Raw genomic sequence first — 415,623 nt, 5'->3', positions numbered from 1 at the left:
TTTGACACTCGCCGAGACTTCGTTTTCCCGACATGTGCTAGGCGGCTGAAAAAAGTCCGAACGACGGAGGCTATTCGCCAAAGCGTCGTCGTCGTCGCGTGACGCGAATTCTCCCGAGGATTCCGACGCGAGAGTTTTCCCGCGGCAATTATTTCTCGTTTAGCGCGCGGCGGCCGTTCATCAGATCGACTCTCCCGCCACGGTCGGGGCGAGTCACGTATCGCGCTTGGCAATATCCAGCCGGGATCCTTATTCTTTCTTATTACTTAATATCCTCGATAACGAGAACAAATGCGGTGCCCCGTCGCCTCGTTCTCGTACGCTCGGCTAATTGGCCCCGGTACATTCCATCCATGTTTCTTCTTCCCCTCATCGTCGTCAATCTGTATCCTGTCGGCCTGGCGCCGCAGGACGAATGTGCTCGATCGAGGAGTCGAAGGCGAACGCCGTTTCCTTCGCTTTCCTCTCTTCCTTCCTGTGAATTCGGATACGGAGAATGAAATATGGCAGAGAATCGTTCGTTGTTGTACGCCAATCGAGAACTGGTTGGATCGTCGAACAATCTAATGGAGAATTAAAGTCACTGTATGTTAAATGGATAAAGGATATAAATAATGGAGACATATATATTTTTTTATGTTATTTGAAATAAAATTAATCTAAATAATAATTTCTCTATGTGGGGAGAGCAAGTTGATTAGGTATAATTTGTATAAAAATTTTCATTTTTATCAAAAAACTTAGAGAATAAACTTTTAATAGAGTTTTAATAAATAAAAATTATGTTAAATAAAGGGGTTATCTATTTTCTCGTGCAGCCAAGCAGTTTATTACGTTTTTTCCGTCGGAACTTGTGTATTTTGGCGGTTCAGTTCCTGACAAGTGAGAGAGAAAGAGACATCGAAATCTTGCGACAGAATTGAACTTTATTAGCCGTGTCGATCGCAACGCGGCACGCGTGTTATGTGTGCGTTGAACGAATTAAAATGTAATTCCGTGTCGCTGCGGGGTGCTAATAGCTACAGTACGCGTATCGTGTCAAACATCCGGCGAAATCAATTCGACGGTTTACGATCTAATTTATATCCAGCGAAACGAAATTTGCGACGCAACGCTATCGAATCAAGGACTGGCAAAATCAATGATTCGACTGAAAGGCATTGTTGAAATGCAATAAAGCGACGAAGATATCGTAACAAACGCATCGGATCAAAAAACGCACAGAAAAACGTTGCTTTTAAAAAATTGTCATACTTTTATTGAGAATCTTTAAGATCAAAAAGTATCTCGCAAATTTTTATTATGTTTTTTTTTTTTCACGCGAAATAATAGGATTCGGCGTGTTATACACGAATGTCGCTTATATCGATCGTTTTGGATCTTTGCATCTGGAGCGACTCGCGAAGAGAAAATCTTGATTAAGATTTAGGAATTTTTAATGTAATTAGAGCGAGCGCAATTCTGATCCTCGGCAAGGTGAAGATTTTCTCGCTGCCAGTCGGATTGCTTTGGAAACGAAACGAATGGCTTAATTCCGTCGTCACGCGAGGAGCGAGTAGAAGAGAGAGCAAGTGGAACAGGTTCGTAGAGGCAGACGGTAAGGAGAGAAAGACGCGGTAGGTGCAGACGGACGCCGCGAACCGAGATAAATTCGCAAGATTTTGCAAAATGATTCTAGATATTAGATATTTCTAGATATAATTAGATATTTCTAGATGCTAAGGTATTGAGGTATTCATGGAAAAAATTAGATCATAGAAACAACGATAATATTTTCTTGTATCATTTTTCCATTTATATTTAATGATGAAATATCTCGAAGCATATCTACTTATTACTGTCAGGTGAAATAATCAATTGTATTTTACAGAAATTCAAAGGCAATCTTATTAAGTTAAAGTACAAGCAATGAGTAAGAAAGATATAAATTATAACTCCAAATAGGACAATAATCTTTTTAATACTCTTTTTTTAGTTACATGCTCATATACTAATTAGACACAGTTGCAATCAATGAGTAAATATGTATAAACACATTCGATAGCATTAAAAAATATTATTAATGATAACGAATATTTTTTTTTTTTAATTTATAAAAAACTTTCTTGATATACTTGAATTAAAATCTACTATAATGTTTCCTTTAAAACACTTTATATAACGTATTGTATGTCATATTTATATTGTTTTCAATATTATATTGATATTTTTAACGAGGCAAAATAATATGAAGAAAGAAATGTCTTTTTCTATAATTTTTAACAGATTCGTCAAATGCTATTTCAATCCGCATTGTAGCATGTGCAAAACCCGCTGGGAATAAGTGGAGCGTTTGGGATTCTTCGAAAATTGAATCATAAATTGACGCACATTTGTTTCGCCGACGGAAACTAGCGCGTCGCTGCATCGGTAATGCCAGGGGGAAGAAAAGAATAATAAAGAGTTGCGAATTGGATTTTTTTTCATTGAAAATTAAATTGAATTTTATCGGTTCTTAGCGGCGCTATTCGATTTCGCCGACGACTCCGTCTTACAGAATAACGTAATTACAATTATTTTCTCGCGTCAATTTAATATTTTAGAGCCACGCTATTTTATTGGCAAACTTATATGTATGTGTAAATGTTTGGTCGATATAACTTTATCTAACGATAAGTATCAGTTATTCATAAATCAATATTCTGTTCATTACAAACATAATTTTTCGCAGATATGGCAAAGTATCGAAAAAATATGTAAAACATGTTTTGTTAAATTCTCATATAATATAATCTAGAAAATTTCTAAAGCACTTTTTATCATTTTAATATTTTTAACAGCAGGCGGTCTGCCAATTAGAGCGTTAATTAATACCCTTCATCTCTCGCGCTAAATCTGCTCGTCGCCCGTCGAATATCAAGCACCGATAAGCGACGGGATTTTATCACGTGGTATTTATTGATATTTAGCATATTTTGCGAAAATGAGGTTGAGCGAAAGACAGGCAGAGCTATAGATAAATGGATCGACAACATGTGAACTGACTAGAAACGCTAGAAGAATTCTCTCTTCAATACTCGTGTTGTAGAATGCTTTTGCCAATGACGTTGTATCGAGTGCATCGTACACGAATTATTAATTAACGCTTTCTAATAGTCGCAAGATAAATTTACGTTATTCTGAGTAAAATTGTCAGCTGTTCAAGAACCTTCAGATTAAGATTCGAAGTTGACGTTTGTATAAACGATATGATATAGTATCATTATATTTGGTATCTCGCTAAATTATATGAATAAAGAAGGAAAGAGAGTCGCATTTAAAAACTCGGATCACGAATACATATTCATCTAATCACGTCGTTTCGACTCGTATACTCTTGTCGATACGTGATACCATCGATACCGTCTAATTTCGATGGTTCACATTTTTTATTTAATACAAACGTCTGGTGCGAAATAGACGATCACGTTCAGCGGTAAATATGTAATGAGAATTGCAGCGGGACTACGCTTTTCGTGAGAAATAGAGTCTTCGATTTCCTATGGAATATAGCTGTTCTCCAATAGCTATCTGACAGCGAGTGAAGCTATCCTCGATAATTGGCTGATTCTAAAGTTGATACACTTGTCAAGAAACTTGAATTTTGTTGAAAATAATAAAGATCTTGCGAAAACGATACTCTTTTTTCCGAAAAGTTTTGTCTTATAATACGCGAGTTCTCTAAAATACCGCGTTATTCACGAAAGTACATGAGCTGCGTAGCGTAATAACCTGTTGTTTTCCTCTTCAATTGTTGATCCCTCTCGGTTGCCTAGAACCACGTTCCGTATCGTGCTATATCGGCGCAGTAAAACGTACACAAAATTTTACGATCGCAGACGCATGGCATAAGAATTTATTGTGCGCAAACTGAAAAAAGGGAGAAGAAGGTAACAATTGTGTGCGTTTATCTGTACAAAAGATCTTTACTGCATATCTATGCATTGCTGCAAGACAAAATAATCAACGTGTTAACCGAATTTAGATAATAAAACAAGAAATAAATACATAATAAAATATAAAATATAAAGACATAAATAAAAAAGAGGGATTTAATTAGATTTTTCAATAAAGCGTTTAATAAATTTTTCAATATATTGTTTTGCACTATGATTTATTATAATGCATTCACGATATTTTGCGAGAAGGTACAAAGGAGGGGCTATCATTGCTTTTGCTTAACATCTCGCAGACCGCGATTTTTGCGCTTATTATTCGTCATTGTCATGTCTGAGAAACTTCTGGTGTAGAAGAACTTATCGTCCCATTTGTCGGAGCACGCAGTGAGGAAATCTTTGTAAAACGCGCGCAGAGGAAAATTTTGTGCTCCGTGCGCGCGTTTGACGTACGTCGTATAAATCAAAAAAGCGTTTCCACCGAACGATAAATACATTTGGGTTTTTTTTTTTCCCCACACTATAACACGATTTTACGATAACGTATCGTCCGGTTACTTGTTGCGCTTATCTGTTCACTCTTCGCATATGCGTATTTCGATTCTATTTACACAGACAGAAAAAATGCAATTTTTATTAGATGGAAATGATTTGTTCTTCATAAAATTATTGAATACTTTGACTAATAATTTAATTTTTAATTTATTTCAGGAAAAATTTTTTTTGAAAATTGCTAGAAAATGTGTCAAGCCAAATTTTAATAGACAAAGAACTATCCTTATTTTCGACGAGGGAAATATTTTCTTTTTTTGCGAAATACAATCGTATACGCAATATGAATTCACTGTTCGCGAGGGAAAATTTGCGGGACTCTGTCGATATCGCAATTACGGGGATTAGAGGTGTGACACAGATGTTCGTGAGAATTTTAGCGAGAGACGCGCATTATCTATCTCTCCCTCCCTTTTCGCGAAACGAGATCGTTTTTAAACCAGGCACGTACCATCTGTTTATTCAAATTTTCAACACGCATACAAAACTTTTCTCCCTCCTTCTCCTGCTTCCCACTTTTCGACCACCCGTTCTTTCTCTTTGCCAGCTTTGCGGAACCCACCGGCGAAGTTCACCGACCAATATTTCACGATGCGAGTGTGAGGGGAAAGGGTGGTCGGGTGGATGCAGTATCCCCGAATTGCAAGGAGATTGTGTGCCAAGTCGACGTACAACCGCACGTGTTCGCGGAGCAAACGTGCCGTTTAAAATCCACGTTACGTCGCGTTAAAACGCCTCGGCTTTACGTCTTACGGCGCGGCCGTAATAAAATAATCCGGAGTAGTCGCGGCTATAATTCATCACCCGATACCATCCAAACTTTGCGGGGAATGGACGCGCCGTACGTGGGGATTATCGTCGGGGCGATGTTACCGATTTGCGCGTCCCGCATCGGAATGAAGACAGTGTATTCGCGATGATTATCATTTGCGAGCGAGAGAATAGATGAGAATTTAAAAATCTCGTCGAAGAGATATCGCAGCTCCCAATTGTTTATTTAGAGTTTGATTATTTTTTACCACCTTACAGGCTACCCACTGCTATTTTATTTCTCTGGTTGAATGTAGAATATTAGAAATATTAAATTAAATATGCGTATAATAATGGGATATATTTCGTTGCACAGAAAAATGTAGAAAAATAGAATAGTTCCTTTGACGAAAAGTTTTTGTTTTAATTGATGAAGTAATTTACAAAATCGTCCTATTTCAATCGCTCTGAAATAAATCAGAAACCTCATACATTCTTCAACATAGAAACAAGATCAATTATTCCATAATTCTAACATTCTCTGCAGACATTTTAAAATATCTTTATCTCGCAATTATGTGAAATTCTTGCATCGTGTTCTATCGGTAGTATTCACAAAAAAAAAAAACCCTGTCTAATCCCATACTTTATGATTTCCCGAGCATCGAGGCTGACGTCAGAGACGAAAAGGCGATTCGCGTCGAAAGTGCCGAGAGGAAACGCGACGAGTCGCGTGCCGTCCACGTCTCCATGGATGGAACGCCAGGCTCGCCGAAAATATTCTCTCTTAGAAAAACCAATCGTCCGGAAACGAGCCGATAGCTCGAAGGTCGAAGGGCAAATGGTCGGAATGGTCGGCGGGCGGAAAAAAGACGGCGATGAAAGGGCTCGTGGAATGTGGCGGACGACGAACAGAGGGAGACCGCCGCCGAGAAATCTAATTGATATGAGCAGATAAGAGTCGCGTCGGATAAGGACGAGACGTGAATACGGTGAGCGTCTCGCAAAATTCCTATGCGATTCCACTCGTCGGCGAAGCCTTTCAACTCTGCCAGACTATTTTTCCCAGTGCGTCATTCAGCGTCATCGAGAGTATCGTAGAATTCAATTAGGTGGACTCGAGAGTTTTGTTAATCGATGACGTCATGCAGGAATATCTATGAAATTTTTGTTGAATTATATTTGCAATTAAAATATAATATCTAAATAATAATTATAAGAGTTTCAGCTAAGGCATGTTTTTCTCACCTGAAAAAATTACTATTGTGATTTGTTTCCAATATTTATATTAAAATTTTAATAGATGTTATATATACGATTTAATATTTTTGATTAAAAAACATATATTAAATATGTGTGATAAAAGAAGGATCAGAGAATTTATAAAGTGTAATATCCTTATGGAGTTTAAAAAACAGGCCAGATAAAGGATTAAATGCTGAATGCCCTAGGTGCACCCTCATTTATTTACGCCACTGTGTTTACCGTTTTAAGCGAAAGCGTGCAGAAGATAAGGTACCAGGACCATAAATTGCGTGCGTTCAATCCAGAGAGAAGGTAGGAGAATAAACGCTCACGAGAAGCGAAGGAATAAAGGGGATGAAAAAAGAGAAGAGCGAGAGAAAGGATCGGCACTTCGCGGCGAATTTCTTCGCGGATTAATATTTGCGGCGGCGGCGGCTGCGGGCGATGGCTTCGTGCGAGGCGAAAAGGAAGCTCCCTCCGCCAAGGAGATAGAACAAATAACGAACGCGACATCGAGGACAAATGGGGAGGATCCGTCGTCCTCGGACTAACTACGGCAACACGATCCACCTCGTGGAGAAACCGTTGATGTGTTCTTAAGAAAAAAAAGCTATTCCTTCAAAAGAAAGCTCACGATTTCATCCGTAAATTGAACAGGAGCTTTGCCGCAAATAAGATTTCGAGATAAAGATCGAAAATAATGCGCGAAACAATTATTGATAAAAATGACTTTTCGTGAAGATATAGAATCTACTTGCCTCGGCGAGTCTTTCTCCGCTAAATTGCATCGGCAGAAATCTTTATTGCGAAGGAGAATGATACGAAAAAAGTTATCGTAAACGTTCGCTGTGCAAAGCCAATGATGACATATCGGTCGGATATGTCGATCGTTTCACTTGCCAAGGATATCTTTTAATAAATCGCGATATCCGAACTCTTTCCACTATTTCCACTATACCTGTCACCCCCGTACGTCAAGTACGTTTCATTAAAAGTGGCGGATTTAGGTGGATCGAGTCTTTGGGCTTGGCAATATTTAACCGCTACATCACAATGTCACGATATTGATAATATATTTTGAAAGAGATAGCTTGTGTGAGAGATGAATCAGCGATGAATTTTCAAAACACTTGTAACATCAAAATTAATAATTAAAATCCCAAGAAAGTGCATTTTTTCTTTTGTCCTAAAATAATCTGATTATTTTTTCCTTATCTTCTAATAAATATTCTTATTGTTATTTGATTACTATTTACAGTGAAAAAGCGGACATTTGATTTTTAAATTATTTTACACTTTCCTTGCGAAAAGAAGCACGATAATCATAAACTTGAAAAAACGAATAGAGAGAATTATAAATTTGTCGAACGATTTGCGTATTTTTCAACGATCGGGATTCTAAAGGATCATCCTCTCTAAAACTGTCCCTAGCGAGCGTCCGTCAGTATGGAAGGTCAAACTTTACGAATGTCCGCGGGATACATAACTAGAATCGGGCGGGAAATGAAAGCAGGAAGGAGACAGCAAATTGGCCGACCCTTTTCCGCTTGCTCCTTTTGTTTTGTCTTTGACATACGCTCTCCGCTGGTGTCCGATTCCTCTTTTCCGGGGTAGGGAAGTCGAATCCATTCGAGCGTGAGGGATGCGACTGACAGCTGGAATTGTTATATCTCTCGGTGGACCCCGAACGGACGCGACCGCTCGTAGTTCATCGATCTTCGATCGGTTCCGACACCGTCGCCGTCGGCGCGCGATGGATCGGTTCCTACCTTCGTTAAAATTAATCGAGCAAAGCGTCGCGTCACCGCGATTGCCCTTGCCTATCGCTCGTAACAGTTCGCGGTATGTATTACTCGGATATGCACGCGCGCATCGTCGAATATAAAGATATCCTCTGACAGAAATCTCTATTTAGACCGATAGAATCTCAATAAGAAGAAAAAAAAAAAATAGTAAAATTGTAAGTTTTTTCCTTTTGTTATAGTAAGATTATAAAATTTTATTATATTAATTAAATTAAATAATTGATTGTATCAAAAATTTTGATAGAGTGAAAATGTGAAAGGATGTATTGCTCTAGTAAAATTGATATTCGTGTTAATATGTTTCTTACATACATATGTAAGAGCACTCTACAGATTAACAAAATTAATTACGTATATATAATTATAGATAGACAATTGATACAAGCGTGGAAGAGAAGAATGTTTATGAATATATGTATTATGATGTAAGTCCTAATTTGAAAATCCTTCGTTAAATTTTGCATGCTTGTCGATATCAGAACAATGAAGCTTATTATGATCACGTCAAAGGGAACTTTGCTTGCAGGGTAAATTTTAGAACTGAACGGAAGCTGGATTGTGTAGCCTATTCTGTTTTCTTTCATTTTCTCATTACATGTTTAATATTACATTTTCTTATATCTTACACGTCATACTCGATTCCATTATTCCGCACAAATTTTAAATTCAGGTAAATTAGACAAAGAAGTGTACGCAAGTATATGTAAATATATAAAACATACAAGTACGAATTTTCTGTGATATTCAGTGATGCCTTTTTTAAAGAGATTTCTCAATTTTGGATATTCAATCTTTAACAAAAATGATCACATCTTCTAGGAAGTTGTCGTCAACGTTTTTGATATACGCACAATCAAGCGTACAGTGAGTGATTTGCCGTAGGGCTCGCTCCCTTTAATCTTGAACTTCGATCGGGTTCTCGGCCGTGCAACAACTCTCGGTTCTCATCTCAGATTCTCTAATAAATGAGTTTTTTATCGAATTTTCGCTCGACCGAACCGAGCACACCCACGCGTTCTTGTGTATATCAGAAACTTATATACAAGCTGCGCGCCATGTAGGAAGACTCATCCAAAGTCTTGTGCCATACCATCCGTCTCTCCGAAAACCGGAGACAGGAAGAACACATATACGAAATCTCGATCTTGGCGATGGATTTAGACTTCACAAGTTTGCCCTCCGATCTTGCTTCTATTTTAATTAAAGTGTCACGCCGACATTCACCCTGTCGCCAGATAAGACCCTCACCAAAAACAGGGTACTAATTAGACTTGATAAGGGCGACAGGACTATTGAGAGAGAATTTAATATCTCATTGACAATTTAGTTGTCTCCGAATATAATTATGGGTATATATCTTTAAGGTATAAAACAATATGATATATATATTGAGAAATAATTTCTTTATTCTTCTTTTTAATTTAAAAATATACATTTTATATACATATATTAAAGTAAAAATATTCCTTGAAACCCACGTATTAGTGAAATAAAAAAGATGTTTATTATTATATTATCAACGTATATGTATAATATAATAAACAATATCTTTTATATGCATACGCCGCGTAATTTAAAAAAATACATAGAATACGCTGGTGTACATCTTACGTTTAATTACATTCTTTTACAGCCGTCAACTATACATAATCTTTATTTACATTAAGAATCTATATGTTTTAGCATACCGTCGAGTTCTCGTAGAAGCTCTGTCATATGTTTTATGAAAGTAAATCCAGACATCGTATCTGGTCGCAATGTTCGTATATAACATTGTTTGTATAGATTTCCAAGTGTCTCGTGTCTGAAATTTAATCCAAAAAAGATGTTAAAATATATGCTTTAATATATAATATATCGAAACTTAATAATCTTTATTTAATTTTTGAGAAATATGATGAATTAAATATGTATGATGAATTTAAGAATAGCGTACTCTTTTTTATTATGTACGGGACTTTTACTGAGAAATAGCTTGGTTAATGATCGTAGGAGGAATTGTAATCTCTGTTCTAGTAGAACAACGAGATTCTCTTCTACTTGATTCTCGTCCAATGGATTTTCATTCACTGACTTTTGTTCTTGGGTTACTTCCCGGCGTTCGGCGCTATTATCCTCTACTTTATTATCGATCGTTTCCTTCATCTTTTGTCTTGCCGCGTTACTTCGTTCGTATAATAATTCCATGATAGGTATACATTGTAGAATTAAAGCCAAGCCGTTTTGGTATGCTTTTAGCTTGCTATTGAAAGTTGTGCTGTCTGGAACAATCAAACCTGTTGTAAAATCCTTTTGTGTCAAAAATTAAATGACGGGAAAAATAATAACTTTCAGAGAAGAGAACATACTACGTGCTTGATGTTCCGCCAGAGCGACTCTTTCCATTTGTACTGTCAAATATTCCGTACTTTGTTCCAATGAAAGTAATAATTTGGCCGCTTTATCGTAATATAATTTAGATAACTGTAAGCTAGTTCTTTTCTTTGTACTATCCACGTCCGATTCGAATTCTCTATACACATGATGATAAAACGAAGCTAATCGATGTTGAATGGTTGCAGCGCGAAATTGATAAACTGGTTGTCGCGGTCCGGGAGTATCCACATCACAATGTTTGAGCGCCTTCTGAAGGGTATCGACCACTTCCCTCTCCAATTCCTCATTCTGCAACAGGAATAATTTATTAATTCATCTATCTATTAACTCATTATTTAGTTTTTCCGACGGAAAATAATGTTACTGCACTTTATATCCGGCTGTAGGATAATCTTGCAATAGCGAGGCCATCGTAAACAACGTTGTCGATAAATCCCACATTACATTATCCCATATTGTCGAATTCGTTTTCCTATTGCCCAAAACTTGCAGGGCCTTCTGATAACTCGCGAGTGCTTTGTTATAAAAATGTCGCTCTTGCGAATTCTGTTTGCCGCATAGGGTCGCGCAAAGTCGCATGAGTCGTCCCGTGTTTGAATGCAAAAGTGCCAGATTCGCTTCGTCATGGACATCGTGAAAGGCTGCAATGCCGGATTCTAAATGCGTTAATGAACGCGTTAAAAGCTCGGTTACATCCACATTCGATGACTCGTCCATTTGAGTTTCTTGCTGGTATCGAGCTATAAAGAATTTATATATTTTCAATTAATGAACATGTATTTGTTATTTTTTATTCAAATTATAAGCAAAAATTATACTCACATCCTGCCTGATTCATATAAAAAACACCTAACTCATTATGAATATTTCCTAATCGTCTCAACAAATTTTTTCTGTCCATATCCAACAGTTCTAATGACAGCGCTTTATCATAACATTTATACGAAGAAAGTAAAATAGATTCTAAATTTTCAAGTTTCTTAGGCAGTAATTCAGCACCATCTGTAATAAAATATGTTTAATAACAATAATTCATATTGGTTTCATTATAATTATTCATAATACTGTCGTTTATTGATATTTACTCATATCTAGATCTTCCATACTATATACTTCTTCGACTATTTTCTCTTCCATTTCATTTTTCGTATCATAATCTTTCCTATGCTTTTCCACATTACCCCAATCTTGCACTATCATGAAGCAACAGTCTCCCGCCCGACCTAATAAATAACTAATTGATTTGTCATTTCTTACGCCACAGAAGATTTCCAATATTTTCTGGCAATACAATACTTCCAACATGTATCTCAGAGAGGCGCCGTAATTTTTATTTACATATTCTTTTTCAGCGAGTACTGCAAATATCAATGATGCTTTCTCATATAACAGAGTTTTCAAATGAGCGCTCCAGCAAATATTATCGCTCTTCTTCGGCGCTTGCCATGTGGGCAATGTTTCTGCTTTAGGTTTACATAATAAAGCATTTTCACTCGCTATCTCTTTCGTAACATTTTTTTCATTTTTCTTCTTCTTTTGCTTATTTTTCTTTTTATGCGTGGGACTATAATTTTCCAAATTTTTTTCCGACGTGACATTCGTATCTTGTTTATTTAATGGAGCGTAAGGCATAGGAATCGCTTGAAAAGGTTTCGCTACATTCGGATGCATCTCTTCATATTTCCGTTTTTCCTTCTCGTGTTCTTCCGCTTTCCTTTGTTCTTCGTCAGCGTTGTCCTCGATCGGAAAATATCGGAGACACTCGAGTCCATGAGTTACGTGTTCTAATCCGAATAAACATCTTTCTTCAATCATACCCGAAATCGGTGGTGCTTTGTACTTTGGTTGTTCGCGTTCTGTTTGTTCCTTCACTGCAAAAACAATCTATTGTAATTTATACAAACATTTTAAGAGAATAAAATACCTAGAGCAAAGATTTACTTACTATTGGCTAGAGTTAAAGACTTGATTGCCGCGCAAATTTTTTCTTCTTCTACTTTCTCTTTTTCGTAATTCATGCTACATTCACTTTGAGCGTCTTCCTCGTCGCTTTGATCTGACAGACCTGGACTGGCTGGATCTGTGTCCGATGGTATATACAAATCCGAAAGCATAAAATGGGCGGATGTGACGATCTGCGGATATTTCTCCTTGGCTAATAATTGAATACAATTTTTCAACAGCATTCTAATTGTCCCTTGATGGCGATGGTAATCTGAGGAGTACTTCATGTTGCGAGCTACTCTGTATAACAACATTGCGACGGGTACGGTAAAAGGATTTTGTCCTTTCTCTTCTGAAACGTCACTGCACAATGATGTCAAATCATATAGCTTCACAACATCGTCGTCCTCACCTAATGAAAAATTATTATATGTGAATAGAAGATTTAAAAGTCAATGTAAAAATTATAAATTTATACATTAAGCTTAATATTTACCCTTAAATAACCAGTAAGTATGACCAGCCTTTGTTGCATTATTTTTTAGGAAACTGAGAATGTTTTGAGCAACATCTCTAATTAGTTTAGCACTAAATTTGGAATCATCCAAATTTGGAAGATCCTCTGTCTTTATCAATTCATATTTCTGTACAATACCATCTAAATGATAACACATTACTACTTCTGGAACATTGCACATTAAATTATCTAACCAGTAGTCTATTCCTGTTAAAACATTGATTGGTTTCGACATATCTCTTAATCGTAGACTTATACATGGATGCGTCTGACCGCCGAATATCGGCATGTCTGTTCCAATAAGCATCTGTATGTTCTCGAACGTCCACACAACATTTCTTGCGAAATTATGATTATAATTTGGATCAGGTACTTTTTCCTCTTGCGTTGGTTCAGGCAAAAACGGTTCTAACGTTTCCACAGGTAATTGAGGTTTCTCATTCTGTTTGTTACTATCCGCAAATACTATAGAATGATAGAGAAATTTAGATACCAAATTCCTCTGCTGTAAACTATTTCTGCTATATGCCTTTTGGAAAAAACGTTTTTCCTTATCGCCAAGATTTTGAAAAATATGTTCATAGAAGAATTTCTTCAACCATTCCCAGTCATTTTCAGCTTGTCTCAGCAAGTACTTGTGTATATCAAAGTCATCCAATAACAATGTGTTTTCAATACGATGTACCATCATTGAAATCATACCACGATTATAAGGAAGTTTAAGTAATTTCTTTATATTTTCTGCATCCGATACTACATCCACTTCACCAACACAATCAGGAAACATGTGTGCCATGCGGAAACTGGAAAATCCTGTACTCTGAGACCAAACATTCTGTAGACCATAACTCTCTGCTGAACTGCTAAGCCAGTTGCTGGGTGGAAGATTCAGATCCGTATTACATTGTAATTGTGCATATGTCGCTGGTGTTTGAACTGCAGAATATTTTACCACTGCGGTGGACTTTACAGGTTTTTTTGGAGAATCTGGGGGTGGAGCAGCTAAGACTATCGATGTCATCTGCAATGTATAAAATAAATAATTTCTGCTATTTATGGTCCTTTTATTTAATCTATTTATTAAATTTTTTTAAAAGAAAGCATTTTATCATTGAAGTATTATAAATCATATTCATAGATATGTGTCAATTAAAATAATGGGAATAATAAATTTACTATACAAAAGATATTTATCAAGAATCAAACAATATTTCGCATATGTCGAATAGTTGATAACAAACTTACCGTCTCATCATTAATATCTGAATTTTTTGACATTTTCGTGCACTGTTTTTCGTATATGTTTTTGCAAAATATTCACTGTACCCGAAAATTTCTAGAAGAATTGAGAACAATTTGTATGTGCGCATACAGTTTCGGCAATACAATTACAAATCATATGTTATGAAACCGTATCGCTAAAATCATACGTTAAATTATCGAGCACTGAATTATCAGTTTTCTCTATTATCAAACTGAGATAACGTAGATTTCAAGAGTTTACTATTTTTATTTCTATATATCTTACTTCTATCTTACTTCTATTTTACTTCTATATATATGTATGTATATACGTATATTTTTCGATCGAATATAAATTAATATAAATAAGATTTATACTTTTTTTAATCAATTAATTTTTGACAATATTTTTTGATCTGATTTCATTTTGTGAATAGCTTTTGCTCTGATTTTTCTATAAATATTTTTTACATTATTTTCTTAATTTAGATATTTTTAATATTTTATTCTGCATGTACATTTATTTTTTTACGTATAATTTTATAAATAATATTTTTTATTTTTTAATTAAATAAGAAAACGCTATTTTGCAAGCAAAGAATGCAATTCTTAAATAAAGTTTTGATAACTATATGTTTTGAAGAATGCTTTCTTAAAAGAAATTATTAACATCAAAATGAAGTTCAAGAAGCTAGAAAATCAACCGAATAAATCGAAAGCACAAGCTACGCTTATAAAATATATTATATAAAGATGACATACAACACATATTCTAATAAGACCAGTCTGTTCTCTCGCAACGCAATAATATTCAAAATTAAATTATTCGTGAGAAAAAATAGTGAATGATGTACATTCGCGTCATAAATAATCCACACCACGTGAGTATCTTAAAAACGCAGAAAGTTCACATAAAGGCGACCTAAACGCTTCATCCGCGTCACTAAACGTCTTAGGAAACCTTAGAAGTCGATCACGTGTCATCGTAACCACCCGGTATATAAGTCCTCGATTTAAGGCTCGACGATCCAGACGGTGTGAACAAGATAAAGAAAAAAAAAAGTATTTTTCAACCATGGTAGCAAATTTCAAGGTCTACAAAAAATGTTCGCCCAACGGCAAGCTCACTGTCTATCTGGGCAAACGCGATTTTATCGATTATCTGTCAGACATCGAGCCGATCGACGGGGTAGTCTTGGTCGATCAGGATTACGTAGACAGCGGTAGAAAGGTGTGGTGTCAGCTGGTATGCAGCTTCCGGTACGGTCGCGAGGAGGACGAGGTGATGGGCCTCAACTTTCAGAAGACTCTTTATCTGACGTCGGAGCAAATCTTCCCGCAAGTTAAAAAGTCCGAGTGCAATCTTACCAAGTTACAAGACAGGTCAAGATTTTATTCTTATTCTGAGACTAGAATATAAGTTAAACTTTGATGAATCTTGTTACACAATCAATTGCATATGTTAAAAATCAAAATTCATCAACATTTAATAATATCTAAAAAATTATTCTTTGAGATGATTATTAAAATTCACAATCAGCCTATTGTATGTTCTTTTTGCAAAGTAAAATCTCTATGAAGTAAACTGACGAATTATAAAAAATTGAAATATATCTCGGGAATATACAGGTTGCTGAAGAAACTGGGCCCGAACGCGATACCGTTCAACTTCAAGTTTCCGAAATCTGCACCGTCCAGCGTGACTCTTCAGCCTGGACCCGACGAAGCCGGTGAGCCTTGCGGCGTCAGTTACTATGTGAAGGTGTATTGCGGCGAAACGGAGACCGACCTGACCCATAAGCGCAGCACCGTCATGATGGGCATCCGCAAGATCCAGTACACGCCGACGAAGGAAGGTCGTCAACCCTGCACCGTGGTGCGCAAGGACTTTATGATGAGTCCGGGCGAACTGGAACTCGAAGTTACCCTGGACAAGCAGCTGTACCATCACGGCGAGCCGATCACCATCAGCATATGCGTGCGCAACAATAGTAATAAGGTGGTGAAGAAGATTAAGACGTTGGTGCAGCAAGGCATCGACGTGGTCATCTTTCAGAACGGTCAGTTCAGGGCGGTGATAGACTCGGTGGAGACGCAGGATGGCTGCCCGATCAATCCCGGCTCGACCCTACAAAAGGTATTCTACCTGAAGCCCGATCTGGGAAACAACAAGGACCGTCGCGGTATCGCCCTGGACGGCGTGATAAAACGGGAGGAGGCCGAACTCGCGTCCAGCACCCTGCTCACTTCGCCGGACGTACGCGATACTTTCGGCATCATCGTGTCCTACGCCGTCAAGGTCAAGCTATACTTGGGTGCTCTGGGTGGCGAGTTGACGGCCGAGCTGCCGTTCATCCTGATGAGATCCAAACCGTCCGATCGGGTTAAACTGGTCCAGACAGATAGTGTGATGATCGAAGACATGCCGCAAGAGAAGATCGACGAGAAAATCAGTTCCTAGATTAAACCATTTTGATCTCTCCAGTTTTTTACTTTGATTTCGCTTTCGATTTAGGTGAAATAGATTCAATCTACGTGATAAAAATGGTCTCTCGGATAGCGTAACATTCAAAAAAGTCTAACAATAAGATAGGCGTCTTAATGTCATACGTTTTGTAGATATCCCTTAGAAATTGTCTGGGCAGTTATTTTGGGAGTCTCGATATTTTTTATTATGAATATAAATACATTACATAATAGAAGAAAAATAATGCAAAAAATATGAATTAATTTCTTTACAATAGATTATATGAAAATATTAATCGCGTGAAAAAGTTGAATTAATTAATTTTGCTGATATTTTTAAAGAGTGCACATAGCGTTAATATTTCTTTATATAATTTAGAAAATAATTTATATCGTGTATTAATTGTGTGTTTTGATATGGACATGAAACTGTAATGAACTTTATCCAGGATTACGTGTAATTAAATCCACTAATCCCCCCACATAATCCGCTATTAAATGTTTATTTCAAAATCTTCAAAGTGCGCAAATCTAACTACATTCGCCCTTGCTTTATTCAATTAAATATTTCATGCGCGGCATGAGATTGCATATACTTAAAAACAAAATCAATACAAGAGCGTTATGAAACGTTTGCGACGCGATACAATTTCGGCACAATTTTCCTCTGACGTCATTGGGGCCCCGAGAAAACATACAATCTTTCGTTAGTCTCTGAATATAAATTCCCCGCTCTCGTTCTGATACGTTAATTCAGTAAACTTCGTATCAATCGTTTCAAAGTCGCATTATCAGCATCATTCATACACGACGAATAGAATGCGCGCTGATACACGCAGCCTCTCAGCTAGAATAATTCGTGGGGCCCCATGAGAAACCGCAATGGTCTCGCGTGCGCACCGCCACATACGGGGTGTCGATCTAATTCCCGACTTCCTGCCGAGAAACGTCCGAGGCGAAAGAAAACCACCCGAGATGTGCGATGGACATCGGTGGAACGGAGAAAAGAAGAGAAGAGAGAGAGAGAGAGAGAGAGAGAGACGGATAACGTCGCCGAGATCGCCCCATAATAGAAAGAAAGATAGCAGCGGTAAGACAAGGAAAGAAAAAGGGAGAGGAAGAAAGAGAGAGAGGGAGCGAAGGGGTCGGTCGAGCGGCTGCCCGATCCGGAGCCGATTGTCAGTCAGGCTCGAGACACCCGCGCGAACGGAGCAAGAAAGAGAGAGAAGAGAGAGAGAGAGAGAGAGAGAGAGAGAGAGAGAGAGAGAGAGAGAGAGAGAGAGACGGTGGTTTGGCTGCTTCCCCTTTTTCGGTACGTTCTCCCGATGCGCCCCCTCTTCCAGCGGCCTCTACCTCTACCCACTCAGGCGAAGTAGTAATCTACCCGTTTGTCTCGGCGTAGTGTCGCGCGGAGTGTCGTACGGGATACGTGCAGGAGAGAGAGAGAGCGGCTCGCTGGTGTTGTCATCCGGCGTAATCACAACACCTCGCACACTGCTCCTCCTCCTTCTTTTGTGCTTCACCTCTCATCATCGTCTAATCTTGTGTATCCCCTCATCAATCTCGGTGTCGATACGCGAGGAGGGCGACAACCGCGAGAGTGAGCCGGGCAAGGTTTGGCAAGGTTGACGATAACGAGGACGACGACGAAGAAGCGGCTATAGGCTACTCCGAACAACAGAGAGTGAGTACACCTGTTTCACCTGTACGAATTTATCTTCCGTCTTTTCGCTTTGAAAAAAACGCGCGACATGCACACGTTGCCGCGATACTTCCGCGAGGGAGGTTCGCAAGAGCGTGGCCTCCTGTGTCGTCGTGGCCCCAGACGTCGGCATCGATCTCCTCCTCGTACCACGCCATCGCCGCCGCCGCCGACAACGAGCCCTCCGCCCTTCCAGCGACCGCTCGCGCCGGCTTTCCCTCTCTCTCTCTCTCTCTCTCTTTCTTCCTTTCTCTCCTCACGATTTTGCGTCGCCGCGAATTCGCGAGAGATTCTCTCCTTCGAGTCTCCTTGCGGATGTCACTCGTCGAGGACGAGACGGATACTATCGACCGACGAACGATATGATGATGACGAGGGACCGGAGGACCGGCGCGTGTGGGTGCCGGCTTTTCGGAACAGCTCGCGCGAAAGGGCGTGAGATTCGCGTTGGATATAGGCCTCGAAAGGGAACTCGTCACGCCCTATGTATTCGGTGACCTCCATTTGCCCGGTCTGACACTTGCGACTTCGAGTTTGAAATTTGTGCAAAAATTTTATATTACAATCTTTTTTTAATGCCGACTGTTTTGAACGCAGACTTTTCTAAATGCGTAAAACGAGATTGTATCATTTAATTAAAACAATCGGATAAACATATATTGATAACATATTTTGAGTACGCAATTGCTGGGCGTATATATGCATCGATAGCAATCGAAGGATCAAATAATCGTTCGAGAAAATCGCTCGAATATGATGAATAGAAGAATGTACTCCGTAATCTTGAATGGAGCATTTTGACAATAAGGAGCAGGATTTTTAGTAATTTTAATTTTTATTGGATTATACGACAATAATATATCGCTATATGTGACGTTGTGACATTGCTTACCCTTTAAAACATCTATACGGTGTACATTATTCTTTGATATATGATTCTCTTATATATAATTACTCTGTAAAATAGAAATATAACAAATATGAAATGGAAAAGTATAGGGGATTCAAAATTAATACTTTAAATCTGAATTATAAGCTTTACTTTATTAAAATAATACGTTATCTGTACAAAGCAGGGAATATACATAATATTAATGATACCTGTTTATTCTCGATAATCTCAACATTAATGAAAAATCAGTTACAATATTAGTGAAAAATAACAATAATTAAAATTTGTCAAATTTCTATCGCGGAAAGAGAAGAGAGCGAAATCTCGCTAATCGCTATACGGTAGGATTTCTGAGAGATTCACCTACGGAACAAAATGTAGATCCGTATATACACACAATGTCGAAGCGGATTTCGTGTCAGGTGATTAATATGGCACTGTTTGTAAATATAGTGGTGCGAATGAAAAACTAGCCACGGCGTAGTGCGTGAGATACTATACGACAAGTAGAAACTCTTAGTATAAGAAGCGCTCCTTCTCTCCTTCGGTGTCGGCACAGAGTTGTTTATGACGCTATAACAGTGTTGAGAGTACTTGTACACGAAAACACATTTCGAAGGGAATTTTATTAGACGTTTCTATTTGAATTAAACGGCCGAAGGATGAATCTCTCTTTCTCATGTACGTTTCTTGTATACATAGTAATAATATCTAATAAATAATATTAATTTTCCTTTTTTTTTTGTATATAGAGAAATTATAAAGATATAATGATCAATCGTGAATTTTTTTTGATTGAAAAAGAATCGACTCGAAACTAAACACGAAAAAAGGTATTCTTTAAAGTAAATTTTAAAACATCATGCTTAAGAATATTTTGACAAAAGACGTGTTTATAAAATCTCAGCATAAAAAATATATATAAATATATATACACAATTATCTTGATTTTTAATTATTTCTTTCTCTCTTTCTCTAATATCTATTTAGTATTATATAAAAAGAAAATATTAAAGATATATCCTACATGTGCACTGGGAAATAAAATTAACGATAGGCTTGAAATAACGGGTGTAAAGTAATTGCGATTGAGCTCGGAATGATTGAATGCCATGCTCACGCAAAATACGCAATGAATCGATTTCCGTAACAAATGGCTCGATGCGATAGTTAATTTTTTCTCGTTATCGGAAGAACGCTTATAAGCATTTTGTTCCATATCATTTTCTACGCCTTGGATACCATACCCAAGCATTACTTCGTGTTCAACCAGTCGAGCTACATAACATCGTTCGTCCTTCCAGTCCCTCAGATCCGTTAATTAACTCGTCTCGTTGAATAAAATATGTCTTCCCCGGTTTCTTTCTCTCTCTTTCTCAATCATTCAGCGTAAAACTTGTCTGAGAAATTAAATGTCTCTTGCTAACACTTGCTCACGAATCTTCGAATCGTTTAAATCCCGGAATTCGTTCTGACGGAACGTAGATTATTAGATCGTTGTGTGCGTGAAATATGGATGCTTTAGAGCATATTTTTCTTAATTCGAAATTAGTTTATATATATATATATATATATATATATATCATATGTCAACTAAATCTATTTTCAAATAAAAACATTTTGCATGTATCGACAAATCTGGATTGCATGTAAAAGTGCATGTTTCTTCCAAGAGCGAAGGATGATCTCAATGTCGAAGAAATTCGACCTGAATTAGCGTCCGATTCACCACCTCTTGACATCGATTGGGGATCTCTTACAGTCGCGACCTCGTCGAAAGCGAGTCACCTTTACCGAATCGTCCCAGTTACTTTCGTACGGCTTCTCTCGTCGACAGTTCACGATGCGATCGCAGAACGCCGCGGAATCTCTCCTGTCCGATGGACGTGATTTACATGCGGTCGTCCGGCAACCGCAAATAACGACCTGCCCTGTCGTCTCGCACCCGCATTGTCATTGGGATTCGACGCGAATAAAGTCCGGTTCCTCGTTCAATCTTTCGATCGTCCCGATCTTCTCGCGGACTCCGAGAAAATAGTCGGTGCGCGAGAGATTTTTGGATGGAAAATTAATTTTTATTTCATTATTTCTTGTACACTTAATGAATCTATTTATATCTAAAAGTGCAATAATTTTTTTGCTCTTTGAATAAGGAGGCACTTGAAAAAAATGCCACAGTTTCCTTTTAATAATTTTTATATAGATAGACATATATATCTTTTTTCTATATTCTTACACATTCTTTTTTATCTCTCTCATTTCTAACATTGTATGTCGACCTTGCCGGCGACCCTTTACCTCGCGGTGAAATTCGCTTACGGTTACTGCGCGTGCTGAAAACGTGCGCTTCTCGTCTGGCCGGCTACCTTGCGACTGTGTCCGATGCCCATGCCATCGTATATATGCACGCGCAGGTTCGCTCGTGTGCTTTTCTCTTTTGCGAGTCCGTCCGGAGAAGCATCTACCTACCTACCTACCTACCTACCTACCTCCGAGGATCCGCGCTAAGAGCGGCTCCATCGCCCGAACGTGACCGGTCGGAGAGAAACGTTGCGGTTCGCGTTCGGAATCTTTAACGCGCCGCGTCGCTATTTCTAAAGCCAACCAGCTGGAATCCCGCGCGCTACATTCCGCTACGAGAGCCGGCTCTCTTTCTGAATCCGGTTAACCCTTTCCGCTTGATTTTATATCGCGTCGCGTCGTTGAGGAAAAAGGTTTATCTTTACTTTGTTTCGAACGTCAGAATATGCGGGATAAATTTAAATATATTCGCTCCCTTTGAGCTTACTCTCTCCCTGTTTGAGTTTAGAAATTTATTTCTTCATCATCTTCTTGCATATTTCAATGTTCACCGATTTTTTTAACAGATTCATCTCAGTCAGTTCTCTTTTCTTTCTTGCACTGTATAGAGATAAATTTTACTTTATCCAAGAAAGTAGATGGTTGATGATTCCCACGAACAACACAGGCGAATAACACACAGCTGTTTACAAACAGTCACGTGAGAAGACTAGCAGACAACTCTTGTTGACTTTCAATCATATTCGAGGACAAAAGTCGCGTCGAGATTAACGAGTGTTGCGCTTGGAGACAAATTGGAAGATCCCTCCTTCCCTCCGTTAATTAGCAAGAGACAAATTTTTATTCGCAGCTCGCTTTAGAGATTCGCCGGGGGCATTCATGCGCGGATGCACTTTCATTTTCTACGGCGAGAGTTTTTCCGAGGAAAGACCCGTCAGAGAAACGTCAAGGAACTCGGGACATCGGCGTTCGACGTGATGCGGAGAGAGAGAGAGAGAGAGAGAGAGAGAGAGAGAGAGAGAGAGAATGTGAGTAAAGCGGGAAGGAAAAGGGGAGGGAGGGCAAGAATTCCCGAACACAGAGCTCCTTTTGTCCCAAAGATCTGACGCGAGAGAAGGCCGTCGACCCAAAAAGGTCCGTCGAATTTCTAGCAACCATACTGAGATGCAAGATGCGCTCGGCGCATCCTCGCCGCGTAAACGCCCGCATTAATTTCACGCGCGCGACAATTATAGATGCACTAGCGCGCATCGCGGAACCGAGCGAGGGGCCCTCGCGCATCCGTTCCCACAATCGGCGACCGAAATAATGCGACTCGTAAGGGCCTGTAATCGTATACTGGGTGTCCCGCATATTCCCCTTAACTGCAGGCCTCTTGACCGATTTTTTTTCCTAAATGATAAAGTCGAGATGCTTTGATGACTTTGAAATATCCTGTATAATAATGAGAGTAATATGAATATATATTTCTGAAAGAAATAACAGAATAACAAACAGAAATAGTATTGATGCACACATCGACATAGATATATATTTAAATTCCGCGGAAATTATGTGAAAAATACATTTGAATTAAACCGTAACTTGAATAAAACCTTTTATTTTTGTATGTAGAAATACTTAATTTTTTATTTTTTGTATTTATTTTCTTAATTTTTTAAATAATTGTTTTTATAAATGTTTAATCGCTTTCTATTCGTGCTAAAAACGTTGTCTCATTGTAGAGAATACCCATTGCATACAATGGATGAACGTGCGAGAGACATGAGAGATATTGCACCGTAATGCTAATTGTCGTGTACGCTGTTGCTTAGAATTATTCGTTGATGATGCGCAAGCGAAATAATCAATTTATATCCGAGAGATTTGATAAAGATTAATGATGCGTAATTGCGAATGAAATTACAAAAGTATCATTCCAAATTTGAAATTATTTAATTTTGCTCGACTTATACAAATAGTGAGATATAAATATCAATTATAAATACGAGTTTAATTTTTCAATGACATATGATACGAATCTATCGGAGTTTCGACATTATAAAAAAAAAATTGATTCCAAAAAGAAGAGGAAAGTTGATGGCGATTCTTTGTGTTTCGTCCCGCTGGACTGATACGCCCCTGATCCGGCATGAATCGATTCATTTGAGTGCGCGAGATGCAAGGCCTGTCGACTCGCGATGTCTCGCTGCATAATAAAAAACGCGACATTTCGCGTGTAACGAACTCCGGCGTGAGTCATCGGCGCGAAAATAAAGACTCGGTCGGCCGGTAAAAAGATTCGACGCCATCTCACATGATCGACGAAAAGATTCGCGAATGGAATTTCTCTTTCGGGACACGTGCTAGGCAGTCGCGACAGGTGCGATGTAACTTCTGGATTCTTCTTACCATCGAATCTTTAACTCGGAAGGAAAACCAGGACGTTTTACGAGCGAAATCGACGAGCTCGCGGTTTTTCTCGAGAGGTTTGCGGCACATTTCCGTCACACTAGTGACATATATCTCTGACGCGGATATTGCAATATCTCACCGCAGGATTATCTTTCCGTGTGCGAAAAGTTTGCGGCTTATTTCACCGGACAATCAACATCCCGTCACATCTCGCAAAATGTTGCTAGTGCGTCTGATTTAAAGAAAAATTAAATAAATCATAAGGAGAGAGAAATATAATTTTTATAATAATAATTATATAATAATAATATTTATAATTTTTATATAAAAGCGTTTATATATATATATATATATATATATATATATATATATATAATATTTATATATATTAACGTATTTTATTTGCAGAAATAATTAGCTGTTAGTATATTTAATAATTTTCTAATATTACGATTTTCAAAATTGTTGCCAAACGAAAATTTTCACTTTGCAATAAACGATTTCAATAAACAAAATAAACGAAATAAATTCTTATTTTTATTGAAAATAGCGCAGATTTCGTCAATCGCTTTTGCCGCAGGAAAGTAGGGCACGCGTTAGCCTGACAATTATTTCTTGTGCAATATCTCATAGCAAGTAAAAACGTAGGAAGTGGCGCGATAGCAGCCGCGAGCACAATAACAGTTATGTGCGATCAATCTGGGGATGCACTAGCTTTTGTACTTGATAAGCTAACAATAAGCGATACATCTTATCGAATGCTGTCGAAGTAAATGTAGTATTTTATAATAAAAAAGAGGGAGAGAGAATAGAGATTTGATATTTCGATATTCTTCGTAAATCTAACGGTAAACACAACAATATTTATTTCTCTGTACTTGAACCGATATTTTCTCATATCTTTGAAACATTTTGTCCTAATAAAAGGAAAGGCTCGTTTGCGAAACCGAGTAATACGGAAAGGTCGACGGCAATTTTGCAAACGAGATTCGATGAATTATGCCGGTCATTGCATCGTTATTACACCAATTACAAACAAACTTCTTTCTGTCTTCCTTCCTTTGGCCTTTTTTTTTCCATGCAATTTGCCGCGGCAACATTAATTCACCGCCTTCTACGGGGCCCTGTTTAGAGTGCGTCTGGCGAAATGACTTTAAGTACAGCGCAACTCATCAGTAATTACCGGTCAAGCACATCTGCCGAGAGTTTCCAGCGGTTAAATCGGCCAAACGAGCCGCGCGAAAGTCAGTTTATTTTCCCGCGATAGAGGAAGCGCTTCGCGTCATTTAAGGATAAAATGATTAAAGCGCGACTTTACGATATCGCATTACTCTTGAACGCGTTGCCGGGAGCAATCTTTCTAAAACCGTCGTCGAAGCACGTGTATCTCTCTCGAACGTAGCGAAAAATAGAGACGATTTGCCCGCTGGATTTCTATTTTCGTCTCGACAACGCAGTAAAGAGGACGTAGTTAGAGAGATAATAAACGTCTCGCTACTCACACTCTTCGCTAACAAATACTATCGTGCACTAATAAATTCTGCTAAAATGAGCGAGATAAAAATATTTGCTCCGCTATTTAAGATGTCAGAGCCGCGTTCCGCGGCCAAATTCTATCTTTGCAAAATTGATATCGCGCGAGGAACAACAATGGCCTCTCGACTCGGCAAGTGGGAAATGCGGCATATGCACAAATAGATATGCCGAAGGCAGAGAAAGTGAGTGGGTGACACACTGTGTCCCCTGCTGCGACTTTGCTGCTCTCGTGATCTCGTGATCTATTGTGGGCGCAAGGAAGAATACAGAGAAGTTATAAGGAATAATATAATAATGAATTTTATTGTTGGTCAAAAGAAAATCGCATTTAATAATTTAAAATATTATAAATAACTTATGTTCTTTATAGAGAAAGAGAGAGAGAAAGTTCCCTAAAATGTATTGTGTATATATAAAAAACCATTAGTCATGTATTATAAAAATTTTAAAATGCTATATTATTCGTCTCTTTTCTATTAAACAAAATTTGTTGAAAAAATTTTCTAAATATTTTATTTTATAATTTATTAGAGAGAGAGAGAGAGAGAGAGAGAAGCAAAGTTACTTTAAAGCAATAATTAGAAAAGAGCGATTTTGTGCTAAAGCAAATATGATATCGAGTTAATATTTATCAAGAGTGAATCGAGCGCAGGCTACTCCCCAGGCTACCGTAAACATACTTTTCCAAATAAATTTTTCAAGAGATTTTGCGAAGAAGCACGACACGTTCGTTCTACGTGACTTAAAGACGACACGTGCGACAAAACAAACGTGAGTATGAATAACTTGTCAGGCGTTTTCGATCATGGATATAGAAGAGGGACATAGAATATTTTCGAGATTTATCTCTCTTTGATTGTCATATTTTCAATATCTGATACAATGTGAATGCATCAATAAATAAACACTAACAAAATTATGATAAATATATCAAGAAAAAGTAATGAATCTCTCGAGAACATGTATAGTTATTTAATTGAGATTTAAAATTTGGGAAATTATTCCGTGCGCTTTATTGCACCTTGACATATCTCAGGGAAGATTCAAGAGTAGTTTTCCTTCTCCCTCATCTCGCACCCATTAATTGGCGTTTCTACACGATAGTCTTATAAACCGTTCGCGGAAGTACTGGGGCTAAGGAAATATGGTCTTCTGCCGGTCAGAACCGAAATTAGCCGGTACTTTACGACGCGGAACGATTCTCTCGTCTGTGTGCTATGAGCGAATCATTATCTTTCTCTGAATACATGCTTTTTTAGATATTTTTTTGTCTGTGCTACCGTTCCATCATTTTTATATCTCATTTTACACTTGCGTAATCTGTTTTTAATTTGATCGCTTTAATTTATTTATTAATTTATTTTAATTTATTTATTTATTTGTACTCTCTTAAGTGGAATCAATGTATTATTATTAAAAAGCAATGAATAGTCTTTGACGATCTCAGTTATAAATATAATGTATTATAAATCAGTGAAATCTCATTTAAAATATTAGTAATAATGACTGTTTCAATCAGTAATATCTTAAAATGCGTTTTTAATTTAAGAGAGTGCTACTATTTCTAAAAAATTCAAGAAGTAGTATATATTTTCTTTGTTTCATAATTGTATCGTGAATCACAACATTTCAATTTTTAAATTTATATTAAATTGATAAATGAAGAATGTGTAATAAATCAAAAGAATGATACACTGAAAGTGGAAAAGCTTTAGTAATAAACTTTCACCAATTAAACTCTCTTTGCGTAGACGGAAATTCGTCATCGAAATAATTTCTAACTTAGCTTCTGAGTTCTATATCTAACTTGTGACTCACATATGGGCGATTGTGCTGTTATTAGAACGGACATGTGCAGTTATCATTTGCGTCATGCGCAACGTTTAAATATTATAGAGAATTAAAGAAAACATGAATCTTACACAACACAAATGTCTCGCAACAATGAAAAGTCTATGATGTATCAATGAACGTATAATTTTTAATGAGAAATCGTGATAATAAGGTAAACGTGAAGAGGGCGATAAAACTCTTGGAAATTTTTGCGTGCTTGTGTCGAGTTGGAAACAGTGTGATCTTTTTATAAAAGACCATCGGAACACATGTTGGTGCCATAAGCCAGCCAGCCACGTGGTCTATATCCTTTCGCAATGCAAGTCATAATAATACGAGAGATAAATCGGAATTTGTATTGCTTTATTTTTTCTTTTTTCTTTTTTAAATAACAGAAGCAAAGAAATTTTAGAATTTAATTATTTAGAAAAAGAATTTCTGGTGATTTTTAATTATTGTCTCAACTTATTTATCGCATTTGTTTCTATTCATAGATATAAATTTTTTTAATATTTTAGTTATTTATATATAATTATATTTAGGAAAAATGTGTTATATATTATAAGAGAGAAATATATTCTCTCAAGAATTTTTTTTAAACCTTAATTATATAAATTATATATTTATATAATAGCTTCAATCTTTAAATAAAAGAAAATATACATTATTTATTTCATGAATTTTTTTAATCTTGCGCATATCACGATGATAAAACTATGTTCCAAATTCTCTATTCCAAAATTAATATTATTTTTCTTGTATTATAGCAAAAGTATCTTGTATGAAGCATAAAGTGTGCAAGTAATATTGAGAATCCATTTAATAGATCGGTAAAAGGTAAACATACAATTTTTACCGGTAAAAGAAAAACACCGCTTAACGATAGTTATCGATGATTTATCTTATCCGAGCAACATCATACAAATCGCATGTTGTCATTGCCAAGCGCGATATATTTGCAGCTTGTTTATTACAACGCATTGCGATTTCTCTGCAATTGAAATATTTATACATATCTGTATGTGTGATAAAACAAAAGTTAAACATACATTGCATTTACGCGTGAAATACTTACATTTTACTTTTGCTTGTGTGCACTCATTGCTATGAATCTATGTCATTAGATCAGATATCGACATACTGATATACGACGGAGCTGTTAATGTCATTAGAGTTTTTCTATGGTGTCCGAATCGTCTAAAAGATGCATTCCTTACGTATTACCTTGCACGATTTGAAAATATGCTTCTTCGAAATATTATTTTAAAAACTCCACGGCCGAAAACTCAAATATTGATAAAGAAATACTTCCTTTGAACTATTCCGATTCTTCCATTTCTACTTTAGTACAATGAAATTTCTGTTTGTTGTGTTTTAATATTTGATATTGTCGATCGACACTTTCGATTTTACGCGAAATTGTTCTTTCCAACTATTGTTTAACGAAGCAGCCGCGCGATTTTGCACGTAAGGATTTTTGATAATTATCATGCACACCCGGTATATTTTTGTTAACTGTAGACCGCGGAGAGGGTATCTGCGTGGAAAGCACATAGGGTGAATCAGCGCGTATGCATTTCGACCGACGGAATGGTTCTCGTCAAACGGAAATGTTTCGCATTGACTCAACCATGAAAGCCACGGTAGTGTGACCGTCTAGTGTGCTTCACATGATTTTAATTCTGTCAGAACAGGTGCACGTAGAAAACAGCTGTACTTGAAAACAGTACTGGTATGGTGTAAAGATTTTCAATCCTTCTTCTTTTTTTCATATAGTAGCAAAAAATTTTTGTTGAAATTTATGCGAAACTTGGGAGTTGAAGAGAGATTTGTGAGGCCAGGAATATCGTTCGGTCATATTGTTTTGCATTTAATGAGTCATATCAATGTCACTATAAAGCCGCGACAGCTTTTGATGATAGTCCACGCGCAAACGCGAGTGTTTTTCTTTGCAATTCCATCGCGCAATCAGCAGTCGGATTTCTACAGACTAGACGTACTATTTCCGGCATCGAGCGTTCCAAAACAGGGACAGGTCCAATTTCTGTCATCGTTTGACATGCACATGTTAAGATGTGGACGCAAATCTATGTTTATCTTTTATATATGTATTAACGTCCGAATAATAGGTATTTTTAAATTTTTATTTTTAAAAATAAACGATTATTAAAAATCCATAAATTTTTATTGTCCCAAACAAAAATAACGTAAAATTATGTAGACTCATTATTATGTTACATCTATTTTAATAAACATTTTATTTCAATATTTATTAGATATAAAAACTGAAATTCTATATAAATCCGATTAAATATTTAAACTATTTCTGAATATTATCGGTCAATTTAAACATAACTCGATAAGGATTATTGAGAAATTTATCTGATTTCCTTCGTTCACAATTAGTCTTAATTTAAAATTACATTAATTTAATTACTGCTATGCAAAGACGGATTTCCTCGGAAAATATCATTTTTCTAATCGCATACAAATCTTTGAAGCATCGCAAATATTTTTTTCTCGATCCACTCTCCGTAGCTAACAGTTATTTTTAATCATTTTGCCGCGAGCGATCGCTCAACAAATTCGAGTTTGAAAAAAAACAGCTGGCCGCTTTGCACGCCCGCGTCAGATCGAAAGCAACTGTTCGCGCGGAAAGATTCACCGTTCAGATTAAATCATAGGAAGATACAGTTCCTCGTCACGACGCCCGCTCGAATGGAAAGGCGCCTTGTACGCCGGAGATTAACTATTAGTTGCAAAGGATTCTGGACCGTCAATGCATAATGCATGAGATGAGGTGGAGAGACAGAGAGAAGTTTTCTGATGTCATTTTGTGTAACGGCAAAGGGAGAGACGAGACGAACGTCAACAGCAAAGCGGGGCTGGTGCTCGTTGCAATTCAAACGCGACGCGAAATCGGCGATGGAAGGGTTCATCTCCAATAATCTATCTTGAAGATTTTATCAGCATTTCATATGGAAAGTATACGCGAGCGATCGATACAATAGTACTCTGGAGAGGTCATCACCTTTGAGAAATTTGAAAAGCTTAATCTGTCAACGTCACAAAAGAGATTTAAATCACGGTAATGTATCTTAATTGTAATGATAAATCTACACAGATAATTTTTTTATCACTGTTTTAGATACGTCGATTTGATTCACGTGTGAGTTACACGATGAATGTAGGAAATGTAGAAAAAAGAAATAAGCTTATATCGCCTGGCTGTATGACGTATAAATTCCCTCGGGATACTCTTTATACGACACCCTATACTATAAAGTCGGATAAATCTGACTGCCAGAAACTTAATCGGCATGACTCACCGCAGCCGTCGTACTTTCGGTAGAATCTGGCGAATTAACCAGATGGCAAGGTACCGCTGCACGAAGCACCAACAAATGACAAAAGGAGAAGCCCGCGCGACGTTTATGGAAATGCGTCAGTTTCTCTGCAATTAGATTTCTATATACATTAGCGAGAAAGCGCGAGAATTCTCGATTTGAAAAGAATTTCAGTCTGTGGGCGACTCGCGATGGTTTGGACTCCAGCTGTTTCGTGCCTCGCAGGGCTCGTTCTTTCGATTGAAGAAGACTCGCCACGCTTGAAACCGGTAATAATGACTAATCGGCGAGAGTCGGGAGACAGTGATGCATCTGCTCTGATTCATTCGCAAGCGACGCGACGTTCGGAATGAATTAGCGTGAAATCGGCACACCCGGCTTGCAAAGCAACAACGACGACGACGACGTTTTTAACTGTCCTGTCAACGACCATTAATCCGGAGAGATCGGAATTGGTTCGAGGAACGTGTCGCATATATGAATAAAAATAAGATATAGTATATAAAAATATAATGTAAATTCTATATAGAGTCGAGGTATGATAATTATTTTATCGAGCTAAAAAATTTCTAAAAAATTACATCCGAAAATAAATTGGATAATGAAATCTACGCACAAGTCGCGTCAAGAATCATTATAATTTTTGGAAAATTTGCACGAATATTATCCAACATTTTAACAAAATCACTGCAAGCTCTCCCTGGCTCTCGTTCAAGTTACTACGTAAGTGGCCGCGCTTGTTCCCGGATATACACATACATGCAGAGAATCCCGTAAAAGTACGTGCGGAACGTACGCTTTGGCTCGCGTAAATTTAGGCACGGAATCATAAATCTAGCACCATCCTCCCATACGCAACACGTCACTCCTGCTGGCTTTATGCAAACACGCGAATGACGCATCTTGATTTGGAAAAAAAAAGCTATGAATTAATTCAAGACTGTTAAAAAATTGTAATTATAATTTATATTTTTATGTAAATTTTATATATGATATATACATATATAAATTTATCTAATATCTAAAATTCTTTCCATACATTATTCAAATTATTCCAAGATTGATCTATCATTTAACATTGAGGATTAGCATTTTGGAATATCCTGTGCAAATTCTGAGAACCTATAAATAATGCAAAAAAATGATAATAACATTTACGCGCCAATTCGTTCGTAAAGGAATGAATGTTCATAGACTGCAAAAGAAGAAGTGTATATATTTTTACGTGTCTTATTGGGATCACACATTAAACGTGCACAGATATCTCGTTTTGTTTTGTATCATATGATCGTCTTACGATCCTCTCGGTTGACGAATCGAAATACAGAAGCTCGTTAAAGTGCCAATATAATGACCTATCGATTAAAGAAGATTGCGTCACGGGCGGCAATTAAAAGTGATGTGGGGAGAAGATGCCTCTCTCTCTCTCTCTATCTCTTTCTCTCTCCCTCCAATATCTGCGAATGCGAATCGCCGCATTCGTTGCGACCGACGACTCGTAACTAATTCATTAAATTCCGCTCCATGTTTTTTCTCAATCTTGATGTTACTTCTTCGAATTAATCGCATCGTATCGTATATGCGACTTTGGTTAATGACTCCCTTTTAGATCGTATAGTTTTAATGCAGATAAATTGCATTAGAGAGGGGAAGGAGTTAACAGCAATGAATCGAGTCTCGAGCAAGCCGCAAGATTAATTTTTATTCCTGGGGAAACTGGCCCTGCATTATTTTTTCACATTCAATAAAGTTTTCGTTTATATTATCAGTAATAAAGTAGCCGTGAATCATTCAGATGCCGATAATGTTTAGTTATCTGACGATCCGGCATGAGCGTTGCTGGGCCGTGAAACATTCTCGAGGTCAGTCTCGGGATCTAATCGATCATTTTAAGGAGTGTCTGCGCTAACCATAAACTGAACGATCACGACATTGTAGACTTACGTAAGCATATCGAATGCAATTGTAATATTTATTATATATATTTATTATATATATATAAATTAATTAAATAAAAAAATAATATTAATAATTAAATACAATAATAATAATAAATACAAAAAATAATATAATTATATATTTATATATTTTACATATATCTTTTTACATTTTTATTTTTATTATCTTCTCTCACAAGAATCTGTAGTCTAGAAGAGTTTATATCGCGGAAGCATGCGATAAAGAGAAATTTTTAAGTGCTGCTCGAGCGCGAGCACATTGTTTTCGGAGCATCTGTCGCAGTTGCGTCTTTTTCTATTGTGGCCGCGTTTGGATTACAGATGACTGATGACCGGCGCAAGCCCACTGGTAATAGACGCTCATTAGCAGTTAGGCTATCGTGCATAGCTATCGAAATGTTGCAACGTGACATTATTCGAAAACACGACAGTGAAAACTCTAGTTGGTGAGATAACGCACGTTGATGATAATTTCTATTCAAGCTACGGTCTTATGAGAAAGAAAAAGACAAGGTAAGATAGCGATCCGATATGGTTCAGCGATTCATAGGATCAAGAATTCTTTTACCTCTTGTCTGGATATTGCATTTCCAAACAAATCGGACTCCTCGCTTTAAAAATCTTACTAAAGGTCGCTCGTTTCTTTTGATCCTGTGCCGACGATCTTTGCGAATGATGTTTCTCGTTATCGCTCGCACCGTGACTTGATTGCCATTTATTTCACGATGATAATGATCACCGATCTCTATTCGGCGAGCGTTGTTTTTCCTTAAGCTATGGACAGCCATGCTAGGCGGCTTGGTTTTGATTTTTTTTTTTTTTTCTTTTTCCTGGAAACCGCGTCCGTTAACTTTGCAGTCGTTCTCTGCCGCGATTATTAATGTTTTAATGGGTTTTATGGAATTGAATAGGGGAAACAGGGTGCATCGCGATTAAGAATCGCATCTCCCTCTCGTTCCCTCGTTTATCGTGAATTATAAACGGACGAAATGGATTTATTCAGCCAATGCTTTTCGCCGCCGCGCCGTCACGTTCGTGGGAATTATCGGATGAAACGGAAAGGCGCATGATATTTTCTTCGCCTATTTTAACGCTGTTAATCGAGTGCCGACATTAAGCGCTCTACATCACTGTAAAATGTTGCCGATGCGTTCCCGCAATATCCACTCAAGTACGGAGCTATTAATGTATCTGGTGCAGCAGTTATTTCGATACTTTTCTCGCATGTTACTTTCCTTTTTCGCATACCTCTACTCCGTTGCATGTAAGTTATGAGAATATTTACATTTTTGCAGATTATTACTATTCACATTACTACATGGCAAAGCAGAGAGAGAGAGAGAGAGAGAGAGAGAGAGATAGAGATAGGGGAAATAGTCTTGTAACGATGAATAAGGATTGTAAAATGTTACGTGATACTTAAAGTCGTTGAATTTTCTTTATTTTTTTCAACGCTAAATTAATAATTCTTAATTATAGTCGATAATCATTTTTCATGATGCTAATAATTATTACTTTTATTATTTAAATAAATATTAATTTATTTTACTTATTTGTATTTTATTATTTTTATTTATTTAGCAGTAATTAATATTTAAATAAATATTGATTAATATTCAGGTGATGACAAATGGTTGTTTTACATATATTCAGACTTTCTTTTTCTTTCTTTTTCCCTGTTGCAAAAAGTTACATGTGCTGATGCAATTTAATCCTCTTTCTCGCGGTAATCGTGTTTTACGACACTATCGATTCCATCGTCATCGGAGGATGCGCAGAGAGCCAGATATTCTTGAACGTCTCCTCCGATCTCGGACGATCGCGGTCGTGAATTTTGCGCAGAACGGGAAGGGAAAACCTGATATTGTCGTCGTTGTCGTTTGTCGATAAAAGACGACGACGCGAATATTATCGAACGTGGGTCAGCGCGCGTTTTATATCGGCATGGAACCGATAACCCTTGAAACGTACGCTCCATTTCCTAAGCGTTTTTTTTTTCTGCCTATGAAATAAGCGCGTGCTCGTGGAGGCACGCACGCGTGTAAAATCTCCCAGCTAGCCACTGGTCCCTATTGCTCGCCTTTGTGCCTACAATGACGCATTCCATAGAGATTCCTCGATAATCTCGCGCCTAGAGGTCTGCGCTTGTCGACGCAATATATGCCGCAGTATGCATAATCGTGTGCACAATCTTAATATTGATACATTGCAGAGATATACATACATGCATCGAATATACAGCATTAGTAAAAAATTGAAAAGATCATCTATTTTTTGATTATTATACATTGGTAATATTATTAATTATTAATAATTAATTTATTTATTATCATTGCACTATTGCATTATTATTCTTTCTTAATTTATATATTATTAAAAGTTAGAAGAGTTAAAAGAGATGACGTATAAGAATGATTCGCGTTGAGCAGAATCGTGTGTTTGCGGTAAATGGGACAACAGGGTGTAATAATAAACGTAAAATACAGAGACTAAGCTTCGTGACAGCACTGAAGCAACAGCGGCAACATCAGCAGTAGTCGTGTCTTTTTTTTTATTACAACTGTAATAATTGTTTTAAGGAGGGCCGCGCGTTTTCATCTCGCCGCGTTAATACGAGGGTCCGCCAAGCGTAATCGACGTATCAATTGCCGTTGATTTACGAAGATATGCGTGCGCACGAATCGTCAGTCATTTAATTGCACCCTACTTTTTAACTTTAATACGCCTTTGTATGTACACGCGGTCGAGAGAAAGAGAGAGAGAGAGAGAGAGAGAGAGAGAGAGACTCGTCGGCTCTTTTCTCGCGTCAGCGCACACACTATCGTTGATTGACTCGCATCGGGTAATTAACCGCACTCAGGGCCACTGTATATATACAATTTATATATAAATGCACCGGTAGAAAGAAATAGCGCTCGTTAGGAGTTAGAGAGAGAGAGAGAGAGAGAGAGGCCGCGTTCGACATTTCGCGATTGTGCAATTGGCGGGTCTTTAATTAAAACTATATATAGGCGCCGTCGTACCAACGATCGTGCGACTAATTTTAAAAGCTGCTTGCCCCGTGCCAGCGACCGCATTTAGAAGAAGAGATTGACTTGGAAATACAACGATAGGAACTATTTCTTTTTCACGAGCCAAAATAATCAATGCCCGATTAAAAGATAGTGCATCAAAACGACAAATTGACGATGATAATAATAATAATAGAAAACAATATAATAATAATAATAATAAAATAAAAATGTATGAATAAAAATTTCAAATTAATGTATGAGGCTCGCGTATCATTTCGTGTAAACTCATATACAATAAAGGATTCTAATTTTTTTTTTTTCCAATTTTTTATTAATTCTTTATTTTTATTATTTTTAAAATTCTTGATAGTTTAAACGAATAATTATGGCCAGTAAACCAAAGAAAATTTTTCAAGAAAAAATGAAATGCCAAATTTACGCAGCAGGAAGATTTTCTTGATTTGAAATTATTTTATACTAAATCACATATTATATACATACATACAGATATATTAATATGTAATATATGATGAATTTATTTCTCGTATTCTTACAAGAGTTTTAATTGAAAACTCGACCGTGCGTGTCGGAGAATCCCTGGTCACAATTAAAATCCTGAGTTTTTTTTTTTTTGTTACTCAATTTATTAATTAAACCGCGTATCAAGCGCAATCTCTCTGTGCGCGAGAAATTTAAAGATATCATCTCTGGCGCGCATCTGGTATGCGCGTTATGTCAAGAGAGAGTGGTCGCATTGTTTCAATCGCTATTACGTGAATGCGGATCTATAAGGCGTGAAATAACGTCTGTTAGAACCTGTTACGCGAATAGTGTTGCGCACAATAATCCTGGAGAAAACGTGAGCTCTCGTCCGGAAATCTGCCGCGACTCGACATCTCGAAGCGAAATCTCGCCGATGATAATGCGCGATTCATCGCACACCTGCCTCTCAATATCGGACGAGTTCTTCTTTTTTCTCTAACAATTCAGAGACAATCAGAGACATCGGTCTTATTCAGAGACATCGGAAGCAATACTAGTCCAAAGATTGAAATCGGTGCGATTTCGGCGACCCAAAATTTCTATATTAAAAATCGTGAAAAGGAAAGTTTTGCAACATTTTTTTGAAACGTAACATCGTGATTGAATTTCAAATTCCTGACTATTGTTCAGTTTACGGAAGATAATATCCGTTAAATAGCTTATTTTTTCCTTCGATTAATATGTAAAAATATAATGTTATGAAGAAGATAAAAAACTGTCAGAAAATCTGTAAATGGAAGACATAACGACAAAATTCTGAGACATTACGTCAAATAATGTTATACAAAGAAATGGACTTCCGGACATCCATATATAAATTAGCATAAAAAAAAACACGTGATTATTTCTTTTTTAAATATATAGTTTGCAATGTGTACATTTTTATAAGAATAATTATATATATTTTTTTTTTATATCAATTTATTCAATTCTGCACACAAAAGTACAGAGATTAAGAGAATCGAAAAATAAATATCTTGTAAATTTTTTAATTTTTATTTTTATCCCACTCTTATAACTTAAAAAAAAATGCAGTTGCATTTTTCGGGTGCACTCAAGAAAAAGGATCGTAGAAAAACAGTTGTAATGTTATGCAACATTCAACTTTTTTCCATTCTTTTATTATTATGAACTATATAAGAGATAAGCGAGAATTGCGTAACTCATTCTCCGTAGCGATTATCGAATTTCATCTTTAAAAAAAAAAAAAAAAATGGCAAACTGCATAGTACCAACGATGTTAAAAGTGCTGCTGCAGTCTGTTGTAGTTGCAGTTTAATCGCCCTCTTAGGGATTAAATCTGCCACGGCATGACTTTAACTTCCAGCAGTTCTACAAGTGCATCGAGCACTTTTCACGTATCGCGAGATACAGCGCGATAAAAGCGCGCGATAATGTTTGCGTATACGAACGACTATAGATTGTCGTAGCATAAGAACCGGAATTTACGGCTGACGATTGTTCCTCGTAATCAATTTCCGTTTGCCTTAGGTTCGTTCTATTTGAAGATTATATCAATATTATATTCATCGAGACTAATATAAATGCGATAAATGAGTTTGTGTTGCGAGGCCGGGATGTATCTGGAGGGGGAAAAAAGATTCAGGTGAACGTAAGATATTTGTTAAGTGTGCAGAGGGTATAATTTAAAGCAGCGATTGCGTTTAGAGGCGTATCGAAATAATTCGTGCGAGATTCTAGGAAGCGAGAATCCATTCTCAGATCGGATCTTGCTGTGTGGTCTCTTTCTTCGTACCATTGCTATTTACGTAAGTTATTGATTAGCTTGAAAAAGTTAGGCATTCAATTAAGATCAATTTAAGAATTATATCTCCGATCATTAATCATTAGATTTTTATAACAAGTTTGATACGAGAAATCATTAAGAGGGTTAATTTAATATTACTTCGAGTCAGCTCCAGTGTTATCAAAAGAGAAAGAGAAAAATGACACGAATTTAAATTATCTTATCATAGTTGTTGACTAATCAAAGTTTTTATTATCTTGTCTTTTTTTACAATTTAATTATTGTAATTGTTAAAAAGAGCGATATGAGGGAATGTCAGGAATGTCAACGAGCTCACGCGAGTTGAATCATCAATTAAAGTGTCGAAAGTGCGATTGCTGAGACAAAATGCGGGTAACAAAGTGAGCATTATATTGAAAACGTACTCTCGAGATGCCATGTCAATCGATATCCGTCCGATATCGAGCGTTCCTACTGACAAACCAATTTCATTTGACATGCCTCGGGCTGCCTGGATGATTGTGAATGCGACTTTTTCATGCCGTTAAAGCTCCGTCAATACTGAATCGAAGTGCTATGTTAACCATCTGGTAGGTATTAAGTATCTCGGCATCCGGCTCATTTGCTCATCGAGAAATCGAGGACAAGCGTCTATTTATACGGGCTGCTATTTGGCCCGAACGCTTAAATCTACTCCGGTCCTTAAGTTCGGTTGACTCGCGATGGGCCACTTGAAAATTTCTTCTCGTTTTCTGTGTACGTGTCGCGCTTTAAAAGCTCTCCTTATTTTCTATCCTCATATTTAATTTTCCTCGCCTTTCCTTTAATGTTACATAATTAAAGCACGTTTTAGGATTTTTTTTTAATTACCATTATTTAATTATTTTATTTAATTACCATATTATTATAATACATTACGTTAAAACTTATTAATAAATTTAAAATTGTTATTTTCTGCGTTCTTCAACTTTCGAAATTTCCCTGTAACTTTAATTCTTTTACACAAGACATCGAAATAGACAATTCACTTTCGAGCTTCATTTTCTCCGCTGATATTCATCTCGGTAATATACAAACGGCCCGAAGATGTCTACATTGCGGAGAGAGTTCGCGCTTCGTAGATTTTACTGAGTTTTAAGATCACTGCGTATAATTCTGTTCTATCATGCTACGCATCGTCAGCCTACGCGCCGACCACGCGCAGACGCATTTTTGGCATTTAAGATGTAAATCCTTCCGACACACACAACGAGTTGCCTCTCTCTCTCTCTCTCTTTCACGCGTTTCATTGTTTTTTTTTTTTCTTTATCAATGCAACGATTGACCGCGATTGAGGAAAAGTAGCGGATGTTTGAAACACTCGCTCCCAAGGGAGCAGCGGTAAATGGCACCGAGAGCACTCCTATGATGCTATAGAGGAAAAGAATAAAATCCGATTATACCGCCGGCTGCGAGAAATCAAACGTCAGCTTTCTCTCCCGAGCATGCACGCTTCATTAATTCGCTCGTGGCATCACGATCCCGCGTCGCGCGTCACTGGGCATGGAGTCTTCAATCTGTTTTGCAACCTGCAACACCACCCGCATTCTTCCGCGTGTCGCCTTCCAGGATATGTCCGGATTAATTTTGTGTTAAGTGTTCTTCGTCGCATACGAATATACTTTTCTTCGCTCAATAAAATTACTGGATCGCGAATAAAATTGGATTAATAGAGGCGAGTTTCTTATATTTATTAAATAGATATGTAATCAGATGCGGGATTTTGATACGATTTTTAATTCCTTTTCTGCATCTATTTTCTTTAATACAAAATTGATTTTTTGAAAATTGTTTTTTAAAAACATCTCCTCTCTCTCTCTCTCTCTCTCTCTTTTCTTCTTTTCTGTTTTGTAAGTGTTTTTAACATTTAACATTTTATTTTAGATAAATACTTAATTCAAAGTCAAATTTCTTTTATTAAAGCTGATTTAAATGAATAATTAAAGAAAAAGAAAAGTTTATGGAAAAAGGTAATTCAAGCAGACATTTCAGCAAATAGGAGATACCCTAATGAGGTTTAATTGAATCTCTCTTACGGAAGATGTTACGCTCGTGTCAATGACGTTGCTGTTTTGAAATTTTGCAACATGCTATGCACTTCTTGAAGCGAAGATGCACATTACAAGCGTGCGGTGTAACGCATGCTTGCACGTCAGCTATGTGAAATGCAACTGTAATGTATAACATGTAACTCCATATACAAGCCTCTCATTCTGACGGAAACAAATATTTTTCCAAGTCATCTCGAGTTGATCTTCAATTCCTTGTTGATTCTCGAATTCATTGAGTCTTCTTCAACTATTTGAACATGACAGAATGATTTTAAAGAGATAACTTTCTTTTTAATATATGAATGTAAATAATAAAAATTTATATAATTTGAAACTTTATTTAAAAAATTTTTAATTTTTTTATTAAAATAAATTTTTATTAAAATCTTTGACTACTGTATCCACGAGATAATACATAGACAAGACATCGATGAAAAACGTTTGCTTGGCTTAGCGTTTCAAGTGGAATGTGATTCTCACAAGGAATTTTCCCAGGAATACCATGGTTAATTAATGCATGGTTAGTTAGGCGAGATTTCGAATGTACGTAGAAACGCAAACGATGCACGCATCTTGCTTCTCGCATTTTTTCCCGTTTACGGTATATTGTTTGCACCACTTGGCGAATATCCGGCCGAGAGAACTGCGCGCTCGACCGCTTCCGGTGACCTTGAGACGGCAAGATATTCTGCTCTACTCAATCGTCACTTGAGAAAGCGAAGAGAGCGAGACTCTCATTCATTGTCCGCGATACGCGATCGGTGGTAATTGACGTAGCGAGAGCGCGGCTCTCGCTCGGTCATCTTCATTCGTTCCGCGGAATGCCGCGAATACCGATTCTCGAGCGGTCGTTGAACCCGGTCGGACTCCGGGACTCGGCCTCATCGGCCGCCTCGGGATCGCGGAAAAGACGCTCGCGCCGGCGCGACGCATCTTTCCGAAAAATATATTCGTCGCGTGTATATTCAGAAAAGCATCCGGAGTGTCCGATTACCGTCCGAAATTATCCCGAGAAACGTATCCGCACGTATGTGTATAGTGTATGTATGTAAATACAAAATTGTGGAATTATATGTATATATAGTCTTAATAATCTTAGTAATTTTAATTTGAATTTAATTTTTATTAATTAAAAATAATTATTTTAGGGGGGAATTTTTTTAGAGAAAAATTTTTTGATCGCCATCTTAAAGTATTCTCTGAACTATTAATTTTATTAAAAATGAAATTTATATATAATAAAGGAACGCGCGACACAAACAGATTTGTTATTGGCATTATTGGTAATACAAGAGTGATTGCTTACCCATCGCATCGTTATATTGCTTCGTCGATATAAATTGTTCGAAGTCTAATTTGCAAGTTAATTCCGCGAAAGCGAGATTCAATCAAATGCAGATGTGGCAATATTCCATTGTCCGTGGAATATACATATATATTATATGTTCGAGCAAACGATAAAAACTTATGGAAGTACAGATAGTTTACTATCTGCCACTGTTTCAATTCACATTTTTACCAGCTTCTTATCGAAAAGATAAATCATGGAAAAGAGATATATTCAAATAGAAAAACATGGACATAGTTGAAGACATAAAATTTAATTTGTTCATGCAATATAATTAAGTTATATTTATGCAGTCAAAAAATTATATTAATAACAATACTTTTAAATTCACTTTTATATGCGTCATAAAAATATAATTTATTTAATTTATATAACATTTGCTGTTGTACTTTTTGTCATTTTAATTTACTTTAGTTTATTCTACACTTTCTTCTTAAATCAAACGATCGATTTGTAAAGTTTCAATCAAGCGAAACCTCGCGGTTTTCGCGTAATTTCGCGGTCGGAAAGCCGCGAGTCTGACCGTCAATTTCGCGGCTATTTTCGAAACAAAGCGCTCAGCAATCGACAGCTGCACGGAGGCCCGCGATCCATGCGTTGGTTCATTCGCAAAGGATCGCGTCGCGCCGCCTGCATTCTCATTACGCGCGCCGCGTGCGTAATGCGTGCGATGGGCGGGAAGTGGGTAAGTGCCATGCACCGACATGCGTAACGCATACTCGGCTCGGTGTCTGGCAAGCCAATTGTCGAACAATGCTCATGTGCGTCAAAAAGCGCGTTCTTCCTGGTAGTAAACGCGACGATTTGCTTATTGAAAATCGCGCATGATGTTTAATTGCGTTAACGAAATGCGGTAGAATCCGCGATCGAACTTTATTTAACGCTTCGTCGAAATGTCGTAATGTCGGAATATATTTGTTTCTTGAATTTAGATTTAGAGGAAGCGAACGATTTTAGCAGCAGCTACGAAGCGTGATATCTAATTAATACGATTGCATTCCTAGAGTGCATAGAAAATTATAGCAAAATTGCATCGCGAATTGTAAAAGATATCATGAAATTGTTACAAAATTAAAATTGGAAAATTTAACGATATTATCCGTAATTATAATGTCGAACGAACGATTTATTAATGGAAAAGTGCCTCACAGCTACTACATTTTTTCGCTTAGTAATAATAATCTTTCTTCCAGCATTTATTAATATTAATTTTTCCACAGGAATTTGATGAAAAAAGAGTTTTATGACATACAGATAATTCAACAAAAATAACCAGCCTTTGAACTTGATTCAACAGTCTATTTGTAAAAAAATATATTTGCCGTCAAAAATTTTCTGTTCCAAAATGTGAGTTCAAAAATGCTTTGTTACATCATCAAATTGTTAATCTCACTTTATCACGGGAGACATTCCGGATTTGCACCTGTGAACAATAAAGACTCACGCATGGGTTCGCGCATCATTTACACTTGCCAGCTAGAAATCCCGCCGTTATTTAGAGCCGTATATCAGCGTCGTTGTCCGACAACACGTCGAAAGAGGCTGCATCCCATTTTTACATTCTTACTCCATTCGCATCGCTACATCTCGTGAGGCGTTCTACCTAAATATTTGTACGCTCCGAAAATACTTGTCGTATCACCGAGACTATTTAGGAAGTCTTCGCCGCGATTTTTCTCCAAAATTGCCATCGATTTTTCCGGGGGAAATAATTGTCGACAATAGTAATGATTTCTGAATAAGAATCTGATTGATTGAATGTTTTTAATCTATAAATCGCAAATTTAAGCAAATTCCTTTTTTACACGATATGATTTGATTAATGAAAATAATATTTTTATGAGTAATATATAAAAAAATAGAGACCGAAATACTTTGTGACTTTGTAGTAAATTGTGTGCTGCATGCGCATATGCGCTCGCATCGATCGAAATAGAAATTGCGGAAGGCGACGAGATGGCGGAGCTTAATCATCACAAAGCCGGAAGCTGCGCGCGATCGTGTGTCGTCGCTCGAACTGGACCGTCGCGTCGTCTCCGTTTCTCATCCGCGATCGAATGAGCGCGGGCAAATTGATCGGATTTCAGTCCTTGACATAGAACTTTATCCCGTTAATCCGCGTTTCTCGTGTAAACGCGCAGGTAGAGATCTCGCGTTACAAACAAGTCTCCCTCTGTGTTGCGCGAAAATAAAAGTTGGACTCGCGCCAACTTCTTCTCTGCACGCAAAAATATTATTCGGCGAAGAAATCGCGCGAAATCTCTCCGTATAACGAAAAAGAGAATACACGTTTTACATATTTTTGGGATGAAAAAAAAAGAAAAAGAGAGAAAAATGCGAGACTCTTCACCGCGGGCGCCGATTTTGATGACGCACCGCTCGTTTGCGTGCCCGAAATTACCGCGCGTTTCCAAAGAGAGGGATAAGAGGGGAAAGAAATCGAAAAAGTACGCCGGCCGTTTAATTTCGGCTTTCCTCGCGCCGAAAATATTCGCGCTCACCACACTTTACGCCGCGGCATAGCTTAACATAGGTTAACAGGGATTCCTACGACGGCAGCCTGCCGGTGTCAGTTACCTAATTATAGTTGCACATAGAAATCTGTAAGGGGACACCGCGCGTGCATCCAAAAGAGAGAGAGAAAAGAGGGAGAGACGAGACCAAGCCTTATGTATTTGGCTTGTGCAATGAAAACGCACACCGTGCGTGAAACACGCGGAAGACCGCGCTCGTGCGTGCGCCACGTTTCCACGGATTTATTTTTCAGAGATGATTTAAGACCATATCACATACACCACTCACACGGACCAGGAGGGAAAGAAGAAGGCGTGGGAGGTTCTTAAATAAAGATTCGAGTTATCACACAATAATCTAAATCATATTAAAGATTTGTCGATTTCTTAAATTATTTATCAGATTATTGATTGTTTAAAAGTTTATTTTTATGATAATTATTTAATTTTATTTCAATGATGGATTTAATGAGCAATTTAAATTATCGAAAGATTTATATATTTGTTTTACAATATTGCAATTAAAATATATTTAAACTACATTCCGTCGCGTAAAAGGTAGATTAATAATACTTGTATTTTTCTTAAAATTAATTATAAATATATACATTACAATTGCGTTATCGTGAGCGTCATCGAAATATTCCACTAATTAATATGTGAAACGTACATCTTAATGTGTTTGAAGAAACTGAAAGTAATTGTACAAAGGAATGTGTGCGTAGATTATTGAGTTATTTGGCAATCCTTACAAATTCTAATTTGACACGGATATGTAAAGTAAGTACAGCGTTTTGTCAAATGAAATCACCGACGCGACATTATTCCGGTAAAACGCTATTGAGATGAAGACCTATCACGATTAATCCGCACAGCAAAGTGTCTGCATTATTCAAGAGTCCCGAACAGAAGTAAAATTTACATTATTGATCACAGCCCGAAAGTCGTTACATCTTCATAAGATACAGGCAAATGGCGACGACACCATTTGACGTTTAATCATTTGCGTCAAGAGGTCGGCGGATTTTAAAGAGAATTGCGTTAGTGCAAAATATATATCGAACGCGACTGCAATTTTGTGGAAAGTTATATAATTGAGCAAGTGTATTAATAATAACGAGACGCTATTTTTAATATATTTTTAATTATATTGCAATTATAATTATTATTAAAATAAAATAATTATTTTTCTTAATCCGAAATATCTCAAGATCGGGGCGCTTAAAATATTTTCAACTCGCCGTTCGTGTATGTGATTACGTAGAAATTTAATATTAAATTATTTTCAACATTGTGGTTCGATCGAATGTAATTGCACGCAGAGTCGCTTGTTAACTCATTCAGACCGCGCTCATAGTCGCTCTACGCAGCGAGCTCGGTACCGTTCGTGGCTTTAATTCCAGAGTAGAAAACTGCGAGGATCGCGGATACGCACGATGGTGGGTACTCTTACGTATGTGCAGGCCTTGCTTCGTTTCCAACGACTCTGCCGCACACACGTGGAATTGGTGTATTCTTGGGGTATACTTAACGAAGGCATTACTATATAACGCGATTGCAACATTTTCGAGCACGAAAAGAGACAACGGCATGTGCAACACCCGAAGGTGCTCGCATTCTCGAGCGCGAGGCCGATACGATTCTTCTGTTATTTAGATCCACGATCTGATCGCCGAAGCATTTTCTTTTTAATGGCTCATAATTAAAGCGTAAGCGGATTCTATTTATTATCGTAATTCGCGTATGTTGCGCGTATCTACCGTCTTGATCTCAGCGTGAAATGAGCGTTGAGTCTTCAAATTTTTAAGGAGAAACGCCCGGCAAACTCCGATTGCGTGATCAATTATTTTTTATTACTTCTTGAAATTACAATGCTCTTACAATCCTTTTGTCAGAAAACGATGCATATCAAAGTTACAATAATTGTTATGATGACTATAAATTCTCGAGCAAACAAGCGTCTTGAATATCTTTGATGAAAAATTTATTGAATATCTTTGGTGAGATTGTACGATGTTTAACGTTCGACGAGTTTCTTCGAAATAATTTATTAATAAACTACTTTAACCCGGATTTTAAGTGATATCGAACTCGTGAGATTCGCTCTTACAATACAATAAACACGCTCAGGCAATCTCGCGAGTTTTACTTTCCTGCAAGCTTGTCATGTGGCAAGGGTTACGACTCGATCTTATACGCACGGCAGAAATATCTATATCACGTGCATCTGTCGCGCGACCCGAAAGAGAGAAAAATTTTCCTTTCCCCTGGAATCGCCTTCATAACGCTCGCTCTCGTTCGCTCACCACATTTGGGCAGAACATTTTCCGAGGACTCTCTCTATACGATGCGTCTTTGAATCGCGGTAGTGTGTCATTCTAAAAATAGAGAGAAGTTGAAACGAGAGGGAAGCCAAAGACGAGAGAGAAGGAGAAGTGGCTGGATGAATAGAGAGGCGAGGGGGTAGGAGAGTGGAGGCAGAAGAAGAGAGTGAGATTAAGAGAAGGAGGGAAAGAGTGCCTCGGTCGTGAACCCGAGGAACGACCTCGGTGAAACATCGTGTAAGGAGGAACGAGCAAGAGAAAAAGAGAGAAAGGAGGGAGGAGGAAAAAAAAAGAAACGGGTTAAACGAGCAGGGAGCGTTGAGAGAAGGAGAAAAGATGGAAACCGCGGAGAGTGATGCTGACAGAGAGAGAGAGAGAGAGAGAGAGAGAGAGAGAGAGAGGGTGATTAAATTCAAAGCTGTGAAAGACTCAAAAAGGTGGCGCGACAAAGAAAATTAAAATTTTTGAGCGCGATATCGCGCTTTACGGACAAAGGAAAGAAGCCGATACGCGCGTATAAGAAATCGCTCGCCCCACGCGATTATCTTCTAATTTTGAACTCGCCGCATTGCGTCGGTTTACATGTCGGCGGGATCAAACCGACTACTGCCCCTCTGTTTATAAACTGTTACGGTTGGGGATGTACATATATACATCCCCCGGCGCTGGAATTCGTCAAATTACGGAGCGGATTACAAACGGGGGACAAATCGTTACATTCCAAGCAGTCGAAAAAGAAGATGAACGGAGACTATGCTCTCTTTCGATAAAACGTTGAGAATTGGAATACCGAGTTAAATTTCCTGAAATTATTCTCTATTTTTAATTCATTAAATTAATTCTCAATCTGAATTACAATATTATATCATAGATAGTTTTTGTTTTAATTTTTAGAAAAGAAGGAAATTTAAAATTGACAGTGACACACATTGCCTTTAATTCCACGGCTTTAATAGAATACTATTGATTATAAAAGAGAAATTATAAATAACAACTTTCGCAAAATTTTATCTCGAAATATTCTTTATGAGTTTTGAATATCATATTTTGAAAGTGCATTCCGTCGCAGAAGTATAAATGCGCGACGTGCGGAATGGCTAATAATAGGAGGTTGGCTTGCCGGCCAACAACGCCGGTTCGCAGTCGCGACTGGGTTCTATAAAGGCGTAACTTCCGTTAATATCGTGGCGGACTTGGTGCTCTTGGTGCATCTCCGTGCTCGCACATCCGCGTATGAGAATATCATCATCACGCATTCCGTTGCGACGATTTCATAAGCGGGGTCAGAAATTTTCGAGTGCGCACGAAATACATACCAGATGCGATGATATAATTTCAATGCTCCAGAATACGACGATATTATTATAATTTGACGTACGCGAGAAATTATTGTTGCGCGCCTGACACTTAACGATGTATTTTACGCATCATTTTTTCATACAGCAAACTTATTAAATTTAATGTTCGTTAAATTTAATTATGTAATATAATCCTGTCATAATATAATATTTGTGCAAATTAATTAGTATATATAGGATTATTTAATTTTTTATTTAATAGGATAAAATTGATAAAAAATGCAATGCGGTAAATAAATTGAAGCAAGCGTTATTTAAGCGAGCGGCAGGAGTTGCCTAACAAGCTATATATCCTCTCGACCCTGATCTTGCACGACCACTTGTGCGGACTATATTTTGCATAACCATAAACCGACGCTACTTCATCGAGTGGCAGATGGTTCACCATGCGCGTCCCTGAAGAGCTTTCTTTGCACACCGATACGGAGAAAGTCAAGTGCGTGGATCGAAGAGATCAGATTCACACACACACACACACACACACACACACACATACGCTTATTATATGCCGCATAGAATGGACTATGATAAATATAGCTGAATAAATTATTATTTTTGATATGTGTTATTATGATTGATTAAGAAATTACAAATATATAAAAGGATTTATTATGAAAAAATTTATTCAAATTTTTGGAGAAAATTTCGAAATATTTGAACATAAATATTTTTACAATATTTTTAGACATTTATAGTGTGTTTCTTATAATTTTTAATCTTCACAGTAATGTATATATAATCTAATTTTGGCGAGTATTTTTCCTCGATATATAAATAATTAAGCGTTATCGAAATAAATGCACTTTTATTATTCGAAATCGTTAGTTTAACGCGTAGCGTCTTACATTTTCTCGCTCCGTGGAATTTTTATTCTATCTCGCACTTTCTAGCTCGAAATTACACTACGGAAACCGGTTGCTTGTGAATGTTACTTATTGGTTCTACATTTCGCGTTCCCGTTGCCCAGTTTCAACTTTGTATTAATTTGAATCTCCGTATTAAACGTCTATAAATTCGTTCTTTTTGTTCGCGCTAAAAAAAGAGAAGCCTATTATTTCAACATATTATACTTTTTTTACGAAGCGTCGAAATATAAAGAAGTTGATAGGATTCTTCAAATCGGACGAGTCTGATCACCATCTTAATGTTGCATTATCAAAATGCTCTTATTTATGATTTATGATTTATTTATGATTTAAATTCTGATCGTCTCCTTCCAGGTGCGTCCACGGTGTGACCGCACGAGGAATCACGATGGCGGAGGTGGCGACGAAGAAATCGATCAATGTAGTAAGTAATAAGAAGAGCGAGGTGTGCGGTGTTCAGTCTAACAACGGTTTGATTGATTTGGATGATTTAACCGCGAGTAACAACCAACTAATCTCCTTGTGCGACGACGACGACGACGACGATCTCGTACTCACGAACAATACGCGTAACGAGCTCGATAACGAGGACAAGAGCCTGCAAGAGTTGATAGAGAGCGAACTGGCGCTAAGGATTTGTTCGAGCAAGAGCGACGACGATGTCGCCGAAGATCTCGAAGAACAATCAGTCGTCACTCAACCGGAGACGATCAAGAGGATCGTCCTGGACCGGCGACAGGATCCAGTCGACATTAACGCGGAGTTTATAGCCGCCGAGAGCGAGCATTATTCACTGATTGAGGAACCCCATCAAAATGGTCACGTGTCCCCGAATGTCAATGTGGACGTCGTGAAACCGGAACCGGTGTATTTGCACGAAGAGGAGGACGAACATGTATTTGTCGAGCAACCGGAAGTCAACAACGCCGCGCCAACAGTCGTTCAGAAAACGTGTGACGACGATTGGCCGACAAGTGGAGACGAACCCCTTGACGGTATTGACAGCGAAAAGCATCAGGCAATCATCAAGGATCACGCCCTATCTGCCGTGGATGTCCCGGACTCTAGTAACGTCATGAGCGATCTCATTGACACGTCGATCTCCCAACCTTTGGAATTTATGGAACCTTGTTCCATAAATGAGGAGGAGGAACTTGTGCAAAAGATGCCGGACGAGACGAATCTTTGCACCGATGTCAATCAAGAAAATGAGATGAATGCAGACGTCGTTCAGGACACGTGCACTGAACAAGCGTTACTTTCGAGCAGTCAACAGTCCTCCGACAACATCAACGAAACGCTCTACCAACAAAATCAAGATTCAAGTAAGCAAAAGTTTCCTTGCACGAACGAAGAATCTTCTACGAATGAATATATCGAGAAGATTGTGGACTCCTCTGATTATGTCGAGGAAAGGATTTCGACGTCGCCGATTTCTCAGGGCAAACAGTCGCCTTCCGAAATCATCGAAGAGGCAGACTCAAAGCTAAGCGAGAAGCACGAGGAGGAACCTCACATCCGGAAGCAATTTGAAAATTTCGACGATGGTATTTCTAGCCAGTCTGAGATGTTTACGGAGACGATTAGCACACAGGAGTTTCTCGCTATGGAGCGCCGTGTGCTGAACGAAGAAGTCAATGAAAAAACGGCTCATCAGATCGTGGCATCGCCAGAGATCACCAGTTCACCAGCAATGTCGGGATCGATCTTCGAGAACGAATCCATCCCGGAGTGTCTGAAGGCCATTGCGGAGGACGCGCAGAACCCAGTGGACGAGTCCTCGAGCGAGTTGTCGGCGTCAGATTTGACATTCATCGAAAAAACCGAAGTCGTCGTGTCGGACACGAGCGTGACCATCTTCTCGGAAACGAAGCGAATCGTCGACGAGAATTTGGACTCGTGGACCACGGTCGAGGAGGCCACGAAATCAGCTGGCGTCGAGGAGAAACGCGAGACGGAGCGCAGCGGTGACGTTAACGAGGCGACGAGAGACGATAACGAGGGGAAAGCGGACGATTCGCTCGCGCCCCCCGTGTCCCCCCGCGCGCCCCTGGCCACACCGGACGAGACGGAGACGAGCGATGTTTCTAACGCCTGCGATGTAAGTGTGCTTTTTTCGTGAATTAACTCGATGCCCACGCACAACGAAACGGCTCGAAGGAAAGAGAGACTCGAACAGCCGACAAGATCTGTTTATATATGTTGGATAAATCGAATTTTTGCACTCGCAACTATTTTCAGTGTTTAGGAATTAAAATTAACGATATGTCACTATCATAAATTTTATGACAATGACATATTGATTTAACGTGAGTGCAAAGCGTTGAGAAAATTCACCGTTTTGAGTCACGACACTTTCTTTCGAGCCAATCATTCCTACAGGTAAGAGTGAAATAATTTTATTAATAATTTATGTACCTGATTGCCGATACCTTGCCCCTGATATTTTATTAATGTCGAGCAATATCACTGTTATCACCGTTTTAAAAATTAATTGCTTTTTCTATGACATTACTTATCATTAAAATAGTGCCCGATCAACTCGAAGAATAATTCCACGTTTCATTAACGTCTGACTATAGTTCACAAATATACAGATTGTGTAATTTATGTATCTTAAAATTGATAGGGTTGTTTTCTGCTTTTGCCGGTAAAGAGCTGCATAGAACGCGCCATAACTTAAGCAAGCGCGTTCGGATTTGCTTGGTGGTGCTGGATAATTCTTGCGAGTGCATTGTGAATCCACTCCTCCTAGCAATCTCCGCAAGACTAATTGCGCCATCGCTCTATGTAACTCCTACGCATGTTTTTACACGTTGGAACGATTAATCTCGTTTATTCTTTTTTTTTTTTCGTCGGCGTTTGCCTTCAGGTAAGCGATTCTCGGAATGACCACATGGAATCCACATATAACGTGATGATATTCTCATCGACGTGCGTTGAGTTTTTAGTCAATTGATGTTCCTGTTATACAAATTATACGGCGTTTGCTGAAACGTGTTACTATTAATCCGTTTAATTAACTTTCCAATTTTTGACGTGCTTGAAAAAAATAATCGAGAACAAGTACAAATAATAATTAATAGCAGATAATCTCCTTTCCTGCTCCTTCCTTTATTCATCTCCCTTATTCATTTCAACATTCCTGCACAATTGCAGCTTGTGACTCGCAACGTATCTTTCGCTACAACTCATTATTCGCAAAATACGAACCAGTATTATCTGTCTTCATCTTTTCGATACCCTCGAAGGTACACCCTCCCACGATCAGCGGCGCGTGACGATCGCTCACGCCACAAATCTCATGCAAATGCGAGACGTGAAACGGCAACGGAAGCCGGGTTATCATCACGAATTTTCGTATCAACCCGTGAAACGTCGCTTATCATGCGGTGGTACGATGACATTCGGCTCCAAATTCACTTTCGAGACATACTTAATTCTCGAAAAAGATATATTTAATTTTTAATTATTCTATTTTTCAACTTGTGCGTTCTGTATTTTGTATATTCTGTTAAGCTTAATAATTATATACTCAAGTTTTATTTATTCTTCTTGTAATCTTCTTGATTTTATTATCTGTATGCGCGAGTGTATGCAGATTTTTCAAAAAAGATAATTTTTTATGGTTAATTTTACTGCTTATAATATATATATATATATATATATATATATATATATATACACATAATTTTTTTTCATTAATAATACATTATTTCATTTTTCTAACGTAGTCTCTGTCTACGCGGTATATTTGGATAGAAAGCAAAATTTCGCAAGTACTAAATTTGTATCGCTAAATTATTTTTTACCTTTATTTTATTTTATTTAAATTTCATCTTTCATGAGACGCAATATCATCACTTAAGGGCCGCCCAAGATCGAGGTCAAAGTCGATCGTACGTTGCGTATACTGTGCTCGTAAGAACGGCTTTTGCCGGCCGCTTGCTCCTCGGGATCGTTCCACCTCGGTTCGGTTCTGCTGGCTTGAGCAGCGGTAATCCAAAGAGCTCTCACTTGACCAATCGGTTCCACGTGCCTGGTGGAAACGGCCAATCGGGAAGCGCGTGCCACGCTTTAGAGAGCATCGAGTTTCCTGAACCCGTTACGAGACGCTCTCCTCGGGAGACGTTCCTTTGATTCCTCAGACATATCTGAGGCACCTCGTGCGTCTTTTCATATCGCCTCTAGCGTTCCGAGGATGATCATCGATCAGGTACGACCTAGACGACGATCGATCTGATCTATGAGCGCTGGTGCAGGTCACTGATGGATTCAACCGCGAGCGAGAGAGACGATACGGTTGTTGAGCAAGAACATTCGCCTTTTTTTCTCTCCGGTCCCTCTTACAGTCCTCTCCTTCTTTCTCTCTTTCTCTTTTCTTCTCTCTCTTTCACTCTACATCACTCCCACTATTGCTTCGGTCGCCGGCCGTCTTGCTCGCACTTGAAATCCGGCTCCAGTGACTCCTTCTTTCTTTCTCTGTCCTTCGTCGACCTCGTTACTAAGGTGGACGCGCGTTCGTCATTGTGAGTGCGTGGCCAGTGCTAGAGACTGTTAGGATAAGTTTGCGAACATCGTTCGGCTATACTGTTTTGTATTTTGTGAACCAGTGATGATGTGATCGGCGCGATTGCCTTTCTATGGGAAAGTTCTCGGTGGAAAAAAAATCAGAAGCGGTTATCTTCCGGTTTTCTCGGGATGAGAGTGAATAATTAACACAGCGCAAAGTTCTCTTCCGTATTTTTCCGTATTAAAAAGCGCGTAAGCATGGGAAGCAGACAGACTGTGAAATATAATAAACATAGCAAAAAGATTTGCTATGAGCTCTAATGGAAGATTTTTGAAAAAAAAAAAATTGACAAAGTGCGTCAAAATTATTATCAAGATTCATTAAATAAACGAGCGTTTGAACAGCCTCTCTGTTTTTTTTTTAATCGCATTGTCAGAATACATTCGATCGGTGTTTCAAACGAAAGTGAATATAAACGACGACGGAAATCGGATGTCGCGCCGCGCTAGTTTTTGACTCTTGAGATAATTAATAGTCAAACATCGTCACACGTCGTCTTGATTATCGGCGGTGCGCATTATGTCACGGTTTTGCGTTACGCTCGCGTAGCTCATGCGTTCCGGAATATTGCTTTTCATGCGCGAGACTCTTATCGGAAGTCTTCCTTGTCGGGCAGTCATACTTGTCGAGCAATTAAGCCGCTGCGCATAAATCGTCGGGGCTCTATGAACACTCAGGCATTCTTATCACGCAGTCGCCTCTACGATACATCGAAGTTGTATATACCAGTTTCGTTGCATTACGAACGAATCAAAGTCCGTTCATCGTTCCGGTTTGAGGAAGAGAACGAGAGCGCTTCTCATTTCATTTAATTTGTAATTCGAAAATCAACATCTCTTTTCCTAATTTCAATTTATGATCTTGATCTCTTTTTCTTTTTTTTTTTATTCCTGAAACCCGTGAGCGCGCTTAAACTCTTTCCTCTGATAATTATTCCGTTACCTCAGCGTGTTATCGTAAGCGCGCGCGATTCGGGTTATTACGAGTCGAACAATTACAAGTTGGGCCGAGAATCACGTAGGCGGGTGACGCTTTAATTGCAGCGTGCGATATCGGAACAGTTCCGCCCGCGCCGGAGAAACCATATGATTAAACAAATATTCCGTCGCAAATCTTGCCTTTCTAACGTACAGATGATCGCGTTATGCACGCTCACGTATATACATCGCGAATGAAATGTGCTGAGAATATGCGGCCGATCATCATCCCAAAGAGTGGCTTGCAATTTGGATAAGCATCGTGTCGGAGCAATAATTCTGGTTTGCTCGTAAAGAGAATTTTCAGTCGAAGATGTGATTTTTTAGATATTATATAAAATATTTATATAAAATTTATATAAAATATATAAAATTTATTAGATAATTCATATTTTATATAAGATTTATATAAAATATGGACAATAAATAATTAAATTAAATAATTGATTATGATAGAGAAAGATTCGTGATATTGTGGTAATTTTTCTATAAAGATAGAATAAAAAAGTACCTTAAACGCTTTCTTTAAAGAAGAAGCGCGACTGTTTTATTGATAAAAACTGTGCGATTTAATTTATTATTTCTTTAACACATTTTCTAACTTATATTTTTCACACATTTAGTACGTAATTATTTAGTAATCGTTTTATATATTTAGTAAATCTTATTAATAAATAAAATTTTTAATGTATAGGACGGAGTTAGACGCTTTACGAGAGCATTAAGTGAGGGAAATTTTTTTTTCAGTATTAAATTGCGTTAAACAAAGATAACATAAATGCGTTAATGTTATTATTTTTTTTTTTTGGTTTATACACGTTTGACGGAAAGCTTGCGTTACAATACCATGAAATCGATATTATTGCTCGCAAATCGCGCTCGTTGGGCGAACGTGAACTTTCATGCTCCACCGCAAAGTCCGCATTTCACTTACCTCGACGTGCGCAATAAAGCCCATTGAATCCCAGAACGGCACAATAGCTGAATCTAGTTTCCGCGATCTTGTATTCCTTTCCGGGAGATCCGCGTGTGCCACATGCGATATATGTAGTTACGAAAGAAATATATTCGGTATATCTGCAACGGAAGGAATTACTATTAACATTTTTATTTCGATTGTTCGAGACGCGCGAAGAATCCCAGGGCGAGAATGCCATAAGAGAGATTCAGGTGTTCTAGATTTGATATATTTACTCATTTGTTACCTTTTTCTTTTTTTTTTTCATTGCAGAGTGAGAGCCGCGAGGAAACGGTGACCGCCAGTTCCACCGTGGTGACCCCCTCGAAGGTTGGAACGAAAACGAAGAAGAAGAAGATCGAGGGCGTCGCAGGTAACGATGCCACCTCGCCGAACCTTACGCCGCGTACAAAGAAAACCAAGAAGAGCAAGAAGAGCGATCTCGAGAAGGAGAACATCTCCGTGGTAAGTGATAAATCGTTTTGATAGATGCGCACGTGCGTGTGAGTGTGTATGTGTGTATGTGCGGGATGTCCCGCAGCTATCCGTTCACTTCTACGGATTCTCTAATAGCCGACTGGAAAGAAAATCTGATAGGACGTCGAAAATCGAAGCTCCGTCGAATTAAATTTCACATGAAGTTCTTTCGAGCTTTGAATTCTCGTTGAAGAATCGTGTTATCATCGATAATTTTTTTCTTTTTTTTTTGTTAGAGAAACAATTGGATCGGTGAAAGAAGGAAATCGGTGATTATTCCGGGACACCCTGTGTTTACGTTTTGCAATGTAATAAGCTGTCGCTATTTTCGCTAGTTTATTTTGTTCTGTCGCATCGATTATCGACACGGCGTATATATGTCACCGCGATTTCTTATCTAATAAGCGCCGATTATTCGTGATTATCGCCGCTTACTCTAGAAACGTAAGCGAGGGCGTCCTCCAACATGCAAAATGCGCGGGTATAAAATAACCGTGTACAGGAACCGTTATCACGTTAATTATCGCTTTGCTCGGTAATTCTTCGCCGGTGCATCGGTGAAAGCCGGAAGCTTGTATTTTTCGTCGCTCATCTTCATACGCCGGCTTTTCCAGATTTCATCGACACAGATATAGAAGCGAGTTTTCTATCTAGCTGCTCTTGAAATCCGAAGAGATCCGATACGCTGATTAAGTGGAGCGGCGAACGATATCGATCGAGATTACGACGTTTCCCTTCGTGAGCGTGAGCTTTTACTTCCGTTCCGTGTATCATTCTTTACGACACCGATTAGAAAAAAAAAAAAAGATTAGTATTGATATTATACAAAAATTGATTGACTCAGCGAGATTTGAATACATCACGAGTGAACGGCTAAGCGATTTGTCATCAATTGCAGAGGAAAGATTTTATTATTGTTTTGTTATTACTGTTACTATTTATGCCTTGACTCATAAGGTAAACTTACAACTACTCGAACAGAAACAACTTTAATAATGATTTTAAATCAATACTCATAACAATCGTGTTATACAAATCTTATTCCTTAATTATGCCAATTAACGGTATCGTGGGATGTGTCTTGTTTATCGCGTGAGTATAATATACATATATGTGAGTATATGTACATGTTTAGAATGTGCCGAGTTTTTTTTTTTTATTTTGCGTCGCCAACCTAATTGTGCATATAAATTTTCTTTCATTTGCACGTTAGCTCTATCTAGCATAATATCGGTTCGATTACGCATATCTGTGCTGATAAAATTCTGTAAATTATTTGTGTTTATAAACAACAAGATGCGATAAATTTATTATCGTAAGTGCATTGCTTCTTGTTTTAGTTGCTCGCGAAATTTTTTTATTGAAAAAGAATGGATTTTTTCTTAATAACCAAAAAAAAAAATCGTAAACGAAATTCAGCGCAATCGTGAAATTAAGTGTCATCTCGCTTACATTAAGGAAAATTGAATTCTGAAAAATATATAAATGAAATTAATGCAACATACAATAATTATTCTTGCCGTTTGATATCTCATACGCGACTAATGGCTCGATGCGAATTAGCGTAGACGCAGCTTATTAATCTCTCACTGTTGCATGCTCAGTGTGTTTGTGTTTTCTTTTTTTTTTCATCAGAACTGTAGCTTACGAGACGCAAGCATGCATACGGGTACTCGGCGGTCGCATTCAGAGATGATCGATTTCTCCGACGAGGACGATTTATCGAACGTCAATGTTAAGTCACTGGTAAGTTTGCGCTATAAAGCGTATTGCCCGAAAACTAATCGCAAATTAATAATTATAATCGAATGTCATTTAATTTTTACGAATCTTAATTTAATTTTGTTATTAACATTATATAATCATATAAATTTTTTGTTATAGAAAATTAATTTTCAATATTAAATAATTTATATGATTATATACAGGATGTTTGAAAATTATCGGATGTCCTTTCATCACATACAAATTTTCGCAAACAGAGCAAGTCAATTCTTAGAATTTGTCAGCATAAAATATATCTTCGACATATTTAACGTAAATCTTAATTAAACACTCGCTACTTCTCTTTCTATTCGTTTTCTTCGCTCTCTCTCTATACAGCTCTTTTCTAGTGATGTATTTCACGTGTTTATGCATTTGCGAGAGATATTATTTTCTAGCTTGAATTTTTTGCAAATGAATAAACGCATGCACGAGACTTATCTGAGCCCTCATCACGCGAGCTACTACTAGACACGATCGCGGAAATAACGGCTGGCGCGCAGCTCTAAGTAATTAGCGTGCAATCACGCTAAGCAACTAAGAGAATTACTTTTTGCGCGATGTCTGATTAAAGGCGTCAATGAGATTACACATTTATACATTTTGTCACTTTCGGGAATTGCGTGCCTAACTCTGCTCTTTTACGCGAGTAATAAGTAATGAGAATAAGTAATGAAGCAACACACGATCGAGCACGTTTTATATAAAGTCACTTTTTGTGCAAAAGAAAGTTATAATTTCCTTTTATGTCGGCAAATCGGAGCGAGTCGTTCAAAGAAGCGACGATTAATATTAACATATAATTAAAGTAAAATGCACATTTCGTGCGAAAATATCGCGTGTAATCGTGATTTACAGCGCGAGAAACGCGCAATAAACGCAACTTGAGCGGGCTTAATATTCGTTGTTTGCATGCCTACTCACCGATCCGCGCCTGCATTTTGTTCTTCTTCTTTTTGCGCATGCAGACACAGAATTATGTCTCGGAGACGAGCCGTAGCGATCAGGAGAAGTTGTCCAGAGAACGAATCGCGACCGGCGTGTCCATCAAGCAATTAGTAAGTAACATGTGGACGATTATATATATGTTTATATTTACAGCGAAATATGTGGAGATTGATACAGAAGAGATAAGCTCGTTTTATCGAGCATTTCTTTTTTTTTCTTTTATAAGATAGAAAGTATATTTTTTTTTCTATCGATAAGAATAAGATGATTATTTTGTACGCTTTTGCCGCAAATTTGCTTCGTTAATAGCAGTTAATACATTTGTCAGATGTATTTTGTCACTAACAGTGTCGCAGCTTTGGCGACATCTCGAACATGAGTGACGGCGATCAGGCGGCTTTTGGGAAAACGAGCCACACGGTGGAGATCGAAGAGGTTTGTATGCATAATCTATTATATCTATAATTCATTGAAACATGCATCGAATGTTACGTAGACGTAATGTGTTCGTTTTGTCTTGCTCATTGTAGTCGAAAACGATGTTATAAGAATTTAACTGCATTTAAATACATAATGCACATTTTTTTATTCAATCTAGAAAATTGAAGAGAAAGCTTTTTTATACAAAATAGGATAAAATAGAATCTTGAATTTTTTTTTTTTTTTTTTTTATTAATAATTGATTTTAAAGATAAAATTATTTTAAAAGCTTTTATGACAATCTTCTTGAGTAATAGTCTTTATAAATTTTTCTTTTTTTGCATAATCAATATTTTTTTATATCTATAAAGTAAACTCTACTCTCGCAATTTCTTTTTTAATGACAAAATAAGAAGAGATTGCGTCGCATAAAATTTGTGCAAGCATGCGAATGTTTATTAACGATGTCGCAAATTAGTTTTCGGCATAATATGTACGACAGGAATGAGGAATGCATTATCTAACTTTTGTTACTGCATGAGCCACTTACAATATTTGCTTCATAACGTGGCGATTATCCAAATTCTAAGCAAATAATATAAACATTTTAATAATATACTAATCACACATTTAGAGCGCGAGTTCTGTGACGTAAAATGCTAATTTAATTGCATAACATTTTTATTTTAATAATTTTTAATTTAAAAAATTTTTTTTTATATAATACAACAGAATTTTTGCAACTAAACATAGCCTTGTAAATGTTGATTAATATTATGCAAATAATATTTTATCACATTTGCATAATTAAGGATATAGATAACAAAGTAATATAAGATTTCAATAATTATATATGCAGCATGAAATATCTTTATCCCACTTGGAATAGAAAAAACTTTTTGACGTGTCTTTGATGACACGATTCATTATCGCTTACGATCGATATTTCACAGAACTCGCGTCTCTCTCGAAACGACTCACCGCTAATTTGTATTCTCGTTGACGCTCTCTCGCTCGATCGTAGAAAGCGAGGTCGATGGGTGACCTGAGAGTGTGCGAGCAGGGTTACTCGAAATTCACCAAAGACGCGCCCGTCTTCGCCGGGGTGTCGGTCAAGGCCCTCGTAAGTACCTTTTGTACGTGACACGGACAACATTGTGGAGTCGGCCGAACGACAATGGAGCGATGGATCGCGAACTCGATCTAACGAAACTGTATCTTTTATCGTGGCTTGCAATCGGCAATTTCTATTCGAGAGTAACGATCTATAGAGCGGTGGGCGTGTAATTGTTTTATCCTATCCGGTACTTGATCGATTATTTGCCGCGTTCCCATTAATCGCGAATAATTAAACGAAACAAAAAAAATAGCAACGTTGTGTTTTATAAGAGCCGATTATAGCGTACGCGATTATTTCCGTGGAAGTGGAAAGCGATTAATTTTTATTAGACTCAAAGCGTGAGTTTTAGTGTTTGAATAATTTAACAGCTCTCACGCAAAAAGTAATATAAATCTGATCGATAATTGACGGTGAACAGAAATGATCTTCTTGCTGACATAAATCTCTATCTTATCTCTTCTAACGCCTTTCATTAATCAATTGAATTTATTCTGTGGAAACATGGCATTATTCGAACTTGATAAGTTAAGACAACATAAATCAGAAGATTTAACTTTTATTTAATCTCATAATTTCTTAATGAATACGAAAATCTCATTGAAAGGAATTTTCGTAATATTCTATAATATTATTTTCGGTAATATGGGTCCTCTTCTTGAATGACCACTCGGTCAAGTACAGTGCGCTCCGAGAACTCACATTCACGTCGGAGTAGTTTCATTCCATCGCGCCGCGAATGCCGTCTCTCCATTTATGGAAGGGCCGACTTGATAATAATCCACTACTCATTTGCCCTACTTCAGCCGATTGCGTGGAAACGCGAACTCCGGATGGCGATTACGAGTCTTTCTTTTTTTTTTCCCACCCACCCATTATCGGTTATCCGGTTATCGGGTTTTCGGTGCACGACTTTGCCCCCGGCAATGTCGACGGGGGGGGGCACGTCTTCCCCCTTCGAAATTTCACGTACCCGCCTGCGTTTTCCGCCGTTTTACATCCGAATATGGAAAAGGAAAGCGGGAAAAGCGGGTCAAACGTCTTCGCGAGAATTAACGCTTCGAGGCTACAATGTTGCTAAATACGTCGCAATGTTGTGAGAATCTTTATTTTAATTGCAAAATATTGAGACAAGCTAGAGTGACTGTCAAATAAAAAAGAAAAGTAGAGCCATGGATAATGAATAATAAATGTATGTGTAAAGGAGAAATATATCCAGGAATTAAAATTTAAAATTTTTTAGATAAATTAGTAATATTAAAATTTAATATTAAATATTAAAATATATTCTTTTTTTATTCACAAACATTAACTTTCACTATAATGTGATCTAAGGAGTCTTGCTTTGATCTTATCTGAAAATTGTGTTACCGATGAAAGACGTTTGATTAAAATCCTTTTTATTCCAATTAAAGGAAGAAAGACGCAATTCGATATAATTTGATTCTACGATTCTATGCGCCGCACAGAGATATATCCTGTATAACGATAATGCCAACCCATTAAATGTTCGTGATCGTATCGCTTTGTTGAAGAAAGCTTACTGATGCGACTGATAAGGACGTGACGGTGCCGAAAGCAAAGCTGATTCGAGATGAAGCGTGTGAGCTCGTGAGCGCAAAATGATCGGCTGACGCGAATAAATTCCGTGCTACTTCCAATGTTGTCCTTTGTCGTTCGTTTTGTTCGTTCCCTTTTCCCTTTGTCATCCGATGCAGCAGTTGGCAAAGTTTCGATCGAGGAGATTAAAAAGCCTCGCACGCAGGCGAGGGAGAAGCCGCGTCTATTCCCCATAGATATTAGAATTGAAATTAAAAAAAAGTTCTTTCTTCACATAATAATAAATAATTAAAGGCGTAAAACACAGACCGCGAAAAAAATATTGAGAAAGACTGCTTAACAATGTGTGATGTCATTCGTAAAGCAAATATCTTTGCTTTACCAGTAGTTCTTCTCCCTTGCTCGCTTCAAGGACATTTTATATTGAGTGTACGGCATACAGAATGTACGTATTAGAAAAAAAATTAATGTTCTTGGACGTAAATATTAGCGAAGACTCTCAAGCACCGTCTCCGCCTTCTGACGATGATAATATTGTCTCGTATATATACTTGTCCTTGGCCGCGTGAGGGATGTCTATCTGCAAATTATAATTTTAAAATTTCCGGCGCTGGCGACGCCATAATGATGTGGATAATGAGTATCGCTAACTGCTGCATCCCATAATAAATATTCAAGTACCGTATTCCGCCTGTTGTTCGTTTTTTTACGCCACCGTTTTACTAACTCGCGGCTACCGTCTCTGTTCTTCTCGACGTCTACCTCTTCCCGGCATGAAACCCTAAATTGACAATCACTGAAATCGACCCCGGGGGACAGAGGGCTTCCTACTGTAGTTTGGCAAGCTTAACGAGCGAGGGTAAGGACAAGGATCATGCATGCGAGAAGCCGAAATTCGAGGTAAGACAAATATTGACAAGAGAGAGAGAGAGAGAGAGAGAGGGAGAGATGAAGCGCGATAAGATCGATTCGTACAGAGGTTTGACTTGACTTGACCCAGAGTTTTTGACTGCTTTTGCCATCTTTTTCCCAAGGGAGAAGGAGAAATATATGCTTCGCTTGTTTAGCTTGATTTTTTTCTGCCTTCCTCAGACCTTTGTACGAACTTTTCGGAGAATTAATGTTATTCTTTCGTGAAGACTGGAAATTACGATAAAGATGCAATTTATGATGTTTATGAAAATAATTATTGTAATAATTGTGTATAATTAACATTAGCTCTCTCTCTGGTACAAATTATTCTCGTACAATAGAATATATAAATTTTATATCAAGGTCCAAATAAATTTTTTAATAATTTAATGATGTTGCACGTGTATTTCCATTTCCGATGACAACTTTTGGAATTTGCTTTTTTTTTTTCATCTACAATCATTTCTCTTTGCTTCGTTGTTATTTAAATAGTAAAGGATTGTGGAAGATAAAATTTTCCTTCTCCACAATAACGCTAAGAGAAATGTTTGTTTGCGAACTTTTTCTTTTCTTTTTACCTATTTTCTTTTAGCTTTCAGATTTGTAGTATTTATTTTCTGACAAGATTATTATTTATATTTACAGAAATCAAGCTTTAACAAATTCGACGCTCTCACCAAGAAGACAGTTCTCCACGTACGTTCGGTCGATGCAGGCAAAGTGCAACAGCAACTAAATGCCGTAAGTATCGTTTTTACACAAAATATTTTTAAATTATAATTAAGAAAAAAAAAAAGGAAACACGATTCATTTATAATTAGAAATCTATGAATTTATTTAACACAAAAATTCAAAGTTATTTGTATTTGACACATTAAAATCTTTTTTTTTTTTTTTTAATAATTTTCTGGATGCAATCTGTTAAACTCTCATTCTCATACTTAAGTACACATTTAACCGAGAACGACACGGTGCTGGAGAAAATCACCTGCTCGCCTCTCGTAAAGAGGCGGCGTAGAGAGTGAAAGCCGCGAAAGGCGCTAATGAATTTGACGCTTTGACAGGTGGGTCAGAGCAGCGATGCGAATACGAATTGTCGCAGCTGCGGCAAGGTCGTGTTTCAAATGGAGCAGACAAAGGCCGAGGGTCTGGTCTGGCACAAGAATTGCTTCCGGTGCGTGCAGTGCGGCAAGCAGCTCAACGTGGACAATTACGAGAGCCACGAGAGCACGCTGTACTGTAAGCCGCACTTCAAGGAGCTCTTCCAACCGAAACCGGTCGAGGAGTCCGAACAACCCGGTAAGATGATTACTGTGTCCCGCGCGAGCGCATACGCTTTTCACAAGCCGCGACTCCGCGTTAATCCGCTTAAACGGATCGCTCTCTCGCGAATATTACACGTTAAATCTTAACGCGGATACTTAACGATCGATGTCGATCTCGTCGACTAGCCGCTAATCTCTCGGCGAGGAGGACTTTGCGTGGATAAAAAACAGACCGGAATGTATACACATGGAACGTAAACACATGAGATGCATTTCGACGGGAAAATTGGAAGAGATAAAGTTCTTGCGATGCTTGTAAATTTCTTTCGCTCTAATGATTAGTCGGGGCACTCGATTAATCTCAGTCGTTCGTCCCAGATTTTTGTATTTTTCTTTCCCGGTAACAAGATATACGTCCGAAGATGAGTATGTAGAACAATTGAAAGCAAAATTGCATTCTTCATGTAGAGATAACGGAGAGGAAGTTGAGGTACGATGTCAGACAAAGACAGAGAAGTGCATAAGGGGATCTAGATGTAGTATAATGCTGTGTTAATTGCTGGTATAACTTGGAAAAGGAAGAGAGGAACACCGAGTATATCGTCGTCGCGGATTCACTTTGTTATAAGTTCTTAGAACATGGACGTTAAAATTACAGTATCCCCTTCTCTCTCTCTCTCTCTCTCTCTCTCTCTTTTCCTATAATTACATGCGTGCAAGAGAATGAGTGGTATCGTTAATACGAAAAAGAGTTTGTCTTGTGAACTCCGCAGTGCGACCTCGAAAGCCGGAGCTGATCATACGGGAGAACGAGCCGAAAGAGTTGCCACCCGATGTGGTCAGAGGTAACGATATTCGACATGCGTGTGCGTGTGTATATACGTGTGTGGAACGCGATCTGGAGATTACTCCTAACATTGCGTGTCAATTTTGGCGAGTGGCTTCTTTAACCATTGATTGGCTCTATCGAATCGAAAAATTATATGTGCATCCAATCATGTTGGACTCAGCATCAACGTTTTTGATTAATAAAATACCCACATAGGGGATGTGAAATCGTTTTAGCGTATCGAAACGAGGGGTGATATTTGCTGATATATTTTATAAAATTTTGAAACAATTAATTCTATCTTCAACAGTAATAAATATTAATCTTTTTTTTTTGCATGAAAAATTGCAGTGATCAATATTATTTGGTTAGCAAAAACACTATTAACGCTTGTAAAATTATCTTTAATTTTTTAACGTATTGTATCTATTAATTTTATCTTATTTTACATTTGTTAACAAGATTTTTTGAAAGATTTATTATTAAATATGTAATAGGGAAACTGAAATGAAGAAACAGATATGATGATAACTTTTTTATTTGCGAGGATAAAAGAACGTCAAAATCGTATATTATTTTATATGACATTACTAATAGCGAGAAACAAGCAGTATCTGATAGACTTCATCATAGGTACAATAACAGCTACAAAAAAACAAAAAATTTGTATGTAGTCATAATATGATGACATAACGTGATTATCACATCGAGGCGATCGCCTCTTTTTCTTTTTAACACTAGCTCTTTTAACAAGATCCTTTTTCATTTTCGACGCTTTTTAGAATTTTGTATCGTGTGTGTAACTTTGTCTTTTCCGCGAATCAGCGTGTTTTCGTGTGGCGACTTAACAAATCTAGAGAGTGTCTAAATATTTGAACAGAAGAGGAAGAATTGCGGGGAGTGGAGTAAAAGAAATCTCTTCTCTGAATTTTTCAGCTTCCGACAAACCCGACCTAGGACTCGAGGAGCTCTCAAGCTTAAATGTCAAATCGCGCTTCCAAGTCTTCGAGAAAGCTAGCACAGAGAACGTCAATGAAATCGAGAGATCGCCGTCACAGATCGCCGTCAAGAGATCGCCCAGCATCCTCAGTAAACTGGCCAAGTGAGCAATCAATGACAGATTTCTTATTTCGAGGTGCAAAAACGCTGACTAAAAATCTATCCGATTGTAATATATTCGCAGAGTAGAATTTCACGTTATGTCTACGTATGTGCTGTTTCAAGTCACGTCTCACTCCTCCATCATATACGGCTCTCTCTTTGTTAATCTTAAACCGCGATATCTTACGTGACACAGATTTGCTTCCGTAGGATGCATAATGATGAGTCTGTAATTTCGTAGGACTGACGAGCTAGTAATATTCTCTATCTTATTTATTTTTTATGTAAAGAATTAAAATAATAATATTCGAGAGCGTTGCTAAAGAATTGATAAAAGTTTTGATATAAAAAACAAATAATAAAAATATTATAATTAAATACTTCTAAACGTAATAATCGCAAAAAGAGTTGTCGCAGAGAGAATTGAAAATCTTTTATAAGCAATACTTATTGAAGTAGAAACGCATCAAGAGAAATTTCAAGATTTTAGTTATGATAATTATGTAAGATGTCGAGTATAAATCTCACCGTTGATAATCTTGTTAATCTACTTCGCGTGCGACAAAACCGGTACGAGCGACATTTTCGCGGTATTCAACAGTCAGCAGTTTTCTTTTCATAACTTGAAACTCGAGGAAACACACGAGCAACAGAACATGTTACAAGCGTAATCGGAATATCTGTATCCGCCTTGCGTGTCTTCTCATGCAGATTCCAGGCGAAGGGCATGGATATTGGCGTGGCGGACGAATCTCTCAATGGTATACCCTACGAAGAATCGAGCGAAAGTGAAGACGACGTGGAAACGGAGGAGGCCGAAGGTAAGGAATAAATGAGAAGATATTGCAATCAAAAAAAGTCACGCCATTAAAATTTTACACAAATTTATCACAAATTTATTAGATTTAACACAAATGTTTTTCTCTTAACTTAAAACTAAATTTAAAACTTTTCTCGTTATTAAACATGTTTTTCGTATATATTTTCTTTCTTGTATTAATATCTTTTTTGTAATATTTTTCAGAGGTGGAAACCGAGATCGTGAAGGCAAAACGCACCACGCGCGAACGACCGATCAGTTTCTCAAAGATGGGTGATATCAAGAATCGTTGGGAATCTACGAGTCAGCAGGGAAGGCGTGAAATTCAGCGCGAGGCTAGGAAGGAAGAAATCGCAGGAATCCGTTCGCGATTGTTCATGGTAATTTACCTTTGTAAAAAGAAATAAATGAAAAAATAAAATATAATTATACCAAAATAAAAAAAAAAAACTTTCTTTGAAAAAGATAATTTTAATACTAATTATTTATTATTATCCTTTTAATATACGTCACAATACGCTCTTCTATTATAATTTTTCTCTCTCCCCTTTTCTTTGCAGGGTAAACAGGGTAAGATGAAGGAAATGTATCAGCAGGCAGTAGCCGGAAGCGACCGCGTCACGAAGATAAATGCGGCGGAGGAGATCCAGAACTCGACTGCCCACGCTCGTTCCATCAAAGAGAGATTTGAACGGGGAGAGCCAATCGCGGCTTCGGACGACGAAATCGACAGTAAACCGAAACCGGAGAAAGCCGACGAGGAGGTGATCGCAGCAGGTACAATATGATATTTTCACTAATTAAATGACTTGCGAATTGAGAGCTATTGATACAAAAAGAGACATAATTATATTGCCAAAGAGATTGAAGAAATATTTAATCAAAAATACTGCGTTACAATTATATGAATGTAAACGCGGAAAGAAATTGTGTGATAATTGGAAATACGTATAATAAAAGATCTATTTGTAGTGAAAATTATAAGAAGAAAAGAATATTATTGCTATTTGTATCGTTTTACATTTTGAAGTCAACTGTCAGTAATTATGAAAGTAATAAATGAGGCGATATTTTAATAAAAAATTAATATTTTTTAATGAGATTTATTTTTGATACATTTGTATTACTGTCAGAAATTAAGAGAAAAGCTTGAAAGAAAGCAACTAATATTGCTTATAATACACGAGAGATTTAATGCAAAAACTCTTTACAGAATAGAAGACTGTGTTAAGAGGTCATATTAATATTCAATGGTTTTTGTGAAATTTATTTTTTGTTCCGGATAGAGACAGACTATTATAAGTTTCGAATGATGCAGAGGGAAAGTATTGGCGATGCTAATTAACAATTTATAATCAAGTTTGATTTATGATAATTTATATTGGTCATTGTATACAGGTATCAGCAGGAAGTCACGATCGCTCTTTTTGGAATTGGATGCTTCTGCAGCGAAAACAGGACGTCCAGTAACGCCAGTACTTCCGAAGACGCCAACCGAGAATCCACGACGTGCACGGGATGTAAGTTCAATTTTTTTTATTTATCATTCGATTAAGTCGCTTTTAGAGTTCGTCTTTGAAGTTTTTAGATATTGATTTGTCTCATAAGTTTGTAACAAGTTTTACATATTTTAATAATATAATTTATATAATTTATTTATAATTTCAAAAATATTAATTTTTTAGTCATTGACACTTATCTTAAATATATATATTTGTAAAAAATTATATTTTTTAACCACGCAATTTAATTTAATTTCTTAAAGTAAGAGATTCTTTGGAAATTCTCTTTATTATTAACTATTATCATATATTATTTATTCATACAATCCGATGTCGCTCAAAGTTGCATCAAGGAAAAAAACTGTATTGAGACAAACGTATCCGCTTTTGGACAAGAGATATCAAACGTAAGATTTGTTGATCATTTGACGCGATATAGAAATGTCATCGCGTCTATAGTGACGATAATTTTCGAAATTTCTGCGAAAAAGGCGTTCATGGGTCGTCAAGTCTCAGACGATGTGGTACGCAGCTCAGATGCGACTGAGGAAGTTCACGTAGAAACGTCGGAAATTTCGAACAAGTTCAAATTCTTCGAGTCTTACAAGGAACCGGAGAAACAGCGAAAGCAGTTTCGCATCACGCCTCCACGCGACGGTCAAGTCAAGGTTCGATCCTTCGACTTTGTTGTCGTTGATTGATTCACGCTTCTCTCTGTGTAATCTCATCTAACAAATGCGTGTGCGTGTTAACTAATTAAGTAATAACACAATGTATCGCATTACATACTCGATGGAACACGACTTTCGCTAAAAAAAAATATTTACTTTCTATGGAGGTAGAAAAAAATAGAATAGAACTCGCTTGATCAAATAACTGAAACGTGTACTAAAATTATTATGTTACTAAAGATAATGCTTTCAACGACTATATTTATTTTTTGATAGCACTTTCTTTCGCAAAGCTTATTTTTATCGTATTTCAAATGCAGCTTATAATTACTCACGCAATGACGTTATTATTCGCTGATAAAGAGACTTTTTGATTATCGATAAAGCGACGATATATGTCAGATATCTTAAAACATTGTTACGTCGATATTAACGATACGCTAAAATGCGCGCACATAAAATATAAATTTTCGAAGAAACATCGTGATCTCATTTCCAATTAAGACCGTAGAAATCTTTGCAGTCAAGCGTGTTTGTCTGTTTTATATTGCATCATCACTACTTTAACCATCATTTGCAGTTTTATGTTTTACTACTTTATTTTTAATTTAATATTAACCGGTTTTCTTACTTTCCCCGATTAAATAGTGCCCCTTGCGTTAAATAACGTGTTACTTAACAAAATGGCTCAAAACTCTCTCGTAATGAGACAATGATTACAAAATTATTAAAGATCATTATTAGACTCAAGCTCAAAAATAGTCTATTATAATCGTTTTTCTAAAAATTGAAAAACAGTTTAAATCAAACAATATGAAACAACAACTTTAACTATCTCCTTCTAAAATATAATTTATCTATATTTTAATACACTATACACAACTATAATGCGTTTCAAGAAAGATAAGTCTTCTAAAAAGATATTATATTGCAATAAAATTTTTTGAATCATGTTTTTTTTTATAAATAACTCAATATCTTAAAAAAAAGAAAAATATTATGCTTTTGGAAAATATTCTAAAGTAATTTTAATTTCAAATACACAAAAATATTTAAAATGAAACACTTTTATTTAGATAAAATATTTATTACTCGCAAAAGTCGTTTATCTCTCATCCGAAAAACAAAAACCCCCTCATTTCTTTTTTTATGCATCTCTCGATGCATCTCTGTGGAATGCGCGACTATCGATAATTATCGGAACGCGATAACGAAAATCTCGGCGTCGCTCGCGGACGCAGCTTATAATAAAAGGCCCCCTTGTATGAAGGGTCCGACGATGCGTCGCGCACACAAGAGCGAGTCGACGTTCCAACAAACCGGGCTGTCCTTGAACCCCCCCCGAAGTGGTCAGCGCAGCAGCAGCAGCAACAGCAACCATACTTTTACCGTTAGTATTCCTGCGTCCTTCCATTCGTGAAGAAGCAAACGGGCAACGAGCAGACCGGGAACTCGGCGGGCCCCGGGGACCCAACCAAAGGAGGGCGCGAGCGGGCGCGCGCGCGCGCGCGCGAGAGAGACGAGGCCCCCCTCATCGTTGGTAACTCACACACCCGTAGGGGAGGAGTACATATTCGTCGTATCCTCCTCGTGTGAACGGCATAGCAACCGGCGACCGGCTGTCGCGACGAACTTCTCACGAACCGGAGAAAGAGAGTCTCCCTCGAGAGCGCGCGTCGAAGGTGGCAGACCGTTTGAGCGACCACGCTCAGTCTTCATCCGCTCGCCGAAGGAAGCGTTATTAAATATTGCGGAAAGGTAATTATCGCGGTTAAATCGCATTCCGTAATTACGATCGTCGAAAGTACTGACGTACTCTTGCGGTACATGTAGCCTCTCTTAAGATTCCTCTCGATTGAGGATCGCTAGATGTTTCACCGCCATTCAAAAAAGCAACGCGATTCAAGTTTCTAGTTGACAGTTTCTAGTTTTAGTTTGACAGATAATCGACGCCCCGGTTAGTAGAATTTCTTTTCAATCGCGATCGATTCGCGATTATATTCTTCGGCGGGATACTGTGATCGTGATTACATATTCGAGATTTTAATTGACGATTATCTGGTGTCTGTGCGACGCGTTTACTGAGAATTATGTAGATTCTCTGCCAATTAACGGAAACGTAATTAATGACTTGATGAACGCATCGGTTAATAATGTCCTGCAATTGCGATCAGATTTTTTCGGAATTCCGTTTTTCTTAAATAAAAATTGCTCGATGTTTGAATAACGGATTCTTATCCGTTGAAATTATCGGCGAAAATTATTTAGACTGAAGATAATTAACCATCTGTTTAATTAATTGCACTGTGTATTCGCGCTCGATATCTCGACAAAATACTTGGATTCTTGCGAATATTGTGCTTAGTATAGCGATACATAATACATCCAGATCTTCTCAACAGCAAATTATTCTATATCGAGCAAAACATCTTATATTCCGCTCGTAAAACAAGTGTAAATTGCACGAGAAGCTCTGATATTCAATTATCATATTTAGAGAGAGAATTATTAATACGCGTGTTATCGCGCAATGTGTTCCCATCGAATTGTTGATTGTTTTAATTGCTTTTCAACGTACACATGTGTACGTACAATCGAGATCTTTCCTTTCTGGCTTCGCGTTGCGTTTCCGTTGATGTTAATCTGTGAAGAAAACGGACGTCGCTCGCGGGGCGCAATCACATCGTCGCGGCTTGATTTGCCGCTTGACGTGCCGGCAGAAGGATACCGTGTGATCAAATATCCTTTCTGGACTGATGATTTTATGGAATTCCGCTGGAAGTACGCTCTCATAGCTCCTCTCTCGTCACTCTGTATTATTCCGACTTAATATGAAATCCTACCGTAGGAATCGTTGTGTCAAAACGTTGCTGCGCGTTGCCCTCACCACATTTTTTATTAAAAATCATAGCCTCCGTGTTAATTAGCCAAATTAAATTCTTTAAAAGCCGGAAATGGATAAATCTTTTTTTGAGAATATATCTACTTTTTATTTCCGATTCTTCATTATTTACATTATATTTTTGCTTAATTATATTATCTTTTTATATTTATTGATAATTATTTTATAATATTCATATATCAACATTTATAATTTTGAATTAACACATGATTAATAAAATGATTTGCTCATATATATAGCTTTATGTGATGAAAATTTCCTCAATTTCAGACTAAATACCGGGTCTCTCGCGTAATTCAATAGAAACGCGCGGCCATTATTGATTTTCCATTTCCTGTCATTTTCGACTAAAAGTCCTCTGTTGAGTTAATTCGGATTTAATATGACCGTTGATAAGATAATTTAGCGGTGCCTTCCGCAGTTGTATTTTTTCGCAAAAATTAAGATTGATTAATTTTGTTAATACAACTATAATAAACGAAGCATGTAATATATTTTCTTTTCTTTTTACCGTAATCATATAGAATTATGTGAGCTATCTACTTCAACTCTAATTACTTTAATTATTTCCTTTCATCTGTAATATATTTATTTTAACAAGTTCTTGAAGACTTCGTTCCTCTTTCGGCGCTCTCTCAAGAGAAACGGCACTCACGCGCTTCAATATTTTTTACTGAAGAACAATTCGTCGACATAAACGAAAGCGAGGAAAGAGAATTAGTCGGATTGTCGCAAGCGACATGACAATTGACCGCTCCACACGGAGTGCGTGTACTAACTCTTGAACCTGTCAATTTGTCATCATCAACTTTGAAGCGGCCCGCAACCCTTTTGCTTGATTAAGCCGATAATTCCGGTCGAAAATAATCCCGGTCTCCTCGTTCCGATTAGACCTAAACTAAAGCAAGGGTGGTCCTTTTAAAATGTCGCAACCTTCGATCGCTCCACGTGATGTATAATCGAGGTCTCAGCTTTTACCTGATTTTCGGTCCAAGTACAAATGTGTAGAGATCTATCGAAGAAGCCAAATTTTTATAAAAAAAGATATTTTGTTATAAAGAAACTTTTATTGATATTTTGATTGATATTGCAGTACTTTGATTGTGAAATTTTGAAGTATGTGAATATTTAGTTGTTTATGTACTTCGTATGATTTTTATTTTTTATAAAATCATATTTTTTTTAGAGACACATTAACTTTTCTTAAAACTTTTGTTTCTGCGCGATTGAATTCATGTATAATATACATATATACATATATATATATATATATATATATATATATATATATATATTAATTATATATACATACACATAAACTTTGCTATTTTTTTTCGAAGACATTATTTAAGCAACTATATAATTTATCTTTTTGATGTTATTTTTCTAACTTTGTTATATAGTATATGCAATTATATATTATTTTATATTTATCTGTTTTTTATATATTTTCTTTTACATAAAATAATATCATCAAAAAAGATCTGTAATATTTTCTACACGAGATTTATAATCGTACCACCCACGCTTAGAACCTCTAAAGCTGACTCACGCCGACTGAAAAAGAACATTTTGGTCATCGATCTCCGGCCTGAAATCCTTCCTTCAACGTGTATGCGTGTATGTGTGTATGTGTCTGCATCACGGTTTAAATATTCGATTTAAAATTATCGCACGATAAACGACTCACGAAATATGTTTCTCGCAATCATCATCTGTCCTTGTCATCTTATCGTATAATTTTTCTCAATTTTGGAGCAACAATCACGTAGCTAAATAAATATGTTTAATCTACAATAATCTTAATAATAACTATTTAATAATTTTCCAAAAAAATGAAATTAATTTGCGTGAAAATAAACGATATATAATTAAAATGCAAAAATCGCATGCATAAATGATTAATAATTAGCAAGATTAATGCATTAGATCATATAAATATATATTTTTAAATAAATATTAAATAAATAAATATCAGATATTTTTTCTCCAAATAAAAAGATTATATTTATGATATAGTTATTATTACTTCTTTTTCTTATTTTAGATAAATATAAATATTCAAGTTTGTTGTTTTTATGTTAAAAATGCACTCTGCTTAGAATTTATAAAATTGTAATAATATTATTTCTTATATATATATTTATCTTTTGCAAACGTCAAGAGGAAATATTTTCTTTTATAAAAAGATGTTGCAAAATTTTGTCGAGGAATTTGCCAATTAAAAAAACATGCTTTTATCAAGAAATAAACACATCTGCAAAAATGGAAGACTTTATCTGAAACATAATGAAACATTTGTCTCTGTCGCCTTATATAGAAATAATAGCATGGTCATATATTTATAAGTCCAAAAACTCTTCTTTTTTGAGTTTTAAATATTTTTTTATATACAAAAGATTTTACAAAAGAATCGAAAAGAATCTTGTTATTTTTAACAATTTTAATTATTATGTATCCCATCTTGTTTAGATGTTTTTATAACATTTATAACGCTTGATTGATGTGTTAATATTTGCTGAACAATTTATAATAAAAGCATTAAACATAAAGTGAGCAATAACAATTGAGAAACATCGAATCACATAATTTGGTCTTTAAAAACTTGAAAAAAAGAAAACAATTAATAAAAATTATTCTATAAGTCTTGCAAGATCTTATGAATCAAGTTCTTCAAGACAAAGGAAGATAGAAATTATCTCCGATAACAAAATTGGATGATCAAGTAATGTGGTTCGAGCTATTCGATTATCATCATATTATAACATTATCTGAATTGCTCAAATAGATGGATTCACCGGATCGCGAGATATACCGCGATCCCGATGTCGTCAGAGCCGACGATAGGGTGGACGAGGTAGTCCATACGGACACGGCGAGAAAGATGCTGTCTATCTTCCGGCAAATGGAGGAAAACGCGTGCAAGGAGGAATTGCCGGAAGGTCCAAAACCCTTGAAGCGCTTCACACCGCCTCCCGAGGACAAATTTGCTAAAGCGACAGCCTCGGACTCGGAGGAGGACGAGGATGAAGAAAACGAAGAGTCCGATGGTGATGAGAGCAATGAGGAGAAAGATCCCAATTACGTCCGTGCTTCTGACAAAGTATGCGATATTTGTATTGGGTTTTATATGAAGTTTGTTTAATCGGGGCAAATGAAAGACAAAGAAAATGATATAAATGTAGAATTTCTAATAATGTCGGATTATATAATAATTTTATAAGGAGAGAAACCCTTTTTTAATTTTCTGATTCTGTAACTATTATATATATTATTTTGTAATTATTAAGACAATTTATATAATAGAGTTTTTTTATTTAATATATAGATTTTTGTTAGCTTTTTTGTTATGCTATATACTCTAAGAATTTTTTTAAAATCTCAAATTCTCTTTACAATTCCCTTTACATACTTTTTGACGGTTTAATTTTACTATCAATAAATATAATAATAAATAATTTTACTATAATTTAATTTTGAAAATGGAAAGAACTGGATTGTGTCATTCAGTTTTAAGAAATTAGCGCGAATTTTTGGAGCAGTCTATATTTTAGGCTTAATTGTTTCGGGAAAGTTATCTTTTACTCCTGATTGTGCGTTATCCTTATAATCTACGAAATTCTCTCGTCTGTTATTCTCGTTTAGGTGGAGGACGAGTTCTTGAAACAAGCACAGAATGCGGCGCGCGCCAAGACCCTCCGTGCTAAGTTCGAGCATTGGGAGGAGACCGACGGCAAGGTCAGCAGTCACCATATCGCCGAAATCGAAATGGCCCAGGGCACGGGCGACCAGTCCAGCATAGAATCTGCGAGTAGTCTGAGGGCTCGTTTCGAGTCCCTCGGCTCACAGAACAACGAGTCTCCGCGCGCATCGAAGGTCAAAGTTAATCGATTTGTGGTAAGTACTTGTGGAAGCACTCCGTCGAATATATAATTGCACATGTTTCATCTTTCTCCCTTCGACAAATATCATACTCGATACAATATTCATGATTCGTCGTTCATAGTCATCGCCATCTGTCCAGCATCCATCACTTTACTACGTCCATCCATCGTCATTTATGTCTTGATTTTCTACTATTGATTAAATTTAGAAATCATACTTTTTTTAGCCTTTCTTTTTTTTTTTTTTTAACGCAACAAGATATTTCTCTGACTGACTTATATGCATTTAATTATGTTTGTGTGTTAGTCAAACACTTAAAAGACCAAGTTTCTCTCCCAGTGAAAATTCCTCTGTTATTTTTGAACGAAACTCGGCATCATGAAGTATGAGCATGGTGTGATTTTGAATTGTCGTCATTCTGCCTGCTTATATGTTGAAATTATAAATGTATTTTTAAATTTATATTGGGAGCAGTGTTTATATTGCGTCGAAATTTCAGAATAAATAAAGATACATAATTGATATGCGTTTTTAGCGCATTTTATTTGAGTTAACAAATCAACAGCGTTTCGCACGCGATAAGAGCACTGCTCGAAAGCACGACTGATTTATATTTTATTTTATTTATATATCTCGTTTATACATACAGCGTTTTTTTTTTGCACTCCTTATTTTGACGATGTATACGTATATTTTATGATAAAGACTAATTGTTGCTTATGATTATTTAATCCGCTATTTACCCGTTTCGTACAATGTCGAATCAATGGATTTTACAAATGTAAATACGTCCATACACTCTTTCTATTATCAGAAATATTTTTAAGAAAGGTAACTTAATTTTTTTATTGCATGAGAAATCAATTTTTTTATTTTTTTCTACGATATAATATTGCAATTAAAATTAAGATATATAAATTGTAATATTGGCGAATGTTTAAATATTAGCTAAAACACTTTCAAGCTATTTATTTGCTTATAATTTCAAACATTTGTAACAAAAACAGATTAAACAGATAACTACGAATAGTTTCTTAATAGAAAGAAATATAAAAATATGTGTTATTATATTTTAGAAGAATAACAGCACTTTAATTGACGATAAATTTTAAAATGTATTTTTTTAGCGAGGAATATATGTTATCCGTGCGCTTGTGTTTTTAAAATTTTAAAACCATTTTTTTTTTATCGGAATATATTCAGAATATATTTATATATAGCTGAAATATCGATGTACCGTGACGAGTAAATTGTGCATTCGAAATCATACGATATAATGTAAAATTATTATTTGCTTGAAGTAAATGCACATGGCGATAGAATTGCAATTCAGCGATTATAAAAGACGAAAAATAGCTAAATCAATAAAAATATGATGTTTACGCAATCGAGCGAAATTTTGTACACGTGTTTTAAAATTCCAAACACAAATACATCGATAGTTCAACTACCTTTACTTCTTTGCTGAGATTATTATCGAGCATGATCGGTGTGATTATTTTTTTGATTTGTCGTTATCGTTCTTACATTCTTTTCTTTTTTTTTTAATCTGCCTATGCGATATTTTGGCCGAAGTTCTTTGCCCGCTTGTGTCGTATGTGATATTGTAGTGAGAAAATAATTGCAAACAATATCAAGTGATCTTCTTTTTGTGACGCGGAGCAGTAAAAGGGGAAAAGAGAGACGGACGAAAAATACGCCTGGATTAAATCGAATGCGAAGAAAGAAAGAGAGAAGGAGGAGAAGAATCGATGGAGGAAGGAGAGTGCGTCGTTGGAACAACCGTGATGGAAAAGCAGTTTTTTTATTTCTTTAATCTCGCGCAACGGCAATAATGTTCGGTTATCGTCACCTTACTGTAACTGATCTTTTCGTTTTCTTAGGGATGGTTTTAACAGATACATTTCGTATAGTGAATCTTTCTAGCCCATAGACTGTACCATATGTTGCGTGTTAATATATACATATATATATATATATATATATATATATATATATATATATATATATATTATTGTAGTATGAAAGTCCGCACGACTGTTGGATCTGTCGAGTGTTTCGTCCAATCAGAGATGGAAAATTACGCCAACAGAGAGAAGAAAAAAAAAACAGCAGATGGTTGTAAAGCATTCGGGACGATAATGTGCTGAGTCACATAAGAAATATAAAGACCGTGTGAGAAATTTAATATATATATATATATATATTGATTTGTACACAGATTATAGAGTTCCACAAAACATCTCGTTAATCAATACAATGACCATCATCATTGTTCTTTTTTTTTTATAAAGGTCTATGATTTCTTTATCAAGAAACAGAGGAAATTTGACAGTCAAAATTAAATTATATAAATTTTATAATTATTTTATTTTATCACAAAAAGCGAATGTTTCTTATGCAGAGATGCTCGACTTATCCTAATATATATATATATATATATATATATATATATATATATATATATATATAACAGAAAAAGAGAAAGAAAATCTTATTGTCTACTAATTTACATCATATAAAAAAGATAGGCGAGAGAGAGAGGGAAAGAGAGAGAGAGAAAGCGTCCATCTGTGTCGCATGTAGCAACGCGACTTTTATCGTTTTTGCAAAGATTCTTTCTTTAGTGCCTACATATGTGCGACGATGCCAAGATTTCTGTAAAATGCATGATGGATTTGCTCCTCAACAGTGAAATTCGTAACGATGCGCCCTTTAACTTTCCGTATCTTATATGATAACAAATTTTTGAATATAATTAAATATTGAATATAATTAAACATATGCGATTAATAATTTCTATATTACAATTCTTAATTAGGACAGAGGTCATTGAACGATTTGATGACTTTATAGAGTGCCAAATTTTATCGAATATACTTGAACGATTTTTCAAGCCACAATTTTTATTGGAATGAATTTTTTGAAATCTTCATGATTTATATGATTATTACATATCTACAACGTATCTTTAATTTTTATATAAATATTTCAGTTATAAAAATTCAGTTATAAAAATTCAGTTTTTAGAGCAGTAAATGAATCGATTAATCAAAATAGCTCATTGATAAAATGTATACTGTGGGTATAGATAAAAAATTAATGAAATAGCATTTTGCCTTTTTTATCTCACATTGACAATTATTATTATTATTTTAGTATGTCTTGAATGTTAAATGCGCGGATAATATAGCAGATTTAGAATTTTCTTCTTGCATCGTTACGGTCTTCACACAACTATCGCTTTAGATTTCTGATTTTCATAAGTGCCAAGTTATTCATCGACAAATGAACGAAAAGAGAGACGAGTGAGCGAGAATAAAAAAGCGCGCAAGAGAAAGGAAGTGCGTGAGACTGACGAACGAAAAGAATGAGAGGTGATGGCTTTTCCAAATTGCGAGATGAGGGCCTGAACGAGGAATTATCATTTACATACAGAGGAAGTATATATATATATATATATATATATATATATATATATATATATTCGAGGCGATATTTAGGTGCTCCAGGAGCTGATTAGCTGATTAGAGAAACGTAGCTATTTCGAGATCGCTTTTACAAATTTCTAATCTTTTTACAGCTTAGCGCGGTAGTAAGTAGATTTTTTATACCCGTCTATCCGTCAACGATCTCACTTCGGGGACTGACAAACGGAAACGAAAATATCTTTCTCGCGTTTGATATAACGATTGGAATGTTCGCGAAATACACGTTGCGCATTTGCATCTTACACTTGTGCAATATAAGAAATTGTGATTACGTATTTATTGTCTTGCAAAACGCGAATATCAATCTTTTTCTTTTAGTTGTATTATATCTAGATACATTGTATTATATATATTTTTCAAGAGTGAAATGCATTTTTATCGATGGAATTTAATCACCTTTGTTTTCTATCGTGTATCTGTCAAGTTATTCCTTTCTGTGTTGCTTTTGATACTACCGTAAAATTATGCAAAAAGGCAGTAAGTTTGCTGTAAATTCGACATATTTTTTGCACTAATTTAGGTACGAAAATGTCATCGATATAGAAACATGATATATATATCTGTGTATGAATACATTTTATATTTACGGGAAAGAGAAAGCAGGATTGACTTCGATCGTAAAATATCAAGGTACAACGCGATCGTTTTTCGAGAATTCGAATCGAGTATAAAAAGAATTCTTTCTGAAAGCACTGTACGAGTTTTTCTAGACATGTAATCTAACAATAAGTATTATAGAAAGAGGAGGGAAAATTTGAAGATGTATATTCTCGACAGCGTACATTTCTCGTCTTCCTTTTTTCGTTTGTGCAATAATAACTTTCGAGATATGCGAGTCACGAATGCGGTGGACAAGCGATTCGACAAGATTTATAGCGGGATGCGCTAAGCTGGGTTTTCATTTGCGTAAGAGTCGCTCCATTAATCGAGCTATCAAATAGAGACAATCTCGCGTGACGATTCTAGCAAGTTAATTCTCGTTAATGGCCTTTTAATTTGTAGCATAACTAGCGATAATACTAAGTTAATACGACTTTATTGCGTCTGTTAACGTATCATTTCTATCGATGTATAACGATCCTTGTTCTGTTCACGTGTAACATTTATTACGATAATACATAAGTGGTAAATAAAGAAGATGCTAAATCTCTTTCGTAGGAGTGGGAGGAGGAGAAAAGGAGCAGGGAGAGATTTCTCAAATCGAAAAACGACGCGGCTTTTTCTCTTCTTCTTCTTCTTCTTTTTCACGTAGCGTCCACATATCCCTCTTGAAACACCTCTTCACATTTCATCATGCATTCAACAAATAACGTTTCCCGTTATCCAACTGTCACGGAGTATTTATAGGGATAAGTTTAATTATACCGTCCACTTTTGACGTGACAATCGTGTAGGAGATCCAGACGAGCTGCACGGACGTGTGCGAGAGCTGCCAGAAGAAGGTCTACCCCTTGGAGAAGGTCGAGACAAATAACAAAATCTTCCATAAGCAATGTTTCCGGTGTCTCCAGTGCAATTGCATTTTAAGGTAACACGAAAAAAAACTCTCGTTCGTATTATATTTATTAGCCACACTGGAATATTTTATACTCAAATACATCATGTTTGTTACGAAGGTACATTAATGTCATTAATCAGAAAAATATTAATTTTAAATATTTTTTTTTTTTGTAAAATAATATAACGTAAAGATGTTTGATACCAAGAGTGTAAGTTTTTTTTTCCTTTTCGCATATAATTTTTAATAGACTATTTTACTAGACTTTGCTCACGAAAATGTTGAACATGTGAAATTATCGTTATGCGAAATCATCGTCACGGCGTGGTATGTTCGAACAGGATGGACTCTTTCACGTTGAACAACGGCAAGCTGTACTGCATCCCGCACTTCAAGCAGCTCTTCATCACACGGGGAAACTATGATGAGGGTTTCGGCGTCGATCCACACAAGAACAAATGGGCGACGACGAATTCCAATAGTTCCACGAGCCCATCGCCAATCGCGGTCTCAAACGGCGATCTTTGATTTTCCAAGCCTCCCGTTTCACTCTTCCCCTCTTCATCTTGTACATCGCTATTGAATTTTAGTCGGATTCACAAGTGGATCTAGGCGGAGATTTAAGAAGAATTTACCCCTCTCTCTCTCTTCTTCTCTCTCGAAGATACCCAGGATGGATAATTAATCGAATAGAAAAAAAATTTATGTATTTTTATCACTTTGACGTTTTTTTTTTGTTTTTTTTTTGAAAACGATAAGCTAGATCCGCTTGTGGTTGGAAAATAATGCGATGATAATTATAATAAATTGTACATTTTTTGTATTACGTTAGGCCCGTGTGCGAATACGCGTTATTTGTATATTTAACAGTAATCAGAATCAAATGGGATATATAAGAGAGACGACCCCGTGCGCGAATCCTCGTCTTCGAGGATCGTAATCTTGCCGAAAAATGCGTTAAATGAATGAATCGAGGAGATATAAACAATGGCGATTTAGTCGCAATGTCTATCTACTCGTAAATGGAGAACGCGAATTTACGATTTAAATTATAAAAATTAACAAAAATACGCGCTTTGTATTTCGTCAACTTAATTACATGCATAATTTCCGAAGTTTAGTCTAGAGTTCATCGAACGTGTGCTATATGTATGTTCGTCAATTGCCAATGGAAAAGCGATCCTCGATCGAATTGATTTCTTGGTATAAAATTATAATGCGCTAATAAAAGTGTCTTATTCTCTCAATTCTAAAAATCTTATTGTCATCGCTCATAAAGTTTGCTTGATATATTTGTCACTATTATTATTTTATTGATTTTATTATTATTATTATTATTATATTATTATTATTTACATATGCGCCGTACTTGGTATTATTTTATTATATATATATATATATATATATATATATATATATATATATATATATATGTTGTGTGTATAATACAATATTACATTACGCTTCATAGACCATGTATCAAAAAACCTGTCCCTTAATAAATAAGAATTTTATATATTTCTCTGTGAATTTATAGATACTAGCTGTTCTTAAAAATATATGTTAATTAGCGATAATTAAAGAAAAATATTTTTTTTTATCTATGATGGCAAAATAAATATGTATATATAATATATAACGATAATAATGACACTTATTAACATAGAATAATAATGGAATTTTTATTAGCTCATTTAATTCTCAAATAGAATAATTGCAGGAGAATAATTGAAAGAGAAGAAGTTTATCAAGCTTAGATTATTCAATAAATTTTTAACTGTTACTACAGTGAATATTGGAAGTCATCTTTGCATTCTATTATTATCATATATTTATATTATTGAACTACCAAGTGAGTTGATGCCGTTATCAGACTGTTCGACGTACAGGCATTCGTCAACGAAAGATAGCGTTATCATTACAATATACACGGCATTCCTCTTGACAAAATACAGATGGCGAGACTCGCGTACGCAACTTGGATTTACAGAGAATATCGACAGCATTCTGGCAACCATATTTATAAGCATCGTAGCCATGCGTTGAGATGCAGTGGACTTGATATGAGTCGGGAAAAAAATTTGGTTCTCGTGGCACGTTTCGAGATATTTGACGATGTTTGATAAAATATACACATATAATTCTTATCAGTAACGTGCAAGCAGATCTACGTAACAGAACCAGAGATAATCAATCTCGAATAAAAATAGTTTAATATTCCAAATATAACGACACACACTACATTGTTCTCAACTTATTTGAAGTTATATTATCAACCATATTGCAGCAGCTGATTGAGTAAGTAATTAATAATTTAATTCAATTTAATAGAACATTTGTGTCGATAAATTTTTTCCAGTATAAAAGAGACAAAAGTATTGTTCTATAAAGATTGTTCTTGTTTCCTTCAATCGATAATTTCATCGTGTATTGGTCTGTCAGTGTATGATACAATTTTTTACCGCGTAAACTGACTCTTTATCAAAGAGAATATACAATATAAAATATTATGTGAAAAATATGAAATATATTTACCAAACTTTTATACCAGACTTTTATACCAAGAAATAACGGGATGTAAGAAAATACATAATTGTATTTAAAAGAAAATTAATTAATCAGTATATGTACACTTATAAAAAAAATTATTATTCTTTTTTTATTAATTAATTATTCTTATCATTAATTAGCCATATCATTTTGTAGATGGAGATCTGTGTCGATTCCTTGGAATCTGCGAGAAACGCAGTTGACGGTGGTGCCAGCAGACTGGAAATTTGCTCGGCTCTTTCGGAAGGTGGTCTAACTCCGAGCCCAGGCCTACTTAAGCAAATAAGAAGCTTCGCCACGATCCCGCTCTACGTCATGATCCGCATTCGCGGTGGCGATTTCGTCTACACCACCGAAGAAATCGACGCTATGCTTCACGATCTGATGATCCTTAAGGATCATCACGCGAACGGATTTGTCTTTGGCGCGTTGACTCCCGATTGCAAAATCGACACTGTCGCATGTAAGAAAATCATTTCCGCCGCTCGTCCTTTGCCGGTGACGTTTAGCCGTGCCTTCGATCTTACGATCGATCCTGTCAAATCGTTGCAAGTCCTCGCCGATCTCGGTTTTCAGAGGATTCTGACATCGGGACAGAGGAATAGCGCTCTGGAAGGATTAGAATTGATAAAAATCTTAGTACAAAAGACGCAGGAATTAATAATTATGCCTGGAGCTGGCATCACGAAGGATAACATTCGCAAAATCATGGAATCTGGTGCCAAGGAGTTTCACGCATCGGCTAAAAAACAGAAAATGGTGATTTATGGTGGGAATAGAGTGAGATTGGGTCCTAATGAGAATGATTTTATTAATGTGACCGACAAAGAGCTAGTAAAGGAACTGGTCGATATCGTCGGGAATATTAAAGTGAATGAATCGTCTTGTAAAAAATAGCTTTAAGAAAAATAATCTAATCTCATTTATTTTTATATAACATTTTATTTTATTTAAAAACAGTAAAAAAATAGGAAAATGCAGTTGAAAATAAAAAACATTATCTTATATTAAAAATTATTTAATTATCATTTTTTGATATGAAATTTGTGATCTAGAAAAAAACAAATATATCATTATAATCCGGCCGTAATTATATCTTACGTTTATTTATAATAATGACGTTATAGCGTGAATATCAACAGTGTATATGTTACTAAACGTTTAAAATTTTAGTTGATTTGAAACATTGATTGAAAGCGATTGCAAAAACAGATAAGAGCAAATATGTATATTCAAATGAAAAAATTATCTAATAAGAATTGTTACCTTTGAATAATATTCTTAAACTAATTTTGAATATTTTATGTTATAACAATTTTTTTTATTTATACATATTTTATAATTATTGTCAAAATAAAATCAATAATGCATAACAAAAGATTAAAAAAAAATTGTAATATTTTATTAATTTTTCAATTTTTTAATAGTTAATTTTCTCAGAAACAAAAGCTCCTGAGAAAATTTTATTTAATTCTTTTAACTTACTTTTTTTATATAGAATCATTACTTTGCTGATTGTACCATTAGATAATGGGACATTTTATATGTAAGGCATTTAAACCTGAATTGTACAATTATATAAATGATAACGATTATATCACATCTAATCCAAGTGATTTTATAATCATTTAAATTTTATAACTTTTAATCAATTTTTTATAAACAATATCTTAATATTTTGTACTTATTTAGATGTAAATTTATCATATCATTAATTTAAATTATATTTTAGTTGATCAAGTATTTATATGCAAAATAGAGTCTATAATACTTAAAAATAAATTTTTATATTTGTTACTTCATTATGATTCCAATTGCTCTATATGTATCACACAATTTATTTTATAAATCTAAGATGCATGTTTATTGTGGCCGACGAGCAATTTCTTGAAATGAAAAATAATACATTTAGTAAGAAAAATAATAAACCGCTGATAAATATATTAAAAGCGCACGACATATTTTCGCCATTCTCTCTTTAAATTAATTCAACTACGTGCTAAAAATTAAGTGCTCGTAAATTAGTAACTCTTTTAAATATGGAAAAATGTGTTGCATCTTTAGCAAAATAAAATTCTTATTTAAATAAATTCTTATCACGCAAATTTATGTTTTTATATTCAAAAACCCGGTCAACGTGATTTCAAAACATCTAAATGATTCCAATATAAAATAATAATGAAGTTGACGCATATCAAAAATCATTAATTCAAAAAAATCAAAAAACATTATTCATTGAATAATGTCTAGTCACACAAATTAATGAATCGTGAGCAACTTGAATTAAATCTTCCAAGATTTTTTATTAAAAAAAAGGGGGTGGGGGTTAAACGGGCATTATTGTTTATTTTTCTTTCTTTCAGATGCAGAAGATAAATAGAAGATTAATCACATGTAATTGAACAGCAAAAAAATGTATTGATTTGACGCAGCGTGTTTAACTAGATGGTAATAAAGCAATATTCACTTAGGTACGTTAAGAGATCTATCTCAACGTCATCGTATACGTCATACATATACATGTATATTATTATCTATAGGTATTGTTTAATCAATGCGCAACAAATGAACACAACATTCATGCATCTTTTGTCGCTCGTGTACAGCTGCTTGGCCTAAAGTGTAAAACGGCCGTACAAACACGCGGAAGATCACGGGGCCGTAGACGGGTACACTTTCGTTTGTGGCATATATGCTCGTGATTAAACATGTGTATGGGCCTGTACGTACGTATGTGTGTGTGCGTGCCCGAGCGCGTATCTATATGGATATTGTTGATTCGAAACGAAAGCGGCTAATGTGACAGTGCGCATTCATATGCATCTATACCTGCATACGATCGAGAAGCAGGTTTCACACATGCTCGCGCGTATAAAACGTCCAAAACTTTAGCCGGTACATATATATATATGAATAATCAGCTTTTATATATATATATATATATATATATATATATATATATATATATACGAGTGTCCGATAATTCGCGGACTTCCTTTTAAGGAAGGTAGAGGTGTTATTCTGAATAGAAAGTCCTGTACCATTTTGTGATTTTCTCAATATTTAAGAAAATATTAATTTTAAAGATCAGCCAACGAAGTGCCGCGAAAGCTCGTGGCGCGAAATGCCTCCACTGTCAATTGATACTCGGTCGCGGCGAAGCAATGGGAGGAGCAGTTTGCGAGCATGCTTCGCTATGGCAACCAAAAGAAATACACACATAACGCGCGCTCCGTTTTATGTATGTGATCTTTTCATTATGTGTGTATTTTTTTCAGTTGCCATAGCGAAGCATGCTCGCAAACTGCTCCTCCCATTGCTTCGCCGCGGACCGAGTATCAATTGACAGTGGGAGGCATTTTCGCGCCACGAGCTTTTCGCGGCACTTCGTTGGCTGATCTTTTAAAATTAATATTTTTTTAAATATTGAGAAAATCACAAAATGGTACAGGACTTTTCTATTCAGAATAACACCCTCTACCTTCCCTTAAAAGGAAGTCCGCGAATTATCGGACACCCTGTATATAAAAGCTGGTTATTCATATATGTATGCTTATGTCGCTTTGAGCGGCGAGTTTTTGTAGCGATTCGACCGGATTACTTAGATCGAAACATACAATTCCACTTATAAGCATATATAAAATTTTATTCTATATTTTTCTTTTAAATTTATTTTTTTTTCCTGTCGCGTTAATATCACGTTAACTTTCTCGCATTGCGTTATTATTTTTGACTTGCATTTTCTAACAGATCTCATGCTCTAGAATCGTGAATCTTGATACACTCTACGGTGATCTAAGAGTAATTTCTAAATCTTTTGTCCGAGTAAATATTCTTATCATTTTAAATATACACAATTTAGATCTATTTAAATTTACAGTCAATTTTAATCAATTTTTACAAAAAAAAAAAAAGAACATGGGGCTCTCTGTATTCACTCAAAATACGTAAAAGAATAAATTTAACAATTTTTATACTAAATAATCATATAGATAAAAAATAAACTGTGATTTTATTTAGCATATAAAACGTAGAGCGTACATAATTATAAAAATACTTTTGCGACGAATAAAAAATGTGCAATTCTATGATAGGTTGACGTGATCAAAGATCGTCGCCTACAGCTATTGCGCATATCATATTAGCAGAATAAAAATATGTACAATTATGCGTTTAATTTACCTAGAAATCATGAATAAGTCATAAATAAATGAAATCCGTGCAGCGCATAAGGAGTAATCGCTTGATCGAGAGGTGAACAAGAAAATACTTATATAATCATTAATTACAGATCAAGATGCATTTATCTGGGTTAGCAAGCATCCTTGACGACGTAGATGAGGTGTAATAAAGTCGTAGTCGCTTTGACCAAAGATTGTTTATACAAACGCGACGTATGTGTGTATGTGTGAGTGTGTAATACTTAATGAGTTAATATATAAATTAATTAAAGACTCATTTACAAAATAGCGCATAACTTTCCACAACGTCTAGCCGATGATTGTTACAAACAAACATGTATTTTCAATAGGTTTATTAATTCTGCATAAAATTCCTCTACTGATTTAAAATTCTACAACCGGCAGAGAGAATCTCCTCCCATTTAACACGAAAGAGAAAGTATACATGCGTGAGGTAAGATGAAAACTTGAAGAATTCGAATTTGAATCTAACGAACGTATATATGTCTATTGTATAATATAATCAATTTCATCTCGCAAAAGTATCATGAAATCGAAAACGAATACCAAGATAGACGCTTAGGAATTTTCCTCATTCTCTCTCGATCTCTTGATTCTTCTTCGACAAGGCCACTTGTCCCTCCGGTAATTTCCCTCTGTCATTGTCCTCCATCGACAGAATCCAAACACACATTCCTCTCCATAATCTTTTATGCATGTATGTGTATATATATATATGTGTGTGTGTGTGTTTACATATGTGCGCGAACTAGCCGAGAGCCGGTTCTGTTTATACTACGTTAGATGAATGCAGTGGCAAAGACGAGGTTGGACTGTCGGATACACCTTTCTCGCGTGCGTGCGTACACGCGTGTATGCGTGCCTCTTGAGTAGTACGATACTATAGAGTGTACACGTACATGTATGGCGCTCGACCGGACTTCGTCCGCTCAGTGCGAGAAACACGTTCAGACGGATCGGACGGTATACGTGTATTCGTCGCGATCGCGCGGAGGCTCCAGATCGTTCCTCTTCATCGTGGTGCACGTGCGAAGACGCCGAAGAGATCCCGCGCGCGGACTGTCAGAACGAGAGGAAGCATCGAACTCGCGGAGTAAACTCGACAATTTCTCTCCCGCGATACTCCGAGAAAAGGTGCGAAAATAGTGATAAGAGAGGTCATGTGAATTTCTTGATGTGATAAAATCGCTGTCCAGCAAACTGATCGCCAATCTTTTTTCTCCCGATGTGAGTAGACAGATTCAGCGTCGCGTGAAAAATCGCGCCTCTCGACGTGAAAACCGGTTCTCCGTTTTTCTTAAATTTATCATGGGATTTAATTGCCAAGATATTTTATTTTTTTGATTCAACTAAATGGTGAAAGATAAGAAAATAATTAATAAAACGCATTCGAGTAACGAAACAGGATGCAACTGAAGAATGCAGTTAAAGTGGGATAGAATATTTAATGTTGAAAACTGAGAATTACGCGAGGAATAAGAATAAATGTGAAACGATAGTCGAGAGAAAGTATGCGATAATGTGTCTAACGATCGTATACATATTCGATATAATAAATTCATAAATTTTGTTAATATTAATCGAAATTAATTAAAAAATTAAAAAAAAAAAATCTTAATATATCTCAGTATATATTGTAAAGTAAAAAACACAAAAATGCAAATTTTTCGGACGCGATTTTTCAAGCTCGAAACATAATATCCTTAAACCAAACCTTACTGGATACAGGAAGTCACGATCGTGTGATACACGTATAAAATAAATATTTTCTCGCGTATCGTACATTCAAGACGTTTTCTGAAGGAGAACATATGTTGGAAATTATTCTCTTGAAATCTCTATGAACACTGTCTTCAGTAAGAGAGTTCTGATCCCAATTCGAAGGCATTACGCCGCACTTTCCTACTTTCATCGCTAACTGGAAGATATTAATCGCGGGAAGATGTCTTGAAGAGAGTGAAAAGGATAACTGATCTCATGAAAAGAATTGTACGGATCAACGGGTTAAACGATTTTAATCAGCACAAGTAGATGAATTTAGACGAATGACTTTACTAATATATTTGATAAAAATGACAAACAAATTTAGATTATTAGAAAAATTCAATATCCTGACATGGACAGGCGACTTCCGAAATTATTTTCAAAATCCGCATATAAAAAAAATATAAAAAGAAAAAAATAACAATTTATTATTTATTGTTAAAACTTGTTCAAAGAATTAAGTTAGTTAATATAATTAAACAAATTTAATTTATAATGATTAAATAATATGTATATATATTGCGTTAAAAGTAATAATATGCTGTAATAGTATATATCTAATTATTGAGTAAGCAAAGTAAAGCTGAATATATCTTGCTCTAATGAGTGGAAGACGTACTCTATATTTTTAATCATCTACAATGAATAATTAAGTTACACTATCTAATATACAGCGTTAATGTAACGTTTAAAAATTATATATAAGATCAAATTATTACGGCGATTATTGATATTTTTTAAATTATGCAGAATTTGTTTTTATTTTTTTTTTTTTTTTTACATATTGTCTGTATACACGTTAATTATCTAGCAATGCAGAACAGATCTACTTTAATACGCTTATTTTTTTAGCGCCTCTTGTTCAACATCATTATAATTTATATACGCAACTATGTAAACATTAACAAATTTCATAACAAATTGCGTAACAAATTAATTGCCACGAAGAACAGATCCTTTATATAATGTTAGATAATAGACATTAGAAAACAGATTTTTATTACATATAATAAGATACATGGGAGAATTTTCTGTGATAATAATTTATCATCATCACGTGATCAATTCTGTAATGATTCACTAAGATATTGCGTTATGAAATATTTCGTTATATACCTATGTTATATGATGATTTTCACGTGATTTGTTTATTAATTGCGAGTTAACAGATCATAGTCTAATTATTCACGACAACGCATCGCGCCTCGTGTGTCTCATGACACGAATAATTCATTCATTCTAGCAGCACGTGCGATCATTCTTCTATTGCACACGCTGCACTTCCCACTTGCACAATGCGCGAAACCGAGTGGCCGCAGCTTGCGGTCCATTTCATACATATAAGTATCATCGTGTGCAATGAGAAAAAAGTCTGAAAAATTAACATTTTTAAATCGAGCGTCCTCAAGAAAAAGAAGAACTTTAAATTAAGTTGTCAGAGTAAAACACCGTCGTTCAGACGCGTTTAATGCCATAATAATAAGAATTATTTATGCGATTTGAAAATGTATGCCACTGTAGCAAGGAGCTTCAAAGAAATCATTATAATTTACAGAAAAATATTTAAAAAAAAAAAAGGAAAAATTATGCGAGCGAGCACGCAAATAGTGGTTGTCAGGTTTTCGTGCGATTCGAGCTTCCATTCGCTAGAAATATCCATTGTGTCGTGCGGTTTTGTGGTAATGGGATTTCATTTTCCGAGATCGCGTTTCTTAACCACACGCGGACATTTAGCGCATCTCCGAGCATATATTGTATATTAATTACAATCACAGAGAGACGCGTGATATTTTTATATCAGAGGCGATCGATTCTTCCAAAACATTTTGTAGCAACGAAAAAAATATATTCTATCCCGTTATAACATAAATAAATATAGACATAGTATAAATTGACGAAATATTCTCTATGTTTTATAATAAAGACTAAATGAAAAAAGAGAGAAAAAAAATATCTACATCTAATAACTTTCCTTCTCTCTCTCTCTCTCCGTTTTGCTCTCTCTCTCTCTCTCTCTCTCTCTCTCTCTCTCTCTCTTTGCACTTGTATTTATGTATATGCATTTTGTGTATACTAGTATTCAACAGTCTAAATGTCTATCTTTCTTTAATTAAAGAGAGATAGAATCAATTAGTTATGTTTTTTTTCTGAATTTTTATTATTTGAACTGTGATAAATACTTGGTTTACACACATACATATTATTTTTATAAAATAAATTACTGCATATCATTTTGTACACTAATTAATATGTGAAAAGATTTCTTCATTTTTTATTTATGGTATGCAAATTGTCGAACTCAAAATAAACGAACAATTTCTCACTGTAAAGTAAAATTATTGCTTTGCATAAAATTTGTAGAATGATTTATTAACTAAGATTAGAGATCACACAACGAAAGCAAAGAAGTGCGCATATAATATGAAAGTACAAATCAAAACTCGAGACTATCTTCTTGACGGATATTCTCGATAAACGTATTTCGAGAAAGTCTCGAAGAAAGTCTTTGGATCAAGGTTCAGTTAAAGATGATAATCCTACTCCCATTGTTTGTCAACAATTCTTACATTCTATAATGGCGATTTAACGACTTGTGACTTCGCTTCTCGAAGGAAGATCGACCGAGATCACACATCGCTCGCGCATTTTTAGCTCCTTATTTTCGCACGCGACAGATCTTTCTTTCCGGCACTTTCACAAAGTGCATACGGGAAATTTTTTCCAGGTAGAAGCAAGGCTTTGTCCGCAATATCTGTCGTCGCGAACGCACGATTCCGCTGTTTTTGGAAGAGAAAAGAGAGAGAGAGAGAGAGAGAGAGAGAGGAAAAACCGGGATTCGTCAAGGTAAACGGGGCGCAAAGTCCTACAAAAAATTCTTACGACATTGCAAATCCGGTTCCGCTGCGGCGGAATATCACCAGAACGTGGATATTTCTTCTTTTCTGCGATAAACATACGAGACAAAAGAACTCAATCATGGACCGAGATTGTCGACAAAATTCATTTCATTTTACTTCTCCTCGAAATATTGCGATTAATCTTTTCTTCGTCTCATCTCGCTCGAACTAATCATGCAGTAACACGTAAAGGTAATTGAATACCGAAGCTATTCTGCAATTAATGAGATACATGAGGTAATGAATGAATCACATATACAAAGGTATGTGTTATACGCGTGTCGACGTGTGGGATAACGTTATAGTTGCGCGTCATTCATGCCATAAGAATTATTGTGATACGTCATACAATGTGATACCACATGAAGATATTTCTTCACAATGAAACCGCTAATAAATCTTCTTACTGTTCAATCATATTCTCGATTACGGCGCTAAACGTAAAGATAAACGTTATAACGACAAGACTGATTCAAGATTCGTCACTTGATTATTTTGATTACTCGAAATAAACAAAAGCCTTTGATCATTTTAATGCAACTATATAATTTTCTATGATTGTAAAACTGTGTCTTTTCTTATTTAGAGATGTTTATTTTTATTTTTAAGCAAAATACCAAGACGAAGAATTACCAAATAATTCAGTAATTCTTCCACTTGATATTTTGCTTAAAAATAAATAAATAAATATATATATATATATATATATTTATTTAAATATATATATATATATATATATATATATATATATATATAATATATATAATATATATTATATATAAATATATTGTATATATAAATATATATATATTTTTTATTTTTATTTTTTATATTTATATTTCTTTTTTCATTTTTATAACACGATAAAGTGTTGTAATGCTAGTGTTATTTTATATCGGCGATCTCAAAATGTTCTCTCTTGGTAACAGTGCGCGATTAAGTAACATCCATAAACAAACTGGATCACGCGTTCGCGATCTCTTACTTTCGATTGCCGAGCGCTCAGTCGTATACTCTCACTACTGCATCGTATATTTGCTCCTCCCCGTAACGGCCGAGATATATCTTAACGAATCAAGTAAAATGATCGTTATTCCTAGTAAAACGGCACGGCCGCATTTTCTATTCCACTGGCCGACAGATCGTTATATACTACGCTTTCTTCCTATAATGACCTCGAGCGTGCACGAATTTGCGCGACCGCGTTAAAGTCGCGTTTATAAGTTAAGTTTCACTTTCCGCTATTGTTATGAATGAGTGTCTACTCGTTGAAGAGTAATTTTGTGATATTTTCCCGCGATGGAGGAAAATCAACACACAGTAGCCATCATTTATTTGCAAGAATATTTAAAGTCAAACGTGAAAAAAGAATACCATTTGCACAAAATTGTCACTGGCGACAAGAAAAAATTCATTTCTATTAGAAGTATCATATTCCGAATGAGCGGGACGAAAGCAAAATTTCACTTGATTATTCAGTTGTTATCGCATTATCGCGCTTACAACAGGAAGCCTCCAATAATCTGTTTAACTTTCAGCGCATCGGGTGACGTGTTTTTAAGTGGAAACAAAAGATGCACCGTCGTTGTTGAATCAGCAATCGCACTCTTTCGTGCGTGAGTACTCGCGAGGAATCTCAAGCCCGCTTCAAGGTCCCGCGAAGTGCAGCACAGAAATTTGCACGAGATGGAATCGTTCGCGATGGACAACAAGGGGTACCATGAGGAGGAGTGGGAGCGACGAGCGAAGATAAAGAGAATGTTCAGCTGGAGCGACGGACTTCCCGGGTGAGTCTCTGATTATTCATGTAAATTGGAAGGAATCCCCCAGACTCCACTTATATATCGCGATTATTTTACTTTTTAAAACTGTAGAAAGTTTTAAATAAATATGTGCATATATATATAAAAATCAAAAGTATTTCGATATTTTTAGAAGCGAATTCTCTCGCTGGCTGTCTCTGGCAGATTTCTTCTCACACACGCGTAGAGATTATGCTTGGGAGAAACTTACAAATTTACTCATACGCAACGTACACACATACACACACATGAATATCGACATTATGGACTTTTGCTTCTCGAAAGCGGCTAATTATACGTCGAAATTGATGTATATATCTACGCCGGGGTGAACACGGTATCTTACGGTCCAGTGGAACTTTCCTCGCCATTTCTACGAGAGCTAGCGTCTGCTTACGCATACATAATTGCAAGGAATTTTCGATTGCGTGATATTTCTATGAATTATATATATGCGCATTTTACAAACGCACTCAGCATCGCGCAAGGTAAAGAGCAAAGTAAGCAGCAGCAAAGTCTGTTTCTCTCCAACGCGCGGCGCATAAGGCTTTTGTAATACATCGTGAGAACGTTGGACTTGCAAAGAATTCGCGAATTCTTCTTGACTATTAATGATCGTTTTATGATAAGTAGCTATGGAAGGCAGACAAATTCTTAGACGAACATCGAGCTATAAGTGTTTGTTGTCGCTGAATCGCCATACAATCATCGCGCTTGTCTATGACAAATGTAAATTTTAATTCCGTAATCTTAATTTAGAAGAAATTCTCAGCTTTTGAGCGCCTGTAATTTGTAATATTCTTGAAATATTTTTTAAGAAAAAAATACTATGGATTTAGTGAATTATTTGAAGCGTAGACGTGAGTTTCAGGTCAATCCGCGTAAAAATAATGCGCTCTCCAAGCAATTTTAGAGGGGAAATTTACGCACAGCACGTTAATCGGCAGGCTTATTTCGACGGAGCTGAGTTCGCAATCGTGCGTGAAAGTGGCCGGCAATGACCAGCAAGAGACCAGAGTATGCGTTTTGTCTGACTGCAGCATTATACAGTGAAAGGACAAACGCAAGCGAATGCACGCACGATCGTACGTAACGCATCCTCGTCGTTAGAACGTTTTTGGGTCGCGATTTGGCAAAAGCCATTTTTTTTTTCTCTAAAAATCTACTCTTAAATAAAAACAAAAATATGAAAAATTTTATGAGATAAAATAGTATAAATAAAATTACGAAAAGAACTAAATTTTTAAAGAGAATAATAAATAAATCGATAGTGAGAAATAAATATATACATATACATAAAAAAAAATATCAGAAAATAAATATGTGTGTGAATAAATTTTTAAGTACAATAGGAAAAAAATACAAAGCGATTAATTTCGACTGTTTCTAAAAAATGAGATTCGAAATTGTTTTATTAATTTATAATGGCCTATTTCTTTTAAACGCTTGTAATAATATTATTTATAAAAATTATATATAATAATTTATAAATGAAATCTCTACTCTCTCAATTATCAATAGTCGCATGGAAATCCGAAAAGATTTTTAAAGGTAACACGTAAACAATATTTTTATGTCTCGTAACATGTTTTCATCATTCCATAATTTTACAATATACATATATCATTATGCAATTAAAAAGTACGACATTAAACTCGACACACATGACTCAATATCTGACAACTCGATATAAACAACAGATCTTAAATGTTTAGCTGTCTTAAATATCTAGCTATCTTAAATGTCATCTGAAGCACGATATCACAATAAATCTTTGCTTAAATTGGAATTTTCAAACACCAGTTGTTTTCGCCTGACAAAAATTTGGAATCATTTATTTTATACAAAAAAAAAAGAAAAAGATTTAAGAAAATATTTTAAATTAAAATTTCTATTTAAAAAAAAAATAGTCTTTTTAAATGCTTCTTCTAACTCTTGTTGAACTTCGGCTAAATTAATATAAACTTTTTCTTTTTTAGAAAACGCAAATCTATTTTAATCTCCGTAATAAAAATAAGAAGTTATACAAAAATGAAAGTAGGTTGTCGAGTTTGAAAGGCACATGCTTGGATACTAGAGTAACTAGCGCATGATAATCGTCCTCAGCGATTGATATCAAGATTACTTATCTGCACAGATGTAGTTTACCTTTTAAGTTAAGGTGTTTCTGTTAAGTATTTCTTCCAAGAGATGGCACTACAACTTCTATTTCTCGACCACGAAGGTTTAAATTAGCATACATATTTTTCTTATTTCGCAAATGCCTCATGTTAAAAAACGATTAACTCGACCTATTTGCGGATGTTGCAAAAATGCAAATGTCACATCAATGATACCATTTAACCGCATTTTTTTTTTCCTATTAATACTTTCAACGATTGTGTCAATATATATTTGTAGATTCTTGAATAAATTTAAATTCTAGAAGAAGAAATTGTGGCGATTATTAATAATGTATTGCAATAAATTTTTAATTCTCAAGTTTCTCGGTCAAATTTCGAATAATATCTTCGTAAATTAAAATCGATTTAAAATGTTGGAATAAGAGTTTTGTTATTTGTCATCATGTTAAAAATTTATTCATAAAAACCTTTTTCAAAAATCTAATCTTTTCGAAAATATCTAAGAGTAGCAGCATTATAGATGTCAAAAAGAAACTATTCTCAAAATGTTTCACAAATACATACATGAACATGTTTATTTATTATTATTTTTTTTTTTTTGCTTTCTTAATTGTCATTCAAAGTGTCACTCAAAGTAAGCATTTTAATCGCATAAACATGTTCTTGTAAGTTTCCATTGACAATAAGGTAATTGATTCTAATTATTGGACGAAGGATATGATCTTTTCGCTTAATATTCATAAATGTTTTATTTTTTCTCAATAGAAAAAATGTTGCAAAATCATCATATAAGAACAAAGAGTTCAAAATTATGTCATCAAGACATCTGTTCAACGTAATCGAATGACGTTATTGCAGTCGGTGACGATTGTAAACCCTTTTTTTAATTACGTCTCGATGAGAGATCAAATCTTTATCAAATATAGACATATAAACAATTAATTATATGCGATAATATTGTATTAATATGTACAAAAAATATGCAATAAAAATATATGCATAAACATAGAAGATTGATTCGATCAGAATGTGATCCTGCGTAAAGTGCAGAGACATTCCAGTAAAGAATTAATAAATACCTTTGTTAGAGTTACCTTTGTTAGTTTTTTATCAAACTTTTTTTTAATTATACAACACAAAAACAATATTGAAGAACGTATATTTCCTCGAACAAATATATTTCTAATTTTTTTTTTTTTTTTTTTGATAAAATAATTTTAAAATTTAGGTAAGTAATTATTCTTTAATTAAAAGTTAATTGAAATTTAACAATGTTTGTTTCAAAATTTTTATCAACATTTGATGATAATTTTTTAATTCTTTGTTTCTTTTCACTTATTTTCTTTGATATTCGTATGGTTTAAAATCACATCAAATTTTTTTTATTTAAATTTTTTTTTTCTTTATAATTAATATTCAATTAATATTTAAGAGGCTAAATATACTATACATATGTATATTATATCTTTCGTCATATCTATGCACATTTTGTCAAATTAATTCCGAATTATACGAAAGAAACAAGATATCATGCACAAACTCAAGTGAAAAAAATTCAAGTATGCTCGTCTTTCCACTCTTTGTGCTGCTCGTATCTGATATTAAGCATGACATGGTGTATCACAAATGAGCACGTGCAAACAGCGTTAAAGATCATTAAAGACTGCCTTCTGCATTCTCCGGATATCATACCGATGACTTTAATAATGTATATATCTCAATACGTGCAAATAATTTTTATATTGTGTATTATAAGGATAAACAGGTAGAATATTTTATTTAAAAATTAATTTTATGTAAAAATGTTAGTGTCTTCAGAATGTGATGGATAACAATATTTTATATAAATTACGATTCGTTTTCATTTTATTAATTATCTAAAGATGGCACATAATTATAGCACATAATTATAGCAATGCAGATATTTTATAAACTCTGTAAGTTTAAAATTAACATACGTTCTAATAAAGTTTAATATTTAAAACAGTTATAAATAGAATACAATACAATTTTATTTCGCATCACGTACAGCACGTTATAATTGCAGCTGCATTATGCAGAATGTAATTTATCGGCACTTCCTTCATTTATTATATTTTTAGACTCTTTAACCAATCAAGACTCTATTTGGTCAACAATGATATTGCGCAGCTAAAAAATGTCTCAATAATTTAATTTAGTTTAAAAATCTGCAAGTCCATATAAATTAGTTTGATATCGCTTGATCGTCTGATGATTCAACTCTCGTTCTTGGCTATTTTTTTCTTTTTTTTTTTACAAAATTTATTTTGCATAAACGCTTAATTTCCGGATGCAATTATAACAAAACCTGACTCGGACTTAACTCATTACACTCGGTGAATACAAACGACGTTGTACTCAGTTAAGGGATGCGAGATGTATTGCCAAATAAATATTTATCTGCAATTAAAGGGTCGAGTTTTGGTGACGCGCAGATAGAAAAAAGAAAATGTGTGTTTTCTTCAGTAAGCTGAGGCTAATGCATTATTATCTTCAAAAGACGGGCGTTTATTTATTCAGCTAATTACCGGTCAGCAGTAATGTCTGATCTGACGACATGGCCGTGATGACGTGGCACGAGGTATGCCGGTTCGAAGATTACGCACGCATATGAATCCGATGATGCAGATATTCATCTTTCACGTCTTTCTTTAACGAGCATCGGCACATACCTTCGCCGCGAAGAACATTTTCGCTGGAACAGTTTGAAATGTTTGCGACCTTATCGCGAGTTTCTCGTCCCGTCACGTTCTTCGAACATCATTAAAAAAATTGCCGATGGTTATAAATCGATAACGGAATGTATATGTTCTTCCCGCGAGTTTTGCGTCTATCGAGTTAAAGAATTTCTCCGCATTCTTAGTCGTACAAAAATACAAATATTAACAAATCTTCACACACGCGTCCATGATAATTGCAGTCTAAACATTTGGCATTTTTGCACATTCTTAAAAGCAACATAGATACTCTAGAGTATATTTCATCAAGTTTCTACAAAACGCAATAATGTCGAAAAAAAAAAAAACAAGATTTACACGTGGTTTGGAAAAAAGAAATTTTAAACTCGAGTTTTTTCATTCGAAAAACTCGTCGCCTTATAAAATATCGTCGATCTTATTTAATTACGAACGCGCGTATATTAAGCGCATTATTACGTGAGTGTTCACGGAGAAGTTTCTCTTGATCCGTTATGTCATTAATGCTGCGTCATTGAAACACGAAAAATCTTGCAGTTGGACTGTACACCGTGGACACGGGAGATTTCAGCTTCAGACTCGCCAGATACGCGGGGGAGTGGGAGGGTGGGGAGGGGGGAAAACGGAATTCCTGTATATCCGAATATTGATACGGCGTTACTCTCGTCTGACGTTTGATCACTCTTCCTGGGATTTACGTAATACAGCGGCAGCTGGACTGACCGCTTTCACGTCCACGCCGATGTCTTCGGCCGCGTTTAGCGATCTGGTTAGTCGATAATCTTCATGATATTCTCTTACTTATTGGACACCCGATTATTATAATACCCAAGTCGCGCTCGTGTAAAACGTGACAAAAAATTTATCAATCCATTTCAATTGAAGCACTTTAGAATCATGAGTTGTGCAAATAAATGATAAATATGCGAGTGATGCTTAATAAAAAATTGATAAAATATTTATACTGAAAAAAAAAAATTAATTAATAAAATTATTATTATGCATGTAAAAGTGAAATAAAAAGAGATCGATTATTTAAAGAGTTCGAAACATATGAGCACGTGTCAAGGCTGCTCGATGTCGCATTGACGGATGTAACACGTGTTCTTCGAATTAGTCCCGGGAAGATCATTCTCAATCTTCATCGATGATCGTAATGAGAATCGCGCGCTGTCGCTTGACCCGATAGTCATCGAGTGCATGCGCGCCGAAGCGAAGACTTTCGCTTTTGCGCGAATGGATTTACGATGGTATAGAGATGCCTGAAGACTCTCGGACCTTGATGACACGGATTCAGATAAATATTTAGCAAACTTTTTTCTGTTTTAAATATTTAAATGTTTAAATATATATAATCAATTGCAGCGTTTCGCCATTTAATTATTTGAAGATGTTATATGTCCAAATAAGCATCAGAAAATACAGATTATTACATAAATTATTGCATATTTTTACATATTCGCAAAATTAATGATATTATTAATTGTTTATTATATAATACGTTAATTGAGAGAAAGAGAGATACTTGCGTCGGTGACGTGCAAAAACATTCGCTTTCGGAATGTCTCACGAACGTTCATAAATTTCCACTGAGAAACAGAAAATGTATGTACGTTCAACACATGGAATGTTTTCAAGTCTCAATCACATTTATGGCAATGAACTACATTACGCCATCGAGTGACTTTTATATCGCAAATGGAACCTTTGTATTAACGCTGTCCAACGTTGTCCTCTGTGCAAGAAACGTATAAAAAACATATGCATTTACATATGTTTTCCTTCTTATTGACAGACGAATAAAGTGAATGAAGAGTGCAAAATAAAGAAGAATTTCTGACCTTCGTGAAGAATTCACACATTTTGCGTAACTTTTCAGTGAAATGCTATATATATATATAAATAGATTCCTCGATTCCCAGCATTCTGTTTTCACTGAAACCTTCTCCTCCTAAAATAAAATTCTCATATCTTTTTTTTAAAAAAGACGACGAGTCTTTCGATTCTTTCGGCGATCAAAAATAATCGATTATTATACAACGGCGATTATACGAGATTGCTGCAATAAGAGGAGTGAAAATCTTATCATGAATGGATGCCATCGAGGGACTGCGGACAATGTAGAAATCAATGGTATCGTTTATTGCCTCAGGGTCGAAAATATCGAAACAGCGTACATATTTACGGGAGAATATTGCCGCACGAAACGCTTTCACTATTCGGCTTGGCTCGGCTTTGACGTTTAAACGAAAATTCCGTCGCTGTCAAACGAGACATCTCGGATTCTCGTTCCAATCCACTTTTGGTTTCATGCAAAACGTAACTAGCATCTGTATATAATTCGTTTTCTTATTTTTTTAAATAATTATTAATTATCAATTAATTATTAATTATTAATTATTAATTATTAGGTAATAATTATATTTTTTTTGAATTCTGGGTCCTCTTACTTAGTACATCAAAAGAGAACAAATTTTCATAGCCTTTTGGAAAAGCAAACATTTTTTTATTCTATAAAAAAACGAATAGAAATTCTGTAGGATATATTTTACTTTATGCAGATAATAGTTAAAATCAATTAAAAAATATCGCGTCGTATTTGATAGGAAAACATTTGATATTTAATAACAATGTTGACAACAATTTCCTTAGAGACTCATCCGAGATGAGGATTAGCAATTTAACACGAACATATAAGTGGTCGCTCTATTTAGAAAAGAGAAAATTCGAACGAAGTGTGAATTTTACGAAGCCGCACCTACCCTAACGAGACGCTGTTGCGAATTCGCGATTACCAACTATGGTCCAGCACGTACATATTTCAATGTGTGCTGCGCAACCGGAAATCGCGGCTTTACAAATTTCTCTGAAATATTGCCAGAGATGGGGACAATCATGCGACTTCCTTCATTGCAGAGTCTGCGAAATACGTGTTATTTTGTATGCACAGCTGTCCGTTTGGAAATCTGCGCCATAGCCGGCAATCGATACGTCCTTGTCTACATATATAATTATTAATCCATCTATAAAAAAAAAAAAGAATGACAGGCAAACGTTCCTCAACGGCCGCAATTTTCTCGCTTACGCCAGCGGGATCTCTTAAGATACAAATTTACAATAACATACTTGTTCTCTTACACAAAAGGAGAGATATAAAATTAAAAATTAATTTGTTTTGCACTCTCGTACAAGTTACACAAAATTTAAATGTAAAATTTATGTGTGAATTATTTTATGAAAACTGAATAATGTTTGGAGAAAAATCTAGAGAAAAAGGATTTATTAAAAATAGCTGTAAAATGTTTTATATCTTTTACAGCTATTTTTTACAATCCACGAGGTTTTTAATCATAAACTCAAATTTACACGATGAGATAAAATTGCGATATTTGTAACGACACACAGTATAATGACAATGACGTGTTCAAAAGCGAAATACTAATGCTAATCGTGTAAATTTCGTATATGGGTCACGACGCGCGCAATCCAATTTTCAACAACATGAAAGATAAAAAGAAAGATTCATAACACCTTGTTATTTAATCAGGTTCATATTACGTCAAGTGCTGTAGTCACGTTGCGCAATGCTGGGGAAAGTGCAGACCGTCTTGACCACCACTATCGTGTAGTGTAGTCGCTACTTCATGACCTGAAATAAAATTGTCGATGCGAGAACAATCGCGTTTGGATGACTCGGATGAATGATTTTTCTAGCGGATAAAAAAATCAACGCATGAGGAAATATATTATTCTTTCCGTCCATTTAATTAACATATATTTGCGTGTACAAAAAATTAGTTGACGTAAGTGAATAATGTAAAATTATGCGTAAAATTATGCGTAAAATTATTGCATAGCAATTTGTTTAAAGAATTTTTTAAAGAAAGAAAAAAAGAGAGAAAAAAGAAGATCGCAAAAAAATTTGTAACGCATAATTGATATGTCATTGAATATCAAATATAATAAACTAATTTGATGAATGCATATAGTAATGCTTATAAATTAGTTTTTATTTTATATTGTTTTTTTTTTTTTACTTTTGGTATAAATAGGATAATTTATTATTACATTAAATATAATAATTTAATCGCGGTAAATTAATTTATTTTAGCAAGCTAATCAAAGTAAAAAAAGTAATTAAAATAACTTGGTATATGAGATGACAAATGATTTTTATAAGATTCTATTTCTGTGTATTAGTTTTTTTATAATTCGCCGTATTGTTATGTATCTTTGACTTCAGCTTCCAGGTACACACGAAGATATATATTTGCGTACATTAAGTACACATAGAAAGTCATGCTAATCCCCGTCCGAAATACAATCACTGAAACCGTACAAAGAGAAAGAATTATTTAAAAAGACGAAAAAGTGTCATGAATGATGATACAGCTATTTCAAACGATCAAGATTCCGCCAAAAGATTCCTGTAGCAACGTTCCGATATTCGTATCGAATCACAGAGACAGGATTTTGTAACCATATGACGTGCGATGTTTCCTTCACCTTAAGAACCCGACTGCTTAACAAAAAATTGTTAAATACTTATAGACAGAGATGACTCATTTCACGAATCTCATTGACGGTAAATTATTTCCATTATGACAGTAAAATACGACCACGTGATACAGATTGAAAGCAGAAAAATTTTGATGATAAAATTTCTTAAATAAATTTATAAATTTACAGAGAAAGAGAAGAATACCGAGCACGGCTTACATGAGAAGGTCAAGCTCAAGAAAAGAAATATCTCGGCATAATTAATTATTTTGCGTTATTAATTATTAATGTAAGATAAATGATGGAAATTTACCGGAAATTTATGCTGCGATGAATAAGACGCTGGCGCGCGCAAATAATTCTTCTTCTTCACTTATTCATGACGTTTCAACGGCCCATAGATTTTGCGATGCAATTTCGTTGCCGCGTCGCTTTGTTATCCAGGTTTTATTAAGGGGAGGTATATAACCAAGTTGTATTAACGAGCTTAGCGGATATGAATCGCAGAGTACACAACCGCAAGATTTAAGTGATTTCCATGGTCGTTAACCTTCTATCGTGTTTCCTTATTTCGCCCGTTAAATGAATGAGTAGAGAGTATTTTTCACGCCAACAGGAAGAAATTAGACTCTCCGTCTATTTATCAATTCTATCTCGTTTAGATTACATTAGCTTTTGTTATCTAATCAAACATAATCCATCTTATACAAGAGCAAGCTTGCATCAAATACTTTCTACAATATTTTATATTGTAGCAGCATATATGAATTGTTATAAAAGAATTTTCTCATATGGAAATTAAGACAAATTCTTTTATTAATTTTTAAGAATTTCTAAACATTTTTATAATCGGGAAAGAATTAAATTATATTTATACCAACACATATGTGTTCACATATTTGTTATACGTATTCCTCGGTAAGCTCAAACGTCAAGCGACATCGGGAGAATTTCCAGTGTCTTATTATCGACGATAACAATGGCATAGCAAGGTGTTTTGTCAAATTAATTACCGGAAGCGATCAAACTATACGCGAATGAGCTCAGGAAGTCGGTGACTTGTGCCCTTGTCATTTGCAATTGGCTCACTAATGTCGCGCACTAAACGTCGTGATCACGTGTCGTTGAATTACTCGGCGAAGAGACGTCAAAATCAAGAATGGTAGGATTGTAGGGTAATAAGGAATTTCTGATTGCGAAAATAAGAACAAACGAGCGCATTTGTTTACGCTAACCAATTTACGATCATTGTTAGAAGACCGCTAATCGGCGATTAAATGAAGAATTGCAGGATGTATACGTACTAAAGATTGAAAACGGAAATTGAGCAATCGGATAAAAAAATTGCGCAAATTATACGCAATTTGTAAAAAAATAATTTTACTTTTAAAAGATAAATAGAGAGGGAAAGAGGAGAGGGGAGATGTCAGACAGTGTAATAAATAAGAAAAGAAAAAAAGAAGTAAAGAAAAATGTAGACATGATACTACAAAGCAGTTCCGCTGATAAAAATCAGAAACGCAAAATTACGTCAGACATTACGAACAGAAGCTGATAGAATCCCGAAAAGAGGAAGTCAACGATAGTTGACGGGATTGACGGTACAAGCGCGGACGAAGCGGAGAAAGCGATCTCCAAAACGGATCTCCGGATCGACGTGCGCCGAGGAACTGCCTTTCGCGAGGTAATGGGAAGAGGTAACTACAGCTGAGATGAGCGAAAGTGTCGTCTGCACAGTGTGATCAAGTCGACTTCTTGTAAGATAGAATCAGTTCCATCACACTATACGCGAATAAAACTGATGTCGCTGCAGCGATATAAAATAATCAGATATTTTCCACCATCTTATTTTTATCTAGATGTATTTTTTTGTGAGATATTTGTATTTCTATAAATTCAGTAAAGCAACCTGATAAAAATGAAAGATCCTTTATGATATAATTAATATACTGAGTCTTTGATTTAATTTCTAAATTCAATAGAAATAAGATTTTTTTTTACAAAAATATATAGCTTAATACTTAATTTCGAGAAAATTACAAAAGTTCTTTTAATGTCAATCAATATTTGCTTAGATATAATTATTTTAATTAAAATAATTTTGCTGAACTCAAAAGAAGCGCGCCGCGATTGACAAGACAAGGGCGATCAGCTGGTAATCAGCTGGAAATTCCCGTGTCAGAAAGCCAGGGGAGAAAACCGGCGCGGAAAGCGCGACGGTCGAGGGATCGATCGAAGGACGAAGAACGTGCGGCGGCGTGACAGAACGCAACAGGTGGAGGAAGACGAGGCGGAGGGAAAGCGTTCTCGCCGAAAAGAGAACGCCGGGGAGTTCTATCCAGAGAAGAGGAGAGAGAAGTGCGAACGGGCGACGACGCTACCGACCGCACGAGTCCACTCGATGTCGGTCCTCAGTCTCGCGACAGGACTCGAAAGTCGCGGTGAAGACGATCGAGTATCGATCGGGACCGATTACGCGTCTCTCTCTCTCTTGTCAACCCTCTTTTACGAGGAGGGCAGCCCCGGAAATCGGTGGTTCCACCGATGTGCTTGGTGTTGAATCCGGGTCAGTGTGCGAAATATTGTTTATCAACCCCCTCGGTGAACGGTTACCCCGATGCTGCCGGTCGTCGCATCTAGTCACCCACGTTCCTCAACTACACTGTGGTCCGATCGGAATTACACGTAAAGAGTTCTCGAAGGTGCTCAACGAGGAATTTTTTAAGCAGGCTATCGGTGGATCATCGCGGAGCTGCAACAGGTATTGCTTCTGTGATGCAGGGAACTGATAAAATGTGTGTGTGATATATATGTGTGCGTGCGTGTGTATATATATATATATATATATATATATATATATATATATATATATATTACATATAATAGTTAAATATAATTATATCCGATTGAAATATGTCACTCAGTTTGACAAGATTGACACACGTTTTAAAATTGAAATATTGAAACTTTTAATTATTACTCATCGTTAGTAATTGATTATTACTATTTCATAAATCTTATAGGCTAGCGTAATTAATGAAAATAAATAGTAACATTTGTTATTTATGAATTAATAATTCAAAATGAAATGCTAATGGAAATTAGAATTCTATCTCGCTTGTGTCGAGATATAAAATATAATATAAAAAATATACGAGATGTAAAATATAATATAAAAAAGTTGTGACACATACAATTGCGTGCGTCAAGATGTAGAATATAATATAAAAAAGTTACAAGATGTAAAATATAATAAAAAAACTTTGCGAGATAAAAAATAGAATACAAAAAAGTTACGGACGATCGTAACTCAGAAGTGCGTCAAAGAAATGGCAGCTAAATTCTTGCATGACAAAAAAGTTAAAAATTAATTTATTTATTATTACTAAATAAAAAATATTTTCGAATGGCGTCATTTCAGCTTTGACATGTCCATTAATCACGCAATAACTAACAGATTTTTTGACTGTGTGTGAAGAAAGAAAGAGATTCCTAATTGGATTAATCGGCGTTAAAACGTGTTGTAAAAAGTAAAGTTTAGTTGAACGAGCAATGCACGTAGGTGCGAAGGAACATTTACGAAGAGTCAATACACCTCTCTTTACTTCCAAAAGACTCGCGGTATCTAGAATATCTCTTCGCAAACAATCCATTACGTCTTCTCACACGCGCGTCACGTCATCCTATATTCGCATCAGTCCCAAAATAAGAGAATTGAAGAATTTCACGAAGAAATATCAGCAGAAAGTTGCTAAAAATTCACGATATTTGATTTAAAGAAACCACTATTAATGGACAATTATACGCTCGACTGATACTTCCGTTGATTTTTGTCCTCACACAAAAGTCAAGACAGAACTGACGAAATTTCTTCACGACACACATTCTTCGTTAAAATCGCTCTAAGTGAAATTCTTTCTGAAATTAGCTAAATTTGTCTTCACGCGACGCGAGAAAGTAGTCTAAATTGTGGTCTTGAAGAATCGTTTTCTAATCCAGCAGTGATCGAGTTTGATCGATCTGACTTTGATTTCCCTACCACAGCAATCACATAATAAAATTATAATAAAATGTCATAATAATAATGAATCATAATAAAATTCGAAATGAAAAGAGAGAGCATATTAATGATATGCAATTATGTTGGAAATTAAAAAATTTGCGAAAGAATAAAATATTGATTTTCATTCCTTAAATACATTTGATATTCAAATTGTCTCAATCTATCATTCTCTCCTCTAAAGATTTTATGCGTCAACAAATATCATGCGTTACAAAAAATTGTAAAAAAATATACATTGTATTGTATTTATTGACACACACACATTCATATTTCTGTAGGAATTGACGTCAGTTCGCTGGTGTCGACTAAAATTCAATTTTGAAAAATTTAAATCCGAAAGGAATATGCTACGGCGCCACTGTCTTATTAAACATATTATACGAGAAACGTATGTTTCGTAGAGACTCGCAGAATTGTCGGTCTCACGTAATAAAAGAAACGGAGTCGTGTTCTGATGATACCGGAACACACGCTGCAGTGAAATCGAACGTCACGAGACGGACGACTATCTTCGAGCACATCTTCACACGTGCATTAACATTTCTCATCTTTCCTTTTTAAGAAACATCAACTTCCAACTGATCTTTACATCAAGCTCTATTGTAACGAGATAGTAACATTGATAATGACATTTTGTTTTAATTATTGTTTTTATAAAAAGTGATGCGTTCATAAATCTAAGAAAAATCACTTCGTGCAAGAATTAACTGTTTAAATTTTAACTTAAATATAAAATGTTTTAATCTTTTAACAATATGACATATTTTTTATTATTAATCTTTGACCTTTTAAGATTGTAAATTTTAAGGAAAAATAATAAAAAATAATTTTAAGAAGTCAAAAAAATTGAAATAAGAAAAAATCTAGAATCTTCCAAAATTTAGAAATACATATTTTTAATAACACACAACCCAAGCTATTTGTTTGATTTTTAATGATTAGTGACATTTAATGTTCTGAGAATTGTTGAATGTTTTATATTAAAAGACCAAAATTACGGTAGAAAATATCTTTAGGCGAGATATATTCCAGTGCATTGACTTGCATTGTAATGATCGTAGAATTTCTGATAGATTAATTAATCATTCCCGAAGATAAATGATAATATGTATCTGGTAGCATAACAAGAAGAAAATCCCACGACGATATCGAGGTACGATGTGAAAGACCGAGAGAAATATACTTTCTAGACGGCATTAGAAGGAAAATGTATCCGCAGCTTAAAACGTACCCGCGGCAAAAGTATTGTTTCGTCTTTCGCGATGCACACATAAGGTCAGAGGTAGCAGTTGCTGTTATAACTTTCATCTATGGAGAATTATACTATGGGGATTATACTATGGGGGAATCCTATCATGAGACAAAGTCTAATCGCTCCTTTATTTCATAAAAAAGAAAAAAAAAAATGGAACATATTAACATGCGTATAAAAAGTAATACGAGAATAAAATTAAATTCCATTAGGTTTATGTAATTTAATACATACACGCGTTACAAAAGGATTATTTATAAATTTTATTAAATAAATTGTAATTACGTCGGCAGAAGCAAATGACGAAAATATAATATGCCACAAGTTTGGATATCTCACGATAAATCTATGCAATGATATTAATTGCAACATGTCGGTTACACAATAACGAGAGGTGGGCGCTTGGAAAAGGAAGACAAAAATATTGTTCTAATTTGCCGCACGCTCGCGCCTTGCAGAAGCGCGAGTTGCAAAATGGAAGAGAGATTAACTCGCGAGCGTTAATTCGCTCCGGATGAGCGCGCGATGGCGCGTTGTCTGAAAAAATAGCGACGAATAGAGCTGGCTCGCGTTATTCGCACGCTTTCTCGCAAAAACCCCGGAGGTTGCCCAAACCTTGCTTCCCCTTTTCGCTTCCTCGTCGCGCACGACAGCGATTTTCTGCGCGTTTTCTATGCATATCCTCCTCGCGTACGTTTATTCTGAGAACCTCGATCGCGAATTCGCATGCGAACGAAACACCGAGGCGTAGTATTTGTGGACGAAGCGTACCTTGAATTATTTTGTTTTCGAACTGCTTGCTTACTGTGTCAATTTTCTTTTGTACGTATAATTGTTAAACACGGAATAAGAATTAAAAATGAAAATGAAAAGAAATCCTACAATCAAGCACAAAGAATAAACATTAAGAACAAAAAGAGAAGGTATATGAATAAAAGACTTCATCGGCAACTCTTGGCAAATCCCTCATTTGTTACTATATTATAATGATATTTTTTAAAATCCTCTCATGCAAATGAATTGTCTTTGTTGATAAGATATGCAGATTGATAATGAGACATATAAAATGCAAGAATAATGTATTCATCTTTTATAAGAACGCATAATAATATTATTTATTTGTTATTAATTTTATATTATGATCAAATATATTTTTTTCATTGAAAACACCGAAATTATTTTAAAAGGGAAATAATCATGTTATCATAAAAATATACTTGCTACACTTTGCTCTCCCTTTCTCTCTCTCTTTCACCGCCTTCTTTCATAATAATTCAAATACTTTACATAAGTTTCTGTTTTTTATATGGATAAGACATCAAGACATATTCATCACTGAAGATCAGAAATTACACAATCTCAATAATTGATGATCTTTCTCGTTGCTACTCAATTAATATATATAATTTTTCTTTATCTCTATTATTGTTTGTTCTAAAATTTTTTTACAGTTGATAAAATTATTATTTCTTCATACATAATAAAATTTATTTTTCTTTCTTAAATAATTTAAGATATAATTACAATATATAATGACATCATTAATGATTTAATATGTTTGTTATTCTCTCTAAATTGATTGCTTTACATTTATTAATCTACTATGTTTATTGCATAAATATAAATATAAAAACTATAATATAAAATGTATAAATATAAAAACTAATAAAAAAGATAAGCCTGTTATTTATGATCTGTTATCGTGTAATTTCTGTAAATCTTCGGAAAAGGAAACTGGATGATTGCATTATCGTGGAGATTATATGTAGATATTGATTATGTATATACATTCCGAGAAATCATGCATATATCTCTTGAAAAGGGTCATGTTAATTGCACAATCTCGTCTGACGCAATTGCACTAAAAAAATTGCTTGCTCAGTTTGCTGTGTTTATAACATCTAGGCTATTTTATCTCTCGTATACATATCTACGAATTTTCAGATGCATCTTCATTTTACGAGCGATGTTTTGGGATTGTCTCCCTTATCATGTTCGAATAAAATAGAAAAGATGATTTTACGAAATTTTATGAATTGTTACCAGACTTTATTCTACGTTTGTCATGAATCTGCAAAGCAATCAGCTGACGTTCGAATGTGATCGACCAATCGAGAATAACAAGCTTTAGATTCTAATGAGAATCGCGTGGAATTGCTTCAAGGAAACACCAACAGTTCAAAGTACAAGCTCGAAGTATTTATGTATCGTTAGTTGTCATAGAAGCTTGTAGATTCACGCTACGTATCACCCGAAGAGATTACGGAACAGCGCGATTAAAACTGCCAATGGATGAAAAAGTAAAGCAAAAAAAAACGCGTGCGAATAAATATCATGTCACTAAGCGAATTATGAATATACACGCGTTATGCAATTGAAATTGATTTGATTGTCTTAGAAACCAACTTGAACTGAATGAAGGATATCAATGCTTTCATTTATTCGATAAGAATAAAGAATTCTATATTTTATCCGTTTATTTCGCGCCAAATATTGAAAGTAATATTATTAATAAATCTTCTTGTATATATAAATGCTATCTATCAGATATTTAAAACATGAAAACATTATTAAAGGTCTGCTAAGAATAGAGAACTTAACCCAAAGTATAGAAAACTCTCAATTTTACATATTCATGTCAATTATCAAAAATTTTCTTTAAAAAAGTATCTCTCAATAATATAATTCAATAAATCAGAAAGAATTATAAATTTCAAAAAATATTGATATCTTTCATGCATATATTCGAGCACAATTGAAACTTCTATTGGAAAGAGCATTTACAGCTTTACACGATAAATCAATAAACAATAAAAGAACGAATAATATGATATTTTATTAACCTGTCATCGAAGCTATAAACATTCGCCAACCGATCGCGAAAGATAAATCGCTAACGTGACCGGCGTCTGTCTTTATTTCAATTCGCGTTATGCAAGGGAGTCGTTATCGTCATCGTCATCATCGTCACGACCCCGGGAAAGATGACAACAGAATCCCGGTTGAAGACGCGACGAAACGCAGAAAGAAACGTCAAGACGAAGAAGTCCACCCGTCGAAGGCCGGAGGCATCGCGCGACGCTTGGTCATTTGAGTCACGCTCGAAAATCGCGCGGCCAGCGTGCGACATCGCGAGCGGAATCCGTGACGCTGGGCTGGAAATGTGCCAAGGTCAATCGGCGGGTGCGGATATTAAGGCGAAAGTGGTGTAATGCGACTTGGACATCGACTTGGAAGAGTCGAAATGAGCGAAGTGGAACAGAGCGAAGCGGGGGTTCGGGATTTCTGCAAACCCCCGGAGTCCGGCGAGACGTAAATGACAGCATATATGACGTAAGACGTGCATGCGGAGATAGCATGTAATGTAAACATACCGTGTAACAAGAGAGAATGTCATTTCGAAATAATCATTTTGGACGAAACTTTATGGAAAGCTTGCAGGGCGCTTAAGATATAATAATAAATCGAAATAATTTGTAAAAAATTGAAGTATTTTGTGAATTTTTAATAATTTTGATACGCAAATATCGTGTATTTATTTAATTTATATATTTTGTTTCTCTCTCTCTTTTTTTACAAGATATGTAAAATTTTGTTTTAATAAAAATTGTTTTAATAAAAATTGCTTTAACGTGGCGGAACGATTTTACTGTTGCCTTCATAGTCGGAAGTTGCAAAAATTATTTTACACATATACGATTTGGCAATTAATTTGCCCGCCTCTGATGTCACAACTCTAGATAATAGATCTACAATGGATTATACGTACTTAAGCCATTTCGTGTAAGCCACAAAGTTTCACTCGAATTTAATTTAGATCGACGGTTTTTTTTCTTCGTGAAAAAGTGCACTTATACACGTAGGCAATTATATAGTCGTCGCGAATGAGTGACTCTTTCCTAAGAAAATTGAGGCATCGTTACGTTATAATTACATAAGAATGCATACGTGCTTACACGCATCAGATTATAAAATCCGTAATGAAAGCATAATCCGTTATCAAACACATATTCGTAAATGTTCCGAAGATAATTAACATAACTGCGCATGGAAAAAGAAACATTGTAAGCCTTTTGGATAATCCTATTCACATAAGTCTGAGCAATTAATTTCAAATAGCTGCCGAAATTTAAGAAGAACCGTTATTTGCGTATTATCTGTCAATCAATTGTCACTTGAATATGTATGAACGAGTATATTTTAAATTTAATTATTAAATTGCAATAACGGAAAGAATAATTCTGTCTTTCTACATTTACCATTTTCAAATTTATATGTGTGTTTTTGTATATAATTTAGACTAATTGTAAGAAACGAATATCGTATTAACAGATTAGACTTTTTACTAATGATATATCTATCCAATTTATATGCCATTAGAGATTTTATTGATTGCTTAACGAGCACCAACTGTAAGTATTCGCAAAGTTGTCCGATTCGATTCAGGTTAAATATCCACCAAAAATTTTCAAAGTCATCTCTTATATGGAGTCGACATATAATTAAAAAATCATTGCACGTTAACCATTGGACGGACTATTGGACAACGAAACTGCTGACGTATCAGCTGACATTTGAACGATAAAAAATGCGTTATAATGTTTAATTAAAATTTCTATAGCTTATATTAATAAATTTAAATAAATTGACGAAATCATTGGACACATAAAATCATTGGACACTAAGCAGGATGATAATTAAACAGAGTAATTGAATAGAATAATTTTGTGTCTTTTGTTTATAAAGAATATAAAATCTAAAAAATAAATATTGAAAAAAGAAATGGCTACCCGAAAACCTTGAACGAGGAAGGTTCTATCTGAATTAAATGTGTGTTAAGTAAGAAAGGAAAGAGAGAAGGTAGAGCTAGATTAATTAAATTAGCAAGATTGGTCGAGTGGAATTAATTAAATTAGCCCTTCATCCACGTAATGCACATCGAGTTTGAAAATAGCAAGTTACAACACACGACAAACAGATGCGCCTGGTAAAGAAGCATCACATATTACATTGTTCGATGCAATCTCACTATAATTGAAAGTAATTCTCACACAGACCATACTTTAATCGTGTTTTTCTACGCTGAATAACATTCCGAGAATTAAACCACGCGTCGCTTGATCAATTCCTCGATTGCACTCGAGCACTCTCATTATGAGAGATTTTGAAGATAGAGAAGAAAGAAAAAAGAAAAAGAGAGATCGGTACAAAAACTTTTTTTTTTTAAAAAAAAGTTAATTTAATATTTGAGTTTATATTTTTTATATATGAACATAAAAAAAATATCCTCGCGTGCTCTTTTGAAAAAAAGAATTTTGAAACACATTAAAGGGGACAAGCAAAGAAAAAACGCGACATCCGCTAAAACTTCTTGGAGAAATGGAACGAAGTATATTGCGGGGATAATTTTTGCATTGATTTTCGACGTTGAATTTGACCATGGCCCAGAAAACAAAGAATCTTTCCACACGCGTCCTTGCTCCATGTTTTCAATCGGAATATCGTATTGTGTAACAATTCTGCACTTCGATTTTCGAATACTAAACGACGTGGGTATAGTGATCTCATTGACATTAGTAAATTGGGTGGTAGTAAACGATTAAGTCGACAGGATAGATTTGCGGCAACTTAATAGCAAACTTGTCTTAATTGCGGAACTTAACTTAATATAATTTTCTAAAAAAAAAAAGGGCAAAAACAAGACGAGTACATAGTACAGTGTAAAAATATATTTAAATTTGTATGCAATAAATAGAAATTTAAAAAAAAATGGAGAACATATTTATATATACACTTGGCGTTTTTTCTGTGTATTTATTTTATTAAATATTTTAATATCTTTCAAAGAGACAAGAAGTAACCACGTGTTTCTTCTGCAAAAATCCTGAGAAGCTATATACATACCGACTACAATATATTCTTATCGGCAAAAATAAGCATACACACACACACACACACACACACACATATTTCGTGCTTGTGAAAGAACAAACGTTAATGTTCAAATATATTTTTAAATTTTTTTTTCATACATGCATTTATTTTATTTAATATATTTTAATGTATTTAAAAAAGATAAAAATAACGTGTTTTATGACATAAAAAAATCCAGCTAAGATACTCGGTAGCGCCTTGATAGCGACAATATGTCACGAGTATAATCGCATGGCCAGTTACTTTTTATATTATACTTGACATTGCGATATTATTGTATCACTTGTTCATAATGCGGATATTTTTTAAGTCAACAAAATTGTTTTTAATTTAACATACATTTAATTTTAACGTATTCTCTATAAAATTATTCGTTTGTAGACATTTTTTTTATATTTAGATAAATAATTACAGAAGTATTAGAGTGTATATAAGCTCTCGTCGCTATTATTACATATAATTTGTTAAGCATCTTTAATTAGCATTCTCTATTGTGTATATGGTGGAACAAAAAAAAGTATATTTTATATCAAAAATCCGAAAAAAAATTTATAATTTACGGCGGATGAAATGTACGACAAGTGACATGACCTTTAGAGGGATATATATCCCTGATAAACGAGGGTTTATAAACTTATGTTTCTAATGCTACATTTACGCAATCGATATCTAAGCATGTGGTACATATAATAGACAGATATTCGCACAGTGTCATTTTGCAAACGGAAGATCGCGCATCTGTTCGCATCTTCGCCGTTTATGTCGGCGAACGCGCTTATATGCGGCCAGACTTAACGAACGATCGGTAATTACGACTTATCGCGAACTCACAGCTATAAATCATAATGATAATGATACGTATCATGCTGGAATCAATCGCGCTGCCGATGGGAGGAACACCACAGCTGATCTGCAATTGTTAAGCAGTTCGCACTGTCAGCTGATATCGCGGTTTTACAGAGCTTTACTGAAGCCGTTTTGTAATAAATCGGAGATCTTTGCCTTGTGACGAACGAACAAATTATGTGTACCGTATTGCGGCCAATACGCACGGAATGAGGTGCGTCCCTGCACGAGATTGAAATGTGTGTTTTACTTGAAGCAATAACATATGTCAAGACTAAAATTATAAATGCGGAAATATTACAAGTAATTGAGTGATCAGAGCAACTTTTTGCGCTTGTCTATTCTGCGAAATGTGCAACAAATTGGATATTTCTGATATAATTCTTGGTAATGTAAAAAATTAAATTTATCTGTATAATTACATTTGCGAATTCTGGAGCCACGATTTATTATATAAAAATATTGTATATATATAAAAAGTTTGTAAAAAAAATCAAGAAGATTGATTAACTATCTCATTAATAATGTCTGTGCATATTTCAATATTTCGTATGTTCGGAAATATCGAAAATTAATTTAAAGTTTTGGAGCAAATTAATCCATTGGCGAAGAAGTGAAAGAACAAAAATTAAGGGATAACGCAATTTGATTGTAATTGTCCAAAAGTATTGCCTCAGCTTGAAGCGACGCTTTAAGAAATAAATCGACACGTTTCACAGATGATCACTCGAGCTATAAAAAGCAAAGTATAATCAATTCAAAGTTTATAAAAAAGATTCTAAATTCATTGCTTAACATTCTTTATGAGCATAATAAAACGGACTTCAAGCTACAAGAAAAAATCATGGTATCCTGTCTATGATCGTACGACGTCGATAGACTGTGTAAAACGGTTTATGCGCGGCCGTGACCACATCGTCTTAGGCTTATGCAGTATTAAAATAACACCGGCAGCAACGATGAACTCCGACATCGGTGCGGCAGCGCTAGCTACGCAAGAATACGCAATATCAAGTGACAACTTTCGCTGTCATATCGGCATGACGGTTCGCACGGATAGTCGAGTTTAGTCAAGGAATCACACCGCACCGAGTTCGATTCCAGTTATTATTATAATAATATAATATAAAACGAAAACAACACAAATGTTAATTTTCTTCTTTTTAAACGCACTTTTTTCACGCGTTTATTACACACGTGGAAGAATTCGCTTTTTTCCACATACCATAATAGCCTCTCAATAAAATTCCAATCAATTTTCGCCATTCTACTTTTTATATTCAAGGTATAAAAAATAGATAATTCTGGATAAGAATAATTCTTCAACTGGAGCATAAATGTATCTGTCAATTATTTGCTAGATTGATCTCGATAATGTTTTAATAAGCACCAATGTATAAATCGATAGACTTGAGGTCTAAAAAAAAATTAATGCAACCTTGGTGAATCGAGTAATCGATTTACCAAGCATAGAAGTTTATTTTATTTCGAAACACAGTGGCATATTTTACGAATAATCAAATTTATTTATAAATCTACTTATTTACAATTCTCTCTCTTTCTCTCTATCTCTATCTCTAGCTCTTCCTCTAATAAAAATTAAAACAATAGATTATAAATAAAATTTTTGATATTATAATAAAGAGATGTAAGAGAATGTCTATCGAGAATATCTATCTCTCATAAAACGAACATAAATAAACTAAGTAACCGTAAATCACAGGAGGAGTATTTTCGATTCCTCGCATGTATTCTTACGACAGTAAAAGTGAAGCTAAAAGAGAGGTCGACGTGCACATATGCGTCACGAATAAAGCTAATTCAAACGCTTGATTGCTTCAAGATGCTATCACTATTTTCGTATCTACAGGGATCAATACGATTTTCCTCTCACAAGCCAAACACAATCATGGGACGCAAACGGGACATCAAATCGTGCCCGCCTACGACCAAAGCCAGATCTAAATTTGTATCACGGTAATGATGACTTCGCCGATATTTTAACCTTCGTATTCTTTGTTACAAATTTATTATAAAATTTTTTTATAATTTATTATAAAATTATATGAAATCAAAACTATTTTTGACTGCGTATATTTCGTGCAGAATTAAGTTGTTATTCTCATGTATATATTTTCTAAATTAATTATCAAAAATTATTTAAATATACAAAAAATTATTATATATATATAATTATTAAATTATTTTATTCAAAATTTAAAATAGTTACAAATAGACTATTTATATTAGTAAATTTTATGTTTTCCGTCACACATCTTAATAAAACGTTACAATTAGATACTGAATTGAACAAAAATTGTTGAAAAAAATTAAGCTATTTGCCAAGTCTATTATAAAATTAAGAGAATACGAAGGTTAATCGGATTGAGATGACTGTTTGCAACAGCGTGGAATGCCTTTCTTTCTTAGACGCGAGACGATTCCGCGACGCAAACGGCGCGACAAGTTATCCACACCATTTGAATTGCCTGCCATCGAATTTAAGCAGCGAGTGAAAACTAGTCGGTAAAGGATACTTCACGATTTTATAGCGATGGGTTTCATGAGAATTTTCTCATTCGTTTCTGTCTGCAAAAAGTATTCGCTACCATCCCTGAGATATATACAAATCATGAGATCTTAGAAATCATCTCGGAAATTTAATTATGACATTCTGATTGAAAGAAAATTGAAAACTTTCGGAGAATGGATTGAACCCATCGCTGATGAATGTAACACAGTGTAGTACCTTTCTATCTCTCTGACAGGCATACCAATGTGTTAAACCATTTTACGTTTAGATTAACGAAAGTTCGACAACATGCGGCTCGAGTCGGCGATATGCCATCTAACTCAGTGTTGGTCACCGAATTTGCATCGCAGGAACAGCCTGATCAACAAAGGTGTTTTTATACACAATCTTGAATATTATTGTTGTACACAGATACATTAAATGTTACAACACTCCATCGCTCAATTAATATAATTGTCGTGCAATCAAATTTTTACGAACGCACTAGTGATTATTATAACATCATTTCCGTAATATCTCGATGTCGTATATGTACATTTTTTTTTTTTTTTTGTAGAGATGTCTATTTTATATTATTTCTCTCTCTCTCTCTTCCTTTAATTTATTTACAGCGTGCTCCAGATGCAGGAATTAAAAAGTGTATCAGCACATTTTTTTTTTTTTTTAAGTGCATCGCTCTGATGCAACAAAACATTTTACTGCTGCACTTTTTGCCAACGCATCTATATACGCAATTTGATGCGATTGCAGGTCGCGAAACAAAATATATTTTATAGTATTCTGTCCTAATTAACTTTTATATATTTCATTAAAATTTCTTCAATTATTCTTAACGGGAAATACTTGTGAATTAATATTAAAAATAACAGTATTTTCTTATAATCTTGCTATTTATAGTGCAAACCATTTGCAAAACAATTGCAAAACAATTGTCCTTTGCAGCGGGACGATAAATTAATTATTATTACAAATCAACATTGATATGATGTTATTTTGAACGTAGAGCCAGAGGTAAAAAATCAATTAACCTGATATAAAAAGAGTAATTATAATGCCTGATAAAAAAAAGAGTAAATATAAATATTATATAAAAGCAGTCAATATTTAATTTTTTAATTTTTTTGTGTACAACAAGAGCCAATTTGAATCTATTGTAACTGCACGCAAAAATGATTCGTAAGATGCATCCGTAATATGTATTTTTGGCATTTAAAAAGTAGATACTATCTTTTATTATCTATTTAAAATTTAAATTTAAATTTAAAATATTTAAAAACAATTTAAAAACAATTGTATTTTATTCTAATTATGATTCATGATCTTCACGTGTAACACCGCCAAGTTTTTTACGCGCGATTGCAACATAAATATATAATTAAAATTCATCTTAATATATAAGATTCACGCGATATACTTTTTATATATTTTGAAGTAGTATACATCAACGGCTATAATTCATAATAATTATGTACGATGAAGAATAAAATCATTTTCCTTCACGCATATAACGCTTAATAATCCAATAAATTAATATTCGCGCGCTAAAGCTTCTCGGAAAAACGCACTGTTTGCAAAGATCATTATAAATGCGTTCGCATATCCAGCTAGATATAGCATATTTAAAAAAAAAATAATAATCTGTCTAAATTATCAACAATCAAATGTTTGAATTAATTAATTAATGATTTAAGTTGTATAAATTCTGTGGTAACATTAACTTCTAATTATCGTCATATGAATAAAATGCAAACACACGCTTTTTTGAATAAGAATAATTTAAAAAAAAAATCTGTGTTTTATCGTGGGAATAATAAATTTATATTTATATTTAAATTAAGAGATAGCATTTTACTGCAACAAGCGTAATACTCGTATTCTTTTGCGGATTAGTAGTTACAAAACACGCAGAATAGGATATTCGCGTGCTCGCTCTGAAGGAAGAAAAATCGCGAAATAAGATCGGCGAAGTAACGCGAGTGAAACAGAAACCGCGAGAATTCGCGCTCGTTGACCGCGTCAATACGTTTGCGTTATGAATTTCGCATCCGAACGTATATGCGTATACATGTACACCTGTGTGTTATATCCATAGAGGATACACATGAGCGCGCGTCCACATTGCCCAATGAATTGCCACGCGCGTCAGCGAAAAGAAAGCCGCGTACCTATTGCGTAATAACTCGCGTCGCTCTTTCTATATGCCGTGCAATTCGCACTGAGATTTGCAGAATCGTTTCCCGCCATGCGTGTAATATGCAATGATTTTACGAAGTGGACTTTCGGGTTTTTTTGAAGTTCGTTGAATATGCTGTGGCGACGTGTAGATACAGCATTGGAAATTATAAATATTTAGAAAAAAACACTTTTCTCTATCTTTAACAAAATTCAGAAATCTAATTTTTAAGATAAAAAAATTGAACACGATAATTTTGACTTGCAAAATTATTACATTAATCTTCTTGTCATCAAAAAGAAGCATGATTAATTTTTAGAATCGCACTTTTAGCCTCACCTCGAAAACATTTTTTGCATCACGATTGTACGCGACGCATCACAAGCACCTTGCGAGCGATCGCGCAAAGAAATCTTCGCCGACCGCCATCGGCATCGTATACAAGATTGCACAAGACGTCGCATGCGATTTGTGACATCCTTCTGCATCGGTAATCGCGCGTGCGATTTCTGACTGCGCGACTCCTCTCGTTAACGTCATGCTCGTGTTCGTGTTACAGCGACGGTGGTGCGGGTACCGCGGATCTCACAAACGCGACGACGACGATGCAGAACAACACGGATGCCACCGTGGACCTGACGACGGTGACGTCGAGCACCGTCCACCTGGCGACGCCGGGCCTGAACAACCCCACGTGGAATCGTCAACAGGCCGTTAGCGTTAGGCATGCCTTCAAGACTTATGGCAGCGCTAAGAATCCAAATCATATCTTACAGAATCTCAACATGACCGTAGCCAAAGGCTCCATGTAAGTATATTAATTATCTCATCAATTAGACGGAACATAAAATTTCTGCAACAAAATATATATGTGTTCTTTTCATTTATAATTAATAATAATTAAATATTACTATCGTTTTCATTGTTTAACTTGCATTAAATGTATGCAATTGATTAAAAAATTTGTTAATCTTTAAAAATTAAAAAATTTGTTAATTTTCTTTATATGTATATCAAGTATTATACATATATCAAACTATATATATATATATATAAAGCAAATAAGTATTTAATGCATTTAATGCAAGCTATAAATAAAATAAATAAAATAAAAACTATTAATATTATATAAATGTTTAGAAAAAATAATATAATTTAATTAATATAATATAATATAAATTATTATTAAAAATAAATTAACTTATTTATTACTATTAATTATATAAACCAAATGATAATAATAACAAACATTTTTTTATATTCCCATATCATGTCATGGTGTTCATTACACATTGCACATTATAAATTCACATATTTTGCCGCCGAGATTGCAAAATTGAGTGTTGAGATTTTATGTTTTTCTGCTGAATACATTATCCATATGACTAAATACACTACATTGAGAAAGTCATATAAGAAACTCGTTTTCTATCTAAACGACCTATCATTTATTAAAACTACAATTAATCCGTGCAATGTTACGCGCATTAATTAACGCGCGTTTTCGTTCACAACCAACTGTGCCTCAAATCGCTAGATCACCATTATAATAAGAGATTATTCGCAATAGTTATTCCGTAACATATGAAACAACAATGTAATCTATAGTTACCAGGAAATTGACACGTTTATAAAAAAAAATCACATTATAATCATTATGGAAATCGTTTCGTAATTGCCAGGCGATCGAAATACGCGATTATATCATGTCTTTCGCGTGTGTTACAAGCCGCAAAGAGATAATAATTTAGCGTGCGGATTACTCTCGAGAGAAATGTATGTGAGGAGCCAACATTTGTACAATATAATTAATGCGTATTGAACTGAGAATAATAATGTTTAGAGCACATCTGTCTGGAATTTTTAGTAAAGTATTTATCGAACAATGATAACAATTCGAAATATTTAGGAAATTCTTTTCGAAATGAAGCAGGCTTATTCTAAATATTCTCATGGATTTCCATATCTGGAAATTCTTATTCCCCTTTCCCCCCGTTCTCTTCTGTCAGAAATTTTTCTCTTCAATAATTTCGCTAAATTGATTTCGGCTCTGACAATATCCGATGAGGTAATGTGTGATTGTATCGATATTAGTTTCGTAAAGAACTTGTTTCTATTTTTGTTAAGTTGGCATTTTAATTGTGTTTTTTTTTTTTAAATAGTGTCCATTCCTTTAAAAGATATACGGATATTGATCGAGTATGTCTCGCGTTTCTGATCCTTCTCTCACATTTCAGACCATAATTAATACTTCAGTCTGAATGTTTATCGCTTACAAGCAAATGTCCTCCGATGAAAAAAACGAGTTTTGTAAGAAACATCGCTAAAAACACTTCCTTTTTATTATATTATTTTGTATACGGTGTATTTTGTGTTTAATTATAGTTATTTTTCTTCTTTTTCAGCTCTCTAATTTTCAAATAAAAAATGGAAATTATTACTTGAATATAATGAGCGTTTATATAAGATTTTAATTGGAACTATTTATGTCCAATTTTATTAATTGTTGCTCTTTATAAGCTATTTATTGCATGTTCGTGGATTTAACGTTGAATTAATTATTGTTTTGACTGAGTTCGAAGCACATGTCGATCTTTCTTATAATAAATTGATCTCTCTCGTGTTGTGATTAACTATTACATAATACAATCCTAATAATCTTACGGAATTTTTATCCATTTAATAATAATGATAAAGAGAATATATTACAATTCTTTATCGTCGATATTCTAATTAGTAATTATTTCGAATTATTTAATTATAAAATTTTTTTTATTTGTTTCATTAATTATATTAATAACAGATAGAAATGTCTGTCCACTTCCTTGATTAAATAATCATAGCCTTTATCAAATTTTTATCGAGATAAATCCATACCATTTGAAAAAGAGTTTTGTCGAAAGTGAAAGAAAGGATGATGGGACGTAGAAATATCTTATATATGAGAAGATATAATGCGCATAAGAGAGTTGATGAGACAATTTCTCGTGATTCACTTCGACATGAAGGCAACGTCCCAGGCCATGTTCTCAATTTCCATTTACCTCGTCGCGAGTTACGTCACGTACGCTTTGCGTTCAGCCTTCAGCTGACCCGCCGTTGCAATTTAAATTTGATTATTCGTTTATTGTGCTTGCTTCAACGAATTCTTGACGAGCCACGTGTCTGTGTGCCTCACGACACGATGCCGAGGCTCGTTTCGCGTTTCGTTTGACGAGATGAGACTCCTGCGAGCGCTTATCAGTCATGCAAACATTTCTATCATTCGATTTCCGGCGACGAGTCTCTCCAGAATCATAGTTATAAATAAATCCTCGACAGATATTTACATTTTACTTGTACTTCAAGGATCCTGAATCTTTCAAGTGCGCTAACAATAATAAGTACGCTTTAGTTAGCATATCGATGAAAATTGCAAATGCAAACGATGCTCGTCGCGAGCGGCCGATCCGTCTATTCACATTCAAAACTATAATTCCGAAGGCTGAGATACCTTTAATAGAATACGCACAAAGATATTTATCATCCATGTCAAGCTATTCTCCCGTCGCTGTAAATCATTGAAATCTTCAATACAGAGAATAAGAATCTAAAAGTTCCTAGTCAACATGATATTTTTGAGTCAAATTTAAATATCTTTTTTTTTTTTTTGGACAAATCTTTCATCTGCTCACCGTAATTGAAACGAATGTATCGATAAAATAAATTATTTATATTAGATACGGGCTGCTGGGCGCCAGCGGATGCGGCAAAACCACTTTATTGTCCTGCATCGTCGGCCGACGAAGATTGAATTCTGGCGAGATCTGGGTGCTGGGCGGTAAACCCGGAACGAAGGGCTCCGGCGTGCCCGGCAAGAGGGTCGGTTACATGCCCCAGGAAATTGCCCTCTACGGCGAGTTCACCATTCGCGAGACCATGATGTACTTCGGCTGGATATTCGGAATGTGCACGGCCGAAATTGTTGAGAGGCTGCGCTTCTTGCTACAATTTCTCGATCTGCCGTCGCAAAATCGTCTGGTGAAGAATCTCAGGTACATGCGCACTCGCTTGCAAAGAGCATCTCTCGATCTTAGTCTGGGCTCATGAGAACGGTGGATTTTTCAGAATGTTATAACTTGGCGAGTTACACGTCTCTTACGAGGCAAGAACTGAATATTTATTTCGCGATTAGTCATTCGCATTTCAACATGGAATTTTAATCGTCTGTTCTCGAAATATCACGTTTTGCGAGTCTACTGCTTGAGAACTTTACGAATTGCGCCAAAAATATAAATGTTCCGCTTACAATAAATTCATTGTGAAAGTATTTTTGCATAAATATAACATATTAATATTAATATATCACCTCTTTGTGTTGGCAGTGGCGGTCAACAGAGGCGAGTGTCTTTTGCAGTGGCACTTATGCACGATCCGGAATTGCTGATTTTGGATGAACCGACCGTGGGTGTAGATCCTCTATTAAGACAAAGGTAGCTTTCTTTTTTCTTGTATATGTTAATATAAATTTTGTTAAAAAACATTGTTATTTTATAGTTCAATATACAAATGCAGTAATTGAGAGAAACAGCTGATTCTTGTGCGTACGATAATGTCACAATTAACCTCGTGTTTCCCCTTACAATTAAGTGCAATTAAATAATGTGACAAATCATAATCTATTTTCTGGATGACAACTTTCCGTATAATTTTTCAATCATTAGAGAAAGTATATACATGCGCTAATGAATAATTAATTTACTTATTTAAAAACTACTACAAATTATATATCTTTCAACAAAAATTTAAAACAATCTGTCAAAACGCTTTAATCCCATTTTCTAGTCAGTATTTTTCTATATTTATCTAATATTAAATTAGAGAACTTTGAGAAACTCTATTACTTATTACTTTCTAATGTTTGTTTGCAAGAAATGTCGCGTTTAAATTTCCGTTTTCGTATATGAACTTTGAGTTCTGAAATATTAATCGATCAGCCGAATTCGTTTTTAATAATCGTGACGTCTAACAACGATTATGATTCACTTCCGTGATGTAAAGTCCGGCTCTTGACATAAAAGCACGAAATATATTTCATTGAAACGTTTTTAAATACACGTTTATTCATGTGAAGATGAAAGATTTCGAACAATAGTGTTAAGTCGCGACTATACAAAGTTTTTCACTTAAAAAAAAAATATTCAAAACACGTCGTGAATAATAATAGATTCAAAGAACAAATTCTAAAGAACAGGAAAAAAAAGCTTTAGAAAATTATTTTCTAGAAACCATCACAAACGCCGTTAAAATAACAGATAAAATCATTCTGCAAATGAATCTGCAAATACTGTAAATTGTTGATAGTACAATAGTTGCAGAATTTTTGCAGAACGTTTTCGATTTTATGGAAAAGCAGAGTTTGCTTTCCCGTTTAAAGAAAAATTATCGCTTTACTTCGGAAATAAATGCAGCGGATAGTTATTCAAAATATTTTCCACAAAAATATTTTGGTTTTATAAAAAGAAATCAATTATTGTAATTATCACGTTGTTGTTCCATCTTTCATTCATTCCTTTCGCGCTAATGCAATATCCCTCCGGTAAAGAAATTTTCCGGGTGGAGTCGATCGTGTTTATACGTGACGTAAATGGAACAGAAATAAAATTCGTGTAAACTTTTAAAAGTAGAACTGCTGCATTGGTCGGATATTTGTAAATACCATCACCCTTGCAATGATACGAATCATTTCCGTAGATTTCATCGATAAGATAAATAAATTTCACCAAAAAAAAAGTAAATAAAAAATAGTATTATATATTGCCGACTTGCACAACGTTGGAGCAAAGTTTTAAATGTATTACTTTATTACTTGAAAAAGTTTATAGTTTTGTTACAACCGTCTATACAATATATATACATTTCAATTAACTTTTTGCATTTATCATATACGATTGTCTTTTGAAATATTTGTGAATCTCAATCACTTTTCGCTTGAATATCGCTAAAAAAAGCCTTGATTTAATTTTATTTTACTATATTTTATATTTTGCTACATATTTGCAATTTGCATCCACCAATTGTCTCGCTTTGTTTGTCGCTATCGGTTGGCGGTCTTTCTAAATTTCGCATTATATGCGTGACCGTTTGCAAGAGATCATCCGAAGACGAGACGGGAATACACAGTTTTAAATGCAAACATTCTCATACCCCTCACCCCCAACAGTACAAACACACACACACACATACACGATCTGCCAAAACCGGTTAATGCTAATACTAGCGGTAACTGAACAAAAATGTACTTTGTATACGGATAACTTTGATACGTCGTAACAAAAAAAAAAATCATACAATCATTTTTTTTAATTTGCAAAGAAAATCCATATTTTATGATGATTATTATGAAATGTGAGAAAAAAATTCATTTTACTCCGTGAAGTGCATCAAATTATACAATTTCTTGGAGACATAACACGTTCTTATTTTTTTTTTTTTGAGAACGAAAAAAGAATTTTTTCAGATACGACAATTTTTGATGGAGTTATGCTTATTTGAAGTTATGCTAAATTTTGATATGAAATTATCTATAATTTTGTTGACGAGTGTATTTGTGTTTTCTCTCTCCTTATTGTTCTTTTTCCCTTTCCTTATATATTTTTTAATATAAATGTTGTCCAAATCATAGAAATATATAAAAATATCAAAAATATATTGAACATTGAAAAATGTATTTCATTTTTTATTTTTTATAGCATATGGAACCATCTAGTTCAAATTACCAAAGATGGTAACAAGACGGTCATCATAACGACGCATTACATCGAAGAGGCCCGACAAGCGCACACGGTAATCGCATAATTAGACATTATAATCGATCGATCAATTAAATATCATGATTTTATCAACATCATTTAATTTTAATTTTAATATAATCAGCTCCATTTTTGTGAAAAAATTGAAAATAAAAACAACAATTTTCAATAATTTTATGTTAATTTATGATAAAAATAACTCAACACGTTTATAAAATCTAAGCGTTTATATATATATAAAGCTGGAATATTTGAAAAAACGCAATCAGTAAATAAATCGACATAGAAGTTCTCACGATATACTAATAACGAATCTTATTAATGATTGACATTTTGCTGACCGATCGCACATCATTATCATACCATTAGCTAGCTAGTCTACCTGCATATTACGCCAGACACAAATTACAATGCAACCGCTTCAGAGATCAATCTCGATTTTTTACCAAGCTGAATAGAGGAAAATTTATCCAGCATTTTTCTCTCGCCAATAGAGATTCACAATTTAAATCAGAGATTTATAAACCGAAATAAGTTGCAGTATTAAAATGATTCATATAAACTATATATATATATATATATATATATATATAATGTATACATAAATAATATATGTATATAAAAACTGAAACAATACTTAAACATCTCTCTTTTATGTAAACTTTTATTATTTTTATAGTAAATATTTTATTAGTAAACTATAAAGTTATCTTCAGAACGACTATCTTTTTGCACGATTTCAGAAATAATAGGAAAAAAAAATGGTTTCGTTAACAGATCGGCTTGATGAGGAGCGGCCGTTTGTTGGCCGAGGAGGCGCCCAATACACTCTTGCAAATATATAACTGCGCCACTCTTGAAGAGGTCTTCCTGAAACTGTCTAGACAGCAAGGCCAAAGCGCGGCTCCAATGCAATTGAACATTTCGAACAATATCAATTTGGTGAGCAAAAAAAATCATTTTAAATATTTTTTTTACTTATTCGTGCGTTATCTCGTACACATTTTGTCCCGAACAACTTTTGCGTAAGTTTAAGATCGACAAACTTATAGCACAGTGTGAAAAACAATCAATATGAATATGTAAGTATTTCGATTGTCATATCTCTGTCAGTTGTATATATAAATGCCGCTTTTGCTACTATCTAAATATTTTTTTAATGTAACCATCAATTTTTTATTTACAAACTTAATGATATTTCTTTATTCATATTTTTCAAATTTCTTTTTTTTTAAATTTCTTATTGCATTTGTTAATTGCATTCGTTAATTTCTAATTTCTAAATTTTTATTATTATGTTATTACATTATATGTCAAAAAGATAATGTCAATATTATATTACTTTATTAAATATATCTTCGCTTCTTCTTTAGTTTTTGCGCACAATCGATATCACGTATATTCACAAGAAACTTGTTGTCAGAATCCTCGTCTGTGCCTCGTAGCTAATTTTATCGTTTGATTTGCATCAATCACACCAAATCAGTCATCACATCGTTTTATTGCTATTTGCCACGCCTTTTTTTTCTCCTTGCACACAGGCTCCTCTAAACTGGGGTAAGAAAGACGAGCCAGTATACGTGACGGAAGAATCCGGAGTCGTCGGTCTCAACTTCCATCAAAGCAAAGAAGCCCTAATTTATGACTCTACCAATGGAATAGCGAATCATTATGATGTAAGAGGTTCATTCACTTGCACTTTATGTGGATTACACTCACTCAATGTCCACTCAATACGCGCGCTTCTTCTTTCGTCTTTTTCTTAGTCCACGTCTTATATCTTTCTTGTCAAGGCCTTTCGAGATAGCTTTATATAATACTTTAATTATTATAATTTATAGCTATTATATTAATTTTTAACAAGAATACATGTTATCATAATTTGAATATTTTTTAATTAGAAAATTAAAGATAGAAAGAATTATGTAATAAAGAATTATATAGATGAAATAAGAAAGAGTTATAAAATATTATAATTGTAAAATAAATTTTAAATTATATTATAAAGTCTCAATTATATATACTAAGGCAGGCAATTTAATATAAATCAGTTTTTTTAAAGCAGATAAATGGTAGGCCATTGCCAAAAGTAAAAGGCGGATCTGTTCTGGAGTGTGACGATTGCGGCAACTTTGCAAATTGCTATAACATCACCAGTTCGGGCAAAATCAAAGCGCTTTTGCAGAAAAACTTCTTGCGCATGTGGAGAAATGTCGGGTAGGTTTTTAGCCGCGAGACTGTTTACAAAATAATCAAGTTTTTTAATTTAATTTCAGTTTTATCGTTCCTGAGATTTTCTGTTGTAACATTTTTATTAAAAAAATAGAATGCACATATGTGTGTTGTATATTATTCATAGACATTGATATATAAATAAATTAACAAGATTTCACACAAGTGTTAAACAAACAACAATTACCTGAATGTGTATAATGGCATGTTAATATCGCGACGCAATAAAATATTTTTCCGCAGCGTGATGCTGTTCATCTTCGCTCTGCCGGTGATGCAAGTGATTCTCTTCTGCTTGGCAATCGGGAGAGATCCCGAGGATCTGAAACTGGCTATAGTGAATAAGGAAATGTTTTTTGATAACCTGACATGCCCTCTCACGACGGATTGCAGCTTCACGTATCTCAGTTGCCGATATCTCAATTTTCTCGATAAGGATACGATTACCAAGGTGAGTATCTCAACATATACATAAACATATAATATATCCTATTACATGTAACGCAATGTCATAATAAATGAAATATTTTAAAATACAGTTTTCTGAAAATAGCTAAATTAAAAATAAAAACTGATTTGTAACGCAAGTATATAATAGATATAGGTAACTCTCTTCATTTTATATTTCATATTTTATATTATAGGAATATTATGAGAATCTGGACACGGCGATGGACGCCGTGCGAAATGGACACGTTTGGGGCACTTTGTACTTTACAGAAAACTTTACGGACGCTCTCGTGGCGAGAATGGCTTTAGGAAAAGATTCCGATGATGAAACTCTCGATCAAAGCGAGATCAGAGTTTGGCTGGACATGTCCAGTAAGTATCCTAATTTAAAGGTCAAAACATTAATAAAATCCTATGAATAATTGAAGTTAAATGTATTTTAATTACAGTTTTTTTCACTTTGGATATTTTGTTGATATTTCCAAGCTTCCTCGTTTAATTGCGAAATATTATTTGTCATACATATTTGCATACTAATATATTTTTGTCATATTTAACAGTCGTGTTATTTATAATAGATATCACGTGTATTTTATTCATTTATGCAACAATTAAATACGGTGAATTTTATTTGATTTCTTTTCCGCACGTGTAGCTCCTATATATTTGCTCAAGTATCAGCTATTTACATAATCTTTCTATATCATGTATGCTAATGGCTATACTTTCAATGCCGTTTATAATGAATCGATGCTGTTATTGTAGATCAACAAATAGGTTTGATGCTAGCGAGAGATCTTCAATACTCGTATAGAGATTTTGCCAAGGATCTTCTCTCTTCCTGTAAGCAGAATGCAAAATTGGCTGATATACCAATTCAATTCAAAGATCCCATTTATGGTTCTAATGATCCTAGCTTTACGGACTTTGTAGCACCAGGTGTAATATTGACGTAAGCTCATTATTACAGTATTAATTTTAAATAAATAAATTAATTTTATTTCTTTATTTCTTTTTTTTTTTCTAGAATATAATTAATTAAAATAGCTATTTAATTCGTCTTTTTTTTCTTTCTTCTTTTCTTTCTTTTTAAAATGTGATTAAAATTTTAATGTGACCAAATCTTTCCTCGCGTGTAAAATATTTCACAATGATATTCTCCACAAGAACGCAGTTTAAATATTTTGATTTTTATTCGTTCACAGCATTGTTTTCTTCTTGGCGGTCGCGTTGACGTCATCGGCACTGATCGTCGAAAGAATGGAGGGCCTTCTGGATCGAAGCTGGGTGGCCGGCGTATCGCCTAGCGAAATTCTGTTCTCTCACGTGGTCACGCAATTTGTAGTGATGTGTGGGCAGACAGCTTTAGTATTGATCTTCATGATTCTGGTATTCAACGTCGAATGTGCAGGTCCTATCGGCTGGGTCATCATATTGACTATACTTCAAGGACTTTGCGGCATGTGCTTTGGTGAGACGATTCTACAAGGTTTTTCACGAAGAGTGTATTCATTAAAATGATAGCAAGTAGACGATGATTAGTTTTTTGGCTCTTTGTTTATTTTTATTTATGTTTTTTTTAAACAAATAGAAATAAGTAGGACGGAGGTATTTTTTAAAAAACGCGGATTTTGATTCTGAAAAACCGTCAAAGAATATTCATCAGTTATCTGTTTATGATATTAAAAAAACTTGCCCGTTTTTTTTTTGCAAAACATTGCGCTTTGCGAGAAAAATGTGATTTTATCCAAAAAATCGGAATTTAATAAAAACGATACAAGTGTATATGTAAAAATCAAAAGTGCATACAAAACAAGCACAAAAATAGCGCATATAAATGATCGCATAAAAGATACACGATCACGTTTTTAAGAACGACCAAGGACCAAAAACAAAAAGACAAATGATCATCCGGATTTTTTTCCTTTTTTGCAGGGTTCCTAATTTCGGCGATTTGCGAACTCGAAAGGAATGCCATCCAACTAGCTCTCGGCAGTTTCTATCCTACGCTTCTTCTCAGCGGTACGTATAAAATCGAAATGTATATTTAAAATATAATCGCATACATTCGGGTTTATACTCTTTTTCCTTTCTTTATTTACAGCGCAATATTTGAATCGCAATTGTTTAAAAAATTTTATTAAAAAATAAAACAACGCGATTATATCTCACTCCAATATATTATCATATATTATTTTTGTCGCTAACTTATCAAATGGCTCTTTTACTCTTCTTACATAAAGTAAACTTAATATTTTGAATATCTTAAGCATTCATGGAAAGCTCGAAAAATTCTTTCAAGATAAAAGAATAGAAATATAAAAATTATTATTGAAAATAAAAATGATATTAAAATCAAAAAATTATATTAAACTAAATTAAGAAAAATTAAATTTAAAAAAGTGAAAATAGTAATATATATTTATAAATATTTAAATCGGCACTTTGAAAAGCGTAAATTTAACTTCCTTACAAAGCTTGGAAGATCCTTTTTCAAAAATGAAAGAAGAAAGAAAAGAAAGTAGAAAGGAAACAGAATTTATTCAATTATGAAAAATAAATAAAAATGCTTATTTATATAGCATTTAATCGACGAGGATAATAAATGATGACAACCATTCTTGGTTATTCTAGGTGTAATATGGCCAGTGGAAGGCATGCCGACGTTCCTGCGATATGTATCGCAAGGTCTGCCGCTGACAATGGCAACGACAGCTCTACGCTCGATGCTAACTCGTGGCTGGGGCATCAAAGAACCAAACGTCCACAACGGTTTCTTCTCCACTATCATCTGGATCGTCGTGTTCCTCTCAATAAGTCTCATCGTGCTGAGGATCAAGCGTGGATAATCTGAATAACTCGTGTCCTCGCGTTCAGATTGTATTCGGTGTATGATGCTTCGCGAACAATTTCTTTTCGCGAAGACAAGACGCAAGAGTGCTGAATCAGGGAGAAAGTGTTCGGAAGTTGAACGAATTGAAATGGCAAAATAAACGAATGTGTGAATGACGGCTGTCGCGAAGAATTGATCAAGATTTTGAATCGAGAAGTTCGTGTTTTCACCTGGCACCGAAGCGATCCTTAAAACACAGACTTCTTCGCGCGTTTATCCGTATTATAATTAGTTAAAATTAAGATAATGTAGTTAGAAGTTATGTAGAATTGAAGCAAAGATTATAACATGATAAACAATGATTGCGAATGAATATTGCTGACCAAGGAATTTCTTTCTTCCAGCGCATCAAGAAGTTCTATTATCCAAAAAGAATATCTTTCTAAAAGATAGTCAGTTAGCATTCAAAAAAAAAACCTTTGTTGAACTACCTTTATTATTTAGATCAACATTGGTTTAATTTATACCTGTATCTTCGATCAGCTTCGATTCCAGGTGTCGACGCGTCGCCGATACGATCTCGCAGCATTCTCCATGAATGAACCTTTGATCCATGTGATTGATCCTGTGTATACTTGATGATTGTAAAGTACGCGTATATATGCCTATGTTGTGTGTATGATGGAATAATAAATAAAAATAGTGTGCGCGAGACTGCCGCGTTTGCCTTGCAAAAGCGCGTTTGTTTACTTTTAGAAAATCTGTCTCTATATTTTTAATTAGCACCTATGTAAAAAATAACGCAGACTTCCACGGAATTCTCTCCGTGAATTCTCTGTGAATTATCTCTATCAAATCTTCTCGATGATCGCGATCAATGGGAATAGAATAAAAAAAAGATTTTTTTTTCCATAAAACTAAATTTCAGCTAAAAGCGAACGCGGAAAATTTTAACTACAAAATCATTTGCTATAGAGAAGCAAACTGATAAAATAAAATACTTTAATTATGCAATGTCTTAAAGCGTTTCGACGTGAGTTTATAATAAATCGATAATATAATTTAATAAAGAATACGTACTCTGCGTATTATACTAGATAATATATAATATTTTATTCCCTTTTGTCGAGTAATTTATTCGCGTCCGAGATATCGCAAATAGGGCGGTTTACATTGCATCGCGGACGATAGAAAGCGATGCTGTTGTTGCTGGACCGCGTGCAATCCTCTCACTCATCCGGTATAACACCTCTACGAAGCCATACGAGAATTTGGCATGGTGGAAGGAAACTGGTAAAATCGGTCCCGAATTAAACGGAACCGTGTGTAGTTAATGCTAATAAGAGTTTATAAGTTATAATGTAGATAATAATATGTAGCTGGTTATCGTAGCGCAATTTTACTTGCCCATGACTTAAATACATATGTTTTATTTAACTTTCATAAAGAGATGGCGGAAGCAGGAGGAATGAAAGGGGAGAGTGATAGTGTCGCGTGGCTAGAGAATATTTACTGTACGTTTACGTTTTATTTACCGTATTATTTTATACCGCATATTCCTGATATATAACAAAACTTGTTACAAATAAAATGTAACGTCATATCAGATCTTTATCTCTGACCAATGAATTTACGATGTGTCTGCGCGTGAATATAAGGACAGCGTAAAAATTGAATTATGCAGCAAATCGCAAATTACACGATAATATATATATAATTCGTGTGATTGCAGATAGAAACAGCTATGGCTGATTTATGTCTATATAAAATTTTAATATCGGATACATTTCATATAAAGATAAATAGTCCCTGTTTCTTTTGCGTGTAAAAGTACAATTTTTTTTATGCATAGATCTTTGTTCATTTGTTGTCAAAGAAAAATTGCATGTTCGTCAACGACAAAGAAAAAAAAAAAAATTATCTGATAATCAACGAAAATATGCGATGCAAAGGAAAAGCTTGTAAAAATATGTGTATAAAAATGTGTATATTTTATTTTACTTATATAAACAAAATTGTGTGAGAAAGTTTCAATCACATTTTACTCGTTGCTTTGTAATAACAATGACATTCCTTCTCTGTACCGTTTCGTCGCCACTTAATCGATGTATTTTGATTTTTCGCAATTTCCATTCTATTTTTATTCTATACGTAGAATTATAATTTAGTCGTGACTTATCTCCAATTACTGCTTAGAAATGATCTTGTACTTCTCATCATTGATAAACCAATCGTGATACTTCTCGACCAGTTTTTTTGTATATTCTGTAAACATGTAAAGATTGACCTAAATTATATTTTACCTAAATTGTACAAATATATTCAATGATTAAATTGTCATCTCAATCGCAAACATTGCGCATGAGATTTTATTTTAATTACATATTCCAAATGCAAAAAGTTGAGCAATCTTTTATTGCTTAATAAAAATATTCTTCACCAACATAGTGTACTGCAATCGTCTATCGTTTTGCTTATAATTATCATAATTACCTACTATTTCTTGGACTGTATCAATGCCGCCATACTCGAGCGGTCGGATATCAACCGGGATATCTTCGAAGCATTTAAGCATCTTAGTATCATTGCGTGAATAGACATGCAATCTTCGCTTCAGCTTCTCATTCATAAAACGCTTGAAAATCGCTATACCTAGGTCAACGTATGTTGGTGCGTTGATGAAATTAATCGATTGGAGTCTTATAGGATAACTATCCTGCCATGTGTGAACTATATTCATCACGACATGGGGCTGCAATTGCCTCAAGTGATGCACAGTCACGCTATCCAAATCTATGAACAATATTAAACCATACAAGGATGGTGAAACGTAATCCTTCATTATCACATCCAAAATCATTATACCTATCTGTGAAAAAATGTTTTCTGTTAATTTGAGAAACACACAGACGCGAAACAAAAATATGACTTCGATTTATTATGATTTACAGCCGTAAATTGGTTCAGATGTCATGATAATACCTTGATTAAGTCCGATAATTTTTGCACATTTGGATTTTGCTGTTTTTGGCGTACAATAAGCACCAGCCTTCTTTGATTATCTAACTTTCGTAAGAATAAAAATATCCTAAAAGACAAAATATTTCAAAATCCTTAGGACAAGATAGAGCGTCTTTTAATCTTGCGCAAAAGAATGTTTTTCCTTGAAAAATAAACTTGGGCAGAACAAAAATGTTATTAATTGCTAAAAAGAAAAATTAAAAACTCTTGTGTCTTTTAATAAAAGTTTATATTAAATATGTGTTTTTTGAATAATTATTAAAATAATAAAAATATAATAGGAATATATAAAAAATAAATTTAAGTGAAATTGATATTAAATTTATTAGAAAACTTCCATTAAATGTATTTATTAATCTCTGAAAACCGATATGACTATTTAGCAATTACGAGTAATTGAAACAAAATTATTAACAGAAACTGATGACGCGACTTACACGACGCGATATAAATTAATATAATTAAATCTGATGAGTAGAAATTGAGTAGAATAATAAATATATATTATAATATGATTTGCAACTGCATTGTCACCAGAGAAATTAGCGATAATATTTATTGAGGATGCTGAACGTTTGCGATTTATAATGAGAATCATCTTACTCGAGTGCTCCTAAGACATGTTTCTTTGATAACAATAATAAAGCAGGAAAGAGATCTGATTAAAAAAATGCAAGCTTAAAATTATAGATTGCCTCGATGCATCTCAGCATCTCATATCCTGAGATTTTCCCGCAAATTTCCGCACTCTAATAATTATATTTTGAAATAATTGTAGTGTTACCCTAGATTAAGTAGCTCTTGCATTTCCGGCAGGAACGGATTTCTATTCGTGAACCATTCTGATAGATCGTGCCGCTGCTTATAATAGTTTCGCATTCTGGTCTTAGTTTTCTCAATGTTAAATTTGCAGGTTCTCAAAAATTGCAGAATGAAAAAGTCATCTAGAAATCAGAAGTCATCGGAGAAATTAAGAATTTTCTTCGAGTAAAAAGCTGTAATCAAAGCAGCGCAAGATTTTAACAGCAAATTTTATTTCTTTAAAAAAAAAGAAATAAATATATTTTATATGTTAAATATTATATTTGGATAATATGTGGTTTTACTCTTTCTTTCTCATAACAAATTACAATTTATTATTTAATCATTTTATGACTTCCACTTTTTTAAGTAAAAGAAGATATTTTTTGTGTAATATAAAATAATGTCGTCTGTAATGTTGTCTTAATTATAATTGCTAATTATAATTGCTAATTTCATATTTATAAATGTATCAGAAGACCTGTAACGACTTGTTTTCATTACATAAATTATAATGAAAAAAAGTTGTTAAAGAAACATTTATTTCGAAACAAAATAAAATTATATGCTCATAATATGATTCATATTGCATTTTATGACAAATTTAAGAATTATTTGTCCTGCGTTGAGTATTGGTTGTTAATATTTTATAATTTTAAGATTTTGCTTAGTAAATTATATGTATATAAATTTCCTTTAAAATACTATCTCTCATATTATGAAAAATGAAAATAATGCTTTAGAATCTTGCATATAAAAATATATTTGTTCTTTAATACACCTAATTATTTCTCAGATTATAAATATTAAAAAATTTATGATAAAAAAATGAAAAATGACAGAATGTAAAATACAAATTTCTCGTAATAATGAATTATATTACTTGTTAAAATTTTCTAAATATTTATTTGTTTTTAAGATATTAAATACCGCTTACATTTCTTTATTGTGTAGTTAAAAATGAATACAATGAATTAGATATTCGACTTGCAAATTAAATTTCGCCATTTTTACCTGTTCGTGCGTATAAATCATCGCTCTCCTCGATCCAGCCCTTAATCTCCGCGATGGCTTTCTCTCTATTGTTGTCGGTCTCGTTCAAATGCATTGCCGCGTATTCTTTATCCTTATTAGTCAGCTCGTACTGCCATTGCATGTCACTGTTATCGCCGTGCCAGTTGTGTAAATGCGTCATTGCAATAATAGCAAGCGGAGAAATCTATTTATCAAAGAAACACTCGCGTCTATTATTGTAACTTTCTGTGGACTTGCGGAAAAGGGACTACCACGTACCACGCGTACACAATAATCAAATCTCTGCATGTTCTTTGAAGTCACTATCATTTTTGTAATACAGGTTTTTATAATGAAGCTTTTTTTTCAGCCAGCTTGCGCCATCTGGAATAACAACTTTGATTATATAAACATTTAATAAAAAAATGATATGCTGTTGAACATAACAGAAGACTTTTGTCGTTTATTTCTGAAGAATTTGCAGCGGAAAAATTACACTTGATCGCTGCACATAATGTGTAAGAAAATAGTTGACTTATCTTACCAAGATTATCGTAAAAAAAAAAAAAATATTTATGTTATCGCCACTTATCCGCATTAGCCAGCGTAAAAACTGATCTCCTTGATTATAATCAAGTAAAATAATCAATAATCGAGTAAAATAAGCGATTACATATTATCAGTGTGTGCTTGCTTGCCTTAAATATTATTTCAAGATTAAGATAATGTTATTGATAATATTATTTCAAGTTTTAAAGATTATTTCAAAAAAAAAATTGAAGAAAAAGAAAAAGAGAGAGGAAAAGATATTTAAAAGATTTTAAACATATTATAATAAAGGATATTTGTGTTACATTTTTATTACAAATACATATATTTATCATATATTCTAATATAAATACAAATGTCGTATAAATTTTTTCAATAAGTTACAATAATTATTCACTAACAGAAAGTTAGTTAAGTTTATATATTTTCTTCCATTTTTTACAAAATATCGTACAAATTGTCATGTAAGAAATACGCCATCATCAGTTGTTCAACTATTTCTCTGATATAAGTTGTAAGTACTATTGTATTTTGCGATGTATTTTTCTTGCTAGATAAAATCAAATATACGTATATTAAGATAAAAATACATACAAAGAATAATATTTTAGATTTACTCTCAAGATATTTTATTTAGGTATTTCCGCGTTGATCGTGTCAAGAAAAAAATATTAAAAATATTGTAAAAAAGAAATGAAAAAATATTTTTTAAAAATATATTATTTTTGAGAGTTTCTTAAGAATGAATTAAACAAAAGTACGTACCTCGCTAATTAACTCTAGCAATCGCTTTAAGAAATGATATTTGCAACACATATAGCGATACCTATACTGTATTGAATGTTTTTCTGAATAAAATTTGCTCGATTTCAGTTTGTCCTTGTTGTTATATAGATATTGTCTTAACTTCTTGCAATATTCGTTTAACGCTTGACACAGTGAAGAACATATTTCGAAGAATGCATCTTGAATTAGGTTAAACATACGTTCCATTCCTATCATCAAACCTATGCGATCGGGTATCTTATTAACCCAAGTATAAAAGTCAATTAACTCATCATCTTCAAACTCCAATATGTCATTTAAGTTTATATCTAATTGGCCGTTTTCAAAAATTATATCGTCCGTGGCAATTATGATAAAATTGCTATCATAAATACTTTGCCTCCTTAAAAGTCGGTTTTTATTATACTGTATTTCGGATAACTTGTTTTTCAGCTGTATATAAGAAATAAGATGTCGGTATTCCATTATTATTTTTGCAAACAAATTTGAAAAACAAAATCAAAATTTTCATAGCATCAAAAGTATTGTAATCGAGAAACTGTAACTTTTCAAGAGAATTGTATAACAACTATGTATTAATATCATTATTAGTATATAAAACATTATTATAAATAAATTGATACATATTTGTATAATTATATAATTTTTTTCAAAGTTTAACAAATTAAAATTACAATACTTATCTAGCTTTTACTACATGATTGATTATTAATATAAAATAGCATTGGAAAATTATTGAAAGAAATGCACAGAAATAAAATTGCAATTGTTTATTCAACGGTTTTATAAATGTATAATGCAAAAATTCCACGGAATTTCCTATATTTTTAAAAAAATAAAAAATAGGAAATATTTCATTTTTTGCAAAGATTCTAGAAAAACTTTCAATTACTCACTCTAGTAAAAATGTCTATATTCCGTATTAGCAACCCAAATAACGCACGGCTACTCCGGTTCCATTTGTAAAATCTCTTTGCCGCGCCCAGGCATATTAAGCCGTCGCTTAAAAAATATTCAAAGCTATTCAACGGCTTGTTGCGTATCTAATTGACAAGAAGCAGTTATGCAAATATTCACAATATTAATTATTTATGACGCTATAATTTGCTAGTTATTTACAAATCTCAATACTTACGCGTTGTTTTCTCTTCCTTACAGCTTTGTCGCACCGAGCCTGTTCCGCGTATAAATGTAATAACATGCTTGAATAAAACAATGATTAATAATGCATATTGCAATAAAACATTCAACAAGTTTTAATTTGCACAGTAATATACCAACGCACGCATCACAGATTCTTTAATAAAATTTGAATAAATTTAAAAAATTTAACAAATCAACATATTTGTCACATATTTTTTTTTTTTGCTTTAATACAAAAAGAAAATAATGTTAATAAAATATATTCTATAAATATGAATATTTATTCATGTCCTAGATGTTCTTATTCTTTTTACCTTTGATTCAGAAAAGAGAAGGTTATATTTTATTTACGCTTTATTTGATTATACCAATCCGTCTAAATAGACGTTTTAGAGTTTTAAAATTTGAATTATATAATTATTAGAATAATTTTTTCTAAACTTATTTTACTAATTAAAACTACACATTTTTAAAGTTAAAATTATATTGTTCTATAGAAAATGTGCATTAGATAACCTGACAGATTTAATTTATCATTGTTATACATATATATTGCATAATACACACATATATTAATTTATTTATAAAATGTAAATGTAAATTATAATTTGTTTAAGATGGATTTGAGTGAGATTTATTCGAAACTAAACAATTATATTCTTTCGAACAACATGAATATTAAATGATAACACAAACCAGTGCAGATTAGCTGAGACTTCTATCGATTGTTGAATCGCTCTGTCTGTAATTTCTCTTTTGCAAAAAACATAAACCATAATCGCTCGTTTGTTGGAAAGCTGAAGAAATGCAAAGTGATGACCAACGAAACGCGACACAAGAAGGAAACACGAGAACACAAATCAGGGATGAAATGATGAGAGCGATCAAAATAACGATAAAATAATCTTTTGTAAGAATCATTTGAACTGACCCAAAATGTTTATATTTAATTATATTTAAGTATTTATTTACCCAAAACAAAACAAAATACCCAGTTTGTTTTTCAACACCGCTCGGTAGACGTAGTTCGATGACAGAATTCATATTGGGAATAAAATTAATATGAGATACAAATAACATGAAAATATTTATATTGGAAATAAAGAATTAATGTGTATATTATCATACTTATATAAAATTTAAAAAAATTACGTGTATTACAAAAAAATGTTTATATTACATATATATTATTTAAAACATTTTTACATTCTAAAAAACATTATCTATCTAACAAATATGTTATATATATATATATTACTCTCTAACTTACAACAGTTATATATACTAATTAAACATCTTTTCTATTTTTTTTTCTTGTATAAAAATTGTATTAAAAAAAATTTATTGTATGAAGAAAATATCACTGTTAAATTTCCTTTTCTTATTTTATTTCTTGCATTTTGCATCCGTGTTTTTGGCGATGTATTTCTATTATTAATATTAAGATACTAAAAACATGAAAATCAAATACGCACATATTACAACTGCGAATAATGAAATAATTATATTACCTATCTCATATGTATTCAATATATTATTTAGAGAATGATTTTTATATTAGTATTTCTTTTAGAAGAATATTAAGACTTAAATACTTTCTAAGAAAATAAATTAAACGAGACAGACACTTAATTAAAAAACGTTAATAACAAAATTTAAAATTATTGCAAACAAGTAATTAAAAATTTCTAAAGAAATTAAGTTGCAATTTCATTTAATTTACATAACTTGTAACAATAAGAAAATAAAATAAAGGACGTACCTCGTCAAAGTGTACCAACAATCGTTTTAATTTAATATACTTATGAATATTTAGTGGATACACCATGACAGAGATACTTGACAAATATTGCACGACTTCAAATCTTCTTGATGCTATGGAGAAACCGATTTGTTTTCTCGCGATAATCTTTAAAAGTGCGAAACAATAAGAAATGTGATAGCAAATTGTTGTTATTAAACGCGACAAATTGTTCCTGGATCAACGCAATTAGTAATTCGAGTTGTTCGCTATTGATTTCCAATTGAAACAGCTCATCTTTACAATGAAAATAGTAATCGCGCACCGTAAAAATATTGGCCTCGTAATGATCAAATCTGAATTCTAAATCGGAATCATCCTCATCATTTTCGCTGCTTATAATCTCCTCATCATCGTATATATCATTTTTCTCTATAAAGCTCCAGTATTTCTCCCAATCAAATTTCGTATCTCGAAGCACCATCTTTAACTGCGTGTAACATAAAACGTTGTCATTATGATATAGTTATTAACCGAGAAACTTGGATAAAATAAAATTCGCGTTGGCATTGATATAAAATAGTTGCAAAATTTATTAGCTTTTCAAAAGATTTTTTTACAATAAGTTTATTTCTCTTTATAAAAAAAACTCCCAATAAATTATAATATTTTCCTCAGAAAGATATATTATTTGTATAAAATAGCATTAAAATATTATATTATATAATTATAACTGTAAATGTAACTAAGAACAAATAGTTATAATATTTTCATTGATACCATTGAATTATCTTACCTCGGAATAAATATCCATGGTTCTTATCATAATATTAAACATGGTAAAGCAGTTTCTATTAAGATCATATAAACTGTTTGTTAAGTCTAAATACATCTTGCTTTTGCTTAACAAATCTTTGTTAGTCATATCTGACTCTGATAACTAATGTAAATTCAAAAGAAATTGTTACAAATATCTTTGCAGGTGTTCTCAAGATTTGCAACGCTACTGTACTTATCATATCCTTATTTATAACACGATACTCACATAAAGCTTTATACATTCTGCAACTTCATCGCTTCGAAACTGTTCCATTTTTAACATTTTCAATATACTTGAATAAAAAGAATAACACATATATTATCGTAAGAGAGTTATCCAATATATAGTCTTTTATTTATTCAAAGTTTGTCAAAAATTATGCGTATCGTTTTCAAAAATTCTTTAGTCTCTAATAAAAATGTTTTTTATTTTAAAAAAATTTTATGTTATTAAAAAAATGTATTTTAATAAAGAAAAGAAATACAGTATTCTATCCACAATTAAAATAAGAAATCATTCTCCTATGCAAATATGGTTGGATAAACTTTTAAAATTCTAACAATCGTAAAATATAATTATTTTTAAATACATGCATATTGCATATAATTGCTTGTTTGTAAAAAAAGATGTATTCTAGATTGTGACAATTTATAATTTTTTTATATTACACAAACAATAGCAATCCAAAGCATACATACAAAGTAATAGCAACGTATTTGTTATATTTGTTATATATTATTATATAAAAATTCTGTAGCAAATTATATAAATTATCTATGAAATGGATTTAAACAAAATATATTTAATCCAGACAATAGACATAATTTCCATAATATCAAGCAATAGCGAACCTTTGTAAATAGAAATAAACTTTGCGCGATCGATTAATCAAATCCTCCGCAACAGACCCATCGCATGAAATGCACACTCCATTCATCGTGAACATTTTATAATCTAAAGAGAACTTCTAGAAGAAAATTGTTGATAAAACACAATATCTGTGAATATACACTTATTGTAAGCAAGAATCAGGACAAGAGAATCGAACAAGCGGCAAAATATGCTCCGAAAATCTGACACGATTGTTGACCTGTATTTAAACTGTGTTTACCTACTCGAAAGTCGTAATAAAAAGCTACTAGAGAAAACAGATTTCTCTAGTAGCTCTTTCTTTTCTTCAAATCTCGTATATAAAAAATGCGAATTTTAACTGCCGATCTTTATTTTCCGAAGCCTGCCTTTAGGATTATTGATTATTGAACATTGTAATCAAATAATTATGACATTAGAATCATTCGCATCTGTCTTGTTGATTGATACCAATGTAACGTTAAAATTCCAAGTTATTTTTGCTGATATTATTTGACATTTAACAGCTTTCTTCAATAACTCGAATCGGATTTGAATCGCTGTAATTTTCTATTATAATTCGATACATAATAATTCAGATGTGCAATATAAAATCGTTAAACAAATAATTTACTTTATTTGACCTATGATCTTGTTTGCGTCAGCACACATGAGAAACGAGATAAAAAGAATTAATATGAAGTATAAATATAAACATCGTAAGTTGCACGCGCAAAATCGATACACACACACACACACACACACACACACACACATATATATATATATATATATATATATATATGGATATATTGTGACAGAGATAAAATATTAGTAAAACAATTATTTGGGTAAAGAATCGTTTACTTGCGTCAATACATTCACCATATTTTCATACGCTTCCTTTAATTGCTTCGTTTCAACCTCTTTTTCCATTAATCTGGAATGTTTAAAAAACAATTAAAACTTTTATCATTCACAATCATTATATTGATCTCTTCTTACACTGTCGATATTAATTACGAGAAGTACAATAATAAAAATCATATTAAAAACAAAACAAAGACAAAACAGAATAATAACGAGAAATTTGCAGCTTTTTAATTATCAAGTAATAATTCATCATTGTCAAATAATTAAGATATATAAGTTTGAATTTAAAAAATAATTTATCAAATATTAAAAAAAAAACGAACTTGTCGTATAATTCTTTAGCGACCTTCACCAACAGTCGTGCCTGAGTGACATTAAAGAGAGTTAACTCTGAAATGGAACCCTTCAAAAAATTCATAATATCTCGATTGATCTGTTCGGCCCTCAGTTTTGAGATGTTCATAAATGATTCCTGATGTAAAAACATATCGTTCAACTCCAGTTCTTTCTTCAATGCTTTCACTTCTTTTCGCAACTGTTGCACGATCAGCTCTGTCTGCGGTTGAATGTGCCGTACCGATTTTATCGGCTTCAATTTGGCAATTTCAGCGCTTAATCGCATGGTCGACAAAGTAACATTGAGATCTTCTCTCGTGATGCGGATGTGAAACACGAAGCTGACGAATAAAATGCCTAATTTTTTATTTAATCAATATGTCGTATGTTAATCAATATCACGTTAAATTCTGGAGGCCAAATTACAGATTTGATCGAAGAAAAATGTTGAATTTAATATTTTAAATTAATCATTAAGATAATTAAATTCTGTCTAGTCTTTAATTTGGGCTATTTTAAATGTATGTTCTTTATGGTTACCGAATGATGGATGTGATGCTGAATGCGTCTCTCAGCAATTTCAGCAAATTATTCGAACGAATTATAGTGTACATGCACGCACTTTGTCTTCTGAGATATACAAAGTATTGTTCCAGCTGCGTTCTCATTAAATTCGCCATACCCAAGTCGGTCGCTGTTTTCCAACAACTCGATGGACTTCCTGCCGTACCACTTCCAGCCATTTCTACTATGTGTATCTGATATTGAGTCATAAAAATAAATTTTTCTTTTCAAGATAATAAAATCTCCGCGATTCCTTTGAAAATTTGATCACGTTATTGAATTTATTTAAAATAGTAATACGTGTTATATATTTGAATTTTTTGAATTTTAATTATATTTATACAAATGTGAATTTATTTCACAAATTCTTGAAAATTATTATTTTTTCATGTTTTATTATTTCCATAAAATTTTTCCTATGTTTTAATATTTCCAGAAGATTTTTTCTCTTTCTCTCTATATAAATTTAAATATTATCTTTTAAGGACACTAAAATAGATATGAGAATTTTTAACATTTCATCTTTCAAGAATAAAAAATTTGAAACTGAAGTTACTTTGGCTGTTGCTACGATGGCTTGCGATTTTATCAGACTTGTGTTTGAAACGTGAAAAGTAATTATAGCTGCACCCAAATGTGATATTGGATACATCGTGTCCTTCACAACTGATCTTCTAGCTTCTCCTTCGAGCACCTTTTCCAGAGTTTCATCTTCATTCTCTACATTCATTATAGTTAAATTCTGAAATTATAATTGTACCGATTTTTATTGTGCCTGTATCATCACTTGAAAGTCTTGTTGTACTATTTCTCAAGTCCATTATGTTTTTACATAATTATATATTTTGACAATATGTTATATTGTCAAAATTAGACACATGTCCAATAATGTCTGATAAATATAATAATTCCAGAAAATTAGAAAATTATAAAAGTACGTTCGAATAATTATCTTAACGTTACTTTTTTCGAAAAACACAGAAATTCAAAAATTTTGGTAATCGATGATACCTTGAAGGCATTGTACTCGTTAACATTGAAAATTTTGCGTTTTCGCGTTGTGAGGAGATCGATTACGTATTTACCCTTCAATTCGACAAAACTTAAACCATAACGTATGTCGCTAATCCTTCTTCGATTCGTCTTCTCCGCAAAAATATCAGACAAGAATCGCGGGATTATTCCTTTATGCTAAAAACGAAATGATTAAATCATCAATTTCAGAAGCTTAAATAATAAGTGACTTTTCAGAAACGTACTTCCCAGGTATTTTTAAAACCACCAACCGTGAAACTCTTTCCAGATCCGGTTTGCCCATAGCTGATCAGTGCGCAATTTATGCCGTCTAAAACTCTTAAAATATTTCCAAATTGTATATATTATGTAAATTTTTTTGTATAGATATTACATGGTATTTTTTCCGTAATTTATCACTGATCAAAAATTTATATAGCTATTATTTCATCAAATAAAATTATACTATATATATTTCATTTATATATATATATATATATATATATATATATATATATATAATAAAAGTTTATTAAACTTGAGATATCAATAAAAATGATAAATAAATCTTTCAACAAAGATATTAGAAATTTTTTGCACGCATGCGACTGTAACTAATTCAAAAATTTAAATTAATTATTTTTGAATTTAATACATGTCAAATTTAATGTTTGAATTGAACTTTTTATTGATATATTGAACAATATTAATTATATCACCGATGCAATACAAAATATCTCAATTATCAATTGATACTTTGCTACGAGATCTTTCGTGGTAGCGCGATACACTTTATCTTGAGACGTCTCGTAAAATATTCCGTCAGTACGAAAAGTCCAATAAACTGGATGTGGGCCCATCGACAATCGGTTTCGTCGAGTTCTCATATCTTGTAAACATCTCACGTATATTGTCTAAATGACGATGTTATAGCAGATTAATTAAGAGAACGTATCGATATGTTAAGTTTTTAAGATATTTTTATAAATAGTAATAAAATATATGTGACAATAAATGTGTATGAACCTCGAAAAATATATAGTGGTACACATAAATTTTTATAATGCTAGTGGAATTTCTTCCTTTTTTCAATTAAAAACAAATATCCAAAAAAGCTCCTAATATCGATTTAATAATAAAAAGATTTATATATCAATCTCACCTTATTATCCGAACTGATCTTTGCGCAAGAATCGCATGGTTTCTCAAGCGGTAGAATTCGTACAAAAACTTTTATATTTCTCTCGTCGTTTTCATCAATTGATTCGTCATCCAACATAAAAAAGTTTGTTTGATACATTTTTCATACACACATGATACATTTGCAATATTATTTCAATATGTTGCCCATTTGTGAAAGAAAAAGGTTAATCCTATTTTTAGTTTGTGTACTATTTATAGCGCTGAAATTGTCTAGAGTTTAATTTCTGTCATTTCAAATTCGTTTTTTAACAGTCAAACGAGCTGTTACATACAAATAAAGCAGAAATTAGGATAATTTAAAAATTGTTAAAATTATCTACATGCAAATAATGTACATGTAAATAATCTATGAAAATTGAATACTTCATCATAAGTATGAATTTACAAAATCCTTTATTCTTTGTAGCGCTCTTATGTATAAATTATCCATAAAATTAAAACTTTAATTTTAACAAAGAGAAACAGCTTCGAAAAAATATCGATGGAAAGAGAATCAAATATCCGACACAACGCTAAAAAGTCACCAACTACATACGAAATATGATTATTATTATGCGTATGACATAACATACATACAATATTACAAAATAATTGCTTATAAAAAGTACGTTGAATATCATTATTGTAAATTAAATAACGCGCAACTTACCTAAGAATATAAAAAAAACCTGTCGATTCATATAGAAATCGCTGATTTTGCAAATAAAAAATTTATGCACAATTTCTAACATATATTTAGTTTTGTCTAAATATTCAAATGTAACTTATCTTTCTCTCTTTTTCTCCTTTTCTCTCTCTCTCTGTCTTTCCCTCTCTTTCTCTCTACTTCCCTCTCTCTCTCTCTCTCTCTCTTTCTCTCTCTTCCTCTCCTTGAATTACTAATACAAGTATTATACTTTTTTCAATCTCTCACATTCAATCAATACTCATTTCTAATTGAAACTCAAAAAAGTTATTTCGCGAAATTTGTGCATATTTTCGACAAATTAATGATTACTGTTTCGTTCTGTCCTTTTCCTTGTTTAAACTACAAAATCGTAATCTCGAAAGCATTATATCATCGCAAATTTCTTCTACTAAAAAACGTATCATATACATATCACACATTCGCAAAACGTTTCCATATAAATTCTAACTTTTTCAAAACACATTGAAAAATTATTCCTTTAACTTCTTTTGTAAGACTATTTAAATAATAAGCAAAAATTATATATTTCCATGACAAAATTCCTCACTTCCAAATCAAAGAAGTCAATGCATTATAGTAATCTTATCTATTTCTTAAAAACACAAAGATAAACCTAAACTTATTTTCACAATTGTTAGAATCGATTCTTACAAATTCTGCAAAGTATTCCATATTCTTATAAACGCCATTCATCTTTCTAATGTCTCACCAAAACCATTTGAAACACATTTGATTGTCACATCATGGCGGGCCGATCGTATTAGATGACGAAATATATTTTGTATATATATGTGAATTTTTGTGTGAATTTATTATAAGAAAATTACAAAATTGCAGATTAAAATGTACAAAAAGCCACTCTAAAACTCTTGTTCAATCGAAGCTTGTGCTCTCTCTTATGGTCCCTCCTTCCGGCTATCTGTGATCGGCATCGAATCGGTATAAACGTCAGCATCGATATTTCTTCTTTGTAGGAACTACTGATATTAAAGCGTGATAATCGAAAAAAGGAATAACTGATCGATATATGTATGTATGTATCGCTTATTATATTATCGATCATGTTCAAAAATTTATTTAGACATATAATGTATGTTCCTTTTTATTTCCTTAACTCAACATCCCAAAATTGGCTCGTTCGCAATCTAACAAGAGTTCCGTAACTTACATAAATTAGTCGAATCGTCCAGCGTTCTCTCATCGATATATCTTGATTCTTTCCGCACTGTAAGTCGTGATCTTCCCTCGACGCATTTCCTTCGTGCATAAACACACGCACGCCCGCCTGCGCGTGCACACACATACTCGTACATTCTCTCTTTCGTTCCCTCTTTTACTCTTTCTTTCCGTTCTAACAATATATATAATTAGTTTCAGATAAATACTATTCAAGCTATGCCTACAAACTATCGCGGATAGAAACGCATTAGAAACAGTATAAAATGGACATTCGTTTCATTCATTTTCCTGTTTTTTGCAACAACTCTCTGCAACTATATATGATAGTTTCTTTTCTCCAGCCTTTTTTTTTTTGCTTATTTTTCTTAGCCTTTCCTTTTTATAAGCATATAATGCGCATTATTTATATTTGATATACGCAATTTTTTAGAAGTACACGGTACAGTTAAAAGGAATTGGGGAAGTAAAAGTGCTAATATATAATACAAAGTTCTAATATTATAAATCGGGACAATCGAATTATGTGCTGCGTGTAACTGTTTTTAGGCTCGATCGCCCACCGGCTTGTTCAGTCTTTCTTGCATCTCTAGCCTTCCCCTTCTCGCCAGATTCAACCGTGACCAAATTCTGATGCTGACACACCCCGGAATCATGTTCTTCACTCAATAGCGACGCGGGACATCATCAAGCCCCGCCTAGTGAGCAAAACGCTACAACAAAAATGAGCCTTATTAACGTTAGACAGACAATAAGAGCATGATAATTAACATTACGTTTCAAGCATGTTACAAAGAACTTTACCCTAGACCGGTCCCAATGAGCAAAGACAAAAGATTCGTAAAGAACAGAGTGTAAATGACCTCCTTGGAAAACAATCCGTTCTTGCCAACCTTTGCCGTGCGGATGCTGTATGTTTTTCTCTTACTGCCCAGGGGATGTTTGAATTTCCAGTCTCTGTAAAAGTAATTTTAATCGTAGTAATAATTAATAATAATTAATAAAAAGCTTAAAATAGTATATCTATTTTCACATTAAAATTTCTAAATTAACTGCCAAATATCGTACTTTGGAGGCGCCTGGTCCGGTCGAGAGCTCCACTCGTAGATCCAATCCGTGTTCTTTTCTAGAAGTTCGCCTTCCTGCAAAGCAAATGCAAATACGTTATCGTTAATCTTCATATCGATAGATAGAGAATATTTCGTTATTATCATCTCGCGCAGAAAAAAAACAAGATAAATTACAGATTAATCAGAATATCGGAGACAAGAAAAGCGACGAAAGGCATCGATCGTGCGAGACATAACTCTATGAATGGCGTCGCGTCGCGTGGATGGAAAAGTGAATGTTCAAGGATGACCTTTGGCGCTCCGCCAACCGTGTACACCGAGAATGTGTGTGTGTGTGTACGTGTGTACATACCCGATCCGATATGTGCGCAGATATTTCACGAGTACAGTAAACAACAATGTTTGCGACGACGATCGTTCTGGAAAGTGTAAGTTGATGCAGTAAAGAGAAGCAAAGAACTCTTTGTCACGCAATGAGAATAACATTTGAAAATTTTTTTTTTAATTTTTCAAAGAAATTAAAATTTCTCCAGTGGATTTTCTCTCCCAGGAATAGAATAGAATGAATTTTCAGTCGCTCCTCTTTTCAACCGGATCATCGATTTAATGCGCAATATGAGATGCAAGAATGTGAACACGCGTACATAGTTTAAATAAATCACGATTCGTAGACATATGTAGGATGCGTTAAAAATAGTATCTATGCTTGGATGTGTGTGGCATATATACAAACATTGATTAAAGGCAAAATTAATACTTTGCTTATGTTCATTTTATGATATCGGCCAATTACATTCATTCTTTTCTTAAGAAAACATTAAGAAAATGCCGGGCGTGTTTCCATAACGAGAATTAAATATCGAGAAATAAAAGTATGATACTGATATTTTCTCGAATTAAATCGGCATTCGGCGCGTACAAAGTTGAACTTTGTGCTGCTATCATCTTATTTCTGTCGGGGTTGAACGACGAATGATCGTAGAAACTATTAGTCGTGATATTATACAGAAGACAATGTCCCGGTCATTGTCAAACAGATAAGCCCAATCTTCTTAACAACGGCAACTGCAGTTTCTATATTTAGATAATAGCAATATGTATTATTTACTTGTGTGTGTAACGAAATTATGATTCATACTTAAGAAAGCTCTCCCAATCATCATCAATAAAAATTTATATCAATTACCCCATAATATCCATTAAAAAAAATATTAATTTAAATATTAATCCAATATTAAATTAATAGACATTAATTTAAATTAATTAGAAAAAGTTGTTTAAATATTTGTTCCTGCATTTTATTAAAAAATGTAAAAAATAAAAATGTAGAAAATATAAGACAGAATATTATATTTTGCATATATATATTCCAAGTATTGTATCGTTTGAAAATATTTTTGATGAGCTAATAACTTTTTGCTGTTTAAATATTTTTAAATATTTTTTCCACTGCAATATCTAAATGACAATATTTACTGTTGTAGGAAACACTCTGACATTTTTAAGATAAAATTTATGTTAATCTCTCCAAATGATTCACAGAGCTATCAATCAGCGCAAAGATTGCGCGGGTAAGTGCGTGTTATCACGGCTTTATGCTTCGTAACTTTGCAAAAATCATTATACCTATTCATCGGATTATCAGCAGGGACTATCGATGATAAGCGAGCAGGAGGATGATGAAAGGACAGATTGCGCGCACGAATTCCTTGCGTTCACCGTATCATTTGCATTCCAATCGGGAATGCTTGGACAGAAATATCGAGGGAACATTGTCGCTATAATGCGAGGTGCGTTTTATCAGGTAATCGATAAACTCGCGGAGATATCTCAATAATCATTGTCGTATGTATCGAAGGACGATATTTATTTCAAACGCACATTTACATACCATTTAATTAGCAATGCTAATCTAACTCCATTGTCTCCCTGAGGAGAATTATATTATACCAATATATAAAATAAATGAATTATTATAGAATAATGATAAAAGATAATTAAAACTACATATAGCAAGATCATTATTTTTAAAAAATTATCAAAGTGATAAAAAATAATTAAACTATAATTAAAGTGACTAATAACTATAGTTTGCTCTGTGCACTTAGTTCAAAGCTTTATCGCGACTTTTAATTAGCGCGTAAAAAGGCGGCGGCAGATGCTTTTCGTGCGACAATACAATAGTCGAGTAACCGCACACGCAACTGTACAATCAATATGCATATTCACGTGTATAATTTTTTTTTTACACACTTCTTTGGTTTTTTTAATCCATGCGCTATTATGTATTTCTCGAGTATTCGCGTCTCGCTGCCATTCGTGAAAAGCCACACGTTCCTTGCCGTTATAAATAACTTTTACAACTGCGTTTTCCTTTTCATCACCTTCCTTGGATCTTTCAGATCGTACGTGTCATTAAGCTGACGATAAAAAACATCAAAGTGCGATGTGATATAAGATTTAAACACATCTTTTTCTATTTTTTATTTATAAATCTTAATGTCTTTTAATATTTACAGATATTATGTAACAGTACATTGTATATAATTATTCTTTTAATTTTCTAAAGAATACAAGTAGAAATTAATTTTTCAACCAGGTAGCAAGAAGAGGAAGAAACGCAGCTGCGAAAAAGATGTGTTGGATTAGACTACGTAAGAAGGCTAATCCTGGATTTTAATTCTTCTGTTCATTCTCATCCTAATCTCTCTACTTATTCGCCTGCTGCTTAATCCAATAATACTGTTCTAAATAATCGTCCAGACTTATCAAAGATGTAAATTTTTCAAAAATGGAGAGAATTATAAAAATATTTTATTCTGTTTGTGATTGCATTCGAAGGCTGGAAACAAATTGTGTGCCGAATTTACACCCCGTAGATGTTTCTTTTTATCCGCACAAGAATATATCGAGGGAAGTTTAATTTTAAACGCTCGAACGATCCGATTCGAGCATTTTCTATCCCCCAAAAAATTTTAAAAATTAAAAAAAAAAAAATTTTAAAACGTGCCTCTCACATTTATTGCGCTGTCAGATTTTTACAGACGCGTCAAGAAAACTCAATTCCGTCATCGCATCAATGGAATCGAATATGTTGGCTCAGCGTCCGAAAGGAGAATGGATTCGCACACGACGGCGCCGACGTCGTGCATGGCGTGAGCACGACACGACCGGCGATTGGCCAGTCGATACTACGACGTTCTCGAGAAATGTGTCTCCTCTCGCGTTCTCTCGGTCTCATTTTTTTTTTTTTTTTCTCTCGACGGCAACTTGGAAGGGCGCAATAGCCGTGAAACGTTCGCGATGCGACGGCTCATTAACAATACATATACTATATACCGAGTTGCCCCCGCGATCGAAGCTCTACTCGACGTGACTTTCCCTCGATTATGGATTTTTCCCCGACGCGAATCGAAAATTATCGTTCGGCGAAAAGTGCTTGTTTACCGAGTCATTTTTTCCAGAATTAATTATATTCGTTTTTATATATAATATATATATTATTTATTAGGAATTTTCAACGGGAAATAGATACGATTTTTTCTAAACTTAATATCCAGAAAGAGAAAGAGAGTATTAAGAACAGTTGCAGCTGAGTGCAATAACCGCGGAATCGCGTTACTTCACGATAGCGATTTATAGATGAAACCGTACATTCCTACAGTACATTCCTATAAGCCAATCACACTTTTCTCGGTTGAATTAAATATTCTCTTCTATCCATAGTAATTCATAATTATATTAATTCTCGCTATAACAATTAAATAATTTTAATCATTTCCAATTTTTTGAAAAATATTCCCACGTTCAATTAATTATTAACGCAGCTAAATTTGACGGCTAACAATAAATTGTGTTTAATACGCGTTATTGCAATCAATACGTGTCACAGATTATTTTTTTAATTTTAATCAAGAATACATGAATGTACATTATACATTCAAAATACAAAACGGTACAAAATACAAAATACATAAGAAATAATTGTTGCAAAAAAAAAAAAACGATATTTTCTTTTCGAAGTTTTGATTTAATCGTGCTGTAATGAAAAGAAGATCGCGATATTTCCCGTCTAATTACCATCGCATTAAAACGCGCAATAGTATGTTTTATTCTTCTACCGTGATCCTTTCATGCGTTCACTCGCAACAGCTGCGTCGAATGGGAACGCGTTTCGCGATGCTGTTCCAAATGTAGCACGTTAATCACCAGATGCACCATGCGCGCTCACATACCCACACCCACACACACACACACACACACACACAGTCGCAATGAAAAATATAAATAAACTAGGTATACTTGCACCTAACCGAGAAAACACGGCGTCTCGAAAGTGACATCTGATACATTATATAGTTGAAAAGGATACGTATCGCGTTTCTCTGACTCAAAATACCACACGCAATGCGTGCCCAACAGCCCAACAATGACGCTCTAAAACTGACGTGAACCGTCGCAACGGCGACGACACGATTAAGTCAATCTTCAATGCCACATCAATTTCAATGACACACGTCGCGACATCGTATCTCGATTAAACGCCCCTCTGTTCACGAGCGGCTACATTGCTGACGTTCGTCAATAAAGTTTGTTACATCATAGCGACATAATGCGACGAGAAGACATTACCGATTAAATAATTGGATAGTTACTTTCTCTCAATTTGTAAGGACGGTGTTTTTTAAAGAACGACTAATATCTTTCACCCACAAGTATCATTTTATGTCACAAAAAAGTCGTACGTGTCAAAATAGTTAAAATTAAATAAATAAAATAGCAAATTATATGTATTATAATTATAATATATATATATATATATATATATATATATATATATATATAATTTCACGATTGTATTGTGCAAAAAGAAATTATGAAGAATAGATTTAGATGTAGGAATCCGATCACTTGTTTACTTTGTATGTCTGAAAATAATCTCGATAATAAGATTCAAATTATAAATTGCAATTCATGTGAATTATTTATCTCTTTTTTTATCTTTTCAGTTACGTATAATTTCGCATAATTCGAGTAATCGGGAAAATGTAATCTCGCATAAAATGTTGCTATTACGTAGTTTGATAATTGAAATATAAAATGTATAAGAGAGAGAGAGAGAGAGAGAGAGAGAGAGAGAGAGAGAGAGCTGATTCAATACGCAGAGGATTCCTCAACCGGTTCGCCACGCATTAGCACGATCGCACGGATGCATTTCCTCCGAATGGAACAACCGGTTTGCGAGCGATACCAGAAGAGCAAAAACGAGATTATGCGTCGATTGGCTCAAGAGACTGTATGATCATCATTGTATGTGTATCGTTGATATTTTCACAAGATCGCGAAGGAAAGGAATGTCGCGATTTTCGATGATTTCGGTATGATCTTTTAAATTGTTATAATAATAAATTTTGAATTTTCTCTTCTATATATAATTTTCGTAATATAATTATATTTTTCCCGATTTATCTTTATTACTCATTTAATTAGAATTTTTTTATATTTTCTTTTTAACCAAAAGAAAGTAAATTACAAGTCACCGACATAATGAAAGTTCGAAAACGATGAGGCAGTAAAAGTGCAGTGTTTCCCTAACGATTTTTCATGCTATTGTGAAGTAATTAATGTGAAAGGAGAAAGAAAGTGGGAAGCGATATTCATTAAAAAGTATTCCACGTTACACAATTTAAAGCGAGAGAGTGCAGATCTTATAAGATAAAAAAGACATGTAAACGTTTGTTTTCTAGATATAGACTCTTGTTTGTAAACTTGTTTATAGATCAGTTATAGATATTCTTAGATGATTCCCGCTCATATAAATACACACATACATACATCGTTTCTAAAATTGTTCCTAAATACGCCATTCTTCTACCAACTATTATTATTAGTAAACATATGATACACATATATCTCTACAGCTTCTTTTTTGGAAACAAAAATGTAAATATCAAAAATTTTTGTAATTCACAAAATATTTACTAAAACATTCTATTTAATATAAATATTCAACAACAATAACTATATTAAATATAATTATTTAATAAATATTCTTATGCAGATAATTTTCTTATGGAAAAATAAATTTAAGAAAAGACATTATTAATTACGCAGAAGATTGATGAATGATATGACGTATGAATGAATAAATATTGTAATAAAAATGTTAAACGCGGATTATTGCTCGAAAACTCATATTTTATGCGCGAACGTTCTTTTGTATCTATATACAAAGCGACACGCGCTAAAGAATAGGAGTGACTCATGAAAAAATCTTATACGACGTTCGTCTTCCACTTATTATCATCGTTTGCTCATACAGTCAGTCTTTGTCTAGCGACAAAGATGCTCTATTTTTATCCATTCCGGAAAGCATATAATAAAGCGCGTTCACGCTCATTCAGCTTTATCGACAACATCTCGAATTCGTATATAATTTTGTGCGAATCACTTGCAAAATATGTTACGTATTGTTTTATGAAACTGCTAATTTCGATTGCGCGATAATGACGTCTATTTATTTCTCGCGTAGCGATAAAACATGCGAACAAAAGGCTTTTTGCGCTCATTATCGATCATACTTCTAACAAAAAGACGATTCGAAGACGTATTTCTATTGCAAAAGCTATCGATATCTTTTATGTTTCAAAATAAAATATTTTGCGTTTTGTCCTTTAAAAAGGCTTTCCACTTATATAGATTGATAAAAAATAAAATGTGAAACAAATAAAAAAATGGGAAAGATCCTTTTATACAACGAGCAATAGCGATTTTAACACAATCATTTAAAAACATAAAAACATTTACATTCGAAAGAAATTCAATTAAAACAATCAGATTTACATATATATGAAAACACGGAAAAAATATATTTACAAGAGCAACAAAGCGAGTAAAGTGTAATTAAAAAAATTAATATTTACGTATGAAGAACGTTTCTCTTTACAAATTTCAAAATAAGCGTTATGTTGATTTTACACAAAGTCATCAATATTATCAGACATATTTTTCAATTAGTCTGATAAAATTATCGTTATTTTTGCGAGGATTGCAACATTAATATTCTGGAAATTTCCGCTGAAAAAAAAAAAAAAATTTTCTCTGTTTCAATTTCGTCTAGAAATTGGAGAACTCGTCGCTCTAATTTGCCTTTTAATAAATGTGCAAAAATTAATCTAAATTTTATCGTCTCGACTTGAGATTAAATCCCCCAATTTGTTGAAAAATAGATTAAACAATCACCGGATCGAGAAAATTGATATCTGATTTATTTATCTACACATGCTGTGCGAAAGATGTCGCAATCACGAGGAAACAATGTCGCAGTTGTATCGTACTTTCCGATATCTTTCTCGAGAATGTGTTCGTGAGAGAGAGAGAGAGAGAGATTTCGACAATTATATATCATGGCGAACATGTGTGAATACGCAGCAAAATTACTGCGTCGTCGAAATTCTCATCAACTTGCCGTATATGATTAGTTATGGGATAACATCGCATTAGCATGCAAATTGTTTCAACTCGCGGTTCTCACAGGTGCGATTCCACGGCTGTACACATAAATGCAAAGATACCGCATTTGTTCGATATGCAACGTTCTTTCTATTTGCATTCACGCGAACACGTTTGTGCTTCTTACTTTATGATTTAAAAATCGATAAAACATCGTCGTTATCATGTAAATCTAAATAAATTTTTTATTTTATCTCGCTAGAAAAATATATATATATATATATTATAATTCATATAGAGAATTCTATAAAAAGAAATTTAAAATAAAATTTAAATATAAACATTAGATTAAAGAAAAAAAATAATTCAAAATAAAATGAAAAAAGATTTTAAAAGATGTATATTATATTAGAAAATACTTTAAAAATATATCATGCAAAAAAAGTATATAAATATAAAATTCTGTAAATTCTTATTTGATTATCCGTGTTTTATAAGCAGACAATATAATTCTTCCTAACTTATTGTGAGAGCCACATTGCGTAATATCGAAAGTCAACCAAATAAAAGCCGTCGAAAGTATATGTACTATAACGGATTTTGTTCATTCTTGCGTAATTGGGACACGGCAAAAGAGGAAAGAAAGAGACAAAGAAATTCTAGCAACGCATGCTATTTGGCATACAAAGTAATTCGCGAATGCTAAAAAGGGCATGGCGCTAATGGAGTCAATGATCCGAAGACCTTGTACAGGAGAATACGGACTATTCGATGCGAAACCAGTTGCGCATCGCTGCTATAGTCGAATATACTAAGTATATATACTATGCAAATCGGAGGGATTAAGTCAATCGATATTATTCTCGCTTCGTCTTCTTTACTCTCGAGCTATCTAATAGTAAAAGTTCGAGATAATAAGGGAAATTTTATTGTTAGAAAATGAGATTTCAAATTTTATTTCTCTCTACAATGCTTCTACAAAATTGTAACTCAGTTTATCACTTTCGAAAATAATATAAAAAATAATTTAAAAGTAATTAGTAACTTAAACATATGAGAAATAAATAGTCATTATATTATTCGTGAACATCCGTTGCAGGAGGAAACGTTGTACAGATTAGATATTTAAATGACACTCATCCTGTGAAGAAAACTTCATGGGAAATGTGTGACAAGTGGCGCAAAGCTATTGCTTCGAGACTGTAATCTTCAAGTTAAACATCTCTTTGTTAACTTTACAATAGCTGAAACTTTGCCCTTGTTTTACGAGAACATGGTTGCATTTAATGGAATATTCGAACTCGTTAAAAGAAAAAAAAAATAATATAAAAGTAAAACCGATAGCACAAGCTTATTGATAAAAAGTTTTATCACGATCTCGATATACTCCTAGGATGCTTACAATAGTTACGATCATAATGCACGATCATAATGAGGATGTATATACGTAGTTATGCACACACGTGAATAAATGCGCACATATTTTTCTATAGCCACGTCGAGTTAGAGCATAGAGCACGCAGTAAAGAATCGATTACTAAACTGACCTTGTTGAAGTTATAATTTATGTACACGCCTTTGAGGTCATCTTCGGTCGAGAGTTCCGTGTTTGGGCTGTTTGGCGGGCTCTTCGGGCTATAAATGCAAAGAAAAAAACAGTATATTATAATTTAAACAACGGGCATAGATCGTGTAAACGATCATTTTCTTTCTCGAGATCCTTTCGATTGCAAAATCATTATTAATTATGCTTATTTATTTAACCAATATTTCTTATTTCGACTTATTAAAGTTTATTCGATCTATTTAGTAAAAAGTATTTCACAAGTATTGAAACATTTAACTCTCCCTCCCAATTTTTAAAGATTTACGTAACCTGAGTATATTTTATTATTTCACTCTATTATACATATATCTTTTAAACTTGCTTTGATGTTAGTTTAGAGCGCAAAATATATTCATTTTTTTCCGTCCGATTTCTATCATTGATAAACTTGCATTAGATTTGCTAAAGTGACGACGTTGCTTATCGTGCGCGCTTATGTGTAGGTATAGTGTCGACAGCGATAAGATGCATAAAAAAATCACTATGATAAATGTCGCCTTGGAAGTTCGCGAGTCCCCCCACCCATGCATGATCATCGGTGCGCGAAATCGATCGTGCCCACGATACTTGCGGTTGTCCGCGATTATCCTTGACGCTTGTCACTGATATCGCGACCAAGGAAAACTTGACATGATCGGATCCGTTATCGCCGAGATACATGAGGCAAAAGCCTCATCGATACGAGCTCGACAAATTGATAGTGTACTTATGTCAAATGCGTCGTACAACGTGTATTACGCGCGTATCCGACTCTTTTCCATTATATTTTTTTTTTTCGATAAAACAAATATTTAAATATCTCGCTATCAATCAAATTTAATGACAATTAATATTTGTTTGATTTCGATGAGATGTCTTATATAATCTAATGTATGGATTGTGCGTAATATGTACTTAATAATTGATTAAATTATTATATACTAACGACAATGTCCCTGGCAACTTAGTTTTTAAGAAATACACGTGCTAAATAATATTTTAAAGAAAAATCGTATTTTGATAAGTTTAAAAAAATAGAGTACGTAAAAAATATTTATCTATAATTTAAAAACTCATTTTTTTCTGCCTTCATTTGAAGATAATAAGCTTAAAAAAACTTTTCGAGAGGAAGATACCTCTTTTTTTTTATTTTTCTAAAATTAAAACATATCAATCGATTTTATATGACTAGAAATAATTGCTAAAAAGCAGACAGATTTTATCTGTGAGAAATTCTCTTCAATAATGAATACTAAAATTTGTTTCTTTGTGCCTTGAATATTTAATATTTGTGCGAAAGCATTTGTTAAATCGATGTTAACCAGCTCGCTAATTTCTTCCGCAAAAATCTCTCGTCGCTCGTAAAGGAGCCGATAGCGGCTGATAAAATACGGAGTACACGCGAATAAAGCAGTAAAGTGGATTAAATGCATAACTATGCGACATATATATCGTACGTCGTCGTTTCGAGATTGAAGCAGATATTCACTAAACTGCGCAGATATCGTCAATAACAGGATCGCGGCGATTTTAACGCTCGAGATAACGTTACTGCTATATAGATGCAAATCGATGTGTCGCTTTATTGCAACGCGCACTTGGACACCGCGTATATTTTTGCGATTTAACGTTCCTCGTGAATTTTCTCCTTTTTTTCTCCGCGCGTCAGAAAATATGTGACTAAACTATTTTCGGTAGGTCAGAGACTCTGTATGTGTATAAGACATATTGGGAATGTACTTTGTCTCGTCGCGAATCGCACAAAGGCGCATCCCTCTTGTTCTTTTGCCAAGATACTTGTACGAGTATGTCAATGACGCTGCTCTAAAGCAGTGTTAAGAGGCACGTGTTAATGCAGTTCTGCGTCTAAATCTATATCGAGATGCAACAAAAGTAAAAATATAAATATATTTGTAACTATAAGTCCTCGCTCTTTACGAGCGAGAAGATGCCTACTACACGATGCCTTTATCTTTATTTGCGTTCTGCAATGCGATTGTAGACGAGAATCGAATTGATGCCAATTTCGAAAGTACACAAGTAGTTTAAAAAGATAAAATCAACAACTATGTTTATTTAAATTTTAATGTATTTGAACTGAGAAATTTATTTCAAAAGAAAGATACGAGTGAGATGATTTTGTGGCAGAAAATAAAAAGATTACAAATTTCTTCAGATTTCTTATACTTATAATAAAAGGAAAAAAAAAGATAAAACGTATATAGAGAATTATAATTTGCAAAATAATTTTTTCTAAATAAATTTAAGAGATTTGTGAGTAACAGAAGTATTATAATTAATATACATGCATAATGTTATTAATGAGATATTTATAATAATATTATTAATTCATATGTTTATAATAATTTTATTAATTTATATTTATATTTCATATATTTCATGTCTGTTATCTATGCAGTAGTTATCGCAACTGTATAATTATCTCCAATCGAACACACATTCATCTGTATCATCAACGATAAAGTTTAAAAAAGAATTTCCGCTTTAAAGCCAATTAAAAATAATTCGCGATTCGTCAAAACACAATCGCGGTCGCGATATAACCAGTGAGTTATCTGTCTTTTTCCGCTCTTATCTATTCGACTTTGAGAAGTTTCAATGTAGCATGAATTGCCTCGACTCTGACTTATACGCGACAACGCTTCTTACTTTGTTCCTAGGTAACCCTTTCCAAAGGATAAAAAAGAAATATAACAAACTTTTTCTCTTGTATCCGCGAATAGGATGAGTCAGAGACGAATGAATGAGGGGAGACGAGTAGATATAAGTATCTGGGCGAACGGCCGGCTTTGTTAGCCAAGTCTTCGAGCAACTCCGAATATAAGAATCCACTACATGTTGTAAAGAACTTGGGTCTTAAGCTCTTCAAGACTCTTATGTGTAGCTTCGATAAAATATCTAAAATATCGCCTACGTTTATTATCGCTATTTTCAAAAGTTTTAATACATTTTTACAAACTGTAACGTGTCTCTAAAGTGGTACTTTACTTCGTAATCGGAATAACACTCGAAACAAAATTTTTAGAATTTTGTGGAATACATCTGATCCAGTTAAATTCGAGTTTATTTCCTACCTGTCCCTTGGAGTGTCCCGGCGTGAGGACGCCAAAGAATGCTTTGCGGATGAATGTGTGGAATCTCTCTGTGCTTCTCGGAGAAGTCGCAGATATTCACGTTCGCCAGTGATACTAAAAGGTGTCGGCGTTATCCGGGCAGCTAGCGACGGATCCGGCACCAGCTCCACCCATGATTCTGCGCAGTTAAAAAGAAAATCTGTTATTTTGTGTTTTATGCTCAATTGTCTGTCTGTGTTCTTGCAGATTCCCCGATAATTCCGGGGGGATAACTCGGGAATTCCGATAGCTTTTCACGTTGCAGCGATTTCTTGACAGAGTATATGACTCGATAGTAATAATTTATTATTTACGTATTTCTTTTCGTTTCTAATACTATAATAATTCTTTATGATATTGCAATTTTTTATATTCTTAATAAAATGATGCGCCATAGCTTATTGCAATTTTTTCATTTCGATTAAATTTTAATACTAAGATATTTAATCTTTATTGAAATTTATTTCTAATATGTTTAAAATCCTTTTCTAAAAAGTTTTTAATATGATGATGAAAAATATTCAATGTATAGAGAATAAGTCGTTGAACGGTATACGTGATGACACATTGTAACATTTTTAAAAATAGCACCACCGTATCGATTAGAATAACCCTACCAGGTCAAGTTGAAGGAAAATTTCATAAATAATATAGCGACTCTATATTGATTCATCATATGTAATCAATTTTGATTTTTATTATGATTTATTATATGATTTTTATTATTTATTATAACATCGATTTCGCACAAATTGTCAGAGAAATGCAAAAATAAATGTAATATTTCAACGTTTAATGTTCAACGTAGAGATATTGAAATATTACTTGAGATATTGAAATATTATTTGAGATTTAAAAAAAAAATAATCTAAAAAATTGTTATGCATTTAGAATAAAAAGCATTGTTCTGAAATGTACATTAATATCATATCTTTTAATAATCATTATTTTTATATTTTTTCAATATTTCTTTATATAAGATAATATCACAATGCGTGATTCACGATAGTTAGAAGGTTAACAAATAAAAACGTGATTAAATACGACTTCATCAATGTCATTGCACACACAAGTTTTTCAGCGTCTTTTCTTCTATATAAACAGCATAATATCAAAATTAAATTCAGACACGTTGATAAATAATTGTCATACCGAATTATCGTTCTACTAGAATAATTTCATTTTTTATATGTTCCAAAAAATGCTCAGAGCGTGCATAATAAATGGCAGTGAATCACGCGCGATGACAATTCTGATATCTTAGCATTAAATAAAGTACAGAAAGAGATCGAGTCAAAAAAATCGAGGTCAATTATTTATTAGTAATGTACTGTGTGTTTATTAATTAGTAACGTACTTTATTGGATATATTATTAATTATTATATTATTATATATTATTAATAAAATCGGAGATTTACGTACATCATAAGATAATAATATCGCCACTTCAATAATAATGATATTTTGATCGGTAATTACAAAAATTAGACATTTTTATATGTAAATTTTTCGTAGAGAGAATAACACAAAGATCATAACCTGTTATTTATAAATTGACTATTATTTTTAATAAATTCATGGCCGTTAACTCTGACGTATAAATCAAGGTAATCATTGATACACTAACAAGTATGAATAATTGATCGCTGCAACTATATACATATATAGAGCACGATAATAATTGCACTGCTGATTACTTAATGATAAAATTAAGCAAAATAGAGATGTTCACAATGAGAAACTTTTTGCGAACTACGTCAATATTCCGTTTTAATTGTGAGCTAAATAAGAAAAAATCCAATTGTCTCTTTTTGTACGATAGAAATTATAAGGCGCATCTGCATTTCCAGTAGTTTTTTTTCCCTCTTTCAAACTACAAAACAACTACTTCAGTTTTAAATAAGTTTTACTTCGCAATTCATAAGAGATTACACATTGAAATTACAATTTCAAATAGAAATGAAAAAAATATATATTTACTTTTCAATTAGAAAATAAAAATTTTAAATATTCATCAGAATATCAAAATAATATTTTATATTTATTTACTTACGTTTCTAAAATTAAATAATGAATAAATAAGATCAAAATATATAAAATCAAATTTCTCTCCCAAATAACAATTTTGGAAAATTTCATTTACAAACATAAATAAGTATCCTTTTGAATATATTAATTTTATAAAATTATTTTTATGCCAATAAATTTTTTTACATTATTAATAATGGATATTTTGTTAAAATTTCCATGTATTAAGTAATGTGATAAAAAACATTTGTAATTGTGAGCTCCGGTAATATAATCATGCAAGGATGAACTCATCGTTGATGAAATCTCAGGTTCATTTACCGTCGCCGTCACTGCGATAATTTGTTAACTGCATAACAGATATAAATTTATATTCCACGCTTCAATGCACTTTGATTTCCATAATTATGGAACTATTGCGCTAACAATGTACAAAAATTAGTACAAGCTATTATTTCATCTTACTTTTAACAAGTTAGCAAGTTTTTTCATAGAAATAATGATTAATCAACTAGATTTTTAAGCTAGTCCCAGTTTTATTAATCGTGATTCATTTATTATCGTTATTGGAGATATATATTATACTTATCACCAGATCAGAGTTCGTGTTCCGGAATTTCATACTTGTTGTATTTTATTGAAGATACAATGAGTTCCACTTTAAGACGCGGCTCGGACTTTGATATATTTATGTTAATCGCTAATTATATGCCATGAACAATATATACGCCTTGCAATTACTATGAATTACAAAATTACATATCAATGCATTCAAGCATAATTATGCATCATTTGAGAATTAATAATACGAATGGGAAGAGAAAACAGGAATGTCGATTAAAAGCGATTTATCAATCGCGACGTTCCATCGTCGTGTTTATACGTACACCATTACGCATCACACGTAATGCACGTGACGATTATGACGTGTTGGTGTTAAGCGATTATTGCCACCGCCGTCTCTCTTCTAACCGCAAACCATCCGGGCGGTTAGAAGTTTTATTTCGAGTTCGTTCACCTATTCATAAATCGAAGCACATTCGCGCTTTCGCCCGCTCTGACGCATCGATATCACGGAAAACAAATAGCTAAAATCATTTTAATAATACATCTTGGAGACTGATATGACGTCCGCAAGGCGGAGAGGCAGGGAGGGGCACGTGCCCCCTCCCCTCAAAAATAAAAAAAAATTCATAATCATTCTATTATATATTAATACTAAGAGATGTATAAATATCAAAGCATATATTTCAATTAATCTGAGTGACATTTTATGTCATGTCCTCTTTGAAAAAAATTCTGCAAACGACCTTGGAGACTGCACGCGTTCTTCGGAGAAATTTCATTGCTTTCCCGAATAATAATTTCCTAAATAAATAATATTGTTTACATGAGATAAATACAATCTATTTTCTATATACGCAAAATATTATAATAACACTTTTCCTCAGTGGCGAAATAATCGTGGGCGTGAAAAGCTGAACAATAAATTTATCACGCACGAGCTTCTCGAAATTCGCGATTACACAATAAATCCCGTCACGCGATTCTTATTTCCGACCGAGCGATCGATTATCCAAGCACGTACGCGATTAACGTTCTTGCAAGGATGTACGAATTGTAAAAATTAATAGTTACGACGCGACTATAAATATAAGAGCCGCTCTATTATTTAATCTACGTCAACATATATTAACGTAAATTTTTCCGTAAAGACCATAAATTAAGTTTCCCAAGTTAAGTACGCAAACAACAGGACATCTTCTGTTTGTAGAGAATAATAACGCATTATTTTTTAATTATGTCGATTGCCATATATCTTCAATATTTTTAGAGAGCAAAAAAAAAAAACAAATTTATTTTTCCGACAAGGAATTCCGCCGCTTGAATACGCAAGAGCTCGTGAACAATAGCAATTGATGGCAGGTAGAAGCGGCTGCTTTCACAAATATTAGATGCGTTACGTCGATTCGCATTGTCGCTCGACGAAGATGCGCGCGATAAGACCGTAAATGTGATGTCGAGCGAGGTCATCGGGAAATGGGAAAGAAATTTATTCGATAAACTTGTAGTGCCGCGCGTGCAACGAGCTTGACGTAAATTTTTTATTAACCAAGCTCTTTCTCACTTATTGAACAAAAGTTATCACATGCTTCAAAAAATACGACACAAATTCCAACCTAAGTCTGCAGCATGTATAATTCTTTGAAATTTTTTTTTTTTACTAATTGTTTCTAAATACAAAGAAGTAAAATAATAATCTACATAAATTTAGAACATTTTATTTTATTAAAAGTAGAATGTTAAATTTACGTAGATTATTAACTTACTTTTTTGTATTTAGATATTATTATTTAGAAAAAAATTAAAAAGAATCATTACATTTTTTAAGTTTTTATATAAAAAATAATAATATTTGTTTATAACTGCTTGTAGTAATAATAATTTCGTTCGTCATAAAAAATACAGTATTTAAAAAAAATGGAATAAAAGCAGTAAAATAATAAACAGCAAAATAATTTTTTTATGTTACAAAGTTTTATAATCATTTCCTATTAAAAAGAAAAGCTAGTATAATTACTACTAATGTCTTTACATACAACTTAATTTAATCTTATTGATATTATTATCGATATCAAAGGTCTATTTATCGAGACACATTATATAACGCATTATGTACACGGAAAACAATCGATATACGCGAGCAAGAATATCTTGTTTCTCACAATCTAATTTGTCATCATCGGCCCTTCGCGCTTCGTGCAAAATTACAGTCTATAAAAATTGCGTCGTTTATAATTCCGCGATTCGGAAGCATCCTCTATCTATCGCTTTACCGTTCAAGTTGATCCGCGTCGTTATGCCTAAATCCATCGGATTCACGAGTCGTGTTGACGCGCAGCGCGTGACAGAATAATGTTTGCACGTGCCTGATGTAGATGCACGTATGTCGCGTCGTTTGTCGTAAAACTGCACTTGCGTAACTCGTCGCTCGCAAACGCTTGTAAATTGCAAACATATTCACGGCCGCGCACAATATCCTGTATCCTGTTTACGGATGCGTACCGCGCGCCATATCGGTCTCTTTTGTGCGTCAAATTGTAAACATCGATGGACAGCGTTGGATATCAAAGGCCCGGAGAACCTATTCGGAGATACGGAGATTGCTATTACTTGATCAGGGGCAATCTCGTCCGAATCAACATGAACAAATTACATCGTTTAATCGCGATAACAAATTGGAACTTCTATCGCGATAAACCGCTACGTTATTCGAGGATTAAGTGCAAATGTAATGCGAAAATTAAGAGGACAGTGAAAAAACGTAATAGAAAATAAAAAATTTTTGCCACTTCGTTACTTCTTACACGTAGAATATCACGTATCTCTTTCTTGCACATAGAATACTTAAATTATGATTATACTTAATTATTGATATATGTTAATAACTTGTTATTTCTGATTCAGCATACATTTGCATTTACAGGCAACGTCGTATATGCAAACTTGCATGACTTTATACATCATAAGATATGACTTCGCTTATATTGAAAATATTGATTTATCTCTAAAGATCTGTTACCTCAAGTAAAACATGCTCTATCTCTAATCCCGCACTATAAATTGATAACTATAGATTGACTGTTAAACCTTAATTAATCCAACCTTGTACTACTAATATCAAACTTATTTTTAACAATTTTATTTGAAATCACAAATCATTTTGTATATATTTTAGCAAATAACGCATTTATTATCAAATAATCATCGAGAATAGATTGATAAAATTGAAAAAATGAATGTATCTGAAAAAATGAATATATAAAAAGAACGATTTGTAAGAGAAAGAACTCTCTCTCTCTCTCTCTTCGCATCTAGAAAATTACACTTACTCTAATTTGTTAAGTATGTAGATATTAAGATAGCTTTATTAACCTGATAAAAAAAATACTTTTATATTCTCGATGAATCATCAATAAATATTAAATGAGCACGTATCTGTCAAAGTGCACGTGTCGACAATGTACGAGTGTGATGACGACGACAGGATGTGCAAAATGATCCTCAAAGAAGCTTTATTGCTTCTCAAATAAGCGTATTTCGCAAACAATTTCTGTTACAACAAACCACAAGTGGAAATATTGTATTTCGTTAAAGGTAACGATGCGGTTATGATTCAAATGTTCATGATACTTTGAATATTAAAAATGTCATAAAATTTTTTTTGTTATGCGAGATAAAATTTAAGGAAAAAAAACTATTTTAAATATTATAATTCATCATTTATACGTATATTATTATAAAAATAGTCTTAAGATTTTGCGAAAAAAAAATTTTATACAGAATATCGATGTTTTAAACTCTGAAATCATTTTTATACGCTCGATATGTATTGACGAAACAAATTATTATATACAAATTCACTGATTTTTTGTTTTTCACGCGTCACACTTATCGCGTTAAAAAATTCCCATAAGATTACATTCGAAGCATGAAATTATCACATGTCACAGAATCACCATCAGGTAGCCTTAATCAATCGGATTAAGGACCGACAACGAACCTTACCGACTAAAAATAGATGCGGGACTTCTCTCTCTTTCGACCGTCTGCCATTTCGATTAATATACCGTGCTCGAGGGCGTGCACACAACCGATAATCGCGCACATACGCTTATCTGTGGTTTAAATTAAACATCCTTCCGTTGACAGCCCGATGAAGATGTAAATGAGCGAACACGTGCCAAAGTCTCGTATTTATAAAATGCAATATGTTGTACGAAATACATGTTAATATTTATATATTAATTTACATATTATTACGAGACCAGTGTATCAATAGAATTTAAATACTTTCATCACTTTTAAAATGAATATATCAATCTTTTTATATCAATTCTATCAGAATATGAAATGTATTGATTTACTGATACGATGTTATGATTTAAATGTGCACGTCAGAAATATGAGATCGTCCGAGAGGATATAACAGAGAGGGAGAGAGAAATAAACTGTCTACGTGCACCGAGTCACGTAGACTCCTGTATTACAGTCTCTGACAGATTTCGGGTCAACGACGCATTGATGAGTGAAGTTCCTGAGGAGGATCACGTAGATCCGCTGAAATTATGAGATCGCGTGTTCGCGGAACGGGTTCGTGGAAATAACTCATGCTCTTTGGAAACGATTTCCAGCTACAGTTATTTTCAACCGTGTCGTATGTATCCGTCGTGTGTTTACTTCTTGCGTAGTGTCAATTTCTCGATAATATTTGTACGCGCATTTTTTCGTTTATCAGAACGATGCGTCTCGATTCACACTAAAACAAAGTCGAGAATAACATCCGGGAATGTCTGCATTTCTCCGCATTAGAAATTAGATATTACCAATCTATTTCCTTTATTATACATATATCGATATCATGCTATCAATTCAAACAGAGAAGATAATAGATATCAACATTACTATTTTATCAAGAATGAGATTATGAGTGATTCTAGATCTAGATTATCGATTTTATTCTTAACAATAGAATTCCATTGACCGTAATGTTAAAATATCATTTGATTGTGTTTTTATAAAAAAATAAAAAGATATAACAATGACGTCAATAGATACAATCCTGATCTTGATCGAGTGTTATAGTCTCATTAAAGTTCATCCAATTTAAATAGAACACTCGGAGTATAAGCTTGCAGGATACTGACTCAGTTCTATTCGCGTAGATGATGTAACAGTCAAATAAATCAAAGGAAAGGAAATGAACTCGTTAAACAATTTTAAGATTTGGAACACTTTACTAATAAAGTTCTGGAAAAAAGAATTGCATAACTAATTAATTTTTCATAACATATTTTAAATACTGATAACATCTTTATTTCTTCCCTTTTCCTTTTTGCTCTCAAAAAAAAATTGAAGAAGATTCTTTTTCTTAATAAATCTCTAACTAACTATCTATTCCCATGCGAAATCTACTCGGTTACTTTTGGAATTAAGTCTTGTCATGCTGAGTCGTCGTACAATCATGAATGATTTATGACTGGTTTCCTGTTAATATACGCGAATAAATCACGCGTTGATTATATCTGCGTGAATACATCGGGGAATTATATATACATAAAAAAATAAAATTATAATTATATTTATAATGTTTATTATAATTAATATTTATAATATTTATTATAATTAAAATTATAATTATATATATATACGTAGAAAAAAATAAATGATAATAAAACAAAATAGTTTAATATTATTCTAAACTCTGGTAAAAATTACGAGTAGCAAAATTTTTATCTTTTAGAAGATTATAATAAGTATGTATATAATACGTAAGAAAAATCTAGATATCTTTTAATTCGCGAAAACTGCGGATAAATTTAACGTCGAGTGAATTGAATTACTCTCGCCGGATTTTATTAGTTTTACTAGTTTATTATCATAATAGGGGCAAGGCGCAGCTTAGCATTAACGTCTTTGAAAGATACTTTGTAAGTAATATGTAACGCGCGAGAGAAGAGAAAAGAGAGATACAGCAGGAGAAAGAAAACAGATAACAAAACGGTGGCGCGACCGAGATGAAAACGTCAAGCAGGTGTTTATTTTTTTCAGTCTATCGACCAGACGATACTTCGTAAAATAAACAGAGATAATAGAAATCATATCTGTGCTTAATTTAAGCGGCCTTCACATGAGATTCGCACGTGGCAAGGCAAATAATTTCCTCTGTTAGATTTGAAAGAAAATTATAAATATTCTAAAATACATAGCATCTTCTCTAGGACTATGACATATTAAAGAAAATGAAAAAGCTCATGTAAAGTTTAAAGAAACATTTCGTCAAATTATCTTAATATAATAATTTTATTCCAATGTGAAATTTTTTGTTCACGAGAAAAATAAAATGATATGAAGAGGAAGCATCGTATGAAGCATACAAAATTATTGTTGTGGAAAAGATGAGATTGTTTTTGAAGTTTTGCATATTTTTATGAACGACTGGCGCGCATGTTGATTATAAATTATTAATAAAACGTCTGACATTTTCCATCATAAGAGGTTAAAACTTATCAAGAAAATTATACATTAAGATTGTGCTCTGGAAAAATTGATAAGAAATGGATTGTATAAGTATTCTAAAAAGTTATTTATATAAATCTGAAAAGCGTACAAATTTTATCACAAATTTATGGAATCAAATTCACGTAATCTTATAGAATTTTTTTTAATTATTGATAATTAAAGATTCCCTTTTATTTCAACATTTGTAATTTACGATTCAGCTTGTAATTGCCAATGTGTCTATGATATTATACACATAGGTAGCAGGCTTATCTTATTATTATACCGTGTGACATCCAGGAAGCGCATAGTCAGATACACAATAAAATATTTACATAGAATATAAATAAATTCTATGACTTTAATCTGAATATTTTCCAGGTTGTTTTCGAATAAAAAGATAGCACAGATAATTGCGCTGCTGACCACAAAAGCCCATGAATATTCCTTAATCTTATCTGTCTTATTTATCGAAGGAAGTGGTTTTTAAAAAAATAATATGTATTTGTTTACATATGAGTTTAGACATTTGCTGCTAGAATATTATAAGCGCAAAAATTCTACAAAAATAATGAATTTTTTAAAAATACTTTTTATTTAATATTTTGACGTATTTCGTAATAAAAAAAAATATAATTGAAAAAAAGAAAGGAAGATAAGAGGAAAAAGTGTAGTGCTGCGTTTAAAAAAAAGGGATCATATAAAATTATATTTTAATGAAGAAAAAAAGTAATATACATATATTTCGATAGATAATGGGCATGAAATTCGCTCTGCGTACTTCGCGAAGTTGATTTCGTCTCGCTGATAGCTTCGCTGGTGAAGGTCAATATCCGAAGGGAGAATATATCGATTCACGCGCGCAATATCAAAAATTGAATGTTCTGGCAGATATTACGTACGCGTCAGATTGAAAAATCGAAATGGCGCCAAAACTGATGCGACGCGACGACGCTACGTACGTCGCGCGCCGCGACTTGCTCCGAAAATTGAACTGCGCCAATTTTCAGAGACACGTTACCTGATTGTCAGACGGGCTAACGTAGACTGGTCATTCTGTCACAATATCAAACTCATCGATGTCGTACACTAATGTCATCCAAATTTTATTCATCGATCCGGTTCTTTCTCTCGGTTTTCACGCCGATTACAAAGAAGAAGATTAAAAACAATGATGCGTCATTGCGAAATGCTGCAATCGCAAATAGTAAAGTGTATTTGTTTACGCTCGCGTCATCTGCGATGGAGAAGGAGGGAGCGATGGGGAAAGAAGAGAAGACCGAGGGGGAGGAGGCTGGCAGGGATACTGCGCGAAATGGCCGCGTCGTCGCGTCTGACAATCGGCGCACCGAGCGTTTGTTTTGTCGCTTATGGACTATCTTTACTCACCGCTCAGCTGCTCATCCGACGTATACTTGACCGTCGACGACATCGTCCCGTCGTACGCGGAGCACTCGCGTAACTTCGAGAGACTCTCGCTCGCGGCGAGAGAAAAGGGAACGTCGGAACGAGGAGACTGGCGAAAACAGGCGAGAGACGAGATAAGACGAAAAAGACGCCACGAGCGCGATAACACAACGACGACACGACAAGCACTTGCCGCCACGAGCAATCGCGAGAAAATGCTGCTGCGCAGCTAGCGCTACCGTGCTTTGTTTTGACGCACGTCGGCGCGCGCATGTCAACTGCGATCCGTCTCGGCCAATCGCGTCCCGCCGCGGTGTAAATGCATCATCGCACGAGTCGACACTATGTACGTCAATTTCGCGATGCGTCTCGTAATACTCGGAAACACGAAAGTTGCTCACAGTTGCTCAATATTACCACATAAGCGTGCGCGCACACGACCATGTCCTTCCACCATTGGATTTTTTTTTTTAGCTATAACAATGTCGCTCTCCCTTTGCATATAAAATATGAGAAGTGCGAAACAAACTAAGCTTTTTTTTTAATTGTCAAAGTAGTCGCGTCACTCTTTCGCAAAAATTATTACTATAGGGACATCTACTGAGGAATGATTTAACTATTTTTAGTGGAGTATAAATATGACAGATGTCACAATAATCTTTATTTATTTATTTTATTGTTGTAATTATAGCATACAAAGAAAATAAAATCGTTATGTGTTTCTAGGTAATAATTATATTTCTAGATATATTTGTTTTATTATTAATTGTAAAAAAAAAAGAATTTTATATATATATCCTTCTTTTACAAAGTTTCTTTTATTGAAAAATAATTTCTGCAATTTTTCGATGTGTGTAAAAAATCCGCGTTTTCATCCGTGTTTTATCATCTATCTCTCGTCTATTTTGCCATAGAGATAGCGGAGTTTTGACAGTCCATTCGCGAATTTCGAGGTATTACCAGCGCTGCTCCCGTGCACGACTTTAAATAAAACGACACCGGTGGCAGCACTGTTCGCGATCGCTAATTTGCGTTGAACGACACGTATTTCGGTTTTCGGTACGTGCCCGTGAACTGATCCGTACATACATACGACGATAGGTATTTCATACGACGACGACAACGAGTCTGGGAGCCGTTTTTCTCACAGAAAAGGTACGTTCAGCGTGCGCGTCCACGAGAAGCGCGACATTATCCGTTTTCCGTTCCGTTCAGGGAATAGTCCGAAGGGCCAGCCCTCGATTGTTCGACGTTTGACGGCCGATAAACAATAGGGGGACGCGTCCCGTGCGAGCGGCGAGTAAAATTTCGCGGCCGATACGATACGAGTACAATACGCGAGTCGCAAAGATGGTCGCCCTCATTTGTCAAGCAACGATGACGACGATGATCTCGTATTCGCCGTGTCCTCTACCCGCTATGCGCCCCCGTTAGCGTGTGAGAAACCGGAGTCGCCAAATTCCAAGTAAATAGCCCGGGATTTGTTCTCGCGAGTCGCGAGGAACGGTCGATTCGAGAGAGAGAGAGAGAGAGAGAGAGAAAGAGAGAAAGAGATCGTATTCCCATATGCGCGGATTCGTGTCACTCTCCGACGCGAATGTTCCGTTTGTTAACTCTTTCTCGTTTACGCGAGACTTGGTTCCAAGGTTGCGCGTTTCGTTTCGGACACCACCTCGAAAAAAGTAGACTCTCTTTCTCTCTCTCTCTCTCTCTCTCTCTCTCTCTCTCTCTCTCTTTCTCTCTCTCTCTCTCTCTCTCTCTCTTTGTCTCGCCCAAACGGTACGTGCAAAATCAGCAGATATATTATATACCGGAGAGGTGTCATGTTTACAAGCGGTGTCGATTCAGTCGAGTTCCGTGGTTCGTGGAAGATAATGATATGGAGCTCTGTATTTATCTGTGTTTATCTGGTTTGTTTGTTGTTTATTTGTTGAATTGTATCTTCTTTTCCCTTACTCCCTCCCCCTTCCCCACTTCAAGCGATATCTCTTCGTGATGTATATGTAACATCTGCCGAAAGAATATGTAATCCCCCTCTACAAAGAATCGATTGTATATATACATTATATCGTGCGTGTGTTGTCGGGATCAACATTAAATTATACTTTAATGTTAATTGTTCTTTCTTTTGATAAACAATCATACCTATAACAAATGCCGGATATTGATAAAGAAAATTTACAGGTGATTGTTCAGTACATCGCTCAACATACTGGCTATGAAAATGAAGATTCCGAACGGTGGATCAGGAAGCGGTTATTACGGACATGAAACAGGTATTACTTCCTACATGGATAACAACAGCGATACAGAACCTGAGGTGCAAGGAATAGGCGATGGTGATTTCTCGGAGTATCTGTGGATGGAGAATGAGGAGGAATTTGACAAACAGGTACTATCTTTTTTCTTTCCTTAAATATAAAATTTTTCAAAATTTAAGTTGGAAACTTATGTGTGAGAATTTTTCTTTTAATATATATATATATATATATATATATATATATATATTTAATTTAATATATTAATTCTATGGAATTCTTTTTTGTGTATAGGTACTCCAACAATTGGAAGAGGAAGAATTGATGGAGGAATGTCTAGAAGCAATGTTAGAAGAAGAGAGGCAACATCAGAGGAATATGAATTCCACAGCTTGGTCCACAGCCACCGGTACTTCTGATAATAATGCTGCTGAGCTTTGTCAACAACTTAGCAATCTGAGAATGCCCGACGATCTTGCTAAACAGGTAACATGATATTTCTTTTCTTTAATGTCTTTTGTTATGAAAAAAAAAGGTAAAAATCTCTATAATATGCTATTATTAATATCAACGTGCTACTGTAATGGAATTTCTAGAGCACGCTAAATCCAGATGCAGCTGAATTTATTCCGGCACGCAAATCAACTGTGGTATCTGTAAGTACATCGTCAGAAACCACAGTCACCACTGAACCATCGTAGAAATCTTTTGTATCTTTCTTCTTGTCCCTCCCTGTTTAAGTCACGTAAAATCGGGCTACATGTAATGTTTAGAGTTTACTATTTCTAATCTGAGACAGTGGTATTATAAGTGGATCGTATTAGAGGTTCAATGACTGTGACTGTACGTACAAAGATAAAGAGAGATAAAGAGCGCGAACAGTGCGTAATGTGCGTCATCCAAACGTAATGCCAGTTACGTAACCTTCGCGTGAAATACTTAAATGTAATACCGAAATTTTTATAGACGAAAAATATCGAACGTGATATTGCGTGGGATAATTATGTATGTTTTTTGTCGAAAAATATTAACGAACGATCGTATATGAAAATCACTTGTTAAAAAAAATTTGCAATTTATATCTCTTGTTCAATCCCGTTTACACCAAGAATAGGTTTTCGCGCAGGCAGATATTTTTAGCATTTTTAATTTATATAAATTACAATCATTGCACGGGAATAATTTGTATGGGTATAACTTATTGCTTACAAATTGAAAGAATAGAAGGAATAGAACGCATGGACCGTTTAGACAGAAGAAAGTCTCATAAGTTTCTAAAGTAATGTATATACACACACAAGCAAGAACATACACACATACTGTTTTGTAAATTATGTTCATATCTTATGTATATGTATGTCTCAATCAGATCCCATCATCCTGAATTGTAAACCTTTTTATCTTTTTCATCAAGCCGTAAAACACAGTTGTAAAATTTTTTACATCCTGAAAAAGTGTTTTATAGTTTGGTGTCCATCTGCCCAATGAAAACTTTCCTTAAGAGTTCCTTTTGCAATAATCCTTATAGCAAAGAGAATGAAATATTTACAGAATCATTAGCAGGACATATATCATGATCATGAAGATATCACGTTACCTTATAACAAATATTTCGCTTCCGATAGATGAATCAACACAATTGCAACCTATAAATGCGAAAAATCAGGATTATAATTTGTACAAATGTATTGTTTCGCTTAGAAATTTGCATAAGAAAGATATATTCGAGTACTATCACATTGAGTCCTGCTTCAGCATTCATTCAACAAACTTAAAGATCTCAAGTGAAAGTCTTACTTAGGCTGTGAGGGACTCTTTTTATGACTCTTTTAGTGACACTGAGAATCAGGATACTATTTACTTATTTTTTAAATCAATTTCCATGAGATACTTTGAAATTTTAGGAGATTATAGATTGTAGTCTTGAAGAAATATGAGAATAGAATAAATGGTGAATGTACTTCAAATCCGCTTGAATAGCAAGAAGATTGATTTGACTTTTGCATAATATTTACATATATACTCATTATTTACAAAAGAGAGAGAGAGAGAGTGGATATCACATCACATCACATATTTATACAATATTTGATACTTCCTCTCTATCTCTTGTGATTTCTCTTATGAATCATTTGTTTTATTTGAAATAACTTCTAAATCATATTATCTCGTAATGTTCCTTTAAAATTTGAGAAAATATTGAATTATATCCTCTGTAAATTTAAAATCAAACTTTTTGCAATCCAAGATTATAATAACAATTAAAACGCATTCGTGCTTACTTACTTGGTGATATCTGCCATTCTTTTTAATGATTATGAATAAGTGTATGAATTTTAATAAGATCTATATATTGAGATATCTATATATTGTTTCGTGTTTGCGTTCTATATACTTTATATGAAGTAAATATATGCACATTGTTTTAGTTACAACCTGGTTTAGTATGAACATAGAAACTGTGATTATCAAAAAAACAGCGCGTTACTAAGTTTACCGAATGTTATTCACATATATGAGACACATTATATTAGTTTTTTACAATCCACTTTGGAATCCCTTTTCCTGTCATTTATTTTACACAAAAAATACGATATTATTAAGCTTATAATATACACGCTCAGTTACAGACTTAATCATCAAAAGAATAAAAATTATAAAGAAAGGCAATGCGCGAGACTCTGGGAATAGTCTGTTATTTTATGATGTATTACATTTAACAAATTGAAGGTAACACAAGGAGATTACGAATTTTGTGATGCTTTCAAGAAAAAAAAAGAATCAATCAACGCGAGTCTAAACTAAAGCAGAGACTGATTTCACGTCCATTTTTACGTCAGCTTTAATACCTGAAGTAGGTCGTATATAATCATCTTTTAATTATTATTTTACAACCGCTAATCTCGCTAGGCTCTGTGTAATATAGAAAATTATTTGCAATATTATACTATGCTGCATAATACTGAGATACTCGTTGATACTGATATTGGAAATATGCCGGCTATTGTTCTACATTTAAAGATTTATTGATTAAAAAAGAAATCTAGTTTCTGCTATACGTCTATCTTAAAACTTTGTTTCTTAAAATTTTCACAAAAATTGATCTTATCTATGAAAAAAAAGTATGCGAATAAAGATGCGATTTATTTGTAGATTGTATAAATAAGTCGTTATATGTGAAAAATATATGTTATAAATGTACCCATATATATCTCTCATCATTGTTCAAATTGTACAAATTAATTTTGCCTTATTTTCAAATAATGCAAGTCACATAATATGTTAATATGATATTGTATCAATAGATTTCTGAATTGAGATTTATAAATGCTACATGATTTATTCGCATAAATTCTTAGATTTCTTATAATTTTTAAATTCTCTTGTCTCGAATCTTTTATAATTATTCGCATTGATAATTATTCGCGCATCACTTTCTTTTCAATTCACTTGCATATATTGATATCTCTAATCAGCATGTAATGTTAAGAATATTAGGTTATTCTAGATTTAAGAAAAATGTGCAGCTGTAATCTTCTCGTACAGTACGAAGCAGTACTATAATAAACAATAGTCATACATCATCGTATAATAATTGATTATATATATCTATAGTAACCAATGCGAACATATTATATCTCGAATGTACTGTGAGAAAGTTTGATCATTTGTGTGTTTACGAGAATAACTGTATTTCTTTTTAGCATTATGTTAATCAAAAGAAAAAAAAAGTACAAAAGCAAAATGACATATAAAAATATAATTTTCACGTTAGGTCATGGAAGAATGACAAATGTATCATTCTCCGCGTTATTATACATTCACCATATTATGTACACTCTGTGCAATGCAACACATATTGGATTGTAAAATAGCTAGTATATATTAATTCAAGATATAGATGATATATTACTTTTATATATATATACATATATATATATATATATTATTTTAACTTATAATGTATTTTTGTCACTTCTAGCAATTTTTTGCATTTGTGGTTTTTCTCGTGCCTACTCCTTATTTTTTTCTTGTAGCATTTAATGTATAGTATAAAGCAAAATATAGATACATGTATTAAAATGTACATTTTATTTCCATTCTTTTCTATCCCACATATTAAGAGACTATCACTTGAATATATATGGATAATTTTTGTATGAAAATAAATCACATGTATGTTAAATAATAAATAGGTCATTATTATGAGAAAAGCATCACCTTATATTTGGCAGCATATTGATTACAATATTTCAATCTTAAAAGTAATTATCTTATCATTAATATTTATCTCGATAATAAAAATGATACAATGCCACTTTATTACATAGCATATTGGCATCTATTTCGTGTCATATAATCGATAGTTCGATTCTATATAGCTACAAAGAATCTGCAATATATTATAATATAACAATATATATATGTAATCAAAGTACTGAATTATAGTATGCTCCCTAAGATGAATCGGAAATAATAGGATTGCTGTACTTAAGTAGACAGACAATAAAAGTCACTTTGATAGTAAAATGAATACTAATTTGATACAAAATGAATATATAAATCTCATACCACACATTTCTTCGCAAATATGAGGATTAAATTACAAAATCCATAAAATGATATTAGAGAACAATATGACAATGTTTCACCTTACCCTATTATAGTTAATGAAATAAAATATTAATTTTTACGCATAAAGAAAATATATAATTGTATGAAAAAATAAATAATTCATAAATTGCGTAGAATTCTTATATTTACGTTTTATCCTTCCATTATTTCTATTTATAGACTGTACGGGAAACCACTCGCGAACATGCGCGAATCATAATACTTGATATATCTTATTTTTGAGAGAACTTTATATATTACAAAATACGAAAAACATTTCGTGTATAATTATAAATAGAAATATATATATATATATATATATATATATATATATATATATATATATATAAAGAATTATTCAATATATATAGAGCTGAATATATTGCTCTCTGGTTTTCTTCTTTTGGCCTTTCACAGTAATTAAAATCTTACTTGTATTGCAAATGTTACATTGTATATATGGAGTACAATATAATTAATATATAACACACATCAATTCTGATATATGTTTAATTATCAAAATAAAATTAATAATAAAAAGATTATTATCATTAGGATATGGACTAAATGGGAATTGGAATTTTTTTTTCACATTCACATATTCCTACTCATTTAGTTGTTTGTAATATAAAAATTAAAAATGATATTCGCCCATAACTGTAATATATTTACTTATATACAAGTTAATATAGTAAATACTATATAATCTGCAGTCTCTTTATTTCGATACAATACTGTGTCAATCCATGATCAGTTTTATTGACCTCATATAAACTCAATTCTTCACAAAAAAAATAAGAATAATAGAATTTACTATAAGAAGAAAAAATTTACATAAAGATATATTTCTAATCTAAACGTTATTACATCCAAGTAGATACTAATATTAAAAAATTTTCATAATAAATATACATAGAATAAAAATCACCAATATAAAGTTATATAAAATAATATGAACCAATAAAAAATATATTGTATTATCGAAAAATAAATTAGTATGTAGGAAATAATAGGATTCTTGTAATTTGTTGCATGAGTGAAATGTGTATATGTCATTCTTACAGTTAAAAAAATTTAATAGATAATATAAAGATTTTTCATTATGCGAGTAAAAACTCTCAAATACAATCATACTATATGGACTTACAAATAAATATGATTTGTAACACAAAATCCTTATTATACTTAATTGTGCCCCTGTAAGATTAAATATGATGATTGTGTGTATGTCTCTCAGCCTTTCTTAATTTCTAATTTTCTTCGATCGTTAAAACGGCTCCTCACAATTGCATTGGTTATTTTTTTAGGATTATGTATTATTCGTTTTTATTACTGTGATTATTGTTCTCGATTAAAAACTAATAGTTAACATATTTAAATTGTATATTCATGTGTAGTATACCGTGGAATGATCGAAACATTCTATATCGTTCACATTTTAAACTTCATCGAAAATAAAATATTTTGACCTTACATAACTCTTGAAAGGTGATGCTGTATGTATATATATATATATATATATATATATATATATATATATATATATATATATATTTAATACATTACGTTCTGTTTTTTGTTTACTTACATCGGCAGAGCTTATACGCTCTCGGTAGGGCTTTGAAATTCCGAAAGTGCATGTATAGGATTCTGCACCTTCTTTTGCGAACCTTTACGCACTTTCGCTCTCACCTCTTCAGGTCTCTCGGGACGTACTAACGGTTTCTTCTCCGGAGCCTTCATCTTCCATATGACGATAGGAGACTAATTGAAACACAAATAACAAATATGTATTATTATATATTAAATATTAATCTATATATTTTTTTATTAAATGTGCTTCGAGATTAATATTAATTGCATTGATTAAATGTCAACATGTTGTATTTTAACATATTTATATAATTATATATGATATAGCATATTTAATAAACTTTTAAGTCTCTAATATTTAATAGAAGAAAGTACAAAGCAAAATGACATATCATTGGCAAAAATACTCTATAATATTTGTGCATGAATGATTTATTAAGGTAGCATATATAGCATATAAGATAGCATATACTTACATACTGAAAGTCCACAAGGTTAGGGTACAGAAATAAAAACACATAAAATAATATAATGAGAGTATAACTATAGTAATCTTAAAATTTTATAATAGCAAAACAGATATTATTTAATTTTTTACTATTGTGTAATACTCTAATGTACATATCTTTCAACTGACTTTAGCATCTAATTAATATCTCTATAATTGGACAAGCTAATGGAGATGAAGGGAGATATAATGATAAATTCTATAATTTCGAATATGATAGATTATTGACTTAATAATTAACAGCAATAACTGTCAATTCATAATATAATTAATTGTTAATATACACTGAGATTTAGTTATTACTATAATCAAAAGTAATAAATGCGGATGAACTTACCGTTACCGTAGATTGTCGTGGATACTTTGTCGATGCGACGTAAGAAGCCTTCACTGTAAGCACAACGGCATTCATCAAATTTTTGGCAGCCTGTATGAGAGAAGTCGCGCTATCTAGACCGGAGACGATCAGTTCGCCACTAATATTTTGCACATCTGCCTTCACTTTACTCGTAATATTCATCTGGTGACAATAGAGCGCTATACGTTGCAGGTACGCCAAGAGATCCTTTTTTGTGGAACTTTCCGGACACTGATCGGCAATCTGTCTAGTCAGCTTGTCCAGCTTTGTGCCAGCTTCAGAGATCTTCTTTGCCGCATTTATGACATCCATAGTCGTTTTCAAGGGACCTCGACCGCGAGTAAAGTCTGTCATCTCCATCATAATCATGCACATGTGTTTAGCGAGAACGATAATGTCATTGCCGGCATCGTCCCACTTCGCCACCTCTTTATCGAATTTGAGTTTCTCGCTCTTGAAATATTCGACCTGCTGCAAGATCTTCTGCTTATCTTCCTCCGGCATCTTTCTCATTGCTTCACGGGCAGTCGTGATACCACTGATCTCCGGGTACTCATCCACACCATGTTCCCCGGTCTGAGCGCTAGACTTGCTACGCGTTTCTAACGTGTAATGCTCATCCAGTTCCACATCTTCAGGATCCAGGTCTTCATCCGCCTGAAAAATTACAAGAAATTAAGAATAACGGAAAAAAAAGCCTTCAAAACAAAATTTTCACGGTTCTCTTTACCCTGTTCATGAGCACGGCTCGCCTAATTTCGCGAACTCCGTCGTACACCAGTCTAGACGCGTCGATGAAATCGTTCTCGTCCACTTCTTGCGCCGGATTGTTACGCAGAGCATTTACAGCCTCTTCCACTCGTTGCTCAAAGTTGGGCATCACTTGTTCTCTGAGAACCTTCACTGCTTCAAGAACTCGCTTAGTGTAAATGCACGGTTCATAATTGTCCATTTCGGCTTGCACGACGTTGCACACTCTGGCGGAACGGCCGAGTATTGCACCCGCATGTCTGTCTAGAGTATCAGCGTCACCGGGACGTACTTGTAACGCCAAGACACATTTGTTGACATCATCCAGGATATGATTCTCGGAGACTGCCAGGAAATCGTCGATCGTGGTAATATCATCCACAGCTTCTGTCAATACGCGCATCTGATTTTCCCACGCCTGGCGGAATACCTTCATATTGTCCTTCGCGACATTCGTGTTTCGCGCAGCCCACACGCGCGCAGCGTTGATCACCTGTGGACATAGATTTTCTATTTGCGCTGCGGCGTAACGTACCATTTTTACGCCATCTTCGTTATTGGACATACTGCACACCAGATTCGCAACCTGTTCAAAGGAAATAAATAATTTTAATCTTATATTTAAGATATTTCAAAAAAGAGTGTTCATAGAGGAAATTCTTTTTCTTCCATTTATTATAATATTTATATAAGAATTATTTACCTCTACAAGTTTATTTGCATGTTCCGTGAAAATAAGCGCATACTCTTCCACTTCCTTGATCCAACCCTTCTCCGCTGCTTCGTACAGAGCTTGTAACGGCGCGCTCGTTTCCAAGAAGCTATCCGACACGTGATCAACTACAGCTTTGCGTAATTGTCGGCGAAGATCACGGGTCTTTCTGCACATGTGATCTATCGCTCTCTCTAAGCCTTCAGATTGTTCCTTGACACCCATCTGTCAATATATATTTATCGATTTTGAATAAACTTAATAAAATATTTTTGTACACAGCTATAAATGATTGCTTAATATTCAACATTATTATTGTTAATTTAAATCCGATCCGTATTATAGAAAAAAATAAATTATTGTAAAATTGTATTATTGTATTATTGTAGAAAAAATAGGATTATTAAAGTATTCTAAAATATTAAATAATAATTATGATTTTTAGCAGCATATTTGCAGCACAAGCGTTAAAATTATTTACAAGTTAAATACAAAATATCTTGGAAATATATGTCGAAATATATCAAGCCACTTTTCACTTATGCATTCTTTGATAAACTCAAAATCAATTTTTAATAAAAAATTTTTAATGAAAAAATTGATATTTTTCAAATTACAAGCGATTATAAAATTGTTACTCTTTTTAGACTAAAATTTTATTCTATTTAATTTCAAGATATTCAATATTAAAAATTTTAAAATAATAAATAAGTTTCTTCAATTTTCATTAAGAAAAGATCGAAAATTAGTTCAAGTTTCTACATGCGAAAAATGGCCTGTTAAATTTAAACGTGATGTATATATCTATATATATCTACTATAAATTATGTGTATAATTATGTACAGCACATTCTATTTTTCTACAGTTATGCTAATCTATCATTTTGCTCATTGCATTTTATTTTGTATTTAGATTTTTCATTTTATATAACTGCCAAGTAATATACATTAGTCACTAATACTTGTATAAGTGGTATACATTAGTCACTAATTATTATATATAAAAATATATATAAAAAGAACTTATTATTAAAATAGATAGTGGGCACACAGCTAATAACCTAATGATTAGTGCTGGTTACTGTGAATAAAAGGTATACATTGGTAGTGTGTAAGAAATCTAAGATAATGTGTATATGCGTATTAAAAAACCCATAGAAAAAGTATTTAATTATTTAATAAATATGCAACAAAAATACAAAGAAAATGTAAGATTATTTCTCGCATATTTACCCGTTTCCCACCCCGAGCGCGCTGTAACTGGCCATCACCAACAAAAACAAATCAATAGAAATATTGTTTAAATAACTATAAAGAATAAATTGCATATTTTATGCATAATTGATTGTATCTTATAAAATTTTATAAAAAATAACAAATAAAATTCTTAAATTAAAAATCCTAGAATAAACAAAATAGTCATATATTTATAAATATATTTATAAATATCATATATTTATAATATTGGAGGTTGTAAAGTTCTAAACTATTGAATAAGCGCTTAATGAGATAACAATAGTAAATTGTTGTTTACATAGTGTAGTTATATTTATTTTGTATACTCGAAAAAATGAGAAATCAATGCATCTCTTATTTGAATTATCATTATTCAGTGAAAACTGATTATCGCGATCAATGCATTAATCTAATGCTTTATTATTCAAGAAAATTCAAGAAAAAATAAATTTTAAAAAATCCACACATGTCTAATTATACTTAGTATCAAATTACACTCTTATACTGATTATGATGTTACAGTTGATACATTCATATCTACTCGTATTTACTTAATCAAAAATATCTCTATGCTCCTTTCATCCCTTTGATGTCAATGCATACTACATATTATTCGCACTTTTTTTTTTCTTTTTATATAATCATAATCATCTCTACTTACGTTATTCATATATTCACTCAGAAGATCCTGAAGCGCCTGTCTGACCGCGTTACATTCAGCGACGATGCGCTCTCTACGTTCGTCTCTGGTGCACGATGAATCCGCCATCAATGCCGCCCCGCTGATAATACTTTCCAATCTCTCCTCGAGACTCGGCCGTGTACGAACCTCGTTGTATGCGAGCGGAGACATCACCATTCTCTCGTCGAAGTCATCCAATGCAGCGGCCAACTCGCCCGGACCTTCATAAGGATGCTGACTGTCAGGCGGAGTTTTCCCTTGAGCAACATCATTTATCGTGTTCACGGCTTCGCACACCTGCTTCAGTACGTAATCGCGATTCGCCTTGGCTGCCGCCAGATCGGGGTGCTGCACATATACTTTCGACGCGGTAAGCAACATGGTGGAATGTTTCTTCAGGACAGCCCGAGCAGCTGCCAAATCATCTCTGAGCTGTGGATCCTTCAGCTCGTGTTGACGCTTGGCCGCCTGATGAATCAATTCGGCGGCGTTTCTGCCAAATTCCTTGATATTCTGAATTAATTCGCCCTGTGAGGAAGCGTTCTTCAACTTTTTCAGATCATCCTCCACTACGTACAATGATTTCAAAAGCAAGTGAACATCAACCATGTCTGCTAAAATAAGCAAACGCGTCACCGCTGACAATAAGTTTCTTGCAGCGCGTACCATATTGCCGCGTTTCAGCGACGAGCATGGATCCTCGGAAAATTCTCTGTATAAATGATTTACGCACATAAATAAGCTCATAATATAGCGATATAAATATTCACATTTATAAATATAAATAAGTAAATTATTATACCTTGCAGCAATGCTCATTGCTGCACCTGTTTTTCTCACTTCTTCAACTGCGCTTAACATTTCTGCTGTAATGTCTGGATTTTCATAGGCGATTTTTTCACCTTTTTCGATAAAATTAGTAGTCGCCTTTTCTACAGTTCCAACAAGCGCACTGGCTCTCTTTGATTTTCCTTTCTTTTTCTTGCTGGGACCTTTTGTGTTCACTAATGTGGTAACTTGAAGCACTAGCGGCTCTAATGTTTTCTCTACGGACATAGTCCGTATCTCCAAGTTTTTGGGATCCCATTTCAAAGTAATTGGTCCAAAGTGATCAGACATGTTTATGATATCAATATTTATCCTATAATTATATAAAATTTTGTATCATTATTTCAATTTTGTTATTTTTGTATATATCGGGAAACACTTTAGTGTTTGCAAAAATTTCCAATGTGTTAAATCATACATGAGATGCTTATAGATATATAATATTTTTAAAATTAATCTTTAGCACATAAAACTTTCTAAAATTTATTTCTATTAACTATCAATATAATAATAGTCATATATAATAAACAAAATGGATAATACTCTATTCTCTTTTTACACAAAAAAATTAAATGACTTGCTCATGCATTTTTATAAGTCGTTTTCCTTTTATTTTGTCCATAAATTTTGTAATTTAAAGATATAATTATTTTCATTTAATTATGTTTTATAAACAAATATACATATAGAATGAGACTAATATGTATTCATATCAATTGATAGATGCTTTAAATACTAGTCTTTATTTTTTACACACAGCATCCATATTACTTTTTTGCTTCCCCACTTTTTGGAAATATCCGACAGTGTATCAAATTAGAAAAAGCCAGAATCTATCAATTCTACGGATAAGTGAATTGAAGATTCAAAATTACCCAATTGGAATATTTATGCCACTCGTCTAGTGTGTCAAATGTAAATATCGTCTTTTCTGAATTTCTCAGTCAGAAGGTGCGACGAGAAGCTGAATCACCGTGATTGATAACGCTATTATTTTCGTCGTTCTACACCCGTTTATACGACCTGTGAATCCCGCAATTTCCAATAGCAACTACATTTGATTCCGAAGGAAGATGTAGTCCTTTGCACTCGCGCTAGTATATGGGCGACGAAGGTAAAGCATAAGGACGAGGGAAGGGGGAATTTGGGAGAGAACGAACCCGGCCTACCTGCATCAAAGTGGAAAAAACTTTCGGTTGGCGCGATCTTTTCCCGCCGTTAACAGCAACAGGCTCGCGCGAAATCTCGTCACGATATCTCGTGTAAAATTGGCAGCATTAAAACGTGAAGGAAATCCAACTTCCAACTACGGAGACAGAGTCCAGGTTTCTGACGATGTATCACCCCATTGGCATCTCGCTTACGCCTCGAGTTTCTGACGTCATTATTTCCGCTAGGCTCGAAGGATCGGCGCGCCTGCTCACTCGGTACTCGGTTATCATTAGGCGAGGCCGATTCTTTGCGCGTGCGCATCCGAGAAAGAGAAAGAATCTGACAGCATCTTCGAATGAACGGATTAATCCAAGCCGGATCAATAAATAATTATGTTTTACTATGAATTAAAATCTTTTAGTGATAGAGACAATGTAATGACATTATTAATCGCTCTCAAAGCAATTAAACAGATTGCATTCGAAAACGCTATGAGAGAAAGAGGGAGATAGAAAATGCCAGCGAAACGAACAGACCTCTCTATTGACTTTGGGAAATTTCAGAACATATCTATGGAATGTGCACGAATCTGCGATTCGGTGCAAGTGCAAGGTGACCCAAAATCCAAGTAGCTCGAGGAGGATTCGAGGATGTCGAATGTCGAGCATTCGCGAACTGTCAAATTATAGTCAGATATAGACAGATCTCTCCGCGAGATGACATAAATCGTTCGCTTCAGCGAGCGTTGATAAGACACGATAATGCACAGGAGTTTCACGTACAAGGCAAACATAATGCTCGCAAGTTTATGGGAAACGTGTACATTTTACATGAATCTCTTCTGCTTTCTCCAATGAAGGAGCTCTGTTGAATAATTCGTCGTGTGCACATGTAAACTTTAAGACGCGGAGGAGAAAAAAATGATGCGAAAGCGATTACCAGAAAACTTTAAGCGATTCTCGCACAAAATGCTCCTCGTATCTTGCAATAATTGCATGTTGGAATATTCAGTCACAAATTTGTGTTACTAATCAACAATTGCAAAGATATAATTTAAGGATTGGACTGTGGATCCTACGTTGCTTCCACTGTTCTTAGTGTGACTAAACATATAATTCTCTAATAATAAAAAATAAACATAAAGAAGTCATTTTTTGAAGTATGAAGAAATAACTCCAAAGAAAATGATGCCATAAAAAATATTAAAATAGAACAAAACACTTTTCTCTGCTAATGTTTATATATTCCATATTTTATGAGATTTTCTTTCCATAAAGATTATTCAGCATGGATAATATTTGGAAAAGTGTAAGGTTTAAATATATCTTTGCTTGCATCTTGATCACTTTTGTCACATCATGTATAATCAGCATATCTCCCATCAGCATTGGTAAGTCATTAATATATGAAATCATATAATTCAAAAGTAGTCCATGTTTTTTCAAATATCAAAAATTAATACAAGATTTCATTATTCCAGATGAATGCAAATGTGACACAAATGCACAAGCAGATCAACATCTCAAACAATTAACAGATGAGATTAATGGACATAAGAAAAAATCTGAGCATCAATTAGCTATACTAGTGCCATTTAGAGATCGTTTTGAAGAATTGCTAATGTTTGTACCACATATGCAGAAATTTTTGGACAAGCAAAATATAGATTATCATATATTTGTATTAAATCAGGTATTATAATATAGAGAAATATCCAAACAAATAATAGAAGCATTCTTTTTAAGTTATCTTCATATTTTTGTACTTTCCAGATGGATAGATATAGATTCAATCGAGCATCTCTTATAAATGTAGGCTTTTTCGAAACAGAGAAAGCATTTGATTACATTGCAATGCACGATGTAGATCTATTGCCTATGAATGATCAGTTATCATATGCATATCCAAGTGCACAGCCACATCACATATCATCACCAGACTTACATCCCCGATATCATTATAATGCTTTTATTGGTGGTATACTGCTCATTAAAAGGTATCCTTTAAATTCTGATAAAAGAGATGTTCATAAGAATAATATATAGTGACTGATTTACTAAATGTATAAAACATATGTTCTTTTGCAGGGAGCATTTCATACAAGTAAATGGTATGTCCAATAAATATTGGGGATGGGGGCTGGAAGATGATGAATTTTATCTTAGATTGAAAGAAGCTGGCCTAAGTCCCAGTCGTCCACAAAATATATCAACAGGAGTGCATGATACATTTAAGTAAATGTTGTTATCATTATCAAATAAAAGTCATACAAATACAAATATGTAATATAAATTATATGGAACATATATTACAGGCATATACATGACAGAAATCATAGAAAGAGAGATACAACAAAATGTTACAATCAGCGGGAAGTAACTAGAAAACGAGACCGACAGACTGGCTTGAACAATGTCTCGTATAAAATATTGGATACAATTAAGATGACTATATCAGATATTCCTTTAACAGTTATCAATATCTCTCTACTATGTGATAAATCAAGCACACCTTGGTGCGAATGTGAAAAACTAGTCGGATCAAAGGATCAAGGCAGATCAAGAGAGAAAAAGAAGACCATTATTAATAAACTAGCCAGTCGAACATAATTATAATACTAGTTATTTAATTATAATTAAAATATTATAAATGTATCCAAGCAACGCATTCACAATTCTTCCATTTGTTATGTATTTGACTTGAGTAAAAATAAAACACTTCCATAATTTTTTGTGTTTACACTGTTTGTAAGAGAATTTATATTTTACATAAAATGTTTTGTAATGATATATTTATTTGTTTAATACTTTCTATATATATATATATATGGTATAAATTAACTTCTTACTTATAAAAATATTATTTCATAAAAATTATTGCTAAGAATTTTAAATAACAATTCATTTGAATATAAACATTTTTACAAATAATTGTTTCTTAATTTATTTCATAATCATCTTTTTTTGATTATTTGTACATATTTTTAATAAATTACGTATATCTTTTAATATTTGTAAATGATATATGTTTATTTTCTTACCTTCTACCTTACAATTCTGTATGCTTCTGCATGATTTTGTTCTCTAGATCCATATGAAGTTTCTGTACTGTTCTAACATGTTTTTTTATATGTTGCTCGGTAGTTGAATTATCTACATCATGAAGTTGCCCTTTTCGTGCTGCTTCCAAAGCTCCTTCAGTATGCAGATGCCGCAGTTTAAGTAACCTTGATTCATAATGCAAAAGTTCCTCCTGTAACATATACATGTTATATAAGATTAATGCACATATTAATTATAATTTACATGACTAATATGCATCAAATTTATTTATAAACTTATGGACAAAAAAATGTTACTAATAATTCTTTTAACAAAAATAGCAAAATTATGATTACTATTTAGCATTCAACTAATTATTGCTACAATGATAAAAAACATTTAAAATTAGATTATAATTATTACTATAATAATTAATATTATTCTTATTATTGTTATTATTATTATAATTGTTGTACCTTTAAAGACTCTAATTCTTCGGAAGAGAATTTTGTTTCCAATGCAATTTTCCACAATCCTAGTACTTTGGGTTCTATGAAATCTCTGTGATTTGGACCCTTTGCAGTAAATCTTTCTAAGCGATCAAATGTATTTTTCAATTCCAAATGTTTTTCTCTAAAATAAAAATAATAATAAAAGCTAATACATACAAATCCACAAATATATAAAATATTTCAATGTATGTTACCGAAGTAAATTTGTTTTTTCCATATGACTTAATTTCTTGTCTGGTACATTTTTAGACAGTTCCTCTTCTTCTTCTAACAAATTCCATCTTTCTGGTTTGAGATGTAACACATCTAAAATATACAATAAATATATAAAATATAAAAATAAAATAAACTATGCCTATGAAAATACTAACTTTCAGATTTTTCTGAATCTCCAGATTGTTCTTTCAATAAATTCATATATTCATCCAGTTTTTCTTGATAATGTTGGAATTCTTGCTTTAAAGTCTCAAGCTCCTCATCTAAAACACAAAAAAGTATGTATATACATATATGTGTCAACAATTATTTTTCTATTTTATGTAAAATATGTATACCAGTAAAACCAGCCATTTCAGCTTTAGCCCACAATTTATTTAGTCTTATATCCTTAAATATATCTTTGGCAACATAATTACTACCATCGTTCAGTGCTTTGTGTATCTTAAGTAATTTTGGGTCTTCTGTTTCACTAAAATGTTCCAGTAAATCATATGTGCTCATTATTCCTACAAAGAGACAAAATTATGTGAGATTAAAGTTCTATGAAAGACAAAGAAAATAAAAATAAAATAATACAAAATTACCAATGAGCTTCTTTCTTAAACGTGCTTCTTCCAAGCCTTCAGGATCTTTTCCATCAGATTTGAAATGCTTGTATGCGATTTCTTCCTTATCATGAATCTTCAGATCACTAAAGATTGACTGTAGCTTGCTATCTGTCAGGCGCTAAAACAAAAAAGAAATTTTATATATATATATATATATATATATATATATATATATATATATATATATATATGTATACATTAATTTTATTTTATTTATAATTTTCAACTTACGTTTTTTGCTTTAACCCAAAGTATATTTAATTTTGCCATCCTAAATGGTTTATCTAAATCTCTGAGAGAAATTGGAAACTGCGAAGAGTCTATGTCTTTAGGTTTATTTGCCTCGACAGAGTATTTATTCTCTCCTACACTAGTATGGATCGACAACAAACCCAAGTTTATTAACAAAATACATTGTGCGTTTAAAAAAATCATTTTTATATTTTATTCAAAAATGATCAAAGAGAGAGATAGAGAGAGAAAGACACGTGTCATATGAAGTTTTTACACAGTAATATATAGTACATAGTTTCATCACTAGATGGCGAATCGATTGTCACTTTTAGTTTCTCGCAAATACACTTGCGATGATACTTAGTATATAAGGAATTTCATCGAATGAAATAGTTGTACTTGCTTCGGCAGTACATATACTAAAATTGGAACGATACAGAGAAGATTAGCATGGCCCCTGCGCAAGGATGACACGCAAAATCGTGAAGCGTTCCACATTTTTTGCTTCCGACGTTCCGATTAGTATAATTACCGATATAATTGTGTGTATCGTATATCGTACAAAAAATGTGCAAGAAGTAGCGATTCCGGAAATAATTTAATTAATGCGCTGGATATTTTGTTCCATATTAATATAATAAAAAAAAAAATTTATTGCAGATAATTTTTATTTTATTAAAGAAAATTTATATTTTATTTGCATATAAATATATAAGTTGCCGGCATAAGTTGCCGTATTTCATAATTAATGGATTGCCTCTGATCTACAATTATGGATGTATAGTACACCAGATAGCACGGATGCATAGATCAAAGATTTTCAGTTGAAAAGTAGATTTGACTATGTAAGTTCATCAGATCTACAATAAATGCAGAGGCGCTGCCCAACGAGAGTCTAAACGTCTTTTGAATTCCGAGAATCTCTCGTTAATAAAAAGAATTCTTCTGATTATCAAAGAGAAGTCTTCCCTCTGTTATTCCGAATCAAGTGTGACGTTTAAAATAATATTTACAGAAAAATGCCGCCGAAGAAATCAAAGGTTATGTGTATATATACATATATATTCTATATTTTTTATTTACTATTTATTTATTACAGATCTCTTGTTGGGCAGATTAAATATACATTATATATGTTTTTTTTAAATTTATATTCAATAAATTTTAAAAAACGATATTTTGTTGTATCATAAATTTTGAACTTTGTATTTTTGTTATATAGGAAAGTATAATTTTTCTTGTGAATATCGGTGTTATTCGTCACGGTACTCAGAGCAATTCACAATTGTTAGATAAAGCGAAATTTATTCTTAAACATATTATTCAAAAGAAGGTATGTTTCTTCATCATACTATTAATAACATTTTTATCTGTATTTCTTTTTAATTATAAAAATATAATCCTGTTTAGATATTTCTGCGTCCAAAGGATGAAATAGGAGTGATATTAATGGGATCGGATAATAGTAAAAATGACAGTATCATAGAATTAGACAATGTACAAGAATTGTGTCGTATACAAGTTGGAAATTGGGATTTGATAGAAAGCATCGAAAAATTACAAACCACAAATCAGAATTGTTCTTGGATGGAGGCAATTTATGCTGCAATTGAATATATCAATCATGAATGCCTGTAAATATACAATATAAAGTATTGTAAGTTTTGTTTTTAAACATATATAAAATTTATTGTTTTTTTATTTCAGAGATAAATCTGAAAGAAAAATAATTCTGCTGTCTGATTTCAATGAGGAAGAGGATATTGTAAGTCAATTCCAAATGGACGATATTGTAAAAACATTAAGTGAAGAGGAAATTTCACTTATGGCAATGTATGTCTAATGAATTAATTTCCTTGACTTTGTGGCCAACAATTATTACTAATAATAATTAGAAAAAAAAAAATATTGAAATAAAATATATATATTGCAGCGGAGAAAGAGCATTGGATAATACAGATGAAGATTCTCTAACAGCTAGTGAAACATTACTTATGAGTGTTTTGCAAAAGGTAATTCAAGCATTGATATAAATGGACATTCTCATACGTGTGCGCAAAGGCAAGATGAATAATATATAATATAATAAATAATATTTTTGTGTAGATTGGTGGTCAATATCTCACTTTTGAACATGCTATGTCAGATGTACGCTTTTATAAACAACCATCAACTAAACCGAACCCATGGTCCTGTTTAATGGAATTGGGCGATTTTTACATACCTATTGTTGGAATTTCCAAAGTAAAACTAACTTTATACATGTAAAATAATTAATAATATATATATATATATATATATATATATATATATATATATATATATACAACATATATCTATAATGTATTGTTTATGTTACAAGACGCCAACAGAAGTAAAGTTACCAAAAATGATACTGATGGGTAAGACGAGTACACCTGATATGCCAGATCAGGAAGTACCAATTAAGAATGTTGCACAATGGACGGATAACAATAGGACTGTTCACACAAAAGAAGATATTATCCGTGGTTATGTATATGGTGGCAAACCTATTCCGGTTTCGGGTAACTTACGTTTTAATTTCTAATACATATTTTGCCCTACTAATATAGATTTAAATCATTGATGGAATGTGCTGATTGTAGATGAAAATAAGAAGGCAATGACTCCTAAAACTAACGAAAAATGTTATAAGATACATGGTTTCACTGCAAGAGAAAACATTCCTATGGAATACTGGTTGTCGGATGGCACGTATGTTATTGTACCAGCCAGTGAAGTATGATATTATTTTTATCATTTTACATAGCTATCATAAGACATCACTGATTTCATAATAAAAATGAATAAGATATTTCTTATAGTCGGTAAGTGCACCTTTTTATAGTCTGGTGCAAGCCATGGTTGACAAGAATGTAGTCGCTATAGTAGAGATGGTTCGCAGAGCAAACACTGAAACTAACATGGTCGCATTATTTCCGAGTGTTGATGTACCGAATGAACCTTGGGTGAGAATCATTGTTTTTTACTTTTTATTATTACATCTATCAAGTAATGATATGTTTATAACAGTGTCTTATTGAGATTGGCTTACCATTTGAACGAGATTACGGTGCAATAGCGCAGAGACCTTTGAAATTCGTGATGAAGCAATTGTCGAAAGAGCAAAACGATGCTATCGACGACTTGTTGACATCTTTAGAATTGCCCGATGCGTAAGTAGTAAATATATATATTTAATATATATAAATCAAAGTAAGTAATATGATTAATATTCTTTATTAAACTTTTTACAGTACTGACGATGACGCAATTGATGTTAGCGAAAAATATCTACCGGGATATATGCCGGACCCTGGAGCGCAACATATGTGGGATATGTTATCAGCTCGCGCGCTTAAGCCGGACAAACCGTTGCCACCTATAGCCGACGATGTGAAAAATCTTTTAGAGCCACCCGAGTTCGTGCGAGAAAAATGCAAACCGGTTACAGAAAGGATAAAAAATTTGTTTTCCTTAGAGAAGAAGCAACCTCTTAATATTAGGAAGTGAGTATTCTCAAACAAAATTGAAATTTGTTGGAATTCAATATAAATCATTTTGATGAACATTCTTTTAGACGTAAAAGGTTGGAGGAGAAAGATAATGAACAATCTAATAAAGATGACTTATCCATGATGCCATCAGTCAAAATAGATGAAAAAGATATTACAAAAGATAATAATGATGAAAATATGGCTTCTTTATCTAATACATGCGATTTTGATTTTGATGCAATTGTGAGTACAAATTTATTAATTGTGTTTATTAAATATATACATATATGTATAATAAAGTTTTATGAAATTATAAATATTATTACAGGGTGATATGTAGAAAACTACTGGCAGTAATCATCTTGATCTTCACATTGTGACTTTATACGTTTTGAATTATGCAGTGCGTGAACAGCTTTTAGAAATATATTTTTTATGTTAAATTTAATTGAAATATATTTTTTAATGAAAATAAAAGTATTTATACGTGTGGATGTATACATAATGTATGTAATATTTAGAGTAAAAATGTATATAATTAATTTTTTTCAGAATAGTAGTGTTTAATTTTCGGTATCTTCTCGAAAGTGCCAAGAATAACAATGACGCTATCGCCGAATAAGGAAAAGATGAAGCCGCCTGCCCACATAACGCCTACCTTTTTCCCATCCTTGATTTACCGAAAATTCATTGACATCTAAACATTATACTATACGTTGTGTTTAATTGAATAGCAAGTAATCGAATATATTGGATTTGCATATTTATAAATGTTATATGCAGGTAATTGAATTTTATTCAAGAAAACTGTTAAATAGTGCACTTGCAGATCGGCTTCTGCAATGTACCGCCTCATCCATTTAACTCTTCAATTATTTCATCGACTCGCAAGGATGCTCGGCAATTCATCCTATACTTATAAAAGGAAAGAGATTGTTAGTTGCTTATGAAACGCACATTTCTTGTCGTCGACTATCATGTTTGAGATATCCTATACTCAGCCACGGATTAAGGTATTTTAAGGCCCTAAGCATAATATAGTCTGATGATGTGCAATCATACATTCACATATTTTTATTTAGCAAAATATTTAAAAAATCATAAATGATATATATTTTATTTATTAGTTATTGTTACTAACGGTAAATTTTATTGAAACTAAGATCAGGCTATTTATTCTAGTGTCATTTTGAATCTCAATAAATAAACGTTTATATAATCGTATGTTTAATAATAAAAGTAATTAAATATTTTAAACTTTGAATTTGATTATTGCAACATAATATGTATTCTAAACTTAATTAAAATATAATATATATCAAATATTTATATATTTATTTATTATGTGATTTCTCACTATTAATATTCTTTTCGCCAGGATTCCCTCTCTTTTATACACAAGGTCCCGGATGTGGGACCATTAGCATGCTATATACCTAACGAACACTCTTCGAGCGGAGAGGACGCGGCGGTTCAGTGTTCAGTGTTCAGTCGACGAGAAGACGCTGTGTCGCGAGGATCAACAGGTGCGAACGAACGTCTGTCGCCGAAGAACAGCATGGGTAAGTCGAACGAGATCTGGCTGACTCAGCTGGCTTCTTTTCGACACCTACGCAATCCAGACGAAAGCTGATTGAATATAACAGGACATTGCGACGCGCCGCGCTGGAATTTTTTTGCTCGTCTGTCGCGAAAAACGATCTTAGATCCTTCCTCGAGTATTTGCGTATTTGCAATGTGTGCAATGATCATCATGTAAATTTAAGCACGTTTCCTCACGCTCGAACAATTTTACAGCGATCTATTATCGGATAAAAAAACTGTAAAATATGTAAAGATGTCGAAGAGATTCTAATCTTTTCATCATCTGATTAGAAATCTTTTGGATATTTTTTAAAGAGATTTTTTAGATATTATTGTAAATATCGCAGAAAAATTATTTTGATCAATGTTGACGACTTCCTTTCTTAGAATGTTCAAAAATTTAAAAATGCAGAGTTTTTAGATGCTTTATTTCTCGACGTTAATCTCGAATGTCTTTATCTGATACTCATCATTTTGCTAAATATGAAATTAGTAAAAATCCATAGACGAGAAGAAATATGATAAACTTGAGACATTTTGGGCAACTTAAAATATGCATCTCGCGCAAAACGAAAATAATCTAACGAACATTTCTGCAAAATGAAATCCAAATATGGGAAAATTTGAATATACGAAAAAAGTAAAAAATCTTGGCCATTAAATTTAAATTACACAACTATTATAGTCTATTATTTATCCGTGGATGTGCGCGAAATACCACGGATAAATCTCTCACGATGAAAATGTCATGTTCGATGAATGCATCCCGATGTATGTTTGCAACATACTATAATCTGCAACATATTATAATCCTGTACTTTAATCGACATCAGCGATGCGATATTTCTTCTCCGAATGAATGCTTATAGAAAAGAGCTATATTTCTCTTTTTTTCTAAAAATAATGAATCTGTCTGAATTTTTTTGTCCCATGGAGAGATTTATCTGACGATTTGGCGATGTATGACGCGAATTTATTCTAATAGATTGACTGCAACTGACTAGGACATGCTACATATATATATATATATATATATATATATATATATATATATATATATATATGCTATTGCGCAAATAACGGGGAAAGTCTCGTGGAGTCGTGGAAATGTCAAAAAGCTGAAACGCTTCGATTAATTTTGGGTCAGCGTGAAATAAGAGAAACCTTTCGCTTCGGAGCCGACTCTGGCCGTTGGCCGTGAAAAAAAAATACATGTGCAAACGATGTGAAAAGATACGCTCGCGATGGTGAACACTGACCTAGAATCGAAAAGAGTGTGGAAACATGCATGTTAATTGGCTTGCGAGGGAAAAAAATAGATGTACATCGCTTTTATCAAGACTTGTAATCGCAATTATGCTACTAGAAGAGAAATTATCTAAATTTAGATTTCAATTATTAATGGATATCTAAAGGTGATTGTAAATGACAAGTTTTTTTGCGAAAAGATGTAAGAACTTATCTCAGGAATAAGCTGTTTAAATAATTAAGAAATTATAAAATTCTCATTTAACTATTTGAATAATTTGTCAATTAAAAAATTAAATAAATAAAAGAAGTGAATAATTTTTATTTATTCGATATTTAGAGATATAATGAATATTTAATGAATACAAAAAATAGAATCTCTAGGAATTATATATTTCAACGCTACGTTCTTATATTCTCGCAATATAGTTTTGTCTTTAATGAATCGCAAGGTTTTATTTGCGCAAACTCCGATCGCTGCCGGACAATATTCCGAATCCTTTCTCTATTTTCTTCTTCTTTTTTTTATTGGTGCACCATATTATGTAATTGATTTTTCTGCGCTGACTCACCTTTTTGCTCCGTTTTTTACAGGGAACATATACGTCAGCAGCCTGCTCGTCATATTCGCGGTAAGTGGCCGGACTTTCATTCGTTGCCGGACACATGCACTCCTGAATGCATTTTCTTATGCTTCCTGCTCCCGGAAGCCGATCGTTTTCTCCGCATACGCACACATGTCATTAGCGTGGGAATTTTCTGTGAAGAAAACTGAAACGATTCATAGCGTTGGATAGGAAATAACGATTAATTAATTAATCAAAATTACGCATATATAACGCTTGCTAATAATCGAAATAAACGCGAGAAACTTACATAAAATTAAAACATTTCTTCCTTTTCCGGTGCAGTTAATTTTGTTAAATACATAAATCAATTGCAGCGAATATTTGTTTATTTTGCATGCAATGTCTCTTAAATTTATAACTTTTAAATGTCATAATATTCAAAATTATATCAAAAATTATATCAAAAACATATGTTCCGTCAATCATATACAATATTAAAATTTCATAAATATTTTATTTATATTTATTATCTTCAGACACTTCTTATCGCGGTGCAATGCGGCGACATAATGCGCAAGAGCATCGTCTTCGATAAGAATACTCCGGATGTGTTTTATTGTCCGCAACACAAACCGATCGGTTTCGAAAAAATGCTGGTCAAGGCGAGACCGCTCTCTAGGCTTTGCCAATTCGAGGGTCGCCCGATACCGGAGGATTACAAGAGTGACTGTTATAACGACGTGGACGAAACTGAGTACGCGTGCAAGGAAAAGTACAGAATTATGGTGAGTTAAATTTATTTTTCCGCAAATCGCTGTATACGCAAAATGCACCCTTTGTACGATTTAAAAAAAAAATTAGCAACGCGAATATATACAGAGTGGGCCGAAACATTCCGGCCAGACTTTGAGATTTTCTGAATAAACGTTTTGTTCAGAATTAAATTTCCTATAAAATCTCAAAGTCTGACTGGAACGTTTGAGCCCACTCTGTATATTATCAAAGTGTGAGATAATTTAGAGAAAAAATATTCCAATCAGTTTATATAAGATATGTTAAAAAAGTAAGTGCTCTCCCCTGGTAAAAATTTACATATTCGGATTTTTAATTTAATTTAAAGTGTTGATTGTTAATATGGATAGAATAAGACGCTATAAAAGCTTGCAGCTATAAAAGCTTGCGGATCAACATTAATTACAATATTAATATGAGAATTAATCCTATTTATTTTTAGTTAAGAAAAAAATAATTTGCTCCATACCATCATCATAACATTGTCGCGTGTAACGGATTGGTGTCGGTTTTTTTCTCGTTACAGAAGCGATTCAGTAATCCGAATGGGGATACGAAAGCCATTGACAACGACTACATCGAGAAATAGAAAAATGGGAATGATGCTGCACTGCCGCGATCCACGCGCACGCAAATCATAAAACTCAAATAAAATCAAAGTCACATCATACTAATGCTCGGCTGCTGCATCGTTGAGAGAAAGGAGCTCTCAACATTTATAAATAACAGTATAAAATAATACTTAGCACGGCGACTAGATAACTCGTGGTTATTGTATAAATTGATTATTCACTTCTTCATATTATATATTATATATATAGTAGTAAATATGGAATATTCATATTACATATTTGTTATATATTACATACATATGCTCCTAACGATATAGTCAAATTATTGACGCATCATGGAATATTCACGATGAAGAAGTGGATAACAAAAGAATAATTAACACGAGCAAGATGTATAGTAAAAATAGCGAAAAAATATTCCAATTATACATTTTTTTACAAATTTATCTTTGGCATGAAATACGGTAATAAGGAATAATAGAGTTGATGTTCTGTTTTTCAAGCTTCCTTTTTAAGAGGAAATTAATTTTTATAACATTATTGATTAAACTAATTGCACAATATAGATTAGCTGGGTGATTGATCATTAACCCTCTGTTGGAGTGTCAAAAAGTATAGATGTTTTCAAACATCTGGCTATGTTAGTCATATGTTGGAGAATTTATTATCAAATACTGTCAATATTTACTCTATAACGGATAAGAAAAAAAAATGGTTAACCAGGAATATTATTCTAAAGAAATTATAATTACACCTAATAATTGGTAATAATTTATAAAAGAAAAAAAATAATCAGAATCTCGCACATTAATAGAAATCAAAATTGTGAATTTTTTTTTTATAATCTGTGAAAAAAATTGTTAATCATTATTTCCATATCGTACAAGCATACAAATAAATGAAGTATTTGTAGAAGATATTGTTCATTATATTATTTCAACATTTTCTGTCACGATATTGAGGAACGCATCGAAAGTCAGGAGTACACGTGGTATGTAATAGTCCTTCAGATTAAAATGCAGATAAATAATTGATCACTTACATCAAGCGCGAAGGAAATGTAATTACAATCCCGAATCAATTATTTCCATTTCTAATACATATCGACATTATCTATATCGTGATTATCTAATGAACGGTCTTTGTTTTAGATGAGGCTTCATCCGCCGGGGAGCGACACGCCTTATAACGGGACACGCCTGTACAAGTTCTTGGCCTTCGACAAGGATTTACCGTATGCGCAAAAGAATCAGGTGTAGTGAGCGGCTGTGCCGCTTCAAGGACGACGGTAAATTTATGTCAATGAATGCAATTGAAAATGTTTACGACGGAATTTGCTACGTTATGAATTTTATATGTTGAGGATGCAACAAAAAAAAAATATCGCCTTGTTCCTATAATCCAATTAATGAAAATTGCGTCCCAATTTCGTACAATCGATCGGGCCGGACCCGCTTGCTGATCGCTTATTTTTGTTGTCACTTATTCCTGACTCTTGTATTTTAAATTAAACGATTTTAATGACAAAATACTGATAACTTTGATGACACATGATACAAGAATATTTTCTGGGAATATTTTAAACATTGAAATTGAAAATCTCTATTTTTATCTGTTTTTAATAGACCCCTCAATTTAGTAAGGCGAGGATTTTTGTGTTATTCAAAAAAATTCATTGTTCAGTTTTTTACTCTGATCAGTTTCGCTCTGAAAATATTTTGATTAATTTTTATAAAATTATTTATTTTCAATTTGGTTGGTGGATTCAGTTTTCTGATTTGAATGATAAGTATTTTTATATGAAACTTTGTTTTTTTTTTGTTTTTGCTATAAAAAATATAGCTACAAATATTTATTGTGTCATCAAAATTATCGAAATACCATTTTAACGTTCCTATTTGCTGCTTAGTTTATACGCCTTCTTTTTTCAAACAAAGATTATTTTTGTAACATGGTTAAAAATCGTTTTGTTTGTAACTTATATAAGTAGAGAGTAATATATTTAAGGATATATATATATAATAATCCATTGTTGTATGCTATTATCTGTAATTAATAAATGTAAAAAAAAATATTTAATTTGATATTATATTATGACAATAATATGAAAACGTACATTTATCAGGATAATATATGAAAGAAACAGAGAGAGAAAAAATATTAATTATTTAACATGATGTGTGTGTGTGTGTGTGCACACAAGGAAACAAGGCCGATAATTTTTCAAATTCGATAGATATAATAACAATTTGTTATTTTCTGAATAATATTTTACTCTCTACATGTAAAAATCAATCATTATTTAATGATGTTACAGAATCAATATCTCTTCTAGGAAAATTGCGTACATTAATTAATATTTTATTCACATACTTTTTGTAAAACTTCCAGAGTTAATGTCTAAAGATGTAATATTCATCTTTTCGTAACTATTCAGATTAAAACAGTATTTAAAGTTGGATACGAATTTTCCCGACGCATATATATATATATATATATATATACACACAACGCGAGAGAGAACTAATAAAATTTAAAAAAAAAACAATAACAAAATTGTACATCATGTAACAAAGAATATCTCGCCTGTAGAAATTTACTTCATAATCAGCATAAATATATTCAAAGAATCTTCAAATTGAAAGACTAGCAATTCGCAATCGCAAAAATAAAGTTAGCGATTCATACGTGTATCACATCTTATGTTATCTTCAATCACGACGAATCGAAAAACAAAACATATACGATGCAGGAGACATACGATACACATGTATATCCAGGATGATCAGTATTTGTTATATATTATTATACGTTTTATAAGATTAGTTTTCCTCCATTCGAGGCTCTGATTTGCGCCACCTGTTCCGGAGTAAGTATTAATTTGCTGCCATTAGGTAGTGCCAGAGCATAGTGATTTCCGGTCTCGTTCACGACTACCACCAATTGTGTATTGGTGTTTGTTGTCGATGGCGGAGGTGTATTTTTTACTGGTGTAATGGATATACCACCCTGACTCATTCGTTGAATGATCTGTGGCGAGATGACGCTCTTCGCCGAGGCGACAGTGATATCCGAAGTGATTACTGGCTTCTGCCTAGACTGATTAACGTTTCTCTGAGTTTGCATCGATCTAGTCTCTTTCTCCGTGGTATTAGCTTTCTCGGTAATGATCATCTCTATCTCATCATCGCTATCGCTGAGCATTATCAGAGATGTTGTCTTCTGGCCATTATTCTCCGTATTAGATGTCTGCGGTGCTCTTCGCCTTGGCGCTGTCTTGGATGTGCGTTGTTGAGAAACATTGCCTTTTATGGGTTTCAAACTAGTGGCTCTTTGACAAGTATCTTTCACAAGTGTGTTGCTTTTTATCATACCATTAGGATGCTGCGAGTTCTGTCGCGACGTCGTCATATATCTATTGTTCTGATTGCTTCTATTCTGCAGCTTTGGCGGACTTTGCTGATTCGTCGTTGATGCGACCATGTACTCCTGAGGTTGAGTATTTGTGGCTACTATGTAAGGTACGTAACTCACGTTGTTGACATATGGTTGAGTCGCCATCATCTGTGAATCTTGTTGTTGAAAGACGGATTGAGCGGCGGGCAGAAAATTTGTCTGTGAATTCTGCAACACGTAATTCGGTTGCGCGCCTGGTTGCACATAGTAACTTTGAACCTGTGACGACCCGACTCCCTGGACGATCATATTCTGTTGCATCATCGGAGTTCCTAGCGGGGTCATAACACTACCTCCTGTGGCGATTCCAGGATTCTGCTGCACCACGTAATAATAATTTTGTTGTGGATTCGCGGGTCCATAATTGCTTTGTCCATAATGATTCACGCCGGACTCATAGATCGGACCTTCGTCTTTAATATCCAGTTCTGAATGCACACTCGACAGATTCGAGTTTGCAAACCGCGTTCGTGGAAGGTACTGCTCGCTTAGGATTCACTTGGTTCGTTGCGGATACGACGGTAGATCCACTATTGTATCTACCTTGCGAATTACCCGGGTTCTCTCTAATCTCCCTGTTATTTGTAAGTTTATTCTTAAAATTATCCTTGCCAGTTTTCGCATTGGCAAGATGAGGCACACCAGACATCACATTATTCTGAGACGTGTTCTCCGCAATGCTCTGCACTTTATGTTGAAATGATTTTAATCTTCGATTGGCAGCTGTGAAATAATATAAATATTATAAATTATAACAGAATTGAATGAGATTATTAGATATTTTTTTCTCTATTAATAACAAATATTTAGAATAAAATTAATTAATAAACAAATAAACTTCATCATAAAAATCAAATTCTAAATAAAAAATCTATAAATAAATAGTAAAATAGGAAAAATAATATATTTATAATAGTTTAAATTTCCTTGAAGATTCGACACTTACACGGACGTTTATTTTTCCTTTTGCGAGAGCCCGGTAGAATCCAATCTTGGTCTGAGTCCTCCTCTTCCGAGTGATCGTCAGAGTGTCGGGCTTTCGAACTAGAGTGAGAAGCGGATGTATCGTCCTGTGTGCCGGGAGCCGCATAGACTGCCTCAACGTCGGTCCATTCCTCCAGCTCGTCCTCGTCGCTCTCGTCGTCTGAATATAATTGTTCTGTGTACGAGGAAACTCCGCGCGTTCGTAATACTCGTCGCGTCTGTTGCTCCGCATCTGGAAAAATTACAAAGGATGTATTGCATTGTTCTCGATACGCAAGACCATTGTCGTACGGAAAATGGAAAATGATAAAAAAAATGATAAAAGGAATTACCTTCGTCATTCGACGCACTTTCGTTTTCTCCGTGTTGTTTGTTGTGTTCTCGCTTTTCGCCACCTTCCTCAATTTGGTTTCTTCTTGTCGGTGACGTCTCGACATCCGATGATTTTTCGCCGTTTCCTTTCCGCCGTTCGTCGCCACTCGCTTCCTGACTCTTGCAGCGATTTTGCTCGCAATTCTCGATCGTATTCTTGCCTTCGGTTGATCGTTGTTGTTGCTGGCCGTCTTGGGTGCCAAATGAGGATAGGGCAAGTTGCGGTAACGTTTGTAACGTTGCGTCTCCGGGAACTGACAGTGGATCCTTGCCCTGCGATCCAAGAACCCACCAATTAGAGCTGAGACCACCCTCACTGGATGAGTCCTGATCCTCCACATTGCTACAACACACCATCAGTTTGTCTGCCATATATGCTCGACAAAGACATTAATATTACTGGAAGAGAAGTGCGGACAACGGCCACATTGTATATCACACATGGATTGTAGCAATCTCAAGAGGCATCAGGTAGTTTTTGAATTCTCCAGATAATAAAAATTGAACTACAAAGATATGAATGCTATATGTAGGAAAAAGATGCATATGACGTTATTAATTGCAGAGAAGAAACATGATGTGAGTTAAAATTAAATGAGATGTAATGAAATAATATTTTCTAATATCCTTTTTGTTTCTACAATTATTTCAATGTGTGACAATGTGAGATTTTAAAAAATAGAAGCTGTATGCTGCTATACATACCCTTCCTTAAAATTAGACCATTCCCTTTGAAGTTTTACCCTTGCTTTTCGCATTGTGTCCTTTAAAGCTGCCTCCATTGGTTCCAAAAAATGTAATAATTCGGTTAACTTCATTACCAATGTCACTTCGCACAGAGGAATAACTTCTATCTGTAAGAGCTGGTTCTTTAGCAAATAAAACATTATAAATAAAAATATTAATCGTATCAAACTTACTTTATTGTTTTCTGAATCACTGACTGAAAAACTGCTAATGAGATCCCTTAATCCTTCCACAGTATCGACTATTAGTTGAAAATCAGAAACACCTAGATCAGATAACATCTTATCAAAATGTTTCTTACACTCATCTGTTTTTGGATCCTTGGATCTTCTCAAATTATAACTAGTATCGAAATTGTTTGTGTAATCCAGATCGTATTCTACATCTTCTTGTAAGTCTAACTCGCTCGCAGACAAAATTTTTTCATCTGCTTCATCCATTTTATCATTCGCTTTCAATTTCTCTTCTTTCTTTACTTCATCTTTTACTGCTTCAATTTTGCTTTCTTCGTTGTTTTTGCTGTCTTGTTCCGCTTTATATCGAGATTGTAGTCGTATACTCTTTCTTAAATTTTTTCCTTCAATCGAATTGTCTGATGTTATTTCTGTTATTGATGAAACTTTTACTTTGTTTAAACTAAAGTCACATTTAGTCATTTCTTCACTTAATGATACACTATCAATAGGAGATGCATAGAGTGAGTCATTAAAAATCATGCTAACATTACTATCACTGATCTTTGTTTCACTCAACTTCTCGTCATCCGACTTGGACGTCAATATTGAAATATCACTTACATTATCACTGGCAGAAACACTTTTGGCATATACATTTTCAGGTAACTTAGAATTTCCGGCACTAATTATATCGTTCAGTTTCTCATCGTCCGTTTTTGAGCTACTGGATAAATTATCATTTGACTTCTCATTCTCATCTTTTTCAAAAGCTAAAATTTCACAAGAACCTATTATATTTTTATATGCTTTTACAACATTTCCTTGCGATGATAATTCGCTATTGCTCCCAAGATCGTTTGTTCTCCTTTCTTCGTTGATTTCCGACTTGAGATCATCTAACATTTCATTAATTATTCCTATACCACAATTGTCATTCTGATTGTTGACAAAACCTTTGAACATCGGCGACAACTCGTTGTTAACAGACTTATCACTAAATGTATTAGTATCATAGCCACTGGATCTTGCATTTGACAATGTACTTTCCTCGGACATTTTCGACAAACTCCTGCAACGCTTCCTATTTATGGCATTCAAACTTATGTTGTTATTATTAGTGCATGTGCTCGTATTACTCAAATTCGTATCTTCGCTGATAAACGAATCTGTGGTGCTATCATTGCTGCACTTATAATTATTCAAATCGTTATTGTTGATACTACTGTGCCTAGTTGATCTGCGATACGATGAGTTATTGTGAGACTGCAATTTTTTTTGTTTATATCTACTTAATTTCGCGCCGATTAACTTGCTCGTTTCCGTTTTTTCTCGTGCTTTGACAGGCTGTAACACAAATAATTCAGAACTTATAAAATTAAGATATTTATATACACACACGATCTCTCTCTCTCTCTCTCTCTATATATATATATATATATATATATATATATATATATATATATATATATAAAATATTATGTTTTATTTTATAAATTCTCCATTAGATATCAAATATTCATTGTAATGAAAGCAACGCATCAGAACTCAGGAGGATAATTACCTTGACGGTCGATAAAATTTTATTGTTCAGACAATGCCTGTAAATCCTGAGATCATTTGGGATAAATTGTGGAAAATAAATGTATCTCGTTCCATAGCGATCGACTCCTAAAAGCGTTTCAAACTGATCCTCCCATGGTTGTTTCGCTATATCTTCCTGAACTGTTTTTCTGGTATGCTATAAAAATTAGAAGAATTTAATTTAATACATTTTTTACTTTCCCTTTTCAAGATTATTGCGGATTTACCATGATTGTATCACAGACGGTTTTCAGCAGCCAGACTCTCTGCTTAAAATTTAGATCTTCAAAGCATTTTCCATCGAGTAATGAGGCGTCGGGAAAGACGTTCCAAAATTCTGGCTCAACGCCAATGGTTTCTAGAACCTAAAAGTCTTTGTTCACATCTCTGGTCACTAGTATATACTATTATATATGTGCATATGTATCTCCAACGCCGCAAAAATATTTGATATAAAACTATAAATAAGCAGTTATTGATTTGTAACAAAATTAAATACGCACTTTGGTTGCATCTTTGTGCTTTGCGTGATAAACTTTGAACCAGCTCGCCATCTTATGCGCGAGAATGTTGGACCAAAATTCATACGGCATCGGTGGCACCTTGCGCAGCTTTGCTTTGGTAATTGGGGAACTAATTTGAAAAAAAAAAATCGTTTACTTAATACAATCTCTTTTTCATATATATCATTCTATAAATCTTATTTAATTTAATTTAATTTAATATAATAACCTTAGCAAACACGTCATGATGTTTGCTAGTTGCTTCGAGGCTCTCGGTATTAACAGCATCCTCTCCATTTCGTATATGGAGAATTGAGGTATACTGAGAGATTCTCTTGTTAAATGGAAAAAGTGGAAAATTTGTGGTATCTGAAAGAATATATTGTGAGAGGTTTTTTTTTTATACGATCCAATGAAATTCACTGGATAAATTATGAATCACAATCCTATTTACCTCCCACATCATTTTCATCTCTTCCTTCATTTCATCGGAGAAAAAATTGTCCTGCTCCCCATCATTTATTCTTTGCTCTTCCTCCTCCGTTTTTCGTTTTCTGTTTCTGCGTGACATTTTGCCTAAAATAAAAATGCAATTTATCAATAAAAAGAAATCCACATGAAACTAACTAAATCAAGATTCATACATTAATTTTATTTCGTGATTCCGCCCTGCAGAATGCATAATACATAAATATTACATTTTTTTTATCGCGTATAATTCCACGACATAATTATTAATTACATAATTGACATTAAAATGAAACGTTACGAATTATCACAGTTCATTGCTATCGGAATATCATAAATATACGCGTGGGATTCTATGCCATTAATTGAGTTGGTAGAATCACGTGTATATTTAAAAAGAACACCTCTCGTCATTTGCGCATAATCATTATCGCCGCTTATGACATTGTCAGTGCAAAACAAACGACGGTGACCTAGTATCGTCGTTATACAAAGAGAGTGTTATCTCGAAAGAATTCAACCTTGTTCATGAAGGTTTTTCTATTGAAAGTGTGCAGTGTGTTGCGTATAATCACTATCTGCATATATAATCTCATTAAATATAATAAATTATCTTATAAAAAAAACTTGCATTATTATAATTAATATGAATTATTCAGTAGCTTCTCATTTGAAAAATATTGTTCATTTATCATTGACTAGCCACATCAATAAAACATTAATTAATCCCTCGCGAATACTCGATTCGCGCCTATCTTGTCATCATCGAATCAATTTTGACGAATCAAAGCGTGACGATAAATTGGCCTAATAAAATTCATCGCGAATACAAATTATCTTCGCTGCCTAACGCCAATAATTTTGATATAAACATTATCGTTTTGCTATTGCTGCTCCGTGAACTTCGAAGGAAACATATTTTGTTAAAGATAATACCATCAGCTGGACAAGCGACTGGTCACGACTTGTGTGAGGTGCCGTTGAACATCGATAAGGATAACACGAATGTTTGTCTTGTAATTATGATGAGACGATCCATTAGAGAGACAGTCACGAAACATTTCCACCAGACAAACGCAGACAAGTTTGTAATCATTTTACAATTTGTCTTATTATATATACAAATGTCGAAACTCATGTCGAGACTACTACCTCCAAATGGCTTTTCATTATGCAATTGCTGTCATTGTATTTTACGTTAATATTATCGCGCTTACGATAATGACAAAGTTTAATTAGTTGTCTCTGGATTTTAAAAATGATTAAGGTAGTCAAATATAGCGTTATGCTAATATAAACTGATTCATATTTATTGTGCACGATTGTCGCGCACAAACATGACAAAAGATGTTTAATGTACTCTCTGAAATTAAAATCACGCAGAATAAAAAATTAAAATAAGATCTTAATTTAATATATATTTTAGTGTAAATAAAAAAATTCCGTTGCAAAAAAATACAATACGACTGCAGTTATGTGAGATAAGCTTATTCACGCACGCCTTTATTAAATAATAATATCATCTTTGTTTAAGGATAGCAATCGCACACAAAGTAAAAAGAGTGTTCTGTCCCGTCGTTAAAACGCATTATAGTTCATAATCACGCGATACATATGCGCTTTTACATACTTTCATCGATCTATCCTGCTTTGCATCAGTGATACACGCGTCCGATGCACTTAATAACATCATAACGGCGATAATAAATTGTCACGTACTTTACGTACGCGCACTTTGTAATGAGAGAGAAAAAGATAGAGATGTATCATTACAGCAACACTACATTTCTTTACACTACGATTACTCCTCGAATACAAATGCCGAATAAAGAGAAACAGATGTTTTCGCAGGGTCATTCAATGCGCGATAAATGACTCGTTCTCAATCGTATAAAATTAGAATGACTGTAGTAATGACTCACGTTTGACATTTCATTTCGCGCACAAGAGTATTATTTTTTAAAACTTTATTTATGCACACAGTGGACTCGTAGTCAATATTGAGAATGATTCGAGAAACGCAGTTCTAAAGTATTGGATTGTATCATAAATGTATATTATATCGCAATTACTGAGGAAAAGTGGCATTTTTATGTTTCATTTTTAAACACTGTATATTCCAGACATGAAAAAAATAGATATTTATAATAGATGAGTCGCGATCTTGTGTATCACTTCCCTATCATTTTATGTCAATATATATATATAGCTGTTTTCAAATATATTTGTTAGAGTTTTTTTCCACATCAATAAAAACTGCAGGATATAATGCCAGATAAACAGCTAATTCAGAAAGAAACAATATTGAGATATGTCACGAGAAACGGTCCCCCAAGAATCGCTAAAGTTGACCAAATTTTAAAATTAATATTCTAGAATCGAAACAAATGATACTTTTATTAAGAAATTTTTTTTCACGAAAAACTAATATTAATAATCAAAAAATCTACCATTAATTAAATTAAAAATTAAAAAAAGAAGCTATGACAATTTGCGTAATTTAACTTAAGATCGTGTCGCATACTATACCTTGTTAGTATAAAAACAATGGGCAGTATTGTTTATCTTTGAAAGATTATGAGCGCGCACACGCATAGCGTAAGGGCTTGCGAGTATTCTATCATTAAAGTTAGAAGGATGCTCGATCGCTATTGTTAAACTTCAGTCAATTGTCAGCCGTCTTGGGGGATGGTTTGATAAAGTGTCACGACAGAAGTCAAAGGGCTTTCCCCATGTATTTAGGCAATAGTATTATCTGACAGAACTTACAAATAGCGATTCTTTTCGAATTGTATGATGAAAAGTTAATCAATATGATAAAACCGAGAATAAATTTAAAAAATTAAAGAAACCTATTATACTTTACAATTATCATAAGGAGATACTATACATCAAATTAGAATTTCCTATTGGATAAGCCTCTTGAATATAAGAGCGCGATAAAAGATAATCAATTCGTGTATTGAAAAAGAAATGCAAATGTAAGCAATTAATATTTTACTTAATAAGGCAATCTAAAATAAAGCAGTCTACGTCATAAGAAGTAAAATCGTTCCTTGATAAGAGAATGTATTCATCGAAGAATGAAATTATTGCAATGAGTTAAAGGAAAGTATGACTGTGAAATGAAGAATTCATCACCGAACTTAGGAAAGACCAAATCGACTTTTAACCTGTGGAACGATGCGCGTATGTTAACGCACGTTGCTTCAAACAGAACGCCTGATTTCGCTCATCAAAGTAAATACGATTCGCATGTGATGCCGAGACGATCTTCCAACCGCAAGTCTACGGATATCAAAAATGAGAATGATTATTACAATACCGCTGACAGAGCGCCCTTAGATTATCTGAAAGCTAACAATTCCATCAACACTGTGCACCTGCAGAATCCTTACAGACCGCCCCAACGATTAGAGGGATTTGCGTCCCGTGATCATTCAAAGGTAGGATTAAAAAAGTCTAAAAAATTTTTCAAATTTTTTACGATAATAATAGACTGCTGTCAATTAGAATAATATTGTAATCGCATTTCTATTATTTAAAATCATATGTGTGTAAAAAATAATTTAATAAAGAAATAAAATGTCTAAATATTCTACAAATGTAAAAAAAATTTTATAATTTATTAAATATTTTTGAAAATTATATTTTTCGATAGTACAAGTTAAATATTATTTAAAAATATATCAAATTTTGTTAAGATTAAAGAAATTAATTTCCTTAGTTTTTGCTTTTTATCCTTATAAAAATTATCCTGATCATATACAATTAATGTACACGCATAAAATATTTAGGGTATGTATCGATCGCAAGATTTTACTCTGAGATCGAGATATAACAACAACTTACTCGGGATCAAAGAGTCAATTGTAAATAGGAACAACGATCAAGAAAATGAAAATGTCGAAAGGTAAGGACAAATCTCTTAAAATCAAACCCCCGATGTATCTCTGTTTAATCTATCGTGACTTTTGTTAGATCGAAGAAAAAGAAGCATCAAGTATTCACCGAACTCGGTCAGCTTACTAAACAATATTGCACGAACAGCACCCTTCACGGTTTGCGTTACATCGGTAACTCGGAATTGTCAATCGTGGAAAGGTAAAATATTCATATAAAAATGTCGTGTAATGTATTTTTGATATCTTGACAACAACTAATCCAAAATTCGAGCTTAGAATTTAACGGAGACCGTAAAATTTGAAACATCTTTCCAGCAGTTGAGAAACCATTTTCAATATAATAGATATTATATCGAAATTGCATCATTAATTATATAATTATTTAGTGATGCACACAAAACTCTAAGATTGGAAAATATTTTAGCATATTTAAATGCATTTTTTTAGAATATTCTGGATAATCTCTTTCACCACCGCGCTAGGAATGGCTGTATATTATATTTATTATCTCTATGAAAAGTGGAATGTATCACCCATCATCATTTCTTTGAGTCCTGAGCCGGTTCCTCTTAATGAATTCCCTTTTCCTTCCATAACAATCTGCAACATGAATAATGTCAAGAAGACTGAAGCAAAGCGGATCGAGCGCGGGTAAAGTGCACATGAACTCTTATCGATAACTATTACTATTAATATATAATTAACATAATTTTATATATATATATATATACAACAATTATTATTATAAAGAACTATACTGTTAAATTAATCAATTAAAGAATCGTTTTTGTTGTGCGATTTTTATTGCCAGGTCTGACGACTTGGATAAAATAATGATGGACGATCTCTGCAATTGGGAAAGAAGCAACGTAACTTATGATCAGGATCAGGCTATAGACTGGAATAGAATGCTGCGGTTTATGATTAATGCACGTAGCATAATACTATTTCCTATAAACAATAAACGCACTGAGAAAATGTTTATTAAGAAAATTTGTTTACGCAAACTAAAATTAATAAAATAAGTAAAATTACGTCTGTCCATCTCTTGAAAAGTCGATAATTGAGAATATTTTAGCTCAGCTTATTTTCATTCTTCATTACTTTGTTCAGGTATCTCAGCCGTGCACAGACATGTTATACTATTGTCTTTGGCACGGGAATCAGACCGATTGCGAGAGGATTTTCAATCCTACGATGACCGACGAAGGTATTTGCTGCAATTTCAATTCGGTGACCAGGAAACATCTCTTCTATAATCCGTGAGTAGGATTCGATTAAATCAAGTTCGCGTAAATGCGTTATTACGCAATTTTGATACATACAAATGAAAAATATTTTACGAAAATCTAATTTCTAATCGCTGTAGAAGAAAAGTAGAAGAAATTTTTGACTTAGGCATATATTTTAGACACGATTGGCCCGATCTGAATATAACATATCCATCCGTCAGCGTCGATTGGAATGCTGAAAAGGGATATGACGCAAATATGCCACCGGATGTCATACCATGGAGACCATATGGTGCTGGACTGTTTTACGGTTTGACCTTAGTACTGGATGTAGAATCAAGTGAATATTATTGTTCGTCGACTGCTGGCATGGGCTTTAAGGTAAACCCCCTTCTTGTTATTCTTCTCTTTATCTCACAAGCCAAGATTTCGGCCTTATTAAAAAGCGATTTTAAAGAAGCCATTTGTCGTCTAGAGAAATAATTAATAATTAGCAAACATAAATATAAAATTATAAAATAATTAATGAGTTTCTTTCGTGAATTGAATTATTTTCTCAGGCATCAATTGATTCTTGAATACAATCTACAAAGAATTACGCGCCTTAATGAAATGACGATGCTAAAAGATACGGTCCATTTTATAGATGCTGCTCCACAATCCCGTGGAAACACCGAAGATCGCCGATTTTTCGTTCTCGATCACGCCAGGCGAGGAGACCCGAGTGATCGTTAGACCGCGAATATCGACTGCCAACTCAGCGATAATCTCTATACCCCAGAAGAAGAGGAAATGCTTTTTCACAGCCGAAAGAAAGTTGCGTTATTATCGGACGTACACGCAGAGGAATTGCATACTGGAATGCGAGGCAAATTTTACGCAGGAAATTTGCAATTGCGTGCAATACTACATGCCAAGTAATTATCACATTAGTCGTTGATTGCATAATTTTCCTGTAACAATATATTGTTAAATAATATTATTTCTCTGTGCAATATAAAATATTATTATATATCTTAACTGCAAATAATCAAAAGATCCTTTCAGTTCTGTTTAAGCACTCTAAATTTAAACATAATGCTAAAACCATATATATACTAACATTACGAATATAGTTTGCGAATTAAAAATGCGAGAAAATAGATTACAAATTGTTTTCAAAACAATAAAAAAATGCTTTGTACCATACTAGCATATTTTTACATTATACTAGCACATTTCTATACTATAACAGTGGAACTGTCTGCAGAATCGGCGAAAACACCGATCTGCGGCAAGAGAGATGAGCAATGTGCTACACGTGCCAGACGAGCTATGGAAACCAAACTCTATGACGAGGATTTGACGACTCCGATAAATGTTAGTAGAATGTGAGTTTATTGTTTGAAATTATACACTCTTTTAGAAGAAGAAAAGCCGCGCGATTGCTCACGAGTTTTATGTATTTATTTTGCAGACCGAGTTGCAACTGCTGGCCAGGCTGCTTCGAGATCAATTATAGAATAGAGCTTTCGCAGAATAAATTAACATCGACCTTCAACATCAATAAACAATACATAAAGAAGAATTTGGATTATTTCACGTAATTATTTCATTTAACGTAAAGTACATATCGTAAAAACTGTACTTGTTAATGCAAAGAAAAAAATGCAACAGGTTGACATTTATTGTTAGATTCAAAGATACAAGGTATCCCGAAAATTCTTTATAAATAGACTCTTTATCTTTTACAAAACTTTTACACTAGAGTTTTAATACAAATTCAATTTTGACTACGAAAAATTGGAGAGAAGTTATTAAGATAAAGTCGGTTTTTTTGGACACCTTGTATGTGCACCTGTACGTATATTATTCCCCTCGATATGCTCTTATCGAATCATATACTTACAGGCAGCTTTGTCGTAAATTTTAATACATATGATATATTCTATTTTTTTGTAATGCATTTCATTTTAAAATTATTTACGCAGGGAAAATATAGCGGTTGTTCACCTATTCTTCGTAGATTCTCAATTCACAAAATACGTAAAAAATGAGCTCTATGGATTCACCGAATTTCTGTGTAAGTATCCGATTTCGAGAACGATTTATAATTATAAAGTAAAATCAATCGAATATAATTTACAGCAAGTACGGGAGGCTTGTTGGGTCTTTTTATGGGCTTCAGTTGTCTGTCATTCATGGAAATTGTGTATTTTGCAACTATGCGGCTGTGGTGTCGTTTATATAATCGTCGGGAATCACAGAGGCCCATCACGCTCCAGATACATCCGTTAGATGATAAAAGAAAAGTGATCTATCCATTCGCGAACTGAAGTTCCGTCTTTTCCGATGCGAATTCAATGCAAATACGATGTAAATAGCGACTTATTGTTAACATATTATAAAGTGTATTATCGAAAAATATATCGGGTGTGTATGATGTATTCAATAAATTAAAAATATTTACGATTCCCGATTCTCTACAGAATAACACGCGACTGCTCCGAAAGAAAATATTTTGAATTATTGTAATTGCATTAAAATGAGTTAATTTTCGTGTTTATAAATATAAAACAATTAACGAATTAAAAACGACGAAAGATACGAAGGAATTTGCAGAATGTATTAAACGTCATGTTGTCTTGAGGTCCTCGAAAACTATAGGAAAAGAAAAGACTCTCGTTACTTTGACAATTAAAAAAACACGTTCCTTCGTGCGCGCACATATTTATGATTCCTTAATACGTATCATTAACGCGTAAATTAACAATGTTGTAATAATATCGAGCCAAACATTCAAGGTTTCGAATCGTATTTTATTGACGACACAGTCGCGTTTTATCATAATACGGAAATCCGAACTCACCGGAAATTGCACCAAGTGTCAGTCGAACGTTTCGCCGACGAGGAAGCCGGATTCTTGCGTCGAATCGCACCCGTGACTCTAACTGTCATTCGAAGATCGGATAACTCTCTGAAACACACAATTCGTATATGAAATATTGTGAGAAAAGGAACAGGGGGAGGAGGCCAGGCATCCTCGTCGTGGCGAAATTATCGCTTCGTGTTTCTTCGTTTTCGCGATTTTACCTTTGCGTTCCCGGATCCGTTCGCTCAGAAATGCGATTCTCAACGATGATGAGGTAACGTCGCCACCAACATCGCGGCACGCCGAGAAATTCGAGTATTCCGAGAAAACAGCGTGGAAATCTCTCGTCAAGGCTATACAGACACTAGCGACGACGCCATGACAGTTGCGGCGGTTAATGTCACGTACTCACGCGTGCGACGTACTCAAAGCCGATCAGCTGCGATCACGTCACATGGACACAAGGATTTACACATATAATATAATCATTTTTATTATCACGAAACAATTAAGATTAAAAATCATCAGAAATAAAGAGACGAACTGTCATAAATAGTTACAGCTGACACAGATATTATTGCATAGAATTTGCTTTTAAAATTAAAAGTTTACATTTAGATCTATATATCTTTTTATCATCGAGATTCTCGAATGAATAAAAAGTCAATAAACTGAATCCTCGGATCCTTGTACAAACAATTCTCTTTAAAACAAAAAAACTTTGAATTAAGTACGCTGAAATAAATATTTAGAATAGTAGCTAAACATAAATATTAAAAAGAATTATAGATCTAGATTATAATTGATTTTAACAAAAATTCATTCAAAACTTATTTACTACAAAAATTACAATTGTATTAAAGAAAGTAGAAAAAAAAATATATTAAAGTAATGATTTTCCTCTCTTCAATAAAAGCATTATTAAAAGTTTTTTTTATAAAATATTAAAAAAAATATATTTAAAAAATTATTTTAATATATTTTTGTCAATTCTAGAAAAATATATTATATATGTATATATGTGTGCGATTAGAAAAGAAATCAATTACGCAAATAATCGATAATTCATAATTGTATCGACATTACGTATTGGAGTATTGATAACATCGGGTCTGGTAATGAAGTGATGAACTTTGCAAATGATTATTGTGACCTTTCGAAATCTACAAAGTTTTATCTTTTCATATATAATCAATGTATAAAATAACATGTGTGTTTCTCTTGTGGCTCACACGCGTTCACGCACGCACGCACGCATGCACAAACCGACGAAAATAAAGTTCACCCAGGAGTCTTCAAAAATGAAAATGTCCATAACGGACATCATTTATTATTATTACCTAAGATCTGATATAATCGTGCGCTAATTTCCTTTATTCGGTACGGTTGCTCGTTATCTAGGCGATAATCAAGTATGATACACGTTACATTCAAAATTATCGTATCTAGTTATATTGACAGCAGACTAATCTAAAGTGACATTCTTCTTATGACTTCTTCCTCTCCTTTCCCCTCGTATATAAAACGGTGTATACATGAATAAATTTGTCGGTCACGGCCGTCTCATACAACTCGTGTAACTCGCAGCGAATTCCTTATTATCAAAAATTAATTTAACTTATAAATTTTCGGACAAAAAGTAAATTTATAAAGTTTACTCATCCTTTCAAGCGAGAGATTGTTCCTTAATTAAAATGTATAAAAATTTATTTTCATAAAAGTTTTAGATATTTTTTGGAGAACAATGTGTAAATTTGTTATTTTCTATTTTGAAAACAATTTTTTCTTGAGATAAAATAGTAAAATTGATTCTTTTAGATTTATATATCATCTTCTTAAGTCAAATTTTCTTAATATACATTGCAGATAAAAATTTGTTATCTTATAGTCGCAAGAGATTAACACATATTTAATTATTTTATAATAATTCATCTCTTAATTCCGAACAATTAAGAATTCATCGATTTCCAATTGCACTTACATATGCAATAAGCAGAACTAATGGAAAAAAAACTTAGTAAAATAATTTTGTTCACTGATATCCGCGAAGAAAAAATATTCTTGATAGCTAAATCGAAGAAAGAGAGAGATAGAAATAGAGATAGAGCACGATAATGAAAGAGGATAATTTAACTTACATCAAAGTAACGCATCATAGATACACTTTTTTCCTACATCATTGTGTTATATAACATAAATAATTGAATGAAATGATTCTAGTAGACGCGGATTAAAAAAAAAAAATTAAAATATACCACGTGATATTCAATGTATTTCTGTAAAATTAACATATTAAGAATACCAACAGGTAATCGTAATGATGGCATTCTATTAACGAAACGGCTGGTTTCTTTTCCACTTCGCTCGTGCGCGACATTTTTTTTTACATAACAAACAATTTACTAAAATGTTTCTCGAGGAATAAATAACGTTTAAAGCCCACGTGCTGTCGTCGTATTCGTATGATAATGCGTTATAGATTAGCTTAAAAAATTGCAAATTTGTCCAAGGGTCTTTAATCTTCCTTACGTTTTACGAGAGGCCATTTAATCCTAATTTACATTTCGTCGCTCAGAACAGGTAACGATATCCACAATACTCAGTATCCGGGTATCGCCTTTACAATCGTTACGCTTAATTGTATGATATAAAGAACAGATAATTTATTAGGAACGTGTTTTATTATCAAAAATCACTACGATCGTCATTATACTGTCCACAGATATCTTATAAATTAATCCAGCGAGGCATGATAAATTAATCTGCATGTAGCATGACCTCTTTCATTCGTACATGATGAATACTCAAATTATTAATTATATCAAATCAATCGAATCGGATAAAGTGTTACTAAGATAAAAATAGTATGACGCTTTAGTGGAATGGAAATATATAAATTGGACGCAGAGATGTGTTATTGTTAGTTTGCATAAATATAAAATTACAATACGTGCAAAAAAAATACAGCTGACATTCTCAGGCCTTTAAAAGTTTTCGTGCTGAAAAAAGGGTCGAATGCTTAAAGGGATTTCGGGGATATTTTTGTGTTGAGGTATTCTTCTGGGAACGCAAATTTTCCGTTAACGGACAAATAAAAAATTCAATTTTCATAAAATCTCATTACCCCGAAACCTCGACCCTTAAAAATAAGAGTGCAAAAATTATAATCAATCCCTGATTTTGCTTGTTTACGTTTAAAGATTCTTACAATTACATACGAACACGATAATAGCGATAAAATAAGATATTTTCAGAATCTCTACACGTAGAGGTTTTTTCTCTCTTGTTTTACAAACGTATGTACAGTGAAATCGCAAAATCTCGCCGAAACCAGAGTAAACATACGCGTAATATTAAGGAAGACGCTTCCAGACGATTTTGATTCAAACGGAAGCTCTAAGTTCTTTGTCTATGAAATATTATCTCGGAATACGTGGAATTGCTGCGGGAGGATATGACTGCCAAAAATCGCTTCTTTTAGATTGCTTTAATTAAATTATTTGGCAATTACAATTAGTAATTTAGCGAATTAGAAATACATTATTGGAAAAATTGATCTCGTTTATAAAAAATATATTTACACGATGTGACTATGTGGAATAGTTAAATAATAATAAGTCTGAGAACAGTGCGGTCTGTATCTCCTGCAGCAATTCTCGACAAACTACTTAGAATTACTAACAATTCATAGTTATACTCGTACACTTCACTGTGGCATTATCCAATTTTTACAATTCTTCTCGTTAATTCTTAGTTTCTTTTTGACGTAGGTATAAGTATACAAAAGTATTTTCGGAAAAGGGCTCGCGTTTACGTTAACGCAAAGTATTCGCTCGTGAACAGTTCTAGGAGTATATCTGTCTCAAGTTTTGACGCTTATTAAGCCGTGTGCTACCATAAATTTGACCATCGGATCACAGTTTTGATAGAGATACTGAGGTAATCAAAATAGAGGCTTTTCCCAAAAATACGATTTTATATGGAATTATTAATTGAAAACGTGTCAGGTTGCACGAGGGGATAATCTGTATTATCGCTATCGATCGCTATGACACCTCACTCATATTAGTCTTTCATATCTTCCTTTATCAGTCGATTTTAGCCTTTTTATTTAATTTTCGAAATATTCTGTAATGATAGCATTTTTATATACTTTTATTATGTTTATCCGTGGATTGATATAGACATAATTATGTTCAAAAATGATTGATCATAGACAAATAATGATTTTTGACTCCATAGCGTAATAAATATGAAAAAAATTCTATGTTCGAAGTAATTAACGTGTCATATGTGTTTGTGTCGCATGATGTTACAGATATATGTATATTCTTGTATATGAGAGAGAAAGTTTTCAAAATTTGTTTAAAAGTAGCAAGAGCAATAAAGATATAGAAGATTTCTCTCAAGTTTATATACAAAATAAAATAAGTAGTTAGATATTTACGATATCAATTGTCATAAGATAAATTGTTCAATTAACTGTTACAAAGAATCGAATAATAGAAAATCATGGAATTTGAGATATTTCGAAAAGTAATCTTTGTAATAAATTGAACAATTAAACGTCTATTACAAAATTGCAGATATTTCCTTTTATCTTACAGGACAATACAAGGACGATTGATAATTGTGAAATATATGAAAGCTGTTTCAGTGTGACCCTCTCTCGATATACATTTCAAAACTTTTTCGCTATTTGTTTGTTCATTACTGTACATCCTCCTAAAGAAATTTAATAATTGTAACAATACTGTTTACGCGTGAAACGATTGCGCTTACTGTAGCGAGTATATAGAATACTGAAGAGAGAGTGACGTTTCTGTTTTAATAAAATTATTTAGAATGAGTGAGTTCTCTCTATCAATAAATGTCAAGAAAAAAAAGGAAAATTGTTGCGATTTTTTGCAAAAAAAAATCAAAAAAATCTAAAAGGTGATTCTTATTTTTATATGTCGATATTTTATCAAAATATTAAGATTATTCAAACAGAAAATTTTTCTTTTTTTTCACAATATAGAAAGAGAGAACAAAATATGCCATTCCGTAGCAAATCTTACAATGCTACATTATGTGCTGACTATAATTCATATTTTTAACTTATTATTAGGTGATAATTTAATCTGTGACCAGTTTTTGAGCACATATATCATCACACTTTCTCTCTAGTCTTCGACCGTATTATTATAGCTTATCTCATGCATTATAACATAATTGTTGTTTTTCCTGCACTGTGAAAAAACTGCGAATGAAGATATAATATAGAATGATGACAAATTAATTGCTGGCCCATAAGTCACGGCTTAGACAGCTCTATTCTAATCCCAATAAATCGAAAACAAAGATAGGAAATTCAGCACATAAAGTTTCTAATCTAATCGAAAAAATACTGTAATAGGTATTATCATTATATAAAAATAAAATTATGTAATTGCGTATCTTTATTTTACAAATTATTAGTAAAACAGAGAAATATTCCCAATTCTGAATTCCGTACAAAACTCGAGCAGCCAATTTGTTGACAATTACATAGACTTATAGTGACATGTCTCATACACTCTGCGAAAATGTGATCTTGTATAAAAAGAATTGTTTTTCGAAGAATCTTCAAGCTGCTTGTGTTTATTTCCTTCACGATGCGTTATAAAATCTTTTCTAAAATTATACAAAAGGGAGATGGTACGTATTTCCCCTTCTCCCCCGATAATAAACTTGGTGATAAGTTTACAAATAAAGATGCAACAATAATTAAATGACAATAAAAAAAGCAATTCTCGCGAAACAATTGTAAGAATAATCTATCGATGCTCTCGAGAGGGTATCCAAACAGCTTTGAAATCGATATACATATAACGTGACTTGTATACTTTATAGCACACAAGTCACCAATCATGAATGTATGGAGCTATCAATGTACAATCTATTCGTTTGGTGATCCTTGATACTTAAAAGTAGCGACGGTGCGGGATCGCTTTAACAAGTGGGGATATAAAAATTAATGTATATCTATATATTTATATATTTATATGTATAGGTAATGTCCTAGCTCGGCTATTTGTCGTTACAAACTAGTAACTATTCATCAACTAATATATTCATATAGTTCGCGGCCTCTTAAAATTATAAAACGGATTAGTCTGTCCATCGATATTCACTATTATTATTGCAGCTTCAGCGAGTTATATAGGGATGCCGCTATTCTTTCACTGCTGTTATCGTGGTCGTTGTTATCATCATCTCGGTAATGCGATGCTTTCTGATCCCGAATGACTGGACGGAAGAGAGCTCGCACAGATCGCGATGTCGTTCCGTTCCACACTACCGGCAGTTAAGCGCCGTTGAAAATTTTCTGTTCATATATCCATATTCTCGCGTTCATACTCATCAGACAAATAATTTTTACAATCAAAATTGAATAAAGATTCCACAATACTAAAATCTTTAAATATAATTTTAAGCATTGAGATGACGCGCGAATGATTTATCCTCACATTGGTGAAAATTGGAAGGGCCGAGGTTTGGGCATTGTACGGGCAATCATGTTTTTTTTCCTTTCATTTAAAATTATATTTTTAATTTGCCGAAAAAAAAAACTTAATACCTCCTACTTGCGCTTTTTATCGCCGAAATACACGCCGCCGCAATCTTTTGTTATTACAATCATTCAAAAGTACATTTTGTCATCGATCTAATCGCAAAATTTGTCAAAACTATTGCACAATGCCATTTACGGAGTTATGAAATGTTGGCAAAATATTTAGCAATTTTGTTTTTAGGAACAAATTAACGATTATTACACACATAAGAAAGAATGATACGATTATACAATTACATTTCCCGTTTCATTTTTAAAAAACTAATATATATGAGATATACCGCGTGATACGATTCAATTATTCTTCCACCTTTTCGAAAGACAAAATATAAAGGTAGACGTATTTTTCTATTACTTCACAAAGAGGCTTCGTTGATCTTGGCGGTTGGGGAATCGTCCGATTATATTACGAGCCAAACTCTTCCGAGGACACATTCCACGAAATTTTTCACTCGCGCAATGTCGCAGAGTCTTTTTGTCCATTTTTCCCTTTTTTGAAATTTTTATCCATATCTATATCCAAACTACTGATAGCCACCAAATATTCTTTCATAGAATTCGAGTCATCGCACACGAGAAAAAAAAGAGACGCACTGCTCGATCACTCATATTGGACTCACCTGGTTTTCTTAGGTTAGTCCTCAATATCATACATTCATAAATTTCGCTTTTTTTCAAGATTAATATCCGTTAAAAAAAAAAAAGATTAGAAAAGTTAACCTCTTTACCAGCTCCTGAAAGGTATTCTCTAGCTGAATCATTTAGGCTCTGGGAAGGCCACCTGACATTTGTAGACTTCATCGAGCATCACTTGGCCTTGTCCTTGGCTGACGGTGACGGGAGTGGTCGCGTTCACAACCACGACTTGGCCTTGTTGCGCCTGCTGTGGCTGTTGCTGTTGCTGCGGCTGTTGTTGTTGACTACTTGCGTTGGCTTGTTGTGCGTTAGCCGGATTATTAGCATTTTGGTTTCGCGCCGTCTGACCGTACTTTTCATGAATTGCACGGTGACGCTTGAGCGCGAAACGATCAGAAAAACCGATCTCGCATATATCACACCTGATGGAACAAAATATTTGATTATTTGTACAATCAAAAATATAAACAAAAATTTCAACAATCCAAATTCCAAAGCGAGATTACCTGTGTGGCTTTTCGCCGGTATGAACTTTCGCGTGATTCTTGAGGTGTGTGGCTTGATTGAAAGCGGAACCGCAAATGTTACACCTGTATGGCTTTTCGCCAGTGTGAATCCTTCTATGATTCCAGAGCGTCGAATGTCTGGCGAATGTCTTCTCGCAAACTTCACATTGATACGGTCGTTCTCCAGAATGAATTCGTTCATGATTCTTTAAATGTGGGCTTTGCGAAAATTGCATGCCACAAACGCTACATTTGAATGGTTTCTCGCCAGTATGAACTCGTCCGTGATTTTTTAAATAGGCAGCTAATGGAAAAAAAAGCGCGATAACAATTTTCGTCATAAAATAAACTTATATAAGCTGATTAGTCATTACATGTAGAAACGAGTGTACCTCATTATCATTTGCGGTTTACACAATTCTTTATTTACTTACCCTTTGCAAATGCTAAACCACAAACTTCACATTTAAATGGTTTGTCTCCTGAATGAAGTCTCTTGTGGGACCAAAGTGAAGAATATCGAGAAAATGTACCATCACAAACATTACAGTGAAATGGTTTCTCCGCCTGATTCTGACTGTTTTGCTTGCCACCTGAAATTGAAAATATAGACAAGACTTTAGTTTTCCTCAAAGGGCCAGTTCTACAAAAAAGTGATAAGCTCGAAATTCATTTATGAAAAATCTATCAATCTACGCGATGCAAATTTGTTTATGATACTAGTATTTACTTTTTTTATACATTCAAAAAAGGGATAATATATACATATGGAATGTGAAATGAAATAATTAAATGTAACGATTATTGTATAAAATTCGATCATGCAGTCTGTTGTAAAAGTTAGTGCACTATAAGAAAAATCTGGACGCCACAAGAGAGCGATATGAAACTCTGTGGCTTTGTTTCTATCACGCGTCTGTGAAAAATGATCTCTAATGGGCCATGTCACGAAAGAATTGAAAGAATCGTAAACGGTTGAACAGAAATTTATCAGTATAGCTTATCTCCTATACAGAAAATGTTACAATGTAAGATAAATTTATAAAACTGTCCCTTAGGGGATTTTATTCTGTGCCAACGTCCTTAAATTTAGATGTCAACAGTTCTACTAAAAAAGAAAAGAAAAAATAACAAAAAAATAATAAAAAAAAAAGATCACAATCAGTTTGAAATTTGTCATAGCAATATTAAATAAAGATATATTAAAAAATAATAAAATAAAAAGAAGAGGATAATATATTTTCCATCTACAAAAATATACATGCAAGCAAAAATAATATTAAAGAAAAATGAGAAACATCAGACTCAATGTTTAGAAAATATCAATTTAGATTCATTGGTATACATTTCTTTGATACATTTATTGAAAATGCTCAAAAGTTTTCATTTTGAAAATTTTTAATAAATATATCTAGTAAAAAAGCTTTTTGATTGATTTAAATTAATATTTTTTAAATTCTAGTTTGAGAGTCGGTGAACTTGTTGTAATCTATATTAAATTTTAATATATATTTTTTTGTACAATGTAATTCAATATTTTTCAATATAAATCATAGATGTCGGCGCGTTATTGATTCAAATAATAAGAAATCTGTGCAAATACTGAATATATCGCGAAGAATTAATTTGAATTGTCACTATTCAAGAAAGACAATATTACTGAGACATTAATCAAAACAGATCCCATACTCTGTGTGTTGACTATAATTATGTCCGACTTACTTCCTATGACGATACGGCCTGTAGCCTTGCAGCCGCCACACTTTGCGAGGGAACTGATTCCGGAATCTAGTTTTTCGTCGTGTTTACCTACCATACATCATCCGATGTACGATCATGATAATAATGAAACGTATGGATGGGAAAGGATGACCGAAAATCTGAACAAGATGTTGCTGATACGGATAATAGCGCGCCTGCGTATTGTTTATGACGATATGCTCTATCAACATCAAAATTTGAATCCACATTCAAGAATTTAAAAGGAAATTATAACAGCCGCATTTTATCAGCAACATCTTCGGCCTATCAGCGGTATCAAGTGGCATCCAATCAACATTTAAAAATTAGCAGTTCTGATATTTACCAATAAAAATAATCCCAGTGCCATTGCACTTGTGACACTTGGTGACACTGGTAACACCCCTCCGTTTCACAGGATGATGACCAGGTTTGATAGCTGCACAAATAAATGCATATCTTTATTTTTATGTTGAATAAATTTCGCATATCCTACTATAGATGATATCACAATAGCAACAATTTGCATTACAACTAGCAAAGTCCACAAATAATTGTATTCTAAGTGTGGTATGAATTATAATACATTATACTTGTAACGATAACATTTTTAGTAATAATTTTAATGTGTAAGATAATGTCAATTAAATCCTTTATCATTGTATTGCCATTGAAATCAATAATATCACTGTGAGACAAACACACTGATTATGATTGAAAATAATTGCTAGACATACTCTTTTTAACTTTAGTTGGATGATGTTCGCATGGGTCCTCACTGCCACAATCTTCACATATTTGCACCTTAGGTTTCTGATGCATGTTTGTTTTGTGACTTTTTAATTCTCCCGGTAATGCAAAACACGCTCCACAAGTGTCACAGGTGTATGGTCTTTCTGGCGTGGTGGCGACAGTCACTGTTGTCGGTCCTTGTACTACAATCTGTTGTGGCTGTTGCGGCAGATTACTGTTGGGTGTCGCGTTGTGAATCCGTTTGTGATGTTGTAGCAGGCTCAAATGGCCAAAGACCAATCCACAAATGTCACACTTGAAAGTCGCATTGGTGGCAGCGGCAATGCTCATCTGATTCAATAATGTGTTATAACCAACAGGTTGCACATCGAAACGATAACAACCCTTGTCGTCGGCGATTGCACTGATTGTGCTCACCGCGTTTGTTTGAACCTTTTGCAGCATGTTGACATTGTAGTAGAAGGAAGAAGGGAACTCGGAAGTGGCGGATTGTTGTTGCTGCTGAGACTTGTCCTCTTTTTTGTCAGTGACATACATCTGTTGAGACTGCTGCTGCTGCGACTGTTGACCCTGCGCAGCAGCTTGCTGTTGCTGGATCTGTTGAGGGTCAAACATTGCTGTTTGCTGCTGTAGAAAAAAAAATCATTTAAAAGTTAGCAAAGAAAAAACAAATTTATTTCTCTATTATACAGTTTTTATTCATTGAGGAAATTGATAACAAACAAACCTGTCTCTGATCTCCGTAACTCGAATTGCTCTGCTCTGTCTGAGTAAAACTGTTAGTCTGCTCCGTTTGAGTAAACATGGAACACTTCAATGGCTGCTCAATCGGTTGACTCTGTTGGTTCAGAATAACTCGTCAGACAATATTTTAATATCAAAAAATACAATAAGAGAAAAATTATATTACATTAAACTTATATTTGCAATATCTCAAACACGAGTCTCAAATGCAAATGACATATTTCTAAAAATCGAGATAAACCAGCATTTGATCATTGTTCGCAAACATATACGCTCCCTCGCTTGTCATTAATTCGCCTTGCACGCGACGCATACCTGCTGTATTTGATCAGGACGGGTTGTGTTCAACCACACCACGTTGTTGCCATTTGATTCTAGGGCCATTGATGTATTGCCTTTGACCCTGCACAATCAATAGGCAGTCATTGTATAAACTATCGGCTTAAAAAGCGAAAACGTGCAAGGTATGCGAGAAGCAACTAGGGAGATTCTACCCTAAGCGAGGACGAACCCTCTGATCAAAGCCACGTCGAGAGAAAGAAAAGACGCGGCTTTGACGCAATGGACTCAGCAGGAAAGTGCGATGCGAAGAAGACGAAAGGGAGGAGAATAAATCGAGTAGCGAACATCCGCGCGTTCCCGTTTCGACGCGCGCGAAAACGAATTTCTGCTCCGACATACTGATAAACATACTCACGTGTGATAGTCCGACGAGCCGCGGGGTTAAAAATCCGGCTGCCGAGCGGTAACCGATGATCCTCTAGTTGCCATGATGGGGATGATGCAAAATGCCGCGCGGTGGCTTACCCCGAGGACGATCTCGCGTAAGGTCTCGGGTTGTGTACGCTCGACTCGCGTTCAACATCTACGAAGGAAGAGAACCGAGTACACAAGACGGGGGGGCGGGGGGAAGTAGTGGGTGTTCTTCCCCTCGTGTTGTGCCGCGCGCGCGACGCTCTCTCGTCGTTGCGGAGAGCTCGGTCGGTTCGCGCGAGAAATCAATGGCGTTCGGCAAGCGTTTTCGACAGACGCTTCCTCCCGGCGTTAGGTTCCGGCGTTGGACCGCGTCATCCAAAATCGTTGTCCGCGTCCGGATCGCTCGCTCCCAACTCCCGTCTAGCTGCCTGGCTTGGCTTGGCTTGACTTGACTTGGCTTAGCTTGGCTTGGCTTGAATTGGATGGTTAAGGCTGGGCGTTCTCGCAACGCTTCGGCACGCGGTCGGAGCGCGCGCGAATAATCACCTCGTCGTAATCACACGCTTGTCAACCAGCAGTGTCGGCCCGCGCAAATCATGGTCGGTTGCGTAGAGCGGCGCGGTGGCGGTTGCGGCGACTGTAGGTACGAAGCGCGCGGCCGCCGCCGCTCCTCCTCGTCGTGTACGTCGTTTTCTCTCTGTCGCTCCCCTTTCACCCTCTGTCCCGCTTCCTCTCTCGCGCGCTCGCTCTCTGTCCGTTTCGCCGATGGCGGGTATAAAACTGCCGAGCACGATGTTATACGCGACCGGACACGACTCGCGCCTCTTATCCGTGACACGGGCTAGGCCGAGGCGCGATATGGCTTACCGTACGTGCGACGCGTTAACGAATGTTCACGGTGGCCATTACACGCGCGACGAGGACAACAATGGGCGACACGGAAAGCGCGCTGTCCCTGTCTCCCCCCTCCCTCTTCCCCTTTCCACCGCTCCCTCCGACGCTGCCTTTTTCCGAAGCGTTTGCGGGCGCCTACCGTTATCGCAGACGTTGCTCCCGCCAAGGTCGCTGTTGCAGCGACGCTCGTAATACGGTACAGCCGAAGGAACTAAACCCGGTGAAAAGACGCTCCGTGATCGTCAAACGCATCGCGAAGCCTGCGATGGTGATTGGCCAATCAGTGCGCGCCTCACCGCGTCGATGCGGCAACCAATCGGTGCGCGAGAACGCCATCGTTAAAAGCCTACGTTCACGGAGAATCTTTCCTCGGATCTGTCTCTGTGTCAGCATTGTGTGTTACGCTTCTTGACTGTGCACGTAGAGTGAGATAAGTGTGTATTCAGAATTCTTGCAAGGAAAGAGAGAGGCAGGATGAAAAGAAAATACAAAATTTGCAGTTCTAATAGGAACGTAAATCTTTTTTATCCTTGCAAAAGTTGGTCATCCCACGCGAAGCATTGCTCTTTATACAGGTTTGCTCCTTTTACACTTTCTACATTTACGACTTCATCTCTCTTTGTTCGATGGGTATGAATATATTTTTTCCTTTATATTTTCTTACTTTATTTTTAATGGTTTGATAAATCGGCTGATTATATAAAGCTTATTTTTTGTAATTTCAAGTCTTTTTATTATATTTTATATTAATTCGACTAAACACAAGGAGCAAAGATTTTTTTATTTGAGTTAGTCAATCAAGTGCTTTTAATCTTGGCGCTTGTGGCGCTAAATTGAACGTTGAACGTAGCCAATAGTCGCGTTCGGCATTGTGAAAAGCGCTCAGTTATCGTCTTGTCAACTTTCGACAATGATTCGTTGGTCCTAAAAGTAAGAGCCAATCACGTTCGAGTGTTACTGAGCGGTTTTCTCTGTTGAACGTGTCCAATGACTGCTGAAGTTTGAATCATGTGAATAAAAGCCTCAAAATATAGTTGCAAGTAATTGTACGATTCAACAACAGATGGAGCTACTATTCATTAATTAATGTTCATTTAAATTATTTCCGCTTTATATTTTTTCTTATATTACGTTTTTTTTTTGCATACAGATAATCTTCTATATTTTCATTGAAATCGAATTTTTTCATTATTGCTATACTTCTTTTATTACTATATAATAAAAGGATTAATATAAATATTAATTTTTATATACAAGTAATCTTATATATATTTTCATAACTTGATTATATTTTCATTATTGCTATTTCCATTATTACGATTATTGCACATTTTATTGTTATTAATATAGTTATATAATACTGTAATTATAATAATTTTGTTTATATAATTATTTTTTAATATAAATATATTTAAAATTTTATTTTTTTTATATCCTTAATCTATTAAATTTGTAAATAAATTAATTTTCTTTCTCTTTTTGAATTAATCAAAAATCTATATATTTATAAATCTATATATTTATAATTATTTTAATTCATTGATATTTATTCCACTCATTTATTTTAATTTTTCTTACTTTTCATTTTATTTTTTTGAATAAGTAAGCTAACAAATATATTTTAGATTTATATTTTGTGAATATAAATCTATAAAACTTTTTTGTATTTATTTTTATTTTTAATTTTTTTATTTGTTAAATATGTTTTTTATAATACATTATATTTTGCTGCTCATTATTTTTGTTAATTTAAATAAATTATTATAATTGTCAACACAAAATTTTAGTTTATTTAATTTGAACAGTAAAGAAGGTTAAATGCGCCTATAGAAGAAAGTAAAATTCTTTAAAACAGATTTCCCAAATGAAAGGAATAATGATAGTCCTAGAAAATCCTGTAATATACCTAATATCTTTTTTTGTAATCAAACTAAATCATAATCAAGAATGAAATTATATTTAATCTCAAATTTTATGACGCCACGTTTCTGAAGTTTTTAAGGTATAACCGATTCTTGTGCCGCAAAACTTGTGTTATTTTTATCGCGAAGACGACACTTCATTTTTTCTCTTTTCGCCGATGTTGATGATTTCGGAAGTGGTTATTTTAGGCATGCTTTTCGCGGTTCATCTTTTGTTTCTTAAAGTAAAATACGATATAAATTCCAAAAGTTAAGATATATTTATTAAAATATATATATCTATCATAAATTTAGCGCGCGATTGCCTTTTTTTGGATTCGAGGATAAATATAGTTAATCGACGTTGAAAAAAAATATATTTATAAATAAACGTTTTGATCATCTGCGCCTTCGCGTCGCATATTTTTTGAATCACTTGTTATTTCGAGTCTCAACCCTTTATGCTCATATGTCGCCAACTCGAAGTGGAGTCACAGATTATTTTTATGTTTGTCAAAATTTTTATAAAAAGATCTACGAAATTTCTACAGAAACTTGTAATGTTTCGTAAGTACAAATAATCGTATATTTAGAAAAAAAAATTGCACCGTCATAAAATTTTCTAAAAAGTTGAAAATTGTTTGTAATCTATATATAATATTATACCATTGTAATTTCTGAACGGAATTAACAAAGATGTTTATTCTTTATTTTCTTTGTTTTATATGCATTTATTTATTAAATATAGCACATACTTTGTTGTACACATCTAATAATCATGCATCGTCAAGAACATCAGAACGTGGAAGCAATAATATATCAATTTTTTTCAGAAATGTGAAGTATGAAAAATGTCACGTCCCATATAGCACAGAACATTGCATCAATGTTATGGCAATATTACTATGCAATGTTCTGTACTGTATGGGATATGGCACGAACGAATGTCTACATCTGTCTGACTATAGTTTCGCATTTTCACTGCGAAATAAATAAAGCGGTGATATGTGTCGAGTACATGTATTTTTCATTACTTGCCGATGGTAGCATTAAAAGCATTACCAGTAACAAATACACGTATTTATCTTTGTTTCTTCTTCGAGGCTTCGATATTAAAAAAGCTCGTGTTCGATTTTTTTGTTCATTTTTTATTTACCTCTATATTCTAATTCCTTCTCCACGTGATAAATTAAAATAACTTTACACATTGTAATTCACGTCTATTTTCTGTAAATTACAAATATTGCTGACTATAAATGTCCATTTATTACTAAAGATGATTATAGTAATACAGAGAGTGTTCATTTCTCTTATTAGTTTGTATTATTTTTCAACGACAAATTTCTTTTGTAAGTTTTATGTGACCTTCACATATATACCAGAAATATATACTAGAAATAGAAATATATTCTCCCATATAGGAGAACGAAATTTCATTTTGACAAATTTGTTTCTTTCTCGAAAAATGTTGGAGATGAAAGCTGAAACGGCAGCGAAAAATCAGCGTGCATTTTCGATGAAATTTTATAAAATGATAAAAAAAACATCATCTCTTACGCAAAAAAGTGACTTTCTGTCATATACAAATTTCTAAATATGTAATATGGGGAATATAAATTTAATTCATTAATTCTATTTTAAAATGTTATAAAAAGAAGCAGTTAAAAAATAAATATGTATATGTTTATTTAATTTAAGATATGTTAATAGAATTCTATATATAAACTAATTTTAGAATCTTAATAATCTAATTTTTGCTTTTCGATCAAAAATTAAAGTGAGGTATTCTATAAATATCAATTCTATGTTTTGAGGATTTTAATGGACTTTGGAAACACGTGGAAAGATGCAAAATGCATTCACCGAATCCACTTTTTTTCATTCGGGCAGCCGCGTTTATTATTACGGTTGAACTCGATAAAAGGTACGTCAATTTTATCGCGAAGCTCAGTGTCTTATAGTTCATTTGTAGTGTCTTATACACGAATGTTCAGCGATAGGTGTATGTAACGAATGAATGAATTTACTCGTTATATTCTCCAAGACGCAATTATTCTTTTCTCTTCAATTAACGTCATTTACTAGACTTGAAAAAATACAAAAGCGCCTTTTTATTTCGCTTTTCGTTTGAATCATTTATTTCCAAAAATAAATTTTCATCGTTAGCTTTTTCTCTGAAATGATATTGATCGTCGTAAATCACTCGATGAGTCACTTTTTCTGATCTGATTTTCGTCTCGATTCTCCGGGGCACATATTCTCAAAATTGTATTGCTGGCAAGCATTCGTGTTAATCTTCCGGTGATTATTTCCACGAATATAAATGATGGCAAGCTTGATTGCGATTATGATTCGTTTCGAACAGTTGTTTCGTACATTGAATAATATTACGGGCAAGATTCTCTGCAATTTTATCACTTACGCAAAAAGATACTAGAAATCTACGCACGAAATTAATTTAATTTAATTCAACTTTTCAAGAAATTAAATGCTTCACACATCGTACGAAAGTTGTATATCTTGGAATTATATATTTTGAATTTTTCACTGCTTAATTATTGTCTTGAAAACGAAACATTTATTTTAGCTTATTCTTTTTACAATATTTTTATAGTTTTGATAGAGTAATTATTATATTTAGTAGATATATTAAATATATAACTGAAAAACATTTCAAAATATTTGATACTCTTTTAATATAAAAATAATGATGCAAATTTATAGAAGAATTTATAACAATGCGACAAAAGATAAAAATGATATGAAAAATCGATTTGATAAAGCATCGATAGTATCTTGTGTTCTTATCTTGTATCATATATGCTCAATTCTATAATAATTAGTGTTATTATTAATAATTGCAGATTGGTAATTTCTGCATTAATTCCGGCTATTACACTGTCATTCATTTCTTATATTATTTATTTTTTTATATTATTTATCCTTTTTTAATTTTTATTTTCTATATTATTTATATATTTTTTTATATTTTTTCAGAAACAAAAAGATAATATTTTTCTACGCATAAAAACTCCATGCAGTTGGAAATGCTTTTCAATTACGTTGAATAAACATATGAAGAGGTGAGGATGTGTTGTTTGCATTCAATTAAAATGCTAACTGCACAAAAAAAGCGAAGAAATATTTTCTTGTGTCCTGGCGAAATATCAGCTGACATAGAAATGCTCGTATTATGCGAGAGTCATTCGGACAAAAGGCCAACTGAAATCGATACGATGGTATGCGAGTAGAATAGTAAAATATATTTCCTTTCGTACTCTCAGCTTCTAATACAGAAGTATTCATCAATACTCTCTTTCGTTACGAAAAGATTTAATTCCGCGAATTCTGCTAATTAATTTAATACTTGTGCATCAGTAGCACTAAGAAACTTTATATATATATATAAAAATATCACATCAAATTATAAAGTTCTCGCATACATTTAAAGTTTTGTATACATTAAATTTTTTAATATATTAGTAAGAAAGTTAACTGTAAAAATATTAATTAATTAATAGAGTAACTAAATACAGTTGGGAATTTAAGAAAACTTCGTAGTTAATACATTATTTTTGTGTTTTATATATATATTATGTATATATTGTATATATATATGTATAGTTAATACGGCCCTGCGGTCGTAGCGTCGGTTTCAAAGCGATCCGAGTTCCGGCTCCTCAGTCGGCGTCGCGACGCTGCCGTCGAAGGGACGTGGGTTACATTAAACGTTAGCACCTGTAGGCAGTATCTGCTCTTATCTCGTCGGAAACAAAAAACAATATATGTAATTATTACATCTTGTAATAATTTCCTATTCGATCAAAGTTTGAATGAATTAAATAAAAAAGAAAGTTGTACGACGACAAATTACAGATTGATCTAGAATATACCGTGATGAAATCTTAAAGAATAATGGCATCATAGAAACTTAGATAAAAAAAGTGTGTCAAGGAAACGATCTTGGAAACTTCGGAAAATCTTGAACGCCGCCGATATCAGGATGATACGCATTATTAAATCGTCATTGCATCATTTCCGGATCACGGAACTCGCTGGGATGATAGAATAATTGAAGACGTTCAACCTGTTTTTTTCGCATAGGCGGCCCTTTTCTTTCAAATGCTGTGGAAAAGGATAACGCGAAGGAAGAGAGAATATTTTATTCGTCCTTCGATCGGCGTTAAATTACTAACGAAGGCGCGGATTGCCGAAGGAAATCGAAAGAGATATGTGTTGAGGAAGAGGAAAGGGACATCTCTCTCTTGCCGAAGCAAATATCACGACGAGAGCATCCCTCAGTAATTTTCTCCCGTTCCTTGTGAATGACTCCATTACGCGAAGAGGAAAGAAAGTGACTGTTTTGATGTAATTTTATTTGAAAAGTAAAGAGAGAATTTTATTAAATATAATAAAGGTAAAATTATATATAATAAAATACACTATAAAATAAAATAATGTAATTTCAAATAAATTAAATTAAATATAAGAATAAATATTGTGAGAGAGCAAGTATGTTGATAGTGTGTATAAATTTTTATGTGAAAATTGTGCAAAACATATTCAAACATAAAAAAGTTATCGCGAAAAAAGTGCATTTATCTGTTTAGTGAAAAAGTGATATGATTAATCTAATGCAATTTTCTGCAGCAGATGATAATTTGATAGAAAATACCATTTCGAGGAATCAGTTTTGAGTGAAAAGAGGAAAAAAGAGAGGACAACATCAACTTACATCGTTAGGAAAAGAAACCGAATTTATATGTTCATCGCTGGTTGGTGATAAATCGATAGCAACAGTCGATTGGTTCCCAAAGGAATGAAAGATCGCTTTCACGAATGCAATATCTTTTATGACGGTTGTATCGATAAGTCAAATGTGAGATTTTATAAATTTTATTCACCATCACAATCGCACTTTCTACATGAATTAAAATTATAAATCACGACACGATAAATCAGATTATCATGCATTTGCCTTTGCACTATCACGCTTGATTTGTGTATAATTATATTGCTTGTACAAATAGTAATTTTTTATAAAACAAATTTTTATGTTATGAACATAGAGGAAAAATTTTTTAAAAAAAATATATATATATATTTCTCTCATAGATATCTCGATCTATAATGACAAATTAAAATCGGAGATTGATATTTGTAATTTAACAGACTACTAATTACGATTATAAATATAAACCTTTGAATGTTTAAAAATTATATTAAACTAATAGATGACTTTTTATTTTTCATAATATGAATATTCTATTTTTTCTATTATATAAATTTGCTTTGAATATTGAAATGTATAAAGCGCTATTAGTAACTGGAAAATGTCAGAGAGGATTTTCTATAACAGTATTCTATATTACATTTCATTGTCGACGCGTTTTGTAAAGTGGCATCGCACATATTATCGTTTATGTTATTCTTCTTTGAATGTTTGGTTGTTAAATGTCAAAGTATATATAGAACATCACTTTAATTGTAATCACATAGTGTGTTCTCGCTTTACACTTTACATATTTCTCTACTTCTCTATTTCTCTGTGATATATACTTTTTAAAATGAGATTATGTAACAATATAATTATGAAGTGCGGTTGTGCAATCGTAGAATGTACTCTCCCATCATCCGTTACGTCGAGTGGTGCGTACTCATACTATTTATTGCTAGAATCCCATCCGGGGTCATCGACCTTATGGTTAGTGTCATGTGGTCCGAATAATTATAGATAGAAACAGGATTCGGCTTACAGGAGAGATTGCAAATTCGAGATCATAAAAAAATACCTAGCGCAGTCAAGATCAATGAGTACCTACAATTGGCACGTTTCTCCATGATCATCGTTCGCTCGTTGATTAACTTGAAATTAATATTTTTTTTGCGAATACCGGATTACTAGAAAAGATATCTCTCGAATATAATATTCTCTTTGAATATTTAAATTTCTATTTTTTTGAATTAGTTTAATATTTTTTAAAGAAAATATAAAAAAAATTAGTTTTTTAAAAATATTATAATTAATATTCTCTTAAAATATATACATATAAAATATTATAATATTAAATTTTCATTATAATATTGAGTTTTTTTTCAATTTAAAGAATATGCTTTCATGAAGTAGAAACTATGCAAGTATCACTGTTAATATCTCGAAAATAAAGAACATCCTTTTTAATAAAGATTTATTACGATGATCGACTTATTACTTTCGATATTGCTTTTTTTATAATATTTTAAACGAATTACAATTTTTTTTCTTACTTATTATATTAATGGATTTTTGTGATCATTTTGAAAGCTGCGAATGATCCTTTTGTAAATTTCACCGTCGAACAGTGATTATCACATAGCCGCTTTATGAGATAAATCTTTCTCATAGAATTCCACTCTAAAAGCTTGCCAACATTCTTCCGTCTATTTATATATGCGCTCAAATGAAATTCATAGATATGTGAAACTGAGCAAAAAGGGAGCAAAGTGACATGAGTCGTTAATATGTTTGAATTTGTACGCGGAGCAAGTGGTGTAAGCGCACCTGATGAGTGATCTGCCACGAACGCTTCAAGATCCTTATCTACTCGCGTAGATCGCATACAATACACAGAAAATCGAGTCACGGTATATATTCGTGTTCTTTATAGATGGCGAAGATTAAATCGAGGATCGAACTTAAATGCAACCGGAAGATCGATGCATTCCTCGGATAGTTATCCTTCGAGAATGTCGAACGACTATTTCTTCTCGTGACAGATTCCCTCTCGATCTCAAGGGTGATTAGATGACTAGAGAGGATTATTCGTAAAAAATCATCGCAAATTGAAACGTATACGCACGTTTAAGTGTTTAAATGTTTAAATGTTTCGCTTGCACGTCGGAGGCTGAGAATCACAGAGCACCGCAAATCCACTGTAAAAATGTCGAGCTCACCGCGAGTACGAAAAATGCCGCCCAGGCCAAAAATCATATTACCGATTCCGGGACAATACTATCCGCAGACAGCGACCGGTATGGGCTACGTGCCGACGCCATATGGACAAACGCCAATGCCCATGACGCCGGTTACCGGTCAACCGCAGGTGATCTACGCTAATCGGGCCAGTGAGTTCGTTTTCACGCAATTTAAGGGGATCAAGGATCTGACCAAGTCTGGCCTCAGCGTGGGAGAAAAGAGTGCCTTTTGGCTTTACGAAAAGGTAAGAATGGCAATCGAAAGAAGGATATTCTTTTTTTCACATATTATTGATGTTGAACAGAGATAATATGGGAATTTCTTAAAGAATTATCGCGAGAGAAAAAAATTATCAGTGATCTTAATATCATGTTCGTAATGTGACATAGATAGTATGTACGTATAAATACAATATTATTTTTTTAAATTGTATATTAATACCCTGATAATAAATTTTTTGTGCAGGTCAGTTCCTGGAGCAAAAGGTGGTTCACGCATATTTTTTTATTCGTTGTCGTGCTTCTATACAGCATTGCTGGAGCAATGATCTTTGTAACGGTTGAGGGCACACATGAGGAATCTAGTCACTTCGATATCCGGAAAAAGAGGTAAGATAGAATTAAAATAAATATAGAATGAAATGTATAATCCCGTAAAAATGCGGGACAATTGAATGGATGAAATGAATCTTTTGCAAAAAAATGTCATTCCACACGTGCTAATGATACATTGGGCGTCTTTCCGCGCCGTATCAAGCAGTTGACTGCGTGCGGGAATTTAAATCTAATCTACATTAATCACGTAATCAAGGCGTACAGGTGCGACAGTTGTGGTTTCAATTCAATCTTGTTGTCGATAATATTATTCCTGATCCTGCCTAGCCCCGCCAGTAGCTTCACATCTGTAGCTCTGTAACAATCGTTCGCCATGCAAACCAGTATTGGATTTCGCTGTCGAACGTATAACATTATTTACAAAACTGCTCTGTTACCTCGTTTTAACGCTATTATATAATTTTTATATTCCACGAAGCTCTTCGTCGTTTTCTCGGATCGATATCGTAAGTTAAAAGCTTTTTCAATGATAAGCTCAATGCATTAATGGTCCATTTCTTACTGTAACTTGATAAAAATTCGATAAAAATTATTGTTTCATTTCTGTGAAAAATGCGAACATATATATTCTCCTTGTAAAAGTTATTATCTTTCTATTATATTTATCTTTGTGATAATTTTTTAACCCGCGATGCATTTGTCACGAAATAATAAATTAAACGTTTACTTGACACACTTTCACGTTGTATTGCCTGATGGCCCATCATATCAGCGAGTATTATCTCGCTTTTCTTTGTCCGTGAAATGATTTTTGTCGTAATTTTCTATTTCTAAAATCGATCGTGGCTTTTCTATGAAGGCCAAGTCGGCCGCGAGAAGTCGACAGCTTATCTACAATATAAGAAACAGTGGCCTCGCGTGATAGGTACAATTAAGACGATATGTAGCGTGGACATTAGGACTAGATATTCGGCAATTACATTTATGTGCACACAATATTAAAAATTAAAATGAAGGAAGATTGTCGACAAATCATTCCTCTTGAATGAAGGCCAGGGTCAATGTTTGTATCTGGTCAGAAGAAATTAAAGTCAAGCAGTAACTTATACTTTGCTATGCTCGCGTGACAGTGAAATATAGACATTCTCTCTAATATAGGTATCCTGTAGCCTAAATTTATTCAAAAATAGTATAAAGCGTTTGTATGAGAGAGAAAATGTATCAATTAGGAAATAATACTTTAATATTATTATAATTATAGTGCGCGTATCTCTCGGGTCTCTTTATTCGAGTAAAGAACAAGTCTAGGAAGCTTCTCCTAAAATTAAATCGAAATCAAGGAGTGGTTCAGAATGATTTCGTCTTCTCAATGATAATAAAGCACTGTTGTCAAATTGGAATAGAAGTTTCTGTTATTGGCTAGATTGCCTTATTTATTTGATACCAGCTTATATTTGAGCATTTTAATTAATATTACTCTGATGGCTTTTATATATCGAAAGAAAGTCTTCATCTGGTTTAACGAGGAAATATGACAAAGTTTATGCCATGGATTTTTTTGGAAATGTGGAGATAACTAGTCTTACAATATAAAATAATTTGCCTACAATTTTCATTTTCTCTCTTTTTCTTTCAAAAGTTCTACTATTAATTAAATTAAGCTAGTCGTCATCAGCAATTAGATACACGTAAAAAAATAACTTATTGATTATTAAAAATTTACTTAATAATAAAACTGGTAACATAAGTTTCTATAAAATAAGTCATTAAACGTTATATCGTAACAAATAGTCTAAAAAGGATAAAGAGAAAAAAATAACATAAATACTTAGTTTAATTAAACATTTTATTAAACGCACAAACAATTAATTTTATAAGCTAAAACGTAAATATGAAATGTATGTTTGTCAATTTGTATTTTTATATTATCTTTCATGTGTGACTCTAAACTCTCATAATAATTTCAAGTATTGCAAAATGCTATTTGAAATCGAATCAAGTTCTTATTGTTAGTTTCAGTCATCTTAAGTGTCTCTTTGATTATAGAAACGATACGCTCGAGATGATCCGCGGATTTTGCGACAACTCGGTTTTGGCATCAGATTTAAATCGTTGGAAGGGACGAGCGGCGGAAGAGCTAATGGAATACGAAAAGGATCTGTATGAGTTTTTCAAACGAGGCTTGACAGACCACGGTCAAAAAATGTGGACATTCTGGAATGCCGTGTTTTACTGTGGCACAATTTACACGACCATCGGTGAGTAAAATATTTCTAGCGTCGTTCGATTTAATTGCTTATTGGCAATTCGCCATTTTAGCAATTAACAAGAAATTCTGATCTTGGCAATTAAAATACAAATAAGATTTCATCAATATAATTTGTCAAATTTAATACAAACGATTCTCTAATATTATATTCTTGTAAGATAAATGTAAAATTACTAACAATATCTATTATCTCTTTATTGAATAATACAAAATTTGTCTCTCTCTTTTTCTCTTTACGTTTCTGTCAAAATATTCTCAATACGTACACATGTACATATATAAGGCTACTAATGTATATTTTGCTTGCTGAAAGACAAACATAATCTTGACACTTGCATAAAAAAAAGATGGGAGGATGCTATTTGTGTAATATATGTCTCTCGGAAAATAGAGCAATTTTTTTTACAAGACATTCTTCATACACGTCGAAAACAGAAAAGCCGAGTGGATTGAGCGTCTTAAGAGAGGCACGATTATTATGATAATCGCGATTCTGACAAAACATTTTGTGACTGTATTTCAAACCCGCGTCGTCCCGCTTGTAAAAAGCTCGCGGAAGTTATTTTTATTTATCTTCAGATGTCTTGATGAGATCGGGTTTATTTATCTTGCATTGCCTTACCGAGCGAATGATCGAATGCATACAGATAAACTGTGGGAGGAACTTATGTATTGCACTACATGTATCAACATGCTGCGTGTGCAGCACAACTGATTTCATCAATCCTAGTGTTCTATTGCTTTACATATAGGTTTGTATAGTTTGTATAGAGCTCTGGCTAATACCAATATACATTGATTTGAAGGTGAACCTGTTGGATTTATTCCTTTTGTGTATAAAGATGATATTATTATATCATCAATGATATAATAATATGATATAATTCTTTTTCGAGTAGCAATATTTTATAAAACCGAGATCATTGCTTTCTTATTTATGACACGAGTAGAATTAATATTTTTATATGCAAGAAAAAAATTAAATTTTCAACTGTTGATTAATACATAAATTACAAATTGAATTACGAGAAGTAAGATAGCAATATAAGACTCAATATATTTTATTTATTTATAAATTATATATAATTGTAGGAGCAAAAATAAAAAGCAATAAAAAATATGATAAAATGTAATAAATTCTCGTAGTTTTTGCAGAAAAAAATTGCGCTATCGACTAATACGTGACCCAGTTCAGTAGGTCTCTCTGCAATTTTTACTCTCGCGCGAAAAATACTATATGCGTGACTGACATATATATCTCACTGATGTTCAACTGCGGGAAATGTTCGTTGACACATTTTATGTTTTATATCAAAATCTATCAAAAGTCTCTGTTTTGTATTTGCGTTGAAAATGATATTTCATTAATATCTTGATCGTGATGGCGATTATTTTATGACGAATAAATTATAAAATAAAAAGTTAAACATAATAAATATTTTTTTATATTTTAACTTTGATTTAAATATTTGCTTTCATTGTAATTGTTTCACATATTCTTAAAATTTTTTACGTTGTCGAGAATGTGCTAATAGATTCTTTAGAAGTGGCAGTCTAAATTGATTTCATATCATATGAAAGTTTAAAATAACGTAACTTTATAAAACAGGGAAATTTTATGATTCATGGTACATAGATTATTAAAAAAATATCGATTATTTTTCATGTTTGTTCGGATACACAAACGCGTGCATATACCATATACGCTCGAATAAACGCATATATCTGAATGCAAGATTGTATTTAAATTGTGAAGGCATCAACGAATTGATAAAATTAAAATTTAACAATTTCTGTTACGAGAAGGATCGACTCAAAATTCGTCGAAATATCTACGATCGAGAAAAAGTATCGCAACATCTATATGCATGAGAACACATCCTGTATAAATATATAAATTATATTTGCAGATAAAAAAGATATGCGCATATTTTTATTTTAAATTTTGCGACTCGAACATTGCACACATTCCATACAATTTTCTAAACGACGATGTGTAGTGCCCACGCATACTATTTCGAGTTTTGTCATTATATAACGGAAAAGAAGGTGAGTAAGATGATCGTGGAAAGACCAGGCGTGTTTTCGAATTCTCGACGGAGACACAAAGAGCGAGAGATGCTATCTCATGCGACCGAATTAAACGCGCTTACTCGACCCACGTTGTGATATCGAGTGGAAAATATCATGCGAGATTATTACCGATTCATTTCACACATCGACAGCTCGATTAGCGAATTGATGGCGTGAATATTTGAATGATGAATGTTGTTATTAGATTTTAATTAAAGCTATACGCAACAAAATAATGCCAAAAATTGGTATTTTGAATTGTTTTATACATGTATTGATTGATCATGTTATCTGCGATATTATTTTCCTCTTGACAAATAAGAATTAATTTATTGATTGATAGAACGAAAAGTAATTAATTATATACAGTTAATATAATTTCGTGCATTTTTGCGAGATAATGTTAAAATCTCCAAATGTGTACAAGTATATTTCAAGATTAATTAAGTTGTATGCAAACGCACGTTTTGCGAAATATCCGGTATCATTTACGGTTTCGTTTTAATTATGATGATAGTTGTAAATGAGTGTAATATATGTTATGTTATATTACACTGCAACGACAAAAGCACGTTGGAAATACACACGATTGTTTTGCTTGAGTGTATCAAAGAAGAAAATACGTTTCTGCGAATTATATTTTTAGTCTATAAATTGTGATCAACTCCGAATCGCTAACGAGATGAAAAAAGATCCACATAAATGTCTGTCGATCTTTAATTCAGAATTCTGTTTTAATGTAAATTATTCGATTTTTGGAAAGAATTTTATTCGTTATAACAAACATTTTTCGAGTATATCGTATAATAATCGTTGAACTTTTTCATTTTATTTCTATATATATAGATCTATGAAAAAATTCAATAAGTAATAATAATTCCATAAGTTACCAGATCTAACTCGATTAATCATTTTAACATTTTATTGCAAATACATATTTTATGAAAAAATATTACATTATCTTTGAGAGAGAGAGAGAGAGAGAAGGAGGGGAAAGAGAAAGAGAGGGTCTGTTTTTTTATTTATCAATGCACATATAAAAAGCTTATTTCTTTTTTGGACTGCTGAGTTTAATTTGAAATTATTATAGATCTTCTTTAACTGTTTTCAGCTTGATTGATTTGCTTGAATTAAATCACTATTATGATAATAATTTAATCATTTTCTAAATTATCATCATTCTCCCTTTGGTGCCGTTATTTCGTTAATTGCACCATTCAATTAGACTAAATTACAAGCATAACATAATTCCATTACAATATGCTAATATGAGGCGTATATATGTATAGAGAGAGTGTCTACAATATATTTAGCATATGAATAATTAAATCCAACAATAAGTATAAAACATCACATCTTTAAAAAGCTATATATTATATTATAAGTATTATACTATACTATATTATACTATAATATTATATAACTATATTCATACATTTTCGTGCTTGCTATCTAATCTCAATTGATATAATTCTCGTGTTGATCTCTTTGTTGCTTCCTTTTTTAATAAGCGGAACAATTAAATTTTTGATATGTTAAAATGTTTTTTTCATTTTCGAAAAATTTTCTAATTTCGAAATATTTTTTTTGGTGTCATTTAATAATCGACGCATTCTCAGCTGATCATCTCACAAAGCCCCTGAATCATAGGGGTCACAAGGTCAGACCACCCGCAGCACGATTCCGATGGTGCAGCGCAAACGTCGGGCGGGTTGCGGTAGATGCAGGCGCGGCGTCACGACGCCAAAGCGACGAGTTTCGCGTTGCGCCGTCGCTCGATATCCGCTGCAGCATAGAGCCGGTCATCCGATTCCGCTGCCGCTGGTAGCGGCAAACATTGCAGGCGTCGCGGTGCCGACGGTGGTGGTGGTGGTGGTGTTGACGGTGGGTGGTGGGAGCAGCCTCCGTTTTATTTCTGTCCCGGTCTCGTCGGGACCGGTCTCGCGAACGTGTCGAATACGTTTTCCTCCGCGAAAGTTTCTCTCTCGCAAAGAACGTCAACGACAACGACAAAGATTTGCGATGGAGGATAGTTACATAGTACACAGACGTCGCAAGGCGGCCGCCAGAAAGCGCGAGAAGACGCCTGATCCTTCCTCGAGAGGCGCCGCGTCGCGCATGGATACTTCAGATGACGAGGACGAGGAGAGGCGCACCAGAATGGAGAGAATGGCCGAGGAGACTGAGAAAATGGACCAGCAACAGAAGGAAAACAGATTGGCGCAGCAACGACAAGAGGAGACTGCGAAGGAACCAGAAAACCGAGACAAAGATAAGGATGATCACCAGGAGCGTCCTGTCCGAAAAAAGGACAGAATTGACACGAGAAAATCTGCGAACGTAGATGACATGATTGCTATACGTGCCGAAGTGGCCGCCAAGTCAACGGCGGTTGGAAATAATTCTGGAAAGACTGACACGGTAGCGGCTGATGACAACACGCGGTTGATAAAACAGACTACCGAAGCAATAAACAAATTTGATGACGAGAGTACTATGAAGAGAGAGATCATCAAAACCGAAATTGATCAAGTGGTCGAGGAAAACCTGGTCGCTCAGGAGAAGTCGGAGACACCGAAGGAAACGAATGGTCCGGAGACCGTCAAACCTGCCGAAGTCCGCAAAGTCGAAAGACGATTTAAAAGAAAGTCGAAAGAACGCGTAGAGAGATACAGTCGATCAACGGATTCTAGCGATGCGGATGAGAAGAGCGAGTCGAGTCAAAAAAGGACAAAGTCGCCAGAAGCAGCAAGGTATAGGACAAAGAAGACGAGTGGAAAAAGTCGTGTTAGCGATCCGGAAGTTCAAAAGAGGGACGCCGAAAGACAGAATCGAGAGAAGAAATCATCGAGTCGACAAAAACTGGAGGACGAGTCTCAGATGAAGAATGATGCCGAAAAATCACTTTTGAAACCTCACAGCCGGGCCGAGGAGACGGATGAGGATTTGAAGAGCATCAAGAAGAGTGAGAACTCACAGAGACCTGAAGAACGAATGATCAAGAAATCTTCCATTGAACTGAAGAAGCAGATAATTCCGCTAAACAATGACAGTTTGATCGAGGACTTTGCGAGGGCTCAGAGGGAATACATGTTGAAGGAACGCAGTATTCTGGATCCGGATAACACAGATGTCTTCCAGGATGCAGTTGAAACTAGTTTTTTGAGGAGGCGAAAATTCAGTCTGGCATACACTGAGAGTGAAGAAGAGATTCAAAACGCTTCCGATGCAGCTAAGTCTTCTGATAAGAAAAAATCGCGGTTTTCCTGGATGATCTTCTGGCGTAGAGAACAAGAAGATAACATCGTGGAGGAGAAGATTGAGGACGAACTGAAACCGGCTCCGAAAGTTGAAGAAATCAAAGCGGAGGCGCAGGAAGCTCCGGAAAAGGTTACTCTATTGGACTTCTTCAGAGCGCTCAAAGACGTTGTCGGCGAATTCAAAGTTTTCATCGCGCAAAATCCACGAGAGACGACGATCATTAGACGGCTACGTAATCGCTGCATAGCCGGATTGCTGCTCATAATGATCTATTGTGGCCTCGGCGGCTTCATCTTCCGATTCGTTGAGGGTGCCTTCGAGACATTCTATAAATGCGGTGTGAAGCGCGTGAAGAGGGACTTTTTGGATAGTTTATGGAATTACAGCCACAACCTGAGAGAGGATGACTGGAAAAGCATGGCGCGTAGGAAACTGATGGAGTTCGAAGAGCAGCTTCATACCGCTCATGAAGCCGGCCTGCACAATTATAGCGGCCAAAAGAGCTGGAGTTTCTTGAACGCGGTCGCGTATTGTCTCACCGTCATCACCACCATCGGTGAGAAAATATTTTGGAGGAGAGGAAAGAGAGAATAATCTTCCTGAACTGAAGATGTCAATTCTCTTATCTTCTAATATATTTTTCATCATTTAATTTTTTTAATTTTTTTTTTAAATTTTTTCAGGCTTGAGAGTAAATCTAATATTTGACAAAGTACAAAATATTGATAATATTAAAAACATTCAAGAATTAATAATTTAATTATTAATTGTCGTACTTTAATAGACAGAAAAGATGAAACATTTTTTAAATTCATTAAAATAAATTCTGCTATTAAATTATTATTGTAGCTAATACTGAAAATATATTGTTAGTTTAACATATGCTATTCCGCGCGTGCGCGGATGGGGGCATTATGTTAGTGAAATATATTTTGTTGCGACAATAAAGGCACGCAAAGCTAATATACATAGGTATATCTACCTTGCGAAAATTTGCGAACAAGCTTCAGGCTCCATTTGGCGTAAAACGTTTTATGGTCCGATATTGATTTTCTGTCACACGAATGCAGTGAAATTCTGTTATTGCAGTAAAATTCTGTGATATATCAAAAGAAATGTTGCAGACATAAAAGTTAATTAAACAGAGCCATTTGATTAATGTTTATTTCGATTTTTTCTAGTTAAAACCAATAAAGCAAAATATCATTGCATATTATAATGAAATAAAAAGTATTTAAATTAATTAATTAGTTCAATACATTTTATTCAATGTGTTTTAAATTTCGATTTGTTCGAATAGTGCATGTGTACCGTCTAGATTCTAGATCATCAGGTGAGCGCGATAAATTTGGACCAGAGGAAAAGACACGGACGTCATTGACTCGTATTATGTAATGCTTACAGTTTTTCCGATGAAATAATAAATTTATAGCTGAATACATCTAAACGACACAATCGTATCAATGAAATTGTTCAATGCATTAAGCCAAGTTGGTTCTTCTTCGATCATGAGACTCAAAATCATCAAATCTACGAAAAAAATAACTGCCAACTTGCTACATAATCTAAATTTAGATTAATCGTGCTGAGTAATCTAAACTTAGATTAATCGTGCGTAAACAAGCCACTTTTGATTCAACAATATAAGAGATCAACGCAAACAAAATAAACTATGACCACTGCGAGAGATTTCATTCCATATGCGTCTTATAAAATTAAATATAACATGTCCCATTGTGTGCATTTTATAATATTAAATAAATATAATGTAAATACACACGCGAGATAAATAAATATTATATATATATATATATATATATATATATATATATATATATATTAAATATATATTTTTATATATAATATCAATATATTAAATAGGGCAATTTTTTCAGAATATGATATAAGGAAATATAATACACGAATGTCATAATAGTAATGTATTATATTGTAAATATATATTTATATTATGTTCTAAACAGTTTTTTAAATTTCAGGATACGGACATATTTCGCCAAGTACAAATGCAGGAAGAGCTATTACAATCGTGTATGCTATTTTCGGTATTCCAATGTTTTTAATTATCCTGGCCGACTTTGGTAAATTATTTACGCGCGGTATAAAGTTCCTGTGGGCATTCGTGAGAAGATTATACTACACTGGTAGCTGTCGCAAGGTTCGTCGCACTGGGCCCGTTCAGGTGAGACGATATTTAGATACCTCAAAAAAGACTGTTATTCAAAGAAAAAATGAAGTTAACTATCCGGAATTTTTTTACAATATTAAACTTGACAATTTTTTAAAACTTTTGGAATACTTCACATTTTTAGAATATTATTTTTTTTAATTGCTTGATTAATTAATCAATTTAGTATTGATTATTGATTTTATTTTGTCCACGATTCCTGGAAAACTGCAGGAAGTCATGAAGGGCATGCAACTCGTATACGATTTCGCGAAATTTCGACGGCCGTCGCAGATGAATCCGGAAGAGATCGGAGAAATACAGAGGCAGCAGATGCAACAACAGACGGTTCTCAATCTGGATGCCAATGCGCCGGACACGCCGGATACACCGGCAATGTCGGCGTATGCCATTGATGACGAATTTAATCTGCCGATCTCGGTCGCGATCATCATCCTTCTGGCCTATATTTTCATAGGAGCTACTCTGTACTACATGTGGGAGGAGTGGAGCTTTTTCGAAAGTTTCTACTTCGTCTTCATCTCCATGAGCACAATCGGCTTCGGCGATTACGTACCAAAGGTGATTATCTCCTGAATTTCAGTTAAACCGAACATTTTCTATGATGCCAACATCACTCTTTGTATAGCGATTTTTAAATGTTTATGATTAATATAAATCAAGAGAGATAAATCATACGAAATGAAGGTATTAATGGTAATTAACAGAAATTGTTTGAGTAGGGCATATTACTTAATTAATATTTCATCATTTAAGTAGTACATGAACAATTATTTATTCCTTGCTATGATATTAGTTTGCTTTGCATAAGAAGCACGATCGCGAATTTTGTTTCATTTGCTCTTAGCGCCCTTTTGAATTTGTCACTTCGAATTTATAATTCTACGATTTTCATCTTGTACAATAAACAATTACTCTAGTGTTTCTTTCTTTCTTTCACGGTGGCGTTCAGATGGTAAGCTTTCCAACATGCAAAAACTTTCTCGAAGAAAAACCGTGTATCATCATACATTCAATGTTTTTCACATGCTTATTTTCTTTTGCAAATCGTTTCGTATTAATGAACTTACAAATCCCATCGCGATTCAGCGAGATCCATGATTCACAAAATTTAACACAGATTGATTGATTGATTTAGAACCCCATATACATGATGTGTTCGATAGTATACCTGGTGTTCGGTCTGGCGCTCACGTCCATGTGCATCAATGTCGTACAGGTGAGCAAAAGAGTTTTCATAAATTTTTCACATTCTTATTTATCGAAAAAATATATATAAAATTAATATATAGAATAATATTAAAATTATTTTTTATTGATATTATTGAGAAACTGAATAGCTCTAAAATTTTCTTTTCTGTTCTATTTCTAAATAAAAGTTTTCATATTGGCAAATTTTGATATTAAGTAATATCTGAGAGATATATCAAAATATATATATATATATATATATATATATATATATATATATATTTTTTTAATTAATTAAATTATTATAGCTAATATAATATTTTTTACATTTAATGTTTTATTTTGCGTATATGATTGTTTTGATTTAACAATATAATGATTAAAACGGAAACTGTTGTAACTATGAACTAAGAAAATAGTGTTCCGATCGAATTAGCCCGATTGTATCGCTATTAGGTGATGCTGTCAGACTCGTTCAAGCAAGCGAGCCAAAAGATCGGAGCCACGATTGGCTTCGAGGTCGCCGAAGACGACAACTCGGTGAAACCAGCACCACCACCGCCGATCGAGATCGCGGACGTTCACGTGAGTCTGAAGGAGTCCGAGAGCGGCGAGAAGATCGCGCCAAAGGCCAAACAAGAGGACGTCGATCTGTAGATGTATTTCTTTCTCAGAGAAACTCCTACACGTCCACATCGACTGCTAGCTCGTTCGCTCATTTTTTAAAATGCGTGCGTTTTTCGGTCTAAAAAGAATAATCGTTTGCTGGCTTATATAACGCACGGGATACACAGTAACTATTTGAGCACGCACGCAAAATCAAGCTTCGCGATTCGAGAAAAACTATCATCGTCAAGGGGCCGTCTTTATCATGTGAGATCTGTATAAAGTTTGACTGATGATAACTGATCTTATTAAATGTTTTTCAAGTTTGAATATGCGGATGAATGTTTAAGTCAGATCTAATTATTAGTTTCATTTATTTTCAATAAGCTGAACTGCTGTGGGACTCAATATTTTTTTTTTTTTTTTTAAATCGATTCTGAGAATCTTCAAATTCTTCTGTCGACATAAAGACGGTTCCACATTTTGAGTGCATTGGAATTTTTAAAGCATTATACGCTATTACATCCGTCTATCGTTGAGATTATGTCGAATAAACATGACTCTCTCTCAAATGTATATATTTCTAAAATGCGCATATACCGATAACGATTTTATGAAACTGGAGATCTAATCGTGCCTCTATCAATGCGATCAACGAGTTGCCTGAAGAGATGAAACTCTAAATGATGAACTCCGATAGAAATTTACATGTAAAATGATGTGCATAATCCAACGAAAGTATCGAAACGAAATTGTCCCGAAATACGCACAAATGTATTTAATTGATATCTCGTCAGGCGAGTCTCGTATACTGAATTTATGATAATCTTGTGCAAAGAAGCTTTTTAAAGAAAATCACGCCAATGGTATGATAGAATATTACTTGCTGTCCATATTTTGTAATTTGGGTATGATTTTAAAAATAGGGAAATAATTCTGCTTCATAAAATTTTATTAAGAAATAATTATGATATAAAAAAATAATTGTATAATTTAGTTTATATATATATATATAAGATAAAAATTTTATCACGTTTTTATATTATTTATCATTATATAATATTATATATTTCATAATACCATTGGCAGATAGAGCGATTCCCCAATCTACAGTAAATAAAACGTTTCATATTATGCGATATCTCCAGTAGTAGTAATTATTGATACGATAAATTGCGAGAAACTATTTTTCTTAAGATACATACATCGAACAAGAGAAATATTGCCACTCTGCAGTCGCGCTCTTGCCAAATATATTCGCGGATCAGAATATATCTTGCGACTTATTTTTCGTAGTCTAGTGTCTATTGACAATAAATGTAAGGAAATTTAAGTTTAATTTTTGTATATTCTGTAATTCATCATAATGTGATTTCCTTTTTGAGTTGACTTTTATATATCATGCAAAATATGAAATTTGAGAGATAATCAATGGCCTAACTCCTTTTTCTACTAGTTTCAATTTTTTTTCTGCAAATTATTTTACGATTCTCTCTCCCGTTGAGATTGAAAGAAAGTTAATCCTTCTAAATTTTTTTTTTGTACAAACATCAAATTTAACTTCACAATTTACGCGACAGTCATTAATTATTTTAGGAGAGTAACGAAATCCTATTTATATAATATATATACACGAAATAAATAAATGTTAAAAATTATATTAAAAAATATGAATTTGAAAATTTATTTCATAAAATTAAGATATAAAATAAAAAAAATTAAATCAATTTAATATCTGAGAAAAATGTAGAAAAAATTTAAAGATTTTTAGAAAAATAATTCTTGATTTTAGAAATTAGAGAGATTCAAAATTTTATGGAATAATATTCTCTATCATTTTCTCTCTCATTGTTTTATATGTTTTGTATAATTTTTCTTATAATGTGTCATTATATGATGTCATTGTGCAACAATGAAGAGATTAGAGCTTAACGGGAGAGTCCGATTTTCGCGGTGACAAAACACTCGTGCCTTTTCAAAAATAAAAATAAATTAGCTGTTGAATTTTTATGATAGTTACGCAAGGATTCCTGCATGTGATAAAGTTTAATCCATAATTAATGGTTTTGTTTGGCAGGAACATTAACTTCTTAATTCTAATTAAAAAGTGGATGATTTAGTGATATTTAATAGTGTTTTGATGATATTACTATTAGTTGAAAATTCACATAAAAATTAAAAGAATTGAGTGTAAATTTATCACTGTAATAAAATACTTAATAATATTCTTGTAATTATTATTATCGAGTTTATCTATAAATAAACATTTATGACACTATAATTAAAATGGCATGCATGCATATATATGTATACATATATTGACATTTATTATATATATGTATTTTGCAAAGGTTAATATTTAATGATTTTTTTTATTTTCTCTTTTCACATCAGTCTTTTTCTTTTAAGAAATATTTTATACTTTTTAAAAATCGATAAATTATAAATTACAAGAAAAAAGATTTTTAATAATATAAAAGCAATTTATATATATTCCTTTTTGTAGATTTTCTTTTGAAATTTGAATCTATAAAATTTATTTTGCTTTTCGTTGAGAATCGAATGTTCAAACGAAAAGTTGATCGATACGAGTTCAGAGTTCAGACATCTTTTTTCGCAACTTTTTGTTGGCAATCCTGCAGCCATATGGAACTATGGAACACTGCTCTGTTGCATTTGCATTTTCAGTGAACTAAGAGTAAGATGGCCAAAGGATGACAACATACAATTATCAACTGATGCGAACGACTGACATTTCAAGGAGACTGGAGGGAAAATGTCTCACGTACAGTATGTAGACGAGTTAGTCAAAGAGTACTTGCTCTTCAGGGGCTTTAGTCAGACTTTGAAAGCTTTTGATAATGATTTGAAGGCTGAAAAAGAAAAAGGCTTTAGGGTGAGTTGTTATGTTTATCTATGTTTTTATACATAAAATATATTACTTCATAAACAGAGATATTCTTACATAAATTATATATGCTGCAATATATGGAAGTATCAATATCAATAAAATGTTCCATGTTTAATTGAACAGGTAGATAAAATAGTTGATCAATTAATGCAATATGTATACAATTATGATCTGGTGTCGTTGAGGGAACTGTGGGGACACTTGGATACTAGAATGTTTTGTCGACTGGAAAGTCATTTTACACCTGCAATCAGAAAATTGGAGAATGCTGTATTAAAAATGTACTTAGTAAATGCAGCTGTGAATGGCAAACAAGATAGGATACAGGAATTTTTTACCAAAATGGCACCAGAGCTACAGGGTCACTCGGAATGGAAGGAGTGGTTTGGTATATCTCTTATTTATTTAATGAATTTATAACGTTGCAAGTTTGTAAAATTATAATTTGTATTCTTTGTAATATTACAGCACTTCCTTTTATCAAAAATCCCGAAGACAATCCAACTTACTCCGTTCATTTTAGTAAGCAATGGCACGATACTATGTTGGTATCCTTACATAATTTCCTAGCAACAATTTTTCAAGTAGGTAGAAAGATATTTTATTGCATTGTACACACATATCTCTAAAGCTAAATCTAATTTTCTTTATTAAATGATAACTGATAAATCAAATAATAAATTTAAATTAAATGATAAATCAAATAATAAATTTAAATGTTTTAAATGCAAGTTATTATTTCAATTGAGTACGTTTTTAATCAACGCGAATATTTGATTAATTTATCATTTTCTTGTTATAAAACAAAATAGATAAAATATGTTTCAGTTAAATAGGATGATATTAAGAAATTTAATATGTTGTTATCTTAGTGTATGCCACAGCCGACATTACTCACGATAGACGAGGATACAAATAAATTAAAACGATTGCAAGAAGAGAATGAAATATTGAGGCAACGATTGAGTGAGTCTATTAAAATAGAAAACATATCTGATGTGAATCCAGGTTCAGCACCCCAACATCTTCCTATCATGGACGATTTTTATATCATTGCTCAGTATGTTCATATTTGCTATAAAAACTTTCATAAAAAAAAATAAATTTTTAATGATCATTGATGATTAATTAACAGAGAATCGCCGTTACTGGAAAATCCTAAGACATTAAGGAATCTCATAAGGAACATAGGTGGTGGATCTAGTCCAATTTTGAATAGAAAGCCTGCGATAAATGTAAAAAAAATCGCGGAACCTGAAATGTGCTCGACAAAACGGACAAATACGAAAGGGCGAGTAAATTCGATCAGCAAGTCTGAAGCAGTCGCCAAGAGGAGCATCAGCTGTGATTCAAGATTAAGTAGTTCTAGAAAAAGAGACTCTTCTATGGACACTGCTATCGAGAGGAAAACTAAGGAAAAGATAGATTCCAGTTATATTCTTTTAAGTCAGGTAAAAAATCGCTAATAAAAAATTTCTGCTACTAATTACTTTATAATTGCTTGTATACATAATTTGTGTAATATTTACAGGAAGAATATACAGAGCACAAGACCTCCATAATCCAATGCAAGAGTAATGCCAGTGGATCATACGTCGCGACGGGCGATGCCGATGGTATCATCAAAGTATGGACACCGATTCCCTCACCAAAGTAATAACACGTTCATATAATTTTCTTGTGTGATGTCGATATGGGATTCTTACTATCGATGCTTTTATATTTATAGGACCGTTACTACATTTACTTCCGCTACGGTAAATTCCAACAAGGCTATTACTTCGTTAGACTGGATATCGAAGAATGAACGTTATTTTTTGCACGGTGACAATAACGGCTTAATCCAATTGCACGATACTCGAGATTGCAAGACGCTTTGGGATATCCAGCACGAGAATTCACGAATACTCACTTTAATCTGTAATCCGACGGAATCGACATTTGTCTGCTCTGTGTCGGACGGTAGCGAGGGCAAACTACTGCTATATGACATAAAAACGAGAAAGCTCGAAAGGACGTTGCCGCTGGAGCAGAACGTCACCGCTTTATGTTCCACATTCAATCATAACGGCCAATTACTTATCACGGGATTGTCCAATGGCAATATATTAATACATGATCTGAGGCGAAATGAGATAATAGACAATCTCAACTGCCACTCTAGCCCGATAATCGATATAGAATTAATTAACGATTTTACGAATATATGTGCGCAAAGCGAGGACGGTAAACTATGCCAAAGAAGCTTGAATCACTCGGGAAAGATTTTGTGGGAGACCAAAATAAAGATCGACAAGAATCCCGTTCATGGGAAATTATTCACCTTTGATCAAAGTGGTAGTTACATGTTACTCTGCACACAGACTGGAGGAAATATATATAAGGTATGCACATTATTCTATATAAGAGTACAAATATATGCTTAATTATATACAGTTATGTAATATAACTTATTCTGACATCTTTGTCTTACCATAACAGATGCCACCAGGTGCACAAGCAAAGATTTTAGAACTAGGCGGACATAAGGGTACCCTATGTTGCGACTGGTCGACTGCCAATCAATCTGGAACTTGCATAACTGGCGGCGCGGAAGGAAAAGCACGAGTATCGACACTACTCTCACCATGATATAGGAACAAAATTAGCATCTGTATAAATTCGTAAGATAAATAGTTACTAATGATATTAACGAAAGATCTTGTAGATATATTATTTTATTTAAATTAAGCTCAAATGGCTGCAAAACAAATAAACATTATATTAGATTTTAAGATATTATATTACATATATCGCCAAAGCATTGGTAATAAGTATAAAAAGAAATTCAGATATTTTATGGAAAGTACAATGTATCCCGTCTTGAAATAATTACAAATAATGTGTACTCTGTAATATAATAATCATCTTTGAAAAAAAGCAATCAGGGATTATCAAATGTGTAAAATGTACAGAGATTATTGTAGGGAAAATCTCTCTCATATAAATAGTCTCCGAAATTATATCAATTATATGACAATTTTACTCGGTTTTATAATATAAAAGAAAAAAAAAAAGAAAATTAAAAGACAGAATGTTATTTAAAATTATGATTAGAGAAATAAAAGACATGTACAAAAGATCAAGAAAATGTCAATAAATACAAGTCAATTTTAAAACAGAATGTATTATACATTTCCCAGAGTTCTTGGCAATTAAATTTGTATAAGATTAATGAATTATGGTATAAACTATTTTTCTATGATATTTTTTAATTATTTTTATATTTCAAAAAAATTACTTGAGCTTCTTTTCTCACCTTTACATTTACAATGAAAAGAATTTTAAATTTGATCTTCTCATAGACCATCTGTTAAAGGGGCCTGTCATATCTAGCTGTGGAGACCAATACCTCCTAAGTGCTTCATTTATCTCTGAAGGAGTAAATGGTTTTGTTACGACATTCTATAAAGAAAAAACAATAATCTATCATTTTATGCTAATTATATATTTTTCAATAAATGCAATATCTACCTTGCCATGATAATATGGCTTGTATGTAAATGGATTAACATAATTGAGTCGTTGTCGATCTATGGCATCGCCATGCATTTTATTTTGATCTTGTCGGACTAAGAAAGTGAAATCAATAATTTGAGCAACCGTTTCATATGCGAGATAACTTAAGATTGTGTATGCCTGTTTTGATAAAGTGATGTCACCTACAAATTACAAAATATAAAAATTGAAATACTATAATAAAAAATGTATAATAATTTTAATATTAATCCAAACAATACCATCTAAGCCAACCCAATCGCTGAATTTATGACGATTCTTGTTTATAAAGGACACACGACGAGCCCTGCTATATTTTATATAACGCATTTCATCCATGGATCTTGTCGCGATATCCGCACGAATGCATCTACGTCGCTTAATCTCATCCATAGTGGATGAATTTTCAAGAAGTTCACCTGTGTTGTCAATCTGTTCTAGAAAAGCCTGAAATGGTACCTTCTTCTTGGTACTGTCCAATTGTTCAGAATCTAGAACATTTTGTGGAGCATCATTCATCATAGCTTTTTGAACTGAACCTCCCAACTCTTTGAGTTCTAAAAAGAAAAATATTATTCTGTAAAAAAAACAATGGGACATACAATGCACATAGCTAGAAAATTCCATTACATATATTTAAACTCACGCACCAAGATATTTCAAAAGACGCTGAAGCTTAACTTTATCTTTACGCAATAAGAAAATAAAATCCTCTCCGTTAATGATATTTTTCTTTGAACCGGCTCGTCTATCGGCAATTTCGCACGCTCTACTGACAATTGCTCTCATTTGCTGCAGCACAACATCCTCTATGATCTTAGCAGATTCAAACAATGGTTCACTACTATCACCAAATCCATGCATCATTTGTCGAATATCTAAAATTATTCGAATATGTTAAAAATATTTGATTTAGTACCTAACCTTACAAATTACTAGAAGCAGTCACCCTGAGTGTAATTCAATGTTTCAGTATCTGCGGGCTTTGAAAATGATGCTTCTGCCATTCTCGCTTAATTATATAACTTTTTGATCAAATGACAACGATTAATGAGAGATTTTCATTTAAAACAATAAACAGTATACTGTCACATGTACATATCAATATTTACATCTAATGATTTAAAAGTAAAAATGGACTGCTAGTGCTGCCACACACTGCCATTGGGCCATGAATAAATATATATATATACATATATATATGTAGAGGATGGAAAAGAAAATAAATATACATGACTTATATAAATATATTAAATGAAATAAAATAGATAAAAGAAATTGAGATGGTCAAGAACTTTTATTTACTTCTGCAAATTATTGATCTATTATTTCCAATAACATCAACATAAAAAATAAGTTTTATAATAATGTTTGTTCACTTATACATATAAATTCTTTACATATAAATTATTTTATAGCCAAAAATTCTTTGCAATAGAAAAAATAATGTATTACTTGTAAGTCTCTTATTTTTCATTATGTTCTGCCACAACATGTTCTGGTACAACTTTAGCAACTTTCCGGAATTCTTTACACAAAGACTTTGGACATTGCATTTGTGTCCAACTGATTGGTACCATTGCTACACCTGTGTAAAATAAATTGTTATTAAAAAAAAAATCAGAAAAAGATATATATCAAATGTTTTTACCTTCTTCACTATGTGCTATAACAACTCCTAGTTCATTTTCCGCAGTACTCAATTGATAAGTATGTGCTTCTGTCATTGGCATCTGATAATAAGTATAGGAAAAAGAAAGCATTAACTATTATCTTGTGTAAATTATTTTCTAGAATAAATTTAAAGGATACAACTCTTGCAAGAATAATATCTCCAGGTCGATAGCATTTATACATTTCTAGTCTATCTTTGTCAACTGCTCGAACATCTTCTTTTCTTAATATTCCTCTATAAGGTCTTGTCAATACTATGTCGCCTATACACTTGATGCTACATTTACAAAATCTCTGATTAACTATAGTAACTACAGCTGTCACAATATCCCCTGGTGCAGGAACGATACTCTGCTCCGTTATACCGTGTACCTCAATCGTACGAGTCTGCAATAACATACATTTAAAAATATATTTGATCTGTCATTTCAAATAGAGAAAGACGCCTTTTACTTTTCCAAAATACAGAAACTAACTTTTTCGTTTGTTATTAATTTCACATTGCCAGCAAGTTTCGAATAAATATAACCCTGCTGCTCGTATGTTCCAGGTCCGGCTATATTAACTTTATCAGATACACATAATCTTTGACCTATAAGAAATTGGTTAAAAAAGTAATTTAACGTGTTTGCAAAGTTTAAACCATTAAAAATAAATGAGAATAATTACCCGGTACACAAACGATAAATTCTTCTTGTTCGTTCATTTTATTTTTTTTATATAATTAGATCGATAATTGAACATTTATATAGAAAATATTAATGTTGTAAATAATTAATGTTGTAAATAATTATCAATGATCTGTGACAAATATAATGATTAATATAAATTGATTTATTGTGTAAAAAAATTAAATTTTATTTAACAAAAAAAGATTTCTCTTTCAACCAAAGGTTATGTTAATCATACGTTCTTTCGAACGATATCACTACTAGGATGCGTTCAAAAATCTTATCCGTGGGATAGAGTAATAACATTTAATTGACTAATCAAGCAAAGAAATTTTTTCACCTTTTTTCCTGATTGGTTAATTAAAGGATACTCTATCCTACGGGTAAGGTTTCCGAACGAACTCCTAAATTGAAGTTGGTTGTGCAAAACATCGTGTCACGTGACTGTAAACAGCTCGACGACGAGGTGACGACGAGGTGACGTCACGGTGACCTTTCGATACTTCGAGACTCGCAAGCATTCGATAGAGTCTTACCGCGTCGCGACGCGAGAGATCGTATCGCTCTGCATTTTTCGCGATTATTACTGTCTGAAAAGTGAATCTCGCGCGCGAAGAATTATCGGGAGTGTTTCGTAAAGTGTTCCTAAGTGCCTTTGTTATGTAAACATGGTATACAACGGTTATTGTATCGCGTATCGGCAATCGGAGCTCTTGCAGGGTTGATCCGATATTATCTTCGAGTATCTCATCGGCATTTTCGCGCCAAAGAGCATCAGAGGATATCAGAAGTGCAAAGGAGGCATGATTATTACCAAGTATGTATATTTCATCGGAATTAACTTCATTAGTTGTACCATTTCAGGTATTAGAAATAATCGTAGATAAAATAATAGATAACTCGAGTTCGCTATTTTTTGAATTCGCGTTTGGTGCATCGACGAAATGATGTTAGAGAAGAGACTATGATTTATAATATATGGAATAATTAAATAACAATAAATATATATTGAAATATTGGTTCAAAAATGAATTAAAGTATCATATTCGATATATCACGAAATTAGATTATTTTATATAAATTAGAGATCGCTAATTTTTTAATAATTACGCGATTTGGAAAAAACATTCTCCATGCACTAACGTCATCTCGGCAAATCTTATGGAAGTTATTAGTCAACCGTAAATGGTAAGTTATCTACAATTTTATCTATGAATAAACGGGATATTCAATATATTCAAATATATTATATATCAATATATTATAAAATTTATAATAAATTATAATATTTTTATTTCTATTATATATGTATTTTATATTTGTAAAGTTTTGTATTACATTTGCAAATCAAATTTTAATAATATTAAAAAATAATATCGCGAAAAATTCAAAATTAACAACCATATAAACATTTATACTTTTGCAATCAATTAATTAATAAAATATAGTTATTTATCGTGCTTTAATTAATGTAAATATTAAAAGATATACACACACAAACACAAAATATGTGTCTATAGTTTAAAAATATCCTTTTTTATATACAATTAATAAAAAAATTAATTAATTAATAATTTATATATTAATATATGTTTTATATATATATATATATATATATATATATATATATATATGTATGTATGTATTTTTTAAATTCATTTTTGCATGTATTGAAACTAAATGCAATTTCAAAAACTGAATAATATTTATATACAATATGATTTTCATGTAAAAATACGATAGCATAAACGGATAGTGGTATAAACAATGTTTTCAATTCTCGTAACAACAAATATTGAAAAAATTTCACATCAACTCTCGGTGATTGTTGTACACAATATTGAGAACCGTTCTCAGTTTTATCGACGGCTATGAGTTAATCACCGATAAATGATTAATGCGCGTTCCCGAGAAAATTAAAGCTTCTCGTCGTAAAGCTGCGTGCGGATCGCATCGCGCCGCGAATGCTACGAGAACACGTATCGCGGTGGGGTTTAATAATAAATTTCAACTTAATCAACACGTGGGAAGCTGTTTCACGAAGCGCACATCGATGTATCTCGCGGACCTCGTTTCATTACATTGCGAAAGATGAGCCGTTAATATGTGAGAAATCCGGTTTTTAGATGAACGCACAAGATATGTATCGAGTGACTCAAAAAAACCAGATGTCGTTTTGATATTTTCTTAGCTAATTTAATTTATTGAAATTTTCTTAATAAAGATATCGAGATGTAACAATAGTTCCTGAGTAATGTTTCCTGAATAATGATTCCTAAGTAGTGATTAAAAATAAAGAGCTTCTCGAATTAAATTTTGAAGCAGCAAAAATAAAAATAAATAAATAATAATTCATTAATTAATTTTGAATGATTTTTGTTCTAGCAAAATTTTTATTTAATGTTTAATTTTGATATGTAAGATTGAAAGTTGGAACATTTCCTCAGTTTCTTGCTAAAAAAAAAAAATAAACTCTAAATTTACATATACTGATATTGTTTAAAGAATATTCGGTAATTTTGAAACACTTTATACACATGATGGGAGAATGATAATTTTGTTATCGACATCATTAATCGAAAAAACGCGCGGCTAACAAATTATTTTCGGGCATAAATCAATGCTCTATCTCTATGACGACCTATTGAATGCGATAAGATTAATAATCATTTTGCTATATTTATTACACTAGCACTACAGATCATTGAAAATACGTCGTTTTTATCAGCGACTCGCTGCTTCCTGCTATTTGGCGTCATTGAAAATTATAAGTAACTATATACTAAATATACATTAGACAAGGCCATTTACTTTTTTCTGTATCAAAAGATAATGACTCTGTGTGTCATAGAAATTTGTGCATGATTCTTCTTCATAATTCTTTTTCAACGATGAAGCGATCATCGTCCTTCTTTCTCGTACAAGAGACTGTCGTAAATATTAGGCGCGCGAATTTTGCATAACGAATTCGGCGGCTATTCGAATGATTGATGAAGTATCACCGAAGAATGCCTTAATCGGCGATCGGCTCTTACTAAGCCTCATTATGAAGCCCAGCAGAGTCAGCTGGATCGGCTTTATCTCGGATCTAAGGGAGGACTAGCCTTGTTAGCAAGCTGAACTATGGACTATTACATTTATCTAACTTGATCCACCGAAGTCGGAACACCGTCGTGTCTCGTAGGTTTCTCGGTAAGGCAGTGATGGATACTTCATGGTTAACATCCTGACACCGTCGCACAGTGAACCGAAAGCCGCGTCCTCTTCGCGCCGCATCACGAGGGAAAAACGTGCCTCGCAAACCTAATTTCGGCCCCGGCCCTTCCTTCACGATCGTCAGGACACGACCCGGGGTCCCGAATTTTTCAGGCCGGTCTTTCGTATCTTATCAAGTATCATGTTTTACCGCGCCTTGTAAACCTTCGCTGCTAAAATATGACCCAAACAAAGTTTCTTTATATTAAGAGGGTGTCTATATATTTTTGTCAGAAATAAAAAAAAATAGAAGAATGTAGAAGTTAAGAATAAATAAATAAGAATAGAAAATTATAATAATGGAGAAATAAAAATTGTTGTATAATTTATGAAGGATTTTGAGAAAATATCGATTACAAATCGATATTTATATTGTAAATCATCTGCGATATCTCATTTCGTCTGTCATTTCGATAATTCAAATCGCTTTTGGCAATAATAAAATAATAATAGTAACATCAAGCTTCGCTTTGCTTTCACAATTATAATGCACATCACCATTGAACAATTTAATCTCTATTATTCTTTTTGTTACGCTATTCTCAAATATATGTATAAGGAATTGCTTCGTCGAGATCATTACCATTAGATTATGAAATCGCCGCGAGTGGAAGATGACGAAAGACGTCGCGGCATCGAGCCGCACGGCGTTGCCGCCCCGAGAGATAAACCCAGAATTATGATGGTGCCCGTTTAAGACAATTAAGTGAAACCGGTTAGCAACACGTGTTACAACGAAAGTCTTCTCCGGTCGGGGACTCATAACCCGGCGTCATGTCTTCTAACTAGGGCCCGCTTAAGCCACCCTTAAACCGCGGCGTAAATACTGACTAGCTCTCCCTTACATCAACGGGAATGTTGGCGCGACAATCCTTATGCCGGACTAGCCTGCTGACCGATCGGTCAAGTGTTGTCCCCGACCTGACAAGGCCCGCAGCTTCGTCGGACTTGACAATACTTGCACCGTCCTCGTCGCTCGCGAGATGAAGAGATATAGCCCCACAGCCCCGGCGACTATACGCCGGTTCGACGATGTCATTTGTTACGGCTGGTATCAGATGCTCGCACATGCGCGACACGTACGCGGATGCTCGCGAGCGGGCCCAAAATCGCGGCCGCATGACATGCGCCGAACAGGAGGCATAGGGCCCTACGGGGAAAGCGAACCGGGTCGCGGCGACTGGTCGTCGGGCTCATTTTCCCCGGGGGACGAATACATGAAGGAGCAGGAAGAGAGCCGGCGGTAAGATGGAATCTAGATATAAGAGTCCGCTCCGCGATGTTGATCACGTTCCCGACGAATTTGGGAGGACAAAAGGGATCGTAGCGGGACGAGAATTGAGTCGTTTGTGAGTTTTTATAGAGTAAACGATACGCGAATGGACTGCTTAAGACCGGTTGCGTGAGACATGTGATTCTCGAGAGAATCAACACATCTATCTAACCTCTTCTCGTTCACTTATCTAACATTCATAAACGTTAATCGCGCGCGAGATTTAATAAATTTATCGTTTTATATAATTAATAAAATATTGTACATTTTTAAAAAATTTATAGAGATACAATATTGTGTGTGTAGTGATGTCAAGTTCAATTAATTTAATAATCTCAAAATATATGTCATAAGAAACTGAAATATGTAGCTACGAGAATTTATTAAAAATTAACTTTTAAGTAAAAAAAGTAGAATAGTCAGACAATTTTAGCAGCTCTTTATCTATTTGATATGCGATAGCAATTGAATCGTACAGAAGCGTACGGAAGCAAAGCTTGGTTGATATTCAGCGAGAGTCAAAACAGTGCTACTATAGTAGCAAGACAGAATGATCAGGATGATTCGGAAGATTTTGTGTGTGGCGTTGCGGAATTTGTCGCGTCACAGGATGACAATCGTAGATACCGCGAAAAGTTTCATTCTGACATTATTAATAGTCGACACGTGATGCGCTTATTCTTCCCAGACGGCAGATGTAAGCCGGATAAAAAGAACGATCATGTGTGGAACGCGACCCTAATTCGAGTTATGAACATTTTATAATGTATTATAAAGTTTATTTCGAAGAGAAATATTTTCATAGAGATAGGTGTTCAGCATGAATAATTGCATACCTTTTAATTTTCACAATTGACATGAAATAGAATATTAATGTAAATAAAATTTGTGGGACTTTTTTTAAATCCATTATATGTCGTAAAAATCACACAGTATTATATATTATAATTTTATTTTATAGCTACAATAACAAATTAAATAAGTGGGTTAATTTAATTTTTGAAAAATTAAATACGGAAAAAATTTTCAAAATTTCGCAACAAGATTTCCCTTAATTCGTGAAATTTTTCTCTAACAATAAGCCTATTGTTTCTCCTCTTTTAATTTTCACAATGAGCCGTCCTATTTCTTTCCGGCGGATCACCGCACGTCCGATCGGTTTAACATCTTAATTCGCGAAAACATTTTATTGCTCACGGCAACGGAATGAGCAAGACGAATTGCTGCCGATTTGCATTTAAGCGGTAGATAAAGTATACCCGGGAGCAAATTAATTTGTCGTTTTATTCTCTTTGTGAACGCGATCGTATCGAGCGCGAGGTGGCTAAGCTCACGAGAACACGATGTATGTATGTATATGCATATTCGTGCGTGGCTTAATCTCTGTCCACTTTTGCAACTGATCGAATTGTCTAACCGACAATTATGCTCAAGCGCTTAATTTATCAAAAAAGCCTCCACATTATCCATCTCTTTTAGTCATCAATCTTTTCTCGAGATATTTTAAAACGAAGATTAATTTCAAATACAAAAATCAGAAAGAGAGAAAGAGAGAGATTTTTCTCTGACACTATATTTCACAAATTATATACAATTTAAAAAAGAGGATTAAAAAAAAAGTTGAGTTTCTTCGGTCTATTTATTAATCCAATAATTATTAACGAGTCGCAATTCTATCATATGTATTTGATATAAAATAAAAATTAAAAAAAAAACGACGTATTAATACGATTTAATGTATTTCTTTTCTTAATCGGGTATTCTATTATGAGCAGAACGTCCGTATTATTTTAAAATTATTTAGGCGGATCGATATCTAGGGTCAATTATTTATGTGTGAAAATGATTATGGGAATCGAACGTGTTGTTATCATAATCGTGAAACGGGATGTGTATGTGAATCTCTATCTCTAGTTTCGGTATTGCGACAGAGATATACGTACGCAGGCGCACGTATTAGGTGCGGATTTTTCCTTCGGAATATCCGGTTGGCAGATCATTACGAGTATCCATGCACCAGGATGACGTTTAATCAACACGGCGCAGTTACTCGTCTACTCGCGTGATTGCGATGAAAACATGCTGAAATAACGTGCAATTGTGTAATAATGTAGGATGAAAAACCGCGAAATCTGATTAGCAAAAAGATTTTTTGTCAGTGATAATGGCAATAAATAATAATTTGAGTCTCAAAAAATTTTATCGATAAGAATTATGTCATTAGTTTAAAAAACTTCTCTTAATTATAATTATTATTACAAATATGTATCGTCACGTTTAAAATAAAGCGTGAGTATCTAGTGTTTGGAAAAAAAATTGTTAAAAAAAAATAAATTAAGTATTTAATTAAAATATAATTATTTCCGAATCATTTTATAATTAAATGACAGATGACCTGTAATATAAAATTTTATTTACTGGGAACGAGAATTTTTATCATAAAGATCAATAGTGTGTATATTTGCCGAGAAATCTCTGCGTTCTTTTGATCCGTCAATGATGGGATAGCAACGCTAGTAATTGAGATATGCATTATTCATCGCGGTCGGGATGCCGAAAAAAAGATATAATCAGATAGACGTAGTCGAAAACATGCCGTCATCGTGGAATCAATTCGAGAGTCAATTCGACGACGTCCGTACGAGAGACAATCGTTTGTTCGAATGGCCGTTCGAATGACCTGGATAGATTCACACCTGTGCGCGTGGGTGTCATTCTTATCTCAGGATGGACTGTCACACTTATTGTAACATTAAGTTTGATCTGTTCACCGATGATAAAAATTTCTGTAACAAAAGAGAGAAAAAAGATAGAAGAAGATTACTTTATACAGATTTTCATCGACATTAAACTCTCATCTAAATCTTCCGATTCGATTAAAAAAAAAAACAAATATTTTAAAAGAGTAATTTGTAATAATCTAAAATATATCTAAACAAAGTTTCATCTGTTTTGTCGATAAAAAAAAGTCACAATTAATTCTAGCAGTAATTGTAATTTAATAGACATAATCGCGAGTTATGTTGTCGATAACGAAGCGTGCATGCATTTCTGACACGTTAATATTTCACTATTCGCGACCGAGTCGTCTGCCATCCCGTTCTTTCATTCCACGTGTGTCTCAATGTAATTATATTTGACTTGTATGATTATAGCACGTGCACACATTATTATTTCGGCCTGAATTATTCATGCCGCTCGGTTGTGCCAGAGAGGAGAGTTCGCGCACATCGCGGCCGAAATTGAAGTCTGGATCGTATATCGCGCGATCTATCAAGATGAGCATTAATCCCCGTCGATATCGTTGTTTATTATTATTATTAGCGTCCCCCCCTCCCTCCATACCTCACCCCAATCTCCCGCTGCCTGATATATCTTTTTTTTTTTCTATCCTTTTTCTTTTCTCTTGGCGCGTCGTTCGCGGGAGACGATGCGGCACGTCCCAGGTAAGAGGATCGTCGATCTCGATCTCGTTGGGGACACGCCTCGATCCTCAACCCCTGTTGTCTCGCATCGCGATATCTCGCTTTTTGACATTTCAACATTTTTCGCTATCTCAAATCGAGTGTTATTTCGGCTCACTGAATTTGAAAGAACTACCAAAACTTTCGTAAAGAGTGAAATAAAATGTCGCACAATCTTAAAATATATTTTACACTAATACGAATATTAGATTTTTTAAAACAGATTTAGATGGAAAAAAAAATTTTATACAAATTATTTAATTAATTACTTTATATATTTAATCTGCCCATTATTCGATTTTTCGTTCTAATTCTTGCAATATCAATCCTTGCCTGTTCCCTCCCCCCTTTTCCTCTTGACGAGCAGACAGAAGGAAGGAAAGAGAAACGGCTTGAACGAGGCTTGTTGTAGATTCGAGTCGAGAGATCCATCACGCGACCATCTCGCCTGTAATCATATGGTTCTCTAATACCGCGAGAGACGAAACGTTTGCGACGTTTAGGGTAGCGAACAACGATACTGACGGTAATTAACTTTAATTAAAGACGCTGCGGTTAAAGAATCCTTCTAAATTCATAATCAACGCCCTCTCATTTAACCCCGGGAGGCCGCCTGACCTGTATAGCTCTCCCTTCTCAGTTTCATTCCTTTCACAACAGTAACGTACTTATCGCTCGACTATTTTATATATTTATTTTATATTTCTAAAAAATGACTGATTATCTAATTTAAAATTATGCTAAAATTTGATAAAATATTTCACCAATTTTTTTATATCGTTAACTATTACAATCACGAAATATAGTTAGTATCTAGCAACATTTACAAGACTTAAAAAAAAAGATGTTTCCTTTTTTCTCTTTATATATATCATATAATCAATTTGCCGTATTATACGGAATATATTATTATACGGAATTTACGAGATTAATTTCCGGCGTGACGTACCAAGGACCACGTTGCGGATTTACGTTCCTGATGTCCGATCACTTCAAAGTAGCTTCATTCAGACGATATATTAGGAGCCGCAGGACCGAGCTCTACTCGAGAAACTATTTTGACATGTTGATTATACCGTGGACTCTCTAACACGGGATCGGGTCCCACCCTCTTTCCCCAGAAGGCAATAGAAAAACGAAATTCCTACAATGCTTAGGGGCCCCCCTAATTCCGATGGAGACTCCACTAAATATTTCGACCGTGCGCGCGTTATAATGATCTTCGTAATACGTTCGTCTAACCATACGATCGGGAAAAGAGAGGGAAAGGAGAGAATAATCGCAGGTGGAAGTCTCTCTCGTGTTAAACGCAAGGTGCTCTCAGACGTTCTAATTTTTCTGGATAGCACCGCTTTTAGAGAATTCATTCAATCCTTAAAATCTGATAAATCTTGGTAATTATGAGACAAATTTTTAATGCGATTTAAATAGATAAAATTTCAAATATTGAAGAAGTATCATTTATAGATAAATTTTAATTTTGATTCACGAAATGAATTCATTTAGATTAGATTATTTTTTTTCCAAATTGCCGTTGCATTATTTATTAATGCAGAACGGATTTCGGGATGTCTATAATGACGATGATATTCCGTATCCGTGTGGTGTGCAAATATCGCGATATAACTTCCTCGACCGAGATCTTTCGATCCCCCAATTGACGTTGCAGTCTAAATAGCAGATACTGCCGCAATAGGAGCTTGGCGATACACGCAGAAATCCGACGGGACATCGGCAGTCACGCCCCGCGGCTTTAAACTGTTGGTAGATGTAGGAGCGGTTTGTTTTAGACACGGGTCTAATGCACGAGCAACCTGTAATCATCGTCAGGAGAATGGGTCGGATCGGATATATATCACGGCAAACGAAACGGAATCGTATCGTCCACCTCGCAGCGACGTCTCGACCAGGAATATCTTTCACCCTCGGGCTTTTAAAAGGTATGTGTTCCTGTCGAAGAAAATGAGCGCGAATTCCTATTAGGTTATTTTACTGCGCTCTGATTTTTTTTTTTTTATAAATAAAGGCATGTAGAATGAGAGAAAAGCATGTATAGAGATGTGTAGAATTTGATTTTTCGAAATTTGAAAAATCTAATGGAATTTTAATTTTCACAATTAATTAAAAAAATGAAGAGAAAAATTAATTTTATTCGATTAATATTAGATAATAATGTAACACGATATAATTCTCCCGCAATTATATTTCGATGTTTCGAAGCACAGGAAACTGACAATTTTGCATATTCTTATTTATTTGCATCGAAAATTACACAGATGTTTGTCACGAATATTTTTTTTTCAATTTCCGTGCACGTTTCCGCGAAAGTGTCCGCGTTTCGGAGCCAGCCGAAGGCTTCATGTTGGACAAAGGGAGAGAGATCGTTGAGTTGAATTATACTTTCGGCTACTTTGGCTCTACCTACCTGCGGTTCACGAAACGATCGGCTATTCATTAATGACCTGTCATTAAGCACTTCGTGGATGATTATCCGCGGTTCTTCGGAAGTCTCGCGCTCAGATCTCACAATCGGGGGTCTCCGGTTCGTCCATTCCTCTTCCCGTCTACGGAGGGACCTTGACATTTAGGGGATACAGTGGCTCCCGCGAGTCCTCTCTTCGAATTCTCTATGTCCCGGCAATCGAGCTGTCTCTTTCGCACAAACAAAGTGGTTTACGACATGATTCGTCAACCGTTTTGGATACTTTCGTGACTAACCAAGCGTTTCTTTCGAGGCAAAATCGTTCGATCATCGCGTGGTCTCTCTTATGTTCCTGTTCGCATCTCGGAACTTTATGACGACCGTCGTTCACGGAATCGCCATTGCGCAAGCTAACCATCGCTTCTTATGAAGTTCTCAATGCAAATCATATTTATTATTACTTGAACGAAGAAGAAATTTCTTTCTCTTAAACTACATTAATCGTTACAAAAAAAAAATCAATCATCGCTTAAATTAACTAAAAGAAGAAGTTATATTATAAAAGAAGAAATTATATTAGAAATAAAATTATATATATGTACTTGCTGCTAAATTGTTATATTTAATTAAGACAGAATTATATAATAAATAAAGACAGGAAATAGAAAAAGAGATACATTTTTAAAATAAAATAAATACACAGAGAAATCTTTTTCTCTGTGATAAAGACATTGTTTAGTTTTGTTCGTAATTAAAATAATCGGCCAAAGGAGAAATCGTTAATAATGACTAGCAAGGAAATCTCGAATTCTCTCAAAAACACGCGAGATTGCGAGATAAGATGTTTTAGGCGGTATCTAAAAACGACGTTGCTTTTATTTAGCACGCAATTAAAATGCGGAGATTCGAAACTTGCGAGCAACAACGGTCGGCAACGAGCGAATAAAGATCGGCCCTATTCCATCGGCGAGCATGAAACCTCTGTCGATGGTTCTTTGATAACAGTCAAACACGAATAGCACTTGAGAGACGTTCGTGCTCGCCGCGCACGTACTAATCGTCGAAACTCCATGCCAGCTGTCTACGGAACTATTAATTTATTCTTGAGGGAGAGAGAGAGAATTGCTAATTCATACCCCGCGAAGTGAATTCTGAATCCGCGTTTGAGATGCGTAGTATCCCCGTATTATCCAGCTGAGGCCAATTATTCCGCGCCGTCATCGATCACGAAGATCTTCTCTGGAAAAACGTTTCGCGAGCTCTTTATATCGAAATTATAAAAACAATTTTGAATCTATATTTCGCAAATTCTCTTCGCAAATATTAAACTTTTTATTATTGGCGTATTGAATTAATCTCTTCTAAATATTGGATTATTAGATTCTTGGAAGCGAATTTTAAAATCTCGGTTTAAAGATTTAATTTAAAAAATTTTTCTGCATACAAGTAAGAAAGAGAGAGAGAGAGAGAGAGAGAATTTTTTCAAATCTTGATATTTTTAAAATAGTAATGCATTAAACCTAATAAGAAGATCGTCGAAGAGAAATTGCGCTCTGCTGATGGACCAATCCACGATTCGAAAAAATTCGTGTTCCCGCGAATTGATCTCTGCGTCCCTGGCAATCGTCGAAACTCCATGCCCCAGCTGTTATCCGGAGAAACTATTAATTTATTCTCTGCCGAGTGAGTCCTAAGTACGGTGTAAACGCGCTCGGAGGTATGAGATATGCGGTGTATAAGTACCGATCGGCCGATTCGATACACGTTCGAGAGGCGCACGAGATGGACGAGGAAAAGATGCGACAAGGGAGAAGGAGAGAGGCGGTAAAGCCGAAGAGGCGCGTTGTAGGTTGATTGCAGGGTGCCGCGCGGTGTTTGCTTTATAAATCGTGCCTTGAACTACGAGAGAATGAGAGGAAAGGATGCTGCGTTCGAAACGAGCGATTCTTAAAGCAGACGACTAAAGTAAAAGAAAGAGAGAGAGAGAGAGAGAGAAAGAAGAAAAAGGGGATTGTGCGATTGATATCGTTCTGAAATTGGGTTATGATTTATCGAATTTTCGGGACCAGTTCCCGATTGAATATCGCGCTTCGTACAAGAGGCCCTAAATAAAGAGTATTTTATTATTACAAACCATTGGGTGCACATACTACGTCAGATCATACGCGAAAATCAAGATAAAACCGTGATCTCGTTGGAATGTTGAAGAATAGAATTATATGGATGATAAGAAATCAGTCTGCGAAAAATAGCCTTCTGTATATTTGAATTTCGATGAGAAAAGCATATGCCGTTAACGATTATAATTAATACGGAAAATGATTATAATTCAGTTCAAATTCAGATTTCGATATGATTTTTCTTATTTCATGACTTAAGCTTTTAAATTCTCAGAATTATATCACAAATCTTCAATTAGAATTATTTCATTCTATCAGATTTGATACAAATCTCATCATATATTATATATATATATATATATTAAAAAGCGACAATTAAAAATCAAATGCTTGCAAATCCAACTATGAGTTTTTCCGAATCAAATACAAAATTGCAAGAAGAAACGCGTTCGATTGAAAATAAAGTATTAAAATATCGTGTCACAGATTGACATCATGCATCTTTTATTTGTATATAGTGAGAAATACGAATCGAAAAACATCTTAGACGATTAGACGTCAGTAAATATTTATTAGACGTCTAATGAATATTTAATATATGTTTTGTCGATCTGTATTTCTGGATATTATATGCAATTTCTGATAAAGATATATTAGCGTAAACTATTACTCTTCAGTTGCTACTTGCATGTGCGAAAATTTTTCCAAAAATTAAATATCAAAATATACTATATATAAATATAATATTCAAAATAGCACTCCTACAAAATATCATACATGCAAATTAGCATTTGCATCATTTTCTTAAAAATCTTTTCACAACAATCGCCCATCTTAATCCTGAAATATGTATAATATAATACATTCTCGCGCGTATAACTATTACTATAATGATAAAAATTCCTCGCAGTTCCCTTTTGATACCTGCCGTCTCATATTTACTTCGTAAAAATGCATCGACGTAGAAAGTCTATCAGATCCACGGAAACGGGCGGGTCAAAGTTTTTTTCTCGCTATTAGTTTGATCGGCGCGGTCCTGTTTCCACTCCGATACTTAGGTAATAACCCGGTAATGACGGGCTCTCCGTTCTCGAACGGATTACTTTTTACTCGCTTATCGCCGCGTGTGCACGCGGAGAGTATCAGAACAAACACTCCTACGTGGAGGATGATGATGATGATGATGATGACCACGATAATGATTATAATGATCGTAACGATAATGAGCGGTTTCGCGCAACTAGCTCACTAGCTTACAATACCTGTGTATTTATGTGTAAATAAACATTTATTTTTCAATGCATGGTAAAAATATCATTGATAACTTTTTCTCCATTGAATAAATCTTCTTATTGTTGGGATAAGCTTATCAATTAAAATTTAGAAAATGCATAATATAATAAATATAAAAGTTTTCAAATCTAAATTATAATTGAAACAATTTGTTTGCACTGGTCAACACAATTTTATATAATATTAATTTCATTAAATATTTTTATTAAATAGATTTATGTCTGGTTCCTTCAGAAGAATTGCTCGTAGCAATTTTTTTTTTTTTTTTAATAATTTATGTCGCAGCGTTTATATTAAAATGTCTATATCTCAATCCGAAAGATGTCTTTTAATAGAGAACCGATTACACATCCGATTACAAGATTTCGATCCCACGAAAATCTCTGGTCTTTCCGGTTGACTGCCACTGGTCTGCGAAGTACCGCCCCCTTGTTTGAGAAACTAAGAGACGAGACATGCCTGCACGAGTGCCTTCTCCTCTCGTTCCTTTCCTCTCATTACTGCATCTTCTTCTTCTCTCTCCTTTCCTTCGTCCTCTTTCTCCCCCTTTCGCTCAGGAGGATGGGATTCATACACTTGCCCCGTTCCTTCTTCGTGTTATGCTCCTCTTTCTCTTGCTTCTCTATGATGTTCCACTTATCTCGCTCGCACTCAACCCCCTCGACCACCTTCCACCTCGTCGATGGAAGGTGTGCTGGTTCGCGAGATGGCCAGTAGTTAGCACTCTATTACACATGGTTACCTATCATCAGAGCACGCCAACCACACGATTTGCTCCCCGAACCCCATGGATATTCATGGGCCGTAAGTAACGTGCTTCGTGGTCATCATGCGGATACGAATGAGGGATATCGGCGACACGAATATATCGGTTGGTGATAATCGATCGCAGGCGGTGAAAGTATCAGCAGCTCACGATATCTAGATCATGTGATATACATATATTCAAGCACATTCTAGCATGTGTAGGATATTCTTCTTTGGAGGAAAAAAAATTAAAATATAAAAAGTTTATATTTTCTCTCGAAATTTTATAATATTTTATCAATTTTTAAATTCTCTTCATTGAAATGTAAGCAACCTTAATTTATATTAAACAAAATTAAACAAGTATTATTACGTGATTTTTGATTGTACGTAGGGTGCTCTCATTAGTTTAATTTCTTTTATATCTGCGATATCTGCGAAGTATATTTGTTATCTCTTGAGTTCGCGGACGAAATAATTAAAGCTTATCAAGAGGTAACGCCAAGCGCATCAAGAAGATATTTGCTCAAATTGCCGCATAATTGCTCTGTTGGATACATTATGGTTATAATATAAATATAGGCTGTTAGATATAATGGATCCCTGTCTAATTAAAAATGATTATATAGTAGCATAGGTGGAAGGGAATAAAAATATGACAGGGTCTATTTGAATTATGATTAAAATTAGAAATTATACGGAAGCGGAACGGCCGAGTCAACGAGCTTACGCGATGCCGACGAGACGTTTTATCTCGAAAATTAAGCTAATTGCGAGTGTAATTAACAGCGCCGAGTGACGTAACACTCCGCGCCGCTCTTGACCGCAGCTTATGGATATTCATGAGCAGTAAGCAACGTGAAGGATGTTGTTCTTTCAAGACTCATGCCGCGCTCTTTAACGTAATGCCGGACTTAATTGAAACTCTGGCCAGTGCGATAATCATCCACGGATATTTACATAAACTCGAAAAATGCATTCATGTAACATGAAATGAACTTCGAGAGGCGAAATCACCATAAAAGAAACGCGTTATTTAATAATTGACACTTAAGAGTCGACAAAAAATATATTTATCGTGATCATTTACGAGAGATTTCCTATGGAAATATTTTATAAACTTTAAATAAATTAATTTTATTTAACTTCATATAAATTTAATTTTACATAAATTTATATCTACTGTCACATAATGGGTAAATCTCATGATTTGTAAAAAATGTATGAATAATCAAGAATATCAAAACAATGGCACAATGCAAGTTCCTATAGTAGATTTAATAAATATAAAAAAAAAAATTATAAGATTTTCTCAGCGCAGTCTCACGTTATAATGTGATTATTATAATAATCATAATTATAATTATTGATTAAACTTCACACACTGTCATCTCTAACATTATTAAGATGGATTTTCTCGCGCTCTCCGCGGAATCCCTGGAGCGATTCTCGCCTCAGAGAGGATCGCCTGTCTTCTCACGATCGGCCCGTTCTACACCTTGGGCTTCCGCTTTCTCGGATGCGCGGGCTCGCCGCGTTTTGACGGGACGTGCAGAAAAATCGAGTGCGAACACGGCCGATCAATTTGCCCTAAAGAGCCGTTAATTTTCGGTCGATGCACTCCCACTATCCACTTCGTGCCCGACGAAAATTATATTCGTGCCGGCGATGCGCACGAGAAGCGCGCGGGGTGGGGCTCTGCTCTTCGGAGGGGCCCCGAGAAAAGGGCCCGCGGCGCACATAATAAGACCGATCGGGCCTCTTTAATGAGGCATAATGGCCCCGGCAAGTATGCGTAATCACCGATGATGGCCTCGAACATGATTCCACCGCGTTTTCCAACCATCCTGCTCGTCTCCCTGCCCATCTTCAGTGCATCTCCCTGCCGATGCGCCCGCGATCCCTCACGTCCATACACGGTGCCCGACGCGTACATTGTATATAAAATAATAAGTATCATCACGCGACACACGCCGCATGTATAATAGATTGTTGCGTTGCCATGACCATTAAAACGGTTAAGATTTTCTTTAAAGCGCGTGTGTGGTATATACACGTATATTTTTTTTTTTTTTTTTTTTTTTTTTTGCCCGTAAATGTATAGTGCCATAAACGCGAAATGACTGATTATCATAATGGATCTTATAAGCGTCCGCCGGTGGCTTCTTGCGTATCAACGTAAAATTGTGTATCGCCATAAACGGTCGGGCTTGCCTTTTTACGCGAATCACAGCACCTGCAGTTTCCGTTGTGAGTTTCTTTCTTACAACGAAATAGAGTCTTCGTCCCCCATCCATTCTTTTAATAATAAATGTACCCGCCTTGCAGTTCGGTCAATCTTTCGCGCATTTTGTCGCGCGGTCACTTAAATTTATATTTACTTACCGAGTGAAAACGATACGCAGCCTCGTTTATATGCCCTCCTCTGCCCATCCTTCCTCCCCGAGCGTTTTAAGCTTGCGAATCAATTTAATCGAGCCTCGTCGGTCGTTCCAAGAAAATCATAGGTGCCGGCCGGTTATTTAAGATACGGGGACGAATCGTCAGAGGTTCTCAGCCTTATTGAAATTCCGCTTCTGCATTCACCTCGCTATAGCGTATAGTTACTAGATTACTCTGAATTTTTTATACGACGATCTATGTCAAAACTTTCTGAATATTTTGATTTAAATTTTATACTTTTTTCACAGAAAGTAAAACTTCTTTTATTATGACACAAAATGCTGCTCTTGATTAGAAATTAATACATTATTATTATAAACTATAAATCAATAATTTTCTTATTAGCCAAAATAAATTTATTTTATGTATATTTATATTATTATTATATTATATTTACCTAATAATCTTTAGTTCACTCAATATATTATAGATCTTTAAATTAATATTAGTAGAGTGTGAAATAATTTTAATGTGTTTCTTGAGAGTAATAAAGTATTGATAAAAAAGCTTGAGAAATATCGCGATGAATCACGCATTTCTATTGACCTATTGAGTTGAGATCGTGAAAAACGAAAGCGGATCTCGAAAAATTTGCCGATCCTGCATGTCGTACCTGCGGGTAAAAACCCCCTTAAGTGCCGCGTCTGAGATTTCTTATTAAGGACGATTAGCCTGAAAGTGGGCAGATCAAGTGGATGCACGTATAGCGGGGCCTCGCCTATATAAGTGGACGGTAATTGAATGTCAGCGTAACCTCGGTACCCCGGGATAGCTTTTATTCCCCGGGACGAAAGTACAGCCGTGCGTTAGCAGGATCATTGGGTACCGCTATCCTCATACAAGGGGTCGTGACTTCTCGCAAAAATTCCGTCCATTAACTAAGCGCCCTTTAAGGTATAAGAAAAAGACAAAAGTGCTATTTTTAATATCCTGCCAAGAGTGGTGCAGCTATAAAAATAAAAGTTGGTTGAAGTCCATTCAATACATTTCATAGTCTAATAATTTTTCTTCAAATAAAATTTAATTTGTTACAGCCTTCGAAATTTTTCCAAGATTTATGTTGCATAATATATTTAATGGATATTCAATTAATTGATGAAACTCGTCTCTTCTCCGAACGCGAAATTGAATACGGGCGTGAATACGATCCAATGTATAATACAGGCCTAAGAATACCGAAGGTTTTTATGTTTGCACGTAGAGCTCGCTCACCTTTCTCACAGCCCGAGAAAAAAAAAAGAAAAAAAGATGAGAGCGACGCTCTCGGAGTTTCTTTGGGGCGAGTCAACGGTTCCCGACGGCGTTTCATTATGCCGACATTACAAGCTTATTATAATTGCGTCGGACGCGCGCGATATGTACAATGTATTACAAAATACGCGGGTCCGGGCCAGTCACGAGACGACGGGGGACCCCCGGTAGACGTCTCAAGACGTTTACAAAAAGCTTTTCACGGTCGGGCCGGCGGTTGCACGGCGAATAAATGGCCTGATTAAGCACGCCATTTTGCCTGTAACGCAATCCTTAAGCACATGCCGAGAGAAAGAGGGAGAGACTCCATTCGTCCCGCGCCACCATTGTGCCCTCGCGTACATAACGCCTTCGGTCAATCATGCGGCTGGATTAGTCCCGCTCCCCTTTTTATATGCTCGATTACATTCGATTCTTTCGCATAACAGATGAAACGCGCGCGAACGCACGCGGGGAGAGAAGTATCCTGGGAAATTAATCTTTTTTAAGCGAGTTTAACGTGCCTTTATCTCGCCGAGTTCCCCGACCGGTTTGCATAATTGTTGATAATGTCGTGATATGCGAGCAATGTGAAACTTATTTCGAAAATAAAAGTCAATCATTTTTTTAATTTTTATGTGACTTTATTTCTTAACTCATCACACAATTGAATCTTGTAAAATCTTGTCAAAACTCTTAAATGGCAATGTATAATTACTGATAAGCAATGGTTTCAGTAAAAATATAGCAGCAAAAATAATGAAATCTCATTGAGAGAAATCAGTTGATAGTAACTGATCTCTCAATAAAATTTTACATTGAAATATAAGATGCGAACGAATAAGGAGCAAGGTGTATTTTCATTGAAAATCAATGAAAACTTTTTACGAATTCAGTTTGCTTATAAATGAGAATTTGCTTATTATTTTGTCTTAACCACCGCTTTTCGCACTTTTCAACTGTTTTAAGATTCAGTCTATTAATTTAATCTCTCTATAAATATTAAATATTTATAATTTTTTCAACGACTATAAAGCTATCAAATGGCTTTATTGCCCCAGATGCACGTTTCTGGAATAAATCTCAATTGTATTTATTCGCGAAATATCAGAACCTCGATCTTTTTGCACGTAACGTTCTTTACGTAACGTACAAACGAAAAATTGAAAAATCTCTCCGTTTGTTTGCGACGCGAGAAAACGCGGCGCCAATAAAGGGGTCAATTTCAATCGGTCGTGGAATACTTCGATCGGACATAGAACGCGCGGATAAAAGAAATCCATTGTTGATCTGGGGCTATCAAACAATGGCACGCACAATACCGACACAATCGCCAATTGTACAGTGGCCGTTATTTCTCTTTTTTTTTTCTAGATCACTCCTTTGCCTTTCACCCTGACAATGGTGGTCTAACGATTCTTACTAGTTAACGGAAAATATCAACGGGTTTGCCGAACAGTTTCTGCGATTTTTTTTTTTTTTCATGTAATTCTAGATACTAACTTTTTTTTTTTTAATAGAATCGTTTTTTTTTATATTTGCGAACAAATATTTTTTTCTCTTCAGTAACGGTTTTTCGATAGTAAAAGAAAGAAAACTGAATCAAACCGAAATATTGCTTACAAATATTGATTGAAATTTTATAAAAAAAATGTCTTAGAATCTTGGAGCTATTGAGAGACACACATATATGTATAGACTTACACGTGCCACGATTCTATCTATAAAAGAAGGATAAAGGAGAGAGTTGAAAGAAAAAGTACAATGGATTGAATGCTCAGTTATGGGAAGCATAAGAGTTTTTCCTTACTTTTTTAATTTTCCATTCAGGAATAGAAAGAAGAGATATATTGAGATATTATGTGAGATTGACAATAATTCGTCAATATACTAATTCTATCATCATGCATCTACTTGTCTGATAATATTGCACTATCATTAGTTAAATGATAATCAACATATGTATAGCGATGAGATACCAGAATGAGCCATGCTAATCTAATATCAATCAAAATTTCTCCAAAAACTGTTTTTCTTCAATAATCTCTATACTAACAAAATATCATCATCGATAACTGATATTCCCAGCCGCTTCGAAAGAAGTAAACAGCTTCAATTCTGGTATAAAGAGGTTAACGGGAGGAGAGAAAATCTCGCAATCGCAGGGAAAACGACGATGGGAGAACGAAGAAGAGAAAGAGGAAGAAGCAGAGAAGAAGAAGAAAAAGAAGAAGAAGAAGAAGAAGAAGAAGCAGAAGATAGAGGAGATCGAGGGGGCTCTAGAGAGAAAATAAGAAAACGACGAGTCGGTGAAACGGGCGTGCTCGGGCAGCTCGCGCATTGGTGCACCGTTGTGCACGATGTGTGCACAGTCGCCATGCTGAATATCCCCACTTTTGTTTCACGTGTGGAGCACCTACACACATGCTGCTCTTGCTGTCGCGGCCACATGCGCCGCGTCTTCGGTAGGGCGAGAAATCGAGCCTCACCAGCACTCCGCCATGGGGGTCGATTGTTGTACGCGACGAGGGGACGAGGAGGAGAGGAAACGAATAAAAAAATATATACAAGGAGTCTAAGGGGTTGGATGCAATTTCAGAAAGCCAACTCGCGCTGTGCTCGCGCCAATCTGCTCTAATTGAAGCGATGGTTTTATCCTTTAACGATTTCAATTATCATTGTAATCGTCAAAATAAGAAAAAAATATTCTTTGTATGGAATGTATCGGCAATCGTGTGATTTCATTGTATTTTTCTGCGATGATTAAAAATATGCTCAAACATGAGGGATGATTTTATATGGAATTGGATGGATCGATTATAGAAAAATTCGCGGAAAATTAATTTCTTTATACGGTTTTCTTCTTCCTCCTTCTCTTCTTTATAGTAGTAGTATTATAATAATTAAAAAAATAACCGCGCACAGATTATATTTCATCTAAGGCATGCAGCGAGACGCGCTACTAAATTAATATGATTGAAAGTATAATGACGCAAATCGTCAATCTGAGAGCGTCTACATTTACGCGCGTTGTAAATGCCGTTTGATATCACTTGAACATATGTAATATTAAAAATTAATCGATTATTCCTAGCGAGATGAGGGTCCCGTGATTGAGTGCCTCCAATCTCACGCGATATAGCGTTTACCGAGCGTCTCCGATCCGTCGTCCTTTGATATGTCGATTGATTCGTTCTAACTCTGATTAGACGTGGCGATTTAGCAGGGAATTTATTGTCGCTGATAGACCTCGCTCCATCGTCATAATGTAATATTTCTTCTTATAACATATCGATATTGATTTGCGAGGGAATGCAATTTGCACGTACTACATCGTACACCTTTAATAACAATATTCAACGTTTTAAAACTGCGTGACATTAACTGATAAGTTATATTTAAGACGAAATATTTCTACAGAAATTGACTCTACAGAAAAACAATTTTTTTTTTTGCTACAAAATTTGCCGCATCCATCTGACGATAGATAGCTTATTAAATTCAAATGTCTAGCGAAAAATTTCATGATTATATATGTCTACTTCAAGATTTCATCAGATTTCTATTTAAATAAAAAAGAAACTCTTGCATGAATTCAATCGAGCTTTTAAGAATGAACGGAAGATTATTATACGATATCTATTAATTACTTATAAAGTAGAAGGGAATGGTCACTATAAAAAAAAAACAATGAATATTTTGTATAAACGCCAATCAATGTATTTGTACCATGCGCTCGTTGTAATATTCGTCCTCATTTTCAGCGTGATTTCGAGACTAACATTGATTACAAGCGATAGTTAAACGTCATCCAAAAAAATAAACGTCAATTATGAAATATTCAGTTGACAGCGGATATCCACGAGTGCTTTCAATACCGTGACAAGAGCGTCAATTGGCGCCGTCGGCTGACGTCTTAATTGTACAATTACGTCTATCAAATTATATGGCGATATCGTTTTACCGTTAGGTCCTCCGTTAATTGTAGTATCACACAGATATTTGATCTTTACCGATCATAGCTGCCAATCGACTCGAAATGTCAAGATTTGAAAGGTTCTGCGCGAGATAGCGTGTTCTCTCTTTAACGAGGCGATCATCTTTTCATTCGATGATCTTTTCATCTGATTTTTGTATCGTATTTAATTCAATAGCTAGTTTTTACTGACCGCAATCTCTGAAACTAATCTATTTAAGAATTAATAGAAAGTTAAATTCCAGGATCACAATTTGAAAGATACTTTTAATTCGCTCGCAATTTATTAAATAATATCTTGAAATTTTTTCCGCTAAAGAAAGATTGTGAATCTAATAAAGAAACATTAATATTTAAGACAAAAATTCATTACCATGAGTTTTTTCACAAGTTTCTTTTTCTTATCTTTTTTCTTGTTTTATGTTTACTGGATATTTCTTGAAAATTGTTTCCTTACAAGATCCTTGTTTACATAATATTAAAATTCCATTCTGCTCTGTACAATTCATCATGTCATTCATTTTTGAAATAATAATTTATCTTAATTTTAAGGGTTATTGTTATTAAATCTTGTATCTTATATTTAAGGGTTAAGGGTAAAACTTTAAAATGTTTGCGGTTGTCAAGCTATCATTAGCATAAATATACAACCATGGCCGAAAGCACGCTTGTAACCCTTTGATCATTGTTGTCCGTGCAGAGAAGTCTTAAGAGGCGTAAGACACTTTATATAATGAATGTAAAGGCTGAAATTATATACAATGAAAAAAAAATGCTTTTTTTCAAGATTATTTTGATTTTTTTAGAATTTTTTTGTAATTTATCATCTCTCCGAGGAGAGATTTCATTACTCTCTAACAGAGAGAAAAAAAGAGAAGAAACACGCGGAATTCGTACAATTCACAGAAGAATGCTCCTCTTTCGTTCCTCCCGCGGGAAGGAGAAGGAAGAGAAAGAGAGAGAAAGGTGAGTCTCGGTGCGGGTAATGGGGGGGGGAGGGGAGAGGTTCGCGAGTGGGAGCGAGAGCCAGACGTATTAATTAAACGACTCATTTTCATCGCACGATAAAAACGCGAGTTTAACGCCCATCGCCGACTAATATGTCGCCCCACTGCAGCTTCTACATACCTCGCAAGAACTCACGACCCGTTGCTGGTCCCGCACCCGTGGTAGAATCGACCAATCGGATATCAAGCTTGAAGGTGCACGCCTAGCATCGCCGAGCACGTCGAGCAACACCGAGCAACATCGAGAAACGCCCATCTTCATGGTCGATTTTCTGGTCCCCCACTATATGCGCAAAACTCGCTTCCACGTGGGAGAGGGTGCTCAACGATGGTGGGATCTGGATCCCCACTACGGCGAGCATACGGTTTAGCTCGTAATTTGCTCAAACACTAGCAGGCTCTCGCGCCAGAAACATCCGTCAGAGCTGGTGCTCGGTTCTCGAGAGCTAGATTTCACGAAACGCGCGACGTGTGTTCTTATTTTGAGACTTTACGGCGTCCTTGTCTCGGTCTTTTTTTGTTTTCTTGCCGTCAATGAGGTCAGGTCGTTGGAGAGTGTCGGACGTGACGTACGAGTGAGTGCTGTGAGACTCCAGTCAGTGCGACGGCGTTCGTGATTACAACGAGGTCGCATTGGTTCAGTTACGCGTTGTATAATCCTTTCAATTGGTACACCTTGACGTTGACGTTGGTGAAAAGAGGCTCAATACTTCAATATACTCAATATACCAAGTAATAAACAAGAGTGTATATAGTGAAGGGTAGGCACAAGTTTATATTCGTAACAATCGTTCATCCGTGATAGAATCATAATAGTTTAATGTAAAGTTTGAACGGTATTTATATTTCTAATATCAAGATAAAAATATAACGCGCTGAATCTGATTGTGTCCGTGTATATGTTGCAGTGTATACATATATTCATACAAATAATTTTTTCCAAGAGATGGAATGTCTCAAAAATATGAAATATAATGAACATTCAGCATTATAATTATAGTATAGCACTTGATGGATAATTAAAAGAAAGCATCATATGCAACATTTAATATTATGTTTATGGAAAACGCTAGAAAGGTTTATTCTAAAGTGAAAGTGATCTAGAGACATTGGGACGAGTTTGTGGATTAATCGTTTTAGTGATGCGTGAACGGCATGTTGAATCTTGACTGTCAGTTGCGAGTGATTGTCGAGACCATCGGTATCAATAGATGTTATAAAGGCAACGGACCTCAATGTGCTTGAGGGAAAATGATCAGAGAATTCTCCAAGTTCTGAAGAATCTTTGTTTTTTAAGAAACAATCAAGATACTTTAGGAATTGGTGCAACAAGAAAAGACATTATCGAACTAGTGAAAGCTTCTCGGTAAAACAAGAAATTGTGTTAATAAATTGATGATGCTTATTCAAAGTAAATACATCCGGAAGTCTCTCCTTATTCATTAAATTACTTCATCATCTCAACTTAATAAAAATACTATATATTCTTTTCTCGATCGTTCCGAGATAGACGATTTCGAGGTGGCCGCAATGATGCGGCGAATCTAATTCGAACAAATTCAAAAAACGCAGACGCGTCACATTGGTTCCGGCACAGTGGGTTGTCCACCGAAGAAGCGTACGATAATCGTACGATGATGCCGCTCGCGCCGACGCCAATCGTCCCGGTGCCGTCAAAGCCGAAGATCGGTTTCAGCATCGACTCGATCGTCGGCGGCGGCGGGCAGGGTGACCGCGAGGCGGATCGCCTGGACCGGCTAGAGCGAAATCGAAGTCTACTTGAAATCGTCGAACGCGATGATGGCAGCCCCATGGAGATAGTCGAGGGCTCGTCATCGCCGAGGGCGCGCCGGATGGCCGCAAGATCACCCGGTGTTCATTCCGAGAGCTCAGACCGGCCTGTCTCCAGAAGTTCCTCCGTCGAATCGTATCCGAACTCGCGACGGACACCGTCGCACGCAACCGGAGGCGGCGGGGGTGGGGGCGGCGGCGGTCACCATCACCATCATCATGGTACCAATCATCACGGCCATCCGCATCCGCATCATCATCACAATCTGTCGGCGACGACGCATTTGGACTTTCGTGATCTCCGGACGACTAGTCACAGCGATGCCTCCAGCCCAAACAACAGTCCTAGCCCGCCGCATAGGATATCGCACGGGGACTCACCGATCGGCACGCATCCCCAACCACCCCCCGGGGTGGTCAGACCTAGCCCCAACTACCTCGCGCCGCCGCCCAGCGCCGCGACTGCCGCCGCTGTGGCTGCCGAGCAGCTGAAGTCTTTGTACGGTTTACCCGGCCACGGTCCAGCGAACCCGCAGACCGGCCAGAACGAGTATCATACGCAGCAGCTGGCCCTGGCCGCGAATTTGGCTGCGGCCCAGCACTTCCAGGCGGCGAATCTCGCGGTGGCGCTCCAGGCGCATCACGGCGCATCACCTCATGCACCCCCGCACGGGCCCTATCCGCACGGTGGTGGCCCCGGCGGGCCTCATCCACCGCCTCATCCCCATCAACCACCCAGAGATAGTTACCCCCTGTATCCTTGGTTGCTCTCAAGGCATGGAAGAATCTTTCCTCACAGATTTCCTGGAGGTATGTGTCCTTCATGTTCGAAGTTATTTAGTAGTTTAAAAGAAAATTCCGATAACTCTTCAGAATGTTTTAAGAAATAATGTTAGTTTACTAATGCCGGATTATAACTTCTTACGAGTTTAATCAAGATTGTTATATATATTACATGATTTACATTTCATTAGCAGAAATTAAGTTTCGTTATTGTGATATATTTTAGAATTATATTTTTTTCGGATTTTTGTTCGTAATTCATTAGAATTTACACGCATTCGTGTTAACGAGAGTTAAACATCATTAGAATTTACACGCATTCGTGTTAACGAGAGTTAAACATCATTAATTTAAAATCGTTAAAAATATTTATTTAGTTGAATAGAAAAAGAAATGTGCTATTTGTCGAGAAAATAATGTTTTACGTTTGACAGCTAGAATCAGCCTTGAATGAAGCCAAATTGAGCAAAAACAGCTTACAAAATTAAATTAAGACACTTACTTAACCTTGCTTTAATTATCTTTATTATGCTGAATATAAAGCTAACGATAAGTTTATAGGCCAAAGATATTTTGGGAACGATTTTGTAAAGATATATAATTACGTTCGGATTATCACGTAGTAAATTATCTGTTTATTATTTTTTTTTGTGACGCCTATTGTGAGAAGAGAGAACCCCAGAAAAACTTCACGAACATTACTCTTCTGGAAACCTCTTCATAATATACCCTGCCATAGAAGGGGCTTACCATTAAGAATCCCCGGGTCTTACATCTACTCGTCTATGCGCTTTAGGTAGTAGTTTAAACTTCATCCGTCTTTTCGGACATGTGCGTGAAAATTACTATTTATTCTCGTTATCGCTCAATCAATGAGAGATCAATGAACGTAGAAAATAACAATATACCTAACGACGAAACATAATTTGTCTCTAAGAATGTTGTTTAGAATTTCTCCATTCTAACATAATCTCTCTCCCTATATATAATAATATAAAATATTATTTAATTATTATTTTTTGCATTAAACATCAATTATATGGAACTCATAAAAAGTTTGATTCATAATTATAAAAATAATTATTATGATAACAACAAATTATTTACCAATTAAAACATCTTGATTTTTTTAATTGCACGAGATATGCGGGATCGAAGCAAAAAATAAATCGATATTTTGCTACTCTAAATATAAAACTGTAAATCTTAAATTTATCGTTTTATTCCAAATACGTTATATTGTTTTTATTATTGATTACGCCACTTGTATTATTATTTATGTCACTTTATCGATATTCTTATAATGCAAGTTTAATAATTTACATTTTTTTGTGATATGTCAAAGAACATTGACACAAAACACATGTTTTTTTTTTTTATTGTATGTTATCAGATTGACGTACATATTGTTAATTGTAGGAATTGAATGAATTAATCCATCGAGAGAGCGCGGTTACGCATCCAATTCTCGATAGTAATAATTATTCCTATCCGATGTCATGTTGCGCAACTATTTCGTAATTAGGATTTTGTAATGTTGTTGTCCCCGGCGCGCGGCATGTCAAGCCGAGCAAAACAAGTGCCATCCGTATCTCGGCGTCGTAATTAATTTATTTGCCTGCGTTGATATCATTTCAGTCCAATTACGCACTTATCATACTATTAATGGGAAACACAGAAGAAATATATATCGTTGCTCTCGAGAGAGCTCTCCTCTCTTCGCATCGTCCCGCTTGACTCCCCGCAGTTTAGTCGTGATTCCGTTCGTGCGAAGTTGAAACACGCATGCATAACTTTATGATGGATGGACGCCGCTTATCGGTTACGACGATATAGCGATTTCTGTCGTCCAATATGTATTACTGAACAAATCTGAAGTATCTGAAGGAGAGACATTTAATGTTTATGACGCGAAGGAAAGCGACATTGCTGCGAAATTAATTCGACTTTTTTATTAAAGGTTCTATAAAAGATAATAGTAATCTCTTTTTCTCTGTCTCATATATGGATAAAATCGTCTATATTACCGTGTGTTTATATATTGATATATTTAATATGTAAATAAAGTATCAATATATAATATGTATATAAATATATCAATATATGTATAAATAAATTATAACTTTTCGAGAGATGTAACATATCATAAAGTTAAAAAAACTTGAAAAATCAGTAGTACTATTAACTATTTTTCTTCTTCTAATATATTTAATACAGTTTTTTTTCTTTTCTCTATTCCACTTTAATAAGATCTATTATTTCAATAATAATGTTAGCTTGAGGATAAATTATGATTTTATAAACTATTTTTATAACGCTGGAACAGGTTTTAGCAAATGCAGCCGCAGAAGACTTATACAAACATGCGCTGTAATGTATAAGATGATATGAATGTGTGTGGTGTGTGTGTGTGTGTGTTTTATAATATAACGTACAAGATTTTTGACGTTGAAATTTTTCAACATGAAGTGGTAAAACAAAAGTTCGAGATAATCTGACAAATTAGAAAAAAAGAAAAAAAAATTTTTGACAACTAGAGAATAGATAATTATCACGTAAATTTATTGCAATCGGTGTATATACCGAATGAATAGTGTCACCCGGTAGATAAATATATGCGCAGAGATGCCGCGAAACTAGTTTCTTCTGAGAAAAAAAAATCTCCAACGGATGCTATATTAATTCTCGATATCTCCCATATTTTTCCGCATATTTCTTTTTTCTTTTCAAGCTATAATAATATGAACAATGCATGGACAGTAATTCGATTAAAGATGTCGTAATTTTCTTAGGATTTTGTGCATTGAAAAAAATAACAATGATAAGTTAAAATTATGAGTGTAAGAAAGTAAACGAAACATAATTTTACATTTTCTGAAAATCGATAAGAATTAATCATGCTATTTGTGTGCGTGTAAATCAACAATGAATAAAAAATTTTATTTAGATTTTCGAGAAGTATCCGGATAAAAGTATTCAGAGAATTAAGTAATCATGAGACAGCAATATTTCAAGATATTCATTATTTTACATTTTATGCATTGGCTTCTTTGTTTTGTAAGGATTATTTATCCCGAAGCATTGACCCGATAACGCAATAAAGTTACGCGTGTGATATATTACCCTGAATATCTCATACTGCAAATTGTGTGAGATTTCGCGCACCGATCGCGTTTCAATGCAACAAGAGCACCGGAGCAATGTGGTCGATCGGAGGTTCAGTCACGTAGAGAAAGGGCAATCGCTTATCTAGCAATTAGTCGGTATCGGTAATTACGGTTGAGAAGAGCGAGTGATTCTCCCTTCCTCATCTCTATTTCTTTAGCACACGCGCATGTACGTCTAAACACACGTGCGAGTATGTGTTTGTACACGCGGAATCAAGAAACCGTCTTGATAAGGGAGGGGGTCTTATTTTCGATTATTTTCTCTAACCTATTTCACCTCAGTCCTGCCTGCCAACATCCTTAAAGGCTCTTAATGTAGTAAGGAGAACTTCCTTCTCGCTACATCGCCTCTCCACGTTGACGGACATTACCGCAACAGTTAATTACCTGAGGCCTGCTTCGCTTCGCTTCTGCACAACACCGGTTACGTTGTTAGATCTGATATCGATATATTAAAATCTTGCAAAATAAATTTTATTTTATAAATTAAATACGGAAGTTGTGTATAAATGTGAAAATAAAATCATTAATCACGCTTATGTAATTTATCGTTAATATAAACGTTCGAAAACATTTTTAGAATCAATATTGTTATCGTAATTTTGGGTTGTAGAAATTTATTTTAATTTTCTAAGATTCAATTTTTTTTTAAGGTAAATGATAAATAAAAAAAAAAAAACATTTATCTTCAGTTTCTTTCTGAAAGATTTCAGGTAATTCACACTTATGTTAATTTGCTTTTATTTTAAATTTCCGTTTTACTCAATCAGTAGCTAAGTACGACAGAGAATATCTGCTATCGATGCAAGTATTCTAATTACATCCGAGATCTTTCAGATAACAGATTGCCTCTCATTCTTGAGAGAAGTAATCATTGATGCGAAGACAATGCTATGTCTATCAACACGTTCAACAACGAAATTGCAAATCTGTTCAAGTAATATTCTAAATCGCTCAATATCGCTTGACAAAAACTTTTGCAAAAGTGCGAATCTCATCTATCATCTCAATAATACGTAATCGCGAAGGAAGCGATTTTTTATTCATACGAGGAAAATTTAAATTCGGATTTTTTTCCTCGTCGATATAACGGCAGCTTGCTTGCTCGTCGTCCTGCGAGGAAATCGTTCGCTTTTTCACGCGTGTCGTTACTTTGATTGCATTTCCATCCTTTTACCAACACTAATTATACAACCGATGCAAATTGCGCTCCCTCGTGTTCGCTTTGGACAATTCGATTCGCTGGATGTCTTAATGATTATCCTTCGTGGCATCAAGTAACCATCACGATCGCGGTGGCCCTAATTGCCTATAATGAAGATCCACGGACTTAAGAAAGACGCGGATATTATGAATATGTATAGATCTGTGCGTGTTGATATCCCGCTAAAAAATTACGCTCGCGTCGATAACGGAAAATTGGTATTAGCGGCAAAGGAGCTTCTCGCGGCGCGAGGCTATTCCCGAGATTGATCTTCTTGTTAAGTAATTTGCGTTTTTTTTTTTTTCGCAAGGGATATGAAAGAGGCGACTTGTAGTTGTGCCTGTAATACGTATGAAAAGTGGAAAGTTGCTCTTGTAATGAAGAAACCTTCGTGGAAAGGACGCGTGTGTACCTGAACTTGTCATTATGGTTGATAGCGTTGTACAATTTTGTTTCCGTGCAAGTGCGGATAATTGAAACGATGTATACGTATTAATACATCGAGGAAAGATAATTAAATGCGACGAGAAATTTCAGACGAACGTTTCATCTCATTCCTAAAGAATATATATATTTTATAATGCAAGCGTTAAATTACACAATTCATGTATTGTATGGGACATATCGTTTTTTTTTTATAAAATCAATGGATAATAAATATTAAATTTTTTAAAATTATAGATAGATATTTAGTAAACTTACATTAAGATTTCTTGTTTCGGAAATACGTGCAAGTTGATGAATCTAATTATTTCGGGTATTTATATTTCTAATATTATTTGTTTTTAAAGATATATAAAGAATCTATCCCAAAAACTAGATAAATTAATTTTTCAAATACGTTACATAACAAAAACAATATTTTCGTACCATTCACAAGGCACAATGGCAGATTAATCAGCACATTAAAATGACATTTATCTGTGGAACGAAATATCCAGACAATGGCCAATAAATAGCGTGCTCTCTATTTCTTTCTTTCCTCGATTTACGGACATCATTTCAGATTCCTGCCGCGTTTCTATTATCCTCTCGTAAGTTATAACCTGGTTTTTCAAAGAATATCATTGTTTAAGGTCGAGAAACTGACCTTTTAGATTTTTTGCGATTTTTTTATAATATTTTTTATCCAATTATTTCGTCACACGGAGCATCGCAGAGCTAACTTGATCCATCAATCGCGTTTTTGCATCGATTCTCTGTCCCGTCAAGAGAATAAGAGTATTCTAAGCAATGCTATCTCGAGTTTAAAACTTTTTACATTTGAATGTCTTCACGTAATGGTAATCGTCTTTTGCATGTCGATGCTTCGTGTTCGATTTTTCATGCAAAATTGTGATTATGAATGCGCATCTGATCATTCTATTTGTGGATTGCATATTTCTCAATGAAAGTGCGTGTAAGTACATAAATAAAAAACTGGTGATTGCATATTCCTTGTGAATGCTGGCGTTTGCGATCTCATATTATTGAATTATATTTTAGCGCGAGCGAATAGATTTTTAATAATTAAATGATTTTTTTGATCTGTCAAACTTGAGGTGGAAATGTTTGAAAATATATATTCGAATAACTTGAGAAATATATATTATAATTTAAAACAAATTTTTTTAATTTTATCTGATATCTATTCATTAATAATCCGTAAGTTGCGATGATATGATTACATGTATCTTTTTACTAGAAATTCAACAGAATTTCAACGAAGATAACCGAGAATACTTCGCAACGCTCACTCCACTCAGGAGCAAATCTTTTACTCGTTTGTGAAACGCATTAAGTAGCGTCATTTTCACTTTTGCAACTTTGTTATTATTTAATGTTATCGAAGGCAAAACTAATGCAAGCTACTAGATAATTTCTGAGTGTCTGCTCTTGAGCGGTAAATAATAATATAGATTCTTTACGATTGGCTCTCGAGAGAGAAAATTCCGTGCATTTCTTATGAACATTTCTGTTAACGAGCCTTAACCGATGATTAGTTTTTCTCGCGGAAACGCGATACTATTGTCAACAATTGGCTCGGCCGTTGATTTTTTCGCGCGCCTTTCGTGATTTTGCGCCCGTCGCGCGAGAAATTGCTGATATCCGGTATCAGGAGGGCGAACACTCCGTACATGCTGATACCGTGTAATTAAATAGTAATCATTCACTTACCGTTTATCGTTGTGCTCGTATCCTCGGAAGGTCGACTGATTTTGGGTAACCGCGCATTTTTTAATTCGCTCGCCGCTTTTAGTCCTTTCGGATCTCAATATTTATACCTGAAAAAAATTTGAATTTCACTAGTGGTTTATATGACTATATTAATTCAGATATTTTTCTAAAATTTTTAAACAAACCGGTTTGCTAATTTAGATTATTTTTTTTTTACGGAGAAAATAAAAAAAGGTGTTAAATTATTTAAATTACAATTCTCAGGACATCAATCCAATTTAACAATAAATCTTGTAAAAAAATTATGTTTATGTACATTAATATGCACAATATTTTATGTTAATAAAAGTAAAAAAAAAAAAAAGAGAAATTCTATAATGGATAAATTTTTAGGTTGATGAGATTCTATATTTTTCAAGACTTTCGTGTGTAAAAATACAAAATAAATGTTATTAGATTATTAAAATGATTTTAATGTTCACGAATTAGTGACATGAGAAAGGGCTGGTTGATTTAATTGATTTAATTCACGACTAATCATAATGGCGACTTGGTCGCGATAGAAAATATTACTTAAATTATAATATCATGTATAGATACATTTATAATATACGCTTGTTGTTGCATCGATATCCAGGAAGTTATGAGTACTATCTACATTTCAAATGGAAGCGCCTACGCGTTTTACATCGCGGTTTTAAAGGCAGGTTCGTGTCCACATCGATACGAGCGTGATCGCACGCGGTCTATGATATATTGCTAAGGATATTTTATGCAAGTACATGGCAGTTCGCAAAACTCTCGTGAATATAGAGCTGCGCAACATTTCCGTCGCCCGTGACGTAGCGTACATGCAAATGTCATTCTCGGTGACTATCTTTGTTTTTACGCGATTACGCAGCGCAAAAATGGCGTACAAGTAAAAAGTAGGTAAAAGTGCAAAACGTTTGGAATTACATTACATGAAGTTACATTTTTAACGCGTAATAGCTGCATTATGGGCATTCTTTATCGAAAGTGACTGTATAAACTATTAGATGAATATTCCTATCGTTGTGCAGATTAACATTCGCTGAAAATGAATTATATCGACGCTTTCGTCTGTATAATTATTTTCATAAAATATATGTAAAATGTATATATAAAATTCTTTTATATAAAAATATAAAATTTGTTTCAATATATTTTATGATGCGCGTAAATCTTTCTCTTCGTCTAAACATGTGATATAAGATTTTTATTTCTTTTATTATGTTATTGAACTTTAAAATATTATTATTAATTTATCGCGAAATTCGTACGTGCTTGCGTTGGCGCTAATAATCGCCATTAGCGCGAATTCGATTATGCTTTAAATAGTCTCTCTCGTAAAACCGGTCGCAGCCGTTTGCATCAAGGCAGACTTTACGACCGCGACGTGCCAATCACCCTTTTGTCGCGGGGGAAATGGGATTTTCTCGCGTCATTTCTATTCCATTCGCAAATTACAGGTAGCGAAATCAAAGGACCGCGTCGCCGTCTAATCAATCGCGGGCTATTAAAATCATTAAATGGCTCCGGCTTCGGCGGCCGGAAAGTGTCATTTCGTAATTGCTGTGCGAGTCGAATATTTTATTAACTTACATCTAGATTCTTAGGCGCGTTTACATGTGACATTATGACATGATATTATGACAAAGATACTTAGGCCGTGTGTGTATATATGTCATTACTATTGCATAAAACTTATTTAATGGTTATTTTATGGAGGAAGACGGAAATGAGATGTAAGAGAACTATAAAATTTTACGATGCCACGATATTGAGCGATTAATCACCTTTGTATAAATCATGTCTCTTGTCGTAATTACATATAATTAATTACATATGTATTGCTATAATTGTAAGATCTTTGTAAGGATGCACGAAGTGAAGAATATCATCGCAGCTCCAAAGTTCAAGATCCCACCTCAGCCTTGAATTAACTGTTGGTCTAACTTTTAATTAAACTTTCGATGAGATTAACTCTTCATCTCGCACGGCCGAGCACAATTCACTCTATTTACGGCCAGTTGCCAGTTTGAAATTATCCAACGGCAAACGAAATTAAATAGATCGGTTTCGAATAATTAATAGCGTCACGGTTAATTATTTCAGATATGCGATGAAATTACTTCGTGAAAAAGTACGACGGATCGGAAAATTACGATAACCACGAGAAATAATAAAGTCGACCAATCAGTAAAATACTGTGATGTCACACTATAAGCTGTCTGCAATTTATGAACTGACTTTTAATAAAGAAAAAAAATTCTACAAAGGAAAAAGAATTCCAAAAACTTAGTATAAGAATTGACAGTATTTTAATTTAGATACTCGTACATTTTTTTTTTTTTTTCGAATTCAGTAGAGTTTTTTTTTTTTATAATTCAGAAAAAATTTTCTATTTTTGAAAGTCCAAACTCGACTTCTCAACGGATGTAATAATACAAATTATCGAACGTCGGCGCATGCACCTTTGCTTATTTGCATTTTCATTCGTTTCACGATCGCGTCAGCCGTCGTTAGTTTTGCGTGCGAAACTAACGACGTCTCGTCGCACGCTTAGTGACAATTAAAAACACATTAGAGTGCGATGCGCGGAGCGCGCGGGAGCGGCTTTTACCGGCAAAATGCGATAGCGGAGATAGGGGAATCGAGAGAGAAAGATGGACACATATGCGGAGTATCGGTGAAAGAGAGAAAAAGAGATGAGAGAGGGGGCCCGAGGGAAGTTGGCTGCGGGGAGAGCAGGGGGATATAATTTGATACGTTTACTATTTGGTCTTATTTTTGAGTAATTTCGAGTCGCTCTGGGCGTCTCAGCTGCGAAAGCCGCAGCACAAGCTTCCCGTAATTACAGGCCGTCCGACTCGTCTCTTCGTTCCTCTGCATCGTCGTCCTCTTCGTTCTGCTTACTGTCGTTCTTCTCCTCGTCGTTTTCGTCGTTGTCGTACTTTCCTCTTCTTCGTCTTCTTTTTCTTCCTCTGTTTCTACTTTGCTCGAGTAAAGGACGAGTTAAGCGTGCCGCTCTAGGCAATGTCTAGGAAGCTCTTCAAGAATCGCTAACGACGACGAGCTCTTCTCGATGAAATATCTATTCCGCGATCTCTCGCCGCGAGATCGATAGGGATCGCCCGAACATCGAACGATATATAATCATTCTCGCGTTGGTAATTTTTTAATTTCTTTACTCTCTTTTACACAAAAATTAAAAAAAAAATAAATAAATAAAGATGTAATTAAAATTAGAATTATCATATATATATATATAGACATCATGGAATAAAATATTAAAATATTAAAATAATTAAAATATATATGACAGCAGAGAAAATCGAATAATTGTTTATTACGCGGAGCATCATTTATTCTCATCATCTATTGTTTCGCATCATTAAACGTTATCCTAGTCAACCAGTTAACTGATTAATTATTGGTGAAACGCAATTGTTACTTCATAGTTGCGGATCATGGTTGCTGTAACGCAACATTCGTCGCGCATTCAAAATTGCGGCCGAGCACAGTCGCAGTAAGAGTCACCGCATTACTATTCATTACCCACATAAATAGCGATCGCTTCACGCACGGGCGCGCTGCTAATGATCCTTTATTCCGTTGCTGTAATTAACGTCGACTGCGTACCTGTAGAGACTCTTTCACCCGTTTGTGTAATTCGATACCATTTACATTTATACGCTCATTCCCTTTGTTGTTGGAAATAACAGAAAGAAGTAAATTATCGCGGGGTGCTTTAACCGATAAATTATTTCATTACAACAGAGAATTTATAAATGTATATTGATATATCAATTTACCTTTAAACGATCAACAAATTTGTTATATAAATAATTATTCATGAAAATCGTATAGATAAAATAAAGTATTTTTTATGCTACATTTCTCTAAATTCGTGAATTATGTGAATTACGGTGGATCACGAAAGCGGCTGCATTTTCGCCACCTCAAGATAACATTTAATGCGTCTATTCGCACGCGAGGCGTTTCGATCCCGCCAAGGATCAATCTTCGCCGCGCGATTCACAAGAATGTGCTTCCACGTGCAAGCGCATTCTATTTAAGCAATACACGCCTGTGTATATGTGACGTGCTTATTAAGACGCTCGCTTAGCGATTCTTCTGCGAAAACATGATTTTAAAGAATAACGATAAATAGAGGAAACGAGACGCCAAGGAAAATAATGATATATCAAATATCAAGTTGTAAATATTACATTTCAAGAGATATATTGCTTAATTAAAAAATCGTCTAAAAAAATATGACAAATTAATTCTGGATTATATGAAAGTACTCGTTATTATTATAAGTGCTTTTTCACAGAGTCTTTTGTTTCTTAAAACAAGGAGGAATGTGACTCTTACTATGGAAGGTCATCTCTGAAATGATATGCCTATAACCTCGGCTATGAAGATTATATAGCGAATTGTTTCGCGATGCAAATGAGATTTGCGCTGTCAGTATGGACCGGTTGGTCTCTACTCGGGTATCAAGGATACCGGTCCATTACCTAAAGTCACGGATACCTACAGGTACATTGACCGCATTAGTATCGGCAGCATTAAACGAAATGATTCATCGACCAATCGCGATACTGCTCGAGTCGATGCGTCTCATGTATTTTTAGATCACTTTGACAGCTTTAACGCGCGCGCGCGATGCATTTGCGAATTTGCAGCCGGTAGAAATATGGGAAACGTACAGATGGTTAGAGGATATAGCAGTCGCTCGACTATTCAGTTATTAACTTGTCAGTTTCAGCCGCGATGGATCCTGGTGAATAAAATTTTTCGCGATGCAAATGATACGAGTCACCGTTGCGACTGGTCGTGTGTACGTTATACCGGTGTTACTAGCTATATAACCTACTGAGCGTGACTTATTTAGATCATTTTGCGCGCTAACGCTATAATTTAGAAACCGCAATGAATAATAACACGGAAGGTATGTGTAGATGTTAATTAATGCCGGTGATCGCCATGCGGAAAAGGAGAAAAGTCTGATATATTTGTTAGACATTTACTTTAAATTATAAATTTCGCACTTACATTCTATTGTGTGTAAAATATATTTTTTATCCCGTAATCTCGAGATTTATATTTAAATTATTTCAAGCGTACAATCTCGGGCGACTTTTTTCCTGGCGATTTCGATCTCGACACCATTCTCGCAATTTTTCCTCGACGATCTCAATTGGCGAGCGCTAGAAATCGGATTAACGCACCGCATGAAGCACGGTCGGGAGGTAGCGAGAGTCACGCGTCGAAGGGAAACCGTGCGGGGCGACGTGGCGATTTATCGTCCCGTGCTTTCCGCTAAAGCATCTCGGCTGACTTCCGGCAGACGTGGCTATCGGTCGATCGACATGGCTTTTTCGTGGTAGAATACTCAATTACCTGGCCCCGAGTTCCTGGCTCTTTCTCTCTCCGCCACGAGAATTAGTGATATGTTTCTTTCCTTTCTTCGCCGGCACGCATATACTGTCCTACGGTTCGCGAACGAATTTGTGTTGCTTGCGTGTCGGTTACTTATTTTCAAGGCGAGACCACAATATACAGATACTAACCGGATGACGTTCGCGGCATTTAACAATTAATTAATCGTTAATAAATCGTACGGCCTCTATTTTTCTTTCCCCTTCCCTCACTCGCTTATGCCAATCGACTGTCTGATCACGAGAAAACTTTATGCAGGTAGCAGTCCTCGTGTAATTTAATTACTTTATTTTAATTTGTCGACGTTGAATTATACGCATTCTTACCTTCGTCGATTCATATCATATGATTCATTATTTAGATTCAACATTTTTTCTCCTTTTCTTAATAACATTCTCTTCAACTTTGTGGTAATTTCGCTTTTTATTTTTCCTTCATTGCTTTCACCTCATCCTTTAAGTTTTAATAAAAGATATAATGATATATTATTAAATTCTGTTAAAATTTGAAATTAACTCTCTTAGATTAAATTTAAACACTTTTGATTTTAATTTAAGAGCTAATGTCTACAATTATAATTTAACTTAAGAGCTCATTTTTATTTTAAGACTTTGTTTGTGTCTCAGGTCCCGATATACCCGGCTTCCTGCTTCAACCCTTCAGAAAACCGAAGAGAATAAGGACAGCCTTCAGTCCGAGCCAACTGCTGAAACTGGAACACGCCTTTGAGAAAAATCACTACGTCGTCGGCGCGGAGAGGAAGCAATTGGCGCAGGCGTTGTCGTTGACGGAAACGCAGGTAAATGTGAAGAAAGTTTATATCGTAATATTATCTCATCAATAATCTCATGACGCAAGAGTAAATTAAGCCAAACGATTTAATATAATTTTTAATCAAACTCGAAACTCTCTCTTAATCGGAATTGCTCTTACGTAATTCTAACAAGTCAATAATAATAATAATAATAATTATTATTATTTGCTATGGGGATTTCCGACATGGGGATTATCAAGTAATATTGCTTATCTTGTTGCAAATTGAATATTTAATAAGATTGAAAATTGATTAATAATCAATTTTCAGTTGAGTTAATCAATCAGTTTGATTAAAAATGATAATTATCTCTGGTGTACATATTTTTCCTATTTATCGAGAGTGATATGCAAATGTTACACAGAAGTAATAAAGCAATATCAGTAGCGAGTTATTAGTTTTTTTTTCCATTAAAAAAGATTAAAAAAGATTGATATTTTTTACAAGGATCGCCACGAGAGGAACGTGTATTGCTCGGAGATGTTTTCGCGTAAGAGATGTAGAATCGCGATGGTCTCATTGTTTTCTCTCTTCGTAGTAATAATCGTCTCATTTACACTTCGTTTGCCGCGCTGAATCCACACGCGATACATTCTTGATTCATAAAAAAGCAATTATACGATATCGTGGTAATGCAATGCGTCTGACACTTCATCGACGGGGGGCACACAAAGCCGACATCATAATAAAAATGATATCTCGTAATAACTTATTTTTTGCATTCAACAAATTATGAATCATTATGAATTATTATAGATCGATTTTATACTGACGTTAATTAACCGATAATTTTATGCTTCTTTGTTTCCTTATGAATTATACGATTGGTTATAGTGACAAAGACAAACAATTAATATTAATTAATATTAATGAACATAAGTCCATACCGGATTATTTCTATGAAAAAAGCAGAAAGATTGATGATTATATTGATAAGTTTGTCCGTAAACAAGGTTGCTCACAAGGACTATTATCTGTTAACGTATATTCAACTAATATCATATTTCAATATTATTAATATAGCGGTAGATTATAATACGATATCAAATGCCATAGATAAATGCAATCCATCGATAATATTTATTAGCGATAACATAGATATTTATTATCATCAAGCCCAACAACCAATATTAGCATTAATAATAGCCATAATAATACAGTGGTTCTAAACGAAGAGCTTAAGGAAGAATCGCATGGGAATATGGACCTAAGAAAAATCTCATTTTTCAAGATGTTTAATCTCACTTACATTCAATTATTATGATGAGTCACCATTTAAACAGCTTCAAATATAACGATATGAAAAAAAAAGAAAAATGTAAAACTCGGTTGTCATTCGACAGAAGATAGAAAAAATTTATAAGATAGAGTGATGCTTAGAAAGCCACAAAACTATTTAGGTAAAAAAAACTTGAAAACAACCATGCTGTGATGTAATTAATTTTTATTATTTTTGTTTTGAATTTTTTTTCTTTCTCTCTTCCTCTTTCTTTTTATTATTGATTAATCAATTAATTAAAAATTACATTTCTCGTCGATGCCATTATAGAGTATCGCTGTGGATATCAGAAATTCTGTAGATGTCATTTACAATCTGCAATTAGAGTTTGAGCATTAAAGAGAGCACGTTTTAGTGCTCGCATGACAAATAGAACTGCTTTAAAATTTCCAATTAGCCAGCATTCGCGTGTCAAATAGAGCCGATTTAAAATCTGTAACTACCTATAGTCGGGATATCACAAATAGAACTCGCGATCGAATGTAACAATGGCTATACACTATTATACTCGCGCGAACCTTAATGGCGCGGATCGAGAGCGGAAGAGAGAGAGAGAGAGACAGAGAACGAGAGAGGCCGTATAACGAGGGGGATTGATATGCTAATCCGTGACCGAGGGGTGGCCGTGTGTCTTTCGGTGGTGCTCGATACTATTTCGTACGCACACATACACACGCGTATCGGTAAAGAACAAACGTAAAATCGCGCTCCAGATGCATTGTATCACGTGCGTATATCACGGCGCGCGCACGCGTGTATTACGTATTCCATATGCGTAACGCGCGCACCAAAAAGGGACGAGATGATGGTTGATGGTATGGGAAATTAAACCAAGAGAAAGAGAAAACGAGGAATCGCCGAGAGCGGACGCCATCTTGGGCCGTCGTTACCACGTCGGGATGCTCTCTCAACAGGCTCCTGGCGCGCGTTCTCTTCTTCGTCTTCCTCGTTCTTTTCCTTGTTGTACTCTGTGACTATTTCATGCAAAAAATCGCCATACAGCCGAGCAATTATTTGCTTTCTTGTTCTTCGTCTTGCTGTTAGCGCCGTGAAGTTCGAGGGTGTGCAGGTAGACGGTTTACAGTAAAATTCTGTAACAATTATCCCCCCCCCCTTATTTCCTATATTAAAAATTTGCATTTCACAAATTTTTATTTTCATTTTTTTCTTGTCCAAAATATAGAGCAATGTATCGCAATTTTATCGCATATTTTAAATTTGTTTTTCTTTTTCTTTTCTAATAAAAAAGAGTTAAAAATATATGTGTAAAATATTCGAGAAATATAAATATTCACTCTTTTCCATAGTTAAGATCAATCCAGACTTAAATATAGAATAGCGAAGGAAAACAAAAACACAATGTAGAAAAGATATAGATAAATGACATAGCTATCATGTCGTAAAAAAAGTAGCCACTTGGTAATGCAAATCGTTTTTTACATCGTAAAAAAGATAAGCCAAATTGCTTGGAAAATATATTTAACCGGCGTTTATTTTTTTTTTTTCGCCTTTCAAAAATAAGGTCAGCTTGTTATGATCACGCCTATCTGACAACTCCATAAACATTCATTTTTACACACATACATATATTTATCGAGAAAACGCGAAATCGTAAACAATAATTACATACAATCTTTTTATTATTCTATATGAACTCATAATTATATATGAATTTTTTGTTATTAAGCAACTAGGAAAAAGCATACGAATGATTATAAATAAATAATAATGCATAATTCTATCGACTTTATCGTTAAATGTCGTTTCGCATGAGAAAGCATGAAGCGCGAGAATAAGTAGTTACAGCTTCTTTTTTTTTTCTTCCTGGCAACGAAGCGATCACTTCCACTATGTTAACGAGACATGGTAGAATTTGCGAGCTTCTAGATAAATGCCTCCAGTTCGACAACGGTATCCTCGTCGTCGCCACGCATCTTCCTGAATCATTCAAAGGCGTCGAGGAGTCTTGATTATTAAGTGTCGCGATGTCGTTATTAAAACGCGAATACTCACAAATATTGTCAATTGCTTGGAGCCCTTTGCCTTGGAATATCAGTCAATAAAATTTTCACTCAAGGTTGTCGATATCAAGCTATTTTTACACCAAGTAATGACGGATATTTAAAAGGACATCCGGGCGTAAATCGATTTTAGGACCTCTCTTACTTAAATAATAAAAATCGATATTTAAAAAATAAAAAATTTTCAAGAGCATTGGATGCGATCGTTTTTTAATAATTTAAAATATTAAGAATAGGTAAATTTTTGCAATTTTCAGATTAATTAGATTAAAGACTTGAAGGAAAATTATTACAATGGAGAAAATTATGGGAAAATTATGAAAAAATTATTATAATGGAGAATGCAAATGCACGTATGTCAATGTGAGTATATATGTACATACATATATAATTCATTAGATAAATTTTGCAATACATTAATTCTATAAATCATAGAGACTAATTGATATCATTTCAAAATATTTTTCAATAGAAGAGATGGGAGGTTTCATCCAAGCTAAGAACATGTTATTAATGATGAGGAGCGAGATTAGCGACGTATACTTTCGAGCACGAGAGCGAAGCTGCGACATGACGCGACGTCCACGTGATCGCGATTTGGCGAGTCGTAATGTATTCCTGCGTAATTGCCGCTATAATCACGTGCAATTAGAGCTCTAATGAGGGCCACCGGGTCGCGTGTAACGCGACGTTCGCCTTATGAATCCTAACAAGCGCGAGAACAACCGTGTGTGAGTGTGAGCGCGCGCACTCGTCGCCAGTGTCTCGTGCACGTACGCACGAAACCCGAAGGATATAATGTAACTGCTAATTACGCGCCTCTCGCGACGCTGATTGGCTTCCGCGGAGAAGGACGCGCCGGAGGGATACCACTAATGGTGTATCATCTCGATTTGCATAACTGCTGCCGCCCAGGGGACCGCGTGAAATGATACGAGCGGACTGATCCATGGGGGAACTGAATTAAATGTCGAGAAAAAATACTGAAATTCGCTTTGATATATCAACTGTTTAATATCATATAATATGATGCGTAATTTAATAAAATTAATATTTTATAATATATTCATGTTATTATAGCCAATGTATATACCTACTTATTTGTCACAATACGATAATTGGAAGATAGCAAAATCGAACGCGAGCAAATCGTAAACAGGTGGACGTTCCAAGTGATTTTTTTTTCTTTTAATATCCTTATTTCAGCATCAACAATCTTACAATGGCATTTAGAATAATACATATAAGTCATCTAGTTTTTATATATATATATATATTTTTTTTTTAAATTTATATATAGATGGCAAACTTTTTCTTATTAACTTTTGCTTATTATTAACAAATTATTGCGATGTAATATATGCAATTTTTGCAACGCCGGCTTTCTCCGCATTCGTAATAATGTCTGTGCGTGACGTTAATTATCGTTTGCGAGAATTTATTAGAGAAAGCACATCGTGCTTTGCAGTATCCATCGATGAGGCTCGTTATTAATTTATTGTCGATTACGGCGACGCCGTTATTATGGTGACGCTGGCGTTAATCACGCGCGCAGCCTATCGACTTTGCGGATTTATCATTCCCCCGATGAAACGGTGATTAATTATCGCGATTGCCCCATCGGTATGCGAATGGCGAAAAGAAGCACTAGTCCCTACTTAAGACTCATCCGGATCATTAATCTCGCCATTAACTCGATGATTTTTTTGGACGATTGTCTTCGACAAACATACTTTTGCCAGCGGAAAAATGTTCGTTGACAGCGTTTGAACAGGCATTTCTTAATCGCTCTTTGATGATTTTCATCTTTTAATGTTTCTTTCTCAGTCTTTTACTCTTCTATCCTTTTATTCAAGCCTTGTATATAATTCTCGTAAATTATTCTCATAATTTCAAAAGACATACATCATATGAGCTGTAGATTCAAATGGTATACAAACGGTAATTGTTTTACTCTTGCAATTAGAATTGCGATCGAGGAATGCTCGATTCGTTTTCTTTCATACGTGTTCTCGCATTTAATGAGCAGTTGCATTAGAGTAAATCGGCCACAGTATAAGAACCGTACTTGCATGGACGATTGCGCTATCGTGGAAAATTGACGCCAATCAACTCATCGGCCTCCCGTCGATCTAACTAACGATCGCTTATACGTGCACAGCTATTATTATTAATTACATCGGTACTCTCCCCACCAAGCTTTACGATATTCAACGGCATCCTATTGCCAATCGTAATTGAATGACATCTATAATCCAAATTAATTGACGTTAGAAACGGCAGAGCGGGCGTTCGATGATTAATTATATAAACTGTGAGTAATTAATTCGCGTCATAATTGATATATTAATAGCAAAATTATCGGCGTATTATTGTTGCGCTATGTTCTGTTACAATATTGCATTATATATTTGTATTATCTTGATATTTCCTCGAATAATTTATGCAAAAGTTCGCTCTTCGCCGCAACATCCATCGCGGGTATATTGCATACATTTCATTACTTTCGACGGCATTGTTTGGACAGGAAATCCATGGACGCTCCTTGAGTGGCCAATAAATAAACTTCGCTAATGCTCGCATGCACGAAACACCCATCGTAATTTTTCTGCAAGAGCGCGTAAGTATCCTCCTGGAGAAGATCGTTACACGCTCAGTGGGAGGGTATTATTAACGGCGATAATTAACGAGGCGCTGGACATATGGCGCGGAAAGAAGGTCAACGATAAATCAGACTTTGTCGTGGCGCGGTCATTCGTTGTTTACAAAATAATCGTGTCGCGGCCGGCGAGTTAAGTCTGTAAATCATGCCTTTAATTGCTTCTTATCAGCATGTCCGAAGAACAGGGACGCTGTTTTTTTTTTTGCAATCTTGTCGAAAAGCCATCAATGGACAATGGTCGATTGACTTCTGACGATTCGTTTCGTGCTTTTCGAACGAGCCAATAACGAGTTAACTGTCGTACAGAAGCGAGAAGCGTCCTTTTTTCCTTTTTTTTTTTGTCGTGGAGATTCGCGACGAGACTCCACATTTACTTTTAAAAATGTATATGTAAAAATATGGGAATTTAGGTGCTTTTTTGAAATGGTGTTTGCTCGATGAAAATGTGTATAGGGAGCTTGAAAATATTTTAAATGTTTTAGCATATATACGATATACAAGATTCAAACGTTCCAGCTAGAGAAGAAGAGTATTTTTAGAGAGCTCTACCGCCGAAAAAATACTTTTTTTGTACATTTGAAACTAATTATTTCAAAATCTATGGAGCATACTACAATGATTTTGATCTCACATAAACTTAATTTAATTCTTTATAACTTTTATTTAGGTATTTTTTTGTTAAAAACGCATACTTTTCCTGATATTTCTAAAAATATATAAAATAACCGTTGAGAGATTTTTGGACACTAACTTTTTAAGAAAACATTTTTCGAGCCATGTTTATAGGAAATCTTTTGTTTAAAATTAAATTTATTATAAAATCTCAAAGCCTGGCCGGAGTATATATCTTTGAGCGAATAGGGAATGATTATTCTTGAATTATTACGGTATTTCTCTGGAACAATATAAAGTGGGTGGACAAAGTAGGGCAGATATCTTCGCGCTATCCCAGCTTGTCAAATGGAGCCGGGGGGGAATAAATAGCGCCGTATATTTCCACGCCGCAAATGCTCGGTGATACTCACCGCGACGTTATTAGCATGCCACGCTGTATATTGCCAGAGTAATTCGCATCCGCGTGCTGGTGGGCAGTTGCTGTACATGTGTCTCGTTAACAGCAATCGCGCAAATAACGGCAATGCAAATTCGTGAAAAGTGCGGTCGATTCGACGTCATTGTTCCTCTTTCTTTCCTCTACGACCTGATTGTTCCGCTTGATTATTTAAACATTCGACAAAGACGGAAGAAGAGACTCAATCTCCTTCCTCGTGCGGCCCCATCTCGCTTCATTAGGCGCGCGATCTTAGAATCGCGTACGTAAACGCGCGTCTTCGGGACGAATTACGGCTCGGTCGGATTTTATCTCGACGCGATCTAAGAATATATTGTTATTATCAATCTTACCTTATCCCGGCAAATGCATTCTCGCTGAATACGGCGGTGCGCCGTAAAATTCACGTGCTCGTGTGCGCGGAATCGTAAGCGGTTTATTATGGAACAAGGGAAGCGTGCAGCTACTTAACAATTCCTGTTTCCGCAAAACTCGAAGGACCTATTTAATTAACGGCGCTTAATTAGATATCAAAGCAAGATTACTTCTTTTGTACATATATAAAATTATCTCTCACAAATTTCTCTAAATTTTTTTATCACGATGCAAAATTTATCATGTCGGAGCAACCACGATATTTTACGCTACACGTAGCGGAACGTTTTCCTATTTAACGATTTGCGGCAGACTCTTATTTAGCGAAGATTTAGATTCACGTCCAATTGTGCGCGGAGTTATTGGACGTTGGAAGCGTTTGTGTATGCGAGCTCCTTCGCGGTATGACGCCCATACAGGAAGAAGAAGGGCCGAGCACGCATCATTGCCAGATATATCGGATGACAGCGCATGCTTTATTGTTAGTCCGACGACGACACGTCTCATTATGCATAGAGAATCCGTACGCGGCCTGCATAATATGTAAAACTTCTTCCATTACCGTCCGCGGGGAGGACGAGTGTAATACGCCGATCGACAAGCCCATGATTGGTCAGGAACAAACTATGTGTTATATACACACACATATATGTTTATATATATATATATATATATATATATATATATATATATAAAATTATAAATAAAATTCTTTTTTTATTTCGTTTTTTTTTTATTTTGTCGCGAGGATTTCGAGGAATATAACGGGACGCGAATGATTTATTGGTATTAAGGCGGAGAGAGAGGAAAACGTTACATAGCGGTATTCGGGTTCTCGAATTAGCATAGGCAAACTCATAGAATATTAAAATCATATAAATAATAATAATATAACAATCATCTTTTGCATTTCATAAAAGAAAATAATTAAATACTTATAATTAAAACAAAAAAGAATTTCTTTTCGCGTTTAAATTGTGTTTACATGACATTAAAATGAAGATTTATCAATCTCTTCTCGCTGCTGAATGAATTGTAATAAAATTGACTCTGTCCATGTGTGATCATGACGAATTATTTAGCTTATAAATTATCATCGATCGGGATTGCAACGAAGTATATAACTCTTCATTCGCGACTGGAACGCGATAATAATTTCAAGCGCGAGACATTGTCACGACTGGAGCTTGTCATATCAAAAAACCGTACGATCTCGCGCTGTCGGCGCTGTCGAGATAGCGCAAACAAAACGTTATCAGCCGCAATCGGCGCGCCGCGTTTAATCGATACTATCAACAGCCTATTTAAATCGAATCGGAGCACTGGTTGGCCGACCACTTACCGGGGCTCGCCTTATCATCGCATGAGAATAAAATTACCGCTAACAATATTGCGCTTATCCCGCTTTTTACGCCCCTTACATCGCCGGGCCTATTGAAGCGAACAATGGCTAATTAAAATGGGAAAATTTAAGGTCCCATTAATTTAACCTCTAAGAGACGCGATGTTGCCCGACAGTGTGTGCCCCACGGGGCGACTTATCGCTCGCCTAATTGCGCACGGTCGTATTTCACGGCCGCCTGGATATTTAATCAATTAATTTCCACGAATTATGGACGATCTCTCTCTCTCTTTTTCATTTCCCAAGTTGCCGAGTTGAGTATTCGCCTGCTCGACTATTCCGATCTGATATCAACGCCTCAAACGATATTTAGATCGTGAAACCTATAATATATCGACGCAAGCTGACGTTCAATTTAATGGAAATATAAGGACGATGGGAAATCTCCATTGGCCGTTTTATATGACGGTATTTTATTATCCGAGCGGACGTGGCGAGTTTCTTTTACAACTTTGTTGAACGCGCGTATCATAAATTAATGATAATAAATGCGGAAAGTAATTAATGGTAATAAGTGATGGTAGAACTCTAACGACCTCAATATTCATATCTTTTCCATCAAATATGTGTATGTGCTTCTCGACAAGACTATCTCATTTTCTCTTTTTGTCATAAATTGTTAATAAAATTATTGGAAGCGTGCTTTTAATTTAATGTAGCGTTATTGAAAGAGTGATTACAAATAAATATACTGTGCGATGGAAATTCAACGTTGCGCTTTACACGCATGCATAGTTTATGCGCTCCTCGAGAAAAACATCGGCAGAAATTTGCAACTTAAATCGACGCGCGGCGAAACGTTCAAAGGATGCTCAAAGGATTCCGAAACGTGCAAACGCGAATAATACCGATTCGAACGATCGATGTAAACGATGTTAGCCAGAGTACACGATATCGATTCTCTCGCTCTTGTCACCTCTTGGAGTCGGATGGAGGCTTTCTTGATTTTCTCGTCACGATCCCGGCACGTCGTGTACGTGTTGTCGATTTCATGTGCGTACCGTCGACTCGAGGAAGCTCACGAGCCGATGAGAAATCGGTCGATTATTATTAAAATTGGAATCACAATTAATTCTTTTTTTTTTTTTAATGTTATAAGAATATTAGTTACACGCATCGAGAGAATTTTCGGTAATTTATTTTGATGGATTCAGAGTGCGACTGATATACACAATACGAAAATATGTTTTTTCAACTCTACAGATATCGTTAACGAAAGCCTCTCGAAGATGAATTCTCCCGTTGCATGTAACATGTCGTACGGTCATCGGATGTAGTCTGAATTTGACACAACAGTCATTTTTTTCCCAAAGTACAATAGTTGAACTCTTTTCAATTTCCTACTTTTATATACTCGTCACGGTCGACGATTATCCCTGAAAAGCTTAAACACAACAGAGAGGCGTCTGTCAAGAGACTGGCTAAAAAAAAGAAAGAAAAAAAAAAAAGGGAAACCTCCGCGCTACGAATATGGCGGAGACACAGAAACGTATATCCGAGGAAATTGGCGTCCCCCTCGCGCGAGATCACGCTCAATTTCGTCCTAACAAAACACATGCCTCTCTTCAGCCTGTAATCCACACCCACGTACGCGTTCGCGACGATCCTTTCGTACGCGTGCGCATGCGTTTTTGTATTTTCCAGGTCGGAGCCGTGAAATCGGTCCCCGCCGTCTGTGCCTCTTTCTCTCTCTCTCTCTCTCTCGCGTAATGTGTACGCTCTCGCGACGATTGAAAAATAATATCGCCGGGTTTATTTAGCTCCGACGCGTCTCGCGCAATAGCAGAGGGGCGCGGATTGTCGCGACCGTACGGGGGATTAAAAATAATGTTTCGAGCGTGACCGTCGAGCCCCCGGGGGATTAGGGGGGCGACTAGCTCTCGCGGCGATTGGTTACTATCCAGCTGGAGATTTTATTTGAGGGGGCTCTCGCCCGTGTACATATTACAGGCGATGTGTTCAGTCCCTCTCCTCTCTCTCTCTCTCTCTCTCTCTCTCTCTGTCAGCGAAAAAAGCGGGCACGACGAAAAAAATCACTCTGCACACGTTGTGTTGTCGAGCTGCCGTTTGGCACGGCACGGCCTCGCCAATTATAAATCGCCGGCGCGGCCGGATTTGTAAAGCGCGTCCGGACGGATAAAAAAGCGCTGATTGAAATCGAATACGCGTACAGCACGGTGGTAGGTAATTAAATAGACGGATAATAAACGAAGAACTGAGCGAATACCGGAACGTATACTCTTTACTCATAACATTTTAATTAATCAAATCAAAAATTTTCATTTTTATTTTCATTTAGCTTAAATATGATTTATTTAATTTTTTTTTTTTTTTTTGGTTTCATGTATTCTCTCAATCTGATATTTTGATATTTTTTTAAATATATTATTTTTGTATACCCCGAGAGAAATATCGTTACGCAAAACTTTTGAACAATGTTTGTCGAAGAAAAATTTGTGACTCTGTCAAGAAAAATATCATGACTCAAATTGATTACAATTGAAATAAAAAAAAAAAAAATATTATCAATTTTTTTCGTAAGATTGATCTCTCCATATTTAAGATTTCTATCTTTTATATTTAATCGCCAGATTGAAGCGTATTAGATATTCTCAAGCATTTTGCCCGAAAGAGTCAAAACTTTTATCAATCGTATCGAAATTTTAACGCAGCCGGGAGATGTTGAGGCAGGAATAGCGCAGCATTAATTTCCATTAGCGAATATCCAATTTATCGCAGGAGTAAGAGCGGCCAATCGGCGAGCGCGACCGCAATAAACGTAATTATATTTAACGGAGCATATAAAGGCCTCGATAGATTAGGCCTCCCTTTTACCGCACTCCCGCATTGCTCGTTTCGTCTCTCTCTCTCTCTCTCTGTTCTCTCGCCACGTTTTCAACCGCGATTCATTTGTGCAGCGCGACGTAACGCGATACGTCTCGATCACCGGACGCGCGCGCGGTCTGGGCGTAATTAGAATATCAATTAATAATCCGGATTAATTAAATCTGCGATTACCGATGCATGCCATGACACGACGTGAGCTTTCATCATCTATATGCGAGCGTACATAATATCGAAGATGGAGGCAGACAGATTAGCTCGCAGATGTATATACGCCTCACATGTCACTTTTTTGTCCTTGATGAGTCCAATGACATTTGTTGCGCGTGTTCATTACGTCGTTGTCATCGTTGCATTAATTATCTCCCGCTCGAAGCGTTGTACGCAACCGATCCGCGACTCATCCCCGTATAATTTCCTTATGAGACGGATGTCTCACGAGCGCTTGTCGTGGATACCATGGGCGCAATAGGCGCAGATGGACAATTATTTGCATTCAGTTTTCATCGATAACTTCGAATGTAGTATGTATAAATCGCGGAATATATATATATTGTAACGTCGATGAAAACATTCCTGATGATTCACGATCAGTTACCTGATCGTTATGCATAATGCACGAACAATACATCATAGTTCTGACGTTTGCTGCGCTAAGTTTGGAAAATTCTATTTGAAGAATTTTATTCTTCGAATGCAATATTCTCTTCGATGCACGTAGAGATGAAACTTATTTTTAATGCGGAAAAAGGCGCGGATCATTCATTTCTAATTAAACTGTAAATACGATTCTGGCGTAATGTTTCATCCATTTATGACTCTACAAATGTTAAAGTTATACGACAAATAGAAAAATGTAATTTATGTATAACAATAAAAATAGGTCCTTCGAAAGTAAACAACATTAATTTAAAAAAATATAAATTATATTATAATGAGAATGGTGATTTTTTTTTTCAGAGATATAAGCTTTTAAGAAGAATATGTGTGTGATCCAGGATTTACCGAATACCGGATTAAAAACTTCCAAATAAAACTATGATTATATTACCAGGAATATTAATTAGTATCTCTATACATTTTAACCGAGAATTAAAATAATTTTCAGAAAAATATCTTTAGGCGAAAGAGGAGAAATATTGACCAAAAATCTTTGCATTGCAGATAAACAGAAAAATATCAGTCCATCTTGCGAGATATAACAAGAATATGAATACACACGCACACACATATATATGTATATATATATGTATATACCAACTGCGTAGTTAGCTAGATCTTCGCTCACCTGGCCGGTTAACACAGGATAAAGGCCGAGCATGCTCTTGTCGGTGTCCAGACGCATAATTGAAGCTGCGCTCCCGGAATAACGCGCCTAAGTGACAGGTGAACACCTTGTACGCGCTTCGCGTATCCCTGGCAGTTGTACATATAAAGTGCGTTCATTTAAGAATTCCTGTCGCTTTCGAGAGACGAAATATAAAAACGCGCTACAAAATACAGAGAGAATATATATAATGTAAAATGTAATCCTGCCAATATGTGGAAATATTATGACCGCAAAAAATAGCCAATCAGTGGAATATGATTAAAAAAATGAAATATATGAAAAGTCTTATTTCATTATCAATAGAAGAGTATCTCCAACGTTACGATTCGGTGAGAAATAAAATAGAATTTCTCTTCTCTTTCTCTTAGAGGAAATATTTTAACGACAATGTCTGTCTCATTGTGAATAAAAACAGTTGTGTGAATAATTTGTGTCCACAGAGTCCACCCATTAACGGTGAATTAAGTTTCACGTGATTCTCGATAGAGGAGATAAAACGCGCGCGCCGGATGCGAAAAATCCAGCTGACGCCGACATCGGATCATTTTCTCGTTCATCTCTGCTTATCCCTTTCCCCTCCTCTGTTTCTCTTCGACGAGGGCGAATTCCCAATCGCGCGTTACCATCGTGCATTAAACTCCGCGGGGTAATATATCAGGGAATAAATCGACGAACGTGTTGGAAGCTTTTATAGGATTTTTACAACGTGCGCGTTTGTGAAATACTGGCGTCGATGGAGGGCGCAAAGAAAGAGAGAGAGACGGAGGTTAACGTTGCGTGAGGGGAATGGGGAAGAGGGGGGAGGGGGGAATGGTTAAACTGAGTGTAAGTTCAGGTACCAAGGAGAAAGAAGAGAGAGAGAGAGAGAGAGAGAGAGAGAGAGAGAGAGAGAGAGAGAAAGGAGGGACGGGAGAGAGTTGCTCGATGGGGATGAAGCGTCTGGCTCATCCTGGGGGATGCAGCGCGCAGTAGGGGATGCCCGGGTTTCCGCGTGCGTGCGGATCCGCCAATCGAGCTTCAGGACCGCCCGCGATCGCCATGGCAACCCCGGGGGTCGACGGGAGGCGATTACGAAACGGGGGTAACTCGATTAAGCACGTGACGCCGCTCCCGGCGGCGACATCCGGGGACACGGGATGGCTTTCGCGGAGAGCGGAGGGGGATAGAATAGGCCCGAAAGTACGATCTGCTCGAAAGGGGTTGCTCTCTCTATTTGCTCTCTTAATCACCCGTTAAGTGCCGCGACCCCAATGTGGTTCCTCCGGGCACGCAGCAACGAGTTTGTCCCTGCTTTCCTGCATTTCGATTGGCCAACAGCGAACAACAACTTTGAGATGTGTTTTCGAGGGGTGAGATACATTTAATTCTGGCTTAAAGACGAAATACTCCACTTTGGATTGCTATTTAAATCGTTTAGATTCAAAGTGGCACGAGAACAATTAAAAGAATTAATGTGACAACCGTTTAATTTCTTTTTAAAATTTAAAAGAAATATATGTAATAGCGTTAAATATTTTTACTTAAAATATTACAGAAATTTCATTTTTAATTTGAATTAATCAAATCTTATTAAAATTTATGTATTGCGTTAGATGCAGACTTTACAACTTAATTTAAATCAAATGTTTTTATGTAAAAAAAAAAAATTATGCATTTTTTGGATTATGATTTTAAGATATTGTGATTAAGATATTGAGTCTCCCTCAATATCAGAAATATTTAACTTAAAATTAATAACAAAATAAATTTCTGATAACGCAATAGATATATTTTTTTTATTCCATTCGCGTCGTAATTTCATTATAATAAGTTCAAAACCGTGAAATCATTCATTTCGTTTCGGCTCACTGCGAAAGTCGATCGTGTCGAAAGATAATCCGGGTCTTGTCAAAACCGCACAGCCATCCGAGACGTTAGACAAACATCCCCGTTTCAGTCCCTACCCCCTTTACCGCGCGTGTGTGTCCTCTCGCGTCACAATGCTGATTTTCCGCGTAGATACTTTCAAAATGGGTCCCCCATTCAACCCTTTTCTCACGAGAGCGACGCGTATATCTAACAGTCAATTCGAGGACAATGCCCGATCGAGTTTGCCGTGTCTCCTCCCTGCGAGTTTCATCCCCGCTTTCTTCCACGCCAGCGACACGTACCATTGTAACCGGATACTCCCGTTTAGGGGTGGCTCCATGATACATCGGGGGTTGACCGAGCCAGGCTTATAACTAGTTGCCACTTAATTTGGCAAGCCTGGCAAGAGAGCGAGGGGTTCGATTCGCCCCCCCTGTTCTGTCGGCCGGGGGATTGGCCCACCGAGATCGATTGGCGGATACGTCGGTATTCGCTGGGGACGGCTACGCTCGAATTACCTCTCGTTGAACGTCGCGTATCTTCTGCCTGCCTTTCATCGCGTTCTTCGAAAAATTATCTTCCGCTCTCCTTCGCAGAAATCACCGATCACATATTCTCAATTATTTTTTTTTCTCAAATATTTTTGCCTGTCGTGAGTTGAAAAAATATATACAAAAATTCATCCTTTAACAATTATGATATCAATGTTTTTTATATATATAATTCCATTATTTTATATTGTTTTGAAATGAAATTTGTTTATTTCCTCTGTTTTTACATGTTCATTTTTTACACAACAATTTTTATGAATGATTCAATGCATAATTCGAATAACAATCTCAATCGGATGTGCATCCGTAATTTTATATAGAATTTTCTGTTCCAGATGATTATTCTCTCTGACTCAAAACACATGCATAAAAATATTGATTTATCTCTTTTTTCTGAAATGATTAATTCAAATATAAGTCTTAAGCCGCTATATTTATTAAAGTTGTTGCGTTATGAAACCACGTTAACTTTTCGAAAAGTTAACCGCGACAAAAAATCATTGATGTTTCAGGTAAAAGTGTGGTTCCAAAACCGTAGAACAAAACACAAGCGAATGCAGCAAGAGGAAGAGGCGAAGGCCCAACAACAATCGGGTGGCGGAGGTGGAGGCGGCGGCGGCGGCGCCTGCGGCGGCAACGCCAACGCCAACAACAACAGCAACAACAAAAACACTCATCACGTGAGCAAATGGCAGCAGGAGACTGGCGACTATCATCACGAGGAGGATGACGAAGAGGAGCACATCGACCCGGAAGCCGAAGAGTGCTCGAGCAGTTCCGAAGCGTAGCTAGACGTTCTCTGCCTGGATTAAGATCCAGGATCGAGCCGAGTATCCTGAGTGGATTCGAACAGAGTTCGATCAAGGTAGGAGCTAGCCGACTCGGATCTCCTAAATCGAGTTTCTTCGAGTTCCGGCTGCGTATCGAGGAATCGGGCTTCACTTCGAACAGAGTTATCGGTGTTAATGTTCCGGGGCAAGAGGTTAACAGTAGTGAATGAATTCCCACGAGTGGTTCCGTTGAGATCGCTGCGCGATCTCGCTTGGGTCATGGCCGAGGCTTTACGAGTATGATCTCAAAGAGCGAAAATCGGCACTGGAAGGCCTCAGAAATCGCTTAAAAACGATACTCATCCTACTTCGACTGAAGGTTCACCGGCGACATTAATATAAGAATGATTGGACAAGAGTCCGCATCCTGAAGAGCCTTTTTATCAGCGAAACCGCCGAGTTTTGTTCCAAACTTGTCAAATTAATCAAAGAACTAAATACGCAGTATTATGGTCACTCATCATCGATTTTTTTAAACTCAATCATTGTTTGAATCGTTGTTAAAAAATGCGTGAATTAGTTTAAAAAACAAAGTCACTCCCATTCTTTTATAATCTATGCTGTAATTTTACACATAATATGTTAAAAAGATCGATAATGGGAACTTAGTATTGCATATTTACCGTCGATAGGCGATGCCAGAAAACAAGAATGTTTCATTTTCTTCGTCTTTTTTTCTTTCATTTTTTCTTTCGAAATCACGATATAGTTCCTCAACATCTTCATTCCGCGTCGTTGTCGAAGGGAACGGTCGCGAACGATCTGTAAATATCCTCGAGAGGATAAGACGTTCTTCGGCTAGACTACCTTACAACGAGGCCGGAAAAAACGATGGAAAGATCGAAGGCGTCCATTGGAAACCGACTAATGGAGGCATTGTCTGCGAGAGACGAAACTAAATGGACGCGCTTCCGGCGGAAAGCGGCGGATGGTGGATCGAGAACGATCGACGTATCAAGCGGCGAATCATTTTTTGGCTGGTTATTCAAACTCCGCAGATTTTTGTGAGTCTTAGTTTTAACGGTTAAATTAAACGGTGAAATCTTCAATTTTATCCCGGATTTTTTTTAATCAAAATTTTTAATTTGTTAGAAAATTGCTCGCAAAATAATTTTTAAAGCGGTTGTTAAAAGATGATCTAAAATGAAAATCGATCCTTTCGCGATTCGCCTAGGTTCGCCGATCGCCACCGGCGCGCTTCGTTGACCACCCTTATCTTGCCATAAAAAATTCGCCATAAAAAGTAACTTTCGTCGGATGGTGTAAAATAAAAATGTAGCAGGAGAATAGATCGCGGAGTCTTTGTGAAAGCATCCCGACGTTTCTCGTTTTCTTTCTACAAACGTGAATGTAAATAAATAACTGTTAAGAAGGCATAGAGATGTACATGTGCGTGCGCAGAAACATAAGTAAAACGAAACTTTAAAGTGAGTGCCAAACTTCGTACCCTTAGTGAAAGATCCCAGTGTAAACGAAATGTATTTGCAATTGTATTTAAGTCGTTGTTCTATACGAGCGAGCAGTATTCCTTTCGTCGATCGGTGTTACGAGATATATACTGACGATTTAAATTATTATTGCTAATGTGTGTTAGATCCCGTGCGCCATAATGGAGCTGTCGCATTTGTAAATAGAAATTTTAATCTCGAAATCGTAATATTAATACATCGATTCTCTCAATATTTTAATATTATCAAGCAGCGCGAGTTGCATTTGGCGAGTATTAGATTTATTTATTTAACTTGATCAGAGAGAATTCGCGCTCTCATCGATTTCATAGAAAATTTATTTAAGTGTTGCGCGTATAGGAAAATAAGTTTTCACGTATAGGAAACATATTTTCCTACTCCGCTCAAGAAAATCGCTCGATTGTGGCGCGGGGCTTTCGTTTGTAAATAATCCTGTAAATAGCAAATTGTGATTTTGACGTGCAGAGCCATAGAATTGTACGATCATCAAATGACTCAGTTCGTGTTCTCTAGCGATATAGCGAAATAAATTATACCGTCTACAAGAATCGTTCCGCTTTTCTCTCGCCTGTTCCAGTAATCTGCCAATCCTCCAAAAATTCTCTACCATGTCTGCCGATTGCATGTTATAAAAATTGAAAGATATTATACGATATTTTTAATATGACGCCTCTTTACTTAACGCAAGAAGACAAAAGGAAAAATTGTACGCAAGGGGCGGAAACTTTTTTCTCTCAATGTTGCGTATATGATCATATCGCATTATCCTAATAATCCTGATATTCAAGAAGACATCGAGGGATGGTAAATTCGATATTGTAAACTCGAGAGTAGGTAATTTTGCGGCCGATAACTCATACACGGAGCCAAACAAAAATTGTTTGTTTTCTGCACGCGGTAATCTCTCTCGCGCAGCGTATTATTTTAGAAAGGCAGTACCCCGTGTACGAAAAATTGAATAATTTCCGCCGCCGGGCACGGACTCGCGTCGTGGTAATATTCAAGCATCACGACATTATCGCACTGACCGGCCATAATTACCGGGGTGCGCGCAAAGGGGGTGTCTTCACGCCGCAAATTGTTTTTCGCGAGGGCATCGCCGGGACAACAGCGGGGTCCCGACGGCGCAGAAAATCGCCGACTATAGGTGTACGGCCTCCGTTGCGTCTGCGGGAGCGATCCTTGTCGATAATCGCTTTATAATCGCCGCTTCCAAAAGGAATAATTTACTGCGTCCGACGTGGAACTCTCTCTCTCTCTCTCTCTTTCTCTTTTTCTCTCCCGTTCCCCCCGTAATTAAACGCGCCGGATATCTCCCTTCGTGCCCGGAACAACGGATGTCGGTAGATGATATTCGGAGATTCGTTATCATCCGTTCGTATTATTTTCATCTACAAACGAATACATCACCCCTGAAGAAATTTTCATGAAAATGGAATAGCGTTTTTTTTCCTCTTTAATGCTTTCTTTCATTTTTCATATCTTTTTAGGAATATATTTTTCCTTGAATGTTTAATAATATGTGATGTGTGGTAAAGATAATTAAGAATTTAGAAGATTTTAAACTTGACATTTCTCTTTTTCTTTCTTTAGAAGATTTTAAACTTGACATTTCTCTTTTTCTTCAATAGAGAAAATGGAATATGCACTTGCATTCCATGACGCCGATATGTATTGCTGTAAAGTAGAGTTAATAATTTGCTCAGTGAAAATTAATAGCACGGTGACGACTTGTAGGTGATTATTGACATATTAATCAGTTCATGTTAATAAATTTATAAATTGAAAGTACCTGCAGTTATAATGCAAGCCTGCAAAGTAAAATAAGACTTTACAAGAAAGGAAAGAAGAATAACCGTAAAATAAATCATACAACAATAAATATAAATACACATAAATCTTAAAATCTAAGTATTTATCATTTTATCATTTGATTAATGAATGAATAAAATTAAGCTTTAATTCGAAACAAAAAAATAGCAAAGACGCATCGTTTGCAAAAAAAAAAAAAATCCTACTGCTACATAAATCTTCTTTTCAGTACACACTTTATTGCGACACATTATATGCCGCAAATAAATAAACACGGCAACACATATAATTATTTTTCAAAATCCAAACTGATTAACTCCACTACTTTTTGTAAATTTCTTAATTCTAGTACCAGAGTAATAATAATGCGTGGTACTAGAATTCAGAAATTTACAGAAAGTTGAGTTGATCAATTTAGCTTATGAAAAACTTTACATGTCTCTTCTCTCTTGTTATTTCGGTATTAAATATTCAATAAAATTTTAACGCCATGCTAATTTATTCTTAATAAATTCATATCAAATTTTTTCAAGATCGTCGTATTTCCCTGAATATTAATTGTTAATTGTCCCATCGTATATTCGACGCGGACTCATTTGTTGGGTTCGGAAGGGAAGCTCGGCAATCAACAAGATTATTCAACGTCCATTTTTATATCTCAGACGCGCGCGCTTATCAATCGATCAATTAAGCGATTAAATTAATCAGCATGCGGGGCAATCGCCACGGAGACAAGATACGAGAGATCGGACGCGAGGCGCTAATGAAGCGCATTAATTGAAGTGTTAACTAGGGCTCGTTAATTAAACATCTCGCCGATAGCCATACGGTCGTCAAAGCGAGCGATCGACCGATCGATCGACAATCAATAATCAATAAATCTTATTGGTCATCAAAGCGAGCGATCCTCTTCTTATCCTTGCACCCTTTTTCCGGATGATCCAGTTTCATTATCACGGCTGCACTGTTCGCGTTAGTTTAATTAACACGAGGATATTGTACGTTCGGAATCTGATTTTTCGACGTGCTCGTTAAACGAAGCAAATTTATGACGCGTATATCGATCGCGACTACATAAGTATAGTGTATACATAATATCGCCCCCTCGCGATATTACACGATATATGCATTTTAAAGCATCCGATAGAGACTTTCACGAGAACGTGATAAGGGAAGATATACAATATCTATGTGATGAAACTCGATCGGACGCCGATGCTATTGCGTTAGATGGATAATAAAGTTGATAATATTCCGTTAATATTTCCGCTGTCGAGACAATCTCTTAATTGCTGCCGAACGTCATATGCGATAATCGTAGCGTGGTTAAAAATTATCGAGCGGAGCTATCGCGCGCGTATGTAGGCCTTATCGTATTTCGCGTGCCGGTAAATGAGTTAAAATAATACGTTTCATTAAGTCTCGCGGGATTAGTTTCACTGTTACGAGCATACCGGCAGATAAGCGGCCGGATTACACGCGCGGGGAGCAATAAGTGTATTATAAAGGTGGATATACACGCCGCATTCTTGCGAGAGTTGAGTTGTTCGCATGCACAAATTGTTGTTTACCGCCGAGTCAATTTAAAGCCAGTAAATTTTCCCCTCACCAATGCAGATGTCATGCAATATCAGGTTACTGCGATGTCTACGACATCATTTAAAGGAAAACGAAATTAAATCTTTCTGGAAAAAAATGAAACATATTGCGCATAAGTTATTCTTTTCTTCGCATTCCTCGCACATACCTTTTTAATCAGATTGAATTTGAATAAAAAAATATATTAAACTTAGTTTGAAATATAAGACGAAGGGTGCTATTGAAAAGAAGTTTAGGGAAATCTTTCAATACAAAAATAATAATTCTTAACTGTTTCGAAAACCTGCGAGGCTTCGAAAGCCGGAACGATTTAAGCGTATCTACGCGGTCGCAATTGATCCCTCGTTTGTTTCTCTGATAGGTTAACGCCTACGCCAATGTGCGAGGGGTAAAGACAGAAATGTGTCGGTTTACTTGGGCGAAGAGCGCACCACGTAAGGCCCGCGGCTAGGTGGCCGAGGGAAGAAGGTGGAATCGCGGGAGGGGGAGAGGAGATGAGAGCAGACAGCAGCGGAGCGGTGGAGGCGATGGTGGCGGGAACGAGGGGGAGAAGGGACGGAAAGATCGGGAAAAGCGGTGGGGGAACGTCCGAGGGTTCAGAACTGCTAATTATGTAAATTGCCGGTGTTGCAAATTACCCTCACAGTTTGCGTTCATTCTGCACACAATCCACACGGTCTCCGCACACCTCGCACGGAATCCATCCACTTGGATACTGTTACTTCCTCCGGCGAGGAGGAGGATCGGGGAAGGCGAGAGCGGGGGGGGGAGGGAGGGAGGGAGGGGGAGGAGACGAGGGAAAGGGCGAGCGGAGAAGAGATGAGAAGAGAGGGAAGATGGCGGCGGATAGAGCGAGATGGATGATCTCCCCGAGGACGAGGAGCGTGAGTTTCTCGTTCGGTGCCTCCTTCTTACCTCTCATTCATCATCGCCGGCGTACTCGACGATGCGCGGATATCGGTATCCGCTAACAGATACCGATGTCGGACAAGTACGCGACGAACGATCGCGAACGTTTTCATCACGAGTGTCGTATTATCGTCATCTAGAAATGCTAACGATTTAGCTTAAAAAATTAGGATGAGCCCCGAGTCAAACTGGATATTTATTTTTTCGAATATTTTCGTGGAAAATATTATTATAAATATATAAACATCGTTTATAAATTAAAAAAAAAAAATTATCTTTCCGTTTTGCGACCTCGCACTATTCAATTATCATTATATTTGAGACCTGTCTTTCCAACTCCCGAGTAAATTCAATGATACAAGTATCACAAAGAAAATACGAAGCCCACAAACGGTACAAAAAATATTTTCGGCGCTTTACATCGCTTTGCAATCTACAATTTGTCATGTCAAGCGTAAACGCGGCGGATAACGAGACTGATCCGCGATGCGTGTTGCGATGTTGCGACTGTCAAAATCGGACGTTTTCGTCGGACCACATGCGGAAGATGCATGCAAATTCCTACCGTAGAAAGAGAGAGAGAGAGAAAGATAAAAAAAAGATAGAGAGAGAGAGAAAGAGAGAACAAATTGAAGCGAAGGAGCAGGAAGAGAAGAAGCAGCAAGTCGCCAAGGGAAAAAGATGCGAGTATCTTTGGCGCGCGGTCTCTCCCTTCTTATCGCGTCAGAGAAACCGGTACTGGACGAGATATATAGTTTATCACGAAAGTATAGAAAAGTTAGCGGAACGACTGTTTTCATTTACACGAGTCGTAGATGACACCAATTAGGTCGCACAGGACGTGACGTCCTGTCGGCGCGGCTCGCGGACTGTGATCGCGTGAGTCACGACGAGTTTCCTCATTCCGTGTTGCAGGCGACGCGTATTTACTTGCATATCACGAGGAACGTATAGTAGCGCTTCAAAGTACTCGGATCGAATACGATGATGTAAATGATGCGGAAAGTATCATTCAAAATAATTGTATATGTAAATTTGAAAGGATGGCGTAATTAATATATGTCGATGAGCGCGTTAACGAAGTGCTTATTGCGCGCATACACACACACACACACATATGTATACACACACAAGGCGATGCGCTATACGGGCGTTTTTAAAAGGAGCGAAGGAAAGGATATACGCTGCGAGAGGTAAATATTATGAGAATTTATAGCTTCGGCAAATTTAGAGCGATCACTCCGACTAAATTGTGAAGATAAGATCGCGGAATAATTAATTACAATTAAGTCGGGCCTTATATTTGTAATGGTACGGAGAGAGAAAGAGAGAGAGAGAGAGAGAGAGAGAGAGAGAGAGAGAGAGAAGAGAAGAGAATATATCTGTACGACGCGGACGGATATATTGTCATTCAAATTTGGCACAGGCCGTAGGAGGTGTTTAACGACACGAAACGTCGTTCAGCGGTGCTGAACGAAACAAGCTCCGTAAATTAGGGAAGATAAGTGGTCGCTCAGGCCACAGGATGAAGAAGTTCGGACACGCAGGTCTTTTACCCTCTGCAGGAAGTATTTGATGCCCGGATAATTGAAGAGCCGCGTATTCCGTGTCTATTCAACCGTCTTCGATCTATTAAAGCCCATTTTATCGATTCGCATTCATGAAATGAAAAAATATATTGACAACCATTAACATTCATCAGAATTAATTACATGTAAAAAGAGAAAAAAGAAAAAGAGAAAGATAGCCTTAATGCTCGGTTTTTCTTGCCTCTTTTTATATGTCTGATTTTTTTATAAATTATTAATTTTTTGATTAAAAAATAATAAAAAATATGTATGTATCTATTTTATGTTCGCCCAATGTAGACCGCTTCAAAATTTTACGACCATTACGTTCTGTAATTACCGTCCATCCACGTGATATTCTCGCTGCACGAGATTATTGCAACTGCGCGTTTAGCAGAGAAAAGATAGACCGAAATTTTTTTTGCATTGACGCGCGGCGTCAAGAGCAAGCGTGACATTAAGTATCACGTAGAAGACGTCGGCCAATAAAGTAGAACGCGCGCACGAACAAATCGTTTAATCCAACTCGGGGCCGATCGAGGTAATGACGGCCATAAACTGCAGCGCCGAACAGAGAGAGCTCCAAGATTCCTGGACCCGAACGGAATTGGGCTTGACAGGCGAAATGGGCCCGAAGTCTCGGGGCATGTATACCTGAACCCCCGTCTCGCCCCCTCTCGCTCCGTCACTTCTCTCACACGCCCGTTCCTTCTTTCTCTCTCTCTCTCTCTCTCTCTTCCTTCTGGCTCCGCCTGAGCCTACAACTCGAATGCCACAAGCTTGGGATCCCAGATGGAGGATCCGGTTCCAGGAATCGAGTGTGTAAAACATCGGTTAAAGCCGTGCTTTCCAAGCCGGAATCGATGGGAAAACAATGGCCCGACAGGCCCTAAAGTGTCTGACAAATGTTCCACGCGTGTCGCGCGGCCCGACCGGGCGCGGTCCGCGAGAGCGCGTCTCGCATTTTTCTTTTCCGCTTGCGCGAAGCTCCGGCATCACCGTCGTAAGTGTACCGCGTCAAGCGTATCGAAATCAAGAATGCTATTTAAAAAACACCCAATTCAATATGAAAATTTAAAATATGTAAGATATAATAAAAGAGATAAGAATATAAAATAAAAATAAAATAAAAAATAGAATAATATGATGGAATAGACATATAAAAAAAAATGCAATTATGCACCCAATTTATATCTCTATATCAACGACTTGGCGTCTCGATTGCATCGATGCGTTCATCGGACAAAATTCCTCGCGAGATAAAAGTCATTCGATATGCCGGACTCTTTTTCGGCGAAAGATGTGCGATCCGCGGCGCTAATAAGTCACTCGACTGAGCCGGTCTCTCCGAACGTTGTTTCCATTTGAATAACACGAGAGCGACACGATCCTTTTCCACGGATGTGTGCCACGAGATAAATAAATGCAGCGTCCGGCGCCCGGGTGAAGAGGCGATCGGACCACCGAGCCGATCAGGTAACGACGCTCGTAAAATCCAAATTAAAGTTGAATTAAGCGACCGCGACGGAATCTGCCAATCGATCGTCGCTCGCTATCGAGCGTCCAATACCTCGGATCTCCTCCTGTTGTGTTCCCGTCTCGAGAAACCTGGCTTCTCTCGCTATATGTACGACGGTCTCGCCTGCGGTTCCTGCCTCGACTTCGTGATCGATCGATCGCGACCGAACACGTTACCGATTAAACGAGTCGCGCGCATCGTTCGCAAATTAAGCGTGTAAAACGAGGGAACGTGTGGTTGTCGGTGCGTTATACATATTGAGACATTTGATTTCCCCGAAAATTAATTACCTAATCATTAGCAACCATACAATTATTTCGTTTTATTTTAACGAATGTCATTTTACGATATTACATTGACAGCTCGCGATGATTTCGTTTAAAAAAAAAGTCTATGTGCGATTTTATCTAAATAAATTTTATTTATATTTTAAAAACATCTGTCTGTTTTAAATATTGATATGTAATTACTTCTTCAACTACTAGAAAGAGACACACAAAACGTCTTCAAACGCATGCGCGCAAAAATAATTTTATTCCACGTGCCAAAATTAGATAAAGTAAATTTAAATTTTTAATTATTCATTCTTTGAAACAGTTCTTGAAATATGATTGTTTTTAAATAAAGTGCTTTATCTATTCGTCGTATTACAGCATATTTTTTATATATCATTGAATTTTTATTCTAAAGTATTCTATAGATATGTAAAATATATCATAGAATAAATTAATTTTGATATAAAAATTTTTTTCATACATATCGTTACTAAAAAAATACAATTACATGTTGCATTTAAAACACAAATATATTGTATATAAATTTAATAAAATAGATAATAATCAAAAATATATACTCTACAAAATTCTGTGCGATTTCTCGGTTATGTCATCGTGATCGAGCATGGTTGCACTAGCTAAGTCTAGCATTCTAACAAGCTCCTATCAAGAATGCATTCGTAATCGAAAGAACGAACATTGCGGCACTTATCGGTTTGCCCTTCCTGGACATTATCTTCGATGATTTTTGTCATTCGAATTGAGCGTTTGCGGAATGCGAGATCAAACACTATGGACGAGGAGTAGCGAGGTTAATCACGTGAATTCGATTTGTTGCGAAATAAATGCGCACGCCAAGTCGTGAGAAAGAAGCATCATCAGGGAAAACTTCATCGATCGATGCGATTGAAAAAGTTGAGATGACCGAGGGAATGGATGCATATATTTTTTGCAAACAAAATCATAATTCGAAAAATATCGACTAAATATTTCAGGAAAATAAATAAATTGTATTGTTTAAATATGACAAGATAAATTAAAATAAATATTCCTTAATTATCCTACAACTCAACCCAATTTTTCGCCGATAAAAAAAAGTTTAGAATCGAAATAAGAAAATTCTTTCAAAGAACATAGAAAGGAGGCATGATTAAAGAAGGTGAGACACAAGACGAAGGAGAAGTAGAAAAGAGGAGAAAGAACGCAGAAATAAGGGGGTCGATGATGGAGGCGATGTGTGTGGGTTCAACGCAAGAGTATCGGGTTACCAATGAAATAGTGGTACCATTTTGTTTACATTATTGTCGGATGTGTGCACCGGCCGGGTGTGCGTATAAAGAGATGCAGGCGTGTCCGATGCGAACGCTCACCGACCGGCCGCAAACAGCGTGTTGCGTGTACGACGTGAAGAATCATGCGTTGCGCGATCAACGCGCGCCGCGAGAATTATCCTCTCGTTCCTGGACTCAAGAGAGAAAGAGAGCGATCCGCGAAGATATTTTCCCAGAGTTTTGACGATGCTACGAAACCAGATGGCCGACGAGAATGTCGAGTGCTCTTCGTCTATCGAATGACACGTGTAAAACTAGGCATGATTTTTTTTTCTCTCTCTCGGTGGATTAGATCGGTGGATCATTTGATTGAGCTTTATATCTTCAAATTATGCTGACTCCTCTTCATCGCTGCGTCCCTGATTATCTCGTCAACGTTCTGTTCTTCTATCCGTGCCTTCGGATGGAAAGAGTTTACTGAGATGCTTGTAATATTTGTGTTATTTGCATGCTCGTCCTATTAGATTTTTTCTTTAAAATTCAAGCTCTTTTTTCATTATAATAATTTTTGCAAAACGATGATAAACACATGTCGCAACTATATATATATATATATATATATATATATATATATACACACAATTTTTTTTTTATTAATTGATAAAAATTTTTAACATATTCGTGAACAAACGCGTGATAATTATTTGAATATTTATTATATATATATAATTTATTTTTATTTTTCATCGCTGACATTTCGAGAAATAATAGATCATCGAAGCAACAATCGGCGGAATGACTTAGCAGTTGGATCGCGCGAGATAACACTTCCGTCAACGACGCAACTAGTATTGTGCAGATTTTTTCGCGCCGAGTAATTCACCGGCTGAATTACTCATCGACGTGACAGCCGGCATTATCGCTGCGGGAATAGAAGCGACGGCACTCGCAGAAATGCAAATTCCGGGAGGAAATCCAGGGTGGCGATAGGCGCTGGGAAGAGGCGACGAGGAAGGCAATAAGAGGGGAGAGGCAAGAGAGTTACCTGGGCAAACATGTGGTTACGGCGAGCCGAGGTTGGCCCAGGTTATGATAGGTTCGCGTGGTTGGCCCACATTAGACAGATCCACGGGGATCGAGATCTCGAATCGTAGAAATTCCCCTTCGCCCTTCCCTCCCCTTTCCCTCTTCTACCTCTTCGTCAGGATGATACTCGGTTATTAGACGTTACGCGCAGCAATACCTCACGGGGGCCCCGTTGCTGCTGTTGCTGCTGCTGTTTCTTCTTTTTCATCCATGGTTTATGCTGTGACCTCGATGGTCTCTCGACCGGCGACCTATCGATGGCGTATCCCTCGCGCGGACGATGGAATCGTGCGGCAAATCGTGTAATTCAGTTCTTCGATTCTACAATTCCACGTCGTGGCGCAAATCAAACGTAGAAAATAGCGGAACACTTATACACGGTGTTGAGCTCGTCTTCCGGATCGGGACGATTCTCAGGTACGTGAGCGGGTATCGAGATCGTTCCTAGTTCCGTGAGAGTGTTTTCAATCGTCTTAGATAATCGTTGGCCGGTCAATCATTCAGTTCGTTTGACGAATGCCTTATACTGTTCTTAGATTGTATCTATCTCCTCTCTCTTTCCATTTCTCTCCCTCTTTTAAATTAATTATTTTAATATGTCTATATTTCTCGTTAAAAATTTTTTTAACTCTTCGATATTAAATATGTCGAGATGACGATGATGCCTCTAGTTAACATTGAAACTAAGTCTACTTGAAATCAGCTGACGCTAAAATCAGTTTCTCGTTTGCTATTGTCTCTTAATTCATCAAAATTTCTTCTGTTATCAAATATTATACGCACCGGATATATATGGGGCTATAAAAGACTCATTCAGTACGCGCAGCAATCACACGAGGAATTTCGCGGGTCACCCACGCCGAGAGTCTCCCTTCGATCGATTCGATTCACTTTATTCGATCGTTGGCAGGCTCGTGCGAGCCCGACACCACCTTTTCACCGATCGAATGCTCGCCGAGCAAACGGGTTATGAACTGCCATAAAAACTCGCGCCCCCGGTCAACGACTAGAGGAGACGTCGTACCGGATGACATTTTCTCTCCCAGGTACAATAGATATAAATGAAACTGGATCCATTATTTTACAATTGATTAATGTTTAACAATGTAATTTTTAATTTTTCTTGCATTATACAAATATATTAATATTTATTATAAATATTAAAATATATTAAAATATATTATTAAAATATATTATTATAAAAATAATAAATATTAAAATAAATATTAAAAATAATAAATATTAAAATATATTATTATAAATATATAAATATTTTATATTTAAAATATAATATATATATTTGATATATTAATCCTTAAAAAAAGAATCTATAAGATTTATAAATATAAAATTTAAAAAAAATTGCAGTTTAGATATCATATTTACTACCTTAATTTAAGGTGGTTATATCTTAACGCCATTAATTTTAATTTCAGAAATATCAAATTTAGCTCTCTCCGTCTTTTTCTCCCATACCTTTATCTCCTTCTTTCTAACTTCTGAATCTGAGCGCGCGTCAATGCGTCGCTCGTATAAGTGTGCGTGCGCGAACCTGTGGCTACGAAGCCGCATCGTAATTACGCGGGGCGACTATTCATTAAACTGATTACACCTTATTCCTCAGCACTCCCCGCCCCATCCCTCGTTCCCCTAACATCCCCGTTTACGCTCGTCCTACGTTCACGTCCGTTCGCCTCTCGCTGCCGAGAGGCGAGAGGAGAGAGAGAGAAAAAGACCCGGCGTTCTCGTTCCCGCTGTTGGATGCTGCAAGATGTTAGATGTGGCGGCGCTTCATCTCGCCGCGCGAACTCTCCCTAACTGTGACGTGGCTGCACGTGCTAGTATGTAGTGTGCGTGTGCTGTTGCTTTCAGGTATATCATACGAGCACCACGCAGCGCTGACAGGAATGCAAACAGCCACGTTGCCGGGATGGATTTTTGTATTGCGCGCCTATCTCTTCTAAATGATTGTCTGCATGAGCACGGCTCGTTTGCGCGATGCGCAAACTCGCTAACATCTTAGATTCTCGCTGCAATTTATGCTTGCCGTATGCGTCTGGAATATCGGAGTGTAACTTGGTTGTTTCATCGAAGGCTTTAATCGATCGATGCGATCGTGAGGAGTCGTGAGACACGATTCCGAACCGATTAGAGTCTAAAGCTCTTTAAAGTTTAAGTAAAATTATATCTTTTATCAGAGACGGATAAATCCAATAATTCCTATGGCAAAGTAGACTTCGAGTAATGACAAATTATCTCACCTTATCTCATATATCTGAATTAAAAAAATATATATATAATAATATATACTTATACCATTGATTAATCAATCTGTAATAAACATCAAGCCCGTTCGCGAGAACAAGCGTTTGTCAATCGCGTTATCGATAACGGGTGCGACACACGCGGGCGTTACTATTATATTAGGACGACGTTGCGATATCGCACCACGAGATTAGACGGATAGTCCGGGACGATGGAAATACTGGCGCGCGCGGGCGTGATTTCCTCGAGGATTATATCGTATTATCACGTGGGTGTATAAGTAACGCGAACACATGAACACGTACGCGCACAGACGTATACACACGTGTCAAACAAACATATGTTTCCTCTCGCTGTCCTAGAAGATATACTCGCCGCCATTAACATTATTATGTGAGCCCGGACTCGTCAAGTGGGGATAAGTGAGCGCGCGCATACGGCTTTATTAAATTGCCGGTGTAACATTACGATTTACAGAGCAATAAGAGAGTTATCCGGTATTGGCGGGGGGTCGGGAGCGGATCCCGCTTCTTGTGCATACACGCGATGCTTCTTCTCTCATCTGGCGGGATCGGTGGATTTTCTTTCTCTCTTTTTTTTTCCCTTTCCCCGTTTTCTTTTTTCCTTTTTTTTTCTTTCTTCTCTGAACAATTATGTGCGCGTTGACGTTTTGTACAGCCGGCGGGATTTACGGTACACATACGGTATTAAACGCGAGATCGTCCAGCCGCGACGCGATAAATTGGAATCGCGTGCCACGCGAGGAACGTGAACGAATCCACGGCGCTGAGCTGCATGTTTTATCTACTTCGAGTTTGATGAAGCTACAGAGCTAAAGTTTTTGCAATCAGGTTAGATATATCTTAAAAAGATTACTTTGTTTAATATAATTTTGCAGATAGAAGACTGAGATAACGATGACAGCAGAGAAATAATCAACTTAATGGTCATAATTAATAAATGATTAAATCAAATAGCAAGGGCAACAAGTTTAGCACTATAATTTCTTTTAATTTAATATCATGCTGCAAAATCTGCGAGTTTCAGATTCCGACAGAAACATCAACCGCAATATCCTGGACGTCCTGATCCGGCTTGCAACTGGACGAGGATGCATTTTCGAGGGGCGCGCCAAAATGCCACGCGAAGGAAACGCGCGACGAGACGGCCGCGGCGAGACGGAGAGAGGAGGAAAGAAAGGGAAGCAGGGCAAAATAAAAGACGAAAAGGATTCCGTAGGGCCCCGGAGGGATCGCAGTGACCGCGCGAGAGCTGCTCGTCTAAAAGGAGTCCTATCGCGGGTTATCGCTCGGTAGAGAGAGGCTCAACAACGTAGCAATTATCAGCCATTCCTCGCAAATAGCTGATGGTTAGTGATAATTATCTGCCGAGAACGCCACGCCGTTGGGCCAGCATCGCGTACAACCGATCTATATACCGGGTGCCTAGAGCAAAACATTCGCCTCGTCTCGTTTCTCTCTCTCTCTCTCTCTCTCTCTCTCTTATCTTTCTCGCGTTAGTTCCGTCTGTTTCTTTTCCTCTTTCTCTTTATCTCCCTTTCTCTTTCGCTCCGACTTGAGCATTCTTCTTTCTCCCTTCTTCCCGTCGCCTCGACCGTCTCGCTAGAAATTGGCAGTAACGTTATGATAATTCCCGTTCTTCGACCGCGGATAAGATCGTTCCGTGGAATTCGGATTTCTTTTAAATCGCAATCGACGCCCCGTCGATACAGATCCGGCATTATCCGACTTGTTCGTGTAATTTCCAAGAATGCATCTCTTTGTCGATAATTATAAATATCAAATATAAATTCACGCGGTCATTAACGATATCACGTGCACATAAATATTTGACAATTTTCCACCTGTCAAATGCCTGTCATTTTTATTTTCCTATTTTTCTCACATCTGTTTATAGTCATTACATCGATAGTTATCACAGTCGTTATGTGATAATAAATAATTTCGTTCAAATCTTCAAATTTGGATCAAGATGGTTAATGTTCGCGTGTGGATGGATCCAAAAAAAAAAAAAAACTTGCAAACTTTGCCGCGCATCCACGAGTGATAGTGGATTCACCGGATAAAACGGGACACCCGGTCGTTGCCATGGCAAATAAACGACGGATATGTGCGGGCAACAGTGTGTTAAGTACTGGTATTAGGGTAATAAGCGTGCAAAGAGATCTCGGCCTATCGGCGTCGAGGTGCACCAGAAGTAGGTGCACGGCTTCTCCACCTACGGCTGAAATTTTCTCTCTTCCTCTCCTCTATCCCTCTCCACCATTCCTTCCTTCTCTCCCTCTCTCGTAACTCCTCTCGTCCCCTGCATCGTCTCATCTCGTCCCGCGCTTATATGCACGAATGCATTTCTATCTCGCCTACCACTTTTGCGAGATCGCAGGGAAAATTCTTCGAAAGCGCGCGTTTAACGGAGGGTAAAGATCGACGAATGGCAGAGTAGCGAGATGCGAGTTATACGCTCACGATAATTCGCGTTAGAATGTGGGAACTTTTCGAGAGCGTGATTCCGCACGATCCATCGAGATTGCGCGGAATGAGGAGGAGTTATCCCTAGTTATCGAGCAAACATTGAATGAAATTAACGAAACATTTCGTTATTGAATATAGAAAATTGATGGAGATATTTGAATTATATTATTAATTGCTAATATATATTTTTTAATAATATTTTAAATATTATAAAACAATTTTTTTTATGTAAAATATATAAATTATGTATGTTTCATTTTTAATAAATATTTATTTGCACTGCGATATACTTGAATCTTTTCATCGCAGTCGTATCGATCCGATTCTTACGCTATGGCTGTAAGACAGTGTAAGGTTTCGAGATATCCTTGGTCCAGCGGCCTCGGTTGAGAGCGCAGATAACATCTGAGCGACCAAATTGTTTCGGATTGTTGGTTAATTAGATGCTCGTGTCTTTTTGGTCCTACAATCTTTGCGCGGGAGGTGGAGATGGAATTGAGAAAAAGATAAAAGAACGAAGGGAGGCAAAATAAAAAGAAGAGTGAGAAACACAAAGAGAGAAAGAGAGAACAGGCGCGGGTAGATATCGCTGAATGCTGGATCTACAAATGCTGCCTCGCTCACCAACCTCATGTATAACCAATAATCGAAGCACGATAGCGATGCAACCTCGCGTTATCTAATCGTGAACCACGCTGCTACGCAATTGACAAGCACGTGTCTTCGGCGTCTCCCCTGAGAGTCACCTGGATATGTCCGAATGTATGCGCGCACGTTTCTCGGCGATGTGTGTAAAAATGGAAACGACACTGGTATCGTCGCAATTTTTATGGATTTCGCGTGAAACTTTCGCCGCCAATCTCGATACGAATCATGTCGGCTACTTAACGTTACACTCTGTTACGCTTGGTAGCACACTCGTCAAAATACTTGTAGTAGTAGCATAATAATCGATCAAATATCTCCAGCGAATATCTAAAAGTTCCTTTACATTGATCAACTATTGAGAGCAAGAAGAGAGATGTTATCGCCGATAATAATATTCCAATCCTAGAAACTTCCATCAAAAGGCGCGGAATTGGATATTAATACACGTGTAAAGATTATATGTACGATCAATCGTTCCAATCTAGAGTTGCACGTCAGCTCGTAGCTTGCCTTTCGGAATTTAGCATCTCGAATAAACACCTGTGTAATTAGAATCCAGCGATTAAGAACTTCAAGCGATATCAAGATATATCAAGTGATCTGTATAATTACCGTGAAAATGTTGCTTTGATATATAACTATCGCTTCGCACAATCTCTCTCTCCCTCTCTCTCTTTCTCTCATATTGGCCGTCGCATATTGAAAATTCACAAAATCGCGCAATCGAGCCACGGCGATTGCTATTTTCGCTGGAAGGGTTGAACGGCCCCGTTAATCGACCCAGAAATGCATTTCTAGTTCATTTTGTCCGGGGAGATAACACGTAGCTTCTAACTTTTGTAACACTCGAATGCACTTGTAATTTCCTGTAAAAAAAAAAAAAATAACATCCATCGCTCCAGGATTGCAGATTATCGGTCGCGGATCGTATGCGCGAAAGATTAAAGACGAACTGAACGGCTACGTCAAAAGTTAAATTCAATAAAATGTTGAGATTCATAAACTTGACATAAACTTGCAAAGTAATTTTAACCTTTTAAAATATAAAATTAATAATTAATTTATGAGTTAAAGTAAAGATTTGCCCTGCAGAATTAAAATTTTTATTTTCATGAATTTTTGTGTATAGTCACTAGAAAAAAGTTAGTTATAAGATAATATTTACGATTTTAAGATTAAATTATTTTCTACAGAGCAAATCTTTACTTTAACTTATTAATTCATAAATTCATAAATATCAATTTTATATTTAATTTACTACAAACTCATAATAATTTCAATTAATTTTTAATTTTATATTTAACTTATTATAAACACATAATATAACTCATTAATTTGTGAATTATTATTAATTTTATATTTTAAAAAGCTGAAAAAGTACTTTGTGTGCGTAATGTCAAATTCATGAATATCTTGAAATATATTAGATTTATTAACTTTTGACATAACTGATCCATCCAGTTCTTTAAGCCTTACGAGGTGTGGTCTCATCTCGCGTCCACGTAATTATCGTTGCGTTATATCTGCAGCGACCGCTAATTGCGCCAGTCCCATCATTTTTCGCGGACGCGCCCGGCTCGCACGCTCGTTATTCAAGATCCCGCGAGACGACCGCGACTTCCTGGTTACCGCGATTCAGATTTAATCGCAGCGATCAAGGAGGAATAGATGCGACTCGTGCATCGTCAACGGACCGTTTCATTGACGTTAATTTCGTTCGTATGGTTGCGGCGATGCTTTTTCATCGGCATGCGCCGTGCGTTGCGCTAAAGTTCCGCGCTTCTTGGGAAGTAATTACATCGCGTGAATTAAATCGCGTTGATCAATCTCTCCGCGCGCCGGAGAGATTAAACGCATCCGCGCGATTTCGCCGACTAACTATTTTATTCGCGAACGCGAATGTCGTCACGCGTCATTGATCTCGCGGCGACGTATTATTTAGCCAGTATCCAGCTGCGTTTTCGCAGCGGCGCATTACGCCGACCTGCAATCAATTTATACCGACCTAATTGCCGTTAAATAATGAATCGAGACCCGTTCGCGCGCATTATTAATGGCGCGATTACCGGTATATCTAATTTCCGGAACTCGTTCACGCACGTTGCTCTTATTTGCTGCACGCTGCAATTCCCCGCAATTCCTCGATCGAGTTTCGCAATACGGAATTTTTCTGATGCAGCTTTATTTCGAGATATTTTCAATGTTTTTTGTATAGAAATTCTATATATATATTTTCCAAATTAAAAATACATAATTCTTTATTTTTCAAGTGTATAAATAATATTAGACACGCATGTGTTTTTGTATTCATATATATATATATATAAAAATATTACAATTACAGACATAAAAAAAAATTTTAATTATATCATACAATTTTTTAGTCCTCATCAATTTTTATCTAGATTCTTGCATTATGAGAATTGCAATTTGAGAATCCGATCATGCATCTGCTCATTCGAATCCGTGTAGCGTAAATTGATGAGCAGCAATCGAGAATATATATATATATATATATATATATATATATATATATATATATATATATATACGATACACTCTTTGACGCATACATAAGCAGAAAAATAAAAAATACCGTAATTATCGTGAAGCAAACGCGCGTATGTTGCCTTCGAGTTCTCGAAGGCGACACGCATAGAGTATAAAACGCGTTTTAAGAGTGACCGATAATATCGATCGGCGACGAGTCAATTCGCGTATCTAAAATCAACTCGATTCTTTCGATATTTGACGCAACCTGTTTTTTTTTTTTTTGCATTTTTCAAGAGTCGCGCAACCGTCAAAATCGCGGCGTAGGAAAAAAGACGAGAGGGCCGTAGGAGAAAAAGACACGGACAATCATTATCATTCGGGGCAGATCGATGGGCGTAAGGCGGAGAGAGAGTCGATAATTTATAACAGCTTGTCTTACACGTGTCCACCGGTGTAACGGCGAGATAACGAGGCTACTCGCCGTAATTGTCCTTTGTCTAATTACAGTCGCCGGGTCGACTGACTAATTGTTTCATCGAGCGAAAATAATGGGTCGGCGTCACGCGCGATGCTATGTAAATCCTGCGGCTACTTAAGCGGCGCTCACAATGTTTCTCCTTGCTGAAAAATGCTCCCTCGAGTGGACAGATTCTGGGCCTTGTGCCCCATGTCCGCATAAATTTTATATTTCGCTAAAATAAATTAAGTATCATAATATAAAATGTTTTATACACTATCAGGGAAAAATTATTTATATTTAATTATGATTTAGCAATTTTAGAAAAAAGCGTCAACTATATTAGAGCATCAACATAATACTTCGCACAGTCAATGTTCGCGAGAAGCTCTCTGGAAAATCCCACGTCTTTTTCGGCCCCGTCTTACCCCCTCCGGCGAAATATGAATTTTCGTTCGCGAAAGTGCGCCCCTTTTTACGAGCAATAACCGGCAAACGAACCGGCAATTGGCCGGGATTGTTGACTTAACCGTCGAACACGAATTTAGCCGACGAAACTGCCTCGGAGAAGTTTAAGTGTCCGAAGTTACGAGCGGGCGCCTCCTCTCGTCATCTCCTTTCCCTCTTCGTCATCATCCTTTTCATCATCCTTCCGTCTGTTCTTTCCTTCGCAATGTCTCTCTTTCTCTCTCGTGCACGCATACCTCCTAACCCGCCATATTCTCCTTATATCGATCTCTCATTCTAGAATTTTCTCTTTCTCTCTTTTTCTTTCTCTGTTTATTTGCCTGTCTGGTTTGCTTCGTCCTCGATGCGCTTTTTTCGCGATTCCCCTTCTATATTTTGCTTCGACTCCTTCTCTTTCTGGTAGTCATTACCTCCTTATTACTAGTTATCTCGTTACGTGCTATCCGTTCGCTCGGCGGTCGATCCTCTTTACGGGCTTCAATCGGGTGCACGCAAGCGTGCTGACGCGCACTTTTTAGCCGTGAATGGATGCAGCGAGTTACGTTAATCGTGCGTAAAAACCGGCGTTCTTCAACATGTTTGATTTACCTCCGATACACCAGATGATCGTACAATTTCTGATTTTTTTTTTTTACCGATTATAATGTAATTTGTAGTTATTTACACGTTCAAAGTGTTGAAAAAGGATGAAATTCTCGAGAACTCTGAGTTATTTACATGTTTTTTTTTTTGTGCACACATTTCTTCTCGCAACAAACAAAGAGTAGAAATCTGCTAAATCTCACATTTATATTTTATAACTTTTTATAACTCGTCGTGTTTTCTTAACTCGCCTGCAGCTTTGAAATCGCGATCGTTGTCTCGCTCTTTCGACCTGCCCGCATGATTATAAATAGTCAATTAATTGCTGCCATTTGTACACTTTCTCGTAACAACTCTCGATTTTCCGATTCACTTCTCTCCGGCGCATTTCACTTCCCTTTATCAGACGAAACACGATCTCGCTTATTCAACAAGCGGAAAAATCGTTATCGACGCCTATCTCCGGTTCCAGACCGGTCGAATGAATTAGATCGATGGACTCGTAGATGTCGGGGGCACACAGTAGATATCGGAATGCACCTGCAATATCTACATTACTCGGTTGGGAACCTCTTTATCCTCTCCGCATACACATACATCTACACGTACTCATAAGCACAGGTAGTGTAAACCGTGAAGCAAGTACGGCCGTCAGTGATAATGTTGATGAATCGGCTCGCTTATAGCCGGCTGCGTATCTGGATTTACACTATGTGTGTGCGTGTACGTGTGTATATATGTGTACCGAGCATAAGCGAACGATGTATGGCGAGGCATTAATGCTCACCGCGGATCGTGCGTGACCATGGTGTTGGTAGCACATACGAGATTGCGGTCTCTCTCTCTCTCTCTCCCGAGAATCTGCACGAACGTTCGCGCGAGCGAATACGATGCGGATCGAGCTAAGGCCGCTTTCACGCCGATCGCGATGGAATGATAATTGGATGGCTAATAGGAAAGTATTTCTTTCCGAATAAAATATTTTATACGCGGAAATATGTATGAGCAATCGTTTATATTCGAAGAACAGACATCGATCCTTTGATTCAGATAAAGAAAAAAGTCACGAAATTAATTCCAAGATTTTAGATTCCATTGAAAAAATATTAACGAGAAGATATACACATAATTGCAATAATATAACATTTACGATTACTAATCAGTAATTACGTCTTGTGCTTTGAATCAGTGATGACTTAAATTTGCAACTAAAATTGATTTTACACAAAAAAAAAAATGAAATACATAATATTTCTTCGTTTATAATACATATGACACATGTGACGTCCTATGCAGACCGGTGTGAAATAGGCCTAAAGGCACCGGGTCGCACGTATACGCGTAGCTCCTTGCGCTCGCGCAAGCGTCTAGATGACCGGTGAGCGATCACTTTCCTCTCCACCCACCCGGGGCCTGACAACATAATCATTGGTTTAACTTCCACTAAACCATAGTTAAGCGGACATTGTGGTTGGAGTACCTAAAATGTGTGTTTAACGGGCACGGACCTGTCCGCCGCAGCCCCCTCGCCTCGTGCTCTTCCATTCGCACCCCGTATTATGCGAATCTCTCGGCACTCTATCTCGGGATAAGTTATCGGATAAGTGGCTCGCTTAAGGTTGATCACGAGGTTGCTCTCGCGAAGATCCAGTTTAACTGTTGCCACTTGGCGGACGTCTTCTGTCGTACGTGAGTACGAGTCACTTCCACAACTTCTAGAGGAATAAATTTGAATAAAGTAGGCTTCGAGATGGGATTACACACGCATTTTCTTTCTCTCTTCATCTTTCTCATCTCTATATGGCGTTATAAGGCGTTATATGAATTACATCGTTCTGTAATTTGACGCAGTTGCGTAAGAGAGACAACAATAAATTTTTTTCTCCTTTTGGCATTCTTTGGTTTCTTTTGGAAATGTCGTTACGTGTAGACGTAGGTAATATTTCCTCAAGCGATCGACTGCGTAAAAATATTCTCAACTTCGTCGCTTAATTATGTCCAATTTGTAATATTTTAATGAGCGAGGCTGGCGTCAGTTATAACTGTCATGACAAATTTCTGTAAATATAATGCGTTATCATCTTAATCCTTCCTTTTCCTCTTTTTACCAGATTTCCCTGTACGTATGTTTATAAAAATTGCGAGAAAATAAATTATAAATTTAATAATTTGTTATAGAAACTGCTGCGAAATACAGTAAAATTTTGTACAATTATTTCCAAATGTTAGAATGTAGGCGCTAGACAAATATATATACATACTTAAAAATACTTAAAAATTATGACAGTCGTTAAAGAAGTTTTAAAAATCCGGAACATTCAAGCGCGTTTATGCACGGAACAAAAGAGATTAAGATGTTATTTAATAGAATTATTTGTTATATCCTTGTCTCTTTCCATCCGCCCCAGCTGTAGCAACATTTCTTCGCTAAACCTTCACAGCCTATGTTTAGCATGTGCAACATTTCCCTGTGGACCCCCAACTGAGATCCGTTAACTGGAACTAGGGACCAACTAATATAACAAAAGTATTATACGAGCGGTTGGAAGAGATCCTTAAGAAGAAAGGCCGGAACTCGCGATCGGGATTTCGACGCAAGGACAACATCCTCGAACGCGAAAAAAAATGGGCACGCAACAGAGACTCGGAAAGAGCGGAAGAGAGAGTTTGAAAGAAAAAAAAAAAAAAAAAGATCGGAGACAGAGACGGAGAAAGAGAAAGCAGCATAGATCCATAAAAGCAACGCCAGTAAATTACACGACGTTACGAGAAAATTGATCGTCTAATTATGCCGATGTACTCGCGGTAGCGAAACAACCAATTTGCTCACCGAGCGAATGCGCGGCGGTCCCCCGATTATTAGGATTCAGGCCGTGTCGCGACGTACTCAATTTCGCCCTGGTGCCCCCCCTCCCCCACCGCACATCCTCGTGTTCCCGCCCGGTGTGTGTGTACGCGCGCCTGGGTCTTTACACCGTCGATAATGATGACCGGTGCCAAAAATCAACTGTTAAATATTAATGGCCCGATTAGATTAATAAAAGTCCGCCGTGAGTGGACTTCGTAACGTCTATGTGCGCGCCCGCTCCTCTCTCGGTTGCATCTCATAAATAAAACATGATCGTTTCGCACGCGGTTTGAGAGACTTTCGGACACGTCAGCGTCGACGTAATGACTGATTTGTGTGCGAATAAGCGTAGGATGCGAATTGAAGAAAGTCGACGGATGCGTTTGACCTTAAAAATATCTCGTAACTTAGAGACATTTCGATATATGCGTGAGAGACAAAAGCGGTTCTAAAATTATGTTGCAATTTTTTATGCAGAGAAATTAAACTTTATACGCGAAAATATACTGTGTTTAGACAATTTTATTTTTTTTTATATGATAGCATTTTTGTGTTATATTTTCATAAATATCATATTATCTTAATATTATACAAGATTTTTTTTAATATAATAAGAGAATAGTTTACTTTCAAGAGAAATGAGCAAATTTACTTTCAAATATTTGTTTTGATCTCCACTCTTTTGTATGTATAAAATAAAAATTCTGAAGCTTTCTATGTTAATTTGTAAAACATTAAACTAACTATTTAGTATAATCGAAAATTATTTTATGCTAGCATGAGTGGAGAAAAAAATGTCCCTCTATAAATTACTTATTCCATAAGGAATCCTTCTCAGATAACTTGTTCAAGAAAATAAATATATTCGAAAGAGATGACAAAGAAAAAATTTAATTAAATTTAGCAAATTAAATTAATTTTATTAATTTAATAAAGATGCAAACTATTCTATTTATGTATGCTGCCAAACAGAGGCTGTTAAAATATCCAGTGGCGCAATTTGCGGTTAATCGCGAACTGAGAATCGCAAGTCCGCGATTACACATGCACGTATACGATCGTAGACACGATTGATAATTGCGGGAACCATTTGAGCCCGATCGATACGTATGTGCGGAATGCTATTGAATGATCTTGCGGTATACACCGCGAAATAATCTTGACCAATGTCGCCTGCACACGCACGTGTCCCCCCGTTCGTGTGGTATTAAGCTTCTCGATAAGTCGTACGGATCTACGGATACGTACGTGCATTGCAGGTTACTCTATGCAGAGCCTGCTAGAGCCTGATAGAGCCGTCATCTACCTCCACGCAATCAGTGGTTCTCAAATGATGCGATCTGCGAATATTTTGGTGGCTTTTCTAGCAGCTTTTTCTTGAATTTGAACGAGTGCGACACAAATGGACGAAAAAAAAAAAGATTAATTTCAAATTCGGGTCGTTGCAATTCATTTTTAATGCCGACAAACGAGGAGAAATAAATATTGAGGAAGACAAGAGAGTAAAATAATAAAGGACAAATATAGAATTGTATACGTTAAAATATATGGAAGAACCGGATATGATAATGAAGTTATCCAACAAGTTTCAATCATTATTTTTTTTTTTTAACAAGCCTAGAAATAACTGGGTGATATATACGGAAAAATGATATAATGAGACAAAGGTAATTTTTTCGAACACTTTAATGGACTTAGCTGAAAAGTATTACGGAACAGTCGTTTAAATTTTTTTATCGCAATCTGCGTGTAACGCAAAAAGAAGAGATTACGAAATTAGATTTCAATATCATTTCTAGATATTTTGCGCGCACGGTATTCTTATCGAAGTGTGATAATACAATACGGACGAAAGATTCGCGCGCGTGTCTTTCATTTTTCTCTTCCCCTCTTTCTCTCTCTCTCTCTCTCTCTCTCTCTTGATCTCTTCGGAGTTTCTTTTTGAATTCGAATCCCTTCTCTCCCTAAATTCTTAGGATCCGACGGGCAGAGAACTTTATTAAAGCTCGATCGGCCATCGAGATATCGGATTCCTTGAAGCGGGAAAAAAAGGGAGATAAAGCATTCGGCCGGCTAATGCCACGGAGATGTAACGCGGATAATCCCGCTTTATTAATTAGCCGCTCTAATCTTCCAGGAACTTGTTCCCTGGATAACGAGTCGACGACGTATCACATTTCTCGCGCTTATATCTGCGAAATAATCGGTCGCTAGCTTTATATTCTCCGATTATACACATATTCCGATCTCTCATGCGAATATATATAAATTATGCGCGGCAGCTTCGGCGCACATAAAATAGCTTTCGAAAATGTACGAAAAACAGTTTGTAATGTTCCTGTAATTTAACGTCGAACGTGTGAATAAAGCCGAGATGTTTGTTACGCTGAACAATATCACCAATACAAATATAGATATGTACATTGAGATACATAATCAGAACAGTTCTAATTTATGTAGTTGATTAATGCGAGCGAGTATAAGTTTTCATTATACTTGAAGAGTTGCATGAAGATTGAAAAAAATGTAGAATGCGTTGTGCGTGTCGAAAAATATCTATTACATTTTATTACTCCCTATTCTCTCTTTACAAATTATTTATATAAAATATTGCACAAAACATTCTTTTTTTCTTTTGCAATTATATCTTTTTTGCAATTATATCTTTATAAATACATAATATATTCATTATATATATATTATATAAGAGAGTCAAGTCACACTTTTACTCGTGTTCCCACAGAGTTTACGGTGGCCTCGTTTACAAACCACCTCATTGATGTATCAATCATCGCGGGCTCGCGCGCTCAATCAGTGGCTCGGCTCGTCATTAAAATTCATTTGCCGCCGATTCATGATCGCGCCCCACCCCCTAGGTCTTTTCCTCCTAATCATCGCGGTGGAATCGGCTGTTCTCAACGTCGTCTCTCCGCCGTCGCCGCCGACGAAGGAGAGATGCCAATGATCCCGGTGGCCGTTCAAGCGTCGTAGGCGCGCGCATGCATCGGGGGGCCCCCACAATGCCAGGGGCCCCCGTGGATGATTAATGACGCGCGGGCAGTTCGGGGCCGCGTTAATAAAGCGATGATTCGACCGACTCGTTAACCGTCGTTAACCAGCGCGCCTTCTCATCCCCCGAACCACCACCCTCCTCCCCGCGTAGCGATCAAGCCATGACATAACGATATACTATTGCGGATAGAGAGAAATGTATAAGGTGAGTCATCTCGTGACGCGCGTGCGCGTAAATACCGCATGCCGCCGCATTACGTGCAAATGCTCATCAAACAGGATGTAGATGTGATAAAAATCGCAATTAAGAAGCTTTATCTCTAATGCTCTTGACAAAGCTTAACCCGTGCTTCCTTGTAGGAGAGAAGGATAGGAGAGGAGCGTAAAGTAGGTGGACGCATCTTAATCTCGTTTTACGTTCCTGGGTCAGCGTATGACTCAAGGGGAGAACGAGGAGGATACGAACATTGTCGAATGCGCGATGCGGGTACTTTTAAATTCAGCAGTAACGCCGTTTAACCTTTCGACCTTTATCGGCGGTCTCAATCCCGGCGCGGCCGGCGCGGTCTCGCCTAGCGCGGCATCTCTCTCGTTGCATCTGCATACAATGAATGGCCCGATCAAGCTCCCGTGGCACACGGATTCCCCGAACGCACGGGGATGACGAGGGAACACGGGCTGCCCCGTGGCTCGGGCGATCCGTGCCCCGAAGTGACTCGGCCGGATTCGCCGTTCGTATGAAGGCTACCAGGACTTCGCCGCAGGGGGTAAATTAAGTTGTGATTATCTGTCGATGTGATTTAACCGATGCCGTGGACCGTGTCTCTCCGCTGGAATGAAACGTACGAGGGAAGGTGGAGACTTCGAGACGCGACCTGGTAGGACTATCGGAAGACGGCGACGAAAACAACAAGTGGAAGAAGAAGAAGAGAAAGAAGAAGAAGATGAGAACTAAGAAGAAGAAGAGAAGAAGAAGAAGAAGAAGAAGGAGAGAGAGAGACGTGTTTCTTCGTCCAGGCAGAAACAAATAGCCATTGTCTGCGGCGAGCAACGGCAGTGCGGGCCCTGAGGAGCATCTATCACCTGCTTATCACGATTATACCACTCGCGCCTCTCTCCCTTCTCAGCATCCGCCGCGTTGCTCCTTGCCTTCCTCTCTCTCTCTCTCTCTCTCTCTCTCTCTCTCTCTCTCTTTCTTTTTCCTCTCTCACTTTCTCGCGATGTCTTTCACGGTGCGCTCCTCAAGTGAGACGTCTTCTCCCTCGGCGTAGCACCTTTTTGCTCGCCTCTCGACCCCGCTGCCAATGACCTCTCCGCGCACCGCTCGCGGACTACCGGGCGGATAAATAATTAGCGGGCACCGCTTGGCCTTATCAGACCGGCTAGGCATAGTATCGCGCTCGTCCTACATGTGCGCCTATTTTGCGCGCAGACGAAACGTCGCCGATAAAATCGCGCCGAGTCGAGCTACCGCTGTCTTCCTTAAAGTATGTATAACGAAGTCGATCTCTGTTGTATCCCTTCTCCCCTCGTTCCGCGATCGATTCTAAGATGCGCCGCGGAATTAACTTATCTCTGCTCCGACATGACTATACACGGTCGATTCTAAATAAATGATCAGCCACACGCGTTCGCTGTGCTACCTGTAGTAAACGAGATATATGCGCTTGCTGTCAGAGATATCGTTTCTAACGGATCTGTAAAAAAAAACCTATTGCAATCCGTATATAATTTTTAAAACATCTACCAATGCATATAACAATAATGACATATACGTAAGCTATTGCGTTTTAAGTATACTAATTTTTATGAATTATTAATCATAAATTGTATATTGTATATACAATTATCCGGGGAGAATTAATTTTTTTCCAAGAATTTATAATTTTATTTATAAATTAAAATATGAGGGTAATAAAATTCCTCGACGTTTTCTTAACGCAAATTACTATACATAATGCTAACGCCCGTCTACGCGTGTATCCACGATTTGCGAATAATATTAGTCGAATTTGACGAATCTTCATCGACATTATTCACGAATTATAAACGAATCGCGACATAGGCTAACTCTAGCATAAGACCTGATCATCTCGAATTTATTTCCCGAGCTGCGCTTTTCGATATTACTTTTTGGTATCCGGCTACGTCGTCGGAGTAGGATGTCTACGTTCCGCCAAGGACATATTCGAGCAGGGGAGAATATCTCGAGTATCGGAGTAACCCGATCCAAGATACGGGGATCAGAATCACGAGTAATCAGACGACACGGTGGGGGCAGCGAGGACCGCGCCAGGATGAGTCTACCTCGTGAGGTCTTCTTCGGGTACATTACCACGACTCGAGGTCCGTATAAATATACCCGCGAGAGTTGGCCGATAGTGATCTGCGAACGGCAGGACCATTTGTTGCCGCCACGTACTGCCAACCGAGAAAAAGGCTTCGATCGTTCTGTTGCGAGGATTAGCTCGAGGAATCACCTGCGCGATCATCCTCCGGCAGCCTCGTTTAGTCTATCGTAACCGTGACATGGATGCCGCGAAAGAATGTTGAGAATAATGGCATCTGATAAGGGAGGGGCCCGACTTCGGTGCGTCGTGCTCACATCCATCCTTGCGAATGATGCTATTAGAGCGATTAATTGCCGTATGAAAACCTTCCATAATCGTTTCGTTCTCTTTGCTATTGTATTTATTATCGAAACATAACGTAACATGTAATAATGACCATGAAATTAACAGGTAATTAATTAACAAGTTTTTTTTTTTATATCGTATTTAAATTTGTACATACACAGGTAACACACGGAGTTATATATTTTACATTTTTCTTTTGTATTTTTCTTTTATTCATAGATCTTTTGTATTCTTTTGCTGAGGCGGAAAAGTAGACGTTCACGAGTAAGTAGTTTTTCAGTGATGACGACATTTCCGCAAGACACAAACACGTGCCGTATTGTATGCACGACAACGGTCGTTAAGTTTCCAAACAAAAGGTAATTTGTTCGCCGGACACGTGCCTACAAATACCATAACTGACCATCACTGCGGGATAGCATCGCATAACGCTTTAGGCCCTGTCACAGTGAATCTTTTGAACCATCCAAAACTAACTTTGTAGAATCGATATCTCACGGGAAAATTTGAAAAGATGTTTTCAAGAGAATCTCTTTTTCCTGGCTTTAGAATTAGAGTTCGAATATCAGAATAATTTTTACCGAAACATATAAAATAGATTCTGGATATAAAGAATTCAGAATAAAAAATTATTTTCATATTCAAACTCTGATTAAATCTTTTAAAATATTTTTGATAGAAATATCTCGGAAGAGAGGGTAATTGTGTTAAGTTTTTTTGTTTTTTTTTTCAACAATTACCTACTTCTTTAAGGAATAAAAAAAATCTTGTTTAGCGAGATTATGTTACGACTAATATTCCGCAAAAGCCTGTTGAAATAAATTCCTCCCATTGAAATTGCCTGTGTAATTTCGTTCAAAGGCCGAACGGCTAATCATGGTTCGATTTGCATGATTAATGTTCGATACCCATGACAATTCTGATAATGATCAGTTACTGCGGCTGACCTTCGACTTTGATGATCGACAGGAACGGAAAATTTCGCACTTATCTTGGACACGCCATCGAGAGGCGGAATGTGTCTAGGATCTAATAAAGAAGTCCTTGAACTTTAACGACGCGCGTGTAATGGAACCCTGAGATTTGCGGTTGCATCTATTCGTCCGCGTCGACATTAAAGCCACTATGAAAATCACTATGATTAACGAGGCAAAAGTGTTTGATTGTTACTCCGAGTAGTGATAATTATCGATTACCGACATTTTCGCGAACATCGTCGACGTGTAATCGGTGGAAGTACATTCTCAGTCGCGTAATCGTTTATCACAAATGATTACAAGTATGCCTTTATAAGTATATATATGCGATTTTCATTTATTTAATTTCATTATCAGCTATTGAGAATCTATCGATATCGAGTCATTAATTTTTTTTTTAATAAAACTAATATTTTTTTTCTTTCAATAAAGTATAAATTATAGATACTAAAAGATTTTTTCTTTTTTTAATTTATATCTTACATCTGTAAACATCTTTTTCTTTTTCCATTTTTTTTATTTAATTTGTAATATATTCTTTATGTACTTCAACAGATTTTATATTCCAGAGTAAATTTACCTACATTTATCTCTCTCTTTAAGATATTTTAAAATCACCGAAGCTTAATTTCAATAAGATTCTTTCATTGGGTTGGAGTCTGAAACTTCTGAGACATTCTCTGTATATGAATGTAAAAGAAATGAAGGGTAGATTTATGCAAGTGTACTCAATCCTCGTTAATTCGACCGTCCTACTCACGTCATTATTTTTAATAAACACGATGTCAAGAAAAAGAGAGAGAGAGAGAGAGGAGATAAATATCCTTTTACTCTTTTTGGTGGCGTACAATGAAACCGCCGGCTTATGGCCGGAGCTGCGTTTGCCGTCAAACTAACGAGTTAAATGGTATTCATACTGACGTTGCGTTATCGCCGCCGAAAGGAGCCGACGTTGATTTTGGAGGAATTAATGAACTCGACTAAGAGACGCGTATCCCGCCGAGTATTATAGATTTTCTAAAGAGGCAGACACTTTCAATTTTAAATACGAGAGGCTATCGAAAAAGAATACAATTAAGTTACAATAACATCTTAAGATCTCCATGATTTTGTAAAATTAAATTCCAGATAGATAAAATTTCAAATCGAGATTAAATAAAATCAATCGAGAGTAAATGAAATTTATTTTTCATGGCCAAGATCGAGCAAGACTCGAAAGACTGGGAATCTCATTGTGCGTAAAGCGAAGGAGATGCTCGCACATCCTCGAGGAAGAATTTATGCGACACATTAAAGGCGACGCCTCGGCATGACGACGCCGCGGCGCGACAATCCTTTTCTCGCGGCCAACTCGCTGTCATCGTAACGATCGCGACGACGACGATTCCGTGGGGGAGACGGTGGGATTAAATCCTGACGAGCTACGGCCGCTCGTCAGGATTCGCGCGCGTAAGTGGACATTTACGAGCATCACGCTCCATTGACACCGCTAACGGCAGCGGTATGCTAGAACGATCCTTGTATAACGAAGAAGCCACCTCCTTAACGCGGATCACAGGTTTAGACGTACCGAGATAATAGAAATAGAAGAAGAAACGTTTCTCCCTCTTTCTCGTTGTTAGCAATTACTTCTCAAAAAGCAATTGAGCAATAATCGAAGAATTTTGCAATAAATATTAGATCTTAGAAATGACATTTGTTTAATAAAATTAAAAATATAAGAAAACTTAAAATATATAATATATGTATATTGTTTTTTTAGCATGTATCTAAACTTTAACTGGAATATTAGAGAAATCCTTATCACATTGAATAGATAAATGAACAAACAAATTAAACAGTTATTTAAGTAAATGATTATGGATACTGGTTTTTCAGAGAATCGTTTTCTTCGCGGTGCACGAAATATCACGGAAGTGAGCGAAACTCTTTGAAATTTTTGAATAACAAAGGGAAACGTGGCATCGTCCCTTTGAAATATGAGGCAAAAGTGTTTGGCGGACAAGATGAAGTAGCCCCAAATGGGCGTGATTGGAGGATACGCCATGTCAAACTGTCACAAAAATATTGAACGGCCGTCGAGAAATTGACGAAATTACGGCATTGTCATATTTGAAAACGCGAAATTATGTATTATTTCGCACACGGCTCGTTATACTGTATGCATACAGCTGACACTTGGAACGTGTTAAAAAAGCACGCAACTTCGTACATGTCGGAAGACGCGTAATTTTTGTCACGCCATAAAGTCGCGAATCGCGCGGCCCATCTCACTCTACTGTCCCTTCTATGAAAAGTAATGTCAGTTGTGAAATTATTAATACGTGACAACAAAGCTTATTGACAACAAAGCCTATGACATACAATGTTTATTAACTTGACTTGTACGAAAAATATAAACAACTTCATTTCTATTATGTAAATATTGTAAATATTAAATTACGTTAAATTAACGTAAAATTTTCCCATAACATATCGCGCGCAGTCATATTCACATTTACACTTTAAATTTAATGTTCTAAATTTGAAGGAATAAAATGCTCTATATCTAAAGATTATTGTAATAAACGTCTTTCGAAATAATCTGAAAAATATTTGAAATGTAGAAACGGCCGGGAAAGCTTACGCGTAGCTAGTTAACACGATTCATTCCATACACACGCGTCGACAATAAAATACATTACGCGACGTAATGCGGTTTAATATGAAGTGGAACGACAGACTACGGAGCGTGATGGTGGGGTTCGAAGGTGGCAAGGTAGCCAAACGAGTCATTAACCAGCCGCGGCCCTAATGAATTCCGTCTCACCAGAGTGAATCTTCGTGCCGCGGGACGGAAAGGAGAGAGAGAGAGAGAGAAAGAGAAAAAGAGAGGATCAAAACTCGTCTTCCTCCCGCACATATAGAGGAACCCTTCTCCTTACTCGTTAATAAGAGTCAAGATGGCGAGCAACGGGGGGTCGGCGAAGCAGCGTAGGCCCCCCCGCGGCTTTGACGGCTCTATCCCCGAGTGTTTCTCTCTCTCTCTCTCTCTCTCTCTCTCTTTCTCTCTGTCTCTCTATCTCCTTCAGATTAGTAGAAGGATACTCAGCGATCTCGCATCGGCGAGAAGGAGACGCACGTTAGCTCCCGTGGCGCGATGCACGTCGCTGTAGCGCGTCACTATCGCACGCCTAAACACACCTCGTGCATCATTCCGCCGATGCTCCTTTGTTTTCCGAAGGGCGACCGGCGCCCTCCGCACCGCGGTGTTCCTCGATAATCCGCCCGATAAACGCCCCTATATCGTCTCGCTTGAATTACTTTGTCCGTTCTGGCAGAAATCGTTCTTTTTTCCTCGACTTCACATCTGTTTGATACCGTTCGTTGATCGCGAAAGCTTGACGATAACATAATGTTCGATATATAAAGCGTGAACGTTTTTTATTCGCGATAGTCGATGTTAGTTTTTACAGTAAAATTTTATTCGATTTTTGGATCGAGAGAGTGAGATTTCTAACATAGATTTATAAACACACACACACACACACACACACACACGGAAACATTGTTGTTGAATCGCGACTAGTTCCGGTTGAAGAGATAACTCGCGCCTCATCTGCCCGGATGACTCCCGTGGCGCTGGATGTGATGCAAGACATTGCTATTACGCGCTTTCAAACCATATGCCCGTCGGCGCTACGATACTTCTTTGTTGCCAGTTGTAATTATATTACTCGCGCGAGTTAATATAATCCAGGAACACAGAGATACTGATTGAGTTGATATCGTTCTGGCGCGCCGTTGCTTTATGCCACGCCCGTGGCAAAGTATACAGTTTCACATCATATTAATCATGCGGCGAGAGAGAAAGAGAGAGATTTGGAATATGGGGGAAATACACATTTCAGTTTTTCAAAAATTATTCCTTCCGTCGTGACACATATTAATTTATCGATCTCTACTAACAATAAGATTAAATTAAAAAAGATCTTCTTATATATATATATTTAAGTTATAATCGTGAAAAAAGTCAGTACTTAAAATATTCAATAAAAAAATAATAATTAAATAATAATTATATAATTGAATAAAATTAACGTGTATATTTTGTCTTATAAAATTAAATCTTAGTTACTACAGAGAGTGAAATAAAAAACTGACATAAAACAGCTGTCAATTTTTTTCGACACGTCATCAAACTTATATACTTCATAAAGTTCACAGCATCTGATGTAAAAGGCTAAAGAAAAGTACGAGACATACGTTATGTCTTATAACTAAAGTCCTCGAAGCTCTCCACAGCCGTATTTCCACCTTATTATCGCAGCCCTAATAAATCATGCGGCGACGATCACGTAATTCATGCAAATAGCGCCGCGGTAAAACGAAGATGAGGGTGTGTTTGCGCACGCAACTATCCATCGCCGAGTCTCTATTAACCTGCTCCTCATCGATCTTCTCTGTCCCGCTTCCGTCCCTTCGAAGCCTCATTATCGATCTCCTTCTCTAGCGACGACGTCACGGCGCGAACGATAACGAGCCGCGCGAGTATTCCGCGCCGAAACCGGAGGAGAAACTCGGCAAAGGATAAAGGATCAGACGAGGCGGAGGATATATATGGCAAGGACAAGAGGGAATTACAGTGAAGGATGAAGGGGAGGAAAGTGGATATCAGAGACGGTGGTCCGATCGTAAGAAAATTTAATGAAGTCATAAGACGAGACAACAGAGCCACACGAAGAAGACACAAACAAGAAAAGATTACAAGTAAAGAAAAAAAAAAACATTTCGAGATAGCGAATGGTTAACTTGAGTAGTGGTTTATATCTAGTAGAAAGAAAGATGATTAAGAAAGAAAATAACGAAGAGAAGCGGAGAGAAAAGATCGAGCAAATTTAAAGGGTGAGTCTGAAGACGTCGAAGGACATATAATCGACGGAGCGCGTTACAAATAATAAACCGAAGGAATCGAAACGATTGATAAAGACAGAGGGGAAGATGCAAGCGAAAGAATGAAAGGAAATTGGAAGTGGAGAGAAGTTGAAAAAAAAAATGAAGCGAACGATATCGGAGGCGAAGGCGCGAATACTTAGCTGGAGAAATAAATTTAGCGCGCGAGGAGGCTCATGAACAACGGAAGACAAGGGAGACGACCAAGTGGAGGAACGAGGAGGTAGCGTAAACAAGGTAAGGCGAGAGACGCGAGAAGACGGAGGGTGCAGAAGGTTGATTCGAAGGTGGTGGAGATTCGCCTCGTGGTGGAAAGGGGAGAGGGTGAGGAGGCGGGAGGACACGAGGTCTTCCTATCGCAGATGAGATCAGATCTCCTCTGCCTCTCGCTCGCACGGCCGACAGGGGCCCCGTCGGGGCCTCTCCGTCGATTTCACCATCTCGACGCTCGCAGCTCGATGTTGGTATAGCAAAACACTGTAGGATGATGAGAGTCATTACCCCCACTGCGGACCTCGGTAGGCTAAGAGGGCCGTACGCGGTCGGCCATCTTGGCATAAAATCACGGACCCGACGAAAGCCACGACGGACCGTACTGGGAAAACGTCGTCCTCTCTACGACGATCGCGTGCCGCTTAGACCGTAATTACGATTTATTAATTAAGGCGTGAGTGGCGATTCCGCGCTGAGGTCGTCATCATTATCGTGATCATCCCTGTTTTTTTTTTTTTTTTTTTTTCGAATGCTATTAATTTTCAATGTCGACCAACTTTGTTATTATAGTCTTCTTCTCATTAAAATTATTATCTATCTTCTGCAGTTTGTATTATCTAGTACTTGTAATTTAAATAAGATACGTGATGGGAAGCACCTTGATAATGTCATCATAACGCATCGGCTTATCAGAAGGGATCTGAATAAATTTTTTTTTTTTTAACAAGAATCGGTGAGTTTTTCGAGCGGTACTCGAGTGTCGCAGGGAGAAGACATTTCATAATTGTTTCGACTTTCGCCTCGCGATGCCATTTGCAAACAGCGTGGTGCGACTATATAACCGCGCGAATGAAACTTTGTTATTACTCGTTGCATGCTATCGATTGCAACGCGAAATTATGGCGTATCAACTTCTGTCATTGCCGCGGACAGCCCCTCATTTGAACGCTGTCACGTGACATATGCCACGCTCCCCGCCCTCTTCCTACATAGTATTAGAAAAAGACGTCGAAATTATTGTTATCGGCGCGGGCATACAGTCGGGGACGAATACATTTTTCATCGGGTATTAATTTTCACAATACCTTCTGTTCCTTCCCTCCCCGCAAAATAATAATCGGCCGGAAGCAAGATATCCCTCCATCTTTGGAACGGCTAATGCCGTTTTTGCGAGATTATTAGTGCGTGACGGAAAAAATAGAAATCCATCGAACGTATAATAAAGTTTCAATTACGCGCATTATGCGGATGTTTGATCGCCGATTAATTGTATGACGTTGTCATTCACGCTGTACTTACTTTGTTATTCAACGGAACCGAGACTATCGTTCCCCTCCTTAATGATCGTCAGCACGGTGATGGTTAACTGATCGTGGCAAATTATTGCGTATTGACATGCGATGCGGCTAACTAGCAATAAAGACGTTGTGCAAGAATTTAATAAATGCAGCATCTTAAAAGTTAGTAGACTGATTTATATAAAAATGTCATGAGTAAAGGTTCGAGAAATTATTGATTAACTTTGAATATTCGACATTTAAAATTTTAGTCATCTAATAATAAGACAGGCATTATCAATCAGATAAACGCCGTCCTCGCTAAGAGGTGAGAATAATTCTATCGACGAACGTGTATTGAGAATTATGCGCGTCTTTTCCGTTCGCCATCGGCTGCTCGTTGCTTCGAAGAGTATTTGTTTTACGCCCAACAGCTCTTTCTCTCTCGCTTTCTTTCTCTTCTCTTTCTCGGTTCTCTCCCACTCGTTCCGTTTCTCGACCATCTTCTCCCTTTTTTGTTCTTATTTTCGGGGAGAAGCCGCACCTCGCGCCTCTCGTTGCTTCATTTGTTTATCGGCTCTCTTTATTACCTGCAATTTGGCGCTCGCTCGCGCGAGGGTAATTTCATATTGGTTTTCTGCCCCGCTCTCCCCTGCCTCGGCTCCCTGAGCCGATGCTTCTTCATCTCCTCCTCCATTCTCCTTGCTCTTCTTCCTCTTCATCATCTTCTTCTCTGTAGTTCTTCTACCTCTCTAGTAAGTGCTGAACCTCGGTTACGATCTTATTCGATTGTTATGCGAGCGAGAAATGTCATCGAGCAACGAGAAGAGATGGCAATACGTATAGATTGAATGTGGAATATTGTTATTTGTATTACGACGATCGTAAATTCGCGAATGTCTGTTTTTGATGGCAGAGTAACTGCGGAAAATGCAATTAGACTTAATTCCAGTAAAATATAAATAATTATACACGGTTTAAATATATAGTTTATTTGTAAAATATTGTAAAGGCTTAAGTAAGTCTTCAAAAAATTATATCTAAAATTGCAAATTTTATTCTATAAAATAGAGATGTTCAAAATAATATCTCTCAAATTTTCATTCTCTTTTCGTTTTTAAAGAAATTTTTCAATTTCGCATTTTTATAAGAATTCCAAGTCGGAAGAATTGTCATTTATCATCTATTTAGTACAAATATCAATAGAAGATGCAATAAAATTTCCTATAAAATATCAAGCAAATATCATTTTTTTTAACAACATTAAAATTAATTCCATAGAGATATCAAGCTAAAACTCGCGTTACTTGGACTTCGATATTTCGCAGCATCCACAATAAATTGCTAAATATGAGAACCGAGACGCGATTTTATTTTCTTACCGGGTGCATCGAGGATAATCAAACGCATCAATTGATCGCCGATTAATATAACAATATACTAACACAGACGCAAGTATATAAATCCTAATCGAATGAGAGAGCAAAGATGAAAAATCAATATCATTGGCGCGCGTTAGTCACTTAAAAACCCAACGAAGGGAAGCCCATACCGCGAGATGCTCCGTAGAATAAGGCGAAATGGAGGCGTCGGAGTACGAAGGAGCGTACGAAGATGGTTCGTACTCTCGTGTGCGTTTCGAGATGATTTAAAACGCCGGAGCGTTTCACCACGCCCCCCCCTCACCCTTTTCCGACCGCGGCCGCGGCGGGGCCCTCGGGCCCGCGCAAAGAAAAAAAGCGCAAAAGGGCGGTGGCTTTCAGCACGAAAAATCGCTGTGCCCGTATACGACGGCGAGGAAAAGAACGAGAGGGGAGGAAACGTGCGGAGAAGCGAGCAACGCAGGATGGGGGTCCCGCCGTAAATGAAGACGCGAGAGGTAATCGGGGTCCCCGCGGCCCACAAAAATAATTATCCGCTCTGGGCGCGCCGCTGTTTGTTAAAATGTCAGAGAGGAGTGGGTGGAGCGCGTCGAGACGCTTTCAGGATCTTTCAACTCGGATTCTTCCTGCGAGAGAGAAAGAGAGAGGCGCGCACGTTTCTCCCTCTTTCTCCCTTCGCAGAATCTTTCTCTTGCCGCGTTGAAACTCAAAGAGCTGTATTTATAGCTGTGTTTCTTACGCTCAGAAACTCGACTCAAATTAATCTCAAGATAATGTAACACGCTTTAATAAACAATTTTAAGTTTGTCAATAACGTCATTTTTGCATAATCATGTCTCTGTCGAGGAATATAAAAATGCATTCATATTCATAGTCGTGATTTTGGTGAAATTCTTAGTATAACATTGACATAAACAATGTTTTTTTGAAAAATTTAATCTTGAATCTTATTTGACAACTCCGTGAGACTATTAAAATTATCCGAGGTTCTCCATCTCGCGAATACCTCGGCCGATACATTCTGACCACAAATACGGAGCTGGGAGAGTTCCCATCAAACACCAACAATCGGCTTATAGTTTAATTTACGCTTACGGCTCCTAAGGAACTCTTTGTCTACACACGCGTTCAACACGGTAGAGAAGCGGCCGCGCTGCAAAATCGATGCGTGGGCGCGTGAGATTACGGCGATTCCGCCGGCGCTGTTTATCTCGGCGCGAAGGGCGCGCTTCTCTTTTTTTCCCCGATCTATTCATACATCGAGTAATTGCGAGGGTATGTCAAATTATGCGCGATTCCTCCTCTTGTAATGCGGATATATTAATGCGGCGGAATTGCTTTCCCCCTCGCCGTCATCATGAGAAAATGTTACATCGAAATTTCTTCGATGTATTTCTTTTATTATGAGAAAGTAATTCATATATTTTTTTTTATTCCTTTTTTATTCGATATTTCGCCTTTTAAAGATTTTATGTATATCACTGTATATAAATTTCAATGGAAGTCTAATAAAAAATAGTTTAATTATAATTATACGATATACAATAAATTCTTTTTATTTAAATAAACATATCTTTAGATAAAAAAAAACTGTCTAACTATAATTGTAAGTATCGCTGAGATTCTCGAAAGTTTTAATTCAAATCGCCTGCAACAATTTATAATAGAAAAAATTTAGATTTTAACGCGCAACAAGATTCTTCTTTCCCATCTTAAACGTATAATCACAATATGTTTCACGCTTGCGTTGTTTTAAACCACGCAATTAAATCGATATAATCCGATCAACACACGATCTTTTCTTCTAAAAAAAAAAAAATCGTGGTTAAACATGAATGATATTTCTATCAATTCCCGTGTCTTCGCTTTCGAAATCGAGATTCATCAACTCATCAATCATCGACGAGTTAGAGATACGATAGGCTGCCAATTACCGTAATAACTCATCGCTGTGGATAATATCTCTGGTAACAGGAGGCGGAGAGCAAGGGAGGTAGGCAGACCTGATGAAATTTTTTTTCATTAAAGGGGCCGTTGTGCCTGTGACACGAGAAGATGCGTGAGATTCTCTGCATATGAAACTCTCGTATTCGGAAGTTTTAGAGAAGAAAGAATAAAGGAAAAGGAACTGTGTTTGAGAAAGAAAGAGACAAAAAGAGGAAAAAAAAGACCTCAAAGGACCCTTCTCTTGGGACCGCCTCAAAGTCATGGTTAAACTTTTTTAAAGGATTAAAGGATAAGCGGACAAGTAATAATCTACAAGTGACAGCAACAACCCTTTCTAACGACAAAATGACCGAGCGATAAAAAAAAGTGAACAGAAAGAACCCTAAATGGATTTTAAAGCCAAAAATTGCAAGTTTGCGATCCCTGCCCTAATCTGCAGCAAATTATCCATTCAACTCCGTAAAAATTATTTTACGATTATCAATTTACATTGTTATTTCTTCGTAAAAATGTCTTCTTAAGAAGAAAAAAAATCATTGTTTATCATAATTTTGTATACGATAAGATAATAGATAAGATAAGATAATAGATCTTATTTTAATATATCTTATTTTGAATGTCTAATTTATTTTTTAATTTTCCCTAAACCATTATTTTGTCCAAAATCAGGAAAGAATATATTTTTTGGTCAATCATGTTTATCTAAATATTCGAAAGTTTTTCTTTGGGGAAAAAAAAAAAAAGTTTTCATGGAAGTGCAGAAATGGCTTACAAATAGACACATCCAAGAAATACTTTCAAGGATCATTTCCAAGAAATACATTCAAAACCGAAAGAATAATAATCATTGATTTTTACGAGTCAAAATAAAATTGTAGAAGCTATTATAATTTCTGCAATTCTGCACATTTGTGCATGTATCATGATGTACATCATATATTATATGCAGCCATCCATTTTCTGTAGTTTCAGTTTACCGTACAGAATTAATAATTAAAATATACAACAAGATCGCATGAAAATATAATTGGAAACATTTGAAAAATACTGTTATATAATTAGATAAATTTAGTTTATTTAACTTAAAATAGAAAAAAAAAAAATAATTTTCATCTTTAATTGCTAAAAATCAAGAATTATATTTAAAAAGATAATTCAATTTAATAAAATTATAATTAAAATTACATATTATTAAAAGCTTTGGCGCATCTTTATTATTCACGTAAGATTCGCGTAAGGGAATAAAGATAAAGGAAATTTACGCCGATATGATCCAATTAGATATTGCCCATGACGTCGCCGATTTCTCTATCATCATTCCCGAACGATTATCCTTCCCGTTAAATACGGGACAGGAATGAAAGATAAGATAATCGGCGATCTCGCGCGCGGGCTCGCCCATCGACTGACTTTCCTCAATTACGTTCATCCCCGCCCGCGGCAGTCGCGATATCTTGGCATTTACGCCGTTTTCCCTTAATTCGACGTAACCTCGGAATAAATTGGATAAATTGACGCTAAAGCGAAAACACCGGTCATTTAAGGGGCACTTCGATGCGCATCGGCGTCGGTTAACGACGCGACGACGATCCTCATGCGATCGACTTGCGAGCGAGCGGGCGGAAGGCGTTCACGTGAAAGCAGCGGCGAATGTGAACACTACGTATATATATATATATATATGTGTGTGTGTGTGTGTGTGTTTGTGCATACTTAACGCCAACTGCATACACACACTGACCGGCCGGCCGGTGCAACGATGCACCATGATTACAAGCGAGAGTCGGTGCTTACGTTGGTAATATTAATGTCTCGAAGGGATCCTTTACAACCTCATGCCTATCAGTCGCACGCACCGTCGCTCCCTAACCAAGTTAAATAATACCTGGATTGGCGCAGTGGCTCTCAGCTTCGTTCCGGATGCAAAAGTTCGCATCGGATGCGGCAAAAATCTGAATTGAAAGTTTCCAAGTATTTAGTATGTGCTAACGTCAAACTGACCTAATTTAAGTCTGTTTACCTAAGAGATATAGATCATCACGGTCGTCGAGTATAAATTAAATGCAATATTAACTCTTCGCCATATGATCATGACAGGTAAAAAGTATAATCTTTAGGAAATAAAGCCTCAGAGGATAAGACATTAACTCTATTGTAAGAAAAGAAATTTAGGAAACAGTTGGATACCATGTGACGAAAAAATCTAAAAGAATTTACTCAAAAAAGAAATTATTTCTGAGCACACAATTCTTAACATGTGTTTATGCAAGTGCCTACTTTCTTTCGAGAATTTAACTTTTCAATATATAAATCAATACGCGTCATTAAAATATTTCATTTTCAATAAATAAAACATTATTAATATATAATTATATATATTTTGAGTTACGCGCATGTTATATACATATATAATATACTCATACATAAACATATGTGTTACGATCAATTCATTATGTCGCTCATCGGCTTGTCGATTCGACGAACGATCGCAGATTCGGGACGATATAAACGTCCGTATATAAACGACTGTTAAAGAACGATACCAACAGCCGAAGAAACTAGAAGTCTGTGGATACAGCAGGTGCAGGCCGGACATAATTTCGGGATATGAGCACCTTTCGATCGCGGACGAGGAACCGCGCCGCCGGGCCCCCATGAATCACACCCTCGTTAACCTATACTCGTTCTCGCTCTCTGTACTTTTTTTTTCTCTTTCTCTCTCTCTCTCTCTCTCTCTATCTTCTCTATCTTTACCTTCTTCCTGTCCTTCTTCCGACCATCGGCTACCTCGGGATATCTCTCGATGCTCTTTCCGTTTCGTATCTCTTCGTGTTCCTTGCACGTTTTCCTGCCTCTTTGTCTCTCTCCTCTCTCTCTTTCTCTCTCTCTCTCTCTCTCTCTCTCTCTCTCTCTCTCTCTCTCTTCCTCAACGTCTGTTTGTCTTCCCCCATTCAGTCTGATATTTTGTAAAGCCTCGAGGTTATGACCCGGCAACACCTCCGCACTCTAACAATTCACTTGGAAATCACCCCGATTAACAGCAACTACGTCAGGCTTTCTTGCTTTTGCGCTCGTGTTTGAAATTGTGGATTTCCGCTATAAACGTTCTTCGAGATTTCTAATCGTTCTATAGAGAAGTCGTTTCGTGACTATCGGAGAAATTTAGATGCATCAATTTTTTATATAAGTGAAAAGATTGACTTTTTTGGTCCCATTAACATGAATAAACTCATTAAAAATATAATTTTCATTAATTTTATAAAATTTTTTTTCTCTACACGTTTTAATATTGTTTCGCGCAAACTTTAGACTTTCCTGGCCTTCTTAGACTTTCTCGCTTAACTCTTTGCTGATACATAAATTTTATTATCATTATCACACTTATTTAAATAAGAGAACAAATGGAAGAAGAGTCTTTATATACAAAAGATATTACCAAATAAATCCGAGATTGAGATTTATTTGACATCTTGTTGGCGATCGTTAATTAATTGGCATATTGCGTGGTATTCGCTTTAATGACTTTAATGCTTCGCTAATTGTCAGTAGCGGCAGACTTTTACGAGCATTAAAAATCTAAACGATCGTTGTAAATCATAATCTAATTGGCTACCGAAAAAAACACAACGTGATCCAAAAGGAGCGCACGAGAAGAAACGACAAGAAAAGGAAATTATAGAGAAACGAGGTTTGCCATGTTCCAAAATAGCAATGGTATTTCTTTCGACAAATTACGATTCGATTATCCGTTAATAACATCTGATGTCAAATTTAGAAAGAAAAATTTATCGAATGTAATTAAAGCAATAAATAATAAAGATACAATATAGATGCATTATAAATTTAAATCGAAAATTTTCAGAAAAGATATAAAAGATATAAAGAGAAGATGATATAATTTTCTTGTCAGCTTCACGAATCTTATTTTAAATTCTTTAGCAAGAGAAATGTTCGAGAGCAAAAGACATTACCCTGATTCCGAGATACCTGTATCTATCGTTTGCGTGATTCTTTTTAATTCTCTATTAGTTGGTCTCGTGATGATGCATCTTCTCGCGTCGAATAGCTGCTCGAAACAGAGCGTCCCTCTAATTATCCATCGCGCAGACGGATTTTTCGACGCGTAAACACGCTCATCGCGATCGTCTCGCGTCGCCGGGGAGGAAGGGGTAGAGAAAAAAAGAGAGGGAGGATTAAAAGGCAAAGGGGACCCGGTGAAGAAAATCCATTTGTCCGGCGATGACGAGGCTTGCTGGCCTCGTAACGATCTCCCTCCCGTTCGCTCGTTTTGGCGGTCGATTGAAAAGTCAGCGGCTGACTAATGGACGCGGGCTAATTGCCAACAAAGGCAAATCAATCTCCATCGCCGCTCGGCGCAGCCCGGCGAGCTAGTTGAGTCGTCTTCGAGTCTCCGTCGACGATGTGTAAAGCGTTAAACGGCTCGCGAGCGCCTGCCGACGCGCTGACAGGTACATTGAGCAATGGCGTAGGGCCCCGTCGTGTCTTAGGATATAATACATATTGGTCATGAACGTCATTCTTTCTCCACGCTTTCACCCACGTGGAATTTTGAACTATCATGGAATATTCAAGTGGCCACGTGATTACTATTTTTATATCTAAATGTTTATCTGTCGCACATTTTAAATATTAGAAGCTTTCGTGACTAAATCTTTTTTGACAATAAGATAATTTAAAATTTCGATTATGTTTTTTTTCTACAATAAAGGTAATCTAAATACGCATAAGGAAAATTTAGATATTTAGTGTAATAAAACTTTAAAATTATTTTAATTTTTGTCATTTATATTGTAATCATTATATAATATCAAATGTTAACTTTTATAATTTTGTAAGTTAAGCTCGATATAGTTTGTTTTAATGATGGAAACTCGAAAAAAGACGAGAAGAGACGTAGAAAAAGAAACTTTGTAAAAAAAAAAAGAGAAGTGCAAAGAAGAGATTTCATAAGAGATGCGGATGAAGAAGAAGAAGAAGAAGGCGAAGAAAGGATCTAGCAACAACAAGGAAATGATAGGAAGAGTGAGAGAAAAAGAAGATAGAGGAGCTGGTGAGGCAAGCAAACGATGAGTTTACTTTTTGCCGGACTCTAATTAGAGGCCAATTATATCGAGCAGGCGTTTGCCTCCACACAATGAACCGCGCGTTTAGTATCGATGTAACTGGCCGATTAACTCCTATTTATTGCGCGTTTTGTTCCCTCCCGGGGTTTTCGGACCTGCCGTTGAATAAATACGGCTTAAGGGTGCCTGCACACCGACGTGACGTTAGCGTGAATATCTTGAATATGATAATCAACACCGAATATAATGGTGTATAAAATATATTAATAAATCAAAATTTTAAAAAATTTGTTCTCCGTAAAAAGTTAAATATTTTTCATCTTCTTCATAGAAAAAAAATTGTCATTTTATTCGCAATTATTATTTATTAATACACAAATAATGTCATCAAATTAGACAGAAAATATCTCTCAGTTTTCGCAATTGAAGATTTCAAGATATATCACGCTACGCAGCGATAATAAATGCGAGGGTAAACACGATTAATATATACAGTGGCACGTCGTAAATTTGAAAAATATCCCAACATTAATGCCTTTACGGCCACGGTATATAAAGAGCCCGTCGCTTACGAGGATTTTTCACCGACGATCACGGTTACGCCACCCATATTTCCTCGCGTTTGTCCGCGGGCATTCGCCGGAGAGAGACGGCGGAATACACCCGCGGTACACCATATATCTACGGTAATATCCAGAGAGACGTAGAGCTCATCCAAAACGACCAAGGCGGGAAAATACGTATAAATGTACAAAGGAAGGGACGGAGGGGAGAGGGATCGTTAATCGGGCAACCTGTTTATTGAGCCAATTATAAGAACGTGGACAAATTCAAGCGGCTAATCAGCTTACGGGCATTATAATGCCGCTGGTAGCCACAGGGGTCTGCGTGGGATCTGATAAAGTCCCTCTTATTTATTATGTACACCCCGAACATTCGTGGCTCGCGCATGTACGTCTGGATGCGTTACGCGTTCACATTCGGGCCCCCCTCGATATATCCAAAGGAGTTTGCAAAGGAGCCACCTCGTAAAGAAAAATCACTGATGGATCGCGAGTGTCGAATTGCAAGTCACGAATTCTTAAATCACGTGTTACATCTAACGTTTTTTAAAATAATAACTTTATATAACATACTGCTTTTCATATAAAATGTTTCCTTTGTATCATTATTCATAAAAAAAAACCGTAAAAAATATTAAAACTGAAAAAAGCGAGAAAACACTTGTCGAATTTTTTTATTTTTCATTTTAAAAAATTAAATTATTTTGTCTAAAAAAAAAAACAGCGCACTATAATATATATTTAAGTTAACTCCTGCGAAAATCATCGAATACGTCGAGAGAATACTCGGGGCTTTACGACGTCATAATCCGGTACTGGAAGCAGCGCGTTCCAGAGAGGGTTACCTGGCGCATCCCACACGTCCGGCTGATACCACGAGGGCCACCGTATATAATACAGATTTCATATGCTAATTCCTTGATTAACAATGCCGGGATGGAGCGTTTCATCATCCCGCGTTACCACCGACGTCTTAATACCGCGGATTTACATGCTAATTCGCCGAAGGACGACGGCACGGCGTGTTTCGCCTCCTGCACAACGGGAGAAGGAGGAGAGGAGGGACATGTCCGGATTGCAGCATCCGGAACGCGTCCGAACATTTTATCTCACGGCGCATTATGCGTACGCCGTGAAATGGCGTGAGGTGGTCGATTATTTCTTGCCTTCCGATGTAACAAAATTACCGTGGAATACACCGCGTAATCCTGCGATCTTTTAGCGTAATCGATTTGCACGCTGCTTCGTCACGGATTACGCGCAGTCGCTGATGAATCGGCCGTTACTCGCTTTCCGCACTTACCGGCGAGTAGATCAAATTCTTATGCAAACTCCTTTTCACCCAAGAATAACTCAGAAATTTTTAAAAATTATATTTCTCATGTCTTCTAATTATAAATAATTAAAAACGCGATTTCAAATTAAATTCTATTAAATATTTGATCTCCTTTTAATTGTTTTATTCGTTATGCGAGAATAAAAGATTTATATTTCCTCGGATTTGTCTGCGATCATCTCGCGATAAACATATACTAACAATAAGACGTGCAAATTTTTTGAGGACAATTTTTCAACCAGTCCGCCTCTGATACGTGAGAAATAACGGTGAACGGGCGTGATATTGAATTAATCCCGGTGCAGCGCGCGGGAACGATAAGGACGCGTTGGCGCGTAGCTCTCTACCGAGGGAAGGCCAATCAAATTCCCATGATTCCGAATTAGCAGATGCTTTCGCCAGATTGAATGGACGCCCCGTGGCGATCCTCGAGGAGAGACCCCGTGGAATGCGCGCCCGGCCTTAAGATATTCACGACAACTATATTAGCCGCCTCAGATAGGATCGGCATCATACTGCGCCAGCGACACGCTCACGGCTAACTCCCCGAGAGAATTGCTCCATACCGCGCGCAGCATCCTTTCTTTTCTTTTCCCCGCGCCACCTTTTTGCCTTACGAATCGTACGAAAGTAAAGTCTCGGCCTTTAGCGTATTAATCAGTGTCCGATATTTCCAACGCGATACGCGCTCACTGAAATCTGTCGTGTCTTAATCGCGTTTCAACGCAGAGGCGTTTTTCTGGAAATCTTTGCACTCTTAATTTAACCTATTCAGAAAAAGGAGCGTAATGCGAAAGTTAACGTAAAATCAAAATAGAATAAATTACCATTAGCGATTTTATACGTATATTTATAATTCTTATATGAAAAAAATTATATATTTATTAATTAAAAGTATATATCTTTTCGATTTATTTCGATAAATAAATTTTCAATTATTCGACGTTCTGCATGTAATATATATATATATATATATATATATATATATATATATATATATATATATGGTTCGAATCAAATTATTTAATTATTAAATACGCTTTGTAAGATATTTGTATGTAATTGTTCTCGGATACGTAATTATGTCGCGTTTATAATCGGCATCATTGTGATGTTGAATTTCACACTACAGGCTGATAATGATTTCGGGACCTGAAACTGAGACTCTGAGGCGACGATCGGACCTGGCGAACCGTCGGGAATGAGCTTACCCGAGATCGGACGAGCAGATCTAGCAAGGCGGGTCCCTGAGACATTTCTCGCATTTCGTGGAGTGCCGCGGACACGTGTTGCCGTCACGGCCGGCGCGGTTTTATTGGAATTCGCGAAATTTCTCTGATCGCGGCGCGCTCCCGAGAGGCCCAAAAATGCGATCCGCGCCCGGATAGCCGAAAATACGGGGGAAAAAAAAAAGAAGCACGAATCTAAGAAGATAGAGACCGGTGATTAATTTGATGAGCTGACAGATATATAGCAGAGGAATCGGAAGAACTCGTGAAGAGAGAAGGAAACATATTAGAGTCCCTTTTGTAGCTGAAATTAATGTCCGCGGAATGCACGACGCGAATATCGCATGAGAGATCGCTCCCTTAAGAAATTCATTAAAATCTAAGAGTACATTTATGCAGATGTGTTTATAAATGATATCATAATCTTGTTCGTTTAATTCTATAAGCAATCTTCTTATCGAAAATCCTGACATTTATCGACTATTTAAAAGGAAGGAAAGATTTGTCGAAAGACTTGTCACCGCGATAAAACACTGGCTCGTAAAACAGAGGAAATGCTTAATATTCATCGTAGAAATTTCTCACGAAATTTAATGTGTTACGCGGCTAATTGTGCGTGCATCGAGCAGATATCGATTGGTATTCCACGCGGCCGCGTCACTTCACAGAGACGCTCCTTCACCGTGACTTCCCCCGTCACGCGTGACAGCTAAGGCATTGCCGAGTGATCCGTGGAAATCCAACGAAAATTCGTGATCGATTAACACGATGTGTCGGGCAAGATATTGCTTAGTAGCAGATAATGCATTACTCTCCGTGTCGTCGCGGACTTCCGGCTTCATTCCCGTTCCCGTCGCGACTCCCATCTCTCTCTCTCTTGACTTCGATCGCACATGCGACGCGCGTAGTGACAACGGTTGAACGATGCAGACGGTGTCAACGGTAAATGGTTATGACGGGGACGCCTTGAATCTTTGATTTCCACGATGTCATTACACGGAAACGCTCATCGTCCACACTCGATCGCCTGTACATGATAATAAAGAGACCCTGATGGATCATCGGGGATAAACTGCGACTACAGCACGCCCGTTGTATGGCCATTTATCCGCTCGAGAGACGCGTCAACTCTGTTTCTCGTTACATAGTTTCATAATTAGCGAAGAAAATTATTACACGCACAAAATTATGGAACAATTAGACTCTATCCGATTCTATCTAATCTCTAATAATTAGACCGTGCGCTGCGTGTTCCTTTTACTCTAATGGAACGAAAGGATGATGAAACAACGCCTCGACACTTTCTTAGATAGGAGAGTATATGCTAATTTTAGTTTTATTTCCTGTGAAGATTACAGGGAATCATATCATATCATAATGACAACGATAATCTCACATCCTGTAGACAGACCAGTAATAGATTGTTAGGCGATAATTACGCCGGAATAACGAAACCCTAAATGATTTTGGAGACGTGGGCGTGGAACTATTTCAGATAGAATTAGGAAAACAGATTATATCTCAAAAACATAAATACATAATTAATATAGATATTTATATATATGTAATATTAATTTAAATTAAAATTAAGAATGAGACCTAATTATATAATCCTTTCGATTATATAATTCTATTTTCTTGATAATTGAATTTTTCCAATAATAAAAATATTTATAATAAAACTTTTTAGTATATTAGTCCTAAATGTCTCTTAGCATAATTACGAATGTTCTCACTCGCGAGTAAATGAACAATTGACGCGAAGCGCGAAACATGAGACGACACGGAAACAAGACTCTCTACCGCGAAAGAACGGTGATTTGCCAATGAATGATTAATCATAGAACAATAGCCGGTGTGTGCCAACGACGGAAGGCTGGCGATGCGCTGCAAAGTCGCCACCGGCCAACATCGGCTGACTACCTGGAAGGCCGCCAATTAATCACGGATCCGCGATGCGCGCCGTGTGTACCTAACTTGGTGGAGGACCGAGTTAGGACCGCCATAAACAAAACGCTCTTACGGGCGCCAGAGGCGACCGTCGTCTGAAATATCGCCTGGGTGTGACTGACATCGCTGATGAGCAAAGCCTAACAGGAAGGAAGCCTCGCACGGTATCGCGAAACGCTGCTTCTCGCGACGAAGAACTCGAAAACTGTTTAGGATAATGTTTTCTGTGAAATTCCTCAAGGCGGACAGACCTTGAGCAATTGATGCTCTTTCAAATGCAAAATAAATACTCAGATATCGGGTTAAATTAATTATTGTCATTCTTGATTTTTTTCAAATAATAGAATCTTAATGTCATCCACAAAGTTTTATCATGACAAAAAAATGTTTTATCTTATTTCAACGTTACATAAAATATCTTTATGAATTTTCTTTATGCAATGACTAACTTAATTTAGATTAAGAGAACAGCTATTATCAAAATGGAATTCTTTGTAACAGCCCATTGTAATTCTTATGATGTAATTGTATTATGTGTATAATGACAGATCCAAGTGTCTCTGGTACACGTACTCTTTACGCCTGCTTTCATTGGCGAGTAGTGCCGTTATCTAACGCGATGCATCCCGCAAAGTCACGCGATCATTCGCATGCGATCGCGTCAACCCCTCGGAGTCATCGCCATCGTCATTTAAAGGACAAGGGGGTAGGGCCCGATGATAAATGAACAATTCCGCGAGATGCTATCGTTAATTGCACGTGGCCGGCGCACAATGGTGTGATTGTCTTAGACGATACAGCGAACCTTTCCACGAGCGGATCTGCCCCCTTCTTACCCTTTTTTTTTCCCTCACCCCGTTTTGCCGTCGCCGCCCCCGCCGGAGCCACGCTTCGTCGTCTTTCCGCGCTTTCTCGCCGCGGGTTCTTCTAGCGCGCTCGCTTCTGACGCATATATGTGTGTGTGTAGGTGCCATTATGGTTGTGTCTGTGCGAGAAGGTGGGCGCCAAACTTTTAAATCGACGCCTCCGCAATCAAATTACAGACCGGGACACGAGACGCGGTGCCCATGCATTATTTATGGATCATGCCGCGTGCCTCATACCGAGGCGATATCATGTACGTTAGGGCACGGTGGGCGGAAAGGGCGAGAGGGAAAGATGTACGACGGAGAAGAGCCCCGGGAGATAGTTGCAAGAGCGACTATATAGGTGTTGATAATTCGACGGCATTATGGAAATGCTAACGAGATTCCTGAATCGCGAGCGGTTCGCTTTCCCGCGGGATTAAAGCGCGGGAGGGACGACAGAGTTGGCGATTAAGCAAACTTTGCTTCTCGATGTAGCGCGTACGTGCTCGAAAAAAATCGAGTTCGCAGAGAGCGTACACCGGGCATTCCATTTTTTTTTTCTTTCAAAAGGGATTATCGCGTATACGTGAGATTAATTCTCCTGACCAGCGCGCGTGTAACATACAGTCTCGTTTGGCGAGATTATTATGTATCCGGAAATTTCTTCTTTTTTCGCAAGACAGTATTAGCACGTGCGTCATTAGTAAAGAAATTTACCAAGAGATATTGCAATCAGTTTAAAAAAAAAAAAAATCTGCGAAATATTAATTCCTCGTAAACTTAAACGTGAAGCGTGCGAGTCGAAATGAGACGCTCTTATCTTTTGCTATGCGAAACAATCGGCATCGGAGGATTCAGCGAGTGAATTATTTCCCCATCGGCAACTTTCCCGATTTCAATTGTCTTATTCAGGATCGACTGAAGAATAGTTAACAACTGGATGGGAAAGTTTCTAGCGAGAACAGAACATATCCACGCGCGTCAAACATACCGGCGATTAGCCGACAATTATTCGCGCGCGAGTCGGCGCGAATCACGTGCCGATGCTTAAGCGTGTTTAACTATTATCGTCGGCGTTTGCATGACAGGAATATCCCGTCTGGGGTGCCACCCAGGTCGCGGATGCGCGGGAAGAGGAGGCAGAAGGGACTCATCTCTCTCTCTCTCTCTCTCTCTCCTCGCGAATATGCGCGTTGCCGCACGCACACCGCGCGACGCATACTTACCGCGTTCACGCATTATTATGGCACGTTCGTAATAAGGTACGGACACATTTCACACTCGGACACCTTCGATCTCGCCCGCGAGGTATACGCATTCTCGGAACGTCCGCTGCGGGAGATTATTTCAATTATTTAACGGGCGGATCTCTCCAACCGACGATTTTCTAACCGACGACGATCCCGGAATCGTAAACCAGGCGTTAACAATCTTATAGAAATAATCGTGACACGACGGCACAACGAGACTGTCAATCTAACGAAGATCACCTTATTTCCGCGTTAGATTTGTGAGCCGATAACTTGCTCGATTAATTTAAGGTCAAATTTTTCTGGGCAAAAATTGTTTTCTTATAATTAAATAATTATTTGTAATAAATTAATATCGACAACAAATGGGCTCTTACTCTTGAAGGAGCAGCGAGTTGAAAGATTTCTCCTTAAAGAAAGTACGTGATAGCATCCGTAATATTTCGAGTTAATAGAAGCGCGCCGTAAGATTGTATTGCCGAGCAATTAGCAACTCATTATACTTCCAGGCACGTTTTATCGCCTATATTTTCACCTTCTGGGAGGCGCGCAAAGCGCAGCAGCGACGATAGTTGGATGTAATTCCAGTCTCGTTGTCGCTACGTGGGTGTCTCCGTTTCTTTTTGCCATAAGCGAAAAATCGCGTCTGCCGTTTGTCGACCTGCTGTAGAAAATCGCGCATTCTGTAATAAAACATACGTTGGAAACGTGCGGATGCCAACACGCGCCCGATGACGCCGTCATAATCGATTCTTCGAACACTCGGCGACACAAGTCATCAGTTAATAACAACGCCGAAAAAAAACTATAAACTATCTTCGTTTTTAGTTGCATGGATTTTAAAAATAATGTAATAATCACATAATATTATTTTTATTAAATTTTTTTAATTTAGAATATTTAAAAAAAAAATAAAAATTCAAAAATATATAATATAGACTCTCTCTAAAATAAAAAGATAAATACAATTAAAAAAACAATCAAATTGATTAGTCAACATAAACTATTATTGTATTATTTGCATATATTAATCGTGCAAAATTTTCTGTTACAGAATCTTCGCGTAAAATTCATGAGATGTTTTAAGATGCTGTATTTTTCATAAATATAGCTAAGCGTTTACAGGGCATGCAAGTTGCCGATGGTAATCTCGTTGGTCTGGAAAATCATCGGCGAGCCACACCCGAGGCAGAAATCAGAAAATTAGATCTTTCTCCTCCGGAAAAGAACGGCTAGGACGGACCGGTGGGCAGGAAACGATCAAGGACCAAGGACACGACATTGGGGTCTCTTAACTCCGAAGTCAAAACTCCGGCGTTCGGTCCGATTCATTGTCGCTTTTAACGAGATTAAGCGGTCCCCTTGGAGATCGGCCGCACGAACGACGGGCCCAAAAAATAAATATTTGGAGGATCCATTGTCGCGGGGGCCGCACGAGTGTGCAGATGCGAAATAATCGCCGGCACACATCGAGCGGTCCGAACGACAAAGGAATGTTGGCGGAGACTGGAGGAAAAACGGAGGGGTTTCGGGGAATCTCGTGGTTTTCGAATAATACACGACTCGATATCGGGGCCGCGCAACGAGGATTTCGCGGTTTTTGCCTCTGAATAGAAGCACGGTTGAGGATTGAAACGTCACTTCGTTTCGGTATTGTCGACTAATGTTGGTTTTACGAGCGGCACCTCGTGACTTTGCCGAAAACCCGGGCCCTGTCCACTGAAGCGGAAGTTGAGGGGACACGTTCTCTCACACGTACACGCGAGAAGTCGGAAAATTCACAGCGGTTTCGATTTGCCTTCGGGTTGCTTATGCAGAGTCTCGCTCGCAAAGGCAATTTTTTAGCGCAAAAGATTTTTTATAGACAGGATAGGCCCAAACATTCTGGTCAGACTTTGAGATTTTATAGGAAATTCAATTTTGAACAAAAAGTTTCTCCAAACATTAGTTGAAAAAGACTTCCTTAAAAAGTTTATGTCCAAAAACCTCTAAAATCACGGTTATTTTATACATTATTACAACAAAGTGTGTATTACCACCCTGTATATTAAGTAACTCAAGATATATATTTTTTATAAATAATTCTTTGCGGGTTGCATAAAATAGAAATATCTTCACGTATTTAAATCATTATATTGAATTCTCTGTCTAAAGTCTTAACATAAATTTTTAGATAAATGTATACATCATAAAATAAAAAAAAAACTGATTTTTAAATAAAATAATATTCTAATAAAATATTTCATTGTAAGGAAAGAGAGATGGGAAAAAATTCTTGGTTTTTGATATCAATTTAATATCAAAAGAGAGAAAAAAATTTTACAAGAAAGAATTCTAATATTCTTATTTTCAAATACATATGTATTAAAACATAAATCAAACATATTCAATAAATATTTTTATCGAAACAATATTTTAACAAAACTATGAAAGTGAAAGTAAGCTGAGTTTTAAAGTGCCAAATTTCGCTAATTTCCAAGTTTTTCGATTCGTGCATTCCTCTCACTGCTGCGAGTTCTTTGAATAAAAAAAAAAAAAGATTAAGAAGAAGGGACGACGTTTAAGCTGGTTCGTGACGTGGGATCGGTTACCATTGGTTTACCTGGTGGTCTGTGCTTCTGCAGGACTTCTAATCTAATCCGACAGGTCACCGATACGACAGACTCGGATTAACCGATGTTTTGTACAGGTTAGCCTACCGATTTTGGGCTCATAGTATCTTTCAACTTTGAGAATCCTTTATCTTGCTCTTTCTTGCCTCAATGATCACGTTAAACTGCGACTTTGTAAGCCGGTTCCTTTGCAAGGATATTTCCTTTCGATAAAAACTCCGTTTCCAACCGCGCGTGGCACGCGAGAAAAATTGTTAATAAGATATTTAGTTGAAGATTAAGCTAATTTCTCTACAGATTTTTTTTCTTTTGCTTTAGAATTCTTTATTGTTTCTGATTTCTATTTCCTTTTAATTTTAAAAATTTATTTTAAATAATCTTTATATAAATCGTAATAAAAAAAAAATCCAAGATAGAAATCTATTTATTATTTTATTGATCCTCTCTTTCTCAAATGAAGAACAAAGATGACAGTTTTCGAGAAAGGTAGAAGGCAACATTTCAAATTCAGGAGCGGTCACCGTCGTGATATGTAAACAAGAATTGACCAACGTGATCGCCATGGATGATCCATCTATCGATCGGCCGCGAGGCAACATCGTTTTCGCGGAACCGATAAAATGTAAGCAATGACTCGCGATCGCGTGATTAGGAGCTCTGTGGAATATCTCATTGTGCACGAGTCTGCGATTTATGTCCATTCTTCACGGAGATTCTCGTACATTGACCTTAAACAGAATCCTGAGATCGATTCGCGGATCGACCGCATCGAGCCGCTCTCTCTTTTTCCGATAAGTTTATTTTCTATCGTAAAATTTCTATTAGAAAACTCGTTTGTTCTAAATTCATATTTATATTTGTTTCATTTTTATTAGGCGTACTATTATTTATTAAAATAAAATATGTCACTGCTTGTAAAAGATAAAATAAACGAGAGATAGAAAGAGAGAGAGAGATGATTGCGGCAAAATGAAATATATAAGATACGATTTATAAAGGAATTCTATGGCGTTAGAAAAAAATGCACAATGATATTCATTTCGGATTTTACGGGGATTTTCCTCGAACACAGTATACGGAGCTCATTCTCGCAAGGACTAACCGAATTAGGATCTCTCGCCGAGTTGAAGACCAACGCCTTCTCGAGTACCCTTGAGATCGTTTCTCTTTTCACGATCATTTTCGATTCTTTTCCCCGCTGTGGGTGCGATTATCCTTATAGCGGTACACGCGGTCGCTTTCGACATTTCGTTTACCTTCCTCTGGATGCTCTCCGGAGACTTTTTAAACTGGCCTTTTACGGGCTCGTGCTCGTACCTTAAAAGTCGATGCATGAATACATCGGGCGGCAATTGTGCTCAGTCGGGTTTTTAAAATATTTTAATCCTTATAAATCACACCAAGGAGAGTAACCGTTAAAAGTTATTATTATCTGCACGAATAAATTATTGTTTTACGCAATATTTTCTAATTTCTAAATTTAATGTCTTAATAATAAAATTTTAACGATGAAATAAGAATGTCAAAGAGTCACGACGATATTATCCACATTAACAGTGTAATCCGGATGCCACTGTTTACCATAATAAACGCAATCCGGTTCGCGATGATTGCGTTCAGTAAAATTAATGACGCCAAGCGGCAGTGTTCCGCTCAGGGATTTTAGAATGATCGATGATGCTATAACAATATTCACACGGGGGCTTCTCTATATCTCTCTCTCTCTCTCTCTCTCTCTCTCTCTCTCTCCGGAGATCATAAAACTCGACTCACGATTGAATTCCTTTCGTTCCCGCTGTTACCTCGATAGTTATCCCGCGCAACTCGAAATGGCAGCAACGCGATATCACGATAGCTCCATTTAAAGACCGACATTAGAGACACGCTGAGAAAAATCAACGGAAGGGGAGGGGGAACTCGGTTATAAAGATCGATAGACTACCCACAGTCGTATTATGCGTCGTAACGTGTTACAGCAACGGAGCTCGCGTTATACAAACGTGTTACGTGTTTAAATAGCGACCGATGCCGTCCGTCGGTCCAAACCGAGACATTATATAGAGTTTCTCATTTTCCTCGGTTATATATCCAGGGGACAGGCAGAGATGCTTATCGAAAACCGAGGGCTTTGTGTTAAAGAGCCTAATTTCCAAATGAGTTATTACCTATAAAACGAGCGCGCGGTCCTCGAGCGGACGGTAATATTACCGCAGTAATAAACGGGCATGTATGGTGAACCCCTGTCCCTTCCCCCATCCCTCAGAGTCCGGTCTCTTTTCTCTCCTTTCTCGATTCTCTGGTAGTTTATCTTTTCAGTTCTCTTTCCACAGAAGCGAACGCGTTATACAACGGCGATGTAAATAAAGCTTCGCGCCGAGGATGGAAAACTTACTCGTCTTTCCTTTCTTTCGCGGTCGGATTAAGATGCTTACGATTCGTATCGCGGCACGGTAACCGCATTTAATTAATTAGCGTGCAACAATGTGGGACACAGCGAAAGTCGTGCGCGATGTAACTTGAGAAAAACGCAAACCGCCCGTAGTGTAATTAGCGCGTGTACGCGCTCCTTTTAAGGTGCGGCTAATATCGGGCCATGATATCGTCTGTGATCATATGAATTTAGAGAAAATATTTATAAAATACAATTTTTACAATTTCTCTTACGCTTTGTAAGTGAGCCTAAAGAATTTATTAAAAATTAAAATATTAAAAATTTATTATATCATTTAATTAATAAAGCATTTAATTAATTAAATAATGAAGCAATTTATGTAGATACTTGTAAATAATTATTTGCATATTTTACGAATTATCTCTATATACGCAAAAGACAGCGATATTGTAAAATGTAATAAAAGTATATATTATGCGTTTCTCTTATTATGAATGTTATATGAACGCGTCGAAAATATTATCGATTATATTTCAAAGTAAATGGTACTTTTGTTCCTGGTTTTTTTTTGTTTTTTTTGTAAGATGTGGTTGATTCTTTCTTGCAAGAAAGAGTCCGCGCAAAACTGGTTGTAATAAATATGATACTATGTTGAAAACTGTCGCGCTTCTTAATAAGCCTCTTTAAGTCTGTTATTAAATTATAAATTATGGCAATCTTATTTTACATTTCATAAGCAGGACGTTTTATCAAGCCGTTAATTTCATACCGACACCTAGCGACTTGCAAAATACTTCATGGTGCCGAAAAACTGGTTCGACCTATTCATTTCCCTCGAAAGAGCAAGGGTACAGAAGCTCCGAGAGAAAGAATCATTTCAGATTCATATTTCTTTTTTTTACATCAATATTAAAAAAATTCTTTCCTTTCCACAGAATCTTTATCTTCAAAACTATATTTATCTTTATTCTCAACATCCTTAAAAAGCGTTTTTAGAGTAAAAATTGAAAATTCCCTAATCTTTAGAGATGATTATATACACAATTAAAACAACAAAATTATCTAAATATAAATCTTGAGGTAATAGGCAAAAATTTAAAGATCATCAAAATGTTATAATTTATACAAATTTATAGTTATATGTTAGAAAACAATAAATTTAATTGCGTTTTTTAAATCTTTAAATATCTTATAACATCTTGAAAAAATTGTTTAGTAATTATTTTAATTAATTATAATCCACAAAGACTCAATTCATTTTGATATTTTCGCTTGGACATGTGTATATGCAGTTAAACATTTCTGATCAATATATACATATTTAATAAATTATATAATTATTATTGTAAAATCAAATAAATTAAATATTAAAAGTTTATGTTTTATTTTTTATGCAAATGTAGAGTTATATAATTATAAAGAATAACATATATATTTAAGAATTCTCGGAATTTTCTATTGTATATACGCGAGCAAAAGTAAAAATTTTGAATTAGACGAAACTATTTCACACAGTGACTCGCAGAAAAAATTTTCTATTTTGCCTTTATTTATTTATAATTTATTACCTCAAGATCAAAGAAAAAAATAATTTAACTCACCGATTCGCAGCAGCGGAATTGTTGAATATATTGTGTGACCTGCAAAATAAAAATATATTCAATTTAAAACATTAAAATAATTCATATTTCAACATTTTGTGTAATTAAGTTTATCACTTGTCTTTTATAGATATTTAATAAATAAAATTACAAAATTTAGGAAAAAGATATTTTCTCTCTAGAGAAGAAACGATGTGAACCAAGTTAATCAAAAAATAAATAATCAAAATACATCATTAGATATTTACAGTATGTAATAATATATTTCAAATACGCAAATTCCACAAACTTATTATTATTTAACAATTTATTATGTCTATCTATTATATTTCACTCATTCGATAAGACAATTTCGTGTATTATTTTTCACTTTCAATTTGAATATGACAAGCAATTTACATTTTAACCAGCGAGAAAATCTAATTGAATATATGTAAGTGCAACGTGTGTGTGAGGTGCAATATGCAATGTTAAAGAAATAGATTTTACAAACCTGCACAAATAATTAATTCTCGCAATAATGATTCGTATAATTAATTATCTTTTATTCGGATTATTTATTAGTAACAGATAAATATCGCTATGGTGCGAATTCTCTTTCTTTCTCATTGCAACGTAATAAAATATGCATCGCATCAAATGTGATTAAAGTCGGGAGTGCCGTGCAAAATGCCACGCAATTGTCATATCCTGTTGATTAATGCGCGTCCACCGGTAATTAACCGTATTTTTATGAATGAGTGCTATGTCACAAGTATCACAGGCAAACAACAAAGGCTCAAAAAAAAAAAGGAAAAGTAGTTCCGGGAAGACAATGGCAGAACAACCGTGAGTAAAAAAAATTCTTAAAATAAAAATTATTTATCATTTTATTTAAAATAATTATAAATTAAAATAAAAAGTTATTATTTTAAATAAAATTAGTTTTAATAAATAAAGTATTCGTAAAACCAATTTTATTAGCAATTTTATTAAATAATTATATTGTTTTATTACAAAGACAAGTAAATGCTAATTTTGTTATAAACGAATTTTGCGTTCGAAAAATAAAAGGCGTTTGTGTCATTATACTATTCTGTATATTATTTTTATGTCAAAGCCTCGTTGTGTCGCCGTCGTCGAAATGATTTCGAAATTCGCATTTTCGAATGTTAGCGTCGATCCGAGGCATCTTTGCCGGCGTAAAGAACGTAATTTGCGACGTCGCAGTGTGTTACCGATTAAGTGGCGTACGAAGATTTCGATCGTCGATACTTTATGTTTGCCGGGTATTAAATTTCGCGCAGCGGTCCGCACGATCCGTGGAGCGTTTAAAAGTGGCTATAAGGGCGTAAAAAGCGATTCTTATTGGTACGCGCGCCGAACGAATATATACGAATCCGTGGAAAACGATACGGATCTATGGTGTCTCGCGCGACTTAATCCGATCCCTTCCCACGTGGCATCCCGCGGTGTGCACGTCGCTTTATTAGCCGTCAATTGTTTGTTCAACATTCCCCAAAAACCCCCGTAAACGTTCGCCGGCCTGATTTACTGCCCGCTCGTCGGGACCCACGAGGCCCTTTTCCCGTCTACTCCGTCTAAGATCCCTCTCGTTCGCCGACGAAGATCGTTTAAAAATTCTCCCGGACCGAGAGAGCGTCTGCGTCTCCGACCTGCGGAGGCGTTTGCTTCTCCAAGAAATCATTTTAATGCAATATCATAGCAAATTCTGTTTCGTATTTTTTTTTTCCTCGCTCGTTTATCTGAGCGCAGAGGTGCGATCGGTTTCACTCTTTAACTCGCGTATGCAAATTAATGCGACAAATGGATTACTTATTAAACACTTCGTCTTTATTTCAACGTTATGAATGATAATTAATAATAATCAATTGTTCAGAGTATTTCGTAAAGTATAATTTCTCCTATAAAATATAAATAATTATATCTTATATAAATTATTACAAGATATAAATTTCGTAAAGAGAGAGTGTTTATGTATAGTATAGTGTCTTAATCATAATTGGCGATTAATTTTGATGAATTCCAAATGTTCATAAAAATACGCAGAATCATGAAATATTATCTCTACCTCAACATAGGGATGGAAAGTAAATTCTGCTTCTCGATCCAATCGCCACTATTCAGCGAGTATCGAAATGAGTTAGATAAAATCCCATCGATGACCCCTTCACCTCTCGTTGGGGTCGATCCTCGCCGGGACCGGAGCCGCGTATAACTATAATAAGCCACCGCGCGCGGGCCCCATTAGTTGGATTATTAAATTTCTCGGTCGCGCCGCAGGGGCGGAGGGGAAGGAAAGGGGAAAGAGGGAGAGGTCCGATGCGAGCGAGCGAGCGAGCGAGCGAGCCAGCAGGTTTCGCGTTTAGGCAACCATTAGCCCGAGATTTACACCGCGCCGTAACTCATCGTACTCATTTGTGCGTCTTGCTCTCTCTTTCACTCGCGCTCGCCATCACGGTGCGAGAGAGATGCCGTCCTTCCACGCTCACCGAAAGGGGTCCACCCCCGGTGCTTCGACAGACTCCATTCACCGTGGCTACGCGATTGGTTGATCCTTCATTCGGCGCGTATCCCTCCGTGTCACGTTTTCGTTCCCTCGTACCGGCCCGTGTAAACAGTCGGTTTTAACGTGTTCCTCTCTCTCTCTCTCTCTCTCTCTCTCTCATCGACTCACCGAACTTCCCCGAAGAGCCTGACAGTGGCCTGACGTGCACGAGTACGATGCGTTATTAATTCGACGCGCCGCACGCACTTCGCTGGATCGTTTCATGCAATGATAGCCGTGGAAATGCATCGTACCTTCAATTATCTGAAAGCCGAAAAATGACACATTCGTTGCGTAAACGAGATAAAAGGAAATTGGAATTCTTTCCTTTATCTTGCTCACATTTTTTTTTTCACATTTATACGGAAGTTAAATGTTTCTCCTCTCTCATGAATTAAAAATTTTGTACTTCAATCATGAGAAATAATTGTGATAAACGTTGTCTCTTAAACATTGCAACACACATCTACGTATAACATACTTTTCACATGTATTTTTTAAGAATATCAATGTAAAAATTTCTTTCGTCAACTAGCAGTTTTTTTCTGTACAATTTTTATTAACTGTATCTCGATCGCAAACCTTCGAACAATCTTGTTTGTTTATGTTTACGAAAGAGGTGGTAAATTCTCATGGTCAATAATTATCAATTGTTTATAACGATTGCGATAACGACATCGCGATTCCGTCGAGACTTGTCGATTTTCGATAAGATTTACGCGGGCGCAAGGTGTTGCGCGTTAAAAAATGTGGGAGCAGGTGTCGAATATTATAAAGTAACCAAACACGGTGCTAGTGTACTCGCAAAATAGGATACTAACGAGCAAACAAGAGATGGCTATTTTTGGCAGACGTTATCGAATGATTTATTATTTTCTTTATTTCGCTTCAAACACATCATTGATCAAATATGTCGAAATGTACGCTGACGGAAGCTCTCGAGAACTCTTTAATTTCTTTTTAATGCAAATTATAAATAATTATCACCGATTCAAAAAGAATAAAATAGAAAAGATGATAATGAAAAAAAATCTAAATATATAAATGTTTTTATTTTATATTAAAATTTTTATTAATAAAAAGTAATTGTCAATTTTCTAAGATTGTCAAATAAACAAAGCTAAGAAAAGGCAAATAGTATATCAAAAAAAGATTAAATAAAAAATAACAACATGATATAAAAAATAAAATATATAATATATAAAAAATATATAAAAAATAACATGATATAAACTATCAAGGAATCTTGTCGCTTTTGCCACTTGTCGCACGCATCGAGAATCGACTCGCGTTTCCGCGCGTGTTTGAAAAAAATATTTGACGCATTAACAAGATAATACGCGGTTATGACGAAAGAAGACAGTGCGGTCGGTATATCCTTTTCATCCTCAATCTCGCTTCACTCGCGCAAAGAAAGCGTTATTGCAAAACCCCGAAAAATGGGGTCGGCGAGCGTAACGTGCGCGCGGCCGATTATATTCGCAACTTTTCAAAAGGAACAAAGGTTATATAGTGTGTTACCACTGGGAATACGAATGCTTTCCCGAACAAATGGGATAATACGCGGTTTCTGAAAGGAAAATAACTTGGGCCTAATGACACTCCCTGTCTCTCTCATCAGAGAAGATGCGGGTAAACCGCTCGCCGGTGCAACCACGCGGTTCCATCCGTCGGCTGCATTTTCGGGCCGGTCAGAGGAATTTATGCGAAAAGAAATGCTAAATTGAATTCCCAGAAGCGAATCGACCCGTCGCGAGGTGACGATGTAGCGCGAATAATAATTATGTTTCGCGCTGGTATACTGGTAATAAGTCATAATTGAAGCTCATTTCGATTGCAAATTGAAACTTATTCGTATCGATCCTTTCTTTACCGATCCGGCACGAAGATCTACGTGAGAGCCAAACATAAAAATTGGCAACAACGATCGCAGCAGAGATCGGGTTTTGAAAGGGGCAAGTAAAGGGGAGTATTTATCTGGCCAAAAAAAATCCTATTGAAAAATGAAGCATCTTTCCCCACAGTTCTCTAAATTGACTAAAGTCCACAATTTGTAAGATTCTTTACATTACTGTACTTTTATATTTAATATTTAATAGGATCGTAAAAGTAAATGTATATACATATTTAATATAAAATAAATATACAAAATACATATAATTGAATAAAAATTTAATAAACAATTTCTCTCTTAAATCTGACTTATAAATTATAGACTTGATGTATTCAGATTCTAAATATCTGAAATAAAGAATGATATTTCCTTTCGATGGCATCATGAGCGTCATTATGATGCAAATGACGGTCGCGGAATCACTGTAGACACACGTGCGCGACGTTTGACGGATGGGGCGAGCGGCGATAAAGCGGCGCATTCGTGGGCGCGAACACGGCGAGTTCGACGAGTGAGAAAATATCACTGAAGTACATCGGCTTAATGACCCGTGCCATTATCCTTATTTATTGTCGCGTTGAGTTGCTAGCATTAAACATAAATAATCTTAGGTAATTGCGGATGCGCGCGAAATGTTGGAGATTCATCACGAGCGATACGATAAGAGACTGACGAGAGGTTCTCTTCGTAAGAATCTAAAAAATGCGCGCCAAAGATTTTTTAAAAGAACTATTTCCATTCCTCTCTGCAAGCTCTTGATGTAAAACATCGTAATGAAACGTGAATGTGTGTATATAATCTATTCTTATAGTACACTAATGTGTAATTATATAATTATAGATTACAAAGAAATAATTTTATCTGCTGCTTGTAATGCAACGCATATATCTGCGTTAGTGATCGCTGGCAGTGATGATGCTAATTACGCTCGTAATGATCGACAGTAATTATTCTTTCTTTTGTTCGTGCCTCTTATGGCGCACGCTCGTCCGCTCGCGTGATCGATGTTCGTGTCGACACAGTCAGTACTTTTCCTGTGATAACAGCAGCGCGATTTGTAAAAGGAACTTTGAGATACATTTTATATAATTCTTCAAGAGAGATAGAAATAATTATTATTACGCATAATACCGTCCATCATTAGAATATCAAAATAAAAATTGTTTACGTTCCAATTCTTTTTATATACGCGTGGAAATTTTTCCAAACGACCAGCTGCAGCAGATATTTCACAGCATTCGTGTGCACCAATTGCAGATGTATCCAAAAAATCTTTGAAAAATCGCAAAGCAACATTTATCATATCGTTCATGTAAAGGCAGCCGGTGAATTTCCCTGGTGCCTGGACATACCGTTTCATACACGCCATCCGGCAATTTCTGACGTATCTCGCAGCGTATCTATCTCTCGGTATCATCAGATCAAGTCGGTTTTAAACCGCCGTATATCGATTCAAAAAATGATCGGGAACCCGAGATGTACTCGCGTCGAAATGTGTATACTTTTCAACGAATCCTTCGGCGACGATAAAGCGCGGGTCAGCCGCCGTTACTCAACGCGGCGCCATTAATTCGATAATTTATAAACTCAACGTGGATTGCGAAAGGCGCCATTACCGCTGTGACGTAAGATATCATTATCAGCGGTTTATCTGGCCCAAAAACGACGCTGAAATTTCGCCACAACTTGGGCCGCGCGATGAAGACCGATCTGCCGTCAACGAAAAAGAAAATGATGATAAAGCAAAGAGGAGAAAGGAGCGGAAGGAGGATAAGAAAAGGAAAGAGTTTGAAAGAGGAAGGAATGGGGTGGAACTGATCTCGAGAGGGAAGGGAAGATGGTTTTGTTTTTCACGGACGCGAATGTTGAGACCTCGGGTTGAGACCGATGATTTGTACGTACGTCGAGGATTGTTTATGGCGGTCTAGGCAATTGTTTAACTTAATTGCACGCTGTTACGTCGGCACGGTTAGTTTCCCCATATAGAAGAACACGCGTGTATAACGAGTGTGTGTGAGCGAGCGAGTCAGGAGGATAGAGTTATTACCTGTCCGGGACTTTTAGAGCCCCCACTCGACACGCCCTTCCAGTGTAGCAGTTATTAGTAATGCGGACTATTAGGATTTTTCATGCGGCGCAAGAGCACACCACCCCGCTTGGGCAATCGCGAGAATATTTCTGCACCGTGTATATTAGCTTCGTGGCTAATTGCGTTGTCGATTCGAAACATTCGCGAGTCGAACGGTCGTTAAAAATAATGATATAAGTAGTAGTATTTTTCTCATCATAGGATTTATGAAAGTACTTCACATGAAATCCAGTTATTTTATTTAACTATTGTAATATTATATAGTAAAAAAATAATATAAAGTATTTTTAAATAAAGATGCAAAGATAGAGGAAAATAATCATAACTAAAATTAAGAGTAAAAAAAAAAAAAAAATAGAAAAGATGCACAAAAAAAGTTATTGTATATAAGAAATATATTTATAAATTTAGCAAAGAAAAAGATATATATATAATATCATTAAATATACAATAGAAATATACAACGAAATAAAAAATAATATAAAAAGAGAAAAAAAACAAGCTGGAAATGTATACGCATCTCTTTTAAAAAATTTTTATATTCGTAGCACGTATATGGGAGCAGTTGAATAAGTATCTTGCATATTCATTTCTCTTTTTTGGGGAGAATGGTAAACTCGTCGCAGTCGCTTTCGGAAGGACAAGAAGGCGTTTCTCCCTCGAAGGAGAACACAAAAGCACCCGACGAGATGTCTTTTATCGCGGAATTTTCTGCCCAATAAAGTACGCCGGGCGTGGTAGCGCGTGGTAACCGACATCGGTGCGACGCGTTTGGAGATCGTTTTCGACGATTGAGAATCTTTCTATGGGCTTTATGACGTGGCACACCGTTCCATCGCGTTTCCACACGATACTTTCATTCGGCGCTCGCGACGAACACAATGCGAAGTTTGCATCGCGTTGCAGCGACGGTCATTCCTCATCTCGCCTGTGTATCTCGGCCGAGCCATTTGTCCCCGTAGCTCTTCGTGCTAATCCAAACGTGATTTTTACGAGCGAACGCATCCCAACGGCGTGCCAAAATCTCCCAACCAGCGCGCGCGCGCGCGTACAAGCGGAATAACTTCCTTAACGCTGGAAAGCGCGACGATTGACCCGGTTAAATTGTTATATGTGTTGGCACGAAATCTGAGATTTTTCCGTGTACTATCTTAAAAGCGAAGTGTGTTACATAAGAAACTAGATGTTTTGAATTTATTAATTATTATAGCACAACAGAAAGTATCGTAAGAAATATGCATCAAATGTCTACCCTAGTATATGTACAACACTTTTTGGTAAAATAAAAATTTTAAATTCTTCACAATAAAGACGAACATACAGAAAGTACAATTGTAATGAGAACTCGCTCTATTTTTTGTCGTATATTTTAAAAGCGCTATCAATACCATTACAAATTGTACTTTCTTCATTTCGATTGTCCCGCTTGCCTGATCTAGGCAGAACGATTCTTCCAAATGAATTGCTCTGATGTGACGTCTCAATCGTCGTTATGCACGCCGGACGGATATTAGATGCTCATGAGAAGCCCATAGAAAATTTGTTTGCATTCATCCACCGGGCGGCCCAATACCGGCAGGTGATATCTCGATGTCCCTCGCTTCCGTCATCGCCGCCAAAAAAGTCCGGGTGAGGGGAAAAGAGGAGACGAAGGACGGTCGGTGTTTTTCGAGAAGAGGTCAACCTGCGAATTTCCACGCGGTCGATCTCATTGTTCCGTCGATTTAGCGGACGAAAGGGCGATGAGAAAGGAGGGACGGGAGGAAGAGAGAAGTGTCCTCGCGACGAGCCTTTGTCGCCCGAGTGTGGATTTCAAGCCGCCTATTGTCGACTCTTGAGTGCCTTCTTTATGACGAGCGAGAGGAGAGGATGATTGTACTAGTGCTGCCGAGATAGTCCTGGCCGCCGGTCCATTGTCGGAGTCAATCTTTGCCTCGTTAGGCGCTTATTTTCGCGCTTATTTACACGCCTTCGACAATGCCGGAGCAGCCGAGGCGCCCGTGCGCACGATGCGCCAGGCACATACGTCAAAGGTGCTCGCGCGATTTGCTTGCCTTTCTTCTCTGTGGATGTCATCGAGATCTGTTTCTGTAGGACGATCAGTTTCGTGAAGGAATGCTATGCGAATGAAAGGAAGAAGTTATGGATGGCTTCTTCGGATGTCTTCTATTATCGATGAAGCGAAACGGTCATCGCGATATTATCGAGTTGGGGCTCTCTCTCTCTCTCTCTCTCTCTCTTTCTCTTTCTTCGGGAATGATAATTATCTCCCTCGCGTATCTTTCGAAAAGTCCGTTGATTCGATGATCGGGATGTCGAAGATTAGATTAAAATCTTGAAATTTCATTTACACGGGCAAACTTTTATGTATTTAGGAAAAAGATTCGGGAAATCCTCTTCGAGTTATAGATGAATTCAAAGTCAACCTTTCCTCGGATTTATAAAGAATGGATAAAAGGATGTTAAATATATTCGCAGTTTGCAATCGTTTCAACAATCGATTACTTGTAAACTGTGAATATTATACTTAGGAGAGTATTATGATTGTCTCCATGAGAGAGAGAGAGAGACCGCTTTATCTTTTCTTGGACTGAGATCTAATTCTTCTCCATCAATCATCCATTTGGTACAAGGAGGACAGAATAAACCTGTTGTAACAAGACGAAGGGTCTCTCATTAAAATTGGTGCCGCATCGGGAACAATGCGGGACTCTTTTTCATCATAGTCCCTTGGGATACTCGCGCCAAAAACCTTCCACGAAGGATCATCCTCGATCCTCCATCGAGGTGTGAAGCATGACAGCGATGATCGAGAAAATACCTCAAATCACTCGATATTCTTTTCACGCATAATAAAGAAAAGTATTATACTGTCGGTTTTACAATAATCTTTATGTTGACATAATGGGAAAAAAAAAATTCTAGCTGAGAATGTTCGTGGAGTAAACTTCTTAACATAATTTTAACATAATTGATGATTATTAGAGCAATAATTGATTTAATAATTGTTATTAAATAACTAAGCTTTTAAATCACCAATACTAAATTTTAGTATTGGTGATTTAAAAAAATATGTTTTAAAAAATTATCTTTTTATCAAATTTCTTTTGGCTATAAAATCTTCTTTAATTAAAATATTTATAAGACAAATCACGTCGCAATCATTAAAAATCTCACGAGCAATCGTTTATGTATGTCAAGAAGCTAATTAGGAGATCAAAAATGAAATCATCAACGATCCCCTCGCAATCGGGCGTAAAAAATTCTTTAATTATAAATATCTATATACATTATATCAGATAGGCAATAAAAAAATTGCCACGCCGTAATTTTTTTCATATCGCCACCACTCTGACATCTCGTCATAAAAAGGCCACGGTACTCGATTCGCGATCGTTATTCAAATCGAGGATACGTCTCGTCTCGTTCACGCGCTTAAACGCGGTCCTGGCGCGTCTGGCGTGAGTCAAGCTTATCTGGCAAGGTGGTCGGTTTACGAGTTTCCTTTCTGAACGCGGCCTGCGGTGTAACCAGGTGGTTGGTTCACTCTACCTTCTCGCCCCGAATCGCTTTCCTCTCCTCGCTTTCCTTTTTCTTTCGCCGAGCGAATTTTTGTACGGCCGTCTCGTCGCGTGTCGTCGAATTTACGATGCGATGACCCCGGCATATCGACACCGGCGATCTGCAGTTGCGAGTCGCAGTGCAATTTCCACAGAGTCCGGAAATTTGATGGCTGCCGCGACACATATCGAGTTCTCCTCGCTTAAATTACCGACTCGATATAATGAACATAAAGTAGACGTAAAAACAGACGTTCGGCCAGCTGGATAAACGAGTCACCATAAAATGATGAAATTATTATAATTCTTTGCGCTACAAGTAATGAAAGAGAACGCTCGAAATCTTATCTATCGATATCCCGCGGTAATTTTTTAATTTTCAATATATCACAATTTAGCGACTTTGTATGTTAATAATACTTATTTCAATATCCCGACGCAACACATTCCGGTACAACTTTATCGCCACGAAAATTCTCGTCCTTTTGTTCGTGAACGGGAAACAGGTTCTGTACGCGCACGCAATTTATAGCTGCGCATTACATTGCAAATTAATACGAGAAACGTGATGATGCACTTGGCGCGATAGATTGGACTTTCTCGCGTAATCACGCGGCCCTCGCGTCAATTTATACCCCGGTTTTAATCCCCGAAAAGCGCCGTTACGATTATTCCAAACGGTTGATCTCGATTTATTAATGAGGCGAAAATAATTAAGAGCCGCCGGCATTATCGTGAGCGAGGCGTTCTCGAAAGGCGCGCGATTAATTTCGAGGGATCGTAGAATTAAGGTCGGGCTCGGGGTCCGACTCGGATCGCAACAGTAGTATTTAAGAAACCTGTTCGCGAGAGAGAGAGAGAGAGAGAGAGAGAAACAAGACAACGGAAAAGAGAAGGAGAAGGTTTCTTTCGAGACCCGAGAGAACGGTGAGGCGGCAACCTGGCAGCGGGATGAACGTGCTAATATACGTACGGACCATAAACAATCATCATAAATATTTCGGTCGACACATTAGCCAGCTCGTCTGCCAACACTGGGGCCCACCTTTCGCAATCCCATACCGTCTTTAATCACACGGAGAAAAGAAGGAGAGACGCGACCTGGCACCCGCCCGTCCCGGGAGGTTCCCGAATACCTCGTTTTGTCTAATTAAGATAATAACATCAGGCTCATTCATTTAAATTCTCACAAAATCTCAGAAAACTGCGCGAACAAGATTTTATCCTCTCACCATATTTATTCATCGAGTTATCGGTCGTAGTAAATTTTGCAAGTGCGTAAATAAAATTTTCAAGACGTACGAGATTCATAAATGAAGAATTAATATCAGTACCTCAAATATTTTCTCGGATATATATATATATATATATATATATATATATATATATATATATATGTGCTACTGAAATTGGATACGCAAGTATATTATCAGCGGGAGACGATATAATAACTTCGAGTCTCTCGATAATATCGGCGTGACAAGTTTTTCCGATATTTTACCGAAATTTTCGTCGCACGCCCCGCCGAGCGATAGGAGCAATATCGACCAATCTGTTTCCCTCTCGACGGGCGCCGTTTGAATTATTATCGCCATTAGGCGTTGTTATTTTTTCGATGGAGCTGGTCGAGTATCGTTGGCAGCGACGGGCGATTACGGCTCACGAAAGGCAATCGATGCGCCCACGAAGAAGCGAGGCGCTAATGATATTGAAATGGATGCGAGTTATGTATTGGCCATTTCGGTTCTTCCCTACGGGTTCCTGGGATCCCGCTCTCCTCGACCTCCTCTCCTAACTCTCTCCCTCCCCCAACCACGGACTTCTTCCTCCCGGTCTGCCGCAACGGCGATTCCGGCCCCGGGTCCCTGGGGTTGGGTTACCTTGTTAGTTCTGGCTGCCTCCATTGCCCGTGTGCCCTCTGGCCGGCCGATGGAATTGCTTTCTATTGTAAATAACGGTTCAAAATATATACCAGAGCGTCCACGAAATTGATTTCTCGTATATCTGCCGGGGGGTGAGAGTAATCGCCCCGCGATCTCGTTTCGCGACAATTTCCGAAAAAGATCTCGTTCGATGATGTACTCAAATGCCGTGGAAAAATTTGATAGATACTGAAAAATTTCGATATCGCGCAATAAAAAGCTATTTCTCCTTATCCGCGTGTGAATTTAGCTTTCACCGCGACTCTCGCCGCGCATAATTGCCGAACGTATTAAATTAAACTCGCGTAAACGCGAAAGCCGCGACTTCGGGCGAGAAGCGCGTATGATTTTCTACCTCCAGTATCCGATCGTTTAATTCTCCTTCGATTCCACGGCGGGTGGTCCTGAAAGAGTAATCACGATAGAATCGCGTTATCGTGCCTCGGATAGACGCGAGGTGGGAAGGTTGGATTTCTCTACGATCTTTTTGACCCTCGCCTAATGTCAAACAAACATGTCTAGCTCGCTTGACGCAACGCATTCTCCATTACGATTAACTTAATAATCTCCGATTAAATATCCATCATCGTGCTAAATTAATTCGCTCTCACGAAATACCTCAAATGTGAACGGTCAATTTTTCTGAATCTCCAGCTTTATATAACACCTGATTTATTTTCTTTAAAAAATTAATGTGACAATAATCATGATTGCTTTTAAATACTATTCAATTTCTATTGTCAAATATCAAGTAAAAGATAATTTTTGTTTTTGGGCGTTAACATTTTAAGAAAGCATTTTTCGACTCATGTTTATACGAAACTTTTTATTCATAATTTTAAATTTCCTATAAAATCTCAAAGTGTGGCGGGAACATTTGGACCCACCCTCTATATATGTTATATATATTCCGGTGCTTCTAAGCAGCTACAGATAATTCCGCACTGTCCTTAATACAATAAATTTGACACAATATTTTGCCTGTCGACAGAAACGAGATCAAATCCTTATCGCAGAATCGCGTATCTCTCTGCAAATCCTTTCGTCACTCTCCGCTTTGTGCGCGTGCGGACACAGAGAAACAGGAAGACGGAGTTATGCATATACGAGACGTTATGAATGCAATGAAGATTACGAAGACTGTACGTGCGGAGGCGCGTGTATATATTTTAAAAATTCGTGGCTCATTAAAGTAGCAACGGCGTAACAGGGTGTATCCTTTCCGAAGGAGAACTGCGTGGAAGGATTAAGTTTCGAAGACTCCGCCAGCGCACGGTTGCTGGTCAAATTTGTAGCCACTAAAACCGTTGATTTTATGGGATGAAATTTACAGCGTTTTCGCGCCGTAGAGAGTAACAAAGTAACTGTCGTCGTTGTCTTCGTTCTCGTCTTCGTTGTCGTCGTGGAAACGTGCTGCGTGCACGCAGCCGGCCCGCGCAGCGGGCCACCGCTATTTGATTTAGCGATCTTTTATTATCGCCGATATTGATCACCGTGACCGCCGTCTCGAACGCGGGCCCTTTGTCGACATGTCCGTTGCAAATTCCCCCTTTTGTGCCACTCTCTCGCGAAATTGCTGCCGCAAAATGCGTCCGCGCACGCTTGCTTCTGAAGAAATTTGCGCGCGTTCATAAATCTCAAAGTATAAATGTCGACAAAGCGAAAAAACATGTGATTATTCAATTATAAATGGAATATATAATAAAATAAAGTATTTTTATATAAAGAGATTATTATATGTATGTTATACACATATATATGTATTCTATAGATATTTATATGAATATACATTTAATTTGAAAATTTACTAATCTTTGGAATTTTTTAATTTGAATAAATAAGTTATAAACAATATCTCGTTAAAGATTTAACAGGTTTAACAAAGAAGAGAGAATTATTGTATTTATTTCAGCAAATGCTATACCCTATACATCTAACAATAACAGCGTTTATTTATTTCGTACGATTTGAAACACAAATGCAAACCATCGAATTAAGATAATTCTCGGATCGTAAATAATAATTTAGCGATGCGTTTCGAGGCCGGACACATCATCATTTCGCGATTACTCGTTATTAATGCCGACTATTTCGGCGGCAGTACAAGTTATTAAATCGCGTTATTTGTTGCGTTATTACGTTATGAATCAAGGAGACAGAGCAGAGGGCGGACAAACGGACGGACGGACGGACAGATGAAAAAAAAAGTCGAGCGAGAAATTGTTTTGCAAAAAACTGCGGTGAATCGTAGCACGCGAATAATTCGCGTCATTATAAGGACATTAGTTGCATTACGCCCGCTCGCCTCGCCCGGACTTTCCTGTCCGTGATTTATGCAGACGTATCGCGAATAAAGCGCACGGTATAATAATAATCCACGTTAACGTGAGTTGATAATCAACTCTATTTTTTATTACCTTCATTTATAATGAAGGTATCAGAGGGAGACGATCCTACACGTAAAACTGCGATTAAATTAGTAAAACTGTGTACTGTAAGTTTTTGTGGAACACTTTGTGAAACGCAACGCGATGTGAATGTCGACCTTAGGACAGTAATTGAACGTTAAAATCTGCGCACGAAGCGCAGCGCGTTGAAATTTCCGGTGGATTTTTTGTTCCTGAAACAAGCGCGCGCGCGCGCGCACGCACCGCTCGTATCCGGATTGAAACAATTGTTCGCGATGTCGGCGGAGGTGGAAGGCATGCAATTGCGACCGATGACGGTCATCGATAAGGGGCGATCTACACACGTGAGGTCACGTGGACTAGGTCCATTAAACGCGCCCCGCAAAGCGCATTATCTGTGCGCCCGCGCGCCGCTAATGTCAGGCAGATTAAGACGAAAAGGGAGTGAAAAGAAACGGACGTTGCGCCGGCGTTAATAAAACACGAGGGTCTCACGCAAGAATAAAATTTCTTGTGAAGAAAATGCGTGTATCGTCCTTTGAAAATACAGTAGAATCTCTACAGTAGAAATAGAGACTATGTCGGATTAATTAAAGATATTCATGCGGAATTAAGTGATATTTTTAAAAATGTCAAAAAATAATAGTGTTAAAAATTCAACAGAATAAAGATTACATAGTTCTCTCTGTGATATTATTATTTTTTTTCTACAAAGATGAAAATCGCGCATCGATTAAGGTAATATTTTCGCGTAATAAATTCACACATGTTAGTCAACACAATATTCGGATTTACCACGTTTCAAGGTGCAAGCGGTTTTAAACGAGCCATTTGAATACGTATCAATTGAATTTGGCGAAGTGTGATAGTTGAAAATTCACGTGAAGATCGTATCGACGAGGACAATTCGATATTCAAATTTAACCGATGCCGTGTCAGGAAGACGTAATAATCTATCCAGAGACGGAGATCGGCCAAACATCGGCTTTCAGGATGGCTCGGTCGAGAGCTTTCAGGAGCGTACAATTTTCATCGTTGCCTCCTCTCTCTCTCTTCGTCTCTCTCCTGTCCCGTCTCTCTGTCTTTCTCCTCCGAAATCCCCGTGGCGCGACCATTCGTCATGCTTAAGTATACTAATGCAAGCACAACGTATTAATAAACCGGGCCCATTCGGCCATAAATTCCTACGAGACGCGGGGCCCACACTGTGCATTCCCCGCGTATGTGAGCGCATGTGTATATCCACATACTTATGCTAATGACAGCCGGGGAAGAGAAAAGTGTAAGCCTTTTTCCCACCTGCTGCCCTCCTACGGCGTTTACAATGTGTACAGAGTATATATATATATATATATATATATATATATATATATATATATATATATAATTCCTCCTTTCTTTCTTTATTCACCGTAACAACGGCTCCTTCCCTTTTCCCTATTCGCAAAACAATCTTTCGACACGGTTCGTATAGACACCTTAATTAACAAGCGGTTTACTAAGGTAAACACAATAATGAGGCGCCCTAGCAGGAAATGTTTCCCTGTGGAACAAAACTTTCTCGTCACGTTTTCTTGTAGCCTGATCTGCAAACTATCCGCAAAGATTTTAATCTCAAATAAAAAAAAAAAAACTTAAAGCTTTTGGAGAATATTCTTTAGAGACCAAATTACAGAAGAATGATAAAGCATTAGGAATTTTGAAGAAAATCGCTGGAAATGTAGATTTTCTCAAATTAAATTTTGAGAATAAACATGAAAAATTGTTATATAGTAATAACAAAATTTTTTAATCCAATAATTATTTACAAAATTGCATATAATGTTAAATATTAAAATACATGACCTTTATAGATTTTTCCGTATCTGGTCCTTAAGATTTATTCTTGTCAAATAGACATTTATTCGAGTATAATATGTTATTTACGATTAAAGAATTCGCGTTTAAATTAAATATGAAAGAATATGCGCCTCTGTGTTTTCGATTCGCACGAACATTTCCAATCGAGACAATTATTCTAGGCCCGAAATCAATAAAGTATGGGAGACGAAATTCGTCGTATAAAACTGAACGAGGTTCGCGCGTACAGAAGTGATAATTTCGTGATTGAATATATCGAACGAGCCCCATGCTGGGCCGAACTCGTCCGAGGTGTCTCGGGCCTCATAAGCCGGGGCACGGCTCGGGTTCGGATGGTGCGCTATGAAAGGCATACATATATTATAACGCCATTAAAATACCCCGAACGAAACACCGCGCGACTTGAACCCTTACTTTTACGTCCTGCGGCCCCGCACATCGTTAAACGTTGCGTGAATGTTTCATCGATTTCTTTTCACGGCCGCGCACTGGCTCTTGGCTCTTGCCGAAATCACGCGCGCGAAAGTTTCGGACACGACTAGCATTATAAATTAATATCCAAATTAAAAGGTCTTTCTCATCTCATGTGTGTTATAAAAATAATTTCATTATATAATTTCATAATTGTGCATCCCTTTTCAGAAATACAATTTATATGTTTTTTAGCGTTTGAAGAAATATATAAATATAATTATATTATTTATGTTTAAATAAAAAAATATTTAAAAGAATAATATTATATAAATATAAGAGAATCATTATTTCCTCAAATTTTCGTTTTAGTCAGTTTGACAGATCATTTTTCCGACATGTGCAAGAATTTTTCAAATGCGAATGGTCAAACGTATCTTTTTGGCAGCGGACTGAAACGCGTGGCCCGAACGTTTTTTAACTCCCCGCGCGAGAGGCGTTTAGATTCCTCTTAGAACGCAATATCTCATATCGCCATTCCCGCTGCGTGGATTCTCTCATACGAGGTGATAAGTATCGCCGCTATACATCACCTAAACAAACAACTCATACAGCGGACCGATAGAGTTGGGAAAGTGAGACAAACGGATTAGCGAGATAGAGATAGAGATAGAGAGAGAGAGAGAGAGAGAGAGAGAGAGAGAGAGAGAGAGGAGAGAGAGGAGCGAGGGGACAGGTAACGGAAGGGATCGACGCAGTTTCTATCCTGGCATTCGGTGGGACCCATCGTCGAGAGAGACATCCATCGCTACCGCGGGGGGTCCATGGAGTAATTGTCTGCCGGGTACCGGCCAATCCAGTGTGCCGGCTCGACCCCTTAGATTGACACTAAAATCTGACCAGTGGCTCTCACTATTACACGCACAAATAAATGTTATTTGTGAAATAATATTAAAATATTAAAGTCGTTAAAATAAGATTATACATTTTTTAAGAATAAGAAGGGAATATTTGGACCAAGTACTCTAATTACACTGTCTCAAAATCCTGAGAATTATATTAATATTCTGAAAATATTTAAATAAAGAATTTCGATCGCGTTCGATTCTTTCAGCAAAATTGTAAATTATAGTAATATAGGAATCGTAAAGATTGATATCAACTTATATCTTGAAACCGTGGTGATTGTGATTTTGCTGATTGATCGTAATAGACTTCATTCAATAGTTATCGTTATCGTTTAATCGCTATCGTTTAACAGCCTCATTAATGGCGTGATTATATTCACTAACGATGCGTGCAATTTACATGACTTGAAATTAACGATAATCTGAATTCGAGTGCTTGTTGTCGTTGTCACGCTATTTATTTGTCCTCTTTAAGCACCACCAGGCCAATATCATTCCCATGATTCTCATTGAATTATCATAAGTTATATATAAAGACTGCAATTGCAGGTATATGATAGATTACAATTTTTTTCTGATCTTCTTAAATATATTTTTTTTTAATTTATACAGTATTTTGTCTCATATATAATCCCGATCGACATTAATTAATTTATCTTTAAAAATTTTTGCAAAATTGTTTGCGATTAAGAAATGATTGAATAAAGCTTCTAATGTTCAAAGGTACTTGTAAAAACCTATAGGTTTTTAACAATTTTATTTAAGTAATATTAAAAAATAATAATTTTTTATATGTAATTAAAATAACCACGAAAATTATGCAATTATGGATAAATTGAGTACCAACAGAACGAGATTCATCGACAGGATTTAACGCGGACAAATAATACTCTATAAGGTCTTGTATTAATACTACGGAATATTATAATGAGACATACGCCCGGCCTCTACGAGTCATACAAACGTAGTGTCCAGAGTCCAGAATATTTATGCATTTACGTATTCACGCGTGCGCTGCACGCCACGGTGTCCCCGAGTACTGATATTTATGCTGTGTTTTATGATGTCCATAGAGTCCGTGATATACATATGTAGACAGACATACACGCATAAACACACACCACATACACGCATATACTTGGCTGGGAGCTTGTTCGCCCGCGAAAGCCTACTACTGGTCGACAATTAAGCCGCCATAATCAATACATAAAAACTTATTACTCGAGATTTATGAAATCCGCCTGATATTAACGAGGATGATTTTTATGAGAGGCTTCGCTGAATTGCGGGAACTCTTTGGAGCGCATCCCCCACGTACATCTTTCTTTCGAGAAACTACCCCGCGAGAAAAGGACCTCTAATTGGGATGCTCACATGGTTTGCATTGTGTGAAGGCATAATTGCTTGATTTAAGAGCGACATATCCTGGTGGATCGAATTTCTCGCTGCCACTTAGTGGATTTATTGGAATTAATCGTTACTTTTATTCGTAATGTTGCGAAAAAGTGAATTACAGTTCTTAGCGCGTTTGTTGAAATATCGTTTGGTAACTTAATTATAGTTTCTCGAAGTGTACGTGTTTTAAGATTGTCGAAATCCATTTTCATTTTCTTTCACTCAACCAATCTTTTCAGGAAACTAACAGATCTAATTAAAAAATAATTCGCTTTCTACGGCATAATCAGTTTCAAAATTTGTAAACAAATACACAAGGAAATATCGTTAAAGATATATTCTGGAATAAAAATTTATCTGTTTTATAATAATATATAATAAGAGTTTTAATATAAGTTAAGTTTCGCGATATATAACAGAGATATATAACAGAGATGAGATGTAGATGTTGATTATCTAACTGGCCAGTTTTTTATTATTAACAAATATTTGATCTTCTAATGACTTGGTCTAATAGACGAAGAGTACATTCCCGATTTGGCACATCAATCATCGCTCATAAACTCCCGGCGTACCGTTAACATCTCATTTCTATTTTGTTGTTCAACTTCATTAAGAAGGTTAATTCAGTTTGATGTGCGTGACCTTTCGTCGTGACGCATATTAGACTTCTCAAGTATGCCAATGCGAGAAAGATTAAATATGAAATCATTTCATTCTGAAGAAACGGTAGTTGCCGAAATAGCAAGTATTTTATCGCTTATGCTTATCAATTCTTAAAATCGCGGGTGATTAATGCCATGCAATTTGAGCGATTTTAACTTGCAGTTACGATATTTAGGCTCAATTAGTGTACAAACGTAATCGTCATTTTCTCTTTCGTATTAGATAAATAAAATTGCCGATAATCTTTGAAATTTTTCTCCCAAAGTCACATTTCTTTTTAAAACTTGTAAATCACATGTTTTCAAAGTTGTTTTAAAGTGTCCTAAGATTGTCATGAAATTACGTGTCTACTACCTGTCTTTTCAACTCAGCTTTAATAATGCAAGACTATCTCGACGACTGAGCACGCATTCAGCCGTCTTTGTGGTTGCTGCCGTAAAACGATGATCGATCGTTAACGAGGGTCATTCTCGTCACGTCAGAACGTGCCACGAAACGGGTGTCTATCCTTGGACGCGTCGTAAACCATCGTAAATCAATCGCCGCAGTAGGCAAAGACCGCAGAGACAATAACGAGAGGTTGCGATGAATAATCCCGATATTATCTTGTATAAATACGATCGTTATATATCATGCCATTAAAGGGTCGGAATTAGTTAATTCTTATTTTATATAATTGAATTAGGATCTAAAGCAATTTTAGTAAAATAAAAAAATCATCTTATTGTTGGAATTATAGTTTTTAAAGAAAGTGTGAAACAGGATATTCACAAATAAGGAAAGTGTCAAGAAAATCACATTCTATCGTATGCTAACAGAAACTAATTAAGAAAAAAGCCTGCAACTTTAAATAAAGGATACATTTTCTCGAGATTTTTTGGGAAAATTTTATTTTTCTTCCACATCGATTTATAAGAATTACGGAGATTTTCTAGCATCGATAATGATATTTCGATAAATGTTAATAATTATTATGCAAGAATAAAATTTAAAATATAAAGAATATATATATATATATATATATATATATATATATATATATATATCAATACACATTTAACAAAATCAAAGATTTAATCAATATAATGTTAACAAAAAACGCGGATCATGATACTCGTTATCGATGAAGGACCAAGCGACGCAAAGACGATTAACTTCGCATTGATTTCATTGTATTAACTCGTCCCTCGAACACGATCCTAAACCGGTTTAGACCAGCTGGCGTACGAATGCGTGCGCCGGCATTCGTAGCACCTCGGCTAATTGAACCGGTCGGGGATTAGTTAGCGCGTACATACGACCTCTAAATATTTTGGCATTAACGGCGAATAAATCACCGCGGCTCGGTCCTGCTATCCTGTATGAATAAATCGTGGAATTAGTCGAGCATTAGGAGTCGTTATAATTCCCCAACGACACGAGTGCGTCTCAATCGAGTATTAGTGCGATTCATATCACACGTGCACTTGATTAGGATACCGAGAGAGAGAGAGAGAGAGAGAGAGAGAGAGGGAGGTTGTCAAATACATATTACAATAAATAATAAATATATAATATCTATCTGCTCTCTTACATAATAAAAGAGTCTCGATGTAAAGATGATTGTGATTAATTTATAATCTCGATATATATTGAATTATGTACAAGTTTTTTACGGTTGTTATAACATTTTTGCAATAGTGACGGCTGCGTAAAACGCAATTCGCAATCGATCTAGAACAGATTAGTTGCACGAGAAATCGATATTGAGATACGGAATCGTGTCTCATTGGACACGTACACGTGCAACGATCGAGCAGGTAACTGTTAATCGGTAATAAACCCGATTCACGATCGGTTTCACATAGCGGTCATGCAGCCGGAGAGGATAGCGCACGTCGCGGAATACGAATGGCTGCCATTGTTACCCGGCCAAATCGTTTTAATGGGCTCTCATAATAGCAATAGTCCCCTTCATAGTCGCGCCAGTGGCGCGATCGCTGATTTGACGATCGAAAGGAACCGGATTTCTCGATCGCGTTTCATCGACGAGAGCAATTATGGCTCGCCGTAATAGCGCAGTTAATCGCTCTGGCCATTAACGCGCCCAGTACTTTATTGCCGTCTTATATTAATCATCTAAAGTTTTACTATTTCGCGTTCTCGGTCGCATTTAGATCGATTAGTCGATTTAACCGCGATTAGAGCTGATTACATTAACATTTACAAAAAGTTAGAAAAGAATCATGTTATATTATAAAATTAAAAAAACAATATAAGAAAAAATTAAAGAAAGTAATCATTGGATTAAAACTTGCTCGAAAATTTTATGCCATTATATAAAACGAGATTTAACATTTAAGAAAACTTAAAAGTATAAAATATCTTTTTATAATAAATTTTTTTTAATAAGATTAATAATGATAATTTCGAAAGAATCAGACGAGATTTTTGTCCGGTGCCACAGAGAAGACACGCGATGCATGACTCGTCGATGTTGGCTTATCGATAACGGACCAGAAAAGAGTCTGTGTGTGTGTGTATGTGTGTGTGTGTTATCGTTGGCATGAAATCGTCGCGTCGAGATACAGACGTTAGAACGCCATTGTGTCAAAGCGACGCGTGATTAATTTGAGAAGGTAATAATTGCCGTTCAAAGCTGATTCGGTAGATAAGTATGAAAAAATAAACGCCGCGGAATCCCGCTAGCGTTCCTTTTTATTTCAAGAACGAGGGAGAAGAAGAAGGGGAAGCAGAAGCGGAATCTCTCTCTCTCTCTCTCTCTCTCGTCCCCTCGTCACTCGGCCTCCTCGTCAGGGCATCGATTTATCTTCGGGCGATCTAGTAATTAATTTTAAACGCAATATAATTGGCTGCTCGTAATTTAGGCGGTACCCGCTCTCTTCCTCCGACGATGATTAGGCCAACGCACTCGCCCGAGAGCCTCTTAATTGACTTGTTGCCCTCTTTCTTGCTCCCCCTGTAACTCGTCTCACCTCGTCCTCTTCTCACCTTTTTCTCGCCACCATCATTACAACACGTAAGTTGCATATCGCGAACGATATTTGCATAAACTGCTGGAATTGCAACTTATTCAGTTTTTCTCTTTCTTGTTTATCGAAAGGGATTTGCTTGTATTCATAAATGTTTAAGTATCTCTCGCAATATTTACAAATATTATTAGACATATAATTATGTAAAAATATATTATGCTATTATGCATAAGTAATATTAAATATTTGATTCTATTGTATTATTTTTATCGATGTTTTTATCGACTTTTAGCAAAAAATAAATGCAAAAAATACAACATAAAATCATTACTCTATGAGAGAAAGAAAGAGAGATATAGCATGATAGTTTATAAAAATTTTTTAATAATCTTTCAGTTTTCACGCGAATAATTTCATGTTTCGACTTAGCAACCGTGTGTTTTCTTTGACGCTGTTTCGTTGGCAGCCGACGACGATTCTCACCACGTTTCTGCGGTCGCAAAAAATGGCAGCTTGAAGGAATCCGACATGAATCAAGGGGCTTTCCGTCTGCCGCGCATCGAATCCGAGAGTTTCGGCTTCGCGAAACGCCCTTCCCTTTTTCTACCTTTTGCCTCGCGTCGCGTGGAATCCGCGATATATTCGCTCTCTCCTCTACCTCGCCGAATCTCCGTCGACGCGCGTCCGCATTAAAAATGTATCAATCTCTCTCCGGTTACGATGTTTTGTCGTGGGGTAGCCTGTGGCATGGAATCTTAAAGGTGTCGTAAAGAATAACGCTTGACTTTAGCGCGATGACGAGCGAGAACAGGTCGCATAATTTGGAGTCCGCGCGTTTTTTCAATGCCGGAAGTGTTCCATATCAGATGTTGAATTATACAAGGGGGAAAAAATATAATACACGTTTCTCGATATTTTTCGATATATACGATGTGTAAAGAAGATGAGACTTTGCAGCTTTAATAATTTTTTATGTAAAAATTTATTCCTAAATTTATTTCATAATTTCTGACCTTTTGAATACTCTTGAATTACTTTGCTAATCTCGTAAAATGTTTATCATTAAAATAAAATGTACAAAATAAATCATCATTTATTCGCATAAACATATCATCCTTCGGAATCTCTCGGTGATAACTTTCGGCTTTAAACAAGTTTGATCGCGGTTTGATATTCGCGAGTAGATCTTCCGACGAATTTTACATCACACAGGCCCAACGCCGAATATGGTCAGAGCCTAAGGGGGAAACGGCGAGAGAGAAGGGGTCCTACAGTAGAGGCAGAAACATCACTAAAGTGTCAGCGGCATCACAATTCGCGAGGAGCAAAAGAGCGCTTGTTAGCAGGCCTGGAACCCGACAAAAAAAGCCAGCTCGTCGTTCAGGAGCAAATAAAAATCACCTGCACTTTCTGGCCCTTCCACCTCGCAACCCCACCCTCCTCCTCCCTCCCACCCTCCTGCACGCGTCCTTACGTTGGAGGGAAGATTGAAAGGGAGAACGAGCCGCGCGCTGTTTGTCCAGCGAAGACCCTCAAAAGTCTTGGACGAGACAAAAGGACAATTACTTCTCTTTGATCCTCTCGGGCGAGTGTAAAATGCATCTTTTAAATCCAGAAAAATTATGCGGAGTTAAAAATGCGTCGAAAATTTTCTGCGCCAGATTCCCCGAGCATAATGAACAGGCACAGAAATATATTATTTGTTATTTTCAAGAATGATATTAAAGCGTGAGAAAGGTAATTTTTCGCAAAAAGCTCGAAAGTAAATAATTTACGGATTATGTCGAGACACATGCCTGTATCTTTCGGAGGAAGCGAATAACAGTTGCTTCATTTTATCAAACGCAAGGTGTGCCGCGTATAAACTTGACAGTTGTCAAACCCTCGCGTTTCTCTGCGATTCGACTTTAACGATGCAGCGGCCCCGCATCATCCGCTTAGAGGCCCAGAACAGGCCCGTGGTAGAACAAAAGGTGGCTCTCCTCTTTTCCGTCTTTCTCCGGATTCCACCTTCGGTGGAATCATCCCGCGCGACTTCCTCCTCTTCGCCCTTTTGGATCGCGGACTGGGTTTCTTCAACGTTCTATCGCGTTCCTGCCTCGAATCGCAATCGGTCTTTGGGGCCAGAGCCGACAGCTTCTCTTCGTGCCGCGATGTTTCGATACAAATTACATGAAGAGCGACACGGGGATAGAGGAGGAGGAGGAGGAGATTAGGGGAAAGGAGAAGTTGCGCTCCCCCGCGCCCCCTGCTCTCCCTCGCCTCTTCGGGACCCTACGATGCGGGGAGACAGGAGAGACTGATGTTATCATCAGCCGTCTCGCGCAGGTCCGGCGTCCGGCCGTCTTTTTGCACCGTAATGCAAACCCTCTCCCCGTTTCTTCTATCCTCTCTTCGCGTCGCTCTTCGCACTCGTTCGTGCGTTTGTGATGCCGATCATTTGCGATCCCGAGAAGGGAGAAACGCGCGATGAATTTGGACAGTCTCCCTCTTTCTCTCGCGATCCGAAATGATTTATTAATGATATCAGAATACCAGAGAATGCCTCGCGCAAAAATGTATTTCAAAATCCGACAGCGGAGGGTGTATTATTTTGATTTAAATGAGAAAGAATGTGTTACGCAAATTGTAGATTTAAAGAATCAATTCGTAACTATGAATATATAATAAAATATGCGGAATTATCGCCCTACACAAAGAGGAAAACCTTCCGATAAAAGAATCTTGTATTATTCGTTTTCTCTGCTTGAATCACTCGACGCAAAATATTCCTCGAAATATTTACCGAATTACTCGCGTCGATCTCGCAGTCAGAACCAACGTCATTCCGATTGCTCATTATCCCGCCGGTTTGCAGCAGAACAGGTAGAAACCGAACGCTTACCGGGCACTCGTCTCTGTGTACACACTCGCGTCCGGCGTGCAATCACTCTAAGCTGGGGAATCTGAGTAACGCGGTATAATTTACGGCGTTCCTTTCCAGCCTCGGGAGACCGCTCATAATCATTAGCAGTGGTTTCGATCGTTTGCGCAACACACCTGACATATCTCCATATCGGCCGATCGGGCAAAACGCCGCGATAGAGAGATCGAATTTGCGCGCGCGTGAATAGACGAGCTAGTCGATGACATTTCTTGCGCCCGTTTCTGTGATGCCGACACGCTAACAGCCATTACTAATTCGTTTCCTGCCCCTTGCTCCGTCGTCGTGCGCTACGCGAGTTACTTGCTCAAGTAAAGGCCCTGTCTCTTTACGGCGACTCAGCAAATCGCTTCATCACGCTCCGCCGCGCGGAAACTTGCCCGAGCTTGCTTGGCCGACTCGAAGAATTTGAAAAGTGAATAATCTTGACGAGAATACACACATTCGAATCTTTTTCGTATTTGTTTCTGAGATACTTTGTAGAAAAGACAAATTATTTCACGGGTTATAATGTCACATTTGATATGACATTCAATGATCTAGAAAATTAATGTTGCAACATTTCGCGAAGAGATCGGTATATAAGATCCGCTTGCAAACTCTCGCGTGTTTAAATCTCGCTTTTTGACTTGATTTTTTAGAAATTTTGTCAAAAATTATATTTCGATGAAAAATGGTTTCGATATGTGTGAAAAAAAAAAAAAATTGCAAAAACATCTCATAAATTAGCAACATTGTAAAAATTGATATCTTGAAAATAGCCATCTTATTGTTAACTCTTGGTCCCTAATATCGGCGGTAATTAAATGAAGACAAGCGATACAATCGTACGCACAGTCGTCCGACTGCGGTGTACGATCGTACGATTGCCAGGACGAAACACGCGCGAGTATATCGTCGCGTTACATGCTTTCGTTCTCGAACACGGTGCGAGATAAATCACTAGCCGGCCGGCTAGTCGTCCAGCGATCGGAAACGGACATCCCATCCCGCATGCGGCACTCGCTCGTGCCGTATGCGGTCGCCACGGCGACCTAAAATCCAGCAAATTGGACGAGCGGCGAGTAGTCTTAATCGCGGGATCTGCCGCGACGAAAGACGTCGACGATTCCGCCGGCACGATCGCGCGTACGAGAAACGCGCGTGTTCCGCCGGCTCGTTAGCAGCGATCCGAGCAAACTCGCGATATGCCGACTGTCTTCCGGATTTCAGGCCACGTCTTTGTGGACTTTGGCACCTGGCATGTATCGAGATTATTTCATAGATCGTTATATCAATCCATTAAAAAAAAAATGAATGATTATATGCGCGTATAACCAAATATTCTTGCACAGATTTTTAAAATAAAATTTTTTGTCCAATTTAAATTAAACTATTGTTAAAGATAAGATTATAAAAAAATTTTAATTTTTTTTTCAATTTGTAAATATTGTGTATATTAAAATACTTTGCTAACAAAGTTGCTTTAAATTTATACTTAAATAAAAAAAATTCTGGTTCCTAATATTTTTCCGAATATAATAATTTGACCATATAAGATAATTATTAAGAAAGGGAAGAAAAAAATGATTTCTTGATATCTTGGGCTCCGTTGCTCATTTAGCAGCCGTTACTGAATTCGATTTCTCTGTCGTATCTTTGCTCTTTCTCGTTCGAGTTAACGAACGATCGCACGTTTCCCGAGACAAGCCGATCGTCGTCCAATCGCGATCGTTTCGACGTTAAACGCGCGAAAGCCGCGACTTCCATCGGCCGACGGTCGGAGAAAGGGTAAAAACATATATCTGCCGGAGTTGCGGCGCGAGCAAATTGTTCTTCTCGTATTGTCCGTATCTTTTATCCGTTAGCTTCCATCAACCCGTTTTGTTCGTATAAAAATTAAAATTATATATTAATAATTAGAAAAAATTTTAATCATCAATAATGATTTAATTTTATATTTAAAAGGTTGATTTAATCAGTAAAATGCTTCCATAAAAATAATTAATTATAATAAAAAGAAGAACAAAAAGAAAATAGGTAGACCACGATTTACTTTTTCTACTTAAAATATGTTTATCAGATTTTGATTGATTATATAAATATTAACCCAAACTTAATAATTGTATAATTAAATAATTTTATGTATTTGCTTGTTTTTCATAATATGTATGCAGCTGTACGTCTCTTTTCCCCTGCTCGACTTCTTCACTTTTTAAATTGCGCCGGTTGTTATAGTTATCTTTAGCTGCATACATTATGTATCTGTTTTTTTTCCTGGTCTTGTAATTAGAGTAATTTCCAGTTAACGAGCGATCAAAGGAGTAGTACAAGTGGCTGCACGCTCACAGCGACTATTATCGCGTTATTTTCTTTTATTTTCGAACGGCGCCGCCGTGGGCGCAGCTATGTGTTTACTTTCACTTACAATGACGTATTGCACGTATTTATCTCCGCGCGGTTGTCATTGTTCTTAATAACATAGTAATGGAATTAAACTTAATAATCATGCCGGCGTAGTAATAGACACTTTGTATTTAAAAGATACGCCGTAGAGCTATAATAATTATCGTGTAATTCAAAGTAACTGACATTTGTAAGGAACAAATTTTAATCTATCGCTTTTCGTCATCGGAAAAAAAAAACACATTTTCTAATTATCAGTGAAATATTATATAAGTAAAGAGTTATATAATACATCGCGCATACGCAGGCTTTATACTTTCGATTCAATTAGCGATACTTTCGTTGACACGTTGACGTATAAATCGAACAGCGAGACTCACCGAAGTAATTTGAAGATGTATTTTGAGCGATTAAATGTTATCGTGCAACTATATCGAGGGATGTTGCCTGGTGGTGCATCCGGGAGGGCCAGAGTGGAATGAAAAGACCTCGGGAACAGATTGCGGGCCCGAAGGTAACGGCCGACTAAACGGTGGCGGTGCCTTGATATGCAAACGCTGGAATTTCCACAGAGCGGCGCGATCGTGGCCTTCCAGCCGGACACGAAGCAGCCGCTCTGTGGAAAAAAGGGCGAAAGGGCGGGAACGAGGAAGGGCTCGGCATTCCCGTGCGGAATGCCGAGCTGTTCCGGTAATAGCGTCCGTTTACATCGTCTTTCCCTTTAGCGTCTGCGGCCTTTCGCTTATATATACGACATTTGTCTTCGCGATCTTCCTCGATGTAGAGGAGATCGCGGCGCGAACCTCGCTTTGTGAACCTCATCCGCTCGCGAGGAAGATTACGCGAGATTTCATCGGAATGTACTTTTTCCTTATTTTCACAGATAAGGGAACGAGATGTCGGTAAATCGGCGTCGGATACATTCTACTTGGATGAACACAGATTTAAAAGCAATTTAAACTTCATTAGTCTCAAAGTTAGCATTGTATTGTACAAAAAATGCATATCTGTTTTTAATCGCCCATATAATACGTTGCAAATTAAATATAAAATTTACATTTTATAAGCCGTACACCTAATTGGTATACGAAGCTATATAATAGATAACGTTTCAACGCGTAATATAAATATATAGGAAGTGGGTAACTATTATCGTGTCTCACATAAGTTGTCGATGAGGTAATCGAATTATCGGCCGTGTAAAATGTAAATTATTCGCGCCTAAGACGTCCAAATAGCGCGTGATTCGCGAAAAAAAAAGTGAAAGGCTTGAGTCGACGGGATAGCTTGGGTCGTTTAGGATACCGAGATCTTACTTAGCCGTGCATTCTTCCGCGCAATTATTTTGTTTCACGCGAAACGGCAAAAAGCCGTGCTGGCGAAGAAAAAAAGGATCGCGCAAAACGATCCGCAGCGTCTTTTCGGAATGCGCCGGCTCGCATTCAAATCGCATCGTCGCTTCGTTTTGCGTCCGCTGCCGCAACGGGGTTGACGTTGACGGATGACACGTTCTTCTCGGCAGCGCATCGGCACGATAGCCCCCCTCCTTCGCGCATCGTGGGACCGTCGGTACCCCTGCCCACGGAATCGGGTTCAGAGGAAAGACGAGCCTGGTGACGCGGGAAGCAAGAGAGAGAACGGTGATCGAAAAAAATAGGGGGGAAAGAATTTTTCGTTCAGAATGCTCGAACGTGAATTATTAAGATTTGTAAGAACTAGGATTATGTACTTTTATTATTTTTTTTTCTCACGATCATTATTCTATTTTATAAAGGATGATTCTGATAAAATACAAAAAGAGAGCAAATATATCTATAAACATTTTACGCAATACACTGACACGGATAAAAAAAGAATAATAGCGAAAGGTTATGGTGAACTCATTTTTACTGCTAATTTCACGAATTTTATAACACTATGCTGGAATGACATCATTGGGTTGTGCAGGATGCATCTGAGTTGAAGGAAGGAACGCCCGAAACCCGTACAGGTGGAACTTTTACACCATAAAACACCACCATAGTTTACGATGCGTTCCGCGATCCGCTGTCATTCGGCGAACGACGAAAGAGTAAGAAGACGAATCGAGAATTCTCGCACAGTAAATGCCGGGAAGGCGGAGGGGGATTGATGAAAGAGCGCGACTTATGCATACCGTGTAAGTGACGCGCATGAATAATTCATTCTAATAAAATAATGCAATCTGCCTGGGAGTCACGAACGTTTTGCGTCTTGAAGCGCAAAAACGTTCCGGAGTCGACGATCGCGACTGTTGTAATATCGAAAAATGAATTTTTTAGAAAACTTCATCCCCGAATTAATAAGCTCTCGTGAGAGTTTTGTGTCCGCCAGCACGGCAGAAATGCATTCATAATTATTGATGCATCGTGTATTAAATTTTCAGACGGAAGAATATCAAAAGTCGCAGCGACAAGACAGGGACATTTTTTCGGCACGATTTACAATTCTCGTTTTAGAAATGCTTTTTGGCTTTCGACGGAATTACACGACAATAAAATTTTATATCCAATGCAAGAATGCAAGAGAAAGAATATGGCAACCCTCGCATTGTTTGTATTGAAAGTTACATTGGATGCGGCGAAATGGTGCAGCGAACGAAAAGGGTGAGCGTGAGTGAAGAGAGAAAAACACAAGGTAAAAAAGTCCTAAAAGAGATGCTTGCGATAAATCGCGGCGATAATAACAGACCGTGCAACTGCGATTATTCGCGGCACAAAATACTTAGACTAAAGTTAACAATCCCGATTGAAATGGCAAATATATATAAAAGAGCACTTGTGCTTTTTTAAATAAATTATTTTTATACGTTCTTTTTTTTTTTAATATAGAAATAAAATAAATATTTTGTAAATAATTTTATTTAATAAAATCGTATTAAATAAAATTATTTAGAAAATCTTTTTTTCATTCAAAGCTGTTCGATTTGAGATTTGAGACGCGCATGCAAATTGGATTGAGACGATCGAAAAGATGCAGGCACTTGCTGCAAGTGTCGCAAAGTGAATCGGAGGGAACAAGCTTCGGAAGCCGGAATACCGAGATAGCTGCGGGACTCCATTTTCCGAAGTCACAGTCTCACCGTACACATTTTTATCCCCTCGTTTTTTGACGTCGGAAAATGGAATTGTTGTACGGTAAATCGGAAACTGCTTTGTTGCCGAGCTGATGCCTCGTCATGTTGCACGTTCTTGTCAAGATACGAAGAATAAAATCGGCGTTGAAAAAAGAAACAAATTAAATTTATAAGAGTATTGATAAAAAAAAAAAAAAAATCTCAGAGTACGTATCTATATCGAAAACGTTATATTGACCTCCTAATAATTTTCCGTTGCGATTTATATCTTATAAGATCGTGCCAATCGTTGGGGTTGATGTGGACATGGGGTTGATAGGACATCCCTCCCCTCCCTCTCGATATAAGGGGGATAACCTATCCTATTTTTGTGGCCGGATTCGCCGTAAAGATTTTTATCCCTCGTGCAATGTTTCGGGCGAAGGAAAATAGAATCGTCGCCGCTTTTCGAATCGGCCGAGAATCGCCGGCGCTTTCAATTCCCGCGACACGCGAGGGCGAGTCGGGGAGGCGACGGGCAAGGGGGCCCTACGTCGGCGAGAAAAGGGTCCGGAGGTGATACGGCGTAGGATGTCCGCTTGGGGAGACATTCAATCGTTTGGCGGCAAACGCTTTCAAGATGGCGAGTTCGGTCCGATCGCCTCTAATCGCGGCGGAGCTCGGTATGCGACGGTGGCGACGGACGGGTTGCTTCGCGCGATTTATGGATTCCTTGGGACGTTCTCCCGCGAAATTGTCTTGTTTATCGGTATGCGGTCTTAGAGTACCTGGAGGACCTTGCCAGGAATCAATCTTCCGGAGGATCGCTCTACCTGTTTCCCGGGGAAATTCCGAATGAGATTACGTTTTTGAAACGCTCAGAAGATACCGTTATAAACGAGGAACAAAGATAAAAGATAACACTCAATATATATATTTAGAAGATTAATATCATCGAGAAATAAACGTCGCGCAAATTATCGCAATTTATAATATTTGAATGACCGAGAATATGTCCGTCAAAAATTGTCGAGTTAACGTAATTGCATTTCCCATCAAACTATCACGCTTAACCCTCCTTTGACCGCGACCATAAATAGACTATGATCTCGTCCGATTTCGATTTCGATCTCGATCCCTCGACCAACACATCGACGAAGCAGCCATCGTTTTATCGACAGTTCATCCCCTGGAGAGTATTTTCCCAATTCGCCGACTGAACATTGGGTCGTCAGCATGGTTGCGGGGGATGGGGATGAGAGGGCGAAGAGACGAAAGGGGAACGAGCGCGGCAAACATTATAATAAATCAGCGGGGCTGTGACATGAATGTAAAATTGCCGGAACCGATCTGGTCGTGTATAACACGAGGGGGTTGGAAAGGGACGAGCTGGCGAACTGGCAAGAAGGGTGGCAGGCGGGAGCGGGGGTGGTCGATGGGCCATTGTGAGAGTTATTTGTCATGCTGCCTACAGATCTACGGAAGAGGGGATGAGAATCGACGATCTGTGAGGGGTGGTCGTTCCTATTGGCCGATTATCGATGGTTATTGCCTGTACTAAGCGCCATATGTAAAGAACGGAGTTTCCTCGAAAGAATGACGAGCCATCCTTGCTGCTTCCCTCTTTTCCTCTTCTCTCTCTCTCTCTCTCTCTCTCTCTCTCTCTCTCTCGCATTTCTGATTTCGTTTATATCTGATACTCGTAAATTCAGAAAGTAATGTTCACAATAAAATTGTTCGCAAGAAGTTGTTAGATTTTGAAAAATTTAATTTGTATAATTTCTCGTGCACATGTATAAAATTTTATTTAAACATGAATGTGAAAAATTATTCTTCTCATTATTTCAACACCAAGGCGGACTTTTTCATCACGTATTTTTCCAAATCGATGTAAAATCTGGCTGGGAAAAAAATCGAAAAAACCATGGCCGTTACTTCGTAATAATTGAGTTGCAGTGGTGGACCGGCGCACTTTTGTGAGATCGGTCGGCCAATTTCGATTTCGCCCCCGCGCCGATCTCGATTGCGTCGATACACTTTCGTGCGCACGTAGCCGGTGCAAACGATATCCAATCCGCCTGTTTGGTTTAAGTTTCGGTGGTTCCCTTTTGTTTGTTATTTCGCGCGTCCCGAATTAAATGTACCACCCGGTTCGATTCTGCGTCCTTTTTGCTCGTGATTTTTTTTCAACTACGCACTCGGATTCTCGTTAACGAGCGCTGCGGAGCAGAAAAAAATGGAAGCGCACGTTTTTCGAAGAGAGAGAGAGAGAGAAAGAGAATAATGTTATTATTCATTTTTTTAACAATTTATTATTTCGAAATACGAGCACTGACAGAATAAAAATAAATAAGTGAGCAGATCCAATCTACGAGCGAAATTGATGAAACAAAACTGATAGTAATGTAAAAAAATCCTAACAGATTAATAAAACAAAAATAATAATGATTAGGGAATAATTGTAAATAATATGGATATGAAATAAGTATTCACGAGTATAACGTTATATATTTTTTATGAAATTTTAGAGAATGTATATAACTCAACAATTATTATAGTTCATTTAAAAAATTATTATAGTTCATCAAAAAATTATGAAATTATAATAGTAATGTGTTTGCGTGTGCGCAATCAATAATTTATCAATTCATATAATCTTTATAGCAGTCTTCGAGCAAGAAAATTACAAGGCGGATCAGTTTCGACGCCACGTCGACTAATTGGCAGTCGGAATATCGGATTCACGCCGCTCTCGAATTTACATGAAGTCGCGATAAGCACGCCACGAATTCCCGAACTGATTTAATTAGCCGGGCACGAGCCAACGAGCAGAAATATACATACTGATGGTGCGAAAACGCGCATCGCCAAACGGGTCGACAAGCCGATTCGCGCAAATTGACGACGGTTCGCCATCAAGTCGAAGAATCCTCTGATCCGCCCTTTTTTTTTATGTTTTTCTTCATTCCATGTGCCTCCCGTAAAATCTATAAAATTACCTCTCATAACAATATTGTTAATAATATTCTTTTTAATTAATAAATATCATTTCGCTTATCTTGTAAATATGTAATGTCTGTACAAGATAAACTATATATATTTTTCTTATATTATTTTTAAATTAATCTTTGCATACGTCTATCTTATAATTATTTTTTTATTTAATTAACTGCCTTATAATTATTTTATCTCTCGAGTTATTTTATAAGTGTACCAACAAATTATGTTATTAATTTTACAATATATATTAGTGAACAAAAAAATATACTTGTTGGCCATGATATTAATTGAACAGAATTATATTCATTAATCCAATTCACGTCGTTCGAATAGCTTGACTGCTTATTAGCTTATTTCAATAAATACGAAATTGATGACAGACACAATGCGATATTACGTATAGAGGAAGCAATTCTCCTTTTTGCATTATCGTGTGGGCTTTGTTACATTTGACGGCGAGGGTTGACACTTTGATGGAAGAGAGCACGATCGCGAATCTGTGCGGTGCACGGTGACTCGAATGGCACAAAGGTGCAATGCGGCACCCTCGGGGGGTCTGTGGGAACGCGGCTTGAAGACTTCATTATTTTTGAGGGGAGAAGTGCCCTTTCTTGTTAGAGGATTCCTCGCCCAGGGCGACAAGAGCCCGTCTTGTTAAAATTCTCCGAACTGCATATAAGCTAAACTGAGAGAGAGAGAGAGAGAGAGAGAGTCCTCTTTCTCCCTTCCCTTTCGCTTCGTCTTTTCTTGATTTGTCCTCTTTTCTATCCCGCGGTATTTACAATCTAGCAGATAGTTTAAGAAAAAATTAAAAAATCAACATCATGAAAAGATCAAATGGTCGAGAAAAAAAATATATAAAGCAAGGTAAATATTTTAAACAGCAAAGTGTGGTCTTAATCTTCTTTAAAAAAATATATAAAAATTTCGAATGTATAATAACGTATATCATATACCATTCTTATTTATATTACAAGATTTTTATTGTATCAAAACCCACTTAAATATGAGTAACCTTTGACAATAAAAGGCATTAAATCAAGACCGCAGTGATTCGCAGAATTTCTTTGCGATATATGTTCGGGGAGCTTATCTGGCGATTTTTCGCGCCAGGTAAGATCCTCGACGTGAAGGATTCACGGAGCCATTTCAGAGATGTCGTCTATCGTTTCCCGGAGGATTCCAATTTGGCGTGATCGTCCTGCCGCACGATAATCGTATCCTCGTGCCATTGCCCACCCTCGGGGATATCCGCCAAGGGTCGCTGTAACCATCCCGGTGCAAGCTCGCTGCGATTGGCCAGCCGTTTAGGGGATGAATCGACGCGCGACACCGCCGCCGGTTGGCCGGATTTAATTAATCGATCGCACGCATTACCGGCCGACAAATGGTGGGCAGGCGGTTAAAGCGCTCGCAGTTAATGTCGGCGATCGTACGTCATGAAGAATAAACAAGTTCCGCTCGCTGGCGGCCGGCCGTAATTGCGAATTACATTATGCGGATTTCGAGCCACACGCTATAACTCGATATGTAAAATTAGTCGGCCCGCAGAGCGACCGATCGATTTTTGAGAAGCTTCCCATTACCATCATTCACAAAAATCAAAACAAATCCGAGAGCGTAAATTATTAATTTTGTTATCATTCAGATAAACGAAGAGCCTGTAATTTTTAAATTTGTTACAGCTCTCAGTCTCAGAAGACACTTCCAAAATGTAATTAAATTTGTATATTGAAAAAGAGAGATTTTATCTTTTTACTTTTAGCTATTTAAAATAATAAATTCTATATCAATATTGACATGTGCGCAATTAATTATACTCAGCAAGCAATTTTTAACACTCTATATTAGAAAGACGAAAAAGATTGCGTTTTATAAAATCAGTCCTACAAGAATATCAATACTTTTAATTGCACGTATGACATTTTTATCTACTACTAATTTCTTTTTCTTTTTTTTTTTTTTTCAAGGATATCCGAAGTGTCGCCATGACAGAAAGCCGAGTCGCGTATCCAGCCGGCGGGGTCGCAAGGGCGAAGCGGGATGGTCGAGAGGAGGTATGTACGACGGTTTCATAAGTTATCGATTGAAAGAGACGGGTGGTAGGAAGCACCCTGTGGTTGCCATAGCGACCGAACCTGCGCCCTGCGAGTTGGACGTTTACCTTAATGCCCGGGAATTACGGGACGTGATTTTCGCCCCGCTTTTCTACCGTCCCCTCTCATTCCCTCACCTCGCCGTCCGCCCCCTTCCTCGAGGGCGCTTTAGGCGATAATGTAATTTTATCTTCCTCCCCGCGGTATCCAACCCCTCCCCCCAGCCCTTCGGGCCGCACCATCCCTCTCGCATCACGGAATGGCGGCGCGGAACGTCTTCTTCGACAAACAACGTTAGTTCATTGGCCGTCCGGCGAATTAATTGGATTCTCGGTGAATTAATTGCGGCAGAAGCCACGGCGGGAACGGAAATTAGATCCGACAAAATAGAAGAAGCGCCGCCATTAAGCGGCGAATAAAGAGGCTACTTTTTTGCGACGCTCATGACGGAGAAAAGCCGTCTCGACCGATAGTGGAGGGAATTAATTGAATTTAAAATAATTAATTGCTCCGACTATCGTGCTATCATTAACGCAATCTGCTTTAGAGAGAAATAATTCAATGCGAATAAAGCGGCATTACGGATTAACGGAAACGTTTCAAAAGAAACTTTCTCGGAAGAGATATTGTTCTAGATTTAAATAAACGTAAAAAAAAAATTGGTGAAAAAATATTTTGCAATATAAATTTTAGATTTAAGATTAGGATTATTTAAAGGTATGATAATATTCTCTGCATTTATCTCGATTTAGAAATTACGTCGTATATTACCGTGAAGATTCCGTTCGTGGATTACGCTTTTTCGGATCGTTACCGCAGACCACGTTTCATCCCTAACTACGGCGAAGTTCGAGCCACCCCCTTGGGGGCTGTGCCAACGTAACCTCGCATTAGCTAACTGCGCCCTGATTCGTTGTCCGATCGATCCGAAAAACGGGGAAACTCGGCGCGAATTACAGCACCTCGACCAACGCGCAGTTAACTATGCTGTGAACCAAGTAATTATGCATAAAGAAGTATCTTTCTCATAAAACATTATGATTAAATAGTATCTATTTTTCATTCTAGAAATTTTAATTATTAATGAATATTTCTGTCGCTTCTATTTTATCATAGAGAAAATAAATCGATATATATATATATATATATATATATATATATATATATTTAGCTTTTTATTTCTTAGTTTGTGTAAATATTTTTATATTTAATCTGCTTCTCTCTCTCTCTATCTCTTTCTTTCTTCCAAAGTTTCGAGTATCTAATAAATCACAAATTGTGTTTGAAATTTAATAAAATAAAACTATTTGCATTAGCGATATAAAACTATCTAATGGAAAGTGCATAATGGTACAAGTATTGATGTATGTCATTAATTAAAATCCCCGTCTCGGCACAAGCCCTAAACAACCTTATCGCGTCAACGATCGATCTCTCACGAAGCATGTTATCTCTCTTACCCTTTCCAAAGGCACGCTAAAGCTCAGTTCGCGGCAAGGAGCCTGACACTGTTACCATGGAGTTATGTAAATCGCTGGATTACTCGTCCCTGTAAATTGGAAATCGTAAGGAAGAGAAGGGAATTCAAGCGCCCCCCCTCCCTTCTCTCTCTCTCTCTCTCTCTCTTAGTCTTCTGAAATATCATCTCCCGGGTGGATAAGGTCGACGAAATGGGGTGACTCGTAAGAGGAAGAGAGAAAGTGTAAGGTGGCACCATCCCCCGTGGAGTTACGAGCGCACTAACTCGTACAACCAACCCCATCGAATCATCCCCTGGGCCACGTTACACGCATTAGTTAAACGGCGGCTCTGATTGGGCCGCTTCCACGTTCGAACGTTGATAAGGTCAAAGTGGAAGGCGCGCGATCTCGTCGACCGAGCATAAGAGAAGAATTTTTACGTAAAAGAAAAAACATATTTTGAAACGATTTTCTTCTCCAAATCTTTCCTCTCTTCCTTTCTGGCGATAATTAAAAATAACTAAATTAATATTTTAATTTTTATATCTTCAATGATAACATTCGTTATTAATAAATATTAAATTATATTTCGTTTTTAATATCTAGAGATGTAATTATTAATAATTATATACATAATGATACATTGTGATAACAATTTTCTCCAGTTTATCTTTGAGGTCTCAATTAATGAAGCTTCTCAATAATATCTTAGTTTATTTTTCAATAATAAAAAAAATTGAATAAATTTTATTTTTAAAAATCTTATTATTTTTTAGTAAATAATTCGTGATAAAATTACTGTTAAGTTTATGGGATGCATGGCTATATTTCATATATTATATTGAATCGATTTATGATATCGTTCTAAGTAGAACACAATACATTTTCTAATGATCTGCATTATCGTTACTGCTTTTCTTCCTTTTTCAGGACGGACGCCCTTGTACTATAATAGATACAAATCGATCTTGATCTGGGAATTTTTACCATCGTTTCAGACTTATTGTTTTTTTTTTTTTTTGCAAAAATGTTGAAAGAATAACTGCTATAATTTGTGTTTTTAAAACATTAATCTTTCTCTTTCTCTCAACACAAATAATGTTCAAATTTAAAGAAAGATTAAATGATCTTTAGAAAAATTACAAAAAGCTTTGTGTAATATTCTTTTCTAAAAGACAAGCTTTGTAAAAGCAATTAAACGTCTTAAGAGATTCTATTTATAAGGAAAAAATTTTAGAATTTAAGAATTAGCATGCTAAACCGATCTTTTTAGGCAAAATAGAAAAGCTAAACAAATTGAGGGAAGAAAGTTGAGGATGCGCAGATCTTCTACAAAGCTATAACAAATATCTTAGAAGACAAAATTTCTCTCGCAAAATATATCAGTGCATTTATAAAAAACGAAAAAGCGGAAAAAATTGAAAATTTAATAAAATAATTCATGCGCGAATTAAAAATCGCGAGCAAGCGTATAAAAATATTTGATTAATTAAAAGTTGGCGGTTTATATAAATCTCCGCCCAAAAAATATATAATCTTGATCTTGTTTTATATACAATTATTACTATTTTCATAATGGATTGGGAGTTCCAAGAATAGGCGATGAGACAAATGCTAAGTTAATTACTGAAATTAGCGACAACAGTCCCATGATTCTGACATGTGGTCGTATTTAGGACGCACATCTCGAGAGCTCGAATTTCTTGCTCGAATTTTTTTCTACGAAAACACACACAAATCTTCACACTGGGTGGTGCCATTAAAGTTTGTCTCATATTTCCGATTTATTTTTCTCTTATCAAGCCATCAAATGAGAAATATACTGTTCTTATCATAACGATTTAATTATAAATGCTTAAACGCATGGTGCAAAAAATATGTAAATACAAAATACATTCTATATATTTGTCACTCATTATAATAATCTTTAACTGTTATATTGCAATATAAAATGTAAACAGCATGAAATATTTTTTCTAATAAATTAAACCACACTTTTTAAATTAATTATAAAATTGATAAAGAGAATATAAGTTAACATATATAAACTCTATTTTTAAAAATTAAATTATTTATGCTTGTTATATATATATGCAAAATATAATTTTGTCCGCCGTCACTTTCGAGTGTTTCAAACTTGATACCAGTGTTGGCCTGGTTTTTTACGATGGGCTCTTTTGGTCTCTTTTCACATGCCGATGTAAGGTAAGCACTCGCTTTGTCACTCGACACGACTAATGGTCAATAATGACCGAGTGACACGTCCAAAGTGCCGACAACATCACCAAAGAGTCGACCCACCAATCGGAAAATTTAAAGCAATCTTTGCAGTGTTCTTATAGACCTTGAACTGTAATTTGCAGAATATTTATTTAACTTCATTAATAAAATTATATTGTAATAAGGATTAATATAATATAATAAATATTATATTATATTAATTAATATAATATTAATATTTATATTAATATAATATAATATAATAAACGTAAAAATATGAGAAAATAGAATTGAAAGATTTCTATTTTTTTTTTGTTTTTCAATAAACCACGATCAACGAAGCGATCAACGAAAATGCAATTGATTCAACGGGATCTCCTATATTCAAAGAAATCTTTTTGCCTACCAAGAAAGAAGAGATGAGAATACCGTTCTACTTCCAACGGGATCAACGGCTGCACGTCGACACAGCCGAAAAACTCATAAAGACGAGATTGCTTGCTTTTTTTACGATCCTTCTATCGCATTTTCGGGATTATTTGAGAAAATGGAATCCATTGCGGGTCTCAGTCAAGTGGTTTTGGGAAAAGCTACGCGCGGGAAAGCACGGATAAAACTATTGCGGCGCAAAGGCGATAATCCGGAGGGAGGGAGAAATGCAGCATCCATATCAACGGTGGTTCGAACACAGTAAAGAGAGAGAGAGAAAGGAAAGAGGAGGGCGGAATCGAAGGCGAATAAGGAGGCGAGTAAGAGCTCTAAAATGCAAACCAGCTGGAAAATCGTAAAAGCGAAAACGTTACAAATGTAACAGCTCGCTCGGCGATCGCCCTGCTCCCGCCACCCCCTCCCTCTCCGACCTCCCGTGCCTTCCACCCTCGACCTCCACCCTCGTCGGTAACGCGATGGGCGTTGCGGGGCTGCAACCTGCGCACCGTGGAAAGCGGCGAAAAAAAAAGCCAGATTGCGGGTGTTGTGGGTTGATGGGCGAGGCGGAAGGCCAAGGGGAAGCGAGAGAAGCGAGGGAAACGAGATACCGGTTCGCATTCGTCAAGCGTTTTATGGCGGCCCTACGTTGTACGAGCCCGAGGGCCCGGGAAAAAGGGCGAGGCTGTAAAAGGACCACGAGGGATGATGTCGTATACTTTGTCACCATCACGTCGGAGTACATTGCGGCCTTTTTTTCTCACTCTAATTCATTATTTTTTTCAGAAGCGCAGATAATGACGAGACTTTCAAAAGGCTGACTTATGCTTGCCGATTGCTAAACGGAGTAATAAGTTTCCACAACCATCACAGTTTCCACGAAACGTTTTTGAAATCATCGGCCGTTGATTTCTGAGCGGCATTTCTTTTTTCGAATTCTTTTCTCAAAAAAGATAGAGATAGACATGGAGAAAGAGAGAGAGAGAGAGAGAGGGGAATTGAAAAAAACCATAGTCTCTCCAATATATTACGTAATAAAATGAAAATGCAAGAAAACACACTAATTGATAAAATAATTATTTAACATGTATTGCAAAAAATTTTTACTCAACGCTAAAATTAAGATATATTTAAAGACATATTTAAAGATATATATTAAAGTGAAAGATGACTTTTATATCGAGGAAATATCGTTAAATGTATTTGTATAAGCCAATTATAATTACATATAATTATAAGACAAATTTATTATAAAAAGAAATAATTTCGTTAAATGATTAGAAATAATCTCCTGCTTAGAGATTTTTACAACATTTATCATCTTTTCCATCTATGTATCGCGTATTACGATTGTTTCGCATATAAGGCAATATTTAAAAAAAAGGAAAGAGATCATGTTGAAATAAAAAAAGCACGTAGAAAAAAGTTGCATGGACTGAATGTGATTTTAGGATCAATTGCATCAGCGTCCGGAACAATCGAACGTGACTCGACAATCAGCGCGAGCGTCGTAAATTCATTAATAAATTACGCGAGCCAATTATAATTCTGTCCAATTCCGTGACAAGCGTGAAGCTAATAAATTACGGTAAAGTAACTCGAAGACCGAGAAAGAAAAACTGCAAGGTAAACACGGAAGAAAGAGAAGGAAGAGGAATTCATTGTGTTCTGATAATCGCGCTCCGATGAGAATGGAATTTTACTTTCTACTTCATATACACAAACTCGAACGAGAGATGCACGAGAATGTTATTCATTGCAAGATTGCGAGAGAGATAAAAACGAATTTAAAAAGAATGGTAGATTTTATTATATGCTGTATTACTTCTTTCCGAACGTTTAATAATTATGACAACAGCCGGAATATGTTTAGAATAAAATAATTGAATGAATTACTATTATTGAGCATAAATTTCTTGCAAGACCATTGCAGACTTACAATATAAAACATATGGTTAACGAGGCACTTACGTTAAAATACTCGGTATTATTATATTACGGAATAATGATTCCCTTACAAAAAGCACTGATAAAAGGGAAGAGAGAAGCGCCTTCGAGAGCAACCGTGTATCGCCAAACAGTCTGTCAATCACGCGGCGGCGCACAATATCGGGCGTCGGATAATAAAAACGAATATAATTTCCATATAATTGCGCCCGCGCCGGTCGTGCCAATCTCGTTCCGCGAATGAATCGAGCCGCAAGAAGAAGCGTGACGAGGGAGCGTGTCCCGGCGATCGACAATCGGCAGAGAATTGCGGCCGTCCGTCGCGTCACATGAATGGAGGCGAGAGCTGGTCTCTCGCGCGCGCACGCCGGGGGATGTGGTTACGCATCCGGTAGCCGGTCCATTCCGGATGCTTAAAGCTTTTCGAGGAGCTTTTTAAAGACGTGGCCTCCTCGCGTCTCAGACGGAACCGCTCACCCCTCTCTCTTCGATTCTCTCGGCCGACGAGCGAGAGCGCACTTACTTTTTGCTCGAAATCAATTTGTAGAGCACAGTTGATTAATTCCCTGGTCCGGCCAGGTGGCTGACTCTCTGCCGAGAGAGAGAGAGAGAGAGAGAGAGAGAGAGAGAGAGAGAAAGAGGAGAGAGCGAAGCGACTACGCAGCGCTTACCATGCGTATACATCGGCCAGGATCCCGTAAGGTCATCAGGGTTCGCGTAACTGGCCGATGAATGCGTCGGTGTGGTCTCGCCTTCGGGAGCCACCCGTCTCACCTTCCAGACCGGGTCCTCTGTTCCTGGAAGTCGACGAGGTCGAATAATTAACTAACATCTACGAGAAATGTGAGATGAGTCATACATTTCGCCAAAAATAAATCCTTGATTTCTCGCGCGAAGTAATCTCGAATAAACTAAAGAAGATAAAATAGATTGCATGTAATTGATCAAGTATTCTCTTGATGTATTCTTTTCTCTTTTCGTAACTCGCGTAATACATTGCTGTTGCGTAAATCACGGCAGTGGAAATCATCATAGCGGAATCGTTCGACAATGCTTAGATTTCCACTCTGGATTCGCGAAGATAAAAACTCGCTCATCCAACTTCCGAATATACTTTGTCGAATGTTTTCTCTATTATGTATTAACAACCAAGCATTCTACGATTCTATTTTATTTTCAACTTCAA

The 415,623-nt window shown here is 35.7% G+C and overlaps 25 protein-coding genes, 1 long non-coding RNA gene and 1 other non-coding gene across 53 annotated transcripts; 14 read left to right on the top strand and 13 right to left on the bottom strand.

Annotated features, from left to right (window-relative positions):
* Positions 1–9,654: 9,654 nt before the first annotated feature.
* Positions 9,655–14,480, bottom strand: LOC126850492 (erythroid differentiation-related factor 1). The gene is made up of 9 exons (XM_050593568.1): positions 14,349–14,480; positions 13,083–14,124; positions 12,588–12,998; positions 11,728–12,513; positions 11,465–11,644; positions 11,012–11,382; positions 10,615–10,930; positions 10,203–10,527; positions 9,655–10,070 (listed from the first exon to the last, which is right to left on the bottom strand). Exons 1-9 carry the CDS (start codon positions 14,379–14,381, stop codon positions 9,929–9,931), a joined length of 3,606 nt encoding a protein of 1,201 aa, XP_050449525.1. The 5' UTR covers positions 14,382–14,480; the 3' UTR covers positions 9,655–9,928.
* Positions 14,481–15,381: 901 nt separating this feature from the next.
* Positions 15,382–17,332, top strand: LOC126850523 (phosrestin-2). Its single transcript, XM_050593644.1, has 2 exons — positions 15,382–15,728; positions 15,975–17,332. The coding sequence occupies exons 1-2, from the start codon at positions 15,421–15,423 to the stop codon at positions 16,804–16,806; spliced, it is 1,140 nt and encodes a 379-aa protein (XP_050449601.1). The 5' UTR covers positions 15,382–15,420; the 3' UTR covers positions 16,807–17,332.
* A 672-nt stretch (positions 17,333–18,004) lies between these two features.
* On the top strand, positions 18,005–81,494 carry LOC126850488 (microtubule-associated protein futsch). 10 transcript variants are annotated; one of them, XM_050593555.1, is made up of 22 exons: positions 18,005–18,123; positions 18,214–18,495; positions 48,932–50,678; positions 55,359–55,550; positions 57,198–57,308; positions 58,295–58,384; positions 58,623–58,709; positions 59,719–59,817; positions 62,191–62,271; positions 62,929–63,024; positions 63,348–63,582; positions 64,322–64,393; positions 65,314–65,479; positions 66,190–66,299; positions 66,503–66,678; positions 66,859–67,075; positions 67,697–67,818; positions 68,292–68,468; positions 74,162–74,476; positions 75,019–75,270; positions 80,144–80,277; positions 80,589–81,494. In XM_050593555.1, the coding sequence occupies exons 3-22, from the start codon at positions 48,966–48,968 to the stop codon at positions 80,773–80,775; spliced, it is 4,632 nt and encodes a 1,543-aa protein (XP_050449512.1). In that variant the 5' UTR covers positions 18,005–18,123; positions 18,214–18,495; positions 48,932–48,965; the 3' UTR covers positions 80,776–81,494. The 10 variants fall into 10 exon arrangements, with proteins under 10 accessions (XP_050449512.1, XP_050449516.1, XP_050449515.1 ...); XM_050593559.1 differs by lacking the exons at positions 18,005–18,123; positions 18,214–18,495; positions 57,198–57,308 and having other exon boundaries at positions 49,008–50,678; XM_050593558.1 differs by lacking the exons at positions 18,005–18,123; positions 18,214–18,495; positions 59,719–59,817 and having other exon boundaries at positions 49,008–50,678.
* A 414-nt stretch (positions 81,495–81,908) lies between these two features.
* LOC126850538 (copper homeostasis protein cutC homolog) lies at positions 81,909–84,902 on the top strand. The gene is made up of 2 exons (XM_050593667.1): positions 81,909–82,545; positions 82,954–84,902. The coding sequence occupies exon 2, from the start codon at positions 82,954–82,956 to the stop codon at positions 83,692–83,694; it is 741 nt and encodes a 246-aa protein (XP_050449624.1). The 5' UTR covers positions 81,909–82,545; the 3' UTR covers positions 83,695–84,902.
* A 2,924-nt stretch (positions 84,903–87,826) lies between these two features.
* LOC126850495 (ABC transporter G family member 20) lies at positions 87,827–132,282 on the top strand. 3 transcript variants are annotated; one of them, XM_050593583.1, is made up of 16 exons: positions 116,792–116,874; positions 117,328–117,423; positions 117,699–117,800; positions 120,163–120,411; positions 123,323–123,637; positions 123,968–124,075; positions 126,335–126,428; positions 127,172–127,336; positions 127,936–128,070; positions 128,460–128,611; positions 128,870–129,077; positions 129,271–129,448; positions 129,842–130,028; positions 130,282–130,547; positions 131,012–131,098; positions 131,711–132,282. In XM_050593583.1, the coding sequence occupies exons 1-16, from the start codon at positions 116,807–116,809 to the stop codon at positions 131,923–131,925; spliced, it is 2,625 nt and encodes an 874-aa protein (XP_050449540.1). In that variant the 5' UTR covers positions 116,792–116,806; the 3' UTR covers positions 131,926–132,282. The 3 variants fall into 3 exon arrangements, with proteins under 3 accessions (XP_050449541.1, XP_050449540.1, XP_050449539.1); XM_050593582.1 differs by having other exon boundaries at positions 128,457–128,611; XM_050593584.1 differs by lacking the exons at positions 116,792–116,874; positions 117,328–117,423; positions 117,699–117,800 and adding exons at positions 87,827–88,133; positions 93,199–93,447.
* Positions 132,283–133,417: 1,135 nt separating this feature from the next.
* Positions 133,418–137,090, bottom strand: LOC126850531 (retinol-binding protein pinta-like). Its single transcript, XM_050593654.1, has 6 exons — positions 137,025–137,090; positions 136,746–136,950; positions 135,715–135,874; positions 134,892–134,997; positions 134,403–134,778; positions 133,418–134,174 (listed from the first exon to the last, which is right to left on the bottom strand). The coding sequence occupies exons 1-6, from the start codon at positions 137,073–137,075 to the stop codon at positions 134,095–134,097; spliced, it is 978 nt and encodes a 325-aa protein (XP_050449611.1). The 5' UTR covers positions 137,076–137,090; the 3' UTR covers positions 133,418–134,094.
* A 511-nt stretch (positions 137,091–137,601) lies between these two features.
* Positions 137,602–140,148, bottom strand: LOC126850537 (uncharacterized). Its single transcript, XM_050593666.1, has 5 exons — positions 139,920–140,148; positions 139,216–139,282; positions 138,977–139,123; positions 138,060–138,512; positions 137,602–137,844 (listed from the first exon to the last, which is right to left on the bottom strand). The coding sequence occupies exons 1-5, from the start codon at positions 139,997–139,999 to the stop codon at positions 137,785–137,787; spliced, it is 807 nt and encodes a 268-aa protein (XP_050449623.1). The 5' UTR covers positions 140,000–140,148; the 3' UTR covers positions 137,602–137,784.
* Positions 140,149–140,386: 238 nt separating this feature from the next.
* On the bottom strand, positions 140,387–142,913 carry LOC126850540 (uncharacterized). The gene is made up of 4 exons (XM_050593670.1): positions 142,636–142,913; positions 142,010–142,076; positions 141,761–141,904; positions 140,387–141,454 (listed from the first exon to the last, which is right to left on the bottom strand). The coding sequence occupies exons 1-4, from the start codon at positions 142,728–142,730 to the stop codon at positions 141,083–141,085; spliced, it is 678 nt and encodes a 225-aa protein (XP_050449627.1). The 5' UTR covers positions 142,731–142,913; the 3' UTR covers positions 140,387–141,082.
* Positions 142,914–143,376: 463 nt separating this feature from the next.
* LOC126850573 (kinesin-like protein KIF14) lies at positions 143,377–146,720 on the bottom strand. Its single transcript, XM_050593718.1, has 6 exons — positions 146,583–146,720; positions 145,418–145,597; positions 144,963–145,148; positions 144,383–144,600; positions 143,830–144,183; positions 143,377–143,573 (listed from the first exon to the last, which is right to left on the bottom strand). The coding sequence occupies exons 1-6, from the start codon at positions 146,718–146,720 to the stop codon at positions 143,477–143,479; spliced, it is 1,173 nt and encodes a 390-aa protein (XP_050449675.1). The 3' UTR covers positions 143,377–143,476.
* A 431-nt stretch (positions 146,721–147,151) lies between these two features.
* On the bottom strand, positions 147,152–172,450 carry LOC126850545 (BCL2/adenovirus E1B 19 kDa protein-interacting protein 3). The gene is made up of 6 exons (XM_050593678.1): positions 172,209–172,450; positions 161,690–161,867; positions 158,557–158,644; positions 149,556–149,629; positions 149,292–149,444; positions 147,152–149,200 (listed from the first exon to the last, which is right to left on the bottom strand). The coding sequence occupies exons 1-6, from the start codon at positions 172,249–172,251 to the stop codon at positions 149,149–149,151; spliced, it is 588 nt and encodes a 195-aa protein (XP_050449635.1). The 5' UTR covers positions 172,252–172,450; the 3' UTR covers positions 147,152–149,148.
* A 769-nt stretch (positions 172,451–173,219) lies between these two features.
* On the top strand, positions 173,220–178,571 carry LOC126850549 (polyadenylate-binding protein-interacting protein 2B). Of its 3 annotated transcripts, none has more exons than XM_050593681.1 (4): positions 173,220–173,381; positions 174,411–174,618; positions 174,779–174,970; positions 175,081–178,571. In XM_050593681.1, exons 2-4 carry the CDS (start codon positions 174,445–174,447, stop codon positions 175,183–175,185), a joined length of 471 nt encoding a protein of 156 aa, XP_050449638.1. In that variant the 5' UTR covers positions 173,220–173,381; positions 174,411–174,444; the 3' UTR covers positions 175,186–178,571. The 3 variants fall into 3 exon arrangements, with proteins under 3 accessions (XP_050449638.1, XP_050449639.1, XP_050449640.1); XM_050593682.1 differs by lacking the exon at positions 173,220–173,381 and adding an exon at positions 173,471–173,691; XM_050593683.1 differs by lacking the exon at positions 173,220–173,381 and adding an exon at positions 174,112–174,136.
* Positions 178,572–179,464: 893 nt separating this feature from the next.
* Positions 179,465–187,151, bottom strand: LOC126850494 (catenin alpha). Of its 3 annotated transcripts, XM_050593578.1 has the most exons (8): positions 186,935–187,151; positions 185,740–186,078; positions 184,917–185,649; positions 184,253–184,279; positions 183,011–183,244; positions 182,288–182,893; positions 181,537–182,214; positions 179,466–180,862 (listed from the first exon to the last, which is right to left on the bottom strand). In XM_050593578.1, exons 2-8 carry the CDS (start codon positions 186,054–186,056, stop codon positions 180,698–180,700), a joined length of 2,760 nt encoding a protein of 919 aa, XP_050449535.1. In that variant the 5' UTR covers positions 186,057–186,078; positions 186,935–187,151; the 3' UTR covers positions 179,466–180,697. The 3 variants fall into 3 exon arrangements, with proteins under 3 accessions (XP_050449538.1, XP_050449535.1, XP_050449536.1); XM_050593581.1 differs by lacking the exon at positions 186,935–187,151 and having other exon boundaries at positions 179,465–180,862; positions 185,740–186,074; XM_050593579.1 differs by lacking the exon at positions 184,253–184,279.
* A 157-nt stretch (positions 187,152–187,308) lies between these two features.
* Positions 187,309–189,644, top strand: LOC126850527 (beta-1,4-galactosyltransferase 7). Its single transcript, XM_050593648.1, has 5 exons — positions 187,309–188,307; positions 188,398–188,609; positions 188,690–188,913; positions 189,005–189,151; positions 189,232–189,644. Exons 1-5 carry the CDS (start codon positions 188,205–188,207, stop codon positions 189,524–189,526), a joined length of 981 nt encoding a protein of 326 aa, XP_050449605.1. The 5' UTR covers positions 187,309–188,204; the 3' UTR covers positions 189,527–189,644.
* A 176-nt stretch (positions 189,645–189,820) lies between these two features.
* On the bottom strand, positions 189,821–191,829 carry LOC126850524 (alpha-2-macroglobulin receptor-associated protein). The gene is made up of 7 exons (XM_050593645.1): positions 191,529–191,829; positions 191,274–191,415; positions 191,025–191,195; positions 190,842–190,949; positions 190,665–190,776; positions 190,435–190,591; positions 189,821–190,169 (listed from the first exon to the last, which is right to left on the bottom strand). Exons 1-7 carry the CDS (start codon positions 191,730–191,732, stop codon positions 189,966–189,968), a joined length of 1,098 nt encoding a protein of 365 aa, XP_050449602.1. The 5' UTR covers positions 191,733–191,829; the 3' UTR covers positions 189,821–189,965.
* Positions 191,830–191,926: 97 nt separating this feature from the next.
* On the top strand, positions 191,927–192,033 carry LOC126850718 (U6 spliceosomal RNA). Its single transcript, XR_007687573.1, has one exon. It is a non-coding gene; the product is annotated as a U6 spliceosomal RNA (small nuclear RNA).
* LOC126850505 (X-ray repair cross-complementing protein 5-like) lies at positions 191,929–195,747 on the top strand. Of its 2 annotated transcripts, XR_007687552.1 has the most exons (14): positions 191,929–192,571; positions 192,754–192,864; positions 192,942–193,165; positions 193,239–193,364; positions 193,465–193,543; positions 193,638–193,775; positions 193,894–194,077; positions 194,159–194,292; positions 194,378–194,521; positions 194,586–194,728; positions 194,810–195,061; positions 195,133–195,292; positions 195,378–195,452; positions 195,602–195,747. XR_007687552.1 is itself a non-coding variant. In XM_050593608.1 (13 exons), exons 1-13 carry the CDS (start codon positions 192,551–192,553, stop codon positions 195,387–195,389), a joined length of 1,728 nt encoding a protein of 575 aa, XP_050449565.1. In that variant the 5' UTR covers positions 191,929–192,550; the 3' UTR covers positions 195,390–195,577. The 2 variants fall into 2 exon arrangements, 1 of the variants encoding a protein (XP_050449565.1); XM_050593608.1 differs by lacking the exon at positions 195,602–195,747 and having other exon boundaries at positions 195,378–195,577.
* Positions 195,748–195,891: 144 nt separating this feature from the next.
* LOC126850542 (uncharacterized) lies at positions 195,892–201,815 on the top strand. 2 transcript variants are annotated; one of them, XM_050593673.1, is made up of 5 exons: positions 195,892–196,062; positions 196,428–196,611; positions 198,476–198,513; positions 198,987–199,235; positions 200,966–201,815. In XM_050593673.1, the coding sequence occupies exons 1-5, from the start codon at positions 196,027–196,029 to the stop codon at positions 201,071–201,073; spliced, it is 615 nt and encodes a 204-aa protein (XP_050449630.1). In that variant the 5' UTR covers positions 195,892–196,026; the 3' UTR covers positions 201,074–201,815. The 2 variants fall into 2 exon arrangements, with proteins under 2 accessions (XP_050449630.1, XP_050449631.1); XM_050593674.1 differs by lacking the exon at positions 200,966–201,815 and adding an exon at positions 199,769–200,729 and having other exon boundaries at positions 195,908–196,062.
* Positions 201,816–202,062: 247 nt separating this feature from the next.
* Positions 202,063–217,846, bottom strand: LOC126850489 (putative uncharacterized protein DDB_G0282133). The gene is given in 14 exon segments (XM_050593566.1): positions 202,063–203,715; positions 203,717–203,993; positions 204,217–204,486; positions 204,587–204,969; positions 205,332–205,480; positions 205,547–206,893; positions 207,111–207,287; positions 207,358–207,495; positions 207,634–207,763; positions 207,863–208,002; positions 208,088–208,209; positions 216,087–216,194; positions 216,311–216,528; positions 217,430–217,846. Coding segments are annotated over 11 exon segments (4,215 nt in total). The 5' UTR covers positions 208,205–208,209; positions 216,087–216,194; positions 216,311–216,528; positions 217,430–217,846; the 3' UTR covers positions 202,063–202,628.
* On the top strand, positions 211,115–215,873 carry LOC126850553 (pickpocket protein 28-like). Its single transcript, XM_050593689.1, has 12 exons — positions 211,115–211,547; positions 211,899–212,014; positions 212,083–212,205; positions 212,454–212,657; positions 212,818–212,935; positions 213,120–213,268; positions 213,418–213,619; positions 213,885–214,155; positions 214,488–214,608; positions 214,695–214,820; positions 215,209–215,300; positions 215,366–215,873. The coding sequence occupies exons 1-12, from the start codon at positions 211,227–211,229 to the stop codon at positions 215,551–215,553; spliced, it is 2,031 nt and encodes a 676-aa protein (XP_050449646.1). The 5' UTR covers positions 211,115–211,226; the 3' UTR covers positions 215,554–215,873.
* Positions 217,847–221,512: 3,666 nt separating the features above from the next.
* On the bottom strand, positions 221,513–228,619 carry LOC126850502 (zinc finger protein ZFP2-like). Of its 7 annotated transcripts, XM_050593597.1 has the most exons (10): positions 227,761–228,448; positions 227,379–227,466; positions 227,047–227,157; positions 226,304–226,946; positions 225,913–226,005; positions 225,549–225,635; positions 224,261–224,419; positions 223,827–224,130; positions 223,413–223,742; positions 221,513–222,407 (listed from the first exon to the last, which is right to left on the bottom strand). In XM_050593597.1, exons 2-9 carry the CDS (start codon positions 227,445–227,447, stop codon positions 223,442–223,444), a joined length of 1,767 nt encoding a protein of 588 aa, XP_050449554.1. In that variant the 5' UTR covers positions 227,448–227,466; positions 227,761–228,448; the 3' UTR covers positions 221,513–222,407; positions 223,413–223,441. The 7 variants fall into 7 exon arrangements, with proteins under 7 accessions (XP_050449554.1, XP_050449560.1, XP_050449555.1 ...); XM_050593603.1 differs by having other exon boundaries at positions 221,513–223,742; positions 228,306–228,619; XM_050593598.1 differs by having other exon boundaries at positions 221,513–223,742.
* A 5,606-nt stretch (positions 228,620–234,225) lies between these two features.
* Positions 234,226–241,469, top strand: LOC126850536 (uncharacterized). The gene is made up of 6 exons (XM_050593665.1): positions 234,226–234,971; positions 235,205–235,433; positions 237,202–237,753; positions 237,975–238,117; positions 240,110–240,321; positions 240,912–241,469. Exons 3-6 carry the CDS (start codon positions 237,475–237,477, stop codon positions 241,082–241,084), a joined length of 807 nt encoding a protein of 268 aa, XP_050449622.1. The 5' UTR covers positions 234,226–234,971; positions 235,205–235,433; positions 237,202–237,474; the 3' UTR covers positions 241,085–241,469.
* Positions 241,470–244,250: 2,781 nt separating this feature from the next.
* On the top strand, positions 244,251–251,002 carry LOC126850496 (uncharacterized). Its single transcript, XM_050593585.1, has 5 exons — positions 244,251–246,222; positions 247,664–247,866; positions 248,086–248,433; positions 249,011–249,091; positions 249,520–251,002. The coding sequence occupies exons 1-5, from the start codon at positions 244,428–244,430 to the stop codon at positions 249,718–249,720; spliced, it is 2,628 nt and encodes an 875-aa protein (XP_050449542.1). The 5' UTR covers positions 244,251–244,427; the 3' UTR covers positions 249,721–251,002.
* A 1,208-nt stretch (positions 251,003–252,210) lies between these two features.
* LOC126850500 (WD repeat-containing protein 91) lies at positions 252,211–255,743 on the top strand. The gene is made up of 8 exons (XM_050593593.1): positions 252,211–252,565; positions 252,704–252,968; positions 253,049–253,164; positions 253,453–253,640; positions 253,716–254,031; positions 254,112–254,233; positions 254,310–254,964; positions 255,062–255,743. The coding sequence occupies exons 1-8, from the start codon at positions 252,446–252,448 to the stop codon at positions 255,209–255,211; spliced, it is 1,932 nt and encodes a 643-aa protein (XP_050449550.1). The 5' UTR covers positions 252,211–252,445; the 3' UTR covers positions 255,212–255,743.
* On the bottom strand, positions 255,098–257,245 carry LOC126850534 (transcription initiation protein SPT3 homolog). 3 transcript variants are annotated; one of them, XM_050593661.1, is made up of 6 exons: positions 257,067–257,245; positions 256,768–256,995; positions 256,360–256,674; positions 256,094–256,281; positions 255,879–256,024; positions 255,098–255,231 (listed from the first exon to the last, which is right to left on the bottom strand). In XM_050593661.1, exons 1-5 carry the CDS (start codon positions 257,122–257,124, stop codon positions 255,887–255,889), a joined length of 927 nt encoding a protein of 308 aa, XP_050449618.1. In that variant the 5' UTR covers positions 257,125–257,245; the 3' UTR covers positions 255,098–255,231; positions 255,879–255,886. The 3 variants fall into 3 exon arrangements, with proteins under 3 accessions (XP_050449618.1, XP_050449616.1, XP_050449619.1); XM_050593659.1 differs by lacking the exon at positions 255,098–255,231 and having other exon boundaries at positions 255,753–256,024; XM_050593662.1 differs by lacking the exon at positions 255,098–255,231 and having other exon boundaries at positions 255,862–255,993.
* Positions 257,246–257,395: 150 nt separating this feature from the next.
* On the bottom strand, positions 257,396–258,941 carry LOC126850543 (exosome complex component CSL4). The gene is made up of 6 exons (XM_050593675.1): positions 258,803–258,941; positions 258,461–258,592; positions 258,268–258,383; positions 257,930–258,178; positions 257,769–257,850; positions 257,396–257,705 (listed from the first exon to the last, which is right to left on the bottom strand). The coding sequence occupies exons 2-6, from the start codon at positions 258,495–258,497 to the stop codon at positions 257,584–257,586; spliced, it is 606 nt and encodes a 201-aa protein (XP_050449632.1). The 5' UTR covers positions 258,498–258,592; positions 258,803–258,941; the 3' UTR covers positions 257,396–257,583.
* A 6,575-nt stretch (positions 258,942–265,516) lies between these two features.
* LOC126850556 (uncharacterized) lies at positions 265,517–415,236 on the bottom strand. 2 transcript variants are annotated; one of them, XR_007687556.1, is made up of 4 exons: positions 415,109–415,236; positions 372,275–372,313; positions 290,794–290,900; positions 265,517–265,776 (listed from the first exon to the last, which is right to left on the bottom strand). It is a non-coding gene; the product is annotated as an uncharacterized LOC126850556 (long non-coding RNA). The 2 variants fall into 2 exon arrangements; XR_007687557.1 differs by lacking the exon at positions 415,109–415,236 and adding an exon at positions 374,952–375,088.
* Positions 281,873–315,289, top strand: LOC126850518 (homeotic protein empty spiracles-like). The gene is made up of 3 exons (XM_050593633.1): positions 281,873–284,292; positions 296,892–297,064; positions 312,955–315,289. The coding sequence occupies exons 1-3, from the start codon at positions 283,326–283,328 to the stop codon at positions 313,228–313,230; spliced, it is 1,416 nt and encodes a 471-aa protein (XP_050449590.1). The 5' UTR covers positions 281,873–283,325; the 3' UTR covers positions 313,231–315,289.
* Positions 415,237–415,623: the final 387 nt, after the last annotated feature.

This window comes from Cataglyphis hispanica, chromosome 6 (genome assembly GCF_021464435.1).
Source record: "Cataglyphis hispanica isolate Lineage 1 chromosome 6, ULB_Chis1_1.0, whole genome shotgun sequence".
In the NCBI taxonomy this organism is placed as follows: domain Eukaryota; kingdom Metazoa; phylum Arthropoda; class Insecta; order Hymenoptera; family Formicidae; genus Cataglyphis; species Cataglyphis hispanica.
This window is presented reverse-complemented; position numbering and strand designations above follow the sequence as displayed.

Coding starts and splice junctions, on each gene's coding strand:
- LOC126850492 (XM_050593568.1), bottom strand. CDS start 14,381: ATGTCAAAAAATTCAGATATTAATGATGAGACG. Junction 14,125..14,348: donor CAGATATTAATGATGAGACG/GTAAGTTTGTTA, acceptor TATACATTGCAG/ATGACATCGATAGTCTTAGC. Junction 12,514..12,587: donor GTCTTTAACTCTAGCCAATA/GTAAGTAAATCT, acceptor TTGTTTTTGCAG/TGAAGGAACAAACAGAACGC.
- LOC126850523 (XM_050593644.1), top strand. CDS start 15,421: ATGGTAGCAAATTTCAAGGTCTACAAAAAATGTTCGCCCAACGGCAAG. Junction 15,729..15,974: donor CTTACCAAGTTACAAGACAG/GTCAAGATTTTA, acceptor GGGAATATACAG/GTTGCTGAAGAAACTGGGCC.
- LOC126850488 (XM_050593555.1), top strand. CDS start 48,966: ATGGCGGAGGTGGCGACGAAGAAATCGATCAATGTAGTAAGTAATAAG. Junction 58,710..59,718: donor ACACGGTGGAGATCGAAGAG/GTTTGTATGCAT, acceptor GCTCGATCGTAG/AAAGCGAGGTCGATGGGTGA. Junction 74,477..75,018: donor ACGTCCGTGCTTCTGACAAA/GTATGCGATATT, acceptor ATTCTCGTTTAG/GTGGAGGACGAGTTCTTGAA.
- LOC126850538 (XM_050593667.1), top strand. CDS start 82,954: ATGGAGATCTGTGTCGATTCCTTGGAATCTGCGAGAAACGCAGTTGAC.
- LOC126850495 (XM_050593582.1), top strand. CDS start 116,807: ATGGGACGCAAACGGGACATCAAATCGTGCCCGCCTACGACCAAAGCC. Junction 128,612..128,869: donor CGCATGTGGAGAAATGTCGG/GTAGGTTTTTAG, acceptor ATTTTTCCGCAG/CGTGATGCTGTTCATCTTCG. Junction 129,078..129,270: donor ATAAGGATACGATTACCAAG/GTGAGTATCTCA, acceptor TTTATATTATAG/GAATATTATGAGAATCTGGA.
- LOC126850531 (XM_050593654.1), bottom strand. CDS start 137,075: ATGATAGTGACTTCAAAGAACATGCAGAGATTTGATTATTGTGTACGC. Junction 136,951..137,024: donor TTGATTATTGTGTACGCGTG/GTACGTGGTAGT, acceptor TTTGATAAATAG/ATTTCTCCGCTTGCTATTAT. Junction 134,998..135,714: donor CAAGAGCTACTTAATCTAGG/GTAACACTACAA, acceptor TTTGTCTTTTAG/GATATTTTTATTCTTACGAA.
- LOC126850537 (XM_050593666.1), bottom strand. CDS start 139,999: ATGGTTTATGTTTTTTGCAAAAGAGAAATTACAGACAGAGCGATTCAA. Junction 139,124..139,215: donor TAAGGAAGAGAAAACAACGC/GTAAGTATTGAG, acceptor CTTGTCAATTAG/ATACGCAACAAGCCGTTGAA. Junction 137,845..138,059: donor TGCTAGAGTTAATTAGCGAG/GTACGTACTTTT, acceptor GATTTTATCTAG/CAAGAAAAATACATCGCAAA.
- LOC126850540 (XM_050593670.1), bottom strand. CDS start 142,730: ATGTTCACGATGAATGGAGTGTGCATTTCATGCGATGGGTCTGTTGCG. Junction 142,077..142,635: donor GTTTATTTCTATTTACAAAG/GTTCGCTATTGC, acceptor TTTTTATTCAAG/TATATTGAAAATGTTAAAAA. Junction 141,905..142,009: donor CAGAATGTATAAAGCTTTAT/GTGAGTATCGTG, acceptor AATTTACATTAG/TTATCAGAGTCAGATATGAC.
- LOC126850573 (XM_050593718.1), bottom strand. CDS start 146,720: ATGTATCAAACAAACTTTTTTATGTTGGATGACGAATCAATTGATGAA. Junction 145,149..145,417: donor ACGAGTACAATGCCTTCAAG/GTATCATCGATT, acceptor TTATAATTTCAG/AATTTAACTATAATGAATGT. Junction 143,574..143,829: donor GCTAAAGAATTATACGACAA/GTTCGTTTTTTT, acceptor TAAACATTCCAG/ATTAATGGAAAAAGAGGTTG.
- LOC126850545 (XM_050593678.1), bottom strand. CDS start 172,251: ATGTCGTCGACGGTCAAGTATACGTCGGATGAGCAGCTGAGCG. Junction 161,868..172,208: donor GTCGGATGAGCAGCTGAGCG/GTGAGTAAAGAT, acceptor TTAACTGCGCAG/AATCATGGGTGGAGCTGGTG. Junction 149,630..158,556: donor TAAATTATAACTTCAACAAG/GTCAGTTTAGTA, acceptor TTTGCTTTGCAG/GAAGGCGAACTTCTAGAAAA.
- LOC126850549 (XM_050593681.1), top strand. CDS start 174,445: ATGAAAATGAAGATTCCGAACGGTGGATCAGGAAGCGGTTATTACGGA. Junction 174,619..174,778: donor AGGAGGAATTTGACAAACAG/GTACTATCTTTT, acceptor TTTTGTGTATAG/GTACTCCAACAATTGGAAGA. Junction 174,971..175,080: donor CCGACGATCTTGCTAAACAG/GTAACATGATAT, acceptor TGGAATTTCTAG/AGCACGCTAAATCCAGATGC.
- LOC126850494 (XM_050593578.1), bottom strand. CDS start 186,056: ATGTCTGATCACTTTGGACCAATTACTTTGAAATGGGATCCCAAAAAC. Junction 185,650..185,739: donor GCAATGAGCATTGCTGCAAG/GTATAATAATTT, acceptor TCATTTATACAG/AGAATTTTCCGAGGATCCAT. Junction 182,894..183,010: donor ATGCAAATAAACTTGTAGAG/GTAAATAATTCT, acceptor TCCTTTGAACAG/GTTGCGAATCTGGTGTGCAG.
- LOC126850527 (XM_050593648.1), top strand. CDS start 188,205: ATGGATAATATTTGGAAAAGTGTAAGGTTTAAATATATCTTTGCTTGC. Junction 188,914..189,004: donor GGTATACTGCTCATTAAAAG/GTATCCTTTAAA, acceptor GTTCTTTTGCAG/GGAGCATTTCATACAAGTAA. Junction 189,152..189,231: donor GGAGTGCATGATACATTTAA/GTAAATGTTGTT, acceptor CATATATTACAG/GCATATACATGACAGAAATC.
- LOC126850524 (XM_050593645.1), bottom strand. CDS start 191,732: ATGATTTTTTTAAACGCACAATGTATTTTGTTAATAAACTTGGGTTTG. Junction 191,416..191,528: donor TTTGGGTTAAAGCAAAAAAC/GTAAGTTGAAAA, acceptor TTTTTGTTTTAG/CGCCTGACAGATAGCAAGCT. Junction 190,170..190,434: donor AAGAATTAGAGTCTTTAAAG/GTACAACAATTA, acceptor TATATGTTACAG/GAGGAACTTTTGCATTATGA.
- LOC126850505 (XM_050593608.1), top strand. CDS start 192,551: ATGCCGCCGAAGAAATCAAAG. Junction 194,078..194,158: donor CAAACCTATTCCGGTTTCGG/GTAACTTACGTT, acceptor TGCTGATTGTAG/ATGAAAATAAGAAGGCAATG. Junction 194,729..194,809: donor TCTTTAGAATTGCCCGATGC/GTAAGTAGTAAA, acceptor AACTTTTTACAG/TACTGACGATGACGCAATTG.
- LOC126850542 (XM_050593673.1), top strand. CDS start 196,027: ATGTTTGAGATATCCTATACTCAGCCACGGATTAAG. Junction 196,063..196,427: donor ATACTCAGCCACGGATTAAG/GTATTTTAAGGC, acceptor TCTTTTCGCCAG/GATTCCCTCTCTTTTATACA. Junction 199,236..200,965: donor AGGAAAAGTACAGAATTATG/GTGAGTTAAATT, acceptor TCTTTGTTTTAG/ATGAGGCTTCATCCGCCGGG.
- LOC126850553 (XM_050593689.1), top strand. CDS start 211,227: ATGAAGAATTCATCACCGAACTTAGGAAAGACCAAATCGACTTTTAAC. Junction 212,206..212,453: donor GAATTGTCAATCGTGGAAAG/GTAAAATATTCA, acceptor GCATTTTTTTAG/AATATTCTGGATAATCTCTT. Junction 215,301..215,365: donor TGGATTCACCGAATTTCTGT/GTAAGTATCCGA, acceptor TATAATTTACAG/CAAGTACGGGAGGCTTGTTG.
- LOC126850502 (XM_050593603.1), bottom strand. CDS start 227,447: ATGGCCCTAGAATCAAATGGCAACAACGTGGTGTGGTTGAACACAACC. Junction 226,006..226,303: donor TCCAACTAAAGTTAAAAAGA/GTATGTCTAGCA, acceptor TTATTTGTGCAG/CTATCAAACCTGGTCATCAT. Junction 224,420..225,548: donor AGGCCGTATCGTCATAGGAA/GTAAGTCGGACA, acceptor TTTCAATTTCAG/GTGGCAAGCAAAACAGTCAG.
- LOC126850536 (XM_050593665.1), top strand. CDS start 237,475: ATGTCGAGCTCACCGCGAGTACGAAAAATGCCGCCCAGGCCAAAAATC. Junction 237,754..237,974: donor CCTTTTGGCTTTACGAAAAG/GTAAGAATGGCA, acceptor TTTTTTGTGCAG/GTCAGTTCCTGGAGCAAAAG. Junction 238,118..240,109: donor TTCGATATCCGGAAAAAGAG/GTAAGATAGAAT, acceptor CTTTGATTATAG/AAACGATACGCTCGAGATGA.
- LOC126850496 (XM_050593585.1), top strand. CDS start 244,428: ATGGAGGATAGTTACATAGTACACAGACGTCGCAAGGCGGCCGCCAGA. Junction 246,223..247,663: donor CACCGTCATCACCACCATCG/GTGAGAAAATAT, acceptor TTTAAATTTCAG/GATACGGACATATTTCGCCA. Junction 248,434..249,010: donor TCGGCGATTACGTACCAAAG/GTGATTATCTCC, acceptor TGATTGATTTAG/AACCCCATATACATGATGTG.
- LOC126850500 (XM_050593593.1), top strand. CDS start 252,446: ATGTCTCACGTACAGTATGTAGACGAGTTAGTCAAAGAGTACTTGCTC. Junction 252,969..253,048: donor GGAATGGAAGGAGTGGTTTG/GTATATCTCTTA, acceptor GTAATATTACAG/CACTTCCTTTTATCAAAAAT. Junction 253,641..253,715: donor GATTTTTATATCATTGCTCA/GTATGTTCATAT, acceptor ATTAATTAACAG/AGAATCGCCGTTACTGGAAA.
- LOC126850534 (XM_050593661.1), bottom strand. CDS start 257,124: ATGGCAGAAGCATCATTTTCAAAGCCCGCAGATACTGAAACATTGAAT. Junction 256,675..256,767: donor GCGTCTTTTGAAATATCTTG/GTGCGTGAGTTT, acceptor TTTTCTTTTTAG/AACTCAAAGAGTTGGGAGGT. Junction 256,282..256,359: donor CGATTGGGTTGGCTTAGATG/GTATTGTTTGGA, acceptor TGTAATTTGTAG/GTGACATCACTTTATCAAAA.
- LOC126850543 (XM_050593675.1), bottom strand. CDS start 258,497: ATGAACGAACAAGAAGAATTTATCGTTTGTGTACCGG. Junction 258,384..258,460: donor ATTTATCGTTTGTGTACCGG/GTAATTATTCTC, acceptor AATTTCTTATAG/GTCAAAGATTATGTGTATCT. Junction 258,179..258,267: donor AATTAATAACAAACGAAAAA/GTTAGTTTCTGT, acceptor ATGTTATTGCAG/ACTCGTACGATTGAGGTACA.
- LOC126850518 (XM_050593633.1), top strand. CDS start 283,326: ATGATGCCGCTCGCGCCGACGCCAATCGTCCCGGTGCCGTCAAAGCCG. Junction 284,293..296,891: donor TCCTCACAGATTTCCTGGAG/GTATGTGTCCTT, acceptor TTTGTGTCTCAG/GTCCCGATATACCCGGCTTC. Junction 297,065..312,954: donor TGTCGTTGACGGAAACGCAG/GTAAATGTGAAG, acceptor TTGATGTTTCAG/GTAAAAGTGTGGTTCCAAAA.